Source organism: Lonchura striata, chromosome 3 (genome assembly GCF_046129695.1).
Source record: "Lonchura striata isolate bLonStr1 chromosome 3, bLonStr1.mat, whole genome shotgun sequence".
Lineage (NCBI taxonomy): Eukaryota > Metazoa > Chordata > Aves > Passeriformes > Estrildidae > Lonchura > Lonchura striata.
The window spans coordinates 38,593,636-39,141,671 of record NC_134605.1 but is presented as its reverse complement, the minus strand read 5'-3'; the positions used below and the strand labels follow the sequence as shown (position 1 = coordinate 39,141,671).

Here is a 548,036-nt window from a genome sequence, read left to right as displayed (position 1 = left end):
TAGGTGGTGCTATCTATGTAACTAAGGGCTATTCTGGATGTTACAATTCCAGTTTACCATTACCATAAACTCTCTTTGTCATCTGGCAGCGTGTAAAGCAGCCTTAAGTCAAGAGACATCTGGCACACATCTTCCCTGGCAGTTACGAGCTGATGTTAATTACAGTTTGAAGATGTGCTGAATTGTGAATTATGGGATCTGAAGGAATAGGGAGAACTGCTCCCCACAGGGCAATGATATGCTTCACTAAATAACTATAAACACCATGCTTAAAGATGCCAGATCCATCTCTAAAGCTCTGTGTCTACTGCATAGCATAGGAAGTGGGAACAAAATACTTTCTTTTTCTTAGTGTTTTATTTCTCCTCACAGATGGAAAGAATACAGTTGCTGCTCATGTAAGAACTGGAATTTTAAGTAGCTCAAACCTTTACGTCATCATGTAAAGAACTGTCTGTCATCATAGAACTGTCTGTAAGTACTTTTTTGTCATATGCAGTTATGCCATTTCTCTTGTCTGGGGTCACAAAAGCCACTCTATTCTAAGCTCTTAGCAATTTTCCTGTCTTTTTAAGAGCTTCTTCCTGAGACAAAATTAAAATGCTAGCTAACAACATAAATGTTCAACAGCTGTGCAGAAATATATTGACAAAGGAATCTAGCCTATTATTTGAAGCCATTGCAATATTGTTTTAAAGACTGCGCTTATATAAGGAGTAAAGGAAAATAATAAAGCCAGGAAACTATTGTTGTCAAATGAATTGGAGTTAGGATGCTGTTTATGAAAACTAAGACCACAGAGTCACTGTAACTCTATTTTATAGAGTTACATGGCAAAATACCTCTGTTTCTTCATTGTTCTTGCAGGGTGCAAAGCTGCAAGTGTCTTTCCTGTACACTGTGAGAGAAAAGTGTCTTCTGAGCTATATGATATGGGTAAAAGTGTCCCTGTAAGAAAAACTGCAGAAAAAGAGATCATTGAAAGCACATGAAAATTGCTGAATAACATTTCCATACGTACCTTAGGCTTTTTAAAGATGCTAGCTCTTGAAGTCTTGCAGTACATTGCTTCTTACACTGATAGTGTTTGCTAACAGCTTGTCCATCCTCCCAAAGGTGCTTTGTCCTGGACCAAAATGAAAGGCAGTCCACATCCATTCTCCCACCTTCTGAACCTCTAGGACAACAAACTCAGCGAGTTAAGTAGGTGGCAGCACAATCTGCTTTCAATCTCTTGTAAAATATGAATTCGACAATACTTCTAAGAACCATAGATGTATTTTAGTGACTGACATTCTCTATGAGCCAAGAGCTGGGGACCAGTTGCAGACCATTTTAAGCAGGCAGGAGGTTTCCACAGAACTTACCTTTTACACGGGGAGGTGAGCTGGGCTCCTTAAAACAACCACTCAAATGTGAGGCAGCTCCAGGTGACTTCCTACCATTATGCCTTCTTCCAGTAGGAGAGGGCTGACATGCAACCTGTAGAAAATGGAGAAGCCCTGGCTTACAGTCGTGCTTCACTTCAGTATGGGAGCTGTCACTGATACAGCAAGAGTGTGCTATACACTTCTTATTCCTAGGAGCTTAGCTGTCTGTGTGGGTACTGTACAGGTGTCTCAGCTTGGTTCAGACTGTTGCAGAGCATGTATGAACAGCCTCTTAGATAATTATTGACAAAAAATCTGCAGTTCCAGGGAAAGAAGGCCAAGCAGCAGGGATCAGGATCCCAATACAGATTCTGAACAATATCATAAAAATAAAATAAAGGCAGTTTAAATAGACCTTACTGCTGGCTTACTTTGTCTGGTTCAAAAGATGTCGGTCTTCCCTGATGATGGGTCCTTCCGCCAACTGGTGTTAGATATTTCTTCTTCTTGATGTTCCTTGGTAACAAATGTCAAAGGACCAGCTTTTTGCACAGAGCATTTATGTCCTAAAAGGTGCAAATACATTTGTATTAAGCTAATATAAACATCTTCAAATAGCACTAAAAAATCCTCCCACAATGGGTGCAACATTAAGTGGATAAAACTTTAGGAAAATGTTTATTTGTGTGCATGGACATATCCACAAAGACACACTCAAGCACACACACATATTTTATACATAACTCTACATTTGAAGTCTGATTTGGCTTCCCACATTTCTATGTGTTTGGACAATGTAAGTCAAGGCTAATCCACGGGGCAGAGTGTGAGACCAGCAGCTGCTGAAAGGCTCTCATCCCTCAGTCCCACCACCCTGCCCAGCTCTCTCTAGGTTATCACAACTGAGCTGAGTCCAGTAAAATATATTGCATGATAGCTCATTTTTACTTGCTGGATGTCCAGCCTTTCTATGTTTTTGATCTCATTCATCTCCATCAATCAAGGCTGTCACAAGACTTGTAGGACCCTGAGGGATGTGTGAGCCATAGAAGGGAAATGAGATGCAAAAATTTTCAACCGAACTATAGGAATTATTTAGATTGGAAAGATCAAGGAGACTCAAAAGCACTACCCCAATTTTTAATGCAGATCTTAGAGCAAAGCAGAGAGAAAACATAAAATATTCCTGCATGACCACCATGAGATACTTGGGATTTACAGGATTTACACAATGACTCTCAGGTGTTTTCAGCCCCCAAGTACATGATGGTAAGAAACAAAGAAGCAATCCAAAAAAAGTTGGAAATGGCACCAATAACTCTGGTTTTGAAGTGTCTCACACACTGAAGAGTGGCTGCTTGAGAAGATGTGTGTAAGCTATTAATGAAAAGAATATATTTTCCATCAGCCTAATTTACTCAAGTCCATGAGCTATTGCTCAAGGAACATGGGACTAGCAAAGCACAGAGAGGAAGACTGCACTGCTCCTTCTCTGATAGCAATGGTCAGTGTTTGACAGCTGTAAAATTTTCTCCATATGATCAGTGAAATTTAGGGTATCTATTGCTGCTGTGGTTGGTGATGCCTTACTCATATTAATAAATGACATTACAATTTAGTGTATGCTTACAAGGACTGAGCTAAGAAAGCAATCCTATTGCAACACCAGAAAACTGCAGGATTTTAAAAGGCTAAATTTTTCCTTCAAGCATAAAACAGTTCTCAGCAGAAGAAAGACAACTGATTAGCTCTTTAAGACAAGGTTGCCAGAAAGTACATATATTAATAGAATTTACTGTTAAAAAGAATATAATTTATATTTTACATTTGGTGATATTTTCTGCAGGCAGATTCTGTGGATATGCCTGAGTTCTTCAAACATAATCAGATTTTCAAATAAAAGTGGATGGGCAAACTGTCAAAATATGCTTGGGACTTCAGGTTGAGACAAATGGTATAGAACTAAGGCCCTTTAAAGCTATTTCTGATGAAGAGATATTAGCTCAGAAATTGCAGAGAGATAGAAGGAAAAAGCACGCAACCCATCATTTCATTGCTAAATATCTCTGACTGAAACTGCCAAATGATTTAAAAGAACTTGAAAAGTTGTAGGAGCAGTTTCACAGCTCAAACCAATTTCAGCCCAGACTGCTGGACTCTCGCTCCTCTTCTTCTTTCTGCAGCCACATGTTTCCAGTCCCTCCCATCAGCAGCTACAGAGGGCAATTAACCTGGTTCACTGAGTAGAATCAGGCAGAGATGAACTATTTTCTTGCTGCCTGGTTAGTTTTGAGCCAGCTGGCTCACCATCTTCAGAAAGTGCCAATAGGGCCAAGCAGCTCAAATATTCATGAGCTTCAGTGAGACACAAGCATGTGGCAGCATTTGTTTTCCTTGTGGTTTATTATAGAAATAATATTGCAATTCAAGCTTTTAAAAACCTTACATAAGACTTGTAAATAGAAGATATTTTATGGTAAGATGAAGTCAGAGAAAGTAGCACTGTTTCCATGAACATGATGAGATGTATCAGCCAATTCAGCTGAAGGAGCATCCATGCAGAACAGTGCTAGTACTCCAGCTTGTCACACATGCCATTGTAAAAGCCAGATTTCATTTTTTATGCATTGCATACACTAGCATACCTATTTTTAAAGCAATAATGTCAAAGGAATCCAGACAAGCTTACATGAATCACATGCAGTCTCTGTTTTCATTCAGAGGAATGTCATTCTAGGAGATCATTTGAAAATTCAGAGCCATCGCTGTATCCCAGGCAACCACTACAACTTTGCTCTGCATTTTTTAAGACACCCAAATATTAAATGTTTGGACTAATCACACATGGCTGCATTCTTGATAAAGATTCTCTCAATTCTATCACTTTCATAAACAAAGCCATCAAATTATCTCAATTTTCTTCATTGGAAATATGTGGATGACCAGTAAACGCAGACCCTTGGTGCAAAGGCGCTACAGGATTAGAGGAAGAAGAAGAGTCCCAACATGCACAAGGCAGATAATTTTTTTCCAATCTTCACTGAAAACATAAACATTTAAACACCAGAACAGCTGGTGACAACAAAAGAGGTGTAGTTTAGTTATGAAACTTGACTTCATAAAAGAACATGTAGGCAGTTCATTCTGTATCTTTGTCATGGGAGGTAGTGAAACACAGTTTGAATTGACATCAGTGGCACTGATCCTGCTCTTGGCAAAAGAAGGGACCTGTTGAAATTCCTCTAGTCCTACACATCTATGCTACCAGGAAGGCAGTGAAGAACAGGAGGAGATATTGTTACTGAATGTCCACCTAGACCACAGGAATTCTAAAAATATGTTCTCCTAAATTGTCATGCTCAACAATAATCAATCACATTTCCTAATGAGCTTTTTCCTCTCAGCTGTTAATATCTCCAGTTCTTAATCAAATTCTCCCAGAAATCTCTCACTTGTCAATTCCCATAAATAAAGATCTCTTATTACCTTCAAATATCACAGTTTGTGTCATGTAGGGTTCATATTACCCTTAACAAATCAAAAAGTCGAGAAAAAGCAACAACTACTCATGGATAAAGCAGTGAAGTTCAAATGCTATGAAAGTCTGTTCACATAATGACAGATCTTTCTTGCTTCAGGGTTACTAATTTGTCAGGAAGAACATTCATAGGTAAAGAAATAACATGCTCAAAGGTCATCAAAATCCCTTGCAAGATTAGACAGCAAAACCCATCTAAGATTGGAATTAAGCATATTTGACCTTGGCTGAAACATTAAGAAATGCTATCAGTAGCATTTAAGTAGAATTCCTCTCCCCTCCTCCCACTTCCAACCTTGCCAGGAAAATGAATTCATCTTTATTCATAGAAATAATGAGAATCTATCCATAGTTGCCCGTTGGGCAGAAAACTGGCAACTTGTTCTAGTTAAGAGTTGCATTCAGAAATCAAGTTGTTTTCAGAGGATCCATTTTAGTAAATATTAATAACTAATAAATAATAAGTATTCTGGCTCATCTGTTCATTCTTTCAATGTGCAGTTAAAATGGACATTTTTCTTGTCTCACTAAAGCACAACTTGAACTGGACAGTTCCTCAATAGCTAGGTCATGTTACAGCACAAATAGAGGTCATCCTAAAAAGTCTTACAGACAACCAGAATACATCTTTTCCAGAGATGTGGATCACCTCTTGGTTATGTTTTGTTTTTTGTTTTTTTTTTTTTTACTTCATAAAATCATGTCTACAAAAACTTTGTATCTTTAATTCATATTGATCGTTACTCAGATTTGCTCGCCAACTCTTTTTGTGCATATCCTCAAATTCTATTAGAGTTGACAAAAAAAGGTCAGATGGCAATTTGTTCTTGATTACAGCTGAATAAACTCACAAGTCCAAGCTAGTTTTAACTTACATATGTTATAGAAGACATGCATGTCTTCTTCCAATCCTAGAACCATAAAATATTTCAGGTTGCAAAAGACTCTCAGCTCATTAGTTCCAACCATTGACACAGAACTGTCAAGTCCACCACTAAACCATGTCCCAAAGTGCCATATCCACACATTTTTTGAACAGTGCCAAGGATGATGATTCCACCACTTCCCTGTTCAGCCCATTCCAATGCCTGACAACTCTTCTGCTGCTTATCCCATTCACTTTGATGTGTTGTTTCTCAATTTTGGATAGAAATAGTATGATAGTTTGTTTTATCTATATCCAAAATTCTGAATTATCCAGATTCACAGGATCTGTGAGGGAAAGCATCCACCTGCTATCAAAAGAGCTCAAATGCAAAGAAAATACAAGTGAGTCACCACGTGCAGATCTACTGCTATGACACAGATTTTGGGCTTCTGTTTAATGTTCCATTTACCCGAGACTTCAAGAGTCAACTAATTCTAGACTCAAATAATTGGCAGCCACTCTATTCACTGTAAAGTCTTTCTGTGCCATCAAATCAGATAAAGAGCATGTGTCTCTGTCAAACATTTTAGAGTTCACTCAGGACATCTGGGCACTATGCCCACCAGTCTAGCTCATGCTTGTGCTGGATTCCAGTTGGACTGGATCCAGTCCTGGCTGGATGGTGAAAGCCTAGAGTGCAGTGAGTCCAAAAGTCTGCTGTCCTCAATTTCCCCTTTCTCAAAACTGTTGCTGAAGTCACAATATCTATTGCCCATGGCTGTGTGCCATAGGAGGAAATTATCAATATCTCTTTTCATACCTGGAACCATATAGAATTCACTGAACTTACTGTCTAGTGACTTTCAAACACACACTATCCTGCTCACTATAGTGGAACAGTTGCCTCCCTTCTCACCTGGTATCTTTTACATTTTATTTCAGTCCCTATACAGGCAGAGAGCCGAGTGTGTTGGCTAATCTAAGTTTTCCTTTAGCCAAAGGGATAGTTTCCAGTAGAGAAGATGAATTTCAGAGAGATTGTACACTTGTACACAGCATAGATTTCGACCAAATCTGACCAAAGTGAGAAAAGGGACTTGCAATATCCAAGGTGCCCATAATAGGAAGTAAGAAATACAAAACAAAGAGAAAGAAAAGCATAAAGAGATAGATATCTAAATTCAAAACACTGAGATGTGTAAGAAATATGATAAAATGTCTGTGGAGGAGCAGTCATGGGCACACCAGCCAGAAATAAGCATCTCACTTGACATACTGAGCTAACTTGTCACAACTTGTAAAAATTGGAGTGGTTTTCCCACTGAGTTGAACTGGGAGAAGGACACTGTTACACACTGGAAAGTAAAGCCTCAAATGGCAAAATACTAGATTTATGGTTTGCCAAGGCAAGGAGAGTCTCTGTAAAATCAGCCTGTGAAGTAGCAGGTGCAACAAGTTTGGGAAACTCATTAAGAACAACACACAATTAAGTTAGGTCTAGAAAACAGGGGGAAAGAAGTTTTTTTCCTGATACTGCAGAACCAGAAGAAAATCTACAATTCATGTAGAATTATGCACATGCAAGAAAACATGATCATTCTTATATACATTTTCATTTGTGGAAATTTTGATTCCAAAGAACATCCTCTTAAATACATATTTGAAACTCTGGAAAAGTGAATACTGGCAGTAGAGATGCATACCTTATTGTTCACATCTCTGAGGAAGTGTTTTTGCAAAGATATCTTCAGCACCACATGAGAGATGCCGTGGCTCTTGTGATTACCTCTCCATGAACTTTCTTCTTGTTTGGATGAAGATGCTGTCCCTCACAGAATAACTTCTGAAACCTAGTGGGGAATTTGTAATAAATATGTAATTTTAAGTTCAAGTCACACTTAGTAGAATCAAACAGCCTTCAAAGCCATCTGATAGAATTTTTAAGCCATTTTCTTTTCATAAAGATTAAGATATTTAAACACAATGGATGAAATTCCACTTTTTTCTGCTAGAGTCTGAAAGTCCCCAGTATTAGACAAAAACTTTGTAGGTACCATTTTAGCATCTCCATATACAGTATCGTAGTACTACTTTCCCACAACAAAAATATTCAGTGTCTTGAGTAGTTTTACATCAGCAAAGCAGTACAAATAAAACAGAAATCTGGCCAACAGCAGAAGTCAATTAGCTTTTTCTAATCCTTGATTGTATTGGAATTTTACTTGTATTTTAATTTTGTACCTGTGACTAATGTATTTTTTTTTCTGATCTTCACAATCTATAAAAGGATGATTCATAAGAGCAAAAAATAGAGTGAAATTTAACTTCAAATTACATTTTCAATTAAATTTAATTGTTAGGTGGAAAATTTCATTAACAAGTACATTACAATCAAATAAAAAAAAGACACAAAACTTCACTCCAATAAAGCAAAGGACAAGTTTGTTGGTAGTTCTATAATTCTTAAAAGTCACCTTACTAGAAATTAGATTTGAAAATTCAAGAAATGCCTAAAAGAAAATGGCTCAACTTTATTTTCTTCAAGTTTGGCCATTCTGCCAAAGTGTAGGGTTCATCTCATCAGACTATACCATCTAGGAGATAGTTTCTTTGACACACATAGGATGAAACTGATCCTCAAAGCAGGTATTTTTCTCTCTTGAATACACACAATGAAAAGTAATGATCCACTTACCCAAATTTCAGGGTTTTTTTGAATTCTAGTCTGAACCATTTAATTTTACCAAAACTTGCTCTCTCCTGGGTAAAAAGGGAGTAACTTTAATTTCCTTCAACTCTCTTACAAGATGTTATTCAGTTATATACTAATGAAGCAAACAAAATCCTACAAATACATCAAACAAGTGGAATATTGAATAAAAAAATTACAAGACCCTCTGTAAACCTATGATTAAATAATTTTGATTTCCAGAGCTTAGCAAAGACATTTACATTAGCCAGCTATATTTTCAACCCTGTTTATCCCTCCTGTTTCATGCCAGTATAACTCCTATTGAAGAATCCAACTTGTGCCTCTGTAAGGCAGGCTGCTGATGGTGTTTCCTTACAGAAAGTTTACAGTACAAAATAAGAACTAAGATTTAATAGAAGGTCCAAATATATTTTTTCCATGTTGAAGAGATGTTTTATCAAAAAGGTAAATGGCACTATATATATGAAGAGTAGAATTATTTTCAGGAGGCTTTTTAGGAGGCCTTAATTTAGGCACTGGAAATAAATTAGTTACCTAGACTTCCTTCCTAGTTGGTGGAGGGAGACATCTGACCTAAGTGTCTATGATAGGGTGGCTGTATCAGCTGGCAGAGCTGCTCACCTGGTGGATAAAAAGGCTGGGTGGAAGAGAGCCACACAAAGAGTGTATTTTAACATGGCTCACTGCAGAGCTGACTTTCCCCACTTCAGGCTGAGCAGGAGTGGAGGGACAGCATACACACATGACAGCTCCAAAGTGAAACTCCTGAATTTTTCAAACAGTATTATGCAGATACTGCCTTCTAGTACCAGGGTCTCTGATTTTCTGTCCATGGAATTAATAGCTTTGGGGTTTTTTTCTGCTTTCCGTCTCTGATGTTCTGATGCTCTGAGCTCATCTTGAAGCTCCACATTCTGCCTTGTCAGCAGCTCAGCCTGGCCTCTCAGTTTGCTGCAGGCAGCACGCCAGGAGGGCTCAGTTCTCTTGAGCTCCTCCTGCAGTCCAGCAATCTGCTGTTTTAATATCTATCAGTGAAAAAACAGAAGCGTGCCGTGCCATTGCCTGTGCTGAGCTAGGCATGCCCACCTTACATATCCAGAAGCAAGCATGGAGCCTTTTGTTCTGCTTAAACGTCTACAGTATTAAGGTATGCAATTACAAAAAAAAAAGTCACATTTGAAATTTTTTCAAAAAAGAAAAAAGCCTCCCCTAAACAATAAAAAATATTACTTTGCAGACTCCTATATTTAAAACAAACCAATTGTTACAAAATGAGCAGAGTCAAGCCCATGCTGATGAAAACCATGAAATCAAACTAATCATGCAATTAATCAGCATTAAATGTCAATGTCTTTAAGAAAAGGCTAGAATACAAGGTAGATTTTAATGACAAAAATGTCAAGTAATCAGATCTTCATGAGGCTAAAAGGGCACAGGAATAGTTAGATCCTTACAAACAGCAGGGGATTGCAAAGGCATATTTTCAACTGAAAAGAAAATAAAAGTAATGAAATTTGGAGACAACATTTCCATATGCATCCATCTCCATTATTTTTACCTTCTTCCTTCACCCATGCTGATGCAAATACCGAATCCTTTTCCTTCCGGGCACTAATGCTGGATAGTGCAAAGAGAAGAAATGTGCTGTTTGCTCTGTAGTCAACCAACTGTCAAATGCAACTCTTTCTCATTTTCCCTTTATTTTTACATCTGCCCATTTGTATCCTGATTGCATTCCTTTCTTAGCTGTGAGCTGCATGCTCTGAATTTGGCACATCCAACCATTTTCTAAAGCAGCAGATTTTATTATAACTTTGTAATGCCCAGCTTCTGAAGTTGGGAATTATAGAGATAAATAACCCCAAAAGTATTTTGGTTTTTTTTGTGGAAAATTAAATTTTTGAATGTGCGCTCATTAGGTATTTCAGGTAGGAACATAAAATTAAAATAATTCTATCAAATTCCATCTCTAGAGCTAGGCATAGTCAAGAAACACAACTATTCCCTGGTGAAAATTCTAAATTTATTTTTTCTAAACCCAGGTGGAATGAAAACTGATACTTTAAAATAGTGTGCAGAGAGTACATTCAAAATATTTTTAATCAAAATACTAAAATGGCCTCACTGAAACACTTCCTATTGAAAATGCAACTTGTAGACAAATATGCAACATAAGGAGAAAAAACATTCACTATATGTATAGTCCAAAAATATGTATCTCAAAAATGTACAAATGAAAAATAAAGTATAGAAATTTTGAACAAAGTACTATGTTGCCAGTTTTAATGGTTCTGAAACTTCTTTGATCATGAATAATTTGAATTGTCAGTTTGCTGTCAAATATATCAGTATGGTTTAGACATCTTTTTGCAGCAGAACATCGTTCTAGACATTTCTGAGCTTTACCATTGTCCTTTCTTTTATTTTGTAAAAATATATCTTTCAGCTGCCCCATCTCTGTTATTGGTTTTGTATGGCTTACCATTTTTCTCTGTTTATCAATGATTTTTTTAGAAAATTGCCCCTTAAGTCATATTATGTCCCACTGTTTTTAATAGGGATAATAGCCACAGATAATCAGAGATTATTTTATCACAAAGAAGTCTGAAATAAAATCTTTAAAAAATATATTCCCTTTAGAAGAAAGCATAATAGGGATTAGAAGGAATTTAGAAGAAACCATAATAAATGACTTGGGCAGGTAATTAGGCAGGTTAGATTGTTAGACACAGGGTTTTATTTATCATAAAAATACCTCAAAGCCAAGGATCAGGATAGTTTAAAGAAAAAAATAATAACAAATATTCAGCAAGAAATGAGAATGACGGCCATTAACTGTGTTGTACATGGCACAATGAGCCCTAATATTTACAAGTAGGAAAGTTCACTACAAAGGAGTTGGAAATTTTTCAAGAGTCAGCTCAGCTGAGCAAATTAGTACAAGTATGAGGAACATGGGAACATTTTAACATCCTTTAAAAATGGTAGGCACAACTTAATTTTTTTTCTTATAAAAAAGAACCTTTTTTTTTTTGTATGTGCATTTAAAACACAAACCAAAGCAGTATCTTATTAAAATTAAAATCTTCACCATATATCTAACCATCCTAAAGAAGTGGCATGAATAATTTGCCTTGTGTAGAAAATTGAAAGATACAAGTAAAAACAAAGGATGTTTTAATGGAAGGATATTAATTGATAAGAACTGCATATTTATTCTACAGAAGACAGCTTACTTGCATTTCTTCTGATTTCACATGTTCTCCAGTGGCTCTAGCTGTTCCTTTGAACTTGCTCTGGGCAATTTTTTCTTTCTGCAGTAATTGAGGTTGATCTCTATTGTATTCCAAAGGGTGAGTCAGCTCCTGGCTCCTGACAGTCTCGAGCTGGTCTATTCATGTTCTGTTCATAAGATAAACAAAGACTATGAAATTGGCATACGAGACTGTAATGAAGGACTGTCTTCAAATGGGCATATTTGGAGGGATTGGGCATGTCCCTCATATGCTGATACTGCTGGGAGTGGCAAGCAGTTATCAGCACTTGTCAAAATTAAGGTACTTCCTCCCTGGGAACACTCATGCATGCATTCACCTGCAAAATTTGTTCTATTTAGCAGCTTGAAATAATTCTAATTGAAATTTTTGACAATGTAATGACCATGAATTTAGAGGCTTTGAAACACATTTTGTATTTAGATAGCTAAATTAGGGCAGACTTGCAGAAGGCACAGCTTGTTACCTGCCAATGTAGCTGTGAAGCCCTGCAATCATGCAAAATTGGGGACTGTGCTGTATTTTCATCTGCCCAGTCATTAATACAAGTCAGATTAGCCATGGACCTGAATGAAATGTGGAAAGTACTTACTTTCCACAGGAAAATATGCTCCAAGAGTTAAATCTAGGTGTTCAGAAGCAATTTTGCTTATGAACTCAATGGCTCAAGACATGACTGATCTGGAAATGCACTTAACACTCAGAAACATGAGAAGAATACAAATCTTTACATATCCTCAAGCAGAGCTTATTTATATGACTGTGATCTAACTTCTTAGTTAATTTTTAATCTGACATGAAATTCTTTGTGAGCTTCCTGCTAACAAATAAAAACGGAGCTTCCAGTTCCCTTTATGATGTACAGTCTCCATCTGTCCTTCGCTATTACTCGAAAAGGAACATGAATTACAGGCATATAACCTCAGCCACGAGGCAGCCGTGACCTCATGTTTCCTTCTCAGTAACAGAGTTTTGTTGGAACTCAAAATGTCCCTCATACATTTTTGGAGGTTCCAGGCCCTGGTCAGAAGCATTTTAGACCCTGGCAGGCAGCTGGAAACAGCTGTGATTTTGAGTTTGACCCATGGAATGATTTACCAACTTTGAAGGTAGAACAAGAAGTCACAAAAGTTTAGATATTATAGTAGAAGTAGTTACAAATTAGAAGGAAGAATTTTTACTGTTGTACAGGGGGGTTTTAATACCTGTACAGGGGGGGTTTTACTTTGTACATGGGGGTCAGAAGTTTTAAGATGGAGGGATTTGGTCGGTCCTGTTTCTCCTCTTTCTTCTTCCTTAACTCCATGTTCTTGGTGATGTTGGCACTTATGGATTGGTTTAGAGTAGAAAAGCACCATTTAATATAGGTAGTAGGTATTGGGGAAAAACTATAAACATGTAGCATGTAATGTACCATATAAAAGATAGCACCAGCCCTGGGCATGGGGAGAGAAGAAGAAGACAGCAGACAGAGAAGGTGTCAGGGGTGTGTGTGTGCCTCTGCCTGAGCTGCTGACCAGACTGCAGCAGTCTGAGAAGACAATCTTTTAGATAACTTGCAATAAATTGCCTTGAGACCAAACAACAAGAGGCTGCAGAATTTTCTTTGGAAGCATGGGTTGGAGGAGAAGCTTTGCCACCACACGGAGCCCCTGAACCAGACCGGAGTTCTGACAGAGTTTAGCACCTCAACACTACAATATGAAAGTTCTCACAGATATTAAGAGAAAAACAAACTCCCTATATGCTGCTGCTCTTTGTAATTAATTACCTAATAAATTGTTGCTGGCAGTTATTGTTGCTTTCTATTCTAAATAAGCTTCACTAATATTCTGGTTAAAAGCATGATGGAGAAAGCCTCAACAACCGTCAATATAAGTATTAATTCTCCTCAAAATAATCAAATTGAATGAGCAAATAGAGCCCCTGTGTGGTTATGTCCAGCCTACCACTCCTTCATATCCAGACCAGTTACTCTGAAATACAATGCACTACAACAAAAGTAAGATGCAATATCTATGTATAACATTTTCCACTGCAGACTGAACAGTACTGTGTTAAGTCAAGGCTAGAAAACAGGCCGTGCCTTGAGGAAATGCCATAACCAAGGATACCAGGAGCACTTGGGACACTTCTCTGGAGCTGCTGACAAACAGTTTGTAACCCAGCTGTAAATTACAAATAGGAGCTAGGTGCAGAACACAGATAGGAAATACATTAGAAATGGTTAAGCACTCTGCACAAACTGAAACTCTTACTTGCGTGCCAGGCACACCTCTGCATGAGGCAAATTGAGGCAGGGCTGCCTGTGAGGCAAGAATGTAAATGAAGCAAGAGTCTTTTTTCCAATACAAGGTTTTTCAGCAAGATGCAGGTAGGAAAAAATAAACCAACCACCAACACATTGGCTGCTGCCTTTGGTCCAGAAAGTGTGCAAATTCCATACTATAAGGAAATTGTGCATTAAAAATGGCAAGCAAACTGTGCTTTTTGGAGGAGCAAGCAAATAACCATCACAGAATTCACTGGCTGACACTAAGCACCAGCAGGACAACTCCGTGCTGCTGGGGTAGAGCCACAGGCTGATGCCTTGGGCACTGGCCAGACTCTCTTAGGCCCCAGATACACACAACACACTACATCACAATTGGTTTTACCCTCTTGCTTATATTATTTGTGCCTGGAAAGGTCTGAAAACAAAGTGCTTGGAAACAACAGAATGGATAGGTTTGGGCAGGTTTGGGCATGTTGCGCTGCTCTGAAAAGGGCTTTCATTGCTTCCAGCGAGCACAAGTTGTCACACAGCACAAGTGAACTGTTACCAATGGGCAGTCATCTTGTGTTCCTAACAGGGTTACTGATTTTAAAATGCAAAGCAGATTCTTGGATTGCATAAATCAGCACAGGACCAACATAGCCAGGGAGGACAAGCTGCCTTTTGCAATTAGTTTAATCTCATAAATTAGAAAAAGTGAGTGAAAAGATGTACACATTATACTGGGCAGACATTTTTGGATAAACATCTGTGTGGAAATGCTAGGGGCTACTATGGCTAATGACATGAATAAATCCATGCAAGATCTTTTAAAAATATGCATTGCTATGAAAAAGTCAAAGTAATTGCATTGGTAAGACAGCACAGTCAGCAGACAGAGAATACAGTGCTGACAGATTTGGCACTGCAGGAATTCTGCACCAGCACATTACCCCACAGTCAAAATTCACAGCAGTAAAAGTAAAAGCAGCACTTAATTTTATTAGTTGTTTCATGAACTGCCAAATCCCCCAGATATTCACATCTGCAACATGTATCATGGTCAACTAGAGATCCAAGAAGGATCTTTAATGAAACCATTAATTTTTAAGACAGTGAAAGCAATTTGCTGAAAGGCAGTTATAGGATAAAATTATACAAACCAATAAATACAAAATAGCCTTTTGCACTATTCCCATTGTCTTTGAAATGAAGAAGAATGGACAAGATCTGAAAAATAATTTTTTGTTTTGCATAATATACAAAAAAATAAAAATCAATAAATCATGCTAATTTTGCACCAGTTAAGAACTAGTTTTGAAATACAAAGAGAAAAAAGAATTTTTCCTGTGTTTATAGTAGATGGCACTTACTAATTCTAACAGATTTCACCACATTAAAGATTCTTATTTGATTTGATTGTAAGCAAGCTCAATTTTTATTGGAGGCATTTGTATAGCCTACAAATAGTTTGTGCTGTGAAGACACTTCCATTACAAACCCCATTGTTCCAAAATTATTAATTGCAGGGATTTCGTGTTAAGAAATTATTTTTCTTCTGTGAAGATATAAACAAAAACCAAACCAAACTAAAACTTTTACAACATTTAGTAATTCGAAATTACAAAAGCAACTCTCTTACTCTCTTGAATTTCCAACTTCTTAAATTTATATGGTATCAAACATATCATCAGTCTGATCTAGAGATTAGTATTACTGAAATAAGAATGCTGTTGGCATTGATGTATCCTCTACACTTTTTATTAACCTCAGAAATATGTGCTACTCTGATGTGAATGTGAGAAGTATATTCTTTACTCTATCAGCAGCCTGACCTTATAAAAAAAATTGAGTTCTTACTGCCTTCACTGTAATCCAAAGATATTCAGCAAATTATGGGAAGCATTTTGCATTACTCAGGTTAAGACCCCAACTGCAGAAGTGTTTTGAGAGCTGGCCTCCTTCAGTGAGGTGCTTTACTTTTAATCTAGATGGATAAATAACTGTTTCAGCTCAAAAACAACACAGATGCCCCTGGAAAGAAGCTAGCTCATAAGTAAGAATTTAGCAGTCCAATTTTAAGGATTCTGAAAGAAAAATATATTTCTCAATGCACACACAAATCAGTTCTTGTGTATGCAGATTTACCTGCAAAAAATGTGTTGCTTCCTCATGTTTTTCTCTCACCACAGTCAGTGAAGGGGTTCTTCTGTGGTATATGTCAGTCCAATCCTCTGCTAAGGATGTTCCAGGTTTCTTCTCGACAGGTATCTATGATAATACAAGGAACCTTGTGAATATTTATGAACCCTTGCTATGTTTTTAAAACCACAGACTTCATAAGTGCAGTAAGCTTTATAACTTAATCTATCAAAAATAATTAATATATTTTGCCTAATTGCACAAGTATTCCATTCCCATAGGTCTTAGTAGTGCAATCCAAGCCCTACAAATTCAGTAAGTGAAACAGATTTGGGTGTATATTAGTGTCAGTAGCTGAACTGCTTTTTAGGAATGTGAATGCCACATGATGATTCAACTTTAATATGAATGTAACTTTCAAAGAGGCCTCAGGACCCCTTAACAGCAGTCTGACACAGAGTATAGTGTGCTCAGTAGGTTATGACAGAGCAATTGAGAGCCATCAGAAGTGAATATTTCTCCTGGTGATTATTGCAGACAGGAAAACTTATTCTGACTGATGCTACATAAAGAGAAAGCCAATGGATTTAGGATGCGAGTGGGAAGTCCTTCAGTGGAAACTAAGAGAAGTCAGGAACCTGTTTAATAAAAAGGACTAAAGCCAGCTGAAGCAGGATACCATTTCATTACCAGAAGATCACTGGACCCAAAGCTGAGAAACATTGATTGACCAAAAAGCTGGGACCACACTAAGGAAAAACTGAGTGAAGATGTTCTTAGGAAATTGTAACATTGTCACTGATCTGAGGCTTTCTGTGTCTTAGGAGAAAAACATTCAAATTTGGGAGGTAATTTACCCATTTTAAAAAAAGTCACGTATGGTATCTCTGAGGAAGTTAAATAGAAAATGTGAACATTTCACTGTCAAGGGGTGAGTCATACCTAAGCTACAGGGAATTCTAGCCCTGACTTCAGGAATTCATTCAACACTTCACTCATTACATCAGATCAAAAGTCCGCACCTGAAAGTGCACTTCAAACTACAGACTTAGGAAGAATGACTAGTGATGATGGAGAAGTAAAAAAAAAAAAAAAAAAAAAAAACCAAGGGGCTTGCAAATGTACTCTTCCCTCTTCTCTGTTTTTTCTTCCAGTTTAGGTCTGAGAAATACTGACAGATGTGGGCATATAGCTAGAGAGCACAGGTGGAATGAGTCATAAATACAAATAAAATTTTTTTCCCCAATGAAAAATAAACACAAACCAACACTTGGGTAGTTCTTACCTAATGTGTCTGTAAACAGTTTTTTCTGTAGTTCTTCCACTTCAGGGGTTTCTTTAATTTTGAAAGTAGGAATCTCCACTCTTGAAGATGGCAGAGCTTTTAACATTGCTGGCCCTATTCCCATTCTGTGATTCAGGCTTATGCTCTCTCCTTTTCAATCTTTTGAGATGAAATAGGGACTGCTGAAAAGAAGAGCGAGCCTTGCTCCCTTTCAGACCAACAGCTCCAGCACTAGAATCACTGCTGCTTCTGCTGCAGGAAACATCTTGTTGACCTGAAATTGAATGAATATATTGTTTTCTTGGTGGTGATCTGCTGTATTCCCTAACAGATTTTTTTTCTGTTCCACTGGGTTTGTCACTAGCATAATCACCGTCAGAAAGATCCAAATACCTGTCAGTGTGATCTACTCTCTGAGGCACACGCTGGGAGGGATATTGAGTATTGTGACATTTGGGGTCATCACCCCTTTTTGAGGGTAAGCAACTTGACTCACAGGACATGATGAACTTGCCGTGTTGAGGCAACTGTTCCCTTTCTTTGCCATTCTTACCACAAGGCTGAGGATGAGCTTCCCTCCTCCACAGCCCCAGGTGCGGTACAAGTAATTGTTCTTATCTTATCATTGACTATCTTAAACCCAGTACGGATTTGCCTTTTGCTTTTTGAGTTCTGGCTCCCCACAACAACTTCCTGTGGGCAGACCTAAACCCACTTCTGACCCTGTGTGAATGCAGAATCTGCACTCCACTCTGCCTCCTTGATGTGATCTGTATCTACATCCTGGAGTGGATAATGCCTCTGTAGGACTTCCTAGGGGGTTTTTGCTCCCTCGATGAAATGACCTTCCAGAGCCTGATCCACCCTACCTAGGTCCTTTTGCAGAGTACCCTCCCCAGCTCTTCCAGCAATTTTACCTGCTTTTCCTAGAGGATTCATCTGATGAGTCTTCATTTCCACACCTACTTATAGGTTTGTGTCTGTCACTGTTTTGGGACATGGTTGCAGGATTTCAGGCCATCTTCTCTGTGGTGATTTTCCTTTGAGTCTTCATCTCCCCCAATCGCTTATTTTTCTTCTGCACTTTGCTCAACTACTTTTGTTTCACAATCAGTCTTAACCTTTCTCTCCCTGTCAGCCAAAGCACAGTCTGCCTTTTTTTCATGTGCATCTATCTACATGGATCTACTGACCTGCAGATTTAGCTGAGAGCATTCCCCTGGCTGCTCTCAGTATGCCTCTGTTCACTTGGTCAGACTAAGAGAAATGACCCCCGTAATTCAAACCAGCTCTTCTGGAATGCTTGCTGTCTTCTTTTAGAGGCTTCTGTTTAATTTTCCTGAGCCTTCCCGTGCCATCTCTTCATTTCAGAAAAACTTCTGAGGTGTTATTTTTGGCTTGCTCTGGAAGAAAATAAAAATTAAATCCTGAAAATCATAGATGGGATCATTCTCCAGAAAGGAAGATATTTACAATAACTGAAAAATCTGGGACACCAAAAATCTAAAAGACCCTGAGTATGGATAAATGAGTACATAAGAAGTAGCCCTGACATTCCAGGGAAGGTGTGAGAAGCACCTTTTTAGAAGCAGTCATTATGTGATGCCTACATTCACTCAGTCAGTAGAGTCAAAGGGTTAAGATGGTGCTAAATGTCTCTATGACAGAAAATAAGAAAAGTTCAGTCTTTCTTTGTTTTCAGAGGAAGTTCCAGTAGTTTTTACAATAGTTTTTACAGAAATAAGTAATTTTGAGATTCTATTTTGCCAGGGAGATATAGAGAAAAGTTCTGAGTGATGAAACACAAGTGATGAAACTTCCAAGTTACCAAACCAAACCAAATGCTGAGTCTGACACCTAGAGGTGTCAGGCATAAGCTCATCTCAAACTGTACCCATGGCAAAAAGCAGAACACTCTCACTGTACTTGACCTTTGAACAAAACCTGTATTTGGAAATGTCCCCATTCTCACAGCAGAGCCACATGAGACACCAGTTATTATGGAGCAAAGCGAGCCAACCTTGATGTCTAATTTAACTGTCTTGAGGCCTGGGCACAAACTGTGACCCAGAAAATAGGTGGAAACAGGAATCCAGTGGGAAATCATGGATGAATGAGTTGTGACTGAGTAATACAGCCCTTCTCTTTTTCACTTAGGGATAAAATCTTCCATTATCACATGAAAGAACAGTGGGAAAATGTGCTGCTATGTAATGAACCAAAACAGAGCCCAAACAATGTCTCTGTCCATGAGAATTTGTTAAAAAACAAAGTTAATACACTGATGGCAACAGTACCTGTTACTCCTTCTGCTGTTTTTATGAGAAAAGTTTAAAGTTGCTCTTTAATAAATTTTTCAAAAGTTTTCTGTCTAATACCAATTGCTGGTGTGACTTACCTAGGCAAGGAACAAGAAGGTACTTATTTGTAATATTCTAGTTAGTTTTCTTTTAATAATTTCTATGGAGGCGATAGGGAGTTTAGAACTCTAAACAGTCTCTGCAATTCTTTTAAAATATGAAGCTTGTTAGTAAAATGTCCCTATTGTGTGAATCCAACTCTCACTTCAAAACATCCTGTCTAGATCAAGCATTAATTATACTTTCAGCAAGCAACATTTTTTTGCTGGTATCAGTTGGTCCTTAGAAATAGGTAAAAGTATTCAAAAGGAAAAACATTTCAGTCATTTTCTTCAGACTAGTGTTGATAATCACAAAGAACTCACTATCTCTCTGATAGAGTGACTTGAATTAGATGGTGAAGAGTGATATAATAGAAAAAAGTAATGCCTATAATGTTGTAGAGGGACAAAATAAAAGCTGGCTCAAGAATGAAGCATAGTACAGCATGTATGAATATATTTCAAAGGAAATGTGTTTGAGCCTTGATTTAGTCACTTATTCACAATTTCTACTAAGTATTAAAAAATTCTAGGGTTAATAGAAGCGCTGGCTGTGCAGCACGTCACTGTCCTTCCTACACTCCATCTCCACCCAGCACCACTGTGTTACCATGGATAACCTTTTGATTTGTCAGTCTGCCTCTGTTACCACACCATGAGCTAATAGTATTAGATTTGTAGGGAAAACTCTTGCTAAAGAGGACTCAACATAAGGCAATACTCATTTCAGTGAAGATTGCTTCAACCCAAATATAGCCTGGTGCCACAGTGAAAATGTCATGAAGAGCTGGAGAACATTCTGTGCTTTAGTTTCATCCAGCTCATGGTAACATCACAATGTGAACCAAGGCACAACATGTTGGGGTTACTGGGAGACAGACTTCAGAAGCTGACTGCTGATCCAAAAATGCATACATGGACAGGGCCACTTGCCCAGACATGCATATGGTCCTGCCACATCTTCCCAGCTTTCTGCTCTGAAAGTCCTTGTCTTCCTTCTCTGTCCAATTCCCATATGGTTAACACATGAAAAGTCTCATGACATTTGCTCTCAGCCTATGCTTTTCTATAAGTTTGCTGCTTCTTTTTTATACTTGATGAAAGGCTCAGCATGCCAAATACCTGCTGCTTCTGTCTGCATCAGTTGAGAAAAGATAACAACTTTGAGTAGTTTTTCCATCACCAGTGCCAGCCCAGCCATTCTTGTCCATTCTTAGCAGCCCCACAGAGTCCTTTTTGCAGTGTAGTGACGAACTAGATCAGAAAAATGATCCAAGTTAAATGTTACACTTCTCTCTGGATAATTTTAACAAGGGTTCACTGATCTGTTCAATATGTAGGCACATAAAAATTGTCCTTGGCACAACTGAAGAGGCAGAAGAGAGATGGGGATGAATGAGCTGCCATCATAAACTGATGTCCACTGCAGAAGTGATGGCTTATCACTAGATTTTATCTGTCCCTGCCAACTTCTGCCATACTTCTATGCTTTGAAGACCACAGTTACAAAACCAGTTCATTTATATGGCCTGATCAGTACTCCATTACACAGAAGCAGATCAGCTGCCAGGCCATAGACCTGCCCAAATTTTGCCCATGCACACAAAGGAAAAAGCTGTTGTGTTGCATATATAACACAAAGAGTATGTATACTATCAAGGGAAAACATGTGTTTGCAGTTTGCCTGACTAAGATAATTTCTCACATGGTTTCTGTATTTCCAGTCTTCATCTTCCCCTCTATGCCAAAGTGAGATGAAGAAATCTCCTCCTTTAGCTGTTCTTATTCTTCTTTAGCAGCAGAAAAAGTTTCAGAGAAACCCTTTTTTTTTAAGTGACTGCTCTCTAAGCAACAGGGAAAAGGGCAATGTAAACTAAGCCTTTACAGAATGAATAAATGAAAAATAAACATCCTAAAATAATTAGAAATGTTTGTGTTTTCAACAATACACATGAGGTTTTGATTTTTGAAAACATTTTACAGAATACTATTGCATTAAGTAGGTGGAAGGATGCAATCTGTGGAAAAAATAGGGGTTTGATTCTCAAATCTAGTGCTGGGATCATGGAAAGGATAAATGGTAAGATACATATTCCCTATATATAGAGATTTGCAGTGTTTGCTTAATTTGTTTACTACAGAACATGGCAGTGAAGACACTTCTTGACAGTTCTGAACAACTTGTGTGTCTATAACTATGTGACTTGTGAGCCAGTCCATTAAACAGTTTAATAAGTAGTATTTGTACACATGAGAATTTCTGACAAGGCATTTTCTATTCTAACTCACAAAATTGGAAATGTATGTATCTTCCTATTTAAGCTTACTGGCTATGTTCACCACAAGAAGGCAGCTTTTACTTCAATTAATTTTTCTACTGAGTGTCAACTAGTGGTAAGTTGCTCTTTTAGGTCAAGTTAGGGCTGACAACTGGAGCAAAAAGCCTTTACTTGCTCATTCATAGCAAACACACACTGTTGGTGTAGCAGGAACTATATAACTCACTTCATCATGTAAATACAGACAGTGATATTGAAGTCCTTTGCAACACACTGGAAGGACTTTCTGGTCCAACAACAGGAATACAAAAGTTTGTGTTCATCCCTCAGTCTTCCCCAGCTACACACCAAATGTCCCTGAACATCTGCAGTCCCAGAGCAGACAAGCAGTGCTGTTTCTGCAACCTTCCCACCTGCCTTGCACCAGAACGTGGCTGAGGATGCAGAGGTGACACAGCAGGTTGACAACAGCAGGGGATGCAGAACCCACGTGTCCCTTCTCACAGCTCTCACATGTGGGGCTCTTCCACCTCCAGAATGCTTTAATAGGAGAGGTGCCCAAGCTCTTTAATTTTCAATTAGTGCTTCCCAGTGCAAGGTAAGAACAATGTGTTGAAGCAGCTGCGTAATTTACCTTTCTTTTCTATTATCTTCTTGAGCATCTTGTCTGGAAAGTTTTTTGTAGGGCTCTCTTTAAACTGAAGCAATGGCTCAGTGCTTATCCCTTTAAATAAGAATGTGAAATGTTAAGCAAACTGTTGATATGTTCACGTTTGAGTTTCCAGCAATAAAAATCCAGACTCATCACAACGGTCAGAGAAGTCTCAGCTAGCCCAGTCCTCTAGTGCAAATTCAACTGAAGCATATTTCAAAGACAGTGCACTGACCAGATCCAGCTGGAAATTATCCTGATATTATAGTGCCTCTGCACTTTTAAGCCTTAGTTTTACACACAAGGCAGGTTGAAGACAGCACTGCTTTTGATAAAAAGCAGTCATACTTGCCCCTGTCCTACTGTGCTCTTGCTGTCAGATTCCTGCTGTCCAGCCTCATTCAACTTGTTTGTCAACAGCCTGGATTGTGGAGTTGTGTGCTTTATATATTTTTATGTATTTGTATTATCCGTTGGTTTGTCCCGGTTCACCCCTATTGTAACTTGGTTTGTTCCCTGTTTTCCCGCCTGGTCCTCCCTTCCCGCCTTCCCAGCACTTGTCCATCACCCTGGAAAGTGCAGAGTCATTCCCCTGTCTCCTTCCAGGTGCCTTGTCTGTCACTCGGTGTTCCTTCCCCTCCATCTAGAAGCTTCTGCTCAGGGCACCGAGTGATTGGACGAGGGCCTGGGGCCCCTCCCATACCCCTACCCCATTGGACCAGGCCGAATCACCCCATCCCGGAGCCACTCCCTTCCCCTCTCCTCATTGGTTCCCCGGTGTCCCTCCCTCAAGGTTTACCCCTCCCAGAAAGCTTATAACCCGGTGTCAGACCCCTCCCAGTGTTCCAGTTGGCTGGCACTGCTTCTGTGCACTTGGCCCCGTTGGCCCTGAATAAAGAAGATTTAGCCCCCAGCTGGATCCGCCTTTCCTTTACGCCGACGAGGCTCGCCAGCGCTATCCCGAGGACCCACAAAGGCACCTCCCAAACCCTACTAAGGAGCAGCGGGGGGTGCCTCCACTGCCCACTCTCGCCCCAGGAAGAGCTAGCCGGGGCTGGAGAGAGAAGGGATCTGGGGCGGGAGCGCGGCAGCTGGCGCCCAATGTGGGGCCCCGTTTTCAGCGTTGGACCCCTCGTCCAAGGATCCAAGGGTCGTCCGGACCCAAGGAAATATCCTTCTTTGCCGTCAGCTACCCCGGTGGGAGCAGACCCGCGTTTTAGTGGGTAGCGCTCCCGGGGACGGATCCGGTAGCTCCGGAGGGCACCACCGGAGTCGGCTCCCCCTCGTTGGTGAGTTACAGTTGGGTTTTTCGTTTCTACCCTTCCCTTAGGGACCCCCGGTTTTTCTTTATTGGGGCCCCCGGCACTCCCCTGTCCTTTTCGGTTAAGGGTTTATCCCCTTTTTGGTCGGGTTTCTTTTTTCCCTGGGGTTCGGGGAAAGGAATCCTCATTTTTTGGTGCTTCCCTTCCCGGGCGGGAAGCTAAAGGTCTAGGGAGAGAGCGGGTGGGGTAGTCTTCTCAGTTTTGTTGTTATTTTCCCCAACTGTAAACTCCGCGGCACATTTTTCCAACTTGCAGCATGGGTGCCAAGCTGTCTGTGCCGCAGAAGGGCTTATATACCCAAGTTGTGGGCATCCTGTTAGTGGGGGGGGGTTAAAGTTAAGAAATCTGAAATTAAAAAGTTTGTCCGGTGGCTGTCGCAGGCTTTCCCCAATATTTCGGCAGCCAAATTATATCAAGTCCCTTTTTGGGATCAGGTAGGGAGGGAGATCTTTGCGACAGCCAGATCTTTCTCTCTCCAAATTTACTTTATTGGCTTTAAAAATTAGAGATATTGTGAAAAACAATTATGAAAGCCTGCCACAGCCAGCCGCTGACAAACCAGTCCCCAGTTCTGCGGTTAGTTCTAAGAACCCTACTCCTCTTCCCTCTCCCTCTTCCCAAAAGTCGGGTATTCTCAGACGGGCATCCCGGCGTTGTCCGCAGGCAGATTCTGGCCCCTCTGGGAATACCCTAGACTCCCCTCAGGGCAGTGCAGGCACTGTCCCTGCCTCTACCCGTTCCCCTTCTTCCCCGCGATGTACAGCCCCGTCCCGTAGGAATTCTGTTTGGTTTAAGTTATCCCAAACCCCTAAAGATCCCTCATCTTCCCCTTCCCCCCAGGTCCCACAAAATGGCTCCCCTTCTCCCTCTCTCCCCAGGGCACAAGATGGCGGGGACCGCATGGCTTTTCCCGCCACTTGTGCTTCTTCTTCCCACAATCCCCTTCCTCCCTCCTCCCAAAGCTCCTCCCTTTCCTGAGACCTCTCCGCCCACCTCTCTCCTCCACCCCCTACTGACTCCTCCTCCTGTGACGCGGGTTACACCCCGCCCCTCAGCTCCACCCCCGGGGAGGGGAGTCTCCATCAAGCCACTCCCCCTGCTCCTGGCCGTGCCTCTTCCTCTCCGCCCCCTGGTTCCCATGGCCTCACTTCCAGTTCCCACGCCATCGGTTCCGGGAGGGGGGAGCGTGGGAACCCTGATCCATCCCAACCCCCACCTGCCTTCTCAGCCGCACCAGTCACCTATACCCCGCGGCGGGGGGGCAGGCCCCTAGCACAGTGGTCCCCCATCCCTCAGCAGACCATCAAGGAGCTCTGCAAGGCCCAGAAGGAGTTCGGCAGAGAGAGCGAGTATTTCAGGGGTTTGCTGAAAGCAACCCTCTCCTCTGCCGAATATGTCCCCGCTGACATTCGGACTCTCGTCTCCTGTTTAATAACCCATGGAGAGTTTCTCATCTGGGAGTCCGAATGGAAGCGGGAGATCAGGGAAGTTCTACCTGACCTCTGGGCCAATGCAGACAGCTCCAGGGATGAGGATGGGGCTGTAATATCATTAGACCACTTGTGCGGGGAGGGGGATTGGCAACAGAGGGTGAAGCAGGCGGAAAAGATCCCGCGGGAGGCGCTGCAGGTCAGCACCAGGGCGGCGGAGAAGGCGTTGTTTACATTAAGATCTAGCGGGACGGCTATTAATTTCTTGTCTATTAAGCAGGAACCGTTTGAGCCTTTTGTTACTTTTGTTGATCGGCTCCACCGCGCAATGGAGGCTCAGGTCCCCGACGAGAGGCTGAGGGAGGGGATGCTTGCCACGGTGGCAAGGCAGAACGCCAACGAGGCATGCCGGCAAGCAATCCTCAGCCTGCCCCTGGACCCTGAGCCTACCCTACAGAACATGCTGCAAGTTTGCGCCAGAAAGGTGACGGTTCCTGCCCAGGACACGCAAAGGACTCCCCGCACATCATCTAGGAGAGTGGCCTTTGATGCCGCTACAACGCCTCCGCCAACGCCTTCCTCCAACCGCCGCCCTCCAGGAGCACCCCCGAGGGGAAACCCACACCAACAGCTCTGCAATTTGTGCAGACAGAAGGGACATTGGGCTTCCCAATGCCCTCTGAGAGAGGAGTTCTTCAGATTTAAGCAGCAGCAGGGGAGGAGTGCCCCCAACCTTGGGGGAAAGCAAAAAAACTAGAGGACCAGCGCAGTCCTTCCCTGCGCAAGGACATAAATATGGTGGGACATATAACACCTGAGGAGGGGAGGGACAATTACCATCAATGCCCACCTGAGGACATTTCACCGGACTGGACATATCGGACTACGGCTGGCGAACCAACCTATATGCGGGAGGATGTGGACTTCATTCCCGCCGCTTGGCTTGGCTGGAACCCCGACCAACCCAAGCCGATTCTTAACACCTTTTCCGGTTTCTCCCCATATAGGTTGGCCCTGACTGAAGCTCTGCATCTTACAGACGACGACTGGCACGCCATCACAGTCGACACGAGGGACCCGGGAACCTGGAGGAACATCCACAGTAAGTATATTGTTCTTGGGGACACAAAGTTCACGCCACTCGACATCACAATTGCACCATCCCTAACATCTAAGAACACTGAGCAATTAGTGGTGTGGCTGCACTGCTCCCATCCTCCGGTCTTCCTTCCCAAGGGCCAAGTCATCGCCCAGGCCATTCCGGTACCTGGGCCCCCGGCACACCCTGAAGATTTATGGAAGAAATCAGCAAAGAAGGATTACCAGGTGTGCCAGGCCCAGGTCATTGGGAAGGAAAGGCCAAAACTATCATACTACATGCGGAAGGATGGAGAGTTCAAACATCTTAATGGACTCTTGGACACAGGGGCAGACATGACTGTCATCCCCGAACGGGATTGGCCGTCACGATGGGAGCTGCAAAACGTGGCGGGAAAAATTCAAGGTGTTGGGGGTTCTCAATTGGCTAAACAATCCAAGAACATCGTAAAATTTGAGGGGCCGAACGGGCAATCGGCTTATTTACGCCCGTTCGTATTAGACTATACGGAACCCTTGTGGGGGAGAGACCTGATGGCCCAGTGGGGGGTCACAATTGACATCCCGACCCCTCAGGTTTTTCGGGCAGCGGTCACTGAGGAGCGTCCTACCCAAAAACTCAATTGGCTCACAGATACACCAGTGTGGGTAGAGCAGTGGCCGCTCAATAAACAAAAATTAAAAGCGCTCCGGGAGCTCGTGAAGGAGCAACTCGCCAAAGGGAATATCCAGGAAATAACATCTCCTTGGAATTCCCCCGTCTTTGTCCTGAAAAAACCTGGCAAAGACGAGTGGCGCCTCCTCCACGACCTCCGTGCCATCAATAATGTCATTGAAGATATGGGTCCTCTCCAACCAGGGATGCCGTCCCCCACGATGTTACCTGAAAATTGGGAATTGGCAGTGATTGATATAAAGAACTGTTTCTTCCAAATTCCCCTACACCCTGATGATGCGCCACGGTTCGCCTTCTCAGTTCCTTCCATCAACCGAGAAGCCCCAATGGAGAGATACCACTGGAAAGTACTCCCTCAAGGTATGAAAAACACCCCTACGATCTGCCAGTGCTATGTCTCTTCATTGCTGTCCCCTGTGCGTGCAGCCACCGAGGGCGTGATCATCCAGAACTATATGGATGATATCCTTATTTGTGCCCCCAACAGCGATTTACTTACACACGCGCTTGAACTGACAACCAGTGCGTTGGTTGCTGTAGGGTTCGAGCTGTGGGAAGACAAGATTCAAAAGATGCCACCCTGGAAGTACCTGGGTTTGGAAATCAACAAGCGGACCATTGTTCCGCAGAAATTGGCCATTAAGAACTCAATTCGGACTCTATCAGACGTTCAGCAGCTGTGTGGGTCTTTAAACTGGGTGAGACCCTGGTTAGGTATTAACAACGAAGACCTAGCCCCTCTTTTCGATTTACTGAAAGGGGGGGAAGAGCCTAGTTCTCCCAGGGAACTCACCCCAGAGGCCAAGGCTGCTTTACAGAGGGTCCAGGAGGCAATGTCTGCCAGGCAGGCCCATAGGTGTAATCCGGGCTTGCCCTTCAAATTTATCATACTGGGCAGACTGCCACACCTCCATGGAGTCATCTTTCAGTGGACAGACACCCTGGGGAAGGGCAAGGATCACGACAAAAGGGACCCACTCTCCATCATAGAGTGGGTGTTCCTGAGTCACTCTAGATCCAAGAGAATGACACAGCCACAAGAGCTGGTGGCGGAACTGATCCGCAAGGCTAGGATGCGGATTCGGGAGCTGGTGGGTTGTGACTTTGAATGCATCCACATTCCTTTGAAATTGGAATCGGGCCAATTCACAAAGGCAATGTTGGAACACCTGCTGCAAGAAAACGAATCATTGCAGTTTGCGCTAGACAGCTACACCGGTAAAATTTCTGTTTTGAGACCGGCCCACAAAATTTTCAATTCGGATGTTCAATTCGCGCTATCAACAAAACAAATTCAGAGTAAAAAACCCTTAAAGGCTCTGACAGTTTTTACGGACGCGTCCGGAGGGTCCCACAAGTCAGTAGTGACTTGGAAAGATCCTCAAACTCAGCGGTGGGAGGCAGATGTCGTTGAGGTGGAAGGATCCCCTCAAGTAGCTGAGTTGGCCGCAGTCGTCAGAGCTTTTGAGCGGTTCTCTGAACCTTTCAATTTGGTTACTGATTCAGCCTACGTAGCAGGTGTAGTGTCTAGGGCACAGGATGCCATCCTGCAGGGTGTTTCCAACGATGCCCTCAATAGGTTGCTCTCCAAGCTGATAAAGCTGGTCTCCCACCGAGAGCAACCATTTTATGTGATGCATATCAGGTCACACACCGACCTGCCGGGGTTCTTGGCCGAGGGCAATCGGCGTGCCGATTCCCTTGCTGCCGCCCCTGCACAGCTGGCGCCGCTCCCGGACAAGCTCCAGCAGGCCAAGATCAGCCACCAGCTCTACCATCAGAATGCGCCTGGTCTGGTCCGGCAGTTCCACCTAACCCGGGACCAGGCCAAGGCCATTGTGGCCACATGCCCGTCCTGTAAGTCGCTCCCCCTACCATTGGTGAGCGCAGGGGCTAATCCCAGGGGTCTGAGGTCCTGCGAGGTGTGGCAGATGGACGTTACTCACATCCCCTCCTTCGGGAGGATGAAGTACGTCCATGTCTCCGTGGACACCTTCTCCAGAGCAGTTTTCGCCTCTGCCCACACAGGGGAGAAGGCCAAAGATGTTGAAAAACACCTGATACAAGCCTTCTCTATGCTGGGCGTCCCAAAACAAATAAAAACAGATAACGCCCCCGGGTACACTTCCAGGGAATTCGCAGGCTTCCTCCAGCAATGGGGAATAGAACATAAAACTGGCATCGCCTATTCCCCATCAGGTCAAGCCGTGGTGGAGAGGACTCATCAGAACATCAAAAGGATGCTAAAGCAACAGCACTCAGCATCGAAAAATGAGTCCCCCCAGGTTCAATTGTCGCGGGCCCTTTTCACCTTAAATTTTCTCAATTGCTCCTTTGAATGCCTCAATCCCCCCATCGCGAGGCATTTCAATGCGTACGAGCAGAGCCAAGTCAGGGAAAAGCCGCCAGTTCTCATAAAAGATCCCGAGACCTGGCGGCAGGAGGGACCCTATGACTTAGTCACCTGGGGTCGTGGATACGCTTGCGTGTCCACGCCCTCAGGCCTGAGATGGGTCCCTTCCAAATTCGTCTGGCCGTATGTCCCCAAGACCCAGAAGTATGAACCGGTCAGTCCTCAGGTTGGGCACGCCGCCCTCAGACGGCGAAGAAGGTCCCCCTCACCCGATCCCCCTTCTCCTTCCCTTGGCTCCAGGGAATCTCTGTTCCTCTCCCAGATAAACCTCCCCGATTTCGATTATTAATTTATGTTTCAGTTACTCCCCAGGCGCACACTCCACCTCAAGACCACCCAGAATGATGCCAGCAATGAGCCTCATCCTTCTAGGCCTTACCATCGCCTCAAGACCCCTGCAGGCGTGGATCGTACCTCAGCCGCCAGCAAATGTGTGGACCACCCTAGCAAAGTCCCTCAACCAAGATCACTTGTGTTTGTCTACCACCTCCGCTGCTAACCCTTTTCTGTCCTGTCTCGTGGGGATCCCATATCCTATAATTAAGTTTCCTTTCTCCCTCCCTTTAAACACCTCTGTCCTTCGCATAAAGAATGGCACCAACCCCTTTACCTCACAACCCCTAGACCCACCGGATGCGTGGAGGGCGTGGGTCAAAACCTTCCCGGTTATGGCAAAAGAGCCCGAGGAACTCGAACTACTCGGCTCTTCCCTTGCCTATACCTGCTTCCGTTTCCTTGATTATAACCCATATGTCCATCCCAAAAGAATAATCAAACAAACAATCACAGAATACCAGGATAAAAATTGGTGCAAAAAGGTGATCTATATCTCAGACTTCTCAACCCCTGACAACAAGCCCCATTCCCTTCCTAAGGGTGTGTTTTTAATTTGTGGAAATCGGGCTTGGCCAGGCATCCCCCCTCACCTGGTCGGAGGGCCATGCGCATTCGGACAGCTGAGCTTGTTTACTCCCAACAAAACACAAGTAGCCCATTGGAAAGCTCTAAATCAGACAGGACAATTGGCAAGAAAAAAGAGACACCGGACTCATGGATTGGGACGCAAATTGTAAAGATGATGTTACTCATTGGTCCAAAGCAAAAAGCGTTGTAACCACCGCATTTTTACCGTGGTTATCAATCGCTCAGGCATTCAATGAATTGGCTGGCCTTGAATGCTGGGTAGTTAAACAAGCCAATCTTACATCAGCTGCTCTAAGCAACCTCCTGGCAGATGAGGAGGTAAGAGACAGGCTACCCTTCAAAACCGTGCCGCAATTGATTTTCTTTTATTACTACACAATCATAGATGTGAGGAGTTTGCTGGCCTATGTTGTATGAATTTAAGTTCCAGGGCTGAGGACGTCCGCACCACCATCGATAAAATGCAGGACATGATCCACCACCTGAAGAAAGAATCTGCAGGATGGTTGGATTCGCTCTTTGAAGGATGGGGACTCTCTGGGTGGGTCCAATCCATCTTACAGACTGGTTTGATGCTGCTCCTGGGACTCGTTGCTTTCATCATTGGCTTTGGTGTGATCAAAAGACTGCTAATGAAAGCTCTCAATTCCACCATCAGTATTAATCACGCCACACTGACCGAGCCATGCGAACTTCAGCCCCTCAACGAGGAGGAACAGCAAGAAGAAAATCCCTCAGAGGGAGAGAGCATCTGGTTCGAGGATGAGCCCGTGGACTATGAAACCCCCAGTTAAAAGACTTGTTTTCACTCCCCTCCCTTTCTTTTTCTTTTAAACAAAAAAGGGGGAGATGTGGAGTTGTGTGCTTTATATATTTTTATGTATTTGTATTATCCGTTGGTTTGTCCCGGTTCACCCCTATTGTAACTTGGTTTGTTCCCTGTTTTCCCGCCTGGTCCTCCCTTCCCGCCTTCCCAGCACTTGTCCATCACCCTGGAAAGTGCAGAGTCATTCCCCTGTCTCCTCCCAGGTGCCTTGTCTGTCACTCGGTGTTCCTTCCCCTCCATCTAGAAGCTTCTGCTCAAGGCACCGAGTGATTGGACGAGGGCCTGGGGCCACTCCCATACCCTTACCCCATTGGACCAGGCCGAATCACCCCATCCCGGAGCCACTCCCTTCCCCTCTCCTCATTGGTTCCCCGATATCCCTCCCTCAAGGTTTACCCCTCCCAGAAAGCTTATAACCCGGTGTCAGACCCCTCCCTGTGTTCCAGTTGGCTGGCACCGCTTCTGTGCACTTGGCCCCGTTGGCCCTGAATAAAGAAGATTTAGCCCCCAGCTGGATCCGCCTTTCCTTTACGCCGACGAGGCTCGCCAGCGCTATCCCGAGGACCCACAAAGGCACCTCCCAAACCCTACTAAGGAGCAGCGGGGGGTGCCTCCACTGCCCACTCTCGCCCCAGGAAGAGCTAGCTGGGGCTGGAGAGAGAAGGGATCTGGGGCGGGAGCGCGGCACTGGATGAAGGGATAGGAATCACCCTAAGCAAGTTGGCTGATGACCCAAAACTGGGGGGAATGGCTGATCCACCTGAAGGCTGTGCTGCCATCCAGTGGGATCTCAATAGGTTGAAAAGTTGGACAGAGAAAAACCTAATGAGGTTCAACAAGGACAGGTGCAGGGTCTTGCACCTGGGGAGGAATGACCCCAAGAACCAGCACAGGCTGGTGACTGACCTCCTAGGGAGAAGCTCTGCTGAGGAGGACCTGGGAGGACAGGTGGATGACAAGACATTGGTGGATGGCAAGCCAGCCCTTGCAGCCAGGAGAGTCAATGAGATCCTGGAGTGCATGGGGAGCAGTGTCAGCACTTTAGCTCTAGTGAGGCCACATCTGGGGTATTGTGTTCAATTCTGGTCTCCACAGTTTAAGTAATTGAAGGATTAACTGGTGAGGGTGCAGCAGGGGAGTCACCAAGGTGATGAGGGGTCTGGAGCATCTCTCTTCTGAGGAGAGACTGCAGGAGCTGGGCCTGTTTAGTCTGGAGAAGACTGGGAGGGGGCCTCACCAATACATATGGGTATCTCAAAGGTGAGTGCTGAGAGGATGGTGCCAGACTCTTTTCCATGGTGCCCCGAGTCAGGACAGGGAGTAATGGACATAAACACAGGAAGTTCCACCTTAACACTTCTTTAGACTAAGCATGGCAGAACACTGGAACAGGCTGCCCAGGGAGGCCATGAGGTCTCCCTCTCTAGAGGCATTCAAAAGACACCTGCCTGAATTTCCATGTCACCTGCTTAAAGTGACCCTGCCTTGGCAGGGGGTTCAACCCTAAATGTTTTGTGGATCTGCCATTCTGTGATTCAGTGATTCATCCACCCACAGGCTATCTCGTAATTCCCCTCATTTGTATTGTCGGAAGTATTTCTGAAGCTCTACTGCACTCTTCACTGGACAATGGATTCAATGTAAGCCAGCAACAAAATAAGAGTTCCAGGGACAAGAAGGAGACCAGACTCTTTCACTGAGAGTACCTGCCTTGAGTTAGCTTGAAGAATTTGAGATTAGAATTTCAATTGTTCTATGGGAGTGGCTCACAGTATCACAGTCAGTCTCACTATAGAAGTTCAAAGGAATCCAGAATGCATGTCTGGATTACATTTATATTCTCTTCCCTTTAAAACTGTTTATTTCCACTTCTCTTTGCTCCTCTTCCCCCATTTGGACATCAACTTTTGATTTCTTGCAAATTGCTCTTTTATTCTTTCTTACCCTTTGGTATTTTCCCACAGAAGACAAGGCTGGCAAAGTAAAGCCAAGAGAAGATGCCAAGTAGCAGCTTACATTGTTTTAACTCTCAGTGATGCAACTAAATGTATCAGTGTGAGAAAAAACAAGATAGCTGACAGAGAGTAGATGTCCTTAGCTACAGAATTAGCAGATCTTCTTAGCTACATGTTCTCACACCTTGGGAAGCTATAGCCACTTATGTTATATCCTACTTATGTTTTCCCCCCTAAATATAGCATATTCCCTACTTCATATAACTTAGCTTCCCTAACTTAATGACTTCTTCATTTTTTATCTACAAGGTGGAATTTATCTCAGCAGGATGACTGTGTTTTAAGAAGTAAAAAAAAAAAAAAAAAAAAAAAAAAAATCAAGTTTACAATACTTTAAAAGCTTTTATTACAAGCCACCATAAAACCCAAGCATCTTCCCCTGACCTGCAATAAAATCAGTTAGAATCACTATCAAAGGCAAAATTCACAGGAGTTGCACAATAGACATAGGTTCATGTTTCCTTTCCAGCACCTTTTGCCCCCTGAATCTGAAAGCTGCACGTGTTGTCCTGAGATTTTGGCATGAACTCCAGGGATCTGCTTCGCCAAGCAGAGCACATTGCCAAGGGGAAGGTCTGTGAGAATTCCATGCTCCCAGCTTGGGAACAATTTTGTGATGGGAACTGGACAGGAACGAAAGCAGCTGGAAAGCATGGAAGGGGTGGCATCTTGGCTGCTAGGTGAGAAGGAATCCCAGGAGAAATAGAAAAGCCTAAAAAATTCACCAGAGAAGAAAAATTAGAGGAGCTTAAGACAAGTACTTTTGCATTGAACTAGAAATCTCTTGCTAAAGTGTTAAGACCTGATGACAATGTTGCTTTCATGTTTCCTGGTGGTTTGCATGTTCAGAATGAAATAATCAAAATATGCTTTTGTTATTTTATTTAAATGGCAAAACATGCTGGCACAATCCTGAATTGTAACAAAAGTTAACATACAAGGATGTTGAATTAAAGAGAACTTACAAAGTAGTCCAGAGCATGCAAAAAATCCCCACCTACCGTAGGACTCCTCAAGTCCACTAGCAGGTAAAAGTTAGGTATCTCAAAATATTTCTGAGGCATACATTAATGCAAAGTGGGGAAGGTTTTCCTTTTACCTCTGGATGGCTGGTTACACATTCTGTTAGAAGACTTACCAGTGAAAAAAACATAAGCAGTTCTGCATAGGGGCCAAAAGCCACATTCACTCCTTCCAGGAAAAAAAACAAAAAAACAAAAAAACAAAAACTTTATAAATTAGGCTTGCTTTTTATTTTCTTTCTTCACACCATGAATCCTCTCTGTCCTGTGACCTAATTTCAACAAGTCGAAAGAGAATGGCTGAGACTGAAAATACCTCACCCCTCAGTAAAGGCATTTTGTGGAAGAAGGCTGACCTGTGGATTTGAAACCTGTCTGGCATAGACTCAGGCAGGTCCCTGCTCATTACTCCTGAATGCTGTGTTACTTCTTTAAATGCATAGCAATATTAAAGCAACTACCTTTACCATAATAAGATACATCACAGACCTACTAGTTCTTCATACTTTATGTCTTTAAAGCTTAATGGGACCAAATTAATGCAATGTCCTTTGCTATCCTAAACCTACACTGCTTCCAGGAACAAAAGAGGACTTTGAGTGCAGGTTTTTTCTCCTTTTAATTCAAGTCAGCATTTTGTCTGTGGCCTTATGTGTTAGCTGAAGGCATGTAAATACACCCAAAGAGAATCCTATAAATACATTTCTTACTGTATGGGTTTTGTCCTAAGTTCATAGTACTAACTGTACTTTCTTTCTTCAGAAATCCATTAAAGGATTCACAGCACTGGGGCAGGGGAAGAGAAACTGGTATGATGAAGCCTAGCAGACTTAAGACACTTTCCTTCTCACTCTTCAGCCCTTCCTGAGAACCAAAAAAAAGTGGCACGGCCACAAAACAGTTCTGCTCCCAATGAACTGCTGCCAGTGACAACAAACACCTTGCTAATTGTGGCATCTGGGCAGAGATTAACGAGCAACATAATTACTCCTTGGAAGTTCTGCTTTGATTAGAAAACTTAGAAGCCACAGACTGTGTACTTGTTCCACCTGGTCACCCCAGACATCTTGATGGCTTTTGCCTGTCATTTCAACCAGACTTTTCTTTCAGGTAAAAAGAACTGGATGATGAAGGTTTCATTTACTCACCCATAGTCTCCATCCTCTCTCTTTCTCAGGCTGTTTCCCTAGTGCACAGCAGTGGCTCTTGACAGCTAATTCACGGTGGCATAGCTCCATCAGGAAATCTGGCACAATGACAGCCAGGCCTGTTTGTGCCACTGCTGTTGTGGCTTAGCTTCTGGCTGTGGGGTCAATGGCTGAAATCCTGCTTATCTCATGCTAAAAACTTTGACTGCCACACACCACCTAGTTTGAAAACAAGACCTTCAATCAGTTCTGATGCTGTGTTCTTCCTCAAGTTTCTCATTCCCTTCAGTCTCATGCTTCTTTGCACTGCTGGCATCATCAGGAAGCTCAGAAAGGGCCCCACAAAGCAAGCAGACAACCCAAGCTGCAGAAAGCCTGGCTTTTGGTGGTCTCTGTTGGGGTGGTGGTTGTCCCTTGCTTCCCACCTGGTGCACCTACCCAGGCATACACCTCCTGTCTGCACACGTGCTCCACAGCTCTGGCAGACACTCAGCTTTTCCAGCTGCTGGGAACATGCTCAGTGACAGCACCCACTGCACTCCAATGGTGCAATGATCTGCTTGTCCATTGTTTATCCAGCCCAATATTTTGTCATTCCTACAGAAGGTTCTCTGAACCCATGAGACTGAGAGGGGATGAAGTAAAGCACCTTTTATTTTGTTAGCTAACAACAGGTATTATATTCATGAGTGATGTAGATGAAACTTGCTAAAATTTCATTTTCTTTTATGAAAGCAATAATGTAAGGTCATATTTCCCTAAAACAGTGCCAGCTCCAAGAGTTTCCAGGATAGAGGACAAGGGGATGGCCATAAAGCCTTAGTTTTTATTGTTATCTTTAACTGTACCTAAAGTTATGCCTATTGTCTTAAGTGAACTTTTACAAGAAGATGTTCCTCATATGACAACTGAAATATATATAATTTTGATTATAAATTATTCCATCCAAACGGGTCAAACGAGATGTGCTATGAGTATTTTTGTATGTGCATGGGGGAACAACAAAAGACATGGCTGTCTGAGACAACATTTATGTCACAACCTTTATGATTAGAACATAGGAAAAAAACTTTGAAAAAAATGTAGATTTTCAATTCTAAAAAGCTCTTGCTGGAGGACTCACTTATATTGTCAACCCAACCTGGGTATAAAGAAGATACAATCTTCTCAGTCATACTGGAAGATGGTGCCCTGCTTGTCAGATCACGGGCAGTCTGCTGTGATGGATGGTCTTCCTCTTTAAAAGTGTCTGCTTCCATACCCTCGTTTCCAAAATCCATTCTAGGGAAGTGTGACAAAAGTCACCATGAACAAATGTGTCATACTGATGTAGCAAATCCTGTGGTTTATATTCTTTCTTTATCCAAGAGAGGTTTTGTTTTAGCCCAGGCTGAATTCAGAGTATCTTCAGACTCCAGAAACTGTATGCAAGTTGGTTGTGATTTTGGGGGGAATTTATGGTGTTTGTTTTGTTTTGTTTTGGGTATTTTTACCGTTTTTAATTATAGAAAACAACACCTGCCCACAAAAAAAGCAGTAAACTGTTCATAGGCTCCAAGTTCAAATGGTGAGCAGTTGTCAGCTGCCAGCATAAAGGTTACGGTCTGTAATAAGGTGCAAATAAAAAGCCTGTTTGAGGCTTGTCACACTGACATCACATTTTGTACCAGGTGCATGAAGACTCCATGTCCTGGTCATGCTTTCTCCAAAGTACAAATGAAGGAAATACAATCTCAAGAGTGGGAATGGTGGGATCTGGAAAGAGGGAACATTTGCCAAGAGTCTCTCTCAACAAATACTTCTCTTTAGGTACCTCAAGTAAAGCATTATGAAGAACTGGATTTTGTGGGGAAGCTTTCTTGACATGATCATCAAGAAAAAGATATTCCAACCTTGACATTGATAGGGAGGTGTCTGAGTGGCAAATGTGACACTCTCAGCTTTTGTTCCAGCAAAAATAAAAGAAATTCCAGTACCTGTCCATCACAATTTACCTTCTTCATCCATTTAATGTATTTTAAGTTCAGAAAAGTAGGGGATGTATTCTTAACACACAAGGTTTCATACCTTCATACCTAAGAAATTGTTTATGCTGGAAACTGCCTAGGCTGGTAGCTGACTTCAGTTTATATAAGAAACTGAACACAAAAGCTGGCTCTATGATGAACCTTTTCAGTGTTTACTTTCTCATTGTTGCTGGTTGTCAGGGAATTATTGAATAAACAGAAGTTCTCTAAAGCCCTGATCCCTGCAGTTCTTCCTGATCTGCACCTCTCAGTCAAAACCACACGAAGCCACTCATGCTGCTGGCAACAGAGTAGTTCCTCAGTAAATAAGGCCAAATAAGTTCAGCTGCTCCCTGTGAGGCAGAAGTACCACTTCTGCATGGCACTGAAGTGGTACTTGGCACCACCACCTTGGCAACCAGCAGGAAGAAGCAAGGAATGGTGGTACAAGCTGAAGATTGGCTTGTGAAGTGTTTGTGGGGAATCTGTGCTTTAACAGATTTTTTTTCATTTAAAAACTATCAAAAAGAGCAATATCTTTTATCTCAGGTCATTGCCTAATAAATATTAGACAAAGTAAAAAAGAAAAATACTTTACACTTTCACAGGCCTTCCACCCTGGTAATTTTAAAACATTTGGTGTGTTAGCTGGAAGAGTTAACCAAGTCAGTATGTCTATAAATGCCTGATCTTTTAATACTGCTGAAACCTCACAAATTCCCCTGGGAAAAAAACAAACAAACAAAAAAAAAAAAAAAAAAAAAAACACAAAAAAAACCCAAGCATAAATCTAATTGAAAGCCCTAACAGTTTTAATCAGGTCTCTAAAACAGCATTAGGAAGTTAACCCCATGTACCAAGGCTTACAGACATCAGCAAAAGCCTCACAGCCAGACATGTAGCGCTACAAAAGAACTGCCAGTGACAGGGTACACAGGGGAATCCTCTTCCCATTCCACTCTCTGAACGACTTAGGGAAGAAGAATTTTCCTAAACCCTGAAGCAGTTGCACAAGTTTTTCCCTACTGAAGATAGCAATGAGAAGCCATGATTTGTAAATTGTTCTTTTGCTTTTTAAAATCTTAGTATTAACAGTGAAGTAGCAGCCGTAAACTTAAGGCATATAGATAAACAGAAAAAAAGATACATAAATCAGTGGTGGCAATTTTCTTGTAAGTAGCACAGAATATAAAATATTCAACAAGCATTGAAGTGCTGGACTTATCCTGCACTCACTGCTTTCTCCAAAATCTGATGAATGGTTTACCATACTTCATCTTCACTGCTCTGATAGCTAACAATCCAGGTACAGATCTTGATCCTTCTGTGTTGAAAATCAGAGAACCCCAAAACAAAATTACACTTTATTTTATCTACTTATGCAAATAAGTATGCTTCATGTGTTATATTGCCCTTCTGTAAACATGGACATACATGGACTTTTGGAGGAAGTCCAGAGAAGGGCCACAAAGATGATTACAGGGCTGGAGCACCTCTGCTGTGAAGGCAGAGTGACAGGGATGGGGCTGTTCAGCCTGGAGAAGGATTCCAGAGAAGACCTTACAGCAGCCTTCCAGTACCTTAAAGCAGCCTGCATGGAAGCTGGAGAGGGACAAGGACACATAGTGATAGGAGAAGGGGAATTTGTCTTAAGGTAAAAAGGTTTGAAAAGTTTAGATTATATATTAGGAAGAAATAGTTTACTTTTAAGTTTGTTGAGGCACTAGGACAGGTTGCCCAGAGAAGCTATGGGTGTCCCATCCCTGGAAGAGTTCAGGGACAGGTTGGATGCAAATTTGAGAAACGTGGTCTGTTGGGTGGCATCCCAGCCCATGGCAGGTGGTTTAGAATTTTAATGTCTCTTCCAGCCCAGCTCATTCTATGATTCCATACCATGTAAAACCCAACAATAACATAAAATGGATGAAGTCTGGCATTAATTTTTATTAACTTATGTATGCTGTGGAACATCTCTAAACTGACACAAAGAAAAATACCACGCACAAACACAAAAATTCCATTAAATATTTTACTGTATTTAATAATTCCCAAAAATATTTAGCTAGCCAACTGCTTTTATAGAGAAAAACAGAGCTATCAGTAATATCAGAGAAATATCTAACACTTCACTTCATAGTGATTTTAGTGAAAAGCAAGACTGGTATCAACTAAGCAAAAGGGAGTGCCAGATGGTTCCTAGAATTAATTAAATTTAGGGTTTAATGATAATCTTCAAGTCTTTTGTCATAAGAGATGGACTGACAAATACATTTAGGAAGTGTATAGATTGATCATGCTTTTTAAAGTTATTAATGGGTTTGTGATATGTTTATATTTGCCTGCTTTTCATTATACTTTGAGATTCAGTCTTCTTATACAGTATGTAATTTTTTGATTAATAATAGAAATAGAATATTAATAGAAAATTAAAAATTTATTTAAGGTGAGGAACACAGCCATTTATTTGTATAAAGCTGTTATTTGCTTCATGTGACCACAGTGGCTGGTGCATTTGAAAGCTGCTATTTGATAACTGATAAAATTCATTACTGTGATACTGTGGCCACTGACATCAAAGACTGGCAAATTATTTCTAATCTATGGCCAGTTCTGCATGTGTTATTTGTCTCAGTATTTGCTACTAAAATATCCATCATGCCACTGGAGTCAAGAGGAGCAGCACTGGAGCCCTTCCTGTGTGGTGAAATGACACTGGTCCTCACTCCTAGCTGAGAGCAGCTTGGCTGAACTTGGCCTGCTGCAACATTTTTCTGCAATGTGTGAGCACCTTAACACTGATATTCCTAACATTTTTAATTCTTTCTCCAAGTGGATGGCAGGTCCCCTCCTGGCAGGATGCTACCAGCTGCTTAACTAGCACTGGAGACTTTAGAAGCAGCCACAAAGTAGAGCATAGACTAATTTTTCTCTCTTTTTTTTTTTTTTTTTTTTTTTTTAATCCCTCTTTTTCACCCATCTGCTGGTGACATGGACAGCTGTCTGCCCCAAACAGCCTGCTCAAGCATGTAACAGTGGTGTGACCTCCAAACTCAGCTATATCCTGAGTTAAGTACTCAGTAGTTTATCCAGTACTTCCTTCTGGATTTTTGGATAAGCAGTTTCAGACTGAGCTCATGACTTCCCATCTGCAACAGCTTGAGGTCTTGTTCTTCCTGAATTAGTACTTGTTACTGTGATTTGTTTACTAGTTTTGAATGTACACTACTAAGAACTTAGTAACAGTATCCACAATGCAGTATAATAATTCAATTGACATGAGCTACTCTCATTTAAGCACGGCTCATTTACTGTCTAGCATTTAGAATACTCCAGGGTGCTTGAATTACATGTAATTTATCTTGGCCTCTGTAAAAGCTCCCATGGAGAGATTTTTGTTGCCCTGCATGCTGCCCATTCAAGTTTTACCACAGCAGAGTTATTGCAACAGTGGCAAACTTCCAAATCAGTTTGGTTTGAGATTTCTTTTTTCCTCATTTCTATACCATGCCTCCATTAATTTGTAGCATGGTTTAGCTACCTGTTAAATTAACATATGATCAACATTCTGAAAATGTCCCAAATTACATGAAGCTAAAGAAGATCAGTCAGCATGTCCTAGTAAAAGTTTCTCTGGAAATGAAAAAGCACCCTACATGTTTTTCTATAGTCTCCTGTCAGATATATGTGCTACATTTCTCTCACGGCCCATTTCTTATCCAAGCTTCTGATATCAACATTTTCTCCCAGAGTGGAGCAGTGGCTGAGCTGTCATATCCTTAGTATCCATGAGACTAACGTGGTGAGATGTTAGCAATCCTCTGGTGTCCAAATACATTCATATTCAAGAAGAAAATATAATGAGTGCTAATATAATGGGAGTAAAACTGAGTCACAAGCCACATGAAGTCTACCCTGCTGTACAGTTAGTCAGGGGCTATTTAGCAGTGGAAGTGATCCTGAAGTGATCTGCAAAGCAAGTAAATATGAAACAGCAGGATACTTAGGACCTCTGACAAAGAAATTTAAGGAAGATAAAAGCTGGATGAAAATGAGACCTAGAAGTTCATAAATAAGGAAGCAATACACAAGTCTACAAATATATACCTAATATATAAATACATATATAAATATACTTCTTGGTAACACAGAGTTTATGAAGAAGCCATCAGTACCATGTAGAAATAAATCTGGAGAGAAAGCTCTACATATAGAGACACTTGCCTCTGCAGTGGACTGCCACAAGGTGAGTGCAATTCTTTCCAATGGTTCTGCTCAATCCCTGGCAATAAAGTTTTTGTGCAATTTTCTGGGTGGAACAAGGATCAGTTTAGCTATTGGCCAGTGTAGCAAAACCAGTAACTTTCTAAGACAAAACAAGTAGGCATTGCTAACTGAGTATAAGCAGACCCACTGTGGTCCTTTCCATCTTTACCCATTCTGTGACTCTGTAATAATTTAACCCCAAAAGAGAATAGTAATTAAAAGCAGCCTGAGAATGGATTTCAAACTTCCTCTCCTATTGTTAATTTCTATAAATTAATCCTAAACAGAAGAGCTGCCAGCAAATGAATCTGAAATGGACCTGTGATGTTTTGTCCCTTTTGTTATATGTTGCTGTGTATTAGAAGAATATAAATTTATAGGTAAAGTGAAAAAAGAGGCAGAGGTCAAATTCTCTGGAGACACTACTACCTGCTATGAGGAAGAAAAATTATTTCTTCTTACTGGACAATACTCTTGCACCTGATGGAGAAAGCTGAAGTAACTGCTAATGTGTGCTGATATAACTGGGTTCAGATCTTCTGTTAGACAAAGACAGTGCCAGCCCACAGTGATAAAAGACCTGACTTGGGGAAAAAGTAAAACATGACTACATTGTGCTCTGTGATATGATTCGCTTATACAAGCTGTACAGAACCTTTGATTACACCTACAAAGTTATAACATCTATTTAAGGTCTGACGTGTGCATCCTTTTGGTGTAAAATGACAAAACTCTTAAGCTAGTACAGCTATGACACTTTGTGCATGTTGTAACCACCAGAGGGAAATCTTGCACCAGTCTGAGTGTGCAAATAAACTAAACTGGAAGCACACACATGATTTTTTAAAATGAAGCAATGAAAATAATTTTAGGCCTAAAAGAAATGTGTGCTCTCTGAGCAAATCTTAAGAGATTCTTAAGAAAGTAGCAGTGTCTCACAGCAAGTTATGATATTAGATGTGAAATTTCAAAAGTTTGTACTCAACGAACATTGGTACTTTTGTATATCCTACTGCCTACTGAACTCAAAATGAATCTTGAGTTTGAGGTGAGTTTGGGGCTAAAAAGTCCAAATGGTTTCAAAATATCCAAGCATCCACACTTGCATCAAGAAGACAGCAACAAAGATTTGTAGACAGATTTTAAATTGGAGCACTTTTCTGTTTCTGATCTCAGTGATACCACAAAATTGACTCAGATGTTTTATACCATGGCCTCCACTTTTCCATCTTGAGTGAAGCTCACCTTGAGTGAAGTTCCCAAGATCAATGCTTTGCCTGTGCACCTACACTGGCCACAGCAGACAACAACAGTAACGGTGTGGGTACAGCTCACAGCAACAAAACCAACTTTCTGCCACTTACCACTAATCCCTACTTCCTTTGCAAGATGAATTTCCATGAGCAGTACTACTTTGACAGCTAGATCCTTGGTTCTTAACTAGGTAAAGATATTTTAGAACCTCAACCTAACATACTTTTCACACAATGCTTATGTTTATCTGCATAAGTTTAATGAGTTTTTGCAGAGTTGCATCATTACTACAAAAAAAAAAAAGTGTATTATGAAAATAAAAAGAACAGAAGAAGTGAGCAGGAATTAAATCCTCTAGTTTGAACAATAAAGCCAACTTAAAACCATGATTTCCATGTCTCTCTTCAGTAATATGTTTTGAATTACAAATCAACAGATATGTATAGAAAACTTGAGAGGGATGAAAATTGTTTAGAGAGAACAACTGCAATCAGAAATTATTTTTAATGAATGCTGCCTCATGCAGCACAAGACAAGAACAAGAAATTAATGAAAACAAAGTAGAAAATGTTTCCTGCATTGACAAGTCTGTTAAATAAACCCTGTTTTTATGAAAATCCCAGAGCACACAATACTTTCAATAAAAAACACTGTGCTCATGCCAAATAAACTCCAATGTAAAAAGTACATCAGGTTGTTCAATCTCTATTTTCACTGTTAGTATGTCAGCTGATATTGTTCTTTCTTATAAGAAGTTATTCTTGAAATGTAAACCAAACATGTATATCCACTGGCCTGAAAGTACCACAAACTGCAAAAAGATTCTGAACACAGTACTACTTTTATCACTGTTGTTATGAGCTGAATCCTGTTTAAATTGGAATCAGAAAAAAAATACAAAGCTATTATAATTTTCTATTATAATCTTATGAGAAAGATTGTTAAAATACATTATAATTCACCTGAAATGCATTAATGAGATGATTTTACCTTTCATAAATAAGCTTCTCTTAGAAATAAAACTATCAACCATAAATACACATAATTCATGCATTCTTCCCAACAGTATATTTTCTGTATCTTAGTATTATTTTTTCCATTCTGTATATATATATTTGAATACAGTACCTAGAAATTTTTTTTTTATAAAAACATTCTTGATTTCTTGATCTAGCAAAAAAAAAAAAATTACATGCATTAGAAGCAAAACTTGGTCTGATACCTGCAAGAAATTCATAGTTTTAAATCTGAATAGCAAAAGGATAAAAAGAACAGCAATTAGAGTTCCAGTAGCAACTACTTTAATGGCTCCATATTTTTGTAAAAGTTTTTCAGAAATGGAACCACAAATCACAATAAAAACAGTAGCTGGATGATCCAATCCAGGACAAGAAACAAACAAATGAAAAAATGACCAATTTTCTGGCAATTATAGGTTTTTACCTTATCATTCCTAACCACTAGAAAGGACTAAGCATAAATACTTCATAAATAATACTAACATGTTTTGTCCTGACACATCACAACTGTCTGTGCTTGGCATAAATCCAGATCACACATTTTCTATTTTGAAAAAAACCCTTTAATTTCTGTGTTCAGCCACTGCTTCTTGTGGAGGTAGTGGTTGTACTCCCTCTAAATCCTGAGTGAATCACAAATTCATAAATTAATTCCAGTTGTTACAGAATAAATAAATTAAATACATATTATAAATATTATTTTATTAATTTGTATTAACTTTAATAAATATCTGGGAATTATGAAGCTACAGTAAAATGAAATGAGAGTTTCAAAGACTTTTGGTAGAAGAATATTAATTTGACTTGTTTAGCTGAACCTAATATATATAGGCCAAATTGATAATATAATTGATAATAATTCAATATATATTTCCAACAGAAAGGGAGTAAATGTAAACAAAATATGAAGATTTCATTAGAAATACGAAACGCGCATCAGTAGTTATAGTAGGGTAACATGATACCATCAATTCAAAGAAAACGGACTATAAATATCAGCTAGAAATTTGCACAGGCAATGGGTTTCTCAGTTTGTGGGGAAAGCAGCCCTGATTTGGTGGATAAGAATTTTTGCCTTCAAAATAGCTAGATTTTGTTTTCTAGAGTAAATAAAACTTAGATGCCTTTTGACTCAGGTTAGGCAATGGAGTTCATTCAATCAAAAATGAAGAAATTGTTTTAAGGAACTCATCATAAAAGGAACTGATCTATGCTCCAAGTGGTGAAGAGAACACCACTACTCAGTGGTCACATTATTGCCACCATGTCTTGTGTCATTCATCCACACTAGAGGAGGTGTAATTTAATTTCCTCTTCAGCCTGAAGGACATGCAGATGAGAAATGATATCTACTGGTGTAGGAGAATTTGATGGCAGCATTTTCACCATTTTTTTTCCTGAACTTTGCGTAGATTTTTCAAAGAGGCTATGAGCCCTTAACTCACGATGGGTAACAGAGGATTGGTACCCTCTGCCTTAGGAGGTGGTTGGAGGGAATACCCTGACTACTCAGCAGCAGCATAAAAATGTAGGAACCACTTTCAGTGGTTTTGTGAAATCATTTCCTTGGCATTTGTTATAGTATGTGAAAAGTAACCAGAAATGTCAAAATATTTTAAATGCTTCATGAGACAAACTGTTTTGACTATTTGAAATGTTATCATTTTCACTTAATCTGAAACTTTTTTCAATTTTGTCCAAATTTTTAAACCTTCAAATACCATCTCTTGCTACTCTGTAGCAAGAAAATTTCCCCAGGATTTCCACAATTATAAATAACAAGATTGCTCTACAAAGATCCAAAGTAGAGTTATATCTGTTATGTACTTAATCATCATTAATAACCTTCCATAGCAAGATGTTCCTCTCTAGACTGTTTTTTCAAGTTTCACTTTAGTTTCCACTAATCATCACCAAATGCTATCTACCTTGGTGTATAATTTTAATTTTCTATCCTTTGCCTTTCCTTGCTAGAAGCAAGGCACAGATGGCTCTGAACTTATCTGTCCACTTTGACCCTCTTGCAGGTTCACCAATTTATAGTGATCACTCTTCTAAGATATGTAATATATAAATAGAAGAGACGAGACACCACATGAAATTTAAATTTCACCTTTGTGAAGAAAGTTGTCATTTATTGTGTGGAGAAGAATAATAAATGAGGTCCATTTTCATGATCACAGATATCAGAAAACAGATTTAGCTTTAGACTGTCTGCACTGACTTTAACAGTGTGCACTGATGACCTATGTCCTTCTGAACTGCTAGAACAGGAAGCATCAAGCAGGGCCACTTTCTACCCCCCTAAAGCAGAATGGAACCTGCCAACAAGAGAGACCTTGTAGGTCCAGCCAGTACCACAACCCAGACCCAGTCCCAGCTGGAGGAAGATATGAATCAGCTTCTCAGAGCTTATCAGCTACATCTTCTCTGTGCAAGACATGATGCAACACTACATATGTCCTTCTCTCTCTCTTTAAATGTGGTGGGAAACAAGAACCTGTGCAAAACCAAGTCTTATCTTTCCAAAAATCCTAGATGAAAAAGAAAAACCTGCAATGAAAAAGAAAATCTTATCATGTTTGTCGCATATAGCTACGACAACAAGGAGAAAACCCTAATAAAATGCAGTAAGCCTTGAAATGTTGCTCAATAAGCATTAAAAGGAACACCAAGTTCCCAGGCTCCTCTAAATCTGTGCTGTTTTCATGCCTTGAACTACCAATATTAGCCCCAACACATGAGCTGATTCTGCTGAGATGGCCACCAAAGGCATGATGGAATATCTGAGAGCCCACCAGCCACATCCACTGTCCAGCCTGCCACTATGGCCATCTCCTTCTGGACATCGAGCAGAGTAATTGTTCTCTTCCACTGCTTTTTCTCTAAAGTGGTCTTTCTCTTTTGCCTTGTGGTAAATTTCACAAAAAATGTCAAGAAGGTATTACATCTAAGTTATATTTCTATCTACCCACCCTTCCATCTGTAGTTACCCTCAAAGTGTATGCAAAAAGGCCAGCATCCCACTGGCTGGAGCTGTGGTTCTCCCTGCACAGCAGACCCTTGGGAGATGTATTGAGTTCATGAGGTCAGGTTTTGGTAATGGGGGAGCTTTAAGGGTGGTTACTCTGAGAAACTTCTAGGAGCTTCTCCCACATCCAACAAAGCCAATGTCAACTTCTGGCCAAGGCTGAGCCCATCAGCCATGGTAGTAATGCTAAATAGAAAAGTTATTGGTACAGAAGTAATTGCAGACAGAGAAGACAGAAATGAGAATATGTGAGAGAATCAAAACTGCAGACACCAAGGCCAGCAAAGAAGAAGCTGCTCCAGGTACCACAGAAGAGACACATTTGCAGCTCATGGTGAACACCATAGTGAGGCAGGCTCTCTCCCTGCAGCATTCAGAGTTCCACAGGGGCTCAGAGATCCACCTGCAGATCCTGGGGGAGCCCCACATGAGAGTAGGTGGATGCTTGAAAAAATGTTGTGACTTTGTGACTCTGTGGGAAGCCCACACTGGAGCAGGCTCCTGGTAGGACCTCTTGCCCTGTGGAGAGAGGAGTCCTTGCAACCTGGTTTCTTGGCAGAACTTGTGACTTCACAGGGAACACACACTGGAACAGCTTTTTATTGAAGAACTGTAAGTCACTGAAAAGGGCCCACACTGAAGCAGTTTGTGAAGAACTGCAGCCCATGGAAAGAACTCATGCTGAAGGAATTAATGGAAGACTCTGCTGTGTGAGGGACTCCATTCTAAGTCAGGGGAAGGACTCCTCTTTCTGAGGAGGAAGTTGTACAGAAATAACATGTGATGAACTGCCTGTAATCACCATTCCCATCTCCCTGCTGTGAGAAGGAGGTAAAGAATGAGGAACAATGTTACATCTCAGGGGAAAGAAGGGTGGGGGGGAAGGTATTTTTAAGATCTGTTTTCATTATATGACTCTGATTTTTATTGGTAATAAGTCCAATTAACTCCTCCAAGTACCATGACAGCAATCAGTGAGCGATCTCCCCCTGCTCTTATGAACTCATGAGCCTTTCATTACATTTTGTCTCCCCTGTCCAGTTGAGAAGGGAGTGATAGAGAGGCTTTGGTGGATGCTTGGCAACCAGATATGTTAAACCACCACAGGAATCCATCCAGTCTTCTACCCTCATCTATCCTAGGGACAGAGCACTCATTCATGGCAATCAAGATTTTGGCTGCACCTCAAGCAGGACTTTTGGCAAGGCCTTGGAACCAGCACAATTCATGCTCCAAGTGCTGTTTTAGTCCCACGTGTGTACCATGCTCCTCTTCACTCAGCAGCACTTCTCTCCCACATGCATTGGGGAGTAGCTGGCTACGTTTTCTACACATGAATGTCATTTCCAGTGAGCATTTTACCGTCACAAAATCCAGCAGCTGAGAAGCTGTGCAGCTCCTGCCTGAGGCAGCTGTTCCACACCACCACTTCCAGCCTGGGTCCCTCACAGCTATGAGGGGCTGGTGACCTGTGAGGCTGACCCCTCTCCCTGGGGAAGGCCCAGGTCTGCAGGACCCTGCTTTGTTCTCTTTCTCTGCCCTCCCCACCAAGGGAGGATGCTCTTTCCGCTAACCACCTCAGGAAAGCTATGGCACATTTTTCCTGACCTCTCCCGGGGTCCATCAGCAAGTCACCAGTGGTGGGACAGTGACAGTGCTCATCAGTGACTGTGCCTTGGCTGCTGTCTGGCCCCCGAACCCCACTGGGGCAGTGTTTGGGTTGTTCAGTGGCTGAAGGCCAATGCAGCCAAGGCAGTGGGTGGGCAGGAGGTGGGGGATGCCCTTTGGAGCACTGGGAGGTTCTGCCCAAGAGCCCCCACAGCTGCTTCAGCTCTGAACCCCCACCCTGGGGCACGCTCCCTCAGCGAGCCCACAATGGACAGACTGCTCAGATGTGACAGATTTTTCACAGAGTCAAAAGGAATGTTTCATGGCAACATAGCATGGAACTCTTAGATATGAGGGGATCTTTTCCTTTTCAATTGCATTTTTTATTTGCTGAATTCTTTCCAGAAAATCATCATTGCTATGTACAGCAAATGCATACATGTGTATTTACATAATTTTCTATCATATTGCAAAATTGCTATTCAGTTATGATAAATATACACAATCTTTATCATATCTGGTACTGATATTAAAAAACCTGACACTGCAGTGGAAACAAGGATGGATTGTACTAGCCAAAGCAGTACTAATTTCATGTGTCCCATTAATGATATCCTCAAGGGATCTTCAGCACATGCTTCTGACTACCTCACTGTCCCACAGTGACTGCAACAGTGGTAAAGCTCACTCAATGAGCAGAAGATCCACTGAAGATTTGCTGAAGAGTCAAGGCTGGGTAAAACTATTTGCATTTATTATAAATATTCCTATATTCATAGTGAGTCAAATACTGACTGAGTAAAAATTTTGGCTGAATTAAGTCATATTCTGCTCTTTTTTTAGACAATAACTTCTAACTAATTTCTGAAACTATATATATTCATATTTGAGCTGGTAAATGCATTCCTAAGAATCTTTGCTAGTGGTAGCTAAATGCAAAGAAATGCTCCATATTTTGTCACCATTCGCATCCCAACAAATTGTGTTGGAATAATTGCAGTTTTATCCAATTAGTTGTCTTTTAAAAAGTAGACTGTGAATTTCAGGTAGAAAGAGGCAACTTTCACAAAGAGATATTCATCAGGTTATCAGCTTTGCTGGATTCCAGCATCTGAATCCTGTGCTAACCCATGAGAGGAAACTCTAGCAAAGCTTCACTCTTTGCTCAGAATAGCACTGGGCAAAGATTTACAAGACCAAGCACCTCAGCCCAGCTATGTCAGCAGTTCTGAGCCTGTTTTTTCATTCTGCAGTTTGCATTCCTTGTCATGCTTTGCTCAAATGCCATCTCTTTAGGTTAGTATTGTCACAATATGACCTGTCTGCAATATTAAGCACAGTGGAGAGCCACACTTCACTAGGATTTCCAGGTAGAAGTAATTAACAGAAACAATTAAACAAACAGAAACAATTATTAACAATAAATGTAAGAAAGAGAGTAGAACCTTATTCATTTACTTATTATTTTGGGGATATTTCAGTGTTGCAGGACAGATGAGATGCAATTTTTCCTTACACAATGACAAGGGTTCCTCTTTAAACTTAACTTTATAATTCCAAGAGGATGCAGTTTAGAAGAGCATTAAGAGGAGTGAATAAGGTTTTAGTTTTACACAGGACAGTATTGTTCCTTTAACTAAATTAGTTTCCTGAAAAGAGGTGTAGATCATTGGATCTCATTTAGAGGCATAGAGAAGTTCAGATTACTTGCTGTCACATGCAGTGACATTGGTTTGGGTTTCTTGGTGAGAAGAGTCCTTCAGTACTAATGTTGTTCAAATTGTGTTATATAGTAAAAGATGATCCACTGTCAGTCAGAATTTCACTAGTCTGTCTTGAATGGTAAGTATCAGAGTTTGTCCTTGAACTACGTTTATTGTCTTTCTTGTGCCTCTTGCACCATAGGTCCTTCATTAGCTTCACAAAATAACTTCTGAACTTCACTCCAATAAACGCATAGAGCACAGGGTTCACACAACAGTGTAAAAATGCTATGGCTTCAGTGGTGTATTTTGCATAAGCCATTATCTTGTCATTGTCACAAGATTTGTCAATCTTGCCCATGTTGACAGCTGTTATGAGAAGAACAATGTTATAAGGTACCTGGCAAATTAGAAAAACAGCTACAATTAATACAATCACACGTATTGCTTTGTTTCTTTTGGAATTCTGAGCTTGTTGTAAGGATTTGACAATGAAGGTGTAGCAAAAAATCATGAATATGAAAGGTATAAAAAATCCAAATGCAACTTGTAGCCATAACAGCAGCGATTTCAGCATAGTGCTTTCAGAAATCCTGCCAGATCTGTGATCACAAATCTCTTTGGTTTCATTCATGGAGAAGCTGTAACTTTCATTGTACAGAAAAGAGGGACTAGAGATTAGAATTGATGATATCCACACAGCCAGACAAATGAGTTTACTATGTGCGAGAGTCCTTGCCCTGAGTTTAAAAGACTTTGTTGCCTGTACGATAGCAATGTACCGGTCCACGCTGATAAAGGCCAAAAGCAGCATGCCACAGCTGAAGTTGATTGCATAGATACCTCTAGTCATTTTGCAAATGAAATCACCAAAAATCCACTCATCAGTGGCATAATTCATTGCCCACAGTGGAAGAGTAAGAGTAAACAGTATGTCTGCTATGGCCATGTTGAAGAGGTACACATCCGTCATGGACTTGGCTCTCTCATATAAAGCGAAGGTCATCACCACAAAGATGTTACCAAAGAGGCCGATGATACAAATCAATGAATATGCAACTGGCAGAAATGCTTTTGTGAAATTCCTGACTTCCTGCTTAGAACAAGGCGATGTGATCAGATTAACATAGTCTGAATAGTAGGGGTAATCTGTGGAATGAAGGTCTGTCTGTAGAAAAGGAGAACACCAGTTAACACACAGATGTTAATCTTTAATCCCTGTATGGTAGAAACGTGATAGGTAACTGACCACACATTCCAATTACAAATGCATTTAACACTACAGACGATGCTTGTAAGAACTATCTAGGAAATTTCATAAAATCATACTCAAAATACAAATGTGGAAATAATCCCTTTGGATGTCCCAAAGGCCTTCATATTTAAATGCATTGTGCATAAAGGACAAGTCGGCTGTCACAGACAGCTTGTCTCTGTAAAAGTCTGAATTTGAATTTGGGGCCTAGTCTTCCTTTACCATCACACAAGGCAAACAGGACTTTATAGCATGCTATGCATTTCAAAATAATGTAGCTTGACTAAATCAGCCCAAAAATGATTACTTCTCTCTACTCAGCTAGAACAGCAGCCTGTGATACCTAGCCTGAGACACATTTACCTGCACCACAAACATCACACCTGTAGTGAAAATCCAATAAAGAGTGTGCTTTGACAGCGAACTCTGCTGTCAGAAACATCTCTTCAGATTTTCACTCCTGAAATTACAGTGTTTGGATCTGCAACCTCAAGGAACTGGGTTTTACAGAGTCATTGCTTTATTGATATATTAACATAGTTTATCAATTAGGTACTTACAAAATTCATTTTGCCAGTACACTTCTCAGAAAAATTTGTTCAGAAGGACCTCAAAATATTTTCCCAAGTATTTCTGAAAAGAAAATAAAGTAGATTGGATCAGAAAACCAGCACAAGAAGTGTGAAAAAGTAGAAAAACAAAATTGAAAATAAAACCTACTCAAAACAGAATCTCATCACTGTTAACAAATGTTAACAAATCAAAATGTGCAGCTGTAGAAAGTGAATGGTTTTTATCAGTATTATTAAGAGCACAGACATATATTAAATTTTTATTCATAGGCTAATAAATAATATATGAGAATATGTAACTGCTATTTCACATTGAATTTGCACACAAGAAATTAGAACAAATTAAATTTTACTTTGAGAACTTCTGTATGACATTGGCAATCCATGTATTGAGGGAAATACAGAAAATATAAACAGCACTCCCTTAGTATAATAACAACAATGCAACAATTTACCCTTTTATCCCACTCTGACCCTTTATCAGTGACCCTTTAATAGCACTTTCAACATAACATTATTTGTCCTTTTTTATTACACTAGCGAAGTAATAGAAGAGCAGAAGAATAATATCTTACAGTGCGAAGGGTAGTACACAATGTATGAACAGACTGAGCATTCGTGTTTTGTCTTTGTTCAGTGCGCAGATTTACTGTGCAGTGTTCAGTGTGCAGTTCAGACAGAACCCTATGAAAAAAAATTGTTTTCTTTATCACTGTGATACCTAACTGTTTTACAGATAGGGCTTACTTAATTTGTACAACACCCTGTGGTGAAGTATTAACACCTTTATTTAAAAGGGAGAATCTGAGTCATTAGAGTTAAGTATCCACTTAGGAGGTTTGAGACAGTATCCTCCTCAGCATCACTTCTAAGAGTACTTAAAATTATGAAGGACTTCACTTAGGTAAAAGATTAAATCCACTGACTGTTTGCATCCAGGATCAGATTTCTGCAAATCAGATCACAGAGTCTAAAGTTACAGAAAAATCAAATGGGGAACGTGTCACTGGTGACCACACATGGGAAGCTAGGCTCAGATAACTTGTTCAGCCTCACACAGGAGCTCATGGGCAGATTTCATTCCTCAGACTCCCCTTGCATTAGTTCGACCCTTCTCTTCTTTCCATTAGCTGTTCTCTGAGAACTGCACCTATCAGCAAGCCAGTAATTTCAGGGACAGGATGACATGAGGTTCCATATTTGTCAAGATTGTGAAGGAAAGTTTTATCTCAAGTTTTTCTGCTTTTTGCTAGTCGTGCTACCAATTGGGAAGAGCACATGAGTCAGCTTTAAGTCTACAAAACCAAAACCTTTTTGTTTGGGAATTACCTAAGGTTGAAAATGAGAGAGAAAGAATTTGTAAAAGTGGGGCAGATGAAGTCCAGATACAATGGGGAAACTGGGGGAGGGAAAGGACAGAACACTCTCCAAAAGCATAATGAGGATGACTCATGTGGGGTTGCTGGCTGATGACAGAGGGCTGCAGCTGGGTAAAGACCTGAACTATATGATGTAGCTAAGGCATCACAGCTTATCTTGATTTCCTGCCCTTTAAACAAATCTTTAACTATCTCTCCAGCTTCATCTGCTGGCTTTTCAAAACTGATTTTTAGAAGCTGCAGGAATATGACAGCCTGAAAGTGCTTGAACACCTTCTGAAGCAAATCTCAAACAACTTAAAGGTGTCTCTCAGAAGTGAAGAGATGTATAGGGTCAGCAGGCAGGTTATGCAATTAACCAGGGCCTGTGGTCCCCTAGCCCATCTTTGCACAATTTTAGTCACTATCCACTGCTTTACAGTTTCTGATCTCATCCAGAGACACACTCATGACCTTGCTTGGTGCTTCTGTTACCCTTTGTACTTGGCAGCTGCAGTAATTCTTCAGATAGACAGAATAAAAGGGGTACCTGTCTAGGTAATTATTTTTGAGACTGTTATTTTATCATTGCAAGAAAAATTGCATTCTAGGTGTCTGCCATTCATGTTTTTTGAAGTCCTGCATGGTTTAAATATACAAAGTCTGACAGCATATCTTCTATCAGCCACCCTGAAACATGAACATAACATACAGAAGGGAGGTGATTGAGTGAGGGCATTTAGAAGAAAGGGGGCCATGGGTACTTCCTACTGCCTGCAAGGAGGGCTAAGAAGGGAGCTCTATTCAGATGATCATTTAGAAAAGGCTCTTTAATTTGCAGAAGAGCTCAGCAGAGATTTTCTGGAGAACAACATCTACACATCATAGGAAAGATGCATATTCTCCCTGATCCTACAGGAATTCAAAAAGACACCACCAGCCACACATTTATTCACAAAATTACTTCTACTGGCCAGCAGAAGCTTCCTGAGGATGGTTAGTATGAGAGTTGTAGCAAAGGACTCAAACTGAAATCAGAACTGCAGAGATCAGATTTAGACCTGATTTAAATCTCTTGAGCTGACTTCCTTTTCTGAATTTGAAATAACATTCACAGAAGTTTTTAAAAAGATGCACTGGCTGCTGAGGAAGTTGAATCATATGTCTTATAAACACAATTTCCTTTTCAGTTTAAATCTTTCTAACAGTGTGTCAGTAGGCATCTTTATAATTTATAATCTGCGTATTTACATCTTTATTTAGCATTAATATATTAGCTAAATATAAAAATTCTCATATCTATATAAGGTGATGTATCCTAACATTAGTTATGTACTATATATTGATAATACATGTCTGTGCATGTGCACTCAAAAACACGTATGTTCTGAATTTTAAATATATAAGCCTTGAATTTTTGAGCTTAGTATTTTTCCACTTTATCCACACCATCACATTTCTTTTCACTATGAAAGCAGTGTGCGAGGACTCGAATGTAAGACTAAGCTCCAATCTATTTGAATTATACAAACAAAACACAATGAATAACGACAGACCTGGGGAAAAAGACAGAATTCTATGAAGTAAAAAATTCAGTCATTAAGTATTTTTAAGAGTAGTCCCCCCTTGTAAGTAGAATCCCACTTATATGTTCAGTTTAATACCCTTGCCGTACATATACACAGATTATAGATTACCTGTTTTATTTTAGTACTTACGTGATTTGAAAATCGTCTGAAGGCCAGGTGAAAGAGGATGTGTGATTCTTTTGGCTGCCTCAAGCACATTTATCAGCTTCAACAAGAGTACACTCTAATTTAGAAAACAAGAAATAACAGCATTAGTTAAAGATACAGAGTTAAATTGGAATAACCACCACTTCCTCCTCACAAGCAACAGCAATAACCTGTTTTTTTATGTAAAGGAAAATGTTGTTGTGTTGAAAACATTCAAGCTGGAGGCAAATATGTTATTAATTTACTTATTAGTTTACCTATGTAATGATATTATTTTTAAAATTATCAAGCTAGAATCAGAATCATAATAAGCAGGGTGTTAATTGTCATTGTGCTCAGAAATGTCCTGAATGATGACCTGGTTTTGCAAAATGTGCACTTAATGTCATGCAGATGAGTAGTTTCAGCATCAATCATTTAAATCAACAAGACGGCTTAGAGTAAAACTGTGAAATGAGATAAGTAATAATTGCTAAATTGACTAGCAGCTGTTTTAGAAGAAAAAAAATAGTAATCTATTATAGGTCAAGGTGCACACAACCTAAATGTTTGTCCAGATCTGCTAACACAAAATGTGTATATGCAGGTAGATAAGTAAAATGTGGTTGCATTTGCCTGTTTGACACAAACATTTGCTGTTCATATTCATGCTGTTCAAGTCTGTTGCTAAAGCTAGTTGAAACTAATTTTAATTTAATTTCATGATTCCTGAATTTTAAAATCTAGAACGTTTCTTTTCCAGACCCGGGTTTGAACACAACTTAGATGTTTCCATTAGCAGGAAGTGGAAAAAAAAAAAAAAAAAATTGTAAAATGGCATAAGTACAGACAGTCATGTAAGATTCCAATATATGGTTAAATTAATAGAACACTGGACCTAAAGAAATGCAGGATGACAGAGTTCTGCTCACTCACTTTTTTCCTAAACAGAGTGCATCACAGGAGAAGTGGCTCCCTACCAGCTTAAATTTGGTGCTTCTTTGCACTGACCACACCCAGTGAATGGAACAAAAACACTGCCTGGTGTCAAAAGGAGAACTGCTGCATTTAAAGCACCATGTTGTAATGGTTCATAATCATCCAAGCGGGCACATGTTATTTTCTCAATGGCTCATTTTCACACGATCCAAGACTTCAGCTATTACCAAATACATGTGCATGGAGCAACACAGAGACACGTGAAACCCCTGAAATGAGTCTTGTTTTACCGAAATGTTCATGCATATGTGGTGAAAGCATGTTTTGACTGTTACTGCTGAACAGCAATCTTCACTGTTTGATGCATACAAAGCAAAAAATGGGAAATCTATCTGTGACTCAAATAACTTCTGCAGGGTCACTACAGTATTAATTGCTGTTTGGACTAAACCACTCCCCACCATCACAGATCTGGAGCAGGTTGTGATGAAATCCATAACATAGTTAAGCACTTGAAAACAGTTTTATAAAGTTCAGTAACATGGAGGAAAGAAGATGTGGGAGTTTCAGTGCAGAGACAAGGAGGTGAAGACAGAAATCCTTGTGAATCTTTCAAGACATCCTTAATCACAATAGAGAAGTACTCTTCACTTTTTAGTTATGATTTTATAACTCATAAAAATCCCTATCTTCACAGGTTTTCAGGTCATCCTTTGAACAGTTCCTGAAAGGGGCTTTGACTTTTCTTTTAACTGCAATTTTGTGCTGGTTTGCTAACTTGTTATTTGCATGTCAAATTGTAATAATGGAAATGTTCTAATTAACTTGAGATGAGGTTTGGAAGGTACTTTCTGGACTTTCTTAGAAAAAAACACACACTTCATTTTGAAATCTTCTGTCCGTCAAGTGCTGCAAGGCACAGTACATTCACTCCTGATAAACTGAGAGTTACTCTCTTTGTAGTAACACAGCTACATATAGCAGCCTCGATCCTTTTTACAGAGAACTCACATTCTGTAAACACTCTGTAGAAAACCACAGATTCCTCTTCACAGTCTCTGACAGCTTGAAACAAGGGCTCAAACCCTGTTACAAGCAGCAAATTCAGAGTAGGAACACATTCTGTTGCTAATGTAATTTGCTCATATGTCATTGTGGGATATTTCACTGAAGCATTTCTAGTGCTTCTTTTTCATAACTTGGGGAGGGAAGAGATGGATCTGTGTCTTGCAAAACAAACTTCATTGCACAAAGATAAATGTAACGCATGGCAGTCACATAACCAGCAAATAATGAGTAACAGAAGTATCTGTGACTTCAAATCACCAAGTCTATCATGATTGTAATGCATATTCAGACAAGCACTTCTACTTCTAATAACAGCTTCCAACATCTCTCTCAAACAACAATTTGCCTTTGGAATACCAAGATTAGGCTATGAAGAAACTGAATATTATCAACATTTTTATGGAATGAGAGTCATCAAAGTACACATCAGATTTTTAATGCTTAATTAAAGATAAATCAGAGGCTAATTCTTCACAAAAGCTATTGCTCACCTTGTTCCATAATCAGGTGCTTTCTAATTTAAATGTATCTTGTGCTTTTAGTCTGTAATATATTCAATATCCAGCATAAATAACAATCTTTCAGAAGGTGAAGAATTCACTGTTTGGTGAATTCCAAAGCTACCTCAAGGTACCTAGTCCAACTTACCTTTTCAACACAATTTCTTTCAATCAGTCAGCTTTCTTTACAGGTGCTTTGTGCTTCACCCTCACACTGTGGCAAGTGGAAAGAGTTGGTTCTTTTCAACACACAGCTATTTGTTAATCTGTATGTTAGCTATTTTTGGTTCATATGTTAGAGCTCTGAAAGGAAATCTGCTCTTGCTTAGCTAATATGGTAATTGTGGTTTTCAAATCTTACCACATGTTAGTTTTATGCCACCAGCAATTAAGGAAAGAAAATATTTAAAGATGGGGAAAGCAAAGACATTGTCTGAGTTGTTCCAGAATCCACAAGTTTCTTCTGAAATGACACAGTATGTTACCTTTTTTAATTCTAAAAGAAAGGCAGCACCCTATGTTCTTCCAACATGATTCCATGTTCCTTCAGTTAAATTTAGATCAGTCTAATCTAATTCAAAAACCTAGCCACCAGCTGAGGTTGTAGTCTCTTCATTATTTTTTTGGACTATAAAATGTAAATTATGTATTTACATTCAAATTGTTTATGTTACCTATTTAATTTTTTCATCATGACCATCCTACATTGTCAATATATATTTTTTCCTCATTAATTCTATCAAAATTTCCTTCTTTTGTTTGCATCTAGCCTTTTACTTCTCATCAAACATTTTTGCTGGTTTTGGTATTTCTGTTTTTTAGTGTTTTGGTCTCCCTATTTCTTCCTCTTTCTTTGTTCAGCTTTTCTAGATTCCCCTTATTCCCATCGCTTGTTGTCTTTATAATTTCTCTTCAGCATTATGTTTTGTAATTCCCCTCACTTCCTTCCCCTTTGATGACTTTTGTTCCCCTTTTACCTCGCTCCCATCTGCTTCCATTATCCTCTTGCAGCCCTCCTCTCACATTATGAGGTAACAGTGACTGACATCCATCCCGCACTGACCAGCATCCAGCAATGTTTTTATCACTTGGTCACCTCTGCCAAACCTGTCAGGGAAGACAGAGCCCTCCTAAAGGCCTTCTCTAGGGGTTTTTCCCCACAGGAGCAACTAGGACTCAGGGATAAATGAAATGAAATGAAATGAAAGTTGTAAACAGAGCACTTGGGAGGGAGCCTGCACAGTCAGTGCTTAGGGCTCGCCTCGGCCCAAGGTATGACTGCATTTGTCAGGCGTCACAACCCATCACTTTTCTTCCACCAGTGCACTTGATCTTTTTCTTGAAAATTAAGTCAGGCTGAGAAAAAAATCTGATGGGAAATAATTTGCTGGTCATGGTAAAGATTCAGATGTGATTTCTTGTCAGACTAGACATGGAATTTCTGAAGGAAGAGCACAGTCATACTCATAGCACTCCTCTGCTGCACTGCAGCATCACTTCTTAGAACCAGCTGAGCTCAGAGAGGGCCTGAGTTCCAGAAAGAAGCATGAAAAGCAGTAAGTGCATCCTCCTGTTGATAATCACTGACTTCAGAGAAGCTGGTTAAACAGATTTTATTCTATTGGAGAAAATATTGATAAACCAAAGTTATAAATTAAAAAAAATCAGTTTAAAACTTTAAAATACTAGTTTATAAAATGCACCAAGATGCACAGCTGAATTATCATATGCTTGTGTTTTTATCCTCTTTTGTAGTCTCATCAATCAGGTTAAGTTTCCCAGCTTTGGACAGAGAAAGTAGGTGGTGAGTAATGTCATTCCATGGTCTAAGATCTCACAGAAGTTTAGACATAAAAAGGAATAGAAATCATAAGAAACACCACCTCCCATTAGACATAAACTCAGTCTTTTCTAATTAACACACTTCAAATTTTCATCAGAACGTTTCTGAGCTAGCTAAAGGCATTCTGAAAGAAAAATCTGGTTTATTGAAATAATGGGGTTTTTACTTTAAGAAAAAGCTTTTTCTAGATTATGCTGTATTTGGTCTCTTTCTTACTAATCCCTTTTGAGTGCTTATCTTAAAAAGATTTAAGAACCATTTCTGGTAAAAGCATCTCCCCAGGTTATGACAGAAGTAATGAACCCTAACAATGATAAACACAATAACACAATCCTTGTACTGCCAAGGGCCTATTGAGTGAAGATGCCAGGCACTTTTAATCTCACTTTGTTACCTTTTCAACACAAAAGAAATTATTTTATAGACCAGAAAATATATATTTCTTTCTGAAATTTCAAGAAAGAATGTGTACTGCAAGTCACAGTCCCTGATTTAAGGGCTTAAGATCATATTCTTGCTAAAGTGGGTGTAAATATTTTAAAAATTAAGTATATCACCTCAAAGAAGACAAAATATTGCAAAGTATTTCCAAATAACTGCTTTCTGAAGTCAATGGTCAAGTGAAAGAAAATTCTGCTGAATTGTTTACAAAGCTCTGCCAGTGTTTACATTAGGCTGTAGAGGACAAGTATTTCCATGTCAGAAATGTTGCACACATGAGACAAAGATACAAGCAGAGCTAAGTATGCAGTTGCTGACATAATTCCTTTATTTTTGATCCTGTAGTCAGATCATACTCATTGTGGTGACATTTCTTGATTGTTTCACTCAGTCACTCACTCTCTATTGCATGTCTCATTGAAATAACTACCAAAGTAGTTTCTCAGAGCCTGTCATCACTCTGTACTCCCAAGCACTTACATTTTAACCTGAATATGTTGAATTCAGTGACCTGATTTCTTTTTAGACTTGTACTTTCTTCATATGACTGGTTTTTACAAGAGACACACGCCATTGGAATGCCCAAATCCCATCTCTCCAGCAGTGGGCTTCATAGCCTTAGTGAGAGCTAAAGATAGTTTAAAAGTTGTTTATATACCTAATGCTGCAACTGGATGTGCAGTATGGAAGTTTTAAGGCATCCATAATCCCAGCTCGCATCTAAAGCCACAGATGAAATGGAAGAATGAAATTTGAATTTGTGTCTGCGCAATATGCAGTCCCTCTGTTGGCTGGATACAGATCAGAAATTATTTCTTTCCTCTTGCAGGGACCAAGTTACAGCGTGTGCCTTTCAGCACGTGAGCTGTGATTTTGCTGATTGCAAAGACAGACTGGAGGTGCTGGCTGGCCACTTCAATGAGACAATGACTCCCTCATTTTAAATCTATACTACTAACCACACCAATGATCTGAGGCTACCCAGAGAGAAACTGCCACACGAGATTGCCCTGCAAGGAGGAATATCTGCTTCCAGGTCTGGACAGGAGGAATTACTGGTCCCATACAGTCATCATTGAGATGCCACTTGTGCAGGCTGGTATAGCAAGGAAGTTGTGTCCTAATCACACATCCTCTCTATGCTCAGATACTAATCAGTGAGACAATTAAACACGTTTAAATAATTTTGCTTTTAACAAGTTTTATATGTTTCAGGCACTTAGTTTTCACAGCAGAAGAGTTGCACCATGATCCCTTTAGAGCATTGAGCATAATTATTTATTTCTGTGTGAATTAGGAGGGAAAGGACATGCACAGACCTGTGTTATGCCAAGCAGATGACAGGGAAAATACTTGCTGACATAGGATCCTCTCCTGTACACAGCTAACACATGTGTCTCAATTAATATTACAGCAGATATATAACCTTTCACTTCTAAGAGTGGGCAGCTGCTGTTATCATTTGATCTCTAGGTCTTTATGCATGAAATCACTGGTGGTGAGAGCTTTGATTACATTGATTTTTCCACTTTAATTTCAGAGGTGGTAAAAAAAAAATTAAAAAAGAAACCAAAGAAGTAATGGGAGGCACATTACTGAATGTTTCCTCACAGGAACAACAAATTGGCAAGTGGAGTTGATTAATTTTGTGCCACAGAGAAAAAGCAAGCATGTGTTTATATCCATTCCTGAGGGATGATGGGTTTGTTTCTTTAAATATAATCTAGACTGCACAAAGACTTGCTAATGCTGTGGGACAGGTTAGAGAATCAAGCAGCACAGATAAATCTACTGAAAATATACTGTTGGACAACAGCCTGGAGTGAAGAGCAGTTAGCCCAGTTACTCAGGTATAACTGTCCTGGTAAGACCAGGAGTACAAAGGGACAGTTCTGTGAGGGCATTTCTATTACTCCCCACCTCAAATGGACATGGGAGTGAAAATATAATGAAAGGCTCATGAGATAAGGGCAGGGAGAGAACAGTCACTGATTGCTTTGCCTGGGCATCTCTAGAGCTGTTATATTCTCTCATATATTCTTATTCTTCTCTATCTGCCATTGCTCTTGTGGAGGATTCCCCTCCCCATCCCCACCTCTCCCCTTCTTAAATATGCTATCCCAGAGGTTCTGCCACCATTGCTGATAGACTTGGCCTTGACCAGCAATGCATCTGTCTTGGAGTGTCTGGCATTGGTCTCTGTTTGACATGGGAAGCTGTAGCATCCCCCACCCACCTCCACCAAAACATTGCCACACAAACTCAATATAACTAAGAAAGCCAGAAACTTGTTTATGGCTCTTAGCCTTTTCAAGGAAATTTCTTCATCTGCAGCAAAACTTTTTAAGAGGTCTCTCAGTGTATCTTCCTTACCCAGTGCAAAGCTATGCCAGTTCAGGTGGCAGAAACACTACAGCTCCCAAAGGATCTATTAATCTTTCTCCAAGTTAGATTATTTTTGGTGACTGCACCTTGCTCATCTCTTCATGGCATTGTCCCGGCTTGTTGCAGGGGGATGAGACTAGATGACCTTTGAAGGCCTCTTCCAAACCAAACTATTCCATGATTTTAGAATTATGTGTTTGTGCTGTGTGGCACAAATGTGTTCTTTACTGAAGGGGAAAGGCATATGTGTTTGGACACATTGGAGAAACCTGGCAACCCATGGTCCTTTCTCCCCAGGGTATTTTGGTTGCCTCCACTGCTGAGATTTTGAAAAGTGAACTAGTATTAATCACTCCTGCTTCACTTCATTTTCCTCCCAGCTTGTTGGCTAGGCTTGACAGGCATCTAAATTTGCACTGGTCTATCATTCATCCCCAGTGGGCTCTCACTACTCTGAAGCTTTAGTGCCTGTTCCAGAAAGCACCACCTAAATGTTAATTGGGACACCCTCTCCAGGATCTGCTGCTGCTCCCCATTGCTGCTCTCTGTGGTCCTACAGGAACTCTTGGCTCTGCTTCCTCCTACAAAGATGACCATCTGACAGATATGTTTCTTTCTGTTGCCCCCAAAATATTCTTTCTGTCCATGTTCAACTGACCTCACCAGTCTGTATTTGGAGTGAGGATCACAACTCAGCTGGCAATATTTGGGACAGCATTCTTGTTCTTTCACTGCTTCACAGGCAAAATATTCCTTTTGCTATTTCCAAGCTCAGTTTCTTCCAAAACACTTCTAACCTGAACCATTGCTACCTGAAATGCTGAAGTGAGACCTGGCCCAGCTAGACAATTCCTTCTACCTGCTGTCAGTTGTAGGGGCAGAGCTGCTGCTCCTCTGCACTTCTTGTACATTTGTCTCAAGCACACCTGCTCCCTGTTCAATCCAGAGTGCCAGGACTAAGTGTCTTGACTCTCAAGGCACACACCACAAGAACCATTTACCAGACAACCTTAGTATCAAATATACAAAACTGGAATCCAGGAAGGCTCTTCAAAGCAGTGTTGGTTACATGATGTTTATGTGATCTGGTTCTTGACTTCTCAACATTAGTGTGAAGGCACAGGGTTAACACACCCACAGCTAAGCACTGCTCTGCATTTAACACTGCAGCACCGACTCTTCAGCCCCTCCTGAGCCAGGGAAGGCCTCACACTCGTGAGGTGTTTAGATCTCTGCCTACTTCTAAATGCATGGATAATCTCAAAGGGGTTTTCCAGTCTGGTTTTAAATGATAGATGGGCCAACATGTCAGCTGCCACAGACACTTTCTCCTGGGCTCTGGCACCTGCCTTCCTCTCCTAGTTTCTGTCTTAGTTTGGCAAAACAACAGAAAAGTGTTCATTCTCTTTCTTTATTGTTTTATGCTGTGTTTTGTTGGTTTGTTGTTTGGGGTTTTTTGAGTGAGGAATTTTCCCCATGTTTAGCAAACCAAATCTCTCTGGGATCAGCCATAAGCCAACAAGAGGAGCCCAGACTTTGATCCTAAATATTGTTGGGTCTTGCTTAACTCTCTCCTCCCTGTGCTTGTGGAACAAGGGTTCTTTGGTGAGAATTGTCACTCCTACCTGCAACCAAGAGGGAACCACGTGGATGAAGTTTGTCCACACTAACCCACAGTGACATGTAAAGTCTGGAAAGGGTCCCCTAATCCTCACACTGATTGTGGAGAGAAAATGATGTCTTCCTGACAGGACATGATGTGTCACACGTGCTAGTCATGTCTGGGTCACCCTGCTGTAGATGGCACAGAGCAGCCCATCCTTCAGGAAGACCAACAGAAAGATAATTTTTTTATGCTGGCATCAAGACTGGAATTCACTGCCAAACCATGTCTCTGAGGATATGTTCATCACCCAGCTCCACAGTGGGATGTGTTCCTCGTGTCCAAGTTCACACAGCAGCCCACTGTCAGCCAGGGTGCATCCAGGGGGATATTTTCCTTTTTCCTTTTTGACATACATAAGTGTTACATGATGCAAATTTTACATACTTTTTTTGTGAGGATGGAGGGAAAATATGCTTCTCTGTCATTGGGGTTTCAGCCTTCATGGCTAGAAAAGAGAAAGATGTTGTGCCACAGCAACTGTAGACAGCAGGAACAGAGGTGTTTGTTCTACAACAAATGCTGCCAGACCTGTCTGACCAACCAGATCCATGCCACCTCTGGCTTTAGGCTTCTGTCCTTGTCAAAGGATCCTTCCCATTAATACTTCAGTGGGGTTAAAACAGGCAAGCAGCTTTCACTAATATGGGATTTTTGCTACACTTTTCCCAGTGATTTTATGAGATGAGCACCCTGCCTCAGCTGTGCCAGAGAAAGGGATGGACTCCTACTTGTTGAGCTCAGTCAGAAGGTTCCTGGATATCCTTGAGTGATAATCCTATGGTCTCTTAAAGAATCTAATACAAACAAATACAGCAAAAATGCTTGCACTGCGATGACTCACTGAGTTGTATTACTGAAGAGAAACTATGAAAGAAGCTGCACTGTAATTACTAGATTTTTGTCCTCTGCTGTTCAGATGCTACTGCCTGATAGCCTTGGGTGACACCTCAGAATTCTGAAGTTACCTCAGCTCTACAAAAGTGGACCCAATAGCAGGATTAATGTCTCAAACCCCAAAATCTTGGTAAAATATGGTATTGCAACAGTAATTTGTAATTTCTTTATCATCTCACCAGCTGCAAAGTTTCAGTACTTAGGTAGACATTTCTTAGTGCAAGAAGCTGGTAAGAGTGCAAAAGAGTGAGAGAGAGGCCATGCCAGCAGCTGGAGAGAAGCCCTTCAACACAAAATGAAGCTCTCAAATGCAGCCACTTTGCCTGGGTAAGTGAAATGGAATGTGAGACTGGTCCACTGTGAGACAAGAGGTGTGTGGGAAGAGTATTTTATAACTCTTCCTGAAGGCTTTTTTATTATTTTCTTTACATTAATTTTCCTTTTCCATTATTGCTGAGTGCACCAAGACTGTTAAAGGCAAGACACATAGAGTGGAAGATTTTTACAAGCAGCAGGAGATGTGGTTAAAAGTTATTTTGAGCTTCTGCTGAGAAAGATGCCTCCTTACTAAAGGTAGCACAAGGCTTTATTTTTAAAAGCTCCCCTCTGATTACAAGTTAATTAAAAAACTGCTGTTTGAATAAAGAAGAAATAAACTGCTAGAGTTCAATTTTCTATAACCCAGGAACAAAGGGTGCATTTTTTTGGAGAGGGCTTAAGAGAATTCTTAATGAAGTTAAAATCTTATTATTCTAATAATTAGAAAATACCAGAATCATTGGAAAATACTGGACTTGTGTCTTTTAATAGTCATATACACAGAGATTTATGATTACTTACAACTTTATCTTGTTTTATCTGAGGTGACAACATCCTACTCTAAAAGTCTTTCATCTTCTCTCTTTCTGCACTCCTGCAGGGCCCAGGGTGGTTTTCAGTACTGTACTGTGTTAAGTACAGTAGCATCCGAGTCACAGCGAGACTTTGAAGCTGTTGTCAACAGCAGCTTTTTCATGGGCCCATTGCCAGCCTGCTCTCCCAAGAAGGAGCTCTTCTGTCCCTATACCACCCCAATGCTCTGAACCTCAGACTGAAGCACAGCACCTGCACGAGGACACTTAAGCACATTTCTGGCATGCTCAATTCTGTCCTACAGCCCCTCCTGAAAGTTCAGCCTCTCAGTCTACCTGGTTCCAGAATCTCTTCCCAGTTGCACTTTTGGTGGTACATTGAAACTGCAGTGTACAGCAGCTTTAATGTACCACCAAAAGTGCAACTTTCATTGTCAAGATCTTCAGGAGCTATACAGTGTTCCTAAGGGGAAAACCAAATCTGCTCGATTTGAAGGCAATCCAAGGGTTTTCTTCCAGGTCCCTGGAAGACCAGCAAAAATATTAGTGAGGCCCCCTACCCATATGCAGAATTATGTTGAACTGTCTTTACTCACATCGAGAGCCTGTTGTATCTTTCTCCCCTCTGACTTGCTCTAACAGCTCAGATCAACACCAGAGTAGGTTTTGTTTCCTTCTGAGCAACAGCGATGCCATCTTCTCAGACCCCAATCAGTCACAGGATTTTTAAAATAACCATCTTGTGGTTACCTGTGCTGTGCTTAGAGCAGCACAGTTCCCAGTTTGACAGGCTTCACAACTAATGAAAGCAGAGGGCTCTTCTGAGATCAGAGGTTTCTACCTTTTCACAAACCATCAAACTACTGGGAAGAAGAAAAGCTCAACTTCTTGCAACCACAGTGCAAATCTGGAAGTGAGGAATGTTCTTCACTACAGAACTGGAGCGTGCCTCACCAGGACTTCCGTACTGGTCTCACACTGCCTCACCACTGCCCATTCCAAACCCAAATACTCAGGAGAGGATCCTCAACTGTACTTCATCCCCCTCCTTTCTGTGCCTGAGACTAGATCTGATTTGTGCTTGTGTATCTGTAAATGCAGTTTTTTGCAGGTAGATATTAAAACTAGTCCATAAGACAGATCAGTGTCCCTGCATTTATTCACTTCAGTAGGTTTAACATAACAAAATTAAATTCTGCTTCCCAGTGAAACTTTGTGCACAGAGAAGACACTGCCCCTTCCGAGACAAATGGTCAGTGGGGGCCTTCCTCACAGCACCTTGCAATGGTGGGCAATACCTGTGACAAAGTGGCAACATTTCGGTTTTCCCCAGTGTTGGCAAATTCTACACTCCTGAGACTTTTCTGCAGTGCCACATCTTGTGATGGAGCCTTAAATTATATTAAATATCATATTTACTAAAATAAAGCACACAGTTCACTAACCATCATTCCAAGTAACTGTGTGCCCCAGGCTGGTAGCTAACAACAGACTCCTGTGGTTTTAGATTAAATTCTCCTAAAACCAGGAGAGGAAAGGGGCAGCCATTCTTGGGAAAGAAATCTGTCTTCAGCTATGTGATTAGCTTGTTATGGCTCAAATTCTGCTCTCCTATACTGTTAGAACCAAGGAGAGAGGAAATAAACTCCAAGTAATTAGGTTTGATTGATTTGAATTATCTATTTTATATTCTTTCCTGTTTAAAGTTTGTTTCAATTCCCCTCCCTAACCCCTCAAGGACAAGAGGTTCAAGTAAATGTAAAATTATTCATTAGCAGAATTTGACTCTACCACACAGAAAAAAAACAAAAAACAAAAAACAAAAAACAACAAGTAATCAGTGTAAAAAAAACAGTAGTGACAATAAAATGTTTAGATGCTATTTATTTTCAAAGACCACACAATTGGACAGTGTTCCGTTTGCTTCCCATGACGAACAGATTCTTTTATTATATAACAGCATGAGTCAGGATGCATACATTTTTTAAAAATTCTAATTGCATTGAGAGATGAGTAAAAGAAAAAGGCTGTTCTGCAAGATTTCCTGTTCCGTGATGCAAGGGCAATTGGCCTACATTTGTGACCCCATTTTTCTTTCGGGTCTGCAGCTGTACTGCACAGACCCAATCCTTTGCTTCAAAGTCTGAAGGAGCAGGAATGGCCAATGCTGGGTCCAGACTGAGTTGCACTGCTCTCTAAGCCACACGATTTCTAGCTTCCACATGGCTCTAAGCCTGAACCAGACCTTAAGTGCTGCTCTTCAGCAAAGAAGACATAGAAAGAGACGAACAGTCTCTTCCCTCTGTGACTCGCCCTCGAGCCGGAGCCCCAGGCGGGCTGGGGCCATGGTGGGGAACAGCGCTGACTCCTGCGCCGCGGCCGCAGGGAGAGAACCTCTGCAGCGCTGCTCCCATCATCGACATGGACAGCAGTCACTGCCCTAAAAATCATGCGTTTCACAGCCTCTTTACGTGGCTTGTACTGCTAGAGCTGTAACATTACGAGGTATTTCTGTGACAAAAAACCGTAGGGCAAAGCTGTGAGATCATGTAGTCTATATGAGCTGCTACAGCCACGCATCTCCTAAGCTTTTCCCAATTTTCTAGCTCATTCCCTACAACACCAGGGCCCTGCCAAAACTAAGGTCCACCTTCTGAATTTTTGTTTACAAATGGGATTATAACTTCCTGGTTCAAAACCAGAGTGCTCCTCATGGTTAATCTCTAATATGATGCAGTCATTTCTTCAGATTTTTAAAATTTTTAACTCAATCCTTGCACTTGCTTCCCCCTGCTCTAAACTGCCCAGCTTGGTATCTGCTTCACCATCAAGAACACATCCACATGCCTCAGGGAAGGGAGCATAGCCACAGTTATCCTTTTTCAGTGCAAAGGGGGTTTCCTGCACCAAGCCATAGCTCTTGTGTGGCTGCCAGTATTCTTACTGTGCCAAACAATTTTACATAAATTGCTCTCTGCTACCACCCATTGCCTTCTCAGCTTCATTGTTCATTGGGTTAGTCTCAATTTGTGTGCATGTGCTTGATTTAATTTTCTTTGTACAAGCCTGATTGACTTGGGTTCTTTCAAAGTAGTACTTGCCACTGATTTCTGCATATATTGTTGCACCACTCTGGGTTCCTTTGCATTTTTTCACAGTTTATCTTAATACATTTTGATATTTAGTGCAAAAGAATGCATGCAAAAAATCAGTGCAGAAGAACTCCTATGCATTATCATCACACTAGTGTCTCCTAATCTCTCTTCCCAGGCTGGATGAGATTTATAGCCCCAATTTGACTGGCACTTCAAACTCCTTCAAATCTCGTGCCATCAAATTAGCACACATTAATTGAAACCAGAAACTCATGAAAGTATTCATTAATTTTCTCTTTCATGGATGAAGACCATGAGAATTTGTCCTCTTTGTCTCTGAGATCATCAGCACATCTGTGACCACACCTTAGAGATCTGCGCTGCCAAAACTTGCTCAAAATTCAAACCTTCATGTACAGTCAATAGTTTCTGTTAAGGTGCCAAATTTCAAATTTCAGTAGGGCTTAATTAACATTAGTCTATTGAGTGAATGCAACTGACAAACACCAGGTTTGCAGTGCTACAGTTAACAATAGCTGGTGTATGTTGTGTTGCTTTTTAATGACAGTGCCTATCACTTAAAACTTATTCCATAAGAATTACTTTAAATTTCATATTTCTCCCATGATATGTGTTAAATTATGACATTTAAGTGTATGTAATTCTCACCTCCAGGACATCTTTGGTCTTTGAAATCCAGAACTTATATTTTTTAAGTTCATCTTGGCTTGCTTGGAATGCTTTGAACTGCTTATCTTTTGATTTTATCAGTTTCTTTTTAATAAACAGAGCACAGACCTCTTATTTTGTAGTTCAAAGGAGATGAAGAAAACATCAGTCAGGATGTCAGGTACTTAACACCATAAAGATGCTTTTCTTAAAAAGGCTGCCAAAATAATTTTGTAAAATCTAATCTCTGTCTCATGTTTCTAGGTAGCCAAGTATCACATTGACTTCAAGGAAATGTATGCTTTTAGATTCTGTCTAAGTTAATCCCTAATTTATCCACAAGCCAGTACTACTTAAGACAGTTTTAAGCATTTTATTCATGTATAGAAAGAACTGGAAAGAATTTTTAGCGGGAGCAGACAGCACTGTCAGGAGTACGCACAGCCAGCCATACAGCTGAGCAGCAGCCTGTTTGCCCACAACTGCCCCCTTCCCTTTCTGCCCATGCTTTTTACTCCAAATCACCATGACCCCTCCCTTTCTTCCTTTTTGTTTCTGGCTCTAAATGTCCCAGAACAGATTTTATGCAACTCCCAGTCTGCTCCAACATCCCATCAGCTCATGCATCTGTAGGTCACTAAACCCATGAGGTGACCCAAGAGCTTGCCTGGGGGTACCTCTCCTGAGATGGCCCAGAAAAGAAGGCAAGAAGGTTCAGCTTCAAGAGCTCCAGTTCAGTATTTGGCTTCTCCTTGCCCTTGCTCCTCTGTGCTTACAGGAGCTGAGCCTTAATCCCAACCCACCATTCACCAAGGTCCCAAAGCAGGTGGGCTGCACTGCCACCTCTCTTCCCAGGATGTGTCCCAGCCTGTTTCAGCTCCTGCATGGGCAGCACTCCCCGCACAGAGGCTTGCTGCCACTGCAGGTTCTGAGGGCTGGCTGATGTGGGTGACTCCAGCGTGCTGAGCCACACAGCCCCACACCTCAGGAGAGGAGCTGCCAGTGGCAGATGCACCTGCACAAGTTACCTCTTTCCTTTGGCCTGCTTTCCATTTGTGGAGATGACATTTTATTCACATAACCTAAAACAAACCAGAATTACATGTCTGAAACATGATGAGAACATCAGTTTAAAAGCAATTCTGCCACAATCACCTGAGCCAAAAATGCATCTGGAAACACTGCTCTGCCACATGCCAGCCTTTTCCCAACAGTTCCCCTTGCAGCATGGCCTGAAGGGCACCTGCCAGCCAAAACAGACCATGTTGTGAGCACAAGGTGAAAACTTTTCCATTTCAGAGAAAAAAAAAGCTGAAGCAGTTTCTTCCTAAGAACGTGTATGTGATACTTTTACAGGGGAACAGGGCAAATGACCTGATTTTACTACCTTGTATCTGTTGTGGTTTCCACATAGCACAGAGCAATTGAAACAAAACACTTAAAGCTGCTAAGAAACTAATAAAACAACTAGAAATCTTATGCTTTGTTTTTAAACTTAGATCCATATATAAGGATCAGCTGCAGTTATTCACACAGCACTATTCAATTATGCTCCAAGTCCATGTTTCCTAAAAGGTTTCTTCAAGGACATAAGATTTAAATCTTACAGTAGAGTCAATGTTAAATTAATGTGTTTGCAAACATTGGCCTTTCTCCACGGAACAGTTAGCATGAACATACACATCTGCACTGATAAATTGTAGCAAAACTATTTCTACCTACAAACAGGGTGGTTTGCCTGCACAGAGGCAGCCAGATGGTCTATCTCCATAATAACCAGGTTTCCATAGACTGATTCTGTTTCTGTAGAATCATGGAATAATCTAAGCTGAAAGGGCTTGGTGGAGGTTGAGCCTGTTACTCAAAGCAAACCTAACTTCAAAGCTAGATCAGGTGGCTCTGAGTCTGTCCATTTGAGTTTCAAAAATTTCCAGTGATAGAGAATTCACAATCTCTCTGGGTACTGCTCTAAGTCCTGGACTATTTTAGTGGTGATTCTTTAGATTTTATTTCATGTATGCAACTGGAATTTCTCTCACTGCAGATTGTTGTCCTTTTACTGGGCACCTGTAGAAGAGTACAGGTCTCTCTTCCATAAGTTCAGTTTAGCCACCACCTTTACCTTTTCTTCTACAGGCAGAACAGTCTCAGCTCTTCATGGATCACATACCCCAGCCCCACTACCATCCTCTAAGCTCCTCTACCAGGCTCTATTTTGTTGGCAACTCTTGCACTGCAGGAGCCAAGCTGAGCACAACACTCCAGGTACTGGTTTCACAAGGAAGGGGAAGTAACCACTTCCCTCAGCCTGCACACTGACCCACACTTCCAGGCTTTCACTCTTCACAACTGACCCCAGGCCCTTTTCTGCAAAGCTGCTTTTTATCCAGCCTATCTGTCCACAATCTGGCTACAAAAATGCTTTGGGAGATTTTGGCACCTAGCCTTAGAGGATTTAGCTTCAGTATTAATAAGATCACCTACAAATCTACCAAAATGGCATCTCTTGCTATTCAGGTTAATTTCTTTTGGCTCTGCCTGACAAGGAAAACATCAAACCAAAGGGCCTGCCCAAAGACATGCATCTGGCACTGTGAAGTTCTACCCATGGATTAATTTTTTCCTGAAGAGGAGGCTGGTCTTTGTTGATAGTATTTCATCAGTGAAAACAACTATACTAAAATGAAAACAAAGTAGTAAACTCCATCTTTACCAGCATCACCTAATCAGGTGTTTCAGTTGTCTGAAGAGCTAGGTGTAATGTCTATATGTTGTCAAAACCGTCTCAAGCTGATAGTGATTTTATTATATTTGCAGAAGGCATCACTTACAAAGAAATATTTTATGAGATGTTCTGTGGTTTCCCACTTAAGTTAAAAAGAGGTGGAATGCAGCAATTTCACTAAAAAAAAAAAAAAGACAGGTATCATTTTTATAATCCATCCTTATTACAAGAGCCATGTTAATGCTATGAAAATGTGAGTCATAGTACAGTTTTTACTTCTGGAAAACCACAGAATTTGTTAAAAAAATTACAGAGAGTATTTAACAAAATAAGAGTATTTCTAACCAGACTCAGTTGATACAGGACTACACAGAGCAGTCATCAGTGACTGCTTGTCAATTCTAACATCTGAGGTGGGGTACTCAACTACACTGGTCCTTCTGGGAGAAGCCTATGTGAAATACTAAACAATATTGTTTTAAATATACAGTGAATCAAGCATTCAAAAGAGCTTGCCTAAATACCTCTAACAATGGTAAACAAGACAAAATTTTGCCAGTCAAAACTGTTGGGTTTCTTTCCTTTGTTGAATCATAAACCATCTGAAAACTTGTTAATGTAATTCTGTCAAATCTTAATCAGATTCATTATCAGGAATTGCATGATCCTTTGGGCTTAAAAGGATTCTCAATTGCAGACTGAACTATATAAAAAGCATTTTTCATAAAAACCTCTCAAATTCTACAGAGCTTCCTTAATTTATCTAAATGTCAATATTTCTGGTTCAACAAGTCTCAAAACACAATTTAGCCAGCACAATAGCTTTATTTTACAATTTGAATTATTATACACAATTCAGTAAAAGTTTGCAGGAGGAACAGCATGGAGACATACCACTTTTTGGTATTTCCTTTAACTAGAGCCAAAGTGCAAGGTCTCCAATTAACTGCCAAGGTAAGAGAACAATACTTGGCTGTTAACACAAGTCATGTTAACACTTAAAACTTAAAATCAGTTAATGAAAAGGCCACATCTTCAGACACAATTATAAGTATTTTAATAAACTTTTGGTTTCTTTTGGTAAGATAAATTGCCACATATCCTACAGCTAACAGGTAATGGAACATCATGTTTTCCCAAGGCATGTAAGAAAGCCAACAACACCACCTCTGCATTATTCCATATACCTTAAAAATGAATGCCAAAAGCAACTATTCATGTGAAATTTTATTTCCTTCAGACATGCTGATACTCTTCTTAAGAAAAAATAAAGGAAAAAACAAAGGAAAAAAAGTCCAATTCAAACTTTTCCATATACATTATCTTGAGGCACAGGTTCCCCTACCATTAAATGAAATTTTTACACAGGCTATATCATATATTACAGCATTGTTCCTATTTTAAGTTATGGCACATTATGTTCCTGGGGTGAACAAATTATCCTCTGTGTTCAGCTGCTACAATATGACAAAAAGTTAAAAGTTAACACCATAACTAAATACTCTGATGCTTTTTTGCTGGCTATTTTTGGGGTGCACATAAATAAAAGGCACACTTTTGCTGTCTCCTCTCAAATCATTTATGTAATGTACAAGCCTAACTTCCCAGCACTGCTCCAGGCCTGCTGGCCCAGTGCAAAAAAATATTTAAGTCAGCTTCTAGTGCTAGTAGCAGCTTTATATGCTTAACCAATGGCTTTAGTTTAGCATGCTACTTCCACTGTGGTGACTACTGATGACAGGCCAACAGTGTTCCTGAAAAAGAAAATTACAAATCCTCGAAAAAGTAAACGACGTTAAAAATAAAATTATTTATATTCACTTACATGTCTATTCTCCAGATGTGTTCACAATGTTCAGAAAGTGCACATTTTGAAGTCTTGTTTCAGTATTACAAATGTCTATGACCTACACATTATACCAGTGCCACTTACAACAGTATAGTTGAAGAACTGTCAATCCTGCCACGACTGACCCTGTTCTGCAAGAGCATCATGAAAATACAAGAATTTGCTCTTAGCTAGAACTTAGTGTCCATAATGTCTTCAGTATGGTATTTTAAAATATTTGCATTGAACTCTGTACAGCAGTTAGAATCTGAAAAGTAGAAGTTTAGTAGTTTCACTTTTTGGCGTTCATTTTTACTTAAAATATTTTCAAGAATGGAAGTAATCTTACAGCACATGAAGAACCTTCAAAAATAAAAGCTCCACTTAATATTACACACTGTTAAAAACTTACCCCATAAGATTTAGTTACTAATTTGTGAAACCTTACAAAATTACTTGTCGTGATTTAACAACAGATAACATTGATGAAATTAGCCTATATAAAAACAACTTAGGTCTTAACATCAATGGTCTGACAAACAAATTTAAACAAAAATATTCTGGGTTAAGACTAGTGCTAAATTTAGCTCCTAAATATAGCTAAATTTAAGTTTAAGTGTTTAGATACTCTCGATTTAATATGCCTTTAAAGAAGGCATATTCAGAGGAGTCATTCAGAGGAGTCTGTAAAGGAGCAGTTTTAAGTAAGTCTGGAATAATTAGGTATTGTGGCTAGTTACCATAAATATTGATTACATGCTGACTTGACAAGGTTGTGTAAAAAGAAGTGTAAATTGAACCACTACCTTTGAAGGTTCTTGCTTTGGTTATCTTTTAAAAAAAAATCTGACTGTTAAAGTAACAGTGCAAGTTCACTATAAAGCCACATGCTTCTTTCTCGATGTTCTCTTACCAATTGGTTTTTATTATGTCCACTGCCAGCAATGGACATTCTGCTTGGAAAATCCACTTCCTTCTGTGAAAGGTTTGGCTAAACCAAATGAAGAAAGTAATTCTGATATCAACTCAAATGGGAACACACTATTTCATTGAGTTCTTGTTCAGAGTATTTAAAAACCTTCTTCACCTACAGTATTTTTGAAACACAAGGCACAAATAGGGAGTGGACATTCCAGCAAAAGGTGATTGTCTGAAATTAATAGTCCACAGCAGTCTTCTAGTCCAGCACAACGAAAGATTCTTGCTGTCCAATTCTATGCCACGTCTTCTAGATAATCTGCAACGTCGCTTAACTGAGAAATGGTAAGGTCTTGTGTGATGCTTTCGAGCTAGAAAATAAAAAAAATTGCAAGCTCAGAAACCACAAAACCAGTAAGTATTATGTCATGTATTCCTTCATATGCTTTCATATACCTTTTGGCCTCAAGCTCTTTCAGTGAGATTACACAATCCTTTACGAGGTACTCAGACAGATCTGGAGATACTGGGGTAAACCTTTGTATGTTAGGCACTGAACCAGCTTCCAATACATTTTACATACCTAGAAAGGCACAGTGAGTTGTGCTACTGAACAACTGTTGCAGGGTTTTTGTTTTGTTGGGATTTTGTCAATCAATATAGCATCTAACTTAGCAAGGATACTAGGTGTAAAAAACAGAATGTAATGAATAATTAACCTTAACATACAACCTAGGAACTAAGGAGAACAGCATGGTACTTCACAGAAGGTTGGAAACAAAGTCAAGACAAGATCAGAAGAATATAAAAAACAACTATTCAAAAATAAGCATACTTTATCACTGGCATTTGATTCTTCTGTTCCCACAGAAATTTCATCTATTTCTTCACCAATACTGATGTCACTTTTTTCTGAGCGATGACTCGTACTAAAGAGAAAGCAAACCATAAGCACAGAAATAAGATTTCCTTATAAAACATCCAGGTATGACATTTATTTTGTACCTGGCATTTGATTGGAATTGCACTTCCTAGCAAGTCAGATGTGAAGTTCCTAACAACTAAAGGCTTTCTACCTAAATGAAGCCATAATAAATGCTGAGAAATACTTAGGCCTCAGCCATGCAATTTACAACACAAATACCTTCACATCATAAGTGTGAGGCTATTAAATATTTATTCATGATGCTTTATTTTACAATTGAGTATCTCAGTATACAACATAATTATTGACTAATTGCATTAATTGCTAAAACATTATTAAGTGCATGGCTCAGGAAAAACACCAAACCCTTTCCACAAAAACCCAACATAGTATTCATGCTGAAGTTAGCAGTAGGTTTTTAAGGAACTCATTCTCCCTATACAAAAAGAGATATGGTTTGGTTGCTTTTTTAACTGGTAACTAAATCTATTACAATACCAAACTGAAGTTTAAAGGAGTTCAGAAATACTCAGTGATAGTGGTTGTCTCCCATATTATGAAATAATTAAAATATGCTAGTGGATATGCTTATACTGCATAAAGTACTACCCCTACTGGGGAATGATCCTTCTCTTACCTGTTGAAGTCATCAGCATATTCATCATCATCTCCATTTCCTAAATAAGATTTAAAAGCTATTAATCAAACAAGTTCTCTTCAGGAAACACAAAATCCCCCAAACTGTTCCTGCACCAAAATACATGGTCTGATGACCAGCAAAAGTGGAAGTAGATTAAATTAGTTACACTGATTAGGAAGATGAGTTGTGTTTGCCATTATTTAATCTCAGTATTATTAACATAAACGGTTTCAAAACTGAACATACATTTTCAGGACATTAGCTGCATTGCTGAGTACAAAACTTCAAATACTTGACAGCTCTATTTTGAGAGAATTTTTCCATCACACCTTCTTCATATTCAACCAAAAGAAAGTCAACTTTCAGAGGTGTGGAGGGACTCTAAATATGCCACTGAAAAGCAGTAATATTTACCAGGCTATCTTGTAACAAAAATATAAATCTGCTCTTTTCATAGAAACCTCAACAACAAAATTCATCACTTGGTATTAGTAAATGCATGCAAAGAATGAATCAAAATTTTGCTCCATGTGTAAAATATTAACCCACAAGAGACCAATTTTCACTTTTCTGGATTTCTTTAGATCACATGTTACTTTTAACTATAATAACCTTCACAATCTACGTTAAATAGAATAACATAAGTAAAAACTGAAGATTTTAGTTCAATATGTGTACTTGAGTTTCTCAGATTCCTCTAAGAAGCTGGGGCAGAATTTATCAGTTATGGCCAACCAAAAATATCAGAGCTTCCTCATGTTTAGCAGTTACTTGCCTAATTCTAGTGATCCCAGCTTTGAATTCACCAACTGCAGGTCTTTTAAAACAGAGTTTCTATCCAAATCTGTAAACAAAAGCATTTATATCAGAAATTGGACTTGTCACTCATTAGTAAGATCCTTACTTACACATACAAACTAACCATTTATAACACCTGTTCTTTTATATCAACCTTATGTCCTTTTGTAGTATAGTACAGCAATATAATATTGTATTTTCACAGCTGAAATCTGGTAACAGTTAAAAACTCAAGGAGTAAACAGGAATAATTTCTTACTTCTCAGGGATTCACAACATGAAAGCAAACACCTCTAAAGAATTGGTACAAATAATTTAAGATAATACAAAGGAATAAACCAATTTCATTTAAAAATGAGCAGTAGAATTATATACTCCTTTATACACAGAAAAAAAAAAAAGGATGTAGATAAGTATTTCATGCTCCAAAGCATAAAATGCCCCAGTGGTAGCACAATATATCCAAACCATGCCATCACTCTCTAAGATAGCACTACTGTAAAGCACATTACTACCAGAAGTGGGCCACATAATCTACCATTCTTCCATCTGAACTTGTAGCTCATTCATTGCATTACAGAAATAAGCTCTACAATCATCAAAACACAAAAAATTATGAAAACTTACTATCAGACTCCTTTAGTAAAGGTGCACCAGTCAGGGAGCTTAACCCACTTTTTAGAGCTGGTGCATCAGAAAGGGATGCTAGACCTCCTGCTTTATTAGCTTCAGTTTTCCTGTAAAAACCAAATAAATAAGTACTCCACTCCCAATAAGAACTACAAAATATGCATCATTACTTTCTTTTCTGTTATTACATTGTCATAAAACTAAAACAGCAATACTACAACAAAATAGAGCAAGGAAAAAGCCCTGGTTCACTGCAACCTTAAAAGCAGTAGGCAGTTCACTGGCACAAGTGTCAACCACAACACTGACTGACTGAGAAAGCCACTTTCTCACCCATGCAAAGACTTCCGCCTGTCTTCTCCCACAGACAGAGCACCTTCATCAGCATCACTATTTATGTCTAGGGGCCTTTCATCACCCCCACGTGTAAATGCAGCCAAAAGAAAAAAGATTCAGATATAAATCAGTACTTCAGTTTGTTTTACATCTTAAAGAGATTACTTCTGATGAAGATATTAATTCAAAGAGCAGTCAGTTTACAGAATGAAAATCTCTTGGTTATAGGAAGATAGATATCACCACATGTTCATTTGGCTACTACCTAGTTCAAATCCTACTTGCAAATAAAGGATAAATAAACATAAATAAAAAGAGACCAAGGTTTTCACATTTAGTATTTCCAGAACTTTTTGCTATTTTGATTCCATTCCTATAAATAATGGGCAGAATTTATTATATCTAGATCACCAAAATATCATGTGTAACATCCTATGTTAAAGTGCTTCAATATTTTGAACAATGGGTTAGAAACCTAGAGATAATGATTGCCTGGATCATCTCTCACACTGTCATTAGCAACTGCTTGCTCTGAACCCATCTTAAATTAACAGGCAAGATTTCCATAAGGAAACTACCTTTTTGAAAAGAAAGCAATGCTGGCAGCTGTCCTACTTATTTACCCCTTGAGACTCCAGCACACCAGCACAAAGTACCACAAAGGAGATTCTACCTGAAGAACATGGCGGGGGGGGAGGTTTCCCTCTAGAAGAATTGTCAGGAAGGTAAAAATGAGCAATTCAGCGCACACAGCTCAGCTACAAACAGCTTCTAGCTCATTTGCTGGTAACACATTCAGCACACCTTATTATGGGATGTTACTAGAATGGCTGCATCACAGTAACACGTGCTACAAAATACTACTTGTGGACTGTGACTCCACTACAGACAGACAATGTGGAAACAATTTTTTCTGTAGGGAGTTTCTCTACTAGGAAAAAAAAAAAAAATCCTTGCTTTACTAAATAATTAGCCTGGTTTTAGGATTGTCTTTTAGAAGAAATCTAGTTTACCCAGTTTCAAAGAAAATTTCCCTTGCTGTCATATGAAAATGTTCAAAAAATAAGAAATTAGTAAATACTATTATGCAAAAGTTTTTGCAGTTTTTTCTAATTACCCAACTTATCATTTAGACTATCTGCTACAATGGTTACTTTGGTTAAAGGCTAGCTAAACAAGATCTCAAGTAAGGACGAGTAAATGCATTCAGAAACAATTTTAATCTTGATATTAACAAGGAGAAAAGAAATACTATAGTAGGGTTAGTTGTAACACACAGTATTTTCCAGAGTACAATCACTGCCCTTTGAGGAAAAAAAAGTCTACTCCAATGAAAAGCATCCAACAAAAGCTGTATTATAAATAATCTTTCACAAAGAGTACATTAATTTACTAGAGACAGACTTGGTTTACCTGGTATGATGACTTTGTGCTCTACTAGAATGATCCTTCTCTAAGACTAAGCATCTACTGTAGCACTAATGCAAAAAAGCTTATGCTGCTCTGCCCACTATCAGCATAGTGGGTGAAAAGTCAACTGCCAAACCAATTTACAAATGATCCTGCAACCTCTTCTTAATGTCTGCTAAGCTGAAGTAGTTCTCTGATTACTTAAGCATAGCAAAAGGATACCATGAAATGATCCTGCAGCATTGCTCAATACAGTGGCATCTAAGTTATCTAAGTTAAGCTTCAATATAACATAACACAAATGTTTCAGTCTTATAACAAAGCTGCTGCATAGGTCAGTCACTAGTTCTTGTTTCAAATGGCATTTTTCAGTCATCACACTCCACAGATGAACAATAAAAAATGTGCTTTGCGTGCATCTGCAAAACTGGCACATGCAGCAGTAACAGCACTTCACTGAAAACACAAGTAGTATTGCAATGTGAACAGAAAATCCTCAGCTGCAAGGAAACTTTCCTTATTATTACAGTCTACGGAGCCATTTAGAGGAATACAAAAAACACTGTTTAGAGTGTTTTTTGTATTCCTTACAAAGCTGAACCAATATTTAATGCGCTGTCCCTGTCACTGTCCACTTCCTTTAGTAAAGATCATCACTGCAGCTCTGTTCCAAAAATAAATACTCATGTCTGTGCCTCATACATGTTCATTCCACCAAAGAAACAGGCTGGGGATATTAGATGCCCTAACTGATGCATCTTAAAGTGATACAGGCTTTTCCACTCGTAGGACATCCAAGAAATCCCAGAGAACACTGTGCATAGAATAGCATAGACTAGACTAGACTAGAACAAAATTAGAGACATTAATATTTTGGAAAAAAAATGTTCCAAAACAACACTTACAAAAGCAAATAATCAAGTAACTAATAGCTCTCAAAGGTCTGCAAGCATTCAGAGGACAAAATAAAACATGTATTAAGAACACCCACATTACCTACCAGCCATAAGTTCTTTCTGGTTTGGGTACAGGATCATCAAAGAAAGAATCTCCCTCTACATCATCTTCACCCACAACTGGATCGTTTTTTTCTTTGGTATTCAAGTCTTTGTTTTCTAGTTGAAGATCTAATTTTGTTTCATTCGGCAGAAAATGAATACTTCTTTTGCTTGCCTCCCCTGATGAGACACTTGTATCACTCTGACTGTTTTCAGCAGCCTTGAAAGATAAAGACAGGATTGTAGGTATTCATGTCATGTAATACTCTAAGTATATATATAAATGCACAACACATAACATACACCTAGCATCACTTCTTAAAAAGGAAGCAAGTTCATTAGTATTGTCAAGAGTCACACCATAAAATGTTTTATCACTTCACAAAGTGTTCTTTATTGCGGCTGCCATTAAAATCTTCTGTTCCATCCTGTGCATTGCTATGCTATCTACACCACTTCTATTATAAAAGCAAACAATTTTAAAATATCTTGGTTATCAAATAAAGAAATCTACAGACTGATTCTTACACTTTATTCATGTTATTTTGCAATATCTCTACAAACAAAGGTTCTTAGTTATAGCCACTGTCTTCAAAATAAATCAATTTAAACCCATGAAAATTACTCTAAATTCCCTACTAAATGGGAATCTCTGCAATATAGTATTAGGTATTAAAGTAATAGCGTAAGAAAATGAGTTACTAACACATTCTCTCAAATACTAAAATAAAAAATGACAAAAGCAAGACTTTAAAAGTACGTATTTTTCAGTCTTCTTCTCATGCTTATGGCTCAGTCCTAAAGTCTGGAACCTAAGGACAATTCCATGTGCAACCTTTCACATCAAGTCATACAACTCAAACTGTAACTTAGCATGGCTTTGTGGCCCAAAAAACAATATTCTAATTTACCTAGATAATCAAGGTGCCGAGAAAGAAAAATGTTTTTATATTATTACCTAGCAAGGAGTACTACTATTTTTACTTTCTCCTAGACTTATTAAAATTAAGCCAGTAAAAGATTTATGACACTAGCTTCCTTTCTACAAACTAATAGCAGCACAGTTTTGAAACGAAACAAAACCAAAAGTATTATTTAATCCAGACAGCCAATGCAGGTTGTACTGTCTGAAGTATTTTTTATCAGTCATTAACTTTCATTCAGAAGGCTAAAGCCAAATTTTCAAACTAAAGGCCATGAAAGTTAAAATTACCTTGGCAGGTCTTTTTCATAGCAACACTATTTTATCTCAGCCACAGAATCATATTCAATTGCTGGCAGTAGCTCAGTTTTCTTAGGGCAGGAAAAAGTACTTAAACTCACAAGTGGTAGTAATAAAAATATTTTGATTTCCTATCCAGAGTAACAGAATTGTTTTTGAAAATTAAGAGCTTGATGATAGCCTGGCTACAATAAAAGGGAAACTACAGCTACTTATCCGTTCTGGGCCCTGTACTATGTCATGCCAGAAAAGTATAAGCACAACAGTTCATCTTTGTTTGGAATCATAGATGAAAGTTTTGCTGAGTGGAATAAACATTTTCAAATTGCAGATCATTTAAGTGAATGCTGTCATATCTGCCGTTTCACAAGAGTTCTCTCTTTTACTCATCTCATGTATGTTACAACGCTTTTCATTATATATAATCTTACCTTATTTGGTATAGAGTGTGCACTTGACCGTCCTTCAGATGATTTTGATGTGGGGCACTGGCTGTCACTTAAAACTGGAGCCACCTAAGAAGTTTCAAGTAAGTACTTACTAAGACATATTTAAAATTAAACTTATATTTAATTTTGTAATAACTGGCACTGGTGAGGTTGCATCTCGACTACTGCATTCAGTTTTGGGCCCCTCCCATTAGAAAAGATATTGAACATATCCAGAGAAGGGCAACGAGACTAATGAAGAATCTAGAAAACATGTCCTAAGAAGAACAGTTGAGGCAGCTGATCTAAACAAGAGGAGGCTCAGGGGAGATGTAGTGAGGTGGGGACCAGACTCTTCTACTGTGGCTACAGTGAGAGGTCTAGAGGAAATGGCTTTAAGATGAGACAGGGGGGAATTCAGATTACATATTAGAAAAAAATGCTTCACTGTTACAGTGGTCAGGCATTGGAACAGGTTACCCAGAGGGGTGGTGGAGTCATCATCCTTGTAGGTGTTCAAGAAGCATCTGGATCTGGTGCTGGGTGCTGTGGGTTAGGGGTTACAGTGATGGTGCTATGCTGCTGCTTGAACTGGATAATCTTTCAATGGTTTCTTTCAATCTAAATGATTCTCTGATCCTATGATAATTGCATCCAACAAGAAACAAGGCTACCACCCTCACTTGGACAGTATGCAAACCTTGACACTGGGAAGACAACTGAAGGTAGAACTAGAGAAAATTGGGAAGTTTACAGTCACACACAGTATGGAAATCACAGAGTGAGGTGATCCAGGAGGGGGTCTAGGGGATTTGACTCTATACACTGCTGGCACGTGTCCCTCAGCAAGTCAGTTAAACACCCTCCCAATACAGTGGAGTGCTCAGCGGAGTCCCCATAACAGGACAGACTGGCAAGCACAAGAGCCTTGACTTTCCTGGGGCATTCCCAGACAAATACAAGGAAACAATAAGTCTCAAAGAAATCCCACTGTCACATGACAGAAAATGATAATGTTAAGAAGTCTATGACAACTACTCCTGAATTTAAGCTTTCTTTGGGACACTGAATACATCCTGGGTATAGAGAACTTTCTTTCAAATCACAATCAAATGCTATTGGTTGGGTTTAGTTCACTTAATCAACAAATTTATTATCTATTCCATTCAAAAACTACTGTCACTGTCTTCAAATAGTTAAATACTTTGATATATTTAATTTAAGTACATATCTTTTCAGTACAGCTTTAAAGCTTTTGACAAAACTCATCTGAGGCTTTTCAGGTCATATTAAAATAAGAAGTATGCCAAGGAAAATAGGTATAGATGTAAGTGTTACCAAACCACACCAGAAATGAGAAAATAAGTGACACAGTGTTTTGTGTCATTCATCTAGATTCACTCTGTGCTAGTCTGTTGTAGCAGAATATTAATAAAGAGCCCTAGGGTGATATTAAAAGTAATACTCATAAAGTTTATCTCTTTATTTCTCTGATTAAGTTGAAGGCATAATATAACAAAGACGTGTAACAGTATAATCGTACAACAATAGCCAAGTGTTCATAATTTCAGTTTTTCATCATTAAAAGGAAGAATAAATAATTATAAAGAAAGAAATTTCAATTTAATATTACTTACTTCTCCACCACCTGAATTCTTTTTCTGCTGACACTTCCTAACAACCTCCAACAACAGGGGGCCACCTATACTACCTTCCGCTTCTGTAATTCCCAAATCTCGAGCTAAGTTTTCTCGACCATCAAGACCATTTAGCTGGAGGGATAACAGAAGAAAAAAGAATCACAACATCAAAATAACTGCCAGAAAACAAAAGATAAATTTTGTAATACAAAAAAGTCTTATTTAACACAGCTCTACCTGAACTAAACAGTGATTATTTATGTTGTCTTGTTGCTGGTGGACTAAAGTAATAAAATCATAGAATCACTCAGGTTGGAAAAGACCCTTAAGATCAAATCCACCACTACACCATGTCCCTAAGTGCTTCATCTACACCTCTTTTAGATACCATCTATTGCATAATTTACTTCTGATCTGCACCTGAACTTGTCACAGACCATGCAAAATTTTACATATGCAAGAAACTATCATTAGCATGCTTAGGGATTTAAGAATTTATATGGCCAAATTACTTTAGCCTATCACACTTAAAAGTGGATCCAAGGACACCCAGCCAGCAGTCCCAGCAAATTCATGGATGACGGGGAGTCACCCTTCCTGTGCATACAGAATTCCGCTTGCACAGGTTAACACCTACTTTCAGTCTCTGTTTCACATTAAAAAACACATGGGTTTGGACAGAAAAAGGGATGAAAGCAATTTGGTGTCATCCAAAAAAACCCACAAAAAAACCCCAACAATACTTTTTCAAAATGAACTTCACACTATAGGAGAAGCAAAATGCTACAGCAAACCCAGGCTGGTTAGCACAGCCCCAGATAGCAACACTGAAAAGGGCACCAGTTCATCTTGACCTCTTGAGCTACCACTAACCAAGCACACTGGATAATGAGACAGCACAAGAAACTGCTCAGAGGCAGAGGCTAGTAGAGACAGACAAAGTCAAATCTCTCAGCACCCTCCCTACCCAGCAGTCTTGGCCAGCTCAATTAACTTTGGCCAAATTTCCTTCATGCTCTTCAACACGTGAAATGGACACATTTACTGGGAAACACAAGGGGGCGTTTCAAAGAGCATAAGATGCCTTTACAATGCAAATGAAGCACTGCTCCCAAGAATGAGTGGCTGTTTTTATTTGTTTCTATTTGGTAGCATGAACATGAATCTTTGTACATATGTGTTCTAATAACTTAGCAACTAATTTTGGATATCTTTGCCAAGGATATTTGGCAAAGAACAAAGTTGTATGGGATTTTCTTTGAATAAATCCCTAAAATGAAATATGAATTTATGAGAAATAGAAGTCAACTGATTGATTTGAAAAAATTGGATTTTTAATATATTAACTATTTAAACCAAGTTCAAGAAAAAAAAAGAAGTACTTGAGATATAATGAGAAATTCTGCAGTGAAATGAAACTGCTTTAAACTCAAAATTATTATTAAAATCTTTATATCATAAAAAGAGAAAGATGATGGAAACCCTCTAATTTAGTACCTAAAGCCTTAAAGCAATCAGTTGGGCCGCATAATCACTGTAGGTCCCTCCCAACTGAACTACTCTATTCAAACACTTTTTGTCAAGTATATCTACACAAAGTCCTTTTTGTCACTGAAATTTCTTTCAGAGCAGATGACTGACATTATTTTAGTTTTCATGTAACAATACTAACTTAATATTATGACATAGTAAAGTTAGTGGCAAAAAATGTTGCAGGGGTATGCAGGTATGTAGCATTATATAATGCCACAAAAATTATCAGCTTGTTAATTTAGAATTAAATTACTATCTAGCATTGATTTGGATAAAGAGAAATATTAATATTAGCCTACTTTCCTGAAAAATGTATTTTCATTACACTAAGTATCTATTACAGACAAAACATAAAAACCACATTTTTAATAAAAATAAGTATGTGATTTAAATAAATCTGACATAGCTTCTGCATTCATTGCCACACACTTCAAACAGTGAGCACTGTATACAAACAAAACCAGTCTATCTTACTGTGCTTGATTCAGGCTGAAAAACAGCTAAAGTAAAATCAAGATTGAAAAAACGTAGAAATTCTGCAACAAGACCTGCTACCAAGCGACCTAAAAAGAAAACAAGAAGAGTTAAAATACACCAGACAGAAACAAATCTTATTTCAAAGACTTAACAGTAATGCCAGCACACATGCCTTCACTTTGGACACAGTTTAGACATTCAGCAAACTATCACCTCATAGCAAGTTTGTATACCAACTCCCTAATTTTGGACTTGGCTGTCAATACCAAAATCATTTAAGCCAGTAATACAGCAAGAGCATTACAACTGCTTACAAAATTCACATGCAGCATTTAACTATTCAACTGTTTTAAAACCATCATATTGACATTTGTCATATACATGCATTCACTCCTGTACCTCTACTCTTAGTTTTTATTGGTTACTGTTTCTGTTGGTCTAGAATGTCTCTGAGTTAGCACAACCATAAGGCATCGTGAAATATTAACTTCAATGCCTTAATCACCTTAATTAAAAATATAACTTCAGCAATACTAACTTTAAAAATTATAGATTTAATTCTATTCTGAGTGAGTAGTAATTAGGACATCTGAAAGGAACAAAAGCATACTTAAAGTAATGGAGACTGCACTATTAATAAGATTCAAAGATTTAATCCTTTGTCTCCTATTTTTATTATCAGGAGAAGTATATACTAAACAAAGAACTTACCATCCTTTGTGCCTAAAAAACTTTTCAAGCCTTCATTTACCAGAGGTGCTTTGTTCTGTCAAAAAGCAAAAACCAAACAGCAATTAATAGCATCTACATGCTAGCAAGAAACTGAAAACTACAGAAAGCTAGTGTTTTGGTGTACTCTGCTGCACAATGATGCCCTGCCCGTGCAAATCACTTCTTTAAAATCTACCTTTGTATGAATTCTATAACTACAAGTAAAAGCTATGTAGCAATAAATTAATTTAGGCAAATTAAATTTATTTCGGAGCTAAAGTAATGTCACCAAAATTCTTAATAGCATACTGATTTTTATTTAATGACTGAAGAGGTAAGCTAAGCAGATAACTTAATATGTTGCTTCTCTAATATAGTGCAAAGTTTAAGGCAATTCAGTCCAGCCTTTTAAAAATTGGAAATTTACAAATCTTCCAGACAAATTGTGGACAATGCTAATTATTAGAACACAAATCAATACCAATCTTCTATTAATTAAAACACATTCAAAGAAATTATGAAAAATGCTTTTTTCTCCCTTGTTAGATTTGCCCTCTTCAATTTTTAAATAGAAATAAATCAATATGCTGTGTCTGGGTTTGTCAGAATTGTTCTGAGATTTTCCAAAACAAATTCTAAATGCCATTCCTAAAGTGGAATGGGTATTCTGGGTAAGAAAAGGATCAGTTATAGATATTTATCACTACAGTTGCAAATGCTAACACACAAGAAAGTGCTATCTGAAAAAAGGAAATCTTGATTAATATTTTAGAATTCAGAGTCGTGGTATGTATTAACATGTCACCAGTGTCAGCAGTGCAAATTTAAAATATCATGATACATGCAAGCTTTTTGAGAAATGGTGAGCTGAAATGTACTGCAGCAAATCTCTCTTCATGCTACTTGAATTATTGCTATTACTCTCCAGGTAGTGTGGGAGGTCATTCTCTGGGTGCTCTATAATATCCTGAAGCTTCCAATGAAGAGATAGCACTGTTCTTCTGTATTACTCTTCCACCACATCTTCTTCAGCTATCTCATGTTAAATTTCTGGAATATGGAATCTCAAATCATAGAATAACTACTTTCCATCCTTACTAACATCCAGATAGTGTCTGTTTCAGTTAAGCATTTTTTCAGAAAAAGCTCAACCATCTAACCAGTAGAGGAATAGAACAGTTTTCCATTCCTCTCCTTTTGAAGCAGAGAGACTAGACATACAGCACTCTCTACTCCCCAGTTCTAGAAAATGGAAAGACAGAGGAAATGAAGCAAAGTCAGACATAGAAGAGGTCACAAAACTGGTATCTGTATACCACAGCAGTACTCTTATGCAACCATGTGTTAGTATCTCATTCCCTTAATATTAATATATTGTGGAGGTGTCAGTACATAGTCCATCTCTTTATAAAGAATTCATCCTTAAGTGTTAAAGCAAATTATCCTGAAGCAAGCCTACAACATCCTTATGAGAAATACCATAAGCATTAGAATACTTGGCATTTTACTGGACTAAACTGCTTTTGAAATATACTTGTCAAGACACCCCAGTAAAATATTTTCAATTTCAAAAGAAATTATTTTGATTTGATAAAATTTTGATCAGTCAAGTAGATATCTTTTTTTAAAAGATGAATTTGATAGAGAAAACATTTAGCTATTCTGGTCAACTGGACAGAAGCCATATAAACCCAGCAGAGACAGACACTTAAAATTATAACTTCAAAAGGCTATTTAACAATTCCTATATTTAAACATCAGGAAACACCCTGATAGTCCTGTTTTGTGTTCTTTATACAGCTTATGCAGAAATACATCTTTTTATCTTGTTACATTTCACAAATAGAAAGTATTAAAGCTATTATATTTATTTCTACACAAAGAATGTTTTTTCTTTCTGATTTGCTTTTTACGGTTCTCTTACCTCTACTTTCTCTTGTTCTTCTAACGCCAAAAACACAGCTGCTCGTAACTCTGCCTGCCAAACAAAACCAAAACAAACAGAATTTCTACAAGCACTTTTTTTCCTAAGCAAATAGGTTGCAAAGAGCTAGCAAGTAGCTAGCTCTCCTCAAGCAACTTGGCATGGACTGTAATCTATATCAGTGCAATTAAAACACTTAAGATTACAGGCAATGTTACTTGAGGCAGAGAATAGTTTCCACTCTGAGAAAAAGGCAGGGGGCAGCATAATTTGATACAAGACTTCCTAAGTTATTTCTTTGTACATAAAAAGATTCCAAAGTACCTAAATTATCTCCTATTAGTTTCTTCTGACAGTTAAACATCCATCTCTTTCAGGCAGCTCCAAAACACCTACCCTTCATTTACAATTCTCTCAGGAAATATGAACAAAGAGGCTGTAACAGCCTGTTAAAAACTAAACATTAAGGTATACAAATTGCTATGATTTCTTGTCAGATTACACAAAAAACCCCAGAATTTCTCAAGGAAAAGAACATAATCACAGTCATTCCAATACTCCTGATAGTAATAGGACTACTTTGAATATTGAAGCTTATGCCTTGCCTACTTTTTAAAATTTTTTGTAAGCACTACAGTTTTTCTACTTTCACTGAACACGTCAAATGGATAACATACATTTGATGAATTAATTTGCCACTTTAATCAACCTTTAATGTGACATTTTGAAGTAAGTCAGTAGATAATTCTGCAGTAATAAACTAGAAAAGACAGCATATTAAAGTTTTCTCAACAGCAAAAAAACATCAGAATTTAAAAGAAAGATTTATTTCCATAACTAAGAATAAGACCAATATAAAGAATGTCTGGACTTTCTAATTTATATTACAAGAGGTAACTAAACATGAAGTAACTGGTCCCTCACACCAAAAAAATAAAACCAAAAGGAAATGCCCACCCATAAAAAACCCAACAAAGCAAAAAACCCCAAACCCTACCAAAAAATCCCCAACCCACTCAAAAAACAACCAAACAAAAAAAAAACCTTTCATGAGAAAAACAAACACTTCTTTTTTAAGGAAACTTCTCTTTGGACACCTTATTGAAAGACAAAAAATAATGCAAAAAGCTAAAAGGATTTCTCACCAAAAGAACATTTACAACGATTATACGCAATGGTCATACTGACACTGCAATCACATTTTTTTCAGTTGCTGGGATACAGTATTCAATCAGAAAATCCTCTTATAAGCAATTAATTTATTTATTATTCTTACCTTTTTTTTCTGGTGTTGGGGTGCAGTTGTCTATCAGTGAGACCCTTTACACATCCCATTAACATAAATGTTATTCTTACAAAATCAGTTTCCATTTAACTTTGCAACCAGCAGCTAATAGCTTATTTATTTAGTCTTACCTTGCTACAATAAACCTGATAGCAAGGCTTTCTTTGTCACTTAGGCCACAGAGACCAAATATATTTACATAATAAGATAATAAAAATAACAAAGCATTCCTGACTGGTTGTTACAACTGTTCAAAATAAAACACACCAGTCAATGCACATGGGTAGGGTAGGGATAAAGCCCCCTAAGGGTCTGGATCATGGGACCAGAGAATAAAATTGTCTGAAAGTAGTTGCCAGTACATCAGCTAATCCAGAGTCTGACCTATTTTGAGATTCTGGAACAATATCAAACACTGACTGTTTTATTTCACTTATCTGGGATCGTTTGCCTGCTCCACTCCTCTAGGTCCAATCCACTGGCTTTTAATTACTAATTAAGATGCTTTTCTTCCTCTTCTTATCTATTTAATGACACATGGTCAATTTCTCTCAGATACTGCTATTCTCCATGAATAGCTGATTCACCTTAATTTACTTTAGTACCCAATTAACAAACTTAAGGTCAGGAGCTGACCAGCAGAAGTTAATGCCACTGTATTTACACATCCCTTTAGCTTACCTGCATCATCTAGAACACCATCCTAAAGCCTTTTCACAGATACACAGCCCTGCAATCAACTCTCTACCGCTTCAAGCATCACAGTGTTTGAAGTTACATGTTCCTGTACTATTCCCACAAGGAAAATTTACATTACTACAACAACACACTGACGTTCGTCCTTGTGGTGGATACTGCTCACATCAAAGAACAATATTCTCAAAATATCATCTCAAAAAATTTAGACAAAGAACCCCACACTAGACTTTGTGTGAGGTTAAAGCAGTAATTCTCAACTTCATGAAGAAAGTAAAGAGCAACAATAACAAAGCTGAGGCCAAAGGAATAATCACCCTACTAAAAGATGAATCCCATTACACCAGTAGGATGGACAATGTCATATAGGCTTTTCAGAACCTGAGGCCAGTCATAGAGAATTTTAACACCAGAGACCGAGACCACCATCAACCACAACAATTTGCTCCCACCAGCAGATACGAGGGTTATAACTACCCAGATTAATCCACTTACAGTGTTCTTCTCGCACTTCTGTTGTTATTGGGTATGAACAGATTGCATTTCTCTTTAGCCTAGTACCCTTTGGCACCAGTCCAATATGTGTTTCATACATTGTTACAATCTATGCTTGTAATTTTCAACATTTCCCTGTTCCACACTGCCTCATTCTGCTAGCAGTATTCAACACAATCCAAATGCACTGTGAAGAATTTTATTCGCTGTCTAGTAAAAAGGCAGACCAAAGCTTGATATTCTAATTCCCCAGTCATATTCTAAGTCTTCAAAAAAACAGGATTATGTCAACAGAGACAGATGTTGATGAGTAAGTGTCTATCACTTTTACATCCATCAAACCTACAAACTTATTTCTCACACTGTGAAAGACACCCATTCTCTTCTAGCCCTAAGAAGTTTTATTAGGCAAGAGCTCATGTCGATTAAACTGCAATTTGGTTTCACTGAACTCGGCCAAAACAAGGAAGGCTATCATTGTGTATGACAAATACTGACTGTGTTAGAGAAATGTATGGGTCAGTGTTTTGAAACAAAATTAAATTTCTCCTTTTCCTCCCAGGCATTTACAACTCATCAGACAACACCAGTTTTTACTGATTTGTTATTGTACTGTAAATCAGAAATTGAAGTCCATGAAAAAAAGCATGTTTTCCGCACTAAACTACAGGATCCCTCTTTAGAACCTGGCTAAGTTTACCCTATTCCAAATAGAGACCCTCTTCCATGTACCCTAAGGACTGTCCATTAAAACAGCTCCCTCAATCTGCGGCTCCCTGAAAAAGAGGATAACAATTCTTACTATCTCAAGAGGTCCTCAAACACACTTTTTAGGTGGCACCTCAAAAAATGTCAATCTAATTTGGAAATGTACTTTTAATAGGAAGACAACCAGCACCTGCATTAGCAAGGTTATCAGTCTGATTTTTCAGTATGCTTGTAAAGCCATCCACAGAATCTTACACAGCAGATATTGCATGAAAAGTGAAAGGATGAGACAGAGACCATTCAGAACTGAATGATTACCTGTAACCCGTAACTACCTCCCACTTGCAGACTCCAAAATGTATAATATTTAGCAAGTCCATAGACATTCTGGGTGTTGTTTTTTTGATTGGTTAGTTGGTTGGTTGGGTGTTTGTTCTTTTTTTTTTGTGGGTGTTTTTGGTTTGGTTTTTTTGGGGGTTTTTTGGGTTTTTTTGTAGTATTTGTCTTTGATTGTGCTAGAATAGATTTGTCCATGACTTAAACAAGAGATCTGATTTTCTTAAGACAAAACTTGAGACAATATTTTCCAACAGGAAAATACCTGTAAACTTGAAGCACATTCCTACACCTCAAAGCATGTAAGCACATCAGTGGCTAAGATGATTTCTTATAGTAAGTACAAAATCTGAATATGGCTTGCTCCTTGCACTGTCTCCTTTGTACAGCTACACAATTCGCCTTCAATCCTAATATGCCAACACCTTCCAAAGAGACATCATCAAAATATTTTTTCCTATCAAGCTTTATCCGTATTTTCTCTTGCTGGGGCAATATTTCATATGAATGAGCAATGGCTTCCCAACACTGATCTCCAAATGCTGTGGAATACTAGGTAAAAAAGTGGGAACTTGAGCTTCATAAACTGCTTTGTACCTGTAGCACAGGTGAGTATGACATTGTCTGCTAGCTAACAGAGCCTTGCTGTCTGCTTTGTGCATCTCTCAACATTTCTACAAACCCTTAAGAGTTCTGCAGCTTTTGCAGAGGAAGTCCTGGGCTTCTTTTTTCATCCAAGACTCATCAGAAACCATAATATAAATTTCAGCCTGTCAAACGCATATGCTACCACTCCTCTAAACCCACTTCAGCAAGCTGAACACAGTTTTTGAAGCCATACAGGCAGCGTTGTGTATTCCCTAAGAAACAAGGGGTAGGCAAGTTCAGTAAGTGACAATATGGGAGACACTTCAGAGATCTGCAATGGGCCAGCTGGAGGTGCAAAATCTCCTGTAAACTTGCACTCACAAGATGTGCATCAGAGGATGCTGTGGTTAAATGTGTGGTTTAGGGAAGTGAAATGATTAAAGTAATGAGTAAGATTTCTCAGATACCTGCCAGCTAAAGCACAGGAATGTGTAACCACCACCTGCACCAGCACTGTGGAACAGCCCCATGCATGCCCAAGCATAAACAATCTCTTGCATTTGTAAAATTTAGTGGCACATGGGCACCCTTTGGCACAACTTTCAGTATCTCCACTTCCTAACTCCAAAACAACTGTCATACACCTTGGTAGATAGAGAGCAGATGCACTGCTCTGGAAAGAGACATGGCTGAACACTGAGCTGTTTAACTGCTGGTGATCAACCCTAAACCTCTGTGTGCACCAGGATAAACACCTCTCCCAGTCTACATGCAAATCCAAGGCTGGTGTCTAACCATAACCAGGAACATCTCTACCAACATTACTCAGTAATACCCTTCCTGTAATCTCCATCTGCAAAATCTGTAAAGGTTCTCATCCTTGAGCCTGTGGTGGGTATGCTGAAACTTTGCAATCGTGGCTAAGTGACATAAAGGAGTGATTATGCACACATAATCTAGAAATAAACAAAGTCCTGGACTAGGAGTAGAACCAGTCATACTTAGACTCCTCCCTGAGACTATGATGAGGACCATATTGACATTTAAATGTTGAATTACAGTTAGTCTGAAATAATTAAAAATGGTTATATTTTACTTGACATATAAAACTAAAAAGAAATAGATATTAAGTTGACTTTCTAGTATGAACTGCTTCAAAACAAACAACACTTCACAACATGAAGAAAACAGGAGGCTACACTGCAGTTCACAGCACATTCATCATGACAGTTAATAATTCTAAGACATTTAAAAGCACTGTTCATTACCATACATGGATCGAAGATGCAAAAGCAAACAGGACAATTTTAACTGACCTGTGCACATGCTCATATTAAAAAATAGGACTTTTATTCCCTCAAACATCACATTACTTGCACTGAGTTTGTACCTCAGGCATCCAGGTTTTGAAGCAAATTAATAAGAAATTAGCAGTACCACTGGGCCAAAAGCTTTACTAGTGATGTCATATGACCTCAGTGATGATAGCTCCCCTCACATAACTGTAGCAACATCAAGTTCCAGAGAAGATGAAAAATTCAGGTAATATAAATTTAAATTATTCCAAAGCAAGAGATTAAAATATATAAACCAAAACAAAATAAGATAACAAAGAAACATACAAGAAGCATAATGGCTCCTCTTGCTCAGATGACGACGGCCTTCCTAGGAGACAGATCACATTCTCTTCAAGACAGAACACCCTTATTTATACACTATCACACAGAAACAGTGATAATTTTCACTAGCATACAAATATCTACAGTTATATTGTGTGTTTACAGAATTCATTAGAAAGCTGTTTCATTCATCAGACTAATTCCAATGATCAACAAACTACATATAATATACATCAGTACTATATACAAACATTTATGTGTGTGTATACACATATACACACATATTGCATTTTAGAGAATATAGGAACTTCTCAACTGCAAGCAGTAAATACATTCATACAACTTCCAGTTTTCAAAATATTACTTTATAATTACTTCAGTGCTCAAAGTTTAAGACAAATAAAAAATATAAATAAATTTTTAAATGTCATATAAGTAACATTTTTAGCTAAATAATTTACATCAACAACAATGCACCCAAGAAACTATCAAAATAAGAATAAACTATAAACTGCAAGCCATTATAAAAGCGTATCTTAGTAGAGAACCAAATTATGACAGTAAGTTTATTTCTAAAAATTACTCTCATTATGTTACAAAATGTGTGACACCCTGATACATTCCATGCACTGAAATAATTCCCTTTGAATTCTAATCCTTCCAGTGCTTCATACCAATGCAGTTATACATTGATCACATATTTTTCTCCTTAATGTAGCTACTTGAATAAATCATAAATACTTTATTGTAGCTTTCTAGCCTCATCCATCTTGAAAAATGGTCAGTTCTCATTCTAAAGTATGAAACAGGCATCAGTTTTAATAATATGTAAATGTTCAGTTGTACCACATAATAAAAAAAAAAATATTGACATGTAATAGATGAGCACTATTGAAAAAATCAAGTTTAACTAATTTTAATAAAAGGATGACTGCAACTTTTTTTAATGGATGGTGTAATCTAATTTCAAGTAAAAGATGACAGCTTAAAAAGCCTTGTTCAATCTAAATTCTTCCAGCAACAGGGTTTTGACAAGTTATAGTAGAACAAAATCTAAGTCATTAATACTGCCAAACAACACTCACCAAACTCACACGCCAATTAAGGTTTACAGCTAAGAAAAAAACTAGCATGAGTTCTTCCAGTCAAAAGCCTTAGCCGTAAGCACACCAGTTATTAAACAGTAGCACCTTGTATTAAGGAGAGACATCATCTGGCAAGGAGGCTGTGTTTTGTATTTTTCTAAGTCATTTGCTAATTTGCCGTAACGGCACTTTAGACAGTATTGGATACCACACACTCTAAGCATGATACAATACTGAACTACAATAAATTTACTCACATAAAACTCAATGGACTGGCAACCACAGTATGAAATTTCCCATACTACACAAAGGTGGGAATTAAGAAATTATGGTTCACGAGCTCCATGTGACCCAATTGCCTTGCCATGCTTTTTTAAATTACAATTTTACTATCACCATACTTGCATTATTTAATAGTAGATGAGTGTTTAACAGATGGTCCAAAAGGCCTATCTGACATCCATTAGAAAAGCTTCACTACTCTGCACACAGTTACTTGAGCTAGAATCTTCATTCTCTTACAGAACTTAAATAAGGAACATCTAATTTGAAAGGGATCAACAACGTTATTTTGATTATTATTTTGCTGAAATGTATGACTAGTTCAAAATACAGTAAACTTGAAAGTACATACACAAGGATGCTCTCACTTCCATAAATCACTTCAGTTGTTGAATTGTTCTTGAAATACCAGCAACGACCTCTGGAGACTTAAAACAGCACTGTGGAAAAACACCACCATCCCTTATCTGAAAGCTACACTTTATTTCTCCAACTTTGAAGGAAACTTGCTCTATGTTATACACAATAATTACTCCTAGAAGCTTTTAATTTGAACAAGAATCCATGGAACCAATTTTCCTACCCTTTCTGACACAAGCTCAGGCTGCACCAGACTCAGTAGTAGCGTGCACTCCATTATCTTCCGTATATTTTCTTAACATAGCATCCAGGGAACAAATGTTCCCTGTAAGCAGGCAGCATCCCCCGAGAGCTTCCAGACTTAGCAAGCCTTCAAGGCACAACTGAAGCAACCCACACTTAAGAAGAACAACTGCTTAAATAGCGACCCACAACAACTGCTGCTTGAAATTTTCAGTAAGGGCTTTCCGTAAGGCTTTCCGTAAGGGCAGCAGGGATTAACTTCACCCTCCCCGTCCCGCACCGCGCCGCAGCCACTGCTTCCAGCCAGTCCGGCGGCAGCGCGGGAGCCCCGGCGGCCCCGCGCCCCCCTCGCCCTGCCCGCCCGGGACATCCCCAATTCCCGTGACACGGTCAGGCCCGGGCCGGCGCACCGGCTCCACCACGAGCAACCGGGGAACGCCACGGGGAAAGCAGGCGCCACCTCCAGGCCGCGACGCCGAGGGAGCGCTCCAGCCGGGAACACCGGCCGCAAGCGGGACTGAGGGCGCGAGCACGGGAAGCCTGGGTCCTCCCACACTCCGCAGGGCCGCGAAGCGCCGCCAGAGCCAGCCAACGCGCCCCGCCGGCGGGAGGCCCTTTTTCGCCCACCTTAATCTTGTTGAGCACCCCGCTGCTCTCCAGCGTCTGCACTAGCAGGTCCCGCAGCTCCGTGTCCTCCTCCGTCGCCGCGGCCGCCATCTTGCTTCTCCCTGACAACGGCCCAAACCGCACTAGCGGCGGGACCGGCCCGGCAGATTCGCTGCCGCCGGAGACGCCAGCCGAGGGCGGACCCGGGGGAACGGAGCGGACCGGGACGGGGGCCGCCCTCAGCCCCGCCCCGAGAGGGGACGCAGAGAGGCTGCGGCCGCCCGGCGCTTTTGCCGCCCGCTGAGGCTGGAAACTGCGGCGGCGAACGGGCCGCGCGGGCGGCGGGCGGGAAGTTCAAAGCGGGGGCGGCGGTAACGGCCGAACCGCGCGGCCGCCCGCGCCCGCCAGCGGCCCCTCCGACGCGCCCCGAGTGCCTCCCCTTCTCCCGCCGCGCTCGAACCCAAGCAACTGTACGAGGAGCGGCTGAGCTCATTGGGTCTGTTCAGCCTGGAGGAGACTGAGGGGAGATCTCAACACAGTCTGCAACTTCCTCGCAAGGAGAAGCAGAAGGGCACGCATCCATCTCTTGGTGATCAGTGACGGGACCCGAAGGAATGGCATGAAGCTGAGTCGCGGGCGGTTTAGGTTAGATACTAGGAAAATGTTTTCCTCGAGAGAGTGGTTGGGCACTGGAGCAGGTCCCCCAGGGCTCCCCGGGGAAGTGGTCACACACCGAGCCGGTCAAAGTTCAAGAAGCGCTAGGACAGCTCCGACGCCGGGCAGCTGCAGCCGCTCTGTGCTCGGGCTGCAGGGTGAACAGCCCAGCCCCGTTCCGTGGCCACGCTCGCTCCAGCGGCTCCTGACGGCAGCCGTGGGCTCCGGGCAAGGGCTCACCCGCCTGCCCTGCTGCCCGCAAGGGCACCTGGCGCTCAACGGCGCCAAGGGGGGCTTCTGGAGCCCTCGTTTCGTAATAACCATGTTCGTTGTTGCTCCTTAAAACAAAAAGCTTTGTAAATTGTAATGCTTTCTCTGCACAACTACATGTGGCAATTTTTTTTCCATGCTGAAGTGCTTATAATTTTTATTGAAGAGAAGTCCAATATATGACAAATAATCGGGAAAGTAAGTAAGGAATGCTCCAAGGGAGCACGTACAGCTCCCGGGCGAAGCAGGGCTCTGCGGGAGGCTGGTTTTAAAACACGTTCACCGACTGTTCAGGGATGCTCTACAGACTTGGCCAAGCCTGTGAGGACAGGTGTCCACCACTCCACCCCATTTCTGCTGGACACATGGGAGGTACTGCTGGAGTCCTATGCCCATTCCCACAGCTGCCCAAACAATATAGTATTGTATTTTGAATTGAAGAGTCTTTCACTTCAGAATAAAATTGTGTTAAACCCACAACACTGTACTTAAGCACTTAACAATTCCTTCAATTTAATTTTTCAAAACCATGTCAGAAATAAATAGTAGAGAGAGAAAGATAATGTCTGGTGATACAGTTATTTTTATTTGTTCACTAGATCTCTAAACTTAATGGAAAGACAAAACCCACTTGATAAAATAATTCATGAAGAAAAGATAGAGCAGAGGAAGACAAATCAGTAGACTTAGAAGATAGTTTATAATTTGTAAGATTCATTTAGCATTTCATAAACTGTGCCTGCCAGCTTTCAAATACACGTAGAATATTTTGAATCCATTCTACAGATGTTTTTTGAGCTCTGCAAAACAGCAGACTACTATATAGCTAAATATCCATCACCTTGAGGGAAGCAAAGCACAGTCCAGTGTCCTTCTGCAATGCACTGCCCCAAACTGTTTCACATTTGAAGGAAATGTTTCAGTTTTGAATTTATGTAATTCTCAAGTCAACTCTGTGGAAATCATAGAAACACATAGCTACAGGCTATTAACACAATTTAAATAAAATTCAAGCTTTAAAATAATCCATGGACTAAGTCTATTGATTTAAAATTAGGACATGAGAATATACATATATTCCAAAATGTGTGTATCTGCTCAGAGTATTGTAAATGTTTATTTACCACACTTTTAGGAATAAAGTCTAGCTGGATTTGTTTTTTCTATTTGCGCAATGGGAATAATCAAAGCAAAACAACATTGTGTTATGGAGAAAAAAATCTGAAAGTCTCTGTCTTGATTCTTAAATCCTTATGTAAACTGCTGAAAGCTGGAAAAATGTATTCTTTGAAGTGTTTCAACTAATTTTGGGTTGGTTTTTTTTCAGGCTACATATTTCAGCATATAAACATAGAAATTGAGGGTACTACCACATTTGTTCAGAATTTTTTGAGGAGAACATAATTTTCATGAAATTCAAAGGAAACTTCTCAAATATTCTGACATTTCCTCATTTTTTTAAAAGCATCATGAGTGCTAATAGGCAGCCATCAGGAGATAAAAGACAAAAGAGAAACAAAAGATCATAGTAGACAGACAAATATGAAAGTCTTAAGGAGATAGTTATCCAGTGTAGCTGTCCATTGTCTATCTTTGCATATTTCACAAAAACATTTTTTTTAATAACATACACTATTTTATGATATTGTAACATAAAATTTTGGCTTCTTTGTCCATAGGACATATTAAAGCCTACACTATTTCTGAGTAGCTTTGGACTCACTTTGTAATCACCCTAATGGGAAACTTGTAAACAAGATTAGTTTGCACAAAGTGCAAAGTGGTAATTTGGCACAGTCAGAGAGCAAATCCCTGTTGCAACTCAAACAAGATTAGCAAATTAGCAAAAGTGTGTGCACTGCAGCCCAGTGTTTTCACCCCTAATCTACAAAGATAGATTCAGTCTAATAAAACAACTCGGTGTGCTTATGTTCTGATTTAATAGGCAGTGACAAAGACTTTAGTGCCACACGGAGCCCTGACAGTCCCAAGGGGGCCCTACCTGACATCAGGGACCTGGACTGGTGAGTTTTCTTTCCCAGTGAAAAGAGCTGGAGTTTGTGCTCAGAGCACCCTGGCCTTTATCAGGTGCCTGACTGCAAAAAATCCAAACATCGAAGGATGTGTCCCAGACCCCAGCTGACCCCACCTCAAACTTGTGCTGCTCTGACAGTCCCAATGGGGCCCTACCTGACATCAGGGACCTGGACTGGTGAGTTTTCTTTCCCAGGGAAAAGGGCTGGAGTTTGTGCTCAGGGCCACAGGATGGCTGACTGCAAAAAATCTTAACATCGGAGGATGTGTTCCAGACCCCAGCTGCATCCACATCAAACTTGTGCCCTGGTGTCCTCAGCAGCAGGAAGAGCCGCACTGCTTACCAGGATCTGGAGACTTTCACTATTTTTCATTCTTCGAGAAAATTTCTGAAGCTTTTGGTACCTCTTAGTCACCCATGCATCACTCATTCCATCCAACGTATTTTCTCCTTTCCACAGAAAGGTAGGTAAAGAGATTAGTTTTGCCTCATCCTCCTTCCTACCATGTAAATATGAAAACATAATTAATTTTTTTACCAGTTTATGGAACTGAGATGTTGAACAAAGACCTTATTACAAAGACTGTAATTAATCTGTTTAAAACAAATGTTATTTTGCTTGTGGAAGCAGATCTGCCCACATATTTCTTAAGTACATTATTGTAGGATGGTTGTAACATACCCTTTGTAGTTCAAAACTACATGATAGTAATTAAAAATCACACTTTGTATTTATGACCCATGCATCGGCAGAGAAAGAAGGGTTAGAATATGTTTCATAGTTTAACGTACCGCTGAGAAAATATTGAACCAAGTTCTGACTCATCCCTTGGGGCTCCTTCCTCAGGAACTTCCTACTGCTTCCAAACACGAGTTGTTACCACTTCAAACTTCTCTATCTGGAGAAGCACGCCACAGACGCCTGTGTCAGCTCCTGGGCTGGCATTAGTCAGTAGTGTCCGATTTAGAGTCCCCATCGCACTCTCGAAGACCTCTGTGCCGCGCAAAAGCTCAGTATGAAACTAACACCTTTACTATGCTAAACAAGAACCAACCAAAGCAGCAGGACGAGCCAACCACCCACACAAATCACTTGCTCCGCAGCGCACCGCTCCTTTCTTGCCCGCGCTCACAGTGCCCCGCTCCCGCGGTACCCGGCTGGCCGCGGGGAGGCTCCGGGGCGGCTCCGGGGACACCGCGGGGCCGCCGCCAGCGCGGGCGGGCCGCGGGGAGCGGCGGTGCCGCCCCGCGCTCCGGGGCGGGGCCGTGCGCAGAGCTGCGAGAGGGCGGTGCCGGGCAGGGCAGCGCCGGGGCAGCGCAGGAAGGTAACGCGGGCCCGGGGGTGCGCGGCGCGGTGAGGTCTGAACCCGAGGCAGCGGAGGTCGGAATTGAGAGTGTGTCCTTGCTCCGGCTTGCCTCGGCTGCCTCTTCCCGCCCCCTGCCCCCGCAGCCGTGGGGCTGCGCTCCCGCGGTGGCAGCCGGGCAGGAGGGAGCTGCGGCTCGGCCCGCCCGCGGTGTTTCTGAGTAGGCTTTTCTGTGGGAGAGTGGCTCTCTGCCCCTGGGATCCTCAGCTGCGCCAACTGCAAACGTGGGATTTGCAGGCCTAGGACTCAGATTGTGTTTGCTTTCACTTCCTATGCTTTAAATCCGTAAGTCAGCCAAACAAGTGGCATTTCCCAGAGGCGGGAAAACTCTTAATAGTTGTTTAGGGTTTTTTTTACACTTTACATCAGGTCTGGCATCCTCCTGTCGCCTGGAGGCCTCTCGCTTCCGGTGCTTAGGAGATTTGCATTCTTTACAGTTTGTGCAGACGCCTCTGTGGTGATGGTTTATCTGAGTAAAGCTTTCTGCTGTCGCGGTGACATCGGTGCCGGAGCAGAGCCGTGTGTTGGGTGCCGTGCTCGGCGGCACAAGTTACATGCTATCAGTTACAAGTTACAGTTGTTACAAGTTACAAGTTATCAGTTTTCTCTTCTGCTTCTCCAGGAAGCCGGCGGGGCTGAGCGCAGCCCCTGCTACCTCCAGCCTCACCCCGACACCGCTCAGCCGCCGCACTGAAGGCCGTGAGAGGGGCAGTGCTGAAATCCTGCCGTGGCGGTGGGCGTGAGTATTGCCTCTGAAAAGGCTTCGAAGAGCCTTCTGCAGTTACTCGGACCAGCACTTGGGCTTGGGATGCATGGTTAGCTGGGAGTGGACAGTGGAGGTGAAAGTTGCCGGAGCTAAGAACGTTGTTATAAATTAAATTAGTGCTTCTGCCTTACAGTGTTGTGACTTGGTTTGTCTAACTCGTTGTGGCAGATGCCACACATGGCATGCTGACTTGTTATGGATGCTACCAAAGCTCTGGGTATTCATTTTTGTGGCTTTAGATGCCAGGCTAACAGTCCTAAATCTTATCTCTGGACATTGTTGCCGGCATTTAGCATGCGTGCATGCTATGTCATAATCATGGGCATCTCCTGCTGATGCTTGAATGCTCTTCTGCAGCATCTTCTCTTCTGATTTTACACGCTGAACTAAACTGTAGAGCAGGAGATTTTATATTAAGGAGAGGTTTGCTAGTAAAGCTAATTGTTAAAAGCAAAACAGAAAGAAAATAAGCAAGTAAAATAAGAGGTGACCAATAGCTAGAGTCCAAAAGAAGCATGTGCTACATCAGCACTTTGCTCTAGATGGTATATTAGAATTCAAACTATAGTGAATGTGTTAAAGGAGGGTTTCTTCAGTGTTTATTAAGAGTTCTCTCTAGTGTTTGATAAGCCTGGGCAGATAATTTTGAAAACAGCATGGAACCATGCTAACATAACTGAAAGTGACCTTGCCCTGACTGGGTTACTAAAACACACACAGAAACACGTGTTTTGCATTCCTATCAAGAGTAATCCCAAAGCTGTTATTGCACTTTAGAATTTTATCCATAATGAAAATAATGTTGATCACCTAGTGTCAAGTAATAATTTTACGTATGTGTGCAGGTTTTATTTTGAAGTTTTCAGTTTTCAATGTTATGAATCTTTTGGAACTTTCTGAGTTTTTATGTAACTTTCATAATAAGAAATCACTGTTTCTTATTAGAGGAGAGTTGGTGTAAGATTTGTTAAATCTGTTCTTCTGTTAATTAAATTAGTAATCTAGTGTAATTTTTAGTAAACAGAAGCAATTTTTATTAAAAATGTATGTGATCTATGCATCTTAATTGTTAATACAGCTCATATGGATGCATGTATTTCCTCAAATGCACATCATTCAGATGCCTTTAAGGTGAGATTGATGCACTTTTCACTTGTCACCATCCATGTCACAGATAAATGAAAGGTCACCTTGAATAAAGAAGTCTGTTTCGATAGTGTTGTGGTAGCTGCAAGGTTGTCTTCTGAGCTAAATCCTTAGAGTTTATGTATTGTTTATCGGGGGGAAAAAAGTGAAAGTTACAGACTGGGGGCTTTTAAACTTGCTTTGTTGCTATATGTTCTGCTTCCAGGGTTCAGAACAATATATAGAATAAATCAGCACCTTCTGCTGCTCTGATAGCAGCATTTTTTGAAGCCCTGTTCTCTGTTCCTAGTCATCACTTGAACAAGCATGAGTCCAGTGAGAAGGGATACAATTGCTTTTATGCTTTTTTTGCAACTTAGTCACTAAAAAAAAAGCCTCTTTCTGCCTACCAACTTACATCAAAGGAAATGCTATAATGCTTGCTGGGTTATTTTTCTTCATAATTGACTTCCTTAAGGTGTTTCTTTCACACCTTTGTAGAGTGCAGCTTTTTTTTGGTGATGTGTGACATTACTATCTTTTAAGTGGTACTAGATGCTCTTTGTAGGTAGGGCAGAATTTTACATGAATCTTACACTCCTTACGTCTCTCAGTGCTTTGTCTTGATAGTTTTTTATGCAGAAAAGTAGTCTTGCTTGGTTGGTTTTCAGTTCAAAATAATAGAAAATGAAACCATTAAGCAGGTCTGTAAAGCAGAATCTCACATCATCACTAATTCCTGTTGCTCAAATGATGAGACTGGAGATCACTTAAGGTGCAGAACTGCTGGGGAAATTGGCTATCCAAGACTTAATTATTTATTTGTGACTTTTAATACACTGTATGACTGTATCAATTTCTTTAATACAGCATATATGTCTTGCTTTGGCTAGCTTTTGCTAAAGACTAGTTCTACCTTATTGTTTGCTTTTCTATTAGCACTCTCCAATTTATTTTTAAAATAATTATTACTTTTTTCTATTTTACCTGGTGAGTGAAATTCCTTCTGGTGTTTTTAAGAAACTAGATTGGGAAGTTAACAGTTGGGAACTACTATTTATCTTATTATATCTTCTGTTAGGCCAAGTACCTTGATAATGTGTCCATTACATTAGAGAGGCATTAATGTATGAAATAGAAGAATGTCTTAAAGGTGTTAAGCTTCCTCACAATTTAGCAAAACTTTGTGATAAATTTAGCTGGTTAACGGTTACTGCTGTTGCCCAAACCCCTCATGAGTTTTGAAATTCCCAGACATTTTGCAAGTGGGGAGGCTTCCTCCTTTGTACTTCAGCTCTGGCATGGCGTTTGCAGAACTATGGGCTTCTGCAAGCTGGGTCCAGAGCCACATAACAACTGTGGGAAAATGGGCTCTTCTTTATAATGAACTGTTAATATCAATTACACTGAGTTTTCTCAATGGAATGGCAGAATCAGCCATGTCTTCACTGGTGTCAAAACAAGCTTTACTTGACTGTGGTGAGCATGAATTAAAAAAAAACCTTCATAGAAAAAAAAGAATACAACTTGTGTAGAGGGATAAAGGTCACCTAGGTTACACACAGTGTCTTGTGTAGGGTTGTCATTTTGAGAAAGTTGGGAAGTAGATTTGGTGAGGCTTTCATAACTTGCATGTGAATATGTGCATGTACGTCCTGTTCTAGAAGGTAGCATGTGAAATGACTGGTGGATTTGGGAGACAGTTGGGATTTTTGACCTGTGCCAAGTGAAAGTCCTTCTGTTTGTAAAGGTTAATTTTATTTTTTTTTTATCCCATGACTTCTAAGGTCCATGAAGTATTAGGCAAATTGCTCTTGGTTTCATAGAAGCTATCACAGGTTTATAACAAGAACAGAAACTCATATGGTTTTAGCAGCATTTTAGAAAAATATTAGTTTAGCAGTCAACTGTCACTTAGACAGAATTTAATCTTTGGACATCATACTTGGCTTCCTGTGAATTTCTAATATCGGCCAATCTAACCTGAATATTCAGTAATAAATTCAAATTAATCACTTTGGGAATTTGAGCTGACTACAAGTAGTGTCTTCAATTCCATAAAGTATAGAAAATAAAAGCTGTGTGGAAAATGTACATATTTCTCTTGATTGAATGGTGGCTCTGTTGCAACCATGTTCAAGTAAAGAAAAACAGGAAATGGTGATCTCATCCTTGATGGCATTCGTTTATGAAAATTACCATACAAGCTGGGGAATCAAGCACAGCCCTGAAAAACATCCCCATTTTACCCATAGTTATAAATCTAATCTAGAGTTACTATTACCTGCTATTTCTGACATAGTAGGGGTTTTTTGTTTTTGCATTTTAACATTTAAGTGTGCTGGATTGGTAACAGATTTCTTCTTTCAACACCTTTTTACAGCTCTTTGGATGACAAAATGAAACCTGCAAAACGGTACTATTGGATTCTGGGTTGTTTTTCCATGGCACTATGCTGTTGGAGTACTTCAGATACTTTTTCTCAAAGGTAAGTTGAGCTTTAAAATGAAACATCTGACAACTCATTTCTTAAGTGTAGGTCAGAATAGTTTAACTTTTAATGTAAATTTGTTATTAGGTACTATTCTACACTTAGGTGATTTATAGTAAGGCATTTACATTAACTGGAGAAGCAAGGATTGTACCTGAGGAAACCTTTACATGTGTCAGTATGAAGAAAGAGGGGAAACTTAAATACTATTTGATGCACTTAAAACTTTCCTAATCTTGCTATAGATGACTCATTTAGAGTTGTGATGTAGTAATGACAAAAACTGAAAATTATTTTGACACATATCAAAATATCTGGAGCCATCCCTGTGGTGTGAATTGCACTAACTTTTGCATCATTTAGTTTTTTATTTATCTTTTTTTCTCTTTGCTGTTTCATCAGTTCTGAAAATGTAACATTATTTTTCATATGACATCCCAACTGAGGCTGTATCAGATAGCTGCACCACCTTTTGGTGGTTGTTGTCCCTTGGAAAAATCTGAGCTTCGATACCAATGGACCATGGAAGAAACCACACGCAAGTCACACCCTTCTGTGGTCAAAGCTGAAATTTCTATTCCATTATATGAGGAAATATACTTTCCTGCTTCCTTCTAGTGCTTTGGCAAGAGAATGGTTAGGGGGGGCTCAGTTCAGTGCTGAACATCTTTCAGTGCCTACATTGCACTTAGTGGGTAGTTTAGACACTGCTGATGTTTTTTCAGTCCCCAGGATTTAGGCTCTGGCTTGGCCATTTTGGCAGAGTCAGCTCTAGAGCTACATTCCTGTGCTGTACAGAGCAGGATAACTCAGGTCCAGAGAAGGAGGGGATATCTCTGAAGCTGTATAGGTATTGAAAATGGCTTTTCTTGAATTCCAGCTCTGAGCTTAACTTGCTCTTTTAAATCAGTACTGTTTTCTGATCTATCCTTAGCTAAAAAGTGTGCTCTAGGAGAACTCTTTTCAGCATGACTGACATTGCAGAAGTTGAGCTGCTATTTCAAATACAGATAAAGGTCTAATGAAAAGTCTAATGAAAGATCGTTTCTAAGCAAGGGTCCTTTAAAACCAAGTAAATTAACTGCTCTGCAATATAGGGCAATTTCTCTATTCAGGTTTCTACAGCAACAGTAAAGACCCCTATAAAAGTGTTAATAGTTTTCATTGTGGCTATGCCTGGTAAGTTCCAGAGCTATTCTCCTAAATTATATAGAAAACCGTGGATACATGTGAATGCTTAAGAGAAAATGTGACCATTGCAAAGTAGAAAAACTAGAGGAAAAATCTGAAGTGTAATATAGCATGGAAGCATCCCTAGGCTGTCCTCAGGTTGAGAAGAATTAGCTTGGTCTTTCATTAATTTTTTTTTTCCTTTTTTCTTTTGAGAATATATCCTCTAGCAAGAACTAATGACTGACAAGTGGCTGTTAGCTTCCAGAGAATAACGATTTATTTTGACAGTTCTGCATGTAATGTTGTCAGTTTAAATAATTTGCAATTCTGTTTATTTTTTCCCATTTGTTGTTCTCTTTAATTACTTTGTCTGGTTGCTTAATAACTAAATATATCTGCTGTAGTGTCTGATGCAAGAGGTTTTTCATTTACATTTACTTAACCAGAATAGGTCTGCTCCAAACTGTTGAAAAAGGCCTCTATAGAAAGGATACAACACTTCTTGAACAAATTTTGGAGGGTTTTTTTTTCCCTCTGCATACTTAAGAGATACATAAATATGGAAAGCATATGGAGCTAGGATGCCAGAAGGAGAATTTGCTTAACAATGGGGATATTAGCATGTTTCCTTATATGTTGTTTCTCTTTGAATCACTAGTTTGGAGTGTACCTGAAGGTGTTCCTCTTTTTAAAAGACTTGAAGAAAAATAAATTTGTCTGTCTCTCGACAGTGGCATCCATCCTCATGCCTGGAAAAAGCTGTATTTTGCTCATCATTGGCCAGTGACTGTATGTAAGGTGAGGTTTTTGTGTTTCTATCTTATCCTAAAAAAGGTAGCATTGGATTATAAATGTGTGAACAGATTGAATAAAGTCTATTAAGTATTTAATCAGGGTTATGCCTTTTTAAAGGCTTTTCCTGATCGTGATGGAACTTCTGCTACTTCCCCTGCAATGCAGGGCAGCCATAACAGGAAAGATTGTGGTGTGTTACAGATAGAGTTGTCAGTGTAGGGTATACTGTATACCAAGCTTGTTACAGAATTTGTCACATCTTATTAGTTATACTCAATCCTAGACTTTGATCAGACTCTATAGGAAGACTTGCTTGCCTTGTTTGACTGATGGCAGTTCAGTATTTTAACTACCTACTGCACAATTAGTTTTTTAGCATTGTAATGTTGACTCCAATATTTCTGTGACATCATAAAATACTGATTCAGTCAGGAAAGAGAGCTGTAAAGGTGTTGTGGCAGGTGTCTCTGAGTATTTCTGCATTTTTTGCTGCATTTGGGGGGTGTGAACTCAAAATGAACCCAACCTTCCAACATACATCTGTCAAAGCACAGCTAAGAGGTATACTGTTGCTATTAAGTATCTACTACAATCTGATAAGTCGAACATTTTTCCTATACTGGAAGTATTCAAAGGTCTCTTCCCATACAGTTAAGTTAAAAATGTTAACAGATTTACTGACACAAGGTTAAAGAACCTTGTGTATAATACATTAGCTTCAGGTTCAGCCAAATGAATGTGGAGAGCAATATCAGTAACAAAAGTCAGATGTGTGTGACTGAGACCAATGATCAAGACCACCGTGCTGTTTTTTGTTTGCCTGTTTTTGAGTGGAAATAAGAAAAGATTTGATGCAATTTGTGTCTGATTTTCTGTTGATTAGACATCACTAAGCAGAAATGTTGGTGTTGAAGAGTTCTTAGTGCCTAGCACAAGTCAGTGTTCAGATTCAGTAGCAGTGTAAACCCTTGCTTGCATGAATAAGATGAGAACAACTGGGAAAAAATAAAAAAAGAAAAATTAAATGACACGAAATAAAAAAAATAAACTTCTACCAACCAGTTTTCCCATTGTGTATTTATGCTGATTACTTCTCTAAATTCCAGGGTAGTGCACTTGATAAATTGACAAATAATTTTCACAACCTTCTAGTGAAGTTGTAGTGAATAATTGAAGATATTGAGCATCAGAAAATGTAGGCATCTTTGCACTTCATGTATTTCTTATGATATTCTGTAGTAAGAGGTAGAGAGACACATTCAAAGAAGTACAGAAAAAGGGATATTAAAATCATATTAAGTTACTTTTTTTCCTAGTTTCCCATCATTGAGTCATATGAACAGACAAGATCTCAACTGTACTCCTATAACAGCTTTCTTGTTTTACATAAGGGGAGTGCCTTAATTGAGGAATTAATTTAAGTATTTTTAAGTAGGTAGATTCTTCTGTGTGTTTGGTTTATTTATCTATGAGAACTGGTATTTTTCAGAGTGTAAATATTTTTAATGTTATTATTCAGTTTAAAACTCTTGACATGATGTTGAAAGGAAAAAGCTGTGAAAGAAACAGCAGAAGTAATTTATATAATTTATGGCAAAAAACAGTGAGATACTTTTTTTCTGAAAGTACTTCTTAGTTTATGCCTCCTGTATAAAGGAATCTGATTATAGGCTCTTTCATACACAGCATGTTCTTGCAGTGTGTAGATGAGCTGCATCTTAACTCCTACCTGTTTTGCAAATCTGTGCTTGAAAAGTTTTTTAGGCTTTTGAAGGCCTAAAAGGACTTCTTTAAAAGTTAGAGGGCGCACATCAGCATGCCAGAAATTCGAGAATACATCTCTCCTAGCTGTTCCTGGGCTTTAAAAAGTAAGTGTTCAGCTGATGCTTTTTAATACAATTAAGTTGGAAAGTGTTTTGTAATCATATCTTCCAAACTAACCCATTAAAATAGTGATATCATGGAAGCAGTTATAACCCAGGACCTAATTACTGACTATTACAGTGAAAAGGGTGAAGGTAGAAGAGAGATTTTCTTCCTTGTCAAGTGATTAGAAATTCCAGTACCATATAATTGACCTACGGTGGTTATGTCTTATGCAAAGATATCTAAACTAGATTCACAGACCTCAAGTGATTGTGAATTTCATATTCTCTTAAAAAATGGTGCCAGTGGCTAATTCATGCCACATTTTTCAGTAACAAATGTGACTTAAGAGCAACTCAAGGGCAAGAAGAAGGACTTTCCTACTCCCTTTTTATGGAGTTGTGAAAACCTGTTATTCCAGAACTTAAAAGGGAACTATTATTTCAGCTTTTGCATCCTAGAGATTGCAAAAAGATAAAATTTTCTGTGTTGTTGGGTTTTTTGTGTGTGAAATGTGGAAAATCCAGTGCAAGTTTGTAAGTTATTCAGTTCCTTCTCTGTTAGTGATGGGAAGGACAATAAGGAAAGGGTACCTGCTGTCATCTGCCTTTGACTTCACATATGTGCTCATTAAAGGAAGGAGTCAAAAAAAGGACAATAGAATAGAGTAATGAACAGAACAGCCTGAATTCAAGTTTGAATGTTGTGTTAAGCAACAGATGACTTTTTTTTTAATTTTTAATTTTCAATACGAGATAAAAAAAAATCCTAAGTTTAGACTTTGGCAATAATTTTATAGCTGAGTCTTAAATGAAGAATAGAAATACACGTTTTTCTTCTTTTTTTTGGTAAAGATAGAAGTAATCGCATAATACAAAAAGAATTAAAGTGACTAAAGAAGGAAAGGGAGTAATTGTACACTGTTTGAGGGGAAGAAGTTGAAGAGGCGAGCTCTCTCCACAGTTTGAAAAGCAAGGATTTTTCTTTGCAGTTGCCATGTTTCATTACAAAATAACTTATAATTTATTTTAATTAAAGAGATGGCCTACTGAAGCAAGGTGGTTGGAAGGGAGGATTAAATATTTCATTTCCCAGAAGCTGATTTTTTATTTCTGGTGTATCTGTATGTGATCTAGTAGCAGTACTCTCGCCTTTACCAACTGCTGTACCAAGGGATTTGTAACTTGGGCAGCTCAACAGGTGACACTTCTGGGACATATCAGTGGTGTTTCACTTTTTGGTGTTTCAGAGATGATAAAAGCTTCCATGCTTCTGGCACGTGCTATTTGTGCAATGACTTGCAAATAGGCTAATCTTTCTGCTACAGTGTTCCCTCTCAGCATGGTGAGTGCTCTGCAGCCTCACCAGAACTTTGCTCAGTTTTATATGTCATTTATGGTTCATTTGGGTTGGTTTGGTTATCAGATTGCTTTAAAACAGGATAAAACAGTGCTTCTTTTTCATCTTTTTCAAATGAATCTAGGTATATAGGGCTTTCTGGGGTCTAGTGCTCACTTGAAACTAAGTATTTGTACGTCTGTTTCAAGTCAATGGTTGCCTGAGATTGAATTAATCCTCCAGCAGTCAGTCTGTGATAAATGGGAAGGCTGACAAGGAGTGGTTTTGCACCAGCAAGCAGAGGTACCCAGCTTTGCAGAGCAGCATTTGCATTTTTTATGATACTGATTTAAAATGAACATTAGAAAGATACTAAGGCTAGAATGGAAAAGGAGATTGAATTAACCTAGCCAAAGCATGCAGAGTGTGAACTAATGTGTTGTAGGTTGCATTGACCTCCCAGTTCTGCCAGCACACAGGGTAACACCAAGAGTCTGAGGAAACAGAAGAAACTGCTAGGAAGGTTAGTGCCATGATTTCAAATCTGAAATGCTCTGGCTGTTCCATTAGTATGTTTGAGAACTGCAGTTAAAGACTGAATAAAGAGCACAATTGCACTGTTTTTATTGTCACCTCAGTTGAGCAAGATGTTGACTATTAATTTGCTATACTTTGGGCTAGATACCCAAACCCCTCCAGATCCACAGAGCTTGTGTCATGACAGAGCAATATTGTTTAGGCATTTGCAGTGTCTGTTTGTTCAAAATACTCCTTTCAGGAAAAAAAAAGCTGTTGCTGGGTGTAATTGCTTATATTGTTGGTAGCAAGAGAGGAGAAGAAGGAAATGGACACAGAACAAGAAAGTCTTGCAGAACTTGCAGATTTGCTGCCACTGGCCCGTGGCATGTGGAAAGCAATTAGTGAGATTACAGGCCTGTCTCTGCTCTTCTCTACACTCTGCTCTTGCTCTGGCATCACATAAAAGGCATTTTGGCATAATTATGACAGAATGCAGAGCAAAAAAGGAAAGCTATTATTATGGGAAAAGAATGTCTGGGGAGGTTGTTAGTTAATGGCAAAAAGTGTTTACTTGAAAGGGCTGTAATTCCTAAGAAGAATAATCAGGGAAAATACAGTAATGGTATTCTGTGATGTGTGACATGGATTTTTTTTAAGTCTGTTCTTTTCAGGCATATGTCTCTGCTCTAAACAGTAATTAAAGTGTAGGCTATTTCTCCTGTATTATCAACAGTTTTTATTGGAGGCTCTATTTTTCTGGTTTTTGTAGGAAGGTGTTTAGTCTTCCTTTTTTTCTCCATTCCCTTGTCCCTCGAGTCAAAATCTTTAAAGCATAAATCTGTTTTTCTTGGAATAAGCAATGTATTTAATTGCTTGTTTGTATTTTTTGTTTTTCATACAATGATAAAACTAGTCCTGAAGGCTTGAAGAGAGTTTTGTGCTTGTCCAGTGTTATAGTTCATTTTAATGGCTCTGCACTCCTTGAAAAGATGTGGTAATGAGAAAAATACAGAGAGCTGCCACCTGGAATACTATAAACACAGATAAAGCTCTGTTCATTTAGCATGGATCAGGCTACTTTCTGTTACCTCAGAACCTGTCATTTTGTCGTCTCTTTATGCTGTCTGGTCAGATTTCACTGATCTGCTTCAAAATTCTAATGCCAGTGGGTCCCTAAGTGTCATAATCCATGACAGCTTTAAGTAACTGGAGTTCACCAGTTCCTGATTTGGCAAGTTGGCATACCACAGCAGAACCTCAGGCCATCACTGAATGACATTTTACTTTTGCCTTTAAACCTTTACTCCTGGATACATGCAGCAAATACCCTGTGATTTTGTTTCCTACAGATGGATGCTAATGATTGTCATGACCCACCAAAGTACTGGACAATCCATGGATTGTGGTATGATCATAGAGTGATTTTATTTCAGCCTGGAAAGGAAAAATTAAATTTTGTACCAGAATGTTTAGTGATTTGGTTCTGTTGGGTGGGGTTTTGTTTGGTTGTTGTTTGTTTTTTTTTTTTTTTTCTTGGTGTGTGTTTTGTTGGTTTTTTGTGGGTTTTTTTTTGTTGGTTTTTGTGTTTGTTTTTTTTTTTTAAGATCTGAATCTGTCTTTATGATCGAAACAAAATTAAAACCCTATGGTTTGACATAAAACTGAAATACACTTCTGTATCTCATGACTTGCTGAAATCCTCTGGCTGCATAAGCATTTTATTTGCAAACCTCTCATAAGATCAGAAATAGTCTCAACAACTAAGGGAACTATTGTTTCCCTTCCTATTTTTTTTCTCTCTGAGTAAAAAGAATTTGTTATTATCTCATGACTGCTTGTGGCTTTATGTATCTTATCTCTGCACAAATACTGCAAAAGTATGGGAAAAAGTAATTTGCTTCAAAGGAATCAACTCACTGGAATTGATGCCAATGGCAGCAATTCAAAAATTTTCTGGACAAATACAAGTTAAAGTTATGTGTCCTGGAAAAGGAAACAACATTATGTATTGATTCCCTGAGAGTGTCTTGGTGATACTTGCAGAAACATCAGATGGGGCAACAATTTAGGAGGTCATTGCCATTAGTGACATCACGTGCAAGACCCTTCCAAGTCATTGGCACACCCAAATGACTTTTACGTAAAATGAAAGGACCGAAGGGGCCAAACAAAGAAATCATAACAAAATCTTTTGGCTGTCTTCTGAATCTTCATGAGAAATCTTTTGGCCATAATTAGTGTCTTGAAGGTTTTATTTCCGAACCAATGTAGGTTCTTATAGTTTACTTGCATTTTTAAGTAAAATCTCCAGCTATAATTGTGCATATTTAAAATTCAGGTCAATGATATGTTATTTACCAGTAGTGAGTTAGAAGACATCTTTCTTCAATTTTATTTTGCTTCCCTAGGCCTGACAGAGCTGAAGACTGTAATAGGACATGGCATTTCAATGTCACCGAGATCAAGGTATTTAAAACAAAAACAGACATACTAGGCAGAGCTAAGTGCAATTACTTTTGCACATCCTATATGCAAAATCTGCAGTTTATAATATCACTCTTAATGTTTACTGAAGGGTGTGGTTTTTTAAGGACTCCAGAAATTCTTTTAGTGCTTCTGGTACTATTTGAAGTTGCCATCCTTGTGATCATTAGCAGCTGTAACTACTTCATTTTGTGAACATACAGTTTGGCTCATTCAGTTACATCCTCCTTAATAAAATTAGAGGTCCACCACCACATAGGTAATGGATCTGCAGTGACGAAAAGCACCTGTGAAAAGAAAAAGATTCCGTCAGTCGGTATTCTCCCTTCACATTTTCTACTGCAAAATCCAAACAAAGAAAGTAAAAGTTCAGAATACTCTATTCTGTGTGTTTTCTCCTAGGCCATTGGTCCTTTTTTGTTCTTTTTCTACTTAAAAAAAACCCCAGCATATTTAATTCACCAAAATTCATTGATGTGTTATAGACAGGGATAAGAGACTTGAGGTGACAAATGTGAAACACTGAATGATTGAACTTCTGCAGGGACAGTTGAAGGAAAGTGTTGCTTTGAGGCAGAGTTTCAGTTTTAGTATGTTCAGATATTTAGGTAGGTGTACCTGTTAACCTCCAACAACAGCATTTTCAGAATATGGGGGGAAAAGACCTTTTATATTTCTTCAACTAAATGTTTCAGTCATGGACACTGAAAGATGAGGCTTCAGTTGTAAAAAAATGTATCAATATATGTAGATTGTATAAGAAGTAGCTTTTCAATGCTGTAGGTGGATTTATTAATTATGGTGTTTATAGGATCTTATGTCAGACATGAGACACTACTGGCCTGATGTGCTTCATTCATCTCTGAATCGCACCCAGTTCTGGTGAGTAAAAAAAAACCCTAAAAAACATTTTGGGTATTATTTTATAAAAATCTGTCTTAGTAGTTCTTCAGGTGCATGAGAGGAAGTGTCCAGGAGGTCACTGAAGCACTGTCTTGGCAGTCTCATTTGCAGTATAGATCTGTTCTCTTATAAAATACAGCTATTGAAGAGAGGGCTATAGCAGAAGTTTTAGAGAAGTGAAACTTAGTGAGAGAATGTTTTCTCCCTTTGTCCCCAGGGAGGAGAAACAGCTGCTGTTGACACATTAAATCTGAGTAGCAGTAGCCCTCCTGGGATATCACAGCTAGCTGCAAGAGCAGCTTCCCAGATCTCTTTCTATAGCTAGTTTCACTGTGTTGCTGGTCTTGAGAGAGCTTTCCTTTTGGGCTTCCTCATAGAAAAGAAAATAGAAAAACAGAATGTGCTGTGTTATGGTAGCCACTTCTCTGTTCAGTGAGGTTACTGAGAGCAGCTCTGTGCTACCACCAAGCTCAGGGGTGTAAGAGATACAGAAGGATAGAGGCCTTCATGAACACCTGCAGCTGTTATTGTATCTTTTTTTTTTTTTCTTTTAACATGGCTCTGCTGCAAAATAAAGTGACGTATCATCTTAAACCCTTGGTAAAGATTTTGTGGAGACTAAAGTCTCTGTCCATTCTGGAAGCTCAGAGGACTGGTTAAAAGACTTGGGCCTGGTGCATTCTTGGCTTGCTGCAGATGATGGTGCACAGGCACTGTCTGTAGAGACTGCACCAAGCCACTCCAATAGCAGTTCCATGGCAGCAATAATAGGCTTCTTGAATGCCAACAAATCTTTGGCCCGCTATTTCTGCCTTCTTTTCAGAAAGAGCAGAACACTTAAATATAAGTACTACTGAAAGCCTTAAAAAGACAGGCACATCACCATTAGTTTTACAGACATGCATATGTACGTTCTTTGAACTAAAATTGTCATCTTACATGCAAAGTCTTCCCTCCAGTTTGCTGCTGGCTTTTTTAGTAGCCCTTTGCATCTCACTATTACCTGTTTCTGATCCAACCTAACTATATCTCTTGCCCTGAAAGACCTTCTGTTTACTTTAAAACAGTGATGTCTTCTCATTAGTAATTTAAATCCCTTTTGGAGAGCTTTGCCCATGGAAGCCAGACTCTTCCAGGCAGTAAACAATTTATTTGACATGCAGTTGTGCTAAATGTTATAGCCAGGATGAGAACTCTCTACGAGGCTAGACTTGGGAAGATACAGTGAAAACCTTACTGTAAAGCATCTGCTGCAAATCTCCTGACACCACAGTTGCTTTATTCATTTTCTATTCTGAAGTAGTGCACAATTTCTCCAAATCCAAACATAATTTCTTTTAAGGTGTTTTAATTCCTTAAGAAATCTCTGAAGTTTTTAATATGAATGGACAATTCCAAGGTAGGCTTTCAAGTGAATAATATTGTCCTTCTTCTCTGCTTTTTTATGGTGTACATAAGGCATCGGAAAGTCACAGGATGCTGTGATGATGGCAGGAGTTTGTGATTAGATAATCCTTGTGTACATCTGCTGAACTCATACCTATATAGTACATGTGGATTGTGAACATTTGAGAATAATTTTTAAAAGGCATCCACAGGCAGTGTCATGAAAGATTATACTTCTTAGTCTTTCTATGGAGTTTAGAACTGATAGAAACATTTGTCTTTTCTCCAATTTTTGTCATGTTTGAGTTTGTCTGCTGTATACTGTAAGAATTTCTTTTGCACTTTGTTCCTTGCTCTTAGGAAAATGGATACTAGACTAGAAGCAAGACTTGAGAGGAGACCTGTGAAAATTTTGCCACAGACCAGCATAAAAGCTGATGCTAAAGTTTTAGCAGCTTGTGCAATTACACTGTTTCACCCAAAATAAGGCTTAATCCTTTGAGTTCAGAAAATAATTTAGTAGTTCAAAAGTGTGTTTAACACAACAGGTTCCACTAAAACTTACAAAAAGCGTATAGATAGTAATTTTCTAGGCAATTTATTTGCATTTTGACCTCCAAAGATCTTTGTGTGAATATACTGAGAGGGCGTTGTATAATAAAAGCATGATATATATTTATATATGTAATTGAAATGGTTGGAGTGATCTTGCTTGGGTTGACCTTTTACACGTGTGATAAATTTGAATGCAGTGTCCTACTCCACAACTGTAGCCTTTCGGGTACTTTATTTAAGTACAGTGGCTAGCTTGTACAGCACATGTATCTGCCAGTATTGTGTTCTAAAATTTGCATTTTGCTTTTCTCCTGTAGGAAACATGAGTGGGAAAAACATGGCACTTGTGCAGCCACACTTGAGGCCCTTAATTCTCAGAAAAAATACTTCGGTAAAGCCATAGAACTCTACCAGCATGTTGATCTCAATGGGTATGTAAATGAGCTCAATGATCTGGCTTTTATTTCAAGCAGTTCCTAAAGGTTTCAGATCTAGCCTCAAATGCAAGTCTAAAAATCTCACAGTAGAGAGGAAATGAGAATTAGCATGAATTATTTTTAGTACTATAGTTCAGAGGAAGAGTTGTTTCCCTGAGAAGCAGTCTCTGGTCACTTCAGTCATACAAGCCAGCATCATTCTTAGCAGCATCCTTCTAGACAGCATGAGCCACTAAATTCTTGAGTAGCTTTACAGGCTGTATCTTGGTACCAAAAGCTATGGTACCTGTAAAGTTCTAAATCAAGTGACAAAACCCCCCAAACGTCTGAGTCATGCTGAGCCCCAAACACTTGTTCTTATGACAGTGCTTTGCTGAGGGGAAAGGACAAGCTGCAGGCAAAATCATGCAGGACATCCTGGGAAAAGGCTGAGGCAACAGCAAGAGAGGAGGTTATGAAGGGTTCAGTTGCTGCAGGCTGTCCTCTGCTGTTCTTTGTGACAACCCAGTGTGACACTCTTGCTTTGTCCTAGGGGCTGATTTCTCCTTACTGTTCCAAAGCACTGGCCATTCCAGATTCAAAGTCTTGAGGAGACTCTTGTGGCTTGTCTAAATGCTGTATGCATGGCTTCTGGCTGCAGTTGAATGCCAGAAGGTTAGAGTCCTTTCCTGATCAGTGCTTGGTATGGCTGAGAGGATGCTTGACTTAGATTCGTTGACCATGATAGGACAGTCTCTGAGAGAGGAAATAGTTTTGTACAAAGAAACATACCCTTAAAAAATTGAACAAAACAACCCCAGAGAAATCCCAAACCAGCTCATCCTGTTTATGCTCTGCCAGTATCCTGTCCAAGCAGTCTCCTAGACAGAGTCTCATTTATTTTCCATATGCACAAAGAAAATAAGTCTTTTTTCCCTCCCACCTTGGTTTTGAAGATGTCCTTTAAAACTGTGGCAGATTTTTCTGAGGGGTTTTCAGTGTTTGAGCATGTCATATGTAACATTAAAATTAATGATGTCTAAGTCAATTGCCTAAGTAGCTGTGATGGTGTGACTAAAACATTTACAGATGGCACAGTGACCGATGATGTGACTCTGTATCAGCACGTGCAACACTGCAAAAGAATAGAGACTGAAGCATGTTGAAATTTAATTGCTCAAAGCTTATTATTTGTTGTGAAAATGAGTACAATTAATTTTTTCTTTGCTGAAGAGGAAAAAAGACTGAAAATGTTCTGGTTATATATAATTTCTACTTGAAATACAAAAAATGCCAGTGATGAAAAAAATCATTTCCACAAATCAAATTATTAAAAAGCAGCCTTCTGTAAGAATTAACAGAGCATCGTATTTTACTGGCCTCCTTATATCCAGTGTAAAATGACAGTGAAAACCAGCTTGTCATTTAGTCAGCTGGGCAAAATCTTTGTTGTGCCAAAACTGACCTTGGAAGGGAAGGATTGAGCATTATCAGCATTTATGGATTAAATTCTGCAAGATACTCACCATTCCCACTTCTTACAGAAATCACAGACTCATCACATGTTAGGTCCCGAATCTTGCCAGCTTAGAAATGCAAGCCCTCTCAGGACTGAGCCTAAAGGAAGGGGTACACAGGCTACAGGTTCTTGCGCACTATCTCATTTCTCTCATGTGACCAGCTTTTCCTCTTCAAAAACATATTTATTAGGAACAGTTTCTGCCCTGACAGTAACATTGATTCTGATTGACATTCTGTATCCCTCTCCCAGTGTGCTGTGTGTCTCCCACCACGGGAAGCCCATTCTGTGTTTGAATATGAGGGTGCCTGGAATGCCCTCCCAATGGCAGGAGCGCAGCGGAATGACTCAAAGCAGGGGAAAGGAAACAGTGACACTCTGGCACTGAACAGGGCGCTCTGAAACTCCCTTTCTCCTAACTGTGTCTGAAGACTGAACTGTCCTAGTTCCTCAAGTTAAGATGTGGGAAAGGGTTCTTCCTGACCCTACCAGGTTAGATGGGAAGTGCCTTTTCAGAAAATGGCCTTTCCTAGGCTGGCAAACAATGAAAGAGAAGTTGCCTTTGCTCCCATCACTGTAATGCTTGATGGGTTCTTAAGATCTGTTTTAAGTAATGATTATAAAGGTATATTTGCATACATGAAACGTGGAAAAAATGTTTTATCTTTTTTTCAGTTGTCTCATGAAAGCTGGGATAAAGCCAAGCAGTTCATATTACAAGGTAAGAGGCAGTCTTTAATAAAACAAAATCATGTGCATGGGCTTTTTTTTAAGTAGGAGTCAACTAATTTCTGTAGAACAAATGATTTTTTTAAATTGTATGGTTCTTTAATGTTGTGCTTTTTATAAAAGTTTTTGAGAGTTTAGCCAGTGTTGGAAGATGTCCTTGTGACCTGTTAATCTCTATAAGCTTTTTAATTTTTCAGATGACTGCTATAAAGGAAGCTCTTACAAGATTTTATGGTGTAACACCAAAGATCCAATGCCTTCCTCCAGAAGAGGTAAAAACTCCCCTAAGTTTCAAAAATGGAAAAAAACAAACAAAAAAAAACCTTACTTTTTTTAAGGAGCACTTTCTATTAAAAATATAGCAAAAATAGAGTGAAAAATCTTCACTATGGTGAAACTTTGGTCTAGATGTTCTTTGTGTATACAACTGTTTGCATATAGGTATTGTTTGATTCTTGGACTTGGGTTTTAAAGGTTTCTTTGTCTTAAAAGATTTAAACCTTCATCTCTTGCATGAATGCTGTGACCACCCTACCAGAGGTATTGCTGTAGCTGAGCACTTTCCTCCATGCCTGCTAAAGTTTAATTGCTGCATGGCATATTACTAAAACCAGCAAGAGTGAGCTGAATGTCAGCCTTGGTGAGGGTGCTGCTGTCAGAATCCTTCTGAAATAAAGCAGCTCAGAAGCTTATTTCTGAGATTGTTCCAGAGAGCCCATACCTAAAGAGGTCACTGTAGTCTTTCCTTTTGAATCAATCAGTTCTCAAATTAACATGTCTTTTTATTTTTCCTTGCCAGTAATTGTGCTGTGCATCATGATGCAGTAGAAAAGGTGGTAGACAGAGACAATATTCTGCAAAGTATAGGTCACCATATCTGAACCAAAAGTGCCTTTAAAAGAACAAAACAGTATTCTGAACAATTACATGTGTAGATTGTAGAGCTCTTTCTTTCCTTTTTTTTAGCTAGGTTACTCTGCCTTTATAGAATAATAAAGCAAAAAGCAAAACCCACAAGGTTAGCTTTCACTCTTGTAAGTGGTTCCTTCTTAACTCAGCTTGTTCAAGGTTGTTTACTACAGAACTCTTGGCATAGTTACTGCCCATATGCAGGCAACAATTTTTGAAAACCTCCTAAGATACTGTTGCTATTGGAGTGTGTTTTCAACTCTTGCTTTAGTAATGCTCTGAAGTTTTTGTGCTCATATGTTTTTTAACATGAAAAAAATCTATAGGTTACAATATTTTCACCATGTGTTTATAAGTTACTTTAATGAACAAGGGAATTTTAGTTGAATGTGGGTTGGATAGTCACCCACCTTTTGACATTAAAGAAATACAGGGCTAACACAAACCCCAGTTCCTAGCTCTGCTCAATGTAGTTCTACCATTGCTTTTAGTACACTTGGCATACTGCTCCAATTACTTGAAAGTAATGTACAGCTTGGGTCTCCTGTATTTAACAGCTGAAGGTATTGGGTAATGGAAATGAAAAATTACATCTCAGTTCTTTGAAGATAGGCCTTTTTCAGAGTTCTAGACCTGTCCATGCCTGAAGTGCATGATGGAGGTACTTTGAGGTTTGAAATGGATTAGACACATTCTCTGTTCTACATTTCTTAGAAAAACCCAAAATAAACAAACTCCCCTACAACACAAATTCCAAACAAGCAAAAAAAGCCTCACCTCAGTTTCTTTTATCTTGTACATATCTTTTTGTCCTACTTAATTGTTTCAAACCATTTTTCTTACATGTTTTGTTAGACCTGAGCATTGGGGGGGAATTTCTTGTAATCTTTTTGCCATATGAAAGGTCTCCATGCCTGCCTGCTTTATTTGTAGTCAATATTTTTTTCCTAGCCTGTCATGTAGTCAAAAAATGGCATTTCTGCTCCTTCTGTCAGCTTGCTTCTCTATTCTTTTATGTAAAAGTTACTATAAAATTCAGTTTCTCTTCTCATGTATGGAGAATTTTATTTGCCTCAATTCCTGTCCTGCCATGAAGAGTTCGGGAAAAGTGTCTTTCTGGTCACATGTGCCCTTCAATATTCACAGAGTTCAGCCAGAGGTCATCATTGTGCAGATGAGTAAGGGCCAGGACAATGTGTCACAGCATTTCATAATGAGGCTTACCAGTTAGACAAGTCCCAGATTGGTACTGAGTAACAGTATGTACCACAAACTGATCAGAGTGGATGCCTTTTGTACTTCTCTTTGTATTTGTCGTCTGGTAAGTACACAATCACTACTGTATTCTATAGATAGGGCAGTGTAGCTGAAGAATTAATTTATTTTCTCCTTCCCACGAGGCTGATCTTACGCTTCATGTTTCTAGCGTGAAAAAGCACAAACAATTGGCCAGATTGAATTCTGCTTCACCAAAGAGCTGCAGCTGGTAAACTGCACGGCGCTGGAGGGTGGATCCAACCCAGTGAAGGCTCACTTGAAGCTTGGAACTTCGGAGCTGTCGGTGTGCAATGATACTCTGCCAACCTACTATCCTTCAGAGGTCCAAGATCGCAAATGAAGCTGTAAGAGTTTGAGAATCTTTTTAAACAGCAACAAAACCCGAACTCATGTAATATTACAAGCCCTTGTCCATATCACGGGCCTACAGTGAAGATTTCTGCTGGAAAACACAGTTCTTTTGCTATTAAAGGACAGTGGTCCACATGATGGGATCAGCATCTGATCTAGAGCGTGGTCTGGATTTTTTGGCTTGCTTATGGTTTGAATTAGTGTTCAAAAGAGAACTGTGTCTTCTCATTTTGACATGCAACTGTCTGCCATTTTAGCTGCTTTTTGGTTTTTACCAGTGAGTCAGGGAACTTAATTCTTTGTATTGAAAGGATTATTGTCTCTCTGAGATGAGGTGAAAAATTCTTGAGAGGGAGGTACTGTAAACAGAAGGAACTCTTGAGACCTGTCTGGAGGTCCATTTCCAGATGTAATAGCCACTGCTTTGCATAATTGTTCTCCAGAAGTGCAGAACAGAGACCATATCCTCTGAGGTGTTGAACCTTTCCTCACTGAGGGATCACAGTGGACTGAAGACAACTTTTACATAACTTCTTACTGAAGTAATAACATTCTCCAAGCTTGGGCTTTTCTGCCTTAAAGATCTTGGGGAAACTGTATTTGTAGCCTTACCTGTCCTTTGATTACTTTCATGGCAGTAGCTCTATACAGTCTTGAGGAACAACCAATGCTAGAACTTACATGTTAGTACGGGAGAATGGTAGGCTCTAGAAATATGTTGTTACTAATTTTTAGTTGTGTTTGATCATTCAGCATTACCACTGGTGAGTGCCTGCACTTGTATATAAAAACAAGATTGTAACATAAACACATAATTCCAAGAAACATCTTTGTATAGATGAAACAATAAATACTACAGGATTTTCAGTTAAAAGTACAGATGTTGGCAATAGTGCATCTCTACCCCATAATGATGAGTAACATGCCACAAAGGTGGATGTTTCTAAAGGGAACCAAATTTTGATATCTTCCCTAAAGGGCTATATTGATCTGTGTGTCTCAAATTGTGTTTCAAAGAAAGACAATTATGGCTCAAGGAACTATCTGTTTGCTAGAATAATGTTCCTGTGAAATCATGAAATGCTGTATTAGAAACAAATTTCTTATTTTGAGGTTGTTAGAAACCATTTACTCTCATTTTTGACTGTCCCTGTTTCTCTACCTTTCATTTAATGCTCTGTTACCTTTCCATTCCAAAACGCTGTTAGTTTCTTTGGCCTCTCTTGCAACTCAGGTATTTATTTTAACAGTGAAGAAATTATTATGGTATGTCAAACGAGTGATTGTTGGGTTTGCATATTTTTTCTGCAGTTGCTTTAATCCCTCAGTCCTGTTTCTTAGTCAAAGGTAAAGCTGACTCTTGCCAAAAGAAGTCAGCAGATACAGGCATGAGACACAAATGACCAAACTCTGCAGCAGAGTAGATAGTATGGATTCCATGCATTTTTCAGCCTCATTTTCAAATGCAAGAAATATGAGGGAGCTGGTAAGCCTTAAAATTTTGAGGAGAAGATAACATTATCCAGAATGAGTGAGGGAGACAACATGCCAGTAACTGAGTAAAAATTGACTGAGAAAAAGTAAAAGCTTGGCTAAAACAACCTCACATACTCTGAAGTCCCATTTAAAGGGACATACCTGAACTACAGTGTTTGCCTTAAAAAAACCCACACCCACGTACTTTTTATTACAGATTAAATAATTACATTTTCTCTAGTAAACTTCTGAGTAGTAGCAGTAAAACACTATGTATGTGATTCCTCATGCTTGGGTTTTGGCAAACCCTTCTGCTGAACTTTTGGGATGATAGAAATGTCTTTTTAAAGCTACTTACTGATTTTTATACAGAGATGTGCCAAGACATTATGAAGTTTTAAGTGATATATTTAAGGGATGGGATGCTCTAAGGTCTGTATCTGGGCCACCAGAAGAGCAGATGAATGAATGCCATTACCACTTCAGACCAAACACCCTTCATGTTCTTTCTAGCAATGGCTCACAGCCAGTTGTGAGCCTTGGCAGTTGCTTTCTATCAGTGTGTGTAATTTCAAGAGTTGGATTAAGGCAGTTTAAATAAAAGAAATAAACAAAAGTATATTGAAAGCCATAAAATTCACTTCAGTTCTGAAAAGCATAATTCACTTCCTTGTGCAATATAAATTCTGTCAACCTTGAAAATTCAGCACAGCCTGGGGATGATGGGTCCTGTATTCTTTTCTGCACCATTGAATAAATTAACTAAATTCCAGCAGAGATGTGTATGCAGTCTCAGTGGTTTAAAATACTGCTCAACTCCACAAAGGGACTTCGCTTGTTCATACCCTTAGTTCCTGTGCTCTCTCATGCAAGATGTTTAAGCATCCCTTGGCATGTAGGTAAGAGCGTGGGTGTGTCTCCCTTTTCCAAGGACAGCTCCTCTTTCTGGGCCATGGTCAGGTCCTTTTCTCTCTGTTTTTTCTCTCTCTCTTCATGGCCTATACTGAGCCTTTCTCAGCTGCACAGGAGGCCAGTTTGAGCCAAGTTTATGGTGGGGCGGAATAGGAGATTGGGAAATGCAGCTTCTGCTCAGTTTCCTGAGGTACGTGTATCTTGTGCTTAAGGGCACATCTGTCTATACCAGCAGAGAGCTGATCTGCCACTACCAACCTGAACAGGAGATGGGAGAAGCAGAGGGGCCCTGTCCCCATCACTCTTGTTCTTAGTGGGGTCAGCAGCTGGTTGCAGGTGCCCAAGGGATGGGGAAAGCTACCTCTGCAGACTGGAGTGGAGGTGGCAGAAGTCTCTGGCTGAGTCCCTGCTCTGCCTCCTCAGTGTCTGGAGAGTGCTGGGCTGTGCTGCTGCCCCAGCTGCTGCTGACTGGAGGGAGGGGCAGGGGCAGGACTGCTGTGTCCATGCAGCATGTTAATACACTGCAAATCAAGTCCCACCAAGGGGGACAGGCTAGGTATCTACAACTGCAAAGCAGCAGGTTGGGAGGAGGGATTTTGACTGGAATGGGTCCTTGAATTTGGGGCACCTCAGTTCTGGTGTGGTTCTGCTTCTGTCAGCTGGGTTCTGGATCTGGCACTGAGTACTGTTAAGCCAAGGCCACAGAAGGTTAATGGTGCTGCTAACAGTGTTATTGATGCCTGATGATGCAAAGAGAAATTGTCAGAACGTTGCAACTTGCTTTCCCAGGAATGGAGCAATCAATGATGAGGAATGTTGTACTTATTGTAAATTCAGACTCATGCTGATATGGCAGCTTCCTTCACAAGGGTCACAGCTTGCCTCCTGTTCCTGTAAATATTCCCTGTTCCACGAAGTTGCCATAGATCACCCAAAGTTAATACAAATAATTAATTTTAGGAAGGATTTAAATTTCTTGTGCTTTGAAGAATAAGAGATTTTGTATACAGGCTAAATGAGATGGGGGAGATTGGCGGCTTATTTTGTATTTGTGCTATGATTTTCATTATTCCTTACCCCAAAGTACTCTGGAACATCAAAGACAGTTGGAGGAGGATTAAATAGACCTCAGGGGCAGCCAAACCCAGCCATGCCCACAGATTGGTGGTATAAATCAATACATCAATTCATTCAGCATGAAAATCAGAGTGCTGGCATTCATTTGCAATGCTTTCTCTAAAGGACTGATAGATCAGTAATCTTTTATAAAACAAAAGAAATAAAAATGGCCATATTTGATAAGAACTTTTAAGGTGTTATAAAATTCTTAAGCAAGCTGGAGATTACCATAGTGCTATTTTGCAAGAAATACTTTTCTGAGTACAGCTTAATTACCAGAAAAGAGGCTCTTTGCTTAGGTTTTTTTCCATAACTCACACAATTGTTTGTGTTAGAGACCTGTGCTTTGCATGCAAATCAGGAGAGATGAGCCAAAACAAAATTAGCAAGAATTAAAAACACAGCAGTTACCTTGTAACAACTACAATCTCTGTAAGCAAGCATGATACATCCCAGCAGGTACCTGCTGTTACATCACTTACTTCTGAATAATTGAATTTATTGAATAAAACTTGCTGCTGTCAGCCTTGGAGGGACTTCTTTCTATCCAAAATGCTCAGCTGAGGGTGGAGAAGTTGTGTACACTTCCAGCAGAGATTGGAAGAGCTGTCCTGTCACCTGACTGCTGTGATTGATTTTAGCCCATCAGCCCTCCACAGATCCATCTCCCTTCCCAAGATTTTATAGGTTAGGTTATGAAAGCTGCGCATACCCAGATGACTTGTGCTAGCAATTCCCAGTGCCAGCTGTTGTGGGCTTGTGTTCCAAATAACACTGTGAAGGGACTGCCTCTCCTGATAAACCCTAATTTGCAGATATTTGCTAAATGCCTGGGGTATGCATTTGTCAAGGATTTATTAGCCAGGAGGCTGGCTGACTGATGTGTGTAGTGGGAACCATTTTGTTTTATCCCAGACTCCCAAATGTTTGAGACGTAGAATACTCATATCCTACTGACGGTGTTGTTTTATACATAACAGCTGTCCCTGACTTATTTTTTATTCTTCAACCCCTGGATACCTTCAGAGATTTCAGTCTCACAGTTTCTGTGGGATTTAGAGAGCAGCTTGTCATTTCTGAAGCCTACTGCAGGATAATCACTGTAATAAAATAGCTCTGGGACAGAAACTACCCTCTCATTTCCAATGCCTTGTGTTGTTTTCTCTTTGATTCCCTTCATTATCTTCAGTGACTTGAGGGATGACTCGACTGTGCTTTTGATCTTGCAAAGTAACTGAAGGCACAGATATTGTAAGAGAAAAAAATCTCTTGAATCTCATGGACAAAATATTCTCAAAATAAACACCTATTTTCTCTCTCCATTTCTTCCCCTCTATGACTTTAAAGGATTCTAACGGCAAGGAATCCTGCAGGTCTGAGAGAAGGTAGGTGTATTGATGGTTAGCTTTTAATCCTTTATTTGTTACGTGTTTGGCATCTGGTTTTTGGCCAGCCTGACTGATTAACTGACTTGCTCTCACACAGCTGACCAAGAACAAGTCTCAAAAACTGATTAAAAAAGGTGGGGAAAATGGATATTTATTAAAGCAGTTAACAGTCTGGGGCCTCCACAATCATTTAAACAGAAACATGGCATGACTAACCTGGTCTGTCTGGGCAGATGGGAGAACAGGGAAATTGGGGTATGTTTTCTTACTTCGCTCTGCCACCAGCCCCCCTGCAAGTGAAATTCAGCTTGAAATCTGATGGCAATTTTAAGTCTCACAAATTAAATAGGACTTTCATGTATTTGCTGTCTGCAGAAGACCACTTCATCCTCCCTAGCTCTGGATAAGTAACTGAAGTCTAAATGCTTAAAAATATCATGGCTCTTAGAGGTAATAGAACGTGTGGTCCCTACAGTGCTCAAAACTCTGGTTTAAGCAGCTGAGTTCCTTTTGCTTACATGGTGTGAAATGAGCAGCACTGCAGAGAGATGCCTCATGCAATAGCTGGACTGAGTCTTAAATCCAGCTTCTTCCCAGGGTGGCAAGGAGGAATGTCCTGCTGCTCTGCTGCAGCCCTTCCTAAGTGAAACGGGTATGGCATTCCTGGCAGGAGTGCAGACAGCACTGCTTAGTGTAAATGAGTACTGCTTAGTCATGTGGCACAGTCACACTCTTCCAGTCACCCCAAAGAGGTTTCTGCTGCTACAAAAGGCATCTGGAGAAATTGCTGAAGCAGGTGTTATAGCAGAGACGAGAACCAAGGGCTTCTCCCCACTTCAGGCAGTCTAGCCAGCTTTCTTCACAGCTTCTCAAGGAGAGACTTGTAGGAGGCCTGTGCAGAAAAAAAAGCCCTCAGTCTGGTGATTTGGATGCTCAGAGGGGAGGAAGAAGTCCTCATCCCCATCTGACCCTGCCAAGGGGAGAGTGCAAGGGACCTCCTCTCCTGTGGCTGAGACCACCGCTTGGCTTGCTGACTCCTGCAAACAGCTCCAGCACTTTCAGCTTTATGTTAAACACAGTGGGTGTTGTCTTTCGCGATGAATTTTATCCTGTTGGAATAAGTGTCATGGACTCTTAGAAAGCTGCCCCAAGAACTGATAGGTGAAGGAATAACCTACCTGGTGAGGGAGGAGTGCATTGAGTGCTGAAACTTCTCCTCACCCAGATGGATGAGCCTCAGCAGTACATATCCAAGTGTCTAGGGAATGTCAGAGCAAAAGGAGAGGTAGGACCTTGCAGAACAAAGTGCCAGATGAAGCAGAGTTTCACAAAATGAGATTTTATGCTTTTCATGCCTAAATTCCCCCAAATTTCACAAGAAGCACACATACTTTTTCTCATCCATTTCCTAAAATTTTCTTAGCAGTGTTCTGTGTCTTTCTCCTTCTCCAGTTGAATTCTGGTGGAAGCTGCTAGTGGTCAGCGGTGGAAATTTTAATTACTGGCAGTTTATTTTATAAGCCACAGGGAGCCAGACCGAGATAATTCCATAACTCTAAATTATAAATTATGTATTATCTAATAGAGATGCTGAAGTCCCTTTAGGCTTGCAAATCAGCCAGTTAATAACTTTTTGGCTTAGACATACTGAACACTGTAATAACCTGATGTAATTTTGAACACTGCAATTAAGTATTCAGTTTAAAAGACAAATTGAGACTCATTAAAGTCAATCAGGGAGAATTACACAAACTTAAATTGCAGATATTTATCAGTTTCTCAGAAAAAATTTTATTAGCTATTTTGAAAGAAAAAGCTGCTGCTTTGTTATTCTCTAGAAGTACTGCCTTCTCTATAAAGAGCTTCTAATGAGCTGCTGTTCCAATCCTAATGTTTTTTCGTAATCTGACTGCACCGTGTCATTATAGGTCATTGTGAAATTAGAAAGTGAGTGTGACAAGTAGATCACACTGGCAATTTCTTAGCAATTTATTTTAAGATTTTGCAATTGTGATGGCTAGAAGGAGGCAAAACTTTATTTTAGATAATGCAATAGGAACTGATTCAGAAGCCAGTAACTTCGAGTACACTGGACAGAACAAAACCAAATAAACAAAGAAAACAAGAAAAACTCAGAAAAAGAAATAGTGAGATTTTATATCCTTAGTTCATCATGTTTGCTTAACTTAGAAAATGCTGGGAAATTTCCAGTATTTTAGAGCTCAGTAACATAAGTAATTCAAAGACCACTTAGTTAAATACACAACGCAGATATTCAATTATTTATGATTGTAATTTTTAATGATTTTAATGCCACCCACCTTTGTAAGCTTTGTACTATATTTATCTTTTTTCCAAGATTGACTAAGCTGTAATGAAGCTGCCAAAAGCCAATTACCAATTAGGGTAACACTAGTATTTTGTAGCACAGGAATTGGAACAAAACTATTTCCATTTAACCAAGCATCATAGCTAGATTTACAGAAAGAATCCAGGCTTTTCAGAAACTTGCTTAACATATTTTTCCCCCTCAATTTCTTTACAACACAGAAGCCCAATGCTATTGGCTCCACCTATAGCACCTGAGGGTCCTATTGCAGAAAGGTAAATTTTTGTTATCAGTTGAATAAATCACGGAAAGACTCTGTTAATCCCTAACCTTTGCATCATTATGAATGACTGACAATAAAGCTCCAGTTTCAACTCCCTGCTTTCAGTAGCAGTATGTTTCTCTTCTAGCTTATTTGGCATCATTCAAGTTTAGGCTGAGAGGTTGTGTTTTGTAGTCACTCTTTGTGAGACATAATTTACATGAGCACTTATTGAAATATCACAGTCAACTTCAGTTTCAGTAAAGGATATTGGTATTACAAGACAACTGGAATTTGCATTCAAGTAGCAGAGCAGAAAGGTTTGCTGGGAAAACAATCTAAAATGAAGTAGTTTTGCCTTAGAAAAGCAGTTACTTTCCATAGAAAGTTTTGTCTTTGTCCTCTTTATTCCACACAGAGAATTAGATATAAAGACTCTGAGACAGAGAACATGCTATGATGCAGCCTGACAATTTATTACCAAATGTTATTCCAGACTTCATATATTTTCTGGAATTGGCTACCATGTGTCCTGCTCTCAGAAGCATTTCAGGGTGTTTTATAAAATAGAAAAATTGTACTGTTGGTGTTATTTATATGAGAAAATAATCAATTCCAGATCCTGCTAGATGTGACTTATTGGAAACATTTTACTTTGGAGAAATCTTTTCCAGTTTGTCAAGTAAAAAGTGGGATTTGATTAGAAGAGAAGACTCTCAATCCAGCTAACATACGGATGTGTCCAGGTTGGCCAAATAGCTGATTTGTTCCAGGATTCATCCAGAATATTTCAGAATCTCAATTGTCCACACTGTGCTCATTGGCTTCATTTCTATCTGGGGAGAACAATTTTCAAGCCAACCACTGTCTACAGGTGTGAATTTTATTTCCCAGTGAGTCTTTTCTAGACTTCAGCAACCACCAGAAAATATCCCTAATGCAGACAAGATATTTGCAGTTCCAAGAATATCACAGTGCAGAGCTGTGCATTGTTCTGTTGTAGCTGGATCAAAACATTAGCATTTCAGACAATTCAGTTCCTAAATTCTGAGACTACTTGTACTTCTAATCTGAACTTCTGTCTTGTTTACATTAGCTTTCCTATTCTGGATTTTACAGAAGAGGGAAAGAAACCAAAGGACCAAGTGATTTGCTGCGGATTACAGAGAAGTAAAATCAGCCATGACCAGAACCTCATTTAGTGCTGCTTTTATTAGCTTAAATTAGATGTGCAGCATTATTTGCTCTGTTTCGTTGCACAGTATTGTTAGGGATTTGGCAGAAGATTTGTTTGTATGATGGAGAGCAGAATTATAAATAGCAATGTTTTGTTCCTACAGGTGCTGTTTCACAAATAAAATGACTGCAGGAGAAACAGAGTCTGAAAATAATGTGCCACATATCTGCTTTCAAAATGTATTAATTTATAACAACAAGGCAAGTCAGAATCCATTTTCAAACACTTCATATAAGTCTTCCAATTCCTCCAGAAAACTTGCACTGGCCATGTGGAGATGAATCATTGCCGTCCTTGAAAACCTTGTACACTGGAGCTGATGGAAAGCTCTGCTGCCAGTCATCCCAAAGGGCTTCTTTCTGTGAAGTACCCACCAGCTGAGAGCACCAGCCCCTTAGAAAGCGTTCCTACTTCACAAGTTTTCCTACTTAGCAAGCAAAATGAGCTCTTTTATCAAGTTCTCCCAAAGACAGATGCTCCCTGCATCCTCTGTCTGCAAAGCCTGATGCACACGTGGGTCTTTTCCCCTAAAGCTTTGTTAGAGGTGTGAGATTTTCTTTGAAATAAATTCTGCAATTTGAGAGCAACTGTGAGGCAGTACTTTGAGACTTGGAGGGACTGGTCTTGGTGGATGTTTTACTCCTGACTCTAGGTCTCTGAGTGTTAGAGACTTGAAAACAGGTGGCAGACTCACAGGGATTTATCCAGTCAATTACATCTGGAGAGAAGAAGTACAAAGAAGAACTGTAGACATTTTTAATTGATATTTGCTTATTTTGTTGAACAGGCATGACTGCAATGAATAGGCTGAGACAAATGTAAAGTAGTTAATTGACTCCACTGGTGATCTGTGGTGGAATTTGTATCTATTGATTAAGAACAGAACCAAAGAGAATGGAAGACAAAAGAGGAAAATTGTCTCAGTTGTGATTGTTTTTAGCTATGTGACTTAGGTACTTGATCATATTATATGGCAAGAAAATACACTCACAGAAATGCTTTAAGTTGCTTTATGTAGGAAACTTCTAGTCAACCATGTCACAGTAATGTCTCAAGGCAAATTGCAGCAAAGCTTTAAATAATGTTTTGCAAATTACTTAGGATGACATAAACTACATTTTTCTGGTTTTAATGAACAGAGAAATCATAATTATTCAAGTAAGCCTTTGCCTCTCCACTGGTAACAGACAGGTGATTGAGACATTGTTTGAAAATCATACTGTCTCATACACTACTCAACATGGATAATTTTTTTTTTCTTTCAGCAGTATATTGAGGAGCTGTATTATTGCTCATAATGGGGTTTGTGATATTAGAGTGGAAATTGTACCAGTAATTACTCAGGTCAGAATATCCTGACATGAGAGAATAACATTTCTCAAACCTCAATTAACTGAACTGAATGATGATTCAGAGCTGTGTATAGGATATTATTGATGACCTATAGAAATGATAAATGTATACTTGTTCCTAGAACATTTAAGCCATCAAATACTTAAGTAGTAGAATCATATTTATGATTTTTCTCCAATAGGACCAGTAAAAGGAAGTATTTAAAACAACATATTTTAAATATGAGGTGGAACTTAGGGGTTTTGAAAACAGCAAAATTCTATGATAAAACTACTTTTTTAGAATAATTTAAAAGCTGAGATAATGTAAATTCACTATTAAGGTAGCTACAGCAAATATAATTTTTCCACATTACACAACACAAAGATCAACAATCATTATGACATTAAAATCAAAAAATAAATTAAAGATACTTAATAACTCCATGTGTATCTACTTTATTGAACAAGGGACCTAAGATCATGTATCCTAATACTAAGCATTGCAGAATTGTTGTGGAATGCCATTGCAAAATGGCATGCACATATAGCTAATTGTTATAAAAAAACCCAAGCAAAAACCCTCAACAAAAGCATTAATTGGAATACTTTTTAATAAGCTCTGGAGAAATGACATGAACTCAATTTCTGAAAAACTGGTTATGCCCTTATTTGGAAAAGGGTTGAATTTCATTCTTCAGTGTATCAAAGCAATTAACTAAACTAGGCAGAACAACATGTGTCCAGGAATTTTATAATTGGGCCTATGCCATCTGCAAAGTAGTTCTGGTCCCTGTGAAACTGTCTTCTACAGGTTTATGGGCTAGAAATAGTATATGTAGCAGGTATTGGTTGCTAGCATGAAATTTTTATCAATGTAATTCCAGATTTGGTTTCATAGAAGTACACAAACTGCTGAAATATTTGAAGGTTGTTTGACCAGTCCTGTTCAGCTTCAAATCTACAAATCTTTACGTACAGGACTGGTTTACTAGTGAGCTTTGACTTTTATTTTTCCACTCCTAAATGTGAGGAGTGAAACCAGCTCAGGTTATACAGGTGACTCCTGAGGTCACTTCATGAGTTCATTATATGCAGGAGGTTACCACAAGGGCTAATGATTATCTCGGCAGAAGTATAATTCTTGAAGCATCTCATCAAGAACAAAGGTTTCTTCTTTTTAAAATGGTTAGCACAGGATAGCAGGTACAATAGGAAGGGGTAGAACATGAGCTTCTCATTGCATTAGTAGAGCTTCTTTTTCAGGAAGGATCATTAAGACATTATGAATCTGTGTCTAAATAGATTTTTAGAAGCAGTGATTCATACATCAGAACGGTCCCTCCAGCACATTCATGAGTCTCTATTCCTATTTTGAAAACTTCTGAAGTGTAAAAAGATTTTTTTAACAAATCTGATTTATGCTAATGTATTGCAGCATTTGAGGAAATCTGTGCAAGATGTAGACTCGACTACACAGGAAAAAAAAACATTTCTGATTGCAGTGTGTTAGGATCTGTATGAAGTTACGCAAATCATTAAAACATAATGCATTTTCCTTGATGTGTTTCTGTCTACACTGAAAATCTAGATCATGTGATAAAGGTGCTTCTGACTCGCAATTTCAAGTCCTATTTGTAGAATCCTCAGGCAATAATTAAATTCAAAAACTTTTGAGGATCCTTAAACATAATTTTCCTTTGTTGTATATTTATGATACTAGAAAAGATCTAGGAAAGTTTGAGTATGTGTAAAACCACTCCCAATCCTAATTGGACACCAATTTCAGACTGATTTCAATGATTTACATAGCAGTTTCACTTGATTGGGATTGAACAGTGGATTGAAGAGTCCTTCTTTACTTGACAGAAACTCCTGCTTACTTCTGGTGGTTAACTTCATTTTACAGCCTTCTAGTTCTAATGGTCTTAATGGTCTTACTTGGACTTTAAGCTCATTTTCAAAGCCAAGATAGATGGAACTTAAACTGGCTTTTACTGTTATGTAATACTGTGAGACACTGTTCTGTGAGATTACCTAGGGATGTTAAACTGACATTTGAATTGTGACAACTTTGGTAAGAAGTCTGAAGATGTGAGACAGAGTAACAACTTTAATGCAGACAGGTGGAAAAATGCTCCAGCTAATGTTGAGTGAAAGCATAGGATCCCAATGGCTTCAAAAAGTACAAATACCATTAGAAATTTGGATATAAGGAAATTATGCAAAAAAGCAACACAAATGCTAAAAAAATCCCCTAAGAGACAACACTTTGTGTTTTAGTTAAGGGGTTAAACACAAACTTGGAATGTAGGAACCCTTTATTTAGCTCCATTTTTTGCCCAAGAGGATTCACATTTTCCACCACTCATGAAAGTCCCTCACCTGACAGAACAGTCTGGTTTGGATTGCATCAACTGCTTGTATTGCTCTTTCCCTTTGCACAAATCAGCACTCTGCTGACAGGACTGAGTCTTGAGACTCCTATCCATCTGCTGAACTTTTGAGACACTACACACATTCATTAATTGCCCCTTCTCTTCATCTTGGTGAAATTTCAGATATTTTATGGAAGGCTAGGCAGCTTTTCAGCAATACTGAGGTGATTCTCCATCCAGAAAATAACAATTAAGGACACGTTGTGTGAAGAGGGGGAAGTATGGGTTAAAGTGTCTCCAGGGCAAAAAGGTGGCAGCAAATCTTCAGCACTGAGAAAGAAATGCAAATTCTACAATGCACTTCTGTCTGTTTGCTTCCTAGAAAATATTTTAATATAAAAGAATGTAGTATGGGGTAGAAAACTCTGTAAATGCAGTAAGAAGTACATGCCACTTATTCTGGATGCTCAATATTTGGTAATTGTTTTAAGTGAACACTATTTTTCTGTCTTTCTGTGTGCTTGTTTGTTCGTTTGTCTGAGTCTTACAAGGGATGTCGTTCTGCAATGCAAATAATTTAGAATCCAGTTCCTCTCCACTGACCTTGATAACTGACTCCAGAAAAAAAACAACTTTAAAATGCTTTCTAGTTGGGAGGATGGAAAGAAATTCAGTGCATTTACTGAAAATCTCCACAGCAATGGGCTGCATGGCCTGGGCACTGTGCACTTCTCACACGAGGTATCAGACATCCCACACCTGGCAGCCACCTGAGAAGCACGAGGGTGACAGCAGGTTGGTGTGGTGTCCTTTGAGGTGCCAGTTCAATGTGCACAGCCCACAGAGGTGGAAAGTTGGAGCTCACTCCAGTCAAAGGCTGTATCCCAAAGAGATCAGCTCAGTCTGATGGAGAAGGCAAGGGGATATTCCCTGTGCAGAAGAGTTGGTTGAATACGGAGTTCCAGCAAGGAGGCGCACAGGACTTCTGTCAGCATTATAAAGGCCCCAAAAGTCCTTACCAGTGGCACTCATGGGATGGTCCAGGTTAGCTGAACAGATGAACATTCAGGGTTAATTCCCAACTTCAGCCTCCAAAAATCAGCTGAAGGCTGATTCTCTGTGTAGGATTTAATTGAACCCTGAAGACCCAGATAGGCATAACTAAGCTAGAGAGTGGGGAAATACTAGACCCCTGAGAGAATGAACATGAGTATGGATATGCTAAGTGAAGCTGGGAAATGAGGGAGGAATTATCCCTTCCATTTTGTTTTATTGTTTATTGAGTATAGATGAAAATGCTGTGAGGGACATTTTACCACCCTGTTGCAGATTTGAATTGACTTGAGAGACTGTGCAATCCAGCTAAACTTGAATGTGTTGCTATTATTCTTTCTGCTGCTACTTCAGTCTTGTACAAATCTGTTCAAGTTTGAAAAGCAAATTGCAGGTCTAGCGGGTAGCGGCAGCCAAGAGCCCCGTATGTCTGTTTGAAAGGTGCTAATGAGGCCAAGGGAACTTTGTTTTGAAATCTAGCAGCATGACTGCTCTTGCAGAATTCTCTTTCCAAGGAGAAATGTGCCTCATTTGCAGAATCTGAGACCAGTTTGCCTCTGGTTACCATTGCTCTGCACTCTCTGGTTGAGTACTGCTGTAGAACGGCTGCAGCACTGGCTTGATTTTTGTCTCTTTTTAAGTCTTTGGCCAGCTGGTGGTCAGGCTCATTTGGCCACCTGTGTGTGAGGCCTTGAAAATTCTTTGGAATCTGCTTTACAAGTAACTCCTGATAATAAATTCTGCTATTCTTGCAGAACAACTGTGTTTCTTTTCTAATACCAACAAGCTTTTATTGATTAATACTAATACACCAAATTTGGCAAGCTTCTGCTTTTCATGCCTTGCTTCATAAATTGGGCATTAAATTTTTTTGAGAAATACAAAAGCAAGTTAGGGATATATAATGGTTCTTGAAGCAGAACACAGGTTTCAAAATATATAAGGGAACATCAAATATAAGTGAATTGTAAAATTCTACTGCAGGCTTAATTTTATTTACAGACAAGAAAAACATTACTTTTGGAACAAATAACATACTCTATTTGTTCCAGAGCTTTTTGAACTCTCTTGGTGGAAAAATAGCAAATGGACAATAAAAGAAGACCCAGGAAATCCATATTTTAAAACATAAGGATTTCTTACCAGCTAAGATATATTCTGTTGTACCTTCTTTCAATCATTCTTGCTAGCAACAAAAACCCCACTGTAAGTTACTACAATTTCATATGCATCTGAATGAAAATATCAGTCAGCCAGTGCTGATGTGACTGACAGCCCCGTGGGACAGATGTGAGACCACAGGGCTCTCTGCATTTCCTCCATTGCCCTTGTTCAGGGCAGGATGTGTATCTGACCTTCAACAAGAGGTCAAGAGCAGCAACCGTTCCCTTCTTGCCAGAAAGCTGTTTCTGGAAGGTGGCCCCAGCACTGACAGGGGTGCTGTTCTTTCCCTCTGGAGCCTGGGAGCAGGTGGCTCTCCTCCAGGTGGCCCTCACCCAGGTGATCCTTGTTACATGAAGGAGAGGCTTTAAATTAGAGCAGGCTGGGTATACAGAAGCCTTCTCTGCTTTCGTGGCTGTGCGGTTTTCTGCAGTTGGTGCTGCTATTGCTGTGTTTTGGAAAATCAATGTTATCTGGATGGTGAATAGCTGTGAAGGTAGGAAAGTGGCTCTAAGTAGCACCATTTCCTTGCTGCTTCTCAGGAGGGGGAAGAAGGGCAGCTTGAGATAGGCTGCTAGCACATACCTTCCTGCCTTTCCTCTTGGAAAGTGGAAAATGGTATGGAAAGTGTATAGGCAGGCTTGCTGTTTCTGTCTGGGTCTTCCTGCTGTGCCTTGTGTGGTGGGAGCCTGGCTGTGTGGCAGGAAAGGCTCACCTCAGACACCCAATCCCAGCATTTTGTGTTTCTGCCTCACCTGCACGTGGGAATTCTGGTTTGTGTGTGTAACTCATCTCAGTGATATTGCTGTGGAAAGCACTCGCTTGACCTCTAATATCTATTTTGGAAAGAGTTGCTATGTTACAGCTGGTGTCTCTCTGCTAGTAGGCACTGGAAGTGTTAAATGGTTTGGTCCTTTGTGCAGCTTGATTTTAGCTTGCCCATCAAGCTGCTTATTTTGGCCTTTTTAAAATCTTCCTGGAAGGGATATGAAATGTGATTTATGTGGAGGAGGTATACAGCTGTGCTGGGTAGCCTGGCTCTCTGTTCAGTCTTGCAACGTTAGAGGATTTTATCTCTGCTCTCTTGCTTGCTGTCCCCAGCTCTCCCCTCTGCCCTTCCCTTTGCTAATGGCAACTGACACAATGAGAGGGAATTCTTTCTGGAATTGCACAGTTTATAGATGCTGACTGGGCTACAATCAAAAAACCTTTAATCATCACCCATAATAAACTTCATTTCTTGAGCTCTGATATTCAAATATGAATCTCTGTTATCTCATACTTGTCTATAAAAATAAGCAGCTATTTGGTATTCATTTGGAAAAAGTAATGAAAATACAGCATGTCACATGCTTAAAATAGCAAACTAAAAAACTGTTACTTCTGTCTGCTTAAAATTCAAAACACTGGAGAAATTAACTCAGTTTGGAGCGTAATTTGTTTTTTACCAGAACTGGGTATAAAGCAGCTGCATAGTCCATTTCATCTTCGAGCTAAGGTCATCTTTAAAAAGACAAACATTAAATGATTGAAGGGGAAAAAATCATAGTGACTATTTAGTTTTGTATTAGAAATTATTGATTTCTGATTTAATTTGTGTTTATACTTTCTGAAGTCTTTATTGATTTGAATGTTCTGTTTGAGAGGTAATAATTCCCTTTGATACTGAAGACACTTGATGTTGCAAAGCTCCTGTAATAATGGAAGATTAGTGCTGGTTATGTTGAATAGCTTTATTAGTGTCCAGACTGTAGGTGAGAATTTATGAAGCTGAACTACATCAGCTTCAGTTGGGGCTGCATTTGCTCCTGTTCTTAGTGTGTGAGATTATGGTTTACTGAGTGAAAACCTAGCAGAATGCACAAGATTTCAAAATTAATTGTAAATATTCTGATCCTTTTATTTGGTCAAGGTTGTGGCTTCCTTAGGATCTGTGTGACTCTTATTAATGAATATATTTTGTTTTTCCATTGTTTCTGCAAATATCCTTGCAGTTGCTGAAAATCTCATATTTATGTACAGGTTTGATGAGAGTCTTCTGTCTGAGTAGACATACTGAAATAATAAAATCCATTTTCTTGGCACTTAGCTTTATTTCCCTGACACTGAATGAAAAATTGATCTTCTTTTAGGAAGGCTATAATTCAGTTATTCTGTGTGTTTAAGCAGCTCTTTAGCAGGTTCTAAACTGAAAGTCTGCCGACAAATGAACTAGTAACTTCATCCTCAGTCACCTCAAGTGTCTGTGTCGCAGCTGTTGGGTAGCTTTCTGTGAAATCTCCTATGATTTATAATCCTACATGATGTAAATGCTACTCTTACTGAATTATGCTTAATACATAATTTCATTATGTACTGAAGTTGACCATTTGCTTGGACTTCTAAATATAACTACTGACAGAAACGGTGACCTTTACAAAAGTAGTCAGGTCAATGAAAAATAAGACCTAAGTTTATTTCTTGAGGACAATTCCTCTGTGTAGGCTGGAGCAGGACAGGTGCTCTGACCCTGTTCAGTGCAGTCCCATCCACCCTAGTGAGATTCTAGTAGCAGTGCAGCCCTGTTACCTCTTCCTGTTTCTGCTGCTTCTGCATGGTCCAGTTGAGGTAGCAAAGCTATTCTTGCTCCTTTTAGTGAGGAAGTGTTTAAGCAGTTGGAGGGACTAGGTTGCAGCTACCATCTCTTTGCTGTATGCCCCACTCCTATGGCACTGAGGTGACGGGGAAGAGTTTTTCCTTGTTTTTTTGGGGAGGGAAGAAGGGTACGTTGGTGTGGGGATTGAGAGATATGACCATGCTATACGAACAAAGCTATTTTATTACACTTGTCACCAGTATTTATAGTTCTCTAACTTCCACACAAAATTTTCCACTTGGACCCCTTTGCCCTGTTCCCTTAGTAACACAATCTTTTTGTTTCTCGAGTCCCTGTTACATTCTTTTGTGCCATCGATGTCCTTGCTCTATCTTGTCTTGTCAGAGCAACCAGACATGATTTCTTCACTTTTGTTCTTGCCTTGAGTTTATTTTTCCCATGGCTTCCACTGTACCAGGGCCAGCTTCTGTAGCTGTCTGACCTTCCATGCATGGGGGTGGTATTATCTCTGGATGCACTGAGTGTGGCAGGTAGAATAAGTGAAGTGTCAAACATTGTCCCCCACCATCCTGAATTGCTGTATTGCCTCCAAATTGCTTTCCTGTCCCTGAGTTGAGGGCAATGTGACTGTCCTTTTCCCTTCCTAGCCCCTCGTTTTGGCTGTGGTAAGTGTTCAGGCTGTGCTGCAGCTGCTGAGAAGCCTTGATCCAGCCTGGCTGGAGCTGTTTGTGTTCAGCTCTCCACCCTCTGACACAAGTGGTTGTGTGCAGCAGGCAAGTGGAAGCCTCTTTGTTCAGCCAAGCTACTGCTGCTGAAAAGGGAATGTGTCCTTGGAACTGCCAGAAAAGGGAATGTGTCCTTGGAAATCTCTGCTCTAGGGCATGTGAGCTTCTCCTTGAAGTGGTATATAGAGTGCATTTTGGGGAAAACAGTCTCTTCTGTGCTTGTAAGATGAAAATATGAAGTCACAAAACTCAGTGTATTCTTGTGTAGCAGGAAAGCTTTTGCTACAATTTATCTTTGTTGAGCATCTTTAACTAATGATTACTAGTGTGTTATAGGGAATTACAGCTTTAATGAAGAATATCCCAGAAGTTTGCACAGGGACTTGCTGTGTAGAGCACTACTTGAGTAAATGTTTGAGGGTCAGTATCTTTGCCATAGGGGTCCTTTCGATTTTTTTTAAAATAGGTACAGGATGTAGCAGGTAAGGCTATCCTGTGTTTGGCAGCTCAGCTCTGAGAGTGGTTAATGCCATGGTAAGGAGACTAACAGGCTTTGGATTTTGGGCAAACTGTCAGCAAATCAGAGCAGGCTTTCTAGCTCTGTAGGCTTGCAGTGCAAACATGATGCAGGTACCCAAATGGCTTGTGGAAAAACCAGTCATCACCTGGTTTAGGGTAGGTGGCACTCAAGTGGATAGTGGAGCTTGGCTGATGCCATGTGATGCCATTTGGTGCTGCTTCCAGTATTCTGCACTGGCTCACCAGCCCCAAGGCATTCAGGCTATTGAAGCCAGACCCAGTATTATACCTCAGCTAAACTAATGGGTCAGTGCAGGAACAGAGTGGGGTCTCTGCTGTTCCAGCCAATTACCCCTACTGGAGATATCAGCTAAGCCATGTCTGTACTGAAGGAGGCTGCTCTGCTGCAGTTATCTCAGCTGGGTTTTCTGTTTTCCAAGCTAATTCTTTCAGTATTTAACTATTCAGTAATATTAAGAACTGATTAATGTAGGATGTGCTAAGTAGCTGCAGCCTTAATGAGATAAGTAACAATTGTGAAAAGTATTTTTCTACAGCTCCTAATAGCCCTCATCCCTGTTTGGCAGAGGCACCAGGCTGGCTTGTAATAGCTGTCTGTTGCCCCCTTTAAAATGAAGAAGTCTAATTACTCTTGCTGCTCTCTAAGCATATTGATTTTAATGTTCAGTCTAGGCCTTCTCATTAAATACAAATGGTGAAGCCAGACCATTGCTAAGGTTAGAAATTAAGCTGACTTTCTCTTCAGTTTTGAGCATTTCTTATTTTAGGGGACTCAACAGACATGATTGTCATTGGAAAATGTTAAGGTATGAGCTTTTCAGGGGGCAGATGCACACTGCTTTGATACCGAATGCCTTATCTGCCACTGTTTCCTCTTGTGCTTCTCAGGCATGTACTTCACAGCCAAACAGTAAATCGTTTTAGCAGTACTAGGAATGCCTCTCCTATTGTAGCAAACACTACTTTCCCTGTGTGTGGCATAATTAGCAGTGTATAGATACTGTTTTGTGTTTCTCTCAGGTTTTGCACAAATGATGGTAGGTTATCCAAAGGCTAAGGTAGAAGTACTTAATGCTGAGACACTGGACAAATAAGCTGAGGAGAAATGTATTCATCTTGTTTAGGAATGAGCTTAAATCATTTCAACACCTGCTCTCACAGAGAAAAAGTAGTGTGAGGGATTTCGTTTATTTGCTTTCAGCCAGGAAGAGTAGCTTTTGGTAACTTCAGTATAAAACCAAAAAAATGTGTAGGCAAGTTAGGCTTCCCTCCATCAAAGAATGATGTATAGATCCTGTTTAGAACCTGCCCTACCTTTACTAATTCCTTCTAGCATTTGACACTTAACCCATTTGCCACAGATTTAGTCTGTCTAACGCAAACTTAACTATACAGATTACAGGAAACTAGTCATGCCCAGCATGTTTCTTTCACATTTGGGATGGTGCAGTGAAAGTTCCATTTGAGCCTCAAAGACCATGCTTTCTACTTCCCTGCCAAAAGGCTGCATGTTATGGTAAACTAGAGCAGCATCTGATGGATATATCATTGTGATGGATACACACGATGACTGTGGTGAGTGTGGCTCTAATGCCATCACAGGGATGTGCTCAGGCCTCTCCTCTTGTGCATGGTCTGTGTATGTCACCTTCTGCCACTGTGTGTGGCCAGCGGTGTTCTCTTCACCGTGGGGTGCCAAATCTTTTAGCTGAAGGGTTCCTATCAGCAGGACTTCTAGAGAGATTACCCCCAGTTTATGCTGATCATTTACTGTCAAGTGAGGTATTTCGAAATATTCTTTCAATGTGCCTTGGTCTTTTTCTGTTTAGGACATTAGGTGGAATTTTTCCACAAACAGGGCAATTAAGCATCCTTCCCCATGTGCTTATTCCATGGGTACAAATATGCAACAGAATAAAGAGGCTACAAGATGACTACTTGCTTGAAATGTGTTTATGTGCTGCATGACAGTATCTTTCTGCCCCAGATCCATCCCTTTTTGGCTACAGTATGTAGCAGGAACCATTGGAAAGGACCAAAGAATTTCCTTTTTTGTTCCTTGGAAAACTGGATTAATCTGCAGGAAATGTTGCTAGTGCTCTACTCTGATTTTGTTCTCTAAGTGACCTTTGCGGGGGCATCTTCAGCACACATTGTACAGTCTGATTTCTTTGGAAGTTAGGGATGATCAGTGGCTGGATTTCTTGTAGTTGAGCATTCAAGGCTTTCCAGGAGTCCTTTAGCAGCCAAAAATGGCATCAGGCAAGTAATGCACTCTATGTATGCTCTCTAGTGCAGCACGTGAAAGGGACAGTGGACTGTTACTACTTTGCTCTTGGTAATTTTTTTCCTCCCACTTTTAGTGATGCTACTGACACTTCAGAGACCTAATTGCTTTTCAGCACTGACATTTGGGGGATTCCATCCTTTAAGAAAATGTTCCATGTAGCTCTTGTTTGCCTGGGAATTACTGAAAATGAAGTTTAAATTTTGCTTGTGTAGTGCTGCAGATGAGCAGACAGGCAAGTGGTCAGTCTTGCCCCAAGAAGTTGTGTGCAGAAAAGGAGTTTTCAATTGAGTGAAAACTTGATTGAAATTCAGAAAAGGGGGAGGGGGGAAATCAAAAAGTTGGGTAGGTGATGCTGGTTTGACAGTGCAGCCAGCCTAATAGTAGGTGATGTTTGTACTGTGGCAACCAGGAAGAGGCTTTAAATGCAGAAGGGGATGGTGGGAATGCCTTTGAAGGAGAGAGGATTTTTTGCTGACTTCTACATCAGGTAGTATTTCTTTTGGTTGTTGCACAGGCAGAAAGCTATCCAGCTCAAGCTTTGAGGGAGCTTTGGGCTCAAGCTGCATGCAGATGAATGCATGTGTTTTGGCATGAGGTGATTCCATTCAACTGAATACTGAAGTCATGAACTTGGAAGTGTGTTGAGCTGGTGACAGATAATATTTCTCTGTGCTTCTTCCCTTTTGTGCATCAAATGGAGAAATAGTCCTTTTCCACCAAGCAGAAGACATGTAAGTTATTAAAGTATCTTAATGTGATTTGTACACAATGCTCTTAAGAAACTTGCTTCTGTACTAGTGTATCTTCTGGTAGTGTAGGAATTACTGTAACCCAGCAGGATATTGATGTGTCTCATCTCCTGCTCTGCATCTGGTAGCAATCATTAGCTACTAACTCAGGAGACAGGTAAAAATAGATGAAAAATCACCATGCAAGTAGTCCAGTGCTTCCTTACATAGGAAATAAAAATGCTTTTATTCTCTTGATGCAAGTTGAACTAATCTCCTTGCAATTCTCAGCCTAGCTAGCATATCTGCAAATATTACTTCTGATAAATTTTCAATGTGGTTAGCTAGCATTTTTTCTTAGGAAAAAAATCTGTAACTACTTCTTGCTCTAACCAGACTTCTTGTGTGTCCTCAGAGACCAGTTTCTTTGAATTTGTCTGCTTTTGGTTTTTTTTTTTTTTTTTGTTTGTTTGTTTTTTTTCTTCCCTCTGTGTTCCATCCCTCTCTTCTCTTCTGTTTCTTTATTCTGCTCCTAATGAAGTATTTTTGGAAGTGGACTACTCCTGGTTTTGTGATGCTGCAAAATAAAGGGCAGGGGAAAACTATGCAAACCCATATTTTTGTTTAAGCTGAAATGAAAAACTTCTGCACTTTGTTAGGTAGGGATAAGAAATGGAGTATGGAATGCATGCTTTGCCTAGTCCAATTATTTTTCTATATATAATTTGGGTCCAAATCACCTTGGTGCTGAAAGAGTGTAGGTAGTCTACTGCACAGTACATGTATCATGCTTATAACAGAAGAATGTATGTGAAAACTTGTTTTTCCCTGCTATTATTTTATGCATCTTTAGACTGACCAAAGTGGTCTGGAAATAAACTTGTGAGTTTTGATGTCCCAATTTGATAACAGATTAATACTTAAGGAAGAATTTAACTGTATGTCTCAATAATTAAGTGAAGTTCATGGAAAAGTTGTAAAGCCATTAGATCTGCATGCACGTTTTTTACTTGATTACACTGCAATGACCCCAAACGTTGGATTTGCCTCCTTTGGGGTAATCTGGACCTCCCCTGTTCCCTGCTGCTACAGACAATTTGCTCTTGCTCTCAGCCCATAGCATCCAAGATTTCTATCTCAAAGGTTAAAATACAGTCCTGTAAACTGGTGCTAAACATTTTTTAAATATCAAGATGGCATGTGATATAATCATGTACAATCTTCTCGGGGTTGATATGTCTGGTTGATAAAGGTCCTGAGGTTTTGTAAAACAAGTGGGGCTTGTGGTCTGAATTTGTTGTGTCTGGTTCTGACCTCATAGTCGTTGGTGTCATGAAGCTGTTTGGGAGTGCCTGTATGTCAAGTTAAAGGTAGGAACCCCTTCTCTCATTGCTGGGAAAGAAACAGGGACAGGACAGAAGAAGCAGGGAGTGTGTTACAGCCAGGTGCTGCAGCTTCTGGCCTGTGTCTGTTATGTGATTAACATCACTCCCACTACACTTTTTTGGTGAGCAGTAAGCAAAGGCAGTAATCTAGATATTTAATTGCTCAAACTGTAAAGCAGATGAAACTGCATAATTGGTGTTACAAGTTGTTACTGAAGTGTTGTCATGGATGTCAAGAAAAGTGTTCATATTCTAACACAATTAAAAGACTGAGTTCTTGCAGCAGTATTTGAATGCGTGGCTCTGTTTATAGCTCTGGCTGAGGACTAATGTTTATTTTCTTTATTGTGGTTGGTGAATTTGATTTTCCTAACCATGCTTAGCATTTGGACCTGTGGAAAGCTTATTCATGTTATATAGAGTTTGGGGAAGTTGAGATGGGACTGGAGAAGGAACACTTCTCAAATGTTGCTTTGTAGACTGGTAGAAGAATTTTTGTTGTTAATGAAAGCTTGTGTTGAATTTGTACAGCACTGCTTATATGGGAGCAAACTATGGCATTTTGAGCATGAACAGAAGAAAAATGTACTCTACATATTGATCCTTCATTCCAAAATGGTTCTTTGAAGAGCAAAGACTTATTTAACACTAAAACCTTTTGGTTCCTGATGAAGTTGCCCAAACAAGTTAAAATGCACATTTTGTCTTAAATTTGAGAAGAATTGAAATCAATATCTGCATAAACCATGGTGTCTGGCAGGTGGGCATTTGGTGTGTTGTCATGCTTAGTAAGGTTGTAACAGTTTATGAGATTTGAAGGAAAAGGAAAGGGCATGTGAATAAACAGACTTTACTACAGGCTTTGTAGTACAGAGGTAATGTAGTAAAGGAAGTGATAGCCAGTTATTTTTAAGACTGGACTAATACTGGGCTTTGTAAACCTTAGATATCCTTCTGTTAGCTGCACATTCTTTCAGGATTCCGGCGTTCTACATAGTGGTTATGGACTAATTGTCCTGCTGCCTCTCCCGCCGGTTCCTCGGGCGGGGCGGCCGGCGGGGGGGCCGCGCCGCCGTTGCCATAGCAGCGCCCGCCGCCGCCGCAGCATCCTCCGCAGCAACTTTCCCCCGTTCCGAGAGCCAAGGCGGTCGCGGCGCCGAGAGGGACGGGACGGGGCGGCGAGGGTCCGGCGGCGGAGCGACGGCCGCTGCCTTGTCCTGCCTCCCGCGCCTGCGGAGCGCCCGCGCCCCGCCTGCGGCTCCCCGGGGCAGCGCGGAGCCATTTTGCCGAGCGGGTGGGTGGAGGGTCCCGGTCCCACTCGGCGCCGTGTCCCGAACCCCCCGACACCTTCCCGTCTCCGCTCCCGCTAGCGGCCGACGCGCTCTCCTTGTGCTTGATCCCGTCCTCAGGCAGGAATCGCCCAGCATGCCGATCGCCCACCTGCTGGAGCTATGGAAAGGGATAGAGGTGGAGCCCATGGAGACGGAGGTGAGCGGCAGCGGCTGAGAGGGCGTGCGGCAGCGGCGGTGCTGCCGGTCCCCCTTTCCCGCCGGGGGAAGCACCTCGGTGGTGCCCAAACCTCACGAAATGGGGTGTGACGAGCATCCCTCGTCCGCTCTGCTCGCTGCTGCGGGCGGGGAGCAGGCGAGGCTCGGGAACCTGTTGCCTCGCAGACGGAGCGGTTTGGAGCGGCAGCCGCGGAGCCCGGGCAGTGCGGGATGTTCCGTCCTGTCCTGTCCTGCCCGCCCGGCACCGGGCTCGGGTCGGAACCGTGCCCCGGGGGACTGGGATAGCTGGAAAGCAGAGAGCGTATACAACAGATGGAAAACCCACAAAGTGGGCTGAGTCGTACTCGGACTCGCATTTAAACATGAAGTATGTGATTTGAGGCTATGGACCTCACTTGGGTTCTGATTACCCATTTGCCCATTACCTCTTAGCCTAAGATCTGCTTTCGGGGTCTCACTGGAAACCTAATGCTGTGATAATTAGCTGGCTGCTCTGTTGTGTGTGCTCACAATATGTCTCGCAGTGTTTTCATTACCTGCAGTCTGGGGTTATCTTGTCAAGAAAGGCATCATTCAAGTTCAAGAAGTGCTTGGACAGTGCTCTCAGTCACATGGTGTGGTTCTTGGGGGTGTCTTGTGCAGGAGATGAGCTCTGTAATCCTTGTGGGTTTCCAACCTTCCAGCTTGGGTTATTCTATGGTTTTATGGTTTTTGTACTCTCATGGGACAAGGTAGGTTCCCGAGTATTTCTGGGGCTGTTGAACAGTGCAAAAACCCCAGAGTATTTCAGGTCAATTGTTTGTAGCACACGATGCACATTTGTAGCAGAGATGTGGTAAAAATAGATGAATGAAACTTGTGAGGTGGGGGGGGTGGGGTGTTGGTGATTATTTTTTAACCCCCTATCCCCTTGTTTGATTAAAATACTATAAAAGGGTTTTGCTGAGAGGGAAAGATGGAAGTGTAACTGAGCCAGATGGGTTATGGAGAACACAAAACACTTGACTCAAAAGGAGCTGCTGAACTGCAGGAAAGGTTTAATGCTAGGTGTTAGTTTGTGCATGTTAATAATACAGCAGAATAATAATTCTACCAGCACAGATAATTCTGGAGTCCCTATGTTAAAAAAAAAAAAGCTGTGGGGGGCTTGCAAAGGTTTAAATCATGTAATTCACTTCTGAATACTGTCACTTGTTCCACTTTGTGGGATGCAAGGACTCTGAGGGTTAATAAACAGGTTATAGCTGGGAAACTGTATCATTCCTGTTTTTGTTTTAGAAGTCATCTGACACCTTGTTAAATCACTTTCACAATGAGAAGACTTGTATAGCTATATTTATGGTGAACAGTTTTCTGCTGATCATCATGGAAGTGGTGCTCCCCTCCCAAGTCTACCTTTCTGTTGACTGGTATTCAAAGTGCATATACGTGCCTGTTTTTTTTTTTGTTTTTTTTCTTCCTCCTTCCCTCCTTTCTAAAATCGGTTCGTTTTTTGTGTGCCCAGTGTTTTTTTCTTTCTGGCCCAGACAGAAAGCACTTCAGTCATTGCTTTTTCTGTTGTCAATTTCTGGGGAAAACTCCCTTAGATCACAGGGTAAATCCTGCACTAAAGCCCAATGTACATCGCCTGGGGCAATGTCTTTGCATTGTTATCTCTTTCGCTGGTAGAGAACTACTTAGACCTTTCTTTCAGATGAAGCTGTGTGGATCTCCTTACCAAAGATAATTGACCCATTGCAATGATAGTTAATCAGATGTGTGGGCTTGTAGGTTTTGGTGGTGCTATTTTTTTTTTTCTTTCCTACTTGAAACAACAGCATAGCTGAGCTACATTGTTCCATTACTTCCTGAGATTTCACTTGCAAAAAGTTGAGGGTTAAAGAATTGCAGACATAAACTCCTGTAGTTTAGATAGGAAAATATATAAAATACCATTTATTGGCTCTATTTATTGCTGTCTCTAAACACGATAAAGATATGCTATAACTTTAGACCATTTTAGATCATGCTGTAGATAGAATTGCTGAAGTACTGTTTGCTCAAATCTAGTAAAAGCACATAGAAATTAATTTCATCTCTTGTGGACTCTTGTCCATGAAGACATTTTCAAACAGCAGAAACATTTATTCTTTAATGAGCTGAATGTAGCTTAAACACCAGTGGTGGTACTGATTCAAGAGAACTGTCATAGTCTCTGAATCTGTGTGGGATAAAATGTTTTCATGATTGTCTGCAAGTTCTTTTTCATGGAAGCTTGTCACAGTTAGTAGGCAAGGAGGGAGACAGTTTAATTCTTTTATACATATGGACCTCTTTCTCCTTCCCTTTCTTAAAGCCAAAAACCCTTTTAAAACAGACATTTGAGTGCCTGTGCATGACTCAGGTGAATGACTTGCAGATATTAAAGACAGCTTTTATAGTAAATCAATCACTTGATAAGGAAGAGTGCATCAAGGGCATGTTCTGTATTATGTTTGTGAAAAGGAAGATTAGAGTGAAATACTGCTGCTTTCACCTGTTGACTCAGGAGGTCATTAATTGTGTTTGACAAGTAAGCAAGAAAATTGGGATATTTGCTGTTCTTGAATTTCTTTGAGAGTAGGCAAAACTATTGATCCCACTCAAGCTGGATGGATAGGATAGTAAATTACAACCTTGGGAATATTTTTCCCGATAAAGGGTTGTGTGATCAAGCTCTATATAATCTTTCTACCTGTTTTCCAAATGGTTCATCACTTAATGATTTTAAGTAAACACAGCATTTAAATGTAAGCTGAGTGTTTAGAAAATTTGCTCCTATATATACACACATATTCTCTCTTCCCAGTAAGAAATGATGTTCCATTCCTCTAGTTTTTTTCAGTAATAATCTTTTTTTCTTTATAGATTCAATGACAAATTTGGCTTCAACTATTAAACAGAAATTTTAGTAATTCTTTAATTGTGCTTTCTTCTATTAACATATTATAGATCTTGGAGAAAGCAGGTCCCTATGGATTCAAGAGTTAATTTACCTGTGCAAAGTTTGAAGAATTGAACCTGCCTACTATAGTAGGATAAATTGAAAGCAACTTAATTGCCTCAAACTAAATTTACTACATTGTGGCTTAAAATAATCTTTTTTGGTAGTGTATATTTACAGGATTTTTCTTCTCTTTTCTCCTCTCTGTTTACTAGACTGTGGTGGAAGATGCTGCCCTGGATGAAGAACCCATAAAAGAGGTAAATCAGCCGATTCACTGATCACACAAATGTTAACAAATTATTACAATATCACCTTCTGTCTTCATAAAACAAAATGTCTCTGGTACATATTCTTCATGTGCTTGTAGCTTTCAAGATACAAAGCCAACCCATTTTTGGTCTCTTATTACAAGGTCAAGTGAGGAATAAAAAGATGCATCTCAACTAGAGATTGAGGAACTTTATTTTACAGATATTGGCTGTGCATTTTTTTCCAAGAAAGAGCACACAACTTTTTGAGTATATATTTTTACTGCAGAGACCATTTTGTAATGACCTTAAAAGGAGTAGCTGTCTAGTAACAAGGTTTGTGTGTTGTAAATTGTGCATTAGTTAATTCCACTCTTAAATTGAAGTCATTACTGCTTGTTCTCTTGGCTGGCTCTTCACCACAATAAGACTGAGCTAACCCTTTGCTTCAAGTTAATCTGTTGATTATGTTATTGTGGCACTGTACTGTTGTGCTAATTAAGACAGAAAGACAAATCCAAACCTACAGGAAAAGGTAAGTCTTGCCTCAGTGTTTAAATGCCAAATAAGTCATACAAAGATATAAAGCAGGCAAGGTCAAATCATCATTCACTATGATGATGAGCTGAGGGCAAAGCTTGGCACTGGTCCCATGTGTCGGTGCAAAGTGTTGCTGGTTTGTGTAGAGTGACCCAAGGGGTGCTTGATAGATCATCAGCCATTTGCTGATGTCCAGAAGCAAAGCAGACTGAATCCCTTGAGGACTGGAGGGAGGCTGCAGAGATGCATGTCTAAGTAACCACCTTTTGAACATCAACTTCCTGGTATCTCTTACTCCTTGAAATATAAAACTTACCTTTGATGTCTGGGTTTCTGTGCAAGGATGTGGTTTTGGTAATTTTTACTATGTTGAAGGCATAGTTTAACTCCCTAATGATAGGAAGGAGGAAGAACTCTCCGCTTTGATCTATGAAATGAGTGTGACTTCCAAATGGATTTTTTTCCTCTTTCCATTACTATTTCTTGAAAACAGCAGTAAATTACTCTTTAAAAAGCTTGGAGAAGAAATTAAGTGCAGATAGCTTGGTTCATCTCTTTCTTTGAGGCTATGGCTGAAAAGAAAATTTCTGATTTGGGGGGTTTAGGAGGACTCTTTTGTGAATATAGGCTTCATTTCCCAAATTAATTTAAACCTAGTTAATTTCCATTAGGGATGCTTCATATAATTTTTAAGTTTGAAATTTGGCAGAAAAAAGGGCACGTAATAAATGCTAGAAACCTTAATCCTGTGTTCTCATTTTCTGATGTAAACATTGCTGTGTGCAATTTAATATCTATAATGGTGTTTCTTTCTGATTTATTTTCTCCCTTTTTCTGCTGCTGCCATTCTATTACAGCCCTTTGCTGGTTCAGTCTGTAAGCCTCTTCCATTTTCACGGAACTTGTGTTCTGCTGTAGTGGTATTGTAAGAAACAGCAGTCTACTCCTCAGGTGACTGATAGCTATGCTGTGCCCAACACCAAGGAATATTTTTTCGGTTGAGAGATATCGAAGAGTGACTTGAGGAGTGAATTTAAATCATGTAATGCAGTTGTTCATGCCTGCTTAAAGGATGTTTTTGTAAATTTCCTGCCTTAGGCTATGTTGGCCTCCTGGTGTTTATCCCATGCTGTGTATAGTGTGGACAAATGAGATGGTGATAAAATGCATTGTAAACACTGCACTTCTCATTGTTTTCTGAGATCTGATTTTCCTGTTAATGGACAATTTCTTTAAATGTCTTGGGGGCATAAATTAAAGGGGATGTTGGTGAGTGCTCCTGAGACATATCTTGGAGCATTGTGTCATCTCTGCTCTAGAACTGTCACCCAGATTACCGAGGGTTGCTATCAGGGCTTTTCCCTAGGATGAGGAACATCCCACAGACCCTGTTTGTCCTGTCACAAAAGCAAGCAGATAAGTGGATGGAAATTTCCTTAAGAGGATTTTATACTCCTGCAGCATTTTATACTCCTCCCATCTTATGGGATGCAGTTTTTCCTTTAGAGATTCTTTTTGGCAAAATAGCCTTTTCTTGATAGAGAGGGATAAGTCTGACCATCTGTGTTGGATAGAGACCCCAGCGTACTTAAGGGTGATGTGTCCTATGGTCTAATCTAGGTCAAAGTATTGGAATTCTATCTAAACTTTCTTGAAGGTGCAGCTGGTACCAAACTTCTTTGCCACATTTTTCTAAAATGAGTATATGTACAAAACAGCTCGCAGTCCTTTGAAATTGCAACATTCAGAAGCTATCTTGTAACTCTACTTTGAGCTGTTTTATCCTTTCAAGAATATTTGTATCCTCTAGTTTAAATGTTGCATGGGGCTCTTGGGGAAAGTAGAGCAGATATTCAGTGGAAATGCTGATACACAAACAGAATTGCCCAGCAAAACTGAAAATGGCAGTACCTAGGCTGGCTTTTAACTCCTGTGTAGTTTCCAAAGACATGTAACTTCTGCTGATAGTGTGTGCACTGGTGAAAATGTGAGCAATAAAATTGGAGGGAGCAAAGGTGGATGTTCTGTGTGTAGCTCATGATAAGCCCATGTTGCAGGCTCTGCCACTGTCTATAGTGAGGACATGAATTTATTGGACTGTCAATGAAAGATCAAGTTTCTATAACTAATGGCAGTAACAGCCAGTGTGATGCTTTTTAGGAACTGAAGGAAAACTGCATTGAATGATCCCTATGAGGAAAACATGAAACCTGCACATCAGTGGAAATATTTGTTGCTCTAGTGCTAATGTTATCAGGGCAATAAATATTCATGGCAACATAAAAACCTGATATTTTCTATCAAAAACATGGAAAAATAGATGTTGGAAGGTGCCTCTGGAGGTCATCTAGCCCAACCTTCCCTTCCTTGCTGAAAGCAGTGTCAGTGGTGGGAAAGTGCTTGTTACTGCATCTAGTTGTGCCTTGAGTGGACTCTACAAACAAGCTTGGAACCTGGTTCTAGCATTTGATCACCTTAAGAGGAAAACAAAACATTAATGTCTAACATTTCCTGTATTTTGGTTTGTGCTCACTGCCTTCTGTCACTTCACTGGAGATACCATTGCAAAGAGTCTTGTTCTGTCATTTTTATTTTCTCTCTTTGGGTATTTATATATGTGACTAAGACACATTCTCCATTCTTGTCTCCTGCATTGTCTTCTTCAGGGTGTACAATTCTAGGTTTCTCAGAATCTTTTCTGTAGGTCAGAACTGCTCTTCCATTGTTTATTTTTTTGGTGATTCACCTTCACTTGTTCCAGTAGGTTAATGTCTTTTTTTTTTTTTTTTTGAACAGAATAAACCCAGAACAGGGCATCACTCCAGATGTCTTAGCAGTGCTGAATGGAAGAGAAGGATCATTCCACCAGACCTGCTGGCAACACCTTCTCTAATGCAGCCCAGAGTGCTGTCAACTTTCTTTGCCAGCTGGCTCAATTTAACTTTTCCACCAGGATGCCCAGGTCTTTCTCTGCAAAGATGATTTCTGGCTATGTAGCCCCTAGCCTGTAGCATAGGGTTATTTTTCTTGAGGTACAGAATGTTGCACGTTCCTTTGCCAGACTTCAGGATAACACTGTTGGCCAGTTTCTTCAGTCAGCAGAAGTCCCTCTGGACACAGCTCAACTCTCTGGTGTTACCAGCTGTTACTGCATTTTGTAGCATCTGCAAACTTGTAATGTGTATACTCTGCCCAATCATCCAAATGTTTAATGAATATGTTAAATAATCCAAGGCCCAGTGTTGATCCCTCAGGTATGCCAGTGACTGATTCCAACAGAACTTTGTGCTGATCACAACCCTCTGGGTATTGTAGTTCAGTTTTTGATCCATCTCACTGTTCGCTTATCTGATTCAATCATTCCTTCTACTATTTGAGATGGTGTAGAAGACAGTGTCAAAATTCTTACTTGAAGCCTGCACCTTCATTCTTCAAAATGGTGAAGGCTGTCAGGTTGTTTAAGCACAATTTTCCTCTTCACAAATCTGTGGTGACTACAGCAAATAATTTTCTTGCCATTCATATGCTTGTGAATTCTTTCTAGAGTGATTTGATTCATCACCCTTTCAAGTACTGAGGTGAAGCTGACTGACTTGCAATTTGCTGGATCTTCCTTCTTGAAAAGAGGAACTATGTCCTTTCTCACACTTCTCAAGAAGCTTTTCCAATTGCTTCCATTGCTTTTCCAATGTGTCTTCAGAGTACTGAAGTGGCCACACAATTATATTGGTCAGTTCCCTCAGCATTAGTGGATGTATCTATGTCATAGTCCCACATTCTTTTTTGCAGGGTGTTGTGTTTGTTTAAATGCCCCCTAACTTGACCCTCCTTCACTAAAGCCAAATCCTTCTTCCCCACCTTTTTTCAGGAGCTTGGGAGTCCTAAAGGCTCAGAATTACCAGTAAAGACCATGGCAAAGAAAGTATTGGGTACCTCGGCCTCCTTGTATCTTTTGTCACCATATCTCCATCCCCGCTCAGTAGCAGGACTAAAGGTTGCTGCTGGAACTATAGCAGTCTTTGTTGCTCTCTATCTCTGTTGCCAGATGGAATTGCATATGGGCTTCGGCTTTCCTGACACCCCAACTACATGCCTAATCATCTTCATGCTGCTCCTGGACACTTGTTTCCTCCATTTAGATATACTTCTCTTGCAGGTCTGAGGTTTGTCAGATGCTCCTTTTTCATTCCTGCAGGCCTTTGGATGCCTTTGCATGATTTTTTTTTTTTTGTTGGTCAGGGTGGCCAAATCCTGAGCTAGGAGGAGAGGTGATCCTTGAAAATTATCCAGCTGTCCTGTACCCCTCTTTCTGCCACGGGATTCATCCAAGCAGGTACCTGAAGGGAACAAAATCTGTTCTGATGAAATCTGCAATTGTGACCTTGACTTTTGCTTTGCTCTTTTGTCTTGGGATCCTTAGTTTCTTCTCATGATAACTGCAAGGAAAACTGCTCTGGAACTTCAGTCTTGACCAGTTCCTTCTTGTTTGTAAGGATCAGGTCCAGCAGAACAACTTCCCTTATTGGCTTGTTAATGACCTGTATCAAGAATTTGTCAATGCAGCAGTCTCTTGGATTGCTTTTGATTTTCAGAAGATAAGAGAGTATATAAAGTGGATTCTTTGAGGATTAGGATCTGCGCATATGAGGCTTCTTCTTGTTGCCTGAAGAAAGCCTCTGCTTATTCCTGGACAGGTTGTCTGCAGTGGGGACCTGCCACAGTGCTGAGCCACATCTAGGCCAGCATAATGCTGAGCCACCAGCAGCAGCACCTCTTTCAAAGGGACTGGAATCATATTCTGCTACACAGACAATAGGGAGTGCTTCCAGGCTGTTTGTTGTGATTTCCACTAGGATTATGTCAAAACAGCTTAACCAGTGCACACCAACACTAGAGTTGCTGATGTATCTATTTGTCTCATGAAAAAAACAGCAGTGAACTTAAAGCAGGTCAGAACATTCTGGTTTGCCAGTAAAAGTTGTTTTTCTTGCAAAGTTGGAGAGCTGGTAGTTCTTATTTTTCCCAGTAGTATCTGCTGAACTTCCACTTGTCTCCCACCTCAATTAATTAAAGGTATGCAGCTGGTATGCAGTGTTCAATCCATTATAAAACTAGTTGTATGTTGGTGATGATTTTTAATAGCAATTATAAATGACTGAACAGCAAAGGAAAAAATCGACATCTCTGTGGTTGAGCTTGTAGGTCACAGATTAATATGAGTGCTGAGATCTTTCAAACAGAATGACTTAATTTTTCTGCTGCTTTGTGAGTTGTGTTTTAGTTGTCAGGAATGATCACAGAACACAAGACATTTCTTGGTATATATGTTTACACAAGAAGTCTGTACCTTTTTAAAAAACTTGGCCTGCAAGAGGAGCTTATCATGTCTGGGAAAAACAAATAGGAAGCTTATTGTCAAATGTGCCATACCACAAAGTGTAGAGAAGTACAATTTTGTAATGTGATGTAAAAAACTTTTGAGGAGGGAAGCCTGGTTTGGGTTGCTAGATGACAGCAACATGTTTACTGAACATACTGGGATTTTTTCTTCCTCCAAAAAGCCAAGCAACCAAACCCATCAACAACCAAACACTCAGAATTAAGGAACCTTGTTTAAGAAAAAGGTTTGAAGTAATATTTTTTTTTTTTTTGTATCAAATAATGCTTTATAATCACAGTATGTAATTGTAAGTTCAGATATCATGCTACACACCTTTATAAAAGAACTATTTGTAGGCATCTATCAGGGATGACTTTTTTTCCTCTCTATACAAATAGATGCTCAGTGAACTCAAATACAGGCCCTGATTGGAAAATTATGACCTTGCACAGAATCTTACACAATTGCACTGGTGATGTATTTAAGAAACAAATTATTTCTCCTTTCCATGTTATTTGAGCATGTGCTGTAGGCAGTGTAAGCTGTTTTACTTAAGATTTTTCATTTAAAAAAAGTAATCCCTAGTATTTGGTAGGTAATAACTTGTAAATTGATTTTTAGAAACTGTTTTAATTCCCAAAATGTATTAATCTACAGTGCCTATCATCTAACACTTAAAAAGAGTAAATAACTGTGATTTGTTTTGGAATGAAGTAGATCAGGCTACCAACAGAATATTGGTTTCTATTTAACTCCATGAAAAATAGTGTATAAAAGCATGTGTCCTTGATAAAGATTAAAGGTTTTGTCATTAAATTTGGGTGGCTAAAATGTGAGAGGGGACAGCTGGGATCATGGAATGAATGAAATGTCTCTTCCTTCTCTTGCACCCCAGAGCCTGTGTTCAGAATCCCAGCAATGAAAGAGAAGCTGATAGGGCAACAGCTATGCTACTCTTATTGAAATAGAATTTTGTTACTTATGATTCCTTGTAAATTGGTTTCTTGTTGTCACTGTCTCAACTGAATTAATGCAGACATAGGGGAGATATCAATATAAAAGGAAAGCCTATTATTTTTCCACTTTTTTCTTTGTCCCCTTGTATGTTTCATAAAGCAACCAGAGACACAGAGAACTTCAAATTTTGGAAGTAACCAGTGTGTAGAAAAACTTATTACATTATCTGAAAGACTTCTGACATTAGAACTTAAATGTAAGTTTAGCAACATATTTATAATTATATATGATATCCCATTCATATTACACTTTTTGGTTCTAGCTGTTATTGCACCATCACTATTACTGGTTTTAATTACTGCTTTCAGACAGTGTGCTGTTGTGGCTCTGATGCATTAGAGAGAAGATAACAGCACTTTAAAAGAACTTCTCCAAAACCCTTTTCAGGTGTTTTCAACCTCTCTGGCTCTCTGCATCCTTTGCTAAATGCTGCTGTCTGTGGTGAGTGGCAACTTTCATTGAAACTGTTCTCTCTGTGGCCAAAGGGTGACAGATTCTGTTTCTTGCAAACCTTAGTCTTTCAGAAGCAAAAATGGACTCTGTCTCTGTATCTCTTGAGACCTAAAGGATGGGTTTTTAGTTGGTAGAGGAAGTCACTGATAATTTTAGTTGGCAGCAGAGCTTCCCTTGAGATAACAGTTGATGCTCCCTCGTACTGAAGTGTAACTTCTACATCTGTTTGCCTTGATCTTCTTGAACTTTTATTGAATCAGGACCTTGATGTGATGATGATTTTATCTCTATTCTTGATACTCCAGTAAGTGCTGGTGCAGTGGGGTGGTGCAACCTGCAGATTTCAGGGACAATGCATGGGAGATGTGGGTTTTGTTGGTGTGTTCTATTGTGTGTTGGATTTTTAAGCTTGCAGTGTTTAGTGATGGAACAAACAGCTAAGCAAGCAGATTTTTTTTGCTAAGTGGACACTAAAATGACCAATTCCAATTTAATCAATTAGATAGACACGTGGATGCACAGAAAGTATACTGTATTTGGAAGCTTTTAACACAAATGTTGCGGACTGCACTGCAGTGGTCACAACTGAGTAAATGTCACGCTGAAGAGGGAAAAGAGGTTCTGACAGTATTTGCAAGATGTAAAACGCTTCATGGAATTAGGCTGCTTGATTTTGAACAAGAGTTATTACTTAAGAAAGATGAAAGTTTATCTGGGGAAAACCATTCCCTCATGAAAGAATCTTATACCATAATGGCTGTTGGTGCCCAAGAGCATGCTGGCTGGGAGTGAATTTTCATCAGGAGAGATGAGTCACTTGGCAGTCCCCAGAGTCAAGGATAAATTGTTTCTGTGACGAGTATGGTGCCTCCTAGAGAAATGTGTTATTTAAAATAGAAACAAACTACAATTTACATGCAGATGGTTACAACTCTAGGGTGGAAAAAATCAGTTTATCTTCATTACAATGAATTTATAATTCATTTTACACTTGTTTTGCTTTTTTTCCCTACTAGATTGCTCTAATTTTCTTGCTCACTCCGCGGTTTCTCTCCTAAGAACATAGTGTTTTGTATTGAATGAGACTTATTTCTTTGAATCTTCTGCTCTTCTGTGCTGCCACTTCCAAGGTTAATAAATAACTTTCACCATAAGGAAAAGCAATATGACAAAGAAGCAAGATGGGCACTGTTATTTTGGAAGACAGTCTTCCTCTGAATGCTTTCTTCCAAGATTGATGGGAAAAATCAGAAGGTAGCTCTAAATAAAAAAAAATTAAAAATATATTCTCAAATGGGCATGATTAGACACAGAAGAATTGTTGTTATTGGAGATGTCAAATATTAAGCTTCTGTTTCTAGGTAGTTATGTGCTTCATGGGCAGTTTATTTTTTTTAAGACTTGATTAGTTTTCCCTGCTGACTAGAAAGGGAGCTTTTGGTAATAAATTAGTCTGGCTGCATTTTGAATGATAAATGAATTACACTTGCACAAGTTTTGTGTTTATAGAATGTGTGATCAGTACTCAGGTATGCTTACTGCACTCAGCTTTCACAAAGATTAAATTGACATTTACAAGTGGCATGTGAAGTATTCAGAGCAGCAACAAAAACAACACTGCATAAGTTTTGTAAGTAAAGAAGGAAGGCAAATTGCCTCTTCTCAAGCACTTGGGTGCTTAAAACTACCAGATGCTTTGTCTCATTCAGCCAGTCATTTCTGAGAGGTGGCCACAAAAGTCATGTTGTGTATCACCTCTGTGGAACAGGGCTGCTTCAACACCAGCAAAGTGTGGGGCAGAATATAAAGACCTAATGTCTAGGGTTGCAGTGGGTGTTTTTACAATATTGTGTCTCTGAAGTTAACTGCAAGTTACCAGCTGTTCAAAACTTTGGTCCAGCATCTATGTAAAATTCCTAGTACATCTAAGTTTCTTCAAGTGTAGGTATCATGATCAAATGACCTCTTTGTAATTACATGAGGTAGAAATCTGAAGTCTTCTAAAAATTTCAGTTTTGGATATGAGGAATTTTGTAAATGACAAGTTCTGCTCCTGCTCAGACTTATCTCATCAAAAGTGGCTGTGGATTTCTTGATTGCTATTTTAGTCTATATTTTGTATATGTTTTCTGCCGTTTTTAATTGTGTGTGATCAGTAATTACAGTGATTACTAGGTTTGTTTAGTCTGGTCTAGAAGAATTCTTTCTGATAGCAAACATCAACTAAAAAGAAAGTGTAGAGGATTCCAACTAGCTTTCACATATATGATGGCTGATGGAATCACAGTCTATCTCTTTCATTGGTGTCTTCTGTTATTTGGGATTGTCTAGGTGTCAAGTCTGCAGATCAGGCATATTTATTAATATTTAGCACTTGAACAAGCTTTTGTATACTAGCAACCACAGTTCTCACCTCCAGTAATCAGCAACTGAGAGGTCCTCAGTAATTATTTGTGGAGTTGCATTATTTGTATGTTTTATTATTCCTGTATTATGTATTGGTTTACAACTTGGTTTATCCCCAGTTTTCCCGCCTTGTCCTCCCTTCCCGCCTTTCCAGTATCTATCCATCACCCTGGAAGAGGTGCAGTCTTTCCCTTTACCCTTCCCAGGTGCCTTGTTTGTCACTCGGTGCCCCTTCCCATCCATCCAGAAGCTTCCACCTTGGGCACCGGGTGATTGGGCGAGGACCTGGGGCCCCTCTCATATCCTTCCCCCATTGGACCACGTTGTATCACCCCATCCCGGAGCCACTCCCTACCCCTATCCCCATTGGTTACTGGTCTTCCCCTCCCTTACAGTTTATAAGCCAGTGCAAGCACCTTGTGCTCGTTCCTGTTGGCTGGCACCGTTCTGGAATATTTGGCCCCGTTGGGCTACAATAAACTCGGACTTAGCCCCCAACAGGATCCACTCTTCATTTACCACCACGAGGCTTGCTAGCGCTGCCCGGGACCCACGAAGGCACTCTCCAAATCCCAGCTGGGAGCAGCGGAGGGTGCCTCCATCGCCCGCCCTCGCCCCAGGACGAGAGCTAGCCGGGGCTGAGATCAGGGATCTGGGGCGGGAGCGCGGCAATTATTAATCTAAAACTCTATCTTTTCAGTTCAATTCTCAATTTAACTGAGGCAAAAAGGTAATATGAATATTTAACAATACCTCTTGTAGAAGGAAACATTGCAAACAGAACAGTGAGCAGTATGATACTGTTAAAGCAGATATACTGTTGTGCATGAGACCTGTTATTTGAGTGGATTGCTTCCTGGTTTGTGCTATTAATCATGCATGTTTAGTTGGTATAATCTGCATTTTTCTACAAAAAGTGTTCTATTATGATGAACTGTCTTGAGAGACTTTGTACAGTATATATTACAGCAGCTTTTAATGTATTTTGTTTTATTTCTTTTTTAAGAAAGCTAAGGTTTGTGAGTCACCCTTCCTATAAAGAAAGCTGTTACAACAGAATTAAACTGCATAAGTAATGTTTTGGTTACGTCAGTGAGCCACCTCTGAGTGTCTGTCATCTGGAAACTGTTTCTGAAATTCTGCTTGAAATGCTGCAGCAGGGGTCTTGAAGGCTACTCTGAGCACTCTGCACAGCTGAATAGGGAGGGCACAGTGAGGGATGTGTTGTTTATGATTTTAGTTAAAGTCTTTGAAATCCTTGGTCTCTTCAACTCTTTCAAGTTAGTTTGGGAAGCTCCTTAGAAAGGGCAGTGTTGCAGTAGAAGGAGGGCTGGCTTCTGTTCCTAAAATGAAAGCTAGAGCACGGGGATGCTTATTGAATCCCAGCTTCCTAACTGCAATATTCCTGACTGCACCTGACACAGCAGGGCTCTGAGGTGAGGTCTGCTTGGAGCCTGTCCTGCAGCAGCACTGCAGAGCTGTTTGCAGAGGTGGAGAGGATGGGTTTTCTCCAGAGGGAAGTTTTCCTAGGGCAGCATCTTTTGGGCTGTCCTGTTTGTCAGGAGTCTTGGTCCCTTGGCTCTGTGGTTGCCAAGCCAGGGCAGGGCCCTATCCCAGCAGGGCTGTGTGCTGGGTAGCTTGTTGTACACAGGTGTTCTTGGTTCTCCACAGATGCCTAAAGCAGTCTCTTGTACTGTTAGAAGCCAAATACTTGAAAGTGAAAATCCTGAATGCCTAAGGCATTTGCCAGGTATGTATAATTCTGTTAACTTTTAGGAGAAAACTGAAGAATCCTTCATTCTCAGTTCAAACTAATTTCTTTGAAATTTGTTAGGCTGTAGATTACATACATAGGGCACACCTAACCCAAAGAGTAGTCAGAAGATCTGTCAAGGTAGGAGTTTTGTGGTGTGTGCCTGCATTTATTTCTATCTGATTGGTTTAGTCTCTTCAATTTCCTGCTGTTGGTTTTTCCTAGCCTGGCATAAGATTTTATCACACTTTAGGGAGAGGAATGTAGCCCTGAAGCTCCAGAGTATGCATCTGGTTTCACAGAGAGATTTCCTCTGGAAATGGTGTATGAGAAGCAATCCTGCTGCAGATATTAATATGTTTCTGTGGATGACAGTCTTGTTGAGTGAAAGGAAGAGTCATGTAGCTCAGAGATCTGAATGGTATTTGTCAGTTTGCAGTCTGTAGTTTACTTCTGTAGACAGACAAGATAAGTGATCAAATCCTATGAATATCCGATTCCAGTATCCAACAAATATATAAGCAGTAAAGCACAATACTAAATAATTATTACTTGATATCCAGGCTTGATGCACATCGTGTACAACATTGTTGCAGAGGTAAAGGTGAATGAAAAGGTATAAGAAGGTTCCCTGCTTACTTACTGGTTTGAATCAGGCTTGGTTTGGGGTTGCATGAAGATTTCTGCTATCTGATAACTCAGTGTCGGTAGCTATGGTGAGGAGCTCAGCAATGTTCGGATTAATAGTGTGGAAATGGTTGAAGAATTAATCTTTCCTTCTACAAGGTAGGCGTTGCCACCTGAAGCCTCAAGTGCATTAGTGGGACAAGTCTTGAAAGTCAGTACAACCTCTGCCACAAGTATCTCTCTTCCGAGCTACGTGTTTAACACCAGTGCCCTTAGACTAGGAGAGGGCAGTAACTGCATCTGGCAGGATGTTTCTTAATGGTCTCAACTTGACCAAGGAAGCAAATCTGAGCATGCCTGTGAAAGACCTAATCTACTGCTGTAATGGGGACCTCTGATCATCTTGCACCTCTGTTCTGCCGAATGTATGCCCTCAGCTGTACAGCTTTGTCCTGGCTGAAATGATAACAGTGAGATCTTGACTGTGTGAAGATTGTCTGTGTACCCTTGTCCAAGACTGTAAGCTAGTCATCCTGCAGGTCCGGATGTTGAGGACGGAGAGGCATACACTAATAACTGTACATATTTCCTATTATAAGAGTGCAAAGGACAATGACTGTGTTTTACTTGGGTTTCCTTGCAACCAGCTAGTGGTGTGTATGGTTTTTTCCCATGTGCTACTGCTTTACTATTTTTTTAAGGGCATGTTGGAAGCTGATTTATAGCACATCTTGTGGGGAGTGCTGGACTCCAGGATGGCCTGGATGGATGGAGACAAGAGATCTCTGAAGTCTGGTCTTAGAATATGTGGTTTATTATACAGGGTAAAGGGCCCTGCTTGGAGTTGCCAGGTGCAGCTCATGGCAGGCTCTAGGGAGTGGGGGCAGGGAGAGGCAACAGGCAGAGGATGGTAGGAGAGGGTCCCAAGGGGAAGTTCCAAGAGCATGTCCTGTACCTCGGGCGCTCCTTATCAGGGGACTTCAAGGTGGGCTGGAACAAGGCTTGGGCCAGTGGGGTCACAGACACCTGATGATTCAGGGGAGGGTTACAGGTGTGGGATGAACCATACATTGTGGGGTGAGAGAGAACAGTCCATTTAACCTTTGGGCCTATCTGTAGGTCAAGGGCATTGTTTAATCAGAAGGGGGGATTGCCTTCATCCTGGCTGTACTACTGCTTTCTAGTTGTTCAGCAACTAAGGTTTGGTATCTCAAAACTTGTTCTCGTCTCAATTTTCTAAATCTTTTGCCAGGCAATCATATTTATAAGGCTTTCCTAGTTCATCTTCCCCAACAAAATCTAATGGATGTTCTGTGGATCCTTCAAAATTAAATGTCTGTTGTACATTTTTTCTGTGGTCTTGTGGGACCTCAGAACTCTCTTATTTACTTTAGCTCATTGCTGCCAGCAGTGGGAGTAGGCAACCTGTGGTCAACAGGATAACACATATATGTGCATAATGGTTTTTATTTCAGCATCAGGACTGTTTTGTGCAAGTTTGATCTCTTTTACTAGTACTCTGTCTCAATAAAGGAGCTCAGGATACTGCAGTGTATAATATGTCAGGTAACAGCATGATAACCACCAAGTACATACAGTGATGTGCACAATGATGACACAGAAGTTGTGCTAATGACACCATTACCTAGGCGTCTTTGTCCTCCGTGTTCCATCCTTTGTTGGAAGAAGGCATCTTTCTTTGCATTAGGCACAGAAGCGGGGAGCAGTAGAGCAGTGTTGCAGGGTCAGCTGGCAGCACAGCGAGGATGAGCAGAGGGCTTGATTCCAGTGCCTCAGCAGCGACTGGCTGGTGCAGCCTCTGGGCTTCGGGTCAAGGCAGTTCTCTTCTGCCTCCCCCTTGCTTCCTATCTGTGCTCTGATGGCCTATGAAGTGAGGAGTATCCTCCTGGATCCCTGCTTCAGCAAGTCACTGTTCAGCTCCAGAAGTAAGCAGTTAACTTCTTGCGTTGCCTTGAGTTTGCTCCTGTGATCTAGCTTCCATGATTCATACTCCTGCTTGCCAACTGGAGTTAGTGTAAGGCTTAATTAAATGTGTAAAACATTTTGAACTTAGTGAGTCATTTTCCTGAAATATGCTGCATGTAGTTGGCAGAATTGCCCACCTTTTTGGTTCTCAGAGCCAGCTTTGAATAAAGAATTGACTTTGAGCAGGTGAAGTATTTGGTGTGCATACTGTCAGCCTTGAAGCATCTGTGTAAAAAGAACATTTAATAATTTAAAAATGCTCAAGATGAACAGATGTATACTTAGTGTGCAAATTAAGAACATGTTTTTTTTTTGTTTGCTTTGTGTTATAAAATTTGGAAACCCCAGAGACTTTGATGTCTGGGTAAGGATTATACAATCCTATGATGAAGAAACTAGGCTGAATCCAGTTCTTGTCCCTGGAGTCCTCCAGGTTTCTGGAATTGAAGAACTGATCTTTATTCCAGACAGGTAAGCAGGAGTTCTCATGCACATTAGAAGATCAGCCAGGAATCTCTGACATTGTTATACTTGGATCCTCATTTTGGCTTCTCTAACTCTTTGGTTTTGCAGTAAGCTCATTTGTGAATGTAGCTTTGTGAATATTTTCAGATGTAACTGACAAGGAACAAAAAACTTTCTGGAATGTCTGAATTGGGAGAAAATATTAAGTTCAGCTTCTGCATGGAATAACTGTTAATCTCTTTTGTTAATCTCTTTGCATGGTGAGTCACTGTTGTGACAGATTAGATCAGTACAAAATTATCGTTCTTTAGTCTTATTCTTACAGGTTTTGCCTAGTCCTACTTTTTTAAACTATTCTCCTAAGTTGCTCTATCAGCTTTTGGGGGAAACTTTGACCAAGCTTCTTTGAAAAGCCTGCAATATGCATTTAGTTCAACTCCCATAGACTGGAAAATATTGGGGGCATCTGAGCTTTTCATATTGAACTTTTCTAATAGTATAGATGCTAATTAATGGTGCACTGAGCTCTGATTGCAGGTACAGAGTGGTTTGGTATGGCAACTAATTGCTTCTCTTGCCCACGAAATGCTTTAAAGCAGGGTTCACGTTCTGGAATATCTAGAGTTACAGCAAGTTCTTGCTGCAGGTTTTTAGTGATGACTCCATCCATTTGCCAGGTTCGGTGCTGTGACTGTGGTGGTTCTGGGAAGGTGCTGTAAAGGCATCAGCATGGCATGTTTTAAACTGGTTCTTAACTCCCACCCACTGTGCCTGGAGTTGAAGGTCTCCTGCCTATTGCAGAGTGGGTTGAAGCAGGCTTAAAAACCAGAAATGCCTTCCATGTTGCTTTTATGCTATTTTGTGTGGGTTTTATGATTGTGTGGGGTTTTTGTTATTTTTTGAGGGGATGTGTATAGTTTTATTTATTTTGGTGGGGGATGGGTTTGGTGTTTAGTGGGTTTTTTTTTAAGTAGTCTGTATCTGGTACCTGTTCTCTAAATACTGCTACCAATCTTTGACTTCAAGGCATTACAACTCTTTCATTGCATTTCTAAGTATCTTGGTGGCCTTTAAAAGTGCATTGCAAGTATAGTTACAGGCAACAAGTGGCAAAACAACTGTTACGATCTACTTGGTGGCTTAAACAACTGTGACTATCAGAGAACACTTTGTGAGCCTTCTTTTCCACTGGCTTTCCTTATGACCTAATTGTAAATGTTGGGTATAGGTGCTTCTGGAAACTTCTTCTTTGCTGTAGATATTAAAGGAGAAAGCTTGTCAATCTACAGGGCTTCCTCTTAAATTTGATATTTTGTGCCTGGCATAGCTTTCCTTACACTTGCTGAAAGTCTTGGACTTCATTTAGACTGCTAAAAAGCCAGCTATATGCTTACTTACATGTCACTGACCAGCAAGAAAAGCATGTGTGCAGACCAAGTGCTTCTAATGTACCTGTGAGGCTGATTTTAACAGAGAATTTTCCCCTTGAGAAGACATATGGATTCTCAGCTATACAGCTTGAATGAGGTGAGGCCCTGGGAGATAAATGGATCATTAAAATACTGTTTTGCCTAGCTTGTTCCTTCTGCCTGTTTTTTATTCTTTAACTAATGTGGATGGGCCCTGCATGAAGAGTTGGAAGAGCTGCTTTTTATGAGATGAACCAGCCCTGGGTTCCTGGCTGACAGCTGTGGGAAGCATATAATGGCACAATAAATGCTGTAGGAGGCAGATGCTGACAGCATGAGAAGCAGCATAAGTCTCTAGCTGTCTGGAAATAATGGCTTGTGCAATTCTGAGCAGGAAATCTACTTGGATTAGGGTGTTTCTTTCATAATAATAAAAAACCCTGGAAGATGGGGGAGCACCTGCAAATCCTTGTCAGCAAAGAATACAAGTGCTGAATGCCTTCCCTGTGGTATCTGCAGGGTGATTACAGTCTGAACCTCTATCTGCAGCTGACAGGGAAATTGGACTTTTTATCACAGGGAATGGAGAAACCCTCTGAGATTTGTGATTTTGATTTATTTTCTTGCCAGAGTATCCGGAGATGTTTTGGAAAAACTGGGGAAGCTCTTCTTGCACTGTTTCTTTTAGCTGTTATTTCTTTGGGAGTTATACTTAGGAATCATGCAATGTCCAGATATACTGTTGATCACTTGAATTTAGGGTCACTAACTTGCATTGTTAAAATTGTCTTTCAACCTCTGTAAAAATAAAAGTAATATTATCTAGTAGAACTGATATTTTTTCTGTTAGGCTTTCCACAGATGAGCAAGATAAATGTTTTCAGAAAATACAATGGAAACTGGAATTTGACCTGTCTTGTGACTGTGTAATTTAAAGATAAGAAATAATGGAAGATTAGCTTACTGGGGTTGGGAATGCATAGCGTTTTGTTCATAAATCTCATTGCTTATTTTTTCATCAGCACCAAACTCCCCTTTAGCCCTGTATCTGGCATAGGGTCTGTTTCTGGGCCTGAATAGCAGATTTTCCTGATGAAACTCCTGTCTGAAGACTGCATGTTGCAGCTTTTTAAGGGAGAGATAGTTGTCCTCTCTTTGAGGAAAGGAGACCTGCCTTGGGGCCCAAAGTTTGACATGGAAACTTCAATAATAAGTTATTTCCCCTCCTGTTATTGTCCTTATGAATTGGGAAAAAGAGTTTTGCATGTTGTTTATGGAGGGTCAGGTGACTGCTGATCTGGGCGCCCAAATCTACCTGCACATTGTGTATGGCAAGTTATTGTGATCAAATGATCTATTCAAGACTGAAATGAATAACCTAATGGTTTCTTCTTTCTGAAACATTTTTGATTCATATATAGCAGTATAAATACTAGACTAAATCTGAGAAATAGAAGTGAAAGATCTTGGTGTGTGACTGTTCCACTTCTTACAACAAAACCAATGAGTGAGACCAGAATCAACTTTCCTCATGACTTGAAGAAATGGAATGAGCATAACTCCTTCCCCAGGCGAATGTCTTGAGGAGACTGACTGCCCTCTTCTGCTTCAGTCTGTGTGAATTAGCAGAAATATCCAGTGACTGAAGATGGTGCCAGCTCTATACAAGGGATTAAATAATTTTCATTGTGTTGCTGTGGCACTACATGAAATTTCACAGGCTTGCCAGAACTTAGTGTTCTGATGGGTAGATGTGAATTTTGTTTAAGTAAAGCAGAGATTTGGGTTTGAGTATCACCCTGATGACATGAATTCAGACAAAGTGACCTTTGTAGCATAATGTGATACTTGGAAACATTAATAGGCAAAAGGGCCAAATGAAGCCAAGTGCCTGCTGGGCCCCTCTGTTTGTGGTATAGGAAGTGTTGCCTTTCCTGTCTTGTGTCTACATTAGTCACAAACATCTTGAGTAACTGGGTTGTGGGTTTGGGGTGGTTTTTGTTGTTGTTTTGTTTTTTTTTTTTTTTTTTTTTTTTTATGCGGGTGATGTGGAGATGACTCAGGTACACTGTTTGCATTTTGTGTCTTTTATCTGAATACATCATATTCTTGTAGAGTGCACACTGAAATAATTTCAGATAACATGATGTGCATTTCCTACCAGGTGTTGCTCTGCAGCTGGTTGTGATATTTCTGCAGCTGTGGGACTGAAAGGTTCAGTATCAGGAGTAGATATGTGATGACAGCATTGAGCTTTAGCTAATGAGTGTGTACTCTTTGTGGAGACCTTAACCCATACTGCCTAGGATGTATTGCAACATTTTCTTGAACTAGCTAGAATGAAGCTGGCAAATAAACTGCAATCCCATCTCCTGAATGGGATGGGGACATGACTGCATGACATGACAAGACCATCCCAGCTTTACAAGAACACATTTTAAAGACAAAACATGTAGTTGGTTAATATTTGTTAATGAGAACAGAAAGCTGTTTTTATTCTTTTTCTGTGACCACTATGCAAGCCTGACATTGAGTAATCTCGAAGGAAAAAACAGTGCTTTGGGAATACCTGTTCCCTGTAACCCTACATGCCTGCACCCAGCCATACTGGGGCAGGACTGACACCTAGTGTGGGCTGGGTAGAACTGAACATTCAGCTCACCAAGCTGAATTAAAAAGCTCAATTAAATTTACTTTAAGCTTTGGATGTCGCAAAGCTTTTAATACGTAAGTTTTCAGTTTGGACATCTCGCAGCTCATCTTCCCAACTGCTAGCAGAGATGCTGCTGTAGTGAGGAACCTTGGCAGCTGGAAGGTGTGGTTTCTTTTTTACCTGACTTCCTTTCTCAACTGGCTGATTTTAGGCCATCAGACACACTTCTGCATTATGTAAGATAGTCATTCACTGTATTTTCTACAGATGTAACTGCCTCAGTGATGTTACTGTCATAATTTAGGCATTGGGAATTGTGCTTATACTGCTGGCATTAATGCAATACTGTGCCTTTTAATAAGTGATAACTCTTGAGTGTCTTACCCTCTTGAAAAGAGAACAGGTCTTGGAAGGTTAAAACAAATCCAAAAAGGGTGAAACTTAACCATGGCTATTATGAATTTCTAGTATTGAACTTCAGCTGCTCCAAAGCTTCCAGATAATTTTTTTTCATATCTGTGTTTTGAACTGCTGTGATGTGTCTTGCATTGCCATATTATAATAACCTGGATGTTGTGTAATTCTGTTGCAGATGGTAATGCAGAGTTTTGTCACATGTGTAATAATTTACTTTTTTTTTTTGTTGCAAGACTTTAATTGTCTAGGTAGACACACCCTAGTCAAATATTCAAAGAAACAGATATCCCTTGTTCCAGCTCCTGCCTCTGAAACATGCCTCAGTTTATAACTATCTCATTTCTGCTGCAGTGTCTGAGTGAAATCTTACTTTAGACTGACTTCTTTGGGCATGTAGGTCATCTGTGTTCCCTTGTTAGTGCTTGCTTCCAACCCAAGTGATTTTATCAATGTGGATTTTAGCCTGTTTCCCCCTTGCTCTTGCTTTGAACAGTGAAGAAGAATAATTCTGTTTCTTAAATTATAGTCTGCTATTTCAATGGAAGGCTGAAGGGGAGATGCTGGTTGTTTCTTAACCAAATAAGAAGCCACACTTTCAACTCCAGTATTTGGAACACTATCGCAGCAATGTTGCAGTCCACAGTAACTGTGGTGCAGCACAGGGATCTGACAGGGAGACTGGCCCCTAGGTAGCCTGAGTACAGCTGTAGTTTAACTTGGACAGGGTTGGCATGCAATTTGGGCTGCTGTAACTAGCAGACATGTTAGTCCCAGTGTCATAGACCTCAGTTCAGGTCCATGGAAAGCTGACCTGAAAGCAGGCATTTGGATATTTGTGGAATATGCATTCATTTTAAATCTTTAAATTTCTTAGTCTTGGAAGTTACATCTTTTAATTCTGCTTGTGAGATCTATAGGACCTTATTTTAAGGAGCAGAAGCAGTGCCACACAGGACAGCTTTTTATGACATTCTGAACATATTTGTTTCCATGAGATGGGCACCACCTCAGGAAGAAATGCACTAGGAAGGAGGGACTGACCAGCTCATCTTGTACTTGGCTACCTTTGCCAACAAGCCACCTCAAATGCCACTATGGTGCAGCAAGAGCCTTGCTTTGCACTGCAAGCTATAACCTATAACCAGCTCAAGGGAATTATTCCAGGATATGAGCAAGTTTTGTGGAGCTTGCAGTAACTTTATCCAACAGCAGAGGTCTGTCTTGTTTGGGAAAAGAGTTTTTATCAGTTAAGAATGAATAATTGTATGAGAATTTGGGTAGCTTTTCAGTAATTTTTAGGGTGGAGTTTTCTTTGTGTTTCTTTGAATACTAATTTAAAGGTTTTTTAATGATAAGAACTGACTCAAAAGTGCAGTGTGCACTTAAGTGAATCGCAAGTGCAGTAGCTGGGGAACTCTGGCAATCACTGAGCTGGTATGAGAAAAGCTGTAACTGGAATCTGAAGCCTGTGCCCCATCCCCAGCACTGACAACAGAGATAAAAACTGCTGGTGGTTTTTTGGGAGTGTGGGAAGTGATATTTTTAGAGGCTGGGAAATGAGCTTGTCCTTCTCTTGTAATTTTCAAGTCAGAATTGAATTCCTTTCTAGAAAATTTGCTTTAGCCAAACCCCAGATATTTGGCTTTAAATAGGCACAAGTGGATGAAAGTTCATGGGTAATGTTAGACAGGAATTGTTAGAGCAGATGAATGTAGGGGTTTTTTTTATTCTAATGTTAGCTCATAAAACTACAAACCTTTTGCCAGGATTTTTGTCTTTCAACATGAATCACCTCCAAGTATTCTCCACATCCAATTATCTTTTACATCTGTGAATGGAGGGATTCTACAGTACAGTCTAGAAATGGCTTTACAAGATCCCGAAAGCACAGGTCTCTAGTGTGAGTTTTCTGTTACTTAAACCATCTCTAGTTCATCATTAAGGCATGCAGTATTTTCTTCAGCCATTTGCTGGTACTGTTCTGCAGTGCTATTTTCCTTTACATTGCTTATGTTCGATTTTGCTAAAGTTGAATGACTTCAGCCCAAACACATAATTTGCCATTTATGAGTCAGAACTATGATAATTTCTGCGAATCATCCTGTAAAGCATCCTACAGCTTGGCTAACTACACAACCTACAGATGGTCCTCTTGTTCTCTCTGTCCAAACTTAATGCAAGTTTAATGCAGTTAATCAATATAAATTTCAAAATCCTGATTCCTTATTCCTTTGTAATTTTGTAGATAAGAATTTGAGAGGCAATTGAATGTCTCTCTTGCATTACAGACCAAATTTGTAATGGTAGTTCTTTGGGCACTTGTTCATATAGAAATTTTGAAAGGCAAACACAGTGTAAAATGCTGCATAAATTCAGTTAGAAGATACATCAAATTTAGTGGGAGGTTATTCAGTGAAAATAGTCCTGCATTTGCTAATCCTTAATTTAGGCAACTACAAGATCTATTTAATTAAGCTGCAGCTTTTGTTGCTCTTTTTCTGGGATTTTTGGTTTAACTGAATGTTGTAAATATAATTTTAGAATTATCCCTGTGTTGACAGTGTTATTGCTGCCCTTTTTCTTTTAAAATTTTGGATCCTCTGTCTCACCTGTGAGATAAAACCCCTGTGAGAAGCACAACATTTTTCAAACATTAATCCCCTAGCACATTGTTTTGAGGGACATTATTTAGCAGAGTTTGTTTTACAGTAGGCTGTGATCAACTGCAGAAATTACTGGAATTATGACAGAGTATTATTGTTCTACTGCACATGACATAAGATAATAAAGTCAGTGGGAAGATGGATTTTCTTAAATCCATGGGAAAAGAAATTCTATGTTGTCATTGTGATATTATATTCTACATTTACATTTTTGGTACATCCACATAATGTCTTAATAGAAGAATAATAGTGTCTTTAATCAGATGAAAAAGCTCTGAAGGTGAAGAGAAAATGGCTTTTTTTTTTCTTTTTTAAAGTCACTAGTGTATCTATTTCTAGAAATCTCTTTCAAAATGCTATCGGTATGCAGGGATGGCATTGTTGTGCCAAGCACTGTGCCACTGTGGGAGTTGCAGAGCACACGCTTTGGAGCATCAATTCTCTTTCTGTTTGTGAGGCACTGGGGGGGTACTGTAGGTAAGAGGAGGTGAATAGGCAATACCACCAGAGCTATGCCACCGTGCTGATTCTTCTCAGTTGGGACCCTCTTTTCAGTTCCAGTCATTTCACCTTTGAAAAAGTATAGAGAGACAGAGTTATTGAGACTAAAGAGTTGGTGGAAAATTATTAGAGCAGTTGAGAGAAATGTATATGAGAAGATGGGAAGAATATTAAATCACTTTTAAATAAATGTGAAACAGATAGGAGATGGTTCTTTTGGTTTACGCATTTTTGTTTTGTGTGGGGAAGTGAAGATCAACTAATCTAAGAAATTGCAACTTTTTTCTTCCTTTCATGTTGTCTAAAATGTGCAAGAATCACAAATTAAATTAAACTTCAGGTAGATTCAATTGAATACTAATAAACAATGAGAATAGGATTAATATTATATTTTATCCTAAAGAAAAGGTGTGATGTATTTCCAGTTGTCGGATTTTCTGCTTTTCTCCAAGGTCTCTGGCTTAAGTCATGTATTACTTCTATTTTTATATCCTTTATAGCTAGGCATAACAAGGCATAAGAGTCACCAATACAATAAATATTTTTGTAACTCTGGAAGTGTATGCTTTTAGATAATCTATAAACTTAGAATATTTAAAATGTCAAACCAACAAAAGACATACTTTTTAGAGCACTCTAATCATAGGCTGATAACTTAGCTAAATCTGAAGCAGTCATTTTGGGCAATAGGCTTTCAATGTCAGTTCATCTTTACAATGATTATTGTGATAATAATAATTTATGGTATGAAAGATTTTCCATTTTCACAGCAACTTAGCTACATAGGTTATTCACTTGAATTTACACTGTCTATTGAAAAGGTCAGGTGAAGATATGAATCAATGTTCAAAATAACTTACTAACATGCCATATGTCCAGTATATATCTAAATTACAGATCTACCATAAGGATATGAAAAACCAATACAAACCCCAGGCAGTTTTAGGTTGCAGCCATAGATGAATCATCAGTTACTCCTCCTGTAGCAGTCTTGCTTTCTTTTTTGTCCAGTGACTTGGTGTTTATGAAGACATTTTGAGTGTTTCCTTTTATTTTTATCTTTTTCCCAGTTTGCTCTGCTTGTCCTCTTGGGATGCTGTAAAATGTATGCCTAAAACTTGAATCTGGAAGTAGAATGTGTGACTGCTTCCCAAAAAGCACTCTGTTGCCCTAGAATCCTGTTCTTAGTGGATCCATGTACATCTGCCTGCATTTAAGAGGTCAGAACCATCATACTGGTGGCAAGGCAGTGATTTGACCTGGTGCTACTTTGGTTTTTTTTTGCCCAGATGCTTCTGACTTAAGTTCTCACTTGGAGTTTTGGAATGATTGTATTTTTCTTACAATTAAGTAAATAATAAAAAGCTGACTCCTATACCTAAGTGAAAGAAACAGAAATACCCAAAGTCCCACTTATTTTGCAAATTAGGTGCTCTTCTCCCAGGCAATCCTAGCAGTGGGCTGCCACAATGAAAGCAGTGGCTCAGAAGTAAAGTTTATGGTGCTGAAGGTGCAAGTCCAAAAAATTCAGTCCTTGTTCACAAATGTTAGAGAAATTGGTCTCTGTGATCAGAGCTTGAGCACAGTGCTATGTCTCCTTTGACATAGTACCTGTTGGCATATTATCCTGTACAGTATTACAAACCTTGCTTCATCCATAGGAGTATTTGATCACTACACAGCAGTTAGTGGCATTTATGAAATGAGAGCAAATTACTGCATTAGAATATACTGAAAATACAGTCAGAACTTGTAATTTCCTTTCTTTGTTTCCACTGATCAACACAGTAGAAACTGAAGAGTAAAATATGACTGGGAATCACCTTACGATGTCCTCCAAACGTATGTGGTTTTGGTAATCAAGTGAACTGCACGTAGAGAAGCCTGGTCTTAAGGACTTGCTTGTGCCTACAGCCTTTTGTTGTCCTGTTGCTCTGTTCATGACTTCCATCCCTCTCTCCTGCCTCCAGCAAGGGGTGTTTCTAGTAGGGTATGGGTGAAGTTATAGGGAGACTGTGAGCAGAGCTGTGTGCTCATGGACACGGGTATTTTTCTCTGCTAGGCTCCTTAACCCTGTCACCTACCTTCTCACCAATGCAGAGGTGCTCTCTCTCTTCTTCCAAACTTGAGCATAGGCCTTGGCTATGGTAAAAATAAGGGAGAGTTATCTCATGTTTTAACTAATGTGAGTTCTTTGCAACCAGGTGCACAGTGTAGAGTCCAAAAGAACTTGAACCTGGTTCAAAGCAGATCAGTATATCAGCAGGACCATGAATTGTAATTCCCCTTTTGAGGATAATCTGATTTTTGTCTGATGAGGAGGGGAAAAAAAAGAGTATGGATTATTGTGAGTTTGTGTGAAATATCCACACCCCAGCCCCCACAAAAAAATCTTAACTCTTGGCAAGATTTGCAAAAGACTAAGCTAAACTTTAATAGCTGCTGTGTATTGATGTTTCTTTAAAAGGCTTCTGAATAGAAATCAACTTGAAGTGGCTCACATTTATACTAAAGATTTAGAGAAAATGCATGGAGCTGTTTTGCCCTCATAGAAATATAATGAAGAAAGGAAAATCTTGATTGAACCTTGATCACAGAATCCAAATTCACATCAGAACTTGAAATGACTCCCTTAAAAACCTTGGCCATGAATCTTCTTAAGCTTTGTGATACAATAAGTTTCAGGAAATAAAATACACCTCTCTTGTCTTAAATGTTGTCTCCTTTCCCATTTAGTTACTTCTTCATCTAGGTATTTCCCAGCTGTGATGTAGTAATGTTTCTTTTTTCTGTTTTTAATTGCACACAACTGTTTTTCTGGTATAAAGGTGGTGCAGTAATTTTTTCATTGAGGGAATCTCAAAGGGTAACTCAAGGATTCTTAGGGCAGCAAGGAGACAAAGCAGGCCCTGTGGAGTAACAAATTCCTTGCTTTTATTGTAGTAATCCTTGGTATCAGTCCCCCAGGGACCTGACTTTTTGTTGGGAAAGGTGGGAGAGGAGAGGGGTTTCTGTGAGGGTTGTTTTAAAGGCTTGAGCAGGATCTGTCAGGCAGTGATGTTTGCTAATTGGAGCAAGACGGGGAAATTGGGTGCTCTTGCTGCTGCCTGAAGTGTGTACTTCCAAACCTAAACTCCTGTGGATTTTGGCACCAGTTATTTTCAAGAGGGAGTGGAGTTCTGTTTTCCAAGGTCAGCGCTCTTGACTTGCCCTTGTGTACTCAGTGCTACCCAGGCCACAGGCACTTGTGCCCCTTGTTTATCCCTCGGGGTGGCTCGTGAGGAGATGGGCTTGGTGTACCAAGACCAAAGAGAAGATGACACAATTGTACCTTTAGGCTTTTGAGGAGTGGGAGGAGAAAGAAAAAAGTTCTTCTGCAATCCGAACTTCTGATCAAATATGCTTTATCATTTTTAAATAAGTTTTGGGGAAAAAAGTGTTAAAACAGGTAATCATATTGTAATCTTTCTTGATCTGAGTTACCAATATCTTTAAGATAGCTGCATCAGTCATTTGCTGTGCAGCTCCAGGAAGGTTAAACAAATCTGCATTAGCTAGTTGTCTAGAGAAATCCTTTCAGCATCAAAAAGGAAAAAAAATTACTTTTCTATGTAATGACTTCAAATAATTGATGGGGAAAAGCTGACAAAAATGGCAGTATTGATTTTTTGAGTATGAAGAAACGAACTAGTGTTAAACAATGCTCCTAGTGTTTTGTAAGTCTGTGATTTTGTAAATCAAAACAGGAGGTAAAAAGGAAACCTGTCAGCTATAGGACTAACATGTGGTTAGAATTGCTGATAAAATAACTTATTTTTTTTCCAAATATTCTTTCTTACCCATGTGAGTTAAAGCAGTGAGGTATTTTATCTTTTCAGATTTGAGTTACTAAGGAAAGGTAACTTTAGAGGATGTAGAAGAGTATCTAATACCACCTACATTTGTATGGAACTCTCCAATATTAGTTCCAGTCAAGAGTAACACTGTATTGGAAGAAAAATCTGAGCTATATTTTTCTTTAATAGGAAATACTTTATTATGCTCTCTATGAAGATCTAAATGTAGCCATAGGCTGCTTTATTTCTGCAGCCTTGCGGAATTTGCTCATGGCTAGCTTCTCTTGGGATGCTAGTGTTCTTTCTAATATTAATGAGAATTGGTATTAGTTGGGAGCAGGCCTGCTAAGAACTGTGTAGTTCATAAAAAAAAAAAAACCCAAAAGAACACAGTAACAACAATTTGAAAAATGTTATTCCTTTTCTTGTTTAGGTCAGGAAGATGAGGTAAGCATTCATCAATTAATGAGGAACGTTTCATTTAAATTGCCCAAGCAAAGCCTGTATAACATATAGCAGCACACTGACTTGAAAAGGGCAGATAGCTGTGTCTGGAAGGAAAGATGTTTGTGCACATGGAGTTTGGAGGACCTGTTCATATGTGAAATGTTGCTTTTAGCTGAGAGGATTGTGAATAAGCAGGGACTGTATGTGTTACATCTGTTCACTGTCAGATTTAACAAAAAGCAATTATCTACCATAGTAACCATGACAGAATTCAGAATGTATTCTGACATACAGACATTGATAAATACCTAAAAATAATGCTAAAGGTGTGTCTTCAGTCCTCAGCGTTCTTCTTGATTTTAAAGGAACACTAAACAATGCAAACAACAAACCCACATCAATTTGTAATTACAGCTGAAAGTCGACCTTTGACCTTTGCTTTTTTCCACAGCTGGGTTATGTACTAGAAGGCATGGAAGTGTCTTTATGGTATTTTCCACTTAAATCTAACTGTTTAGCTTGAGCTCAACTTTAAAAAACTAGAGTACAGAGTTTGGGATGATTATGTACTATCTCAAAGGAAGGAAGTCTCAAATTCAGGATCGCTTCAAAGTATCTTTATTTGCTCTTGTAGAGGAAAACCTTTCAACTTTTGTGGATGCAAATGCAGAAATTAAAATGCAGCCAAATAATTCCAATAGGAAAAATGAAATTTTAAGTCAATGCTGTTTGGCTCTGGGAAATATCCTAGACTGAAGTTCAAATCCGGAGAAATTATGGCGACCCTAGTGATCTGGAGTAAGAATTGTTACTTTAAAAAGTAATATGCTTCTTGGTAATACATACCCCAAAATCACAGGGTTCTTTAAACTTGCAAGGCTTCAGGTTTCAAAATGAAACTTACCCATTTGTAGCAGAAACTGTTGAGAAAGATGCTATAGCTATATGGTATATTAGATATACTATAAAATTTCTGCTACATGCATCCAGGTGGGTTTTATGATGTGTTAACCATCCCTTTTTAATGGTATCTTGGATTCTTTTCCACCTTACACAGTACACAGTGAGAATTTCCTAAGAAATGTTTTTTCTAACTTTCATTAAAATTGAACCCAAAGGCTTCAAACATATAACACACCAAAGAATTACCTCTTGTCTTGCTTCTTGTGTTCCCCAGTTATCAGTTTTGGAACAATTTCTTGAAGTTAGACTTGGAATTATCTTCATGTTGTTTTGATAGATATCCATGTGGTGCAGGATGCTTCTCAGAAACGAGTCTGGAATTCTCCATCAGTTTGAATGCCTGGTGATTAGAATAATCTAAAGACTAGGTCTACTTCTTATCTTCAGCTGTTGGTTTGTCACAGTAATTGTCCTGGGTCTCTATCTTGCTCCTGACTGATACTTTGACATATGTTGCACTTCTGTTCCGTGGCGTTTTCAGTGTGCTGCCTCTCCAGCTGGACTTGGGGTGCATAGTGGCACTAGTCCTCAGAGTGTGGTTCTGCATTTTGCTGTAGTTATTTGCCTGTCACGTTTGGCATTCCCCTAAACACAAACTTCTGGAGCTAAGTGTGTGCTGAACTCGCTTAACTTCCTTTTTCCTTGGCGTACCTCAGACCTTGCCACTTGCTGGAGGTTAAGCACATGTGCCTTTGTAGGAGTGGAATTTGCAGTGATATTTGGTAGGGCTTGTAGTACTCAAGCTCCTGAAGAACAGGCAGCGAGAGGGCCAAGGAACAAACATAGTCCTTGTGGTAAGAAAATTACTCAAATAGCAGAAAAATTATACAGGTAGAGATGGACTGTTAGAGATTTGCAGCTTGTGTGAAATAATATTTATAGTATAAAAACAGGAGACTGGGAAGAAACTGGTGATGTTTGGATTACATTCCTCTTATAAAACATTTCTGTGTATTCTTACACTGACTGACTCTTCAAACACTAATGAGGGAGTAGCTTGATCTTCAAATGATTTTTTTAAACTGATTAAACTAGCTGCTTCAGCATGTGCTTAATTCTTAAACATAGGGATTATCCCATTGACATAACTGGGAGCGAACACAGTGTTTGAGATCAGATCACCCTACAGCACTTGCTGTTCTAGGACAGCAGTGGCCAAGGAGTTATGCAGCATTGCTAGTGTGCTGCTGAGCCCTGTCCTTCCAAATCTGAAGCTTTAGTTGCAAATTCCCAAAGGGAAGGCAGCAATGCCCATGATTGCTGATTCCTATGGTGTTGAATCAAACTCAGCATTGGTGTGCTCTATAAATACCTGCATATGTGTCTGTATATAAAATCTTTGCGTGCAATCTCTCTGTGTAGAGTTTTTCTAAAAACTATTCAGAGGAAATAACTCTTCCAGTGATTTGAAGAGAACATGAATGACAGGTTCTTTCCTGTGCTTGGCTGAATCACATACAGTGTGCTTAATTAACAGGTGCACAGTGACAAGCTGCACTCAGCAGGCAGTGCTGGGTTGTGTTCAGATGCTGAGGTTCAGAAACTGGACACTGAGCTTCTTCTGTAGCATGGGATTTGAAAGGATCAGTGAGATACAGAGCATCTCTGTCTCTTTCATCTTGCAGATTCTTGCCCCTGTATAAGCACTTTCTTTAACTTTTCAGTGTTTTTTTTTAGGGGGCAATGCAGACCTCATACCTATTCTCTTCTTCCTTGTGCTGTCAACACAGCTGAAGTATTCAGCTGGAGCTGGAATGTTTGTATTAGAACTTTCTTCAAAAATGAGATCCAGCCCAGCTCTTGCCTTTTAATCTGTTGCGGGGCTGGGCTGGTGTTTGGTGACGCATTGGGCTAAGCTGACTGCAGCGAGTTAATAGAGAAGGCAAAAGGTGTCAAGCCCTGCAGAATGGCTCAAGGACTTGCAATGCCTGACCTGTATCCCAGATGGTGAAAAAAAGATGATAAAACTGCGTCACATGAAATTGCAGAAATTTTTCCTCAAAAAGGTAAAGTGCATCTTTTTTGTTTGCTTGCTTGCTTTAATTAGGTTGGTGACAAAGTTTGATAATTGCATTGTTTTTGTGCTGTCAGCTTTGTGATTTCTTTGTACTGAGATGCCTTGGACTGTTCTCTCAATGTAATGTTATTCTTGGCTGCAGGTCCAGGACACAATTAAGATCCATCAAAAGCAGGCTTCAGCAGCATGCTGCAGGGGTTAGTTTGATTACAGATACAGTTTACAGGTTTTGTCACCCTGTTGCATTATGCTGGCTTTTAGTATTGCTCCTTGACTCAGTGGCACTGTATATTCTGAATCTGCCAAGCAATTTAGTGCTAAGTTTTTGCAGTGTACAAGACAGAATGCTGCTCATTGACTGGTTTTCATTCAAAAAAGAGTTGATATTAGAAGATATACATATATATTATGTGTAGGCTGTATATTTGCATTATTTTCAAATATATTCACAGAATATATTTGAAAACAAATCACTAGAGATATGACTACATCTAACAGAAAACTGTATACTTTCAGGTAGAAAGCTATATAAAACTGAGTTTAAACTGGGTTTAAAACTATCCCTAGATCATATGTTTGTGTAAAGCACTTTACCTAGCTAGGTATTGAATGCTGTGGTAATTAGCTGTCTGTAATACCATTCTTTAATTTTAATGTCTGCATTATCTGGCTCTTGTATTGGCAACATACAAGGATTTATCTCATAGGTTTAGAAAACATACTGGGATTTTCCCTCCCTCTTCTTCTCATCTTAGCTACTTATGCCCAGAGTTTATTAGTGGTTGATTAGAAGTGCAGTCTCTTTATTCCATAGAACATCTCAATTTTCATGCAGGGCAGTTGCAGTTGTAGTCAATTAGAATTTGGTGTTTTCACCGTGCTGTATAATTTAACATAATATGAAATATCATATAATATCTGCAATATGATTCTTCAAAATGGAATATTCAACTTGGTTGTATACTAATTAAAGCAGTTTTAAAAGGCCACAAGAGAAGACAGTTGCATTTCAATACAAGTTAGATCTGGCACACGGCTCACTGATTTTTGGCACATTCACAGATGCAGATGCTGGTTGTACCTTTTTCTCTGGAGTAAATTTTCAGTATTTAAATGTTGACATCACCGTTGTGCTGTTGAACTATCCTTTTAGGGTTTCTTACACTGACTAAGGATTTTCTCATTTGCTAGTTTATATATGCCTTAATGATGGCATTTCTGATCAAATGGGTGTAGTTTCACTGGGATATATTAATGGTGGATTTTTTCTTATACTCTTAAATATAGGACTGAAAGTGCCCAGTCAATTAAAGTGGATTAAAGTGCAAGAGAAGACTTATGCTGGATTTTATTTTAAAGTAGTTATTAGAAATTTAACAGAGTTACTAGTCTGAAGTGACAAAATGGAATTGGGTACAACCAAGGTGGTGATGAGTGTAAGTTAACATTATATTAACAGTAGGTTATTGATAGTCCCAGGAGTCCCATAGCAACTTGCTCTCTCAAAAGGATGTATGTATGGTGCCACACCATACAGAAATAACGTATCATTCATGTACTCATTAGTGTTGATGTTTCCTGGTATTTCTCTGGAGGTGAATGGAGTATTTTAAGCAACTTGGTTTATTTGTGATAATGTGAAAAAGAAAATTGTGGGAAACATCTGTAACCCTTGCAAGAGTTATGTACAGGTTCAGTTTGGAGAGGCCTTTTTCTAGATGCTAAGAAAGGGAGGCACCATGAAACAAGTGGCCAGATCTGCCCTAAATTGTGTGCATACTTGGTGCTCAAGTCAGTGCATTAAGTTGTTATGACTGCATCAAGTTTCTGTCTTATGCTGTTGTTTGAACCACAGGAATCAATAACCTATGTCATCCTAGAGTGCATGAATATACCATAACTACTTAGTATAGAGAATTTTATTTCTCTAATTCTTTAATGAGGTTGTAGGGTTGTGGTTAGAAAAAATAATCTCCAATAACTAGAAAGGTGAATTAGGTGAGCTAAGTCTTTGTGTGGTAACTGGGAAGAACTTATGCGTGTTTTTTGAGGGGGGTTGCTGTGATAAAAAGAGTTCAGCTAATGATATCTCTATTTAATGTGGCCACTCTCACTGCAATATTTTTTTTAAACAAGTTTTGAGAAGACCCACTAGCTCCCTTCTTGTTTTTTGAATATAACATCTATCTGATGGCTAGCCTACATTAATATTGTTTAGATGTTGGTGCAATTAAGTAACTAAAATAACATGCTTTTAATTTTGCTTATGAAAGAATGCCCCAAGTTGACAAGTTTCTTAATATAAGTGGATCAGACCTAAGCACAGTCCTATTTTTCTGGGAAAAAAAGTATCTACTGAAGAATAACATTGAATTTGATTATTGAAGTGAATATCTTCAGAGCTTACTCTTCAATATTATATACTGAAGTAGCAATGAACACCTTGGCAGATATTACTTAGCTTGCTGTTTGTGTAGGCACCAGCAGCTCTTAGACAAGTGAATGGTTCTTCTTGAATACACAAGGGGTGGTTTCAGAGTTGCATCTTCAGTGGCTGTGTTGAAAATAAGACTTTGCCCTTGAGAGTGAATGAAAAAGGACATGCTTCAAACTCCCAAAATCCCAGAGTGGTTCCTAAAAGAATTTATTTCATGACCTGAAAAAATTAGTTGTTAAGAAAACATTTCCCAACTTTGTTGCCTACTGAACCTTGAAAGAACAGTTGTCCTTCTAAAGAAAGGGTAGCTGCTTAACAAGTGAGTAAATTGTAAATTACATTTCATGTAAACTTATCCATGCTGCTCAGTTTCTTCTGAAAGCTTTGTCTGAAACAATCATATAAAAACAAATGTGTTCCTCCTGTAGTGCTTTAACGTTGAATTAGTATGCTTTACAAAATTGTTATGCATAGAAAATACAGAATCACCTAAACTGATTTAAGGAGATGATCTGAAAACAGTTTCTTGTAATAAACTATAATTCAGTAACTGAGCCAGCATGAAAATAAAAAGCTAGTGAAAAACATTTTGAACAGCATTTTGACAGAAAAAAGAGTTTATTGAAAACAGTTGGCATTTCACTGTTTAAGAAAAAGATGTAATCTCACCTAATAAGGGAGAAGCACTCAAGGAAAACAAATTAAGACTTCAGCTGGTGCATTCTTTTACAGGGATCTAGTGCTATAAATACTTGATTGCATGATTTGTGGAAATGTAGATGTTCTTTGTAGCATTGAAAAGGAGGATCTTTAGGTTTTTTTTCAGCATTGTGAAAAACAATTTGGTAATGACTGCAGTATTGGCAGAATATTACTCTGTTGTAGCTCGTGATAAATGCTTCTGCTTTTTCCCCATTGCCACCAATAGAAGTTTCTGTCCTTAAGGAATATATGACTGAGTCACTGATGCAAAGGACAGCAGAATGAAAAGATACAGAGCAACAAAAGAATCTGACAGCACAGACCTGTTAAATGTCTCTCTGTATATTCTCACATGGAAGAATCATACACATGGGCAAGGTATTTTGTGAGTTTTGTTCCTGGTATTTGTGTTTTATGTATAACAATATTTTTCATAAATGTCTATAAAATTAGCTGTTTGTCACGTGCATGCTTATCTGTTGTGTTCTCAAGGACCCAGTCAGCTCAAAGGAGCTGCTTGGTATGATGTATCTTGGTGATGATGCCTGTCCAGCTTGGGTGGAGGGCTTGTGCCCTTCATAATGGAAGGGTTTTCCAGGATTCTCCCCCATCCTGCATGGATGCCACCTCTAATATTCAGTGTCACATTTCCTGTCCTCAGTGATGATATTGTTTGGTACAGGGTAAACTTTTGGGAACGTGGGGAATTCTAGTGGTGTTTCACTGACTCATATCACTGTGTGACTATTGCAGGACCTGCATGTTGAGGTAGTGAAATGTGCCTGATCTGGCAAATAGTCTCCTTCTGTCATGACTAGGACAATGTTAGAGAAAAAGGGGCAAGATAGTACTTCCCAAATATGTTGGAGAGCATTAGAAGGCATGAGAATTAACTTGGGGAGCTGTTTCAAATGAGTGTGTGGGATTTCTCTTATGCTTTGTTTTATAAATAACTCACTAATAGGGTGTGTGTGGGGGGTTTCTGGTATCTGGTCCAGCAAAGGTAGAGTGGGGGCAGCCTCCTTGGCTCAGGCTGCAAGGACCTAGGTGTTTGATTCATGAGGGCTTTGAGTTGTGTGTGAGGTTGGCACATCATGACCTCTGTTGATATTGCTTTGTCTTATGAGTACATACTAATTAATCTTCATTTTACTACTCTTAGGACTCAGATAGCCAAGCAAAATTACTTCTGGCAGTCGTAGGGATGCTTTTGAAACTGGATATGAGAAAGGACTCTTTTTGTCATACTCAGCTTACAGTGCCTCAGGCTGTTAAGCTGCTGAGAGCTGTTGTCGTCTGAGGCCAGCAAGGCTGTGGGTGGGTTTTGAAGACGGCTGTTGTTCCTGAGTATGAAGATCTGAGGCTAATCAAGCCAGACATATTTCCCTGTGTGGTAAAGGGAGAAAAACAGGTTGGAGCTGGAGCACCAGGTCAGGGTAGAGCTCTAGAGAAGTAGCCTTGGGTTGTTGCTGCAGCTCCTGGAGGACTTGAGGGATGGGACAGGTTAGAAAGTTCTCCATTTGTCACTTGTGCAAATACGAAGCAAACTGCTGCTTTGTGATTCCTATCCTGCATTTTGCAGGAACATCTGTCTGTCTCATGATGGGCAGGAGGGAAGACTGTTTTCCCCCATATGTTGGGCTGTTTCTCTAGGCAGCTGCATGCCTTGATTAGGCTTAGAGCTGACACCAATGCTGTATTTTTTTGTCTTGCAGATATAAAATAAGGAATAACTGTAATCTTTTGAACATGAAATATTGGCTGTAAGTTCATAGATGTTTTTGAGGAACCTTGCTGAAAGTCGTGCTCTAGAAAATATGTAATTATTTAAAATTATCTAGGTCCTCGATTCCCAGAACAGGTAATGGATAGGCATGATTGCTTTAAATAAGAAATGACAGTATACAGAGAAATCACTGTCTTGAAACATCTGTTTTATGAGGAGAGGAAAAAAGGAACTACTGGATATTATTTCTGGGCTTTAAAAAAACAAGTTGCAAATCGGAGCAGCTTGGATTACTTACTGTTGGCATGAGACATTAATGGTCAATTAAAAAGACTTGCCTACTTCACCGACAAAATACAAGTCTTGGACTTGTCTGTGTGGCACTGGTGGACATTAAGGCTCTGTGAGTTTTTTGGTTCATGTGTTTTTGTAGTATTGAGTGGCAGAAAATGCAACTGTCTTTTCTTGGTAGTTTATTTTGAAAAGTTGCAGTAGAAGTTTTTTGAAGCATACGAGTCTCCTAAACTTCACAAGACACGTATGCTTCTGAATGTGTGGTTCTTATAGCTGAAGAACTTGTTCAGTTCTTGGTGTCAACAAAGAATGAAGCAGGGTGTTCACAAGAGAAGAGGGAATTTCTATTCAAGTCAAGGCAGAGAGTTTTATAAGGAAAGCAATAACTTTGAGTTTGGCCTGGCTACAGTTGTGTATTATAATGCATATAGCATACCTACATGGAACTAATATAAAAAAAAATTATGTGTTAATATGGCCTTCAATCATGTATAAGCACTATACCTGCTTTTGTGTGTTTCAGCGAAAATGTTGTATCCTTTTATAAAAGGAATATTAAGGCTGAATATAAAAGACTCCTAAATTTAAATAGTTTGATCACTTTTGAAATTACAATGGGAGCTCATCTTTATACTCAATTCTTTCTTTTCCTCATGGAACAGGACCTTACATATTTCTGCACTTTATACTTGTCTCAGTATTCCAAAGGAATATTTTATTTGAGGGCAGTGAGGAATGATTTTTTTTGTCCTAAGAAACACCTTATTCTCAGAAACAGCTGAAGTAGTTAAGCTTGAAATTTTGCAAAAGAATTGAGACTGAGGCAATCTTCTGGCATCAAAAACTTCAGTCTAAATGGATTTGAGTTGGTAGAAATATAAGCAGCTGAGCATAGTTCTTTGGTAGAGGTACATCAGTAAATTCAAGAGGAGGTGGTGCTTGTGGAGGCGTTCTGGGAGCCACAACACTGAGGGAGAATGCAATCCAGCTCTTGAGCACTGTCTTCACTCTTTCCTCCTCTCACAAGCTGCACATTTTGAGCAATGCCATGTCCAAGTCTTTGCTTAGACAACAACAACTTAGAAACATCCACTTACACATACCACTAATATGCCAGTGAGACAGCTCCTGCTGTCCATGGGTTATGTAATTTATTTGAAAAAGAATTGACAATTCATTTGAATTGAGAATTTGTTTGTGGTGAATGTGCATCTGTGCAACCTGGGTGGAGTTGTGTTGGTATGTCATTTGCTACACGTGATATAGCAATTATTTCAGGGCCTAGAAACAATAGGGGACACAGAAAAGAATAGCACGTGGACAAGAAACTTTTTATTCTTTGATAGATATGAAGGAAAAATAGGCTGCTTTTTAAACTGGCACACTGGTCCTAAAGAGGGATTTGGATGGAATAGCAGTAGTTACGTTCAACAGATTGAGAAATATGAAAAACTCTCTGGATTTTTGATATGAATTAAGGAAGTAAAATATTAGTTGTATTTTCCAAGTTCAAAAGCTGGATGAGGCTGATCCATGGTTCTTTAAGGATCATTCCCTGCAGGCTTTATTCTTCCTCCTCTTAAAAAACAAACACACAAGAAATAAAAAAAAAAACAACCAGAGAAACAAGTGAAACAAAAAAAGAAAAAAACACAAAACCAACCCTAAAATACAACAGTGATACAGGAGGACCTGTGGAAATGCCAGCAAATTTCCATGTACTAGATGTACCTGTTGAAGTATAAAATTGTTTATGTGGAGCTTAACACTCTCTTAATTCTTCAATCAGCTTGTGATCTAGTGAGACAGACCCTGGCAGTGCTTTGAGAAATGTCTTATTTTGGCCAGGGGAAGAGCCTAGAGATGCTAAACACTACCAGGTGATCTCTGCATTCAGCCTGCCGGAGCTGTTTGGTGTTCCTTGCTTGCAGCATGGCTTGGGCTGTGTTGCCAGCCTGGCTCTTGCCTTGCTGTGTCCCACTGGGCACCTCTCCTGGCTGTGACACACCATTGCCTCCCCGGGAGTGCTGGGAGAGATTTTGGGGAGGGCAGCACCTCGATGCATGTGGGTGTGGGAGTGCTCTCCCTGGCAGTGCTTCTGCCTCCCTGGCTGAGGATGAAGTGCTGCTTCATCTGTCTCCTGAAGTTTGCATTTCACCAACAGATTCTCATTTTGGTAGGACTGGGAAGGCTGTGGAAAAGGGTCTGAACGAGGAATATGGCTGGGACTGCAAGATGGGAGGAAGCACTGATGGGCTGAAGAACAGAATGAGAGTTGTGACATTGACCTTTGTAAAATTGATGTGAATTTCCTGGCTATTGCTAGCCTAATATGTCTTTTAAGTATGTCTTGTTTAAAGAATTGGTAGGTAAAGAGACACTACTTGAAACACCAGTGTAAGATTAAATGCAAGAAAATCAACAAAAACAATTATATATAGTGTCACGTACTTACGTATACTAAACTTTGCCTCACACAGATGTGTACAGAACAATATTATATGTTTCCCCCCCAAATCCTTCCTGCACAGCTGTGACATTCTTCCCTGGAGCACAGAATTGTAGTAATATCCTTGAAGACTATTGTCTAGAATTATTGCCTGAGGGCTTGCTGCTGTGTGTGCAGAAAATGTACAACTTCTCTTAGGTGATGCTTTCTAGTATTGTGCAGATTTTTGCTCTGTACAGCAATTTCTTGAGATCTGCAGTCAAAAGTTAAAAAGTTTGGGTGGAGGTGTACAGTATATCATAGCTTCCTTTCCCCCTTTTCTTACCCATTTCTCTCTCCTTTATCAATATACTTCTCTTTGTGCAGCATCTCTTAAAGAGATTGTGTGACCAATTCACTGTTAGTTCAGGAAAGTTTTCTCTGAAATACCTTTTCTTTTTGGCTGGAGGCAAGCAGAGGTGCTTTAAGCTCCAGGTTTTCCCACTGGGATTTGGGAAATCCCTCAGAGTTTCAAATATGTCCCTGTACCCTCTATGTTGGGGCAAATGCTAGAGCAGTGTAATCCCTTTAAATAACTTCTGAGTTTCAGAAAGAAGCTCCCTGCGTGATGACTTCTGGTTTCACTCTGCTGTCTGCTGCCCTCCCCCAGGGGCACTGACTAGTTAACTTTTACTGCAAAGATCTACACAAAGATAGACGTGTATTTGGTTTTTAAAGTGAAATCAATACTGGTTTTACTGCTATGAATATGCTTTGCATCTCAAGTAAGAGAAATGTGCAAGAGATGAGGAATTGGCAGTGTGAAAAGTGCTACTGCCTTCATCTGCTCAGACACCCAGTAGGATGAAATACCTCTGAGTCTGTGGTGGGCTGTAATTGCCTTCTGGAAGGCTTTTCCACATACCTCCGTGTAATATCAGATGAAAGCACAGATTTTAGGAAAGTACTGCATAAGAGCTGTTATTCTCCCTAGTTAGAAAAATGGGAAAAGTTGATTTCTTGGTACACATGCTATGGTGCCATTGTTAAGTGCATGACTACTGTAGTCACTGGGTGTGTCTCTGGGAAAACAGCTGACATACTTTCATATTAAGCTGAATTTCTCCATACTTTTCATTATTTTTGAAGGTTTTTGGGAGTAGATATATGGCTTTCTGTGAAGAGAAACCTTTTTTGGGTTTATTTCTGTTAGTGTCACTTGATTGTTGTTATGCTCATGTCAGTTATTGTAGCTTGTTGCAGAAGATTGAGACCCAGTTCACAGCAGAAATGCTGAACAGAATTTAGCATAGCTGGTGTCTTTTGCCTGCAGTGTGTGTTGGGCTCTCAGCACTTTAAAAATAGCCCTGTGCCATAAAGGGCTGTTCCCTTCTGTAGCTTCCATGGATACCAAGGCCAGAGCATCCCTTATGCGTTTAAGCCCTGCTCTTCTGTAGCTTGGCTGAGTGCTGTATATCCCTGACTTCTAATGTACCCCTAAATTCTCCTGTTGCTGAGTAGTCCTATGCTGTCCACTTCCAAAACCTTTCACTGAGAATTTATGAAGACTTGTGATGAAGAGGCATTTGAAAGGGGCACAGTGAAGCAGCAGAACCTGACATCAGGACATGGACAGGTTTGGTGTTCAAGAACCTGACTCTGGGGTACTGAAGCCTTCCTACAAAGACAGGTAAATCTTGACTCCTTTTGCCTTATCATTAGACTCTTTTGGAAAACTTGTTTCTTTGACTTTAAGAAGAAGCATCACTCCCAGAATGAATCTGAGGCACCTCAAGCTACCAATGTCTTAATTTATTTTTTCTTAAGGAAGAGATAGTGGCTGAGCATGGAGATTTTCGTGTCAGCTCTATTGTACCTTCTCCTTGGATTACACCCAAGGGATGCTGTTCTGAAGATGGAACTCCCTTTTCTGTGTCTAAATGAGGCTTTAGCTACTTCCTTTGTGGAATATTCAAGTTGTTTCTCATCCTCAGGCATAATCCCTGAATTCTTTGCATTGATTTCCCATTTGTTTTGTCTGTATCCAGGATTCAGTACTGTTGCTAACAGCAAAGCACACACGCTGTGCACCTTCTGCTGCAAGCACAAGTCATCCTTCCTGTTATTAGATATTTCAATACTCTGAATGCCATTCAGGCCAAGTTAATTTTTCTTACTCTTTTGCCAGTGTGATCTGCCTTTGCCTTTTTGCTTTAATTAAGGTGGTCTTCCAGTTAATTAATGCATCCCCTTGAACACAAGTATCAAGTGTCCGCAGCAAATATAATCCATATATATTTTTACACAGGCAGCAGCATTTTTTCCTTGTGGTACTGGGACAAGTAGCACCGAGGTGTTTCACCTTCTTTGTAGTTTTCCAGAGTGAGGAAGTGTCATCTTTCAGCAGACATTGCTGACCTTCAGAAATTCTATTTAAAAGGGTGAAACATGCACGTGTTCAGTTTTCAAACTCTCAGGAAGTAAAAGCAGCAATCTTGGCAGAAATCTCTTCTCAATGACTTCTGGTGCTGCTATATAAAGGAAGGTATGAGTCATGCAATGAAGGTAGGTTCCTGTACATTTCCATGCAGGCATAACTTTTGTTTTTTCTCACCTGTCTTAAGCTTGATGCAGGCTACCCAGCTGGGTGAATCTTAGAGGGAATATGAGCATATATACAGTGTTTTCTAGAGAGTAGTAAATCTACACTGTAGCTGTATAGGTATAGAGATAACTTACCTATTTCTTACTAGCAGTTGTGTCAGTTCAGCATTGCCTAATTTAACCTAAAAAGTAAGTCTGAGCTGTATCTTCATTTACAGCTCCCTGATGGATATTAGCTGCATTCAATATCTAACTGGTCTCCTGCACCAAACAGAGTAATATTCTATCAAACCCAGTAAAACTTATTGACATTTTATTTGGAACTTTGCGTATAAACTAGGATTTAGTATTTCCTAAATTTTTCTAGCTTTTTTGATACTGTATGCTGTATTTGCAAGACTGTACTGGTTCCCAAAAGACACTGGTAGAAGTGAGGAATGGTAAGATGTGAGATCAACATTAGATTTCCAGTGATGCTCTGTACAGAAGTTGTGGGGTTGGTCTTTGGCACAAGCTCCCACAGCAGGTACCTTGGGAAGACCTGTCAGACAAAAATAGTCTCTAGAGGGCACAGCTGGGGCAGGTGGTGTGAAAGAAATGTAAGATTATTTTACTGGCTGAAATCCAAGATTCACCATTTCTGAATTGAATTGTGAAGATAGTTAGACCATATATTTTGTTTCATGTGAATTCCCCTCCCCCTTTTAATACATTTGGGGGTTAATTACAATGTTTCAGCCTTTGACTAGAGTGAAGTCAGTGAACCATGACATGCCCTTAATGAAAAATAGCTTTCTGGCTAAGTGGAAATGGAATTATTTTCCAAAGGAGATTATTTCCCTTCGGCTCTGCCTACAGGCTGGTGAAAGTTGTGTAATTCCCAAAACAAGCAGTGAAGCCTTTTTCAAGTAGGCACCAGGTCATGTTCAAAGTGAACTCTGAAAATTCTGTGGGCTGGGGAGCGCAATAAGATGAGAAGCTGGAAGTTTACAAGTGTGGTTTTTCCTTTGTTTTTATAATTGTATTGAAAGCGGGGATGTTTATTTAATCTTCAAAACATAAAGGGAAATAGGCAGAGTTGAAGGAAAAGCAAATTTTAGTATGTCATTAATAGCCATCTAATAAGACTTAAGTAAGTCTTAAAATGGATTGGCAATGCTTTACTGTATTACAATACTAGTATCCAATAGATGTATCAAGTTATCAATGAACTACAATACATGTCTCTGGCTTGAACTGTGGTTAGCTTTCTCTTATTTTACCGTAAAGTTTTATGTTGCAGTCTCCTGCTTTGCTCACAGATTTTGGGATTCAGGTATTCCTTAGCTCTGCTTTCAGAGAAGTAAACTAGCAGGAGCGGTACAATTATAAAACATGATTTTTCCTCCCTCCTTTTCTGACTGTTGTAGTTAAGTAACAAAGGAAATTTGGGTGGGCTTCACTGTGGCTTTTTACTTATATTTTTTTTTTTTTATAATTTGGACTTGCCTTGTCTGTTTTTTTCTGTGCTAGATTATTTATTCCCCTCTCCATTATGCTGCAGTTGAGAAAAACTGCCACACAAAACACTTACAGCTGTCTTGACATGTCTTTCCTAAGTGAGTTTCTCTATTGCTCTTAGTCCATTGCTTGATGTTGTTTGAAATGAGATTCTGCAAGCCAGGTGATAGACGTGTATAAAAAAATCTTCTGTATTAAAGTTTTCTCATCCCAAATTAAAATTCTGTTTTATGTTCTTTGTATTATAGAGATAGAAATATATTTGTGAGTCGCTCACGCAACCAAAATGGGAAATTAATCTAGATATTCAAAACAAAGCTCTTGCATGAGGTTATTCATTTGATGGAACTCTTAGGCATCAGCTGCATTACCATGGAAAGCTGGTGCAGCAAGCAAATAGTTCTGCTTCTTTTTGACTGGATGTTTATAGGATCTTGTTCCCTTTTATTCTCCCTTTGCTCTCTCCCTTGTTATTATTCATACTGTTTTTCTCCTTCCTTAAGGGTAAAAGAAAACCCTGTTAAAAAAAAACCCCACAAATAGTCTTCCTAGTTGCTTGCTCAAATATAAGCACTCTAAGTCTGGAAAATAAAGGTACCTTTACATATGTCATGAAGTGACCAAGGCAACTGCTATAGATGCTAAAGTGTCCTTAAGCATTTTATTCAAAAAGAAAATGAATGCATATGTAAATTTCATCTCAAGGCGATTATTTCTGGGGTCTCTAGCAGAATGTTGTTGAGTTGTGAAAATCAAGGAGATGTTGCAGCCATGTGTACCCTTTTTTTGTTGCCTCCTCCTCAAAGAGCAATTCCTTAACTTGGGAAGGCAGCCGCTATATCTCTTTTCAGACTCTAGTGGTAGACAAAGTTGTCATAATACAAGACTAAACTATTGTAAGCAGAAAGAAACCTGACTAGAAAGTCTAAAACTAATTTTTTGGCATGTCTTGCTTAGGGAAGAGCAAGTTGTTTTTGTTTAACAGAAAACATTTGATGGTACAGAGGTGTGTAGGGTAAAATGAGTTATTCATGAAGACATTAAAAAGTACAAGTGCATATCAGTTTGAAAAGCTTTGAAATGCCATGGCCTTGTGTACCTGTTGTACTATGTATGTATTCATAAGCTATATTCTGAGTATGTTTATTGTATGCTGAAGATTCAACCTCGAGTATTGATTTGCCTGAATTATCTTGCAGGATGGAATTGTAAACATCTTCATTTATCTGGGAAAGAACTAGCAGCTCAGGTGCACTGCAGGGATAACAAGTAGTTATGAAAACTACTTTCTTTCCATAGATGAACATATATAGCAGTGGTGGAGGGGGACAACAGAACAAACAATGTGCCCTCTTCTTCCTGCAAATACCCAATAAAATAAAAACGACAAAAAATGACAAAAAAAACAAACACCCTCCTCCCCCCAAACCAAAACAATAATAAAAAAAAAAAAAAATTAAAACCCAAAAAAGCAAAACCTCAAAGCCAAGAAAATCACTTAATGAACTTTGGAAGCTCCTTTATTTTTCCTGGAAGTTGAATGATTTTCTCATGCCTCAGATTGCATCAGAAGGTATCACTTCAATATTTCATATTTTTGGGTAATAATAAAGTTGCATTAGTCATTGAATGACACCAAACATCTGTGAAATAGCTGAAGATAGCTGTAAGAGACCTGTTGATTAAAAGTGAATTTCAGAAGAAACAGTGATAAACCTTTCTTTCTCTGTTTTGGTTTTGGCCTTTCTGTTTGATGTTGGAAGAGAAGGTTTAACTCTCCTCACCTTCAGTGCTTTCTGGTTTATCACATTTAGCTTAATGTCAAGGAGTTTTTTAAAATAACATTTTTCTATTAAGAGCTGCAGCTGTGCTCTCCCTCTTAGTATCAGACTATAGTGAGAAAGACAAATTCAAGTGCAGAAAACAATCTGCTTGATTCAGGGAGTCCTTCAGATGGTTGTGCAGTTCTATGTGCACACTTAAGTAAGTCCAGGCTAACAACACCTATGATTTTCCCTAGCTCAAAAGCAGACTACTTACTGTCAATGTCCTACTATTGAATGCTTCTGAGGAGGCAAACAGTCTGCTGTTGCAGGTGATAAAGTTGGCTACCCAAGACTGGTGTGTGTGTCTCAATCCTCAGGTATAATTGTTCCACTAAAAACTAGTTGACAATTACTGATCTGCAGCTGGTGTTTGTCAAGTCTATGTTGAAAATGTTGCAGTTTAATCTTAGCAAGTAACAGTATGGGCACAAACAAAAAATGGACATTCCATCTGAATATGTGGAAAACCTTACCTGTGATGGTGACAGAGCATTGGAACAGGCTTCCCAGAGAAGTTGTGGTCTCTTCTCTGAAATAGTCAAAACCCATCTGGATGTCATACTCTGCAACCTGCTCTGGGTGAACCTCCTTTAGCAGAGGGGTTGGATAGATTGTCTCTAGAGATCCCTTCCAACCTCCAGCCATTCTGTGATTTTGTAATATAGGACAGAGAGTTTAAGACAAGGAAAACCAAATTATGTAGTTACTTAATGTAAAAGAAAGTAAAGAGATTAGGACTCTTTTAGTAGTTTCTCCTTCTGCCTGAGAAGTTTGCTCCTTAATCAACATTGGTCTATATTGATAGACATAGAAAAAAAACACCCCAGCTATATTAGTAAAGCGTTTCCAAATATTCTTTTTCAGTCTGCTATGTACACAAATTTGTAAGGAATAAATAGAAAGTGAAGTCCTTCCATTATTTCATGATCAGAATTCAAAATATAAAGTTTTCTTTTAATATTGGTCAAAATTTTGCATTATCATCATGATAGGGAAATAAAAGGTGAAAATATGTCAAGAAGCTGTTGAACATTGGTGTTTTCAGATAATCTTTCTTGCTGTAGAATATAGATTCAGTGTTATAATAAAATCTCAACTTATAGCTACCATGGAGAAAGTTAGGAAGCAAATATACAGTCATAGTCCCTGATGAAAACTTTACCTAGGTTCCTTTTGTGACTTGGCACCAGCAGCAGCCTGTCATGAGCATTTTACCAGCTCTCTCCTGTTGGACTCGAGAATTCTGGTTTCATCTGAACAAGGTAGATGGGGTTCTGAAGCAGCATACTGTTTCTGGCATGCTAGGGGAAGAGTAATCTCTTGTTAATTTTCATGTTAACATCTGATCCAACTGCCTATTCAATATCAGCAGTAATGAGGAGTAGTTGCTTGTTATGCTCTGTGTGTGCATGTATGGGAATTTCAAAGCTTCTGTCTGGTTTGGTGCTGTCTTTAGGAGTGAAATTAAAAGAGCATAACAGATGTTCCCCTCAAATAGCTTCAAAGCTAGCAGGGCTGCATCAGCAGCCAGTCTCTTGTGGACAGAAAAGGTGTGAAATGCCTGCTGAAACACCCTGCTGAATAAAGTATGCCTAACTCCTGGTTTTGTCCAGGGTTTCCATGGCAGCATGGGGTGCCATGACCTGATGCAGCCCAGCAAATTTGTCTCCTCAAACCTGGCTAATGATTCTTTCATGCTTACCAGGGAGTAAAAGGAGAGGCTTCCCCTTTTGGGCTTGTTGGCAGCAGTGTTTCTCACAGAAACAGCTTCAGAAATTAGTTTATGGGCTTTTAGAGAGGAGAAGTAAGAGAAGACAGTGAAAACAAGGCAGAAGAGCCATCAGAGAACACAGGTGGCTGACACTAAAGATTAATTCAAATGACATAAAAGTGGGAAGGAAAGGTGCAAAGGAAAGATGTCAGCAACAGACTTAGATGACTGAGCTGGGAAAAGGAAGCATGATGATTTAAGCAGGGATGGATGTCTGTTTTGGGGAAAATGAAAAGGAAGGTAGAAGGGAGTATTTGTAAGCTGTTGTGAGGATTGGGCTGAGGTGGTGGCCATTTTTGTAGCTCCTGGGTGCTCTCCTTTGTCAGGGATATATGACTAGGCAGAATGTGAATGGAGAAGCAGAGCAAATGCTTTTGCTTGCTATTGCTTTATGAGCTCCCAGCCCACATTGCTGTACAAGGATCTAGATAAGTATATCTGTAATTAAGAACTTGGGTTTGGAATCCTACAAGCAGATTTGAGAACCAGTATTTACAGATAAGCGACTTTAATTTTCCTCTTATGTTCTCAATGAACAGCATATGAAAGCAGAAAGAAAAAAAGATGCTTTGTCCTGCAACTCCAAGTAATGTAATAGATGTGGGAAGAATGTTTGTGATGAAATTTCTAGGCTTCAAAGTGCTGTTAGACTGAGACTAAGAAAATTAGAAATAGCTCATAAGAAGTATATTTGGTGTTATTTTTGTAACTTAATATGTGATAAAACAACCAGGTCTGCCTGTTTGAGAAGACTCTCCAAATAAAGCATATTTTGACCTTTTATTGCTAGTAAAAATTCACCTTTGCAAATAAGCAAATGAAATATAAACTGAAAGTGACCCATAGTGGTAGGCAGTTACTTGGAGGTCAGCAATAGGATAATGTTTCACATTAACTGAATTGAATGAAGGATAAGTACAAAAACATACAAAATTTGCTAATGCCTTTTAAGCCCCCATTAATCTATGTGATTGTGGATAATCCTTCAGGATGGCACCAAAATCAGTGTGTGGAGTGTACTCATGAGCATGATGCTCTAGGTCTCTTCAAGATTAGATTGGACGGGGCAAGGAAGACAAATATGTTTTTTTCCAAATCTAAAGACACAAGTTTGTTTAGGTCATGGAGATATTGAAAGGAGAAAAGTTCTTGACTTGCTGGGGAAAAAAGCAAATTAACACCTGCATATTCATCATATCTCTTTATAACTTATATTCTGGGACTGTGTACTTCAGGGTTAACATTCTTTACAAAAGCTACCAAAGTTTAGGAATGATCTCTCTAGTCAAAGGACCATTTGACCTAACATGGTTTTTTTCTTTCCTTCTGTTTTCTTTTCCATTCCTGCCACCTGGAAGTCTTTCTCAAGACAAGCAAGCTGAAAAATGCAAACCCTCAGCTTAGCAAGCAATTAAAAGATGCTTTAGTTATGCCTAGACAAGCTGCTCTTGTTACATGCGTGTCATTTTTCTTTCAGTCTCCAGGTTTAATGGTGAGTATTGTTTTTAATAGAAAGATGGAAATGTACTTCAGAGTAGTCTTGAATGTGTGACACAGGAAAATGAAGGGGTGTAGATAGGAAAAAAGTGTCCTTACTGTTAAAATATCCCATGCTTCATTAGGAATATAATTTAAATGAAAGTTAGGGGGTTTTTACAGTTAAGCTTCAGCAGATTTTATTTACTCTGTGCAGCACTGATTTCTGTGCAAACTGCTCCTTCTAAGCTTTAGCAGCACTACCACTGCAACTTGTCCAGATGGACAGATGGTGTGCTATTAAATCCACCTGACTGCCTCATCAACAGGGATAGTAGGCATTGGATGGTTTATCTGCTTTTAGAGAGGGGGAAGAAAAATCCAGCATTGATGCTAAAAAAAATTGGTGCAGCATTGTTTATGACAACCCTGAAAGTGATAAGGGGAACTTCCAAAGGTCTTGCCTAGATGATTTTTTTCTTTTACTTTATTTTAGATAGTCTTTTATCTTCATGGTTGCTCTGTTATTTTCATTCTGGACCCTTGAATGTTTAACCTTGAATAGAACACTGGAGCAATAGATCAAAATAATACTTTTGCCCAAATATAACAGTTTTTATTCAAATGAAAGCAATTAATATCTAAATATGATATCAAACTCAGTAAGATATCTTAAAGTTAAAAGCAGCACTTAGAAAAAAAAAAAAAAAAGATTGTTCTTGTATATATGAATAATTTGTAATGATTCATGCAGGTTACCAAATAACCTTATTAAAGGACTTTGTTTCTGGCAAAAACTGACCTATGAGAAAAGGCTGTGGCTATTAATTCTAGACTTGTCAGGAGAGCTTAAGGCAAATGTACAAATGAAGAACAAAAAAGCAACACCCAAATCATTAGTCTATTTAGTCTTATCAAAAGTGTAATATTAACTTGGTGAATCTTGATTAGTTCTTGATTTTCCCCCTCTGTAAGTGGTAGTTTATATTTGCCTGGCAAGCAACTAGCCCTGCCACAAGTTTTGATTAGCAGGGATGAAGGGCTTTTGTTTTGGTTCCATTTTGTTTGCTGTACTGGAGTTCAATAATATGGGGGAGAAAGTTTACACAGTACACATTTCTTATGGTCTGGGAGCTTGGTCAGGTTTTTAATGTGAAGCTGGAGATGTAGGTTCCTCTTTGTAATAAATGATCACTGAGTTTGACAGCAGTGGAATGTAGAGCAAGAAAATGACATTGCACATATTTATAGGGTTGTTTTGTCTTCCAAAACCTAAGAATGAATGTGGTTCTTACATCTACACCTGTTAGTTATTTTTGCCTGGTAGCTCTCAAAACTGCTTTTTCTTTTTATTTACGTTGGAAACTGTCCATATTTTATCATTCACAAAAGATTCAAGTTTCATGATTCATTCTGAGATATGTTTTTAGACCTATTGATGCATGGTAATGTGTGAAAATAAAAATCAAAAGCAAGTGTCATGATATGGAAAAAAGACAGTTGGAAGAGCTTAGGTCTTCTTTATTAAATGGCTAAATCTCGGTTTTAGTGTAAGTATTCCCACCACCTTCTGATGATGCTTTAATGGTAAGGTAGGGTGGAGGACTTTAAAAACTGGATGGTAAAATGCAGTGCATAAGAGAAATCCACAATAGCCTACAGAGATATTGTTAAAGTATATGAGCCCCAGAAGCAGAAATATTGTGGCCAGATATTCCTATGAATTTAGATATTCATGTTCAAAGTAATAGCTGGTGGTAAAACAGAGGGCCAGAATATGACTCCAAACACATAGGATTGCAGCATTTTCAATGTACTCCAGAGATCACCTCTCCACCCACTTTCTCATACCTCTAACTTGCCTATTTTGTTTTGCTGTTGAGGTTCATATACATAAGAAGTCTTATGGATCTCAGCAGTGATAGCTCGGACACTGTACTGGTACAGGGCGGTGTCCTGGGCTTGTGCTGAACACCAGGTTGATAATATTGAGATGTTTTTGTCATTGCTGAGCAAGGCTTGCACAGAGCCAAGGCCATTTCTGCTGTTCATACTGCCACACTGGTGAGGAAGTTGGGGCTGCATGGGAGGCTGGGAGGAGACACAGTCAGGACAGGTGATCCAAACTAACCAAAGTGATGTTTTTACTCTTCCACTGATGGGGGAGTGTCTGCATGGGGCTTGGCTGCTGGTTGGGGTTAAACCATGACACACCCTTAAATGGTTTTTATGCTTCTCCCATAGTCTGCTTCACCTTTAATTTCACTTATTGGAACACTGTCTTGCTCTATTGCTCTCCATTTACCCTAGTTCTCTCCCAGATGTGTGGTTGAGAATGTGGATAATAGATGTCATTAACTTCCTGACCCTGGGCTTGTGATGTATAGAGATGTTATTAAGGGTTTGAGGTATTAACAATCAGAGATGATGACAAGCTTTCCAAGAAAGTGCTGACCTGATGTACAAGGTTAATGTAACTGTTTGATCTGCTTAATGATGACTGATAACATGGAATATTTGCTGAGTAAACTTCCAGGAGTCTAAATGGCTATTACAGATAGAAGGTAAAATGTGTGCAAGGAAGCCTAATTCATATTAGTTTAAGAGGGTGGCCATAATAAATGGTCTTTTAGTTGTTGCACTATTTACCAGCCCTTGGATTTGGGCTTAATATCAGACACTGTAAAAGACACTGTCTTCCTACCTGATTTGTTTCTAGACTCTTTCTCAGATAGTGTTAATAATAGATATTACAGCTAAATCTTTGAAAGAAACTGTGTTCAAATCTTGCAGTGGTGTCTCTTTTGGTTTCATATTCCTTTTTATGTTACTTGTTTGAGACAAGTATTTAAAGAAATCAGCAGTTTCAGTATGGTCTAAATGGCCAGACACTTGCTCAAATACTTTTATTCCCCTTTAGGATCAAAACATGTTTTGTTTCCAGCTGGAGAAGAGATTACAGTTCAGCTGCCTCTGAAGGAATATGCTATACATGGACCCAAATTTCTAGGTGATCTAAAACAGCATCAGTTTTTGTGGATGATGGCAGAGTTTGCTTCATGGCCCCATTACTGTTCTTAAATAAAGCAGTAGTGCAGGCATAGCAATGGGAGCAGATGAACGGGTATTTTCTAATCTCAAGGAATTAATACGATGTTGTCATTGGTGCATCCCTGCCTTTCAAAGCAATGAGATGATAGTTTGCTTTCTACATACTAATATGGGCAGAACTGCTCCATCATAACTTCCATGCCTTGGTCTCCTTTGCTTTGGAGCAAATTTGTATTGTGCAAAATGGAGAGTGTGGATTGATGCCTAGCTTGTTCATGCACGTAATGATATGAATTGACTTGCTTATTCCCTGAATTCTCTTTATGGACTCATTTTAAAATAACTTTATTAGTTACTGATCTGAGTACTTTGTGAGATGGTTGAAATGCTATCATTTTCCATTTCAGGGATGGAATGGAAAGTGCAGCAGCTGGAGTGAAAATGTTCATGTATGTTCACAATCATCAGTTTGTATAAATCAAAAGCATGACACTGATGCTCTGCATCTGGGGATCTAGGCCATTAGAGAGATAATGTACAGTGAATAAAATTTGATTGAAGTGTGCTATGAGATTCACTTGTGGAAAAGGTGTTATTTACATAATACTAAAGTACTACAATCATGCAGAGATGAAAGTATTGCTTAGGCAGGCTGTTTCCTAAATGGATTTAGTAGCCAGCAAATGTAAAGTGTAAGTTGTAGTGTTTTTTATTTTTAACAAAAGAAAATGTTCTTTCAATAGCCTCTTTTTTTTTTTTTGTTATTGAATTTTGTAGTCATTCATAATTTATTTCCAAGATTCATGGATATGATCTCACTTCCCATAACAGTGATGAGAGAAGTTCCAGAACTGCTTCTTTTGACAGTTTTATAGGACTGAATACTACTTAAGAGCTTTGCATGGCTTTCTTCTGTGCCCCCCATCCCCCCCAGTAATTTTCTTCAGTGGTGGAGGAAATTCTCAATTCTCTCACTGCTGTACTCTTCCTTTGCAAGGAAAAAGTGCTTTGGAGCCTGGTGCATTGCTTTTGGAAAATTACAACCTCCATGTTGGACTTTGATATTTGTTTTCCATGCTCTTATTTCAATTTTTTTCAATCTCTGACAGCAGAGTATTGTGATTTTTATGTTCCTACTTACTTTGGTTGCACCTAAAGTATTGCTGCTTTTGTTATTTTGATCTCATTGAAAAGCTTTATGCTATCAGAGTTCTGTGTAATTGGTGAGGAATATGATACTTGGCTAACATAGGTATTTCACCTCTCAAGAGGAAAAGTAGATTTCAGGTACCAACAGTAGAGAGCTTATAGGAACAGGTAGCTATTTCTTGTATTTCTGATATGTGTTATTGGAATGACCATGCATGATAAGGAATATCCATATACCTATTTAAGTAACCCAAACACCTCTATGTAGAGACCTTTTCTGCATTTTCTTTTACCTTATACATTTCAGCCTAATGCTCTGTGCTAAGTAAACTTTTCAAGCATGTATGAAGAGATAATGCTGCTGAGGTGAGCTCAGAGCATGGTGCTAATAACACTGAGGTTGTGGGTTTGATCTCTGTATGGGCCATTCACTTAAGAGCTGGGCTTGAGGATCCTTGTGGATCCTTTCCAAGTCAGAATATTCTGTGACTGTGTTAATATAAATATTCTCTTCTATTTCATGCTTTTGCAATGTGCTTCACTGGCTCACTTAACTCTTCAGCTGCCAGAAGAAACACCTTTTCCCTGATGAGTGGAAAAAGTTCTATACTGACAAGTGCTGAGATGATAATTCATGGATTGATTGCTTGATTTGAACTGTCTTATATTCTTCTATAGATGCTTAGAATATAGTAATTTTTTATTCATAATCACTACATTTGAAGCTTTTCTTTTGCTTTTTAAAATAATTTAACATAGCAAATAAGAATTGCCGCTTTGTTATCCTAGAATAATATTTTGATACAAATGTGAAAATAGGGACTGCTTAAGGTCACAGAATTACATTATATTTTAGTTTCATTAAAAAGAAAAAGGTCATAAGGAGAATACAGAAAATTGCAGTCTGGTTGTGTTTGTATCCCCCTCTTTTTTCCTTGGAAATTTGCCTCAGTTTGAAAATCTCAATATCTTTATAAGACTGCATCTTAGATAATTCTCTTAAATGCTGTTCATAACTGAGTGAGTACTCTGATAGGGTTTTATATATATGTATGCTTGGAAAAGTGAAATATTTGTTTTGATATAAGTGTATTTTAAGCCTCTGTTAGAATGTGTACTGTATCGACATTGTTGAGATACCAACAGTGTATCTAATAGACTTAACAGGTTCTTTGCACTTCAGCAAAACAGTTTCACAGTTAATTTTCTTTCTTCCATTACACTATATCGATTTTATTGTTTCTTTGTAAATAAAATTGAACTTTTCTGTTTAAATATATAACCATTTAAAAAAATAATTTTGTCTACAGATTTTCTTGATCACAAACCTTCATTCAATCTTTATTTTAGATAAGCCAAAACAATTTTTCGTAAGAGTTTCCTATATCATGTGCCTTACAACTAACATATATCTATTGAACACAAGAGCAAATTTTTAAGAGGGCAGCTCAGTAGAGTATAGAGTACTGTAATGTGAACTGGGTAGATGACTTGTGTGGTAATGCTTTTTTTAATTATTTCATGTAATACTTAAACTATGCAACTACTTCAAAAATTGAGTAAAACACTCTTGAGCAAAGCTAATGTCTTACTCTTTGAAGACAGTTTGAGCATTGCTGTTAGAATTTGCATGGCAGGACATTAAAATGTTCCTTTTGTATGCTTCACCCATTGTAATAATGGGTGTTTTCAGAACTTTATCATGACTTTTTGTCAGTACAGTAATTTGTATATTCTCAGAGGAATTTTCTTCACTATTATCCACAAACATGAGAATATCCTGGGAAACTTAAAAAGGACTTGTCAAGAAATCATAATACCCATTACAATAATTTTGTATCAGCTGATACACCTGATAAAGCTAGAGTGTCTATGTTAAGTAGAGAATAATAAGGGCTCTTTTCTTGTTCTTTAAAAGTTTTAGTATTTTTTTTTATTTTATTGCAATATGTATTTCTCACTTGCAGTTCTTATTTGAAGTTTATGAACTGCAAATCTGATAGCATTGAACACTTGGATCCATTTTCCTATTAGTGGTGATAGGTATTTTTAAACGGAGTGCCAGTAATGATGCACACTTATGATGATAAATGGCCTTTTATGAATGGGGGGAATTTTCCAAGGTAGGGATGCAGCAATCACCAAGCAGCTCCTAAAGTCCATGCCATGACAGCACTTGAACACCGCTGTGTCTAGTCTTATTGCTGCTTTTTACAGCTTCCCTCTTTACAGGACTCCTAATTTTGACATCATGCACCATCACACACACCTGGTGTTGGAAGATTTCAGGTTTTCCTAACTTCCCTATCAGGAGAGCTGCATCTGCATTTTGTGACATGGGATATTCTGTCCCTAAAATGCATGTGTGCAAGTACTTCTCTAAGAATGCTTAGCAGTACTCAGTAAATCAGTGTATGCCATAGCTCCTGCTGCTTTGGGCAGTCAATTGACCATTTGTTGCTAGAAGCTGCGAAGTTCTGGAAAGACTGGGGGCAGAAAGCTACAGAGTGAGAAATCTGCATATTTCTCCTGTTATACTACTTCTCCCAACAGGTTGTATGATCATCTCTGCGGCAGATGTTGGCCTGATAGATTTGACCCAAGATAGCCTCTTGCTTTTATGCTTGTGTCATATTTGCTAATCACATGTGGCTGCTTCACTGGGATAGTTTTAAACACAAGCCTGAGGGAGACATAACCAATACAGCCTTTTTGAATAGCTTTTCATTAAGGTTCCTGCTGTTGCAAATTAAGTTCATTGCTGTCAGGCGTGGCTTCTGTTCAGCGTGTGCTGTAGTGATCTATTGCTTCAGAGTTGACTCTACTCTTAGGGGCAGCAAAGTTCTTACCCTGCCTACCCTGTCCCCAGCCCCTACATTTTCTTCAGGCTGATGTGGCTTTTTTCCTGATTCTAAATGGCATCAGAGTTTTGTTTCTGTGGCAGAAATACACCCACACAAGAAGTCTGCATCCCCTAATTTCAACAGTAACCATTACAGACTTGTTTGTTTGTTTGCTGTAGCAGCTGTGTTTGAAACCTCTGCTATCTGTATACTACAGTCCTTAAGGAGGAATTTGTATTAGTTGTAAAATCATATCCATTATTGATTTTGATTCAGTATTATCTGCTGTAAGGTAACTAGAAACTAATCCCTTCTCACTACCAATGTAATCCTTCCATTTCCTCTGTTATAGATGCCTTTCAGACTAGTATTGCGTGTAATTAGAATGGCACCATTTGCGAGTTTGAATCAGAAGTAATTGACGTTTACACCATATGTTGTTTGGTACTCTATTTTGGACAAGCAATTTAAAAAAGCATTTCTATCTGAGGATGATATGGAAAGAAAGAAAAAAGGCAGATTTCATTACTTGTTCTCCTTACCCATTGTAAATCTATGCTGTTGGTCAGCAGGCTATTCTGCACCAGAAATTTTTCAGATTATTTTTTGTCTCTCCCTATGTGACTTGTTTAGGCTAAGTTAAGCAATCTATCAACACACGCAAGTAGTTTCCTTCAGAAAACAAACCATAAATCTTTCAGTCCTATTCCCACTGCACTTTGACACAGTGTTTGACAGTAGAAGTCACAATCCTATTTCTCTGTTCTGACTTAAAATCTGAGTTTAAGCTCCATGTTCAGCAGCAGCAGTTAGTTCTTGCTCTGAGATGCCTCTTGGCTGTGTTCACACTGAAGCACTTGTGGGACAGGTCACCTATTCTAGATCACCTGTAAGCCCATGATCCAGGCAGTGTTCCCTCACCCCATGCTGAGATCACTCACACGTCCACCTGTCCTCACAGCACTGCCTTGGTCCTCCTGGGAAGCCTCCTACAGGCTTGGGTCCCTGGGAAATCAAAATGTGAGCTGATATTTCCAGCCTTCTGCAGCATGATGTGCAGCTGCCTGGTATTGCAATTCCTGTGTGGCCAGCTGTGTGCTTGTGTGCAGCAGGAGCAGGATCTCTGCTCTCAGAGCATGGGGCAGTGTGAGGGCTGGGATGGGATGGCAAGTTTATATGTGACCAAACGGAGGCAGCTAGGCATTTATTGTTTATTAAGCATATTTTAGGTAGACATACCCCAATTATGACTGCTTGTGAAGTTGAAAGAGCACTCTATAAAAAACTTATATATTTTATGGCTGATATGACAAGAATTTACCATTAAAATAAAATCAAAACGACCTGAAACCAGTACTACCATATTGTAGATATTTAAATACATTGATGGCAACTTCAAGTGCTAATTTTGCACCCAAAACAATTGAAAAAAATGGAGAAGAATGGTTCATAAGTTCTAGGAACAAATGGAAATTACTGCCTACCAGCCTATTGGGCCTATAGAGTGTATCTTTTTATTCTAATGCATACACTGAAGAAAGTATGATTCCAAGCAGTTGTATCTGGGTTTCTGAAATCTCTCAACAGTTTAAACCAAAACTAAACCACTTTGTTCCTGTTACCTGTCATGTCAATTCATGTATTTTCTGCCCATATTTTTTCTTCCCTCTCTCTAACCTTTTATCTGTGACTTTGGTATTACAAGCTAAAGAATGAGTCTGTACCCTTTATTTTATTGAAGTGGTGTTCCTGTCAGATATGTGTGTAACAGTAATGGTGTTACTAAAGGGGTGATTTTAAAAGGACCGATGCTTGCTGCTAAGTGCTAGGAACCATTGTTCTGCATCTTACCTTACCCAGGGTTACTTGGCAGACATCCAGAGCTTACAAACTAATTTTTATTATTCAGCTTCCAAAGATGATGGAAGTTCTGAGTCAAAAACAAAGGAATTTAGCTGTTTACCTCAGTAATTATTATTATTGTTATTATTGAGTTCTATGGCACTATCCTTAAACCCTCAGCAGCTAGAATTGTGGTAATGCATTAGAAATGTGACTTTATCTTTTTAAAGTGAAATATTTATTTGCCCTTCTAGAAGAAGCTTTGAAAGTGAAATTGTATGTGATGTACCCTGAGAAGCTGGAAGACACATAAAAAGAGTGCAGTATTAATTTCAGAATACTGGGTTGTTTTTGAGTGAGTCATGTGATTTTTGGGGGACAAGTCTCCCATTATAAAACAGAGACTTATTTCCCTGAGTGATTCAGTAGTATGAAACAGCATTATTGCAAATAACGTAGCTGTCACCATCAATAAAATTTTTGGCAGAATAGAATATTGGTCCAGGACTGATGTTTACAAAGAATGCTGGCAGTGTATGTTGTTCCAAAGCAACTGATAACCAATTCTTATTTTGCAACAGTTCAACAAATGTGTATCTTTATTTGTAGAAAAGATAAAACTCTTTGCTAAATAAAAGCTCATGTTAGAAAAGGGATATATATATATATATATATATAATCCTTTATTCATCCTATGCTTCACAGCTTTCAATATGCTAGGAAATACCTAACATGATTCTAGACTCAGTTTTTTAAAGAACATTGAGTTGCAATATATTATTTGACCACTAAATGTCTCCGAAAACCATATAAAGTGCCAGAAGCAAGCAGTAAGTACATCACAAGTAGGGAGAAGAAAACCTTCATAATTCTATTGAATTCCACAATTGTATCAGTGATGGCCCCACAGCAAATCTCACAAATTACACTTCCTGTAATGTAGCATACTCTGATAATTTCTTTAAGTTATTCTGCTTCTTCCTGCTTCACGTATTTGCAGAGCACAAGCCTGGAATTATCTACTGTACTGTAGCTGGTTCTCCCTGGGTTATCCTGGATGTAGCTTGAAATTGTACTTCAAAGAAAACGTCCAGAATGCAGCCAGGCCTCACTGAAACACTTCAGGGGACAGACACATTCTTTGAGTCTCTTAGCAGTTTGTTCCTCTGTCTAGTAACTCTAACTGAAAAGGCTTTTTGCCTCGCTAGAAGTATGAAAGTGCTGGGCTTTGGCTTCTGCTACTGTTTTTTGATGTATGTTCCTCATTTCAGGTATGAGTATATTGGAGGATCAAGCTGTCCTTACAGTTATGAAACCTTTAAAGAGCTTGTTCAAAAGAATTTATCAAAAAGGGGGAAAGTGGTTCTTGGGGGTGCTCTCTAGCTCTTCTTTCATACCTTCTGCAGCTTTCTTATCTTCTTTGAGACATGTGGAGACCAGACCCATTTGCAGAAGTAAAATTCTCACTGCAGAGTACTGTCTGGAACAAGAATATGGTGTCTTGAATGTGCTATTTAAATGTCCTTCTGAGTCACATATTTTTTTTTTCTATGTAGTGTGTACTGTTCTTTTTGTAATCTGTGGTCCATAGTACTGCTTCATTTGCTTGATTTTTGTGCTTCCCATTCTCTAAATTTTTTCCTAAACTTCTCCATGGAAGATCCAAAGTTTGTTTCCTATTTGTAGTAACTTGAGTCTGTTCTTCTTGATCTAGGAATGGTTAAGCACCTTGAAAGGCTTTTCACTTTTTAGTCCTAAACTTTTCACATTTAGTCCGGAACTGATCACACCCCCAGGTTTCCTTTAAATTCCTAATCAGATGTAATCTCCTTGTTTCAAGTGTCAAAGTCTTAATCAAGACTTTGGTTTGGAGAGTAATTACTGTTATGAGGTATGAACCTGGGCTGTCTGTCTCAAGTCTTCAGCTAACAAGCAGATGCCTATCTCAGAAGGGTATTGAGATATTTTTATAGAAAAAAGTTTTTGTAGGTTTTAAAGGTCTTTAGAATCCTGTAAGAATGGCTCTTGTATTTGTTTATTTCTGACAAAAACAGATTAGAAATTACTTCTGTCTTTATTTGAACTTTGGACATTATTGAGCTGTTTTGTGTGAATTACTTAATTGTTTAAAGAATGATCTATAAAGTAATGAATAAAGAAGGAAAAAATATCCCCAATGACAAAAAAGAGCTAAGATCTAAAGAAAATTGTTAAACATTGATAAAAGGCATGACTCAAAGGCTTAAAAACATAGTTGACATTTATTATTGAATTTAAGAATAACAGGATTTAGTGGAGCTGAGTTTGTTACTAAATTTCCAACTTTTCATGTTTGTTGCAAGGGAAACATGTCTATTTTGGTTGATTTCCCTGAGCAATCGCCTCGGAACCAAAGCTTTTCACACAAACATTTTGTGAAGAAAGCTTCCCTTGGGTCAAGGTAAGAAAGTGTTTTTGGGGGGTGTGGATGACAGAGCCAGTGCATGTGGAGAGATCCAAACCAGGGCCCTGGCAGAGGGGTACAGGCTGTGCTGGGCGAGCAGTGCTCACCTGGGCCCTGGAATCAGGGCTGATCCAGATGGCACTTGGGGCAGGACAAACTGCTTGGCAAGTGTTACAGTTGTCTGAAAAAATTTAGGGGAAAGATTTATATGCCTAATAATATATAATTTCTGTCCAAGGACTGTTGAGTTGCCTCTGATGGATGTTGCTGAGAAGTGTATGCATGTTTGTAAAGGCTTCTGGATGCCATGGTGTGCTTGACTGTATTTCACAAAGGACTGACTGAGGTTTATATCCTATGTTGTTTTTCGTGTGTGTGGAGTTCTTTGTATAAAATATCTGACCTCTTGGTTTCAGCAGTGACGGTAAGTTTAATGCTGCTGGAAAAACATCCTTCAATAAAGTTGTTTTCATATACATAAACCACAACTGCATTTGACCCCAGTCCTTGGGTGGCAGTGGTAGAGATTCTGTGGCCATGTAAGTGGAAAATATGTGGAAGTGATCCACGTGTGTGTTCATAGAAGGGTATGAGGGCAGATGGCAGCTACTGGGTAGGATTTTCTTTCACTACATTTTTAAAGGCCTTCATTTTTCTGATCTATGTATGTTATAAACACTGAAGTACAGATTGAAGAGTAACTGCCACAGCATTAATGATTTCTGGTGCTTGATATACAGAATATGGCCTAGGATGGGAATATTTATCATCGATAAAAGGATAATATTTCTCTAAAGGGTAAATTTTTGTATTTGCATGTCACATTAACAAGATGACAACCTTCTTCCTCTCTGTCTCTGCAAGACCACTGGCAGTGGGTGTTTCCTGGGGCAAGAACATGCATCAGGGAAGCAAAGTCTATGTTGAAATATTAATATTAAATAAATTAAACTTTAAAAGTGTTGTTTTTACTGTGGTGGTGTGGTTTATAAATGTTGCTCCTCAACATACTCCCTCTGATGAGACTCTACATACCATGCTGCCACTTGCTTGCTCTCCCTTCTCACTGGAGTGGCATGGAGAGGAGAATTGGAGGCACAAAAAGGTGATGATCACGGATTGGGATGAGAACAATTTACTGGAAACAGCAATGTCACAAAAAAAAAAAGCAGCAGCATTTTTTATAGCAGCAACAGTGTATAAAAGAGAGAATCACATGCAAAAATGCTCACCACACAGCACTCAACTTGTCCCCTACCACAGCCATGTTACCCTGAGTGCTTCCTCCAGCTCAGAATTGGTGCCACCTGACCTCTTCCTCCAGGCAGAGGTGTCAGTGCAGGGGACACTTCCCTGCCTGTCTTGCTTCAGCAAAACTTAAATGAGGAGAGCTTGTGCTACCTGTTGCTGCTCAGATGGCAGAAGTTTCAGCAGTTAGCAATTTCTTTCTTTTGGATAATTTATACAACAGCTGCTATTTTTCTATCCCACTCATTATGCAGGAGAGTTTGGAAGGAATATGCTGTTTAAAACCACTGCCAAAATAAGAATTGTATGGAGTATTTTAGTACTTGGTGTTGCATGAGTAATAGCAGTGAACTAGAGTTGTGTAGAGCAATGCTCCCTGTAACTCTTTTGATATTTTAGAAATTGTTTGCAGTTCTCTAATATGTATTTGTATGTAATTTTAATTTGGTAATTTATAGAGCAAGCTGTAACTAACACAAGCTAAGACAATAAAAAGCTTGACTTTTGATGCTGCCTCTTTCAATCTTTGTGGTAAGCAGCTCACTGGCAAAAGTTATGGACCTGTGCTTGCCAAGAGACACATTTTTGTAGTTTTGAGGAAGGTACTTCTATATGTGATCTTGAGGTGGGAAAAAAAGATGCTTCATTCACTATGAATTTTGTAGCTTTACATATATGTTTCAAATTTATCAAAACAAATTAATGAAGGCTTTATGGGAAGAGCTTCATCTAATATTAATAATTTTTTCTGTCTTGTTAAATCATATTTCCTCTTTCTCTCTGAACACTTCCAAAATATTGTATATTTAGAAAGTACAGAAAATTTACTTCATAAAATGACTGGTCATTTTTGGAATTAGGCTAGACTCATTGGTATTATTTTAGATAATTAAATCCCCTGTTATTTAAGCAGGTCTTATCTCAACGTTACCATATTTTTACAGACCAGTAATTCACAGGAAAATGGTGATTTCTTAGTGTTGCACAAGGAGTTGGTGTCTGAGAGGGAATTGAATCCAGGCTTCTCAAAGTCTGAACTTGATGCTGTTCCTCTTGCCGTGGTAGGGACAGCAGATATAAGACATTCTGCCAAAACTAAAGAGAATGGAAGAGTTGTTCTATTTATATAAAATTCAGAAAAGAATATCAGGGTTCTGCCCTCCTCTAGTGTTGGGAAGTTTAACAAATCTTTCAGAGTTCTGTCTGGTTTTGGCATTTCTCTTGCTGAGCAGAGCTGGGCCCTTTCCAGACATACTGGGAGCAGTTGAGTGATATTGTGTAGCCTTTTTTTCCTTCATTCTTTCCTTAAGAATATCTGAAATAAATCTAGTGTTCCAGAACAAAGAGTGAGGATTTGCAAGAATTTGGAGCCTGTCAACATGTAAAATTCCTGTCACTGCTACTTTTGCCATGGTTTTGCCTGAGCAGCACAAAAAGATATGCAGATACTTGTTTTAAACATGTGAAAAAAATTTGGAAATCTGTGACTTGATGTGACTAGGACAGAGATCTGTGTTGGTTCAAAGATCGTAGTCTTGATCTTAAATTGTTGGATTTTGCTTTCATTCACACTACTGTAAATCTTAACTCTGTGGAAAGCTGTTGATTTATTCCAGAATTATGCTAGTGTGACAGAGTAGAAGTTGCTTCATCAGCTTTGTCTAAAAGCAAAGGCTGAGTGCCCAGGTAACTGAGTTGTTGTACTTGAAGAAGTAAATTATTCTCTATATTGTGTTCTCCTTCCAAGAAAATCTTTGGAAGAGGTTGTTTTGCTTAAGATTTAGAAGGATTTACAGCCAGGCTCTGTGTGTGAGCTGTGTGCCACTGCCAGTGGCTTATGCTGTGGAGCTGATGGCCAGGGGGGTGATTTGGATGTCTGCACACTGGCCCAGATCCCTCTTTGTTTTGCTGTCACTTTCCCCTTTGCTTATGCCAGAATTCTCTTCTGTGCTGTCTGTTGGCTCTCGTGTCTCAGAGAAGGGGCACCCTGAGGCACCTCCTTGCAAGCTGGTGCCAAGTGTGGCGTGTGGGAAATACTGGAACGAGCCATGGAGTGACTTGGGTGCAAGGAGTGAATCGGGTCTGTAGCTCCTCTGCCCCTTTCTTTCTCTCTCATCACTTACAAGTTCAGAAGAGCACAGCTTGACTTTTGCATTTGGATTTATCCAAGGGATTTATCTTGCAGTACGTTTGTATTACCTTTTCGTAATATCTTATCCTAGTGCTTTCCTTGCTCTTGTTACCCAATATTATCTATATAAATGTGTTTAAGCATTATAGGCAGTGATTTTCCTCCTAATTGTATAATGATCTTTATTTGTTCAAGCATTCTTAGTCCTTAGTTAAAACCCTTTAAATTAACCACTCTAATAACTAATAATTGAAATAATGTCGAAAATAATGTCGATGTGACTTAGTGTAAAGCACCTTTCTAGCACAGCAGGAAAGGAAGGAAATGAACCTCAGCTTTTCTTTGGAAGGGTAAGAAAGGAAAATGCAAATGAAATTAAGTTAATAAAATTTGAAAGTAAACATTGACAACATTCCTGTAAGTGATGCCTGTAAAGTTATGCAATTACCTCCCAAGTGCTACATTTCATGCTATTTGTTTCCTTTCAGAGCAAGCAACTGGGAAGACACATCTTCAGTCTAGGAAATAAATTGCAGTTTAAATATGTGGCTTCTTATATTCATCATTTTAATTTAAGTCCTGACAGTGTACCTGTACTGTTTATGATACAGCATGAATGTGACAGCAGAAAGAGATGACAAGATTTAGAAAACATAATTTCTCCAAGCTATGAGGTTTTTATTTCCTTCAGGAAAGTAACTTGTTTCCTTCAGTATAATTATATTTGTATCTTTGACACATCTGTTCCTCTTGATGTTGAGGTGCCTTTGCAAGATGAATTATATAATAATTGCAGAGTGTCAGGGCTAAATGCTGCCACCAACTGGGTGTGGATGGTGACAAGGACAAGTAATCTGTATGAATAGCTCCTGTCTTGCCTTTTAGCCTGATGCACACATCCTGGGGAATATGAATGGAAAACGAGGTCTCCCTGCCTGATAAATCCTTAACTGAAATTCTGTTGGGATGGAGGGATTGGTGTCACATCTTTCACTTTGTGATCAGTCCAGTAAAATTGTGGCTTAAACTAGAGATCTATGAATGAGCCTGTTTGGCTGGGGGAGCAGCTCTGCCTAACAATCCTAACTAGTTCCTATTTACCAGGATAGGGAGGAGAGCTTCATTTTCACTAAAAAGGAGTGCTCATGAAATAGTACTTCCATGTATGAGAATACAAGCTCTTTTTCATCTGTGTGCTCTTCTACATCTGATAAAAAAGCCCTTACCTGTAAACAATGAGTAAATATATTTCAATTATCTTTTCAGCATGCAGAAGAGAAACTGAGGGCAGCTACAGTGAGCAGAAAAATTGGTGTTAAGGAGTGTACAAATTAGTTGTGCTTGCCATAAGTGAGAGCTAGGTAGTTGGCCTGAGTACTTTTCAGGAAAAAATATTTTAAATACAATGGGATTTTTTTTCTCCTGTAAAAAAGAAAAACAGCTCTTTAAAGATTTGTTAATCTTACAGCTCCTGCTTTACACTGGAGGAATTTAGATGTAGATTACCTTAGTATATGCATTTGTCACTGGAAAGATATCAGTAGGAAAACATTGGGATTTTTAATTAAAAAATTGTTTTACTAATGATGACCCTCTACCAATATGCTCTACTGTAAGTGAATAATTGAGGAGTACAGAAATAGATGTATCTTGTGGATTTAAATGAGAAGCTTTACAACATTATGACTGTTTTAGTTAATGTGATTTCTATAAGCTGAAGTGTAACTTAATACATCTTGCATTGGGAAAAGATACACAGCTGTTTCTTAACTTGGACAGCTGAAGGAAGTGAAGTTTTTCCAAAACCCTGAATAAGCATCTGTCCTGAGTATGCAAGCATTTGATGAAGCAAAGCCACATAAGATGTGAATAACAATGCCTCATTAGCTATCATTTATTTCAGTTCAATTTTGTCACTGGAGTCTGTTTCAGTTCACAAATTAGCATGCTAGTGGCCTTTTACTGCATTCATTTCAATTTTTTCAGGGAGCAATAGCCAACTGATTGGGAGGTCTCAGACCAGATGGCAAGAAACTTGGAACCAAATTCTGATTCTGCTTACATAAGGAGAAACAAGAAATAGTGTTTATACAAGTGAAACTTCATGTAGAATAAAATCATAGTGTTTTCCCTACTCTCACAAGTCTCACAAAGTCAGACTTCCAAATTTATTCAATTTGAATTACATTAGCTTGTATTTTAAATTTCTAACTGAGCTCAACCTTTCAATGCTTCAGTTAATTCTCTGAGACAAATCTTACTCTGGTGCAACTGTGAAAACCTTTGGGAGTGATCAGTGTATCTACTCAAAACAAAGAATTTTTTTTTTCCTGTGTTTTAAGGCCTGGGAAGTTCAAGCATTATCTCAAAGTAGTAGCTGCTAATCCAGATATGAATTAAAAAGAGCCACAATTCAATGCATGCATCAAAAATTGTTCTATTAAGTACTTTTGCAACATTGTAATTTGTATATTTTATTCCTTTAAGTGTGCAAACTGGTGAGAGATTAACCAGTTAATTGTGTTTCCAGCATCTTGATGCTGATTCCCATGAAGTGTAGAGTAGCTGAGATGAGGGAAGCTTCTGTAATATCTTGATATTGCTTGAGATGCCCAGCCATAGAGACGGGCAAAACTTGTGTACCCCATCTGAGTTACAGCCAGTGCAGTGCATCTGGGTGATGTCAGTTTTTTGGGAATGCTCAGTAAATCCCTCTGTTTGTTGAGAAGAGTACTGAGGAAAAAAAAAAAAGATATGAGATGTTTCATTCCACTGAGAGCTTTGCTATGAGCCCTTCTCTTGAAGGGTTCTGTTGGCCTGAACTTACTTACCCAATATATGCTTTTGTCTTCCTTCTACTTTTAGTCTGTAAAACAAACTGCCTGGCCAATAATGCTGCTATTTAAGAGTGATGTGGAAGATCAGGGATATGTTGTGTTGACACTGAGTCAGCAGTTGTCTCGCTGTACATATGTCAGAATGACTGAGGTTTTGGCAGGCAGCCAAAAGGCATTTGTAGCATATTTCTTCACAGAACTCTGATGTGGTAGGAAAGAGTTGGTAGACTTTTATTGCCAGACTCGCAGTTTGTGCAGTATGTCTTCAATGTCTTTTAACTCTGGCCTTCCATAGTAATTTTTGTTCAGTTTTGTCTACACAATCCAATTATTAGCAATTTAATTAAATGATAGAGAGATAAACCAACACTGAGTGACTTTAGTGAGGATGAAGTCTTGAGTAGGTTTACCCTGAGCAGATGTTTAAAGAGAGCTTGTGCCTGCCACAGCCATCTCTCCATGAGGGCACCTGGCTCTGGGAGCACAGGCAGACAGGTATCACCAGGAAACAAGTGTTCTGCTCATGCTGGAATAGATAGGTTTTAACAGCTTGTTTTGACCTGCAGTGGAAGGAGGCACAGACGTACAGAAATGTTTATCAAAAGTACCTGGATGGAGCAGCACTTGATGCAGAGCAGGCATCGAGTAAGAACCTGGCTCCTCCCATAATCCAGGTAAGTAGGAGTCACAGCCATTCACCTATTCTGGAAAAATTCACCTTAAAAAAATAAGTTGATAAAATTGTCCCCAGTTTAAGTGGTGTCAGAAAAACTGGAGATATTCTGGCCCTGCTTTCAAACTGCACTGGGATTAACTTTGAATGAACTCATAGATAAAAAAAGACAATTCAAAATGTTGTCAAATTCCATTTGAATTACAAAAAGGCGCCAGAAGGAAGTAATTTTATTGTTCTAAGCCAACACTTTCAAAATATTAGGGTTAAAAAGACAAACTTGTGATTTCTTGAGTACTTGTGACTATGTGGTCTGATACTGCATTTAATTACACAGCCACTAAACTATTCTTTTAGAAACGTGTCACTGAATGGAATTTAGAGTGCTCAGTTAATTGGTGTATGTTGTTTTTTTCATCCTCTTCCAACATATTTGAGGTGTTGAACATACTACATATTACTGTTACCTGCTCTGAAGGCCATGTTCATTTCTTACATGGGTCTTCATTTCTTACAGGTGCATTTACATACTGTGAAGCTAGAATCTGGAATGCTTTAGCAAAAACACAGATATGAGATAAATGGGGCTGTTTTGCAGCTTGAATAAAGGGAGACTATGGCACAGATATGAAAATGTAAATATTCTGGAAGAAGTAATAAATTATCTGAAATGTTTCAATTAAAACTTATGTATAGAAATCCCGTGGCAGGAAAATAACTCTTTGGAGGGAATTTTCATGTGGCAGTGTTTGCTCCTTAAAATAGGCTGAAATAAGCTCACATAGAAGCAGCATCATTCCCAATTACAGAAAATGCCATAGCCCTGCCTTATAACAGCAGCAGATCTCCTTGTTGATACTTTTAACATGCATAGTTTTTCATTCAGCATTTCCTTCCCTATTTTGTTTGTATATTTGTCTAAGAAAAAGTTAGACTAATACAGAAATTATATTTAATAAAAAAGACCCCTAAGAACCCAAATATCTGTGGGCATATGGCAGAGATGAGTCATGAATCATATGTCAGTTTACGCAGTACGTACTGGAGACACTTTGAGGCCCTATTGAGTAAAAATATATGCTTATTTTACAATAAACATATGCATAATATTTATATACATATAAATACATATATTTATTCATATTAGTGTATAATACATATATTTATATACATATAAAATCTGTGTTTATTTTTACAACAGGATTCTAGTGAGCGACCAGTGTTGTAAGCTGTGTTGTTCTAAACTTTTAGCATGGAGATGGGACACAAGTAGATAACATGGTTATGTTATGCTGTTTGCAATACCTGTTCTATTTTGCCTCGAATCACAGCAGGCCTGTTTCTGTGCTGCTTTTTATGCTTTTTCAGCTTTTAAGAGAAGGGGTACCAAAAATGTATTGGTTCATTTGGCCACTTGGCTGAATTAAACGTAATATGCACAAGAGCTAAACTAGTCCTAGCAACTACATCAAAACCTTTAATTTTTCTAGTCCTTTAAGATGGTGAGATTAACATGGTGAAGGGTGTAAGCAGTTACCATTTGGTCTGTGATCCAATTGCTTGAACTCTGACAAATCTGTTCACAAGAAATGCAAGAGAGCTGGAAAAGATCTTAGTGTTGTCACGTGTCCCAGAATACTTTTAGATGTTGCTGGAGGTGTTACTCTCAAGGTATTTGTAATAACAGAACTCAAGACTAAATGCTCCAGTTCTTCCCCCCAAGAACAGAGGCTGACAGTGGTGCCACAATCAGGCTCTCTTCAGGTAAACCATTAGGACTGAAGTTCATTTTCTTTTAATTTACAAAGACTTGCAGTTTTTCGTTTCATAAAGCTCTATGGGAAGAAGGATGTTGGAATTGGCCCACATAAGCATATGCAAGTAACAGTTATGGTTTACAGTTATGGTCTGTGGCAGAACCAGCAAGTTGAATTTGAACTTTCTGAGGAAAAGACTAGAGTCTTGCCCATAGAAACAGCCTAGGTTTACTCAGACTGGTCTGTAGAACTGGAGGAGACCTCCCACTAAATGTTTATTTTTAATTGTCAGTAGTGGACAAATGCTAAAACTTAGAGCACAGCCTTTAAAAGAATATATTGGTGTCTCCATGGCACGTGCCATTTCTGACTTACCAATATCACTGAGAAAATGCATTATCACAAAGTATCTGAGCCTTTTTCCTGAGTAGCTGAATAAACTGCTTTCTTGAGGCAAATATTGTTGTACCGTGAATGGAAATCTTTATCACAGTTTAGTCTGGAGCATAAAGATTTCTTGCCTTCCTTTCCTCTTCCTCTCACCTCATCTGTTCCAATTCAGCCTCTTACCAAAAGGCTTCAGTGTAACAAAATATGCGAGATAAGCAGTCTTAGGAAGCTGGCATGTGTATCACAGTGAAGGCAATGTTTTCAGTTCATCAGCATAGAGCAGACCACTTCGTCAAATCTATAATGAAAGGGCAAGGGTGTTTCAAACACCCTGACGCTCATTTGCCTGACAATAACCTATTTTTTCCTCTGTTTAAAAGAGGTACTAGTTAATAGCAATTCTTCCTTTTTGGCACAAAAAATTATTGATTGTTTCTTCATGAAGTCCATCTGTGGATTTGATGAACAAAGAAAGGAACGAGGGAGGCCATAATCTAGCAATTGTTAGTATGAGAAAATACAGGGTTGCTGGAAAGGCTGGGGAACTACTAACAGCAGGATCAAATACCTTTGGCTGTCCTTGACATCCAGTGTGTTCTGAATATACAATTTAGCCTGTCTCCAGCCAGGTTATGTGTCTCAACAACTTGACCTGAAACCAAAGCTGGTGCCTTGCACACATCATGACTGTGGAAGTGGATGGCAAGCAGCCTACTAGATGTGGTGCTTTTACTCACAGTGAACTTCATTTTCACTGGTTCAGTTTGTTCCCTTGAAGTTGAAGATGGGTCTGGGTCATCAGAGATGGAAAAGAATATCAACTTGCTTTCCTGGAAGAGTTGGAACATCATTCAATAGGATGTCTCTTGCTTTATGAGAGACCAATATGCCAGAGTACTCTATATGCTCAATTAAGCCACAGCCCCTCTCTTTTTCAATTTCCTCTGATTGGTGAGAGGTGGTTATTATTTTTTGTATGTTTGCATTTCTTTAGTTCAGTTTTGTTTTCTTCCTTTCTTTGTAATAACCTGTATTCCTTGTTGCATTTGACTGTGTGAACTTATTTGCAGGTATCTGGATTAAGTTGGAAGGTTGATTATTTTTAAATCATTGCAAATTAGCTGTGTTCCAGTTCATTCATTAACTGTGCATGTAATGGAGAAGAAAAAAGAAAAATCCAGAAGGCAGTAGTATTGAAGGTGGGGAAGATTCCCACGCCTGCTTTTATAGTTACCATTAAAGTAACTCCTATGAATACCTGGATCTCTTTTACTCAGCAAAGGGACGGTACAAAATTGTTAGTAAAAGAGGCTCCAGGCCTGGAACTGCCTAGAGAAAATCCCTTCTGCAAGGAAGATACTTTTCTCTTGGTATCACATCTTAGCAGCCTTCAATAGCACATTGTGAGTTTGTGTTCTTTCCACTGTTCTTGTTAGGCTTTTCCTATACTGTAGAAAGACTGATTTATTTCTAATATTTTTGTTTAGTTTTTCCAGTTTATTTTTCATTTAGCAAGTTTTGATTATTTTTTCTTGAGCATTTCGTAATTCTTTAGCTGAAAAACCCCAAAATAGCCACAGTGTGGAGTCCCTGTTCATCACTCACCCCAATCCAGGCTCATCAAGGTGGGTGGTGTCTGCTCATTTTGTTCAAAAGTCAGTCTCATATATCTCCTCTGTACTCACCCACTTGTCTGCGTTGGTGTGCCAGGGAGGAGATGTTTTATTTGGCAGGATGTATTTGAGGGTTTTCCCTGCAGAGGTCTTCACAGCTCCCTCCTCCAAAGAGCGTTTGCAAAGGTGCTGCTGATGTTCCAGCAGAACTGTTTTCCTTGTGGTCCTTCACAGGAATGTAGGAGAGAGGGCTGAGAAGCTGAGCAGAACTAATTTGATTGCAAATTACAGCAAATCTGTTGCCACAGAGAAACTGAGGCAGGAACGGTAATTACTCTGTGACTGCTGAGAGGGCTTGACAGAAAGGAGGGACCTGATAAAAGTATGAGAACTGTTTACCACAGTTCAATATTTCAGGAACCCAAATAATGATGGTTGTTTCTTTCTTTCTTACTCTGGGTTAAATACAAGCATCTGTAGCTTCAACTGCAGAATGAAGAATTACTCAGGCAAATAATTAAAAATGCACACCAGATAAAAGCAATTCAAAACAGCTGTCTTCCCTTCTGAGGAACTTTGAGTCTCACTTGTCCAAGATTACTTGCCTTGAATAAGGAACAGGTAATGCAGAATAGCAAAACTATTGATGAAGCTACTTGTTTGATGTGAAAAAAGAGGGTGAAGTGTAGAACCAGAAATGAAATTAAAAAGGAGGACATCAAATTCTACATTAAATATTTTTTTATTTAATAAAATAGTATTTGAAAAATGCTATTAGAGGAATGTAAAGCTTTGAGCTGTTGAAAGGATAAGACAAGTATTTTCTGAATTTGTATTATGGCTATCAAATCAGCACAGTCAAGAGAACACCAGATAACTCAAAAATTCATGGACTAGGAGTAAGGGAAACGTTCCTTATTATAATGTGTTCAGAGTTTCTGTAAAGATAAAGTATTAATAATCTGTATATATCAAATCTGTTACATTATTTGAATCCTTTTTACTTTCATTTCTTTGTTTTGTTGTGAGGCAGGATGCAAATATTAGTTTTATAGAGCAGGAGATGGGTTGAAGTGAAAACATGTTTCAACCAGGTAGGTCTTCGGATGGGAACACACTGTGATGAATTGCCCACACAGTGCTGCCAACGTATGTGAGTCATGAGTACCAATGCCACTTCCATTTATAGATTCCTTAGGAACAGAGGCAGCTATAAATGCCATGGAGTGGCAATTTTTTAAAAGAAGGCTTGGTCTCAAAATGTTGAGTTCCACAGAACTAATTAAATCAACACAAGATGTCCAAAGTAATTCCCCTTTGAGAAATTACTGAAGTGGCCAAATACAGCTCCCATCCTTTAGGGAAGTGCCAAGACTTCAATAAATGCTTTCATCCCCAGAACACTCAAGCCATCAGAAAAGTTCACATAAAACATTAACAATGAAATGTGAAGTTTAGCATATCAATATTTTGAAGTACAAACTTCTTGAAACAAAATGTTTGATTCTTATTTTTCTAGGGGAAAATTCCAAATTTTCAACAGCAAATAATATCAGATTCACAGTCTGAAAATTCCCAGGCTTAAAGGTTGCTCAGTTAAAGTTATTTCACCTATTAAGGTGGTCATAGATTGAAAGAGTAGGGTACCTTGAACTATATGAGTGTACTATATGCGGAGTATAAGCTGTGAGTAACCATGTAGTGTAACACACTTTAACAGGCTGAGAACACCATATGTAATGTGCATATATTAACTTAATACTTATGCACATGCTTCATATATATGCATATGTTTTGGGTAATTAATTTATATTTCCGCGCACCAAGTATTTATTGAGAAACCAACGAACTAATGGACTAGGAGTTCCAGATTCCTTTTCCATTACCTTATGAAAAGATTTATATTCATGGCCTATATAATTCAAACTTCAAAATATCCACTGTAGATGAGACCTTTGTGCCTGAAATAATTATCAGGCACTCTAATTTGTTGTTTCTGTTGTTTCCATTTAGATGAATAGTCTTCTTTTTCCTTCCACAGTAAAAAAGAATTTAGGAGATGCTACTCTTTATATGCATATGTGTATATCCATATGTATATTTTTATAGTTATATCTACATCTAGTTACATCTACATTGTTTCTCAACATCAAAATTTATCACCTCTCAGCAGAGAAAGTTTCTGGCATTCAGATAAGAGCACCTACCCTGGCAGAGCACACACACAATGTCACGTATTTAAGTCCTGTGGATGTAGTTCAGGTTGAGAACTTGGAATTGTCACTTGTGTCCTATATGAATGTCTTAACCTTGAGGCAATTTTTGGGATGTTACAATTTCTGTCTCTCTTGTGAAAACAGCTCTGCTTTATGTAAGTAATTAAAATACTAATTGAATCTGGATCTTACACAACTTGAGATAAGTCCCATAACCAGTGGGCTTGGAAAAACAGCCTAGTTAGCCCTGTGAATGTGTAATTAGTTATACCAGATGAGGTTACTCCAGTAGAATAATTGAGAGCAGCTCACTTGAGAATAGCAGAGAAGCTGGTACTTAGTGTGCTCACCAATCTATAGGAGAGTTATTCATTTCTGGCAGGACTTTAACTCCTGTGCTGGGATTTGAAGTATGGCAACTTGGATTTCCAGTGAGGCTGTGACTGGTTAAATTGTGGGAGAATGCTTGACTAGATTTTCATAAGAATTTTCAAATGGTTTGGAGTTTCTCTGGATGAAGTGAAAAAGAGATCCTTAAATTTTTTTTTGTAGCAGAGGAGTTTCTTCCTTCATACCTCTATTAAGATTACCAGCACAAGAAAGTCAAGAACTTAAAAAAAAAGTATCAGTAATGATTCTTGAAATATTCATTTGTTAATATTATAGTTCATGATGATGCATAATGAAAGTCATTCCTGTTGCTGATAGGAAAAGCAGACAATGGGAAACATGATGTTTGCATTGGCCTGTATTTGTGTCTTGACTTCTCATAATGTTTACATGTTTTTCTTCCTTCTGAGTTATGGAAAAGCCTTAGCACTCTGTTTATAATAGATTCTGCATCCAGCAGTTCCTTTGGGAAAACAAAACTCAAATACCTAGGAAATGTTTCAACCTATCTTGCCTTTCATAGGATGTGACAAACTTCCTCTTCACCCAGTATGTGGTGTGTGCCTGGAGTCCTGCTGGCAACTGTTTGCAGAAAGGTCCCAGGCAGCTCTGATATTGGCCCTTCCCTTCCACATGTTCTCTACCCACCAGGATGAATCCATGGAGAGTATTGGCAAAACATTGTGGAGTAGCTTGTGCTGCCCAAATTCTTAACTGTATTTGTTCTTTGGAAGGAAGGGAAAGCTCCTCTCCAAAATAGACTGGGGCTGTGTCCAACATATGCAGTAATAACCTGAGCTCCAAAATAAATTAGCTTCTTACAGTATTTTGACAGAATGCAACCTTACAGATAGTCTTTATGCCCTCTCTAAAAGTGCATTATTGCACAAAATCTATCCTGCCTTACAGAATAAGAGTGTAAGTGCTCCTGCAGTTCATTGGTGGCTTGGGAATTTAGTATATAATATAATTCTACTTATGCAGAATTGTGCTTTAGTAGTACAATAATTAAAAATGCTGAATCTGTCTATAAAGCTGATCTGTTCTATTACCTGCTTTGGTTGTCTTAGAGTAGTTTGGCTCCATAATTTGTATGAGGGAATAGATACATTGAGGCTAAATTTTTGTTATCATGTGTTGCATATTAAATTGACAAATGGTTTCTGTCCTTAATTGCAAACTCTTTGGTTGGTAGTCTCCTCTCTTTATTTTTTTTAATTGAAAATTCCATTGTGTTGCCTGGTGCTAGTAAAATATCCCAAAATGTGCTCTGTTTCTCTTACCTAAGCAAAAGTGTGATGCTATGCCAGACTTGACTGGAGAAGCCTTCTGACTACGACAGAGAAATAGTAGATGGCACCTTCTGCAACAGCACCTTAATACTTTTTGGCAGTTCTTTTTGGCACTCGGAGACAAACGTTACTGAAGAGTCCTTATTCTGCTTAACTGCTCTATCTGATGTTTCGTAATGGGAAGCACTAAAGGGAAGCCTAGATCCACTACAGTGGGTTGGTAGATTGAAGTTCAGTGGTAAGGTAAACTGTTATTTTTATTGTAACACCAAGCTGTCTGATGCCTGCGTATCAATATTCTCATTTGAGAGTTATTTTGAAGATTTGGATGCAAGTTGTTTCTACTATTGCACCTGTGGGCCAGTCAGGAGACCAAACAGTTTCTCCAGTGTCACAGTCCCATAATTTTCTCTTTGTCAATTAACTGAAGAGGCACCTTTCATACTGTAATGGTTCTAGCTCTCCTTTGCACTTGCATTCATACTTCAGGCCAGCGTTTGATGCTCTTAAAGCATGTACAAACGTCATCTGTCACTTCCTCCTTGTTAGGCTTTAATAATTTATGTTCCTGTGCTCAGCCTGTGATACCTGACACCTTTTCTATCCAAGGGGTTCTGGATTTCCCTTGTGAGGTTGTCAAATTCATCTTTTATCAAATGCAGTTGTTGAGTTCTGTGACTTTGCATTGGCAAGGAGAAAAGATCTAACAACTTGACTAAAAATTTTTTATTTAGTATCAATTTTGATTAATACTTCTACTTTTATCTCCCTCCCTAAATTTTTAGAAGTTCATCAAAACCTCTTTCTGACCTTGGTTTGTATTGCCTGAATTACAGGAGGGTTTATTCATCATCATATGGTCTGCTTCCTTAAAGATAAGATGATACAAATGTAAAAATATTTCTTTATCTGCGGTGGAGCTGTTTTGAAATAAGTAATAGGTATGGATTTTGGCTTCACTCTCAATAAGGCAACCAACATGTATTGCTATGTCTGCTAATAACTGATCTGTTTATTCTACTTGGGAAATGAAGTGAAAGTCACCCAAGTGTGCCTTTTGTCTGTGAAACTTCTTAGTTGCTCACTGAGCTAATTTGGTTGCACTCCAATGATGACCAGTGTTAACAATAATGAGGATATTATACATTCTAGTCTTGTTCCAGTTATGGCAAAAAACAACTGTTCTGTTTGACAGCACAATTGCTATCACAGGCTTTTTGAAAATCTCTAATATTTTTCATGAATGGTGCTTGTCACTTTACATTAGCTGTATAAAATGAGAACAGCCACTTGACACTTGGCTTAAAATCTGCTTGGTGCTTTCTGGCCTGCAAACATACTTGCTTCTAAACAGGTTGTGGAAGGAAATTGCTCTTGATTTTTATTTTTCTTGCTCCCCAGTGAGGACAATAATACAGGGTTTTATTAGATGCTGAGGCTGACAATACTGCCATCATCTGAAATGCCGGCTCTGAGTCTTTCTTCAGTTCCATTGGTATCTTCTGTATTTTCCATGTTCTTAACAGCATGAGATGACTAAAGGTTTATCTGCCCCTTGTTTAGCAAATACTCTCTATTAAATTTTTACTTTTTGTATATGCTCAGCTTTATAATTTTGGACACTTCAAAGTTTTTAAATTTGTCTGTCAAAAAGATCTTTATTGCTGAATCTAGTGCATCATTTAGGCTTGATCTGTTAATGATAATGTAAGCATATGCTGATTGTTAATTTTCATTTGAGCTTGTTATTTGTTGTGAAGTTTTCTGCTCATCTGCTGGAAAAGCATGCTGATTTAAAAAGCACACATTGGCTGTTTGGTCTTTTTTAGGAATCATTTGCCCTTTCCAACTATATTTCTCTAGAGTTTTTGTCACTTGCTTTTGTTTTGGGATTGTTCTTTTTTTTTTCCTCCAATATTCTTGCTATCTAGACTTTGGTGGTTTTTTTTGTTGCTGCTACTAAATAAACAATAGAAATTTATTCCTTCCTTTTTCATTTAATTCTCTTTGGAAAAATCTTAATTTTCTGCTTGTACTATGAATAATTGTGGTTACCACAAGAGGCATAAAATCTTCAAGGTAGTTTTTACTTTCAGGCTTAGAGCTATGAATTGTAAACTTGAATTAATTTTTTGAGATTCTTGTCTTTGATTTTCACTTTAGCCATGCAGTGATTATTGTTGCAGCCTGTATTTGCTTGTTTATGTGCATAAATATTTGCAGAAGATTGTGAAGTTAATTTTAAATTTATATATGAAGTTGTACGTGAATTACAGTATTGCTTTCTATTTTCCTGCAAGAAAATAGAAATAGGCTTGTGAATTTTACTTGAGGAAGCTACATTGTTTTTTGTGAGAAAAATATTTTCATAACCAAATTATCCAACAAGGCAATGTAATTATCCAATACCAGTGAAGGCAGTTCAACCCAATAATATCTGCACCATCTAGGAGGTACCAGGTCTTTTGTCATGAGGGAAATAGACTTCAGTGTTGATGATGGCTGAATGCATTTCAGCTGTTTTGTAAAGTGAATAAAGTGAATTCTTTAAGTATTTCAGTGATAAGCATTTGGAAGCAAAATCTCTTTCTTCAGTGGTGTGCTTAAAATATTTTATTCATGCTGTAAAACTGAATGTTAGTTTAAGCTGTTGTGCCTAGGGTGTGTTCATATTGAAGTTCTCAAATGCCATTATAAAATACAGCTAGTTCCTTGCTTTTTTTGGCAATTTTTAAGTTATTTAAGATGCTTAATTTCACATTAAGGCAATTGACTTCTGTTCCTCCCTCATACCTGGTATTCAAGTTCTCTGCAAAGAATTTGCAAGTATGGACACTCCTAACAACAAGGCAAGGTCAAAGAATTTTTATGCTCCAGCACCAATTAAAGTCTATGCAAGGCTGCTTAGTTATTTTAGAGAGAGACCTATTTTGAAAATCAATTAACTGCTTTCACCTCAACTCACCAATCTACCAATGCTCCCTCTAGTTCACTGCCTGAGAGAAAAATAGTAAAAAGGAACGCGGTGTTTCTACTGGGAAATATAGTCGTTTCACTCTTTCATATGTGCCTCCTCATCATGTCTGGGCCTTGCTGCATTATGATTTTTTTAAATTTTTATTTTTAATTATAAGAGGTGTGCCACTGTTGCTAGGATTTCACCCACCGTGGCAGTGACAATGCACAGGCCTCCAGTTCTACAGCCATTTGCAGTGATAGATCACCTTAAGGCAGCTCAGAGCAATTCACTGGATTATGAAAACAGCTGCTGGAGCTGACAAGCCTCAAGTGCTCATTCTGACAGTCTACATACACATAGTGCTGAGCTGCTGTTAGCTGTGGTGAGGATGCCTTTCTATAGATAATGTTATACGTGGGTCAGTTTCAAATGCTCAAAATCTAGTTAAAACTGAGGGCTTTCAATTTGCCCTTCAGCTACCATGAGGGCAAAATAATCTCATTTTTGCAAAGAAAACTGTCATTACAAATGTTTTTCTTGGTGTTGTGTGTGAAAGACATTTTTTACAGCAAACTGTGACTTCCTCTTTCTGCTCATAAGCAAAGATGAATGTCAGTGCAACACTGGTGTTTGCATACTTAGAGAAAACACACTTGGCAATATCATTCAAAAAAAACCAAAACCAAACAACAAAATTTGGTAGTAAATGTTTTAGTGTGGATTTTATCTATCTAGACGGCTCAGGTGATCACACACAAATTTCGTAAATGGGAACCAATTAAAAAATATGCAAATCCAATGTTTTGTTTTTGCTTTTGTTATTTCAAGCCCTAACCACATAATTCTTAGCCCACTCAGTTTGTGTATTTTCCCACTATGTATATACCCACAGTATGATGAATGCAAATGCTTAGTAAATGGCTATAGAAATACAGTGTACTCCAGCAGTAATGTCCTTTTTGGTCTCTTGAAAGGCTCTTGATGCAGTTGTTACACGTTACAAGAATTTTTTTATTAGAGGCAAATTGGAGCATCCAAGCCACATGAAAGCTTTCTCATCTGTGGGTGCATTTTGATACAATCCAGCAAGGTTAAGATAGAATTTGCTAACATCAAAAAAAACCTGAAAAAAATCAACACTTAAGAATTTCTCTGGCAATTAGAATAGCTTATAAATGGATTCAGAAACCTGATTTATCTAAAAATCCAATATAGAAGAGAGGAGTTATATTTCCATTTGTCTATGATAATTGTCTACTATGGCCAATGGAATTGTTTGACATTCAATAAAATGAGTAGAGTGTCAGAATTTGCAGCACTTCCTATGCTTCACATTAGGTGAATAGAACAACAAACGTTACGTTAATTTGGCTGAATTGTCTGAGACAAAATGTTCACTTCATTGACTGATCCATGGTTAGGACTTCCAGGTGCTGTGTGATATAGTTAGTAATATGCCAGTTTCAGGCAGGTTAGATCCCAGCTGTACAGATAACTTTCCATGCTGGATGCTAATGGTAATCCAGTTCAACTGATGGTTATCTGACAACTAAAATGAGGAAAAAACTCTGATGAAACGAGACTGTGAACAACTGAGAAATTAGGTGGACTGTTAATTCATTAGGTAATTTTTTTAAAGCAGTTATCAGGTTTATCTTTTTCTCTCCTTTAATAGCATGAACTTAAGATAGGAAGCGAATGCAATTATGCCTTCAGGGATAAATGGTGTGAAAATCTTGAAAATGTCTCCTAATGCTTCAGACAGTATGACTAGAGGCTTTCCCTTCAGGGAGCTATGGTTTAAAATTGTGCATTTGGTCAAAGTTCTGCAGTGGGAGAATCTTGTTTGAGTTAGTGTATGGATAACAGAAGAGCCACAGAGTTTTTTGGACTTGGAAATTGATTGTTATTACTTGAAATCTGTGACTGTCTCTGAGGCTCCTTATAAAATTTAGTAGACAGAATAGCAGTAAGAGGATCCTTTCAATAAGGAAGAAATGTTTGGAAAACTAGGAAAAACAGTGAATTAAATTGTAGGCTTTCTCAGTATAGGGAACTTACAACTGAGACCTGTGCTATTTATAAATACATAAAAAAAAGACAAGGAAAACAGTTAATTTGGTGGTACTATGTTACTGAGGATAAAGAGAAGCATTGATAATGAAGTGGCAGGATCTTCATGTGCAACAAAATGGCAGTTGATGCTGAGAACAGGTAACTGTAACCTGTTGCATGTGTGAAAAAAATAATAGCAGTTTTATGTACACAGTGATTTGCCCTGGGTTGACTATTGCCACTCAGAAAAAAAAGGGTGCTGGTGTTATTACCCCAGTTCTATGAAAATGTCAGCACAGCACATGGTAGCTGTTCAAAACGCAACACACTACTGGAAATTATCAGAGAAAAGCAGAGAACAAAATGTCTTTTTGCCATTGTAGGACTGTATGGTGCACCTGTGGCTCAAATTATGTGTGGGTCTCTGGTCCTCCTACATTTCAGGAAAGAATGGTACAGAAATGAGAACAGCACAGAGACAGGCCATTAGGGTAATCAAAGATTTTTCCTGTGAGGAACAACTAAATAACCCAAAACTTTTGGCTTGAAAAGGAGACTACTGAGGAAAATGAGAGAGAAACCTACAGAAACGTGGAATTGGGCCAAGGTTAACAGAGGCTGGCCAACTTCCCTCCTACTGCAAGGGCAGGGGGCTGCTGGGTGAAAGTAGTAAGGGCTTCTGTAGAGCAGTGAAATAAGCTCCTGATTTACTGTCTTGTGTAATTAAGCTGTGAAACGCCTTGCTGCCAGAAGCTAATAGTGTATGTGGGTTCAAATGGGGCTGTACAAAATAAAGGCATAAGAAATTGTAACTGGCTGATGAATGTAAACTAATTTTGGCTCAGGAATTCCCTAGCACACAAAAAAATACAAGAAGGATATTCAGGAAATATCAGGACACTCTGGTGCCATGTTCTCTTGCTTATTTGACTACTGCTACAGCCTGCTGTGGGAGAGGAATACTCATCTCTGTGGGTCTTTGGTCTGAGCCAGTGTGTTTTGTTCCAAGGCTGATAAATCCCTTGCTTCCATCTTAGTTGTCTTTTACTCCAGATGTGGCAGGCATCTTCAAGGCTCCTAATCCATTTCTACATCTATATATATACCAGGGGCATTTAATTCCTGTCATCATAGAACAGATTACCAGGGGTTCCTATTTTGACTGCAGAAAAACATTAACAAACCTAAGATGTTTCTGAGAAAACATTAGGGGCTAAAAAATTGGGTGCCTCTGGATGCTCAGTTTAGCCGAAAACATTGACTCAACTCTAGTCTCCAGGAGTTTGTAAAGTTTAGCAGCTTGTATTTTGATAAAGGGCAAAAGTAACACTGCCATGTGTGCCTGGAGACTGTCCTGGAGCTGAGGCAGGCCAGCAGTTGTGTTCTCTGCCCTGTGGGGTGAACGCTGCATCAGTGCTTCATCGTGTGAGTGAGTGGTACTGCATTTTAGGTGGTTCACTTTTATAAAAATGCCCTTTAGTACAGCTGTTGAAAATCCCTGAAGCAGTAAACCTATCTGTTCTATATTGCTCAGAGTTACCTGATGGTAAACTATTCCATTTACTGTTTCTTTTTACTGTGAAAATCTGGGCATAATGTTTGAAGCATAGGCAAAGTGGGAGTAGAGTCAAAAGAGAGAGACTGTGGTGTTTATAGGTAAAGGAGAAAAAGAGAACATTTTTCTAGTTCACCTATTCTGCCAGTCAAATTATTGGCACCTAGTGTATCTGAACCTGAAAGCCCTGACTTTGGGAGTACATGATTGGCTGCACAACTATTCAGGTTGTTCTCTCTGGGGACTGATGGCATATTCCTTGTGACCTGAAGCAGCTGTCTGCATCCAGTTAATATTACTACTGAAAATCCCTTGTTATTGATTAAAGCAACGGATTAATCTTGATTCACAATTGACCTTCTTGAGAAACTTTTACAGTGTTGTCTTTGGTAGAGTTACTCCTGATTTGCTGGAATGAGAACCAAATCATGTCCAAAATACTTTTGTTTATGTGGAAATATCACACAACTCTTCCATGGAAAACCTTTGCCTACCTTATCCATCTAAACCAGACTTGAAACAGTAAACACTGTACAACTCTTTTGAGGTGCAATTATCTTCTGTTTTTATCCCTTCCTTCATTTTGCTGTCAATGTGAGTTTTGCTCAGAGTATTTCTAAGCCTGATCAGACAGAGTACAGTTACGGTGAAAAATTACTCGACATAAGGTGCTGGTATTTATTCTTTCCCCAACCTGAATTGCTGCTGAATTGCCAACATTTTGTGTTCAGATATCAACCCAGCATCTGACCCATTTGTTTCTTCAAAAGTAACTGTTAATTCAGTATCCTGGCTGGATTTCAACCTGGGTATAATTACATACTTCTCTCCATAAGTTACCTTCTGACTTTCATTTCAATGTGTTCAGCCTGTTGTATTTCAAACCCTTTTAGATTCCATTTTTGGTATTCAGTTGTACTCTGTTACTTGAAAGTACCTTCATTTTGAATTCTGTGGCAATCCATTAAAATATTTTCTCTCTTGACACACAGTGCATATTGAAACCTTCAGGGAGGGAATGTATGTCTATGTGTCACTTTATTATTATCTCAATTACAATTATATAAGACAAAATATGAGCATATTTTCAAGTTAAAACCAAGGTGAAACAGCAGAGGACAAACACAAGAAGAACTTTTGTCATAAAAAAATACAAGGCTATAATAATTGAGTCAGAATTTTGTAATACAGAGAGCAAAACAATTGCAGTAGCAGTTTCCCAAAACAAAAATTTTAACTTGTATTCATTTTTTTTCTTTTTGTTTTTATACTGTTCCATTCTCATCCTTGTATTCTTGGCCCTGAGGAGAAGAGTAGATTCCACAGAGATTTTTGCTAATTTCCAGTTAGATAATTTCCTTTTTTTTCAGGAAGTCATATCTTTCCTTTAGTTTGTGCAATTAGAAGAATAGGAAATGGTTGCTACTTCCAAAATCATTGTCATTGTTCATCATTAAATTTGCAATTTGTCTGCTTCCAAAGTGGATGCACTTCCTATAAGGCAATGATAATCACAGAACGTCTGCTGTGTTCAAGGGCTGTTATCTGTTATTTGGAATTAATTACAGTTAATCACTCATATTTTTAGCAGATTTTGTCTCCATAGTGAAATACCTATCTACAATAGCATGTGTAGATATAAAAATATACCCCTGTAAAGATGAACAACTAACAATGTGAAATCAATATCTGTTTTTCTTTAATTACCAACCTAAGGTGCCCTAGGATATTGTGTACCTCCACTTTGTCTAAAGTGTATTGCTCCACTTTTTCATCTCCTGTTGCACTTTCTACTTCTTCAATTTGTTCTAGTCTAATGCTGATTCACTCATGCACCTCAGATATTGATGTACTAGACCTATTTGTTTCATGATGTATATAAGGACTAAACTTTTATTCTAGGCACTAACAGCTGGCATCAATCTCTTTTGTGGGAAACATCACCTGTCTGCAAAATTCTTTGTTATTTGTCTATTTCTAAAAATCACCAGATAGTTATTTCTTTCTCTACCAGGAGATCATAGAATGGTTTGGGTTGGAAGGGACCTTTTATAGGTCATCTAATTCCAGACCCCTGCAAAATGCAGGGACATCTTCAACTAGATCATGTTGCTCAAAGCCACATTCAACTTGACCTTGAATGTTTCCAGAACTGGGGCATCCCCTGCCTTTCTGGGCAAACCTGTCCCTGGTCTACTTTTGTAAGTCTACTGTCTTTTGGTTTAAAACAATTATGCTTTGTCCTATTGCAACAGTCCTACATAGAAAGTTTGTCCCTATATTTTTTATGAGCTTCCTTTAGGTTTTGAGAGGGCACAATGAGGTCTTAGAGCCTTGAGGCTGAACATCCCCAGATCTCTTAGCCTGTCTTCATAATAAAAATATTCTGTCCATTGTTTTTCTGGCCTTCCTCTGAACCCACTGCAATGGGTCCATGTTGTTCCTGTGCTGGTGACTCCACAGCTGGTTGCAGTACTCCAGGTGAACTCTCACAAAAGCTAAGAAGAGGAGGAGAATCAGCTCCCTCCAGCTACTGGTCAAGCCTCTTTTGATTCTGCTCAGGGTAAGGCCTTCTGAGTCACAAGCTCACAATGCCAGCTCAAGCTCACCAACACCCAGAAGTTTTGCTCAGCAGGGCTGCTCTCAACCCAACATTTAATTCTCCAGGCTGTCTTGATTCTGGGAATTGCCTTGACCCAGGTGCAGGACTCTGCACTTGGCCTTGCTGTACCTCAGGAGGTTCCTGCTGCACCTCAGGAGGTTCCTGTGTGTGTCCTTGAGCTTGTCCAGGTCTCTCTGGATGGCATCTGACTCCCCAGATGTGTCATCTCCACCACTCAGCTTCATGTCATCTGCAAACTTGCTGAGGGCACACGTGATGCCGTTATCGATGATTGATGGACATAACAAAACAGTCCCAGTATGGACCCCTGTGGGGACACCACTTGTCACCATTTGTCATCTGGATATGTAGCTATTGTCTACTAACTTCCATGTGTGATCATCCAGCAAATTCCTCATCCACTTAACAGGCTGCCCATCAAATTAGTATCTCTCCAGTTTAGAGAAGAGGATGGGGGGCTATATCAAAGAGCTTACAGAACCTGGGATAGACAACATCTATAGCTTTTCCCTTGCCCACTGATCTAGACACTCCATCATAGGTTGGTCAGTCAGGACTTGCTCTTGCTGAAGCTGTGCTGGCTGTCTTGTATCATCTCCTTGTCCTCCATGTGCTTAGCACAGCTTCTAAGAGGTTCTGTTCCATGGTATTCCCAGGCACACAGGTAGGGTCAGTAGTGCCTGGGGTCCTCCTTTCTACTTTTTTTTTTTTTTTTTTTTAATAGGTGAAGTGATGCTCTTTGAAGTCTAGGTAAGATGGGTCAATATTAATTTGTGACTATTTTATGCCTCCTTAAAATACTATGCAGTGGTAATATTGGGGCTGTTATTGCTATGAAATATGATACTGAGAAGGAAATGTTGGCATCTGAGGCCTTGTAGCATGCAGAGGCAGATTTCATGATTTAGAGCAGCAACAATTGAAAGTGTATGGGGAGCAACCAGTGCCTGACGGAAGAGTTTCCTTTGTGTTATGCAGAATTTGTGATCACCTACATACTTCTCTACTTAGGAGCTGCTTTCAGTCACTGTTAATATGATCACTAAGCTTTAGCATTCCATGCCAGTATTCTCCAGGCTACCAGTGTATCAATGCTGAGCCTCAACCACAGCTTCTTGCTGAGTGTTGTACCGGGACCACTCACTCTGTCACTGAGCTTGGTGAGCATTTTATGGTTCCCCTGAGGAACTGTTGACTGTGTAGAACAAAAGAGTGAGGCAATCATTCACATTCCTTTTGGCAGGTTAATTTACATGAAATGAGTATTGGATAGTACCTGCTGAGCATATTTTATGTGACTTGGTGGAAGTTCAAATTCATTGCCTCGAGACACTCATCATGACCTAGTATAAGCAAGGGTGTATGAGTCAAGGAATGTATTGGCTGCCATCTGTCCTGGCTGGTGCATGCTTTCAGATGTGTCCCCTAGGGCTAAGCAAAAGAATAAAGCATCTGGAAGGTTTTGCCTGGTTTTAAACACCCTCCTATTATCTAGGCATGACTTAATCTTTTTACCATTAATTTATTAAGCCAAAACAGTAAAACATCTGTAGTTAAAATTCACTGAAATTCACGTGTCATCTGTAATCTTGTTTGGGATAGTAGTGCCTTAGTTTGAAGTAGTTATTCTTAGTAATATTCTGTGAAGAAGGAATTGACCAATCCAATTCATTTACGGCTGCATGAGTGTTAGGATATCTGTACAGTTTTACCACCACACTCTTGAAGCAAACCATCTGTTAGCATGATTTACATAAGAAAACTGCTTCCCCTCTAAGACACTCATATAGGAGAGAACAGTGCCATTGCTCCAGTGAGCTTTGTACTGTGTCCCAGTGTCTGACAACAGCTCACAGAAACTCACTGTCATGTGTAGCTGTGCGTGCCTGTCCTTCATCAGAGCATTTTTCCTACTTCCTAGTGAATTCCACTGCCTGCCTTCCCTTTCATTCACCTGTGATACCATGTACTCAGCCTGTAGAGGATTTGGAGGCAAAAATAAAAGCAGTGCATTTGCTGGGTGAAGTGAAAACTGAGCTCCTTAGCCTTTCTGGGAAGACATATATTTAGAATTGTAGTCATTTGTTAACTTCAACACTTAAGCAGCACTGGCAGCTACAGCCTGAGGTACCAAATTATTTGATTTCTCAAAATGGGAGCAAGAGTTACATTTACAGTTTTCCTCTTGCAGGTAATTTCCCTCAGTTTCTGCCGCGCTCCCCAGCCCCAAATGCCCACTGATGTTGCGCTCAACCCCAGCTAGCTCGGCACCTGGGGTGAGGACAGGCAATGAGGCACCTCTCGCTGCTCCCTAATGGGGTTTGAGAGGTGTCCCCGTGGGTCCTGAATCACGCTAGCGACCCTCTGGCGGCGAAGAAAAGCCGGAACCAGCTTGGGATAAAGCCTTCTTTAATCCAGGGCCAACGTGGCCAACGCAAAGAAGATACACTGACAAACGGGAACCTACAAACTGGAAACCCCCCAAGCTGGAACCCCGAGTGGGGTTTGACACAGACATTTATAGAGTTTGGGAGGGGAATGGGAGTGGAAATCAGGGAGGGAAAACCAATGGGGAACGGGGAAGGGAGTGGCTCCACGGTGGGGTGGTTCCGCCTGGTCCAATGGGAAGGGGACATGGGAGTGGCTCCAGGCCTTCGTCCAATCACTCGGTGCCCTGTGGGGAAGTTTCTGGACAGAGGGGAAGGAACACCGAGTGACGGACATGGTACCTGGGAGGGGACAGGGGGATGACTTGGCAGTTTTGGGGATGACGGACAGGTATTGGGAAGGCGGGAAAGGAGGACCAGGTGGGAAAACAGAACAAAAGAATGTACCAACATAGCAAATAGGGGGAAACAGGGACAAGCCATTGGGGAAATACAAAATTGTGAAACCGTACATAAAATAAATAAAAACGCACCACCACAAGTTTCTGAGGATAAAGGGAGCCTGTTTGAGGATTTGTAAAAAGAAACTTCACCAGCCTTAGGGTACTATGGACCTGGTTCTTTGTGTCCCTTGGTCCTTCTATGTGTGCTCTTCTACAAATTACTTTTTTGTTCAGGGAATAATCCATGTAGCAGTAGGTGTTATTAAAGGATCTAAACAGACCAAGCTTAGGGTGATCTTGTCTGGCCCTGAAAATTATTTAGGTGCTTGACTGAAATTCAGAACTGTCTCCAGAGTTATTCTTAAAATAGCTGCTCTTGTTGAATGGACATCTAGACATCAGTGAGTGCTGCTGCTATTTCAGTGCTCTTCCTCAGGCAGCTTTTTCTCACCACTGAGTATCTTTTTACTTTCTTCTTCTCTACATATGTACTTCATATGCTTCCACACATTGTGTTGCAGACTCTAAGGGCAGGAAAACTGTTTTGCAAGAGGAAAATTTGCAAGCCTGTTTTGCAAGAGAAAAATTCAGCTGTTACTTGTTTTGCGCTGTAACAAGTATTGTAAAATATGTTTCTAGGTTTTACGGAAAGTCTTCAATTTACAAACCACTTGTATAAATATGGATTACTTTCCCAATATATTTTTTTAAATTCTGATTTGAGTTTTGCCTTCCTGAATAGTGAAGGTAGCAGAATGACAGAATTAACTACAGGAAGAGCCATGAACAAATACTGCAGTCCATGAATATTTCATTGACTCTGAGAAACAAGTTTAAATAGTCCCTAAAGATGTTATTTTGTAAACAGTGCTTGTGTAAACCAGGTTTAGGAAATGACTACTGTTGCTTAATGGCTTTCCAGCAACATTAAGTGCTCTTTCATCCAGAAAAACAAATGCATAGCAACTGGAAATTTAAAGTGGCTTTTATTTATGTGATTTGTATCATTGTCAAAGCAGAATTTTTTAAACATTTAATGATCCAAACAATTATAATTTGATGTAAAATATTCCAATCTCATGTTATTAACATAATTGGCAAAATATTTTAAAAAGTCTTACTCTTGAAAAATCTCTTCTGATATACCTAAATACTCCCCATTAATTTAACCATATTTACCAGCTCTGATACATGTGTCCTTTCCTAATATCTCCCTATTACCATACTAATTAATTTTGCCTTGCTTTTGTACATTTTAATTCTCTGTCAGCTACTTCTTAATTGTCTACATATAAAGAGAAATGTAAAATAGACTTGCTGTAATCTTATTTCTTTGTGCTAACCTTTGTTTTTGGAATAGCAAGTAAGGGCTGCCCTGGCCCAGAGGGAAGGTGTGTTCAGGGGCTTGCTACTCTATGCATTTCTCTCAGCCATCTTGGGAGCTGCAGGGCTTTGGCAGTTTTGGAGGGTAACAACAGTCAGAGGATGGTCAGAAGTGAGTAAGTTTATTGCTTTGCCCTGAGAATTTAACCTATGGCAGCAGTAGCCCATGCTTTTGTCAGACAATTTTCAAGGACTTGGGAGAGGGTGATGTGTGCTCTTCTCAGATGCTGCCTAGAGGCTGCTTAGCTCTTTTCTGCAATTAAAAGTTGGAGTTACTCTCCAAGAGATGGTGCCCCAGCCCCCCTCGGATTGCATGATCTTACTATATCACCAATACATCAAAAATGTTGCAGAAAAAGTCCTGAACTAAATAATTTTGTGACTGGGGCCTGGATTTTTAGGTTTTTTTGGGGGGTTTTTTTGTGGTTTTTTTGTTTTGTTTTTTTTTTTAGTTCAAACAAGCACAGAATAATAATTGAAGTTATAGGAAAAGAAATTTACTACAGATGTGCCATGCTGAACCTGTCTTTCAAACTCTGCTAGCTATCCCTGTGCCACCATCCCTGTGTGGGATTTGGTCAGCTACCTTGCTTCTGAGGAAGCAATGATCAGGAGCTAGTTGGTTCTTTATATGGTATCTCTGATACCATCCTAACTGCAGAAACCTCCCTTATTAAAAACACCCCATACCCGCAAAAATAATTGAAAACTGCAAATAACTTGATATCTGGTAAACTGTGTGTGTCTGGGTACCTAGCATTTCTTTTGAAGAGAACAGCAACAGCAGAACCATTTTGTCTTGTTAACAGCTGAAATTCCTTCTGCAGCTTGTGTGATAGCTGTGACTTTGCACACCAAAAGAAGCAATCTGCTGCTCCTGCTAATCCTTTCAGCCTCTTCTGAGTAATTCTGGGGCTACATAGCCTGAGTTCATCAATGCTAACATGAAATCAAACATTTTTCAGAGAGTATTAAAACGTTGTTTATAATAAAAGTTCCGTAATTCCCTTCTTAGTCTGTTTTGAATGTGCCAGCAGATGGAAAGCTCTCCATGCAGGCTGTGCTGGGAGAACACCATCTGCTTTGCTGGGCCACCATCTCTGTGCCTCTCTTGCCAATCTGGTTCTGAAGTGTGGTCTGAAAACACTTAGCTTCTTGTCTCCCTTTTGTGGATCCTATTCCAACTGTTATGTTTGGGTCTTTTCCTCCTGCATCTCTGTGATTCTGCTTCTCCTCCTGTGTCTAGAGATCACAGCTCTCTTTGTTTGGTGTCATACACCCTTAGCAGTGATGACAGTTTTGACTCTCCAGAAGTTTTCAGGATATCCTCTCCAAGGACACATAATACTCCTGGTAGAGCAAAGCAGTTTTGAGACTTTTCAAGCCAATATATCCTGTATAAGGTTGAAAAATTATATTCCTGCTTTGGGTATTTTGTTTTCTAACCTGGAAATGTGATGGAGGTAGAGAATGTTAGCAGCAAAATCTGAAGCACAAATGCAATCAATTTGCTATTTTTTTTCTAAAATGTAAAACTACAAATTCAGCTGGCATTATATTACCCTGCTGGTGGTACAAGAAAACATCATAATGGCTACCTGCTTAGAACAATTCCCTGTATTAGAGGTATCGTGCTATGTCCTGAGAAAATCTTTATCACTATACTACTTTACTCACTGTATCTACCAAATAGGACGTGAACATTAGTTTCCTTTTCCAAGACATTCATTAAACAGCATAAATATTAAAATGTATCAACAAACTGAGTCACTCAGTTGCACCCATAGCATTGCATGTTTTCATTTTTCTGCTCTAGAGCAGAGCAGTAAAATTGCAGCAAACTGCTGAGATTCAGTTTCTGGCAAATAACCTTGCAGGGATGCATATTAATTCATCTTCCAGGATTATGACCCATATCCCTGCTCCTCCTCTGTTGATCAGAGGCTCACCTAATTGCATCAGCTGTCACCCAATTCCTGGTGACATCACAGGTTGATCTGACCTAAGCCCTGTTGTTAAAACAGGTAAGTAAAATGAGCAGAAAAGAGCAGCAGCTTGAAAAAGACAAGCTGGCAGAGATCCTTCAGCTTCTGTCTCTTTTCAGGAGTGTAGTTTCAGAATGTTTAAGGAAGAGGCACAGCTCAAGGAATAGCTCTGTGGCTTTTTCTTGGGTAGGTTTGGTTTTTAGAAATGCAACAGGAAAAAAGCATCAATCTTCCCTTGTTTAAAGGGTCTTGTGTCTATATAGTCACCCACTATCTCCAGCCTCCTTCCTAGGGTGCCTGCCTAGCTTCCCTCAGATGCACCAGATGCAGTGTAAACGACTTTGGCTCTCAGGTGTAGCAACCTGGCCTAAAGATTGCACCCTAAAGGCCTGGAGACTTCCATGGTGTGTTCTTGTTGCTTTTCCCCAGGTGTGAGGAGGGTTGCATGGGTCTGCTGGACAGGCTGCATCCCCAGGAAAGCCTATACCAGTGGTTAGACTGGAAAATTCTCATTTTATTCAAGGGAAAAGGCAGCCTGCACCTTCAGAAGTAGCCAAAGGAGTAGTAATTTTGACCTGAATTCAAAGTGTACTGTTTTGTTTTCCACAGTGTAGATAGGCTCCCTGAAAGGTGAGGGAAGAGTAGGCTCCTTTGCACGGTTGGGGTGTAGGGAGGCAGAGATCTCTGACGCTTGCTCTTGGGGAGAGAGGTTTATTGGAGGATTCAGGAATGCCCAAGCCTCGTGCTCTCAGGCGTAGCACGTGGCTGGGCTTAGGAGGACGGGGGAGGGGAGAGAGAAAGGAGGGTTTAGGAGAGGGGAAGCCCCAGGGAGGGAGGGAGTCCTAGAGGGGAGGAAATCCAAGAGGCCGCATGGCCGCTCGGAGCCCCCTTTTCAGGGGCTCCCAGGTGGGCTGGGACAAGGCATGGGCCAATGGGGTTACAGAGTCTGTTTTAGGGGCAGGTACAGAGGTGTGGGATGAACCACAATCTTTTGCGGGGTGGGATGGAACAGTCCATTTCACTCCAGGATTCATCCAAGGGTAGAAGTGACATTCGGCTAGCTAAGATAACAATCATATCTATCTATCCTCTGCAACAGAAAGGTTTCTTCCTTTTTGTTTATGGAAAACTCTTCAGTTCTTCTACTGCTATTCAGCCAGTCCTGGTCCTTTTCCTGCTCACCTGTACTGTGGCAGAAAGGCAACACCCACTACGAGCTTCTCCCTACCTTGAATGGACCCAGCCTGTAAGAAGCACGTGCCAGAAAATAAAGGGACCCCTGGAAAGCTCTGGTTTGTCCTCTTTCAGCTTAAAGGCAGGAGAAGCCAGAAAGTTGATATTTGCAGGATGTGAATTCCTGTCTGTCATTCTTAGAGGTTTGTTTCCGTGCTCAGAAACAAATAAGAATTTATAAATGAAGCTTAAAGATTCCTATTAGAATAAAACTTGTAGCCACAAATGCACATTTATATTCAAGCAAAATTCTATCTGAAAAAAATGATGGCTTGTCCATAATTTTATAGTCTTGTGTGGAGTTGCGTTATTTGTATGTTTTATTATCCCTGTATTATGTGTTGGTTTATTCCTTTGTACCCCCACGTACAACTTGGTTTATCCCCAGTTTTCCCGCCTTGTCCTCCCTTCCCGCCTTTCCAGTATCTATCCATCACCCTGGAAGAGGCGCAGTCTTTCCCTTTACCCCTCCCAGGTGCCTTGTCTATCACTCGGTGTCCCTTCCCATCCATCCAGAAGCTTCCACCTTGGGCACCGGGTGATTGGGTGAGGACCTGGGGCCCCTCTCATATCCTTCCCCCATTGGACCACGTTGTATCACCCCATCCCGGAGCCACTCCCTACCCCTATCCCCATTGGTTACTGGTCTTCCCCTCCCTTACAGTTTATAAGCCAGTGCAAGCACCTTGTGCTCGTTCCTGTTGGCTGGCACCGTTCTGGAATATTTGGCCCCGCTGGCCACAATAAACTTGGACTTAGCCCCCAACAGGATCCGCTCTTCATTTATCACCACGAGGCTTGCTAGCGCTGCCCGGAACCCACAAAGGCACTCTCCAAACCCCAGCTGGGAGCGGCGGAGGGTGCCTCAATCGCCCGCCCTCGCCCCAGGACGAGAGCTAGCCGGGGCTGAGAACAGGGATCTGGGGCGGGAGCACGGCAGTCTTGCCTTGTTCTAGGGTATTGATTGGCTTTTTAATTTCATAACTTTATAGTTAGTACCTTTTAGTATAATTGGTATCTTAAATTAATAGTTGAAGCTTTTATTATTTGTATCACTAGAGTTAGCTATTTGAATTATTTTTTTAGTGGAAGGATGCATAACTGAACAGCAAATATACCAGTAGTAAAATGTATGCTTTAATGATATGCAGGGACTCCAAGTAACCCAAGATTTGCTAGTTCAGTATGGGATTTTTTTTCATGCTATCTTTGCTTCTTTTGAAGAAAACTATTTTCTCCTGAAAATTGTCTAAATTTTGGTCTCCCTACCCACATCAACTTTCCAAACTGGAAACTGAGCTGGAGAATGGAAGCTTGACTGCCTTTTCAATCCCCTTTTTTTGGTGTTTTGTTCTGAAAATTATTACTCTTGTTTTCATCTATCTATATTTATATAAATATATAAATCTATATAAATTCTTGAATACTAGTTTTCTGACTAAAGTCAGGAAGACCTATAGAATACATAAGTATTCAATCTGTATGGTGGATTTATAAGTTGATTTTGGGTACATAGAGCAGGGTTTAGAGGAAAGAAGGTTAAATGCATGTATATATATCTAGATTTGTAGCTATGCAAGATGCATTTTGCACTGTTTAAAATTGAAAAGTCTTGGTAACATTGATTTAATAATTTTAAGTCTAAAAAGAACATCATTGTTCTGTGTCCAAAAAAACCCCAGCAAACTTAAATTTCTAGTATGTTCATAAATGGTGCACATCTACTAGAGTGTTTATTGCATGAGGGCCTGTCTTCATTTACAATTTCATGAATAAACTAGTTGGCAGAGGGGAGAGGTCTGTAATGCAGGCACCACTTTTTCTTTTGTGTTTAGCCACAGGACTGTGCATTTCCTTCTAAGCTCCATGAATTGTGCTGGGACTCTGCCAGTCGATGGCAATTACGGCGAGCCCTGGCCGGGCCAGCCCTTCCATCAGCACCGCTCCAGCCCGCGCCGTGCTCATCCTCGCCTCACCGCGCATGGGGCCGCTGCTGGCCCCCTCGGCATGCCCACAGAGACACTTATGCTTCCCACTTCCCAAGCAGAAAATCTTCCTTTTGGCTGCAATGCCACAGTGTTGTTCATGACCTCCAGACTGAATTTTTATCTTTTATAATTCGGCTCTGAGTCAGTGAAAAAAACCATGGGGTAATTGCTTCATGCCATGATGTGCAATAGGGAAGTCACTTGAATCTCTCTAGGCAAATGATTTTTAAATGCCTTTTCAGTAGGTATTAAATAGTAATTCAGTGTGTATTTAACTTAATTCCTGCATTGATTGTTTTACTTTTGACTAAGAGGTCAGAGTCCTTGAAGCAAATATTGGTTTAAGCTATTATTTTCATCATGTTAGAAACAATAAGAAATGGTCAGGCCTAAAACTGTCAAATTGTAGCTTGTTCTCAAATTTCCTCCTGCTTTGGATAGGAGCTGATTTGATTATATATCAAAATAAAATTTAAAGATATTGCATGATGTTTGCTAGCTCATACTTTTTCTATTTTGACAAAAAAGATCTTATAGCTTCTGGCTGCACGTTACGTATTTTAGTGTAGTATGTACTACAGCATTTTACAACAGCTTGGTTACTGTTACACAGTCTACTTTTACTTTGCAGTCTCTGACTCCTGAACTTCTTCATACAGATTGAAAATATTTCCAGTAACAGTGTAAGGTCAGCTGGTTACTACTGGGGCTGTGCTGGGTTTGCTGAACAAGCTGAAACCCACAGTGGGAAGAAATTGCACAAACAAGTAATGTCACACCTCTGATTCCCTGTTACACACTGTAGCTAGTCCCATCATGAACAAGGTTGTGGAGTCCTGAGGAGCCTCTAAAATGTTCCTGGAGCTATGCCAGATATGTAATAGGTGCTGTCTGGGCTTTGACCATCTACAATTTTTTTTTTACAAGTTATTAGGTCATATATAGTGCCTGACCCAGCCATGATTTGCAATAACTCTTTCTAACAGTAGAAACTTTTATGTTTTAAAGTTAGGAGGGTATTATTCTCTTTAAGTTGCATTGAGGAGAAAAGGGGATAGTGAGCAAACTGAAGCAGTTTCTCCAATTTCAGGTTCTGCCTCCTGATTTGTAGAGAGGATTGCTGCTGTCACCTTTATGAGGTCATAAGTGTTTCCCAGCTGCTGGTGTTTGGGCAATTTATTTTCACTTCTGAGCATTGTTTCTGTGAGGGTCATCACAAATTCTTTTCTCCTTCTCATCCAGTGGCTCTGCAAAGCTGCCACTGCCAAATGAATTCACTGCTTCATTTTTTAATCTGACAAAATATGCAAACTGCTGTACTTTTCATTAAGTGACTGGTACTAAAGGAACATGTCTGAGCTGGGGTACAAATGACAAATTTGAAGTTAGCATATTGTATACTACATGTTGATTGATGTTAATGAGCTCCCTGTTTTCCTAGCCTTGTCACCTCTGATTCATTCATTAAATGATAGGACTCCAAAAAATAGAATAAATCCAGAGTACCAGCAATTTGTTTTCTGCCATCAGAGAGGATTGCTCTCTATCCATCTTTGGAAAAAAATTAACTCAAATTAAATTTTGTATTTGTCTTATAGGGGATCAAATTATAGCAAGAGGTGATATTTTCAGGACAAGGAGGGGCATATCCTCCTGCCTGGAGCTGATGTCTGGGAATAGAGCTTGTATGGGACCCAGTGCTCTCTGGGGGTCCATAGCCATTGTGGTACTTCCCCTTGTCCTGTGTTTTTATTGCTTCCTCTTGTAACCCTTCGTGGGGGGGAGTAGGTTGTGTGGTTTGCAATTTGAAATTGAGGCAATAGAGATAGGTCGTGCTAATGGCTGGAGTGATCAAAATATTTTTTCTTTGTCTCGTGTGCTCTGGGTCTGTCTCTACTTCAGCACAGTTTGCTGGAGTTGCTTGTGACCAAAGAAAAGGACCTGGGAGCAGGAGCTGGCAGTGAGGGGCATGTCTGTCAGCAGCCTGGGCAGCTGTGAGCGTGGTTGAAGGAGAGAGGAGCCCCTTCCATGCCCTGGTGCCCCTGGTGGGGACTGGCCTTCATATCTCATCACCTGCAACAACACAGGCAAGCATGTGCAGAGTCAAACACAGACAACACCCCACTAAACTTTCTATTTTCCAGTCACTGTTGACCTTGCACTAAAGCCTTAGGTGAGGCCAAGGCTTTCTGTGCTTTGCCTTAGCCCAAAACTCAGTGTTTTCTGGAAAGCTTGTGCTCAGTCACACAGCTGGTCAAAGTATTATTTTTCTCTCTTTAGTTTGGCTTTGCCTGTGAGTCTGTTTGAATACAAACTGCATTATTAGCAGCTCATATTAACATTATTTGTGACTAATATATTATTTAAGATGAAGATGAGAGTAAATGATCATGTACAAATTTTAATTCAAGTGTATTGGATTATTTCCTTGCTTTTAAGAGTTTTGATTACTGTGAGATAATAATATCTTAATGCGATGAATAAAACCCTAAGCAATGTGCAGAATTAGTTATATTTATGTTATGTCTCTCTGATAGATACTTGGCATAATGTAGATCATAGCCCAAAGTAACAATTCTCATTCAATGGTGGGAATTTAATTTCACATAATTTTTCAAGGTCACACTAGCTCTTTCACTTGGGATTTAAAAAATAAAATAAATGAGGATGAGATCATGAAATCATATTGAATTCATATACACAGGTTTTATACATATGTTGGATGACTATATAAAGTAATTGTAGTTTTTTAGAGATGGTATCATTCTTTACTGGTATTAATAATCAAAATGGGGAGTATCTTCAAAATGTTGTGTTCAAATTCAAAATTCAGCCTTTATGGTGCACCTGTTTTGGATTTGAATCTATTGATGCATAATATCCACATATCTCTTTACTTTGTTACATGTCTGCAACTAATCAATAACCTAAAATTTGGCTCTTGCATTTTTTATGCTTCCTCTTTGATAGAATGAAACTTTTGGGAAATGCATTATGCAGTGTCTTAGACTCCTCAGAAAGGCTTTTCCACTAAATTTCTGAATAATTAGGGAAGATATTAACATTAAGACACTTTTTTCAAAGACAAATTCTCTCTTAAACTTGTGAACCATTGGTGTTGAGCAGTTACTGCATTTTGAGGCGGGGTGTGCTCATGTGCACACGTAGGTGAGTGTCTCAAGAAAAGACATGGGTGTTCTCAACGGCACAGATTGCAGCAAAGCTGTTCAGTCTTTTTTGGCCCAACCTAGGACTAAATGATCTGTCACAGCTGTGGGAATTGATAACATAGTAGGAAAGCTGATCAAATGTTATAAATGAGTCAGTTTTTATTTCTAAGACTCAAATAGAAAAGAGAAACGTCTTTGTGAGTACTGGAACTTTATCTATTTCAATTGGCTTTTTACCTTCCTTCTGGTGATTTGGAGGAGGTATAGGTTGGTGCAAACTGCAGTTCCATCCACTTTTAGGTATATTTCTGCTAATGGGCCAGGTCAAGGGAGGTTTTATTTAAAGGGTAATGGTTCTATTAATTATTATGTTCTGCCCTGTGTTATTTTAATGAAGAGAAATTTCATAGGGGAGTGTGAATTTGCTCAGCTGTAGGAGATGTCACCTATACTGCCCTTTCTTGAAGAATAGCCATGCCTAATGCATGTAAAGTGCTTTGGGGCTAAACTTGGAAGGGGCTAAACTTGGAAGGTGCTAAAAAGCACTCTGTGATGGATGTGGCAAGTGAGTCTTATGAAGGCACTTACAGCCCAACTTCCCTGAACATCACACACCTCATTGCCTTTGCGTGCAAATTTTTTCTTGGTGAAAATTGAGGTGCAAGTGGGAGTAAGTGCAATTCAGGATCACTTCCTACATCTGCAAGCAGGGAAGCACAGAAATCTGAGAGACTTGGTGATAGGGGACTGAGTACTAACCCTGTTTTGATTCTGAACATCTCTGTAATTGCATAGCTGTCTTTTTAGATGATGTGTGTATAATTCTGCTATGTCATCTGCATAGTGGTTTAGGGAATTAGAAATAGATTACAGTATTACAGGACTCAGTCCTGCAAAGATTTATGTGGAATATTTTGCTCTCTTTCATTATGGGGTCACCTATGTCATTCTGTAGGAACAAAATTTACATTTGTTTTCCTTACTAGGAGACTATTGCAGGAACAATAGTGAAGAATTTCATAAGATACTTAGTAACTGGTCCTCAAATTTTGTTTCCAAGAAAAACAGGCTTAAGTAGTATATTCTGAAATTAATTTTTATATTCTGATCTTTTCTGTAAATGTGTTTGTACTTCTCACTCTTTTAAAATTTGTTTAAGTTTTTTTTTTTATTTATTTAATGAAAAACAAAATCAGCAGTTTCATTCTGGAGCAGAAATCGGTAACTCAAAATTTTAATAACCTAGAAGTTATCCACCCATCCAGTTAATTATTCTTTGCAACCCTTTCTAATCTTCACTGTTCTCCTGCACTCTCTATGAGATATCTGAAGAAAAATAAAAAGCAATGATTTCTCAGGGGCTAATTGAAGACCTGCTCTCCTCAATGTCTCTAGCGAAGGTCCAAGTGAATTTGCTGATGGGTAGTTCCTGAAAGCTGTGGGATTAAGAAGTCAGTCTGACCTCCTGAGTGGGTGCTAATATTTGTTGGGTTTAGAAGTCTAGTAAAATGAAACTAATATTTGAAGATGCTCGTATTGCTTATAATTATTTCATGCCAAGAAATGCATAAATCAAATGGGAAATCCTTAAGATGTTTTCTTTATGTGATCTGTTTTGATTAGTTTTGTTGTTTTTTTCCATTAAAATGCTTAAAACTGTAAGGAAGCTTCAGCCTTGGCATAGAGACTTGCTGGTTGCATTGGCTTCCAGGAGGTCTCTTTAGCTTCTGAACACAAGCATAATTTACCCTGCATGCCGTATCTTTTCTAACCTTGCAAATTTATGCCCTGTTGTCTGAGCTGGGAATATGCCTTCCCCCATGGTTGTCTGTCAGATAAGTCCAGTGATTAGCATATGTCAAATTTCTGTGACTTATAAGGGAAAGGGAAAAATGTTCCAAATGGAAATTTTCATTGCAATGGAGGAAATTTTTCGAGGACACTTTGGTACAGAATTGGCACAGATTTAAAGCATTGCTTTAACTGAAAGTCTCATTAAGCTTGAGAACAATGAAAACCTGAAGCAGAAGTGACATTATTTTAACTCACTTTCTGTCTGCAGCAGACCTTTGGGGATTGCAGGGGAAAGATGTATTTCTGCATGGCTTTCCATGCAGTGACAATAACATGGAATTAATATGTGTTGGTCATTCAGAAACAAAATTAGTAACATTACTGCTCCCCTGCTCCCCTTGCTGGTTTGTTGATTCATGTTCTGAGAACATGAATAATGCCTTCCACTGCACTAGCTGACTTGATTTCAAGTAGACTGCTCACAAAGTTATATACTTAGCATAACTCTGCCCAGCTGGCAGTGTACTCAGAGTGGAGAATTGTGCGTGCTTTTGAGTCATTCAGCCTAATAGATTCCAGGAGTGTTTCAAGCCCTTTATAGAGCCAATTAGTGTTAGTGAAAAGTGAAAGCTGAAAAACTTGAAAAATTGTTGATGTTATATGAATGCTTAGCAGTATCACCCAAGTAGCAAGTCTGACAGCTTGACATTGGTCTAATTAAGTTTTTCAGGCCAGGTGTGAAAAAACAAAATATCAAAAGCTCATATATTGTAATGGATAAATAATCTTTTAATCTTGTGTTAATCAGTCCCGTGGGCTGAAATTAAAGGGTTACCTTTCTTTATTCTGGACTGTCTCTGACTCCCTCCTTGTTTAATTTCAGTGTCTATTTTACACATTCAGCTGTCACCACTAGACCACATGTGGCTGCACATACTCAGTGTTTGTCATATCTGTATCACTGGGCAGAAATTCCTATTAAAGAAAGAGTCCTTAATTCATGGATCCTTCACAACAAAACAGAGACTTCTGTGGGGACAGTAGCAGTAAAGTCTTTGATGTGACAGAGAATGAGGACTCCACTCAAATCCAGCTTTCCCTTTGGAAAAACATAGTTATACAAGGGGAAAAGATGATGGTGACGGTTTTGAAAAATTGTCCTTGGAGGCAAAGCAAGTAGTAACTGCTAAATGTGTGTGTGTGATGTTATCTGTTGTTTCATTATGGCTATGGAAAGACTCATCATAAAATAAGTGTGAGGCATATAACCTAGACCCGGGAAACAGCATGAAACATACAATGTGGGCAAAAGTAAGACAGGGCTTCTCCAAAAGGAATTTTAAACAAAAGGCTAATCAAAATAAGCTTTAAAATTAAGTGTTGCCATTCCATCTCGTTCTATAGGTATGAGAGATACTATTTATCACTTAGAGTATTTTGTCTTGCTTTTCCTAACCCTTTTCAAACAGTCCAGGTACTAAATCCTTCTGAGCACTGAATCTTTAATGCCTGGATTGTTAAAAAAGCCCCACAGGAACTGGCATGAGATGAAAGCTGTGATGACATGACTTGGGCATGGTAGCTCTAGAGTGACTCTGCATCTACTCAAACACAGTGGAGGTCACATGTAGGTACCTTGTTATATGAGGAGGTTATATGCTAAAAATACAAGAAAATAACAGTCCTGTAAAAGCTAATTCTTTCAGTAATTTATATCAGAGTCTTTTTAGTGTGTCCTGATGGACCTCTGTGGGCTGACATAAGCAGCGATATAGGAAATCTTAAATACCATGTTGAATTATATAAGTACTCATGTATAACTATTTAATGATTTCTTGTGGTAGATTTAGTATTCTTTGTTCCTTTCTTTTTGTCTCATGAAGAGATTAGGAAACTAAAAATGTTATTTTGGAACTCCATCTTTACTCAAAATTTTTATAGACTGACATGTAAGGGTACTTACTACCACTTTTCTCACATGCAAGCTTATTGCATCTGAAACAAATTTTGGAAAATGGTTGATAATGAAACTGAATAGTCAGTTGCTTACACAAACCTTTTTTTAATATAAAATGATTCCTTTGAAAAAATTATTTTTAAGCAGCAGTGCATTAAGACAATGATTTTTGAGACTTGAGGGATTTTTCAGCCACCTAATCTTTTTACTGAAAAAGGAAAACCTTCAGTTGAAGCTATAACAAACTTCCAGCAATAAATTAAAAATACAATGATGATTATGCTGGTTATTGAGCATTAGGTGTGCTTGAAAGCTGAGTAGAGCTTACACTCAAGCATGCTTTCATTATCTTAGACTTCCTTGAATTATATTCAGTTGGCTGTTAATTTAGGTTAAAGAGAGATTTTCTTTAATTTGGGATATGGTAAAACTCAGATCAATGAATAAGACAAAAAAGCATTTGAAAGCATAATCAACCACTATTCTAGTGAATAAAAAAAAATATAAGCTCATGCTGTTAAATATGTTATTATTATATACAGTGAAACTAGCTATATGAAATGAAAATTGTTGAAACATGCAGTTATTAAATAATCTGTAACTGTTTTCCCATACTTTAAATAATTAAAGGTTCTGATTTCTTTATCTGTGCTTTTCTGCATTAGTAATGATCTTTGATTAGCTTTTTCTGTGTTTTACTAAATGTTGTAGTTTCTCAAATTAGGTTCCAGTAATTATTGGTTTTTGCACTATTATTTGTGCATTACTGAAGCATCTAATATGTGCTTAATGCTGATGTAGAGAACATGTGTCCTTTCTGAAGAGCTGACTGTAAAAAGGCTGTGATCCTGGGAACACTGAATGGTGCAGGTAGCTTTTGGCAGATGAGTAATCCCTTCCTGACCAAAGTTCTACTTGATTATATTTCATTCTGTTGATTTAAGTGAAAAGATGCCAGTGTGTCTTGCTATGAGTCCTAAATGAGAAGTAAAATGGCTAAATATTTGCATTTATGTTACGTGTACTCTCTGTCCACTTAATTTAATCCAAGCTTTAAATCTGCATGTGTTTTGAGGGGAGGGGAGGTGGTGGTGGTTGGTGTTGGTTGGTTTGGTTTGAGGTTTTCATTTGTTTGTTTGCTTGGCTTTTTCTGGATGCACGACTGGATGTGGAGACTGAGAGGGATTTTGTTTGGAGGTTTAATTGTTCGAGTTTATAATAAATTAGTGCATTACTTTTACCCCAGTAATTCACAATATTGAATCCTGCAAATCTATGTAATGGTAAGAAATCTTAGGGAATTTTATGGTGAACTTTCAGAAGTCAAAATGCCATTGCTGGATGCACATGGTAAATCTCCATTCCTTCTTTTCTACAGAGAGGGAGAGATGTTGTGTCATCGCCTGTATCAATTGGTAAATTAATATCTTCTCATCAGGTGTTTTGAATGCAGTAATTAATGTCACTTCAGGTCATGTTTCACAACTTGGCAACCCTGCAGTTCAGTAATGTTTTGCAGCTGCCTGGGGTCACAGGAAGAGACATGGTGACAGAATGGATAAAAGAGGTTGCTGTTGGTGCTGGTCTGTGTGCTTGCATGCTCTGAATCTCCACTGTGCATAAGCACAATGGGCCCACAGCGAATTGTGTGATTGGTGTGAGCTCCTGTGTGCACACTGTACATAGACACGTGTGAGTATTTACCATGGGAAATCCTAGTAGGAAGTGTGGTAGCCCCAGCCTTCCTGCCCAAAGTCAGCACTGGGATCATCAGGGCCACGAGATTACTGATAACTACTGGCTTTATCCATGCAGCTCTCCTGTGTGCTGCTGGCTGCACAGGCCGGCCTACCTTGCCTATGGAAAGTTTAGCATAGACCCTCTGACAGCTCTAAAACAAAACATGTTTTTGTCAATGAGAGTAATTATTATCTATTCAGCTTAAAGAAGGCTTCAAGTAAAATATATGCTGAAATGGTAAGGTCCTGTTTAGCAGTGCAGTTAAGCCCACCCCATGGGCAGCTGTTCTGGAAGGGCACAGACTTGCCCTTCTGCTCCCAGGTATTGAAGCTCATCCAGATCCTTGGGGGTCAGCTCAGAGGAACTAAGCCAGCAGAAAATGTGTGTATGTAGAGTATCTCTGTTCCTTGGACCAGTTCATTGTAAGCTCCCCAACAAAAGGCAAGAGAAGGTGTTAAGGGAAAGGAAGAGGGAAGGTGACAGAGCATGGGAATCCCTTTAGCAGTAGCAATGAGTAATGACCCATTAATGCATAATGTCAAACTGTATCACTGTATTGATCATAACGAAACAGCGAATGCCCATCGGTGTAGCAGATGGTGTTCTGTGATGAGGCATGGAGATGTAAGGGGATAATCCTGTATTGAACTTGGTTTAATAATAAAATGAACTTGGTTTTGTTCATAACTCTATCACAGACTTACTGAGAGGCCTTGAGCAAGAAGCTTCTCTCCTCATTGTGTGTTTCTCCAATTGAAGAGACAATAGTATTGCCTTTTTATCAACAGCTGCTATTCAGGTGCTTAGCTGTCCTCTGGTAGAGAACATTATGAAAGTAAAACTATAAAGTGCAGCACTCTAAATATGGAAAATTAGTAAAAGATGTTAACTTTCTGTACTTCAGAATTGCTTGGACCTTCAGGCTTTAAAAAAAAAGGAGCTTTCTTTTAATTAAAATTGAAGCTTCATTACTCCTGAGTACATAAGAGCTCAATATGAAAATATCATTGCTATTCAGAACTACCATAATCTATTGCAAGTCATCTGTGAATCATCTCTAATTAACAAGGTGCTCTATTACAGGGCTTTCTGAATAATGGCAGGCTATTCTTTGCAACCCTCTAAGCTAAAGCCTATTAGCTTTTCATTATCTCAATTACTTTTGATATCCTGGAAAAACTGTTTGTGGGGTTTGCCTGATGAAAAACTCCAAAAAGCAAAGTTGCCACTGGAAAATAAGGGCATGAAGTTTGCCTCCTAACTCTCCAAGAAGGATATGCAGGTTCCCTAAAATATCTAGAAATCAAAGTTGACGTGAAGTTTTTGTGAAATCTTGATATATGAGCCATAGACTCACTGTTTATTTTCAGATAGTATCAGAAGGCGGGCTTTGGTCACTGAAGGCTTAAGGCAGCTGCATACCCACTGTGACCCATTTGGGAGCTGTCAGATGTACCTATATATGTTGTTCTTGTATTTTCCATACTATATTTGCCCAATCCTCATGCTGTTGTTTGCAGATGTTCTTAGAATTTTTCTGAAACTTTACAAGAAATTTTGCAAATGTCTCTTTTGACTGCCATGTCATGCATATTTTTAAGAAACACCGTCTTAACCAGCTCTGACTCAGTGTTCTACTGAGCCACTGGCTTTGAAATTTCAAAGATTTAAAAGTGATTTAAGAATTGTACATTTATCTAAGAAATATTAGATGGTATTATTTATACTGTAATTGCTTAGCTTCATTCTGTTTCAAATAAAAATCCCCAGGAAGTATCCAAACAAAACTCAAAACAGGGTTAAGGGAAAATTCCGATTATGCATTAGTGGTTGAGCAGGGGAATTTTCTCACAGCTATGTTGGAGCTGTCACCAAAACAAGCACTACTATGTTCCAAGTTAATAGTATGCTGAAAAGATATGGTTATTTATCAAGGGAAGAGAATGGAATCATAGAATGGTTTGGATTGGAAGGCACCTTAAAAAACATATAGTTCCAGCACTCTGTCACGGGCAGGGGTGCCACCTACTAGATCAGGTGCCCAGGGACCCATCTTCCTTGGCATTGGACACTTGCAGGGATGAGGGAACCACAACTCTGGGCAAGCTCTTCCTGTGTCTCATCACCCTCTGAGTAAAGAATTTCCTCCTAATATCTAACCTAAACAGTCCCTCTTTTGATTTAAAACCATTACACTTTGTCCTATCACTATCTGCTTATGTAAAAAGTCACTCTCCATCTATTTTTACCAGCCCTCTCTAGGGCTTCTGTAAGGTCTCTCCAGAGCCCTCTCTTGTCCAGGATGAACAATTCCAGCTCTGTCAGCCTTTGTAGGAGAGGTGCTTTGTAGGAGAGGACCTCTTATCCACTTAGTGCCCCTCCTCTGGCCTTAGTCCAAGAAGTCCATTTCCTTCTTATGCTGGAGGATTCAGAGAGGGGATCAGAGGGCTTTCTGTCTTATTCCATTGAGTACACAACAGGTTTAGAAGTCCCACTTAGAGTATACCACCAAGGAAGACTGGCTAAGTTTCCTGATTATTTTACAGGGCAACAGTAAACTAGAAATTTGAAATAGTAATGTAAAAATTGGAGAAAATCCTAAGATATTTCTTATGATGAAGAATTACTGATTATTGCTACTACTGAGGCTCCAAAAAAAACTCTTCTGTTCATGACATCTACAAAGATACACACAGATATCATGAAGTCTAGGACAGGGTTGTGTATTAGGACAAAAGCAGGGAGAGATGGTTGAGTGAGGGAAAGTTAAAATCTCACTCTCATTTAATCAAAACTGTGAGGAGATATGATTACCCTTTGAAAAAGAATTCTGCCTGGAAAGACGCTAGTATAAGAGTAAAAAAAATTTAGCTGTGATGCATCTAAGGTAGGCACTAGAGTGAATAGGAAGGTGAGTTTCTAGGCAGCCTCCCAAAAGAACCAACAAGAACTGAAAACTTAACTGCATGATGATTTTCTGATGGCATTAAAACAACTTCATAGCAGTTCAAGGATGTTGTGTTACTGCTTGTGGTTGCAGCCTGTGGTTGCCTGTGGTTACATCTGTGTTGCATTTGATAGTGGTTCTCAAATTCACTGACCGATGTACATCAAACACATCCAAGCTGTACAGTTCAGGTTTGCATTCACACAGGTATCTCAGACCTGTAGCACCCAACCCAAACTCAAGTTCTGCATACATGCTGGCATAAATGCTACATACCTACAGAAATTTGTAAGAGGTGCATACTTGTGTGTGCAGTTAAACAGTTCTGGGCTACTTGACAGGGAAAGTATTAGCACCCATAGGAGATTAAATCAGAGAAGTGCCAGAAAATACTGTTCAGAAAATCAATTGAAGTTGTGCCAGTTTACACCACTGGAACTTGCAGTCTTAGTTCTAGGAGTTTTACTACACTCCCAGTGGTTTGGTTTTAGCACTAAAGGGGAGCCCAGTGAGTCCTAGTAGGGTTCTTGGCTTTAAACAGCCCTCTGAATTTCTGCAGTGCAGCTATAGGTTACTCTCTCACCCATCTGTGGATATTTTTCCTTTTCAACAATCCACAAATCTTTTATGGATTCAACTTTTTGAAAAGCACATTATCTCAAAGCATAATTTCAAGTTTTGCATGTTTTAGCAAATTCACTTTGTCTAGTTTTATAATAATAATAAAAAAAATATTTCAGGACATTTTAAAATGTCCTTTCTATACCAGATCTGTTATTTTAACTTTCACTGTGATTGGAAGGGTAGTTTGACGTGGCCTGCTTGGTGATTCCAGTTCTGCCAGGCCAGGCGGCTGCAGCATGCCAGCTCTGTGTCTGGGAAGCCAGCAGTTAGTGTTGGCATTAGCCATCCCTGCCAACAGAGGAGGCAGAGCCGCCTCACAGGCACACACATTCCTGTCCCCTCCACTGGAAAAAATATTGAGTAGGCACAGATATTTTTTTAGTGATTCAGATCAGGGAACTGAACTGGTTTAAAATTAGCGTTCTGGGGTGGTATTTGGACCAGTTCTCCAGTTCAGTTCATTCTGTGGCTGTGGGAATACTTGTGCCAATAGAGAGGAAGTAGGAAATGATGGCCTGGAGATGGCAGAGTGAGGCCACAAGCGAGGGCTTATGCCAGGACTAATGATATTCTTTTAATGAGCCAAGACCTTTTTTTCTAAAATAAAGCAAACCTCTACACAGCCTCCAAACCCATGTTTATCTCTGTGAGAAGCAGGTGGCTTTAGCTTCTCTCCTCCTTCCCAGAAGAACTCGTTTCAGTTCCGTTTCTCAGCATCTCTTATAGCTGCACCCATCTTCCAGCAGGTTAACTGGGCAAGGGCTGTTATATTTTCTTCTTCAGTGAAATCATAGAATCATTTAGGTTGGAAAAGACCTTTAAGATCATTAAGCCTAATCATTAACCTGGTCCTGCCAAGTCCACGACTAAATCACGTCCCTAAGTGCCGCACTTAGACATAGTCTAAATACTTTGAGGGATGGTGACTCAAGTGCTTCTCTTGGCAACTTGTTCCCATGCTTGGCAATAATTTTTGTGAGGAAATTTTTCCTAATAGTCAATCTGACTCTTCCCTGACAGAGCTTGAGGCCACTTCTTATTGTCCTATTGCTAGTTGCCCAGGAGAAGAGACCATACAACCTCCTTTCTTCAGGTACTTGTAGAAAGCGAAGTCTTCCCTGAACCTCCTTTTCTCCAGGCTGAGCCTCCCCAGCTCCCTCAGCCAATCCTTACAAGAGTTGTGTTCCTAACCCTCTTCCAGCTCTGCTGCCCTTCTTTGGACTCACTCCAACACCTCCATATCCTTCTTGCTCAAAACCTGAACACAGGATTTGAGGTGTAGCCTCACCAGGGCTGAGTACAAAGCACTGCCCTCATCTCACTATTCTTGACACAAGCCTGGATGCCATTGTCCTTCTTGCCCACGTGGGCACATGCTGGCTCATGTCCAGCTGGCTGCCCACCAGCACCCCCAGGTCCTTTTCCTCTGAGCAGCTTTCCAAGCACTTGCCCCACAGCCTGTGGCAGTGCAACAGGTCAACACTCCCCCGCTGCCTCGGTGTCACTTGATGCAAACTTGATGGAAGCACACTCAATCCCTTCATCAGATCATCAATAAAGATATTACACAGGATTAGCCCCAATACTGAGCCATGGGAGACACCACAGGAGGCACAGCTGGATGTTTCAACACTTATGTTTTCCATGTATCACTATGACTCCAGAAGCCAATAGATTTTAAAGCTTTGTGTGCTCAAAGACACACAGTAATGCTTCAGAATTCAGTCATGCTGCTAAAAGGATTACTTTCCATCTATTACCAGTTTAAGTGTTACTACATAACAGGTAGAGCCCCTTGAATATCCCTTTCCAATTTTTTCTGTCTCATATTTCTTCTTGCATGTTTTTGGATCTTCTGAAGTCTAGAGACATGCCATAAAATAGTCCCTAACATCAAGTACTAGGAAGCAATTCTCTTTTCAAGCTCAAGTTTTGCTTTTTAAAATTTTAAAAAATTGTTAGTTTTATTATTTCAACTTTCTTAAGTTAAGAGGAGCGAGTTGTGCATTTGAAGAGACGATCTGGGGAGTAGAAAGTAAAAAGAGATGAGGAGAGGACTCTGAAGTCAAGGAAGCAACTAAATACATAAACATTAAGAACATAGTAAAATCACAGTGGAAGAAAAATAAAGCATTTTTCAGTCCCCAAGGCATTCAATAGTAAGGTTCTACTGTGCTTTTCTGAAATGCTCCTTGATGTCTTTGCTTGCAGTTCCTAAGCAGCCCAGCTAGACCGAGATGCCCTTGAAAAGCTTTTTGGAAGCTGTAAAAATTCTCTTTTTTCTGTGATGATGGGAGGGAGAACCTTGTTACAAGTCTGTATAGTAGCTGCATTGTCTTTTCCTCCCATCTGACATATACGTCTATTTTCTCCTTTGGGAGCTGAAGTAAAAGAACAATCTCAGTCTCCTAATTGGTAGATGTTCTGCCCCACATCATTGTGCATAATAAGATTTCATATGTTGCAGATATTAAAGGAAATGTCAGAATATTAAATCAGATCCCAGTAGCATATTAAGGCAAAGGTGTCACATTCCAGTGAATGTATATCATGTGAATCACACAGCATACACGGCAAACTATGAATTTGAGATGACTGCTTTGTGACTTTAATTATGGTTCAAAGGTAAGTGGTTATTACAGGACTTTTGATTTAAAAAAATATTGGAGGCAAAAATCCGCATTGCTAGTGAAATCTTGAATTTCATATTTTTGTTGTGTGTCAAAAGATGTTTAACTTTGAAGAATGTCACTGTGTTTAGGTAGACAATATGACTTGGGAAGCATTTTATATCGTCTTGACCACAACTGTATGTCTTCCCTGTATATTGAAGCATATGAATAAGTATTTGAACCTTTTTTAAATAGCATAGCTTACTCTATGATATAATTAATTGCACACTTTAATCTCTAGTTGATGAAAAAAGATAAAACTGCCATTTTTGTGTTGTGCATATGGGGAGTTAGATTATTGCTTTGTGTTATACATAGTGTTGCATATTTCTCTGTATATCTCATGTTAGGGTTGTTTTGGGATTTGAAAAGATACATGAAATTCGCATATTAAGGATTAAAATGACTTAATATGATGAATTGCCTTTTTTTTTTGTCCATTAAGTTAATCAAGAATTTGGATATTGAATATTCCACATGTGCTCTTTATAATTAATTTTGCACACTTGTTAGATGAGTAGGAAGACATCTACAAGATGTTGAAATTTCTTGCAGATATTTGATGATACATCAGCAAGGAAGACTCACTTCCAGTTGTGGGCAGGCTCAGATATGCAGGAAGAGAACCTCATGCACTTCCTGCTGCCTGGTGACTTAGGTTTGAGAAGTGACACTACACTTAAGAGCAGGTGATAATTTGTATATCTGAAATTAAATAAGGCAAATGTCATCTAACATGCTAAATATATCCAAATAAAAGTGCAGTCTTGTGACAACAACCAGTCCTAAACCAAGACATTTTGTAGTTTGTCTTTCTTGCCTTTGCTAGTCAGCAGTAAAATAGAACCTCAGACTATATTGTTCTTGATGAATTAAGAAATTGTTGTGTCTTAGTGAATAGCAAATGAAACTTAACTAACCTTTTGACGGGTAAAATGATAATGTATTTTTTTCTGGTTTCATACTTCCTATGTTGCTGTATGAGACACAGAATGTAGAACTTTTTTTTTCTCCAATGGTTTCTTCAGCTCCTATTTAAAAAACACACAAGGATAGATATGCCTGTAATCTGGACCTTAGTACTGTCACTACATTAATTTAAAACGGTCCTTCAAAAATTGTCTAAAAAGCCTAACAAGTACAACAAGAAAGAAATTAATACTAAAGTTTTAAAGTGATTAATAATTTTTTATTTACAAATCTTATTTTTGTTGTGTCTAACATGGGGGGGTAGGTGTTCATACAACTGTAAGCCAAATTTTCAGTGTGTAATATATTTTGAAAATATTCCATGTGTCATTTGTCCTGTTAGATGTAATGCCTACCAAGGTAAATTTGCATGCCCCATTGGTTATTCTTTGACATTACTCACAGTTAATCTCTTTCTGTAAAAAAATCTAGCAAATATGTGACAGCCTTCAACTAAAATTTCAGCTGTGAAACACATAATATCAATCATTGTGTTTTCTCTGAAAGAGCTGTCTTGCAGTGGCAGAATATTCCAGCCCCGTTTTATGGAAGGACATTTGAAGCTGGGTTTTTCCTCTGTGTTGCAGTGCGGGTGCAAACCTTTAGCGTCCTGAGTTTACATACCCACTTGTCAGAGTGCACTGTCTCCTTTCTGGCTGAAAATACCAGGTGGTATTTTCTTCACTGGGGACAGGAGATGCCAGTTGGGAAGAATAAGAGGAAAATGGTGCAATCTGTGCCCCCATTCTGGTAGAGCATCCAGGATGTGGCTGGATTATGTATAAGCCCTGGAGCTAGGCATAGCTAGAGAGTTTAAGGTTCTTCAAGGTCATATGAATAGTTTCATATATAAAAAAAGGATATTAATTCAGGTCACTCAGTTCAACTAAATATGATGCTTTTGTATACCTTGTTAAGTTTTGTGCCTTACATGTGTGGTTTTATTAGATAATTAAAGGGAAAAATGTTACCTAAATTGGTACTTTGCTGAATAAAATTTGCAAGCCCCATTATACACTTTTCTGTTTCTAAGGATTTCAATGGCAAACAGTGGTCTGGTTTTTCTGCTCGCTTTAGTGTCAGCTTGCTCTGTCAATGATTACTAGAAGTAGATATGGGTGCTCCAGTAAATGTTGAATGCACTATTACTCCTGTTAGGTGTAGGATGTCTCTCAGAGCCTATTAAAGGAAAATTGCCTATTAGCAGATTTTTAACATATTCCTCTCTTTTTAATATCGTTCACAGATAGTCTGAATAAACAGTAAATATATGCTGTTCATAATGAAGTTCTTCCATCCAATTTTCTATTGTATAACATTTGCTCAAAGGATATTCATAAATATTCATGTGGTAAGACCGTTCATATTTCAGTTACTAAGAATCATCCTTCCTTCAGAAAACTTCCATTCCTTTATAGGAGAACATGATGACTGTCTGATTGTCCAAAGGAAAGAAAGCAGAATTGTATCTTTGGCAATCTCCTTCATGTTGGAGTAGAAGCTTATGTAATATGAAGGAAATTGGATTTTTGGGTTCTTTGGCTTATATTTCTACCTAAGCCACCAAAATCCAGCAAGAACAGTATATAGTATCAGCCAAGAAAGTTAAAAGCTCAGTGACACTGCTGAAAATCAAAAAAAAAAGGAGAATTAAGGCTGATACTCTTCCATGAAAGCTAGACATTGTAATATCCATCCTAAGAGCAGTCCACAGCTGACTGAGGTGTGTGTGGCCAGTGAAGCTGCTGCACGTTCTCATGAGTGTAAGAAGCAAAGCACACATGGGAGCAGTCAATACAGCAGCTGTGACACTTGCCAATCTGATGCTCCATCACTAACACAGATACTTTTGTAAGAGTTAAAATGTCTGTCATCTGGTGAAAACTCAATCAGATATTGTTTTCTTATTTCTGGAACTATTATTTCTCCAGCACTCCTGGGTCTCCCTTTACAAATAGGAACAAGCCACGTAGCCTCATAGTGTAGCTCATTTGGCAGTCTGAAAGTTACACTATAACCATGTGACTGGTGGGTGCTTAGGAGGGATTGAGGAAGATTTTTAAGCAACTGAACCAAGAAGACATCAATGGTATGAAGGGGAGATTTAGTTGTATATTAGGAAAAGGTTTGTCAGAAGGTGGTTTGTCAGAAGGTGGTTGGGCACTGGAACAGGCTCCTCAGAGAAAGGGTCACAGCACCAGCCTGACAGAGCTCAAGAAGTGTTTGGACAATGCTCTCAGACACATGGTGGGATTCTTGGGGCTGTCACATGCAGGGCCAGGAGATGGACTTAATAATCTTTATGGGTCCCTTCCGACTCAGGACATTATGATAGTTCTGCTCCAGCATGGCACAGAGATGGTTTACCCTCTTAGTGCCACTGTGTAATTTTTTTTTTTTTTTTTTTTTAATCTTACTGTTGAGGTAGTCTACTGAAAACTTTTCAGGACTTTTGTCTCCATCTAAGCTACTTGCATCTTTGCAAAATACCTATTCAAAATCTATCAAGAACTTATTTTGATGCCTGTTTTTAGGAATGTTTAAAGGTGTTGAATGGAATCCACTAAGTGGAATATCACCAGATCAAGCAAAACAGGTCTTTTTAAAGTCACTCTCCTGTGGTTGATGTACATCTATTTATACTAGTTACTCTTCATATAATTGTCAGTGTGTTGGATGATGCTTTTAGCAACAAGGGAATGACATAGATGGGGATATAAGAGACACTCTGCTTTTGCCTTGAGTTACAAGTGCAAGATTAAACAGTTATGTTTGTTTCTCTTGGGATTAGAGAAGACTGTGTCCAAGGAGCCTGTGTCCTGCCAGTTCATCAGACCCAGTTAGACAAGACGCATGACTTCGCTTTCCCCTTCCTTCTGAGCAGTGTTTTTAATTTGCATGATGGCTGAAGGGGTCTGCACCTCCACTGGAATACTACATATACAGAAAAGGATCACAATTACTGAAGCTTGTGATACACAGCCAGGAGGTGAGAGAAAGGGGAAAAAGCACTTTCCTTCCTGCCTCTTCGCTTGTATCCCCATCCAACCAACATGGCTGATCACTCGTCAGTGCTGGGGAGAGATGGTCAGTCACTGTCTGTCTTCTGCAGTGCTGGCAGGGCAGTGTGCCTTTTTGAGAGAGAATACTCCAGTGAAGTGTGCGCTAAATAGTACCTAGCTATGTACAGCAGCTAGAAAGGCTGAGACACACATTGGTATATTGGTGTAATGAGAGCAAACCCAAGCACTTCTTTAGGCAAAGCCCATCCCATATTATTGAAAGAAACATCAAAAAGAAAAAGAGCCACCTTATGTATTCATTGAGGAAACAAAAGCCATATGGCAATTTGTTCAGCATTCGAGATGAGGAAACAGCAGTCACTGAAAGAGTCATATACAATCTAACCACTGGGGGGAAAGTGTTGTTCCTTATTCAGCTGATTGGTGTCCTTTGGAAACATCTGCTCTTGCTCCCGAGTTTCTTTGATGAGAGCATAAATGAAGCTGCGTAATTCACCTTTTCTGTAGCATTGTCTCTTGGGCCTCTGTTGTGGGAGTCTCATTTTCCTTTTCTCTGCATGTTGTGTTCTGATAATCTTATTTGTTCTGTCTGTGGTGTCTCTGCTTCTGAGGCTTTCTTATTTTGTTCTGGATATTTTTCTGGCTTTCTGATGGACTTACTGAGGTATTGGTAATACTGATTGCATTTGCAAGGAAGATACTATCAATTTACAGTTTTTTACTTTTACAGTGACAGCTAAATTTACTCAAGTAGCAGAGTCATTCTAGGTTTGCTCATAAATTGTTGATTCACATAAAAAAAGAGAAGGCCTAATTTCAATATAGGGCCTGATGTTCTGTGTAACAGAATTTCTCTTGGTAATTATATCATCCAGTTTGTGGTAGATATCTTGGACTTGCATGTTCTATCATTTAGAAATTGATGACTCATCTGGCATTGGCTACTGGCATCCTTCTCACTTGGGTGCTGTTCAGGCTGTTCTGATGCCCCCTGTTAATTTTTGAAGCCTGGGTCCTTCAGTTCTTTACTGCTCTTGGTATGGTCCATCTGTACACAGAAAGAACCTTTGGCTTTCATTAGATATTAATTCAGAATTCTCCATTTTTCTTTTAAAAATTCAAACTCTAGTCTATGTAACATCTAATTTTTGGAGATTCCTCTTGGAGAGTTTGTCTTGAATCCTGACTATAAGCTTTTTGTTTTGGGAGTTTTTTAAGCCTTTTTCCAGCTGAAGTAAACTTTATTTTGCTATTAAGCTCACTGGGAGGAGGGACAGACATAATATTGTATTTATTTATTTTGTGTTATAGCATATATGATTCTAGTTTTAAAAAGCATCTTTCGGACTGCTGATGAGTATTACTGGTTGTTGCCAATGTGTCATATGTCCCCTCCACAATTTTTGTTTATTGTTGTCTTAAACAGAGACATTTGGATATTTTTTTCCTCCATAAAGTTTCTCAGCAGTTAAAATTGCTCAGAGGAGATAAATAATTTAAAGACATGAATGTCTAAGTGCAGTTAATATTTTACATTGTAGATTGATCTGACAGTAGTGTGTTTATAAATGTTATGCTGAATGTTCCAATGTTTATTTTTGAATGTTTAATCAAATTTATTTTTTGGCTTGCACCTTTTTATTAGAATCACTGTGAAAAGTGGTTATTGTCTGACTTATGTGAAAGTTTCATCTAATGTTCTTGATCTCATTTGTTTTTCTGAAGAAAGGTTAAGTTCAATGTCTTGAGGCATGCCACAAGGAACTGTAATAGAATTTGCTTTTCACATATCTATCCCTATGCTTTAATTTTGCATGCACATGTATTTTGTTTAATTTCTGCATTTGTATTTTTATGCACATTTTAATGTAAATTTTACATCTCAGATGCTTTTGCTTTTTTTGCAAAAGTTGGAATATATTCTGCAATATCTCTGATGCCTGGTAGAGTTAAGGTGGTTGGTTGTCCCACTGTATTTAATCGCTAATCACCTGTCTGAAAGCAGAGTAAGAATACAAGAAGAGAATGCCTATTTCCATGCCTGTTTCATGTCAGGGATGTAAGAGAGTTACTTCCTAACCCTGGGCAGGATGGTCAGTGTTATAGTCTAAACATTAGCATACAAGGCTACTTTCTGCTCTGATATGCAGAATAAATAAATTGCCAATACATAGTGTTTGATTTGAAAAAAAAATGTTTATTTTTGTGGTAAAGAACAAATTTCTGAATGTAGTAAGTGTACCTGATAGTTAGGTATTAAGTCATGGCCTGTGTAATTTTATTGGAAGTTTATTACAACACAGGCACATTTAATGGTGAATGCATGTCCCTGTATGTGAAATCACCACTGATGTAATGAGAAGGGAAGGTTGGGTAAATCTGCCAGTGTAATAGTAACAGGCACTCATATACTTCATGTTACTACACAGAGCCTGTGTATTCAAAGCTGGGAAATTATCATCTCCTCTGCATTAATAAAGATGTCAGTGACCAGAGATGTATCTGTGATGGGAAGGGTTCAGGGACCTTTCCCTGGACTTGTCTGGTTGTTCTTTAAGGCTCAAGTATCTTACACAAGTGGGAATGTGTGAGGCTGCCAAAAGCCATTGCCAGTACAAAGCCTGGTCCAGCTTGTGCCAGGACACCTCTTTGCCAGGGAAAAGGCAGGACAGAAGTAGCAGCAGCTGTGTGGTGTGTCAGGACAGGTGAGGGGGAGATCAAGTAATCAGCTGAGTGCCTGAGGCCTTTGTAACACTGCAGATTTTACTGCAGCAAGGTTGTGAGGAGACACAAAACTTGACTAGAGAGACTGCATCAGCAAGTAATTTTGGCATTGACCAACTAAATTGCCTTTTAGACTATTCATTGTTTTGCATGTGTATAGGTGTACCTATATATAGCTGAGGTTTTCTTCTTGGACACTTGCCCCTGCTTCAGGATCTTTAGTTGGGGAAACAAGGAAACTGCAATGGCAGAAGGCTCCTAGGCTTGACATGGCTTGCACTGGGGCAGCACAGTGAAAGCAACCCCCAAAGATATTTTTGTTGCAAACCAAGAGAATTAGAGAAGCAATCAGAAGGTGTGCTGAGAAGGGAAAAGGAAGAAACAGACTGTCAAGACTGTCACAGTGAAGCATTTACCTTAGGCTGGAGTAGCACCAGGGTCCAGGCATAGCAGAGTCAGGCTCTATGAGATTATAGAGCCCAGCACTAACAGCAGCCTTTTCAATCTAGCCTCCTTTTTAATTAAACCATAAATGACAAAATATTCTTTTTTTCTTTTTTCTTGTTCATATACTTCTTTGGGTGGATATAGGCCATGGTGAGCTTTAGGCAGAAGAATAGGATAAAGAACCTGAGAAAAAATCAGATATTGACTGGCATTGCTAGCCAAGGTAGTTCACAGCAGAGCTCAGATATGCAAGTAAAGCAATATACACCTCTCTTTTAGAGCAGATGGACTTGAGAGGTGTTGTCATTTAACCTCCAAGTCTTCTCAGGCTGTAGTGATGTCCGAGGTTATGGGAGAAAGGCATGTCTAGGTGCTCCTTGGTAGTCAGAAAGGAAAGGCTGCCATGGAAAAGGAGCCTGAACTGTGTGTAAACAGGCAGAGAAAGCTCTTTGGTCTCTGAAACACACTGAGATTCATTAGGTTTTGAAGAACAGCTGAAAAATGTGATTTTGTTGTGGGGAGTTGGGGGTGCAGCTGTAAGTCTGCATGCTTTCTGTGCAGCTCAAAATTACAGCCCGTAAATAGATGTACATACTTAACCTCCTAGAAGGGCTGTAGCTCCCTGCTGTAGTACAATAAGAATAGTAATACTTGCCATTTAGATTGTGCTTTCTCTTTTCAGAGCTGTGCCAGTGTTAGGCATTTCAATGTAAAGCGGGCGGGTGATTGTGAACAGGATATGGTGAGCTTTTCAATTTCGGGGGGGCGGGGGGGGGGGGGGGAGACGGGGACGACAGTGCTATTTTGCATACTCCCCGGAATAAAGAGACTCAAAGCCTTCTATTCTGGCAGTGGGGGCACGACATCTTTCAGCTTTCTTCCAGGAGCCACTCTCACAGGGGAGCCGATTTCTTCTCGGATCTGACCACCACAGCCCTCAGTAATTATAGCAGCGTCTGAATTCTGAGCTAAAAACAGAAGTGCAGCATGTGCCTATTCCCCATGTGATTCAGAAAGCAGGAAATTGAAAGAGCCTGACTGAGAGGAGAGGGAGCGCAAAGCAATAGACACATCCAATGTTTGTCTGAAACCTGCTACGCCTGGGACGCAGGAGCTGCCGTCCGTGATTCTGCTGCAGCTCAGCCGGGCGCATTGGGCGTAGCGGGGCCGAAGGCAGGGGGAGCGGCGGGCCGGCGCTGGGCTGGCCGCGCCGCGATGTGAGCAGCGCGCAGCGGAGCCAGCGCAGCGCCTGCATGCTCCGGGCTGCCCGCGGGCTGCCCCGGCCCCGGCGCGCTCCTCCGGCGGCAGTCCGGCTGTGGCCGGCTCCATGAGCCAAGCCAGGCGCTCCGGAGCAGCTCCTGCCTGTGGATATAACCAGGGGGCAATCGGGATGCGCTGAGCTTGCTCCGCCGGCGCCGCAGCTCCTTCGTGCTCCGCGCCGCAGGCGGGACAGGGCGATGGACATGAACATGAAGAAGTTCACAGTGCGTCGCTTCTTCTCCGTCTATCTCCGCAAGAAGTCTCGATCAAAGAGCTCGAGCCTAAGTAGATTCGAGGTAAAATTCGCCTTAACTTAGTTAAATGTAGCAAATGCTGTTAGGTGCGGGTAGCAGACGTACAAGAGAATGCCTGCATTTACTGATGTGATAAGTAGTTAAAGGTGCTCTTTCCCTGGAGGTGGTGATATTCGCACCCAATGTTCTTTGTTTCGGTATAATTCAGTGCTTTTTCTCGGTAGTATTCAATACATTGCATAATATACTTAGTGTGCTGCCAAGAGTCCTTTTATCAGCCTTGCAGGGGAGGAGGAAGCTGGTTCAGGACATCATGAAGTTGTAGGAAATAATTACAGATCCACTTAAATTAGCACAAATGACACCATAGTTTGAAATAGCCTCATATTTTAGTCTTCCCCTGCGCGTGTACCATTCTTTCTTAGTGCTAGGTTTCCAAATAATTAATCAGTTTGCTAGTGCCTTTCAAATACATGTGGTATGTTAGGGATTCTCTTGATTATTTCTCCATAGGTTCTCATGTTTGCACATATTTTTTGCATTTATCATCTCTCTTGGTATTTTTTCATTTGCTGTGTTTTAGGAGAAGTTGTTCTTTAGAAGCTGGGGGGACAATGTCAAACTAAACCTTTCATGATTTAGCGGTGTGGGGAGATGAGGGCAGTTCAAGTAGGAGGCATTAGCAAATTGGAATGTGTGAATGGGTTAGAACCCGGATTTCTGCCTGCCTTCCTCAAACCATTGTTCTTCAGCCCTGTATTTGGAGCTGTGAATAGTCGGCAGGATGTGAGATCAATTGAATAGATGTCAGTTATATTTATTTTGTTCACTTTACCATTGCAGATGATCTGCAACCTCTGCATTAAAATAGAGGTAGATGGGGCCTGATTCCCTTCTGTCTCACATTTATTTTGTGCTGGTGTACTTCAATTGACCTCTGAGGAGTTACTCTGATTTGCACTGGTACTCCCAAGAGGATGATTAGTCTTACGCTGTGTGAATACATTTTGAAACGTTATTCCCTTAGTGTCCTATTTAAAGCACCAGGTAATTGTTCGAACATAAAGTTCTTCATGTGTCATTGCTTAAACAGGGCATGCTGAAAAGCCAAGTTTTTGACCTGTGTCTTTTGTTGGTTTTTATATTCTTTCCTAACTATTTAAAACCAACTTCCCTGAAAAATGAGCATGTAGAATTTTATTTTCATCATCAAACAGACATGCTAAGTATTTAAAACAAACTAATAACTCCCTCCTTGGAACAGTCTCATCCCAGGAGGACTGAGGGGAGAGATTGGGATACCTTTCCTTTCCTGATTGTCTAGTCAGAATCACAGAGTTTAAGCTAGAATAAATGTTCCTTGTAACACACTGTAAATTCTCTAAACTCGTGCTCCAACAGAGACAAGTAGACCTGGAGTTACTTGAAGGAGTTCTGAGACAAATGAGTATCTTCACAGGCCACCAGTGTCAAGGTGGGATGTTGGGAGGGGAGTTGGAATGGAGAGAGCAGAGCCCCACCAGAGCTCATAACTACTCATTTGACAGTGCCATAGTCCGGGAGAAACAGATTCCACCATCCTAATTATTTAACTTAGTAGATAATCCAGTGTGAATGACCAATACAACTCAGCACTTATATCAGGCTGGACTCTTGCTTCACTTACAAAAAAAAAAAAAAAAGAAAGCATCTTTGCAATCCCGTTGACCACCAGTGTTAGATTTACTGGACTTTCTCCATAATTAGGAAATAGTTTTCCCTTATGTGAGTTGTACTGTAACAATTTTTTCCTGTTTTTCAATAATTTGCTTCAAGAAGCAACCTGATATATATTCTGTCGCACATGTAGCTTCAGAGCATTTAATCTACATCCCTCCTTTCTTCCCTGGCTTGTCAGTAATGACCAACTTGATGGAAAGTGACTCAGTATTATAATGGAGTGAAGAATAGGGGCTGTTCCAGCTATAAAAAAAAAAAAAAATATTCATAAAATCTGTTCTGCTATTTAAGTGTGAAAATCATCAGAAATGTTTCTTCTTTGGGCAGGGGGCAACAGCCAAACGTGAACATCAAGTCTCCTCTGTGGTTTTCATCTTCTGAGTATTTCTGTGTATAAATTTGTAATTGCAGGCTAACAAGTGCTTATCAGACAAACAGAAAGTGTGAGGAAGCCTGTTAGATGGTTTTTTTAGAAGTGAGAATATTCTTCATCCTAGTAGATAGATATTTTTAAAGATGCACCATGGAATGAGTAAAAGTAAAATAAAGGAAAGAAATTTGGAAAAAACCACATGGGGCATTGCTTTGCTTAGTGTGCATTAGCTAATGTACCTGGCAGAAATTTTGTTGCACAATGTAATTTGAAATTTGGATGGGAACTGTTTTTACTACATTCTGTGGGATTTTTGTTATGTTGTTCTTTTGGCAAGTTGGGAAGGAGGGTTGAAGGGTTTAAGATAGATGCTCCTAGGCTCAAGCATTTAATTTGCCTAAAATACCACTCTTAGACTAGATTAAAAAGTAATACAATATTAGTTATTATTATAATGATTAATTACTTTTTCTAATGTGATATTCTACATTTCAAATTAATTTGTAATGAGAATGGTAGCTTACAGGGCCAGGATACAGCTGCAGAAAAGGACTTAGCAAATCACAGCTTGTAACCTTACCTTTACTTGATTGTTTCAGATGCCAGTGTTATTGCTATGCCTTTAACAACAAGATGATCACCTTGGGTAAACAGCTGGGTTTCACACTTTGTCCTGCTACAAGAGGCAGAGTGCTCTCTGGTAAATGAAATGGTATTAGGGTTTCATTTCATCTTGTCTAAAATTCACACCCTTTTTATTATTCTGGAAAAATCTGGCTGAAATTTGAATTTATTTGGCTACAGTTTAGGGGTTTCAGTTTATATTATTTTTCAGTATGGCTTGCATTGTCCTTCATTGAAAAGGTATCTAGTGATGTAATTTTATTGAATGTGCAGAGCCAAGTTTTGCCCTTCTACATGCACAGAGTTCTGATTGAAGTCAGCTGAAAATCCAGCAAAGTCAATGGGAACTGCATGTGTGCATCTGAGAAAGGGCTTTGTTTATGGTTCTTGCTGAGTGTTGATGAACATGAATGTGAAACCATCAGGATAAAATACACACAGTGGAGATCTGCTAAAGACTTTGAGACCCAGTGGAATGTATCTTCTGGCAGTGAGCAATATCACTTGATTTATAAATAAAAATTTAAATATGCCATTGGAATAAGCTAGGAAATACCTAAGCATATACAGAATTTCATAATAATAATTCCAATGATGCAAGAGTATTTTTTTTTCCTTTTGAGGAAACTACAAATTAAAACATTACCTTTTATTTTTGGAGATGTTTCTGACTTTTGTGTTCCTGACGTATTTTTAATTCATTATTCTTACACTTTTAGTCTTCTAATTTGTTTTTAGTCTTACTGGCAATAATGAATCCAAATTATGTTTAATCTATGTATGGGGCTTAGAGCCTAGCAGAATTATTGGAAATTAATTCAGAATTAATTTGGGGCCTGGTGTGCTTTGGCATGGTCAGTATGAGAGACAGGATCTCCTAAGGATGATTCAAGTGTGGGTCCTCTTTGTTTTAAGCACTGGTGGAAAGGAAATGGAGGCGAGCCTATGCAGGCTTGTTTAGTAGTGCAGAAGGACTGGCACTGCCTTTGTAATACTTTTTTACAAGGGATTTTTGGTTCTAATCTTGGGCTCTGATTCTGATTTCCTACAAGCTAAAGTTACAGCAGCCTTAGGAAAGAGCCAAAAAAGTGCTGAGCTAGACTGCTTCTTTTCCACAGTGGCTGGAGAAACAATGCTTTGCTTGCAAACACTTGTGAATTCTGCACTTTTATAAAGAGAAATTATGTTCCGTATCACCAGTATGTCTTTTATTCTGTCTTTTTAAAATTATTTTTATAGTTACTCACTTGGTAGAGGAATAGAGTCTTCCTATCAAATGTTAGCCAGAATAAAGGCAAGTTAAAGAAAGGGAGATGGGGATTATCAGCCCAAGAACATCTCTGCAAGGTGTAAGTCCTGAGGCAGCTTTAGTTTTACTTTTTTTTCCCTGTGGTAATGATCATATTTTTGCTGTGTGTTCTTGTTACAGCAGAAGGTACCGACACTGTTGTAGTGTCTAACTTGCCCCAGCTGCCGGCAAGACTTTTACAAGAAAATGCTGCAGTCTTGTAGTCTTGCATGGCTTGCTGGGGGGAAGGGAGGCAGGGATGGGAGAGAGGGCAAGAGCAGGATGAGTGTGTAGTCCCTCAGGTCACTTGAGGAGCCAAGAAATCCATTTTTCAGGCTCATTTTGTTAACTTGCTGTGTCATTACAGACGGTTCAGACCTTTGTGCTTTGCATTTCCCATTTGAAAAAAGGAAAATTGTGATAAATATTCCAGTCCTTTGATACTATTGTACCTATTTACCCTGGTTTGAGGGCAATACTGATATGTGTACCCTTTCATAACAAAGCAATTGCTTCCAATTCCCCAACTGCTTCTGACTTTATCCCAGATAAATTCTCATGTGCCTCAGGCTTGATATGTGTTCCTTCCAACAAGCCTTAAATTAACTGCTGAGGTACAGAAAGGAAAAATTAAGCACATAGATGTAGGGATAATGTACACAGAAAATTGGGACTGAAAGGTCTCTAAAAACCCTTGATCTAGACCCCTCTTCCTCCTTAGGCAGCATCAGCTATATCTAAACTCTTCCACCAAAGACATTTTTCTAACCTCTTATTGAAAGCCTCCAGTGGTAAATGCCCATAACCTCTGTATGTGGTATATTTTGCATCACTATCCTTAGCATCTCAGGGTTTTCCTAATATCTATCACAAGTTTTCTTAAGGCAGTTCAAGCTTGTGTCTTCTTGTCCTTCCCACTGTAACTGTGAAAAAGAGTTTCCTTTTCTTTGCAACATGATTCTTATGCATTTGGAAACTGTTCAGGTCTCTTTTCTCAGTCTTTCTGGAAGGGTGGGAAAAATTTATTTTCTGAAAGTTAGGGTCTTCCAAGTACAAGACCCTGGGCCAGTTACAGTGACATTGTTAGGGAGTATCTCTTCTTTTTTTGGTTGCTGGTTGCCCCTTGTAAAAATCAATTATATCTCAAAGGCCCCTACCCTGCCAAAGACGAATCCAAATTGTCATTTTATCCTCCATTTCTAGCATCTCAGTGTCTGCATGATTCCTTGATCTGATGGTATTTGGCATCCAAGCCAGTGCTGACAGAGTTGATCCATGGGCTCTGGTGTCGGATGAATTCTGACATAGATCACGCAACTAACTCAGTCTCTGGTCACATAGCCAGAGTACACGAATGTTTGAGCATAGAGCAGGGGCATGGGATCGTCATATAACAGAAGAGGTCTTTATTTGGTTGTGGGATGAGTCCTGTCTGACCCACAGATGGGACCCACACATGCCTACAAACCAGTGATGGAATGACTGAAAGGGAGAGGGCAGTGCCCTTTCACTCTCTCTGAGCCAGCAAGTGCCCTGATTCCCTGTGCCTGGAGCATCTGTGTGTGGGTGTACAGGAGATGAAGAGGTGAACCTCAGGGACTGGTTGGAACCTGTGGGCAGCTGAGCATTTATTTGCAGTAATGTAGCTTTATGCAAGTGTAATTTTATTTGAAGTTTTAGCTCATCATAGTATGATGACCTGTCTGACCCTGTGGCACAAGAAGTCTGTTCTCAGAGGGTTTAGCTCTCCTACATCTATTTTTATTATTAGTAGTGTTTCCTTCATACAATTTTCTGCTAGTCTCAGGAGAAGACTCCTTTTGTGTGTGCTTTCTGCATTTGTGTCATCACAGGTAACTGGAAGTATTTCTAAAGTAAGACAGAAATTGGAACAAAAACCCTCCTTATGTTGATTTACCAGTTACTCAAGTACAAATACTTTTAGTCAAAATATTTTCTAGTAATTTCCTTTTGTTCATTTTACATGACTTACTGTCCCATTTCAGCAAGGATTCCATAAATGTGTTTGCTGTTAATAAAGTCTCTAAGTGCTGCAGAGAAGCAGTAGTTGGTTCTGCACGCAGGGCACACTTCTGTGCGTGTGTTACCATCACCTCTTACACAGAGCTTTTGGTTCACTTCCTGGAGAACAAAGTTTCAGGAAATGAAAAAGAGTGATGTGATTACTAAACCTGCCTTGAAAATAGCTTTCTGACTGAGGATGTGTAAGGAAGCAAGTGATCCATCCATCCAAGGTCCTTACACGACAGCTACGATTCACATGCAGGGAAATGCCTTCCAGGCAAACTGTTTGGGGTGCACATTTCCTCAGTGAGTGCATGGATGGTGGTGGGGTGGCCACAGCTGGAAGGGTTGGAAGGCTTGGAAGGCTTTGGAAGGCTTGGAAGGGAGCAGTTGTCCTTTGCTGTTCAATCTCTCTCACTACTTTTTTGAAGTGTACTGTATTTGAAACATATAAGTATTTCAGCAGAGCTGCTTTTACTGTGAGATGTGGGAGAACTTACAGCTCTCTTCTAGCTGAGAACAGGAGTTCAATGGTATTTGAAATGCAAACCTTTTAGAGCACAGAAGACAAAACCACAAATTTTATAATGAAGAAAATATTTTCCTCAGATTGCAGTGTATTATTAGATATTGTGTAGCAGTTCATAGGCAAGAAGGGAAGATACAGTTTGCCATTGTTCCTTCAGGTGGTAAGTAATGATAGTTATAGGCAAAATGACAGTTGACTCATTAAACGTTAGCACGTGAACTCATATAAAATCCAGATGTAATTCAGGAGTGTCACACCTCTTTCCTGCAAGGCCAAATCTGAGCCTGTGTATGACTGGCAGAAAGCAGTAAATAGTTTTACTTTCAGGAATTGTTATGAGTAAACTGGGGGGTGATCTAAGTGTGTGTGTTTATCTATAACATTCACCTTTCTTTTCTCTTGGTAGAAATTTCTGTTGTTTTTTTCCAGTGAGTAACAAAGAAAGGCATGCATCAGTTCAACTTTGTTTTCTCTACCTTCATGTTGCCAGCAACTAGAGGACAGGTTCTGTGACTCTGAAAGATATCTTAGTCTTAAACTTCTGCATCAGTAGACCTCCATGCCAGTCTTTGCTGTATTATACAACCTCAGTTTAAATTATTTATTCCAATTTGTATTGTGATTTTTCATCTTGAAATACATAATTTACTGTACTCTAGGATTGAAAAATTAGTTTACAGCTGTGACATAACAAAACCTGCTATTAATTTATTTTGAGTCGATACGAGGCTGTTCAATCAAGTGGTTCTCAGTGTGTAAAGTAAAAATAAAGGTGCTTAGAGTGTGTCTGGGACAGCAATTACACATTGTAATTGCATTAATTGAAAAGCTATCTCTAAGTATCTGAAACCCTGCTGGATCTGCTGCTAGTCTGCACAGTTTCTACTTTAGGGTCATGGTATGGTTATGCATTGCAATTATTACTAAAGAGTAATCTGAAAGCAAGCCTTTATGTTAGATTATTTCTGTGACACAGTTCAAGACCAATTCATATCACTAGATTTGATTTTTTTTAATATTTAGTGTGTGCAGATGTTAAATAAAACATACTTCAGAAGTTTTTTTATAACATTTCATTATGTCGTAAAATCTTGAAGCTCTTTTCTGGCAAGTAAAATCACTTATTTTTGTTCCAAAACAAACTCCTTAATATTCAATTAAATCAGCACTATTAGGATAGCTAAACCAAGATGTTTTCAAAATGCGAATGATTTTCATGTGTTGGTATTGTATGGCTGATTTCAAACACATTGCCGTGCCTAAATCTGAAAGGATGGAGAAGATGATGTATCTGTTCTTGTTTTTCAGACTCTTGTACCCTTGAGAGTGACCTTCTTTGTATATGGCAACCAGTGAAATAGGCATAAAAGGAGGGAAGGAAAGGGTGTTAGCTCACCTTAGCTTTTACTTCTGCATTCTGTCAACTTCTCTTCAAATTCTAGTTCCAAAGGAGGACCACATGGTTGGGCTTACTCAAGAAATGGGTGAAAGTGGGATATATGAGTCCACACAGAAAAGTGCTGCTTGTTGTAAATGCAAGAAGTCCCCACTGAAGTAGGCTTCAATTATTCCCTCTCAGTCTCTCCAGCACTGTGAAATTGTCCAGGTTTATAATGATAATACTGTTCTATTTTTGTTATTTAATCCTCTTTTGTTCATGGTGAAGTTTTAGCAATTGTAAGGCAGAAAATACATAAAGCCAATAAAGCAGGAGTTGGGTCAAACTAAGCTGAGGGGGATTGAGGGGAGGCTTTGCTTTCTCCTATAAAAAGTTTTAATGTGCATTATCCTTAGTTTGTGGCTAAATCAAGATATTATGTCATAAGGATAAGCACTTGGGGGGCATTTTCTCTGGTCTGAAAAAAGATGGTTGTGTATACCATGTTAATTACAAACTGATCCAATAAAAAAAAAAAAAAATCCCCCATGTTAGCAGAGCTGGAGACAAACCAGTTTTCCAAAATCAGTTGCTGAGATTTTTTTTTTTTTCCCACCATGATTTCAAGTTTTTATGAAATTTGCAGAATTGAAGAATCTGTACTAAAAACATACTTCAAGTGTGCCTACATTTGTTTTCATAATTTTGTGGAAAAATTAATGTCATAATATACCAAGTGGCAATGCTGATAAGGATAGTGGTCCACAGAACTTACTCTGTCTCCAAAGTAGAAACTATTTATTCACCCACTTTCCCCAGTTCCAACAGCACAGCTATGGCAGCATCCAGATGTCTTCTTTTCTCTTCCTACAGCTGTTAATGCCATTGATGCTACGGCATCCCTTCTCACACAGCAGAGCAACTCCATCTGTATTTGCTTTTCTCTGAAATACCATATGCTGAAAAAAAAAGCCTAATAGCATCTTTTGCCTGATGGCATGAAATGAATTTCTGAAAGTCTTCTCTGTCACAAGGATTTTTTTATTCTAGCAAACAAATTTTTCATTTTTCCCAGATAGGAAAACCTATATGGGACATAAGAAGGAATACCGTTAATGATTCTGAGGATTGTCACTTCCAAAGCACAGACTACCTCTTGTGATTATCTGCCAAAAGATACATGTGTTATCCCAACTGCCTTTTTGAAAATCTCTCCACACATCAGGATATAGCTTACATACCAATTTACTCTTGGAGATGGGTATTCCTCTGTAATGGTATAAGTTACCCATAACAAAGATAATTATGTCAATGGTGCCAATTGCAATTTTTCCCTTGCTTGGTTTAAAAGCATTTTTTCTCTCTCTAACAGGTTGTAAAATAAATTAATTTGAGTAATGTTTGTATTGAAAGAAATGCTATAATAGGAAGACTTTTGTGATGTAATGGGAGGAGTTGTTTCCCTGGAGTTGTAAGGAAAGTTTTAAAGTTTTCACTTAGTGTTTGTCTTTCTCATAACATGTGTAAAATGAGTGAATTAAAACTGTAATCTTTTCCAATGCAGATAACCTTGGTCATTTCAAAGCCATAACTCTATGAAGAGTCTTATTTATGAAAAACAGATCAGTCCTTTGCTTCTGCTCTTGACCACTTACTCTTCTATTGATCAGTTTAGGATTTGCTTTTTGCCTTCTTTTTTGTGTTCATCTCTTCCTCCTTGTTGTTATCCACAGGCACAACCATGGTAATTATAACCTATCCCCAGGGAAGTGGGGACTTAAAAAACATTTAATGGGCTGTATGCACCACAGCCAAGAGAAAGTTTGCCCTTTTACCCTAGCTTTTAAAATCCTTCTGCTGGTGTGAAATTTGTGGGACTGAGAGAGAAATAAGAATAGAGCTCTCTCCATGGAGTACCACTATGGTCTACAAGCACTCATTTATCTTTCTGGTGATCAGAGAGCTGCTGTTGTCTGGGATTTTGTGTCATCTCTTCAGGGAGGCACATCAACTCCCCATTTTTCAGTTACTGAAGAGAAGAAATTAAGTTGTTTTGCCTTTCTGGGATATGATTCTTTACTCTTGTCTGCAGGCTTTTCTTCCCTCTTGTAAATAAAGGTTGAAGATTTGAATGTGCTGTGTGCTGGTGTAGAATCACACAGCTGGGCTGCGGAAACTCTGAGCTGCGTGCTCATGGGAACTGTGCCCTTGAGACCAGGCTCTTGCCTCCTGGTGTCCACTGAAACTCACTTTGCCTTCTCAGATGTTTCCCTTGTAAGGCAACAGTTCTGCTTTTTCCTTCTCCCTCACCCAGTCACTCATCTGATTCAGCTTTTTTGTTTTATGGTTTAGACTCAAAGAATGCAATCACGTTTTTGCTTTTCTCATACTGTGTCTGTTTTGGTACTTCCCACCCTCACCTCACTGAGGTAACTGTGCAGCCATCAGTAAAAACAAAACTTTGTTTGAGGAAGTGCTGATTCAGAGATGATACCTCTGAGGCTGGGCAGTGGTCAGATGGCTCTGGAGCAAATCCCAGATGCAGTACTTACTGCATATCTCAGAAATGTCCCCATCTCAAATACTTCAGTCCTTGCTTATTTCACTTCAAATGCCTCTGCATTCTGGCTTTCTGTAGTTTAAATGTCTTATGATCATTGCTCCTTCAGGGAGAGCAGAAGAAGAAACTCCTAGGGAGTCCCCTTGCCTCACAGCTCCTGAGTGTGCTGCTGAGGGTTTCATACCTATGACTCAGTTCCCAGTTGAGCATGAGCATCTGTCTGGGATTTTAGTTTTATATAGTACAATTTTCACAGCACCTCTACTCTGACTTTGAAGCATGGTTACTATGGCATCTTCAATATCCTAGAAAATAGTGAAATAAAGATAACAATGTTCACATTTTGTGTTGCATGACAGCTTTTGTGCCTGTTTTGCCTCTATGTTTTCTTTCGAACCTTGATGAAAAAAGCTCACAGTGAAAATGATATCTCTTGTCACTCTAGATATGTGAAATCATGCAAAGTTTCATGGTTTCTGCTCAGTCATCATCCATTTCAACTTCCTGAAAGGAGTAAACTGCATAGTTGTTTATTTTGGGATTTCCATGACAAAGTTAAAACTAACCTGCATTAATTTATTAATTTATGATAAAAAGATCTCCCATTGAAAGCACCTTACCATTGTAGTAAACCAGTCCAAGCCTACGTGATTCAGAAGAAAAGCAAATCAAATAACTCTTTTTCCCTCCCCAGAACTGTAATGAAATCTGAATCAGAAGAAAACTTCTATTGATTTTGTTGGGACACTTAACACCACAGCAGACTGGCATTGTTGATAGTGCAGCATTCCTCCCTCATTTCCAAAACTTCAGATATAGTAGAATGCTTTAACAACCTACTCTAGGTAAACTTCCTTGGTATCTCTGTCTTCTGGCTGGTTGCCAACAAGGACAATAAAAACAAACAAAACCCACGTAATTTAATGTTTAAACATATCTTGTATTATTACCAACTTCTGGGCTAGCACAAAATTAGTGTCCTCATAGCTGAATGTGTAAAAGAGGGTTATCCCCCCTTGGCCAAGCCTGTGAACCTAAAAGGCTAAATTTTATAGTGTTGTTGGGTATTGCTCAAGGCAATACATCTGGATCTGAAATCGCAATATTTTATCCATGTGGCTTCTAAAGTATATTGAGACTGTCAAATCAGGAATCTCTCTTTTTCTCAGTGTAATTCAAACTCTTGTCTTGGATCATAAAGAGTGTCTTGTTCTTTCCTCCTAAACTAAAAACTCTTCAAGGCATATTTATCAAATAAAACCAGCAAAGTGAATCTTGAACTGCTGATGTTCCAAACCTAATAGTGGATGAATGAGGTATTCTGCTACTCCTGCAGGGATGAAAACCAAAATGTCAGAGTATTACAGTGGTTTTCCTTTACTTTTCTGAAATGGTGATGTGTCAGTGTACTGTGTCTCTGTCAAGTAGTCATTTATGTGAACACAGGAAACTGACTGAAAAATTCAGTTGTTGATTTGGATTCCTTTTTAGCATAGATTCCTAAAGAAAATGAGGCTTTATTCATGCATCCGCTCTCCTTTCTTACCCTTTGTTTTGAAAGAACTATCAAATTTAACAGAGAAAGGGAGAAAAAATAGTGTTCTTGAAGACATAATGTTCCTGTAAAATTCTTGAAAATAGGGCCCTAGAGAAAGGACAACACTGCTACCCCAAAACAGGAGGAACAGGGAGTGGGAGACAATTTCTTTGCCCCTAAAGAAACCAAACAGAGAGAGATGGTGAGAGAGAAGGGGACAGCTTGATAATAAAGGGGATTTCTCCTTCCCTCTTTTCAGAACATGACTAGACTTTGATACCAGGAAGCAAAATAGGATTTTTTTGGGGAGAAGTGTGTTTGGATTTGCTGCAGAAACAAGTGGATTAGTCTATTTACCCATGTAAATATTTGGGCTTTGTAATACTATAGTCCCCAGCAATAATGTCATTTGTCATAATAGTGCTGTCTTTTACTGATGTTTTTCCCTTAGGATGAAGTAAGCAAGATCTTTTCTTTTAACAGCTCCTGCTTCTAATGTAATGGGTGAGGCAGAAGAAGTCACTAGCAGTGCTATTTTATTAAGGTTGCTGAGATGTTTTTGCTATAAGGGGCTGTCAATGTAGTAAAATACTGTTTTTTTTTTCCCTTTGGAATCCAGTGATCATCTTTGTGTGGAAATGTATTAAAGATATTTGCTTGAAGTCACTTAAAATGTGATGTACCAAGGGGAAAGAAGAAGCATTTGACTATAATTTATGGAGTAAAAAACTCACAGAATATATAGAGAAAGAATAATTTATCAGTAAAATTATTTTTAAAATCCTGTAGAAGTTAGTAGAAAGTATAGGCTGGCAACAAATTAATAAGAAATTATCATAGTATTATGACTTACACGGTTTTAGAAACCTTATTACAGAATAATAGTAGAATATCAGTGTTTGCTTGAAATATCCTGTCTCCCTAGCTTGTTGTTACTTTGATGACGTGAATAATTTCTTTGGATAAAAATAGATATTTAGGCTGGCAAGAGAGATTTTTCAGGTGCAATGATGAGTCCTCAGGCAGGAATATTTGAAGTAAGGAAATCTGGGAAGAATATTGGTGTTTATGGATGCTGTAATGGAAATAGTGCATTATAATTGCTTTTAAATTGTTGCATATAACTAAACACTGTCAAATTACTTAGTTTGGTGTCTCATATTTGCATGCTGAACAGTCAAGTGGGTCAATCTACAAAATTTTGACATTTTCTGATGTTTGCAGGATGTGTAAATAGCAAAGCAAGATTTCTGCTTGGTGACACTGCACTTGGTAAAGCTGCTAAATTTCTTAGCGGAGACCTGACTACGTATTCGTGCCCCACAAACTGGAGTTAAAACTGATCACTTTTGCACAGCCTCCTTACACTTTGCCTCTGAATTGCAACTAAGACATCAATGCATACAGGAGAGAAGGGGACTTGTGTGGGCACATAAAACAAATGTTTTACACTAACCAGATTATGCATATCTTTTTAACAGACAGTCTGTTCTGTTGTTTGCAATAAAGAGAACATAAGCAAATAATGCCTAGTGGTCTTTGCTCTTTTTCAGGGTGGTTTCTGAACAGGATTCAGATGATACAATTCCTAAGGAATGTGTTGTAATTACAGCCGTATTTTGCGTGCATGTATATGGCACTTACATGAATAATGCATTTAATGTTGTAAATACATATAGTATGGCAGTTTTTTCCATGGAAAATGCTGCTAAGAGGATTAGAGTTTGATCTCATAATACTGTACACAGCCTCTCGTTGACTCAGAGCAGAAGGTTGTTTGGTTCTGGCAGTCACCAAACAGATCAGCAGCTCACATTCTTGCTGCTGACATTGTGTTTGAACTGAAATTGCTAAAAAGATAACTTCTTTTTTTTAAACTTGTGAAAGTCTTTCCCCAAACTGATATTTTGCAACTTATTTTAAAAATGTTTTCTCTATTTCAGGGTCTAAATTCCTCTTAAAATTATTTTTAGGGCATAAATGAACAATTTCTGACCTTGTTCCTTCCCTTTTGTTGTCAGGGTTGAGCCATTTTTCTATATTGTCTCCTGTCCCCACAGGTGTAGATTTCCCCCTTTTGGTCTGTTAGAAGCTCTTCCTGTCCCTGAAAAGTGCTGCTAATGAAATCATCTTTTCCCCAGCTGCTTCAGATGCATCTTCTGTTCTACTGCTGAGGCCCATCCTGTAGACTAAGCCACTTACCTCCCCTTATTTAAATATCCTATAAACAACCATTCTTGCCACTAACTGAAGAAAATAAGCTCATTTCATGCTACAAATGTACTTTATTTGTAAGTTCTGAGGATTTTCTGCTGCCCTCACTTCCACTCTGCAGCTCTTCCCTTTCCTGTAGAATGGCTTGGGTTGGAAGAGTCCTTAAACTTGTTCCAAGTTCCCTGCTGTGACCAGAACACTTTTCACTAGACCAGATTGCTCAAATCTGTATCCAACTCAGTGTTTAACATGTCTGCGGATAGGGCATCCCTAACTTCTCTGGGCAGGCTGTTCCAGAGTCTCATCACCCTCAAATAAATAATTTCTTCCTAATACCTTACCTAAATCTAGCCTCTTTCAGTTAAAAGTCATTATCCCTTGTTCTATCACCACATATTCTCCCTTCTGGTGTTGTACCAAAGGCTGAGGACCCCCTTTGGCCAGGAAATGTCTGCAGGTCATGGAGGCCGGCTCATCATTCATATTTAAGTCCTAACCACTGAGAGATGTTTTTGCTTTTGCACTGAAATTTTCTAATACGCACTGTGCACAATTTAGTAGTGACACACATGGCCTAAATATGAAATCACCAGTTGCATATCTCTTTGGTTTTTCGAATATCGGTGCTGCTTTACAAAGCCTTCCAGCTTTTCCTTTCACAGTTCATCATGCTAGGGAAGTGAATGGCTTGCACCCAAAACTCTCTCTGGGTTGCCAATGAATTTATTAGCATAATGTTAAGGACTATGAGAGCTTTTGATTCTTTATGATAATCAAAACTGTCTGCATGATTATAATGGTAAAACTCCAAAACAAAATTCAGACATTCTTTTGGTTCAAATAATAGATGTGTGTGTTCTCCACTGGGCTCCATTTCTTACAGATAAATAGCTCTTGCTTACAGAGAATACCCAAACTATCAAGTTTCCCCAGTACTAGTATACCAGGGTTTTATTTCACAACCAGTCTGTTCACAAGCTACTTATTTTGTTAGAAACTTGAAGATGGGAAACACTCAATTTATTTGTTGTGCAAATGTTCCTCAGATGAGACAGACACTCCCTGGCCACTGCACTGGAGCTCTTTATTGTGCCACCATGGTGAGCTCTTGTGCTCTTACCTGTTCTGATTTCAGTGGTACTGCAGCCACCTTCTAGAGAGCCAGGTTTATGCTTACTACTCCTACACTAAAAACACTTTGGTGGTGGACCAACCAACACTGAACTCCCCAGCAGTCTTTAAGTACACTTTCCTAGAGCTTACTTCATGTATGTATTCTGGATTAATATTCAGGGGTTCCTGGTAGTTTGAGCAAAGAGACATAAATACCATAAGATTTGCAAACCTAAAGAGTTTTATCTTATGGAGAAAAAAAAAAGTACAGTGTCAGAATAAAGTTTGAGTGTATTTCCTTACCTTTGTTTCTTCTCTTGCTTAGATATTGTTGGGTTTTGATCAGGGTGCTCTAAGGGGACTTATGGATGTATATTCAGAACTCTACATTTAATTAATCTTAAAAAGTTTTTTATCCTAACAAGTTCTGCACAGCTTCCCATCCCAGATACTCCTCTGAAAGGATTTGTGCTCTGACCACGTTGTTACTCTTCCTGACTAGTCACATTTAACAATACCCCTCTCTGGAGGGGTATATAAACAGGAAAACAACTAAATATAGATCACAGAGAGAAAAGGAATAGAATGCAACAGTGTGCATAAAGAGAAGGACTGCCTGCACAGATGGTGCAAGGCCTAGAGGAAATGTGGATGGGGGGAGAGAGAGAGAAAGGCTTAAGAATGAACAGAGATGGAGAAAAATTACCTGTGGTATAAACTGTCTGTGGGAGAAAGGAGGCAGACAGGACATCCCTCTGTTGCCTGGAGCAATCTGTAACGAACTGGGTTAGCATGATCAGAGAACAGAGGCCAAACTAGACTTGAAATCTTGTTTCCTTCATTATTATCTGCTGGCTTGATTAGAAGCTGGTCAGCAAAACAGTCTTGAATACTACAGCCGCCTTCTTGGCGGCAGCCTTCATATTAAACAGAACAGAAATATAATCACATGGAATGGCACACCATGAAAAATTTAGGGAGGTGCTATTTCAGGCATTTTCCTGCTTTGGTCTATTACATTTTTTAGTTTTATTCTCTTATGTATTAAGATGAGTTGCTGACCCAGAGCACTCTAATAGCCTCTGGTCAACAGACTGGCTTACAGGAGAAAGAGGAACCTTACATTTCTCCTTCTTCTTCCTGCAGCCCTTACCCAGCTCTTTCTGCCCAAGCAGGTGGAATGTGACTGTGACACACTGCTGTGCCCTTCCACATATGCAACAGGATCCATCTGTATTCCCAACTTCCACTTTCTCAGCAGGCATGCATTGCTTTGAGTGCCTCTGTAAATTGGGAAGATGAAGTGCTTCTGTGGTAAATTACCCACTTTGCAGCAGTGGCAGCAGGAGGGATTAGGTGGCTGTGCTTCGGCAACCCCGGTGTCTTGGCTCAAATCCTGGACCAAGCAGGGCTGACACTGATACCCCAGGCTGGGGACTAGGGCAGTGATGGGCAGATCTCTATCTGTACTGCCTCTGACACAGGAGCAATAGTTTTCAAGGGAGATGGAGGGACATATTTGCTTGGGAAGCAGAAACATATTAGATTACCATTGCTAAGTCTGCAAAACCATGGTGGCGGGAGCCTCAGTTCATTTTTGGAAGGATACACAGATATCTGCGTAAATTAAGGCTGGATTAAAAACCTCCTGCTGCTTCTTTCTGTGCACAAATAGCTTCTCTACAAATAAGCATCCTTCCAACAGTTCTTCACAGGCTAGACTGTTAGTTGCTGATGACCTCTTTTTGGAATTGATTGTCTGCAATTACTCTTTTTTTTTTTTTTTTTTTTTTTTTTGTTTAGAAATATATTCAGAAAAAAAATATAGTGACAGAAAATAGCCATACAAAATACCATTTAAGTGTTAAAACCATTCTTTGTTCTACCTTTTATTAATGAAATGAGACACGTGCTCATTTGAGGAAATTTGTTCTTGTTTGAGCAAGAATGAGGAAAAAAAAGACTATTGTAGAAAAGCTTCAAGGGGTCTATTTTACTGGAAATTAAACAAACAGCACATTTTATAATGTTCCAAAATGGGGAATAAATTTGGTGGTTTTGGTTGTTTTTGTTTTTATTTAACCAACTCATTTAGAAGACTATTATTTGACAGTTAATTTATTTTTCCAAATCAAATATATCAGTATTAGTATTGTTGGGTTTCAAGCACCAGAGAGCTAAGTCTGATATTAATCTGTTTGTGGAAATATCATATTTGAAGAGATTATACTGCAAGTATTTTGATGAGAAATACTACTTATTATTGAGGAAGAGCCAGTAATTGTATTTATATTACAGCAGAAAATTATGGGGAGTAAAATCAATGTATACCAGTTGTTCAGTTGTCTTCAAAGTACTGCTGACTGACTCCATTCTGCTTGCTCCTGCATGGTAAAATCTATTGTGTGTACCTGCATGGTTTTGTTTTTTTGTTTCTTTTTCTGGTGGTCAGGAAAGGTACCTTGTTGTTTGAAAAGATGAGACTGATTATAGCACAGTAATAAAAGATGACACATCTCACCCCTTCTGTCCCCAATTAAGACCAAGGTGGCCCAGCAGTAGAACCAGTGTGGAGAAGGCTGCACAGAGAGTGGTGTACCCATCCAGTGTTCAACAAAGAGGAATATGCTATTGGTCCTTTAGAGATGGGAGTCTGCTGCAGACTCCAACTTGTTCTATGCATTTTGTTCTTTTTCTTCTAACAAGGAGTTTTGCTAAGGGAGAATTGGGATTGTTTTTTAATGTGGTATTAACTGGCATTACTTCTCAGGTTGAAACTCATTACTGGCAATACTTGTCACTTAAGTCTAACTTAATGTTGGTTAGACAAGTAACTGTGAATTAACAATAAGGTAAATGGTTAAGAATCTGGTTTGTATATGCCAAATAAAGGCTATTGTCAGTTATTGTTAACAGATATCTGCATTTTTGTTGCTTTATGTATTATCTGTTATTCTAAAAGTATCTAAGTGCTTATGGAGCTTTATATGCTCTATATTTATGAGAAATTGCAAAAATTGCAAAAGTCCAAAAATGGACTACTGGGTGGTGATGAGTTGAAGCCTTTAGTTTTTTTATTTAGCACATACAGAGAGCTGTAGATTTTCCATGGCCCCTGCCTCCTTTCCCCAGTTCTGGCCCCTGATGCCATCAGCAGTCCTGCTACAGTCCCTGGATGTACACAGTTGTGTGTACACAAATTAACACACTTATACACACACAAGGTGCCTGTCCTACCTTGTCCATGCTCCAGACAGCTCAATTCACAGATTTCAAGCTTGTCCCCACCTTGGGATCACAATCACCACAGCCTGAGTCCTTTGGTCCATACCCTGCACCTTGGGTGTGTCTGAGAAGAGGCTGTGATGCCTTTCTTTTTGGGATGTTTTGCCACACCAGAAACACAAGAGGTGTGGTGGCCTTTCAGTTAGTTTGAGGAGCTATTTCTGTAGCTGTGGCTGCTCTGTGTTGGTGCTCACCAACAGGACATGGCTGTGCCAGATGCTTTGATTGTGAAGACAGAAAATGCCCTGTGGACTTCGTAAGTAAGGAGTGCGATGGCAAGGCTGTCAATGGGGGGCTATAGCAGAAAGGGGGGGAGTTCAGCAAAATTCAGTGCAAAGATGCAGTGCTTCAGAAGGGAGGAAGGCTCCCTTTGACCTCTTATTTAAAATGAGAGAAGGAGGCGTGTGGCAGAGGGAGGAAAGGAGGCACACTGAAATAGAAGACAAAGGAACAAGGGTGTGGAAATGATTTGAGTGAACACTCAACACAAAGCTGAGAAGCTTGTCAGAAGCTTACAGAATGCTGGATGTCTGGAAAAAGCAAAAACCTGTTTTGACTGTTTCAGCAGCTGTTCCTGCCAGCTGGTTTTGTACTCTACAAGTCATGCCCCCCTCCCCCTATGCCTTCCCCAAAGTGCACTGTGGTGAATCACAGCTGGTAACTCCTCCAGCTGTAGATGCTGTTTGAACAGAGGAAAGCTAATATCCTCTGGTGTTTCCAGTTTTTGGCTGGAAATCCTGTGATTGATAGACAACCTACAGGCTCCTGGTTTTTCTAGCATAGCAAGGTCCAGCAAACAACATGCAGATTGTGCCTGCAATATTACAGAGGAATGCAACAAAAATCTCCCTAGAAAAGGGAAGCAAACCCAACAGGACTGTGGATGGTCAAAGTTACATTTCTGTACCAGACAACATTTCTTTCTCATGTTTGCAAATAGCAAAACTAGGCCAGCAAGAACTTGTAGATCAGACCTTAAATAATAGTGATGTAAACTCAGCAAACTCAATTTCCCATTTTCAATGACATCTTTTCCAGGTTAGATACTGCTGCTCAGTAGAGCCTTCAATAGAGCATCACAGGCAACCTGCCATTTGAAATTTTGTTTAAGAGCTTTGCTGGAAGAATAACCTGTTTTTTACAGCATTCACTACATGTGCATGGGACTACAGTCACAATCTGGAAAATAGCATTATCATGATATCATTATCATTACTAGGTTACTGTCCACCTGTGCTTTTCTAGATTATGTTATTATCCTTCTGTAATAAAAAAAAAAAACACTATTAATACTTAAAATCTCACTTGTACTATTCTCTTTGCATGGTTCATGTACTTTGCATTCCCCAAAACCTGGATAATGAACCTAAGCTGTCAGATTTGGGGTTGGGTTTGGTTTTTTTTAGAGTCAAGAGCTCCTCGAGTTATTTTTTTGGGGAAAAACTGTGTTCACAGACTGAAGGACTCATTTGTCAGTATATGGTCCATGCCAGTCTTTAAAAAGATGCTGAGTTAATCTCTGTAGAGTATATGGGACTAGAGAGAAAAAATATTTATATACCTCTGTTGCTACAAAGTGTTAAAGATATGCACACATACAAAAAAAAGTCCCTTATTTAACTCTTCTGTAATTATTTCATTTATTAAAATTACCACCAAAACTCTGAAAAGCAATTCTACTCTTTTCAAAGCCACTTCTACTAACTTTAAACACATATTTTAATATAACTTCAATCTATAATGTGTTTAAGCAAGGCCTTCAACAGAGAATTTTAAATTCAAGATGTACATTTTAACATGCATTTTCAAGACTTAAGACAAATTACTTAATGAGACCAGGCTGCATTTAACATGGAGTATAAAAGTAATACATTAGAGTACAATGAAAGCTAAAACTCAAGCTCAGCTATTACAAATTCACTCTGAGGTCTTGAATGAGGCTTGGAACAATATGATGGCCTTTGAGATCAAGTTTTTAACTGAAAGGAAAATTTTTCCTACTTTTGTGTAGTACTTCAAACTGTAAAAGAGCAACACTAAATTACAAACCCATGCTCCCAATCCTGCATTTCCAGTGACATGCAAGGCAATAACCAGCTGATAGCAAATTGGAGTGTGTACCGAGTAATGTTTGCAATTTCAAGTCAGAACAATGAGTTATTTTCAGTGTGCCTAAGGTGTGTGTAGATAATCAGTTTTCTGCTGGGATGGCAGGTTAAGGTGCAGTTGTTCACTGCACTTCCCAGGGAAGAGATGCAAGGCTGCTGACATGTGAGTTCACTGCTGCAGGCAGCATGGGCTGGGGTTTTCTGAACCTTCCCCACTACTTCCAGCAAAAAATGATTCTCCTCCTTTGAGCTCTACGTCTGTAAGTTCATGAGATTTATAGTGTTGGGTGAACTAAGAATTAATGTGGAAAAACAAATCAGTAACACATAGCACTTTTGTGTAAGCAAATGACTGCCCAGATTTTAGGTTGTCCTGTGCACTAGTTTTACCACCAGTTAATGTAAAAGTCTAATGCATCCTCTTCCTGGTAGTTTTCTCCCTTCATTGTTGACAGGATGTGCTAAAAATAGTCTCCACTCTATGGATATCTAAACAATGAAACTACAAATACAATTTTGGGAGTGGGGATGTTGCCACGAACTATTTATTTACATTAAGCAGCAGCAGCAGGAGGCAAAACTAGTTTCTGTAAATGTAGCTTGGTAGTAGTGTCTCCTGAGGTTAGAATATAATTTCTTCCTCATTTTGTTTTCAGAGAATAGTTGAGATAGGCTGGAAATATACTTTCCCCCTGAGGAGTGGAGCAATTTGTTTTAAATTTCCATGGTAGTCTGTACACAGCTCAGAAATTTATCTAGAAGACCTAATGGATAACTCAGCTCCAGCATGTGGAAATTAATGGAGTTTCAAGTTATGCTTTGGACAACTGTGGCTTTTCCAATTATGGTGCCTGCTTAAAAGGCTATAAGTTTTAAGGGGTACAAATAAGTTTACTCTAGAATTAGGTGAGTTGTTCATATTCTAAAAGTAAATAAGGTAGGGATGAATACCTGTGCTCACCTTGACACAGAGAGTGAGATTCTGCCTTCTTAAATATGTTTCCTGTAGCAGTCTCTGTTACAGAAGTTTACACTCATTCTGCTTGTATTCCTACAACTTGCAGTGAGCGTGATTAAGCCTTGCAACCTCTATGCCAATGCCCCAAAAATTACTACAACTGAAGTCTTTGGCCATTTCCCACCACTGCACGTCAGTGCTGTGGTATGTAAGCCATCATTAAGAAGTAATCAAGGGTGAGGGGGAGCACAGCAATGGAAGTTGCTACCTGCTGTCATGGTTTGACATGGAAAAATAATTTTCTCAGAAGGAAGAGGTCAATTTGGATATTGACCAATTGAAGATGGACACGCTTCTGAGAACACAGAGGGGTTAAAAGCAGAATTCCCAGGAGAACTCGCTCTCTTTGGTTCCGGTCAGGGCGCAGTGCAGCCTCTCCCCTGCCCGGCCGTGGCTGGGTGGGGAGGGGAAGGCCCATGGCCTGACTGAGGTGGGCCCAAGGGTGGAGGGGCTGGAACCGGGCTGGCCCCTGCAGATGGAAGGGTGGAGAAATCTGGGATGTCTCCACTCCCCCCCAGAGTATCGAGAGAGAGAGAGAGAGAGAGAAAGAAACAGCAGCAGCAGTTTTTATCAGCAGTTCACCGCGGGGAAGGAGAATAGTGGCGGGGGGGGCGCAAGGTGCCCAGCTGCTGTGGGAGCTGGAGAATCCGGACAGAGAGCCAGCCAGGGAGTCGGGACTTTTAACACTTCCTTGAGAAATGAAAGCTGTGTGAAATTTTTCTCCTCCTCGGTTTGAAGGAGAGGAAGAGAGACAGCTTGGACCCTGGGATGTTAGAAGGAGAAATTCTAGGTGGGAGGAGACGACGGAGTGGTTTTTTTGGCTGGACTTTTCCTTGTTGGTCATAGACTGAATCAATTTTTCTCCTCCAAGAGAGACTGTATTTTAGGAGGATGCCAATGAGCCAAGAGACCTGCTTCAGCTGGGAAAAGACAGAAGTGGAGCGAACAGAGAAAAGTTAGGGGCTTTGTGGTGGTGCCCCCTGTCCTCAAAGAAAGAGAAGAGAAGAAGATCTCTGTTCTTGGACCCTCGGCCCGGGGGAAAATTTGGGGGGGACTGTGGTTCCAAAAATGAAAAACTTAACTGTTGCTTTTTTTTCCCCCTCTTGGCAGGGCATCCTTGAAAGGAAAAATCCTAAAAGCATCTGTCCATCCATGCATTGGTGGTGAGAGCACTGTGCATGGAAAGGAGAGGGTCACCATGGCAAACTTTTTCTCCGGGCGGTGCCATGTGTGACATGGAAACACAGGATGTGGAGCTGTGTTTCTTGGGGGGTCTGTGGCACAAGAGAGACTCCTGTTCCCTCAATGGACTGAGTATTGATTGTCTGGAGGGTGGAAACCTGATTGGGGTCCAGGTTGTGTCTCACTGTGGTTTGTTGGTTGGAGTCGGGTGGTGGGAAGAAGAATGCTTTGAAAGATTTTAATTTTGATCTTTGTGTGGTTTTTTCGTCCCTTTTTTTTCCTTTTATAGTAATAGCTTGATAAAGTTTTTTTTCTGTTATTAAGCTTGGGCCTGCTGTGCTCTGTTCTCGATTGCGTTTCACAGCATTCAATTGAGAGATTGCATTTTCATGGGGGCACTGGCATTGTGCCAGTGTCAAACCATGACACCTGCTAACCTGCTGGAGGGATGCATGGAGTCCAGGCAGGTGAGTAGATTTACCAAGCTGTGGCCATTGGACAAATGCAACCCATATTGAGCAGTGTATGAGAGAGGCAAATTGGTTTTTTCCCCATCATATTTTAAAAGTGGATATAATGTGTGTTGGAATGTATAATCTGAACTGTATTTATGATGGTGAATGGGAGATAGGAAACATGTTTCACTATGAAAAGCAGTCTGTGATTGTGTAGTGCTATTTTCATGCTTATTATTAATGACATAGCCTCTTGCATACTCGGAAAAGAATGCAGATTTTACACCGCTGCATTTGTCATACAAATCATAATCCCTAGACAAGTCCAAGCAAAGATTGCTAATATTCTTATGAATAATGCAGAACTATGTCTTATTTGTGTCTGCCTCTCTACAAAAATTTTCACTAGTTCAGGAAAGGGAATGAGCTTCCTCTTAAATAATGCTTGCTGACTCTCAGAAGGAAAAGGATTTGTTGGTCTGCACATCCTGTAGCTTTTCTTGTCACCACCCACTACTTTGTCCAAGAGCTGTTTATTTTATTGTTGGTGGGTTTTTTGGGGTTTTTTTTGGCATTTTTTGGTCGGTTTTGTTTGGTCGGTTTTTGTTGAACTCAGGTTGTCCTTTCCCTTTCCCTTTCCCTTTCCCTTTCCCTTTCCCTTTCCCTTTCCCTTTCCCTTTCCCTTTCCCTTTCCCTTTCCCTTTCCCTTTCCCTTTCCCTTTCCCTTTCCCTTTCCCTTTCCCTTTCCCTTTCCCTTTCCCTTTCCCTTTCCCTTTCCCTTTCCCTTTCCCTTTCCCTTTCCCTTTCCCTTTCCCTTCTTTCCTTGTTGTGCAAATGTCCCTCAGATGAGACAGACACTCCCTGGTCACTGCACTGGAGCTCTTTACTGTGCCACCATGGTCAGCTCCTGTGCTCTTACCTGTCCTGATTTCAGTGGTACTGCAGCCACCTTCTAGAGAGCCAGGTTTATGCTTACTACTCCTACACTAAAAACACTGGTTGTGGACCAAAGTTTTGTTTTCTTCTTCTGTTACTTTCTGAATGGTCCCTGTGCATTCATTACTGCTGATTTCTCTGTGTATTTTCCCTCTTGTGTAGAGGCACAGAGGTGTTAAAGCAAGGAGACTGCCTATATGGCATGCAAGCTTCTTGCTATCTATACTCATGAATACCAGTGCTAGACATGAGAGGAAGAAGGATGTCTGAGCATTTGTTTTAGGCACACAAGGAGTAGCAAACCAAAAGCCTCCTCTCATCAGTTCTGCTCCCAAATTCATTTATGTCATGAGGCTGAAAAGATGCAGTGTTATCCTGTGCCCCAAAGCATATCTCTAGCCATGACTGTCCACAACTTGATGCCATGTCTCAAGACAGAGGCAGGAAATTTCAGGAGCCCTCCTTGCCCAGTGCAGTAGTCATACAGGCTGACCTTAAACATCCTGAACTTTCTTTTCAGGCAAGATAGTAGAAAACTAAAACTGAAGAGTTTATTTTAGCAATAAAAGAGTAATCTGGATGTAAATAAGATTGAATTTTGGGAAGCAGCCTAAAAAAGGGAATTTTGCAAGAAGGGATTTACATCTTGATGTTGGACCCCAGTGTTCTCTCTCTCCTTCTTCTCTAGTTGTTTAAGGGATTTCCTGCAGCATGTGTTAAAAACGTGCTTCTAAGCACTTGGCTGGTGAATAGTTCCTTCATGATGAAGTGTGCCTGAAGTGTTTTACTCTTCTCCTGTCCTTTCGTAGAATGGTGTTTCTGGGGAGTGGGTACAAATTGTGATTAAAAGCCAACTTGAGAGGGTCTTTTATGTGTCTTAGAGATAGTCTTATTTCACTTGACCTCATCATCCCTGGCAATGCCTTTTACAGGTCCAGGTTTTCATTTGGGACTACCTTACATCTGTTTCTCACATGCTTTCCTGTTCTCTCTGTATGGATTCTGTATGCTGTGGTGAAGTTCTCCTAGGGATCATGAGGAAGGAATCCAAGGCATGGGTGACTTCATGTCTTCCACCCTGAGGAGAAGCCCTCAATTCCTAGATCAAGGGACAGAAATCACAATGAAAAGGACAGGTTCCCAGGGTAGATGAAATCATTTGCCTCTTTATCTAAAGCTGTGTACAGGACTGCAACTGTTAAAAAATTAGTTGAATTAACTTTAAAAATATGTTTGGGAACATCTTAATTCTGAAATGGTCAGATATTACTTGCAAGCCTCATCTTTTTTTCTGTATTACTGAAAACAGAACTTTCCTCAGTAATAGTTGTTATGACTCATTGAATATAGGGATTTGCCTGGCAAGTAAGTATTTATAGTATTTTCATCAATAATAAGGCCCATTGTTTTCTAGTGTGTTTTTTTTTTTTCCTCTTGTCCCTTGTGAGGACTGCAAGCAAGAAGAAACATTTTAATTGAATTTTTTGAGTGCGTGTCACATCTGACTGCCTTGCAGCATGTTGGTTCCAACAGACATATGAGTAGTAGCACAGTCCAAAACTGCCATAACAGAATAACACATTTTAATACATCATTTGGGAAGTGTGAAAAGGGCAACAGTCTTTGGAGCAGACAATCAAAGAACTTGAGGTTTCAAAGAAAGAATGACCTTTAGGCAATCATGCCTATTGTTCTTGGAAGGAGTTGGAATGGGGAATGTAGCTATTCAAATAAGTTGGAAAGTGCAGGATATATTTACTCCTGCAATTTCTTTTTCGTTCTTCATCCCTTTCTTGGCATTTTCACTCACCCCCATCTTTGAACCTTTTACAGTTGGAGTTACCATCTATTTAGAAAAAAACCCAAGCTAAAATGGTGACCTCAAACAAACAATTGCTGTGTGCATAGATGTTGGGTGCACAGAAGCAGCACCTTCAGTAAGTCCAGGGCACAGGAGACCTAAGTGCAGATGTGCAAACTGACTTGCATGTTCCTGGGTTAGCAGGCTGAATCTTATGTACTGACCAGAAAAATCAGCATGGCCGAGTGACAAATGGAGAGGAGGCAGCCTGTGTGTCACTGCTAAAGCTCACACAAGTCAGTGGAAGTTGCCTGCACAGGGACTGTTGTATTACACGGGTAAATAAGGGGTTTAGAAAGCAAGCTGGGGATGCTGGGGGCTTTTTCTCTTTTTCACACCTTAAAAAATATGTGGCATGCAAAAGGCACCAAAGAACTTTGCCAGCTACAGCAATGAGGTGGAATTGCCACTCAAGCTGTCCCACATTTCTGGAAATGATGGATGAACACCAGGATATTCTGAATTGAGCTGAATGTCCAGCAGAAGACAAGGAGGATGTCCAAGTGCTTTAAGTTGCTTTAGCTCACATCACTTCCCAGAGGTTTTACCCAAGCCTTATGAACAGTGACTGTTTTCTTCTCTCCTTATAGGAATTTAGTATGGGGAGGAAAATTCATGGGTTCACAGCTTTAGAAACCAAGAAATCATTTTGTTTATGAAGAGCAGAAACTAGCATCTCTTTGCTATGTTACTATTGGCTTCTAATAGGAGCAAGACAAGATAATAATTCATTTTTTATACCCAGTCGTATACCTGCTGATCATATGCCGTGTGGTAGTAGTATTTAACAGACACAAATTTATGAGGAATTCATTTCAGAGTATAAAAGTCATCTCCACAGATCAGTTTGTTTCTGATAACTACAATCTGTCGGCATTTTAATGAGTGATAAAATTAATATTACCAGTCAGTTTTGTAGGCTTTGGTCTCTTAAGGTAGCAGTCTTGCTTTATATATTATATTTCTATATTCAGAAAGAGGGAGCTTGTTCTGAGTCTCAAAAATAGTCAGCAGCTCCAGCAGAAAAAAAAAAAATGGAAGTAATGAAAATGTTTCAGAGGATTTTATTCTCAATTTCTTTTTTCTTCTGTTTCCTTGCTCACATGTTTTTACTATCCTCCCTCACGATAGTCTAGGGAAAAAACAGCTTCTTGTAGTAAGCTATGTGCAAGCTACAAACAGGACCTGGAGGCAGCTGCTCATAAACATCTGGGGGGATAATTTTTTAATTTTACTTTTTTATTTCCTCCTTTTTTTTTTTAATCTTCCTGACAGCTCAAAGGTTCCACAATTTTATTTCAGAGGCTCCATGATAGATAGCAGTTCATTAACAGTCTTCTTTTGAAGGCAAGTCATATGCTGCTGCTGACCTCTGTCACACTTTTGTTCTTTGTGACTACTATTTGGGCTTGCTAAATTTTGAAGGTTTATACTGCACTGCCAGCAGTGCTTCTAAGGTGGCAGCAATTCAGAGAGCAACAGCAGCCTGAGTAGAAACTTTGGGGTTTTTTTTTTCATCTTTTATTAGTGCTTCTTTAATGAAGTAGTCAAGAGAGATTCCTAATTATGAATAAGATTGTTGTATTTGGCATAAGGAACCAAATTACAAAAAAAAAAAAAAAATAGAAAAAAGAAGGAAAAGGAAAGAAAAAGACATGTGGAAATACAAATCTTTCATGTGGGCAAGGGCAGTATGAAGGAATAACAGAAGCCAATTGTGAGCCATTGGACAAGCACAGTCATAAAACTGGAGAGAGAAGGGCCCTCAGTTTCCTCTTGCGTCACTGGAATTCTTTATCTGCTTCATGGCACTGAAAAAATAGTGAAAGGTCATGGAAAAAATGTATCTCAGCTCTCTGTTTCTCTGTTCCATAGATGAGAAGGATGAATGGGAGGTGCCTCCTCGGAACTGATGACTGAATTTGACTCATTGTATTTACTTAATTTTTTTCAAATGTTGGTTTAGTGGCAATTTTAACAGTTTACTTGAAGCATGCAGGGACCAGGGATATTCTGTCAGAATTGCTGAGCTGTGCCTCACCCTCTTGTTTCCTGTGAGACTGGTGTGCTGAACATTTCTGCCTCTCAAATATACCAAATTAGGCAGAATTATTGAACTGTTTCTCAGTACATTTTCTTTATGTACATTTTATTACAAATTTATCAAATTTGTATTATAAAATCTTGCTTCAAGATTGTATATACCGTTTCCTTTTATGGGACAATATACTATCACATTCTTTTCCACCAATTGATTTGCAATTGATCGCTTTATTTTCATGAGGCTGGAAAATTAACTTGGCTACACATGAAAGTAACATTCAAAATATAATACATTTGTGCTTCAGTGGATAGGAAAAAAGGCTTTTAGTGAAATTACATAGAGTATCCTCTGAACATGTCTTTTATTAAATGCAAGGCCTTTGTTTCATTGCAACAAAGATGCAAATTTTCCAATTTTTTTTCTTCCTTGTTAAGGCTGCAGATGAGGAGGTGGGAGTTAGGCATTCTATTGCAAGACTGTGATAAATATTTTCAGACACATATAGCAGAAAACACAGTGTGTTACATGTTCTTGTAGTGGCTGGAGTCTCAAGAACGCTATAAATCTTGAGCATAGGCCTGCACAGTCTGGTGTAGAGACAGGATTAATGACTCTGGCAAAGTGTTGGCAATAATGTCATCTGTGCTTTTCAGGTCCCAGGCTGGAGTCTTTGGTTTAGCTCATGTCCCTAATTGTCATGTAATTGTTCACAGAGTGACTTGGCACTCTGGTGTACTGTGAGTGACTGGAGTTATTTATTTTTGTTCCAAAGTATGGATGTGAATTGTATGAGTGAATTGAAAGGAGGCTGGGAATTAGGCCCATATCCTGCAGATATTTCTGCAAATGTAGCAGATGAATAGACATGCTTATATTTAATCATGTGCATAAATGTTTACATGAATAGTGCTTCAGTTTCTATTTTTTAAGAGAGGAGGAACTTTTAAATTGTTGCCTTTTCTTAATTCAGTGCACACATTACAAAAATTTAGTATTTTTATAAGTTATTTAAAAATCTGCTTGTAGTTTAAAAATTCAATTCAGTTTTGTTACAATATCAAAGGAACTAGAATAGAGCAATGAATATTGTATAGCTCTAAATAAATAGTGGAGATACCAAAATTATCCAATATAGTAATTTTGGTCAAATCAAAGTCAGAATTCAGCTGCATTTCAAGTAAGAAGAGTGAGTTTACAGCATATACTTTTTGACTTTCTGAATGAAAGCCCTAAATAATTGCAAATACAGACATACAATACGCAGGTAAATTGCTCCCTTGAACTTCAAATTACTGTAAATTGCTTTGAAAAAGTCAGTTTGGAACATCATGAATATGTGAATGTGGTGGATGACCCTGGCTGGATGCCAGGTGCCCACAAAAGCTGCTCTATCACCCCTCCTCTGCTGGACAATTAAGAGAAGAAAATTCACTGAAAAAACCTTATGGGTCAAGATAGAGGCAGTTTAATACAAGCAAAATGTGCTTGTTGAAGCAAAGGAAAACAAAAGACGTAGTCTGTATTTCCCATCAATAAGCAATGTCCAACCACCTACACCCTGGAAGCAGCACCGCCGTACATGTAGCTGTTGGTCTGGAAGACAAACGTTGTTACAATGAATACCCTGGGACCAAAGTCCAGTGTCTGCTCTTCTGTGGCTGCCTTTCTTTGTAGGTAGAACTGCACAAAGTAAGTAGCTAGTTCCATGCCTTCCTCCAATAGAAGTGGTCCTAAACATCTGTCATTTCTTGGGTGAAAGGGGTCAACAGGTATATTATAAAATAAACATACCAATTTTTCATCAGACTGCATAAACTCAGAAAGTTGATGTTGTCTAAGCCTTTATAACACAACTGATCATGGGGATTCAATTACTCTGCTGGCTTGAATCAAGTATGTATGTATAAAATAGTCTCTAAACTTCATTTGTAGGATGGTGGGCAGGCAAATATTTCTAGAATTTATTTGGTTTTAATCATTAGGTTTTAAATAGAGGAAGTTGACAGCATGATTTATTTTCCTACAAATCGTTTCTCAAAAATATGAAAGATAAGGGAAACCAGCAGATTTGATGCAGTAAAAGTATGAGGCATAATAAGTAGACGTATTGCCTGGAATTTACAGAGGACCCCCAGGAATTAGTTAACTCCATTGAAAATCCTGGCTATTGTATTTATGTAAGATGTTGTACATTAAATCAGCTTTTTTTTTTTTTTTTTTTTTTTTTTATATGTCTTCTATGACTTGTCATTCTTAAAATAGTTCGTCTTGTAATTCAGCAAAGACAATACATCACAGAGATTTTTTTTTTTTTTCCTGCAGGTCTGCAGGATGATGATCCCAATACAGGGTTGGTTTGGGGAATTTACAGATCTGTCTACAGAAGAGAGGAGAGCTAAAGCTGGCTGCAGGGAACAGTAAAAGTTATGTCTTCTGGATAAAACACACATAGAAAAAATTTCTGTTTCAGTATTAAAGAAGAAAATTAAAATATTTAGCCAATACGAGACTGCCAGACAAGTGAATCAATATTTACTTCTGGTATCAGTCCATTTAACGGAAGAATATGTGGCCAGAAAAAAGAAAGAGGACTTGGGCTGTTTTGTGATTTTAATTATCAAAATACCACTGAAGAACATGCCCAAATCCTGCTGTACTCTAATGAACTGCAGAAGACAGCAGAAGCAGTAAGTGAGAGAAAGCAAACAAGGGCAGAGAAGCAAGTTACAGGAATGAAAACTATTTTCAGAATCACATATCCAGTGAATGAGTTCAACTTATACAGGGACAGGGGAAAACTAAAGGATAAAAAAACCTCTGCTTTTTGTTGTTGATACTGTGCAGGATATTGAAGTTACTAGCATGTAATAGGACCACAATCTTGATGTCAAAAACATGCAATATAATACATATATCTATCAGCATCTATAAGTTTTACATTTTGTTTTCATGTTCTGACTTGGAAGGACTTTTTTTAATGAAATCTTTATGAAGAAGTAAAATCCGGATTAGAAATTACTGTCAGCCAAATGCAGGGAGTTAACCAGATGTCCAGCTACTGCAAGAGGCTTAGAGGAAAACTACCTAGTATGCCAACTTGGAGTTGAGGGGTTGGCCTTTTGTTTGTCTGCAAGTTTAAAAGCTCAGGAATTTAACTGAAGTTATCTACTACAAATTAAAATAGTGACGCTACTGTCAAATGCTATCTTTCCAATATCAAATTAAAATTACTGAAGTCCTTAAATAATAAAATACATTAAATATCATAAATAATAAAATACATTAAATGTCATAATTGCCACTATTTCCCCCCCTTTCCTTAAGATGTAAAATCTGTGAAAAAAATCCTTGCTTGGAACTCAAATGCATGACTATATTTCAAGTGTGGTCTACAGGTTCCTATGTTTTGGGGAATTTTTAAACAGTATTATTTCTGCTGGATTAAAGTGTGTACAGCCTTCTGAAAATCTTCAGGGCAGCAGAAATATAGGTAGTAGTCACAGTCAGTCAGTTTCAGCATCACTTCTGAAGCCACAGTTGGAAAACCTATCCCCCCTTATTTTTCTTCTAGCTGCAGGTTTCCACCTGGCCGCATTTTCAGATACAGTGAGTAATTTTAACATACCAGAAGGCATATGTTATTTGGAACAAATTTAGCTGTGGAAGTTATGACATTCAAGGTCTGAGCTGCCCTAGTTTAGATTGTCTGTTGGACCTATTGAAAAAGACTATGAGAATGTGTTTGTGTATCATCCACACTTTGCTGTGGTGTGCATTTCTCTGGAAAACTTGGTGCAGTGAGTATATGTGTGTTAAGGACTAGCTTATAGTGGTGTTTGTAACTGAGTGCAGTGTACCTGCTTCTTGTTCTTGTGAGCTTGTACTCCTAGCAGGTAATAATACAGAGTCCTATGGACTTCAGCAAGCACTTGAATCAGACTCTAAATCCCTTTTTTAGGCACATGTTTAAAGATAGATTTGACAGTAGCAGCAGTTATCTCCATGTAGTTAGTTGTCAAGTGTATTTTACATTTGCTTGGCTGTAAGTACGGCGTTGTACTACATATTGCTTCCTCTTTCCCCACCTCCCCACACTCATGAGAAGTGGCAAGCTAAATTATCTGTCAGACTGTAAACAGTTGTGACTATTTGTGAAAAGATATTGCTTAGAGGATAAACCTGCTACTTCACAAAACAAAGTATTTGAGTTCTTTATCATGAAAATACTGGATCATTTTGTGGCTTGACTTGCCAATACATTTGCAAGTGTCTCTCTTTCACTAATAATTCAAGATGGCCTGCTGTATTTGCCCTACTCATCTTTGCTTCCAGGTGTACAGGACTGGAAGTATATGCACATCTCTGCTGGGGAAGTGGGAAATGTGACTCAGACCTAACACTTTGACTCTGTAGAAATGTGCCGGTGGACAACATACACCTAAGTGGTTTATTTACTTTACATTAATAGTATATTTGCATATACACAGAGTGCAAATGAAAGTTGCCTGACAACATTGTATGATTCTAGAATTTCCAGTCCAAGGTGGAAACCTTGGAACAAAGTCAGAGTTGGAGCTTGTAAATTTAGAAGCTCTGTATGACCCCTGGTACAGATTAAGTTTTGTTTGTATACTATGGGATTTCTTTACAATGGAGGACTAAAACAATTTAAGAGGTAAGCAGCATGTGTCTTCCATGGAAGCCAAAAGGAGTACACAGTGGAGACTGCTAATGCCTTTTATGTTGGGAGGGTTTGGGGCTTTTTTTACCTCACTGTGAAATGCAGTGCTTTACTTGGGTGCTAATTCTTACAAGTCATAGGGCTTGTTTGGCTTTTGAATCTAAGTTCAATATTGCCACCATTTTATATGTGCAAAGTGGTTCATGTATTAACTTCTTTATCATCATTCAGAAGTGTAAATAAAACTAATGTTTTGTCAACTGATTGTACTCTCTTCTGAATTGCCTTGGAGCAATGTAAAGCACTGAGGTGTTTATATATATATATATATATATATATATATGGAGAAGGATCTAGAAGCTAACAGATGTAATGGCAAAGTCAGGAAGTGTTTTGCATGTGGTATTTTAATTGCTTAGGTGGGTTCCAGGAGCACCTAGTGAAGTAGCTTGGTTAGGCTGCACAGCCAAAGCAAACAAGATTGCCAAATACAGTGAACATTTTTTAATGCTTTTCGGATGCAAATCAGCACAGCGGAAAGAACACTAGAAGATTAAAGAGGACTACTCTAAGTTTTGCTAATCACTGGGAAAAAAATCTTTAGTGGTTTAGCCTCTGAGAACTACTTTCACCTTTTAAAGAAAGGGAGAAAATCTTATTGAAGCAGATGCATAATGACTCTAGTTTTCTATTTAAATATTGATATTGATATTTTGTCCCATTAAATAAAGACAAAGACCAGTGCTTGAATCTTGTTTTAAATCTGTATATGTGTTTGGGAGAAAACAAACAAAATAAAAGATATTTAAGTAATGTCAAGTTTTATGATGGCCATTTGGGTTTTGGAATTTTTACGTGAGAAAGGAGATGCATAGCATTGTGGGAGCAAGAATAAATAGGAGTTGACCCAGCAATGACTGAAAATAAGCTTCATGGTGTCAGGTTAACTAAGAATATTAGTAACAGCTGCTTTTCATGTATGCCAAACAGGATCCCTGACTATCAGCTATAGACTTTTCTAACAGGCATCTGGACTTCCAAACGTGATATGCAGCATCCCATTACTATTTTGAACAAGACCTCATATTTCTTCTTCTGGTGATATATGAGAAACTGCAGTTCTGGTGACCTCTAGGAGACCTGTATGACTTAAGCACCCAGGATCTCATTTCTTCCTTGATAATTGTTTTTCTGCTCCATATCTCCCTTGAAAATGGAAGGTATTAGCTTGTTTCAATCATGTGTGACAGTGGTACTCTCTACGCTCTGCATTAGAAATCAGTGATCTGAAGCCAGCCTGGCGTGTCACATAAGAGGAGGTTCTAGGGGATGGAAAGTGGAGGGGTCTTTGCTCAGAGTCTCTCCTTAGTGATACCAATTTGTAAGGAAGAAATTGCTGAAGTGGAATTTGTGTATAAACTATTTAAGTTTTTAGCATGGATCATGTGCAGCAGAGTAATGCCAGAATATATTAAAAAAAAAAAAAAAGTAGCTTACAGCAACTACTTGTATAAATACCTTTCTTATTTTGTGCTGAAGTAATGAGAGAAGATGAGAGAGTTGCACCAAAACAGGGAAACATGAGTTGCTTTCCTGGTTGACTCTTGAGGCAGCCAGTGAGCTCTGTTCTTGGGCCCAGACCCTACTCAGAAAAAAAAAAAAGTTGACTCTGTCACAGATGTGTGTCTGTAGCTCTGGGAGTAACCTGTCCCTGAGTGGCATAGATTTGCATTCAATTTTTATGAACCCTCATAAGGCCACTGTTCTCCAGTTCCTGATTGATTGTTTTTATGTAATAAGGACAACTAATATAGACTTGTCAGAGTGACTGAGGAAGGTCAGCTGTCACTGGTTCAGTTTAACACAAGCTGCTAAGGTTGCAGGATGAATTATGTTTTGTTGCCTGCTGCAAAAAGCACATTATTTAAGTGATTTTTTTTTGCACTGATGCCTGATGACTTGTGTTTTCTCCCTCTAAATCTTATTCTATCGTACAATAGTCCTAATCACAGCTTAATTTATGTTTATGGATGTTCTCTGGCCACAGTCTCTCTGTCAGTTATGGAAGGCTGATGTGGAGTAAATGTTTTCAAAAGTCCCTGATTAGGGGCTCTCATGAAGAGGTGTGTCAATTTTCAGAGGAGGTAATCAGTCACAGCTTTGGATGAACAGGATCTGTAAGTATTCAGCATCTCAGAAAGCTGAGCCCAAGTTTTTTCTTCTGGACACCTGATATATTATTCATTATTTGTTCTGCCAGAGTGCAGGGGTGGGAAGGTTGAGAGACCATAGGCTCTGAAGCAAAGTCATTATAAGGCCAACAGGTGGACTTCTTACAATCCCCAGCTCAGCTGCATTGTATTAATTAGAGGGTACTGCAAAGGGTGTTTTGATGAGGGTGTGACAGTGGTGTCTGAATCACCTGTCTGGACTTCTGCAATAAAAAAATTCCTCACCTCTGCCAGGCTGGCTTGGTCACAGACCCAGAGCCCATTGCATCAACCCTCCACAAAACCTAAGCACAAAGTAAACAGTTCTGCAGGAAGTAAAATAGTCTTGGGTGCACCCTTGTTCCCAGGCTCGAGTAGCAGAAGGAGGTACTGGCTGCAATTAAGCTCTGATGAGATTCCCAAATGTCTTTTCATGGAGTCTTTTCTGTTCCTTCCCCTGCACAGTTCGGTGAAGGCCCCCCACACCAGCCCCAGAGCCTCCCAAAACTTCCACCTGCTCTGAACTTCTCCACTGATCCTAGCATAAACCTATTCATAGTCCTTGAACTACCAACCTCAGCTGTTGTAGGACCATCCCAGCTGTTTCCATCCACTATTTCCTCTTCCACTCACAGATCCTTGTCCATCTATACCATCTTCCCATTGCCAAACTTCCTCTTGCATTCCTCTTCATCCTTATCTCTAGGTCCCTAGGATGCTACACCCATCTTACCCCCCTGCTACTGCTATACTTTTGGTGGCCATTGCTGCACTGCTGTGGCCACTGTGAACTCCCTCTTGGCCACCTCCATTCTGGGCTTCACTTTTAGAAGAAAACTCTTTCTCCTGCTATGAGGCTGTAGAAAGCTCTGCTGCACCCACCAAAATTATATAAGACAGAAGGCAGATTAGTTGGGGGTTTGCTTTTCTTTCCATTTGCTCTGTTTCCTGTTCATTATCCACCTCAGAGAAATTTCTTTGGTGGGCCAGTTGTGACTGTGGAACAGGTCGTTCAATTCTTGAGGCTCTACAGCCATCCCATAGGTCTCCCCAGCTGGTAAGTGTTCTTTATAGCCTGAGCCTTCCCACTTCAGCCTTAGTCTGCCTGTTCACTGGGCAAAGCCACCCTTTGCACAGGGTAAGAGCCAGACAGTCCTAATGTCTTAGAGGGAAGGGACTCTTACTCACTGAAACGCTTTTTCTTTCCCTTGAGGAAAGGACTCTTGAAGACAACTTTGCTTAGCTGGTCTTCACAGCAGTAGTGAAAACAGCAGCTGTTCAGGATTATGACTATAAATGTCATATTTTTGTGGGCACCTCTCAGCTGTTTTTAGCAGAAAATTACTCTAGATGTGGCAAAAAATACTGCCCATTGCATGCAGTTCCTGTTTTTCAACAGTGGCCAGATAAATTTGCCTCTCACAGTGCATAGGAATGGACTGCATTTCCTTCTCTGGTGACAGGCTGCTAGGCTTGCATAAAGCATAATAACTTTGTCTTTCCACACTTAAATATATAGTTCTGAGGCTATTTTTGGTGATCAGATTGAATTTCCAACCCTCAGAGCAGAGAAACTGGAAAACCATTCATGGAAATCTTGTCAGGGAAAGGGGCTTTATTATGTGGATGAAGAAAGAGTTCATTATGAAAGGCATGTTATTGTCTCATTTTTTATGGCTGATTGGATCTTGATTCTGTTGTAATGTGAATTACTGTTATAATCTAAAAACTGCTATTAGAGGGGGTGCATATTGTGGGGTAAGGTAGCACTCAAGTTGGCTTTTTCTCTAGGTCTGTTGCAAGGAGGATTTAGATTTACTGAAGTGGTGGGTAGTGATGGTATCCCAGGGTTTGGTGGGAAAAGGTTCAGGAACCTTCTTGGACTCTGCCTGTACAGCATGGCTGCATGTTTTTGGCACCTAGTGACCACAGCATTTCTGTTTGGTCTATTTCTCTGTCACTAGATATACCTTTGGTGGCAGACCTCTTCACACAGGCAAATAAGATGTTTAACTGCATAAAAATGAGCCATGAAATAGGTGTTGCCTGTAAATGAAACCTCTGTTAAAATAATGGCATTAATAAATCCATGGATTGCTGCTTGCAAACAAAGCTCTGAGAAAAACTGCCTGGATTAAAGTGCTGTTGCATAATCCATGGGTGTGTTGTGATAATTTTAGAATGAGGTGATGTGTTCTGTACTGTCCTCCTTTACTCTGTAAATAATGTATGAAACTGTGAAGATAAATGTAAAGGACAAAACATTTCAAACAGTAGGGAAGAGGTTATTGTGTGGAAATTGGTGTCGTTTAGATGGTGGGTCTGGATTCCTGTGCTTGTTGTTGGGACCCATACTGAGAATATATATATAAATACGTATATAAATATATATGTTCCTGCTACACGGCCTTCTTACATTTCCAGAGAAATATTATAAAACAGTGTATTACTATTAACTTTAAGTTAATAAGTAAAAATTTTCTTGTAGACATTAATTTTAAAGTTATAAACATAACCCCAAAGAAATAAAACAAACAAACAAAAAACTATAAAAATGCAGTTGAATGTAGTAAAGGAATTGAGAAGTTGAGACTGGGAAAGGGAAAATTTATTTTAAAAAATCCCTTTGCCTTACAACTGCTGTCAGCATTATGTCCATTCCAGCCTGTGACCCTGTCTGGTCACAGAGACTGCTTCAGTGGAAACAATTGTATTTTCAGCAGTATTTCACACCAGGCATCTTTTTATCTTGCAATATTTTATATTTCTTCTGCCTAACTGGAAATTTAGTTATAATTTTGTTGATAAATTTTTAAGTTTTCTTTGAAAATGAATGTTCATATTTGGTATCATGCATTCTTCTGTTCTGCCATCTGTAGCTTTTCTATACTGGCAGGATAGAGGCTGGCTAGAAAATCTGACTTAGGATTAGGGTCAGTTTCTAGCTAAATTTGACCTGGATGGCACTGAACACTTAAGGATTCACTGTTAATAAAAAAAAATTATCAATTTTCTTTTCAGAATCATGATGTACATTGTCCATGGGACGATTAATTAATTATTTTAGCTAAAGAAGCTTGTAATGAAAACTTGGAAACAAAAATTGAAGTATGTTTTATGCATCCTATATTTCTACAAAAATTCAAGAATTTTGTTAACCAGTAATTTTATCATTCAAAAAGAAAAAAAACTTGATACTGAAAAATTGATATGAAGCGATTACTTTTACAGCTTAGCAAACCTATCTATAAAACATATTTAAAGTTAGAAAATACTGTAAATGCAAAGTTTATTAAGTACCCTGTCTAATATTCTTGTGTCCTTGAATAAAATCCATGCATTTCAGAAAAATGTATGGATTCGTCATTCGATGTGAGTGTTGCTTTGTGGCCAGAAATGCAGTTTCTGCAGCACAAGGCCTGTTCTGCCCGTGTGACTCTGCAGTGTTTGTAGGTGTATGTACTGTTCTCAGTTTTATCTCTCTTAGAGTTTAGTGCCTTTGAAGTACTAGAGGAGTTTTTTAATGAGACTTAATCTCATTATTTTTTTTTATCTGATCCTCTCATTGCTTGTTGCCTACATAGTAGGAAAAGGAAAGCTCCCTGGAAATCTTGTTCTCAAGTGTGGAATTGGTGTGAAATCAGTCTGTCTTTTTAACAGGAGGCAGGCAGGGAGGGAAGGGAGTGGATAAAGATCAGAAGCAGAGTGCACCAACATTTGGATTTGGTTTTGGGTTTGTTTGTGTGTTTGCTTTTCCCAAAGCTGCATAGATAGAGGATTTCGGTTTTGTTGTAATTCTCATTAATTGCATTGTTAATATCTCCACTTTAATTTAAAGCTCTGCTTTCCCTGAAGTTACAAACCGATTTTTGATGTATCCATCGTGCCTGCTAAGGATCTAACTATAGCAATTTTAGTGTGTTATTACTTGCTATAGTTGTGCTGAAGCCTACAGCTTCAACACATATATTACAGATATATATTACATATATTATACATATATTACATATATTATATTCAACAGATATATTACTCAGCAAATGTCTGTGGCAACAGTGGGTTGTAATTGCTTAATCAGGCAAATGTATAATAATTTAGCCAGTGAAATATTTTAGCTATCCTTGGTTTGATTCTGTGCTGTATGAATTTGAATAGCACATGAAGAACTGAGGGGAAAAGTGTATCACAAATTGATCAGAATGCTGCGTTAAACTGAATTTAGATTTTCCTGAGGATTCAGCTGTAATAAACCAGTTTAAGCAGACTATTTCCTCTAAGAATTCAAGCATAGTCACTGTCAAAAAAATGTCATTAATTATTCACTGCAGGTCTCAGTCATTACTGCACTTTGGTCCCTACTTAACAGGGTACTCTCTTTCCATGTGTTTGCATAGCTAGAATTCCTGCAATTTTTTTTCTGTAGGTAGGGAGCACTGCAGATTTGCTGAATTTATATATTGTTATTTCCTCCTTACATGTATAACCTGTGAAATACCTTTAATCTATTTAAGTAGTGAGTGTATTCTTTCCTTCCAAAATATATTCATGGTGTGTGGGGGGACAGGAGAAGGAAGAGGAGAAAAGTAGCATGATGTCTATTAATTTAGCAACATTTTTGAATATAGTGAGCTGGGAACTCCAAGAAGTTTCTTTACATGACACAACATGGTGTGTAATGAATGTGGAAGACAAGTGAAAATCCTCATGGAAAAATTCCTTATTAGGGGCATGTCCATCTATGCAGGGTCTCTTCTATGAAAAACCTCCTTTCTTTCCCCCTCTTGCAATAGATGAGGCAGAACACGTGATAGAAGGATAAGGTTTGTCTAGTGGTGCTGCTCTCATATTTTGCCAAAAATGGTGTTAAGAGTTCAGGATCCTCAAGCAAACCTTTCTGCTTCTGAAGCTGCTGCTTGCTGAAGCACAGCTTGGGCAAAGCAGAATTGAGTGTGTTGTTAACTTCAAGGTATTTTAGAAGGTTTGAATGTTTTCTAGGCATGAAGTGGCATGCAGAGGTGATGGAGCTGCACCTGCCAACACAGCTGCATTAGGGCTTCTCACATCACAGCAAAGTCCTACTTTCCCGCAGCACACTATTGCTACCTGGGTCTGGTGGATAAAACATGACATTTTTATTTTTGTGACTTTTGCTGGGAAGTCACAGCAGACCTGATACAGCTCAAGGCTTCACACTCAGTGCCCCACACTTCAGGCGCCCTTTAGGGAGATCCAAAGCACTGGTTTATGCATGGAGTCTGAACTCAGGGCAGGAAAGAGGAAATTGAGAAGAGATTTTTGATCTTAAGTTTCTAGAAGGTAAAAATATTTTATGTTACTAGTTTTATGTCCCATGAAATGTATGTCCTGTAAGAATTTGTTATAAATTATTTATTGCAGAAATATGTTTTCCCAGAGTTTTATTCTCTTCCCCTTTCAGAGAATATCTACCTGTCTCTGCCTGATGTTTCATCCATATCCATGAGCAGTATTAATTAAGCAAGGGTATAATTTTATTTTGTTTGCACAAGAAATACCTGCCTATAGTACTCATAGCTCATTCTAGTGAGGAAGAGGCATTGAGGTAGACTGTTAAAAATCAAACTTCTTCTCTCTGCTTCTGGAAGATGTAAATAGGTTTCAATATTAAACAGAGGAACCTGATTTCATCAGGTTGTAGCAATAAATAGTGGCAGCAATCAACCCTGAGAAGCAATTAACTTGTACAATAATTAGGAATCACTTTCCCTTATATGAAAATCAAAGGTTAACAGCCTTTCTCAAACACTCAATATTCTGAATCTTGGTTTCAAAGACAACTGCCGTGTCCCAGCTTCAGCCAGCTGAAGTTTTCTGTAGCAGGTTTGCTGCCAGACACTGAGGCTGAGTGACAGCTCCTTATTGGCAGCAGGGCTGCAGATCTACATTTTCTCTTTCTCAGTGTTTTATTTTGTTTACTTTCTCAGTCATACTTTTGTTTATGCTTCAACTTTCTGCCATCTGTTTATTCCTGCCTGACAGCATTTGTTTGTCTTGCTGGCAGGTCACAGGTAGATGGCTAGGGGTTAGTTAAGTGCATAGAGCAGGCCATTTTAGTGGTACAATTTTAGGATTTGAAAAGAGTTTCATTACTTGGAGCACGGGAACTGAACTTTTTTCAAATATCATTCCACATCTGTGAAACATGACACATAAAATCCTGATTAATGATTCATAATTGCCAGGAAGTTGTGATATTAAGATAACAGACATCTCTATGTTGTTGAAATGTGTGTAATTTTTATAAGGAAAAACCTCAACTAGGTGCCTAGTAACAAAGCTTCATTCAACCTGTACTGGACAAATTCAGGCCATATTCATTTTAGATTGACTTCCAGAATGCTGTCTCTTGGAGTGTTTCCAAAAGATAATCAATACACATGATGTGATAGACTGTTTTTAAAATGTGCGTGAGCATTTTCCAGTTTCAGATTGGTCATGAAAGGCAGATTATCAGCTCGCAGTGAACTCCTAAGCAAACTAAATAATGTAGCTCAATAATGGGGGCAAATTCCTATGGCTGGGAGCTGGCAAAACACAAAGGGGTTGCCCATGACATTTGATGGGAATAAGCAAGAAGTTGTCCAACATATGAGGCTCCTTCTAGGGACCTTCTCCCTTCCTGCTCCTCTCAGCTGTACTCTGAATGGGAGTTTGGGCAGGCTTTTGCCTGGGGACAGAAGACAAATATATACACAGAGGAGTAACATACAGTGGCTCCATTGAATGGAGTGGAATTTTCCATCATTGTTACTGCTTGCTGCACGTACTGCCAGAATGAACAGCATCCCTGGCCCGCAGCCATGGTTCTCCACTCTGGTGCTCCCAGGGGACACAAGATGACCCTACCCAGGGAACTTGTCAGGCACCCACAGGACACTGGAAAACAAGGCAAGGCAAACAGACACTGCAGCAGACAGGAGCAAAAGGAAACAATGAGGGAAAACTGAGCAAACTCAAAAGCAGCCTGCTCAGCTGCCACTAGCCCTAATTATGGGCAGTTTTGATTTCCTTTCTTCCTCTTTTTTTTTTTTTTGCTGTCTTTATTTTTTTTTTTAAACCATTAAGTAGGTGTTTGATAATGTTTCTTATTTTTCACTAGTGAAACGTTAATCCTGTCAGTAAATCTTCCTCTGTGCCAGTTCCTACTAAGTAAATTTTGACACTTTTCCAGAATACAATGGCTATGATGGAAAAATGAAAATATTAGTCCGGATGTGGGAAAAAATTACATACTTGACATTAAGAAAATGAATAAGAAGATGAAAACCTCAGTAAAAAAAGGTTATCAGGCATGTTTCAGTAGTTTTCTCAGGAAAGGGTAGATGGTCAAGAATAGGGAAACAAATGTTTTTACCCTCTGCATCTTATCATTTTCTCATCAGTGGTTTGTTTGAATATTTCTCAACATGTATCTGATACTGTTAAGGGCTGCCACAGTTGCAGAAGAGCTTGAGGACTGTTCTGTTTTGCAAGTAATCTTTCAGTTTTGACAACTTTTGAAAGTCACATAGAATTTATGATGGCATGTAAGGAATGTAAATAGTAAATATTAAGAACAAATTTTGGGATATTTGAGGAATTTCCTATGGCAAGGGTAGCTACCTGCTGTGGAATGTTTTATGCCAACATTTGTAGGTGAAAAAATGAGTCCAAGGACAGTTAAATGGTTAAGAGGCATTCATACAGGTCTAAAAGGCAAAGAATTCCCATTCTCTTAATTTGATCCTTGATGAAAATTGCAGATTCAAATATAAAAATATTTATTCTTAAACCATAGGGAGTCTCATAGATCTTTAAATTTCTTTAAAATATTTCTGTATGGTACAGTAGAAATTTTCAATGGTGAATTTTTATTTCATGTTAAAAATGATAGTTACCTATATGAATGATCCAAAAATGTAACACTGTGTATCTTTTCTATCAGATTCTATTTCAGTTTCAGTTAGAAATTCTTACTCAATATATATTTGAATATGTATGCATTATTAAATAAAAGGAGACTTTCCAAGATGCTAAGGGCACTTGATAGTGAACTAATAGATATTGTTAGGAAAAGCATAGCCCCCAGTTCTAAAGTCTGAGGGAGTGATCTGAAAAGATTATAATTTTTTAAAAATGAGAAATAAAACTTGCTCATAGCTTTAAGCTTCTAATACTGATGGGTACTCGGTGTGTAGGTGTGATTATCAGCATAATAAAAGTCCATTTTCTATGTAAAATGAAAAAGAAAGTTACTTTGCCCTTGATGATAATGTTGCTACACATGAGTAATCTTTAGGGTTTTATTGAATTTATGAGCAATCATCTGAAGTAGCTGCACAGAGTTTTTAAAATTCAGTAGAAGTTTTTAATTAGCTTTTTTTAAAATTTTGAGCTTAAATTCAATTCCCTGTGGAGAAGGCTAATATGAAACTGGCATTTGTGTGTTATTGAAATGTTACTTTACTAAGAAGTTACCCAAATATTTAATTCTGCTAGGAGTTAAGACAGATCAGTTTGATACTGGTTGACTGGAAGAGATAAAGCCTAAGCATTGCAGCATTGTGAACATCGTGCAACTATACCTGTAGTAAAATTTAGACAACAGTATTTTTCAGATGTGTGTTATGCTTTGCTCTCTGCTTGTTTATTATTTTCTGCATATATATATTACTCATAGGAAAAATTAAAAGTTTGATTCTTCTGGAGCTCTACTGAGTAGAAACCAGTGTCCTGCCAGATTATTTCCTATAACTTCAGTTCAGACCTTAATTCTCTGACAGTGCTGGACTCTTCTTGTGGTGAGCCTCTGCTGTGAGCTGGGCCATGGAGCACCTGCCTGTCTAGGTCTGGCTGGAGGGGATGGGGATGGGAATGGGAGGGCTGTGTGTGTCCAACACAGCCTGGGGCTCCTGCTCATCTCCCACTTATCCCAGTTTATGGCAGTGGGGAGGAGCTCAGGGGTTGTACCCAGCAACACAAGCTAGCTTGGTTCACATTGCTGTCAAAGTGCATGTCCTGACTTTATTTACTTTGGGCCTAATGTGAGGCATTGCATAACTTTAATTTTGGTCTTTTTGTAGCGCTCAGCCAGTGGCACTTCAGGCTGGGCGGGACAGTGTCCTTAGCTGCCTTTATATGTAGGTTTTAGGGCACTGGTTTATGTAACCCACTTAATGTTTTTTTCCTTATATTGCTGCCAGATGGCACCCCTTGTATGTATTTGCCCTTTCCAGCTCATTTAGCTTCCCTAGACCGGGGCTCTGCCTCTCTGCTGTGCTAGCAGGGCTTGCCCCCATCCGACAGAGGGCAAACAGCTCAGAAAGGATGGTCTGCTGCACTGGAGAAAGGGCAGGGAAGCACGGTCCCACCAGTCCTGGGAGTCGTTCCACAGCTCTGGCCAGTTTGTCCAGCTGGGAATGAGGGGGCTCTGAATCTCCTCCATGCTCCCGTGCTTTCCACAGTGGCTATTGACCCACATCAGTTGTATGGGAAAACCAACCCCTGTATACGAGGTTCTGAGTGCAATGACTCCTGTAAAAAGTGTCTCAGTTGTGATCATTGTATTTCATTTATTTTAAACAGCGTTGTCATGTACAAGATGCTGTAACAAAATTTTCAAAGAATTTGAACTTGACAGTGGGCTTTAAGATTGTCCCTTTAAAAGACCACGCCAGGTGCCTGTCTGCCTGTCCTCAGCTGGTAGGGTGACTGTGTGCAGGTGTGCAGGCTGCCAAGTGAACATCCACTTTCCTGGGACAAGTGTTCAGTAACTGGCACAATTCACATGACTCCATCACACCCCACGTGTGTCTGGCAGCATGGCCAGTTTGGTCTCTGCCAGGGTGGTTTGGTCCAGTCTTAATTTTCTAATTTGGGAGTGAATTCGTTTGTACTGTGCTGTTTCCCATGTACAGAGAGGTGCTGTGAAATGATGTCATTTGAGGTAACAACATGTCTGGTAGATTCGTGTGTGTGGCTTTCATCACAGCCACACTTATGTCTTCTTATCTTTACTGCTATGATACCAAATTTAAATTGAAGCTACCCAACCAATATGATTTTCCATTCAGACATTTTTTTCATTTAACTAGGACAGTCACCAAGTTAAAGTTTTTTAAAGTCACCAAGTCAATGTATTTCTAACAGTTCAAAGTTACTTTAATTTTGCAAACACTTCCTCACAATTTTTGCTTCAAAACTATATCATGATTTTGTCCATAATTCTTCAATTTTTGTCTAGGATGTTCTTAAAAAACATCCTCATTTTTTCAAATTACCTTCAAACTAAGATGAAAGTAGAATTTTAAAACAGGAATGAAAACAAATTTTTGCAGCATCTTTAAAAGATTTTTTTTAATAAAACTGCAGCTCAAAAACTGTTCTCAAAACATGCTTGATGAAAAAAATCTACTTCAAGTTTTATATATCTATATCTGTATATCTCAAGTAACTTTTCTAATGAAATTCAAGATAGTTAAATAAATTTTCCATCAGGTTCTTTGTTGAAAACAATATTCTTTCCAATAAGTAAATGTTTCAAATTAAAAATGAAACAGGAATAAGTCTAGTAGCTGTTAAAGAGTGATCTAACATTAAAGTTGAGCTGCAATTCCTCAAGAAAGAATGTATTTATTTTTGCATTATCCAAGTAATGGAAGTCTCTGGCTCCAGTATTAAACACATGCACACTATTGGACGTGCAGGTAGTCCCAGACATTCACGGAGAGGTGATTGTCATTAAGAGCATAAGCTGTAATGTTCTAGATGTCTTTTGGTTTTCTTTCACTCATACTAAGTCATCTCTTATTCTGGTTAATCCCTAGAAGTATGACATAATTTACATTTAGTGGCATTGCAAGCACTAATTTCACTGTTTATTTCCTGAAATACTGGAGCTGACATTTTTGGAGCTAGAGAAGCCTATTTCACAGTGTGTTCTAAGATTAAAGTACATTTTCTACGCAAATTCTGCCTTCCTCTAGGATTATTGTAATTGATGGCTCTGTCCACTGGATTTGTGGAGAGGGCTATTTTCAGAATGTCTGCAGGTAATGACTGTTCTCTGACTTGTTAATCTCTTCTCTTCTGATTGTCTGAGCAGATGTTGCTTAACCCCCAAAATGGGTAGGACCACCAAGAGCAACAAACCATGCAAGTCAGGGGAAAATTTTGCATCAAAATGCGGGGAAGTTGCAGTCTGTCAGCAAGAGAAACAAAGGCACAATAAAGATAGGGGAGGTATAAAGACATTTTGAAATAGTATTTTTCGTGTGAGAAACTGGAACAGCAGACTTTGGTTTTGAGTGAGTACTGGAGGTAGATTCTGGACACAGGAAGGGATTGTCAATTTATGTGGTGGTCTGAGGCATGTTCTTCTTGTGCTTCTTCTACTAGTGGTGTAAATGATGAGTTTCCAAAGTGTGGGTATCTGCAGCTTGTCTTAGCTCTCCACATCTGGGTGCTCTTACAACCACTGGAAAGAAACAATTTGGAGTTCTTCCAGAGAAATGTGTTGGGTACTCACTTGTGTCAGCAGAAATGGGACTGGGGAATTGAGGCAGTTGAGCCCTCTAACAGTTATAATGAGCCACTGTTTGATCTAGTGGAGCCAGAGTATCCTGTGCCTGCAGGTAGCCCCCTGCCAAACCCACTGGATAGCCTCCCACCTGGTGAGGGTATGCTGAATCTAATGAGGATGACCTCTCTTGGTGGCATTTCAGGCTGAGCTGGCAAGGGTTGGGTCAAGGATACACAGGAGCTCTGTGGAAATATCCCGGGGCACCCTGTGCGAAGCTGGTGTGGGCACTGCATTGCCAGCTCTGATGATGGGTGGTGGAACCCATCAGCATTCCCATACAGTTCTGTAAGCATGCTCTAACCAGCTCGGTGGTTAGAAATAGGCCAGTTCTTTTCCATTAACCTAAAAACAGCTTTTAGTGTATGTCGTACTTTTGAACCTGAAGTAAAGCATTAATACCTGCTGGAACAAGCTCTGGAGATTTAGAAACATGAATCGTACAGACCATTAAATTAAAATAAAGCAATTACATCAGTGTTGCCTTATGATAGGGCTGGCGAATCAGGAAATTTGGCCTCTGTTTCTGGTCCTGTCAAATTCACCGTGTGACTATAGGCAAGCAGCTTCACCTCACAGCATCTGAGGTTAATGCTTACCGACCTTGTAGGGTTTTCTGAGGCTAGATTAATGTTTCTGTTGTTTCTTTGGTATCCTGCAATGGATGGTGTTTGCAGTGCATATGCTGTTGATAAAAGCATGAAACTAAATGAAATGTAAATCACTTTTTTATTTGTTATAGATGAAAAATGCAGAACTCCTGGCCCGTGTATTAACATTTTGAAGAGCGCTGCAATGATTTGATAAAAATAATTGCAGACAGTCAAGCAAGTAAATTTGTATAACAATTTTTTGTTTGTTTGTTTGTTTTTAAGCATGTGGTTTATCCTAGATTTTGATGACCCAGATTAGGTCAACATTGCAGTTACTTTAGCAATGCAGTAATACAGAAACTTTCCAATGGAAAATTATAGCAATGGATTCCCTGAGGAAAGAAATGTACAAAGCAGTCATTTCTATGGCAGACAAAAGGAAACCATCAATTTTTCATTGCTTCATAGATGCAGCTCCAAATTGCAAAACTCATCTTCTTTCAGTGTAAGTGGTTTTGGGGCCTTTGGCATTAGTGGTCAGTGAAGTAAATCCTGTATGTTGATTGTTGAAATGTTTTTTCAGTGGCAGCAGAAATTCTCAAGGGAATTTAATTTCTCTTTCACTGAGAGAGAAAGCAAGATGAGGGGCCATTGCAGGACTAATGCACTGCTGGGCTGTTCCTCAGGCAGTTATCTTATGCATTTATAAACAATGGTTTTATATTTACCCTCTATAGGCCAGCAGTTCTGTTTGGCAAATTGTTTTGCACTGGATTACCTAAAGTTCTGAGTCTCTCATAAACCAGGTGAACCATGTGGCTTCTCATTTGGCTTTCAGCTGAATTAGTTTTGAATTACTGGGTTTTATAGAGCTCCATATTATTGAAAGATTTTTGTATAGGTTACCAAGTCTACTGGCAACCTTTGCAAGGACCTTTCAAATCTGTATGAAAACCTAGATTTTCTTAGTCATTTACTGTATAAATATATTGGTTTAGGGTTTTTGTTGTTTAAGTAATCATGTGTTAGACCTGTATCACTTAAAGAAAAGTTTCTTTAGATACCTACGCCATTTTTAATCCAGTTTGTTTTGTTGTTTGTTTGTTTTTGGGTTTTTTTTAATGGATGTTCTTTGCAAAGCATTATATTCTATTACTGAGGTTTTTCACACTGAGGGGTTCTAAAATATAAATGGATATGGTTCTGGAGCTCTTCTGAGGGGGTTGGTGTATCAGGAGCTGTGGGAATTCTCCCTTGCAAATTTTCATGTCAGGGATACATTGTCCAAGCAAGGTGCCACCTTTTGAATACCAAAATAGTTGGCATTTAGTTATTTCGGAGAAGATTTGCATTCTGAAGGAAGATAAGCTGGTATATTTCTAGGTTTTCATTCTGTTCTTTTTTACAAGATGTGAAATAACACAACATTATCTGTTTAGTCAAGCAACAAATAAGAGCCTATTTCCTCCAACTTTTATTTCTTCATCAGTACAGTGAAGTCACACTGTTGAAAATCCACAATTAGGATCTAATAATTTACTATTTCTCAAATAGCTTTTGAGCACCAAGTGATGAATCTTCTCTTCATTCCTGACTTTTCTTCATGGAGTGATGCTATTTATGTGTTTTGATGATGCTCTGAAGTCTGTAGGAAGTCCTTTGATGGTCAAGCCAGTATTTTGTTAACAGGATGTTTCCATCTTCTTTTAGTGCTTTAAACTTACTAAAAACAAATTTAGACACTCCCCATGTTTATAAAGGAGATGACAGTGCTAGCTGATTAAAAGGGGCATAATTTGTTGCCCCACTTATGTTGTTGATTAGCTGCAACAGCTATTGATGCCAAATTCACTTTTTATATGAGTAAGTTTGGCACACATGCATGACACTTCTTCCTCTTGTACCATCATTAGCAGATTCTAACTAACTGGCATTCTGCCACTGGGGAAAAGAAGAATTGTTTTCACTCAGTGTGCATCTTGTGTTCACCATCTGCATCCTCTGTTTTTAGGGCCTAATCCCACAAAAATTATTACAAGAAAAATTATTTCTCCAATGTCTACTTATGTTGCTGGTGATTAATTATGCTTATTTATAAAGAAAGGGGTTTTTAGGAGCTGGGGCTTATATTTATAAGGTGGATTCTGAATATCTGTTATAAATCTTGTAATGGTCATTTGTTAATGGAATTTGTTGTATTTACAGCCATGTGGAGATCATTGTGGGTTCTTGAAAAACACAGCAAAAGAGTGTCATATCAGATAGGACAAAACAAAAAAGAGGCAATTGAAGAGTGCTAGGATACAAGTTAGTAACACTTAAGTGGCATCTGTTCTGATGTTTTTCTGCCCTTCCCAGGGAAGGATTTTCCAGATATCTAACCTGAATTTTTCATGCTGTAGTTAGGTTTATTGCCCCTGACTGTGTCCAGAGGATAATTCAGATTTGGTACATGTCTCCAGTCTTGCACAACTGACAAGATACTGCAGGTTGACATTATAACAGGCTTGGTTTAGGGCTTGTGTTTCCATGCACACATTAGATGGTGGAAAACAGCTTTTGTTTAGGGCAGCAGTGTTATCCCCAAGTCCCAGAGTGGCCTGGGAGGGAGTTGCAAGACCAAGTCTGTGAGCCTCCCATGTACCTGTCTGCAATGTTCACATGGGTTGCAAACTTGTTTCTTGCCTTTGCTCAGAACTTATGTGGCCTTTACCCTGCAGTGCTGAACAGTTGTGTGGTTGTGACAGGCTGGGAGATTGTCAGCTCTGCTTAGTGTGATTTACCACAACCCAAACCCTTCTGTTCTCACTCGGAGGGCTCGCTGCTGGAATGTGCCCCGTGTGTTTTGCCTTAGGTCTCTCCCAGAGCTGGCGACAAGTACAAAACAACCTGGCTCCTTCCACTGCACCTAGTGTGAGCTGCCGCCTCATTCACCCGTGGCACACTTTCAGGTTGGGATTTAAAAGACTCCTTTATAATTTCTCAAGAGCAGAGCAGCTGGAGACCTTTCTGAGGCAATACCTCTCTGGGTCTGAGGAGCCAAGGATGGGCTGAAAGGCAGCAGTTCTGCTCATGTCCCCATCATGAGGCTGGTGTGGATCCCCGGAAGCTGCAGCATCCCACCTCTGGATCCTGCCCAGCCCAAGCCTGCACTCCTCTTGGCACTCTCCCAGACTTAGCTTACCACCCAAAGATTTATGACGGAGTGACTGGAAGGCAGACAGGAGGGCTTCAGCTAGGCTGGGTGGTAACTTGGATTGCTTTTTTGTTGGTGAAGAAAATACTGAAAGGGATTATCTTTTCATTGGTGCCTTTCATAGGTGACTTCTGAGGAAGAGAGATTCAGTAGCTAACTTGGCTGATAGGTGCTGTTTAGTGTGCAATGGACTCCTTAGATCTTCAGATGAACTTTCATTAAAAAAAAAGGAAAAAAATTCTTCTGATTTTGCTCCAGATAAAATCCAGCATATTCATGTGGATATACATCATATACTTTTTCCTTGTTAATAATCGGAGTAATGTTGTGCATTTTCTATAATACTTACTTTCATTTGGTATATATCACCCTGGGTCAACTTTCAGCATGTGTATTAAAGACTTAGATTCTTTTGCTCTCTGCAGTTCCAGGAATTTTAGTTATAACTGCATCTAATCAACCTTCAGTGTCCTTAAAACATACAGTTACAGCTTGATGGCATAGAAACTGGTACAAAGATGAGAAGCTGATATGAACTTTTTGTTTCTCTTTACTCTTAACCTCCAAATGAACGCTATTTACACAGCAGTGTTATATATCACCCAACTTCACTTGATACTTCATATAACTGGAAACTTAGATATTGCAGCTATGCAGAGCTGTAATTCTTGTGTTACCTGACTTTTTAGATGGTTTCAGTAACACAATTTAATCCAGTCTCACTGATGACATCCATGTGTATCTTCACAAGCATAAGGAGTTCTATAAAGACAAAATATTTTGGAATTGACCTGTACAAAAAAGTTTCAGTTGTAAGTTCTGGATAAAATTCAAAGACAGCAGATGACAATTTACTCAGGCTTTGTGAGTAAGAAACATTCTGAACATTGAAAACAAATCAGAAAAAGCACAGTCCAAAAATAATGTTTTTTGGACAGCTGAGCTTTTAACAAAGCAAGCTGGAACTCTGCTTTGGCATAACAGAACCCTGCAGTGTAGTCAGAAAAAATAAAAGCTTTTTAATGCAAATAAATTTAAGAATACAAACAAAGCAAAATTTGTGGCAAATTCATAATTAGCTTTTCACTGTGTTTTACATTAAAGAGTTTTTCCCTTACCCCATATTGTCTTAAATTCCAGAAACTTTACCTCCCATGATGTCTTCGAAACACTTTGGAATTACTCTTCTTTTATGACAAAATGGGGAAAACAAATAAGCATTGGACTTGTGTGTTTGATTAAACACTTCTTTAAAGTAACATTTTTGTGTGGTTTCAGCTTTCCTCTTCGGCTTTCACTTGTCATCCTCTGGTTGTGTTCTCTATTTTTCCTTTGTCCATAATATTAATTTCAGCTTCCTGTCATTACTGTTTGATTGAATTACTTCACTTACCACTCAGTTGTCTTCTTGCTGTTGTTTATAAAACATCACTATAGTTACATGTGATACAGATATGGGTTGGCTGGCTGGCTAGGATTATAAAATAAGTCTCACTATAAAGGCTATAATATACTGTAGGCAAAATTGTCTAGGACTCCCTGAGAAGCACAATAAATGCCTTACCTGTAAAGGAGCAGGAATAAATATTGCTTGATGCACTGTGTTTCATACGCAATTCCTGAATTCAAGTGATTTTCAAGTTTTTTATGTAGCAAAAAAAATTGTTGGTGATTATAATGTGTCATCAGATTCTTCTTCAGAATTCTGTCTTCCAGCTTCATTAAGGATTTCACTGACATTGCAGCCCAGTGGAGCCAGCTGGTGATTTTGAGTGTCAGTGGGATAGCATTCATCATATGGAACACCAAAAAGCATTTTTATTTTATTAGCTTGATATTAAAAAAAACCTGAGTAACACCTGTGTAAAGTGTGGCACTGTATTTTGCTGTTCATTTTTCTTTGTTCAGGTTACTAATGGAAGCTGTATCCAAAATGAATGTTAAAAGCTGAATAGGAAGAACTCATTTAATCTGTGCCCATTCACTTTTCTCTGAATGGGAGGTTAGTCTCTTCCAGGAGTCCCAGACAGCTCTGTGGGTGCTCTGAGCATAGGAGCAATCTCACAGTTTACTGCAAAGTAACCTATAACTTCTCCAGCTCATTGGGGATAAACTTGTGAGAGAGGTCCTGATGTTGCACTACGAAGATCTTTATCTGTGCTCTGGACGTTTTGTAGGTACAGTTCTGTAATCACTTGAGAGCAAACCTGTAATTTCAGTAAGACAGTAGATACAAGTTTGTCTTCTCTCCCCACCTTGTCCCTTTATAATGTGGAGCAAACTGATTTTCAGTAAAGCCATTTGGATTATCTTTTATTTAAAAAAAATAAAACAACAAAGCCTTTACCAGTTGTCATGTGAATTTGTTTTAACAGTTTTGAGCCAGAACAGAAAAATATTGAAATAGCTGCAGGTCAATGAAAACTACCTAGCTGGAACTTGGTAATCTCCATGTGACCTTTTTCTTGCTTGTGTATATGTTAAAAAAAAAAAAAAAAAACTTGTAGAATGGAGGCTAAAGCAGTAAATTTGCTCTAAAACTGGTATATTCAATATTTTAAAACTCCAGAAGCTTCTGCACATAAATGGATTAAACAGAAAGAGCTCATTTCCACTGCCTTCCTTCATCATCATCATATATCTTTAAGTTTTTTTTTGTGAATAAGATGTCTGAAGATAAGAACCAGGACCACTTGATGTAAATGTCCCTTTGCACAGTTGGGTGAGTAAAAGAGCTGCAGGGCAGGTGAAAGCCAAGCCTCACAGTCTGCAGGAGTGTGGCAATGAGCACTGCAGCTGGGCTTAGCTTTTAGTTGGCTTGGCAGTTTTCTAACTGATACCCGGTGATCTAAAGGGTCAAATGCTACAAGGACTGTGCAAATAAGTAAAATTTATTTTGAATTAATAGCCTGAAGACACTGGTTTTCCCCATACCTGTTAAAGTTTCTCCCAGTGTAAAAATTTGGAATGGTATCTGATGCAGGGTTGTGGGTTTGCTTCCAGCTTCATGGCCAAGAGCCCTGATTTCCCTGACTTGTGGTGGCAGATCATGACACTAGCCACAGAGGGTAAGAATGTCTCTGCAGAAGATATTTTAATAGTTTGTACAAGTAAACATCAGGCCAGAAAAATTAAACTATGAGAGCATCATGCATTGCCTGCTGGAGACTGCAGAAAATCCATAGTGGTAAAGGTGGGTTGATCAAAAGCTTGCCTAGAAATATCAAATATAATGCAGTCTATGTCTTTTGCAAAGTGCATGTGCTCCATCTAATGCTAAAGGAGTCATTGAGGAATGAGGGAAGGAAGAATTAATATAAATCGGAGCTAATTAGCATAGACTTCTTTTACAATCAGCAGAAAGAGGCAAGTTTACTAAGTCCTGCTTTAGACTACTGGAGACATACTGTTGTCGAAAGGGAAGAAGAGCCTAAAAGCACGCATTTTTTGTCAGCTGTACAGAAGTTTAGACAAATAACTCCGACAGAGTTTGGTTGTTGAACAGAGTTTGGACTTATGTGTGAACCCTACACTGGAAATCATTTTCAGTAGGCTTCGGTAGACTGTGGATCAGCTTTGACTGAAAGTTTTGCTGCTGTGACACTGTCATGATAAGTTTGTCAAGATCCCAGTCAGCCGACATTTAACTAACTTACCACCCCCCACCCCGTATTTTGTTATACAAACCACATTATCCATTGTCAATCTCTGCAAAACACATTGGTGCAGCAGTTTGACCTCTTTAAAACAAGAAAGGCTTCTAAACAGTGTTGCAAAGGTGTTTGAATCCAGATGGATTTTTTTTGTGTTTTGTTTATTCTCATTCTTAAAGTACACATCTTTTCAGTCAGTGTGTGTACATAATGTATGCTTCTGTTTAATACCGTAATTGTAAACAATTATTCCCTTCACAGAAAAGAGGATGTCTGATAATTATTTATCAGCTTCTTCCTTCATGATCAGCTGTGTGAAACTTTGAGGGACATGACCTAAACTAGAGGTTTCTTAGTAGTCAAAAAACCACAAAATATTATGGGCCTTTTCCTGGGCCAGATTTTGAATAGACTGCTGAAACTCTGTTTAAGAGGTACTTGTGCATGGTAACAGTCCTTAGGCACTGAAATATGAATGTCTGCAAATATTACAACCATGGTTGTAATAAAAGTATACAGCTGAAGAGATAAGCTTTAGTATCCCTTGCTAAATGTTTGTCCATGAAACTGGAGCCAGCACAAGATGTGGTATTGCCAGGTACTTTGTGTAACTTATTTTTTAAAATTTTATCTGTGTATAACTTAAAAAATTGAAGGTGGAGTCTACATAAATAAGCAGAGTCTAGATCCACTGCATTCATACAGTGTTTTGGAGGCCCAGTTGAGTTACGGGAGGAGGCTGGATGCCCAAGGCCATTAACCAACTGTGCAGCAAAGCATCTCTGGTCCCCATCATGCTCTCAGCCTTCGTTTTGGGAGCAGTTTTGAGTATGCCAGGACTGCTTACCAGCTTTCCCATCAGATCACTCCAGTACATATATTCATGCCTGTACTTTCTCCTCATCCCAGGAAGATGGTTAGGTATTTAAATTGGATTAAACTGCTGCATAAAAGGGGCAAAATTTGCATTTCAAGTAATTTAATATTGCAATTCTTCTCTTGACTTAATTCTCTGTGGGCATAGGCACAAGCCAATTGCTGTTGTCTTATGTCCTTTTTGATACCCCTTTTCTCTCTGCCCTTCAAATCTTATTCCTCTGTCCATGTTGCTAAATTTGTCATAGCATCTCTTAAAATTTCCTTTTTGCTATCTTCTCTCTGCCTCATTCATCTGCTTCAGTCTCTCTCCTTCAGTGCCTTCACTGATGCTCTATGTCATGAACAGTGGCATTAAAACTAATTTGTATTTGCTTTGATTCCATAATGACCTCACGTTAGTCCATTTCCCTATTAATACTCTGCCTGCAAAATGCCAGCGAGATAATGAACGTCATTACGACACGTTTTTCCCTAACACGATGCCAGCAGGACTCCAGTTTGTGGAGTACAAGCTGGCTGAACCCTTAGCGGATGCTTGATTTAATTAATGGGAGGACGCAAAATGTGCAAGCAGGTCAATATTCCTCTTGGAGACAAAATGATAATTACCAAAGCCTACAAGTGATTTGTAAACAGCAGATGGGTATATTTCCTAAACTGACTAATCCAACACTTCAGTAATGCGATTATCTCTTATTACAGCCTTTTGTTGACTCTGCCTCACATTTCAAGATGAAACCTGGTATTTTTCCGTTAGTATGCATATTAAAGATGATTCAGTTCTTCAAAATCACCATCCAAGTGCCCCGGGGCTTTGTATTTTCTACTTACTGTGTTGTGGTGTCATTTACACTGCTGTGGTGGGCAGTGTTTTATTTGGATAATGAAACTGTGAGGAAATTGTTTAAAATATGTTTTGCTTAAGCAGTTTATCTTCCCAGTCCAGCTGCAGTTTTTATTTCACACTCAAATGCACTAGTAAAACATCAGGCACCTTTTTTTTTGTAGTCTGTGAAACAGCTGAGTACAGCAATAAGAGAATTGGAGTAATTTAGCAAGTATTTCTATTTCTTGAATAGTACTCTTAACATATAGACCTTTTTTTCTGCCTTCCTTCTTTTTCAAGCCTAATAGCATAGTATCTGAGCATTTGGTATCTTCCCAGTGCCTAACCACATGAAAGAGGAAGCTGGCCTTGACTGTATTTCACAGGCGGGAAGATGGGACATGGGGATGTGGGGGCTGCATCACACATTCCATATTCTGGAAATTCATGGAGCAGAGGTTGCCATCACATTAGGACTGTCCCACCAAGGCTTTCCTGTGAGTGCTGATGCACTGCAGCAGGTGCCAGGAGCTCTGATGAGTGGCTGCAGTAGTGGTGAGTGGGGGCATCCCTGGGAGGATCTCTGGCAGGAGTCACCCGAGCAACTCACAAAGAGTTTCTGAGTTGTTCAGACCAGAGTGCACAGGGAACAATACTGACATGGGAACCAGCCCTGAGCTATATTATAATGTAAGTATTTTTCAATGCGGTCATCTATATTGGCCCCTACCACTGCATGTAAGCCTGTTCAGGTTCCTGTTCATAACCTGCTCAGTGGTGACATAGAATCATCATAAGGAAACAAGGATACTTACCCTTCTAAGAGGCACATTTTCTGCCATGCATTGGCTCCAGACATATTGTGAGTTAGTTCCTTGATGAACGAGCAGCAATTCTGATGAAAGAGCAGCAGTTCTTCTTTTGCCTATTCACCAAAAGAAACAATCAACAATGAACCTTACATCTCTTTGGAGTTTTAAAGGTTAATGACACACATGGAAGCCATGCCAAGTAGGATGTTGGTAAAAACATTCCTGCTCTTATTTATTGTAGAAAGAGCAATATTGTTGAGTTATTTGTCCTTTAATGGTGTGACTCATTTTGAGACTGTTTTTGGAAAAGTTCACAAATGTATTTGAGTATTAGTAGAGAGCTGCTGTATGAGTAAGGCTGGCCAACTGTTTGTATTTTTTTTTTGTGACCAGATGGTCCTGCTTTTGTCTTTTTCATTTTAACCCCTTGCTTTAATATTTTGTTAGGCACTCTTTCTACTCACCATTCTTCATAAAGTATTGCAGTTTGCATAAGAAATAACATAAAAATTAAAGTTACCATGGCTAGTGATTTGTGTCTAGGGTTGAACGTTAGATCAGTAGTTGGTATCTCCCTGTACTTAATGCATATCTGCACTTGGAATAGGAAGATTGTTCTCCTCATGTAACTTTGCAGTCATAGTGTTTTATATATTTGTCCTAGTGAGGGACTGGGTCCGTGAAGACACCACAGTCATCAGATAAAGAGCACCAGACTTCAAAATGCTTCAATCTGAGCTAAAGAAGAATTGTAGGCTGCCTGGTATCTCATGTGTATTGGATGCACTACAGATAATTTGTCTGTCCACTACTGCAGTATGAGAATGCCAATTTTTTCTGTGTTGATTCTCATGGTGTTCCCCCAGCATAGCAAAAAGCAACTAACCCTATTTTTCAAGTTAGGGAGGAAGTAGAAAAACTGCCTAATTTACTGAGCTGTAAAATCCTGATCAGTGGATTATTTCCAACACCTTAGAGTATTTTTTAATTGTCTAGATGTGTCAAGTGTGTAAGTTCTTCTGGAAGATCTTCCATTTCAGTGGAAGTTTCATGGCATTTGTCAGCAAATATCTCTCTTGAAAAGGTATTAAAAATCTGGCCACAGTACTTCTCTATTTAAGTGTGTTTCAAAATCAAATTATAAACGTGAATTCATCTCATGCAACTGCAGAAGCCCACAACCCAACAAGTTATCTTAGGCTTCCTTCATAGTCATAGGACAGAAATATACACTTTTTAGGATGTGATTTCTTTTAAGGATCTGATCTCCTTTAATCACTAATTCCCTGCTTCTCTCTATTGACTGCAAAGTAAACCTAGTTCAAAACGTTGTCTTCTGTGCTATAAATGCTTGCATTTATTTAGCTGAATTCAGCCTTCAGTGGTTCATCAAAGACACACAGGATGCCTTGTGGCACAAAAGATTTTACCCAAATCTCCCGAATACTCAAGCCTCCACCTCATGGACTTCACCAATCTATCCAGCAGATTGTACTGGATACCTTTACTCTCTGTGATTTATCTCTTTCCATTTAGTTTGTTGGACTTCAGCTGAACCCCAACTGTACAGTCATGTATTAGGGATAATAAACTAAAAATGTAGGATAAAAAATTGGAGCTGGAGAGAAGTGGTAAAGCATTTTAAAGAGAGCTCAGTAGTTACCCTCTCTAGGAAAGGGTCTGCTGAATTTAACAGCTGATTTCCACAGAAATTGTTCTTAAGGTTTTTGTTTTTCACTAAGTAATGACATTCTTGTTGGAATTCCAAATTCAAGATAGCATATTCTATTCACCTTTGTGAAAGATCTGGGAAAGAAATCCCAGTCTCTCTTAAAATTGTAATATATTATTTAACTCCATATTATCTTTTGAGAAGATACGTAAGCTTATGCTGGAAAGCCAAATACAGACCTGGCATAATGTCCAGTGAATTCACTGTGAGTTCCACATACTTCTTTAAGGGCTCAGTAAGTTCAATTCATTGTTGTTAAAGCAAATGCTTATTTGACAGTAGAGAACAAAGCAACCAGGCTCATTTATGGCATTATTGCTGTGTACATCTTTCCAGATGACAGTAGAGACCAGAATTTGGATTACAACCTATTTAAAATGGACAACTTCTTTTTAAATTTTTACTCCAGCTGCTGGAGACTGGCTTGGAAAGAGGCTAATGAAAACGCTCCTATACTTTTTTCTTTAATGTAGATTCTTGTCCTCAAAGAAGTGAATGCAGGCCAGCAATTCATTTCCTGCCCTAGGCAGCATTTGAATAGCCTATTATGTCTGTGACACAAATTACTCTCCTATGGGCTGAGCTGTGGAACAGAGGTAGAAACCTGGCCTCATCTTTATCAGACACATCCTGTCCTAACTATTCCCATATCACAGTTTTAAATATGCTTTCTTAAAGAATCACATTGTTCTAAAATGCTGTGTTACCCGTGATTCTTGGTAGTTAAATAATTGTGATTTGGGTTTATATTAGGTGGCAACCTGCCAAATTGGAAGATTGGTAACAAAATACAGTCTGTATCCTGAGCATATACTGTAGACAAATAAACATTGTCTCGAACAACAGTAAAATGTCTTCTGAGTTATCATTATTTCTTATGTCCTCCTGCCACGTTCTTGTTGATTTCTTCATTGACCTCAGATCCTAAAGCATGCAAGCCTAAAGACTGTAAAACTTGTACACCAGAAGTGCACATACTTCTGTTGGAAAATGAAGCTCACCCTTTACAGCCATATCTGTACACCAGTCTTGGTCCTCTGCAACTGAGGAGATGACCAGGCAAGGAATAAAACTGGGAATCCTTTCTTGCTAATTTTTCAAAACAATAATCGTATCAAATTAGCACCATGGCTTTTTTGCATATGATATGGTAGCATAAATTTTTCTGTTGGTAAAAGTAGCTGATTATTGAATAATCTCCCCCTCCTGATATTTCAGGAAGTTTTGGTGAGGGAAGCTTTTTGTGTGTGGGTGAAATATATCTGGCAGTTAAGGTGGTCTCTTTGTTTGGTGACCTTAGCTCTGCTTGTTCAGAAACTAGCTGGGGAGTAGCCAGACAAGACTCCAAAAGCTGTTAAACCTGTCCATTTTCCAGGAGGTATTCTTTCCATAATGTTTGCTGAGAGGCTGTAGAACAGGTAAGATAGTAAATTGAAGAGTTGCTCTCCAGGAAGGTCTGCCTTTTTGAATGAATTTTTGTACTCCACTGCCAAATCTATATCCCTAAACTTCCTAATCCTCTGATATGAGACAATGAGTTGGGAAGTATTGTTGCAGTTAGAAGAGTTTTCTGTGGTTGCTCTCAAGCAGCCACTAAGCATTAGTGCCTCTCTTTCTCCAAGGTTGCATGAAGAAGTCTTGGAAGTGAGATAAGACCAATGCTACAGGGACATGTTGCCTTCCAGAAGCACCAAAGCAGATGTGTCTATTCTATCCACAGTCACAGGGCAAGAACAGAGGCTCTCTTCTATGTCCCAAGGAGAAAAACAAAATGGTCTTTTCATTTTAATAGTGAGTTATTTTGTGTCCCAACCTTCTGCCAGCTTTGGGGGAAGACTTTAAGAGAATGATGAAGTATAGAATCAGACCCAGAATAGGTCTTTCTTGTATTAACATAGAGAAGCACTCTCCATTTCTCTTTTATCCTTCCAATTTATTGCCCTCCCTTTGCTAGTCTATCCTGCTTGACCATGTGTGTTCTTCAACTCACTAAGAACACCCATCTCACTTTTGTCACAGGATTACGTTTTTTGTGTAAACATAAATATTTAGAGAAGTTTACAAAAGATTAAGCTTCATCAAGTCAAGCATTCCTGCTAATGCAGTGTGGGACAAGTCAGCAGGGAGCAAGAGCCTGGGCTGGTGTGCACAGCTGTTGCAAGATCAAACTATGGAATATTCCCTTTTGATTCCACCGGATTCACTGATCAAAACCAGTCTTGAAGTTGGCTGTTTCTTTTTTTTTTTTTTTTTTTTTTTCCAGAGTGAAATCCTTTACATCAAAACAGCTTTTTCAGTGTGCAGGCTTTGTCTGTATTATTATTGTCTTGTCTCAGTTTTATTGCAGTTATGCAAATTCTTGATGCAGATACGGTGCACTTGCTGGAATGGTGAAAAATAAATCTGTATTGGAGAAGTTTCTAGTATGCAACCCAGACCAAAATAGCTGGAAGACCTGCCCAAAATACTTGTGCTTTGACAGTTTGGGCTTCGCTCTGATCATCAGTACCTGACAAAAATTATGTCAGATTCCACATTAGCATAATACAGGAAGAAATTAAAAACCATGATTTAAGTAAGAATGTAAATAAAGACTATAAGACTGGTTTGTGTTGGGGTGTTTTGCTGGAAAGGTAAAACAAATAAATAGAAGTTATTCCGTAATTTATGCAGCCAATAAGTAATAAGATTATATAAATATATTCAAGGCAAATGGGTGCATGTGTGTGAACACACCAGCATGTATTTCCTTTAAGGAGCTGTGTCTGTCTTCAGTCTCAGGCACTGCCAGTTTGGCTTTCTGCTCCAGGGGGAAGTGGATTTGTCATACCAGCTAAAATACTATCTACCTCTTGGACAGCTCACAAGTGACACCACTGTGGTGATGATGGGTGAAAAAACAGCTGTCTGGCATGTTTTTTCTTCAGTGCTGCCTTGCTGTCCCTTTCTAGCAAGGCAACCACAGGAAATCCACAGGAAATCCTACCTTCCTAGAAAAATATCCTGCTTCCTCCTAAGGGCGCATGGAACAGCCAGCTCAACTGGACTGTGGGCAGATTGAAAGAGAATAATCTTTTGTAGGAAGTGGCTCAAGCTTCAGTGTTTGAGACACTGAAAACCACAGTGGACAAAAACCAGCTGGTTGGTCTGATCAAGTGTCAGTGATATTGATTTTGGGCAGGACTGCTGAAGTAGATGACCCCTAGAAGCCTCTTCTAACCAGCGTTTTTATATTTTGATAATCACAAAATCTAGTATTTTTCTTCTTTCTTTAAAATCTGTGCTTATCTGATAAATGTTGCTAGACCTTGTATTTGGTTCTATTTTTTGTAAATACTCTTTTTTTTCAGAGCTTTTAATTAAAGATGCATATAATTTAAGTACTGCTTTTATTGCATGTTATAAACTATTTATGCTATTCTATGAGAGTGCAAGAAATCTTTAAGCATTCTTCCAGCAAGCTGAATTTTCATCATTGTAATACTTTCAATATATTCCTGTAACTGAACGTGTTTCATGAACGTAAAGAGGTTATATTAAATTTATTAATGCAATGAGAAATATGCTTGGGGTTGTAGGTCTTTGACTTTGATGAGTAGTATGGATGGGAGAATTGAAACTCACTCATCATTTAAATTGCAAATGTAGCTGAAAGTGACTTTATGGTTCATGCTGGAGTACAAAATAATTGAAAAATATTATATATTTAATATCAGAAAGTTATGCTATCTCACACAGCAATTAAAGAAAGAAAAATGCAAAGAGAGATCTTGACAGTTCTGTATTTAGAAATCCTTTAAATCTCTCTCTGAAAACTGTTTATTGGTTTCATGCATTTCCTTTCAGACAAACCTTAAACTGTAGGAATTAGGATCAGAAAAAGGAGTTGCCCTGAAATGATGGTTGTTTTTCATGATTGTGGTAGCATGAATAAACTACAGGAAGCTTTCCAAACCAAGAAGAGGATATAGTCCACTGTTCCAAAGTATGTGAGTGTTAAGAGGCAGGGTAGGGAAGAGGAGGGTTGAAACTACAATTTAGAAAGCAATCTGGGTAATGCAAACCATGTATCTGTCAAATTACAGCTAGTAGAAAGTGATAGCAATTTTTCCTGGAGGAGAAAAAAATCAAAATTATTCTAATTTAGCACAGAATGTGTTTTGGCCAAATGTTTTGGGAGTTTTATGCATATTTATTTTTAGGATGTTATTTCTGTTTTCTCAGCATTGATAGTGGGAAATAATTGTTATATTTCTAGGTCTTATAAGGTTTTTTTAGGGGGAGAAAGGAAAATTGCAGGAAAAGTTCACATGAAAATGTTTGTGAGATTGCAATTATTTTTGCTTGATGCAGGAATATTCAAACTTATTCCTAAATGGGAAAGGATTAAAACAAAACTGGGAGATTATAAAAAAAAATATTTGTACTGAAAATCCGAATTTCTGTTGTGGAAAAGCTAGAACAAGTAGTTTGGAAAAAAAACCAAAACAAACCAAACAAACCAGAAAGCTCAACTGTAGGTGTACAAAACACTACAGAAATAAAAAGGTGTGTAAGTATTATCTTTTCTTATCTTTGTGTCCTTGAGGAGCAGGTTCTTTCTTCCAGGTTTCTTTTCAGCTCAATGACTTTCTGGGTTGCCGCAAACTCTATGCAGTCCCTCTGGGTCTCAAGTGACCCAGTTGCTCTCTTTTTAGAGGAACATGCCAAAATAACAAGGAACAAAAAACTGAAACTAATGCCATATGTCACAGCTTGCAAGATGAAGGTCCTAGTTCTACTGATGTCTTTGAGGAGTGTGCATCTATTGACAGAGGAAATATTTTTACAAAAGAACATGGGCAAAACCAAAGCATAAAAAACTAACTCTTGCAAGCAGCAGTGTGTGTGAGTCTTCTCCCACCACTACCTCATTTTATATCTAATCATTAATTTGCTTTCTGTTTAAATGGTTACCATTAGTAACTTTCCAATTTTTGAGGTAAATAGGAAGAAGCTCTTTTCTCAATGTCTTTCCTTGTTGCCTACTCATTAGAAGAATTACTGCTTAAGACTAAGGAAGCTTTTAAAGATTAAATGATGATTTGAGGGGAAGCTGAGAAAGTTTGTGGAGAGAAGTGTGATGGAGCTTTTCTAGTGCAAATTTGAGTACATGCCACTCTGCTGACAAGGTCTTTGATGGGCACACCAAGCTCTGGAGCATATTTTTGGCTTCAGCTTGTGTAATCTGTCTTTACTCATATCTTGAGGCTTAATAAGCAGAAGTACCAGGTCTGGATGTCCTAACAATTACCCTCTCCAGCTGGTAGCAGGCACATGTAATATTTAGGCAAGTATTTGTTTCTATCTTCAAAATTTGCTACATGATTGTAACATTACAGAAGACAAGATCTTAATAAACAATATGTTTCCTTAATATAATGGCTCTGATTTGGGGGTTTTGTTTTTTTTGTTTTTTTTTTTCCTTTGCAGGAAGAAGGTATTGTGAAGGAAATAGACATCAGTCATCATGTCAAGGAAGGTTTTGAAAAAGCAGATCCTTCTCAGTTTGAACTGTTGAAAGTATTAGGACAAGGTTCATACGGAAAGGTAATTTTTATTTTCACCTAATCACCCAGAGCAGCACTGAAAATATTGTGTCTTTTCTCTGAGTTCATTTACACTGCTGACTCTGTCCATATAGAAATTATACTGCAAAGGCAGATAAGGAAAGCCTTTCTATCTTCATTTTAGTAATGTTTCAGTCTTTTAGCTGGGTTTCTGCAAATGAACCAATTTAGGAAACAGCAGCTATGGCTCTGGACCTGGACTAATGAGCACAAGTGATTGTTAGTAAAGCATCACTATTTACAAACAGTGATAAGCAATATTTATGGATTATCTCTCCACCAGGGAGGTGAGTATGCCCCTGCTGCTTAGCTGGAGGGTGTAAATAGGAACAATCAAAGACTTAAAGAAGTTAGCTGCACAGTTCCCACTGAGGGCAACCTCAAGGACATTTCTGAGTCCCAGACTTCAGTTCACACTGAGAAGCCTTGAAAGGTCTTGGAGATAAACCCCAGTGCAGAATACAATAATCATTATAGCAAGAGCATGGGGAAAACCCCTGCCTGTATGACCACAAGCTAATTTGTGGAGAAGTAACGTTCGCCACATATCTTAAGACAAAGGATTTTCTTCATTCCAAAGACAGTTCTTCAGCAGGGCATGTTGGTTGGAAATGAGAACAAGAAGAAAAGATGGTGAGAAAGAAGGGTCAATTCAGCTTTAAAGTCTTTCTGTGGTTCAAATAAGACATTGAAACCTTTGGAACAGTAAACCTACCTGACACTAGACACTGAAGTCCTTATATTATTCTGTGGAGTTTTAAAGCCATATTTTCTAATCAGAACTTTTAGTTTTATTCCTAAAGAAAGGTATATTAGGAGTGTTATCAAGTTCCTGGTTATTCTAGAATTATATTGATAATTAAATCTATTAGAAGTTTCCAGAGATGAGGGATATCAAGAAAATTAACATTCAATACCAGGTCTTGAGCTCAATAATTTCTTCAGAGCACAGTATATTTAAGTTTTAAATATTAAATGAATGTGAAAAAGCAAACAGATGAAAATTAGGTTTACTATGGGACTCAGTGTAAGAAGGTGAAGAACAATGGAAAGAAACATTTTGGCTAAAAGTAACAGAGGCAGAATAGTTGGTTTTTATATATAGACAGTAAAGATTTTTAGAAATGGTTTGCTGGTTATCTTAGATTGTATTGATGTATTTTCAGTATTGTTTGAGTTGGCCTTCTAGCCTTAGGCATTTTATAAGGAAAATGCCTGGTCTGTGTAACCACTTCCCAAAAGGAAGTCTGATTTCTTGGGCATCAGAGTGTGAGTGTAGACCTGTCTGGAGCTGCATGTAATTACAAATCACTTTCCATATCTTATGTGAGAACATCAATAAACTCCCTGGAGCAGCAAACATGGGGAAGAGAGGTCTGCTCTGTGCTTCTTATGTAGTCCCCAACTCACCTACATTTTCATCACCTTGGCATTTGAGCTAATGGTTCAAATCAGTGTCTCTGGGGATGCAAACCATTAAGTTTTCAAGTTATTTACTCAAGGCCTAAATAATTACAGAAGATGTCTTTGGTGTCAGAGGAAGTTCCCCCAACACTCTTGAGATGCAGAGCACTTGCTTAGCTTTTTATATCAGGTTTTGGGTGCACTAATTGCTCTAGCTAAGGGAGTTTTGCTAGTTCAAGTGTTAATACCCTTACAAACATATCAAACTAGAAAATTGAAGGTCGTGCTCAACCACATGCACATGCTATTCTGGCAAACTAGTATAGTCCTGCTAATATAATCTGTCAATTCAGGTTTAGCACTTCAGGTTTACTTGGTGGTTTCAAGAACGATGTGTAGCATTACATTTAAGAATAATCACAAAGGTGACATCATTTTGCAGAACAATGCATTTCCATTTGTTCTGTTCCATTCTGGTTTGGTGGTTATTTTGATGTCCTCTGAAATAGAACACAGTGTTCTTGACTCATCGCTTTTGGAGGGAATGCAGACAAGTGCTCTATCCCATGCTACAGTGAACAGCTGACTAGTGACTGGTAATGTAAATTGATAATTTTGCTTATTACAACAATGTGGGTATTACAAACTTTGCAAGATTATAGGGCAGACAAAATATTTCTAGGACTGCAGCCTAATATTTCTGCAGATGCAGTATGCTGTGCTATTTTGTGTGCAGTGCTGCTGAAAACAATTATCTTAAGAGTTTGGTTTTTTGGTGGTAAAGAGCCCATATTTTAAAAAAATAATAATACAGCTGAAAATCTAGTGTCTGGAAAAGCTTGCTTTTGACTTTCTCCTGCTTTTCAACATACAAAAACTAAATCTTTTACTTGACCTGGACAGAAAAACATCCCAACTTTCCTCTGTAAATTTCTACATTATTGACTTTTCCTGTTAATGCCGGAGCAGCTGAGCTTAGTTTATCATTAATAACAACAAAAAACACTTCAGAAAGTCTTACATGTACCAGTTGCATCCAGATTTTACAATTTTTTCCTATGGTTGTGAGCACTGGAGGTGTTTGTGTGTTCATCAGAGTAGGAAGCAGGAGCTGGGAGCGAGCAGCGTGTGCCCAGGCTGGGCTGAGGAACTGCGTATCTCCTACGCACAGGAAGCACCTTGACAAGGGGAGTCTCACCAAACCCCTCTCAGATCATGTTGTAGAAGTGCTGCAGCTGTGGTGCTGTCAGATGTGAGAGTCCTGATGAAGTTGTTCAGAGAGAATTGAGAATTTACCTTCTCTTTTTTTTTTTCCCAGCTTCTCTACCTGCTTGATAACAGTTGTCCCTTCCCAAAAAGTTTTTCTCAAATGTGTTTGAGAAAATCTAATCTGTTTACAGGTTGGGGTTATTTGAGGAGGAAGAGTCTTTCAACTTGCACAGCTTGAGCTAGAAACATGCTGCTTACTTTTTTTTTTTTTGGCTTTTTATATTTTAGGTGAAGAAAGTTAACAAAGCTTCATGGTTCCTGGAGAGGCAATTAATAAAATAATTTGAATTTTTAATCCAAATAGACATTCATTAGTTAGATAATTTCACCTAGCCTTTGTAAATTTGTATATTAATGAGTATAGGGGACTGTATGTATGTGGAACTGTTTTTTTATTTCTACATTTGGCTTTACTTCAGCTTCTGTCCAGTAAGGCAAGTGCTGAAATACAAAAAGAAGAGACACTGTTGCTTGACTTCTGAAGATCTGAGAATTTCTGAGGTCACAATTCTGACCTCAGCAGATAGAGTGTGTCCTGGGAACCAGCTAAAAGACTTGTTTATTTATTAAAACACTGAAAGTCTTATAAAGACCAAACTGAACCACTGATCCTGTTCTTCACTACCCCTACAGTGCTCAGATGCTCTGAGGGGCAGATAAATATTTGCATGTAGTACAATAAAAAGAGTACAAGTTTAGCTACAAATTTTATTTTATTTTAATTAAACTTTCACACTGTCAGAAGATGAAACATAGGAGACTGTAACAGGAAAAACTGTCTTTTTTAAAATTAACAACAGATTTCCAGCTGTATATGCTTTCTGCTTCAGCTACATCTTAGGCGAGTTGCTATTCATGACTTACGGCATGAATGGCACCAAACCAATTTTTTTCTTTAATGTAATTGATGGCAATAATTTTAACACACTGCACATTCCTAGACACAAATGAGACATAATTTTTTTTCATGTGAAGTTGGTCAGAATATGAAGAGATATGTGCACACTGATTCTAACTTTTCACCCATCTTTAACTGAATATATCAGGTCAGTTAATAATAATGAAAATGTTTTTTGGTGAGGTGGTAAAGGCTTAAAACAGGAAATTTCCAAAGCTACCTCAACCAATTGCAGGTGAAATAGATATTAAATGCTTTCAGCTAGTAATTTTCATTAGATTTCTTGAACCATAGTATCTATTCTCCTGTCAAATGCAGTAAGTCTTGTAAGTAGAAATTCAGTACTCATCTATACAAAACACTTGCTTTTTACAGGTATTTCTAGTCAGGAAGGTAAAAGGATCTGATGCAGGCCAGCTTTATGCCATGAAGGTACTTAAGAAGGCCACTCTAAAAGGTAAGGATTGGCACAATGGCTGCAGTCTCTATTTCTGTGCTATGTAGTAATTTGTTTTTCTTGTTATTTTTTACATTGTTGATGCCTTGCAGTATATGAATGCATAAATATGTCTGCCATCCTCCAAAATTCTGCCTCACTGTAGGTGAATATTCTAAAAAGAACTTAAACAAAAATATGTTACCTATACAGTGTGAGAGGTTTGCAGCTTCCCAGCTGCATGCTTTCTTTATTTCCTTGGTGTTATTTTTAGGACTTCTGTTTGGTATGTATTAATTTGAAGTGTCACTATCTTTTTGTTGCTGAAGTAAATAAGTATATTGCTGAAGTAAAACCTAGCTCCTACTGGGCAGAATGGCCTTCCCAGCTGGTGCTTCTGTGAGTGCCTGAAAAACCAGGGGAACGTATTTCCAAGTGTGGGGAGTAATCCTGAGACTGTTTAGATCATGCTGTTTCCCAGCTCATGGGCTGTAGGAGGCTAGGGCCAAAGGACTGATGTTTAAAGTTCGCCATTCTCTTCTGGGGCTGCTGTCTGCTACAGATAAAAAAGAAATTGGTTGTCAAGCCCAGGCCTGAAAATCAAAGAAAGTAAGTTCAGTCTCAGGTGAAGTCCTTGCTGGTTGTTCCTGCACAGAGTAGGGAGGATGCAGTCATCTTTTTGTTTCCCTGACCTAGCACTGTTCTGATCTTTCCCTCAAATGCCTGACACTTCTTGCAAGTAAGGATGAGAGCATTCATTTTGTCTGGAGCAAATATTTTGCTTTGTCTTGGACAGTGTGGGTTTGTGCAATGCAGTGTAGTGTCTAAATTTCTGTCCTAATGCAAAGAATAATCGTTAAGTGACCAGATAGTTCTGATCACTTAAAAATCCAGATTTCTTTAGCATGCCTTGTTTTGAGGAGCCAAAATATGAATAAAGCTACCAATAATCACAAGCTAGAGCTACTGCACGTGGTGTCAGGCAGAGCCAGCGCCTCTTCTGAGTACTGGTTAAAATGGGAATGGGCACACCAGCCATTTAGACAGCCCTTTCCCCTCAGAAAGCCTTTTCAAGGAAATGTGAGTTTGAAGCAATGCTGGCGTGCTTATCTTTTTGTTTGGGATCTAGATGAGAATGTTTGTTCTAGCAGAACAGCCCAGGGTAAATAAACAAAACAGTACTGGATGTAAGACATGCAAAGTAATAGTTCAGGCCTGTGTACATCACAGAATGGTTCTCTGCCTTCTCAACCAAGAACAGGACCGTGAAGTGCCCAAACTCGGCTGAAATCAGCTGTCAGAGTCTTCCCCCTGGGGAATGTCATCTTCTGATGCTGTCTGAGCAAGGTCTCAGTAACCCCTCAGACATCAGGATGAACCAGAGACTTATTCCTGTTTCTTTGGACAATACAGAGGTTTTTTACCAAAGGGGAAAACTGCGTATTCCTTCTTTTTCTGTATAACTCTAAGGAGCGTTTAGCAGGAAGAGCTTTGGCACAGGGAACGGGGTTTTTTGCACAAACACTTTATTGTTACTTAACCTAAACACTTTCTTGTTACTTAATATTTGATAGTGAAATATGTAACATTAGATTCCACTGTAAAAGAAAAGTCCTTTATTGTGGTAATATTTCAGGAAATGTCAACATTTAGGTTTTAAAGCACCCAATGTGTTCCATCAAGTTTCTTTTCTAACAAGGACAAGAACCTCTTTGCAGTTCTGTGGTTCTTTATAGCACAGAAAGGCTATTTATTGTCTTCTCAAGAATGGGTCACAGGATCCAAAAATTGAGGCTACTTTGTGATTTTGGTGGATTGCATTTCTCTCCCATTCAGACTACTTACCCCTCTGACTGCTAGCTCTGGATTTCCCATTAATCTCAAGATAACCAGCACAGGGCTAGGAACTGATCTGTCCACACCAGTTTCTACAAATAAGTTAAAATCGACAGCTGTTTAACTCAAAGTGCAAAAATAAAGACAGAACCCCATTGGCAATAGGGTGAGTGAGATGAGCAACAGTGAGGATTGCTGTCAGTAAGCTTCCATGTAAATTTTGTCACAGACATATTTCTGACAGCTTAATTTCATCTTTTAAGTGAAAGTGCTGTATTATTGCTGACTACCTACAGTCAAAAAGACTAGAAGTCACTCCAATATGAAGTATTGATTACCCTGTCTAGCAGTGGGAGCAAAGCTAGAGGTACATTGGCACTGCGTTCAGCATTTGCTAACAAAAGGCACAGTACCAGACAAATGTCTGAATGATTTTGCTTTCTGACCTGCAGTCTGCACAACTATCACATGGAGCAAGAAATCCAGAACTGCCCATGCCAATTCAATTGACAATAGCCAGACAGCCATAAATGTTACAGCAGTTATTTTCTATAGTGAAACAAATTTGCAAAGCATGTAAACAGAGAAGTCAGGAAGAAAATAAAGAGGATGGGATAGCAAAGCTGATTTATTTCCTGGATTAGTCTGAAGAAATAAAACCTAGATAAGTAAGAGACCTTCAGGAGTGATGGTACTTGTTCTGAAGAACAACCATAGTAGGTGCTGTTGAGGGATTTCCCATCCTGGAAGCCCGACGTGGCCATGGCTGGCTGGTAATGTTTAGGAAGAAGCAGGAGTACAAAATGGTGCTTTCTCCAGTGAACCTGTTGCCTCTTGCCCCTTTCCAGGGTAGTTGCCCCTTGCTAGCATAATCCCAACTTCACCATCGGCAAAAGTTAGAATAAGAAGGGCACAGCAAGGCCACAGAATTATTCAAGCGGTTACAGTTCAAAAATGATTTTTATACAAAAGAGACTTTGCAGATCTATCACATATATAGATTTGATCTTGAAAAAGATCTGCTAATCAGCAGGACCACTCCTGCTGTGAAAGGAAAATTAGGCTCCTGAATATTACTGTTTAGATTCTAAAAGCTTGCAGAGGCACATGCTGTACATGTGAATATTTGTGAAAATTAAATTAACCTTGAACTCATGAAGGTTTATTTTAAACAGATGGTATATCTGAATAAGCACCTGTAACAGTATGAATCCTTGAAAGAGAAAAAGCCACTGTTGCTTTTTGTTGTAAATGAGAGCATCACACATAAGTTTCTTTCCTTTCTGCCTCATTTCCTTTTTCAGGAGCTTGTGGGTATCTGATTTTAAAGCAGAAAGCTTTCTGACGAAACTAGATGAATATTTAATTCTAATTATTATCTTTAGTAAAACCTTGTTCAAAATGCTTAAGGATGTTGTGTGTGTTAGGTGCAGATACAGAATACATTTACGAACAGATTTAGGGCTGCAGGTATGTGTAACTCTAACTTGTTTCTCTGTCAAATACTGCGTATTACATTACATTACCTTAATAGCTTCCTTTGCAAATACAAACCCTTTTGGGGGCATCTAGGTGCTCAAAGATATTTAGGCATTTAAATACCTTCCAGGAGTGAGATTTTTCCCTTCAGAATGTCATTAAATAGTACTCTTAAAATAATATATTAAAATGTTGCTTTCAAATGTTTGTTATACTCTACTTTTTCTTTAAAATCAGAGTTTTAGATAAAAAAGTTGACAGGTAATAAAGTTGATCTCTATGTTTAAACACTTACAGAGATGTATCAGTGAGTCTCTACTGCCCATCCTGAATACATTGTAAATCTGAGGGAACCAGAAATAATAAACCAGGGAGTGTTTATTCTGTGTATATGTGTGTCTGGTATTCACCAGCAAAGCTTGAGCAGAGGGACAGGGCAAACTGACAGTTCTGATTTATTCAGTATTTCTCTCGAGGTGTCTCAGGCTCATTTACTGAATGTGCTTCAGAATTCCAAGATCAAGAGTTGTTTAGATTGGTTACGGTGTAAGCCTCATTAAACACCCATGAAATGCCCATAAATCCCCAGCAGGTTGCTGTGCTGGAATGTAAGGGAGCTTAAAAATCAAAGACCCGTTTCTCCAGCAGACATGCAATTTAAGAGAAAGAGGCATGAAGCCATAATTCACTAACATAATGCTCATGAACTTTGTAAATATTGCAGTGATGATGTAGCGACTGTTTTGTGATGGATCATGAGGATGCAGTTTGCATCTGCCCATCTGGTTGGCCATGGGGTGTGTAAGTCTTGGCACTGGAAGCTGTTTGACCCTGAGAATACGATCTACCTTTTTGTGATTATAGGGTTTAGAAATTATAATCTCTTTTGTCTAAACCTCTGAAGTGCTTTGAAGCTTATGATCCCCTGAGTTTAAGCCAGCAGGTTTAGGGGTTTGCTGATGTGTGGTGGTTATAGGTGCAGTAAGCTGTGAGAGCAGCTTTAGAGACTTGCAGAGAGCTTGGGTGTTCTCGGGGATGTAGAATCTAAAGTATCACTTATACCCAAAATCGAACAACTAACTTAGATGTTAGCAGGTGAAGTGGGATTTCTGTATAAACCTCTGATAAAATTGTAGTGATGGCTTCCCTGGCTGGACACCAACCGAGGTGGCTTCTTCAGTTTTCCTCTGTATGTGACTTCATTTCCCTGTAACAAATATGGTGATTACATATCAGATACAGAATCTAATGGTTTCCCTCTGGTTTGAAAGGAATAAAACGTCAGCAAAATGAGAAACTGTAGACAATTTTACCCTCTGAAGCAGGACTCAGAAAGTCTTCACCTCAGGTAAAACTTTCTCTATTGTGCCGAGGTTTTTAAGGCATCTTTTTCTATTTTGTGCAGTCCTTGTGTTTAAGAGGCCCTGGTACTTACCCATTTAAACTTTGGTTTATTATTTTTTCTTAAAGTATTCTGCTACATTTTTTATATCTTCTTGGGTCTCTTATTACCTGTTTCTGAAAAATTCATCAGTGAAATTCTGTTCACTGGACAGTCCAGATCCCACAGCAGAGGTACCCTTGCCCTGAAGTTTGGAGGAAAGCTTGTGTGCTCTGCATCCTTGGAACTGCTGCTTATGTATGGCTTCTTTAGTCTGGGAATTGTAACCCTCCAAATGTCAGGGCTCTGAGCTCAGAAAAACACAAACATTGCTGGACCTGGAGGTGCCCTTAAAGATCCAGCTGAGACATAGATTTACTCCTCTCCACAAATAGCCATATGCTGATTTTTTGGTCTTGGAAAGAAATAGTAACTTCTGTGTGCACAAACACAAAAATATTTGATTTCTCTGCATATAGCCCAGTGGCTCTAAAATGTAAAGATCAGCCTAGTGAGTATGTGCTGAACCAGACAGTAATGCCCTTGGGTCACCATCTGGACCTGGCCCATTCATGTGCACATTTTGTGGGCTAGGAGTCAAAAAGTGCTGTGGAATGTGCCAACCTTCCTCATGGTTTAGGAGTAAATTGGATTTAGTAGCTGTCATCTGAAAAAGCAGAGCTTTCTTTCCTCTGGCAGTTTTGAAAATGAAACCAAGTTCTTTACCAACCAGTGCTTAGGGGTCACTTTTGGGCTGTGTTTTTACAGTGCCTTTGCAAATTTACTTGCAGACCACCTCTTCCATCTTCCCCTAAAAGGTCAGCTTGGCTAAGACTTGCTTTCTGATGAAAGAGAAGGCTCACTTAGGCTGATTCTAAATGGATGTGGAGAATAACATGTGTTTGTGAATTATAAGAAAATTATCTGTGTTTAGGCAACTCATTGTGTATCAGTAAATATTATAGTGTGTCCTAGCCGGAATATACAGCAGACTGGACAGGTCAAAAACCATGAAAAGCATTGCTGGAAGTTTGTTTTCATAGCATTTGCTGAAGTGTTCATTGAGCTTGTAACTTCTGGGTTGGATACTTAATACTCTTTAGTGAGTCTGTACAGTGTTTGGATTCAGATTTGGATAAGAAGGGAAAACTTTTGCCTATAAATATAAACAGAACAGGCATCACTTAAAGATTTTATTATCTCTTTTATTCAAACCATGTGGGAGTTTGCATTGTATGAAGTCCTGATTAAATTATAGTGTCTTCACAATGCCAAGTGCCTTGTGAAGATCCTGTTGGGAGGCAAAAAAATTCCCACTGCTATGACATTAAAAGAATGTACACTGAATGTTAAAAATGCTCTCTATTTTATAGCAAGGTGGCATTTGGCATGTTCATTGTTACACAAAAACCTGTTGTTCCTTTTGGGGTTTTCCTAACTGCCAAAGAAAATTGAACTTTCTCTTTGTGAAAATACTTGCTCTTGAGTTCTGTATAGGGTCCAGAGAGGGGCAGCAAAGCTGGTGAAGAATCTGAAGCACAAGTCCTAGGAGAAGCTGCTGAGGGAGCTGGGAATGTTTAGCCTGGAGAAAAGGAGGTTCAGGGGTGAACTTCTCACTCTCTACAACCACTTTAAAGGTAGTGAGGGGTTGGCCTCTTCTTCCTGGCAGCTAGTGATAGGATGAGAGGACATAGTCTTGAGGAGGTTTAGGTTGGACATTAGGAAGAATTTTTCACTGTAAAATGCTGGATGTGGCCCTGAATGCCGTGGTCTAATAGACAAGGCGGCGTTCAGTCATAGGCTGGACTCTGTGATCCCAGAGGTCTTTTCCAACCTGGTTGGTTCTATGATTCTTTTAAAACTGCTGCTCACATAGCTGAACAGGATGTTTTTCCTGTTGTCCAAAGCAGGGTAGAATTATTAAGTCTTTGCCTAAATACTGGTAAAAAATTAAAATCATATTCCCTGTCTTTCTCCCTGTCAGTCAAATGGACTGATTCAGATAGGAGCACTTCTGATTTCTGCTGTAGGTAAATGCAGCAGTATTGGCCAGTCCTTTCCTGTCCACACTTTTCTTCGAGCGAAACTCTGCTGTTACAATAATATCAAATTATGGCTCCATACACACTTTTATGTTCACTTGGAAAGCAGCTTCAGCCACTTAGTATGCTCACAGGACAAGACTCAGAAACAAATCCAGCTTTCTTCATGAACAGTTCAGCAGCAGAAACTGTTGTGTCCTAGCATCCAACACCATTGGTGCTTGGGTTTGACTGAGCTTTTGAAACAATTGTTCACTCATCTCCCTTTGCTGTGCCTTGGTTTACCAAGCACAGCTTTTCGGAGCACACAGACAGAGTTCCCTCCTGATGAAACCCAGTGCCCTCCTGCCTCTCCTGGCCATTCAGGTCATGGCCCCAAAGTGTGACATAAAGGGTGGGGCAACCTCAGGTCCCAGCACATCCTGTTATTTCCCTAGATTGGAACCACACTGCTTATTAGTGCACCCATAAGTTTAAGCCAAAGTTTCAGGCTTTGCTTTGAATATATTGAGGGCAGCCATGTTTGTGTTTTTCACTAGGTATAGCACAGTTGTCTTAAATTTTTCATCTTTTCATTAGGTTAAGGTGCTCACGGCCTTGACTTCTAATCTTTGAGCAGTTCCATGGGCCTTAGCAGTATCTGAGGATTGCATTATTCAAGTTTTCATGTGGACATTCTCTAGAGAAGACAAAGGTGATTTAAATCTGAAGTCAGAGGAAGAAAGCACTGAAAAAACCTGCTGATTTCTTTGGCAGAAAGTATATGTTCTTTACCTGTGATCAAATTACATAAGCTTGTTCTAAATGTTTGTTGAGCCACTCTTCTGTCAGTGAAATACAGAAAGAATGCCATTTTTAAATATAAGAAGCCTCAGCAGCTCATGCAGGTTGCATTTGAATTTGATCCCTAGCTATTCTGGACAGTAAAGTAACGGTAGGTGTTTGGAGTTTTTTTGTTTGTTTGTTTGTTTTTGTTTTGTCTTGTATTTTTCCAGGAATGAGTAGTTCATCATACTTATGGCTTTTCTGATGGTGGAAAGCAATTTTTCAAACCATCTTATAATTTTCAGTCAATTGCCATCTACCTCTTTCAAGTTTCAGTTGATCTGTGTACTTGCCACGGTGAATAAGCAGCAATGGAGATAATTGAAACTGCAACTCCTGTAGGTACCGCTGTTAAAAGGTTTTCAGACCCAAACTCATTCTTCAAACTCTCCATCATAGACTTTATCAAGAGTTTCACTGTGATTATCACTGGATGATTCTTTTTATTGTATTCATTGCATTCTGTATCTAATGACAGATATTTGCAGTTACTCCCAAATTGGTTATTGTTTTACAGAAAAGATCATGTTTGATATTTTTTATTGTCAAATAGCTGATTGCTGTTAATTGCTTTTGCTGTGGATTCAGGAATGGAGAGACTACACAGGCAGTTGCTCTGAAGCCACAAGTGAAATGTTTATCCTGTTTGAAAATGTGATGCGATTCCATTTTATCTGTAGAAAAAATCCTTTTACCAGGAAGTGCAATGGCCTTTGTGAGACCTCACACCCCTCATCACTACCTGAGAAGCAGAGAGAGAAGAGAGACACAAAGCTTAGTTTAATTGGAACAAATCTATGAAGACTGACATGAGGCTTCAGCTAAAAGAATGAGATTGACACTGCTGCCATGTACAGTGTTCTGCCTGAACCAAGAACCTAGGAATGAAGAGCAGATGAACTTCGGGACAATCACAGAGGCTCAATGGTTCTGCTTTGGAAGAAGCCTCCTGTCCTTGCCTGGGTCTGTGCCAGGTGAACCAGCTGGTGTGGTACTCTGGGAGGGTACCCTGTGCCTCGCACAGCTGCTGAGGCATCATCTGGAAGGCACCCGAAGGAGTCTTGTGACCCACCCCTGACCTAGGGTGGTACAGTGATGCTTTTGTGTCATTCCTCACAGATGTTTGCCTAACCCATTCTTAGCCTGTCTCTAGCACTATATTGTTACAAAATGCTTCCTAGCATCTGTCCAGTGTCTGCCTTGCCACAGCGGAAGCTGTTAATTCATCTCCTCTCTCTCGAGAACAGTTTCCTCTTTGTAGGTTTCTTCTGCATCTTGAAGTTTGCCATGTTCAGCTTCCATCTTCTCTAGGCTGAGAATCTTTTATGCTCCTTTCCTTCCTCAGTGTTCATTTTTCCTAGGTACCAATTTTAAAAGCTTTAGTTATATACTAGGTAAGTCAGGGGTGACATTATCTGCTCTGGATGGATGTCCTTCCTTTCAGGTCCCCTGTGAATGCTTTGTTATGACAGAGCAGAGATACTCCTGTTCTACCATAAAGATTATTGAAAATTCAGGGGGTGTAATTAAACTGGTAGAAATGTCTTTCTGCAAAGACAGCAGAGTGGTCAGATTGTCTAGATGTTTGTTCCTTTGGAGAGTCCCATTCAGAGAAAGTTCCTAGAAGAAGCCTTTGGGTAGTTGGATTTGTTAAATGGTGTGATTCTTGGCGTGTCCTGTGCAAGGCCAGGAGTTGGTCTTCATGATCTTGATGGGTCCCTTCCAACTCAGCATAATCCATGAGTCCATGATGCTGTGAGGATTTCTGGAGGGTGGTTGCCTGCAGCTGTCAACCTCCACACTCCTTCTCCCATGTGTTTAGTTTAAGAAATAAGCACATTATCAGTGGACAGGGTGTTCCCAGGCCAGCTGGGCTTTACCAGTGACAACAAAACACTGATCACTGTTTTACCTTCCCTGCTGCCCTTTTTCTTCTGTGTTTCTAGCTGGTGTTCTAGAAGCCAAATGGAAATAATGTCAAAGTCTACTTTTCTGGGAGTTTTTTGTCTTAATCTTGAAGCTTGACATTTTTTGTGTCTTGTTTGTCTTGCACTGTCTTAAAGGAGCTTTGTAAGCTGGGAGTTGCATCCAACTGCTTTTATTGGTTCCCATAACACAGCAGAAAAACCTTATTTCCTTTCAAGCATGAGGACAGATTAACAGTGAGGTCAACACTGTTGCTTGATGACATTTTAAGTCAGAGTGACAGCAGAGGAGGGATCAGCTGCCCTGGTGATGGTTTTCCTCACAGCCCTGCAGCTGGATCACTTGTAAACATTCACCAAACAGCTGGCCAGGCATCTGTCCACAACTGCTCCAGGAGGTGTGCTAGCACTTAGCTGGCTCTCCAGAAAAGTTAGATGGCACTGTGTGGGAGACTACTATGTGGGATTTGTTTCTACAGAAACAAAATTATTCTCTGTTTTCACGTTCTTCATGTTGGTCACGCATGTCAGTTTCAGATTCCGTGTGGCTGTGGTGTTTGCTGCAAGATGAAGGTTTTGATGGTTGTGGAGAGACCAGCAATCAGCATCAATGACCACCTCTCCTTTCTGTTTTCTCTACAGCATTTTCTATCTGCATGCGATAGTAACTGGCACACTCAAAAGGTTTCCATGGCACATTAATTTAACTGACATTTTCTCAGCAGCAGTAGATTACTTTTGTAAATTCAGGCAAAGCCTGAGTTGTTCTGACAATTGTAGCATGTCCCTGGTCATCTTTCAGATCTTTGCATGGTCTATGACATAGTTGCCATTGAGTGGGAATTGTCTTCATCAACACTGTAAACTCAGAATTTACTTTTCTGCTGAAAGAGAGGCTATATTTCCTCTTTTTCTGTTTCACAAATCTCCTTCTATTTATATTCCTTTCTTTCCTTTTATTTTGATAAATAAGTCTTTGTCCTACATTTTGACATCCTTTAAATATTTATCTTCTATATAGGTTTTGTCAATGCTTATCTGTTCAAATTTGATTTCATTATGGATATAATAAACTCTGCAATGTAAAATGTCAATGTCATCCAGCTAGGTACTATCTTGTAAGTTATCCCAAGAATGAAATATTTGCAAGTGTACATTTAGAAGTACTGGTTTCTATTTTTGTTTTTACATGGTGCTCCCAGCACAAAGCAAGCAACTTCAAAAGGAGAGTTTTGAAGGAAGCCTGAAAGTTTGCACTCTGTGTATGTGGAGTTTGGTTTGCTAGCAGTCACTGGAAGGACTGTCACAGGGCTGGGTGGCCCCAGAAGGCTGCGTTACCCCTCTGCCTTACCCACAGCTATCACCCACAGGGTGACAGCCGTAGAGATCAAAGATCCTTGATAAGGCTATCTGAGACCACAAAATTAAAAGCACTGTGTGGAAACGAAACTGCTTGTGGTTATGCAGAGGGTTTTCAAGTTCACTTCCATCATGGATTTTTGGTTTCTGATATTTTTTTCATTTTGGTGGAATGTTCTGATATAAAGCTATGGGCATTAGTCCTGCTATAAATTATGTGTTTCAGACAGCCTTCCAAACACTTGTGCATAATAATGAAATCTAGATTTTTCTTAAGATGTCCTTTATTGAGGTGGAGTCACTGCAGTGAAGTAGCACATAGTGAAAAGTGCAGTCTCATTCCCCTGCAGTCAGGGCAGGCTGGTTTCTTACTAAATAGTTATTTAACTTTTCCTTTTCAGTTTTGTTTTAAAATATGTCAGTAAGGAGGTTCCAATCCCAAGCCATTGCTCTGCTCCATAGGGGTTCATGCAGTTACAATTTGCCCAACATAGCCTACATTTCCTCCTTTTCTGTTTCACTAACCTTCTCCTATTTATATTAATTTCTTTCCTTTTATTTTGATAAATAAGTCTTTTTCCTCCATGTTTATATCCTTTAAATATTTATCTGCTCTCCTTCTGTCTCCCTGTAGTCATTGCTCAGTAGTGTTTATGTTTAGCTTTTGGCAGTTTCTCAGTAACATGGGGGAAAAAAAACAAGATTTCCTTTTCTGTTAGATATTCTTTTAAAGCTCAAGCAGCTACATACATTTTTAAAGCTGTATATAGGGACTGAGATGTAGCTGGTGAGATCCTATTAATGTCAACAGCACTTTTACTATTGACTGCTTTAGGGCCATGATTTCACCCAGAAACTCTCTGAACTTAGTCATATCTTCCACAACAATCCCTATACTGTAGTGGAGTCCAGGCTGAAAAACAATTCACAATTGTTTGAGGACTCTGTTTCTCTTGTCAAAGGAGAAAACAATAAATCAGCCTTTTTTTTGTTGTTGTTGTTGTTGCCTGTGTGACCAAGGCTTGCTTATTGCAAAGCTTTAATGAGCATGTTGATAACAGCACTGAGAGCAGGCTTTTTCTTATGCTCTAATTTAGGAAATGACCTTGCCTTGACTTCACAGCCTGCTTGCTGGTGGGACTGGAGGCTTCTTCAGTGACAGACAGCCGTCTCACAGATGCTTTTTCATTTTTATGAGGCAAACACATCAGCAGAGCTATATTAAGTATGTCTGCATCACATCAGGGCAAAGCAGAGGTTTGTTTTATCTGAATGTTAACATTAAATGGCACAATTTTACTGAACTTTTAAAATTCTAAATTCCAGTCTGTTTTGTGTGCAGGTAGCATGGAGGGCTGGGTTACAAGTAACCTGCTAAACCTCATCCTGTGTGGTTTACAAATAGAATCTGTCTCAGGGCTTCATATCTCCTAGATGAAGCGTGCCTTCAGTGTTGGATGATATGCCACTATCCCAGCTTCCTCAGTGATGCCTTAGATATAGTAGTTATTTGTTTTGGAAACCAACATTTTTTGCAATTCAGTAACTGAAAAGCTCATCCAAAAAATTTTGTTAGAACAAGTCGGATTGGACTGGCTCTGTGTTTACCACATCCAAGCAGCCTAATGGAAGGAGTGTTTAGAGTGAGAAGTCAGCATAGTGCAGTTGTGGTCTGGACAGCTTAGGGGGAATGTTAACATTTGCCTCCTGTCCTTTGACCAAATCCTTCCAAACCCTCCCTTCTGAGAAGGGAACCTCTTACTGTCCAGCCACTGTCTCATGTTACCCATATCAGAGCTAAGCCGGTAAACAATCACAAAAACTTCACTTCAAAACTTTGCATGTTTACCCTAAACCTGGAAGACATGGAGATTCTGTTTTAAAACTTCCTGATGGGCTTTTTTATTAACCATCTTCTGAATTTATGTTACAACTGATAAAGAAAATATGAGTTTCTGACAGAATGTCTATCCATACGAACAGGACAGCTGAGGGAAATTTTGCTTGACAAAATATCAGTATTAAGGATTTCAGCAGAATTCTTTGGTTTGATTGTATACCTTTTCAAACAATATTTCATAGTTGTACATTATAATTAGAGTTAAGAAAGAGGAGATAAAATAAAACCCTTAACAAAGTGTACTTTGATGCAGCCAAAACAATTTTTCTCCATTTAATTTTGGCAAAACTTGCCAAATTTAGGCTTTCTGTTCCAGTTTAGAGAACAAAAACCCACAGGAAAAATCTTTTAAAATATTCAAAATTAAAGGTTTCAAACAGGCCTACAGAAAATATTTACTAGGAGTACTTCAGCCTATGACTAAAACTGCCCTGGTGGCAAATAACAACATCCCAGTAGATACCTTCTACACAGAGAAGAAATATCACATTTCCTCTCCTTCCAGGAATTCTCACTTAATATTTTATAAAAGATTATTGGTCTCATCCTTAAATATCTGAACTGGACCAGGAAGAAGGTTTCATACTATGTCATTAAAAAAATAGTCGGGGCTCATATAACAAAAGAGAAGGAACTTGGGTGGGCTTTAAATCACTCTCACACAGGGACACTTTGCCCTGAGTTCATGTGCCAAGAGTTCTTGGGGAGATCCTGTGCCACCTTCACCTCCATTTACCAAGGGAATTAGTAGCTGCTCAAAGGTCCTGAAGGAGAGGAAATGCCCCTTTCAATACAAATGGCTTTTGAGACCTGGAGAGATTGTATAAAGGGGACAATTTTTTTTCCTGTAGAAGGCTGGCATAAGAGGGAATATCTTTGCATTTTCATCCCTGAGCCAGTGTTCATTCCTTATACTTTTCAGTCATAAGAGCTGTTATGCTGCAGAAGGTATGGTGAATGCCGAAACACAGCTTTCACACTTCCAGAGTAAGGTGATGCACACACTTTACTCAGCTCTCCCTGTAAAACCCACCAGAGAGGTGTGTTTTTAGGGCAAAGAGTAGCAGTGCTTGATTAAACCATGCTGGGCTTCAAGCTTAAAAGGCAAGCAGAAAAACTCATTGCTCTGAGATCTGGATCATCTGCATCTCAAGCAGGACAAGAAAAAAAACAAACTTCTCCATTCAAACTTCTCCATTGCTTGTCTTGGCTAAGCAACTTCTCCAGAGCAAAACACCAGGCAGACACATTTGATACTGAAATGCCCCACGGATAGGAGATATGGTTCTTGGTGCTGCCTTTTCTTTGCAGCTGCATGCGAGTTAGCCAGCGCTGCAGCAGGGCAGGAGCTGCAAGGGAAAAATTAGCCTCTCAGAAGATATTAGATAAGTTTGATGGAGAAAAATTCATCCCTCTTTAGACTGTATTTAAGAGTAGGACTGAGGACTTCATCTTTGTGTTATTGGTTTCTTGTATGCTGGAACTACATCTGAAATACCTATTTTCTGTGGGGAGAAAAGGCCAACTGTCTCATACATGTTTTAAACAAATTTTCTTTATTGCAAAACTATATGAAACCAGTTTCTTCCTTCAGTTGATCATAATTTCCAGAGCTCCTGATGAATAGTGTTTACTGGGACATCTGAATTCTAAGGCCAGCCTTCTTATTAATTTGTCATTTTGAAATTATGCCTATTCCTAGAGCATAGGTAATTATTGCCTGTCAGTAAGAGTTAGTACTGAAATTGTTATTTCCTGCAATAGTAGTAATAATAATAATAATAAATAGTTATAAGTCCCACTTCAGTACTACTGAAACAAATGAAGCATAGGAGCATGTTACACTCAAATTCAAGAAACAAATACTTTAATGGTGATTTCGCAGGATATCGCATCCACTAAGGTAAATAAATTTAAATCAAACATATGATTTCCATAAAAAGAAAAAAAGTTCCAGGTGCAACTCTGCGGAGGTGTTGAAGATTTTCAGTTTTGCACAAGTTGTGAACAGATGTATTTCCAGCTGTAGGTTTGGATCTCTAAAAGACATTCCCTTCTAGCAGATAGCAGCTTTCTTTTCTCTTTATCAAGCTGTTTATTGAGTCTGGTTTTAATGAATTTAGTTAGAACTGGTTTATGCATTAGTGAGGGGTATAATTCTGACTTTGCTGGTGATGTACATCACCATACGATTTGGCTTATTGGATACCATTTCACATCTGCAGCTCCCAGACTCTGGTGAGAAACAGTTTCACCTGGGAGTTATGCATGAGCAAATCTGTAGATATTCAGTGGTCCAGTTCTGCTAAAAATACACAAAAATTGAAATTTCACCTCTGCATAAGGACATGAGATTTATGGGATTGTCTGGCTGGTCTGTCAGACTATATTTCTCTAATCATGGGGTTGAGCCCAACAGCTAATTTCAGCCAAAAATCTAAAACACACCTAATCTCCTACAGCATCTGTGGATCTTTTTGGTCAAGAGGAGAGATCCAAGTTGGTGTCCCAGTGAGAAAACAGCACGAGGTTGCAGCTGCCAGAGGCTCCATGGGATTGGAAGGAGGCAACTGCGCAGCACCCTCAGCTCACCAGGCTGCTCCTTGCTGGTCAAAGCTATGAGGAAAATATGACAAGGGCTCAGTTTGCTGGCCTGAGGATTTATTTTCAGCTGAGTTTTTATGTCCTAGAAGCCATGTTTGCACCTGACAAGTCCCATGTGATTTTTTTTTCTTCTTCAGCATCAGATTTCATCAATCTGTTCTTTAATTCTCTTTGTTGGAAAATTGAGCAGAAGTACTTCAGAGGGATATTGCGAGATTTAATTAACTTTTACAAACAGAGAAAATAGAAAATAGGTAATAAAGACTAGAAATGGAAGTTCAATAATAAAGCAGAGTATTGATTTAGAGACATCTATCATTCCAAATTTCAACATCGGAGCATCAAGGCTACTTTAAAATGCAACAAACAAAGGCAACTCTTTGATTTCTTTAAAGCCAAATGTGTTGTTTCATGTGAAAGGGGAAAAAGAAAAAAAAAAAAAAAAAAAAAAAAGGAGGGAGGGAGGGACGGAGGGAGATAAAATGACCTCCCCCAGACTCTGGACTCCTGAAACCCAGTCTGCATTCTTACTGATTTTTCAGAGTGCCCTTCTACAAAGGAGTGTCTTTGCTCTGTAGATCTGTTTTTCTACCTTTGCTGCAGAAGCATAGGGTTGAGTGATAAAGCTGTGGTATAATGGCTCTTTCCCCATCTCTAAAAGGTTCTATATTTCAGGCCATAGAAGAACTTTCTTTCAGAAAAATCACCTTCCCAGAATGATATGCATTTCAAAAGAAAAGCACAAGAAGTCCCTGTGTGACATTATTGGTATGCTTCTACATCCAGTGTGCCAACAGGACATTTTCTGTTTTTTCTTTGTGTTGTATTAATGTTCTGCTGATGAAGGTGCAACAGGAAAGGCTGTACTTCAGAGGATTTGAGTTTAGTACTGTGTGGGACAAGAACACAGTAAAGCAAATAGTATTTCCAAGCAGAACCATTGAAGACTATGGTCACTTTTAGAAAGCCTATATTTCTCCATATATCAGGTAATTGGGCACCACACCATGTACGTTGTCTTCTGGACACAGGCAGTGTGGATTGAGTTTAGAATTTAGCACTCTACTTTTGCCTACAACAGTAGGCAAACAGTAACAGGATTAAAAACAGATTACAATAACAGCAATAGAATTGAAAAGGATGTTGCAGAGAGTTTTATGTATACATTCTATTTGCATTATTTTTTTGTGTGTTCCAGTGCTATGTGAAAAATTTGAAATTGAGTTGCAAGTTCCTAAGTGTGAGTCCTATTTTGCTTTTGCTCTACTTGAGGCAAAGTGCTGAGTTTTAAAGAAGTGAGGAGGGTAATGGATGAAATTTAAAGCCATTGTTTTGTTCACTGATTTATTTCTTCTGCTGTGATGCTTTTTGATGCTGATTTAATTAACTTAGTTTGTAGCTCCCCTTATTCTTCCTTAATTAATTAATTAATTCTTCACTTCTGGTTAAGCAGTGACACTTCTTATTGAAAGGTAAGGATGAGCAAATAATTTATATTTAGAAATGCTTTTTGCCAAACATCTCTGGGCAGATTGTGAAATTTTTAACCTTATTTATGTATTTTCTACATGTATCTTCCTGCAGAATCAGCTTTCTCTAAGTGGCAGATGCTTTTGTCACACATAAAGGGGGATTTCTCTCCCTGATGTTTCAGGTCAGGGGATTCAGCAGCACTTCAGTTAAAATTGTCAAAAAGGACAAAAATCATTGAGGAAAAAGTCACTAAGGCAGCAAACCTATCATCTGACAACCTATTCATAGTTTAAAAAAAATTAAATTTTCAAACACCAATTTCAGCCTGGTGACATCAAGACAACAGTTTCCAAAATCACTGGAAAGGGACTGACCCACTCAGAGAGGCAACCAAATCACCAGGTGCTGTCCTGAGAGAGGACTCTGGGGAGGGACCAGGCTGCTGTACCTCAATGCAGTCAGCAGATGCTCACACTGGGACTTTGCTGCTTATCACATTTGCTTTGCAGCCCGGTGTCCTTGGCCAGGGCAGTCCATTAAGATGTCTGTAATATGCACTGTCTTGCTGTGCATAAAATCTTTCTCTACATAAGATTTTAAAGAGGAAAGCTCTAAGTGGAAAATGGTGAGCACTAATTTAGAGCATCTGTACCCTGGCAGGACCCAGCTGGCCTCAAGGGAAGCATGGTGGGGCACATGTGGGGCACCAGGGGGGTCTCAGCCCAGGGAGCAGGGCAGAGCCCACGCCACTGCCACACACCCTCATTGGTGCTCTTGCCACCAAATGGTGCCTGGGTGCTGGCCCAGGCTGTATGAGGACAGCAGTGCCCAGGTGGGGACACTCTGTGGGGCTGCAAGCCCGACTTCTGCTCCTGAAACAGAGGTTTGCAAAAGGATATGTAGCCCCTTAATGCAGCAGCTACAGGTTTAGAGGCCATGACTGGAGAATGAGATGTCTTCTGTGGTGACATCACCTTCTCTTTAAGTCTGGAGTGCCTCTAGTGTGCGTGTGGCGAGAAGAGTGGCTTGTGTGGTTCCAGGTCCACACCCAGTTGCCACCACAGCAGCAAGCAGGGCATGGGGCTTCAGCAAAGCACAACGGGCTGCACAACGGAGCCTTTGCCTGTTGAGAGGTTAACATGAAGGGTGGAGGGTTGATACGATGATTGGTATGAATGATGTGCTATTCTTCTGACAGCCAGTTCTCACTGCTGTGCAGTGCAAATGCAGGAGGCACTTTCTTAGGCTACCTAACCAAGCTTAATGGAAATGTCCCACGTAGTGTCCAGCAATGCCCACCTATCCAACACAAATTCCCACCTGGGATCATCCCTGATGGACAGCACAAGAAACAGTCTATCTTCACATAGGTTAAGAATTTTGTGAGCGTAGGAGGTGTGATTTTTACTTGTGGGATGAGATTCCCTCTGTTTTGAATTTATCTACAAGGTAGTTTGAATGAGCTAGTAAAGTTGCTATTGGCCTAAGTTAAGCATCAAAATAGCAAGAAACCAAAGTGTGTCACCTGTGCTATTTCAGATTTTCAGATCAGCTGGTTTGGACCTATTTCTGTGCATCAATTTTTGAAGTACAGAAATAGACAGGGGTTTTGTTATTTATGTTCCTTTCTCGGGTGCTGAGAGTACTCAGCTCAGTACTCTGAGCAGCTCCACAACACATGCCTGCAATGACAGAGTCTGACAGATCTCAGGCTTTGCTACCTAAAATAGTTTCTTAATATGTATTCTAGGTGCTTTCATCTGAAAAGCATACTGGCATTGTGAAAAGAACAAAGAAAATGTCAATATTTTTCAATAAAGTAGCGATTGACTGAAAAATTTAAATGTGACTTTAGGATCAAGATTTGGTAATGTGGGGACTGGAATCCTCCTCAGTGTCTGAATATTCTGTTAAATGGCTTTGGTATGAAATCTTCAGCATTAGTTTTGTTTAGCTTGAACTCAGCTCACCTCTGAAATTATGATTTCCCTTACTCTTGATTCATCTCAAACACAAAAAGTATTTTTCTCTCTGCTATCACACAATATAGTTATCTCTACACATAAAAATAATTAGTTACTATTTTTATTTGGCATTTTTCTTTGTTATGATTGTTTGGGTGGTGGTTTATTGGAAGTTTTGAACATTGTATATACAGATCACTTCCAGAAAGTGCTATGCAATGATACGTCATAAATGCTGCTAGCTTCAGCAAAACAGAATAACTTAATTTGACCAAGATTAATCCAACTTGCTCTGGGACTGGTACATTCTGTTTCATCTTAAATGAAGTAAAGTAATTAATTCTGTGTAGTTTTCATTTTCACATTAACATTCTCTTCTGTGAAGTGTAATTGCTTTCTTGTTGTTTGCAATACTGTAATCATTTTAGTTAGGGCATCTCTCTATAGGGAAAGACCCAGGGCCTTCCTACAGAACTTGCTACACAGATCAGACAGTCAGAAATAGAGGACACTTACCTAAGTGTCCTAAGGTCATTTACCTAAGGTCATACAAGCCATCAGCAGAGTGAGAATCAGAATCCAGACTGCCAGAACCTTATTCCAGTACTGTATCCAGTGACCATGCTGCTTCTTAATATGTCTCTGTTCTTATTGTCCTTTCTTTATAGTTCGGGATCGGGTACGATCTAAAATGGAGAGAGATATTTTGGCAGAAGTGAACCATCCTTTCATAGTCAAGCTTCATTATGGTAACTATAATAAAATATAATTCATGTTTGTTCTTAATTTGGGTGGGGAATTGTTACTAGGCGTGTTACACTTTGGTACAGATGCCCCCTGCCTAATTATGACTCTGTTGCTAACAAAGTCATAGAGGCTACCTGTGTGAAATTCTTCATTTATGTTGAAGGAGACATCCAGTATTTTTAAGTTTCAGCCATTCCTCCATTGAAATAAATTTGTCATAAAGTCTGACATGCTAGGTAGTGCTGGTGGGGTGGCTCCTGAGTTTACATCTGCCAAACTCTCACTTGCTGTCAGGTATCATTTAGAAAGACAGAGCATTTAAATTAAAACAGGTTATAATAATCAGTACCAGTCTAAATCTTTATAGGTGTGTACATAAATGTGGTGTCTTGGTGGAGTTGTCTCCTGCCACAGCAGGTATTCTGAGGGCATTCGGGTATGTGGGCTCCTCTTTCACACAAACATGGAAACTTCTCTCTATGCCTTGCTCTCAGTGACTCCTGATGCCTTGTGGAGTGGGAAACACTGTTAATTCATAGGTGCTTAACATGGAAATGAATATATTAGTAATGCACCATTGTCTCTCAACTACACTATTTTTTCTCACAGCCAAAGCTCAATTGCTAAGTTCTATACAGAAATAGTTTTTTTCGGCTCTCAAAGTTCTGAAGTAACACTGAAGCAGTGGCAGGAATGATGCTAGTCAACAGGACTTACTCTTTGGGGACTTTTTCTTGATTCAAACTTCCAACATATTCATCCTTTTCTAATGCAGCATTTCAAACAGAGGGAAAGTTGTACCTAATACTAGATTTCCTGCGGGGAGGGGACCTTTTCACCAGACTCTCCAAAGAGGTAAGCTGATAGTTCTTTAACTCAGAAACGAAAGACTGTCTTGGATTTTCCATTCCCACACACTCAAATTGAGTGTGTGGGAATGAAAAATGGCCTTGGAAATAGTGATATATATATGTGTAAAAGAGCTATCTCATCTTGCATGGTTAAATGGGTTCTTAATAATTGCATTTGAATTATGCCAGAGGTAATGCAGCAGATATCATGTAGGCATCACTGCCAGAGAAAACTGCTCCACTGCTAAGCCATTCCTGTAGCAAAATACCCCCAGACTCAATGCTTTCAGAATAAGTTTTGATGTGATAAGAAACAGTCTGAGAAATCAATCCCCAGTACGTATTGCCCTAGGGATGAGCCCAGAACCACTGGAAGAACACGCACACACTGCCAGGGAGGAGGGAAGGATGGCCATGGGTCAGGGCCAGCCTGTGCAGCTGCTGAGAGCAGGTTAAGGGCCATGCACCAGCCCAGACATGGGAGATTGACTATCACAGGCCTCATGTGTCCTCCTCCTGCCTGCCAGGAGCAGCTGCTGCTTCCATTCCCTCCCCAGGCTCTCATCCCTCCCCTGTCCTCTGCATGCCATGGCCCTGCAGAGGGGCTGCTGCAGGCAGGGAACGTCCCTAACCCGAGTCTTGCTGGTGCCCACACAGAGCAGCCTCAGCAGGTTTCCTAGGTTTGTTTTGCTCTTTCCTTTATCTCCAAACCTCTGTGAGGCAGCAGTCCCAGAGAGGTCCCTGCAGGAGTGCAGGAAGCTCCAGTGAGGCAGGACAGCTGTCCTGCAGTTGTCTGTGCCTGTGTTCCCAGCCCTTCGTACTTCTAAGGGTGTGGGGACAGGAATGCAGGCAACCACTCATCAGAGTCTTTAAAGACAGGAACCTTTCAAATGCCATCTTGAGGGGAAGCTCTGTTGCTCTTCTTGGGTTTGGGGAGTTACTGATGGACTAAAAAAAGCTGTGAAAACAGTATTTTCAGTCAAAAGCTCCCCAGCTCTCCCCCACCCCTGTTCAATTTCTGATTCAGTGACATGCTGCCGGATGCTGCGTGCTGTGCAACTTGGGACCCCAAGCTTTTGCTTTTAGGGTTTGTTTACTAATGCAAGAAGACATTGGTAACAAGTTAATTACACTGCTGAGTAATGATCCTTATATAAATATTCAGTCCCCGGTAGCAGTTATTTTTAATAGGAGAAAAAAGATTTTAAACATTTTAATTTAAAATGTCCTTCTGCTATTGTCATGAGACCAAGCTTTATTAACAAGGCAACTCTGCTGTCTCAGAAAGGGCCCCTCTGGTTTCATGGAAGACAGAAAATGTGGTTCTTGCCTAAGAGGGCAGGTCTGTGTTCTGCACAGCCAGGGAACTCAAAAGTGGAAGATACCAGCTCAGACTTTGTACTTCTTTAAAGCTTCATGTTTTCCCCAGAGCTTGTCCAGGGCAATTCACCAACTTCTGTGCTGTATACCGTCATTAATGACTCATTAAGCTGACACTAAAAATGTACTTCTCTTTTTTCAATGCTTGCAGCTCACCTTGCCTGCCCATACTTTGCAGCTGTTTAGGGGCAAGATATTGCAAGGGAAGAAATTCTGGGAAAGCTTGAACAGTTTGCAATTTGTAGGTATAGATTTGGTTGAAAGGTATTGATTTCAGTGAACTTCAAGTCAGATCCCATGTACATACATTGCGTGCATGCATGCAGAGCTTGCCTATTTCTTGCTCTGCCTTTTTGAGACATCTGACTTTAACTAGGTGTATATGTATAGATTAGATTTTTCCTAGATTCTATTGATTTAATTTATTGCCTATACTGTTTATTTTAAATCTTATAAATAATTTCAATTTCTTTTAAAATTAATTCCATTTTTACATTCAATAACAATTAAATTTGAGAACTTTTGCTTGTGTATTTATCTATTATTTTCCTTGTGATTTTATCTCTAAAAATTTTTCTTTGCAGTAATATTCTTAATTAAATTATGTCATGTCTGTACTCTGAATCATCTCTTTTTTCTCTCAGCTGTCTGGAACTTCTCAAAGCACTCAGATATTTTGGCTACCCATTTTTGAGAGCATAGACTTAATTTTAAAATTAAGCTCTACATCTTCTGCTGTAGAATTTACATTTACATATGACAAGTAAATTTGTATTCAGCTGACTCATTTTACTTCTGTCATGCATAATCACACTTGTGTATCCAATATATCAGCTTCTTTTTCTGCATTATTATCTCTGCGCATATTGAAATTTAATTAAAGAGAACGTCTCAGATATAATGGAAGTTGAACCATAGGGGTTTCCTGCCATCTGAGTTTTTCAGAGCTTATTGTTTTTTTTATTACAGAAGTTTCTTCTCGCCTAAAACACAGCTTTCAGTGTTAGTAGTGTCCATATCAGCTGCAGAAAACACTGTCTTCAGTTGGCACCTCATCAGGCCTTGGATGTTAGACAGCACATCACTGCTTAGAGCATCTGCTCTGATATTCCTTGGACCTCCAAGGCATGAGGTTTTAAATCCACCTCTGATTCTCTTCATGATGTGTATTCTGCTCAGACTTGGAAGTATTCTACCTCCCCAAAAAGGTTTCCCATGCTATTTCATGGGAATTTGATTAACCAAATGCCAAGATTGTATCAAGTTAAGGGATATGAAAGCAATATGGGCTGCATTGAATGTGTTTAATTCTGCTATTCATTTCCAAAGGCTAAGGAGTTATAATTTATTCCTAATATTGTGACATAATGTCATCTAAACAGATCAAACAGATGAATGAGAGCAGCATATTTTAAGGAGTAGAGGTGCTCAACAGATCAAGTTTTGTTTTATAGCGAGAATCTGGTAAGAGTTGTTAATGTCAGTTCAGACAAATTATGGAAAATTGAACATGATATGATGGTCCTTCCAGCATTCCCAGGTTAGACAATTCCTTCCCTGTGTCTGTTTAATGCAAGCCAGCCCACCACTGTCCAATAAATAGATGTGGTCTTCTCTTCCTTCTCCCTAGGTGATGTTTACAGAAGAGGATGTCAAGTTCTACTTAGCTGAGCTGGCCTTGGCATTAGACCACCTCCATGGTCTTGGGATTATTTACAGGGATCTAAAACCAGAAAAGTAAGTTAACAGGGAAAAGAGAACTAAAACATAAATACATGAACTTTTAGGTTTCTTCTGCTCCCTGTCACACTACTAAATGTGAAGGTGCCAGGGGCTCTGCCTTCTTTCTTGTGAGACTCTACATGAGACCATCACTAACAGCAGAAGGGTTTTCCTATCATACCATCGTAGCATGAGGCCAAATGTTTTGACTGTGCTCCAGTATGATGGGACCTCTGTGTGCCTGGCCTTCAGTTTTGTGAATTATTTCAGTAAAAAATTCAGATCCCTGTGCCTTTAAACTTCAGTGGCACCATTCTCTGTTTGCAGCATTTAATCTGGCCTTCGCCCGATGCAGTGGAAACCACTCAGAGCAACTCCACTTCCAGCTCATACTGAATATGGCATGGCACCGTTCAGTTTTACTGGAGCCATTTCTTAAAGTAAATGAGCATGTCTGAGAACTTGTGTGCCTGTTAACTTATGAGACACATGATAATCAGGTCTTTTAAAACACTTGTATTAACTGTGTAACATATTTTCCAAAGTATTTGTTCTCATATGTGCAGCTATTTTTTGTTCGTAATGTAGTCCTAATTTTCCTTTCTCTTTTTTATTTGCAATACATCAGCAGAGCAAATGACACCCTCAATGCTATCACCAGGAGTGACATATACTGTTTTTATTCTATGCCCTTTGCTTGGTGCTGTGCTGGATTCTGCTGTGACAACTCAAATAAGGCTGCAACATTCCAAAGTTCCTTTTTAATGTAATGGTCACCAGCATTTATAAAAGATAACCACTGAGGGCAGTCTTTTTGACAATTGCTTACACTTTCAAAGCATAATTTTCCTTCTGTGGCATCAAACTGAAAAATATGCAGGTCTTTCTTTAAAATGAAGTGTTATCGCTTTCACTCTCACGGACAGAATATGAGACCAAAAGTGATGGAAGATGTACTTTGTAGGTGAGAAGCTGAAGGAGAGGAAACTGTTTATCTCCATTGCATTTCTAGGTGATTTAAATTTTAAATTCAGTTTTATGTTTTGGTTATAGCAGTAGTAGTACTATTTGAATTCAACAGATGTACATAGCAAGAGCTCTCAGTCTTTTGGGCTAGCAGACATTTTGTAGTTGACCAAATTTTCTAACCTTGCCCATTTATGCAACCAAAACTGGAAACCAGAGTCTTTGTCAAATATGGGAAATCATCCTACAATTAAAAACTGGAGGGAGAAAAGTACCAGTCTGTTCCTGATATGAAATGCAGGTAGGCAGTGGCGACACCCCAGCTGCCACAGCCACAGGCTCTTGCATCATCTGCCATCAGCTCCTTGGTTTCAATTTCATTCTGAATTGCTGTTTTATCCATTCAGCATCAACAAATATGTACACAATAGAATAACTCAAATTCTAGGTTTTCTGTTTTAAACTTTGATTCCAGTGAGCATTCGTGTGGCTCATGCATGACTTTTCTCTTTGATATATTAGATGAGGCTGAGTTTTGAGATAACACATGAGATACGAATCTGCTGTAAGAAAGCATCCAAATATGAGCTTGTATATTCAGCTATGTCACAATGCCATTACATTTTTAGGCATATGCTGTAATTTTTTGCTTTAGAAGAAGTTAGAAACCAAGGAGAAAATTTGGTGTATGTCAAAACTGTTAATTGTATTTGAGATACTGAGACCTGGATTCTTCTGAGTTCTCAAAAGGAAATGTGACTTAGCATCTCAAAAAACATCTCTCAATGACTCCAGTTGCAAGTGAGAGCACTTTATATTACTACAGACCAAGCTGAAGTGCTTCCAATCAGGGATCAGTGAATCAAGAAATTGGAGCTCATGTAAGGAAGGAAGGTGTCACTGATTTGTCATTGTCACATAGAAGCATGTTGAAAAGATACAGATGGAATCCAGTTTTTTCTATATTTTTGTCTGAGCTGAGAGCAGCCATCCCCTTCACTGTACTGTTCTGCTAAAATCCCTCCCTGAATGTTACCAGTCTGCCAACTGAGACAAGATTTCTCTAGAAGAAAAGATAAAGTATCATCACGTAACTAAAGACCTATACAGAGAGATCACTGTGTAAAGTTAAGGTGGCAGACCTCACTCTTGCATTTTCTAGCTTTTGTATATATGGTTTATGGTCTTTGATACACAGTTAAATGGATTAACTGTAATACAGTTTAATTTGGATGCAATTGATGTAGTATAAAATTAGCTTACATGAATATAACTGTTGTATAGGAAGGACCCAGAAGTCCATACCTGGAGATAAAGCAAGCCTTCTGACTGAAAACTATATCCTCTAAAAATAGCTCTGTAAGTGCAAAGCCTGTGTGTAGTCACACCTAGGAGAGCAGAGCATGACAGCCTATGATTTCTCTGGAACTTTAGGTTTGCATTAAAGAAATACAGCAGAATAAAATAACTACTCACAGGGGGGAAAAAAAATGCTACATTTTTGAGTTACATCTGGGAAAGAATATATTTCTAAATAAGATGATAAAAGAAAATTAGAACCATCTCAGGATGTTCTCATCCTCCTCTTGCCCCCTGGCAGGATCAAGACCCTAACAGGTGTGTTGCTAACCTAGGCTTAAAACAGCTGGTGAAGACTGTGCTCTACACAGGAGCACTCTTGGCAGTGCTCCAGCAGTTGCTCATCTGAAATGTTGCTCTTAATACCTAGTTAGAAATTTCTTTGCTGCCACTGCAGGCCAATGCTCCTTGGCCTGTCCTCCTAGAAGCACCAACCTGCTTGTTCTGCTCTCAGCAGCAGCCTCGGTGGGTTGTGAGAACATCCTTTTCCTTAGACCCTCTTCTGTGCCCTAAACAATCCAGGTACTGAACTCCACTAGTCAGTTTTCACAGGGCTCCAGTCATTCTCATTACTCCCCTTTGGTTTCCCTTGATTCCTCTCTCTTTTGAAGTGCAACGTGCAGAATCACACACACATCTGCAGCAGAGGCATTACCAGCATGATTGCAGCATGAGGTTTGCTCTGTCAGATTTGCAGAACTGGAGATATATTAATTAATTTATAATTTCCCAATTCTTCCTCTCTCCCCGTTATTAAAGATAGGCACTGCATTGGACCTTTCATTGTTCAATGCTTTTGTTGTTCTTCAGAAGCTCCCAAAAGTAGCTGCTGATAGGTTTGAGTTTGCTTATTCACTCTGTAAGTATGCTAAAAAATCTCATTGGAATTGTTTATGTTAAAAGAAAAAACAAAAAGGAAAACAACCACTTGAACTTGGAAGAACCCTCAGTACATTAAAATTTAAGGTTCGGCTTTTGTTTTTTTTAAGATTCCATGTTAACAATTCAAAGCTATGAGTTAATTTGAAGTGCAGCTGGGAGTTGTTCTCAAGTCAGCTGTACTTACTTCAAAAAGACAAGTAATTGAGCTTTCTGGTTAAAGTCTTGTTTAGAACATGGGGATACTTGTCTTGAATTGATACAGACAAATTCTTCTCCTTGAGTTGTCTTGATGATTTCAGTGGCATCACTTGTGGGACAAGATATTGTTCAGTCACACTGGAAGCCACTGAGTTACTTAAATGGTGAGGCATGTTTTTACTTAAGAACTGCACAATCAAGCTATAAAAATATGGTATATATGCCCTGGGATATATGGTAAATATACCAAAACAGAAAAATTGGAACTTATTATAAGGTAGTATATGATGCATATTTTGTTTCTTATCCTGTGGTTTAAGGGTATGGGTGACTTAGAAATAACTCTACCATCTGAAAATGGACAGACTTTTACCATTTCTCTTTTTAGAAACCTATATGCACTTTGAGTTCTGAAACGGGCTTAGATTAACAAGGAGTGATGTACATTTTAAGGCCCTCAGTTGTCTACACAAGGGACAGCATAGACACTATATTCTAAAAAAGCCAAACACCATTTTTAATGCAGCATGTTGCCAACCATGACTACTGATTTATGAATGTAACTGCCCTGTGTAGAGAGGGGAAATCTGAGAATCAGTAAAAGACCCTTTTTACTGATTATGGTGGCAAGCTTGCATTGATGTAAGCAGTCATTTTTTGACTTCATGGTGTCAACAAAGCTACATCAGAGAGGAATTTGTGTTCAACAGAGTGAGATAACGTGGGGTCGTGAGATAGTATGGGGTCATGTGAACACTGAAATGTCACAAAACACAGTTTGTGAGAATCTTCATCTCTTTAGCAGGTATTTGACTACTTTATCTAGTACTTTCCTAACAAAATGAAATAAAACACTCTTGATAAAGTCTCAGATTTTATTTACCACCTGAAAATTTGGCTACAGTTTCTGATTAACATAAAGTGTGGGTTGGGTTTTCTGCAAAACAGCTCTCACTTAGAAAGAAACTCATATCATAAAAAAAAAAAAAAAACAACCCAAAACTAAACAAAACCCCCCCCCCAAAAAAAAAAAAAACAAAAAAAAAAAAAACAAAAAAAAAAAAAAAACAAAAAACAAAAAAAAAAAAAAAAACAAACAAAAAAAAAAAAAAAAAAAAAACAAAAAAAAAAAAAAAAAAAAAAAACAAACAAAAACCAACCCCAGAGTTCCAGCTTTATTAGGTTTGGCAGAATATCACATTGATTTGGGGATGTTGGATCTCAAAGTAAAGTCCAGAAGACATGACTCAAAACCAAAAATAAAGAGAGTGAGAGAAAAATGGGGGAGAATTGTTCAGGCTTTAAATTTAAGACATAATATAAAGCAATGCCAACAATTCATAACAAAAACTTTTTTCCCCTGAGATAAAGCTGCAGCAGAAAAGTTGATATGGAGTTTGCAGTCCTAGCTCTGCTATGAGATTTCTCCTGTAACTCAGACTGTGTCATTCCTCTACTACAAATGTAGCTGCCCTAGCCTCTAGCATGGAGATTTCCAGCCTTTATTTTCTCAGGGCATACTTTTAAACTGAGGTCAGTGAAAGCAGTTTGAATGTTTGTGGGATGGTCCTGATGCTAAAATGCTCAATCATAGAATAATATAATATCCCCAAGACAACCCCAAGAGTCACATCATGTGTCTGAGAGCATTGTCCAAACACTCCTTGGGCTCTGTCAGGCTGGTGCTGCGACCCTTTCTCTCAGGAGCCTGTTCCAGTGCCCAGCCACCCTCTGGGTGAAGAACCTTTTCCTAATATCCAACCTAAACCTCCCTGACACAACTTCAGTCCATTCCTATGGGTCCTGTCGCTTGTCACCATAGAGAAGAGATCAGTGCCTGCCCCTCCTCTTCCCATTTTGAGAAACCTGTAGACTGTGATAATGTCTCCCCTCAGTCTCCTCTTCTCTAAGAGACACCCTTATTTTCTGGCATTTTTTGTTCCAAGCTTATGTTTTGTTCATTTATTTATGGTGTTGGCATATTTTTCACCCAATAACTGTTACTACTGCTTTGAAGAGAAGGTTTACAATGACAGTATCCTGTAAAAGCACTCAAGCATTGGACTGAACAAATAAAATTAAAAAAACCTAGCTGAATTTTGTCATTCAGTAACCTAGATTAGCATTTTAAAGTAGTCTACTTTTTAATGATTTTTATAATTTCAAAACATTCATTTAGATGAAAGACTATTCTCAAGCCTGAATCATATTAAGAACTTTTTGTTGGTTTTCCTCTTCCATAGGATAATACAATCTTATTTCAGATTAGTTTATCCTGTAAACCATCACTAAAGTAATTGTGATTGTCACAATAGAATGTCTGCTATGGATACTGTGGGATAAAAGGGAATTGTAAGGTGACAAATATAAAAAGAGAGTACAGAGTATGATCAGATAAATTTGCTTCTACTGTCACAGGAAGTCTATTTGTCTGTTGTTGTAATTTGCATTCTTAGATGCAAGTATTTGTTCTTTTCTTCTTAATTTCACTCTCAGATAATTCAGTGCAACAGTTGCCCTTGTTTTTCCCTCACTATTAGCATATTGCTTTTATTTTACATGAAATACAATCTTTGGTTAGTGACTGTAGCATTACTTGTGCTGCCAGATGTCCGAAGGGTGCTGCCAGGGGCCACAGAGGAAGCTGCCAGCAGCTGAGGCATGGTAGAAGGGTGATTAGGGAACATGAGATGGAGGAAGGAACTGTAGATCACGTTTTAGGGGATATAGGATACACATCCATTGGAAGCCAGGATCTATTCATTTTGCTGCTCATGCAAACAGTCTGAGAAAGTTGCTGTATGTTTCTGACTCAACCTCAGGCAGTATTATCACTGTGAAAGCTCTGTTGGTGTTGCCTCTATCCTTTAATGAGGGTGAGGTGTGAGCCCTTTAATCAAGGCAAAGTGTGGGAAACACGCATCATGTACCTACTGAAGCAGCGTGGATTTTCAATAGGCAAGTATGAAATGTAAGGCCCATTAAATGTAAAATCAGTGCTTCTGGGAAAATTCCCACAACCTTTGAATTGCATAATTATTCACAGGGGCTTCCTGGGTGTGGGGCAAAATTTGGGGTGATTTTTGTGAGCTCCATTCCCCCTGTTATTTTTCCAGATCCAGGTCTGGGGAGCTCAATACATACAGGCTCACTTCCTCACTGGCAGGTGTTTTATTCTGTTCTCTTCTGAAGCACAAGTTTAGGGGTTGTAGTCACAAAAATACATTTAAATGTGTCTGGTATAGACTAGTACTTGAAAATTATGTGTTCAAGGAAACTGTGCAGAAAGAATAAAAGTAAGGTGCTTTTATTGAGAAGAGAAGGCTTTAATTATTGGACTCATGGTACTGACTTAGTTGCTGGCCTTTGATGACTTACACAACAGCTTTTTCTAAACACATGAATGACAGAAGAACATATTTTTTCAATTATGTTTCAGTTCAGATGTGACTTTTCACAAAAGTATAGCCCATTATATTTGGTTCACTTCTATCCTTTTTTCTTCCTGAAAAATTAAAGTGATTCTCTAAGAGAAGAGGAATAAAAAAATAGTTGGCACCATGCTAGATCAGTTTGAAAAGAGAAATATACTGAGTCTAACTAGGACTGAGAAAAGACCACCTTCATTACTATGTCAGTTTTTATTTACCAAAAGCATTATTTTTCAATTCAGGATTCCTTCTTGTTTCCACAAAAACTAGCACTGCTTTTTGTGAACTACAGAAATGTTGGAGTGCCTCTGTTAGGAAAAAATATGTTGGCAGGTGGCAAATGTGAGAACACTTGAATTTGGCTTCAAGGCTGAATTTTCATCTGTGCTCTGGACAGAAAAAATAAGCAGAGGCTGGGATCCATGCAGTTAGGCTGTGACTAGTCGCTGTGCTCTGTGATGACTTTTATTACTTCAGCATGAACCTTTGGACTTAATTTTAGGTCCAGTGAGTCCAAGCCTTGATTATTTTACTATTGCCTTTTCTTGTGACAACAACAGGAAATGTGTAGCTCCTTCTCCTGCTGGAAGCATATACTGCAGCTGTTGGCTTTGAACACCCTATTCTTTCTGAGCTCTGTTTGCATGCCCACCTTGACCATTCTATGGAGCACAGAGGAGGCTCCTCATGGAAATGCCTCAGGCTGTGCATGCATCAGACATGAGATTAAACATCTTCTATCCACGTTTTTTAACTGCAGTTTATGCCTGGCTAATGAATGAATGTTTCTTTTTTGCTTTATAGCATTCTTCTTGATGAAGAGGGTCACATTAAGATAACAGGTATGTGAGAAACTGAAAACTTCATGCCTATAAGCGGATTTTTTTTCTGCAGTATATTGCATGCATCCTGGTCTTTGGTTGGAAAGAGTTTGCTTACAATAACTAGAAGCCAGAAGAGCTGGAGTGTTGAGCTTCTCTGTCAATTTGTCAACCCCCATGCTGCACAGCACATGGAGAACATACAGCATTTTCTTGGTAAAATTGTGCTCTTGACTGATGTGAAGCAGGCGAGTTTGGCTGCTTGCCATTGTGGCTGGAAGGATGCTTCCAATATGACTATTTAATCCAGGCAGAGGATGGCTGGAAAAACATCCCTTTCCCACTCTAGAGGCACTGTCTATCCAACCTTTTCACTGGTGTAATCTGGGATTATTATTCCTAATACTTTGGAATACAGCTGCACAAGAATCCTCACTAACGTTGCCTTTACCCAACCTGAATTGTATATACCTGCTTATTTAAACTCCCTTCTGCTTTGAGCCAGAACCTCATTCTGCGCAGGGAAAATGATATGCCTATTTTCAGGGTGTATTAAGAAGTGCCAGGCACTCCACATAGGCCTGGCTCCAGCACACACAGGTCTATGGCCTCTTTCTGCATGGGGACAGAAGGGCACTTCACCAGCTGGTTGGCATGTTTTGTTCAAACAATTTAAGCGAGTAAAAGCATAAATGATAATTTTTAGAGACCTGACAAGTCCTGTTCTGCTTCGATTTATGTAGATTTTGGTCTGAGTAAAGAAGCCATCGACCATGACAAGAGAGCGTACTCGTTCTGCGGGACAATAGAGTACATGGCCCCAGAGGTGGTCAACCGGCGAGGGCACACGCAGAGTGCCGACTGGTGGTCCTTTGGCGTGCTCATGGTAATGCAGAAATTGTGCTCAAGGGGTGGCTGCGGGAGGGATCAGACCCCACAGATAAAAATTGTAGCATCAGTGAGGTTCTTCAGAGAGGTACTGCACTCTCCTCAAGCCAGCCTGACGCACCTGGGTCCTTCGACCTCTGGGCACGCCAGAGTCGGGTCCACAGGAGCCGGATAGTGTAGAAGCAGCTTCCTCTTGACGGCAGGATGACACTCAGGCGGCTTAGTTTCCAAGAGGGTTTATTATAGGAAAAAGCAGGTTGGGGAGCGGAGGAAAGACAATCGCTCTGGAAGGGAGCTCGCACGGAGAGCCCCAGACTGAGGGTGGTGTGAGGATAATAACTGTGGCAGAGAAGGAGGGTCCGGGTAGGAAACATCCAATGAGGGAAGGGTTCAGGGGCGGAGTAGAGGATGAATGATGGGGTTACAGCCAATAGGGACAAGGGGAAGGAGTGGTTACAGGGAAGGAACCAATAGGAGTACAGAGAACGAAGAACTTTCCAGAACTGGGGGATGGCTTACATGATGATGGACAGGAACAAGGGGAAGGTATAACAAAAGATTGACAACAGGGGAGGCGGGAAACTACACACTTGTTACCTCCCATGGTAGCTCAGCGGGACTGTCTCCTAAGTCCCCTCCCACACCAGCCATTTAAAATTACATGTTCAGATGCTAACCTGTCTCCCCCGCGCTGCACCCCTCCAGCCTCTTCAGCCTGTGTGCTATTGTTGCTGAGGTGGATGAAGAAAAGATCAAGAAGTTAGTTTGTGACACTGATTTTTTTCAAAGCTGCATGAGCACTAAGTTTTTGGGAGCATTGTTTGATTAAGCATAGTGCTGTCCCTTGAGCCCAGACACCAGACACTTGCTACTCTCACAGGGATATGTTTGATAGCAGAGCTGATGCTGCTCTCTCTGGAGGTGTGCAGGTTGCAGATCTGCCCTGTGCTCAGGGCATGGCCATCCCCAGGCAGCTGTGGCTCACAGCAGAACATGGGCAGAACCAGAAATTAGCATAGCAATGTGCTCTTCCAATACTCCACCATTTCCTGTGGAATGGAGGCTATTTTTGGTGGCTATATATTACACTACATTACAAAATCCGTGGAATATGTTTAAATTTTTTTCACCTGAAGTCGACAACTGATGTCACCAGAGGAGGCATAGGAAGCAATGTGAAAAACAGTGAGAATTTGGGTTGGGGAGGACCTACATCACTGATCTAGCAGGCTGGCAGCAGTTAATCTACATTAATATTGTAATTACTGCCTGAATTATAAAATGAATGGAACATCCTTATCTCCTGTGGCCACAAATCCATTTGGGGATGCTCAGTACTTCGGAACCACGTAGATTTATTCACAAAAATCAATAGGGTATGTCTCATACATTATATCTATCCCTACTCTTTAACTTTTTTATTATATATTTATTTTTGGTAAACAGCTCAGTCTTCTCACTCTTTGTTTCCCATTAAAAGATGGTGCATATGGTGTATAGATCGTTCTTTCACCAGCAATAAACTCTTAATAAACTGGACTGCTTCCTCCCTGGGTTTTGCTAGGCTTTTTTTTTTTTTTCTTTCCATTATTCTTTTCAACTCTCCCCTAGGGATTCAGCATATTAGAATTACAAAATATAAGAATCCCTATAAAAGGAGATGAATTGAAGAAAGTAGAACCCTTTTAACTCCAAGCTAATGTATTAAGCCTTTAAGTGTTACTAGGTATCAGAGAAAAATATGTCAATCTGTTCAACCTTTTTTCCTTTTCAATTTTTATCTGACTGGAACCAAAAAACATATATTTCCACATACTAAATGTCTGGGAGGATTTTCTGATGCTGTCTTTCACTCTCTTCTTTTCTTGTTTTCCTTGTTCTGTCACATATATGTTCTATTATGGAAGCTGTTTTTGTCAGTCTGAAAAACTTAAGATAATTAAATGCTATTCAAATGATTTATTAGCATTTTTTCCTAAGCACTTTGCAATATGATGTAAATTAGATGAAGAAAATATGAAAGTGCAAGTTTTATATCTAAAATTCCTATCAAAAAAGGGAACATATTAGTCTGATAGTTATAGTATGGCCTGTATCTTCCTCATCATCAGAGCAACCAAACACTGACTTTTCTGTTCTGTGAAGAGGAATTGCTGCTTCAGCATGAGGAGTCAGCTGGTTGGCAGCTTCTTGCCAACCCACATTGACAGGGCACAGACTAGAATCAAACTGAATGATCCTTTCACATGCCTTAAATGTGGCATGTTGTGATTATTAATAGCAAAACAAACTTGTCTGAAAATTACCAAGCTCTGGTCTTATTTATTAATTGTGTTATTAATTATTTCAAGAATTATTATTCACCAACAACACTAACCGTCAACAACAGTAGAACTTCATTTACTGCCAGGTCTTTGACACAGGCCACACAACTGAAACTTACCTGCTCTGTTTGTTTGCTGCTCAGTTTATTTAAATTGCCTTATGGCAGCTTACTTATTGTATGTCAGCAGGTACAGTTACACAAATTTTTAAATTCTCCCCTTCCAGCATTCCAGAAGACAGTCCCTGCTTCTCATTACTTACGTGGTGATGACTGCTGAAACACTTCTATAATTTCTGCTGGTGAATTTATGTGAATTTATTTTATCAAGACCAGACAGTTTTCCTTTTCTGCCTTTCTGTATCTTACTTGTTGCATTGGAGGTTTTGGATAGGATATACTCTGGAAAAGCTTTGTATCAAGTGATCTTCATGTGCAAGAGTTTGACCATTGTTAAAAAATTGGGTATGAAATACCTTTTCAGCTCCACTGCAAGAGTTTTGATGCCCACACTGCCATCTCTGAAGCCCAGATAAACTGGTCTGCCTGATCTGACATCTACAAACCTCACAAAGCAGTGCTTTTGTAGTTCATCCTACCAGCTGATTTACAGGGTCACAGACCTTAGGAAAGTTGTATCTCTTTCAGTTCAGGAAAAAAACACTGTACACCTTTGAGAGTCATGTGAGCAGAGAGGGGAATATAATTACAGAAATGGTTGCAATGACTTGGTAGCAGTCCCAAACAAGAAAAAATGTGTTCATATGTGTCAGCAAGTAATTAAGTTTTCACTAGAAAAGAAAATGTCCCTTTGCTATCCAAAGTATTCAGGTCTGTACTTATTTTGTGGCATTGGAAAAATCAATGCAAAACATCAAAGTATCCATCTTCTTTTACAAAATCCCATTATTACACTTTTTTTATTCCCAGTGCAAGAGATGGTCTTCATGAACATTATTTTGAATGCTTTTGCTTGTTGCTGTGTTAAGGGTTTCAACCCTTTGTGAAAGGGTTATGTTTCACACACACAGATAATGAAAAATATTTAATGCATTTTGCAAGTATTAAACTGAGTGCTTGAGCAGTTCTCAGACATCTGGAAAATGACTGGAAGTGTTGAGAGGACAACCTGGCCATTCTGATGAGAGTGTCTCTCTCTGTGTTTTCCAAATCTGAATGGTTTCAAGTTTCTTTGTAACTCTGACTTTTATCCTATGCTCATGATACTTCAGCAGACTTGAGCTGAAGTAGTTTGCACAACCTACTTTCCTTCCATCCATTAGGGAGATTCATATGCAGTTAGCCAGGTTGAGGATTTTTTCTCACTCATTATCTTCTCCAATAACCTTCCTGGGTCACTTCTTGAATCCTGAATTTCCTCAGGAAATGTGGCACTCTTTTCCAAGGTTTTTCCACACCTATATCTTCTGGGAGGTGCTCATGCTTTGCCTACTGAAATTGGAGACTGCCCTGAAAACTAGAGAAAGGGAGCACTCCATAATATATATATATATTTTTTTTTTTACCTCAGCAGGGATTATGTGACTCCAGAGGCCCATTAAGCCCAATTCTGTGGCTCTCTAAATAGTCGGCTGAACTGGAACAAAGAATATTTGCCTTTCATGCACTTTCTTTGGTACAGAAAGGAAGTCAAGGTTAGAGGGAGGTGCAGCCTTCAGAATTCTAACAGAAGATGGCCCTCCGAAAGACCTGGGAAGTGAATCGGTGGGAAGGAGCAAACAGATGGTTTCTACAGATGGAGAAGTAGAGAAAATGAAAACTGAGTCCCCCAGCAAAACTATAGGGGCTGCTTTAATAGACAAAAATACTGCAGAGTTCATCCACCCCTAGTCCCAGCTTATTGTCAACCTGCTGTAACCATACAGCTCTGTATTAATGTGCAAGAGTGTAAGCAGCATGTTCTCACTTCTGTTTTCATTTTCAGATTTAGCAAAATTTTTGACTTTTTGAAACAATAAGCAGGAAGACAGGTCACTGTGCAGTGGAATGATAGCTTTAACAATTTCAATTTTTTTTTTCTGTCTTGTTCTTTCGTTTTGAACCTTCAGCAAATCTAGTCAAGACTGCAACTGAGAAACTAATGCTTTCTTCCAGATGCTGCTTAGCTAAGTTCATTGAAGTAAAAAGCTCTGGTACACTTAACTTACATGTTTGCCTTTCACTTTAAATATTGATGTTAACCTCATTTCTTCTGAACCTGAATTAATCTCAGTATTAGGCCTGCACAATTGGAGATGTGGTAACAAAGTGCTGGCCTTTACAGCAGCACAGTGAATGTTTCCTGCAGCCTCCAGAGCAGTCATTCCCCCTGCTCCCTCCTGCAACTTAAGTTTCTTCCAAGTTCCTTCCTTCTTGTTTCTGTCCCTTGCAGTCATGGTGAATTTGCAGGTATTCTGGGATATTGGGGTGGGTGGGAACTACAGTCCCTTCCCACACAGTCAAGGAGTTGTTTGTATCTGTATCATCTGCATCAGCACTGTCAAGCCCATTTATGCCAGTATAAAAAAGACATATCAGCCATTGTTGGTGCCACTAAATTAGATTTATTATAATAACAAAGTAATGTGAGCAAGTGTAAGTGAACATTAGGTACTTCCCATAAGCATAAATGCTCTAGAAATCACAAGGAGTGTTTGGTACAATCTGTACCATTGCTGCTGCTGCCCTGGGAAGCAATGTTCTCTGCCCTTCATTCCCAGTATATCTGAACACTTTTATAAGGACTAAGGCTTTAATAAGTCAGAATTACTTTTAAAATGGTATTTAAGCTCCAGCATCATCTAGGCAGGTTTAAAAATTCTCCCCCATTATGTTTCTTTGTAGAAAATGAGCTGCTTTTCTCCAGATCTACCAGGCAGCTCTTTTCTTGCCTCTCCCAACCCAAGCAGAATACATTTGTTTAATATTTGTTTAATACATTTGTTTTTTCCAAATCTTGTTTATATTTGGCAGCAATATAAATTTTTTAAGTGGTTTTATTTCTGTTTCTACTATGCATTTTTGTGCTTTGAGGTACTTTGTTACTAATGAAGATTAATCCTGAAATTAACTATATTCAATTAGTTATCTGGCTTCTAAACATCTCCTCTGCCCTTCTCCCAAAATTAGCATCACAGGTTCACCATTAGTTTTCTTTTGTTTTCTATATTTTTCTTCTGGTATAGCTGTATTTAATCTGGGCAGGAGGAAGGGTCAGGCTGTGGGGCAGTCTGACACAAATTTTGGTAATGGAAGAATCCTTCTTAGCACAAATGTGCTTTCTGGGACCACTGTGGTTTCTTGTGGGTTAAGGTACAAAAGCTATAGGACTTGAAGAATCCTTCCTGCCTTAGCAAGTATTTACTTATAGCAATGAGTATTAATTATTAGATTAATTAATTACAGTAATTAATTAACTTACTAAAGTAGAAGAGATTCAAAGCCTGAGTGACAGACACAAGTAACAGTTCACCCTACCCTCAATGGACATAGTTCTCCTTTGTGTCCAAGATGAATTATGTTCTTGATATCTTTATATTTAGTGATGCACAGCCTTCAGCCTCCCTTAGTCAGAGCAAGCAGCTGCCACTCCATAAAACACCATGGTGAGAGCTGTGTGAAAGACCTGGTATTGAATCCAAGTTAGGCAAGCTTCTTCAGCTTTTTCTTTCACTTCTTACAGATGTGAAATTCCTGTCAAATTTACTGAAAGCACTAATCTGTCTCCAAGGAACCATAACTGATTGATGTTTCAACACTTGACTTAGGCAAATAATTGATGATGACTGTTGAGTTTTGCTTTGAGATTTGGGTTCAGTTAAATGTGACACTTATGAGATTCATCACTGAGTACAGACAGAGGAACCAAAGCAGGAGAGAAAAGGCACGCCCAAAAGCCTTGAGAATATCAGAGAGGCATCTCTAAGTGTTGCAAATACACAAAGAGGTGGTTTGATTCAACCTAAAAAGGTGGGGCGTGGCATATCAAATCTATTTTCCTTGCTAAGAGGAACCATATCCATGCAGAATAAGGGTCCCTTTAGCTAAATACCTCTTTGCCAGCATTGGTCATAAAACCACAGGTGCTGGAGGAAGTGTCGTATGTGACATTTCTTCCCAAATGTATCAAAACTTGACAACAAATATCACCGTAAACAGTTTGTAACACATCTCTGGAATGGAACAGTCATCCAGACGTGCTGGGCCATTTTTTTTCTGAAGCACAGCTTGTTGGATCATTTATTTTCCTCTAGTTTTCAGTTGTGTTTGAAATAGAAGATGGATGTGTCAGCTATGCAGGCCATTCCAATGCACATTTGATTTACCATTTTGTTGCTACTCCACAGTTTGAGATGCTGACGGGATCATTACCCTTCCAGGGAAAAGACAGAAAGGAGACAATGGCACTCATTCTCAAGTGAGTATCAAAACTGCTTTCATTCTTCTAACTGTGAGTTAACTCTACCCTCTGGAGACTCCATAGGGCCCAAGTATTTGATGAGTAGAGAATAATGATGGGCATAATGAACTTTCCAAAGCCATGCAAGGTATGAATTTAATAAGACACACATAGCTGATGCCTGTGTTTAACTCCGAAATTGCCTTCAGACTAAACAGGTGCTGGAGTAGGAAGTGAATTACTGAGAGGACCTTACAAAATAAATTTATCATACTTTTTGTGATAATGTCAGTATCCACAAAATGTGGAAGAGTCAGATTTCTGTAGAACATCTTATATTTTGTTGTTGCCAAGTTTCAAATCTTTTCCTTTGCCATGTCCCATTCATTTAATGTTAAATGCAGACAAAAGTAATTGAAGCTTAGCTTTGCTTTCTAGTGCATTTTTTATGTAGTGGTGAATGGCCAAGAGAAAAGCTTTATTCTCTTTAAACATATGAAGTCTCGTATACATTTTTTTCATTAAGTTTGATTGTTTAAATTCCTCTTGATTGCTAAATTTATTCCAGCAAACTAAAAAAGTGAAAAAATTCTGTAGGAAAATTACCTATTTAGGTTGCAAAAATCTTATGAGATTCATTAGACCTGATCTACCTCTAGTGAAGTTAGTGGTAAAACGTTCCTTAAGACCAGCATAATAAGATCAGCTTCTCACTCTGCACTGCACTATGCTTAGGTAGCCTTTGGTCACAGATTTCACGTGTCTGCCCGTCATGACTACTACAGTTCTGCTGTTTCCACCACAGTGGGATGGAAAAAAAGCTTGAAAAATCTATTTTCTTTTCAAGTGTTGTGTTCTTTCAGAGCCAAGCTGGGAATGCCACAGTTTTTGAGCATAGAAGCCCAGAGTCTGCTGCGAGCCCTCTTCAAAAGGAACCCCTCCAACAGATTAGGTACGTGTGTGCTTGATCAGCACATTCCTTATGTGCTCCCTGCCTTGTTGGGGGATGAGTTGTACCTTTTAGCTCATCTTTTCCAGTGCTTATCCTCCTCATTAGATGGCATTTGTCATTCCTTCCCAGAGCACAGTGAACCTTCAGCATCACTAGAGGAATTAGTAAGGAGTACAGGCAAAGCATTGAAATCTAAAACATGATATTAACTTGTGTTTCATTTTTTGGTAAAGAGGGTGAATGAACTGCCAGCTTGTATGAATTATTTAAGATACCTGCTGTGTATGATAATATAGGGAACTGGAAAAAATGTGGTTTAAAATCTGTATAATTTAGCTAAAAATCTCAGGTTCCATCTCTCCCATTTTCAAATGCATTTCAGTCTTGTCTCATTCTGTTAGCTAGGAGCAGTCTTGCAGTAGACTTTATTCTTTATTAGCCAAATACATAATGTCCTTTTTACTGATGTTGATGCCTTGGAATGGCTACCTAGAACAGAGGCTATACAAAGTTAATAGAATAAAATAGATATTTATTAAAGGCCTTCAATAGATACACCTTGGGCAGTGTAAAAGCACTACAGAGGCTACAGCCAAGATGGACAATGGTCACAAGTTTTTCAGACAGCATAAGTTTGGTCTATTTGCATATCAGGGGTTAATCCTCATTTACAGGTTCAGGTAATGAACCATATTCCCCCACCTCACTCCCCACAATTCACTTTTGTTTTGTTTATACTTTTCGAGTCTGAGGCTGTGCTCTGTCCTTGGATCTCAGGCCTACAGAGATTGTCTTGTCTGACCAAAACATGAAGACGGTTAACTATACTTTCTATGGATTTTAGACCTTTGCACTAATGCAGTATAGAATTTGAAAGATATAAAAACTAAAATCTTAAGGCATCAATATGTCTTCACCCTTTGTTAATAATCTTGCTTAGATTGTAATAAACTTAATATATATACTGGATAATATATATTATGTCACTTGTACCTTTGTTTATGGGTTTTATGAAGAAATTAATTGCATTTGATGAGGTGATGGACAATGCCTATGGCATGACTGCCACTGCAGATTTTTTTGTTTCCCACAGGCATGTGGGGACAACCCAATCGAGCCCAGTGCTGGGTGGCAGTGGGGAGCCAGTCCTGCAGCATGCCACTGGCCCCTGTCCTGCCAGGGGGATCCCATATGGCCCACGGAGGGAATGCCTTCCCATTTGTTTTACCTCTTGATCTCAATGGTAGCCTTGTATTCTGATATACTGCAAACACGAGAGTAGAAAAACACATTTTCTCAGCAGGTTTCAATTGCTCTCAAGAAATTTCTTTTACACAGGGAAAAATAGAGTATTGGGATTTCTAAGTTTAATCTCGCTTCAGAGAAATGGGATGCTGCACCAAATATGAACTTTTTCCCACTCCCTAACTCTATTTCTTTCTGCTGTTTCCTCCCTGTCTTCATCTCTTGGTTTTATTCTGCTCTGTTCGTTTTGTGGCTTCTCACAAATTGCTATCCATCCAAAATGGAACTCCAGTGAAGTCACTGGGAGTTTCTGGATACCAGTCCTTAAAAAGCTGCTCACTAAAACTTAGTTTAGCCAAAACAATTTTAGCCCTCATATGTTAATAATGGGGAATTGCTAGGGGTTAAGTTTTTAAAACCTGAGGTGTATTGAAATACTGGGAAGGCTTGGAGGAAAAGAAAGAAAGAAAGAAAGACATTATTTATAATACAAATGTCCAAGGAAATAAAATCTAAAAGGGTATCAGAAAAAATGGATCTTAATATTTCAGGGATAATGGTGGAAAGCTCCTGAAGGCATTCTCTGTTTTAACTGATGGAGAATCAGCACAAAGGAAGATGGAAAGGAACCTGTTGATAACAAAAGAAGAAAAGCTTGCATAGTTGGCCTCAATACTGAAGTCAGTGGATAAAAGGACTGCTTCAGCCTTGTGGATTTTTGCTTTTTCTGGGAAAGGAATAATAACATTTAAAGAAAAGTAGACTTAGACATCCCAATTTGAAAAATCATTGGAAAATTATTGAAACATGTTAAAATAAATGAACCATATTATGGATCAAACACTTGATTTCAGCCATTGTTTCATAAATTTGCTAATATGGAAAGTGCATTTAATTCCAAAATGCCATTTTAAGTATTTGCAAGACAAAAGATGATTTCTGCCATTTGATATTGGTATCTTAAACAGAAGATTTATGATGTATTCTGAAATTTTGCTTAAAATTGTGTTTTGAAGCTTTGAATTATTAATGGAAGAAATATTAGGGTTGAAGTGAGTTAGACAAGACTGAAAAGAAACTTAGTAATCTGATTTACCTGCTTCTATTTTTAAGTCTGATGCCCATATTAATATTTGTGACAACTTTTTAAGTAATGGAAAGTCTTCCTTTGGTATCCCTGGTTTTGGGCACTATCTGTTATTTTCTGAGCCTATTTGCTGTACAAATAGCCTGCCTAACACTGCTTTGGTAGTATTGCTCTAAGTAGAACAATTTCAAATTATGGATAAGCATAATTTTAAATTCTTAAACTAACTGAATGCCAAATAATGAGTATGCACTCAGAAGTAAAACTTTACGATGAAAGTGTTAATTCTTTACATTTCCAGGAAGTAGGTAAGGGACTTGTTCTAGGGCCTGGAACTCTCAGGTAGTTAAATAAATTATTTATTATTTAACATGATTATTTAGCAAGTACATATTAAAATATATTTTATATTAAAAAAATATTATCTAACAAACTCCCTATGCTGCTGAGCAGTATGAAAGTATCCAGGGTCCTTATAATTGAGATGGTTGGTCAAGAAAGTTTAAAATAAAAGCATATGCCCATAGGTTCAGAGTAAAAGCCAAGGAAATCATTACCATTTTCTTAATCACATGTTCTCAGGTAAGATACATTCTGCTTTGGCACATAAAAAACTTCAGGCTTTAACTTTTTAAAATTATGAGTTTAAACAGAAAACAGCTTTCATCTTTGTCAGAGTGACAGTAAAGCTTTCCTGTAAACCTCAGAAAAATAGCTAAAAATTCTAGCTCACTAAAAATATTCTGAAGCTGTAGAGACACTAAAATTTTATTATTTGAAACTAAAAAGTTAGAAACTCTTTCTGATTATTTTGAATACCCAATAATCAACTTTCAGGTTTCTTAGGTCTTCTTTTTCCCCCTTAATATTTCAAGCTTGTGTTGGCTATAATGATTCAATAACCAAAACCAATTAAAAATAAAACACCCTACACTTACTGTTTGCAGGCATTTTTATTGCAGGTAAAAAACTTAAGTCATTAAGTTCTCACTTAGTAATGTGAGGCTGCTTTTATATAAATGCACTCTATAATGTGTTTAAACTGGCAATTTGATATGAAACAATTATTTATCTTCTCGGACCCTCGAGGGACTGAATGGGATATAAGAATATTTGCAGGCAATAGGTTTGATTGTGCTGATTATTTTTGACTGATAGATATTGCCAAGTTGAAATTGAAGTGAAGTTAAAAAACCCAAACTCACTAGAAACTTTGAGGAAGGTGTAAGGTTTGTGGTCGTGCAGTGCGCTGCTGCGTGCTGGGCTTCAGATATTTGCTGAATACCCATCTCTATGCCAAGAAATGTCCATCCCCGTGCAGCAGGCCTTTCCAGCCACGACCTCTGCAGTGCTTTTCTTTTCTCCATGAAAGCACATCTCTTCTCAGTACCCCTTTAGATCTGCAGGGGGTAGATAAGTGGCTGAAACATGCTGAGCAAATCCAGAGAGACTCACCATAAGCACCGGTGCCTAATGTCCCCGAGGATTTTTGCAGTGAGGTCAGGGCTGTCCTCCTGGCTCCCAGAGCTGGTTCTGAATGCACCCTTGGGGCACTTCTCTCCTCCAGCTGAGAGGACCAGGCCACGTGCTGCTGCCTGCAGCCACAGCACACTGTCCAGGAAGGGGCTGTGGGCTACACCAGCAATTCTCATGGCAGGGAGGGTCAGGGAATAAAAACTGCAGGAAGTGCTGAACCTTCTCCATACATAAAATCAGTTGCTAAGAATTGGATGTCACTCCTTGCAAAATGAGGCTATTACCATTGTAAATATCTTTACTATATTAAGCCCTTGCAGTTTACAACATATTCCTTCTGTGCCGGAGCTGAGGTGGCCCCAGCTGGGAAATTAAACTTTTACAAACCAATGTGTGCCTAAACTGCATGTTTGCATTTCTTGCCAAACACTGCAGCCCCCACTAAAAGAAGTAGCTGGGGGTGGACTTTTTCTTCTTGGTCCTTATATCTGTAGGTTTGTGGGAAAAGGAAGAACAACACTAGCAAAAATTGTGGCTTTCAAAAAGATTATCTGAAAAAAAGCATGTCATTCCCAACACACAATGACATATCCATTAGGCTAAGCGAGAGGGAAAACAGAAGCAGTAGGGAAAGGGCAGAGCAGAGAAAATTGAATGCATTAGCAATTATCCTCAGTCTAGGATGTGCTACTAGTGTCTTACAGTGTCTCAGCATTTATCCCAGTCCTGCAAAATCAGTCTGGCACTTGGGTTTCATCCTGATGTGGTAAAGGACATTTACTGCATGTTGCATTTTCCAATCACCACCACTCAACTCAAAGCATTTTTCACACATATTTCTTTTCTGAAGATTTGCTTAATGTAATTCTCTTCAGAGTAGCTCTGCTGGTTTTGTGTTTCTGTTGGCATTGCTAAAATCAGAATGAATCCACCAAGGGAATCTTGCAGACTTCAGACTGTGTTGAAACAAAAATATGCTAGGGAAATAATAGAACAAGTCCTATTCAAAGACTTACCATTTTCTTGTTCAAAACTCATGGACCATAAACAGATGCCTAGGGATATGTAAGAACAGGATAAACATATGTGTTGTTTCACCCAAGGTTTCTCTCTATTCCTTCCTTCAGGTCAAGCAAGGGGTTTCCTGAGCCTCTTGTGGTTTGTTGATGAAATAATCTTCAACAGATTTCTTTTCAACAGACTTTCCTTACATGGCCTCCCCATGAACCCATTTAAGTATTTTGTGCCACATCATCTTTTCCAAGTAATTCCACATCACACAACTGTTTCCTGAAGAAACATCTCCAGGTTCTTCTGAACCTCATTCCTGTTGGCATAATTTAGTGATCTATTTTATACTTCCTCAGTCATCTGTTTCCAGGCTGAAAAGTCCTGACTTACTCAGTCATTCCATAGCATTACCTGTTGGCCTTTTTGATTTTTCCTAACTTTAATCAGCATACCATTTTACAGGGGAGTGTGTCAGCTACAACCCATATTCCAGTTGCAGAAATGCAACAGATTTACACAATTACAGTGTGTCATGGTTTGACACTGGCACAATGCCAGCACCCCCATGAAAATTCAATCCCTCCCTTGAATGCTGTGAAATACAATCAAGAGCAGAGCAAAGCAGGCCCAAGCTTAATAACAGAAAAAAAACCTTTATTAAGTTACTACTATAAAAGAAATAAAGAAGGGAAAACAAACACACAAAGATCAAAATGAAAACCTTGCAAAGCATTTCTTCTCCCACCACCCAACTCTAACAAACCATAGCAAGACACAACCTGGACCCCAATCAGGTTTCCACCCTCCAGACAATCAATACTCAGTCCATTGAGGGAACAGGAGTCTCTCCTGTGCCACAGACCCCCCAAGAAACACAGCAGCCACATCCTGTGTTTCCATGGCACCACCCAGAGAAAAAGTTTGCCATGGTGACCCTCTCCTTTCCATGCACAGTGCTTTCACCACCAATGCATGGGTGGACAGACTGCTTTTAGGATTTTTCCTTTCAAGGATGCCCTGCCAAGAGGGGGAAAAAAACAACAGTTCAGTTTTTCATTTTTTGGGACCACAGTCCCCCCCTCCATTTTCCCCCGGGGCCGAGAGTCCAAGAACAGAGATCTTCTTCTCTTTCTTTGAGGACAGGGGGCACCACCACAAACCCCCTAACTTTTCTCTGTTCGCTCCACTTCTTTTTCCAGCTGAAGCAGGTCTCTTGACTCACTGGCATCCTCCTAAAATACAGTCTCTCTTGGAAGAGAAGATTGGTTCAGTCTGTGGCTACCAAGGAAAAAGTCCAGCCAGAAAAACCACTCCGTCGTCTCCTCCCACCTAGAATTTCTCCTTCTAACATCCCAGGGTCCAAGCTGTCTCTCTGCCTCTCCTTCAAACCGAGGAGGGAAAAAATTTCACACAGCTTTCATTTCTCAAGGAAGGGTTAAAAGTCCCGACTCCCTGGCTGGCTCTCTGTCCAGATTCTCCAGCTCCCACAGGCAGCTGGGCACCTTGTGGCCCCCCCGCTCTTCTCCTTCCCCGTGGTGAACTGCTGATAAAAACTGCTGCTGCTGTTTCTTTCTCTCTCTCTCGAAAGAGAGATATTCTGGGTGGGGGGAACGGAGACATCCCAGATTTCTCCACCCTTCCATCTGCAGGGGCCAGCCCGGTTCCAGCCCCTCCACCCTGGGGCCCACCTCAGTCAGGCCATGGGCCTTCCCCTCCCCACCCAGCCACGGCCGGGCAGGGGAGAGGCTGCACTGCGCGCTGAACCAAAGAGAGCGAGTTCTCCTGGGAATTCTGCTTTTAACCCCTCTGTGTTCTCAGAGGCGTGTCTACTTTCAATTGGTCAATATCTAAATTGACCTCTTCCTTCCAAGAAAATTCTTTTTCTATGTCAAACCACAACACTGTGCAATGAGGTTGTCCCTTTTGTCCTCTTTTTCTAAGGTTTGATTTCGTGTTGTGTTTGCCTGGAAATGTCTGTCTGTTACAACTCACAGACTCCTCAGCAGGACTGGTCACCTCTGAGCACATAATTTTGTATTGCAGCTAGGATTGTTCACTCTTATGTGCATCACTTGCCTATACTGAAAGATTACTGGGATGGGAAATTAATCAGGAGATCATCCCTCTTTGCTGTTTTCCAGAAGGCCTGACAGACAATCCTGCATGTTTATTTACAGAGTGTTTGCTTCCCGTATCCATTCATCAGTGTGTGTTAAGCAGGTTGTAGGAAGCAGTTCCTGATCATTGCATTTGACAAACATCCATAATGGTTTTGTACACAAGGAGAGCAGACATCACATTTTACCAAAGCTTCTGTTGACAAGGCTTTTGTAAAGCAGCTTGTAATGTTAATCTTCCCAAAGTACAAATGTTGCATGTATTAAACGCTGAGTCCTCTGAGCTGCTGAGTGCCCCTTGCAAGGTGCTTAGGAATCCCAAATCCTTTTGAGAATCAAGGTTGCTCAGCATGCTTGAGAAGAAGTAGGCTGGGTACCCTTCAGGAACTGATTCCAGAATTGCAGTGCAAAGCCTTTGCTTCCAGAGTTTAATTCTCCTTGAAATGAAAATGAAAGGTGCTAATAATAAGGTCAAATCAACCCCAAAAATGGCATTCTAAATCCTCTCTGATAGTTCTTTTAATTATTGCTGAGTACCGGTTTGGTTCTGTGATAGCACTGAAGCAAATAAATTGAGCTGAAGGAATAAAAAAGTCAATATTCAGTGAAAACATAAGGCAAAAGTGATGAAGGAATTAGATTCATTACCAGATCTCAGAAGACTTTCCCAAAATTTCCTACAGTAATGTAACAGAAATTTAACAGTGAAGGAAACAACACTGAGAGTGATGATTTTAGTATTCACAGGAATTTGAAGATAGTATGTAAAGAGGGGGAGCCTAAAACCCTGGCTTACTTCAAAACTTTTTGGAGCCTTCTGGCGTTTTGAGTCTATACTTGCCTGTACTGCTGCTTTCTGTGCCAGTGGAGTGCAGTAGCTAGTGAAGATTTGAAAGCCAGTGTGGATAGAAAAACTGCCACTGTGGAGCCCTGCCAGAGGATCGGGATATCCTGGGGCCTTTCCTGACCTTGCTGATGCATGCACTCTGCTGTGGCTAAAATCCCCTGCATCACCCAAAGCCTTGGCAGCAGCCTCAATTAGAGAAAAGGCCCTTGGAATCAGAGCCTCCTTAATGAAGTGCTCATGTCTGTATCTATGTCACTGTGATGGCACTTGCACCATTCAGAATTTCTTGACTAGAACTGTTTAGATGAGGACTCTCGCTTTGTCAGAAGAAAAGTGGGGATGAGGAGAGAGTGGAAAAGAGACATCATGCAGCTCTCTTATAAGCATGAATTCATTTTGATTCTTTCATTCTCTTCTCAGGTGCTGGATTTGATGGAGTGGAAGAAATTAAGCGTCACCCTTTCTTTGTTACTATAGACTGGAATGTAAGTGAAGCAGCATTTTATTTTTAGCTACATTTTCTGAAGACAAACTGCCATGCTTAGGAAAAGGATTACTTTCTCTAACATAGAGAGCCTAACTTGTCTGACACAGAGGAGTTAGAGCCTTTTCAGTGGGTGCCCCTGTCTCTCTTGAATGCATGTTGGCTTCAGTACTCAAAATTGGAACAATTGATCAAATTAAACATTATTCAAGTAAGACATGTCAGATGTGATTAACAGAATGGTAAACAAGGATTTATTTTGTTGCAATCAACTACAGGTCATAAAGGTGGTGTTGCAGATTATCTGAGTGTTTGATTTAGACTCGTAAGAGGTTAAATCTCACATTTCCAGCATTGTAATTGTTCAAATTAACTTATTCTTAGACAAACCTGAGGGCAAACATTTTTCATTCTTGATCTGGACATCTGCCAGTGCATCAGAGCTGCTGTTTGCCACATCCCCTTGCATTTTGTAGTTTAATTTTATCTGACTTGTGTCATGGTATTGTCGTGTCTCTTCAGTATTTAATGCATTCACTCATGAGTGCTAGTACAACAGGTAACACTGATGCAGTTCTTACCAGAAATTCTGGTAAAACTGTGTGAATCTATGTGACAGAACCATTCTCAAACTGCTGCCCAGGACTTTGCAGTGAAGCTAATTCCTCTGCGAGAGAACATTTTGTGCTGCCCAGGTAGCCTTTGAAAGGCCCACAAAGCCATTTATTTTGGAAAAACTCATTAGAAAAATCTAATTTGGTTGCCTGTTGAAGAGTTATCATGACTCATAAACATATTAAAACATAATTAATGAAGGTGGGTTTTGAGACTTTCCTTTATAGTCCTGCTGGTTTTTAGAGCCATTAAATATGTTGTAGAGCCTACAGTGTCTTTCCTTTTCTGATTCTTACTAATCATGAGATTCTGTATGAAGACTTTACATTTATGAAAACAGTAAGGGAAAATTTAAAAAACAGAGAATCCCATGACTTAGGTTGTCGATGATGATGACAATTATTAAATACTAACATTAATAACAATAATATTATTTTCTATATTTTCCCCAGTATCTCCACAGTCCTCAGCTTTGCAATCAAAATATAGGTCAGATAACTACATCTTGATGTAATAAGAAGCACTGTAACAGTGAGAGGGTTTTTCTTCTGTGTTTGCTAGGGGACCAGCTCACTAACTCATCATAAATAGATGAGGCTCTGCATATTGGAAAGGTTTTCAGAAAAGTCAGCTCTGTCCCATGAGAATACTCAAGACCACCTTCTGTCATGATAATTGGTGATTGTTTCAAGCTTCGTTCTTTAGGGAATAATTTCATGCCTGTCCTAAGGAAACTCTACTGTCCTCCATCATTTGAAAAAGCTGTTACAGACAGGGAAATATATACCACAAAGAAGATAGGTATGCTTGAACATGCCTTGGGGCTAGAGAGGAAGGTAGATTTAATTGCCTTTTGATGTGTTATCGAGCCCTCTAACTCTGCTGTGAAATATAGCTGTTAAAATCCATTTTAATCCAACATAATTAGTGCTTATTGCACTCTCTCGGAGACAGATCACTATTACACCGATCAGCTATCATCCTTGTAATATATTTCCTCATTTTATCCTAATTTTGCAATCACTCAAGGAGATCTTGGAAGGCTTGTCTTGTTCCAGCAGCTACAGTACTGTATGTATTTCAGAGCAGTGTGAGCCTGGCCCTGAGCTGAAGCCAGAACTTTGACTCTCAATAATCATCCAACCAGTTGTTAACATATTCTCCATGTGCAGAAACAGAAGAGAGTCAGAGAACAGAAATGGATCATACATGGACGTTTCTACCTATAGCACTGATCTCTGTACAGTTGGAGGAAAAGAATCCCTGGTGCCCTCATTTTTTCTCTCATAATGTATACAAAATCTGCCACATCATTTTGGAGACAGTCAGCAAACAGCACTGTTGAGATGGAACAGAAACGATGATTTGCTTTATGCCTTGGCAATATAAAGACCTCAGAGAGCAAGAGGCAACCTCTTTTGGAGAACTTCTGTGCCACCTTAGCAGCTATAATAGACAGGACTGCTGTGACTGAGAGCACAGAAAATTTCAGCAACTGTAGTAAAAAAATCCTCCATCAAAAGCCCCCTTATCATGAAGGGTAAAAATGGGTTAGTGCCTCCTAGAAATGCAGTGTGAAACAGGTTTGCTTTTAAGCATGATTTTTCTTACAAGACCGACATGATAACCAGGAACAAAGCACCAAGTTGCATCATCTAATTTTAAAGACAGATTCAAAACAGAAATGAGTTATCTTTTTCCTTCTAAGACATGTGTGAAGTCTTGGTGTTGCAGTGATACTAGAACTACAAATGGAACCTTGTGACTTGGGCTTTCCTTTCACAGTATTTTCAGAGCTGTTCCCTTGAGGTTTGGACTGGAGCTGGTTATTTTCTCTGTCCGTGAAGTGTTTACCTGTTGGGGCAACCATTTCCCATCTTTTACTGTCTTCAAACAGACACAAGCAGATACAATATCTGGTTTGGATGAACACCCAGTGGAAACAGCAGACACAGTGCAGGAACAGCCCCTGTGATGATGCTGCAGATGCTGCTGCCAAGCACAGCGTGCTGGTACCATATGACCACTGCATGCAGAGGCAATCCTGGAAAGTGTCCATGTGGCCAGGGAACCCTCCTCCTCCTGGCCTTTCCCAGAAGCTGTTCCCATGTTCCAGGGTGCCATCCTTCACCAAAATTGCCGGCCACCTTAGGTTTAACTTCTGGCTAACTTCTGCACTAAATGAGCTGCTGGCAATCTGACACAGGGGTTTTCTTCCCAGACTTAAATGGTGGCATGATACTTTCTAAGACTCACATTTTTACAGCTGTTACCCTGTAACAAAGCCCTAAGTTCCAGAGTGAAAAATAGCTGGAGGTTTCTGCAAATAGAAGTCTGGCTGCTCTGAGGCATTTAGCAGGCACCATGACGTAAATTCAATAGATCTGTTGTTAAATGAATGGATTGTCTTTCATGATCAAGGCTGGGATGCTCAGAAGAGAGATTAGATGTCTAGCTCCTTGACAGTTTCACCTGCTTATTAACCTTGCACCTCCTTGTCTTCTTAAGACAAGCAGACCCAAAACAAGTTGACTTCAAATAATTTAAGTCATTGGCTCTGAGAAAGCACAGTATGCTTCCTGATTTTTTACTACTGTTTCTTCTTTCCAGGTCATGCATAATGAATTTCTGTCTTTTCATTGAAAATGAAAAATGCAATCCCTTTTTGCAGACTGCTGTCGGAGGAGTGGGCTGTAAACAGTAGTTTTTGTTTGGATGACAGACTAAATTTGAACTATAGCAAATTACATGCTTGAAAATGAACTGCCAAATACAGCTGAGGAAAGGAATGGGAAGAAAGTGGATTCCAGTTCTTTTTCCTTCAATATTAATCAGAGATCAAACTGAACTGAAACTTTAAATTATTTAATTACCAATTCTACAAACAGCAAAAAATTAATCCTAGGGTCTGAATTCTACTAGCTTTTCTGTCATTTGCAAGCAATAACACTGAGTCATTAATCTAGGAGAGGACAAGCATTTCAGAATGTAGTTCATCCTTTTGTCTGCTTATCGGATTTGCCATGACAGGTATATGTATCAAGGGACTTTATTCACACACTACAAGTGCACCACTGTGAAGGGTAGCATCTTTCTATTTCTAGAAGTTGTCTAAGGAATAATTCAATTCTTCATCAAAGAAACTCTGTTCAGGAAATGACTAAATAGTTTTTAATGAAATTAAACCATTTTCTTTTTCTAGATATTTGTCAGACATTTACATCTGTACAGAGCATTTACATCTTTGGGGTTTTTAGCAGTGTGTTTTTTTTAAAGGTGATGAAAAATTAAATACTTATAAGTAAGAATAGAAGAAAACACATTGTTGCAGCATTTTATTACTACTCTCTCTCATGTATTATTGGAGTTCCAGCTGAGGAGGTGTTCAGATAAGGATCATACTAGGGATATGGCAGCATATTTTTAGAAAAAGTCAGTGGCACTTGGATGAAAATTAGTTATTTCAAATAAAAATGTTTTTGTCTGAAATCTGAAGGAGAGTAGAAGCTTGTAATTTCTTAAACTGCTATAGATATGGTTTCTAATTAATTCATAGGTACTTATTATGAAAGTCTCAGGAGGATGTGAGGAGTTGATAAGTGGTCAGAAGCATAGATGTGTGTCCAGGTGTGAATATCTAAATCGGTGTTTTCATGGAGACCATCTGCTTTGTTCTGTGGTTTATGCACTCCCTCAGCTCAGCCTCTGGATCCCACAACACTGTGTGTTATGCAGTGATTCTTCATACCTGTCAGTCACATTCTCCTGTGCTGAGTCAATGATGTAGCCAGTTTAAAAAAAATGGTGATGGAATGTTGGAGCTTCTTCTTTACAGGGAAAGAGAAATAAATAGTATTTTCATTAAAGCATTAATGGCTAAGGAGTGCAATTCTCCTTTATGGATGTGGGAACAATGTGAAAGAAAAAAAAAATCCTCAGCTTCTTATACCTGTGCAAGATAACAAATATATAATGATTATAAGTACCCAGCATGAAATTTAAATGCTCCAGTTATCACTATGATATCCAAAGTCTATTTTAAATGCCTAATAAGATGCCCCAAAAGAAATATTTGGATATCAAAACTGGAATTTAAACCAGGAAAACTGGGAACCTCTTCCCATTTAATCAGATAATGGAACTCACTGTAGCTTTTGCATACAGTACTAAGATTACCATGACTTAGAAAGTACATAACTGCTTAAACTTCACCCAAAGTTATGGACAGTCTGATAGGAATGGTCAAATGCAAGATTTGAAATTTAACTTGCTGTCATTTCCTACTCTGGTTGGTTTCTGCCAGAAGAGGTCAAGATACATCATCCCTGAATAATCTGGGGACCACGGTAAGAGATATTATATTCATACATTTCCTAAAATTAAAAATATTCTTGAAAAATCCAGAAGGATCACAAATCCTCCAGGAGCTTCTCTCTCTATGTGTATGCGAAGCAATGGCTGTGATTCTTACTATTTTTTAGATCAGCTTGTGCCACACTGAGTTTTAAAGTCTACAGGAGGATGCAGGTTTTAAAAGGGAGAGGTGTTCTGCCTGCAGCAGGCCTTCATGTTTAATTGTGTTGTGCTGCCCTGTGGTTTAGTGATTTCGCTTGGCTGTAGTGGCTCACTCAGAGAGCTGGAGCCAGTGTTGGATGGAGAAGTCCATAGATGATGCTACTCTGCTTTTCCTGGTCCTCAATGATTTAATTTAGTTACTCTATTCTAGAGCTTGAGGAAAAAAAATGTTTTAGGCAGTTTACCTTTAGCTGTTCTGTTGTCTTTTTTTTGTCACAAGTGGGTAAGGAAAAGGAAAAGGGAGTCATAAGGGGTGTTCTCAAAAGGAGTACCTTTCACTCACACAGGAAACTTCTTTGTTTCCATCCCCTCCCAGAAAGCAAATTTGTGATTATAAATCTTTTGGTGGCGTGTGACTCACGATGAATCTTAAATCACTCTCTAGCAGTGGAGGATGTGGGTTAGGGATTCAAAATACAAATGTAGCTCCAGCAGCACTTAAGAAACTACAGATGGGGGAAGGAATTAAGAGGCCAGAAAGAATATGGTTACGATAATGAAAAGATTCCTGAATGATGTACAGCTCTGGAACATTTTCCAATTTTTGGACCTCACAGGATGAGCTGTGCAGTTAATTCCGTGAGGAAGCATGTGCATGTGACCATATTGCTTTCTGCAGTAGAAGTACTGCAGTTGTGAACTAAGACAAATAAAGGGAAGCTGGGAAGCAAATAGCTTCTCAAGGTGAAATCCTAGCAACAGAAAAACCTTCAGTAGGTGCTGAGTTCTCTTGTGAAGTTCTGGGCAGACAGAAAAAGATGTATGTTAATTACTAGGTTGATACTGTTCAGCTGATGAGTGACACTTCCTGCATAAGATTGCAATTGGCTTTTAATTATTTGGAAGACTGGCTTTCCATTGTGGCTCACAGCAGTTATTCATCTCCTTTCCTCTCCAAAGATATGGAGCAGTTTTACGCAAGCAGGAACTTTTTATGGTGAAATGGCCATTAATTATTGTAGTCATTTCCAACCTCACTGTCTCCCTTTCCCAAGGAATCATAACTCAACCACAAATATATCCTTTATGTTAAAGCTAATACTATGCTACAGAATGTTCTCCTTCAAGAACCTTTATTTATGCAAAATCATGAACCTTTATGCAAAATTCAATTCAAACTATGGTGATATGTGTATCTTAGATTTGACTACATGCTTTGTATTACAGAAGTTAATTCCCCAGAAAACACACAGTTAAAAAGAATCTTCCTGCACGCAGGGAGCTGGACAAGCATTTAGTAATGTCCATTAAACATCTGAAAAATCAGTTTATTAGGAAGTTGTTTTAAGAGCTAACCTAAAAATACATATTGCAAACAGTCATAAAGTTGAACTCTCCAGTTCTTATCATGATTTGAAAGTTTGCATTAAACGCTATATTTATGCTCAGATATGTTAATTACTGGGAACTGTCTGTGGCAACTAATTCAGCCCTTTGAAACCTGAGAACAAAGCATTGCTAGAAAGGGACTGCAACACGGGGCAGAGAGTCCAACTGGACCTGTGCTCCCCATGCTGCCATTAGCATGATGTTCAGTTTTGGCCATTTCAGGCAGAGATGATGCAAAGATGGCTGAAATCAATGGGCTCTTTCCATTAACCTCTACAAGCTTTGGATCAGATCCAGACATCCTCACCTCAGTGTGCTTGTCTGTGTTTGTGGGAGTGCTTGCAATGGAGCATGGGGTAGCAATTTCTTAAAAATCTCTGAGAATGAGTAAAAAGGACATGAAGTCCCTCATAACAAAGGCAGGATATATTAGGATGAACTTATGGTGCCTGTTACCTAGGTGATCCCCTACATGACTCCTCAGGCACCAGCAGAAACTTGCACACTTAGCAATACTTACGTTACATACCTTCCTATCTTCATTATGTTTTCGCTTTGTTTTGTTCCTCAGTTCAAGCCACATGTAGAGCTTCAGTATGATTGCCCACCCATCCACAGTGCTTTCTCCCTAGCATTTTTGGTGGGAATTTCATGTAATCATCAGCTGTAAATCCTCTTCCCTTTTACCAGATATGCTAAAAGAACAAGTCTTGTTTAGGCTGTAAGGACCAGGCAGCCGACCTGGTCCTTACAGCCTTACAACCATTGCTCAGCTCAGTCTGGCAGCATGTCAAACACATTGCTGCTTCTTGACAAATAATAAATGCTAAAGCAGTCATGGCTTCCTAGCAATTCTTTGTGCTGGTTGCTGTACTGCTGAAGTTACCCTGTTTCCTGGTCTTAGCATTGCACATTCCAGTTCTGCCCTTAGACCAGTGAATTTCCAGATGCTCCAGCTTGGAATACTGTTCCAGCCTATGGGCTAAATTTTTTGCCAGGAACATTTGTGTTTATATTCATTATTCCAGTAGCTAAAATGTGCAGGGACCATCCAGGTCACAGACTTTAGGCCAAGTGGTAAAGCAAGAGCCAGAACCACAGCTCCATCATCCTTGTCTGGCAGTCCAGCGAGGATAGCATGGAGCTGAGGGAGCCCACCCTAAAGAAAGGAGGGGAGTCTATCTCCAGATGCTGAGAGTGTAACACACTGATGCTGATTGTGGTCTGTTTTTCTCCTTGTAGAAACTGTACAGAAAAGAAATCAAGCCGCCTTTCAAGCCCGCAGTGGGGCGGCCAGAAGACACCTTTCATTTTGATCCAGAGTTCACCTCTCGGACCCCTACAGGTTAGTAAGGTGGCACGTGGGTAATTCACCTTTTCAGTTAGTAAATTCATTTGTCTTTTCCCCTCCCTATTCCAACGCAGCTTAAAAGTCTGATCACCTGTGGCATTACAGGGTTTTGCCATATCCAGTAGGAAGCAATGACTGATTTTGCTTTTCCAGCAAAGAAGCTCATAAGTATTTCACCAGCTTCATATTAACTTGTCTTCAGGAAAAACAGATTTCACATTTTTTAAAGGAAAAATAACTATTCTTTTGCTATTTTATTACTTATCTTTGCTTACTAGCTGAATTTAACTATGTTAAATTACCTTGGCTTCAAGTAACTTTGTATCTCTGCAAGTTAGTATGTTATTAGATATTGCATAGATGTTTTGTTTAATTATGACATCCCATGGACTGTGGACTACTGGAAGTTATTGTGTAGTTAAAAGCAATGAAGAATCATCTAGTTCTCAGGTCAGCAGAGTTATGCCAACAGGAAATTTGGCCCAGAATATTTAGAAAATGCTTGCAGATAGAATGTTGTTCCTGTAACTTCTATTTCCTAAAGAAATACCATGCTTTGTACACTACATATATGAAGGTGTCTGTTGCATAAAATTCAATCTTTCCACTCTTTTAAATAAACAAGAATATTAATAATGTCAGAGTGGTAATCCCACTTATAATGTTGCCTTCTGCTAGACATGAATAAAGTACATGACATTTCTACCTGTGATGTACCTGTGTCAAGAATTACCCGTTTATGCTTTCTAAAGTGTAAACATTGAATTAGCTGTTGTTGCAAAACACTTTAAAGGTGGTAAGCACTGTAAATGCTACATAATATTGTGTAACAATCAAGTATAAGGTCTCAAGCTTCAATCCTCAAATTGAAATCCTCAAATCCTCAGAACTGTTGCAGTGAGAGGGAAAGATCTGAGCTTTCATTATGAAAACACCTATATTATAGCATGCGAATCAGAGCTGAGATTTCCTGCAGTTTTTATTCAGACTTATCGTGACCTACACCATTTTGACTTAAAACTAGCCCAAAATTCTATTCAAAGCCTGGTTCAAATTTCCTTTCATGGGTTTGAAATAAGGGTATCTACTTCAAATCTTTCCTCAGTCAGTTCCTATTTTCTTTTCCCAAGGATGTTCTGCCTTTTACGAACTATAAAAATATTCTATTCTTGTTTTTATAACTGGAACATCCACCTGTCTCCAGTTATATGTTGGTCATGTCCTGATATTCCTATTCCCCTGCATAGAAATATGATCTTTGGTTTCTAGACATTTCACACATCTGATTTTAGCTTTAATTTAGATTTCAGAAGCACTAATTTCTCTGAAATATTGGAGGTTGCAAGTTAGTCTGGTCTTCAAGAATGTGTGCTCTGCTTCTCCCATGGGAAGTGTCACTGAAATGCAAAGAAGCATTAAAAGTTTGGATTGCTTTGGAAGTTCACACTTCATTGCTTTTACTGATGCCTGGGGCTATAAATTACAATCTACATTTAACTGCTGTTGCCTAATTAAATTTGTTATTTCCTACGAGACACTGACTTGGAAGGTTTGTTTTGGGGTGATGGCAAGGGTGGGGAGGTGGCCTTCTTCAATTCTGCTTTGGGTTACCATGGATAGTGGCCTGAGGATCAAACATTTACACTTTCATGAATCCATTTATACTTTCAGAATGATGGAAAAGCCCTGGCAGACTGGCAGAATACTTTTCAGCCCCTGACTGTTGACTATTAGGGTCATATAAATTGGGGAGAGTATCACAAGTGTGTTTAATACTGGCTCATATTGCCAATGGAATAGAGCAATAACCTTTTTTATTTTGCTTATGATTATGAGTACATAGACCCCAAACAAAGTAACCCTATTACTGAGAACAGCCTGTAATAATTCCTGCTTCATGATCATGCAGTTGTGTTTTAACAAAGCTGTCAATCACTATTTTACACTGCCTTTATGAAGGAGTTCTCCTGTCTGAAAGCAGGTTTGTGTCAAAGTTTTGCATCCAGTAAACCCTGTCAGTCCAGTGATTTGCTGTACCTCAGAAACTTCCTTTACCCTGGAGGTTGAAACCACATTCTGTGGATTCTTAACTTCAGACCTGAGTGTGCCAAAGATGTGGTTTCTGAGACTGACAGATCATTTATGTGGCTATAGTTTCACATCACTTTTTCTCAGAGACTTGTCCAAGTTGGAGTTGCTTTTTTTGGCCATTTGCTTCCTAAATTCACCACTGTGACCCCACATCTCATTTGTGGTGACTCAGCTCCTTACAGGGAGCTGGAGGCTGAAGTAATCTAGGTTAGAAATGGTGATTTGGACAAGGATCAAACCAAGATCGTTCTTGTGACCCAATTTAGACTTCAGTCCACAAATGTTTGTGCTGCTGTAATTGATGGGACAGCAGGCTGTAACCAGCAGGGATGTTTTAGACTGGCTTTACTGCTGAAAAAAAAGTATGTGAAGTTTCACCTGAAGTATCTAAATATACTCCTTTACAGATAAGATGTTTGCTAACCCCAGTGAAACATGATGAAGGAAGTAACTTAAGAGTTATGAAGCCTTTGAAAACCCTTAAACTTAGATACTGTAGTGGAACAAAGCATTATTACTTTTCACAGGAAGAAAAATAACCATTAAACAAGATTGGTGCTTGTAAGTGAATCTAATTCAGATATATGAAATTATTCTGATTTATAAGGCCTAGAAAAATTATTTCTGTATCTGAGCTATCAGTTAATTAACATAATTTATGCATAATTTTGCACTTAGCAGAAATGTTTTAATGGGCAAATCAGTTGTTGGTGATGAATATTTAATAGTGAACACCAAATCATCAATAGTTCTTCTGCAGTATTTGCTGAAGCGATTGGCAGTGAATTATGAAGAAACAGTTTTTTTAAACAGAGCTCACCTACCACTTTTGTTTTAGAGCTGCATCACAGCTTTTCTGAGGTTCAAAAGTTTTAAGATGTGAATTATTGTTATTCCTCTTTTTTTTAACAAACATTCTTTCCTCTTAATTAATCCCTTGTGTAAAAATCACTGTTATAGATATGCCATGGTAGGAAGTATCCAGTGATGCAAGAGGTCTGGTGTGATTCATCCACATATTTGCAAGGAGAGTGCCCATCAAAAACACTGAGATAAACAAAAATCCCATGCCATTTTACCGAAAGACAATCTTCTCCATCTGAACTCTGCTTGCTGTGCAGTAAGAACACACTGACTCTTGACTCCTGTCAAAGCTGAGGCAGCTTTGTGATGAGAAATGGAATTATCTGGTCTCAGTTTTGTTTATTCCCAAGCAGATATATATTGGTTTTATCAAGTTCTGACTTCAGTTTCTCTACTCATTTGACCAGTAGATTTATACAGGGTGTGTGCATGCTAAGTACACATCTTTACATATTTTCAGGGCCTCAAGCAGGTGAGTCAGATAAAAAGCTCACTGGGGATGTATTTTCTTTAGACAACTGGGTATTTACACACTTCACTACAAGGAAATAGCTTTCTAATGAAAATCTAACTCTGTAACTTTGTCAGTAAATCCCATGGTGCATTGGAGGAAATGTGAAGGGAAAAAGAGAAAAAACCCCACAAGCCCCCCAGGAACCGAAAAAAAGGTTAGCAAATTTTAGTAATATAGGTTTTATAATACCCAGCCTGTTGCCAAGGAATAGTTTACAAAGTGATTCTTCTTGCTGAGGAAAATACCCAGGATAAAACATACACTGGGGAGAAAGATCTCTTCAAAGCTTTTCAGAATTCTAAGTGAAGCACAGCTCTGCTTGCTTCGTCATGCTGCTTCTCTCACTGAGCAGTGCTGCAGGTACAAAGTAATGCTCTCAGCTTATTGCGTTCCAAAGATAGAATAATTCGGGAGTTTTTGAACTTTAGCTATTCCTTCCCTCCTTTTGCCATGTCACGGGAAGGGATGGGGAGAAAACCTCCATGAAGATTAGTTAAAACAATCCTTGTTTTTTTTTCCACCTGAGGGCAAGTCAGCCACTATCTTCCCTGGAGTAAGTCCCGGCTCCTAAAGCTGCTCCAGAAGATTCCTATAAGGCCACTACTGGAGTATTGTGCTTTTACATTCTTTTCATGCATTCTCTATATTCTCCTGACCCATGGAGTGTGCCACTTTGATCTTTGTCATTTCTGTAGTTAAATTGTGCTGCTAAGAACAGACATAGCAGCCTATAGCTTTTTTCCAGCTTTTTTCCAGCTTTATAGAAGCCTGTAGCTTCTTCCTGGAGAACATCTGATAAGCCCTGCAAGGGGCTCTGCCTTGAGTCTCCTATCTCTCACCAAGCCTCTCTGCCCTGTGCCTTCTCTCGCTCTGTGCACTCTTGGCACAGGCAGTACTTTGCCTAAGAATGCCCTGTGAAACAAACCTGTATCCAACAGAGATATCCTTGCAAACAATACCCCTGCATTGTTCAAAACAGAGGAAAGCAATGGAGAAGGCACACCAAAGCCTTGCTAGGGAGATTAATTATATTCCCCTGTGTCTGCCAGTTTATCAGATCTGCTATTGACTGGCAGGGGTGACTTTGTTGTAGTGCCGTGCTATTCCTGTCTGTTCTTTTGTGCAGCTCATGAGGCCATTTTCTTCCTTCTCCTACAGATTCCCCAGGTGTTCCTCCAAGTGCCAATGCTCATCATCTTTTCAGAGGGTTCAGCTTTGTTGCCTCTAACTTGGTGCAGGAGCCTGCACAGCAAGATGTGCACAAAATCACTGTTCATCCAATTGTACAGGTACTGATGCTGGTTACATTTCACATCTGATGTGCACATACGTATGTGTGTATTTAAACTGCCTAATGTTCTCACTGGCATTTCACAGCTATCTAGTGTGGGAAGGAGGTGTTTTAAATGCAGCATGTAGGTGTTGGAAAATGAGAAATTTTTTGCAAATGCTTTTATGTATAAAACGTTCCTCACCACCTTTGCAAAGGAAATAGGAACTGCATTTTGTCACAACTAAAATGAAAAGTACTTCTCAATACCTGAAACAGGATTCCAGTTGTGCATGCAGAGCAAGTAATGAAATACTGTTCTTTCACTGAATGTGTTTCATTCCCAACAGTTTTGTCATGGGTTACATGATCCAATCTGTGCTGGCAAAGGGGTTTGATGAATTACTGCTATGTTCTCCCAGAGACACAGAGCCCAAGCTCCTGGGTGTAAGAGACCACTGTACTCCTGCTGCTGTTGCACAAAAGGCTGGGTGTACTCACCTAAACCAGGGTGCTTGATGGGGGAAAATACCAACCACTTGGTTCTTTGCTGCCATTCTCCTAAAAAAATCTATCCAGTTGTACTTTAAACCAGAAATAAATTGCTACAAGAGGTTCAATACATGAGAGGAGAAGGGAACGGGGAGAACGAACTGGGCTGCTTAAGGATGCAGCCAATTTTCTCACTAGGAAAAAGCTCCCTCTCATACCCATGCCTCAAGCAGGGAAGATCCTACCTGTGGTTTTTGTAGATTTTCATCTCCGTTTTAATTATTTACAGTGAAATGTGTCATACTGTTAAACATGCTTTTATGGAACAGTAAGTGAAATGTTACCCAAGCCATTAGATCTCAGAAATGTTATATATATTCCTATGATTTGCTTTGTAAAAATATGTTGAATATTGGCATATGCATGTCTTAGAATTTGGCAGGTTCTGTGTGGACTTTGCTAGCAAGGCTGCATTTTCAGACAGAGAATTCTGGAGGACTTTTAGAGGTGCTGGTCATTTCTTGAGTCCTGGGATGGAATTTGCAGCAAAGCCTCAGATTTGGGGCTCACCATTGAACCAGTCTACCTGCCCAGACATTTTTCAAAGAGCATATGAATTAATGGCTTAAAATATTAACTTCTCTCTCACAAAGAAACTGCAGATAAACATATTCTAGACAAAACCTCCAATGTTTTGGAGGTGCCCCCCATATATAGGGTATCTCTCTTGAAGACAGTGAAACTATTAGTATTTTATGTTATCTGCCCCTCAGTAATTAGAAATCAGTTTATATTGTCAAGATATGTGGATTTGTCAGGAAATTTGGGCCCACAGTTTCCTATGAATTTCTAATATATGGTGATTTTCTGCATTCCAAAAATAGTTTTGAAAAGCACAACAGTTTTGCCACTACTTCTACATAGACAATTCCATCTTACAGACTGGAAAAAGGTAGAAATGGAAAAGACACATTTGCTTGTTTACATAAAGAGCTTCAGAACTTTTTGATTTGATTTGGAAAAGCTGCTAAGGACAAGAGAGTTCTATGAAGGAGAGGAGATCAAGGACCTTCTTCAAGAGGAAGCTAGTCCTTGCTTTTACAGATCCACGTCCTGATTTCCTTGTTTCTTTTGTCTTTCCCTATAGCAGCTACATGGGAACAACATTCACTTTACTGATGGATACGAGATCAAGGAGGACATAGGAATTGGCTCCTATTCAGTGTGCAAGAGATGCATTCATAAAGCTACAGAAACAGAGTTTGCAGTGAAGGTAAGAAAGCCTCTAGTAAATGCCAGAAATGCAGCTGAGGCTGCTCTGCTTCTTTGTTGGCTTATTTCTTGTTGCTAGGTGTTGCTTGGGATTTTTTTCTGTTTTGTAAAATGGCAGGTTTCATGATAAGTCTTCCATATTTTTCGCACTTCAATCCCACCACATAGAATTCCAAAAGACCTTTGCTGTCTTGCATGGAAATCCTGTTAATCACTTCAGCCATGCTCCTTGAAAACTTGAATAAGAATTTTAACATAGTCTACACTGAATCATCATAATTTCTAAAAATTACATAAAAAATTATTGCAAAGTTGAAACATTCTTCTTTCTATTCAATGCTATTGAATAAATAGCATGCAGCCATGGCAGGATACAGACCAGTGGCAAGTGGTTGTGAGATAACAGCTCAGAGGAAGACTTTCAAACGTGCACTTTTCTTTAAGGAAAAGTTTAGCAATGAAAACACTCATACGTTAGAAAAGTACTACAGGGTTTTTTTCTTCTACCAGAAAGGGACAAGGGTAGATTATAACACAGAATTTAAAGAAACAGGGGAAGTTAGGTGGGATCCTTTCACTCTGTAGCATCTCATGGGAACAGATTGCAGTACATAGAGAAGAGTATTTACCAAAGTTGCAGCAAATGAGGAGATCTAGCCAACTGCCAGTGTACTTTTGCTGCTTTAAAATTTTAGAAATGAGATGTAAATTTTGCTAATAAATGAGATTGTGTCTTTGCTATTAAATGAGATGATGAGAGCTTAACGTGATCTAAACTGCAGTTCATGAGATAAACGACCTCCAGACAGTCAATAGAATAATATGAAACGTTTTATTCTGTCTTATTTTCCACTACTAGACTGATGGCAATGCAGTATGCATGAAAATCCATTAAACTTTTCCATGTTTCCTCATGGTGGCCACACAAATCTGGAAACCACTATTAACCTACAATCTGTTGATGTCACTGTTCAAACAATGGTTCATTTTTCTAGGCTACACCATAATTAAAGTCATGGACTTACCAGCAGATCTGTGGCCTTGCATATGAATGTGCTATTATTTCATTTCTAATGAATGAAAAAAATCAGAGCTTTTCAGTGCCTAGGTCATTTGTCAACAGATGGCATTATGTTATAGTAGGTGTGGGTTCTGTATAACTTTAATACATCCATGATGAACATAATGTATACTAAATTTAAGTAATAACTTTAATATTCCATTTATACCAAGTATTGTGGACAGATTTATCAGTGTAATACAGCCAGTGTGAAACCAAATAGAAAAACCTCATCCCTTGAAGATGTCTGAGTGCCCAAATCAGACAGGGCCCAGCATGCTCAATAGGCTGGATGTCTGGGGTACCTCAGAGGATCCAGAACAAAGCCAAGGCATGGAGATACTCAAAGCTCCAGCACAGTTCAGCACTGTGATTGATAGGTTTATGCTCTTTCCCATTTTTTTTTAATATTTCCTCTTTTTACTCCTTTGTTCTTCCACTTCTTACAACTCTTTTCTTGTCATATAAATATGTCTTGATTTTGACTGCCAGTGTAGGCAACATGTGCAGCATCTCAGTTTCTGACACTGTGTGAGTCAAATGTGTAGCACAGATTTGTGTTGGAGACAGTTGGTGGGCTTCTGTTTGTTCTGTCTTTCCAGCACATTTAGTGCTGCCTCTTTGGTTATTACTTCTACCAATATATTAATTTTACTTTTCTTTCAACTTTATTGTAATTTCATAATACGATTATATAATTTTGTTGTCAGAGTAGCTTGCTTTCAAAAGAATTGCACGCCACCCATTTCAAGTAATTAGCACAGGAGTTGCAACTGATATTATCATAATTATATATCAGTCCCTTTTGACACGCATCCTTTAACTCTCTCTTTAAAAATCATTGTAATTAGGCTCTTTTCATTTCTGTTAGTAAGTATAATTTTCTCAGCATTCTCTAGTATGTAACATTCACAGGAAAAAGTGTCTGCAATGATAGTTTGTGTGATAGGCAGCAGCCCCATTTGCCTTGCACCAACTCATTAAAAGCTCCCTCTTTCAGAGGAACTGCCAACACCTCAGAGAGCATCATCCTGTCTCCCTCAGGGGAGGCTGGTGATAGGGAAGGAGTTAAGGACATGGTGGTGGCATCACTGAGGGAAGACACACACCATGTCACTGTGTAAATAAATAATCCTTCCATGGAGCCTGCCCCTCACCTTGTTTGCTGTTGTTCCACGGTGTCTTACTGAGTCAGGAAATTACCTGGCCAGAGTAACTTGAGTCAGAGTCACAGCCAGAAAAGTAAAACCTTTCCTAGCCCAGAAGCAGAATATACTTAATAAAATGCAAAACACTTCAACCCTTTTCCTTTTCCTGGCCATCTGCTACTAATTGGAGTGCATCTTGTCAAGGTAATTAGATGTCTAGCAGCGCAAAGAAGTTCTTTACTGGTGTTGTAAAAGCATTTTAACAGGTCTGGAATTTCACTCTTTTCAGAGCTGATTGAGATTAGGCACGTTGCTCACTGAGGAGCTTTTGGAATTTCCCCCAGACACCTCTCTGCCGCTGTAGGCAGCTGTACTGCCTCTGGAAATCCAATCATGGAGCCTGCTGAAGAAAAGACTTTTCTTGCAACCTATTCCCTCTTCTTCCATGTCATCTGTAAAAATGAAATGCTAATAATAAACTCTAAAGCTATTTTAGACATGCCCTCAGGCTCCTAAGTGCAATATTTCAGAATTCAGACATATCTCCACTTCTGAGAGCATTTCACTACCCTGCAAGAGAAAACCCTGTAGACAGTCAAATTTCCTGCAAATTGAGTCTACCCTGAAACTAGTAACCACCTATCTAGGTCAGTGCAGGTAGATGTTGGTTTAGCAAATCCATGTGTCATATTCTACTTGCACGTACATACTCTGAGGAGCTTTTAAAATTTTACTCTTAACTTTCTCTTCATCTCATTCCTAAGTGAAAAAAAGTAAAAAGCTCTGAAACACAAGTAAGGATTTGTTCATTCTTCTGAATTACAGAATATTCTGAGGTGGATGTGTTTAAGATTCTTCTGCTATAATATTGATCATCTTGACTACAGCAGGCCTAATGGTTTTTAATAGCAAAGAGAACTGGCATTGTAGTTGTAGTTACAAACTTTACATGGGTATAAATGTCATGGTGAGGTCAGAAGCAAAGGAAAATAAGATCAAACTATTAAGTCACATCACTATTGAAAATAGAGGAGATGGTAGAGGTTTCTGTGGGTGGGAGAAGGTTTAAAATGGAAGCCTAAACAGATTAAGAGCTCTTGTTTGGAGTTCAGAATACTTGGTGAATCAGATTTTTCAAAACCTTCCAGAGATGTGATGCAATTAGCATATTCCAAATGTTTTTCTTTTCTTAAAACTATTGCACAGCTTTCAAGCTTGGAGCATTAGTGAAGCTTTCAAGCTGGATTTTTGGATGTGCTTCTTACTGATGCCAGATTCAGTTACAAAAGGACTTCATTTCATCTCCCAGTTTCTAAAGGTTTGTCTATTCAGATTGACTCCTGACCCACGGCAGAGATTACTGGTGGATAATAGCCAAGTAGAAATTTCTGCTGCTGAGCCAGTTCTACCCCCAATATTGCAGAGGTAGGTGGTGTAGATGCCAAATTCAACACCTTAATGTCAACTGGCTTTTTCTCCAGAATATCCAGCTGGTTAAGTCTTGTGGGTCTTCAATCCCTCCATGCTGTTAGAGGCAAGGCAAAAACCTAGGGTGTATATCCTAAAAACAGGATATACATTTTTCCCTCCTTTGAAGAAGAAAAATACAGTAGAGATAGTCCCAACTGACAAGTCCAACTTTGCAGATGCCAATATTACAGTGGAATTTGGATCTTGAAACACACGTGAATCTCCTTACTTTTCCCTATCTTTTTAATGTACTAACCAATTGTTTGGCTCCAGATGTTCCACAGTTGTGAAGAAAGCCAAAGGTTGCAGTCTGTGTCTGCCACTGGGATACAAGTTAGTTTCTGCTAGAGTCTGAGTGAATCCCACAGCTCATGTATAATTCTGGTAGCTGCAAAGCACTGAAAGCTAATCTATCTAGCATGTTTTGGTGCATGCAGACTGGAGAGAAGGTGCATTTTAATTAGCTACAAAAATTTGATACCAGCAAAGAAGTGATGTCAGCATGCTATCAATAAACAGAAATCAGTAATTCAGGAGAGCTAGTGTTAGCAGGCCTGTGTAATCAAACTGGTTATATATGTCTGTTTATTTGCTAGTAACAGTGAGTGACATAGTCACCAAAACCCATTCAAATTCCAGACTTTTTTCACAATTTCCTTAAACTTCATTTTCCTCTTCCATTGATGTTCATGATCTTAGTTTGGTTGTTTCTAGGTGTTTGGTGTGAGTAGATAAAATTGCACACTGATCTGAAGGTAGGAGGTTATACAGTCATATTTAGTGGCTCTACATTTTCTCCTTAGCCTGTACTATGGTTAGGTCAGGAGTTTAGTGCTGAATGCAGTAAAGAAAATGCAAATCTTACTTAGTGAAATAAGAGTAAAAAAAAAAAAATCAGTCCAAACAACATTAAATCTCCTTGAAAGTTAAGGTGTCTGTAGATCTAGACAGATTTGCTTAAAATTGTCTCTCCTTAACCATAAAAAGTAAGTAAAGTGAAACAGACAGTGGAAATTTCAGGGAAGGCTTTGTATCTATTTTTGTCTGTTTGGGAGGTACTTAGTGTCTGGTGGAAAATGGATAAATATATCAGGTTTTAAATAGGAAGGTCAATGGAAAGTTTGCTAGATGACCCCAGATTTCTTGGCCCTGAGTCTGCCAGCTTGTCAAACCAGCAGGTACTCAACCACTGCTTCTCCAAAACTGTCCCCCAAAACATGGTACAGTGTTCAGACCCCAGGATATCTGCACCAATGTCCAGGCCAGAGCCACTGGTAATGCATCCCTTTTAAATTTAGCTGCAGACAACTGCTGCTGGAGCAGAGCACTGTCAGGACTGTGCCAGAGAGAGGATGGGCTGCATGGGCATGGATCAGATGCTGAGGTGCTGTCTTAGCTCTTGTTCAGTCCCTAGCAATGCAAAGCCCCCTTGAACTTTGCTGGATGGCTGTCACAGTCAGGTTTGTGTGGGTAAGAGTAGGCCTCTATCACATCTCACACTTGGGGAAAATATGGCACCAGGAAGAATCTAATGTCATGTACAATGACCTCATTATAAAGTCTGCTAGTCCAGTGACAGGAAATGAGAGTGCTTAGTGCTTCCAGAAGCCTCTAACTGTCCTTGCTCTTCCTCAAGATGGCTTATCAAATTATCTATGAAACACACCTATTTTTGCCTCTGCAAGATCATATTAACAATACTTATAGATACTTTCCAATATTTTATTGAGAAAGTGTTTCTGACTGCAGTCTGGCCAAAATTTTTCATTACTATTTGCTTTCCTTCCCTGAATATGTAATGCAGCTATTCAGTGTTTTCAAATAATTCATATGATGGAAATACAAATATTTGAATACCAGCATCAGACAAATATTTCATAAATATGTTGCTAGTGTAGTTACAGTTTTATTAATACAGTTCCTATGCAGACCTATGGATTTCTATCTTATTAACATGCTTGCATATAAATGAGTTTTTCTTGTAGCACCTGAGTAGCAATACTAAATCCTGTGAGATCATGTGCTCTTTTGATATCTATGGTTTAATATAGAATATAAGTAAATTAGAGAAAATCTGTAACAGAAAATACGCAAGAGTTACAAGGCAAGCTCTATCAAGAGAGCTACAAATATGTGTGATGTAAGACAGACAAGAGCTTGGTGGGATGCGATCAAAATCTATAAATATCTCCGAGGTGATATAAATGATGGATGACAACCATTTGGCTGCTAAAGACAGCAAGGGAAGACAGAATGTCTTGGAGCTAAAAAAGGGAGCTTCAGGGGAAAAAAGCCTGATTGTGAGAGGGGTTGGTAAAGCAAACTCTTTAAGGAAATGACTGAGGTGTCTTTCCCTTCACATGCCAAGCAGCTGGATTTGTCATAGTAGTGGAAATGTAGCCTTACAAATGCAGGGTCAGAGGTACAAGACCCCTTCTTACCTTGATAAACTACAGAAAACACTTACCAGGTTTTCCCATTAAATTTGTTTTATAAAGCTGGACATCAGGAAATAATGTGGCCCAGATACTCACAGCATCTGAAGCATACTTAAGCTTTTGGCAGTGGGGCACCTAATTCGGAAGCCTATAGGGTGCCATTTAGGAGATACAGGCTTTAGAACACATTTAAGCAAAAAAATCTTTGTCCTTCTCTGAATTGGCATAGGGAGGGCTGTTTTCTAGAGTGCTCTGCAAATAAACCAGCATTAATAGCCCTAATAAGGGCTAGTTGCCATACTAAGAATGATTGCAAACAGCATGGAGGGTGTCCTCTAGATGTGATGGAAAATGATTTACAGTAAAATGGATGAAGCAGCAAAGGGTGATAGATTATTATTGTCTGTGAGGATTTGAAGGCTTTCTTGGTTTTCCCTTTCCAAAAACTTATCAAAAGGCCTGAATTCCACCCTGGACCAGGGTCATTATGTACACTCACCATAACAGAAGGCAACACAATGGTGACCTCATTTTTTTTAAATCAGGGTTTTCCAGAATGCCTGCAAAGCTTCATTGGGTCTCACTTTTCTGTTGTTTTGAGTGTGTTCAGATAGGAGTTGGACTCAATGCTCCTGATGGGTCCCTTCCAACACAGCATATTCTCTGATTCAATGCTTTCTGCCACATAGTCTCCCCAAAGAAGTAAGTCAGTTCTCCAAGGAGACACTGCTAGAATAGCTGCAGCTACAGCTTCAAAAAGGCTACACCAGTACAGAATGCTGGGCTTTCCTGGAAGGATGTGAGAGAAGGCAGGGCAGAGAGGCAGGAGTGGCTTGAGCATTTCTACAAGTAGCCAGCTTGTTTCTAGCAGCAAGAGCCATTTCTGACTTTTGGGGTAAATGGCGTCGAAGCACTGCTTAAATTCTTAACAAAATAATCAGAGAGGGCAGGCAGAAATACAGAAATGTGTGCAGGCCACCTTTTAATCTCAGTTTCTAAGCAAATCTTAAATGTGTAATGGTTGTAAATCTCTGGTGTAAGGATTCCTGCAGCCTCCCCATTTCGTCACAAAGCTCTCGGTGTCTCTTCCCTTGGCATGGCTGAACCTCTGAAGAATGTGAGAATATGGTATTTCTCTCTGCTAACTAGATCTTTTCTGAGACCTAGGATCAGGCAGCAGTTCTTCTACAGCTTAATAATATCGTGTTTCTCTTTGCTAATTTATTTGCCAAATACCTAAAGTATTTTGGATAGAATTTGGTCCTTTGTGCCTCTGTTTCTCTTTTGGGGCCATTCAAACTATGTTTCTTCCATTTGTCTTCCATACTGATGTAATAATTTTTCCTCTTTATAAGTTCTGAATATGATTCACTGGTTTCCATCTCTGAAGCTTTCTGTAGAAGGTGAGAGCAGCCTTGCAGATATTTTGTGGACTGAAAACTCATCAGTCTGATCCAAGGTTTTATGCTGAGTGGAGCAGACTGAGTGCAGAGCCTTTCCCACCAAACTATTCTGCTTCCAGAAATGAAGACTTCTCCCTAAAATGAGCTTTTCTGTTTCATGGGTGCTATTGAAATAAATTTGTTAATGCTTCTGCTCTGCATAGAAAATGTGTGCTACCATATAAGTGCTAATTAACAAGAGCAGTTCATTAACAGTTCCAGCTGACAGCTTAGGAGTGCTAAGTCAGCAAATGGTGTCAGCAAGTGGGCGTGCTCTGTGTGCAGAAATGTTTAATGTCTCACCTGCACAGCTTGATCAGATGGGCAGTCCTTATTTCAGAAAAGTATTGCTAATTAGGCATGCTTCTTCTTAATAGTAATTTTTCACTATTTTCCTGAAAGATTTATACATGGGTAGAGGGAATGAATTTCTGAAGCCAATCAAAACTAATAGCACAGCAAATAGTCCCTCAGAAACTATTAGGCCTGGAAAAGTTCTCCTTGGAGGCCTCTTAAATTTAAAATTATACCATGTTCTTTTAAATAATATTAGCCTTTCTGCAGTGATTTTCATCCAGCTTGAGTTATTTGACATCAAAAAAGAAACCAAATTAAAACAGATGCTTGGCATGAATAGACCTTATTTTTAGGAGGAAATATTACTGAAATGGAAACCTGTACATTTTCCAGCAGCAGAGAACTGAAGAACTCTCTCTGTGTGACACTTTCATTGGAAAGTATTGTAGATGAAACTGTCATGTTAAAATCTGTGTGCTGTCACACCTCCTTTTTTCAGAAGAGAAGCAAATCCCACCTATAGTCAATTCCACTAGTGGTGCCCTGAATTTTCAAATATATCAGTGTAGATATAATGTGCAAAGGGACACAAAATTAATTCTCCTTTTGCTCATCCCTTCCTTCCCAGAAAAGGAAAGGATTTTTACAGAAACTATCACATCACACTATGTAATGAATCTGTTCTTGAAGGAGATTAACCCATGCTTACTCTCCAAACAGACTGTAGAAAAAACTGCATATAACAGAAAAAAAAAAAAAAAAAAAAAAGCAGCTTTAAAAAGCATATAAAACTCTCTTCCTCCTCCATGCTTTTTCTACAAAGCCATTCAACTAGTGCTGGTCAAAAGGAGCTTTACGTCATCCACTGCCTAAATGCACTGGCAGCCTCAGGTGTGGCTGTACAAGGTATGACAATGCCCAGGTGTCTGCCCTGCCTTCTGCTGGACTTTGTGTTGCTGCAGCTGGAGCAGCAGACTGGAACTGTACCAGCAACTCAGCTGCCCCAGTTCACACTCTGGTATCTCAGTTTCAGCTGCCAGGAAAGGTCACTTGGGGCAGTTGAAGATAAGGCAGTTTAAAAGATCATTAAATTGTTTGGTCATTAAAGAGGCACAAGGTCCTTTCTCCCCAGCACAGAAAGACCCAATGGAGAAGTTTCCTTGCTGCTAGCTTGAGCATAGCCTGTCCAGAGCCTCATCCTTTCTCCTCAGACTACTATCACTGCTCTTCCCATCAGTGTATCCATTGTTTTTTGCTGTCCTTTTTCTCACTCTCTTGCTTCTTTCTCACCTTTTTTTTTAGGCTGTTCATTTTCCAGACGGCAAAGGCAGTTACACTGTCTTCTCCCGCCTCTTGCCCTTTTCCAATCTCACAACTGTAGTGATGGAGAACTTCACATGAGAAACACAGCCATTCTCCATTCTTCTCATGCACCATCATCCAGGTTAATTTCATCATTGGAAAAGGCAATTTGTATTATCAGGGTTGGTTCACTGAAAGTGGATTAGGAAGTGTTCACATGTACCATTTCTTTGGCAGGGCTGTAAGGGCTGTAAGTCCTGCCTGGTGGGTGGTATCAAACAGCTGAAGGCTCCAACATCTGCTGATGGCATAACTAGGTCCAAAAGAAGAGATTTATCTACACAGTTGGAAGCATGCAAATACCTTCACAGAAAGGCAGCAAGCAAATATATATACTGTCTATTTAGTTGCTATTTCAGCAAGGCTTTACCCACACAGAATTTTATTGATACTCTCTTTTATACTCATTAGTCTGCTCTGGCAAGCCTAAATCCATTGAAAACCCATTAGGAAAGGAGAATTAGATGATTTTTTCCATGCAGAAGCCTTGTTGAAGGACTTGTAAAAACCAGACAGATGTGTTAATTGAGATTTTGAAAGTATTCTGTCCTGCTCCTTTCTTCCTTAATAGAGTAGTGTTCAGTATTGTCCTTTAAAGGAGCTTGACTCATAAAATATCATGAGGTTATTACCCTAAATCCCACTGAGGAAAGAAAATGCACCTTTTCCTTTCAGTTAGTCAGTTAGTCACACAAAGGATGTGATAGTTAAAGAACAAACAAATCCTGTCAGAACAAATGACAGTATTGCCTGTGCTGAGCCCATTTTACTCTGAAATTCTTTCATGCACTGTTTGACACGGACAAGTTTCTGAACAATCCCTGGGTGTCCAATGCACAGAAAAAAGTCTATTTGCTTTATGGCTTAGTTTCTTTCTCTTCTGAAGGGCAATGGACGACCTTTGTGCGTCACAGCTCTGCTGGGCCAAGGTGCAGTAGAGCTCATGTTACATTTTCAGTTAAGTTGCTTATACATTATGGTGGCTTTTTGAGTTGGTCTTCTTCACCACATATCTAAAGAGAGAAATAGAAATGTAGCATCATAACATATTACTCAAATTCTCAGGACTAGTAGCTGAGATCTTCCCTTAATTCTGTAATAGAGAGTGTTTATATGTACATTTTAGTTGAATTCAAATCAAAATGAGTTTCCTAAAGAAAAGACATCATTGCTTGCACAGGAAGAGCTGCAGGACCTTCATGGGCTCTCCCAGAGAGGAACAGAGAAGAGGCTGTATTCATGCAAAATACAGTGTCTCAGCAGAAACAGTGACCAGGGCGGCAAATGCTCTTTTTTACCACAGGAAATTCCGGGTGGATTTAACAGCACACCAAAAAACTCTCTGAAAGTGTTATAAATCACTGCACAGTCTGCCCAAGAAAAGGGTGAAGTCACCATCCCTGAAGGCATTTAAGAGACATGTAGATAAGGTACTTTGGTTTTGTGATGGACTTGGCAATGCTGGGTTAATTGTTGGACTTGCTGATCTCAAGAGATCTTTTCCAACCTATGACTTTGTGAAAAGAAACATCAGAACTGAGCATAGCAGTGGAGCTGTGGGGCATATCTAATGGACTGCTGTGGCAATTGCAACATACAGATAAAGAAACAGTGCATACTGCAGCCAATCTGAGCGGCAGAGGGATTTCTGGTGAAGTTGCAGCAGACACCTCCTCTGCCTCTTTAGCAGTCATGGGCCAAGTGTAAGTCCCAGGAACACTGAAGAGAGGCACTGGCAGGGTGACAATCTCTTGCTGTGGAGGAGAAAAATGGTTCTGGTCTGTCCAATTAGACTGCCCAGGGACTGAGAGGAATTTTGCAGGTCGTTTCACAGCTCTGATGGTGATTTGTGGTGCGGTTTGGGGCAGTTTGTCCATGTAATCATTGTATCACAGGTTGTACACACATTAAAACAAAAAGCATGCATATTAAGTGGGACTGTCTTGCAATTTGTATTAACATTGCATATTGTGAGTTAGAAGCATTAAATGTCATCTGCTGCTGTTGCTACTACATCAGTAGCAGAGTGCTTTCAGTTATATTGGTTTTAGTTTTGTCAATAGCTGAGACTATTTTTAGTTTGGATTTTTTTTAGGCCTAATATATGCATCTATAGTCATACATTATTAAAATTTAAATCACTTAAAATTTAAATCATTTAAAATTTTCCACAGGTCTGGATATTTGCTTTCACAGGGAACTGCAACAGAAAAGGAGTGTGGAATATATAGCTTGGTACAGTGGCACTTCACACTGGTGGTAATTCTTGTCACAGTAGGTTCTGCTGGTTGGTACAAGGCCGGCAGATGCTAACAGGGGCACGAGTGAGTTGCTCCAGTAACTGGACAAGAGGTTTATCAGTGTAGCCAAGGAAGTGGCCCTGAGGATCTTGTTGTATGTTAGGCTTACTGGTTGAGTGGGACACATTCAGTCACTGTGGTTGTACTCACGTGGATTCAGTCAATTGGGGCTTTGTTGGCTTCTTGATAATGTCTCAACTAAACTGGGAGAACAACATCAGAAATTTTTATTTCATTCTCTTATTCTTGAGGTTCTCCTTTATTTATTCAAATGTGGACAACAACGATTTACCTGCATCAGCTGCCTGTTGCACTTTCATTTGCCACATTTCTATTAATTCAGAATTAAATCACTGATACAGTTTCAGAGGCATACCTGAGCCATGGACAATTACTGACCATGATTACCACTACACATACGTGCCAGTCATGATGACTATGAAACCTCTGATTTATATTCAGTTATGCATTATTATGGCTAATGCATTAGATTCTACTCATGTACTTGAATTTGTATCACCATAAATAAACCATGAAAAATGCATGTGCTTTATAAAAAAGCAGACAGGCATTTATCCTCATTAGCAAAAGAGATTTTCAAAAATCTGTTTTTTCCCTGCTAACATCATAATTTAAAATATGTGCTCTGTACTTAACTCTTGGAGAGAGCATACCACATTTAAGTGTGGAAGCCTTGAAAGCCAAGGCAATAGTGGAAATAATTTTCTGAAAATGCCACCCATTCCACTTTGGTAAACCTGTTATTCAAAACTACTGCTGTTGTTTTCTAGCAATAAGAAATACAGACAAAATAGTGTACTCCTATTCCTAGTGTGCTGCTGTTTCTAGTAGAATGAGTCTGCTGATTTCCTGTGCAATTACTCTTGAGATTCCAAAATGCAGAGATTTCCCTTAAGAATATTTTTTGTTCCATATTTATCATTTAAATCTGCAAAGTGAAAAACATTAATCAGTGCTCTCAACTGGAAAAATTACTAAAGCTCTTTGCCTGACATGGGAAATATAGGTACCTCAGTGATTCTTCACTGAGGAGAAGTCAGTGCTCTTCTGATAGCTGGCTTTCCATGCAGTGATGCTCTCTAAGCAGCAGATGTCGTGTTTTTCTAAGACCTGTTGCTACAAAACTAAAAATTGTGCATGTCTTACTATATTTTCTAATAAGGCAAAAGACACTGACTACATAGAAGTGATCTATGAAGCAGATTTCTTTCCAGTTTAGGAATGTGTAGAGAGTTTGGTTACATGGCCAAATACAATGTCTGGTCACTCTGTTGTTCACTATAAGAGTTTGGCCCAAAGAGCCAAATTATTACCAATAATTTCAATTCAAATCTCCCCTGACAGTAAATGTCCATACATTTTCATTTCTGACAAATATATATGACAATTCATTTCTAATAATTTATCAGCATATATACAAGCATATGCCAATATTAGGATTCTGTCATTTTCTTATGTCAAAGAGGTAATTTTAAAACTATGATTATTTTAAATCTCTCGATGGTGTTTTATTTCTAAATGACAATTCTTGTAACTGCCATTATTTATGGGTAAACAGAACTGTAGGCATCAAAAAGAGGACTTACGCCTCCAGAATCTAAACCAATTATTGCTCCATCTGGCTTTGGCAGGCAGTCAGCATGGCTGTCAATTGCACATGGTTTGAGCTGTCCTCTCATAGAGTAATGATAATAGAATAATTTTGAATAGTAATTTGTTTAAGCTGTAGGAGTTGGTTGTTTTGTTCTTAGTGCTGCTAACTGGTATTTGACTACACTGTCCTTCATTTGTTCCAGATAATTGATAAGAGCAAAAGAGACCCCTCTGAAGAAATTGAGATACTCTTGCGATATGGACAGCATCCAAACATTATTACTCTTAAAGATGTGAGTAGTCTTTGAGCACTTCAGCATTAAATGATTTTCACCTTCTAGTCAGGCTCACTTATTTGTCCATGTCTGGAAAATTCTTCAGTTGAAGGTCCAAGCTAAAACCATACCCATGGAAAACAGGGAGAAAAACATGACCTAACCAATTACTGGATAGTGTTTGGAAAGACTGGTCAGGTTATGCATTCTCCAGTTACTAGCTAACAAAATGTAAATAAAACCAAGGGGGCACAGTGCTGGAGAATGAAAAATGGGTTTGGGTTTGCAGCACTATTTAAAAGGAGATCTTCCTAGCTGGGTGTTTTGGGGCACTGCTGAATACACACAGCAGTGCTGCTGGGCTGGGGGATGATCTTTCTCAAGCAGCAGCCATTCCTGTGTAGCCTGTGCTATCTGCTTTGCTGGGAAAAGGAGAGCTCACAGAGTCACTAGGACTTCCCACAATAGTGTTTTAATGCCAGGGACTATTTGCCTTCTACTCCAGCAGCCTGAGAAGTCATTAAGGTATTTTTCATCAGCATTTCACATGAAAAAATAATCCTTCACTGTGCTTAAATGAAGTAATGGCCTTTAGTCAGAGGTGTTTTACTTTAGCTTCCTGAAGTCTCACCTAAGATTGTCCACACCATGTCAAATTCAGAGTTGACAGAACAAAACTCTACTCGTGTCAGTGGCCAGTACATTATGGTTTAGACCTTTGGGAAGTATATGAGAATCTCCTAATCACATGCCCTCAGAAAAGTCTCACCTAATTCCAAAGTGTTAAAGAGTATCTCAAAATCTGTGAAAAATTAGGTTTTTATATTCCTTTCCAAAAACATTTAGCATTGATGACTATAACACTGCCTATTATTGCAGTCCAGATAAAGGATGATGTCATGAAAATAGTTGTCCTCCAATTTAAATGATAAAATGTCTTTTGCCAACTGCCATTGACATTGAATGTAAATATGTCTTGCAAGCTGATATCAACAATATATTCACCAGAATTGCAAATATAAACTAAAAAATATCATTAGATGCAAGTGTTGATCAACAGTATAATACAGCTCTTTAGCTGATCATGAGTCAAAGGGAAATATTGATATTTGAAATGGCAAATGTGTTACCCCGTGGAAGGGGAAAAGAGAACACTACTGAGAAGAATGTTTGGGTGAGAGCCAGCAGACATTAGAAGCTGTGTGGAGTGGTTTTTAACAGCTGAGCCTGCTGTGTTGACATGACAGAAAACCAGGAAAACTAAATTTCTTTGTGGACAAATCAGCAAACTGCTAAAGACATCAGAAAAAAGTAATGATTAAAGTAATTTTATAAAGTTTTCTTTTTAGTTGTTGAGCATAAGGAGCCCGTTTCCCACACATTTGTTGATATTTCTTCTTGCAACTTCACACACACAAGCAAGTCAACACTGTGGTTCAAGGACCAACCTTTACCAAGTAGATGGGTCCAAGATGTATTTATACAATACATTTATACAATAAGTGCATTTATTGTGCTACTGTTCCAGGTCTATGATGACGGGAAGTTCGTGTACCTGGTGATGGAGCTGATGCGGGGAGGCGAGTTGCTGGACCGCATCCTTCGGCAGAAGTGCTTCTCAGAGAGGGAAGCCAGCGCTGTGCTGTGCACCATCACCAGGACTGTGGACTACCTACATTCTCAGGGCGTAAGCCTTGCTTTTTTTGGCTTAGCTGCATCAACCTTCTTAAAATTCAACTTCTTGAAATAGCAAAATAGTTGTGATTTTGCTTCTCTGAAGTGTTAATGTTTCCTCTATATTTATAGTTACATTTGGTTTGTGAAATAAGGTCATTGGCTTTTTATCCATTTCCCACTAAATTGAAGCATGTCAAAGTAGTATTTTCTTTCCCACTATACAGTGATTTTCAAGTTCATGTACTTTCTTGAGGTATTAGCTGTTGACTTTTTATCACAATCATTATTGCAGGACCTGAACTTTTACAACACTTAAAATAGTGTAGCTGAATCAGCAGATAGGTAGAAAATCAAGTGCTCAGCTTTCCAAATGAAGTGACAGTTTGAACAGCTGATGGGAAAGACTTCTGATATGCTGTTAAAATCCGACTTTTAAAGTCTAAGCTCTTTATATACAATAGTTTGAAAGCCTCTCCTTTTCTGCATTTCAGGGACAAACAGTTTGGATAACTAGTCAAATATTAATTGCTTTTCTTACTTCATGCTTAAAACAAAGTGCATTTTTTGCTTTGGCTTCTATGCTTTCATGGTAATTTTTAAATCTTGCTAAAATGGCTGGTTTTTTGCCACTGAAATTCAACATGTCTGGTAAAACACACAGTCAAATGAAATTGTGTGAATACATTTTGAAATTAAGAAAGAAATTAATCCTTCCTTTCAGGTGTGAGCCACTCACATGGACAACCACAAGAAGACCCTGGTACACTTTTCTCCAATTATGTAATTTATTCTTCACCTTTCAGCTGAGTATTCAAGGCCATCAAGCTCCAGGAGATTCTGCCACCAAGAAGTCCACTTTGACCACTCTAAGAAGTTGTCTCATCTTAGAGCAGCAGCTCCATCTTAATACACTGGTAGAGGCTGTTTAACATTTTGTCTCTCATTGAAACAGACTTGAATTTTTTCCCTTCATTTTTCCAAGGCTTTTAAGTAACTTTTTTTCCAAAACTTAAATATTTTCAGCATGAGCTCTTGACCTACCTCAACCAGCAGACCAGAAACAGCAGCCAAGCCCCAATGCTCCCTGACCTCCTCTTCTCACTTGTTTCTCACTGTTCTTTCTTAAGGTCGTGCACCGAGATCTGAAGCCAAGTAATATCCTCTACATGGATGAGTCAGGAAACCCAGACTCTATCAGGATCTGTGACTTTGGGTTTGCCAAGCAACTCAGAGCGGAGAACGGGCTGCTCATGACTCCCTGCTACACAGCCAACTTTGTTGCTCCTGAGGTAGGATCACATTTCAAAGCCTGCAGTAGTAGTGTGTCCTAGGAAGCAGTCCTTCCTCCCTTGCTGGCTTTATGAGAGGAGCAAGGCAGAAACCAGGCTACTGGCACTTGCACAGCCTCTATTACCATAAATTTCCTATTCCTGGTCCTGTCACAGCAGTTGTTTTTCTCCTGACAGAAGCTGGTGTCTGTGTTGGACTGGTGCACACAATGCTTTGGCTCATTACTGGGATACATATATTTTTTTCTCTAGCTGCTTCTGATCAGACTGCTTTCCCCCTAGTGCACTGCATCAGAACAAGATTAAGCTTTAAGAGGTAAATCTTGATGTCAGGTTGCTGAGAGACATTGTAGAGTCTCCTCTGGAGATATCCAAAATCCATCTGGACACAATCCTGAGTGTTCTAGGGGACCCTGTTTGAGCAGGGATGTTGAACTATATGACCCTTCCAACCTTAACTTTTTCTGTGATAAAACTGAAAAGAAAAATCCTTGCACAAAATCCTTACTATGCTGAAATCAGTGAGAGCTTTTTTGTTGACTTCACTGAGCTAAAGAAACAGGGAGAGGTAGCTCTGCATTCCTGGCAAGTGCTGCTCCTTTCATGCAGCCCTGTGGGTGTGGGCTTGGGTCAGATGGCTGTTTCATGGCTTGGACTCTTTGCTGTACTTGACCCTTGAGATGTTCATGGCTGCTTCCTCACAATGAAGGAGCAAGAAGTTAATTTCTTGGGTAATTACCCATTTCTTGGAGGGATAAAAATGAAAAATTTTAGTACTTGCAATACACTGCTTCAAAAGTGTGTCTTCCTTGGCTTGTTTTGGTCCTTATAAGAAAAACAAAGAACTACTGTCTTTCAATATTTCATCTGTTATCTACTATCAAATACCAGTGTCTCTCAGTTCATATCATCTAGCAATCTACTTTTCTCCCTGTTTTCTCTTTCTCCCATGCACTGTTCATGTGTGACTGGGAAGAAAAAAATAGGATCATTTTTCTGTACAGGATCCTTTCATGATACCAAGTTACAGGAATCGCAGCATTCCAGCATCAGAAGGAAAATTTGTTATATAGAGACCATTGCCAGAGCAGTATAAATTCAAAACAGATTTTCTTGAGGTGAAAAAAAAAAACAAAAAAAACACCTTCCATTAACAAGATAGATTGGTTTGGGGTTTTTATTGAGGTTTGGTTAGGCTTCCATTTTAGAAATGGGAATGAGCTGTTTAAAATTATCAAAGTAGATTGAAAAAGTTGTGTGCACCACAGCCATTCAATTTCTAAACCACAAAAAAAAATCATGTTTGCAAGATCTGAAACACCCAGATTTCCTCCAAGGTACACAATGCTTAAAATAAATAGGTGTAGCTATTTTTCATAATGGGCTCTTCTCTTTTCATTATCAGACTCTTCTGATTTGAACTTAAAGCAGAAATCACATTCCCAGACATTCGTGATGAGTAAGACAGGTCCTGCTAATGCAGGAGACATTGGAGATTAATTGAAACATTACCAGAATTGGCAGAGAGCTTACATAAAGCCCTAAGTGCTTTTACATGTTACCTGTGATATAATGCTGCCCTCCAGCCTAAATGTGACTTTCACATTCCCAGAGTCCAACTGCCACGTCTGCCACATGCTTATGAAACTAATTAAGGAGGAGAAAGTCAGCTGAGCTGGTGACAAAGAGGGCGGTGACCCAAGAAGGAGGACATGTTTGCCCACTTGGATCTCCTTTATTTTGGAAACAGTTAATTTGGGGTTTAGGTGATTGCAAGAGCAAAGATGAAGGCAATGTGAAAGAGGCACGCTGCCACCTAGTGCAAGTCACGCTGCGTGTGAGGAGGAAAGAGCCAGGCTGTTGTACTGCTGATGCACTAGGGTGCTTCTGGATAAAGTAAAAATATTTTATTCTGCAGGTTTCCTACAGTATTTGTGAAGAACTACTGCTTTGTGATTTCAAATTATGAGGTTTTTTTATTTGCTTTTGAACCCATTTACATCCTGGCTTGTTACAACTGAGAAAAACCTCTGTTTGAAACACTGTTATCTCAGTAAGTCAAAGCCTACAGAAATAAAAGGATGTGGACAAATATCTGAGCCATTCTCAGAATTGGATGAAGCCAGGGTATCATTATCTCCAGGATACCCATTATCCCTACAATGTCCTGCTATGGTGTGGCACTAAGAACCAGTTTCTGCCTCTATTTCAGATCCCACTAAGTTCTGTAAGTGACCTAATCATTTTGGGGTTGTGTAACCACTTGCTTATAAACACTCTCCACTAAGTATCATCACTGCCCCATTTTTCTGTCACTTACCTTGGACTTGATTGTTGGACTTGGTTATTGGAGGAAAACAGCGAAGAAGTGAAATTGTAACTGCTCAAAACGCAATGAGAACTACCACAGCAAAAGATAAATGTTGGGTATTCAGTCTCACGGGTGAAGCAAGAAAGTTTGTCAAATAGCAAAGAAGTTTTTCCCATGAAAACAAACATTAATAGAGGGGGAATGAATGCAGGAACTAAAGAAATAGAAATAAATAAATCAGCCAGAAGGACTACATCTTACATGCAGAAGAGAGAGGCAAAAGCACGATTTTACCAGCTTTGTCAACAGGAGGAACTGCAGCCTTTTTTCTGGTTTTGTAGCTGTGGGAGTTTTTTTGGCTTGTTGGGTTTTTTTCCAGGTAGCAAATGTTCGCTCAGCAGCATACCTGGCAGATGGTTGCTTTGCCACTCATCATTTATAAAATCTGTCAAGGCAACATTTTCTCAAACTGCTTTTCCTAAGCAGAATTTGGTCTTTTCTGTGGTAAACATCAGATACTTAAATCATTTCTGGGTAATAAGGCTGTAGGTCAGAGAAAGACTTGCTGAATTTGTACATTCCTTTTTCATGTGCTTTGCAAAATATATATCTACTGGTCCATCTAAAGAGGACAAAACTCCTTGTGTGTCAGAACTGAATAAACAGAGGGTAGTTTGCTTTTATGGGAAGATATGGAGGTGGTCCTTGAGCTTAGTTGGTGACTTCACTTTCACTTGGACCTGCACTGACTCAATAGGCATTTATTCCAGTGTGCACTAGCACAAATGAAATCTGGACTGTACCCTGAGTGCTACACCTTGCCATCCTGTATCAGTATTGAGCCTACTGCTCAGATCTTTGCTGACTACTGTGGGTCTTGTTTGCCCCATGGGAAAAGGGGGTCAAGTTTTAGCCTGCTGTTTACTCCAGTCTAAATATGGCCACTTTTCTTTATACAGAAGTAAAGGAAGCCTTTTAGCATGCATCTTCATTAGTCTGACATTAGATATGCTTCAGTGTGCATCCATTTGCTGTATCAAATCCAAACTGAGCTCAGTTGGAATACTTATCACTGTCATTTAGCCCTATGATGCATCCACAGTGTTGTTGGTAACTTTTATGTTAGGAGGATATGTTCCAAATTATTAATGAGGGATTTTTTTATGCAACATTTAAAAACAGTGAAATATTGTTCTGCTTTGCTGCGTATTGGATGGTCAGAGGAACTCCCAGACTTCCAGGCTACAATAAACTGCACTCATCTCTCACACTGTGAAGGGGAAAGATGTGCTGAGTTTAACCAGCGCATTTCAGCCTAGGCTTTGCCTTGCTCCACAGCACTACGGGACATTTTGATCCCAAGGCAGCCACCTGTTCAAGGCAGATACCCAGCTAAGCCCTGGGAATGTCAGCAGACACAACCACTAATCAGTGCTTTTTGTAGATCAGAAGCTAAAAATTTGGGAATGCAGATTAACCTATTTTCATCTCTCTCTTTTTTTCCCACAGGTCCTTAAACGCCAAGGTTATGATGCAGCCTGTGACATTTGGAGCTTGGGGATCCTTCTGTACACCATGTTGGCAGGGTGAGTGATGAGGTTCTCCTAGAGCAGCAGTAGCTGCTCTAGTAGGCTCAATACTGATTAAACCTGAAAGGAGTCACATATAGGGATTCTGGCCTCCTTGAGAGGTGTGTTCAGTTGTACAATGCAAGAAAATAGATGTCAAGACTTAAAATTAGAATAAGTTTTTTTTTAAGATGCATAAATACCTTCCACACTTGACAAATTGTTTAGATTTTTAACAGAAAGTGCCTGTATGCACTGATACATAGACTCCTGAAGGGTTTACTCATGACTTGAGCAGTGGGAAAGTTTTCCATTAGGAGAGGTGCATAGGAGTTTGAAGAGCCTCATCATGTTCACCTTATCATGGGAAGAATGTTAATTCATTCTATTGATACAGCTTCATTATTCTTAATTTGTTATTGCTATTGAAATGTCTGAGCACCTTTAAAAGCTAAAAAAAAACCACCCAAATATAGTTTTCAGATGCTGTTTTAAAAATAGGATTCAGAAAGTAAACTAAGAGATCAGCAAGAACAGCAACAGGCAGCAGAAACTTCTGAGAGGTACTTGGCAAAAATACCCCTAGCAATGTGTTAGCTAAAATGAAATATTAACACAAGATCCAGGGAAAGACACAGATTTAAATAAGCAGTGAAGGATGGGATTAATTGTGCTGGGATGATTGGGAAACAAAGTGTTTCCCTCTAGATGAGCAAACCTCATCTAGAGTTACCAGGCTCTGAATTTCATTTCTCAGACTATGGTATGTGCACATTTATCACACCTAAGCAAAGACTGCAGCTTTTCAGTGACCTCTCTAAATTGTTTAATCTGTTTCATGATCATTCAGCTGTGACAAGAAGATTGGATTAATTCTTAGGTTTTATACAGAAAACAAAGATTTGGACTCTGACTTTCTGTTATTCTGGTATTTGTGGATTACGAAAAAGGTGCCAGGGGTCTCTATCTTATCAGTTTTATTCTTGACTACACATATGTTCAAGGTCAGCTGAAATCTACCAAGACTTTGTGGGGAAGTCTCCTATTCTGCTGGATCTCCAAGAACCTGTTTCTATTTGGCTGATGCCCATGGCTGCTACACAGCTGGAATCAGTAAAATAAAATTAACATATTACCCACAGTTACATTTGTTTGGTTAATTATACTCAAAATGCTTCTTTATTGAGTATGAAGGAAAAAAAAATCCAAATATATTTGAATCAGAAATACAAATAGCACAACTTAGTGGATATTCAGTTTACTGACAGGTGCCAGTAACTTGTATCTTTCTTTTTCTGAACACCAGAGAAAATAATAGTAACAAAATCAGTTGAGAAATGCTTTTTTAGGTGCCACCACTGCATTTATGAATGGTCTTGTTCTTCCTCACCAGAGGAAATTAGTAGGAACTGACAAGTATTTACATCCAGGACTTTTTTCTCCACCTATAATCTCTATGAGCAGCGAGGGCTCAGATAGGCAGGATTAGAACACCAGCCAGGGATCATATTAATGGAGCTAGTGATAGCCCTCAGAGTTTTTGCCAGTCCTTAACTCGTACTTCATCCCTCCTGATAGCTATAGATTGGAATAATATCGTGTATCTCTTTGGGCTGAGCACTTATGAAGACTGAAATGTTTTTGAAAATGAGAAAATACAGCATGAGGAATTGAATTTGCTACCAGAAACCAGATGAGATAGGAAGCTGTGGTCAAACCAACTGTTAAATAATCTAAAAACTGCTCTGGCAAGTTTGAAAAAAAGACAGATTGAAGGAAAAATATAAAAATCCAAAATACCTACTTCTTCTAAACCTACACAACTGCTCAAGATTGCAGAGTGAAATTTTACCTGGTAGATATAAGTCAGCCTCAAAAACCTTATCTCTTGTCACTTTTTGAAGACAGAAGGTGTACCTTCTGCATGACACTGATTTTGTCACAAGCTGGATGCATGTTACAAGTCATTTCTGAGTGTCTGCACAAGGAAATAACCTGTTGCAGGTAATTTATTTTGCCCAACTGACTTGCACATTAGAGTTAACAAAGCATTGCAAAATAGATTAGAAATGGTTCTTTTTCTTTTCCTTTTTTTTTTTTGGTTTCAGAGCATACTTTTTCTGCTTAATAATTTTTTTCCTTTCTTGCTGTCACCAAGGTACTGGTATTGGCAATAAAGGTGCTCGCAATAAAGCAGGGTTAAAACAAGAGGTAAAAACCTGACTATTTTTATGAAGCATATTTAATTTCTAAAAAAATTGTAACAGAACAAAAATTTAAAAAACAATTACGGAATCTGTCTTTTCCTCTGCAGATCAATATAAGGAACCACCAGCCTGTATAGTTTGAGTGAAAATGAAGTAGCAGTGTCAGTGGCACATTCTGGAACTAAATTCCTTTTGTGATCATTGGCAATTAATACTAGAACCTAGAAATCATGTACTTACATATTACATAGTTTTTTTTCTCTCTCTCTCTTTTTTTTTTTTCCTTTTTGTTTTAAATAGATTCACTCCTTTTGCAAATGGTCCAGATGACACCCCAGAGGAGATTCTGGCCAGGATTGGCAGTGGCAAATATGCTCTTACAGGAGGAAACTGGGATTCAGTATCTGATACTGCAAAGGTCAGTGAACCCTTTCTCAGATTTTCTCTCAAGATTTAAATAGCACAGAACTCTTTTTTTGGTGCAATCACACTTCTAAAAGAAGCGTAGGTTTGTCAATGCCACACCTGTATCGTCTACGTATTAATCACCTTTTTGCTGCTTAGTTAAACAGGAGCAGGCAGTTTTGATTCCTTACAGTTCACAGTTTAGGCTGCCCATCTATCACAAAGCAAGGAAAACCCTGGGAGAAAAAAAATCATCTCATTCTGAAATCTTTAGTGCATGAAGCTGTGCACTAGTCTGTGAGACAGGCAAATGGGCAGGAAAGGTGCAAGCTTCCACTTGCCCAGCATTAATCAGAAGTTTTGACAGGCTTTAAAGATTCTTGCAAGAGATTTCATTTTTAGCAACTGTTAGCATCCAATAGAAGAACATAGATACTTTCCACCACAAAACTCCAAGCAATCCCAATAGCACATTAATCTTGCTACCAGCACCTATGAGTCTCACAGTGGATCTTTTTATTAACTGTCCAGTTTTGAAATTAAAATGTTTAGATGTTGTAGAACTAACCTAACTGAATTTTACTTACCTGGGTGTTGAGTTTTTCTTCTAAGTTTCTCTTGTAAGCATGCTTTGAGGTCAGTGAGGAGATGCCTGAAGATGGCATTCTCTCCTTAGATGTTTATCACTCTGACAGGGTTACAAATAATTAACAGTTATTCAATAAAATGAATGCCCTCCACATTATGTTTTGACTGGATTATTAGCTGAGAGTTGAACATTACACTTGAAAATTTTGAAGATAATACCTGACACTTAAAGAACATAAAGCCTTTCTAAAGTGCATCACACACTATTGGACATGCTAATGATGACACCACCAACAGGAAGACCTTAGTAAAACCTGCACAGCTATTAATTAACTTTCTCCCTTGCACTGCTTTCTTCCTTTTCAACCCAGGACATTGTGTCTAAGATGCTTCATGTAGACCCTCATCAGCGCCTCACAGCAGTCCAAGTCCTGAGACATCCATGGATAGTGAACAGGGAGTACCTGTCTCAAAACCAACTCAGCAGACAGGATGTCCACCTAGTTAAGGTACCTCCTGCACCCTTCCCTCACCCTTGCTTGCAGAATGAGCTGTAAATAGCTCATATTTGTGTAAATAGTCTGAAAAGTGATAAAGGAGTTGGGAAAATTACTTGCCACAGAAGCTAAATTTAGTATGACATTGTATTTTTGACTGTCACCTGCTTAGTATTTTTAACTTTAGGCTGCATTGTAATAACCTGGTGGCTCATACTGACCTTCACTATTTTGAATCTGAAACAACTCTGTCTGCCAGCCTAAATGGTGTAATTTCATGGAAATTGTGCATGTGTGACAATTTTTTAGGATACTGAATAGGGGAAGGGAAGCGCATCAAAAAAATTAATTTCTTTTCAAAATTTTCTCTTTCTCTGTTTTACAGGGTGCAATGGCAGCCACTTACTTCGCTTTAAACCGTGCACCTCAGGCACCGAGGCTGGAGCCTGTATTGTCCTCCAACCTGGCTCAGCGGCGAGGCATGAAAAGACTTACCTCTACCAGATTGTAGCACTACTCCCAAAAGGCCTCCTTGAAAACCCACAGTTTATTATTTGAGAAATTCATCTTTACTTGGCTAGCAGAACATTTTTGGAGAACCTGCACATGAAATTGCCAGAACTAGCAGAAGCCCACGTAAGGCAAAGTTCTCATTTGCTACATCTTTTCTTTTACATTCCAGCCAGGGTCCTGAGTTTAACAACTTCACAAAAGATGTGCCAGTTTTGCCAGTAGCTCTGTTTCTTTACTGAGATAAAGCCAAATCAAATAGGTGAGCTCCATCCTTTCCACCCTAGGAAAACTATTTTTGAGTCCGTAAGATGTTCCATGGGAACAGTTTTCATTTTGATTCTCAAGAAAAGCACTTTTTGCTATGAAGAGAACAGTCGGGTTAGAATGCTCTTCCAGCATGCATCATGATGAAGTAGACATCTACTGATCTCCACTCACCCCAAGAAGAGTGAAGGCTGCAGAGATACATGACTAATACCTTATTTGAAACAAGTGCTATACAACATGAGGTAGAGAGAGCTGGTGGTGGTGGAAATACCTTCTGTTCTTGAGGAATCTTTTGCACTTTGCCCCTGCCTTCTCTGGAATGAAGCTAACATCTCTGAAGGAGAGTGTGCCACCAGCTCTGACTTGCTCAAAAGTCTCAGAAAGCAAAAAACCTCTGGGAAGCTCAGTCTTCAGAGGAAAAGAATGGGTCTTATGATACTGTGGGAAGGCATTTATATAAAGCAGTGTGAGTAGGAGCCTGTGGATCAGGCAAGAGAAAGGTGTCTGGTCTTGGCCAGCCAGCGGGTCTGGAGGATTAGGTGAGGGGGCTGGGGACGCAAAGGCAGGGAAAGGTGTGAGTGGCTGTGAGGACAGTAGGCAAAATAATCCAAAGGCAACTAGTGTACAAGTGGCTGGGGGCAGACTGACTCCCTCTGAAAGCTGGGGACAGTCCCCCTTCAGTGACTGGTGCAGAAGACAGTGGGTGCTGGGCTGCCCAGGGGCCAAGTGGGTCGATGCAGCCATCCTCCCACACCATCACCTGGTCTGCTCGTCCTGGCAGGCCAGAGTGCCACGCTGGAGCAAGAGAGGCCATTTCCAGCCACTGCTCCCTGCCTTCCCCTGGCTGATCACCCAAATCTGCCTCCATCACCCAACACGTCATGTCCCTGCCTGGGTGTTCTGCCCTAGCAGAGCTAAACTCCCCATGCCACATGTGTGCAGAGAGTACCCACTTCTGAAGAGTTCGGCCAACTCTGTTACAAGCTTTAATAATAATAAAATATGAGGAGAAATGGGAGGATGCTCTGCTTTTATATTTATATGAATATGTACATGTGTATTTATATACATATAAAACAAAAATTCTGTGCCCTAAAACTGGATTTTCCAGGTCCAGGGAAAGAAAACTTTTGTTGAAATGGTCTCTGCAAAATGGACTTTTTTTCTCATTCCCTGGTTTCAAAGAAGGCAAGCAAGGTTTGTGGTGCCAGATGTGAACTATTTTTTTATTCTTTTTCTTACCCATCTTAGCTTATTGGTGGTCACAAGCTGACCAAGATTCTTCTTTCTACTGCTTTTGTTGATTTTTATTTTCTGAGTGAATTTTATCACCTCAGATGCTTTGTAGGAAAAGCTACTGTGCTCTGTTGGCTTTTTTCTGTTGTGACGGGAGAAAAAAAAAGGAAAAATGTGAACATGGAGCTTCATATGCTAGACATGGTAATTTTTTCTTCCTGAGTAGTTCGTGCATCTCGGTGCTGAACTGGAATTACCAGATCACTGCCTCAGATTGTCCAATGGGTTTCATTTCCTATAGTAATATTCTTCCTAAAACTATCTCTGCTTCAATGTTGACTGAAGTTTGTTTGTTTGCATTAGTCTATTTTTAAATTTAAATTTATTCCTAATAATTTATACTGATATTTAATGTTTAAGTTCATGTGCTGTGCACAGAGGATCACTGCAAAGCAGCTCTCCTTGAAGCCCTTCTCTTTTCTAAAATAAACTATGCTGTGAAACTTCACACACAGGCTGAGTTGGCTGGGACTGATGAGTGCAAACGCACAGGTGGATGCTTATGCTTGTATACACAGCAGCCCACATTCTCTCCTCTGGCTAAGCTGTGCTCAGTGTCAGCTTTTTGCTGCCTTTAGAATTTTCTGCTTGTTAGAAGTTGAGTCTCACATGTTTCTGCTAACAGCACACCACAAGGATATCCACTGGCAGGGATATCCTGGCTGGTGCAGAACAGCTCTGGTCTGGCCTTGTTTCCCTTGAAATTACTTCTGTCCTGGAAAAATACAAGGTGGGCATAAGGATGCAAAGGGCAACCTGGAGGGAGGGCTGGATTTTCTGGGGTCCCAGCTGATATGTGCTATTGCAACAAAATGTATTTTTAATGGTTGGAGTAATTGTATTGTATTGTATATGGGCAGAAAGACTTTTGAAAATGTTATGTACAGCTTTTGTTTCCCTCTGAGATTTCCTGGTTATCTTGCATTGCTTCACTTTGCTTTCTCTCACAACCACTGGAAAAAGTCTCATTCCCTCTAGATATACCCAGTCTTAATTCAAGCATGTTTTTTTCAACTGAATATTACTGTAGGCCAACATACTTACAGGATGTTCTTCTTCCCAAAGTTTAAGGGTTTTAAAATCTTCCTGGCTTTCCTCTTTCTAACCCACCAGCTATTAACATAGAGACACATATGGACTCATACATCTTAATGCTTATTAATTACTTTATAAGCCTATAAATAATTATGAGCCCATACATATAATTGGATTTGTTTATGCACAAAATGCATTGTCCAAATGAAGGTAGAAGTGTAGTCAGAGGTGGAGGTGATACTCAGAGAGTTTTGTCTGCAGCGTTCTTTGAAATCTGTCATTGATAATGGTAATGATTACTCTGGATGTAGAAAAAAAGGCTGTGCCTATCCATGGAAGAAGCTTCCCCATCCAGTCTCCCCTCTGCCCCAGATGTGCATCACCATGCACTTCCAAGGGCAGATCAATCTCCCCTCTGCAGTCCTGCCATGGGAGCTGCTTTTTGGTGGGTTTTCTGACCTGTTCCAGTGAAGTGAACCCAATAAAACCTTTTTCACTGTCAGTCTTCTGGATACAGCTCACTTAGACTAAAATACAAGAGCCTCTATCAGCAAATCCAAGGGACGAATATGCCACTGGCAGTCATTATTTCAGATTGATAGCACCTACTGGTTCCCCTGGCTAGCTGGATCCCAGAGAGGATGCCAGGCTGTGGCTGTGGCCTAATTACTGCAATGGCTGCTTTTACACCAGCATCTCCTTTCTAGACTCCTGGCCATGGTATAGCTCAGCAATAAGCACTTTTATTTTTTCTGGGAGAAAACCGAAAAAGGCTTAACCTCTCTCCTCTCTCTCTCTCTCTTCATATAACCTTAAGAGACTTTTACTAAATGTTATGTTTAGCTCCTGAAAGTCTAAAAGTCTCCTTTAATTAGAACATACCATCTTTAAGTTTTTAATCCATAAAATGACCTAGTGCCTTAGGCTACTACAAATATTGTAGTTACATTTTTAACCATCAAGCTGCACAATGCAATGAGTGTCCAAGGCATACCCAGTGTACCTGTCACAGACATACAGGCATCCCTCATCTGGCAGCCGACTTCAAAATCCGTCACAGAATGGTTAGGGTTGGAAGGGACCTCTGGAGCCCATCTAGTCCAACCACCCTGCTAAAGAAGGTTCCCTTAGAGCAGGTTGCACAGGACCATATCCATGAAGGTTTTGTAGTTCAGTCCAGGAGAGAAGAGTCTGCCCAGAAAGGAGGAGGCATATCCCCACATTTTGCAGAACTGGGCCCCACCTCTGCAGCTCCAGGACTCTGAGGGAGCCAAATGGCCCTGATGAAGAATATCATGGGAAGTGTTACTCAGTTCCTACACAGCACACTGCTTGTCTATAAGGCAGAGGTGTGGGAGATGCTGCTCAAAGGGAGAGCTGACCTCTGCCCCAGACTCTCATCAATTTTCACTTATTTAAAATCTGTTTAACTTTTTCTAAGCAAACAAGATAGCATTTATAAAACCTAACTATTTCAGCAAATGACAAGTGACCCTCACAGACATGTTGTTACAAATCTTTACATTTGAAAAAGAAGTCTACCTGAGAATAGGTTTTGTTTCCTCAGAAAAACAAATCTTCAATTCCCTGAGAGCCCAGGGTGCTCAGAGAGCTGAGTGAAGCACGTCTTGTGTGACACAACATCATGACATCACATGGGACACTCATACAAGGTACAGATTGTGTGTTCCTCTACTTCATCTAACTCTGGATGTAATACTGGGCTCTCTTTACAGCCAGACCCTTTCTGCTCTTTCCAACAACTTGTACCCAGCTCTGGTACCTCTGAATACATCCAAACTTCAGTCAAGTATGCAATTGATGTGTGTCTCTGCTATGAATTATGACAGGGCTTGGCTCATCCCTTAAGCCATGGAAGGCACAAAGGTAATATGCTGCTGCTCCACTGAACTCACACCAGCAAGTGCAAGTGCTGACACTAAAAATGGCAGGCAGTCACTTTCTCTTACTTCAGCTGCTCATCTGTCATTTCACACCTCCTTTAGCCAGGTCACCACGGGGCAAAGCAAATGTTTCTTTGTCAGAACAAATGGCTGGGGGCACCAGGAAGGCAACAGAACCAGTGTAGCTGACACATTGTAATGGCTACAAGTTCAGTGTCACCTCTGTCCCTCTGTTGCTGCGTTGTGCTGAGCAGAGCCCAGATATGGCTCAGAGTCAGGGCTATAAATTATGTGATTTTTGTCCAGCAGCGGGTTCCCAGTGCCAAGCCCTGTGCACAGAGAGGGAGGACAAGTCCAGGCTTCTGAAAATTGGCCACAAGTTCATGCAAAATCCCTGTAACCAGAAGGTGTAGGGCCACAGATGACATGTAATGGGGAAATAATGTTGACTGTGTGTATTTTTGCCACTACCTTAATAAAAGTGATAGAAAAACCCCAGGGTTTGTTTTTAAATTATTCATTTTTTTGCAGAGGAAATTCTTGATTTTGGGGCATGCTACAGCTTTCTTGATCCCTAGAAGTAAGGCAGTCAAACACAGAAGATACAGCAGATTACTATAGCAAACAATATATTGTAGCTTTCACTGGAAAATGATTTTCAGGCAGGTGTTTTAAAGCCCTCTCTTAGGATGCATGTATCAGAAATATAAAAGCAGATATTTATAAGCAAAATTCCCTTGTTGGACACCCAGAGATGACCCCTTTAAGCAAGAGCCACGTGAGCTCCACACTCACATATATGAATCCTAAAAGACGGGCAAGCAGCACAACCTTTCCGATATTCCTTACATTAAAATAAAAAGGCCTAAAATAATGTTAATAAGATGCTTTAGTATAATACATTTAAAAAGAAAAAAAGTAAAATGTGCAATCCCATTTTTCTTTTCCTCTTTGGAAGTATATGTCATTGCCCTTTAGAAGTGTATCTTCTTCCCTCCTAGCTGACCCTGATAATGAAAACTTGTGTTGCCTGAGAACACTGCAGATAAACTCCTTCTGGTACCTCAAGTCCTGTGTGAACACAGTCCCACACTGCTCTCTCCACATCTGTCCACAGAACACACACACAATTGTACACCCTCTCCTATTCTGAAAGTTAGCAAAAACATAAGAATTTAAACTCAGAAGATAAAATGAAGTTAAAAGTAAAATTCTCAGTGTGCACAGAACTAAAACTCATAGTATTCAGATGAAGGATGGATTGAAGCCTGTGCAGAACAGAGTAAATAGAGTAATTCTTAGAGCCAAATTTTATCTAAATTTTCTTCATAGATTTTTGTGAACCTAGAGCTTGCATTTCCAAGTGCAACTAGGTGGCAACACATATATGTCAGCCAGCATCTGATCATGAACATCATCACAAGGCTTGCACATGAAAGTATTTTTCAGCCTGAAGTTTAGAGCCTAAAATTAAGATTTTGGCCCTTTTTGTCATCCTGTATTGTGTAAACCATGATGTTCAGTGTTGAACTATTCAACCACTACTTCTTGCTTTGGTATACATAATTACAGAGTCAACTTGTGCTCCGTTATGTCTCCTAAATGGATCTTATGGACATATTTTTCAGAGATGCTTTAGCGTGAAAGGAAAATGAAAATGCATAATCTCTTTGATGAAGGCAAATTTTGAAAGGAGAGGCTAGAAAATATGCATTTGAAGGGCATAAAATGAGAAACAATTGCTAAAAGATTGTTTCTGATTTGATACTCAGAGCCAAATCTTGCTGCCTTCATTTCTGTGTTAATTCCTTAATCCATATGCACCTTCAGTGACTGGTGGGAGAGCTCAAAGTCCTCTTTCCTGTTGCAGTAGTGGAGTCTGGCCATTAGGTGATGATGCTTGTAAGGAATTTACTTGGTTAGTAATAAATTGTCAAAATATGAACCATGATCTAGCACTTTGTTTACAGGCTCCATATTCATGTTTACAAAATTATTATTTCTGAGACTCATGATTTTTATGTTTCTTGTATGAAAAGGGCAGCCAGTGTACAGATACTTGTTATGTTTACCAGCGTTTTTGAATAGATTTTTTTTATAGTACATGGTTTTATGAAGTGTAATATTTTTATAGCAGAACGATGATCTTTGGACTTTCTATATTGTTACCTGCAATTGTTTGCAAACAAGTTCTTTGTTCCTTTTTTTTCTGTGCACTGTATCCCATGTTGCTGCTGCTAATGTTGCTGGCCTCAGCTGCTGCTGCCCCACCATAATGTGGGCTGATGGTATTGTGAAACTGTGCAAACTAACTTCAGAGAGCTGTGATTGTACTGAAGGGCTGGCTGCATGCTGGGTTCCTCCTGGCAGGAGGGATGGGGAGCTGTACCCTACCAAGGCAAGAGCTTACTGTGGATGGCCCCCAAGGAGTAGCCTCAGTGCTCGCCTTTGTCTGTATTCTGCCATTTTGGTTTGGCATGACCATCCTTTCCTTTCTTTATAAAGAAATAAAAAGAAAAACATAAAAGGATCCTGCTTGTTTTTACATCATTCCTTTCCAGTCCCCAAGCACTGGCCAGATTTGAATGCCATGTGTTGGTCACAGTAAAAGCCCACAACTACCTGTTCAAATCATACCTGGAACTGTTATTTCTGTGCAGCCTGAATACTCAAACCTCTGTTTTGGGAAGCAACAAGTAAGTCTTTAATGCCCATCACTCACACAGTTCATCCACTAGACAAATTTAGGATTTTAGTGCCAGACAAATGAGTGCTTTCACCAAGCTGCTGCAGCATGAATTTCCCTTGCCCCCCCTTGTCATCTTCCAAGGTACCATTCCTCTGGAAACTGCTGGTCTCTGGCAAGGAGCCTACATAGCCTTTTCTGTTTGCTGGACTTACTAGTGACAACAAAAGCAAAATCAACCCCTCCTACTCTGAGGGATCGGTTCTGCTTCCCTGGCATTACATCTGAGCCTGCACACAGTTACACTGGCATTAACATCTGGATTGTCATCAGACCTGGCAGCATCACAAAGGTGGTGAGTCTGGCTCAGGGTCCTTGCAGGAACAGCATGTGGTACCAGAGTTGGAGAAGCAGCATATGATCTAGGTCCAAACAAGCATAACTGAGCAAACTTGGACTTCAGGAATGTTGTTCATAGGATTTCTGCTCTGACCATAGGCAGTCTTATGCCTCTTTTCTCCTGCCAGCTGCTCCTGTCCTACTCCCACTTCTGTCCTTCCTTTTTTCTCTGTTCATGAAAGTTGCTGTTCCTTTAGTCCTTCATCACTGGGACATGCATGTCCCTCCCCATCCTCTTCCTCTGCATCTCAGCATTCACCATGAGCTATTCCATCTTTCTCTTACCACACTTCTGCCTCACAGGCCCATCTTGTGTGTTTATAGCCTCTTCTGTTAGGAAGGCAAATAAATCTGGTACACCCATCTTTTATAGGCCCAGCAGTTAAAAAAGGAGGCTTCTCTGGAGAACTGCAATCATATACAAGAACATCCAAATAGGAAAACTGGAGGAGAAAAAAAAAAAAAAAAAAAAAAAAAAAACAACCAAAAAAACCCCAAACCAACCAACCAAACAAAAAAACCCACCAATCTAGGCTTTCTCTTTCATTGCCACTTCTAATTCCTCTTCTAATATGACCATGGCCAAGAATGAGCCAAGTTCATCCACTGTTGGACACATATTAACTTTTCAGAGGACCTGGTTAGGAAGCCGTGGGTCATGCCAGACCCTCGGCAGGCAGATGATAGTCTTTCCCTCCAATGCTAGAAAATTAATAAATGAGATACCTGAGAGGAAGGCTTTCCAGAATATACTCAAGTGCCTAATCAAGACACAGCCCTTTTAGGAAATTTGTATTGGCAACCATCTTAAACCTTTGCACATAATGAGAAAGTAACCATGCTTTTTTTCCCCCTGAGATACACACTTGTTTAAAATGGGAAATAAAAAACCAAAACAGTAGCCAACAACTCCCCTCCCAATTGTAACTCTGTTCTTTAGTCAACATTCATTTCTTTCTTGTATATTTCCCCTCCTTTATCCCATCCCAGTTCACTTCACACCCTTTTTATGTCCCACAACAATGTACCATGGGAATTGTCTGGAGGCTCAGAAAATCCTGGTAAATGCCTGAATAGCATCATCTTCAGGGGCAGCACAACTGCTGGCTGAGCACCTCAGGCAATACAGCAGGCAAACAAGAGGCAGTAACAATAACAACTAATGTCTGAAGATCACAAGCAAAGATTTTGCATTAAAAGCTGTAACAAAGAGCTGAAGACAAGAATTTTATGGCTATGTCCAACTTTTCAGGTTACTCATCGATAACTTCAGTGCGTTGTCTGCTAGAGGTGCCATATTCCAGCTGTCTGGAGACAAGACAGAAAAAAAGATCTGTCCATTCATCTAGACGGACAGGAACTCTTTGTTTTTTTTCCTAAACAACCAATGCTGGCCTGAGATCAATTTCATTTTTTGTTGAGGAAATTAGTTTATTAAGAGGCTGATGATTCACCATCTGTGGTAAGCCTGTGCATTGTTTTGGCTTGGCACACTCCTGCCTAATTGAGTCTTCCGGTCCTTCAGGGTCTGTGGTCACTGGTAAAAACAACTGCAGCTGTAAAGCCTAACTTTTTTCCTACTGTAGAATTTTGCAGCTTCAGTTTAAAGGCTAGTCTTCTTGCTAAGGCATGCAAAGGAAGACTAGTGATTTCCAGTGCATTTACCCAGACTTTCTAATTGTCACGTTGTTGTCTGGGCTCTTGTCCCTGTTGTAAATTCTGTTATAATCAGTTATTTACTCATCCATTCATTTATTTCACCTGTTGATACTAAAATAAATTTACCCTGTGGGAACATCAGGAGACAAAGAGAACAAAAACAACCTGCATTTCACTTTAGAGAAGTGACAAGGGTGACCCATCAGCTTTAAGAAACTCTTGGCAGTGCTGATCTTTTGCTATCTGGTCTTGTTTCAACCACAGCCAGCCGCCATCCAAAGAGATTAGGAAGTATATGTTAAAGGTGAGAAAATGTCATGCAAATCCCACAATTCAGGCCTCAAGAATAATTTTTTAAATGGCACCAACTAATATAAATTTAATATATGTAAATGGTCCAGGGTTCAGATGCAGGAAAAAAACCAAAACAAAATGCCTGCCATGGAGATTATATTAAAGACACTGTTCGGTCAGCTTAGCTTGGAGATGGCTGAGAGGTGACTTGATTATTGTCTACAAGAATCTTCACAGAGAGAAAAATCTATGTTCCAGAAGCAGAGAGAGATACACCAGAGCACAAAAGCAGGCAAACTTCTGGGTGCAAAACTCATGCAGCTGTAGAATGGAAATAATGTAACTGTAGTTTCAAAAGTGAAGCTGTTACTCATTGGAATGAAACATAAAAGGAGAAAAGGGGTTTGTCATTCCCTTTTTATCATGTTTAGTAGTGTTCCTTAGCAGACAGAAGGTTAGTGCAGAAGCAAGTGGGTGAGTTCAATAGTCTGCAGTAATCTGGAAATCAATTTTAAATGCTTGTGATGGTCTCTTTGGGCCTCAAATATGACATGCTTTCATATCACCCTACCACAAGCACTGAATGAGCAGATTAAGACTGATGGATGAACTCCAAAGATTAATTCAAAGACTTTTAAGCCACAAATACCTGGAACAATCAACTTTCTCTGTTTAAATCTGTATCGTTACTATGGTACATGTGGAGACTATTTGCTGTCTTTTGCCAATATAGAATATCACTCAGATTTTTTTTATGTTTATGACTACCTACAGTGTTAATTTAGAACAACCTGTTCTCCACAGTTGGTGCAATATGGTTAAAAGCTGTAACAAGACCAGGCAAAACAGTGTTCCCTAAACACAGAAAAAACTCACTGCCTTAAAATCCAAATAAGTTATTATAGTATAATAATACTATTAGTGCATTAATAGTGCACTAATCCTATGAACCACAGGAAAGCATTATAGAAATAGATGTCAAACATGAGTGAAATTTTGCAAAAAAAAAAGAAATAAGACTTTAATTTCAAATGAGATCTTCAATTATAATTCAGCTTTTAAAAGAGTGAAAATTAGATCACAAAATCTTGAATTTTTACATTACCAAGGCCTGGAGCTGAGTGACAACATGTGAACTGACTGGCTTTATAACAGCTTCTGAAAATCTATGAGATGTACACTAAGAGAGAGATACAGATTGCAAAATTCTGATCAAATGAAGGAAGAAAGGAAAGAAGGAAGGAAGGAAGGAAGGATTATCAAATAACAAGTATAAAAGCTGTTCCTAATAATGCATAGTGACTGTTAAAGAAGGTGCTTCTCCAGGGAAAACACTACCCCCCTCCTCTCCTCAGCTTCAAGATGGTGAATATTAGCAATTCCCAGAAGAAATATCTTTGCTAACCTAAACACTGAGGATTACATCTAGTAATCCTCAAAAAGAGACTTTTTCCAGCTCTGTGACAACCACTGCTGTAGCAGCCTCCTTGAGGAATGATGTGGCAGAAATTTGGGCAGAGCAGCCACTCAGTATGGAAGTGCTGCATAGCAACCCCCATCAGGACACCCTCCTGCAAAGTGACAGTCCTTCTTTTAGTCCAAAGAGCATTAAATAATCCTACACTGCTGGAAGCTTGCATCATGCTCCCAGGAGGTTGTTGTGTGGCTCTGACCAACCCAGCCTAAGGAAGGAGCTGATGGGGTTCCCTACCCTGATCTTAGCAAGTACTGGGATCACAGGGTTTCCATGTGATGCAGAGATGATGCTCTCACTGCCTCCTCCTGAGCTTTCAGAGAAGAGAAGGAACTGCTTTCAGCAGGTTATAAAAATGCACTTCTGCACAACCTTCAAGAGGGACAATCTGAGCAAGAAAGCATCACCAAAATCACAGAGGTGGGGGGCACAGTAAGGGCATTAATCTATTCCACATATCTTCTTGGTTTGGTTTTACTGAACTTCTTGCTATGTGTGAAAGGTTTGGCTTCAACTCTGCAAGGGGTAACACTCCCTCTTTGGGCAGGGTAGACACTACTGTCCAGCCCAGGTGACAAGGATCAGTAGCTTTTGGATAGAGTATTTAATTTATACAGCACTTGGTGTGAAAAACAAGGTATCTGTTGTCAAAAACAAGATAGCTTTTGTGAATTGAAGCTGTAGAATCACCAGCTAACAATAATGTTTATTAGAAAGATCAATACCCATATGAGGGTGAATTCAGATGTCTGTGGGACACAGCATTTCAAATGTTTCTAATATGAAAAGATCCTCTCTAAATAATTTGGAGGTTGTCTATAATCACCAAATTTCATTTTGTACATGCACATTTGGGTACATGAGTAAAATGCATCCATTCTTCTATAAGTATACACGCTTGAATATTTACCTTTTTTTTTTTTTTCCTGTTAGGCCTTGTGCAAACCGAAATTACTCTCTGTTGAGTCCTGAATTACTTTTTAGAAGTCCACTATGACCTATTGCTTATTTCACTTTGATCCCAGTAGCTTTGGAAAGGACTTTGGCATGTTTACCTTCAAGTTACTCATCATGTATGCCCATGGTTTGTTTATACATTGCCTATTGAAATTTCCCTCTTTTTTTTTCTTTTTTTTACTCAAGGAAACAGGCCAAAGGTGATTTCAGGGTCCCTGTTTGGATATGCATCACCAATTCAGAGACCTTTGGCTTCCTCTAGTAAGTCAGGGACATCTTAGAAACCATCTTGCTCTCACATTTTTCCAGTGAACAAGAGAAATGTCAGTCCATTGAGTGAAAAACTGACCTGAAGTTTAAAACAACTGAGTATACTGTAATTAGACAGAATGAGCCCTGGTGTAATCATGCATTTCTGTCTTAAACATGATAATTTACTTTTTTTTTTACTAGAATAAATCTACCAATATTTGTGTTCAGTTTTGCAGTGGCAGTAGTTTAGGTGGCTGTTCTTTAACTGGGGAAGGACTGAAAGAGGAGAAAAGCACAGAACTGTACTTTTCTATCGAGGATGATCCCCTGCTCCTGGCCATGATCCAGCCTCGCTTATGTTGTTTAGACAGAGGAAAGAGAAGGTCCCAGGAAAGAGCATACAGTAAGTTAATTTATTAGTAGCAAACCATGCTAGAAACCTGTATTTTTATCATTTTCTACTCAATTTATACTATATGCAGCTAAATAAAAATCCATGAGTCCTGAAGAAAAGATTACATAACTAAAATGATTGTCATTATTTACCACTGTCTCTCAGCTTTGATACCTCCCTTCCTGCCATCAGTCAGAACCCTAATTCTATCCTTTTCCTTGTAATCAGTGGATGTTTGTATTGGTTAAAGCACTTTAAGAAGGACATAAAAATCTTGGGAGAAAATCATTGACAAAGTTTCTTATAAAGCACAACTGTTTCAGCACACACTTTGCTAGGCAGCAATGGAGAAAGCAAATCTCCTCCTAACCTTACTTGAGAATTCCATGTCACATCACTGATAGTCCTTCCTCAGAAACTGGAAATAGTTTTTTAAAACAAAATAGAAAAGTATTTTTTCCTTGTTGTTTTTCTTTTTTTTTTTTTTACTCCAGTGGGATTCATCACCAAGGCAGGTTTTCCAGGATGAGGAAACCAACTTTTCTTTGCATCCCAGTTTGACACCTTTTAGGAGGTACAACCTGCTGATAAAGCATCACCAGCCCTCCTGTTCTGCTCCTCTGGACATGATAATTGCAGCAATGAAGTGATTATATGTCATTTAACTCTAACAGAAGTTTCCTCAGCTCAGTGAAAAGAGGTGAATTTTCAAGGCAATTGTATAAGAAAAGGCCCTCTTACCCCAGCTGACCTGATTTAGGAGTATAAAGTACAGAGTTCACCTGACTGAACAAGCAGCCCTCATCCCTTCCTTCCCAAACACAAGATAATCCTCCACAATTGTTCCAGGGATACCAGTAATGCAGTGGTGTGGTACTAGAAACAACAATTTGGTGCTTCTTCTCACAGGGAAGTGGGGACATTACTGTTAAAAATGACCATTTATTGTAACAACTTCTTTACTTAAGAGGATTTTGTAAGTTAAAAAACAAAGACACTTTTAAAAGTCCATTTATTGCATAGTAATCAATATATCCATGTAGTCCAGGACCTGTATCCACATTACCAACTGCAAGTATAAACAATTTGTGAATAAACCCATTAATCAGATTTTCCCTATGTTTAAAACCTGATTTCTTCTAAACAACCCTAGCAATATAGCTTTATGTTTAAAATTATAATCTAAAATTATCTAATTTGAAGCAATATTATATATAAGTAAACTGCAAGATGAACTTCAACCCAGAAAATGCCTTTAAAACAGTATCAGTCTTCATGACAGTAAAACACACATCAGTATAGCCATCATCGCTACACGTATTTCAGCAGGAAGTTGGCGTATACAATTTCAGTTTCAATTTTATCTGTCTCTTTATTATGCTGACTAATTGAAAGCAGTCTCATCACATAAGGGCCCTATCCTCCAGCTGCCTGAAGGTTCCGCTGCGCTGCATACTCATGCAGGGGGCCTCCTTCATGTACAGCTGGTTGACTTCTAGGAAAAAAAATTCCCAGGAGAAAACCTGCCCTTAAGAATAGCTGTACTGTAAGTTTAAGCAGGGGGAGATACTGTTTGGGTTTGTTTGTTTGTTTCCAGTTGGTTTGGGGTTTTCCTACCCCTCACACAAGGTTTTGTGCTGGCAGTGAGCCCAGCACTGGGGAGCTGTCCCACCCTTTAGCAGTGGCCTCCAGCCCTCCCGGCTGCTTCTCAGGCACTAAGCAAAAGAACAGCCTCACTACAAACCCAGCTGCTTCTCTGCCAGACTGCTGTACTCTGCTTCCCCTTGTGTATATGATTTTGGACACGAGAGCTTTTCACAGCACAAAACTAGACATTTCTTACTCACGTGTGATATAGGCCAGAGCCTGGATTCTACCTACAGAGTTTATAATAACAGAAATAACTATGCCAATAAAAGTTTCAAGTATTCAGCCCCACCCACCTGTAATCTAATCATGACAGGTCTTTTTGCACATAACACAAGGGACAGCAGTGATAATTGCCTGAAACCGCCTGAAATGCTTTTCTTCTATTCTGACAAAATATTTTCATTTTTCGTTGTTATAGGTAGCACCCTTGCTTTAGTTTCTGCTGCCCAGCTGTTGCTTAGCTTGCCTGCAATCATTGTTAATCACAATAGCTGTGAATTTGCCAATATTTATGTCTTGGCAATCAAATTTTTTTCCAGATCCATTCTGCATATTTTTTACTTTTTACGTCTTGACTCTGTTCATTGCAATGTTCACATCATAGCGTTCTTTTGGGCATTCATAGAGGAGGGTCTTTTTCTAACGGATTCGTAAGATCATTGTCTTATTTGCTGGGCCTCAGCTGGAAGTATATGTTTTATTTTGCTATTTGATCTTACTCCAGAACCTACCATACTGCAGCTGATGAAATGCCTCTAGCTCCATAGTGTGCTAATTTATCCTAATTTATCAGATTTTACCCAGAAACTATGTATCTCTCAAATTATATATGCTGGTTTTGTGCAACACTGTGTTCTATGGTCAGTCACAGTGAGAACTGTTACCTCTAGAAGCTGCAGCTATATTTTTCAGCACTAAGTACTTCTGAATTTCAGAAAGCGTTTCTTAAAAAGATGTATAGATTCTTCCTGGGTTACTTAATTTTTAGGCATTTATTTCAGATTTTTTTTAGACTAATACAAAAGTCATATTTCTGCTAGGTTGCCTTCACACTCAGCACTAAGCATGCATTTTACAGTTATTATTCATTATTTCTGTAACACAGACTCCCTTCTTAGCAGTCTCAGGAGTTCAATCTACTTAGTTACTGCTGTGTGCTCCGCATGGAATAAAACTGCTCAAGCATCATTCCAACATGTAGGGATAATGTATTGGTAATCAAAGATGCAAAGAGAAATGCATGTGTCACATCAAGCTGTGCTCTCACTTGGCTCAGCTTGAGATTGCAGCTGATTAAATGTCATAGTGGCTCTAGTCAATCTTGTCTACCTACCATGCGATTTCTGCCCACTCTAATGAACAGGTATTTCATTACAAGGTCTAGGAAGACTGTCTAAGCAGTCTATCTTTTCTTCATATTTTTCTGCAACTTTGGAGATAAGCAGGGAAATATTAACTCCTTCAGTCCTGAAGTCACCATTTCTTTAACAACTCATTTAATTGTTGTGCCCTTGTCTGTCAAGCAATATTCCAAATAATGTTTTATTGCAACTCTTTTCACAGATGGGAAAAGGCACCACTCCTACCCTCTAAAAAGATATTTGTTAAGAATTGTATTAGATACATCCTTTAGCACTGATTTTATTGTCAAGCTTAACTACTGCATTGGTAGCATTAGTAGATTGCTCTGCAATATCCATTATTGCCAGGTAGGTGGAACACCACCATGCATGTGCCTGCAAAAGCATGTCAAGAGGAAGACAGGTGGTGCCTGAAAATGAGAAATATTGCAGGCTGCTTTACTCAGCAACTGGATCTGAATCCATTGAGGTCAAGAAATACTAATTCCTGAGGTGCATTTCTGGGATGACAGCAGGAGGTGCCATATTTTCCCAGCAGCTAGAGGATAGCCCCTGCCACCACCACACCCAGAAATGAAGAATGGGATATGGAGACCCCTTCTGAGGGAGAAGCAGCATTCATTTGCTGAACAGTCCAATCATCCAACAGCTCACCCCCACAGAGGGCAAAATTTAGATATCACTAAATAAATATTATTAAATACAGCCTGGCTACCTTATGTATGTGTCTTGGTGAGCAAAACCACCAGCCCTGGGGGCACTAGCACTAAAGACTTCTGGAGCCAGGAACTGAGGAGTCAGGAATGCTCTCCTCCATCCCCCCAGCTGAAGACAGCAGTTCAGGAGAGTGCAGACCTGTGCTGGCAGCAAGGGATGAGGGGCTACAGAACTGCTATCTACAGAAAGACTCTGTTGTTAGAGTACCCTATTCAGAGTAACTGATGCACAGATTAGAGTCTATCAGCTAAAAACCTGGAAGGGAACTCAGGCACACCAGCTATCAAATCCAGCAAGGAAAAGTTGTAGTTTAATGACCAACAGTAGCAAAAGTCAGTGAGTTAAAAATGTGGTGACCTGGCCAAAGGCTGAGGGAAAATAAGGAGAATAACAGGACAGCCAAATAAACTTCAGAAATATCTCTTTGCAAAGGTCAGAAGTACAAGGCTAACATGAAATGAAAGCAATGAGAATACCAGGAAGAAATTCCAGGAAATGGCAGGCAGGGTATTTGTGAAGATAATCTAAGGGATAACAGAAAACCTGTCTGTTTGAAAACCAAAACAGCTATAATTACTTGTTCTGGTTAGAAGGAAGACAGGAGCCATCCTTCAACATGCATGGCTTGTCTTATTCAAAAGCACATAATGACCTAAAAATTAAAAGGAAACAGTAGCCAAAAGGACATATGAGGAGATTAAAATAAAGAAATGGTGTCAGCTTGCAGATAACAGAATCAGAAGGGTTGAGCTCTGAAATCAGTTTTGACTGTCATGGGACATAAGAGACAATTAAAGGAGTTTGATAAAAACATTAGAAAATAAAATGAGAAAAAGGAAGTTGCAGTCATTAAATAATGCAGTAACAGTCCATAACAGATAAAAGCAGAATGTAGTAATGATAACCCAAAATACATATGAATTTAGCATGAAAAGAATAGGAAGAATCATAGTTCAGACTAGGAAAAAAACTGGTGGAATATATTTTAGGAAAAAAATGTGTGGCAAAACCTAATGAAACTTGCTTTGAAATCCACCAGGCCCTTACAAAATCAATTTGAAATTATCAATTTGAGATGATCACTGATTTTCCTCCAGGTCATGGAAGGACAGGGAAGTCCTGCACTGGAGAAGAGCACATGTCTGAAGAGAAGAGGTTCACAAAAACTCAGCAAATTCTAAGTCAAATGGCCTAATTCTGACATTAAAACAAAGCAAAACAAAATACACCACAAAGAAAAACCTGCTTCAATAATTTATTAAACTAGTTAATGTTCACTCAGGGAACAACATTCTCAAAAGTACACTTAACTTGGAATTCTCAAGAGCAACTCATGTCAAATCCAAACTTCTCTATTGAACAGGCTAAAAGGGATAAAAGAAAACCTATGGATATATTAAGGGGATCTTTTGTACAATTTTTGATATCCTTTAAAAAGGCTAAAAAAAGTATGCAAATAAAAGCTCTATAAATATATAGAGAACAAAAGCAAACTTCAAATCCTTGCTAGCTGGTTTTGTTGTGTAACTGGTAGAGCCTGACATGTGAGACTGCTTTCTTCTGGACACGTTTCAGGTTAATGATTTTTCCATTAACTGCTTTGAAAACAAACAAACAAAAAAAAGTGAGATACTCTTAAAACTGGAGAAGAGCACTGCACTGCTGGTAAGGCTTTGACTGAGATATGGTGACCCTTGGCTATGCCTTAAGAAAGCTAAATACAAATGGAGTAGACAAATGCTTAAAAAAATGTAATAGGCACAGCCTGTGGGAAAAGGCTAAAAGAACTTGTTTACTCCAGAAAGAATAAACAATGCCTCCCAATGCAGATTATTGTTTTGCTCCCTACATAGAGTTAATAAAAAGAAATTTACAAATTTTTAGTAAAGGAGAATAAGACTACATTTTATTTTATAGCCTTATTATGTAAGGCTAAAAATTAGTTCTGTAACTGTAGCTATATTATTAATGACTGAGCCTGGCCATCTAGGATATGTGGAATTCTACCACATGAGGATTTTGTTTGAATACACTGATTTCCATAGAGCTTCCTTGTGTCAGTCCATGCCAAATCAACTGGAATAAATGATTCCTTGAGATCTCGTTGAGAATCACACTGCTGCTTTTAAATAGGAATCTAAGTAGTCTGCAGAAGTATGCTAGGGTACATTTTGGCTTTTCATAATGCAATATGCCAAGGGGATTAAAATTCTTCCACTCACACAGCAAAGGGAGGTGTTGTTGTGGGGTGTCATATCATATGCTTAATATTTATAGAAAGAGAGGTTACCCAATGCTTTTCCTCAAACCTGCTCCTCTCTAAGCAAGCAATGAGGGAGGGAATGCGAAGAGCTTTTCTTGGGACTTTTTGGTACAGTTTTTGAGCATTTTTTGTTTGGTTTGTGTGTGTTTTCTGGTGGGTTATTTTTGTTGTTTGTTTTTTTTTCTGTTGTTGCTGGGTTTTGTGTTTGTTTTAACTTGAGATCCTGCAAAGAAGAGGGAAACAGAAGGAAACAATACAGACACAGTATCCAGGGCTTCTTGCACAGCATAGCTGTGCCCCTGGCTGCACTCTCAGCCCAGCTCTGGAACTTAAAAACTGAGGCTGCAAGTCTTTGGAAAGCACAGGAGATAAACATCCATTTTCACTATCTTTAGTGCACTGAGCAAAGATATAAGAATTTGTTTGTACAGCCCAAATTTTCTAGAGATAGTACTAGCAAGGTTAGAGTTTATCTTCCCTTCTACGTAAGTAACTTCTGCTCAGGTATGAAATAGAAAGTGCTGGTGAGAGATGGGATCTTAGACCATTCCAACTAAAATAACTGAAGTACTTGCCACCGAATCAAAGGATAGCTGGGCTTGGAAGGGACCTCTGGAGATCATTTAGCCCAGCTGCCCTACCACGGCAGTGTCACCCAGAGCAGGTGGCACAGGGACACGTCCAGGTAGGTTTGGAATGTTTCCAGGCAGGACAACTCCACGTGTTCCCGACACAGCCCCAGGCGGAGCCCCGCCGCCCTCCCGTCCCCGCTCCCCCTCACGCCGCCCTCGCGCCACCGGGGGCGGGGCCACACGCCCCGCGAGGGGCGGCGCGCGCCAATGCAGAGCCACCTGCCGCGGCCCCGCAGCCAATCGCGGCCCGCGGAGCCGCCGCGCGACGCAGCCCCGCGCGCTGCGGAGGAACGCCGGCGGCTCGGCCCGCGCCGAGCCCTCCTCGCCGCGCTTTGCGACGCTCTCCCCCCTCTCCTCCCGCCGCGTTGCTTTACGGCCCGCGCCTTTCCCCCTGCCCGTGACCGTCTCCCCCGGCCGCGCGCGCGGGGGGCGGGGCCGCCGCGGCCAATGGGCGGCGAGAGCGCCGCGGTGACGGGGCGGGGCGGGGCGGGGGGCGCGCGCTGCCGTAAAGCGGGCGGCGGGCGGCGCGCGGGGCAGTTGTCAGCGGCGGCGGCGTCGCGGCGGGAGGCGGCCGGGCCAGGCGGGCGAGCCCTCACCCCACTGCCGCCGGGACGCCATGGCGGCGGCGCTGGGCCGCAAGGCCGTGGACTATGTGCGCAGCAAAGAGTTCAGGGACTACCTGATGAGGTGAGCGCGGCGTGGGCGGTGTCATCGCCGAGCCCACCGCCCTGCCCGGGCAGGCGGTAGGGACTAGCGTTCGGTCCCCGGACCTCTCCGCTTCCCGCAGCCTCGGGGCGCCCGGGACGGGGTCGGACGGTTCGTACCGATTGACCCCTGGCGAGGTCGCCCTCACCGGCGGCTGGCCGGGTGGGGAAGGCAGCGAGGAGCCGGCCCGGAGGTGCCGTGGCCCCGGCGTTCCCCTTGTCTCGCCGTGGGGGCTGTCACTGTCCCGCCCGGCCCGAGCAAACCGGCCGTGACCTTGAAGTGACGCGGCGCGCTTCGAAGCTGCGGCTGCGCCCCTCCTGACCTTGCGGTGCCGCCGTGACAGCCGGCCCGCCGCGGCAGGGCTGGCTGAGGCGCGGGGCGGCAGCGGGCTCGGCAGCCCGGGACCGGGACAGCCTGGCTGCTGCCTGCCGCAAGGGCAGAGGAGCTTCTCTCTGCCTTGGGCAGAGGCGAGCTTCATCATGGTTGCAGTGTGAAGATGGGTTGTTTGGATCCCTTGAGTAGGTGTAAGTAGGTGTCTCTTTCCAGAGGCTTGTTGGAGCCCCGCTGTCGTTGGAACGTGGCTTAAAGTCACCTCCCAGACAGCTCAGTGCTTGTGTCAAGCTTTGTCTTTCGTGCTGTGGTAAGGGATGTGGCACTCTGGACTGAAACTATACGACTGCCTAAAGTACAGTTTTGGCATACTTAAATCTTGCTGAACCACTGTGCAGGAACAGTCTCAGGTAGGCAGGCTGAAGTTTCTCTACCTGACAGGCTGTTTGACAAACTAAACAAAAGTTACCTCGTCTAATAAAGGTGGTTTAGCAACCTTTCACTATAGCTATTGCTTGCTGTTTTACCTACGTCTATTGCAACTGGTTTGATGTTGAGCAAGCATGTAGGAGGATATATGTTTAGCTTTGAAACGTTGTCTTGGTTAAAGTAGCAGGACATGCTGTAAGGCTGCATGGATAAGGGATTATAATGTAAAGCCTTAAACTTCAGGAGACTAGACTTAGATTAGATATTTGGAAGATGTGTTTTACCTTAGGGATGGTGAGGCACTAGAAAGTTTGCTTAATTTGTTCAGTATTCACAGAATCAAAATCCATAAAAATAGGAGGAGGAAGATAACAACCTTGAAGCAAAACAAAAGTCCAGAGCAGGCTTCTGTAGTTCCTTTTGTAAGTCTTGAGGATTCCATGTAAGCTTCATAGATGCATGAGTGTTAACATTTAGTTAACTGTAACAGCATTCATGTGAAGTATGTAAATAGCTATTAAACCAGTAATCTGCTTCATAATTAGAAAAACAAACATCCAGATGTGATTACAGCTGCTTCCTAATGTCATCACAGTTACTGGAAATATCTCTATCCTCACCCTAGACTGAGAGGGTTTTTCTAAAAAAAACTTTCAGATGCATTTAACTTAGTTTTCAAACAAGCTACATATGTGACTATTCCAGTAAAAAGAACATTCCACAGGTTTCTACTATTGGGATGGATTGTGTTCTGCCTTGCTATATACCAAGATACTTGCTTAATTTTCAAAGTTAAGTTTAAAATTTAAATAGCTGTCAGTAAAAGACTTGTCTGTCTTCTGCATAAGAAGTAGAGAGTTATCTCTTTGCATGTCTTCCTGGAGGCGATTTTTTTCCTCAGACTACAGGACTCTACCCTGAAGAAAAGTCCTTTCTTTGCTCAGGGAGTAAGTGTCCTTAAAGCCCTGAGACTGTGGTGTCTGTTCTAAAAATCAGCATCTAATCGCTGCAGAGAATCAAGTTTGTTTGAAAGTTGTTTGTCAGAATTAATGACTTAAGGTACTGTTTGGGATTCTAGAGATAGATAGGCTTCCAATTGCTTGACTCTCAATAGAATAACTTGGGCTACCCAAAGTGGTAGAATAAGTGCCCCATTATTATGGCTTGGGGCAATCAAAAACTTAAAGACATCTATTGGAATAATTAGCTTTGATTTCAGCTTCAAAATCTGAAAATATGAAAGCAAGTGTAATGAATGCATGATGCTTTGTTCAGGTGGATATATCTGGCATTAGAATTGCATTATGTCATGGGTTAGCTTTTGGATCTTGCACAAAGAAACAGGAGAAGTTGCTTTTAAAACTGTCATTAAAAATTAATTATTCTGCCATGTGAAACTGGCTTTTCTCTAGTGGTGATTAATAGGGATCTGAATGACTGTAAAGTATATAAATACAAATCTACCCTGTGTCCTAATGCTTCAAAATGAGCATAGTAAGAACATAAGCTGTTGGTAGGCTTTTCCTGCTTCTTGTAAAATGCAGCAGTAATGTAATTTAAAACTAGCTGATTAGCATATTAAAGACTGGTAGCTCTGTGTCTTGTGAACCTTAAGTTGTATTTTTTCTCCAGATTCTAAAAATGACAGCTATCACTATAGTCATATTATCTAAGCCACCAATAGTGGGCAACTGCATCCTCTTATTTCCTATCCTATTGATTTAAAACCTCTTCTGAAAAACATCTAATACAACTGTTTCCCTCCTCCTCTAAGACAGAAGACATCATTCTAGACAAGCTGTCATTTTCTTGTGGTAGAAGCCTAAATTGCTTTCATCACATAATGAATTGCAAGGAATGCAGAAATCTCCTGGTAGCAGAAAAATAAGCACAGACATTGCAGTCTGCTGGGACATTTCTGAAATGTCTCTTCCTGATGACTCAGCACTAATGCAAATGTAGGGACTATATGCAGAAGGCTTGGAAATATAGTTCATTCTTGGAAAGCCTGAGCACTTTGATGTGAGCTGCATAGGAACTTTCTTTTAACTTAAGCAAACTTCAGAGAAGGTAGCATTGGTCATAGAACTAAAACTAGCTGATCTTCAGTTCTCTTCAATAGATCTTTCAACATGAGGATGTAAGAATTTTAAAGTAAAAAGTTCTGTGATGCAGGCTAGAAACTGGTGGACACAGCACCTGCTTGCCTTGTGTGCTCTGAGAACTGAACGACTGGCCCTTTTGCAGAAGGGTAGTGCCCTTTCCACTTAGGGGATGACAGTGTGGGGAAAACACATAGTGACAGTTCACCTATATTTGCAGAATGGTCTCTGGCCTACTAATATTCTTATTGCCAGAATGAGGGAAATAGATGCAGAAATTTTAGAAAACTAGGTCTTTCCCACTGTAGCATTTTTGGAATGAGTTTAGTACCAATATGAGGTATTGTCACCCCTGGGTTCCTCTTATCTTGTCTAGACATTTATACAGAAAACTGACACTTGGAAACTGGGTAAATCCAACAGCTGTTGTTCACAGTTCTGAAAACATTAGTACAGTGTTTTCTTTGTCAAGGGACTGAATTTAGTTCTTGAGGTTCTTGGAAATTAATAATTTGGAAGGGAGTCACTTCAGAAATAGATGTGTACCCATAGTGCAGTATCCTCGCTATTGGATGTGGTGCATGTGTTGCAACTCTCTTGGCTGCAGAGCTTTGGAGCTGGATGCCTGTTTCCTGGGAGAGTCGATGTGCCCTTGGTTTACCCTCTTCTATACATGTTCCGCTCCCATGTGATTGTAAGGACAACCTTGTAAGACCTCAGCCAGAGCTGCCTACTCTGTTAAAGTAGTATCAGTTTGATTCTATTTTAGGCTTTCACTCCCTGGAAACAACTCACACTTTAAAAATTAAGGCTGACTTCTGTTGGCATAAAAATGTGGTGCCAGAAGATGCATCTGAACTTTAGTTTGTGTTTTATGAAGAAATTTAAGTTTACATTTGTCTTATGAACTTAGTCAACTGTTGCTGCAGATCAGTTAAAGAGAAAACAAACAACAAGTGGCTAGACTAGTCAAGGGCATCCAAATGAAGGACCTTGAACCAGCTTGTAGTGAAGACTCACTGAAACACACATCCTGTGTGATTTCCTAAGTACACCTGACTGTTCCCTTACCATAGCTCTTTATAAAATGGTGATCTAAGAACATGGAAATCAGTGTGAGGGAAGTGATAGTTACAAAGTGTTCTGCAACTCAGGCTTTCTATTAGCCTACCAATTTCTCATAAGAAAGGCCTTCTTGTAAGTCGTAATTCAGAACTAAGTCTTATCAGTGTCTTTATAAGAAAGAAGGTGCTTAAAATTTTGCCAGCTTTTGTTACAAAAGCTTCATGACAAGCAATCGTAAGTGTATGATGTAGTCTATCTTTTGTGCATAGATCATTAAGTTATTACATAAATTGGTACCTAGATTAACACTGAAATGAAGCCCATACATGACTGAAGTGTAATTGCATGTATCATTGAGAATGTGTTATAGTTCATGTTTGGTACAGCCACAGGAAGGAAGAAACACGGTGACAGGAAGATATCTGGCAATCTTTGGTTTGACCTACTTACTAAGGAATACAGAGAATTCCAAGTGACTCTGAAGCTTTCACTGAATAATTCTAGCTGTTTAGCTTTGTCGTGACAAAGCTCGATGTCTTTTGGCATCCTTTGAAGTAGTTGGGGTAGGATTTTGGGTGCTCTGAAGGGTTGAATGTCTTCCACTGACCATAATGGGATTTTACGTAGCTGGGAAAAAGAGCAAAAAAACTTGTCACAGTGATAGCTCCTGTGGGAAATGGGATTTTTTTTTTAAACACTAATACATTATTCAAAGTTAATGCTGTGACAGCTTTCTGACTTCTATTTTCTATTTGTGGTATGCTTTTGTCTATGTAGATTATTAAAGAAACTAATGTGGGTTTTTTTTCTTCTTTCTTTCATGTGCTTTTTGAATGGAAAACAATGATGGTGCACTTGAACAGTACGGTAAGAAAAGGGGGAGGGTATTTCTGGTTTCACAATCTTCCTAACTTCAGGAGCTTGCTGTCTTTTTCTGTTAGTACTGTTACGACTTTGTCTGCACCTGAAAGGCATGCTACAAATCTCCAGGAGAGATGCATGAGGAATATTTAATTGCAAGTCTGAGGTTAAGATGACCAAGTGTTAGCTCCTTCAGAGTGTCTTAAAGGGGCTATGATTTTTCCATACCCTTTTGTTAAGGAGATCAGAGCGGTGTGAAACCCATTCTTCTATGTAGCAGCAATACTGTTACATAACCAAGCTACCTGGCTTATCTCTAATGGCTTTCAGGCCAGACAATAAATGTACAAAATAACTCGCCTTACACTCGTCTTCTGTCCTGGACCCTTTCAGTTTGCCCCTGAAACTGGAAGTGGGAATTTTATGCCTGTTGTACTGTGAATCATAATGTTATGGAAGATTTGCTCTTCTACCTAGACAAAAGACAAACTTTATAGGTGTATTTTAATTCTTGTGAGACTTCAAAGGGCTGCCTGCCTTGAGGCACTTAAAGCCTGATAGCAATCTCAAAGTTCCAAATAAAACTCCATTTCAGCAGTGAAAAGCTACTGCTGCAGTACTTTTGTTTACTGATGATTCTTCAGCTTGCACAGGCTGGATTCGAGTGGTCCATAATCTATGGTGTATTATTTGGTTATGTTCTAATGGCAATTAGTTGAGTAAAAATACCAAGTTGATTTAATTTACTTTTCAAAACAAAAGCTGTCACACAGATTCTTAAAAGCTGTGAATATTTTGGAGATTCAAGAAAAATCTTTCATAAAGTACAGTTGTTCATATGAGACCCCTGAAATTACTATAAAGCCATCACCAAGTACAGGTAGTGTCTCTCCACCTGAAGTTTATTTTGGTGTGGTGGTACAGTGTAAATACCACATACTCATGCAACTCCCCTCAGTTATGCCATGTTACCTCTGATGTGCTTGAGAGGCTTTAATCATTACAGATGTCAATTTTCCTACCACTAGGAATATAGCAAACAAATGCTTTTATTATGTTATTAAGAATACTGTTGTAAATCTAAACTTGCAGAAATACTATGTTGTGCATATTGCACTGAAGTTGAACTATCAAAACTATGTGTTAAACTCACTTTTTTCTATTTAAGTTTCTTCTATTGCAACTGCACGAAGCAAGTGTGGCTTTTAGTCTGACTGTACTGTTGCAAGCAAGACTGGCAAGAGTATCTTAGAATTAAAATTGCAAGAAATTTAAATACACCCTGAGAATTCCAAATCATTAAACATGTTACAGTTACAGAAAGTGTCAAAACATGGATATAGCTGGTATCTGCAAAGCTTTTTCTTGTGAGGTGCATCTCTTTTGTTGTATCTGGCCAAGTTGCTTCTGAGAATGAGTTTCTACTTAGAAGAAGCTGAAGCAAGTACTGTGTGTATCTTCTGTAGAAAGAATTCTGGTGAAGCCTTGTTGCTCATAACAGTAGCAGAAATTGAACTTAAGACACTGTTTTTCTTAGAGTATTTTAAATACTCATCAAAATAAACTTATTAGTTTTTCTCATTTGATCCTTTCCACTTCTTGTCTCTATTCTGTGTACACACCTGTTGGTAACTGCTCTCCTCTGACGTTTGTTGAATCACTGAGTTTTAAGTAATCACCAGATTGGTTCAGCAATTGCAGGTGAAGCTCAGGGTAACAGTTTGCTTTGCTTGCTGGCCCTGCTCTTTCAAAGAGAGGGTGTAAGTTCTCACAAGAAGATGCTGGCTGAGTTTTTCTTCATCCTCAGCATAAAATGAAAACCCCTTCAGTTCTTCACGTCATCAAGTCCTTATGTTTTCAATATATTTTTGAGGAGTGTTAATTGAAAGAGGGAAATGCTAATTCTCTGCATAGAAGTGAGCTATAAATCTGAAGAATCTAACAATGCCAATCAGGTGGTTAATGACTGCTGTGTTATAATTAAAAAATTCTATTTCAATGGCTCTAGATAGTTCCTCTCTGATCTGAAAGAAGATCCAGAGTAAGTTCATTTACCTTTCCTTCTGAAGAGTAGATCCCACAAAAAGAAAGGTTTCATTTCTCTCTTACATGAAAAATAGTGTGTCTTTTCTTGGAATTTTGCCAATAATCCTGCCTTCTAGTTTTGTGTGGCTAAAAAAAAACCCCTAAGAATACTGTAGATTTTTGTTTCTGTTTAACTTTATTTTTGTTTTCCCTCTTCACAGCACTTTTGGGGGCCAGTTGCCAACTGGGGTCTTCCTGTCGCTGCTATTAATGACATGAAGAAATCGCCAGAAATTATTAGTGGCAGAATGACATTTGGTAAGACCTGAGACAAACTTCTTGTTTGGAAACTGACTCCAGAACAGTTTCTGTCGTTTAAGTAGTGATATATTATTAGTTGTCTGCAAACTTGTGATCAAAGCAGATGTAGATATCAAATATCTTGTTACATAACTTTAGAGGCCATTTAAATTGAGGTACTGAAAAATGGCAGGGCTCTTTTTTGGAAAGCTTTCCACTAGTTTGGGAGGGGAGAGTGAGGCAGCTCTTGACCCTTAGGAGTTTTCAAGACCAGACTGTCTCCTGAAGTATAACTCCTATTATCTTAAGCTATTGCACACACTTGTTCAAAATGTATATCTTTATTCAGTTTTAATCTTCGTATAAGGAACAATGATCCTTTGTGGTTAGTGTGAGATTTAAATATTTATCAGCACTGACAAAGTGAAAAAATGGTAATGATTGGTCAGCAGGGTGCAGGAAGCAGGAAAGAAGGCTTTAAGTCCTTGCAAAGCAGTTGTCTATGAGAAACTATTGTGACTCTTAATGAGAAATTATTCTTAAATGCATAAGCAGTATTTTTCCACCTCTCTTTGGAACATGTATAGTTTTTGCCTAGATGCCTCCATGTTCAAATTCTTTTCTAGGAGTAGAAATCTTGCAGTTTTAATTTATTAGCTTAACTTTGGCATTACATTGCTTCCTTAATTCACTAAATAACTTAATTGAGTTATTCTTCCCTCAAGCAAAATACTTGCGGCTTAAGAAATTTTATAGTCCCATTATCATTAGGCTCTGTTTAAAGTAATTCAGTCCCTTAATCATCTTCCTTGAGACAGAAGACTAGTTTAAGTAGCTCCAGTACAGCAAAACTGTTTTGTAAATAGTGTTTTGGTGGGAGCTACTCAGCTCAGCAATATTGAGACACCTTTTTAAATTCTTGCAAGTATATATAGTTTGTGTGTACAGAACCTGGGGAATGAAAAGAGAATATTTGTACTTATAAAAAGGCTGTCTTCTTGAACAGTTAGTTTACCAATTTTTTTCTTTAAGCCTGTCAGAACTTTACAAAACTAGGGCATTCTTGAGTTGTAATTTCCTGTATTTAATTATGGTAGGAGAGTAGATCAAAATAGTTTCTCATCTTTCTGGAAAGCAGATAACAAAGCTTCATGTTTCTGAATGTTCATTATTCCCTGGACATTGAAAGCTCCTAATCTTAAAATGTTCCCAGAAAGAACTGTATTTAAGTGATTAGTGTCTTTAAAAATAATTTGTCTTAGAAATTGTCAGAATAATACTATATGACAGACTGTCTCATTGAAATAAACTCTTATTTTCTGGCTGAGATAATTTAGATAAACTAAAAAAAATTAAGTTGCATCACAGGATATTGTATGTGTAAAATAATTTTTATGAAAAGCTGCAGCCATGTAGATTTTATTGTGTAGTAGAAATGAGCACTATTTTATGTTTCTGTGCATTGGAGCCTCAAAGTGGACATGTTTGTAGGGCTGTTGGAAAACTCATAAACAGCAACAAATCTTCTCCCTGTTATTACATTTTACTAGTAGGAAAATTGTAACTAAACAAATTGCAGATATTTACAGTTTCTTAACAAGATCTTATCAAGATCTATCTAATCTATCTTTTGCAGCACTGTGTTGTTATTCCTTGGCTTTCATGAGATTTGCTTACAAAGTGCAGCCAAGAAACTGGCTTCTTTTTGCATGCCATTTCACTAATGAAGTTGCACAACTTGTTCAAGGAGGACGACTGATCAAATACAGGCAAGTCACATTTTTAAATGGGGAAGTCATAAACTGATGGCACCTGCAATACTGTGTTAGTGATTAACTGTGGTGCAAAGCTCTTCATGGTTTCTGAACTTGTTTAACTTCAGTACCTTTTACAAACCTGTGAACAGGCTTGTTGTCAGTAGGCAGAACGTTCTACTTTGCATCTCCTTTGAACCTTCTGAGGTCTGCACATAGAAAAGGCAGGAAGCCCTTGTGGTCATGAGGAAGTGTAGACAGGGCCTTCAGCAGCTGCTGGCTATTTTGGGGTTTTTTGTGCAGTCTGTTGATTTGTCTGCGTGTATCCATCTTGGTAACTAATACCTGAGATGGAAACATCCATAAAACTGTGAAGGAGTTGTATATCTGAAAGAGAAGTTGCACAAAACCTGTCAGTGCTGACTGTTCCATACACGAGGTGGAGCCAACTGAATATGCCTGGGGAACAAACTGTGATCAGTCTCACACCCTTATTGTGTAGCAAGCAGTGCAGACAGACACTGCCCCAAACAATCCTGGTGATCAGGATTATGGGTTTTCTCTCTTCTGCTCCAAGAAATTACTGTGGAGCAATAGAGGATGAAACCTTCTGAAATATAAATTTAAAAATAAGACTGCAAAACTGCAAGTGGGCTTGTCTCTGCTAAGTTACTGACCAATGTCCTTCATTCATAAAGTTTTTTTAATAGCAATTGTATTTCAATATTCACTCTTACAAAAGCTGTTTTCTTTTGGCAGGATGGAGAAAAAGAACTAAATATATTACTTGAAATAAGCCAGGGAATGTATTGATCGTGAATGACAACCAAGGAAGACATGCCATCTACAGTTGCTGTGACAATTACAGTGGGGATGAAACAGAAACACCTATTATGAATATGACCCTACCAAGAATTCTTCTAATAATTTTTTTATCTTGCCTTTTTAAAAGTACTATTCAGCAATGTAAACCATTACATTTAAAGTCTTGCTGCCTTACTGATCTTTAATAACTACCCTTCTAATAAGACATTAGCCACCCAAATAGCAAGCAATATTTGAAAATCAACTTTATCTAAGGGTCTACAAAGTGGCCTGTGATAATTTGACAAAACTCATTTTAAAATCAACATGAACAGAGGTCAGTAAACAGAACTGTAGGTGGTATCATTATGTATTAACATAATCTTAAAAGCCATTTAACTTGAGTGCATTCATTCCTATTCTCTTTTTTTTTTTAACTTAAGCAGTGGCTTGCTGATCTACAAGAACAAATGTGTAGATAGGCAGCCTGGAAGTGAGCAGCCATCCCTCTTCCCTCACTGCATGCCTTTTCTCAGTAAAGAGACTTCATTAACAACCATTTTTATGTCACACGCTATTTAAAGAAGGCTTGGAAAAACAAAAGCATAGCACTGAATGAAGGAAGGCAACAAAGCCTGATTCTGTTCTTTAAGGAATTCTAAGTGAATTTTATTTTTTCCTACTGTTTTAGTTATTCTAGATGTAAGTAATTCTTACACAGGCAAAAACTAAACTTGTTTGGAGTCTATGATCTGAAGGACGTAAAGTGCCTTTCAGTAGTTTTTGACTTCATTGTGAGAATGGTTTTCCTGCATGATCTGCCTGAAAGTCACATTGCTGTAAAGGTAAAATTGACAAAGAATGTGAGAATATATGTTACAGATTTTTTTTTCAGTGCGGTGTTTTTGAACAATAAACATATTACAAATGGCAATAAAACTCTTGAACACTTGGGAAAGTTTTGTTTTTCATACTGTGATAACAGACCCAAAAGTGTAATTTTATTATTGAGTGTTGCTCATGCAATAGCATGAAGCAAAAATAGGCTCAAAATTAAACAGTATGTACTGAATTAAAGTGTCCTGTGAATCCTAATACCTAAAGCTTCTTCTCCCAGCAGGAAAACATGTAGGTGTACTTAGACTGAGTAGTTGTAGTGTGATGGGCAGGGTTGAATTCAGAGCTCTCATTATGCAGCTAAGTCAGTATTACATATTACCTTCTAGCAATTAGAGCAAGTCCTAATTGACCATCTTCTAATTCTGTTGTGATGCTAGCATTTGTTGATGGACATATATGAAAGAAGCAAATAGGACATGTCTGCTGGATGGCTAAAGCTGGTACTGACTGCTGCTTCTTGCTTTAGAAAAGTTACTCCATAAAGCTGCCCCTTCAACACTGCTGTCTTGTCACAAAAGCAGTCACCCCCCACTCCCTCCCCTTTCTCCCTATCTCCTGGAATAGCAATACTGTTAGACTTCTATGCAAATGAGTAGTGAGACACAAGCAGGTAACAACAGCTGATTATCTTGGCACCTTATAGTTTGTTATATCACTTTTGGAGAGAAAAATAAGCTACTATTGAGTTTGAACTTGGTAGAGGAAATGTGTTATGCTGCTCTTGCATGAAGCTTGCAGTACAAGGCTGTACTCTGCCCTCACTTGATCACTGTTCATTAGCTCCTGATTGTCTTTGCTCCTTTACCCAGAGAATCCCATTTACAAAAGTTCCTTCTCTCATTTTCCTGGTAGTTGCACCATACTTTATTTCCTTCTTTCTTCCCCTTTTCCATTCACTGTGATAAGGCTCAAATTCTTCAATACTGGACTAGAGCAAGAGTGAATTGCAGGTGGAAAGTGGGCTTTACCTTGTTTTGATTAGATATTAAACCAGGGATGCTTCCTGCAGTCCATCCAGACTTAAAAAAGGGGAAGGGGTGGCGACAAAGGCCCATTTTTCATGGGACTTGAAGGGAGCTGGTCCTATTTGGGAAGGGAAATCCAGTATGGGCTGGATTTCCACTGCCTGTTAGTCTGCCTAGTGACAAAAATAGTTTATATGGGCAGAGAGCCACCAAGTGGCTTGTGGCCTGTGTCAGTCAAACCATTAATTATCAAGCTGTTTACATACCACTTCTGTGTTTAAAGGTGCTGGGCGTAAGGGGATCATTGAAATATTATTAAAATGAATTCTTGTAATAAATAACTGTATGATTAGCCTGCATCCTACTCCTCTGGCACGAAACAGCATATGGCTGTTTTAGGAGGGGGCTGCTTGGGATAATCCAAAGAGGGGAACAATAGCTTAAAGAGGACTGGAGATGGTGTATTCTTGAGTTTGAATACCTTAATGGTGCTAATGGCTTCTTTTTGTTCTTTTCTTATTCCCCTCAGGTAGTATCGCATGAAAGAATGAGGCTATGTGAGTTTCACTGATTAATTATAAGTTAGAATTCAGTATTTGCTTTTGATTTATAAGATTATAGGGCTTGTCTGTACTTGCTATTGTTCTGGAATACCTGCTTGGTTTAATAACAATGTTCATCTGTAGGACATGTCCTGTCACTAGAAACCTGTGCTGTTCTGCTCCCAGGCACTGCCCTGTGTGTTCTGCTTCTTGTCTACCACAGTAAAACTGGGAGACGCATGGCCTTTCCTCTCTTGCTGCAGTGGTTACTGCTATAGCAACAGCTGCTATCCTCTTTCATGTCTTCAGACAGAACAGAATTTCTCACCTTTCTGAGCAAGTCCTGCTACACTGCTGGTAAGGAATACAACACCCTTAGGAATTCAAGTGGGAGAGAGTACCAGCTAAGCTCTCTGTCTGTCTGTTTCTTCCCCCTTTCTCCCCAGTTTGAGCTGGAGATGCCTTGAGTCACTTTTGAAAGGGAAGACTTAAGACTATACGACCATGGCATTAAACTAGCTCTCTTCTGCTACTGCAAGATTGAGTGGCCTTGATCTGGAAGCTTGATGATTTATGATTCAAATGTGGGAATAATTTGATAGAATGGTAATTACAGAGAGCAATAACCATAATTGTGTAGTTGGAAGAGAAGGAATTATGCAAGGATTCTTTAACGAGTGTAATAACACCTACTAATAGGGAATTTTGTTCAACCTCATATCATACAACTGTCTCATGCTTTATAATCATTTTAGCCAATGCTGCTCTATATGGGTGGTGGAGTTTTTTTTTTTTTTGGGGGGGGGTTGTAGTTTATTTTGGTTTGGGTGGTGGTTGGGTTTTTTGGTAATTTTTTAGCTTTGCTTTGGAGGATTTTTACTTCTAAGACTTCTATAAAAAGTGAATGTTCCCTACTCTAAAACCAGCAGAAAATTCTCTTGGCCCCAGTGCTACCAATACAGCCTGCCAGCTCTGAGAGAAAACACACTCATAGTAAAATGTAGTTCTCCTTAGAATTGAGGGTTACCTTTTGTTCTCCGTACAAAGCCACAATGGTGTCATCTGAGCAAGGACAGCACAGCAGAGAATTGGGTGGGGAAAGTCTCAGTAAGTTTAGAGACAGAGGAGGCAGTAAAAAAAAAATAGGGTTTTCTCCTTGGGACCAAGACAGGCTTTGACATGGAAATAAAGTGCTTAGAAAATACAGTCCTAGATTAGGACAGACCAGTCTTATAACTACTCCAGTGTTTTCCCTTGCATGAATGCTGGTACAAACTCTATTATGGTCAAACTAATATGTAGAGCATCAAACTACCAAATGCATTTACTTCAGCTGTGTGTGTTTCCAGTGTACATGTATCTGTATTACACAGGTAGCAGTGCAGACACAAGTTATTTCTTTACCTGTCAGTTATAAGAATGTGAAGGCACTCAAAAAGAGCAGGAATAAAAAGATGAGATAAAGACAAGTAATAAGATAGCCTATTAGAGTGATACGTTCGTATCACTTATTCGAAAGCCTTTAATGAATACAATCTGTTTCTTCATGCTCATGTGACAGACTTCAAAGTTAGCAGTAAAATATAAAACAGTAATACAGGATATATTCACAAGCATAGTTACCATCTCTCTTACGCTTTCAGCCTGTGTCTCACAGGGTGTATTGGTCCTATCTGTATTTGGGGAAGAACAGTGCTCACTGCCTGATGCAATATGACTGCAGTTCTGCTTCTCTAGAGCTGGAGTATTTCTGCTGCCAACTTACACAAAGGCTAAAAGGTTTGTTCTGATTGAGCAAGACATTGCTGCAAGTTTTACAATCTCTATAAAGTAGAAAAACAATCAGTCTGGTGTTTAAAATGAGGCAATTTCTTTATTAAATTAATTATGGAGAAGTCTGTCTCTCCCCACCCAATCCATCTGCCTCTGCAGATCTAATACCTAGTAGTGCATTGCATTTAGTCACTGTGGTAACCACTTAAAAATAACCAATGTCCATGGAATCAAATCAATGGCAGCCAGAAGGCAGAAATATTGGTTTTATGGATAACCTGCTCTGAGTGTCTTCACTGGGGTCCTACTCCTTCCAGATCCTCTATCACATGTCCTAAGCCTGACCATGATATTGCTCTCTTCTTTTCCTACTTTTCATCCTTTTCCCTTTCTTCCCACCTTCTTTAACAGCAGGTTTCAAGTAACTATGGCAACAAGGCTAGGAATTTTCCACTAATTTGTTTCGTCTGAAATCTGGGTCATGTCTTTCTCATTAAGTGAAACTTGTATGGAGATAACTGGTCTAAACCCAGCCTTTGGTGCAAGAGAAGGCAATGTCAGTTATGGCAGCACTTACATGTTGGCTGTATTTGGTCCATTGTGTTAGAAAGATGTAAAGGTACAAAGTAAGCCACTTAAAATTTGGAAAGTATTTAATAATTTTGAAAGCATTTAGTACCTAACTTACTCAGGGGACAACCATTGCTGTAACTTGCTCTAATTGATGTTGATTTATAGTCTGATGGGAATAATTTCATATTGTGTTTTTAGTCCTAAGGTATATGTGTTGTTTTGGCCACAGAGAGCTAATAAAGGCTTTTGCCTTTCCCTCCAAAGCATTGCAATAGCTCACAGTGTTCCTGTGAATCATACACATACCTGGCTACTACCAGGTGCCTGCCAAGCACATTCGGAAATAGCTCGTCTGTAGCTGGTTTTTGTATGCCTCAGTTTTCTACATCAGAGACCTATGAGAGGTTATTTTGTGTCACTAGAGAACTGATGACTAGATCTGGAAAGGTTTGAGTCACAGCAGAAACAATCACCATTTGGCCTGTGACTTAGGCTGATCTGCAGACAAATGAAGAGATGGGTTTCCTGAACTGTAAGAGATGAGATAGCTTTTTCAGCTTTTGCTTCCTTGTTCCTTGTTTTAGGATCACCACTACCTGTCACTGTCAGCAATGCAGGCTTGTTGGAAGATGTTCATAGTTGCATTTTCAGAAGCAGAGGATCTTTTCAAAATATACAAAGGGCATTCACTCCCCACTGCTAAGCTCCTTTTTCTTCAGAGGCCTTCAGAAGCTGCTGCTTTGTGTAATTTGAGCTGTTTGCACCACACAGCAGAATTGAGGTGGAGTGTCATCAAGTGGAATAGGCAAATCCCCAAAGCAGCTCTACATTTTGTTTTCTACCATGTTCCCAGTAAGTCTCTGTAGGACTGTTTCTTATAACCCCTGATCTTAACCTTTCAGCAGTATTCATTCAAACATCCCATTTCCAAACATAAAAAATGCAAGGATGGGAGGGATACAGGACATAAGAGCCCTACATTATGACCAGAGCAATCACAGAACTGTTATTTTTATGGAATAAGTGTTTACAGGTTTATAGCTGTTAGAGCTACAAGACTGAAGTGTACAGATACTGCTTTATGTACATTAGAAGTATGCCACCAACTGCATCAATCCAGTAAGTTGGCTGAATTCACACATTTTTCAAGAAGACAACATTACCTAGCAGATTTTCTAGTTAGCTTCAAATTTAGATGCAGATACACACAAACAAGTAAGGTCAAGAATCAATGAAACTTGTAAGCAAACCACGCCATCCCTTATGAACAGAGAAACTGAGAATTGCAAATCCATAACACTATCATCATAAAACCAGAGAAGATCTTCAGATGTGGTAGCTTTGTGATCTAAAGGCAGTATGATACTTTGTAGCAGCTATTTTGACTTGTGTTAGGGAAATAATTTGATCTTTTTAGAAAAGCAGAGTAATTTTTTCATCCTGCCTTATCAGCTGAAGTTCATCAGCATGGAAACACTGAACATAGGCCTTCCAAACTGCCTCTTTTTCATGCAAGGTAATGACTGTCTCATGGTATTCCATGACAGTACAGAGAATTAAGAATTTCTGTTGAGCAGAGAAACTAGGAAAAATACATTTGGGGTGACTGTGGCAACCTTCTGCTCAAGAAAATAGCAAGGAAACAAAAAACACCCTTTGCCCCATTCAGAAGTGAAACAGCTGTGGGTTCCAGGCGGGCTACAGGTGGGAAGAGACGAAAGCAGTAGAATTCAAGCTGGATGCCTCACACTGCCCACATGTGCACTACTCTTCTCTGTGCACTTCTTCAAACAGAAACAACAAAACAGCTTCAGCTTGCTCTCTGCCAGGTGCTTACCTGCCTGTACTCCCTATACTACCAGAAAGTCACCAGTAATCCAAGTCACAGCCAACCACTCCTGCTTAAAGACATGTAGACCAGGTTAGACTCAGATTTCAATTTTCTGCATCTGCCCATATCTATCTATAAAATGGGAGGGGGGAAAAAAAAAAGATAACTTTCTTGGTTTTATATTTTGCTCTTATATATGCTTTGGAATTAAAACTTTTGTAACAAATAATTTTGTATAATTCTGGGGGCTACTAAGGATGATTTGTGCACACTCAGACATACCCTCATATACCCTCTCCATTCTTTCTCCCATTTCTCCTCCCCTTCTTGCAGGGCTATGGTTATGTTGTTCCCTTACACACTGTCCTCCCTGCACAGGTCCTCACAAGGTATGAGCAATGCTGCCTGGTTCAGGTGACATTCTGCGGCTCTTTGGTTACTTTCATGCAGCCATGTCTACAAGTGTTTCTTTCATTACTAATTTCAGCCTTGACCTAAAGCTTCCTGTGATGCTAATGGCCTGTTATCAGGCTGGAAAGGTACAGTTTGTTCAAAGTGTTTCACCTAAAAGCCAAGGTAGAAGACACATGGGAAACTTCCTAAGTGTGTGTGAGAAGGGGAGGAGGGTGGGAAGGGAATGTTTCCGTCCTAAGGGCCTCACTGGGGCTTTGCTGCTCTGGCTTTTATCAAGTTTCATTCACACAGCAGCGTGTTACACAGCACTTATCACCCATCTCTCTCTCCTGTCCCAGCCCAACGCAGCTGCCTGCTATCACTTTGCATGTGACACCTCGATCCTTTCCTCCAGCCAGCAGCCTCATTCTCCCTGCAAACGACCCAGGCCAGTGGTGACGTGTTGGTTCAAGGGCAGACACACACATAAACAGCCCCAGAGGACACACAGAGTCAGCGTCTGAACAGAGCAGGACAGGGAGACTTACACGGAATGACCAGGATTGAACAGGGCAGATGGAGGATAGAGTGTTGCTGGGATCGCGCAGGCAAAGCGAAGACACCGGGCAGCGTGGTGGCATCTGCCCCACCCCTTCCTACAGGGGCAGAGTTTAACGGGGCCACACTGGGAATCTCTGGAGCAAGGTGTGAACACCTTCTCTGCAATCCCATTTCTCCCCGCCCAACCCATTCTAGCTGGAAGAATACCTGGCTTGCTCACAAGTGGGCGCTGGGCGCCTCGGGCAGCCCCACTTCCCGGAGCTGCTGGCGCTGCGGCTCGCAGCGTGCCTGCGGGCTGGCAGCGGGTGACTAAAGCCCGGCCGCCTGCCCGTGCCCCTGAACGGCCGGGCTACGGCTGCTCGCACACACGCTGCTCAGGGTCATCCGAGAGCGCGCGGCACAGGATCGCATCCAGATGGTTCTTGGACACGTCCACTGAGGGAGACTACACAACCTGTCGGGGTAATCTGTTCCAGTGCTAGGTCGCCTGCACAGTAAAGACAACTGTCCCGTATTCAGCTGGAACTTCCTGTGTATCATTTGGAGCGCCAGCCTCTGGCTTGGTGGTGCCAAGCAACAGGACCACAGGCAACGGGCAAAAACTGATGCTAAGGAAGTTCCACCTTTACGAGGTACCGCGTGTCCCAACGCGGTTCTACCAGGGCGCTGCGTAGCCGCGGTGCTGTGTTCTCTCTCCTGTGTTCATCGCGCTCATGCAGATCACGCTGCCACGGGAAGGCCGGTTCCGCGGGCGGCGATGGAGCGGGGTCAGGCTGAAGAAGCCCTTCTTCCTCCCGGCGCCTCCAGCGAGGGCGGCACCGCGGCTCCCTCCCTGCCGCGCCCGCGGGACTGCGCAGGCGTGGCCCCGCCGCCGCCGCCGCGGGGCGCGCGTCACTTCCCGGCTGGGCCGGCGGCCCGCGGCGGAGCGCGGCCGCGTCCCGCCCATCCCGACCCCCGGCATGGAGAAGCTGCGGCGGGTGCTGGCCGGGCAGGACGATGAGGAGCAGGGACTGACGGCACAGGTACGGCCCGGCGACAGCCCGCTCTTCCTCCCCGCCCCGGCGCGGGGTCGAGCGGCGCTGGAGCCTCCCCGCGCTGGGCCCGGCCCGGGGCCCGTGGCTCGGAGCTGCCCCCCCGTTCCCGGCGCTGCCCCCCGTTCCCGGCGCTGCCCCCCCGTTCCCGGCGCTGCCCCCCCGTTCCCGGCGCTGCCCCCCCGTTCCCGGCGCTGCCCCCCGTTCCCGGCGCTGCCCCCCCGTTCCCGGCGCTGCCCCCCCGTTCCCGGCGCTGCCCCCCCGTTCCCGGCGCTGCCCCCCGTTCCCGGCGCTGCCCCCCCGTTCCCGGCGCTGCCCCCCCGTTCCCGGCGCTGCCCCCCCGTTCCCGGCGCTGCCCCCCCGTTCCCGGCGCGGAGGCAAAGCAGGCAAAGCAGAGACCAAAGTTTGCGGCGTGCGCCGAGGGACGAGGGCTGTGGGCAGCAGGCTCTGCCCGGAGGATGAGTTTTGGCGAATTGGTCTTGTGTGAAGCTTTTAGCTGTGTTGGTGCCTTGCGGTCCTTCGATTTCTACAAGTTTTTCCTGTGCATAAGCAGGGAGCAGATAACATACTGTGTTCCTTTCCAACCCGACTGAATCTGTGATTCAGTGTAATTTGCTTCTCCATTCCCTTAAGTCCTTAAGTTTGCAGAAAAAAGGTTTGTTTAGACAAAAATCGTTTTGTGTATATTCTGCTGAAGTAACTTTTTGCTCTTTACTCCTTAACTATAGTTTAATTTTTCTATTTCCTTCCCACTGGCTTCCTCATCGTCAGCAGTTTTTTTGTTTCGCTTTTACTGTGTTTGAAGACCATTCATTCCTGCCAACTAATCTCCAGGTTGAAGCAAAGCTGAGCATGCTTACAAAGGACCATTTATTCCTTTAGCTCCCTCTTAACTCATGTGACTGCAGGTCAAAGTGCCCCACATCAAGGAATATCTTGCTGCTGCTTGCTACTTCCAGGGTTCTGGAGCATGCTGGAGGAGGAGGCTGGAATGTAGCTGGGATCTGAGCTGTGGCTAACAAACCTTGGCAAACCAGCACAAGCTGAGCATAGCTGGCATAATATTAGTTGTAGCAGCTTGCTGCTGGCATGCTTCATTTAGTTTTACACTGAGTTGCCGTTGGTCTTCAAGGTTCATGAATTTGGCCTCTCTTCCACAGCAAAGCACCTAAATTGTGTCCACTGATCCTGAAAGCAGTGTAGAATCTGTGCCCTTTCACACCAGAACTGGCTGACAGCATTTGGGAGGGATACTTCACCTTCTGCTCTTCTCAGGGTTATCAAAGAAATACTTACATTTCTCTTAATCTCCATTCAGTTCTAAGAGAATTGATTATCCTGCTGTCAGGATAAGGCACATTTCACGCAAGGCACATGATAGTGACATAGAGTTTTCCTTTACTTGCTGCTGTGATAGTTGTTTTAAAGTGCCAATCAGTAGAAAAATGCCTACATATTTAATGCTCTTATATTTGAGTTTTATATGTTGAGGAGAGAACTGAGCTAAGAATGTGTTTCATTTGTTAAATGTCAGTAATTAAACTATACAGGATATCACTATTGCATGTAATGGTACTGTTATAGCCAGAAGAGACTTTAAATAAGAAAAATCTGCCTATACTTAAAGCCTGTCTGGTACATGATAGAAGAAAACTTATAAATGTGTCTTTGGACCTTCATGCTGAGATGAACCAGAAAGATATTTAAAATAAATAAATACCCCTTGCCTTAAAAAAAAAAAAAAAAAGCCAAGTGTTTAGGTCAGGTAGTTTCTTAGCTGTAATTTTCTCTCAAAGTAGCAATGTGTTTGTAGAACAGTGGAAATCAAGCCTCTCTTTAGAGAGGAAATTCATATGTGACATTCACTAAAGCTAGAGCTGAGTGGTGCTGACTATTTTTAAAGTGTGTGTATTAAAGCAAAAAAAGTATGTGCACCCATGCAGAGAGGAACACTTGGTAAGAGATGGGGCTGTGAAAGAAAAGTGTGAGAGGTTATGCATTATATGTGTAAAACCTTCAGCTGTGTCCATGATCTTTCTGGAGACAAGTCATGTGTTTGGCTGAAAACAAAGGCCCTCTCTTTGGAATATCTAATAGTTATGTAATAGCCATCATATGGTTCATGTCCATAGATATATCTGGATTCTTTCCCTTGCTTTTTTGCAGAACCATTATCATGAAGTCACAAGTCATTCCTGCTAAGTAGAAGACAAGTCTGTAATGAAAAAACTGTGTGATGATTCAGTGAAATCTTTCTGTACTTTCTAAACTCTTCAGATGACCAGCTGCTGTTTCTTGATGCAGTTAGATCCATTATTCTTTTTAAAAAAAGGAATTAATTACCAAAAAGATCAATAATAAATAATAAATGTAGCAGTGCTATGATGTTTTCAGAGCAGCATTATGCTGTTATTTTTATCAACACTAAAACTAATGTAAATCAGTCTGTGTGACACATTGGATGTTGCATGACAGCTGACAGCTGCTTAAAGCACTCAATAAGATTTCACTAAAGAGATATAGACCAGGTATTTATTATATTTTTATAATAAATTTTATATTACATATAGTAATTGCATTTCTTGTATTTAATTTATGTTACACTTGTATTTTAAACTCAACTGGTGCTAGAAATACATATAAGGAGACTTGTTAGGGAAAGATGAGAATATAGCTCTATAAATATTTTTTCACTATGGTTTAGAAACTAAATTCTGCAAATTTACTCAGCATTCCTTTGAATATTCTCTATGATTTGTATATTTACCATAGATAAAAGATGTAATTGTTAACTTCTAGATTAGTAAAATAAAGTGGTTTTGTTTTTCTGTTTGCCTACATGGAAAACTGTTACAAGATCATTAATATGTGGGGCGAACCTACGTGGATGTTCAGAGCCACAAGAACTATTTTTGATCAAAAGCAGTCTTGTGGATTATCATTCATACTGTGTATTGTGTGTCCAGTGCAAACTCTTTAGCAGTGGTGCTGTTATTGCAAGCCTGTGCCTTATGTTTCTGAAAGTCTTCATTCCAGATTCCAGTTGCCACTTAGGGTTTCCTCTTTTTTTTGGATGTCTTGGTCATTTCTTTCATATACTATTAGCTTGAATAGCCTGTCAATAAAAAGCTTTTACTTCTTGCCCAGGAGTTTGGCATTAAAATTTAGCAATCGAAAACTAAGGATTTCCTTTTGCTGCTTGCAGTTTAATTTTTTCCTTTTCTTGTTAGAAGCAAGCTGATAAGCAGTATAGCAATAAGGGCATGTTTTACAGGAACTCCCTTCCCAACACTAATGTTCTCCACACAGACTACAGATGTGGAACAGGCCTGGAAATGTTTTCAGTCTCCTAAGTAAAAGCTTTTGCTAATGCAAATACCGTAGACTGCAATGGCAACTCTTTTTATCTGAAATCAGGGATTAGCTGTATAATTTATGTCAGATGCACAAGAAGAATCTTTAGCACTGTTGTTTCCTGCTTTTGTTGCAAGGGCAGCTTAGACTTCCTTTTTCTTAGGCTTCATAGTCCCATGGTCCCTAGTATAGAAATTACTGCCTGCAGCATTTGTGGCAGGGCTCCTGCAGTGTCAGGTCCTCAGCTTCTAGAGTGAACCAGGCATTTGAACACAGGCTGGTGTCTGTGTATCTGTAGCTCAACTTTTGCAGCAAGGTGCTTCTCTGCAGTGTTGAAACAGGCATCTTGGAAAGGCAGTGAGTTCCATTGTTTCAGTAAAACCCAAGAAATACAAACTGTAAAATATCCTGACATGGAAGGGACCCACAAGGACCATCGAGTCCAGCTCCTGGCTCTGCACAGCACCATCCCCAAGAATCACACTATGTGCATTGTTCAAAATGCTTCTTGAGCTGTCTCAGGCTTGTGCTGTGACCACTGCCCTGGGAGCCTGTTCCAGTGCCCAACAACCCTCTGGGTGACGAACCTTTTTCTAATATCCAGTCTAAACCTCCTTTCACAGTTTCAGCTGTTCCTTCATGTCATGTCACTGGTCACCACAGAGAAGTGATCAGTGTCTGCCTCTCTGCTTCCTCTCATGAAGAAGCTGTAGACTGCAATGAGGTCTCCTCTCAGTCCCTTGAAGTATTAGGGACTAAGAAAATTCATTACCAGATCCCAGTTTCATTATTTCAAACTGTTTAAATAGGTTCAGTTTGACAAACATAAATGGTGACATCATTGGGAATGGTTGGAAGGATGAGCCTTCATTTTAATACCATTTAATGTATTTAGTCTTATTAATGCACAAAATGATCTGGCAGCCTTCATGCCACAGCTTATCTTCCTGTAGTTAATGTGCATATATTGTCAATCAGTTTTTAAGAGTTAAATCCATAAAATTTATCAAATTTTCTGGGGTTTGTGGTATTTTTTGCTCCAAGCCTTTGTGTGGTTCTCTTATTCCTTGTGCTGTTTTTTGTTTTTCTTTTTGTTTTTTTTTTTTTTGTTTGTTTGTTTGTTTGTTTTTTTTTGTTGGTTTTTTTTTTTAAGGCATGATTGAAATGGGCATCTTCAGCTGTGTGCTACCAGCTATTCCTACTCTTCTTAAAAATGTAGGCATTCAGGACTCTTGACTACCAAATATGATTGAAACTACAAAATCATTTTTCAGTTACTGTTTTTATCTGTTTCTTTAATGCATACATAAGGATAAAGTGTTGGACCTGGCAAGGTAAGTGGCATCTTCTGACCTCACAGCACCTTTATGTGTATGTGCATGTGGCAGTTTTTGATTAAACTTGATACAGTTTCCTCATTTGTACAGAGGTGAAATTGTTCTAAGCAGTAATCAGATTTTCTTGGTTAGCTTACCATGGCCTGAAAAGGAAATTTCTCAAGAGATAAGGAGAAATATCATACTGACTGACTGGGGAAGGTCTGTCATGTATATTTGGTTAATAAGTCTTGACTAAAATACCTGTTGACTAGATAACAAGAGAGCAAGTTTGATGTGACATCTGAACAAATAGGAAAGTTGTTTTTTTAAAGTAATTTTATGTAAACTGAAACAACACTTCAGTTAATAGGCCGGTTTAGAACAGAATGTACATTTAATTGTAGTGACCTGGAGTAAGATGAAATGCATTGTTCTTACAGCATGGGTGGAGTCGAGCTGAGCGTATCTAACAAATCATTTCTGCTGAAAGGGGGCCTTTCTGCCAGATACATGGCCCTGCTTCTTTCCTTACATCAACCCTGCTGCTTTTCTGACAGCTTGCAGAGCTTGCTTGGCTCATTAGCCAGATCATCGGAATAGAGGGAACCCTAATTCTGCTCTCATGTCAGGAGTTGTGTCAGGTAGCACTCTGGAGAAACAGGAAGTGAAATATTCCCTTTCAGCAAGTTAGCTTAGTCTGATGAGACAAACTTTGTTAATCCTATACCTTCACAAAGGTAATTGGAGGAAAAATTAGAGTTGTAATGCTTGCAGTGAATACTGGCATTAATATGTACAAGGGATCGTCACTAGTAATAGGGGAAGGTGGTAATGTCTATAGGAACGTACAGTGTTGCACAAATGGATAAATTCCTTTGCAAATTCCTGGAAGGTCCATTTATTCTTTTGATTTAGTACAATTGTGGCTATTTTCAATTGTGTGGTAATTAAAAAATTAGTTTGAAAGTGAAGCAGCATTGCTTGTATGCCAGGATATATCTTTTACGGGTTTTGTCTTTTTTGTTTGTTTGTAAATAACGTTTCCATGTGTTCCAGATTGATAATATGATTTTGTAATACGAAAGAGTTCATATACAATTTCCAGCTAAAAATAATTTTGTTTGAAATTAAGGACTTCAGTGGTAAATAAAAAAATGTCCTTTAGATTGTTCTAGACTGGGTTTGTAATTTCTTTTTCCTTCCTTCTTATTAAGGTCCTTGATGCCTCAACACTCAGCTTTGGTACTCGAGTCAGATGGTTTGCCATATGCTTTGTTACTGGCATTTTGTGTTCTTTTCTTGTAAGTAAGCTTATTTTTTTCCTTGCACTTTATTATTGTTCTACAGTTGAACCTCATTCATATTCCTATTTTATGTGTGATTCTGTGTTTGCTTTATCCTGCATTCTAAATTTTGTGTGTATTTATTTAACTGGACATTAAATGTGTAATTGGCTGTTGATCTCTAAATTATGATTTTGGCCATTTTTCTTCCAATTCAGAAGTGAGCATTTTTACTGTAGGATAATACATTTTCATGATTGGATATTGACAAAATATGGTCTATTTTTGTAACTGGTGTATTAGGAAAGAGGTGTGTACCCATCTTATTTTTTTCATCCAATAAAAGTTAAAAATAGGGAGGAAGCTTGAAAAGTTTTTAAAGGCTGAAGAAACCACAAGTATAGCATGTCACACTCAACAAATCAATAGGTGTGGTTGTGTGTTGACATTTGAAAAACCTGCTGCACTCCTTTCCAGTCAGCAAATCATGAGTTCATTCATGGACTTCAGGGGCTGGCAGGAGTCTGCAGCCTGCAATTAAGAGTTGAAATCTATCAATTACCTGGTTCTGTCAAAATCTGAGACAGGTAACTTGCACAAGAAGGCAGTTTTTCAGCTGCATGGAAACTCCCAGAAATAGCTGAAAAAATATTGGGGAACTCCTTTTCCTCCTTCTCACTTTTCTTTCTCCCACCCCTTTTCCTCCCTCCCTCTTTCTTCCTCCCTCTTTTCCCTTTCTTTTCACTGTAGATTTCCACGGAAATTGTGTAGAATGCAGTTGCTTTTTGTTTGGTTGGGTTTTTTCATGACACAGTGTGCAAATCACAGTTTGTTTTGCTTCTGGTGGGGGCTTTCTTTGGGCTCTGGCAGGCTGAGAAAGTTGGAGTACTCTGTACAGCACTCTGTACAGCCTGGAGGAGAGAAGGTTGTGTGGAGACCTCATAGCAACCTTCCAGTATCTGAAGGAGGCCTACAGGGAAGCCAGGAAGGGGCTCTTCATTAGGAGCTGTAGTGATAGGACAAGGAGTAATGAGTACAAATTGAAAACAGGGATATTTAGGACATAAGGAAGAAGTCCTTTATTGTGAGGCACTAGAACAGGTTGTCCAGAGAAGTTGTGGATGCCCCATCCCTGGCACTGTTCAAAGCCAGGCTGAATGGGGCTTTGAGCAGCCTGGTCTAGTGGGAGGTGCCCCAAGCCTCTGGCTCTGGTAGTTGTATCTAGGTGATCTTAAAGGTCCCTTTCCTAGGATTCCTTTTCTCCCTGATCATCATAGGGAGCTGTGATCAGCAGAAGACTTTGTATTTTTTAAAGTTCAGTGGAAAGAAGAGATATCTGGAAGTAAGAGTTCTAAAATGTTTCTGTTCAGCCTCAGTGTGTATTTAGGCTGCAAGTCTAAATGGTTGTTTGGAGGAAAAAGGAGATGGTGAATATTAGTGCAGCTTTATGACATTTTATCTTGTGTGCAGAGATGTAGAATGTACAATGGGGCATTGTAACAAAAGTGGAAGTGTTGTGAAATAGGGTATAAACAGTACAAATAAATGTGATCAGTAATATAAATAAACTGCCTAGTTGTAAAAATATCCAGAAATCCAGTGAACCAACACATTGTTTGCCAGCAGGTGGCAATAGAAGTGTGCTGGGTGGTGACTGCTGCAACTCTGAGAGCAGAGTGCTCTCCTAGTGTATGTCAGAAATATGTTCTTCATAATATGAAGTTGTATGTATAGACTATAAAATCTAAATAAATTGAATTAACGAATTGCAAACATGCCAATAACCTGTCTTTTATAGGGAACAGCATTGCTATGGCTCCCAAAGGGGATCAAACTTTTTGCAGTGTTCTATACCCTGGGAAATATTGCTGCTCTCGCCAGGTATGGTTTCTTAGTTATTGGTTTTAAAAGTGTACCCTCCTTTTCAGCTACATTTCCATTTGCTTTTACTCCAGAGTGCTATGTTGTGTGTAAACAACATTGTTTTATATTGAATGCTAATAACAAAACTTGTTTGTTTCACAGTTTTATTGTTTATCAGTTACCTTACATGCCTGTTTGTGGGTGCTTGACAATTTGTTCAGTACTTCATATCTGAAGTATGAATAACAAATTGCTAGCTGAATGTTTTGTACTTTTTACATCCAAGTCCTTCTGCCAGGTACAGAAGTACCTCAGCTTCAGGAGCAAACTGGTAGTCTGACCTCTGTGTGGATACTTTGTTAGTGGAAGGAGCTTTTTGCTTTTAACAGAGAGATCATCCTGTTTCCAAGAAAACTTTCAAAAAGGAAACATTCAGGAAATCCTTGTTTTCACTATAAGGTTGAAGGCAGAATCTAAAATTTGCTCATAGTGTATTTTTAAACTCTCTGATTCTTTGAAATGTTCCACATAACAGTCCTACTAAAAGATTTGCCTTCAATTGTGGAACCATTCCATCTCATACTAAAACAAGACAAAAAGTTAATACTGGAGATAGGCAAAGCTAAATGTTTGCCTGTCTCTCCCTTATTTTACTCTTTATTCTTTGTTGTTGGTTTGGGTGAGGTTTTTTTGGTTGTGTTGTTTTTACCTGGTACTTTGAGTGTGTTTTCAGTTCTTCAAATTAAATGAGCATTTTAGAAACTTAGTACTAATTAAGCCTCATTGAGTTAAGAGGAAAGTTTTTGCAGACCAGTATTTCTTTTGGGAGAATGCTGAAAAACTTTAGTCTGCACTCCAGCTAAAATTAGAAGAAAAAAGAGGCCCATTTATCCTTCAGTACTGCTTTTGGATATAAAATACAAGTAACTGTCTTCTAAGAACAGTAGGAGATGACAATGAAGTCCCAAATTGACAAGCAGATTTAAACTTTTCCAATCTTGTTTGCAAGTCTGTATTTAAACCAAAATGCAGTTACCATTCTTACTAGCTTGTTTAGTGCCCTCTAGCTTGTTTTTAATGTTGTTTTCTAACCATGGACATGAAAACAATTATACTTACTTGATTGTTCTCAGGGATGGTGTGTCTCTACAGAATGGTGTATCTAAAAGAATTATTCTGTTTAACTGGAGCATGTCTAGAATTTTTTTCCAGCCTTTCTTTCTGCTCCATATTCCTCTTGTCTCTGGAGCAGCTCTTGTGATGTCGGTCTTCTTAATATGAATCAGATTACAAACAGTGCATTTTGTTTTCTATATTTTTTTCTGCCTATTTCATGTGGCCAAAAGTTAATTCCTTTTTACTACTATATTTTCCTCATCCCTATCCTTCCACTAGCTAATTAGTATTTTCTTCTAGTTATTCATGTCCCCTTTTCTTTTGTCATAATTTAATTTTATGGCTCAGCAGACAAGATGAAAAAATACTGAGAATAAATTAGTTTGGATTACAGTGAATATAACACTTTTCTTTTGCTATTAAATTGTGAAAACTTTTTTTTCATTTAATTTGGACATTTGACGTCTGTCTGCATAAGATAAAAAAAAAGTGAAGGAGATAGATGTGCCAAGTTGCTGGTAGGAGCACATTTGGATGTGGAAGATTGAGTTCTATTGACTGCCTGGAAAGTGAATTCCCATATTTCATCTGTCCTAGAAGGCTTATGATTGGTTTCAGGAGGAAACTGTCAAACTCTTCCCTGCTTCATTTCATATAAAAATTAATTACTAGAAGAGAAGTTAGACTAGATTTTCTTCTCTGTAGTAAAGCAGACCACCACAAGATTATAGGCATTTGAACTCTCTCATTAAATTGTTGTGTTTTCTACAAAGCAGAAGGACAAGGAAGAAAGATAATCATCTCAAATATTTGAAGCCAGCGAAAAACTCCTGAGGTTGTGAACTCTTAGTTCAGATGGCATTTCTTTGCACAAAAAGGTACAGCTTGTGGTCTTGCTGATGGTTTTCATTCTCCCTTCAAGTTAACTACAGAGTAGAAAAAAGCAGGAGGATTAATACAAACTACTGAACTTTTTCCTGCCTTTTTTCTTGCTGAGTTTGACTAAAGGAAGTAGAGCTTCCCTGTAACCTTGATTGTAGCTACATGCATCCTGCCTGGGTAAAAAAAAAAATTATAGTTAAACAAAAATTTTCTACAGCAGGTTGGTCTTTGTAATCTTGACATTATTTTGGCAAGTTAGTTGTTACAATAGCTTCAACACAAAATTCACTAGACTTCAACTTGATAACACTGCTACACTTATAATGTTTTGTTTTGGTAATGTGAAAAGCTCTAACCACATATTTGTTCCCAGTATCTTTCCTGAAATCTTGGATATGATCTCATGTACTTCTGCAGTTGAGTTTTCTCATCTTTTTTTTTTTTTCTGTCTATTATGTTGCTTGCCATCCTAAAATAACAATCATCATAACAAACATCTTTGACCACCCACCCATCTCTAAATTCATGTAGAGCTACTTATAGTCATTGTTCAATCTCCCCCCGTTTAGTATCTCTTAAGATGATTTAAATTTAACTGTAACTGCAATGCTTTCTTAATCATCTTTATTTTTAAATGACATTCAGTCCCATCAAACAGATTATTAGTGGAAATAAGTTTTTTCTTATTTGATGAAAGAGTTCATGAAAACTGATTTTCTTCCATGCTCTTCTGTTATTCCTTAAGTATATCCTTGTCACACTCTGTCCTCTCTTATCTCAACCAATATAAGTGTTCTTGTATTTGCCTGTTACTTTTTTTCACTATGGTAATATTTTGGAAAGAATTTTGTGACCAAGGGTGACTCATGGAGGGCTAAACTCATGCAGCATTTCACCTTCTGTTCTAGTTAGTCTCTGTTGCTAAGCACTGAAATATCTTTTTTTAAAGCCTTTGTAGTCTTCTATCTGTTGGAAAACTTGCTAATTACCTACTGTCTTTTAGAAAGAGTTATTTGAAAGTGATTTACAATTTGTTTTGGTTTTTTATCTCCTATTAGTACATGTTTCCTGATGGGGCCACTGAAGCAACTGAAAGCAATGTTTGATCCAAAACGATTAATAGCTACGGTTGTGATGTTGGTAAATATACTGTCTTTCTTTCCTTTTATTAAAAAGTTTTCATTTAGCTTCAAAGCTAAATTTGATGCTTTTCTAAAGGGAGGTTATTTCTCAATCGGCCTCTACCTTCTGCAGAGAAATGACAGTCAACCTGTTAAGCTCTGTATGTCAGAAAGATCATCTGGCTCCTTTCTATGAACATGTGTGGTTTTGTTGTTTAGGATTTTTTAATTAATCATTTGGAGTAGAATGTTCCTTACAAAATATTTTTTACTAAATGATAATGGCAGGTTAATTATTTTTAATTTATTTTCTAAAATATTTTCTTCAAGAACAAGGGAAGAGACTTTTTTACCTATTGTGGAAAGTCAGTGGCCACCAAGTGTAGCTTGACAGTTGTTTTTTGGCTGCAGCTTGGTCTGTAAAGGTCAGAGGTTCAGCACTTTCAAAGCAATGGAGAAAATTAATATATTTCCCCAAAGTCTGGGACCCTGGCTCCTTTATTTTCACAACCATCATTTCTTCTTCCAGAAGGATGGAAAAAAATCTCCCCAGTATCAGAATTCCTATCCCAAAACTCTATATTGGGTATTTAAAACAACTTTCTCCCCTTGCTGCTTCTATGTTTAATACTTTTCTCTCTTGCTCCCTACTGATCTATTTCAACTTTGATTTTTGAAATGTAGTTGGCTTTCCTATTCTCCCGATCATATAACTTGTTTGTCTAGTTTAGTGAGTAAGAAAGTCTTCATAAAGTCTTTCTGGATAGCTGTCATATGGAGGTTGCATGTTCTTCCTCTCACACACCTACATAAAATATAGTTACAATCTCATTTGAGAAGATTACATTTGCCCCTGAAGTCACTTGATCAGTGCTTGGACACCAAACTTTGTTCAACAGAGGTTTGTTTTGTTTTGTTTGAGCGTTCTTGTTTTGTTCTGTCACTATTTTCGACTCATACCAAGTTACAAGTCCTAGGAGGGTTACACTTTGTAGGCATGAATTAAAAATGTCCAAGAATATCTCCGGTTCTCCTAGAGCCTGTATTTGCTGAGCATAAATTTTCTAACACCTTATAGCTGTGGGCTTTTTCCAATGAAACTGAGAGCCTAAGCCAGACACTTAAAACAGCAGGCACAAAAATCATTTTGCTCTGATGATCCTGTTATCCACTGTGCTCAGACATGGTGACAAAGAAAATAACTCACTTTGAAGGCTGTAAAAACAAAACACATCAGGGAAATGGAAGGAGAACAGAGAGCAGAGCACACATCAGAGACCTGTGCAGAGAGGCTACCAGCAAAGTTGGGAAAATGAGAATGAAAGTTTTTATCTAATAATGAACATGAACACGATGAAAGGCAAGACTTTTAGTATGGATATTTCAGTAAAACACAGAAGAACTGGTAAATTTAAAGCTTTGAAAACTTTGGATGAATTTGACTCTTTTAATCCCCATGCTAACACAAAGCTAGAATTGTAGGCAGTTCAGGAGTCACAAACATGTTTGGAAAATGTCAAGCGTGTGTTACTTTTCTCCCTTTCAATAAAATGCCAACAGATTTTTTTTCAAATGAAAATTGATTTGTGTTTTTGTACTATGTGTAATGAAAAATGGAGGAAGCCTGGTAAGATCTAGTGGAAAAGTTCTAAGTGATGGTTATTCTTGCACAAATAGTGTGATTATTTGGCATAGTAAACCATATCATTGTAACATTCAATCTAAAGTGTTTAAGTACCTCAAACAAAGCTTCATGTGAGCTTTTTTGCCGTACCTGAGGCAGCTGCTCCCTAGTGGACTTTTCATTAGTGTCAGAAGTTGAAAAAGCACTGGCAGAGAAGGCATAGCCTGTATTTACCAGCTCCTGTAATTGAGAATGGATGTTTTTAATAAAGGGTTGTTTTAGCGATACAAACATCCTTTTTGTCAGAGACAGGTGTCATGAATACCAGGTTAAAAATTATAGTCTGTACTGGAATAAGAGAGTAGCAGTTGCCAGACTTCTTGATTCCTTTCAATAAAGCTTTATCATCTAAGCCCACCTCTTAATAGAACCAACAAATAAAGGTACACGCACCAGCTTATCCTCCTGCTCTTTCCTCAAGTCAACCCCTGCCTTGTCTTCCTTTCAAGACTTGTCCCAGCCCTTCTGGCCATGCATACCTCATAATGTTCTTTGAAAAACAGCATGGAGTTCATCATACAGTCACTGTGAGACAGCCTTTGGCTCTGCTTGTTCCATAAGTCAATTTTCAAGTGCTGATTGCCCATTGAAAACATGGAAATGGTTACTGTGCTTGATTTGTTGTGTATTTGAGTATTCATTCTTTTTTTCTTTGTCTCTCCTCCTCACCCCAGCTTTGCCTGATATTGACTCTGTGTGCTGTATTCTGGGTAAGTGAGAATGCTTTTTAGAAAAAAAAAAATTGGTTAGTTTATTAATTGTATTGTAGCTTTAAGATACAGTTCAGTGGTGAAGGAAAGGTGAACTCATGTGTGGTGTTTCTGTTGTCGGCTGCAGTTGAGCTCAGGTGTAGTGATGAGCCTGGTGGCTGTAAAAGCAAATGCATCCTTCCACCTGCATGTGATGTAGATGAGAATGCAAAATCTAGAGCAATGGGCACAGTCTGCAGACCTCTAGAATAAAAACTAAGAAAACCAAGTTCAAATATTGTTTTGTTTCAGTGATGCACACTTATGTCAGAAAATACCAGAGTTTATAGCCATCTTCAGAAGCCATGGATACAGAATGTTAAGCTGCTTAAGACAACAGAAAAAAAGCAGAAGTATCTTCAGGCATCTTGGTTGAAAACTAACTGTGTTTACATTCCATAGAAGTAAATGGCATGAACTTCGATATTTGCAGAAGTACAGTGAAGTGATTGTGTGTTAACACTGATTTGTTAGGTGTTTCCAAAGCTAGAAAAGGTTTACATAGCATGATGCTAATCGAGTGATGGATAAAATGAATGGAGAGTTGTTGGGAAAGAAACAGCAAACTAAGACAAGGAAATTTAGGCATTTTCAGCTAACTCAATTCTTGATTGATCAGTCTGTGCCAATTGTTTGCAATATAGGCTGATGTGGTGCAAAATGTACTAATTTGCAGTATTTGCTTTATTTTTGTTTAGTGGAACAAAAAAGGTTTGGCAATGTTATTCTGCATATTGCAGTTCTTGGCAATGACCTGGTAAGATTCTTAAAATTTCTTTTAATTTCTTCTTCCTGCCCCTACATCCGCATGATTATAAACCTTTATAGATATGATTCATATATAAGTGTGCCCAAATGCTAGCCTCAATCTGTTTTTTCTCAGCTAGGTTGTGTAACTCCAGCAAAATCTATATTCAATCGTCTTGCAAAAATGTTAATTTGAAGTATATTCTGCAATGTGTGAACATATCTGAAGCCTTACGAAAGGAATACATATGCAAAAAAAAAGTCATGCTTTTTCTGTATTGTAAAAATATACTCTCCTCTTTTTTGAATTCTAACTATTTTGATTTTTGAAGTGAAAGAAACAAAAGAACATTTTCATAGGGTATGTCCTGCCCCAGAATATACTGGGTAAAGAGTGGGTGGATGTGAGAGGGTGAATTTAGTGCAGCAGGTACTTTGATGACCAGGGGCTCGGGGGCTGGCTTTGGCAGTGTGTGAGTGCTGTCAGGTGAATGCTTGCAAGCCTGACAGAAGTTCTGAAAGTTACTGCCTTTTCCACAGAGATACATGCTTGGTGTCCTTGTCCCAGGTGAATTACTTGGTGCTCACTCTCAAGGTGACCACAGTTCTCACTTGAACTTGCCCTGGGTACACAGAGTCTGTACTGAACCTGGGTCTGAGGACAAGGAACCATTTGTTCAGGACAGGGATTGTTTGGCATGGTGCTAGATAGAGGGAGGACTGCTATCTCAGACTGTGCTGTGTGTGTTTGCAGCAGACAGTTCACATTTGTTAAGTGTCCTGGGGTTTGATCAGGCTGGGCATGAGAACAGAACACTGCCTGGAGGCTTGTGAGAAGCAAGTTTCAAAGAATAATAGAATTGTCAGCTATTTGAGTGTCACCGTTGTGGAATATTATTCATCCTACAGTATGTATCTCTATTTAGTTACATAAATAATATGATTAGATGTATATTTGCATAGTAATTTAGATTGTCTTTTAAACTGGAAAAAGTTGCCTTTATCATCTTGAGTACCATTTTCCCACAGATCTCTATTCTTTTTTGGATTTGGCAATAGTAAATATATTTTTTAAGTTCATATGCAATAAAAGTTAGGAACTACATTTAAAAGAAAAAAATCTTGACCAAACAAAAAGTAAACCACCATGTCACTGTTTAGTTCTTTTCCAAACATGTCTTTTCTCAGGTAAGCATTAAATTAAATAGGTAAGTCTTGTTTAAAATTTTGTTACAGCAGGTTGCTTTTATTAATGCTGGCCTAAAGTGAAATAGTTTGGTTCTAGGAGAGACATGAACACTCTACAAATACACTTTTTCCTCTTTTTTTCAGGTATAGTCTGTCTTATATTCCTTTTGCAAGGTGAGTCTGCATAATAATTTCTGTCTCAACAAAATTCAGTTACTTTTATGCTGAGGAAAGGCATAATATACTTTGTGTGTGGAAAAATAAAACATCCTCCTTTTTATTTTAATTTTTAGAAAATGGCATAGCTGAACTTAAAAGTCATGCTTAATATAAGCTTTAAGTAGAAGTACAATACACAGTAATTCTCTTTAATAAATTTCTCTCTAGTTTCTACCACTGAAAATTAATCAAGGTTTTGTTTCAATAATGTCTCCAATGATTTACCAATACAGTGATGCAATAGTGACTTTTCTGATACTAAAATTAAAGATAACTTAGGATCTGAGGTCCTTGTTAAAAGCAAATAAGCAACATAGTGGCAGCTTCTGTTTCTATTTCTGAATTCCTCCATCACTTTCAGGAGGGGAAAAGGCAATGCTTTGTCTTTACTTCCATTTTGGCAAGCTCCTCTCTGCTCCTCTCTTTTTTTCATTCTTGTGTGTACAAAAAGGGAATGAAAGCAGACCAAACACTTAGTAGAAACACATGTATGTAATCAAATGTAAGAATCCTTCTATGATTCATGTAAAAGGCAGTTTGAACTTCCTGACGGTGGGTTTTTTAAAAAAACTTAAGCACTTCCATATCATTTAATGAGGCTTGCTGTACTAGAGGTGTGGGGAAAAAGAATACAAAGTATTGTCTATCCCTTTCATCTGATATTTTCCTGTAGCATTGCCAAAAAAAAAAATCTGTTCTGTTTTTTTATAGCTTCAAATTTCATCTAGGAAGGATTTTTTTTTTAAGATAGTTTTTGATAATTACAGTGAATAAAATAATTGAACTCAGGCTTCAAACTGTAATTTTACTATTTCTGACAACTCAGACTAACCCAGACAGAAGTAGTATTCTGAATTCTTATAGGTCCAGTGGCTGTGAGACAGTCTCAGTAGGTTCATTTCTTTTTTTGTCTTTTTTTTTTTTTTTTTTTTTTAATTGCTTTCTCTGTAGAGAAAGCAAGTTGAGCTTCCGGTCTTTCTGACTTTTTCTTCCCTGTCAACAGTACTTCTAAGTTCTGGGCAGAAAAATACTAGGCTGTGTGCATCACTTAACTTCTTTGGGTTTATTTATCTATTAGATTTTATGAGCTAAAGAATTGAATTTTACACAGACTGCTTTTAGTAATTTTCATTTTAGTAATTTAGTAATTCTAGTGATTTCTTTAGGGATTACTGAGTTATTTGCTTTTGTGGAGTGGTATCATAAATTTGTTGTGTAGACTGCCTTTCTTATGGGAACAATGATCTAAACCATGCTAAGTGCCAGAGAATAGTATTATGTAATTTTTTAAAGTATGCATTTCTCTTGATTTCATGAAATTATCATTTCTTTGTTTAACTCTATTCATGGTGTGCTATTCAGAACATTTTACTTGCTCATGGGTTTTTTGGGGTGGGGGTTGTTGGTTTATGTTTGTTTTTTCCTAAATTAATGGTAGCTCTCCTGTTGGCCTGGCAACAAAAAACCCCACCAAACCAGATCCAAATGAAAACAACAAATGCAACAAAACCAAAGCCCACACAGGCAGAGTGACTTTAAGGAATGATGATAGTATAATTCTTTATTTTTGGAACTGACTAGCAACAGAATACAAATTCCGCTCCTTAGTAAGTTGGTGGAGGCACTCACACACAGATCCTGCTATTGATCCGCTATTGCTGTGTCTTTAGTTTCTGCCATATTTGTAATTGTAAATAGGTAATGGTTTGTTTAGATGTTTATAAACAAAATAACAAATCCTAACTGACTTTTTTTTTTTTTTCTTTTTTAAAGGGATGCTGTGATTAAATGTTTCTCATCCTGTCTAGGGTAAATTAAACCCAGGAACCACTGTCCACTTTAAAAGGCAACTTTTTCCTCTGTAAATTTTGCTTAAAATCTCCACTTTTCCACTTCTGAAATACCCAGTGGCAGTTCAGTATTTTTCTTGCCTTTTGCACTTGGGAGATTAATAATTTTTACTAGAAACATTTTATAAAATAATTTGGAGAATTACTTGTGTTTACCCTGGAACTCCCAGGCTTTTTTTTAACAAGAAAGTACATTTAAATACTTCATACAGAGTAGTCTTAGCACTACTTTTTAATCCCCTTAGTTTATTCCCCAGTGGAGGCAAGTCAGTAAAGCCTGGGTAGTATGCATAAAGATTTCATTTGCAGTTCTGTCTAAAACTTGCAATGTACCAGTTATGCTTGTGTATTATCCATTGTATGCTTTTCCAAAGACAGAGTTTTATAAACATTGTAAAGATTTGGAAGGTTGTAATTAACTTCTCTTTTGAAATGTCTACACATGTGCCTTATGGAAAAAAACTTATTGAGAATGTGAAAAGTATGTTTAAACTTGTTGGATTTTATTAAAAAGAAAGTTGTATTTTAAATGTTTTTTTTTTTTTTAACTTTCATACTGCAATACTTTTTACTAAAAAAACTTACGGCTAATGTATAAATGGGACTTGTGAAATAAATTCATTTTAAAAGTGCCTAATACATTCTTCTTTGAGAATCAGCTAAAGAGGGCTGAAAATTTCAGCATTTCACTTGAATGAAGATGAAAGCATAAATGTGTGTGTATGACTATATCCAAATTTGTTTAATAGATTTGCGGAACTGACCTTAAAGGTTCTTTTAGTATTTAAACAAACTGTTCATTCTGACTTAAGCTGGTAATAGATTGAAATACTATAACACTTTGCCTGGCTCCAGTAAGAGGTTCTCATTTCTAATTTTTTTCAGCTAAGAACTATCCAAGTTATTCTGGAGCAAAGTAAAATCTTTAATGTTTGATGGTTGATACTGTATTGCAGGAGGTTCTTTTTCATACAGGATGGATGTGCTTACATATGTGTGTTCAAAACTGAGTTGGTTTGTATTTTTTTTTTCTGTTGAGCCATAAACCTAGAAGAAGGGAGGGCTTTGAAAAGATGTGATCTTCAGGGTCAGGAATGGGAAAACCTCAGGTTTTTTAGTATCCAGAGTTCAGGCTAAGGAGACAAATTGAGGTACAGTATGTTCCTCTTAAATCTCAGTGTATGTTGCAAAACATAGCAACAACTTTTGAGGAAGCTTTTTACAGGGTGATTGCATTATTTTGCAGCTCGACTTCCAACTAAACCACGCCTTTTTAACTGATTAGTAACAATAAATCGCCAGGGAGTCACCCTTCCTGCTCGTGATGGGGGAGGGGGCAGGTAGTCCTGGCCTCTCAGCAGGTTCTTGGGCTTGCTCGTGCTGTGCGAGGTAGGGACAGCTATTCCGACTCTCCCCACAGCCCTTGGGTGCTGAGGCACTCTTGAGTGAATTTTTGGTTCCTTTTAGTTTTCAGCTTGCACTGAAGAGGAAGTAGGATGGGCGTAGACAGTTACGGGCATTGTCCTGGAAGTGACTGCCCCTTCCCCAGTCGCTGCTGCTGATTGGGAAGCTGACTTGAAAGATCCCATCCCATCCCATTTCATCCCTAGTGCGTCAGGGCCAGGCTTTCATTTGGTCCAGAGCTGCTTTTGGCCATCACCCACCAGTTCTGGTCGTACACAATCACCTTCACTGTATTCTTTAATTAGAATTACATTGGTTATTAAAAATGTATTTATTCATTTATCCACTATGGTAAATTATGAAGTTACCATTCATCTGTTAACACTTAGATCACCATGAGAGAATGCGTTAAAGAACCAAAATTTCCATGTATTCCTGGTATGCTTCCATATGCACTTTGGTCTGTTAGTTACATCATGTGCCTTCCCTGGCTTTTTTCTCCCCTGAACATTTAAGGGTTTACTTCCTCCATCTGCATACAGAGCACAGTCTGTGTTGTTCTGCGTGTATCTTTTGCTCCTTCTCATCCTGTCTTTGTTTACTGTGTCTGATTATTCCAAGAGCTCACAGCTGGGGAATCTTCACAGTATAGTAATACCAATTGTGTGGAACTATAGGTGCGATGATCTGTCCATGTGGATTGCATACACGCTACCCATTTTGTGGTAACGTTTTGGTACCCTAATTAAAACAGTACTTTGAAGTAAATGCTATAGAAATTATATGCCGTGACTTCTAGGGCTAACTGGAATGGTGGTAATCATCTTGGATCCATAGGAAATATATGTTTACTTATTTCTGCTCCATGAAATTTCTCCAAACTTCTGTTGTTGGCTAGGGTACTTGAAAAGATAGGAAATTGCTGTCTTGGATATCACAAAAACCAAAACCAAACTCCAAAACAAGCAACAAACCTCCAACGGCAGAATGAGCATTAGCTCTGTCACAGAAGGCATTGACACTAGAAGAAGGATCTCTGGACTGTACTCTTCATTACCAAACCAGGCAGCGCTTGTCCACTAAGTCTGAGTGAGCCCGACCCTACGTCTGAGTGTGTCTGTCTCTTCTGGCTGCCTACCTTATTCACGATACTTAAAGTAATCAAAGAGCTCAAAGTATCATTTATGTTCTTAAGACGGCAAGAGAGTTAACATTATTTTAAAATATTGCCTTTTGACGCTTGAGGGCTTCGGGAGGAATTTAGAGCCTTTTTGCCCTCGGGGCGTGAGCCCCCCATCCCCTTCTTTACTTCGGCTCTGCTGGAGAGGACCGGGAAAAGGCATCGGGAGCGCGGCCAGTGCCGGCACGACCCCCGTCCCCGCCCGCACGCCCACCCCGCGCTGGGGAAGGGTGTTCCCGGGGCGGGCGAAGGGCGGGAAGGGGGACGGGTTACCGAGAGGGAGAGTCGGCGGCTGTCGGCGCACAGCGAGCTCGCATTCCGCGCCGGCGGCTCGGGCTGTTGGTCCGCCTCTGGCCATGGGGCTGCAGCCCCGGCGCGCCGCGGGGCCCTGCCCGCCCGCGGGAAGGAGCGCCGCCCTGCCCGGAGCGCGCTCCGCGCCTCCCTGGGCCCGCAGCGACGAGCCGGAGGGAACCCCCGGGCGCCCGGGCACGCTGCCGCCCCTCCTGCCGGCCATCCTGCCGACCCCCTCCGCTTCCCCCGCTGCCGCTCGGGCGCAGCCCAAGAAGCCGCCGGCGGCCGCCTCGGCCCCCAAGAAGGCAGCGCCTCGGCCCGCAGAGGAGAAGGTGGCGAGGAAGGCGCGGGGGGCGCCCCCGGAGCGGCCGGGCCCCCTCTCCAGCTCCTGGCCGTGCTCGTCCCTGCAGCGGCCGCCGCCGCGGAGACCGCCGGCCGAGCGGGCGGCGCGGCCGCAGCCGCAGCCCGCCCCGCCGCAGCCGCGGGGCCGGCCGGGCGCGCCGGGGGCGGGCAGCCGCTCCTGCGAGAGCCTCGGCGGGGCGCCGGGGGAGGCGGCGGGGCGCTTCTCGCTGAGCCTGCCCCCGGAGGCCATCCGGGTGCTGCAGCGCCGCAGCCTGGAGCGGCAGCGGGGGCAGCCCGCACCCTCTCACGCCGGCAGAGCCGCCCCGGCCCGGCGCGGCGACCTACGCGCCCTGCTGAAGGTTTCGCTGCTCAACGACCGGCACCGCTACGACGACGAGGAGTACGAGGAGGAGGAGGCGGGGGCCGCGGCGGACGAGGGGCTGGTGCGGAAATGCACCGAGTGGCTGCGCGGCGTGGAGAGCGCGGCCGGCCGCGACCACCCCGAGCGGCTGGAGACGCTGCCGCACTTGGGCACCCTCTGAGCCCCGCGGGACTGGGGAGCGGCGCGGCGGGGCTGCCGGAGAGGCCGGACCGGGGGGAAGCGGGACCGCCATCCGCGATGTCGCGTTCCGTGTGCTGTTGTCGGCGCCCTGGCAGCCCGGGCCGGTGGCGGCAGGGGCCGGACAGCGGAGCCCCCGGCCCGGAGCCGATCCTCGGGGCGCCGCCACCGCCGGGGCGAGGGACAAAGGAGCGGCGCCGGCCCCCGCCCGCCGGTGCCCGGGTGCTGGGAGGGAGGGCACCGGCTGTGGGCGTCCTGCCTCCACCCTCGCGGCTTTTTTAAAGATTTCTGACTACTTTATAAAATGTGCGTAATGGTTTTGTATATTTGTACATAAAAGTTCATTTTTATTTATTTGAATAAAGGACTCTTGTGTTGCGGTAGCCTTGGTAGCTTGGCGTTGGGCTGTCCCAGCCCGGGGGTGTTCGCTGTCTCGGTGTCCATAAGGTAAGGATGGCGGGCCGGTCACCGTGCGGAGAGCCTGAGCCCCTCGGAACAGCCGCCGACACGCGGCTCCAGGGAAAAGGCCGGGCCGCGGATCCGGCGAGGCGGCGGCGGCAGGGACCGAGCAGGCGGGGCCGAGCCCGCGGCTGCCGGGACCGATGGCCGCGGAGCCGGCGGGGAGCAGCGCTCCCGGGGAGAGGCAGGCGCAGCGGAGCAGGAGCGGGATGGGGCGGTGCGGGCGTCCGCGGCGTGGGCACAGGTTGCTCTGGTTCCCTGCGCCGGCGAGCCGGAGAGGAGCGGCTGGGTTTGAGCGATTTCATCCCTTCCCAGGCAGTAATTCAGATACATCCGACCTTTCGAGCCACTGCCAATGTACGCGGTGGAATAGGAAGGAAGAAAGGAGGAAGGGAGGGAAGGAGAGAGGGAGGGAGCACAAGGCAGCATCCTTTGTCAGCGTCCCCTGGCCTCCAGTCCCCGAGGCCCGCTGCAGCCTTCCCCCCCCTCCGAGCTGTGGCCATGCCTGGTGCTCTTCCGAGCTCTGTGTGTTGGGAGAGGCGAGGAGGGGGTTGGGAGGCCAAGTGTACAGAATTCACGGGCGAAAAGGGAAGGGCAAGTCTTTACCAGGCTTACAGTGTCTCGGCCACCTACTGTTGCTCTTGTATTGCTGTTATCCAGCTTCCCAGAACAACAGTCAGACCTGAGCATTTACTGTGATTCTATAAGTACTTTGCATATGAATGTTTGAACATGTAGGAACACATTCAGTTGAATTTGCTTTGCGGAGTAAAAGTTTAATGCCACAAATTATGTATTATACATTTCACTAAGACATCAGTTGTTTACACCAAATGATGTCTGTACTGACTTCCATTAAATCATGTGAGATAAACCTTTCTGTATATTAGTTATACGATGTAGCCATGTGCTGCATTTTGCTTTGCTCCATGTTTGTTCAAGTACCTTTTTATCTTTTTTTCCACCTGAAACTTAAGGAATGACTGGGGAGGTGGTTTGAGAAGATAAATATTTATTAAGTGCATTGTTATTGCCATTTAAAAAAGAAATGAACCAGTATAATGCAATTGTGAAATAGCCATGCTCAAAGGCCAGAGACAAAATCATGGGGCATGAAAATTTATGGAGACTAATTCTATTTCATTTAAGAAAATGTAGAGGCATTTGTAGTGATAGTTTTCATTAACATCTTCAAGTAAATCTGCCTCAACAATTGCAAATTTCCTGCCAAATTTAATATATGCTGGATTGATGTAGCAACCACTTTTTGTTATTGTTTTTCCTCTTCTAACAATGATGGAAATGGTAGTAGTTGGGCTGTTAGCTGAGTCTTCCTTTTTTTTCACTTTTGGGAGTGTGAGTTTATAAATGAGCATCCTGGACTCAACGTTGTTCCTTAAACTGCTCCATGGTTTCATATTAACTACAATAATCTCCAGTTGCAATGAAATGTGCTTCACTCATTAAGGGCTGAAGTGTGGTAAAGCTTACTTGTGAGGCTGAAAGCTGCTTTGTTCAGAGTCTGAAGAGTGGCAAAAAATTCAATAAATTTGAATGCACAGCTGTAGCAAATACAGTGTGAACTTGGGGTAAGAGGGGCTGGAATTGAAGAGCTGCCAGCTCTGAAAAAGAAAGAACCTGCTCCTAGAATGAAGAATTTGAGAATGGCCTGGATATATTTTATTTATTTGTTTGTTTGTTTGTTTATTTCCCCTAAAGAATTTATTTGAATAAAGCTGATCATGCAGCTTAGACCTTTTATGTTAGATAAGTCATTGTGCATGGTAACTGGAAACAGGCCTGAGGTGAGCTCATCCTGAAATGAGGTTATACAGTCCTGATTTTGGGCTGGATGCTAAGAGCCATTGCACTCTCTGGAGTAATATAACTAATGTCTGCTTGGAATAGTATCTCCCTCACTAAATGATAACGTCAAAATTTATTGTTTTTATTATTGCCACCTTTCTGCTCTCTTCCAATGAGAAATTATGCCCTTAGTGTTCTGAATACTTCCAGCTGAAATCCCAGAAATCTTACAAGTGATTCTAGAATAGACAGAGAAAGTTAATTCCTACAAACCAGCAGTGACTTCTGTTCCTTTTGCATGTTGCTTACCTCTTGGTATCTAAAAATTGTAGCTAAGCATAATAAAATCACTTATTTAATTCATTAATATGTGTTGTAATAGACAATTGGGCCCAGTAGCGGGTTCCACAAGAAGAAAATGCCTGAAAATGATTTTTCAGAATGTGATTGCACCCCTTTCTGAAAATTCAGAAAGTGGTGGAAACCCTTAAATAAGTCATTGCATTGTCTTAGTGCAGAATAGCTACTGCTGTCTACTATCCATTATTTAATTGTATGTCAGTAGGCATCATATAATGAACTAATCATTCTTCCTTTCCTTGATGAGAGGGCAGAAGCCTTATGAAATGTTGAGAACCAAAACTCCCTACCCCACTGATCCCCAGTCAGCCTCAGCCTTCCTCCATCTCTCATACACATGGGTTCAGGACAAGTTGTGATAAGTTGTGTTGGAAAATTCAAGTGGGATGCTGTGAAACAGCATCTTTTCTGTCCCTCTGCTGCACTGTGCTCAGTCAAGGCCTGAGAGCTTTCCCTGGACAGATAAGGACACTGCCAGCTCCCCCCAGTTCTCAGCCCATGCAGCTGCACCCCAGAGTAAGTATTGCTGTAAGAACCCTTCTGGTTCTGTACTGCTGAACAGATCAGGTGTCTTCAGGAACACTTTTCAGGTGGCATAGATCTGATTTTGCCATAAGAATCAAGAAGCAGCCTGGAAATCACTACATTTGCTTTTTACCATTTATATATTAGCCATCTTCAAATTGCCTAAGCCTCCCACTCATAGCCCTTTTAGCTGTTGAGAGTTAGGAGCAGCTGGTGCTGTGAATGCTTAAAATAATCAATAATTCCTTTGGGGTAGATAGCCTCTTCTTCCAAACATATCAGTATGATTTACAGTGGAAAAACACCCCGAAGCAACACATATTCTGTTTTTTTTTTTTTTAAAGGTAGCTAATGAACAGTATTGCCTTCCTGCTACTCCTGAGCAAGGCTGAGAGGCCAGACACAGGTGAAGCCTGTGTTTTTCTAACTCAACAACCTCAGCCCTGTGCATTGCTGAGCTTGCTCTTGGGTTCTAGCCCAACTCTCAGTTTCCTCACTCCACTGATACAGTTAGTACCATTTTTTTTATTTCAAAGCTGAGAGAGGAGCATGTTATTGCCTAGCTTTTATATACCTTTTTGATCTTCCTCACCAGCATGCTTGTAAAACTCTGACAAGCAGTATTCCCTGAACTATTGTCAAACATCCCCACTATCTCACACCCTTTCCAGATGGAGGAGGGCATCAGTTTGGGAGCTGCTGTCCTGAGAGGACCAGTGGGTAGTCCTGTCTTGGCCACAGCTGTCCTTTCAGTTGGGGTGGCTCTTTCTTTGGTTTTGTGGGTGTTTTTTGTGAGGTAAAGGCACATTCTGTTTTCTTTCTTAAGAAAAACCTCTTCCCATTGGTGGTTTTGTGAATAGAGGAAGAGATTATTGAGAAGGTTTGGCTTTGGCACTTCGTGGAAGAGTAGTCACCATTTTGCAATGACCAGGTGTGACAGCGGGTGAGCTTCTGGCTGACACTGTTGCAAGGAAGGGAGCCCAAATCAGTGCCAAGTCACTATCAGAACCAAAGTCACTGCAGTTCACTTCTTGCCCTTCAAGAAAGATGTGAATGTTTCTTTTCCCTTCCCAGAAAGAAAATGCCTCCAGCAACAGTCTCTGGAAATAGTACAGGTAATTTGTTCAGTGCTGTTAATTTGTTATTCACAGGTGCTCTTGCTTCTTCTGAGAACATGGGGGAAATGCTGTGAGCCTCACTGAGTGAATGCCTGCATCTGATGGGCCCTAGCCTTTATCTCACCCAGCTGCAGGACCAAGCAAGCAAATGAATGTGCTATGAGTTAGGAGCCACTTCCAGAGAAAGAAGCTGGCACCCAGTGATTAACAGTAAGTTGAGTATATAGATGATGTGATGAGGTCTTTTGATTTTAGGTCCTTTTTTATTTTATTTAAGGAGCTGTTACAGGTTATATCTGAAGGACATTGTTTTAGAGCAATGTTTTTTTCCTCTTCCTTACAATATAAAATGAGGAATTGAGAGTTCTAGAATGGTTTAAAGATTTCTTGGTTTGTTTTTATTTTTTATAAATTTGGAAATATAATAAAACTATGTAGGCTGTGTTTTGCAGTCAGCTGTCTTGAGTTAATGACTGTCCTGGTTTTGGTTGAGATAGAGTTATTTTCTTCTCTGTGCAGCACTATGTTTTGATTCAGCATGAGAATAATGTTGATAACATACTGAAAGCTTTTGTTTTTTGCTAAGTCGTATTCATCCTAAGCCAAGAACTATTTTTTGTGTCTCATGCTCTGCCAGTGAGGGGGCACACAAAAGGAAAACTGGGAAGGGACATTGCTGGGACTGGTGACCTGAACTGGCCAAAGGGATGCTTTCATACCCTAAAACATCATGCCCAATATATAAACTGGGGGAGTTACCCAGAAGGGGAGTTGATCTGGGTTTGGGGATGGAGTCTGGCATCAGTCAGTGGGTGTGAGCAATTGCATTGTGCATCACTTGTTTGGTTTGGTTTTGCTACCATTTTTACTATATATATATATATATATATATATATATATAGTTAATTAACTCTTCCTGTATCAACCTACACATTCTACTGTTATTTGTCCTTCCCATTGCACTGGTGGGGATGGGGAGGGTGGTGCTTAATTGCCAGCTGCAGGACAGTGACAATAGGCTGTTCTAATTGTGAGGGCTCACATTTTGGGTGGAAGTGCTAGGTGTGATAAAAACTCAAAGAATTACTTCTACACCCCAAATTAGTTTTGCTTTTTGGATAAATGAACTCTTCAGTGATTGCCAACTGATGTCCAGCTCTCAGCACTCTAACAGGAATGTAATGCTTCCATTATTTTTCCTGTCACCATCACAGTTCTGAGTGCTGGTAAAAGCTGCGTTTTGAATGAAAAGGAAAAAATGTTCCTAATTAAACACAAAAATAAATTAGCACTGAAACTGTTACCTTCTCATCAATTAGCATAGAAGAGAACATGTTATGGTAAATTCTGGTATTCCAAATTTATTTTTTTTTTTTACATTCTCTTGGCTGCCAGAGTTTCGCCCGCCAGCATGGTCCCAACAGCCAGGCAGGTGCGTCACGCAGTGAGGGGCTGGGAAATGAATCACAGCCCTTGCTTTGCCAAGGAGTTTTCAGAATAGCAAAACACGAGTGGGAGCAGCTTTAAATTAAAACTAACAGAGGCTGTTTAGCACTAGGACAGAAATAAGAGCAAATAAAAGCAAAATTCTGCAGAAAAATCTCTTGGTGCATGAAGCACCTGAGAGCAATTGCCAAGGGAAAAGCTGGTGGGCGGGGGTGTCCTGGGTTGGGGCTGTGCTGCTCCCCTGGCACGGAGAACCCTGAGACCTTCCCAGGGCTGTCCCAGGGACCGAGTGATGGCTGCTCTGTTTTCTGAAAGCATTTTATTTGCTTAGTGCCTAGGATGTGAAAGATCTTAGCAAAGATCCAGCCATCTTAATAGGTGCTCATATAATACAGTCCTCCCTGTGTTTTTTCTCCTGCAGCAGCCACTATTATAACTTCTCATATAGTTCCTGAGAGTGAGTTAAACCTCTCTCCCCTTCTCACCCTCACCCCTGAAGTGCCAAGTTTCGAAGCAAACAGAAAAAGAGGGAACAATTAAATTAATGTTCTGGTGAGGCTGTTGTGTAGGGCTATGTGTGACTGGGATTAATTCTTTTACCACCGTGTGAAGTGCTGAACAGATCTTGAGAGTGATTTTAAAGCCACTGACCAAGTGGTTTGTCTTACATGTTCACATGCCTTCCTTGTATCAGTTTGCAATGCCTAAAATCTCTTCTTGCGACAGGCACAAACATTCTGCACAACCACCATTAAACAGGAAAACTGATGCCCTGGCATGAAGTACTTGTTTATGAGGATATTTTGTACTGCTCACTCTATTCAACCATGTGGTCCATGGAAAATGGATATTTTTCAATTCACTGAGTGATCACTGAGCTTCTTTAGTTTTGTGGGAAATGTGTGTAGACTTCACTCAGGCCATTTTAGGGTAGAAATAATTTGGCTTGGCAATCATATCTGAAGGATAATGCACAAGATATCATTAGCAGGAAATTGCTTTAAATTACAAGAATGTGGAAAACCTTAATCTATTGTTTTCAAATCTCACATTTTTTTTATTTTTTCCTAGTGAGGCTGCAAAAAAAATTCTATCAAAATGGAAGGTAGTCTGACCAAGGTACTCTTAACAATCACCATGATATCTTAATTTAAACTGGCACTATTGCAAGGTGCAATTACTGCAAAACAGCAAATACTGAATTAGTATTGATGCTTACAATGCCTTTTGGACTGGTTTTTGGCTCCTAGCATGTTGGGAAAGTTTACTGTGCAAGATATGTTATTCACATGCATATTGGTAACCTTGATAGGGGTCCTACTGACAGTTTACTGCAGGGGTGTCTGTCTTATTTTTTCTTTTTTCTGGAGTTCTTATGAAATTTGTGCTGCTATATTGCTTCTCTCAGGTGTCTGAGATAAAAATCTTGCAATTTACGGATTATTTGGAATATGCAGGTTATGTTTTAGGATTTAATGATATTCCTGAAAGATTAAAACAACAGCCTATAGGCTTAAGTGTAGTAATTGGAAATCTCTACCTCCACTGGCAAGATATTTTTAAAATGCTGAAAGGCAGAGAAACATACCTTGAAAATGTAAAGCTGTCAAACCTATAGACTGGGACAGAGAAGAAAGAAAAATGGGTTGTCTAGGGCAGTACTGAAGTGTCAGTAGAACTATGGATTAAAAAATTATCTGCCAAGTGGTGCTTTCACTGGAATGAGCAACTGGAGTGTATTATGTTAGAAATACTAAACATACATTTCTTGAGTTTGAAGAGCTGGTATTTTACGGGAAAATTGTTCCTTTTTTTTTTTTTTTATGGATCTGAAAAGAAATTTAATGCAATAGCTGCATCTCTAGCCTCTGGTGAATTAATACAGATCATAAGCAGAACAAAAGGAGCTCAACAAACTGGCTGTAGCCACCCTGTGCCACCACTGGGTAGTCAATAGTTGTGCAAAGCTCCTGCCTTGGCTCAGCTGACTGAGCTGCTTGACATGCCTGCCTCCCAAACCATCACACCCCTGAGCTGGAAACCTTTCCTCATCCTCATGCTTCGGCTGGAACACCCAGGGAGAGCTTCCACACGGGGCGGAGTCAAGAGATGCAAATGAGATGTTTTGCTATAAACCTTGAGGGGAGTTAGAGCGGGGGGCTTTAAACCATTGCTGGTCAGAAACAAATGGAGATGAGTTGGGATTAGTAGTCGTGCAGGTGCCTGGTTTTGTTACCTCTTGGATGGGGTCATAGGAAAAATGAGATTTCATTGCAGCTGACACAGACAAATGTGTCTACATTGACTGGTTCAGTTGTTTTCAGTTTCAGCCAGTTGTGTGAGTGAGTGATCCTTGTTCTCACTCTTGCCTGGGTACAGCTAAAGAGCAAAGGGGTTCAGCTTTGCTTGTGAAGTAAGCAGAGTGGGTTACTAAGGCTTCTTTTTTTAACTTTTTTTTTCAAGAAAAAAAAAAGGAAACCATTTACAAGAATATATCTAACGTATCTGAAGGTCTTTGGTGTTTATATCTCATTCATAACCTGTAATTTATCCTCAGTTAATATAACAGCAATGTTAACAAAATAACCTCTGTTTTGATTCTCTGAATGGTTCACCATCCCTCTTTGTGACTGTTTTGTTCAAAAATAAAGGAGGGGAGGGGGGAAATGAGCATATTGTAGGTACAAAGGGAGAAGATAAAAGCATCAGTCTGTTTCTGTACCTCCTATGTAATATTGCCATAGTAACGAGGAGCTGGCTGTGGCTGTTCATCACTGAATGCTGAGGTAAAGCAGACACTCTTCTCATTCAAAGGAATATTAGTAAAATACAGATTTTTAAGGTGTCAATAAAGAATTAGGAAAAAATTATCTGCCTTACATAGCACACTCTAAGAGCTAATAATAAGGTGCCACTTTGAAAGAAGATAGGGCAATTAAAGCATTTAGCAAACATCTATAATGCTGTAAATCAGAGTGTTTTATCTTCCACACAAAGCCATGCTGAGGTGTGATGTGCAGTCACAGATGATATATTTTGACACGAAATGTGCATGAAATGAGCAGCTCTCTTCTCTTCTGCCTAATACATTTCTGGCATGGCAGTTGGCTGTGGCTATTGCCAAATATTTGTACTGCAGCATTGACTGGCCATGCTCTAATCCAGATTAACATAGAACTGAGTAAAGTATTTTATGAATTTAGAACTACATGATGTCTCCTAGATCCTGGTGTTATTTTTTAACCATTAAGACATTTGAAGAGAGAATTAAATTATGTTCCAGGTGTGTGCATCAAAAATATCTCTATTTATGAAATTCCAGTGAAAAGAGGAATAGTTCAATTGCTCTTGGGAAAAATCTGGCAAGGATAAAAATGTGCACTGATTTCGGTGCACAATTACAAACATAACTGCTATTATTATAATTCCTCTGTGCTTTACAGCAAGAATTTGAATTTAAGTTGTTGCATTTTTGTGTCCAATAGCAGCCTTTTTTTCTAAATCCTCTGTATTTGATCAAATTATAGATTTAACAGGATGTTTTACTCTGCACACACTCTCAAAGGTCTTATTAAATTGAAAGTTGCAGGATCTGGTTTTCTTTTTGGAAGGCTTTTTCAAGCTGAATTGTGTTTAAAATGAGGGCTTGAAGCATGGAGCAGAGCTTTGCTAGCAGCCACGGCTGCCTTCTGGGATCAGGAGGTCAGAAGGGGCTGCAGGAACAGATTTTCCTGCACCACCAGTGTTCCCTGCCATGCCTCATGCCTCTGGTCAGGGTTGCAACAAGGACAAGAGCTCGAGGCAACAGCTCTGGGGAAAGTGATCTGTGCTCAGATGCCTGGGAAAATGATACAGATTCAGGTCAGAGCCAGGCTGAAAGGATGGAAAGACTCAGCCAGAAGGGGTGTTAGCTGGAGGCTGTCACTCTTGGAACTTGTAGAAGAGGAGACTGAGCTGAGAATGCTGGCAAATCTCTGTGAAATGCCAAAGAAAATGGATGTCCCATCTCTTCCTATGATTGACTCATGTAGCAGACGACAAACTGGCTCCGCAGACAAAGCCACTTTGTTCACTCAGCTCTGTGCTGGCAGGAGGAAGGCCAGCATTCACTATTTCCTCTTTGTAAGAAGCACACCAGCATGTCACACACACCTGCACACAGTGGTGGTGGGACCAATCACACTGAAGTTAGGTATGAACTAGTTCATGCATCCCCTTTTATTTTTATGCTCATTCAGCCTTTTCCAAAGTGATTTCAACATCACTTACTGCTGAGGCTTTGCTCTTCCTTGTGCTGCCTGGTTGTATTTCTAGAGGCTTGCTATGCTGTACTGTGATGGGTTTTATGACAGCTCCCTGCAGTGGCCACTGGAAAATGGCAGAACCTGCCTAATTATGCAGCCTGTTGGGCTGCACATTGACATGTTCTGGTTGGTTTTGACCGTGTTGCCTGGTAAAAGGCGGCAAACCCAAGCTTTCACCTCCTGAGCATACTAATGGGGTCTTTCTTGTGTTTCATCTGCCAGGGAGTCTGTGTGTGGGAAGGGAGCAAATAGAGATCATGTAACTTGGGCTCTTTCCACAGTTTGTACAGTTGCCTGAATGGTATTTTTATTACTTGGCCATGGGTAGTAAACACTTTTTTGTTTTCTGTGAAACTGTGTCCTATCTGACTTGTGGAGCTCCAGTTTCAAAAACAGTTCTTAGGGTTCAAGGGCAGCTTTGTGTGTGTGAGAAACTGTGTTCATGAAGGAGGTAGGAAACAAGGATTTGGAAGAAGGAAAATTTGTTTGTGGATTACTGTTCCTTGACAGACTACTGTAGCTAAAAGAAAAATCTGATAGTTTTAGGAACACATAAAGTATGGAATTCTTCTCTATGGGTTCACATCCTTTCTTAGGGGAAAAATTTGCATCATGGGCATCCTCTTTGCCTTGTCTAGTAGCCTCAGAAGAGGAGTTTAAATTCTCCCTCAGTGTCATCAACAGCTTGGTTATGTTGCTCTCCTGGAAGGTGAGGGGATGTGTGAACTCCTTCATGCAGAGGGGGTGAGTGCACTAACCACCACTAGCAAAGTTTGCCGCTTGGTGGGAGAGTTTTCACCCTCAGAGAGATGACAGTGAAATGTTTCTGCTTGTAAAAGAACCCAGCTGTTATAGATAGTAACAAATTAATAGCTAATTCAGTACAAAAATATAGAATGCAACATCTGAGCGCAAATTTGAGAAACATTTTTCTTGGGTACTTCTCTGTTACTTTAGGGGTTTTTCCTTTAGGTTTTATTTCCTCCCCACCTCTGCAGCAAGGGTATGAAAAATGTCAGTGCTCCTGTGAGAGGGCAAATCTTCAGCCCTTAAGCCCCGGGCTCTGTTGGTGTCTGGCTTGGGTTTGCGAATGCTGTTCTGTGAGCTGAATGCCTCAGCAGGATGGGGCAGTGCCAAGTGCTGCCTCACTGCAACTACATCCCTCTTCTTACTGCTGTGGATTCAGGCCCTTGTCTTCATTTTATACGTGTTGTGATGCAGGTGCTTCTGCCCAACAAAACCTCCTTGTGTGGGGGAAAATGATAAAGTACTGAGGTTGGGAGTATAGTGTGTGCTCTCTGAGGATCTTTGTTTAAATTCTTTAGATAAAGTAGACAATGCATAGTCTAACAGAAGGATGAAGCAATGTTGACACATGGAAGTGACACAAGGAAGTCAACACAGTGTCTCATGTACAGCCAGCAGTTAATCCAACAAGTGAATAGCTGGTTGAGACCATTAGCAGACAAACAGGCAGATTTGAGCTTGGATTTAGTAGTATATTTACAGTGACTTCTGAGCAGTTGTGTTCACTTGGAATAAGATTTGGGTCACACATAAAGGAAACACAGGTATGCCAACATGGACCCTTGTGGGTCCCTTCCAACTCAGTGTATATTGTGATTCTGTGATTTGTCTTTGATTATTCTGCTGAATACCTTTTCTGTTTTTCCTTGTGTACATGCCAGGATGCTGCACACTGTAACTCACTATTGTGTGAGGCCAGCCTTGTATTACTCATATAATTTCCTCTTCATTCAACAACCACCTGTTGATTTATTCCTTGCCATTCTCGAGGCTGAATTACCCTTGACAGGTGCTGCAGGAGGGATGGAAACTCATGGTTAAAGATATACTGCATATCTTAAGCTGTGCAAGTGGAGATTTGCATGAGCTTAAAAGGAGTCTTAGACTGTCTTCTATCAGAAAGTTTTCCCATGGTAGTTTAATTACTTCTTTGTTTCTTCCTGCACTTTTGCTGTGCTATCTTCAAGCCCATTTGAAGCTGGATCAGAAATAAACTTCAGATTTGTGTTGGCAGGGAGGAAGTGAACAGCCACTGATTCACAACAATGCCTCTTGACCTTGGCTTACCTATCTGTCTGTTCTGTGCGTTGGCTGCAGACAGAGCTGTGAGCTCAGCTCCAGAGAGCTCACTGAATTGTCTTAGAGTGCTGCTGCTGGGGAGTGCTGCTGCTCTCCCTGGAAAAAAGGCAAATGGGATGTCACCAGGGAGCTGCTGCAAGATGGACCGGGGGAGGGGGAGATAGATATACAAGGTTGATGTGAAGAGGAGTAGACAGGAGCTTAGGGACACGGCGAAACAACAAAATATCTCAGTTTGTGGCACGGTTCCATTTCTCTCTTATAAACCTTGCACTGCAGACACAATTCTCAGTAGCATCATCTTGCCTCTAGAGAACGTGAGCAACTGCACCATCTGTCAGCCTGGTCCTCTCTGAGGCAGGAGATCCCCGAGCTGTTCGCTGGTACCTCGGGTGTTTGTTCATCTGAAACCACAGCCTCATCTGTGCCTTTCCCCCTGCTGCTTTTGACAGAGCTGGAAAGGTTTGCTTCACTTCTCCGCTCAGGATCCTTCAAAGGTTGGATTTGAAAATGAGAGGAGAGCTGGCACGGGTGGAATTACTGCTGCTGATTTTAAGTTTCTCTCTTTAGCCCTCTCACTTACAAAACACTGTGGGTGCCATAAGGTGCTATTGCCGTGGCTCTTTGCCCCAGGCGGTGTTGCTGCCTCACACTTGCAGGGTGAGGGCTTCCAGGCGGTGCCAAGGCTGCCTTCCACTCTTCTCCACACCGTGAGTGCCTGCAGGCCTTTCTGCAGGGTGGGAGCCACCAGGATGATGTGTGCTTGCTCGTGCCCTTGGTAGCAAAGGATTACTTGCAGTGAAAGTGGGATTCTTCCCACTGTGAGCAATGTGCCTCTTGAGCAGTGCTTTGGTGTTTAACCAGTGGGATGGATTTTGGATGGATTTTGCAAATAAGTTGGATGAGGAAGTAGTGGCACTTTATGCTTACGTTTTTGTGTTTTGTTTGTGTTGTTTTCCTTTAACAAAACCAAGCTTCCTTTTATATGTCAGTCAATTTTATTGTACTGTCGTTTTACTTGTTGTCACATCTGCCTCATTTTGCTGCTTATTAGACACACATTAGATATTCACTGACTTTCAAAATCAATCACTGGCATTCTTGGGATTTCATAGCAACAAATTGTACTACAGAGAGAGAAAGAGGGAGAAGCAATGTTGTGCAGGAATAAAGTCACTAATGCCAGATATTTCTGTGAAATGGCAACTATTTTCTTTGTAGTTGTCAGTCTCCTGTAAACAACGAAGGTGTGGCCAGACTTCATCTCAAATAGCACTTGGTAGGGGTGAGTGAGTATGCATGTTAACTGTTCTGTGCTGCCTCTTGACCTCTGATGAGGGAACTTGTGCCACCTCAGACACTTTGTCACAAGAGCTTCTGTGATTTGGATTGAGAGGACACTTTCTGTATGGTCTGTTCCTTGGGATGGCACTTAGAAACTTGGTGAGCCCAGAAAGGTATCAGGCTTAGCCAGAGATGGATGCTGAGCATTTGATAGTTAGAATAAACAAAAAAAACCCAACAGATAGAATATGCTAAATAATATTTTTCTGTATCTGGTACATGAATATTTTAATTCCTCAAGCCAGATCTGAAGTCACAGATCAGTGCAGGACAAAGAGCTGATCTGTTTTATGCTCCTGCTTGCTTGGAATATTTGCCATTTCCTAAAGCTTAGAGAGGCTCTGATCCCTGACAGAAGATGCTCTCTTCTGTCAGGTAGTACAGCTCTTCTAGAGTAGTCTAATTTTAGTGACACATTTATGAAACATTTTTAACAACTCTGTGGTTCTTTTGTTTGTGGGTTTGTTTTTTTTTTTTGGTCCATACTCATAAAAATTGTTTTGATTCTTTGATGTCCCAATAAAATCCAGTGTGTTTTTAAACGTGTGACAGACACTCAACTAATTGACATAGTTTACTTGTTTGTATGAAAACTTTGAGCAAGTCTTGCATACCTGTGAGGCACCAGAGCTGTTGTTCTGCCACAGGTCATCCCTCCAGACCTCCAGCTGTTGTCCATGACCTGCAGGTCACAAGTTACAGCTGCCTACCTGGTATGCATATCCCTGACACCCTAATTGCATCACACATGGAGCAAGAAATCTTGCATTTCAGCAGGATTTATAGACTGTTTATGGCATCTTTCTGGTTTGCTGGTGCAGCCCGTAGGATTTTGGCCATCCAATTCTGTTCTGTGCATCAGGAGATTGTGTCTGCTGAGTGTTAACTTCTCAGTAAGGCTGCACAGCTTCCACTCCAGTTTACTGGAGATGTCTGAGAGCCAGATGTTGTTGGTATTTAGGTATGTGTAGTGTGGGTAAGTGTGTTATGGCCAGCTATAGTCTAGCTTTATATGTGGTTTGAATTACACATTGGCAAAGACAACCTGAAAGTATCCATTGCCACAATTTCACAGCTTCTCCTTTTGACACCAATTTATCCTAGTACAGAGTAACCACAGAAAGTGACTATCAAAGATGCCAAACAGAGAGGATAAGTGTCAAATCAGCATTTAGTGAGGAAGATGAAGAAGGTGTGATGAAACAAACCATGATGGATCAGCTAATGCCATTATGGAAGGCTACTTGGTAACAGCACTGAATTTCAGGACTTCAAGTAACAAGGGAATAATTCAGTTGCCCAAGGGATGATACTCCCTTTTAGTACCCAGATGCCAAAACAATTCCCATACTGGTGGAGCACCTTGGTTTAACTGGTAAGAGAATGGAATCTGACAGCAGTTGTGGTTACTCTACCAGCATCTTTAATGAATTTATTTCTATTCTTTGTTTTTGTCTATGTGGGGAAGAGCAAATATTGGTTATATAGCCTAAAATGCTGAAGGCAGTCTTCAAGAAACCTCCTGTGTACTAAAGGAAATAAGATTTTTAGGTGTGGTGTTTTGCTCTTACTATGGCCATTGTTTTCATCAGCTGGCAGGGGAGCGTCTGCAGAGCAAGGCTGAAAAGGAGTCCTTTGGTCATTTTTGGTATGGAGTATTTCCTTGTGCATTGCTTGAGAGTCCACCCTGGTTAACCTGGACATTAGAGGAGTAGTATGGATGGTATTCAACAGTGTTTATTTGCATAATAGCATACAAGAATACAGGCCATGTCAGAAGACTCTTTTTAAAAAAGCTTTTGTAGTGACTGTTGTGAGATACTCTCAATGTTTTCTTACAGCTCTAGTGTTTGACACAGCTGGGTCTCAGCTCATGCCTTGCTAATTGATAGAGATTTGTTTTAACTTCAGGAACCATCATGTCACTTGCAGGACAGTGCATGCAGCACTGTGACAGCTGTACTTTGGTAGTGCCAGAGTCAGTACTTGTACACAGCTGAAAAGACACCTTGTATTCCAACTTGTTAGCAGGGCCTGTCGAGATAGACAAGGGGTAATGGTTGCAAACTGAAGGAGGGTCAATTTAGGTTAGATATAGATAGAAGTTTTTTACAAAGAGGGTGGTGAAACACTGGAACATGTTGCCCAGAGAAGTGGTGGATGTCCCATTCTGGAAACATTCCAGGTCACGCTGGACAGGGCTGTGAGCAATCTGGGCTAGCTGAAGATGTCCCTTGTTGCAGTGGGGTTGGATGAAGTGACCTTTAAAGGTCCCGCCCAACCCAGACTGTTGTATGATTCTACAATTCTGTTGCTAGTTTGAATGTACTTTGTCGGAATCCAGAGCTTCCCTCTGGCTGCCCTGGAAGGCCTGGGACGCTGGCAGGGGGTCAGGAACCCCCCTGGACAGAGCCCCCAGAGACACTGTCTCTGATCTCTGCCCATGGAAGAGAGTTTTCAATCTTACAGGATGAATTACAAGCTCTGAGTGTTTGATATAAGTAATAATTAAGTGTGGCACGGGTGCAAAAGTAAAATTTTAGGACTCTAGATTAGAAGTTCAAAGGGGACAAGATGGAGGAAATTGGGTGTGTCTTGTCCTTTTTCTCCTTCTTCATGCCCTCCATGTTTCACTGTAGTGTTGGCATTTTTCTATTGGTTTAGGCTGGGGACACAGTGTTCAATTGTAAATACAGCACAGGTAGTTTCTGGTATATAATGTTTGTAACATCCCACTGAGGGCAGAGCTCCACACGCTGCCCTGCAGGACAGAGCTGCGGCAGGGCAGCAGAACATGTTAGAGATGAGCAAGAATAAACAACCTTGAAACCAGCACAGACGAATTATGGCTTCTTCTTTGGCAACGGGGCAGAAAGACAGAGACTTCCTACAGTCTCAGAATCATCAATACCTCAGATTCCGACATACTTTTCTTTCAGAAAGGCTGCTCCTGTGGCTCTTTTCTTCCTTTCGCCGTGCCTCTGGCCGGACATCGCTGCCTGGCACATTCTGCAGCTGGAGCCGCTTCTCCGGGAGGCAGCGCATGGGAACCAGCGGCTCCCAAAGGAGCATCTCCTGCACGGACGGCAGTGCCCAGAGACACTCAGGTCAACGTTGCCATCTGCTGGGGCTGCGCCGGAGCTGCCTGCAGCTGGAGATCTGCCTGCTGGGGCTCCTGGTCTGGGGCAGGAGGCCGTGCGGATAATGAATGTTGTGTGCAGAACTGCACAAGCCTCCCGCCAAGGCTGCTCTAAGACGAGTTTAGAGAAAAGAGGCTTCCAATAACTGGAGAAGGAAAAGGATTCTTGGACCAAATCTGCTGCTGCCTTCTCCTTTCCCCAGGAAAAAAAAAACACCGCTGCTATGGACACCTGCTTCAAGCAGATTCTACTGGCCTGTACTTTACAATAATTGTATTCTGTACAAGGTGGTTTTGCTCATTTTCATTCCTCTGTGCCCTAAATGTCTCGATGTCGAATTTCGCCAATCTGTACTTGCATCAAATAGAAGTGTTAGTATGCCTGTGCTCCTAAGAGGTCCATAGCACTCTGAGGAAAGTTAAGCATCATCTTCTTTCTTGAATTTATTAATTTTCTTTAACTACAGAATGCAGGTAAATTTCTTAGGTGTATATCAAAGACTAGACTGTCTGTTCTGTTTTAAAGATGAACACAATAAAACAAGTAGGTGAAATGACATTTCAAAGGGCTTATTATTTTAATAGTTTCGTCTTCCTAAACAGCTTGAGTTCCTTTAACTTTTCATTTTATTTTCCATCTATCCAGGATGCATATATATATATATATATATATATATATATATATATATATATAAATATATATATGAAAAACTTTTTTAACAAAAAAAAAAAAATCTGCCAAGTGTAAATTAGTTAGCGAGACTTCTTTCTCCCATCCTCTCAAGTACCAGCTTAAAATGTAAAAGGATCTCTACAGGCACAGAAATCTTATTTATATTCCCAGGACTTGCTGAATAGGGAAGTTCAAAAGCAGATAAATCAGATCTCAATGTCTGATTTTAGCAGCAAACAAAATCTTGAACAGCAAAAGAAGAAAAAGGTGTGAAGTTGAGGAGCAGGAGGATGTTGGGAAGAGGGGGTAGCCAATATTTATTTATGTATGAAAGTCTTTTAATTATAAGAAGAAATTATTTCAGAAATATTTTATTTGTATTTTCTCTGAGCCTTCTTGGTGCAGGAAAGGATTTTCTCCAGTTCAGCTAAAATACAACATCTGGTACTGTGGGCTTTTATTAAGGTGCAATTTCAGCATAGCTGCATTATTACTATTATAATGCATTAATTGTTGCAACAATTCAGGCATTATAATAGTAATTTGCAGGCTTAAAATAGGAAAATAATAACTGTACAAAAAGCACAATGAAAATAAAATTAATCAGATGAAAGGAAGACTGTAATATAACTACAAGAGTAATTTTTTTTCCAATTATAGGTGCAAAGAAACTTGAGATAGTAAAACCACTTTTCTAGTTATACAATCACTGAAAAAATAACCTAGTAAGAAGTATGATTTGTTCTGTTTTCTTGCTTTACTTTGGTTTAGGAAGAAATTCTGAAATAAATTATATATATAAAATAAGATTTTTTAGCAACAGACAGAATTAAATTGCTGTCCCCAGAAACTGCAGACAACCCAGCCAATCTCCCAATAGTTTTTATAGCTTGCAATTCACCAAATGCCAGTTGTGTAAATCTCCTTCCTGTCTGTCACTCAGGTTGCTAACAGTGACATCCCTTTATGGACTCTTACCCTTTGCAGCTGCTATTCTTTTTTTTTTTTTTTTTTTTTTTTTTTTTTTTTTTTTTTTTTTTTTTTCCCTCAGAAGAGGTGAAAACCTTCCAAAACTTTCATGGGTGAAGCATGCCATATTTTCAGGAAGCACTGAGGAACAATCCTGCCTGGAGTGAAATAACACATTTATTTTGGTGACTTGCCAATCCCCAAAATCCCTGTGGGTATCAATATCTAAATGTTAGGGGATTTTGTAGAGGTTTTGTAGGTTTGGTCTGTCAGTTTTGCTGTACAACAGATTTGCTAGATGGTAAGAATTCTCCCCCATGTTTGAATTAAAGTTTTTGCTCCTGATGGCGTTATTTTGTTTAGCTATGGATTTCCACATGCTGTCTTGGTCTGTTACTGCCCAGCTTGCGATTCTGTTTTTACACAATGTTGCTAAGCTGGCTCGCTGACAGGAATATAGTCAGAGCTGTGGGCTGAATTCTGTTCCTTTACTGCTAACTAGTCTGCAGGAAGAAAGAGTTCATCCTCTCCTCTCTCGTGTGCTCTGGCTTCTCTCAGCTCGAGGAGTTTGTGATGAGGTCCCTGTTGCTCCTTAGCAAAGCTTTCCCTGGGGTATCCTCTCTTTTTTACACTATCTATTCCTCCAGCAGGATGAGTGAAGACATGAATGTTTTGGTCTCTGGAGCAGATGCCACAAATCAGTCTAGCACTTCTTTCTAATTTTAATGGAGATGAGCTGCTTGTCGTAATTTCTTTAATCTCTCATTTAGGATGTAGAGAGACCATAAATCTTAAAGCAACAAACATTCCCAAATCCTACACTTTGAAGTGAATGGGAGCTCCTGGATCATCAGCACTTTTCGGAAACAAGCTGCTTAACTAGGTGTCTGAAGTCATTACAGTCTTTTTCTTTCTGAAAACTTTGGTCTCAATATTTAAGGGAATATACAACAAAAAGTTTGCAACAAAAAGTGTGAGCAGTGCTTCCCTGAACAGCCTCAGACAAATCTGTTGGATACTGTAGCATCCAAACTGAGCACTCCTGAGTGCCAAGCCAAGAGTTTGGCTTGAAGATTACATTACATTTATTATTAGATTTTGTTTGGTGTAAGAGATTTGGGTGGTTTTTTTTTCTTTCAAAGTTGTTATTAAAAAACCCAAAACAAAACCAAGAAAATCCAACTCAAATATCGGGCTTGTTGTGATTTTTTAAAATTGTTTGCGTTATTGTTGTTTGTCTGGGTTTCTTTAAGTTTATTCTATCAGTACTTTTCATTCCCTATCTTAGATCTTCTCTTTTGAAAACTTACTGTTATTTGACTGTGGTGTGGAATAGTCTAAACAACTGCTATAAATATCTGCTAAAATATGTTTCTCTGCAGAGTATAACACAGCTAAATGTATGCAATGTATTATTATTATGTTCTTATTTTGCTTCCTCATTTTTGTCTTTAGTTAAAAATTCAATTTAACTCCATAGTCTCTATCAATGAATGAGTTAATCAAGCTGTGTTCTGGTACTTGAATTAGAGACTATTTTTAAAGAACAAGTACAATTTTTCCATAAATAATGTAGGCAATATACTGAAACATAGATTGAAAACCACACCAATTTCTGAAAAATGCTTGCAAGTCAGTTAGGAAAGGAGGGGAACAAACATGAACGTAGTGTTGCTTATCATCTATTAATGGAACATATCTTGGCACAAGCGTTTACATTTCACCTCAGGGTAAACTCTTCAGCCTGTTGGCTGACTTTTGAGGGCTGACTCATCCTGGCAGCAGCCTTCAGCAGCCTGGCTTGTTGGAGTAGCCCGTGTGGTATGGGACTCATGTTTTAATGGCACAGGGGCACTTCCATGACAGCACTTTTGTGGTGATCTCATTGTGGGCAGGTGCTCATATTTTGTGTTGGGGGTTATTCTGCCTGAATAATCTTGCATTATTGTCTGTGTGCTCACAGCAGCACTGGAGTTTGGGGTGCTCACAGGTGCCCAAGCACTGCAAAGAAGTAGGTAAGAGCTGGACTACACTAGTGGAGGAGGTGGGGGGTATTCCCTGGGCTGGAAGTGTGGTGCTCTGCTATTGCTTGTAACCCTGTTTGTGTGTTGGGTCTCTTGACAGGCTGCCACAGGGCCATCAGCAATCCGAGTTCCCCCTTTGTATCCACACAATCCACACCTTTATTAAGTGCAGGCCCCAAGCTGGAGCAGCCTGTTCATGAAGGAATGTGCCAGGGCCCCACGCTGGAGCAGTTCATGAAGAACTGCAGCCCATGAGAAGGACTCACCCTGGAGGAGTCCATGGAGGACTCTCTCCTGAGGAGGGGATTCATGCTGGAGCAGGGAAGTGTGAGGAGCCCTCCCACTAAGGAGAAGGAATAGGAAGAAGCAACATGTGATGAACTGACCACAGCCCCCATTCCCCAACCAGGAGTAAAGTTAAGCCCATGAAGAAAAGGTGGGTGGTGAAAAGGTGTTCTTAAGATTTGGTTCTATTTGCCATTATCCTACTCTGATCTGACTGGTAAGACAAGTGAAGTAATTTCCCCAAATCAAGCCTGTTTTTCTGTGACAATGGAAGAATTGAAAAACAAAGGAAAGACAGTCAATGTAGGGCAAGATTGACAAAATTCATCACCTCTCGCTGGCAGCCTTACAGTGGTCCGTAAAACATGGTTAACATCTATGGGATATAGTAAGACAATTGAATAGATTTAGGATTTGGTTTCCATTTGAATGCTAGATTGAAATGCGTATGTCTGTCACAGGAAAAAAAATTACATTTGTGGCTTTCAGTTATCCACTATTAGCACAAAAAAAAAATATACTTTCATGATGCAGGTGAAAGCAAGATTGTTGTTCTAAACCTAAATAGCCCAGATCAAATAAGCTAAGTTGTTGTATCTTGGGGTTTCCTTTCCCTTTCCCTTTCCCTTTCCCTTTCCCTTTCCCTTTCCCTTTCCCTTTCCCTTTCCCTTTCCCTTTCCCTTCCTTTCCTTTCCTTTCCTTTCCTTTCCTTTCCTTTCCTTTCCTTTCCTTTCCTTTCCTTTCCTTTCCTTTCCTTTCCTTTCCTTTCCTTTCCTTTCCTTTCCTTTCCTTTCCTTTCCTTTCCTTTCCTTTCCTTTCCTTTCCTTTCCTTTCCTTTCCTTTCCTTTCCTTTCCTTTCCTTTCCTTTCCTTTCCTTTCCTTTCCTTTCCCTCCCCTTTCCTTTCCTTTCCTTTCCCTCCCCTTTCCTTTCCTTTCCTTTCCCTCCCCTTTCCTTTCCTTTCCTTTCCCTCCCCTTTCCTTTCCTTTCCTTTCCCTCCCCTTTCCTTTCCTTTCCTTTCCCTCCCCTTTCCTTTCCTTTCCCTCCCCTTTCCTTTCCTTTCCCTCCCCTTTCCTTTCCTTTCCCTCCCCTTTCCTTTCCTTTCCTTTCCCTCCCCTTTCCTTTCCTTTCCTTTCCCTCCCCTTTCCTTTCCTTTCCTTTCCCTCCCCTTTCCTTTCCTTTCCTTTCCCTCCCCTTTCCTTTCCTTTCCTTTCCCTCCCCTTTCCTTTCCTTTCCTTTCCCTCCCCTTTCCCCTTTCCCCTTTCCTTTCCCCTTTCCCCTTTCTTTCTTTTTTTCCTTTCCTTTTTTTTATTTATCTTTATCCTAGAAGAAAAAATACAGTTGCCAGTACTGCTTCTAGACCCTTTAAGATTTTCTTAAGGGACACTAAATCTTTTCTCCACTGGTGAAAAAAGTGTGGGTTTGTGTCAGGGCGGTTAGCAAACTTGCATTGTCTTAAGGTGCTGTGAAGAGAATTTGCCAAGGTTAGTTTCCTTGCTGACTCCTCACGTTGACCTCGGGGTAAATGAGCGTCTCATCTTCCCAAAAGTAATGGTTTGTTATACCCTGGGTTGGGCCCCGTGTGTGGTTTATGCTGAGAGTTCTCCTGAGCTACAAACCAGTCCTGAGTGGGCTGATGGAGGGAGGAAGATGAGGGTGAAAATGGCCTGTTTAGGTGTCAAAACTGGTGAGAGGCAGGGGAGCAGGACTCAAGTTGTGGCTAGTGATGGTAGGAGATACACACTGTCCCAGAGGAGCTGTCACAAATTTCCACAATGGTGGAACTGTTGCAGCCACTCTGATATTTGGGACCCTGACAGCAGAGATCAAAATTAACTTGTTTGCACAGAAATGCTATCATTTCAGTTTTGACTGCAGGGTTGGCCATCACCTACAGATCATGTGCATTTCCTAATAGTTCAAGTCTCTTGGACCCCTCCCAAAGGCATTCAGGGGATTCTGTTACTCCCATGTGATCTTTAAGAGCTGCCACAGGTCAGAATTTGAACTGAGCCTGTCAAGGTTGATGTGAATATTTGGAAAGCCACTGGAAAAAGAACTGGCTTGGTTTTACAAGTGTAGGAAGCTCCTAGGCAGAGGGTCATAAATGCTCTACATAAAGACAGTGCTTGAACCAGGAAGACAAAATGGCTTTGGAGCATTGTTTGAACAGCACCCAAAGGGCTGCAGGACATCTGCCCAAGGGCTGCAGGCACACGTGCCCTTCACATCTCACAGCCTACAGTACAGAATGAGAACAGCAGTGCATTTATATGTCTTTTGTATGTTGCACCAGCATGTATATGTGCATTTATATCTGTGTGCAGCCTGCATAACACACAATAGATTGAGCTCTGGTTTGTGAAAATTTAAATGTTCCTCTTTTGACCCTGACTTTTTAAGTCCTGCAGCTAGGAAACCAAAGTAGATTTTGCAAGAGGTAATAGTGCCTACTTGGCTTGTTGCTATTGTTTCCATATCACTGTAACCAGACACACAAATATCAAGGCACAGCCTTCAAGACGCTGTGGAGGTCCCCTAGACCTCCTCTCTCTGCAAGAGAAGCAGCTGCCTGAAGCTCTGGACCTTCCTGCTTGTGTTCTCAAAGCCGAATTTCCAGCTTTGTGAGGAGGGTGAGCGACTCATGTCCAGCACAGAGATCACATGGGCAGGTGAGGTTTACAGAAGAACATCTCTGTGTGAGCTGCAGCTGTGTGAGTGAGGAACAGCCCTTCGGAGCAGCACAGGTGCCCCATTTCAGAATGTCCTGGGTCACTTTTGTGAGAGCCCTTTGAAGTCAGTTGCACAGACACGAGGGCATCTTGAACCATCTACAGGCATGAGACATCTTTGGGTGGCACTTTGCTTCTGCTCTCCTCATTCCCTTGAGGAGAAGGTCAAGAGACCAGATGAAACTCCCTAAGCAGAAATGTCAGGAGGTGAATCCCATTTAGGCAGCTTTCAAATTAATAAGCTACTCTGTAATTTCAGAACTAAACTCATTTATTTCACATTAAGAAATAGAAAGGCTACATTAATTTTTTCTGCCAGATAAGAGCAACTGATGAGTGACAGTTGTCCATTTTTTTTGTTGATGGCTGAAGTAACTGACTTTTGAAATGACAGAAAGAAGTTTGAAGCTGAGAATCATCCCAGGATAGCAGAAGATATTTGACAGAGTTTTACTAGTATAAATGTACTAGTATAAATTGACCAGCATACATGCTGGTCAATTGACCAGACTGAAAATAAAAATATATTGAAAAATATATATCTATATCTACATCTATATCTATGTCTATATATTTTTTAAATTTAAAATGCTTTAGACATATATATATATATATATATATATATATATATATATATATATATATATATTTTAAACAACAACAAAACTTCTTGTTGTCATTTTTTAAGTTTCATCAAAGCAACAGTTAATAGAAGGGAGAAGCTTCTGTGTCAACAGGTTAAGAACAATCACACTTTTCCAGAATTTTTATTTCAAATTAAAATTAAAATAATCTGTGCATTGTAGGTTTGTTTTAGTTGGGGTTTTTTTAATTTTTTGATTCCATTTTTCATGTGCTGTTCAAACAGAAGACCTTTTTTTAATGTCTGATGATGAAAAAAATGTTTTTATTTTTGTTGTTCAAGAAATATGAAAAAAATCCCCAAAATGAAATGGTGAAAATAAAATGTTTAGGAGAGAAAATATATGGCAGCCTTGCTTGAATGTGTAGTTAAATTAAATTTAAGGATATGTGTCACCAGCTATAATAGATGTAATTTCCGGATTATTTTTTAAATAGTAAATAGAAATTGGGATAGATACATGGTTGAGATTAGTCTTACCTACTATATTTTCTTATTATTTTTATCACTTTTATAAAATTTTCAGTGTTTTTTTTAATGAAGATTTAGTTTTGAAATATATCTGCAATTTACAGCTAGACAGAATCTTCCTCCAGGTTTTCCATGGGATGCAGCAAGCTGTTGAAATAAATGCTGCCAATTTCTGTGCTTTTGATACCAGGATTGTTTTTGTGACCTGGTAATTTACGAGGGCTTGCAACTGAGTGGCCTCATTTTGCTTGTAAGGTTACCAGTGAAGAGCAAAAGCTGATCCTAGCTAGTCTCCAAGGTTTGGGTTCTATTTCGAGGGTTTACTTTAACTGAGAAACATTACAGCAAAATTAAGAGCCTAACTTTGCATGACATTTTCATCTGAACTTGTAATTAAAAAATTTATTGTCTGATTGACCCCCTGTGTGAGAGGGAAATAAATCTCCTGCTTAAGACAGCTATTATATCTGGTGCCACATATCAGGTTGTCTCTACAGGTCCCTGTCAAAGCAGAGTTGTAGGCTTATTAGCATCCTATTAATATGTGCATAAAATGTAGTCTGTGTCTGAGCACAAATACACAAGCTGGGAAATCAAAGAGAAATCCTTCACACCTTTTGCTGGCTTCATCCTGAACTTTTATTTAGCTTAAAACAACTTCCTTAAGAGAATTTCCTCTTCTAAAGGAAACACTGTTCTCCATACTTAGCAGGGGAATACTGCATTGAATTATTTTTGGAGTGACACAGTCACCATTGGGAGAGAACTGCTTTAATCACGACATATGAATCTTGATTTTTGTCTTGTGTAAAGTATCGATCAATGTGAAAAGTTTTGATCTATCTGTGGCTATTTTTTTCTTTATAGGTAAAGGTTAGGGAAATGTTGAGCAGAGAGTATTTTCACTTGTATTTTATCAAAATCTTATTAAGAAAGGTCTACAAAGGCTGCTCTGTGTTGCAAGTTTTATTTATACGAACAATAGTAGCATACTTGTTTCTGAGTATTTTAGGGCTTTATGTATACTACAAAACTCTAAAGTCAGTTTCATACTGACTTTGATATTGCAGTGCAAAAACCTTGTCTTTAGCAGTCATTTTAATTTAGAAATCCATCTGTTTAGCTTATGTTAGTAAGCAATGGATTTAGATTGAATTAATATAAATCACACTAAACTGAAATAAAAGTTTTGAAAAAGTTTAAAATTCATTGTTTAGTTTAAGCAAGAGCTGAGAGTTGCAGGTGGGGAAGGAATAGGATAGATCCTTGCATGCACCCTTTTTTCTGTTGCCTAGTCTCAAATGTGCCTCATGAACTGCTAAGAATTTTTAAGAAAAACTTAGGTGATTCTGTTAAAGCTTGAGGGTTAAGCAAACCTTCATTTGGTAATGGAAGCTGAAGTTATTAATGTTGTTTACATAAATCTAATGTAACAGTCCAGTTTCCAATAGCTTTATGTTGCTCAAACGGTTTATATTATGTTCTTTGAGATTTTTTTCCAAAGTACTTTTTCCCTTTATTCTGCCAGTGAAAGTGTTCCCTGAATTGCCTGCAGCTACTGTCCTGCAGAACCAGCAGCCTCCAGGCAAGCTCTTCCCACACTCATGTGCCAATAGGTCTGGAAAAGTTGCTGTATCCAATTACTAAGTTGTCATAACAATTTGTAAAAGTATGTTAATGCTTCTTTTTACAGGAGTGCCTCGCACATTATTGCTCAGGGCTTCCACAGCATGATTTCCCATTATATGTTATGTCAAATAAACACATGGGTGCCTGGAAAATGCAGACCTCCTCTACCTGGACCTGCACACACAAGATGGTTGAACTTTTGTAGCTTTTCCACTGTGTCATGAGGGCCTCAATGCCTAAAAGAAACAATAGATCAAGTTCTCTTTTAGTATCTAAAGTTTGTTTAAATTGTATGTTTTCCACAGTGAGTTATATACATGGATTTAATATAAGTATGGAAATTAAATTATATTTAAAAATAAAAATGAACAATTTATTTTCTGCCCAAGGTTTACCTGTGAAAGAGACTACATTTTCAGAAAGGAATAACTCAGCTTTTTTGTTGTAAAAGCCTGTAGATGTTTAATTTCACTCATGTTCATTTGCAGGCATGTCTGCATGGCGTGGAGTGGTTTGGGTGTAGAACATGAAAAGAGCAGGGGTGATGAAAGTAAGCATATTTAATTAAGTGGCCATGGCTGCTGAGAAACTTTAAATTTGCTTTATGCCAACCATTTTAAAGTGGAAGTACCTGAGATACATTAAAATATTATTTTTAATATTTATGAAGCAAAAGTCTTTAGAGCTAATTACCTCAGACTTACTTTGGAGTGAGCCTCCAGCTGCTCTCCTTTGGCACTTGGAGGCTCCCACCATGAAGTGGGGCTGAGGTTGGATGGATGGATGGACATGCTTTGCCTTGTGTGTGCCAGCTGCCAGTGGGTGCTTTGGTTCACAGCTCCATACCAGAGGTAGCTCCAGTATGTAGAGTAAAAAAAAACCTGGGTGGGTGCTGGGTCCTCAGCAGTGACTTTTATTCTGCAGGTTCAGCTTCCTCTGTTCTGTGCTGTGCTAATGCAGATGTGGACAGGGATGTGCTCCCAGATTCCAATCATTTCATTAATCTCAGTGTGTCCGTAATGCATCGTATGAGGTGTGAAACTCCTGGCCCTCTGGAGTAATTTGTACTGATGAAGTCTGTAAAACTTAAAATCTTTAGCTTGAGTATGCAATTCATTGGTATATTACCAGATAATAACTCATTTTTAATCTCAACAGCTATCTGTTTTGAACAAAAAAATAAAAATATCCTAAAGACTGCAGGCTTGGTTATGATAGACCATTAAAAAATGAAAATGTGTAGGACTAAAGGATGGTAATTTTGGATTTTTTCTCAGATGCTTTCTTCAGAAGAAAAGAATTTGGAGAATACTGAAGAGGAAGAGGGGGAAAGTGACTGCAGGAGAAACTGAGAGCTGGATTCTCATCTTATGGAGCACCCGCATCTGTTTCTCTGTTGGACGTAGCAGGTAGTAGAAGAAAACCCCCCTAAAGTACTTCTGCAGTGAAGCAATGCACCAAAAGAGATGTTTTAATGCTTCAAATTCAGCACCTTTGTGAACTCAAATCTCTCAGCTGCTCCGTGTGGGAATGGGCGTACGAGATGGGTTACGGAGAGTGGAAGCGAGCGGGTGTATCCCGTAGAGCCACTGCTTTGCTCCTCTCCCTCCTGCAGAAGGGCAGGCTTTGGCAGTCTGTGAGCTGGCATGGTTACAGACTGGGTCTGTAAAACTCTGCTGTGTGACCTGATGATCTCCCTGGTGTCTCCTGGTGCTTCTGTTTTACTGTCCTTTCACACCTCCCCAGCCTTCCCGGTGCTTGCATGACTGGAATGCAGCACCAGACTCCAGCACAAGACAGGTGAAATGCTTGTAAAGTAAATGGGAAATGAAAGCTTTTGCTCCCCTCCTCACCATTTTGAATTTCCATGGGATTGTTAGCATGACAGGGTTGACAGCATTGAAGGAACATAAGATGTGAATCACTGTGTGTAGGGTGGTGTTTCAGTTGTGACTGTGACAGCTGCTTTTCAACACTTGAATATAATACAGAGCTAGTAGATATCTGTGAATCTTTTCAAGATGCTGGCCACAGAAATGCAGAGAAAGGCAGATCTCATATCTATGTTTAACTTGCTTGCTGGCATGGGGCTCAGACTTCTAGAATTTAGAGCCACTTTTAATCATAATGTAATTTAATCATGTCTTTATGCTTTCTCCCCACTTTGTAAATAATTGACATGAGAAGGGAAAATCCTAAAGGATAGTAGAGAAGGAAGAGAGAAAAACAGTAAATGCAATGTCTGCCCCTTTCTCAACCTATTTCTAAGTTTAATTTATTCAGGACATGTGAAGTACCACATTGTTTTTTCCATGCAGGGAGAAACTGACTGAAGATGATATATATTACTAGTACGAGCCTGAATTTTTCAATTTCTTTAAGAACTAGCCTTGCAAGAATGCCAGGTGTGAATCTTATCAAAATATTAAATATTTCCCCCTATTTAATGTAACTATTAGTGGTTTAAAAGAACTTGTAAACTGTGCCCAGTTATGCTGAGCAGGTTTTTGTTCTGAGATATTTGCCTGTGTGGAATGACCTGCATTTATAGGCAGTAAATGCTAAGACACACTTAGCTGGCATGGAGAAGAAACGGTGCCACTGGATGCAGTAGTGCAGGAGACACCATTGAGGGATCCTGCTGATGGGAGCTGTTCTTACTGTTTGCATGGATGCTGTGCAAAACCTGAACAGAACCTGGAACTCCTGAAGAACAGCAGATGTGGAAAAACTCTTGTCTCTGACTGCCACTGCAGTGTCAGGTGAATGGAAGCAGTGAGCTAAGCAAGTTCCTTCTTTGGGTTAAGTTTCATTTCTGATCTCAGGAGTGATGGCATGTTCCCACCTCTCCTCTTTGGCAGCACTGACAGATTTGTTCTTTACTTGGTAATGTGCTCCCACTAAATGTTTCAAGTTTTTTTTGTGTATCTCTGTCATATTTAAATGGCTAACAGGTTTGCAACAGACAATTTCTTAACATTCAAAATGTGAACTTCATTTTCTTGGGAAAATAGAACAGCATTATTTCTTTACGAAAACACATGAAACTTCCACAGATCTCTGACTATAACAGACATAGTGATCTACAGTTTGAATGAGAGTGTAAGATGGTTTTTTTTACATGGGAAATTTAAATTTTTACTTTCTTTGTAAGCCCAATATAATGGGAATTTTCACAAGTGTGTGAATCTTTATAATTCTCCCTAATCTTGTAGCATGGAATTCCTCTCAGCATTGGCTGCTAAAAGTTAAGTATCTCTCCTAAGGGAGTAATCTAGGAAGTAATTCCTTACCCTCCCCCAGCAGATACCATGCTAGGGATTCATCTCACCTGTTTTACTCACCTATCCTAGAATGGGATAAATGGCAACATGGAGACACTTATCTCTCTTGCTTGACTACAGAAGGAGTCTAGATGACTGGTTTGGACAATCCACCTGAATTCTAGGTGGCTGTAGAGCAAGGGCACTGCCTCTTTTGGCCTTAGAGTATAAGATGTAGCTTTCAAAGATATATTCTTAGTGCTGAAAGGATTGATCTTATATATATAACACCTTTGTTATTAGTTGGCATTTTGTGTATGGATTTGTGTGCACTTAGATGATCAGTACTTAGTTGTGTTATTTTCTGTCCCAAATTTCTGAGAATTATCGAGACAAAACTGAAGTGTGTGCATGCAGGTAAGTCACACAGGCACAGCTGCTCCCTTCCCAGAGAGGAACAGGGAAGCTTTCTTTGTAATGGGTGAAACTCCCCAATCAGTGTGGTACTGGGAAAGGCCAGTCTGGACTAACCTCAAATGGAACAAATAAACTTCATTCTGAAAGTTCTGTAAATGTCCACAATAGTAATAGTATTTTAGCTGTGGAGGAAGATTGGAGTTCACATGTACTCATGGAGCAGCACACAAGCAGAGCCCACTCAGTCCAGTTCTTTGCTAAGTCTAGATCTGTGCAAATGGGCAGGCTGGTTTGCCTCCCTGTACTCAGGTGTACTCACGTTCCTCACATGTTGTTTTCCTGTATTGCTGGGGAGTATCAGTGCCTGGATTGTTTCATTCACTTCTGTCACACAGAGCTCCTGGCCCAGTGTGCCAGGAAACAGTGGTGTGGAACTTCAGCACTTGGTTGCCTTCTGAGCCAAGAGGAGCCAGACAGGCACTGAATTTCTCTACTTTGGTGGCCACATAGGCTCCTTGAAGTGCTGAGCTGCCGAGCAGCAGCAGTGAGGAGCCAGGACTGCTGCAGCCCTCAGTGGTTCCCAGACACTTCTCTTGACATGGGCACCAGACAGGTGAGCTCTGGGCACACACAGGGACTGTGGCTGGTTTGTCAGTGATCTTTCTGGATTCTATGCTGCCAATCTATGGGCATGATAAGGACACTTCTATACCACATATCTGTATGGCAGTACCGAGACACATGACACAAGGCTCAAGGTATATATCTGGTTTTGCCTCAAAACTCATTGGATAGGTGTTTTGGGCATTCTGTTGTAGAGTTTATCCCTCTGTCAGAGATGATTTTCAGTGCTGGTTGTGGGGCTGTTGCATGCAGAGGCTGCACAGCTCTGTCATGCTGCAGGAGCAGGAATTGGGACCTTCAGTGAGATCTGTCAGCAGAGGCAATGGAGAGAGCAAAGAGCTAGGAAACTAAGCACACCTTTGCAAAAAGACAGTGGGGATTTAACATTTAGTGTAAGTGGAAAGTAAATTACTCATTTGCTGATATTTGCTTTGATTTGTTTTTTGAAACTACAAAAAAAAGTGGAAAATGATTAAAAGTGAAGAAAATGAAAGAGAAACATGGAGAGCTTGGAATTAGCACAATTTTGATCTGCTTTCCTCATTGTCTTGTGATGCCAAAAGCATCAAGAAACTCTCAAACTTCAGCTGGTGAAGTTTTGGTTAATTTGCATTTGGCAGTGGTGACAGGTATGGCACAGGAGAGCACCCTGGCTGTGGATGTTGTAAGACAAAGGCTGATCTAGTGGTGTTGAGTGTGTTGTTTCACCCATATTGTTTTATATCACAACACTAAGATCTCTCTGTTGCCTGGGCTGGACTCTGACTTTCCTCTCCTTTTTGCAGTGCTATAATGCCATGAAAGTACTTTTTCATTTCAGAAAAACTGTGACAAGCTGGTAAAATCTTGGTTTGGCAGATTGTAACCTGCTTTGTTATTTTCTAGTTTACAATCTCAGTGTAAAGGTGAGAATTTTATTTTGTGTCACATTTCAGTAAGACTCTGTGCTTGCTAAGGGAAGAAGTAAGGCACAATCTGTGAGTGACTTTAAAAGGCCTGGGTAATTTATTGAGGTTTTTTGATAGGAGATGCAAAATATTTTACAGTTGATATAAGGATTTCAGACTGTATATATTTTGTACAATGCTTTTGGCTGAAGTAGTATAAATTATTTACTCTTTTTAGTTCTTAAACTTTGTCTTACTTTTGAGAACAATGTGCTTTTCCCTCTATTCAACTGGAAAATTTGTGATTTCAAAAAATAATGTCCTTGTTGCAAAAATCTGAGAATTCACACATATTTTTCTCAGTGAGCTCATTTGCCTGACATCAGCCATTGTGTTATGCATTCTCCTCCAAGAGTGAAGTTGAAAAGGAGTGAGAGAGAGACAAAGAGGAAAAGGATCACAGTATCTCAATTTTATTTTCTTTCCTGAAGAGTATTCTCTTTGGACAGACAGTAATTGTAGTTTCTAATGACACAAACTTGAAGGGAAACAGAAGAAGACTACAAACAGGTTTATGGGCCTATCAGCAGGAATATGTGGCTACAAATTGCAGAGTAAATGAAACAGCCTGTTGTTTCCTAAGCCTGAGTTTGTGAGTGTTATGCCAAAGTATTTGAGGAGGAGCTAGAGCACCAGGCGGTGTAAAGGATACCTGCTGGGCCCTAATTGGTGCCCACTGTTGTTAATGGCTTCCTGTGGCTGAATGTTTACTTGTCATTTGTTTTGTGCTTTGTTTCCCAGCTACTGGAAGAAAAAAAATACTGACCAAAACTTTATATTGCTTTTAAGTGGGCATCCTTGGACATCAACTGCCACAATGCAAATTGTCTCGTACTTCAGAGTATTCCTTAGTCCTCTTAAGCTTCTAAGTTACATTGTCTTTGAATATTGGTTTTGAATTTGAAAATTCGGCAGATTTTTAAATAGATATATGATTTATATATAATAAATTATATATTATATGCAATATATATTTATTAGCTAAGAAAATTATGGAATAACCATGTCTGGGACTTTTGCCTACTATAAGACATTGCATGGTTGAAAATTTAAAAAATACTGCAGATAACACTGGTTTATTTATAAGCATCTGGGCAATTTTCCTAAAATGCCCATTTCTCTTATAAATCTCAACATTTTTTGTGTGATGTCTGTTGAAGATGAAGAAGAATAAAACCTTGCATGCTCAGAACTTCCATACAGAGGAGTCCCCTTTCTGTATGTAATACAGCTGCTGTCCAATTTAGTGGTTTTTTGTTTTGTTTTGCTTTATTTCTAATCCAAAGAGACTAAAAGAAAACTATAGAGGTCAGTGTCTCAGACCTTTTGCTTATCCTGTTCTTGGTTTCCCTAACAAGAGAGCCTGTTAGTATCACCAACAGTGTGAACACCTCCCTGCTGTGAAAAAGGAGTGAAACCCCTGTTTTTAACTAGGACAGCGAATAGTTTGTGGTGAATCTCCATATATATATGTTACTGATGAAGAAGGAATTAGAACAGTAAAAACATCCTAATCCTATAATCTTAAATCCTCTGCTTCTCCTACATGGGGTTGTGGTGTTGGGATATCTTTTGAGTGGTGTCAAGGGAAATTTAGTTTCAGTAATCCTAGAAAGCAACACAGACTTCAGAGAAAAAAATACCCCTACCTAAATTTAGCAATTAATTATTACTATAAGAATGTTTAGGTATTTGTCCTCTGTTCACAGGGGTGCACAGTTTGATATACATGAATAGATCATGGTAGCAAAGACTTGAATCAGTTTGTGCTAAGGCTGTGTTTGAGAGCCAGTTTTCCAGCAGGTTTCAGACAGTGTTTGAGATGTCTTCAGAGGCAGAGCAGACACTGTGGGAGAAGCTTTCATTGAAGTGCAGAGGGCTTTGTCTGGGCATATAAATCTAATTCCTTCCACTGACTCTGGTTTCAGCTCTGTTTCATCTACATCTCTCCCATGTGCATTTGGTTCATACACCTTGCAGATGCACTGTCCACAGAGTATTAGCTCATGCTATTTTGTGTTACCAACCTAGATAACACTTTCTGGACCTCTCCTTTACCAGGAATGGAGTTTGAAAGCTACTAAGACCTGAAGGAAACTTTACACAGTGTAGAAGACGAGGATTTAGCTATGGAGTTCCAAACATTTAATCTGTTCTGACCTAGGTACTGGAGCAAGGGGAAGGAAGCAAGGTTCAAAATGTCTTTAACATATAGTCAGGCAGATTTTCCACTTTGCAGGCTGATCTCAAGAAAAGCACATCTAACTAATGTGGGAACCTTTTCCTGTAATTCGTGAAGGATCTCAAGTAAGAAAAAGAATCTGCTTTCTTCCAAGTGAAAAGATGATGCTCCAAAAACAGCAAAGGGAGGAATAAACAGATTTGTCCCATCTTCAAGGGGAAGCTTAGTGTATTTTAGGATATTCTCGTTCCTAACTATATCACTAGAACATCATCTAAGATTTAGTGATGTATTTGCTATCTTTGATTTGTTCTTGGGTTTGAGTATTAACTCATGTAATATTTTCATATCATCTTTCTCAGACTGAAAGGCTAAAGAATAAACTACAGAACCAATAGGACTGTGAAGACTTTTGCCTGCTGTTTCCACTGGGCTGTAATAGTTAACAGCTCAAAAGAAAACCTGAGGATATAAAATAAAAAAGTTGACTTTCTTACACGCTTGGTCATAGTTGAATATTTAGGCAGTTTAGTTGCGGGGAGGAGGGAAAGGAAGACCCAAAACAAAACTGATTCAAAAAGTGACAGCAAGAAGGCAGCAAGAAAAGAAGCCAGATCTTTAAGTGTTGTAGGAGTGTGTAACTCATCAGCATCAATGGATCAGTGCTCATTTGTGTCACTTGAGAATAAAGCCCAGTAATATGGTGTTGTGCCTTTAGTGTAATTCTTCTCTCACTATGTTTTTTCTGCTTGTTGAAGCAAAAGCATACTAGTCTCTAGAAAAAGGAAAACTGATCTACATTTTGAAAAGACATCTGAAAGGCTAAAATCCAAAGTAATCAAATCTTTCAATTAAAAGAAGCCTCTATTCCAGAATATGTAGAGAGTCTGATTAATTTTTCCCAACATATGAACAAGTGGTTTTCATGACTGACTGTACTACAGCATGATTATTCAAGGACATTATTCTTTGGGTTAGGATGAGAAATACCTTGACTTTTGGTTTTGATAATTTATGCTTCACGTGCACATTCTGAGGCTCTTAAAAGTAATTGAAATAAGGAAATCTTGTTCTTGGCTTTTGCTATCTTGCTACTGTTTTAAAACTTCCCTATTTTTTTTTTTTTACATCTGTATGTTTGTTTGTACCCTATTTTTACAACAATCCTGCAAATATTGACTTGGTTTACTGCAGCTCTTCCATTCGTCTGAATTTGCCTGTTGAATCAAGACTACCAGATGTATGAAATAAGATAAAGGAGTATTAGTTGATTAAAACTTTTCGTATGATTTCTATAGAGATGTCTCAATCACCCTCAGCAGATCAGGAGCATAGATTACTCTGCCTATAGCATAAAATATCTTACACAAATATATGAGTACTGTGATACTAAGAATTTTTTTTTTTAAGAGATAAATGCTACTCTAGAAATTGAATACTCAAGTGCTGGAAAACTGTTGAATTGGAGACATTTTTATTTCTTTCATAAGTCATCAGTAAAATTCTGATTATGTTTTTTCTTTGACTTTAGAGTGGTATCTTCCAAAAGTTTGCCTTCTGGTGCCTTTGTAAGATCCACTATGGAGCAGCTGGCCGTGGTTTCTCTAAGCAAAGGATGTGAGCAGCTGAAAAAGGCAAGCAACTTATGTTATAGTTAAACAAAACACTTATGCTTTCAAACAGTGCTGCTCAGACTGTTGTTTTTCCATCCAAACTCATTCCTCCCTAAGCTGTGCTTCGTACAGGACAGCAGTGGAGGCAGCTGCCATGATCTGCTGTGGCAGGAGACCTGCTGCCTCATTCCTTGCAATTGAAATGCTTGTACAAAGGCAGAATAATAAATTTACTGACAGGTGTTTCCTGAAAAGAAACATTCTTCCAGCAGAACAGCATTTTTGCCTGTCAAGCTGTGTCTTCTTGTGGTTTTGCTAGAGCAGTTGTGCCCCGTGGTGGTGGAATTGCTCCTTGCCTTCCCTGCAGTGTTCTTCAGCCAGATGGCTCCTGGCAAGGTTCAAATTTGGACCTAGATTTAGAAACTTGCTCATACAGCATCTCAGTTCTTTGTAACTTCTCAGTTTTGAAGAATGATATTTAACACCCTTGTAAATACATGGAAAGCTTGGGATGATCCTTTCATTTTATTGTAAATTTGAGAAGGAACACGTACACCTGTATATCATGGGAATAACATAGAGTGGAAAGGGACCATAGAAAGAGGAGAGAAATATTAATTATTCAGACAGTGTTTCTAGGCTAGGAAAGTTCCCTGTCAGGTTCAGGGACCTGCTGCTCCTGATAAAGTTGAAGCCAAAGGTCTAAAGGAAAGAATTTTGGTCAAGGTATCCAGGGTTTTGATGTTCCACACAGAAACGAAGTGGCATGAAGGCAGTGAGAATATTTGGGGCTATGTAAGTTGAAGAATTAAACAAAGATAAGGAGGGTGAAAGTGCTTGGAAGAAACTTCATTGGAACTTCATTGATAGAACACCTTCCCCTCCAGCTCATTATGTCCCTGTGCAAAAGTGCTGTAAACTGAAAATGCAAAAAGGGCAGGTTTAAAGGATGGTGATGAAGAATGCTTGAAAAGACTCAGTTGCACAACCAGTTTTTAATTTCATCAATCAAGAGATTCGTTCCGTCATCTGAAAACTATTTTGGTAAAAAAATGCTTTTCATATAAGCTGGCGATGAAAAATGCTCAGCTGAAATAGCAGCAGGATATGAAGGAAACCAAAGTATCTCCAGTTTTTGCTTTAAGCCCCTTCTCACCTCCTCCCCTCCAAGCCCCTTGTTTCCCCTCTTTGTGTACAGTTCCCCCTGCAGCTGTGCCCTGTGGGATGAGCCGGGGTGGGCTGCGTTCCTCACACCTCCATGCGATGCGCACAGCGCTGTCCCGGCTGCCAGACTTGGCGGTATTTCTCGGGCCAGGCTGTCAGGTTGCTGAGGATAAGTGAGGGTTTAATTTGCAGTTTGCATTCTTTTCCTAAGTAGAACATGCTATGGAGAGGAGTCAAAAGTGGGTGTATGATTATGAACTCAGTGGTTCCATCCATCTATCTTTTTGTGAAGTCAGTTCTGTCCAGAAGGTATTTCACATGTTGGGCCTACTAAGCTAATTTATATTTCAAGGGACAAAAATAACATCCCTTTTTTACAGCAATGAAAAATGTGGTGACCCTTGCTCTCTTCTAATCTTAAATCCAGATTATTTTTATTGTGCATAGGTGATCATTTTATCTTTGAATTTGCCTGCTGGGCATATAAATTGCTGTATAAATAGCCATGTTTTTTTATATAAATTATGACAGAGTTACATACTAGCAATTTTTATTTAATGGTTTCTACAAATTTAGAGCCTATTTACCAAATGATAACCTGGACAATGAAGCAGTTTGAAAGAAAAGAGGAGTATGCTTTTTTTTTTTTTTTTTTTGGGGGGGCGGGGGCGGAGAATTACAGAAACTAGGAATTTATCCTGTATATTTGACAATATGGCTGAAAGTTTTATTTGTAAATGCAATAAGTGTATTACCTGACCCCTAACCTTTAAACAACTTGAAAAAGCCTAGCATTGGTAAATACTGGCAGTATTACTACGAATTAAAGATGTAGTTGTATAAATGAGGAGTGGCCTATCCAGTTTCTAAGACCATTTTGCAATCAATGAATAAGATGAGATTTTGAAATTATTTCTCTTCTTTTATTTTTCCATATTTTCCCCCATGATTCTAGTGATGGTACAGGAACCATAAGTTAATTTTTCTTTCAAAGAAGGTTATTGGGCTTGAAATAAAAAAAATAAGAGAAAATGGCTAAAGAGTGTTTTGAGATTAATCTTTATAATCTTTTGGTTTAATTTTAATATACCTTTTTTGGTTTCCTTAACATGAGGTAGGTGTTCTTAAGTGATACTCCATTTGATGTTGTGATGTGATAGAGCTTTTTTCCTCTTCTCAGAAGGGTTTACACCAAACACTCAAGTAACTGATCATCAGAACCACTTTTTCCCCATCTCCAGACTTGTAGTGTATTCATCACACAGACAAGGCAACAACATCAGCAATTTTAATAGACTTTTCTCCTCCCCATCACTCATCCATAATGTGTGAGTTGCTTTCTGTTTTGGCTCAGGAGAGAAGGTATAAGTTTTGGCCCCATGCCACAGAGGTGGCAGAGCTCCCACACTTGCCTGATGTCCTCATCTCCAGTGGTGAAGAATGGGCTTTCCAATTCCTTACCAATGCCCAGCTCTTCCTTGGACAGCTTCAGTCAAGGTTGCACATTTCTCCTATGGCAAGGATGCGGGTGACAAGCTAGGTTTGAGTCAAAGGATTTAAGCTATAAGACTGAGGCTTTTAAGGTGGTTTCTAATGTGAGAGGAAGAAATGAATGATTTGATATGATAGACACTTTTCTTTTGATCAAAAGAAGGCTTCAGCCTCCTGTCCAGTTTAAGACCCAGTCCCTCTCCTTCTGGTTAGACTAGAGTGAAATGTGCTGTGTGGAACTCTACAATACATCATGTGGAGCTCTTGCCTTTGTCCCACAGCATACTGGATGATACCAGATGCTGTCTTTTGGCTATAGGCTGGAAAATGACTTGGATAAGCAAATTCCACTTTGCTTTCTCTCTTTGCACTTGACAGCTACATTCTCCAAGCTGGAGCCAGGAGTAGCTTGCAATGAACCTTGCAATGAATGATGAGAGGACATCCTACACAGAGGAGCGGGGCTCAGGGCTGCTTCATGTTTTTGTGTAGACTGACAGGAAGGCTTGGCAGCCATGTTTTACTAAAACAGATTTATTCCACTGCCATTAAAAGCATGTTCATTTCTACCTTTACTGTCTGGGCAGCTGTTGTCTCTATAAACTTCATCCATTCTTTAAATTACTTTTCCATTGAATTCAGCCACCAGCTGATGTCTTTAGGAGGATTTGGATTAACTGTTGCGCAGTGTGCAGAGTTGGCAAGGAGACCATGAAAGAAAGTTGAAATTACTCCTTAACAGAGCAAAAGTGAAAACACACAAGTATAATTGCTCCCATTCTTTATTTAAGATAAAAACCACTCATGAACTACTGCCTAGTCTGGATTAGCTGCCAGGAAGCCAAGTCTTACACCCAGAGAAAGTTCTGGGTGATTTCCCTCTGTGACAGCACCCTGGGCTCCCACCAGGGAAAGTGACAGCAGAAAACTGGTTCTGAGTGCTGGCAGTGTGTGGGATTCCTTAAAGTCAGAGGGTTTTGGGCATGTTGCAAAAGGCAGGCCTCAGAGACAGCAGGATGGTGATTAGAACTAAGCAGTAGCTATAAGATTTGTCAGCAATAAAATTATACAAGAAGTAGAAAGAAAGGACAAATAGAACAATGGTCTGTATATTAACACTTGGGTAGAATAACTCCCTAAGTTGCAGAAAAGTATCTCTGGTGAGATATTAGGAAGTTCTAAGCTTAATAATGGAGCTCTGTGCACTGTATCTTGAGGCTTACAAGCAAGTATTGCATTCGAAATAAGCAAGCATTGTTTTAACCAAAGGTACTTGTATTTATAGTGATTGGATAGAACTACTGTCAATATATTTTTGCTTTGTGTGATTGGTCAAAAACATTATAAAGTAAGTTGTAATATTAAGTTCTTGGTCTGTTGCCTGGATGTGCTGCTGGCATCTTCCCATTGTCATAACCATGTAATGAGACTGATGCTAAAGAAATAAACAGCTCGAGACGTGTTCCACAGCAGTCCTGTCCCGTTCGTGACTTGTACACAGCCCCTGGCTGGCAATAGCAGTGAGAAAGCAGCCTCTCTCAGCTCATGGAAACAGGTTTATCTGTAGCCAGTTTTGGGTGACTCTCTGTAATTGCTCCCAAAGGAAGGGAGGGTTGACTGGGGTGTCACCAAACCGTGATGGGGCCGGGATAGCCTTTCATCCTGCCCCAGGCCAAGGGTGGCCACACAGACCCTGTTTGCCTGACCCAAGGCAAATATGCCTTGGCTCAGGGCTCGTTTCTGTGTGCTTGGCTGAGGCTGGAGTGATTGTTCACAAGCAGGTGAGAGAAAAGTAAAGAGGAGAAATAAGGGGCAGCCTTTAATGCATGAAAAGGGGGAAAGGCCACTTGAAATTTACTTGAAAACCCCTGAGCCTTTCAAGGTATAATACTGGCAGGATGAAAGATGAGCAAATTAAGTGCAGTTCAGGTAGTTTTAGAACAGTTGTACTCTATGGGAAATAGAAAATTCAGGCCATGAGTTTAGATGTGATGGTTGCAGTAAGTCTGCTCCTTTTGGCATGTCCAGCCCGAAGCAGCTTAGCTGCAGTCCCAGGAGAGGAGTGGAGAAGGAAAGGCAAGAGGAGAATATGGCACATACACAGATTGGCTTCTGGATGCTAGCTTTCCTTCCTCCTAGTATTATGTATTTTAGGAATATATTTCCAGTCACACAAGGAACTGCAAATACTTATGATACTGAGCCACTCTGTAGTGATAAGCTATGCAATGCAAGGGTATAGGCAGCCACCTGGGTGCAAGTCTATGGAGAATCAGGTCCAGAAAGCCTTTGTTTTTCTCTATGAAATGCAAATGGAATTCAATCAAAGGCCTGCTCACAAACTGGCACTAATTTAAATGTATCTCTGGTTTTTAACTGATACAAGCAATTGATCTGGGTTTTGCATAGACATTGCCTAGAGCATTTCCTGGTTTTGTATTGTTGCTCATCAGGGTTAGAGAGGTATATTCAACCACTGTATTAATATTTGCTTGCACTCTTAGGTGCTTATCCTCACAGAGCAAACTTCCATAAATGTTAGTTCCATTGCATTTTCCTTTATTTCTATGCTCCTATCATGAAAAGACAAGCAAATATTTCAGTTTTTGATTCAGCTGTACTCTTCAGCTTTGTTAAATGAGGATCCTCCACCTCATGAAGTTAAAAAATAATTCTTTAAAATAATTTTTTTCTTCAGTTCTTGTACTCCAGCTCTAGTTTACAGAAAGGCCAACTTCTTGTTATTCTGAGGAAAGAGAATTTTTAGGGGATTGCTGCAGGGAGCAACCCTAGACTAGAGGAGGACCAGATCCAGAGTTCACATTTCAATACTTCTCTTGAGTGTTAAAATAAAAGACAAAACAGAATATAATAGTCCAGCTGGAAAGGATCTACAGTGAACATCTGTCTGTCAAGATGAACAAACAAAAAAAAATCCATATGCAAAATATTTTCCAAACAAAAGCTGTAATTCTTGCAAATTTGTCCCAAATAGCTATTAAAATAATTACAAGATAGGTAATGAGATATTTTCTTTTTTCTTGGAAGATGCCACTAAATCTAATAAACTCTGGAAGTCAATGACATTTGGCTAAATAGCAAGAAAATAGATTACTTTTTTCAGATGTTACTTATACTTGGAACTCTATTTATGCCTAAGCAGAATTGTATGTATTCAACTGCTGGATGTTAGAACATTAATAAAACTCATCTCAGGCATAGAAGTGCAGTCTGTAATCTTGGTTTAGGTGAAGACCCTGACATTCTTGGAGACTGAAACGTGCCAGACAGTCCTGTTGTGGAGAACAGAGGCTGCAGATCAGCAGCTTGTGTTGGCCTGGAGGCAGGAGAATTTCCTGGCACGGGTACCAACTGCTTCACGCTGCTGAGCTTCTATGCTAGGAAGCTTCCCATGGCATTGCTGATTTACTGCTGTTGGCAGAGCAGCAGCAGCCCCTAACAAATGGTGGCTCTGGCATGTGGAGAAATTGGTGAGAATGCTGAGAGGAAACAGGTGTGTCTTCCCTTTCTTAAATGGCAGAGGATCCTGCATCAGTGGCATTCATGTCACTCCTTCCTTTGTTTTGAGTCTCATGAAAAATAGATCTGAAACATAAATATGATGGGTTCAATACAATGATTGCTGCTTCTTCCATTGTAATTAGTTTAGCTGAAAATAAGCTGAAGGAACTACAAGTGTAAGTAAGTTGTGTAAATCTGTACATTAATAATTTCTTCTCTCTTATTCTAGGGAAAAATAGGCATGTTTGTAGTTCTGTTGTCTGTCCCTCTTTCTGTCCTTTCTTCTGGGCACACTGGATCGATTTGTATCAAGGGTCCAAAAAGGTTTGTGAAAACTTGTATCTAGGAACGGGAGTGGGAGTCAGGCACAAATCTGAAGAGGAGATTTTTCAATACAAGGCAAAGTTGCTTTTTAAAATGTCACATTGAGGATCATTGGCCCTGCAAGAAGTCAGCAAGTGAGAGCTTTTACCCAACTTTAGCATAGAACTTTGGTATAATGGGGCAGCAATTGAAACTTCAGCAGTACAGGAAGGGAAGTCAGAGAGGAGATAGAGTAACAATTTTTATTACTGCTGCTGCATTATTTTTTAATGTAATTAAAGTTTCTGTGAAGTGATTACTATATCTAAGTGCAACAGGTTCTGGGAGTGTAATGTGTTTGTATCATTCTGTTCATCACTGGTCCAAAAAGACAGAAACAATGAAGAGTGGAGGAAGAAAATCCTTGTAGTAGATCAAGATGGACAAGTGTATTGTCTGAATTTATTTCTTTTATTGAACTGAACCCACCACAGGAGGAGAATTTGAAAGGCAGGAAATATTCTAGCACTGGCAGGTAGAAAAAGTAGGTATTTCAAGTAGGTATTGGAAATTGAAGTCATAGAAATGGGAAGAATTTTGCTGTTAATGGCAATGGAGAAGAGGATATAACATAAAAGGAAATAACATCAAAGGAAAAAGACAAGCTGCTCAGTAATAACTGCAAAGTTTAGTTTTAAACAAATAGTCATCCTTCCAGGGCAGCAGATCAGAAGTGTTATTAAATGTGTAGTGCTAAACTGAGGGAGATCACTTTGGTATTGAGATGCAGATTTGTGAGCCATTTACCTAAAGGTAATAGTTATATCAGTGTGAAGAGGAGAGGCTCCCTGAGGATAAGATACAGAAAATGACACCTAGGATAGAGCTTTGAAGAGCTTTCACAGACAGGACAAGAGATAGTGGAGGATGAGGAGCCATTCCAGGGTGGTGGGAAATTCATATATGTGCTGGGCTGCAATGCAGCATAGAGAGTGATTTTTTCAGGACTGGGGGCATTAAAAGAGCCCACATTCTGCTTGTTGCAGCCTAGATCAAACTTATGACTGTTTGAGCTTGCATGTTAAAATAAATGGGATATTTCTAAAATAAATGGGATATGTCTTCCTTTCAGAATAGACATAAATCCAAAAGTAGGGGCCAACGCCAAGGTAAGATTTTAAAGGAGAAAAAGGATGACAAGGAAGGCTGAGAGTCAGGAAGGAGAAATTTAGTGCAGACTGTCACACAGCTGAGAAGGGGACAAAACTGAGTGAGGTGCATGTATTGTTCAGCACAGCAGAGGAAGAGGAAAAAGAGAAACCAGGTTGTTTTGGCCAGGTTGGGTCAGGGAAGAGATGCTGATTGTGAATAGGAACATTAGGCTTCAGAGGGATGAAGTTTAAATACCAAGGAGGGCCTGGGACCTGGAGTTTTGTGTGTGTCTGGTGACTATACACGGTACTTGAATCTTAGCAAATGAAGACTATGACTACCCACATTAGTTTTTAATAACAACAAAATAAATGCCCAAACTGGTCCACTTCATGATTCAGGCAGCTTTTCTTTCCCAGAGCACACTTTATGTGTGCCCTGAGATGTCCTGAAAGAGACCCTGGCCTTTCCTCCTCCCAGGCATGGCTGAACTGCACCTGGCTTAGGAGAAGCAGGGCTCTGGGTAGTGATCCTGGCCCCCAGTGCAGGGACAGGAGGAGAGACTGTGCCTCTTGATGTGGAATTTTGAGGAACTGCATTTTATGAGGACCCACACCAAAATTATTCTACTTCTTGGTAAAGAAATTTCAGAAAAGCAGGTCCTGATAGGCAAGAAATTGGCATCAGTCATATAAACAAACTTCCTTCTCTGTCCAGTCCACCTTCCTCTGGCATCCACAACTCCCAAATCAGAACCTCCTGAGCACCAGCTGCTCTTGTTTTAGCTCTATACACAGCAGCTGAAATTAATGTGAAATTCTGCTTTCTGAAGTTATATGTGTTAACATTAATTTCATTCTAAAGTTCCTCTTAACTTTGGCAGCAAATAGAGTTGGATATGGAGTGGGAGATGCCAGAGAATCTATGTAAAAAATCAGGTACTATATATAATTTTTAGGAATGAGAAGCAGGTGTATAAGATAAATCTCTAAAAACAGAGTTTGGAGTTTAAGAATTTAAAAAAATATCATCCTTTTCTTGGAACATTTAAGGTAGTTCATCCTAAAACAAAACAGTATTTCAGCAGAGACTTACTCGGTTTTTTCCCCGTATCAGAGACAAGGCATGAATTTTAAATTAATTTTTATCCTTCACTAGGAACTTAATGTGTTCTTTGTAAAAATACTTGAGGGGGACCCCACAGTAGTGGTGTTCTGGTTATTATGTAGGTAGATTTTGGGTGGGAAACATTCTATGTAGAAACTGGTGCAAAACTGATGGTGTATTTTAAATAGATGACTATTCTGACAGGGGCTTTTCCTTTCACACACTTGGCAGTGCTAAGGAATAAGCTTCTTTACACAGAGTGGATACAGGTAGATAAGCTGAATAGATGCTCTATAAGACTGTCCCTTAGGAATTTATTTCAAATGAAACATTTCCAGTTACCTCTGGAGTGAAACTTGATAATCAGGAAAACATCTAGAGTTCTTAAGCACAAATCCTTTCATGAGTGGAGTAGTCTCAGATATGATATTGGTGGTGTCTTGACATCCCAGCAGGGTGATTGATGTGTAGCAAGATCTGTGTCAGCTCATTTTTAGCAGCATAGATAAGGAAGGCTGGAAGCACCACAGATCTTCGAGCTTTTCAACAAACTCACAGTAAGCCACAGTATCACTTCTCTCTTCAAAAACCTGGGGTTGTTCGGCCATATTTACAAATAATAACGGCTGAGGTTGTGTGCCAGTGTCATCAGGGATCTTAATATTTAATTTCATAGCTGCCTGTGGTGTGCCCTTGAAGCTGTGTCACGGGACAGATACCTGCCTGTGGGAATTGGAAGTGCTCTCCAGCAACTGAGATGCCTTGTGCTGACAAGTCTTTGGTGAGTGTGAACTCTCACTGTTTTTTTCATCAAGGTGGCTGCTGGGGAAGCAGGTCCTGTGACAGCTGTGCCAAAGAACAAACCCTAATTTATTTTAAAATGTGTTCAGAATGTAGCATGTGAGCAGGGGTGTTCCAATGATGTATATTGGTCAGTATGATATCTCTTTCAAATCCAAATAAAATATGTCATTTTTTACATGTAAGTCCACATAACTTGCTAGTGTTATTGTAGTATACAATAAATCAGACATAGTGAAATAGATATTTTGTTCTGTGGGATAATTCCATGCGTGTTTGGCTGAGGCTAGACTTTGCAAACTTGTTTTCTATCTATTTGCTCTTGTGTTGTAATTTGTATCAGTGCAAGTAGGTGTAAACTGTGGCTAATTCAGGGATTGGCAATAACTGCCCAAAAGTGCAGAGACTCAGATTTTGTTGTAGTGGGTATTGCACTGTGATATATATATTTCCTGTTAATTTCTCTTCCAGAGCACATTTGAAAAAATACCTCAGTTTTGAGGAAAGGGTGTGTTTGGGTGTTTTGTGGTGTTTTTTTTTGTTGTTGTTGTTTTGGTTTTGGTTTTTTTTGGGGTTTTTTTGGGTTTTTTTTAGTTTTTTTTATATGGGTTTGGTGGTTGTTTTTTTTTTTTGTCTTGTTTTTTTTTTAACAGAAGAGCATACAGAATTGCTTTACCAAAACTTTTTTTAAAATTTCAAAGGTAGTGCTGAAGTCATATGGACAAAGGACATTTAAATGAACAGTTATTAAAAGTTGTTAAAGTCTTTTTAATTCCTCCTTGAAAGCATCCTCAGTTTTGTCTGCCATGGACCTAAGACCCCCACATGCTATTGTGAATATATCCCTAATGATCTGCTAGTTCTCAGGGATGTATCAGAGTGCTGCAGCTAACACCCGCTAACACTGCTCACTCCAGTGCTGGCACACTTTGCCTGATGGGTGCAAAATCTCTCCTGAAACAGATCTAAGGCAAGAAGTCAGGATCTGCATTGACTTTCAGGAACATGCAGCAAACAGCAAAAAGAACTGATTCTCAGTGTCAGAAGGCTAGGCTGAATGCCTGATCCTTTCCCTCTTTGGATTTCTTTCCCCTCCCTGTTTTTTTCATGCGGGAAATGGAAGTGTTACTTGTCTTACAAGAACTTAGCAATTTTCTTTTATTTTAGACCATGATAGTTAAGCACCGTGGCAAGGTATTTTCTTTTTCTTTTCCTCTTTATGTTTTTTCTTCTCCCCAGGACTGAAATTAAAGTAGAGCTCCTATGTTTAACATATTAAAAAAGACTAGGGAAGTTATGGTGAATATCTTTGCTCTGAGACTTATCCTTCCTTAAATTTTATTTTTTCAAAATTAATGTGCACCTGACAAAGAACTATGGGGTGCACACACTTGTGGAAGTTGGTGGAAATAATTCCCTTTCCTTGCTTTAACTTGTTTGCAGCGTTTCTGCGGGAGAAGAGCTACAAGGACTTTGTTTACCAAGTAACCTCTGGCACCAGGTCCAGGAGGCTGCTCTGCTGCCTTCTCTCTTTGCTCAGCTGGCCTCCTGCCTAATCTTCCTGCTGTAACTGGGATGTTTGCAGTTACTTTCCCTCTCAGTTGCAGTTTGTGTCAAATTGTGTGGTCAGACAGACACAGACAAGATTGTTTGTAGGCTTCTTAAATTAGACCAGCTGCAAAAAGGAGATGATCCCTGAAGTACACAAACTGTTCTCCAGGCTAAGATTAATAATCTTGTAGTTTGAAGAATGCTAACTAAGCTTCAAAGAGTGTTTTCTCCCTGACATCTCTTCATATAATCCTGTATTTATATTTTAAGTCCAGGAGGGCCTAAATTATTATTGACCCTGTCTCCTGTTCAAGAGTCCATTATATTTCACTCACAGGACAGTGACTGATATTTGGCCAAAGCAGAGAGTCCAGAGAGGTGTTTTGCTTAATGACCATGGCTGTTAGTACTTGTAAGTGCTCTTGGTTAAGTACTCAAGTGAAGCAGGATGCCTCTGTTACAGGATCAAATCTTCTGCTATAAGCACTTAAAGACATTGAAAAGAGTAGTTGCAAGGGATCTCTGGGGGTTTCTCATGAAACTTCTGGCTCAACTTCAAATCTAGATCATGTTGGTGTTTGCTCATGATCTTTTTTAGTTGAATTTGACCTGTCTCAATTCTGAATCCTCCTATGCTGCCAAGTACAAAATCTCATGGGGAAATTTTAAATCGGATCCATTAAAAATTTCAAGCATATCACATCCACACAGTTGTTATTGCCAACATAATCTGTCAAATAATGATAATCTGCTCATGGCATTCATTGTTTTTGTTCAGTAGATCATTGTCATAAACTCTTTCACCTAAGAATCTCAAAATTGACTGAGGCATTGACGTGAACTTTTGTGTGAAATTTGCCATCAGTGGATCCAGTCGAGCCTACCTCATGGCTGAGCTCTCCTTTGCTGCCTCAGTTGTGAACCTTTGCACCTCTGGCTCATGCCTGGAAATGAAAATGTGTAAATACCTTACACTTAGGCTGCTTCCATCACAGCCAGACCCAGGCATTTCTGAAACACCAGTGCAGTACAGCCTGTGCACTGCTCCTGGGAGCTGCTTCATCGCCAGTGGTTTGGGGCAAACAGAGGAAGATACGGGAGCAAACAGTGAACCAAAGTAATTGCACTTCTCTAGGTCTCATGGAAGTATAATAACAGCTTGAAGTAAAATCACTGTGTTTGAGAATTCATCAGAACAGCCTTTGTGTGAAACTTAATAGAGTCCTCTCCATCCCCTCTTTTTGTGTTGAAAGATGGATTATGTGGCCTGAACAAATCTTTAAGTCTGTTTCAGTCCTTGGTCTCTGAGACAGATTTTGTATTGTCATGTATAACTGCCTTTTATGATAGATCTCAGAAGGAACCACTGTAATTTTTTTTTGCCAGCAATAAAAAGAGATAAGATAATTTCAAGAGTTTTCAAGTTTTATTCTTGCTAATTATCATCTTGCCACAGAAACTCTAAATGATGGGTTGGTGCTACTGCTAAGCTGACATAACAGCTACTGCTAAGTCAGCTCCCCTCCCTGTCCTGTCCCTGGTCTCCTGCTAGTGCTTCTCTGACACCAGAGTGAGCCAGCCCACAGAGCTCAAACAAAAGGGAAAAAAAAGTGCTCTTTTTTTTTGTGTGGTTTTTTTTTGTTTTTTGGGGTTTTTTTTTTGTTTGTTTTTTGTTTTTTGGGGTTTTTTTTGGGGGGGCGGGGGTGGGAGGTGTGTGTGTCTTTACTCTTAACTGTGAACTGCCAGGACTTTAGTTTTGCAATAATTTTGGATTGATGTAAGTGTGCTGTGTCAACTCCAGCTCATCCCTGCTTGTGCTCCTGCTGGATCTCATGGCCCCAGTGTTGAGAGGTAGATCTTGGTTCTGATCTGGAGGAAAATCATCTCCCCATTCCACTCTCTAGTTCTTCTTCAAGTTAGTTTAGGGATGCTTTCTTGATATGGCTGATTACATAGCTATGCAAATACTAGGAGGAGGGGACAGGACTTCTTTTAGCTGGTAATTTCCACTTGTTTTGACTGAGACATAACATGGAAGAGCTACTTCAGATATCCCCTTGTAAAACTATACCTGTTTGTCTTGCTGATACTAAATAATTTAATCTCTACTTCCATTGAAGAATACAGCCTGATGGAAAGAAAATATATAGGAATATGAAGAGAATGAAGTATGGAAAAAACATAATGTGGTCCTCTTCAGAAGCCTTTTTTCTTTCAAAGAAATGGAGACTGGTGTCAATAAGAAAAACATGATCTCTAAAACATTCCTGCATTTTATGTTAGTTATTTTTTTCCAGGAGAGGGTGAATTTAGGATGGCATATCAAGGGGCAAATAAACTATCATGAGTTGAATATTCTATTTAGGAAATGCATCCTTCTGACTTTGTTTTCTTTCTTCTGCCCACAGCATCCACCAAACTAGTGGGATCAGCACCCTGCCAACAGCCACCTCACTCTCATAAACGCACAAAGCCCCAAAAAGAAACTGAACAAATATTTCCTATGGTAAGTGTGAAAACCCCAGCCTCTGCTGGCTTCTTTCAGCTGAATTTTTCTCTATAATTACTAAGCTGAGTGTATGAAATTAAAGCTGTATTTTTCAGCAGCTTTTTCCATTGGCCTTATCAGAACTGCATTTGGTAGTCATTTCTACAGAGTCATTATTATGTTACTGCCATCATCACCAGAGAAAAGCATTGTGGTGCAAAGACTCTATAGCATGCACATGGCTAAAGAGGAGTCCTGTGGCACAGCAGATAATTTACCAGTACAGTACTCTGCAACATCTCCCCTGCCTCCCCCACCACGTCCAGTCCCCCTCAGCTTTTCAGTTTCTAATATCCCTTTAAAAAAATTTATTTTCTTGTGGAAGCCCTGGGTCATAACCCTCCAGAGCTGCAAAGTTAGAGCTTCCTTCTTGAAAAGCTGATAGGAGAGCAGTTGTTATGAACTATGATACATGTAGTTGGGAAGAGATTTTGTGGCATCATAAACATAAGGAGAAAGGCCAGTTCATGTTATGAACTTATGAGTGCAGCACAAAGGCTATGGAGATGGTTTGGTTTTAAAAACTATTTTGTTTCTTGTGCTTTGCTGTAAAAATCTATCTGGTGACACAGTGGGGAGGTTATTACAGCCTGCTGCAGGATGGATAGCTGAAGATTAGTCTGGCGGTCAAGGGAAGCTGCAAAAGCAATTATTCACGAGCTCACCTTACTCTTCCTTCTGACAGCTGGGAAATAAGTTTCTAGTAAAAATATGGAGGGTGGTTACCTCCTCTATATCTCTTTCCCTATTTCCTTGCTTCATGTGAATACTCTGACAGTTCTGCTCCTGAGTTAGGTTTTTGAGCTTTTGTTGTTGTTTTAGGTTACAGACCATCTTTGTCAAATCCTGGCTTGGGCAGTTTTTGCTATATTTCCATACTGAAGGTCCTGGCACTGGTTCCCCAGCAGTTACTGGAAAATAGGAGAGACAGCATCTTACATGTACTGAGCTCTCTTAGAATTCTGTTAACAGAGCTGAATTTAGGAGCAGCATGAAATCCATGCATATCATTCCCTGATGGCTTTAGAAAGGGTGCTCAGTTCATTTGTTTGTCAGCAAAGCCATGCCATGCCAGCTCTGACTTCGAGCTGGAGAAGACCACACTGCATTTTTCACTGTTGCAGACAATGAAGTCCATTTTGGTTCCCACTGGTCTCTCTTGAAGAGATGTCCAGCTACCCCAGAACTTCATAAGCCACTGAGTGGCACAACCAGCTGCTGAAGCAGTCTCAGAAGCATCATGCACCTGGATTCAGCTCATTTATGGTTGGCACTGCTTGACTTCAGGTTTGCGACTGCTCCCAGTCCTGCTTTGAGTTCCTAGGAATTGCTGCATCAGAAGTAGTTGCTTGTGAAAATAAAAGTATTGGGGGAAAAAAAATATGTGAGCAGATCAGGAGCTTGAAAGTCATCTACAGCTGCTTGTCAGAGGGGGTACATCCATCATATAGGTTATGCTGGTTTTGGCTGGGGTAGAGTTAACTTTCTTCACAGTGGCTGGTATGGGGCTATGTTTTGGATTTGTGCTGAAAACAGGGTTGATAATATTGAGCTATTTCTTTCATTGCTGAGTAAGGCTTGCACAGAGCCAAAGGCTTTTCTACTTTTTGTACTGCCACACTGATGAGGAAGTTGGGGGTGAATGGGAGGCTGGAAGGAGACACAGCCAGGACAGGTGACCCAAACTGAGCAAGGGGACATTCCAGACCATATGACATTGTGCTCAGTGTAAAAAGTAGGAGAAGGACATGGGGGATGTTTGGAGTGATGCCCTTTATCTTCCCAAGTAGCCATTGCATGTGATGGGGCCCTGCTGTCCTGGAGACGGCTGAGTGCCGTTTTGCTTTGCTTGTTTGTGTGGCTTGTCCTTTCCCTATTAAACTGCCTTTGTCTTAACCCATGAGTTTTCTATCTTTTACCCTTCTGATTCTCTCCCTGATCCTGCTGGTGGGAGAGAGAACGAGTGGCTGGCTGGGGTTTGGCTGCTGGCTGGCTGGGGTTAAACCACGGCATATGTCTACATGGATAATCAGCTGCAGAACTGAACTTGCACTTTTGAGATTTGGGTAATGCCCAGTACCTCTGTGTAGAAAAATCCCTCCCTCTCTAAACTTTTGCAGTATGAGCAAACAGCAGAGATGACAGTGCAGCTGGCTCTTTTCTGACTCACTAATTCCTTTCAAACCTCCCATTCCTTTGCAATGCAATATGTTCCTCACTTGCTGCTTCTCTCTGTCCTTATTTGCTCACTCTTTTTTACACCAAAATGCTGCCCAGCTTTAAAACTTTGGTATAAAGGCCCAAGGTTAAAATAGAAATGCCTAAAGTTGGGGTGGTAGGGAACCTAGGACCTAGTGGTTGCAGAAGTGCGGGTATCCCACACCTAATTATGGGCTCAGGGACATATTTAAAGCCCACAAGCAGCTGTTCAGGCTCTCTCTCCTAGAGGGAGATAGGGACACTAGTTGAAGTTGGACACTAAATATTTTGTGAAATCCAGGCCATGCCTTGGTGTTTGGATGATCAGAAAATTCAAATCCCATTGATTCTGAGTGGTGGAGAATATCATGTGTCACTTGTGTGTTCTGGAAAATGGTTCCTGTAGGTTATTAATTTCTGGCACTATTTCTAAAAATCTTGAGCTGGAGTTGCTAAAAGTTATTCTTTAGGCCTAGTTCACAGCTCAAGGACCATTTAAAATAAAGCAGAGTTTTAAGTGACTTTTATAAGATAAGAATTTTAGACATAGTTAATTAGTGTTTAATTATTTCAAGAACAACAGCAAATCATTGTTTTTTCCTGTTTTGTTCTTTTTCTCCCCCAGCAGTTGGTTCCCTCTACCTTCATTGCCCAAATGTAAATGGGTGCAGAAACTTCCAGATGAAAGTTATGACATAAATATATCCCTAGTGATTGATTTTTGTTTTCCTCTGTGAAGTCCACACAATGGGAGGTGGCTGCTCATCACCGAGTAAGATCATTGAATGATTTAATGGGGGCTTAAATGAAAAGTAAGAGTTTTCATACTGGTGTGATGTAAATCCTGCGTCCAATTAAAGCCTCAAAGCATTTTTTAAAAGCTGTATAAGAGGTGAATCATTTCTGTAAACAGCCCTTAAAGTGAAAACCCAACACCTTTACTGTGGGAGAAGTAATACAATCTCAAACAAAGAGTCCCTTGCCTTCTGCGAGTTGCTCTCTTTTTTTTTTTTTTTTCAGCAGCTCAGCATGGGGTGCCAGAAAAATCATTAACGGGCCCATCTTGCACTTCTGGCTTTTCCACACCTGCGGATCACGATCTCTGCTGTAGCTTTATGGAGCGTGAGGAGGCAGCTTTGACGCCATGAAAGACAGGCTCAGCCAACAGCTGCAGGATGGGCAGAAAGCCAGACAGTAAAATGTAAAGAGGAGGAAGGAGAGGGATCACCTTTGAAGTTTACCAAAAAAAAAAAAAGAAAAACAAAAAGCATGACTTTGACCACTTCCTTTTTTAATTAGCTGTCTCAGGTACACTGAGCCACTGGTTTGAATGGATACTGGCAGGGGGTTGTTGGAAATGTTGAAGGTAATATTGCAAGGGTTTCAGCACAACTATTACTTTTTAAACTTATTTTTCCTCCCTTTTTTTGGTTGTTTGGGGTTGGTTTATTCTTCTGTTTTGTTTCATTTTGTTCTGTGTTGTTAAGTTAAACATCCTAGCATAATGTCAGGGAAAAGAGTTCATTTCACTTGGGAAAGCCTGAACTACAGCCAAAATCTGTATCTTTTGCAAGTGTGAAAAACAACATTAAAACTATGTTGAAGGGTACTTGGATCTACTAGCCAGGAAATTGATGATTACCACTTCCATAGCAACCAGGACACACCTCCAGCACACACAAGCACACACAGGAGAGTGATTTTTTTTTTTTTTTTTTTTTTTTTTTTTTTTTTAATATGTATATAGTGTTAACTTTTGCTCAGTATCCATTCTAGTACCAGGGGGTTGCTTTTGATTTGTACTACTCTAGCTGAAAGCTGAATTGGAGGGATCCTGTAAAGAAATTGCAGTTGCTTCAGGAAACAAACTTTCCTGTGCCCCCAAGAGGCCAAAAGTTCACTTTGAACTAGTATGTCCCTACTCCTGTCTATGCATGTTAAAATGTGCTCGGGGAGAAAATGCAAACTGCTGTTGTAGTCCATATAGGAACTATACGCATTTAATTTACAAGGCATAAGAGTAAATATTTTGATATTTATATGTTTATATGTTAGGGTCAGATCCAAAGATAAAACTCTAATAATTCAGAAGTGAATGAGCTATCTACCAGGCAGAGAATTTCTACGGGGTGATGAAAGGGTGATACAATCCAATCCTGAACAAGTTCAGTGAGTATTGCTCAAGCCTCAGAAAATTAATTTGGGAATTTACTGGTTATACAAAAAAATCTTTCACAGTGAACAGGGAAAAAAAATGAACAGAATTATCTGCTGGCCTGCTGTAAAGTGCAGAGTGTTTCACAATAAAGTCCAAAGATGTAATATCAATTACATAAAACTTCATTGTGCATTGAAAATGCAGTAGTCTTGAATCTCTTCTCTGCTTGAAAGCAAAAAAAAAGGTAACATTGGATATTACTATAAATTCACCACCAAATTTGGGTAGAAATTTAGCTTTATACAGGAGTTCAGTGTGGTCTGGTGTATCAGTGTGTTTTAAAAGCTTCAAAAAAGGGAAAAAGGGGACACCAAACTGAATTGTGTTATACACAAGTGATTTGCATAATTTAAAGAAAAATTGTTGGAACATGAAGTAATTTTTCTCATGTGATTTTTCTATACAATATTTCTAAGTAGAAAATTAAAAAGAATACTTAAATTCATGTTGATAAACTGTAGTTGAAATACATAATTTGATAGGTAAAGAAAAACACTGATGTAAATTAGTGTAAGATATTATTTAATTTATTTCTACATAATCTATTTTTAGTAGTCTAGTATATACTCTAGTGTAATAAATCACTCTGTCATTCCTTGTTGGTTTTTTTTTTTTTTTTTGACATCTCTGGACATAAAAACTCACAGAAAAGCATACTAGGGAGTGTGCAGATTGATGGTTTTCTTTATCTGAAATCATTCCCAATTTAGGAGTGTTGATTTAATTTTTTAAGATCAGTTAGTGTAGATAGACTTCATGGTGTTTTCAGAAGCAACTTCTATGGAATAATGGCCTTAAAAAAGTCTGTCTACAGTTTATTACTTGTTGCACTCTCTGTTTAGTTAAGCACAGGACAATTTTTTTTTTTCACAATATATTACAATAAAATACAAGCAGATAGCAGCTTTTTGTAGAGGATGATAAAATACAGGTGAATCAATAGCATAGCTCATAAATGCTTTGGTTTATTTTTATGAGATTCTTGTCAAAACCTGTACATTTTTTTAAGGGTATGGGTCTTGGAAAATTTTGTTGACTGCAAAGTTTTAGGTTATTGGAACTATAAAGTTTTATTAGGTTATTGGAATTATAGAAATGGAAGGTTCTTTTCTTTTAAAGAAAGGTAATCTAAACCACTCGTCTTCCCAGTGCATCCTCAGACAATACTCACTCATCATTAATAGATGTTTATATAACTTTTTCTCAGGGACCTTCTTTCCCTGTCAAACTTGGTCCTGGAACCTTAACCTTCTTCCTGCAACTAGAGCCATTCCTCTTTTTTAAATTTTTTTTTAAATTATTATTCCCCAGTAACTAAATAAATATGGGAAAAAACCTGTCAATTCCTTTACATAGGCTTAACAGATCATAATTTCTTCAGTCCTTTTTTTTTTAAGCTGTCACCATTTTCATTACTTGCATTTCTGAACTTCTGTTGACCTTCATTGTTCTCTCCAGCTGTTCACTGTCCCTCTTGAAGCAGCTCACACACACCTGGATGTGGCACTGCATCAAAGATGTAACACAGCATAATGACTGGATTATTATCTTTTGTGATTTCCAGCCTGGATTTATGCTTCTGATTCCTCTTGTAGTGTTTGGGTTTGCAAAGCTTGCAATTCTTGGTAGTTACTCAGCTTTCATCTCACGCTCTAAGCAGCTGCTTGGCAGCCTGCCTTCATGTAGTGCATTATTCTTGCCTGTGTGCACTGTCTTGCATTTGTCTGTGCTGCTGCTGCTTCAGACCATGCTTTCAATTTGTCCAAATCACTCTGCATTCTAAACCCAGCTTCCTGGTAGTGGTAGTCTCTTCCCACCTGGTGTCATCCACAGGTTTAATAAAATTATCCACTACTCCCTCGCTGTATGATGTATGGTGGACTCTGAGATTAATACAGGAGGAATTCAAAAAGAGTTTGTCAAAAGGATTAAAGCTGTGTCTAGTGGTTCTAACAGCAGTCCTCTGAATACTAAATCAGGAGCCTCACTGATGAAATGTATGGATGTACAAGTACTTACAGCCTGGAAAAAAAAAAGAAGTTGGGAAGCAATAGGAGAAAAAGAAACAACGTCTATCTCCCAGATAGAAATACAGCCTGACTTCCTGATAATGTATTAGCACCTCTAGTGACAGAACCAAATATTGAATTGGTGATAAGAGAAATAATTATTCTGATGAGGCTAGGTTCAGTTTTCCCATGTGTCTTTGTTCCAGGTGATTTCTGAATGCTGGCAGGGTAGAAGTCTAACCCCTAACATAGCTTCTCCTTTTTACACTGAGTTTTGATGATGGCTGTGTTGCCCTCTCTAGCTGATTGCTGTTTGTTGTACTGACATAAATGAGAATTCTCTGTAAAGCACCCCCAGGTGAACCATGACTGACATGGTGCTGTTCTCAGGAAAGGAGACCCGAGTTTTGTAGTGTCTGGATCAGAGAGAGAACGTTTCATAAATGGCTCCAGAAATACATATGTTATTCTTTTGGTACCTGTCAGGCTTAGCAACACGGGCATCAGTAATTTCTGTAAGTTAAGGAGAGTAGGTTGGTTTGAGGCTTGGGAACTGCCCAGGAATTCCAGTGAATCCTAGAGATATGGGGGGAAAAATTAAAAGGCATTTTCAACAGCACCAAATGAGTGCTGTAGCAGACTGTAAGCCACCAGGCTGTTTCACAGTGTGATGCATTGAATGAGCCTTCAACATAGGTTTTTTCTCTTTTTGAAATTTAATCTGTTATCACTTGTTTTCTCAAGGTATGAATGGTGAAGTCTCATTGGAAGAAGTCAGAGTATTGCACACTGGAAGATTTGTCATTCTCCAATTCCTATTTATCCTGTTTGGCTCATGCTTTGGTATTTCTGTTTTATGCTATGGATGTGGGATTATGTCCCACAGGTGCAACTTTCTGGGCCCTCAGAGAAGACCTGAAGAGCCTTAGGAGGTGGTGAGTTCTCCCAGCAAATCTTCACAGCATCTCTGTTATCCATGCTTTCTCCTGACCCCCTTACCTCCCAGCCCAACAAAAAATCCCAAGGTTTATTTGTGAACTCTTGTAATTAGATCTGTCTGGGAGAACGACCAAAGTGTCAAGGTTTCAAAGAGAAATTCAGAAAAGTCAAGAGCAAGTAGAGACTTGAAAAGGGAAGTCAGGAAAAAAAAAAAAAAAAAAAAAAGGAAGAAGCTGGTCTTTATCATGGTAATAGTAATGAAGCCAAACTGAAAGAGCCCAGACGAGGGGCTGGGTTACTGTACTGGGAAGTGCCAGGGCAGCATCCCGAGGGAGAGGATTAGGGAACCACGCAGCCGCTGCGGGGCCAGCCCTGGGGCTGCTTGTCACTCGGGCATTTCTGGTCCTGGCTCGGAGCAGCGACGGAGCAGGAACAGAAGCAAAGCCCCAGCTGATTCCAGGGTGGGCAAAACAAGATTTGTGCCGCAGAGCTGGGCTCTGCGCCCGCCGGGCCAGGCGGGTTTGTGCCCGGGGACACGCTGGAGACGGGCGCGGTGCCACGCAGGGAATGGATGGATGGTGGGAATGATCCCAGCGCAGGAGCCCCCACGGCTGCGGAGGGCTCTGTGCACGCACAGCCCCCGGCTGTCCATCCCCTCCTGCGCCGCTGCAATCAGCCTTCCAATCAATTAGGCAAATTGGCTGCGGCAGTGAGCCATTTCCTCCTCCTGGCAGCAAAGCCGGCTTGTGTTAACCCCGCATCTCCCAGGAGCCCTGGTCTTCTCCACCTTAGGTTTTGGGTTTGTGTGGTTTCTTTTTTTGGGGGGGGGGGGGTTGGGGGTTTTTTTGTTTGTTTTTGGGGTTTTGGGGGGGTTTTTTTGTGGTTTTGTTTTGTTTTGTTTTGTTTTGGGGTTTTTTGGGGGTTTTTTTTGGGTTTTTGTTTTGTTTTGTTTTTCCCAGAGGCGTAAAGGACCAAATTATGAAAAAGCAGAGGCATTTCTAGTAATTGTGGGCATGCTCTATTACTGCAGACACCAAATTAATTTCGCGAAGTGTGGGAGGATTTTGGCGGTCCTTTGAAAAATTGGATTCAAAGGGACAAATATTCCAGTTAAGCAGGTATGTGAGTATTTGCTCTTTAAATCCCAGTCAGCCAAAGACGCGGTGCACATGAGCAGATTCACATATACTCGGAGAAACTGGTACTGTGTGTATGTACGCACTGGATGTGTTTAAATCTGTAGGTGCTACACGAGGATATGATGTGCCACTTAACAAATACAGCTCCAAAAGTCCTGAGGACAGACGTCCCAGATGAAAGCTAAGCTGCACTTTCCCTTGCTGTCATTCTTCATTGCAGGGAATTATTGCTACCGGGCTCTGCAAGGAGCTCTGCATAAACAAGTCACCAAAGTCCCCAGGACTCCACGTAGGCGCAGGCATACTGGGGGGTCAGTGCCAAAGGATGTCACATCTGTTCCTAATCATTATTTTACATTTATCAGCCTACTACTTTCTCAGATTGTTTCCAAAGATGCCACTAGGCTACACTGTTCTGTCTGATTCTTGTCCGATTCTGCCTGATTTGCTGTTTCAGGAGTTTAGCTCACTCTAACTTGTAACTAGTGCTACGTATGGGGCAGAAAAATACATCGCCCACAGTGCTGTATCAGCTGCTTTCCAAAATGTGCGGCTGAGCAGCCTGCCAAGCATATGGCCCTGCTCCCGTTTCGTTCTCTGCAATCCTACCCATTGCTTGGGTCTCACTCAAGTGGAACACAAAATGCTGGAAGTGATTTAGAATGAGTCACCCCCACCACCGGTATTTTATAAATTGAAAGTGGACCCTACATTAAGAAAGATTCCTGAAGTCTTCTGAAGCTCAGCTCCAGAGCCTTAGCTTACAGAAGGTCCTGAAGCCACTCAAGAATTTTAGAGATCAAATAACTCTCATTAGAAATAAAATAACCTTTTTACCGTTTTTGGGTTTTTTTGCTAGATTTGCTTCCTTGAGGAGGTAAATAATTTAAGCTATTGAATTCACACAGAAAAGCAAAATAAAGACCTCAATGAATTTGCCATCATGGATATAAACAAAAATTAAAGTTTGAGATTAAAAGTTGCTACTCAACTTTTAATGACAAATAATGACAATTTATTTATTGTAAATTACATGTAAATATACATTTCATGCATGAGGGATGCTGTCACACAGTAAAATAATGAAAAGCGGAGTCATGATTGCTTTCTGGACCAGTCAGCAGAATAGGGGAAGTTAAAAGCTATCTATTTGCAGATGTATAGTATAAACCCTGTATTTTATAAAGAAAATTGCATCTCTCTACAGCTATTCCAATATGGTAAAAAACTGTAATTAAATATTTTTTTTTTTTTTACATTGGATCTTTTTTTGTCATTGCACTTCTGAGTCCAATGCAATACTTCATCTAATTAATTGAGTGAATAGGAATTTCAGGAGGTCATTAAATGTCCAGTGTTACACAGTATTATACAGACAATGTTTATCTCCTGATTTAAATATGAAATTTCCTTTGGGTAAGCTCAGTTTATAATAGTCACAGTGTCTAATTTTTTTTCTTTTTTTTTTTTTACTTACAGCATAAAGCCTGTAAAAGAAGAAATATTTTCAACATGAAAGGCACCTTTTTTATTTACATTCTTACTATGACATTTTCCAGGAGCTTAATTACTTTTATTATGTATGAACATATTTAATATTGTATTAAGATATATTCAGGTCTTCTGAAATCTGTCTAAAAGAGCAAGTAGATCCACTATTTAACAGATTTACATGCAATTTTAAAATATGTTATTATACTAACTTTGATTTACAAGTATTTGTTTTTGTTTCTCCATTTGCAAAATGATGGCAGGGTGTTATTCATAATTATTGACTACTAAAACAATGGGAAAAAAAGTCCCAAATATTAAAAATCATTAACATGCGCTAGCACTCCCATGTTCTCAAAAAAAGAAACAGGCTAGACAAATTTTGGCAAAGGAAGGTTATAAATCCACTTCATTTCACGTTCTGTGTTACTTGAATGAATACATTTCTGTTGGACCAAAAGGCCTTAGGGACAGAGAACCAGATCAACATAAAGAAAATCCCAGCTGCCTTAAGACCAGATCACTGTTTTCCCATTTCAAAGTCCTTTTTCCAGCTATGAGAGCAATACAACAGAAACGTAATGAATCCTGTTCTAAGCATGTGAGCTGGAGGATCAGAGTGGTGACTGGTATTTGTTGTTAAAGGAAGTTCTCTCCTTGCAGAAGCCCAGTCTTGGTTAGAAAGCTGATGGACCTCCTTGCAAACTTGAGCTTAAGCTTCACTGAAGCCTTTAGGAGTTCAGCTGGCTCCTGGAGAGAGCAGCCTCAGTGTTTTGGTGGGTTTCTCACGTGTGCTAATGATCTCAAGGGCAAAGTTACAGTGAGGCTTCATTTTAGGTAGAAAGCTGAGCTATTTAAAATTTACCCTGACCCACGTGTTCTTCCCTGTGACACAAAACCTGTTCCTGTACCTCAGCTCTGATGAAGTACTTGCTTTTATGAAAAAAGACTCTCAGTCCTCCAGAAAAACTGGAGATTGTTTGTAATTCTAGGAGAGAACTATAACAGCCCTAGTATGCAGAGGTGCACTTTTTTAGGATAGAGCTAACTCTAACCAAAATTCTTATTTTAAAAATTATTTGAAAAAGTAAGCTTCTGGTAGATCAGTGGGAAATCTGCTCAGAAGATTGGAGGGGTAGGAGTTCACATCTATTTTCAACCTCTCCCTGCTCTGCATGACTTTTATTGAAAGAAAATGAATTCAAAGAAATTGGCAACAAGCACAAAGTAATAAATTTTAAATAGTTTTTGGATGTATATTTCATGGTTTTGTTACCCTACAGGTTAGAGATGCTGTACTCTCAAGTATGAACTATCAAAATAGTTTATTTTTTCTAGATCTTCTAGACTTTGAAAATGTGGTTTAATATCTTATGATATCTAATACCTACAGATAAACCTTTCAAGAAAATTATATCAGGACTTTTACAGAGTACCAGTTTTCAGGTACGAGTCCAGAACTCTAGTAAAATCAGGAGCAGTAAGCTTTTTTTACTGTAGTACACCATAAAGAGAGATTCTGAATATTTACTACTAAAAAGATAAATGAAAATCAAAGGAAAAATCTGAGAGTACAGGCCAATTTTGTTTAAATTAATTTCTGATTTAGTTTAATATATCAATGACAGATATTTGACTAATGAACCATTATTTCAAGATATAGAACAAAGCAATAAATAAATATTTCCTTTATTTAGCTAATACTTTACTGACTATCAAAACCAGCAAAACCCATGAATGGCTTGTGATAATCTCAGGCTGTGGGACATTCTTACTGAATTCAGGGATGTATGGCTCTTCTTGAGAAAGAAAACCTTTAAATACTATTCTTTCACTAACTTCTTTTGCATTATTTCTCCAATTACTTCTTCATACTATGTACTTAGCAAGCAGTATGCATGGATGTATTAACTGTAAGTGTTACTCTCGTACAGGAAGCACACACAAAATAGTAGCTAATTTTGACAGCATTTCTTACCTATTTTTAAGCACCTACTTTAAGCATCTCACCTTCTCTATCTTGGCTATCCTCTGTCACTTAATGATGGCTCCAGTCGGTCAACTCAGAACTGAGCTAGCCATGAACTTCACTCCCCATGCCAACTGGCAGAAATGTACTTTCTTATTCATTCCAAAATTCAGTCTGAAACGATGGTCTAGGCAAAAAGATGGTGAACAGTTCCAGTAACTAACAGAAGTTTCAAGCCAGAGCTTGAAAGATGCGTTCAGTTCTGAGCATGTTATTGATTGTGACTGTATTTGATCCCCTTTAGCTGTGTTCAGTATTCTGCTAGGAAAGTGCAGAATTGTTTCTCATTACTCAGTTTTGCTTTTCCTCTTATCCCAAGGCAGATTATTTGTTTCCAAGACAGCATAAATCACCAAGTGTCACTGAAAAAGTGAGGAGGAAAACACAATTACAGTTTTGGCCAGAAAGAAGCATTAGGAACAGCACTGCAAGAGATCTTCCAAAACATGCAAAGCTTTCTATGAATTGAGAAATTAAGATAATATGGTCACAGAAATGTGAGTATACTTTCTCCACATAATGGTTGGAATCAGCATATTTCCTAGGTCATATTCCTAGATCATTCCTTTCTTGAAGGAAGCTCTATCTAAAGTTTATGTCTCCAAGAGTAATAGTAGTTCCTGTGAGTAAAATGCCTATATTCTTTCATTCTCTGACTGAAAGCAGAAACATGATTTATTATAAACAGTAAGGTCTCCAACGCCCTTTTCTTTTTGTAACTGATTCAGAGCAATGCAGTACTGAAAGTAATCACACATTCAAATACAAGTAGGTGTGAGTTTTCAAATATACTGAAAGTGAATATTCAGAACATCACATCCTGGTGTTTGCTTCTGATGTTAAAAACCTGCTGTGCAAACCAGGATGCATGTTTTCAAAAGTCTATAACTTTGTCATTTTGAAGCCAGATTTCTTCAAAAAGAGAAACAGAGCAAGGCACATATTTACTATCCAAGGATTTGTGCCATTTGTGCTGACTTTGGTATCCTTAACAGAAACTGATTTTGAAATTCCTTGAATGCAACAGTACATGCAAATAAAATTTTCACAGCTCATTTTTTAGATAAATTTGTTTAGGTGTTCTGAGAAATATTTTACTAGTAGTTTCTCTTTGCTTGAGGTCAGGAAGGTTTGATGCTGTCCTACCAGAGAAGAGATGATCTAAAAACCAGAAGAGATGGAAATTAATTTATTACAATAGAAAACTTATATATAATATAATTGTATTGCAAACATAGCACTATGCTGTAAATATTTAAATTAGGTCAATGAAATGAATTGTTTATAATGAGCCTTTTCAGAGATGTATTTTAAATGTCTTGCAGAAATCTGGTGCCAGTGTTTTAGCCTGACAAGAAATAAACCTTTGACTCTTCAGGATGTGCCTCTGAAGCATCCAGTGCTGGTATGTTGCTCCTCCTCATTGATTCCACACAATTGTGTTGGGTTCCATTAAGTCTCTTGAACAAGGTTTGGAAGCTTTGTCTACTTGGAAGGGAGATTTGGATTTGACTTTGTACTCAAGTCTGAATGCAGCAACACACAGAGACTTTAATTCTACTGCTGTATATAGACATGCACATACAATTATTAATACTTTTCCCCTAAAATGTAGTACTAGGAACTCTAAAAGCACAGGTTTTGGGAATCTGGTCAGGAGTAGATCTGATGAAAAATGAGAATTCATGAATTTTGAAATATATTGTCCTTCCAAAACAAGGAAAGAAAAAAAAAAAAAAAAAACACCCAACCAATCAGCCAAGAAAAAAAACCCACCCAAACAGAAAAAAAACCCCACCTAATTCCCTACCCACCCCTTCCCCGCCCCAAACAAAAAACAAGAGTAAAATATTTCCATCTTTCCCAAAAAAAAAAACCAAAACAAAAAAACCCTCAGGATTCAGTCTGGCAATAGGAAAACTCAATTTTGACTTGAAAACTCAAAAAGTCTCTCACTAAATCACTGATGTTCTTGGCTCTGATGGTGTTATTTTCATTTGTTGTAAGGACACCAAGTGCTCTGGATCAGCTCAGTTAACCTACATCCTTCTGACTTGGAGGGGCTGTAACTCAAAAAAGGTAAGAAAGAAAAGCACAGGGAGCCCCTGTCAGGCTCCCACATCACCCCACGCTCACTCAGGAATGCTCCACTGACCACTGGGGGCACCTCCTTGCATCACACGGCAAACAGGATGTGCAGTTCAGCCAAGGAAACCCCATCAGAAATAAGCCACCATCCTTATGTAGAATCCAGCCACAAGGCAGGTGTTGTACTTGGCTCCAAACATTTAGACTGGTTTAAGAAACACTACTACTGGGACTCAGATTTAATTTAAAACTGGATTATTTTTTGTTTTGATTTTTCCAATTCAAATTATACATATTCTGTGAGAATGCTTACTTTTGCAAATACTGTGTTTTTCTCCCTTCTTAATTAAGTAGCAAAGTACTAAAGTATTTTTAAACAAGCTGGTGTAACTACAATGATGACATATCTCTTGTTCAGGACTGACTGATCCTATTAATTTACATGGCTTAATTCTTCAGCATAATGGTGACAATTTGTTTGGTTTTTCACTTTAAGTAGCTAAATCAAGACTTACTGATTGGACTAATCAGGCAGATAAAGAAAAATACCCTAAATTGGAAAGGAATGACTAAAATATAGAAGCAAGAAATTATCTTTTTATTACTTCCCCAAAAGCTACATCAGGTACACGCTACTATAAATACTTGGAATTTTTGGTATTAATAATCATCCTGGCCTTACATGAATACAAAATTTTTTACCACTCTTTAATCTTCTTTTTCTGCAGCAAATCTCTGAAGTAATTTTTCAGAATGGTTGATATTGCTGCAACTCAAAGCTTAAACTGCTGTAATGAAATTTGAGTTTCTCCATTTGAGATAACACACTTCCAGTCCTGAAAACTACAATACCAGTGATTTTTAAATTTTGTACCACAACTAAATTGGAAGGAAAAGTATAAGACCTTCCACGTACCAGTATGTGCCAGCAACAAAACTGAGTACAAATCAATAAATTCACCTTTCCACGAAACAGTAAAAATAAGCATATTTAGAAGTATGTTCATGTTCTTGGTATGTTGCAAAACATGATTTTTTAGTTTCATTTTATGGAAGTCTTCATACCTCATGCATGAGTGGGCTGTTTTACACTCTCATGGAAATAAACAGACCATGGTAGCAGAGACAAGACCCTCAGCTGTATGAGAGAGACCAACTCTTGCAATAGGAGAGATGAGAACACTTTAAGGAATCAAAGATGGTCAGTAGAGAAGGAAAAAAAACCCTCATAAATGAGTCACTATTTTCAACCAGAAATATCCACTGAGAGGTAGGAGCTTAGAAAACGTAAAAGTTAATAATATGTGATGGAGAAGAAAATGTGCAAGAACTAAAGACTTGTGTGAGATAAAACACCAACCTTTACATATTAATAAATTGGTTTCCTCACTCTTTAGAACACAAAAGGGACAAGCAAAATATTTTTCCTGTCATAGCTGTAAATTGCAAGGCAAATTTAGCCAGGTACCTAAAGAGCCTTTTTGGCCAACTCTCAGTTCATTTAAGCACAGATAAAGTCAAAGTGGCAGCAACTCCCCCTCCACTGTTGCAAAAAAAGCCCCACAGCAGGTATTACTAGCCAGTGTTTAGTGGCCACTGCTACACAAGCAAGGCTTTGGAGGGTATTTATCACACAGCAAAAGAGATTAAGGCTTGAACACCCTGGTTACTAGAAGGACGAGGATAAGTGTGTAAGGACAGTGTAACTTCACTGCAGCGAAATGAATCTATAGGACAAGTTCATTTTTTACTTCCAGAAATCATTGTTTGTTTTTTTATCTTGCACAGAACAAAGCATGTCCTAAAACAGAGCAACGGAAATAATAAATAAAGTGAAGCCAGTAATGAGAATTCACAAAAGAACAAAAATTAGATTGGTCAGCCTGTTTTGCAAGAACATAGCTATTCTGGTAATTCATGTTCAGAGGAAGAATCTTCTCGAGTTTGCTCTCTTTTGAGCCATGGTTTTTTTCAGATTTTATAAAAAAATTGAAATTTAATCCAATTTTATAACTGAAGAGTTTAACCCCCAAGATAACTTAATTTCCAACTACGACATTTAGAGTTCCAAGTAGAGCAGATAAAGAGCTGGAAAAAAAAGTCATCCATGACCAGTCAAGAAAGTTTTCCAGCTTTCACTTATCTCCTAAAATAAAACTAAAAGTAAACAAAAAATTTAGCAAAATAAGGTATCCTGTTTCTGTGCCTTGCTATCCAGGCAACAAGTCAGGGAATAAAAATGCTGTTTACAGCAGAGATGCAATCTTACAAAAGAAATTAGTAAAGACGAATTTTGTGGAAGTCACCTAAAATCCAGAACAAAGGCTGTAAGATTTTTAAATGGTATATTTCTGCACTTAACTGCTAATAAAAGTGGGTACTAATTGTTAGGCCCAAGAGTTATATGGGAGGGACAATTAACATGTTGTTCTGTTTTTGAAGTATCTGTCTGCATTAACATAGGGCATTGTAGTGCAGATTACATTGAAATGCTGACTACTCTGCTGTAATATTGCTAAGAGGAAAACAGTCTTACAGCAAAGAACTGATATTAGTTAACTTAGAAAAGGTGAGTATTGCTCTGGTTTTGATATTTTAGATAGTCTGCTTGATAAGTAAGTATATTTATTAATTTCTCACAGGGATTGACATTTCTTTCTACAAATAAATGGTTTCCACTAGGAGTTTTTAACCTAAAGCAAAGCAGTTTTGTATATTAACAATACAAAAGTTGTGACATTAATGCCAACTTCTCCCTGCTAAATCTCTCAGGATACAAAAAAATATTAAGTTTTAGATTTTAGATTTAGAGCAAAATCATATTGCTGTTGGTCAGGTTAGTTTTCTTTGCAGCAGTAAGCCCTGTCTAAGAGAAATCAGTGCTTCTGGCCTGCTAATAAATTACATTTATATCAATGTGTCAAGATCAATGAAGTCAGTATTTCGTATAGCCTTGCCATATTAGATTTTCAACTTCACAATTTCGTATCTAGTTGTTTTTGTCCAAAGTGCCAAACAAAGAGAGGAAAAATGGACAGTTAATTGTCACAAGCAGAGCAAAAGAAGCATGTTTGCACATGCTAATCACTTCCCTCTGTGTGTTTTCCTTTTCCCCTCATGGGTGCAGACAGAGAGTAGGTAGGAACAACAAGGAGCAACTTCCAACCCGACAGCTCTGCTTCTTCCATCATTTCCCCTTCCCCTTTGTTCTCTCCTGCAAACAAAGGAGTTTCTCCTACCGGGCTTCTCCTCAGCCTACCAGATCTGGCTCCTTTCTGCTCCCATTCCCCCACTGCCCCGTGGTCCCTTCCCCCACTGTCTCCTGCTTGTTCCCACTGATTTTCCATCCTCCCTCCCATCACTCCTGGCTCTTTGTTCCCACAGGGCTCTGGAGATGTGCAGCAGGAGCTCAGCTCTTTCTTTTTATTTATTTTTTTCTTTCTTTTATTTTTTTTTCTTTTTCAGGGAGAAAATATGGAACACTTGAAGCCCCACTGACTGCATATGAGAAGATAGCAAAGAAGCAACCATTATGTTCCTTAAGAAAATGCTATTATTAAACACAGCCCTTTTTCCTTTAGAAGATCCACAAGTCCCAAGAAAGACAGTATGCAACTTGCATGCAGCTATGACAGATTGCTGTGTAAGTGATCTGTACAAAACTAAGAGCTTTCCTTCACAGCAAGTTTAGCAACATTTTAATAAGCACCTTTATATCTGTAAAGGAAAGTGAAGGAGGTGGGGTGATGTTGTCTCATAAGGTTTTCAGAGAGCTCTTACACATAGAAAAATATGAATGTATTTTCAAATTTGTGTACAGCTGCTTAACAGGAACTATAGCTTTCTGTAGTGGAGTACAGAAAGACCTCAGGTGCACAGTATTAAACTGCTACCATGAAGGTGGTCCAGATAAGACTGCTGTATTCTCTTTGAAAAGTAAGAGAAAGCACTGCTATCATTTTCTCAGCTTTGGAAGGGCAAATGCCAAATTTTTCATCAAAACCATAAAAAACAACTTTCACCACCACCATATTTTGCTTAGGAGCATAACTGCAAAAACAAGTTTAAGCAACCAAGAGAAAATGTTTACAAAGTGCTATGTCTGTTCTTACCTATATGAAAATTAACTCTATCCCGGCTGCATCCAGGACTTAAACAAAAGTAGAAATGGAAATGAAGCCCCCTTTTTTTTCAAATCATGTTATTCAAAAGTCCTGCCTGCTTCCAGGCTATGCTTGAGATAATCATGTATTACTTAAAACTGAGCTAATGGAACAAGCAGCAGTCTGACCAGAACAGCTTAGATTGCATGGCAGTGCTGAGGAAGCTGAAGGTGCCTACAAATTTGTTATCCCTAATATCAAAGATCAAAAGAGTAAAGTGCTGTTCTGCAGCACAGCACATAAATTACTTTATAAGGGAGCTCTCATGTGTCCTGATGGATCTATGAGAACTGACAGACACTAATAGGCAGTAAAATAATTTCTCTAGAAGTTCACTTCTGCTGTTTGTTTGCATACCTCTCTGGAACAGAAGTGAAATTTGCTAGTGTTTCCCTCTGAATCTGCCTCCCATGCATTGAAAACAATGAAATTCTACTTGAATTAGGACAACAGGAGAGGCAATTTAAAGGGGCACTAAAGATTCAGTCTCTTAATCACAACTGTGACAAAATGCTGTTATCCTTGCCGGCAATTCCCTGGCAATTTACAGTACACTAGTGTAAAAGGAGGAGACCTTGCATTGCAAAGAAACCTGACCAGATAACCAGGTCTTCATCTATTGATTCCCCTTTCCTAGCACTGCTGCACATCCACAGGATCACCAGGTACTCTGCCACCCTGAAGCAATTCAGGAGCTATATTCTGACCCTGACATTGAATCTAAAGTTATTTAGAAAGCGAAGTCAGTGCAGAGGTTGGCTCCTGAATAACCCACTTCATGAGGAAGGCATTTCAGTAGGGCTGCCTGAATGCACACCAGCAGCCCCATTAGGCTGCAGTAGCACCTCAAGCGTTTTTACTATTGGGGCAACCTAAAACAACTCTGCCTGAACTGTGCTTTCTGCTGCTCCCCAAAAGGGACTCCCTTCCTGCATATAGGACAGAAATTAAATTGTTGGGCAGGTTTCCTCTGCAAGGTCCTGGAACCCTATGCTGCTCTAAGTATAGCAGTTGTTTTAGAGTATAAGAAAAGACATACATAATAAGGAATTTGAAAAAGATCTAAGGACTTTGAAGATAACATCCCAAAGTAAAGAAGACCTAAAGAAAGAATTAGGATTTTTTTTCTTTTATGTAATTGCTGGGCTGATTTCCTGCTGAACAATTGCTCAAATGTAACAAAAAAAAGTTGTTGAACTGACAATGGTAAGTTAAATAAAGGCATATTTTTATTATCTGCATATAATTGAAGCTAATTTAAAATATAAGGAAAAGCAAGTAGTGTAAAGCCAGGAAAATGCCCCAAGGATCAATATAGTCTTCAAAAGACTGTGATGTTTTCAACAACTTGTTAATTGCTGGTATATCAGTAAGTGCCAAACCCAAATCATTGTTTCAAATTATGTTCCAAAGCAAAACACATGGAAGTTGCCAGCCTCTTTTAAGCAATACAAATAAAAGACTCCACATACTTATGAGTGATTTTTGAATTATTGTAGTTCTTATGACTCTCATAAGTTGCATTGGCTCTCAAATGAATCTCTGCTTTCATTACCAATCACTGCTGTTTAAAGGCCTTGAGTATTTGAATCTTAGCATTCTTCCTGTGAGATGCTTAAATAAATAGAAACTGCAAATATGTGTTTTTAGCCTTTAATCTGGTCACTTTTGTCAAGAGAAATCCTATTAAATTACCCTAGCTGTTCTTCAGGCAAAACTCTTAAGCCATCTATTACCCATGTTCCTTTAGGCTGGAAACATTCTCAAATAGGTTTGCCTATTTCTTTTGCTGTTCTCTTTATAACTAGCTGATGGGGAAAAGCAGAAGAAATGTTAAGTGTGATTAATTTATTTTAAAGCATATTGCTAAACTAGCATCCCTTTCCAGAATAGCATATTTCTGCTGACAGCCTTTTTACACCAGATCTTCAGCCAGTTTTCCATGAGAAGTTTCCAGCATCCTGTAAGAATAATTTCTTTTTCCTGTGAAGTCTTCTAGAGTTGTTAATTTGTGTAGAATGAAGAAAGTAATTACAAAACAGATATGAAGTGGGCACTTGCTTTTCCCTTCCTGAGGTTGCCATGGGTTTGTTCTCTTGAAGAAGAGCCTCACCTTTCAGCTGAGGATTTCCAGCAACAGGAGTTTCTCTGGTGCTGTGCACAGAGCTCTTCACCTACAAGTGGAAGGGAAGATAGAGTCCCTGTAGCCACTTCAGGATTTCTACTTGGAAGCCTAGTAACAAAACACTGAAGTGAAAATAATTAGAAGTATTTGGAATTTAGCATCAGTGTTTCTCAGTTGGGGCATCTCAAATATATCCATTGAAAACATCCTCCTATCCATCACTGTCCAGATACTCTTCAGTATTTCTGTTCAAATGGCGTATTAGCTGGTCTGAGGCTGTTGAATATCACTTCTAATAGTTCATAGCATCCTTTATAAATAATTTGTGTTCTGCAGAATTTCACATTGCTTTCTAAACTGAGATAATTTATAGACAATTTTGTAATTAAAAAAATATTTAGAAACTGTGGATCTTGTTTTGAATCATGCTTGAAGATTAATCCAAATTTTTATGGAGAGAGACAAAACTTATCTCCACAAACACTTTATATAAGTTAGGGATCACTGTTTTCCTCTAGTATTTCTTTGAGTCAGAACATTGACAATGTTAAAAAAAACCTAATTTTTTGGGAGAAAGACTC

At 39.6% G+C, this 548,036-nt stretch overlaps 7 protein-coding genes, 1 long non-coding RNA gene and 1 pseudogene across 12 annotated transcripts; 6 read left to right on the top strand and 3 right to left on the bottom strand.

Annotated features, from left to right (window-relative positions):
- Positions 1–1,811: 1,811 nt before the first annotated feature.
- LOC144245974 (uncharacterized) lies at positions 1,812–25,265 on the bottom strand (annotated as a pseudogene).
- A 25,352-nt stretch (positions 25,266–50,617) lies between these two features.
- On the bottom strand, positions 50,618–52,359 carry CCR6 (C-C motif chemokine receptor 6). Its single transcript, XM_031504527.1, has 2 exons — positions 52,351–52,359; positions 50,618–51,703 (listed from the first exon to the last, which is right to left on the bottom strand). The coding sequence occupies exons 1-2, from the start codon at positions 52,357–52,359 to the stop codon at positions 50,618–50,620; spliced, it is 1,095 nt and encodes a 364-aa protein (XP_031360387.1).
- A 20,957-nt stretch (positions 52,360–73,316) lies between these two features.
- Positions 73,317–97,511, bottom strand: CEP43 (centrosomal protein 43). Its single transcript, XM_021544176.3, has 12 exons — positions 97,254–97,511; positions 88,930–88,983; positions 87,006–87,060; positions 86,292–86,380; positions 84,282–84,416; positions 82,648–82,731; positions 80,997–81,214; positions 78,248–78,357; positions 77,598–77,666; positions 76,820–76,859; positions 76,093–76,186; positions 73,317–75,628 (listed from the first exon to the last, which is right to left on the bottom strand). Exons 1-12 carry the CDS (start codon positions 97,341–97,343, stop codon positions 75,554–75,556), a joined length of 1,113 nt encoding a protein of 370 aa, XP_021399851.1. The 5' UTR covers positions 97,344–97,511; the 3' UTR covers positions 73,317–75,553.
- Positions 97,512–101,466: 3,955 nt separating this feature from the next.
- RNASET2 (ribonuclease T2) lies at positions 101,467–124,409 on the top strand. Its single transcript, XM_021544174.2, has 11 exons — positions 101,467–101,516; positions 102,178–102,294; positions 105,830–105,934; positions 107,842–107,908; positions 112,978–113,033; positions 114,037–114,094; positions 114,924–114,994; positions 117,274–117,387; positions 119,567–119,612; positions 119,818–119,892; positions 121,956–124,409. The coding sequence occupies exons 3-11, from the start codon at positions 105,846–105,848 to the stop codon at positions 122,145–122,147; spliced, it is 768 nt and encodes a 255-aa protein (XP_021399849.1). The 5' UTR covers positions 101,467–101,516; positions 102,178–102,294; positions 105,830–105,845; the 3' UTR covers positions 122,148–124,409.
- A 21,971-nt stretch (positions 124,410–146,380) lies between these two features.
- Positions 146,381–426,036, top strand: RPS6KA2 (ribosomal protein S6 kinase A2). Of its 4 annotated transcripts, XM_031504319.2 has the most exons (22): positions 146,381–146,556; positions 149,754–149,798; positions 328,053–328,169; positions 332,136–332,217; positions 351,653–351,733; positions 352,507–352,586; positions 355,593–355,699; positions 363,325–363,362; positions 364,085–364,227; positions 370,899–370,969; positions 371,815–371,903; positions 380,107–380,171; positions 387,932–388,034; positions 392,668–392,798; positions 394,419–394,544; positions 407,878–407,967; positions 409,478–409,636; positions 410,754–410,915; positions 414,736–414,812; positions 417,302–417,419; positions 418,366–418,503; positions 418,877–426,036. In XM_031504319.2, the coding sequence occupies exons 1-22, from the start codon at positions 146,494–146,496 to the stop codon at positions 419,000–419,002; spliced, it is 2,211 nt and encodes a 736-aa protein (XP_031360179.1). In that variant the 5' UTR covers positions 146,381–146,493; the 3' UTR covers positions 419,003–426,036. The 4 variants fall into 4 exon arrangements, with proteins under 4 accessions (XP_031360179.1, XP_021399846.1, XP_021399848.1 ...); XM_021544171.2 differs by lacking the exons at positions 146,381–146,556; positions 149,754–149,798 and adding an exon at positions 178,816–179,311; XM_021544173.2 differs by lacking the exons at positions 146,381–146,556; positions 149,754–149,798 and adding an exon at positions 182,050–182,078.
- Positions 426,037–438,768: 12,732 nt separating this feature from the next.
- On the top strand, positions 438,769–449,577 carry MPC1 (mitochondrial pyruvate carrier 1). The gene is made up of 5 exons (XM_077782081.1): positions 438,769–438,931; positions 439,636–439,639; positions 445,983–446,079; positions 447,698–447,830; positions 448,575–449,577. Exons 1-5 carry the CDS (start codon positions 438,861–438,863, stop codon positions 448,591–448,593), a joined length of 324 nt encoding a protein of 107 aa, XP_077638207.1. The 5' UTR covers positions 438,769–438,860; the 3' UTR covers positions 448,594–449,577.
- Positions 449,578–457,043: 7,466 nt separating this feature from the next.
- Positions 457,044–475,196, top strand: SFT2D1 (SFT2 domain containing 1). 2 transcript variants are annotated; one of them, XM_021544167.3, is made up of 8 exons: positions 457,044–457,179; positions 463,076–463,162; positions 464,943–465,025; positions 468,064–468,145; positions 470,485–470,520; positions 471,258–471,316; positions 472,639–472,668; positions 474,487–475,196. In XM_021544167.3, exons 1-8 carry the CDS (start codon positions 457,117–457,119, stop codon positions 474,524–474,526), a joined length of 480 nt encoding a protein of 159 aa, XP_021399842.1. In that variant the 5' UTR covers positions 457,044–457,116; the 3' UTR covers positions 474,527–475,196. The 2 variants fall into 2 exon arrangements, with proteins under 2 accessions (XP_021399842.1, XP_021399841.2); XM_021544166.3 differs by lacking the exons at positions 470,485–470,520; positions 471,258–471,316; positions 472,639–472,668; positions 474,487–475,196 and having other exon boundaries at positions 468,064–470,478.
- Positions 475,197–477,503: 2,307 nt separating this feature from the next.
- PRR18 (proline rich 18) lies at positions 477,504–478,722 on the top strand. The gene has a single exon (XM_031504318.2). It carries the CDS (start codon positions 477,504–477,506, stop codon positions 478,320–478,322), a length of 819 nt encoding a protein of 272 aa, XP_031360178.1. The 3' UTR covers positions 478,323–478,722.
- Positions 478,723–478,914: 192 nt separating this feature from the next.
- Positions 478,915–539,604, top strand: LOC144246053 (uncharacterized). Its single transcript, XR_013339704.1, has 6 exons — positions 478,915–482,817; positions 505,648–505,779; positions 526,916–527,013; positions 534,226–534,416; positions 535,451–535,538; positions 539,403–539,604. It is a non-coding gene; the product is annotated as an uncharacterized LOC144246053 (long non-coding RNA).
- Positions 539,605–548,036: the final 8,432 nt, after the last annotated feature.

Bases quoted from the DNA above. Each gene is read 5' to 3' on its own strand.
- CEP43 (XM_021544176.3), bottom strand. From the start codon at position 97,343: ATGGCGGCCGCGGCGACGGAGGAGGACACGGAGCTGCGGGACCTGCTA. The intron at 76,860-77,597 runs GCAAGTAACTGC...AATCTTATTTAG, and splicing joins GCTGGGATCACTAGAATTAG to GAAATGGAGATGATGATGAA. The intron at 75,629-76,092 runs GTATGCTTATTT...TTTATTTTCTAG, and splicing joins AATCAAATGCCAGTGATAAA to CTCGAAAGCATCACACAAGA.
- RNASET2 (XM_021544174.2), top strand. From the start codon at position 105,846: ATGAAACCTGCAAAACGGTACTATTGGATTCTGGGTTGTTTTTCCATG. The intron at 114,095-114,923 runs GTATTTAAAACA...TGGTGTTTATAG, and splicing joins TCAATGTCACCGAGATCAAG to GATCTTATGTCAGACATGAG. The intron at 114,995-117,273 runs GTGAGTAAAAAA...TTTCTCCTGTAG, and splicing joins CTGAATCGCACCCAGTTCTG to GAAACATGAGTGGGAAAAAC.
- RPS6KA2 (XM_031504319.2), top strand. From the start codon at position 146,494: ATGCCGATCGCCCACCTGCTGGAGCTATGGAAAGGGATAGAGGTGGAG. The intron at 146,557-149,753 runs GTGAGCGGCAGC...TCTGTTTACTAG, and splicing joins TGGAGCCCATGGAGACGGAG to ACTGTGGTGGAAGATGCTGC. The intron at 409,637-410,753 runs GTAAGCCTTGCT...TTCTTTCTTAAG, and splicing joins ACTACCTACATTCTCAGGGC to GTCGTGCACCGAGATCTGAA.
- MPC1 (XM_077782081.1), top strand. From the start codon at position 438,861: ATGGCGGCGGCGCTGGGCCGCAAGGCCGTGGACTATGTGCGCAGCAAA. The intron at 446,080-447,697 runs GTAAGACCTGAG...TATCTTTTGCAG, and splicing joins TAGTGGCAGAATGACATTTG to CACTGTGTTGTTATTCCTTG.
- SFT2D1 (XM_021544166.3), top strand. From the start codon at position 457,117: ATGGAGAAGCTGCGGCGGGTGCTGGCCGGGCAGGACGATGAGGAGCAG. The intron at 463,163-464,942 runs GTAAGTAAGCTT...TGTCTTTTATAG, and splicing joins GCATTTTGTGTTCTTTTCTT to GGAACAGCATTGCTATGGCT. The intron at 465,026-468,063 runs GTATGGTTTCTT...ATCTCCTATTAG, and splicing joins AATATTGCTGCTCTCGCCAG to TACATGTTTCCTGATGGGGC.
- PRR18 (XM_031504318.2), top strand. From the start codon at position 477,504: ATGGGGCTGCAGCCCCGGCGCGCCGCGGGGCCCTGCCCGCCCGCGGGA.